The 481,417-nt window shown below is 43.3% G+C and overlaps 1 long non-coding RNA gene across 1 annotated transcript; it reads right to left on the reverse strand.

The window, feature by feature from the left end:
* Positions 1-339: 339 nt before the first annotated feature.
* Positions 340-284,922, reverse strand: LOC113593138 (uncharacterized). The gene is made up of 6 exons (XR_003413187.2): positions 284,668-284,922; positions 261,392-261,570; positions 144,282-144,306; positions 41,285-41,468; positions 30,023-30,092; positions 340-457 (listed from the first exon to the last, which is right to left on the reverse strand). It is a non-coding gene; the product is annotated as an uncharacterized LOC113593138 (long non-coding RNA).
* Positions 284,923-481,417: the final 196,495 nt, after the last annotated feature.

A 481,417-nucleotide genomic window follows, 5' to 3' on the forward strand; every position in this document is an offset into this window, starting at 1 on the left:
ACTTGTCCCCATTTGTTAGGGCTTATTAAGGATGCTGAGAACCTTCTGATGGTACTTTAGGGGAGAGAAACATGTAGTACTTAAGAGAAGTGGCTTTGGAATTGGACTGCAACTTACACTGAGCTCTGCCCCTTACCAGTCATTGGAACTTGGGCAAGTTATGCAAGGTCTCAAAGCTTTAGTTAAGTCACTCCTGGGAAGTTTAGACTATTAAATGAGATTATAGGAGTTTAGCACAGGGTCTGGCACTTATTAACCACACAATTTATCTTAGCTATTTTATCATTACCATCTTTACTTTGATTCACTGACATGAGGAAACTAGAACAAAGCACCATAACATACCTCTTTTCTTGATACCAGCAATGTCTGGACACAGATGTGGTGAGATTGTTAAGGAATTTCCTTGTGCCAGGTGTTAGGTTTTCAAAAACCAAAGTCACAGACCCAGGCACCTCTGTAAACACACATGAAAAAGATTCGGAGTAAAATCATCTCCAGGGAGCACAGTCTCATTGACAGCAATCTAAATGACACCTTAGGGTTTGGAAAAGAAGTTTAGGTTTCTCCTGGGGAATGTGAAAACAGGGACACAGAAAAACTTGGGCTACACTGGTTTCTTTCTGCAACTGCTATTTGAAATTCACTAACGACCAGCTCAGATGTGCAGCAGGGTTTACAAAGAATGAGCTCCTGACTTCCCCCTTAATCTGCTGAGGGGCTGTGGGCTTTCGAAATCATTTTGAAAGGAGACACAAATTTAGGCCAGAACTTATTGGCTGACTGATGAACCTCCCGTAAATCTTCAAGCAAACAGAAGCTGATTTTGAATCCATTCAGAAAACATTCTTCATTTGATCCCCCTTAAAACCTAAGTTATTTCAATATAATTCAATCGAAGTGAGGCAGCTGTCCCAGAAATCAGAAAAAGCCTCCTTGTTTCATGTTGGCTTAGTTGTTCTTCTGCTAAAGAAATGAACTTGAGACTGCGGACACCACATCCTGAGCCCCACTCGGGGACTTTACACAGGACAGCTAGGGCAGCATGGCTCCCAGACTGTGCTTTGGAGCCAAGCTTTGGAGCCAAGACGAAGAATCTGAACTAACCAATAAAACAAAGGGTTGGAAGCAGGGGAGGGGACAGTGCTGACTTCTTTCTAGGGCAGAACATGGAGGAACGTGACCTCAGGAATATCAGGCCATTAAGATGAGGCTTCGGGGGACACTTGGGTGGCTCAGTCGGTTAAGCGTCCAACTTCAGCTCAGGTCATGATCTCATGGTTTGTGAGCTTGAGCCCCGTGTCAGTCTCTGTGCTGACACCTCAAAGCCTGGAGCCTGCTTTGGATTCTGGGTCTCCCTCTCTCTCTGCCCCTCCCCCACTCATGATCTGTCTCTGTTTCAAAAATAAACAAACATTAAAAAAATACCCCAGAAAATGAGGCTTCAGAAACTGCCCAGGAAGTTGCACAAGGGAGGTGACCTTTAAGAAAATGACAGGACTATCTCAATTAGATGCTCTTCTTCCGCACAATTACTGCTAAACCTGTATTAGATCCTCGTTCCCTGCATATGAGAAGCTGCTCCTGCGTCAGGGCGGACAACAGCCAAGGGGAAAATGACCATCCTTAGGTGAGCCTGAAGAGTCTAAGTGATGGGCAGTGAGGGCATAAGAAGGGGGAGTGGCGTGAATAGGTAGTGGGGGCATTGTGGCTGGAGTGGGGAAGAGAGAAGGCCAGCTTCCTAGAAATGTGAGCAGTAACAGGGCCAAGAGAGAGCTTTCTTAGCCCAGCAGACAAGCTTGGAACATGCCCCCATTTTCAGGTCTTTGTGTGGCTCCTAAGCACACTGAACTCAAGTCTGCAGTGTAGATACAGATTGCTGGAGGCTACTGTTTTTCCCAGATGTTGTTCCACTAAATAACAGTGCTCAGGTCCATAAGAGAATGTGTTCTAGAATGCTTATTATAATAATGTTTATAACAGGAGGGAGTTGGGCAGGCGGGTGGGGGGCAGGCATCGCTACTAGGAATGATTGCTCTGGATTACCACAGAGCGCTAAGAAGAAGCGGGCCGGAGGAACAGAGACGTGGTTAGCTCCAGAAGTCAGTCGTACTGTTGAGTAAAAAAGGCAGGAAACAGAACGAAAATGCCTTTTATGTACACCGAAAACATGCAGGAGAAACATCACAACATTCTTCCCGAGGGGACCTTAGAGCCAATCAAGATCCCTCTGTGGGGAGTGGGGGATGAGAGCGAGGGTTCAGGAAGGAGAGGCAAATAATCTCTCAGGGAAGGAGGGGAGAGCCTTGCATGGTCTCCTCCTGAGGACTTGCTGCATACTTAACAGAAGGAATGACTCAGATCTGCACCTAATTAAACAGACCAAAGCAGGGAGTGAGAGGGAGCCAGCCAGGCTGAGGGCGGGGCAGATGCCCCAGGCAAGACGGGTGGCTGTGGAAAGGCCTCTCGTTAGGCCTAGGGCTGCCCGGAAATAGAGCCAGTTTGACTGTCTCACCAAGAGGAATGGGGAAAGGGACAGGAGGTGAAGTCAGAGTGAGAGAGGAAGGTGCATGGCCTCCCTGGGCCAGGGCAAGAGACTCAGATTTTACTGAAAGTGCAATGGGAGGCCACTAAAACATTTTAAGCCAAGGGGTGGCATGCCTTCGTTGATATTTCCGACAGATCATGGTGTCTGCTAAACAGAAGGGAGCAAGAATAAAACCGTTGATGAGGCACTGCAGCAGCCCCAGTGAGACTTGCTGGGGACCTGGACCAAGGCGGCCGCACATGTGAGGGGAAGTGTTACACACTGCACACAAGCACAACCATGCCTCCACACAAGGCAGACAAGAAGAGTCAGGTCCTTACAGGGCTCACATTCCTACTTTTCCACAGGGAATATAATCCAGGGTTTCTTCTCTGTTGGGCTTCTGCTGGAAAAACGTGAACGACCAGGATGCCATGGGCTTCCCCCAGCCCCACCCCCTCTGCCAGGCGCTCTGAGCTTGGTGTGCTCACAGGTGTTTGCCTCCTAGTCCCGGACTTTCCCCAACAATGGAGTCACATGGGTCTCCCTGACTATGTCTATGGTCAGGACTCACAAGAGTGGGACTGTGCAGGTTGGCGGCCTGAATGTGATTCACAGCTCTGCCGTGCATTTACTAGCTGTGTGACCCTGGACAAGTTCCTTTGTGTCTCTGTGACTCAGTTTCTTACGCGTAAAATACAGATAATGATAGGACCTATTTCATACTTCGTTAATACGTATAAGACACCGGGAACAGCGCCTGGCATCAATACGTGTTCTATTAGAGTGTGCCACCATTGAGTACTGTAATTATTACTAGTGGAGGGTGCCAGCTGCTTTCCCTGCTCCTGCGCCCAGTGACCGCAGCTCTTCCAGCAGAATGTTTTCTGGGAAGTGTGAGCCTGGGATCCTGTTGTCCTGCCTCCCCCCTGCACCCTACCTATGCTCTAAACAACCAACTTGCTAAAAACTGAGGTCATTTTTTGACAAACTCCAAGTTACCTGTATAGCCCAGTGCTTTCCCCAGGAAACAAAAAGTGCTTATTGTAAACAAGACTGAGATTTCTAAAACTTTTCTGAAGTTATAAGGAATGTGTCATCTGCCCCTTCCAAGTATATTTTTATACTTCTCAGAAGACAGCTCAAGAAAAGCAGGCTTAATACTAATGTACAGTGGTATATTCCACGTTGCTGCTCAGGCCACCGGATACATTTACATAGGCTTTCCAAGGGGTGGCCACGGTTTCAGCCCAAGAAGCACCCTACTTCACATTTACCAGGTACGACAGTCATTTATTACGCTTCTTTATCCCTCTCCTATTATTTTCCACCCAAGCTGATGCTTCCTGGCTGGACTCCCTGTGATTCGAGACAATCTCATTAAAGCACTCACAATAGGTTTGAATGACCTGTAGAATGAACCTTGGCCTCTCTCATTTATTTGCATTTTAAAAGGAAGTTTTTAATTTGAATAGACTTCCAATTTGTTGATTTGAGAGTGAAAAAAAAAATGCACTTTCCAAATATCTCTGAAATAGGGCTAGGCTAGACCTCCCAGTACCATCTGGCATTCCAACCAGTACCTCTGCCCTCCCTCCAGCCCAGCACCTGCTGTGTCCCCTGAAGATTTCAAGCCCACACAAGGCCTGTACTGGATACTATCTGTGGTGGCCCCATATCCTCTTCGTCCACCTACTTCTCTAGCGATGTGATCTGCCAGGGCCTTGCCTTAGTTCCACAAGTACCTCTCACTTTCTGCCCAGGCTTCCTGGATTCGGGACACCTGTAGGTGCAGCCTGGGAGGTGAGGGGCATTGGTACCCCAGGGGGCAACCCGTGACCAGTGGAGGATGGAACCTATGGATAAATGCTGTTCTGTCTTTCCTGGTACCCAGAATCCTGCTGGGACAGAGTCCCTGTGGCCCATAGTTGTGTCCAACTCAGAACTCACCTTTGAATCAGCTGCCCTTCCTCCTGTGTTTCTTCCCCTGGGTTCCCCCCTTCCTGTTTTCTTGGGCCACTTATCAAAAGAGACTCTGCTCTCAGGGCAACTGAGGCTAAAACAGTGCCAAAAGGTCTTTACCTGGCCACCTACTTTTGTGCTGTTCAGGGGAGGATTAATATGGTTACAGACTATGATTTATAAAGTAGAAATTTGTCAGGGTATTTGCAAACAGTTAAGATAAATCCCATTGTTTGAGATTTAATGCAATGAATATTTATTGCAGTTTGCCCAGTGTCAGGTGCACAGCTAGGCCTCCGCCAACAACTCCTCCCAGAGACACGGAGATCCACCCTAGAAAGGAAAGGTAAGCAGATCTCCAGGGCAGGCAGCCACGCCAGGGCTGAGAGTGTGGATGCCAGAGACAGGGTGCCTATGTTCACTTCCTTATCTATTGCTTTCTAGCAGGGTAAACTGTCTAATCTCACCAAGCCTCAGTTTCTTCCTCCATGAAATGTGGAAACCCTAGGGTCATTATGAAGCCCGAAAGAAATGTATGTGAAGGTGATATGATGCTGCTGACATGTAGCAGGTGCACAACCAATTCTAACTCTGCAGCAAGTTGCTGATTTCCACGGAATGTGTCACTGCCACGAGGGTGGTAGCTGTCAATGAGAGGAGATGGAGAGCAGGCACGTGGGGAGGGTGTTATCCCTCTGCCCAGACTGGCTCCAGTTTTAATATGAGGAACATCAAAAGAACAATTCAGCCGAGAAAAAGGTAACCACGACTAATCACTTTTAACAGATGTTAAACTTTTGGCCACTTTCTTATTCAAGCAATTTATATCATGTTCTGTGCTCCTCAAGTATGGCATTATGTTTACACATTTAGATGACTTCTGTAGGATGACAAATGTGTTCTTGAATGTTGGAAATAACTTTAACTAAAAAATTTACATTCTCATACATTTTGTACCACACTTGGACTAGTTTTGTTTTAACAACACCTCCTTCTCTCTAATTATCCTAGTCAGTCAAAAGTTCCTTCTACCTTCCTTTTACAATATGTGGCTAATTCCAGGGTGTCTCTGGGAAATTTTCTATCAGCCATTTTGTTAGAGATGGTTAAGGAGAAGGGAGGAGCTCCTAAATGGAAGGGTGAAAAGGGATGGATGAGTAGTGGCAGAAAGGGGATTTTGAGGGGACTCAAGCAGGAGACCTGATATGTGCCTAGTGAGAAAGGAGATGTCTATCTGTAGGCTAGTGAAGCCATCTTGGACATGCTCTGTCCTTCCCCCCCATTCTCCTGGACACCTGCACCTGCTACCAGGTGCTTTGAACCACCCCCACCCCCCTTCATGCCCAGCCTTCTGTTCTTCCCTGAAAGGTTTCACATTGCACCAGCAAAACTGGAGGGCAGACGATCTTCCTTTGCTTCTGCTCACTTCCATTTCTGGACTTCTCTCCAACCTACTATTCTCCCCAGGCAACTGTGAAGATATTTTTGGCTAAGGAGGGCATTCCCAGCACTATGCCAGATGAACAGATGGTGGGTGGGCCAGAGGAATGGTGGGTGGTGGGGCTGGCATGAGGGGCATCTGGCGGTGTCCTTCTGGATTACAGAGAACTGGGAATCTTAAGAAGATCCCTTCCTTCCCCAAATCTGATTGGCTTTTTAAAGACTCCCAGTACCTCTGAAATAAACCAGGGAGTCGGTATAAGCAGGTGATTCTCCTTCAGACGAATGGTTTGTTGTATCATTTGTAGGTATAAAAAGATTTATTAACTCATAATTTTATCAAGTAGTAATGTGTGAGTAAATGTTTTAATAAGGTCACTAATTCCATTATAGTGTGTTGTGCTTAACAGCCTTTAAAGGTGAAATAAAATTATCAGCTCTTAGTTACTCTCCTCCAATTTTCTGTAGACTTAACGAGGGGTTTTCTGGAAGCCCACGACTCCCCACCTCCTTCCTATCCCACTACCTCCACAGACCTTTGCTGCATTTAAGACAATATAAAGTGTAGTGCCTCAGAATTAACATTCTGGGGTAAGAAAGATTAAAATTAGAATCCTAGCTCAACCACTCAGTACTTGTTTGACCTTGAAAGAGTTCCTTAACCCAGCTTAGCCTCAGGATGCTCATTTGTAAAATGGGATCATTACTGTACCTCACACAGTTCCCCCTAAAGAATGCATGGGATCACTAACGCATGGACAATACGAACAAAGTGCTTGGAAGGGAGTGTGAGCTAATAAATGTTAGTGACTGTGTTAGTTGTATATTGCTGTGGGACAAATTACCCCAACTCAATCTGCATATAACTAAGTTACATGCCTCTGCTACAAGGTCTCTCAGAAGGCTAGAGTCAAGGCATTGGCCAGGATACAGTCTCATCTGAAGGTTTGACTGAGGGAGGATCTGCTTCCAAACTCACTTTTGTGGTTATTGGGAAGACTCGTAGCCTATGGGCTGGTGGACTAAGGACCTCAGCTCACCCCGGGCTGCTGGCTGGAGCACCTCTTCAGCTCCTTGTGATGTGGACCTCTTCCTGGTGTGGCTCAGATATGGCAGCTGGCTCCCATCAGAGGGAGCAAGCAAGAAGGCAAGAGAGGGCCCGCAAGACAGAGGACACAGTCTTTTAGTAACCCAACCTCTGAAGTGATGTCCCATTACCTTTGCCATATTCTCTTTCTTAGAAACAAGTTATTAGTCTTACACAGCATGTAAGGGCTTGCAGTCCAGGTGCTTTTGTTTTTGTGGGTTCCTTCCCTGCTGCTCCCCCACTCCCTGTTTAGTCTAGTATACCCACACTTCTCACACTGTCCAGACATGCCAGAGTCTAAGAGCTCCCAAGTGGTTCTCCTGGGATTCATAATGATGTCTCAGGAGATTTGTGTCATTGAAAAAGGTAATGGTGTCTGTTTTGATTCTTAACTTTTTAGAGAAAACCAACACATAAAATTACTTACCTATTTTCCCTTTCAAATCAGAGCAGGAGGGCCTTTGAGCATGCAGCATGTGGGGTTTAAGAGTCAAAAAAGGTTGGGAGATGTCACCATGCATATTCATGCCTCCATGATCGCATGGCTGATGCCTCTCTGTTCTGCTTGGTGGATTCATACTCAGCCTTCAGTGTCAGACTTAGATGTCACTTTTTTGGGGCAAATATATATTCAAGGCCCTCAGGACTTATCCCTTCTTCCCCATGTCTTCTGTTTCCCTGTATCATTTTGAATAACTCCCTCTTCGAGATCTTCTGTTATAGATAGTGCGTATACAAAGTATTCCACAAGATCCTAGGATTCCATATGGTGATGAGGATGGGTGTGGCAAGGGCTCACTTTCTTAAATGGGTGGTCTTTTCAGTTTGTGTCATCTTTCCTGTCCACAGCCCTTTCTATGGAGACCTTTTTTTGCTCTTGGACCTTGTTGCCCAAACCTTCCCTTCCTGTCCTGGAGATGACTCTTGTCTCAAGGGCAGCTCACCTCATTGCAGGAGTGCTGGACCTGCCTTATCAGAGAACATGCCCAAGTTCATAAGCCAGCAGGTGGTGGAGCTGGGATTCAAACCCTGGTGGTCTCACTACATGGCCTTGCTTTTACTCCCCACACTGTACAGTTCCAAACGCTGGAGGAAGGAGAACTCTTTAAAGCACCTTGTTTTAAGTCCTTTGGGTGCTGACAGTCAGGAGCTTCAAAGGTGTGAGAAAAACATGGGATTTTTCCATGCTTCAGAACTGTTTAAAAACCAACACTGAGTCAAAAGTGCTTCCCTAAGGAGCATTTGCCAGCAATTCTTACTGTCCCTGTCAATCATTCACAAAATCTCTATTTTTCTTGGCATTTTTGTGCAACAAGACATTTGCTAGTGTGACGTCACTTGGGTTTTTTACCATCAGAAGTGCCCTCACACCTTGGGCTTACTACAGTTGATTGCACATTTGTATCTCAATTATAGATTGTGACTTTCCTGTATATTGAAGACTTTCTCTAATCCAAACAATAACAACAACAACAACTCCCAGACAATTCAGAATGGAATTGGACCGCTGTCAGGTTTTTTCTGCCTGGCACAGCCTGCTTCTTTAGGGAATGGTACTTCTCCCATGTCAGGTGATCCTGGTGGGACTATCCTTTGAAGTACCTTAATCTAACCCCTCCTCCCCCCAATACACAAAGACCCATGCTCCATGACCCATGCCCTTCTGTATGTCAACAGCTACAGAAGTGAGCACAAGACCTAAGCGAGGCCAATCAGAATTGCCTGGATTGATAAAAAGAAGTTGGGAAAAAGAAATTCCCTTGTTGTTCAGTTGGGAATAAATAAGTCTGTTCCTGGGGAGACTTCTTCCCTGCCGGGTGGAGAGCCAGGCTGCTGAAAGAAGCCAACAGGGAAGCAGGTCTGAAGCCAGAGAGAGGGACAGAGACTTCGTATACTGATTGAGCTCTTGAATCCAGTGTCTGATGCTAGACCCACCCTGCAATTCCCAGCCATGTATGCCAATACAGTACTTTTTATCCCCCAAACTAGTTATAATTGAGTCTTTATCATTTGACAGCCCAAAGTTGGGTTTTTAAAAATTGTTTAACATTTATTTATTTTGGGGAGAGAGAGAGACAGGCAGAGAGAGAGATAGAATCTGAAGCAGGCTCCAGGCTCTGAGCTGTCAGCGCAGAGCCCGACATGGGGCTTGAACCCACGAACTGCAAGATCATGACCTGAGCTGAAGTCAGATGCCGAACTGACTGAGCCACCCAGGTGCCCCCAAAGTCAAGTTTAAGGTAGAGGTCAGGGATGGCAAATCAGATTCAACTAACATGCAAACAGCAGCAGTTGCCAGATAAAACACAAGGTTTTCCATTACATTTAAATTGCAGAAAACTAACAAATACTATCTTGGTATAATAGTTTTAGTATACATATTTAGTTTAAGCATGTCCCAAACATTACATGGGATATACATATACTTAAAAAGTTGTATTTTTATTTGTTTAATAAATAGCAGTGGTGGTTGCTTGTAACACTGTGTTGAAGATTCTGAGGGCAAGTTTAGCCTCATTGGGAAAAAGTATGATTATTGATTAATGATGTCTGTTCCATGCATGGAAATAGGGAGAAGTGGCATGGGTACCATGAATATAGCATCCTTGGTTTATCCCAAGTGTTTAAACATGTTTTTTTTCCTGCAGTCTTGGGCAATGCAATGGTGTTTTAATAATAAGTAATAGTAGCCACGATTTACTAAGTCTCTTTAAGAGCCTTACATATGTCATCTAATCGAACCCTCATGACAATATTTTACTGGCTCTTTTTCACAACTGAGACTCAAGATAAGTTAAATTCGCACAGACAGTAAATGGCAAAGCTGGGATTCAAACCTGTGTCTATCTGACATCAAAGCTCATGCTTTTTCCAATTCATCATTCTGCGGCAGGCAAATATTGTCCTAACAACATAGACGCAGAAGTCATCTTAAAATGCTATTTTACAAATTGCCACATAAACACTTATAAATCCAGTTCTTGGCCCAAAATGGTAAACTGTCCTTTCACGACAAAGAGCAGCGCTTCGACAACAAACTAGAGCCTCGTACGAGGCAGTGTTTTGGCAAACAGATTTCAACAGTTGACACCAGAGTAGTGCCAATTGTGAAAAGTGGCTTTAGGCTATAAATGACTATGTACAACCAGCATTATGACAAAGTGGGAGGGGATCTGTTTAACGTGTAGCAGGGGATGGCTAGGTGAGCCCCACATGAAATTTCAAGTTGGCTATTTATGGGGCTGGAAGGCATATGTTCCTTGATTAATTGCATGAGCTGCTATGTACGAGAGCATTTGTGTTTTGGTAGATGAAGGGGGAAGAAAGTATTTTAGTGTGAATATATGTAGTTTTTTTTTTTTTTTAACTTTTCATGTATTCGTTGTTCAATGTTTTTTGAGCTAGGATATAAGATAACGAGATGGTAGACAGGTAACAATGCAGGGGATAGGATGGCATCTAGTCCCTATTTTATCTCTTGGGTACAAAGCAGGAGAGATAGAAGCTGAAGGAAAATGGTGTGATATGGGCATAAGCAATGCTACACAGGCCTGGTGGAAAAGAGAGGCATGGCGCTCTGGAAGGCCATGATTTCTGCTGTGCGGGGCTACCCTGCACCTCTCTGGGACCTTGAGGACTGGAAGCTTGGGAATCACTTAGGGAACCAGCACCACTGGCCTGAACATCTTCATCCTCAGGAAAAGTCTAATTAGTCCTTGCAACGGCATGACTTCCTGAAGCCACTGCCTGTGCAGAGAATATTGACTGGGTGGGCCAGCAACAAGTGGCACGTGACAAGCTGACAGAAAAGTCCGTGAGGACATGATTCTTAGAAAGGAGGGCTTGAGGCTCATGGGAACAGGATGTCTTAAACTATTTGGGTTAATGAGACATCTTATGTGTCTACACACCAAGAAGGCCTGGGGGACACCAGTTTACAAGCATGAAGACTAACTAGAGAGAAAGGACAGAATAAATAAAAAAAAGTTTGGACAAAAATAGAGGCTTTAATAACCTCAACAGACACAAGAGGATCTAAATGCTCGATGAAGGCAATTCCAACCAATAAAGGAAAGGAGAAATCTAAGAAGGAAAGCATAATTTCCTGTTTTTATCGGATCTTGGGGGGAATAACTGTCCTCATCTTCCTTGCATCTGTTTTGAAACCCATGCCTGACCTTGGTGGTTGTCTCTAATCCCAAGGACAGGTGGGGCTTTGTTACCAAGTATTAGGAATCTCTATCCCATGTCCCTTTCCTTTTGCCCCTTCTCATAGGATGGCTGTCACCTTTGGGGTGTTCTATTTTAAGACTGTGGATCAGAAGGGACCATCAACATTTCTCTGTGATTCCAGGTTATCCCTGGGGTACTTCTATTTTTTTATTCTAACTCTTATGATGGGATGAATATTTCATTGTGCTTGTTGCACAAGAGTCCTTTATCTATATTATTAAGCTCCATTTCCACAAATGCTCTATGTCCCCAAATATGGCTCATATTGGGACCTGCTGGGCCCATGTCCCTTTAGACTTATCAGCTAAGCACAATAAGCATTTCTGTGAAAGAAAAAAGGAAAAACTTAAGTCAGTCAATAGCTCACTACATTTAGAGCAGAACTTGGTTTTTGCAAGCTTGAAAGGACTATTTGCATTTACAACAGCAGGAAAAATTAAGAAGTGGGGCATTTCTCAAGATTTAGAGCCACATCACGAGCAAAACATCAGTTTCCACCAGATACTTTCTGAAAATACCTTACCTTTCTCAACATGACCCACCAGCTTTCTGGAGCTGATGGAATCAAGTACACACTGTGGGTCTGATATTTAAGGTCCTCTGGGCCCACCGTTCAGCCCTCAGCTTCCTTTTATGCCCTTCACAGTTAACAAGTCAATCTGTTCAGCATTACTTGAACTTCGCTGTGTCTGAGACTTTTCTGGACCTTTCCTTCCACCTGGGTGGTCAGTCCTCTCTACGCATCAAGGTCCAGTTGAATGCCACTTCTTCCACTGGACCTTTATGATGTCCACAGCAGGAAATTCACCGTTCCTTCCTTGGAATGTCTATAGCACTGCCTCACAAGTGGGTCAGGAACACATGTTTTATGCTCTTTCCCTGCCTACCTTATCTCCCCCCCCCCCCCGTAGACTGTAATTTCCATAAACATGAGCCACATCAATGTCTTCTCTGTGTTGCCCCCTGCTCCCCACCTATTCTTCAGCGAAAGAAAGAAAAGAAGAACCATCCTCGTGGATTTGGGGATATTATCGGTCAAGTCCCTTTTGTCTCTGGAAAAGTTAGATCTGGATCACCTGCTGGTGCTACAACGTGACCTCTCCCCACTTTGCACAGGACTTCCTCAGTGGGATGTGAGGGCGTGTGAGCCCCAACCTGTGTCCTTTGTTGAGAGGGGCAGGTTGAACAGATTCAGTACACAGAGGCTACTTTGCAGGGTTCTCAGAGCTGTGAGGGGGTGGAAGGTGACAGGACATCTGCAGCCCCGTTCCTAGATTTGTGGCTCCTGCCTGATTCTCCTGCCTTTGGCCTCCCTCACTTTCCACCCCAGACCTGCCGGCATCACCACCTGCCAGACCATCAGTTCACCTCAATTTAGGACCAGCTCCAACTCAGGGGCAATGGGCAAAGAGCATGGGCTCTAAGTCCTCTTTGTTTCTGCACTGATCCAGGCACTGGCTAATGCAGTCCCTGGAGTCTCAGCTCTGTCCTTTCAGTGATCTGTTAAAAAAGGGTGTATCCATGTCCCTTGCCTGTTCCAAGTACCTGTCCTCCTGGCCTACTGGGGACCCCACCCTCTAAAATAATCTGATTCTCTTTCCTCTATCTATCCCCTAGTCCCACTGTCTGGACCCTCATTACCTCTTATCTAGACTACTGAATACACCAGCCTGATTGTCATGCCTCCATATGGTAAAACCAGACTGTGCCTGTCACTCTCCTGCACCAGCCCCTCAGTATTACCCCATTACCTACTGAAGAAGGTACATATTTCCTGCCATGGCTCACAAAGTCTGCAGGAACCTGCCCCTTCCAGTCCTCCAGGATTAATGCCTGCCATTCCTTGCCTGAACTTTAGACTCCAGTGCCCCCCTGCCTCTCCTGTCACTTCTTCCCTGTTTCTCTTATGCTGTCATCTTTGTCTCCATCTATCCTCCCATGCTTAATGCTTCTTAGTTTGGTCAACTGTCATTTAAAAAATTTTTATTCCACTGAAACATTTCCTGATCACAATCAGCCAGGCCAGGTTAGCAGATGCCCCTCTTTTGTGTTCCTTAGTATATCATGATACATGGCTCTGGTAGGCCAACACTTAACACCCCATCTAGAGCAGGGTTCTCCCAATATCTTGCTGTCTGAGTTACTGCTAAAACATACACATGTCATCCCACATGAACATGCTATGCATCACAGAACACAGTCTTTGCACTGCCAATGCAACGAAGGCAAAAATTCCAACTCTGACTTCTTCCGTACCCCAAACACAAAAGGACCTTATAAAATGTTCTAAGATAAAAGAGTATGCAGGGCGTCAGTGGGTGGCAAATACCATAGATAAAGACATTTGGGATGTTGGAGACCAGCAGTAAGAGTCATGAAAGGCACTATTCAACGGAACTGAAGGAAAGGGAACCAGTAAAGTGGGTGGGCATGAGATACTTTCTGCAGAACTATGTCCCTTAAGCCCAAACCAGAATGCTCCATAACTTCAGCTAATTCCTCTACAGGCGTATGTGTTAGCTAGAAGGGAAACCCAAGGGAGGGATAGGACCTTCCTAATATAAACACATTGTTACTATCAGAACACAGATGCAAAAGAAATGGTCTACAGAGCACCTCATGGGCATCAAAACCTTGAGGGATGTGAAGGACAGTGGTCAAGGCTGTACTAAATTCAGAACTAAATGGCTGATCAGCCTTTGACTTCCTTTATACCTCAAGCCAACTGAACCTGAACTTCCCACCCGCTTTTGTGAATGTCTTTTGTAAGACTGGTCTAATACGAGAGACGCAATAAAGTGCTCCTCTCCGATTTACCACTACAGAAGACAACATAGTCTCTTTGGGGCAACTCAAGATTGCCCTCTTCTTAAGAAGGGTGGAGAGTCCCATCCACCACCTTCTTTCCAACACGTCTCTCCCACTGGGGCTTGGAATTCCAACTGACTTATTCACCATCAGTAGGGTACTGGAGATTAAGTTAAATTAGGATTTAATGGGTTCTAAACTGCCCCGCTGTGGATTAGACCACGGCACTAGTTCTTGATTTAAACGGTAAATTGGATCGCCATTTGCCAGGACGGTGATTTGTGCTTTGGCAATCATCGCAGATCCATAAGTAAACTAGTAGATTTCCCTGACACAGTAATCGGCCTTACTGTCTAGAGTCTTCACACATTTTTCTTATAGGTTGAATTAATACAGAGAAGCAGGATGGTTGATGGTTTCATTTGTTGTACCATTAATGAAACATAAAACAGATGTGTGAAACACTGTCTTAGTAATAGAAACTGCATTACAAATTATTTATCTGCAGAAATCATGTCCTGAGTGTAAGGCGGGAACAAATGTAGTTTTTCTCTTGACAGTACTAGGTCAAACTATATTAAAAAACCTATTAAGCATAAAGTCTCCTGCTGCAGTTAAATATAAAACACAATTTGTTCCCTCTGTCCAGCGCGGCATTAAAATCTTGTAAAATCAACAGTACTTTGGACCCACTTGCTTGTGACTTTCCCTTTCTTTTTTCCTGGTCACTTCCCAGGTGATTCATCATCAGAAGAGAAGAGAATGAGGGAAACATATGCACTCTCTCGCATTCTCCCTGTGAAGACCAGACTGGCAATAAAAGGTCGTAGGAAGAGGTGGAGTCCACCAGAAAACCTTGGCAGCTGACTCCCTGGTGCTGAGAGAATGTGTCCATCACCTCGATTTTCATCCTTTAATATGCAAAGGAAAACACTGCGGGCTGAGGTTGAGAGGGAATACAAAACAGCCTTCTAGAGAAAGGCTTGGCAGTACCACAAGGGAGGGGTTGTAAATTGCAATGATTTTCTTGACTTGGATTGTTAGGGAGGCTGGAGAGATCGGGTACTCAGGTTAAGTTATGTTCTTGGGCACGAGCGCTCATCCGCAGCACCTTCCTCAGGAAGGGAGGGTAAAGGAGAAGTGGGAGGGAGGGTGAAAGTGACTCAAGGGGTTCTGCAAACCATACCCTTCTAGCACCTTCCCTCAGTATCCTTAGCGGCTACTCAAAGCATCAGGCGACATCTTAGCAGAAGGGGGTGCAGGGACATTTGCCAGGTGGTCCTCCCAGCTCAACCGTGCATCTTTCCCTGGGCTCATACTCCTAGAATTTGCCTTGAAATTCTACAGTCTGGTGTCATGCATGGTAATTCCTAACAAGCTTGACATGTTCACTTCCCAAACATGGGATCCAAGGGTTCCAGTCTCAGCCTCCAAGGTCCAGAGTGGGCCACCCATGAGCTATTGTGAGGCTCTGCTTGCTAACCTGCGCTCATGACTGTTCTACTGTGACAGCCTAGGGCCTTGTACATGAATGAGGGGAAGGATTTAAGCTCAGTGCATCGCTACTGCAGCCTAGGTGAAGAAGTTCAGGGAAGGCCAGAGCATTTCACCCAAAAGGGGGCGTGAGTAAACAAAGAGATGGTTAGTGCACTTTAGGTATGTTAAAAAAAAAAAAAAAAAGGATTAAAGTAAGGAAAGAAAGGAGGAAGGGGTGGCAGGGATGGGGGAGAGAGACTGTGTGTTAACCATCTTAAGAATAAAATCTCCTTTTTGATAATGTCTGCCATTCACTCATTATTAGCTTTATTACAAATACTTTCACAGCTAAGTGAGAGCCTACAATGGAGGGTAAGTAACTACTCTGCACCAATTGCCGAAACCCATGTTTCACTATCAACAATAATTAATAATCCAGGCAATGGCACTAGCAATCCCTGTAGCAAAAGTCCTTCTCTTGTTGCCTGGACTTTTCCATACAAGCACAAGAGCACAGGAAAAGAAGCAGAAGAAAGGACAGTGAAGGAATAGCGTCAGGGAGCAGAACAGGACTGGACTGAGGTGTGGAGGCCAAAGCCTGAGCGTCTAGTTGTGCTGTTTCCTCTTGCAAGCTTTAAGATCGCTAGCTACCCACAGGGCCACTGAGGCTATAAGCAAATTCTTTGATATGTATTCGTTCTGGCAATTTAGAGGGTTTAAAAGGTGTTTATTAGTCTCCGTAAGAAAATAAGTTCTGGGACATGAACTCTAAAATCTTTGCTAATGTGTGCAGAGAAATAAATCTCACCAAGTGTCACATATGACCTGGGGACAGTAGTGTTTGGGGGGCAGTGGGTCACAGTTGTCACGGGGGGGGAGGGGAAGGCAAAAGTGGGCTTGGGAATAAAAGCAAAGCAGATATTTTGATCCAGACAGATTTCTCCTGGGGCTCGACTCGTGGGCGGGTGGTACCTTTCAAGGCTGGATAAAAGATACTCTGGAAAGGCATACACCTTGGAGAAAACTCAGCATGGGTGCTGGGGCAAAGCTGGCTGCTTTCACTGGGGTGGAGGGCACCACTCCCAATCCGCAAAGTCATTGAATGTTGAGCAAACGGGAAAGGTAAAGGTTCTTTAGAATCATTAGCCCAGAAGGGAAAGATTGCAGTTTACTGAACCACGAAAGATGGTCTGAAATCACCCTTTCTCACATACTGCTGGTAACCCAACCCAGCAGGTAAGAAGGCAAATCCTCCCTGCATGCAAAATAAAGGCTGAAATATTCCACAGACAGCTGGAAGCTTTTTTTCCCCAACTCTGTGTCTGCTCAACTAGAAACAAGCCTGTTGTCAGTGATGATCCTTTCTATAAAAGCTTCTCCAAAAACTTTCCTTTTTGTTTCTTTGACCTATAATCTTTGAGGAGCTGCTTCGCCCCTTACCACTGTTTTGACAACCTAAGCATCAGCTATAAATGCCAGGAGCCTCACAGAGAGTGAATCCTCTTCTGAAGAGATGTCTGATGGGTCTAAACTTCAGCTCTAAACTGCCAGCTTCTGCTCCCCAGCCGAGGAAAATCGATCCCGTTCCTTTTTCAGGAGCAGTGATGTGAATACTAGGCAGTTTGGGTTTAATGGGGTCCCTGGAGTTAGTAGGAGGAGGAGCTGGTTTTTATTTCCCTGGTACTGGGAGTTCACCAGGCATGGCTAATGGGAGGACAGAATGGGGAAGAAGGCCTCCCTCCTGACCGTGCTCTCCTTTCTACTGTGAGTTCCGGAAAAGCTGAGGATTCAGGGCATGTTGATGAAAGGCTGTGACTGTGAAAACCAGTTGGAAGAAATGCCAGCTGAGGTTTGCAGTCTTGCTAGTGACTCCTGGGCTGAAACTGAGATCCTGCTCCTCCACCAGAGAGGATACCCATCCTAATTCCTCTGCCAATAGAGAAAGTCCCAGTCCTCCAGGGACAAAGTCTGAGTCCTTATCTGCATTGGGTTAACAAATCCCCCAGCCTGGCCTGCGTAAGGTCTTGACTTCTCATGGAGGAGCTCCCAGGAGGCAGGGGGTGGTCACAGAGAAGGCTGGAGAGGTTGGCCAAGTTTGGAGAACCTCTCAGGCCAAGTGAAGGAATTGAAACTTTATCCCACAGCACATGGAAAGCCACTCAAGAGCACTGAACTGGGGAGTACCACAGTCAGACTGGCATTTTAGGTAGAACGTTGTAGCCACTGAGTAAGGCTGGATTTGAGAGGGACAAGGCAGGGGACAGGGCAATCAGGTATGGATCTCTATTAATAGTTCACAGGAAAGCCTCAGGACTCAGGGATGTCTAAACACCCATTAGGCACTTCCATTTCCGTTTCCCACAACCAAAGAAAACCTATCCTCTTACTGTAAAATTAGGCTCCTCCTAACTTTCCTTTCTTGGTGAATACTTGCCCAATCACCCTACTCAGAAACATGGTAACTGGCCAAGGTATCCTTCATTCCCTCCTTCTCCATATTCTGTCACTGTATCCTATCCATTTTAGCTGCTATCTCAAGTCTTCCTCTCCAGTCTGCTGCTAAAATCATTATTCAAGTTTGGGTCCCCCACCCTGAACTTTGGCAGTAGCCTCCTGAGTTGGGAGGTAGTTGTCCTTGGAAGATCTGCTCTTTGCAAAAGGGCAAAGAAATGAGCAATGTGCATGTGCGGTTGCAGATACAAGGTCTGAAATAAAAAGTCTTATCTGAAAGTCACAGGCTAGGTTAGGTGCCCATTCCCTGGTATCATGGCATTTTCCATGTTTTGTTGACACTCTCTGGTTACATATCTGTCATTCCCTCTAAGTCAGGAGTCAGCAAACCATGGACCAGAGATGGCCTGTGACTTCTTTTTGTAAAGAAACTGTGCGTTGTAATTCATATATTATCTACAGCTGTGTTTTGTGAACAGTTATAACAGAAACTACATGGCCCACAGTGCCTAAAATATTTCCTACCTGGCCCTTTCAAGAAAAAGTTTTGCAACCTCTGTTCTAGATCATAAACTTGTCAAGGGTGAGGAACTGTGTTAATGTAATTGCTATATCCCTGGGATCTAGCACAGCGCTTGGGACATAAACCTGGCTGTTGTGTCTGTTACATGAGGCGGACAATCCCAGGTGTTGTGACTCAATGGTATTGAGGGTGACAAGTGGCAGCCTGATTTCTTACAGGCATATGAGCAGATGTAGAGGGTACCTTTCTCCCTCCCACATGGTGGTCTCTGTTGTAAATTACTCCATTATTATTATTATTAACAATGCATAATTTCCTTTGCTAGTGGAGTTCTAAACACTCAGACTCATCCTGCCCTTGGGGTGGCCCTTTCTGCAACTGTGCACCCTAACAGTGCACCCCATCCTTTAGCTAATGGCTGTGGGTCCTGGCTGCTGTCAGTCCCAAACACGGAGACCAGGTTACAGATTCCTATGAAGTGCTGGCAGTCCTGCTACATTTTTGTAATGGTACCGCTTTCAGTAAGTTTTGATGGTTGAGTCCAATGATTTGGGGAGAAAGATAGTGGATTTCTAGAAGCAAAGCATGAGGCCCCGATTGGTCTGCTGGTCACACCATGTCTTGTCTCTATGTACCAGTATCGATCACTGCTCCATTCTATGTGTCCAGATCTGTGCCTGATGCGTGATGGGTGCTCCACAAATATTTGCTCATGGAAACTCACTTGAACTGTTTTATATCATCTCTTTTGCCATCCTGTGAGCTGGGTCGTGCTCTCCTCCATTTTACAGATGAGTGAGCTGGACCGGGTAGTCTCTGCCACATAGCTGGTCAGTGTCACCGACAAGATTTAAGTCCAGATCTTTTTGACTTAGAAGCCCGTGCTCTGTCCCTAACATCAAGACACAGAATGATAGAAGCTGCATTTGGGGCCTGTCATCCCTACCTTCCTTCTTATAGGCTCAGAAACATACAGGAAGACAGATTCCCCAGCTCATCACTTCCCGCATTAAATTCCCCATGGTGGGATTTCAGACGCTGAGTTATCAAGAGCCAAGGGTAATTCTTTGCATGAAAACAGTCCAAAGGCCCCTGGGAATTGTGTGTGGCCTGTGAAGATTTTGGCATACTCTCTAAAAATTCCATAGACAGCAACCCCTCTCCCATGCCACTGGAGAGGATCTCTTGCCCCCTAAGGCTACACCGTGTCCCATTCCAGCACAATGGAAATCAAGCAATTGAGCCGTACACCGGCTTTTCAAAAGGCTCCAGTATAATGTACCGATTGTGTCTTAGGCAACAATAACAAAGGGAAAAACTCCCAGCCAACTTCCTTCACATGACTGGACAGAGAAAACAAGCAAACACACAACAGACTGAGCCTGCCCCAGCTGTCCTCCCCGAGAAGGCAGGTTCTAGAATCACTGCTTGATCCTCTGTGGCATAAATTGGATGAAGATTGGAAACTTCCTGCTACCTAATACAGCAAGTGAATCTAATTTGTGATTTTTATTCCCTTCGCTCTGAGCTCTATTTACGGACGAACTTTGGTGTCACATCCATTTCCAAAATATATCATTAAGTAGCAAAACCCACCTCTGCAGGTGAGATTAAAACTGGTCATGTGGAGGTTTCTACCCATGTTTCTACCCGGGTTGAAAAACCAGACTTGGTGCTTTTCCTCTTCTAAAGATAATCTTCACTTTAATGGGCTACAAAAAGCAGCCTGCCAGCAAAAAAACACACAAACATTTATTAAAGCCTCAATAAATGGTAATTCACTGAAGATAAGATTTTTCCTCCTGAAATTCTAAATGCCTTCTGAAAATTATTTCAGAAATATGTTGCTCAAGGATTAAAATAGAGTGCTTAAGTCTTCTGTTGCTCACGTTCAACTTGGTTTTCCCTTGAGAATATTAAACCAAACGGAGAAAAAAGCTACCAAGCTAACTAATGTGAGATCTGATGCATCAGATCCCTAGGAGAGAAGGAAATGAGGTCTGCAAGAGCCTTCCTCTTCTCTTTCCTCTCTCACTCATTCTTTCTGCTTTCTTCCTTTTCATTTGGCTCTAGGCATGGTTTCTCTGGCTCCCAGGACCTTGCAAGGAATACCAAGCAATAGTTTAGGTGATTCTCACGATGGGGGAACCTTCATTTGTAAAAGCTGGAGGAGAAGGGCTGATTGGATTGGAAATGCAGGTTGCAAATCTGGGGTGGTCTGGGTGCCTCTGGGGCCTAGTGAGCTCTCCCCAAGCATCACTCCTGCTCGGAGCTCATCAGAGAGCCCTGGACTGGGGAGGGCAGGACAGGCAAGCAGGCAGAAAGCCCTAATAACCACATTCTTCATTATGCCAGGTCAGATTTCCAGCACAGCAGGAAATCCCCAAGGAGCCCGAGACTACTTCCCCATGTTCTTAGACATGGTCATTGGAACCAAAGGACAAGAATGTTAAGAGGAATCTCAGGGACCACCTAGTCTAAGCCCCTTGCTGCACACGTGCTTACAATCTCTTCCACTTCAAAAGTTTCCTGTTACTTTGCGTGGTTTACCAGCCACGTCCTTAGCTTGCACCTTCCCATCATTGCCAAACAGATTAAAAAGTAGCCTACATCCCCTCTCCCTGTCCTTCCTCTTTCTGTAATCCAGCTCTTACATATCATTTCTGGAAATGGCTCATTGCAAAGTCATCAATAACCCTCCAGCTGCTCAAGCCAATGAACGCTTTCCCAGTTAGCGCTTACACTTTCACTCCTCCGATGTCACTTGCAGCTCCTCTGGGAAACTGTCCTCTCCTGGCTTTGGTGACCCCTTCTTTAGTTCTCTGAGTTTCCTGACATCTCCTACTTAGTGTCTTGATGGTTCTTTCACCAGGTTTTTAAATGCAGCTTTGTCCCCAAGCTCTGTCCTTGGCCCTCTTCTCTTTTTACTGGGTGCATTCTATTTGGCTGACCTCATGGGCTCATCACCTCTACGGATGGCTCTCATGGGTGTGTCACTAACTCAGACCTCTCAGCTCTGAAGCAGCTGTCTTCCTGCCATGGTACCTGCACCTGGCTGCCTCTTAGGTGCCTCCAACACGACTGGTCCAAAGCAAAAATCAGTAGTCTCTACTGATTCCCCCACTCAGCCTTCCCTCTGTGTCTATCGCCATCAGTGTATCCAAACCAGAATCTTTGGGGGTGACCTGACATCTGCTTCTCCTACACATTCCCACATCTAAAATTAATCACCGAGCTCTTCAAATTCTTCACTGTATGACTCCTCTACCTCTTGCACTGCCACTACGTTCTATGTCTTACCTGCCCGGTCGCATCCTTCTCCCTGACCTCCCTACTTCCATCTCCTGCCTCTCCAACCCATTCTCCATAGACAGGTTGGAGTTATCCTACACACATTGATGAGCTCAGGCAACTTTCCTGTTTAAAAAGCGCTTGATGGTTCCTCATTGTCTATAGGCAAAAATGCAACCTCCTCAACCCGACATAAAAGGCTCTGATTATTCAGCTCCTGCCTGCATCCTGACCTCATTGCCGGCCACTTGTCCCCTCTTACAGTCATTCTAAGTTATGCTTAGTTTCTAGCATTTCTCCTACAGTTCTTGTCCCTCTGCCTTTGCATACATTATTTTCTCTGCCTTGAAGGCTCTTGACTCCTTGGTAAATACAAGCTCATCCCTAAGGTTTGCTCAAACACCTCTTCAGTACACTCTTTGCGGGTCTCCCTCTACCAGAGAGGTCACTGCTTTGTTCTCAGTATTTTCATAACATTTTGACTCTGTCGTTCTTAGCACCTCTTTCACAATTTTTTTGTAATTATTTATTTACAAGACCGTTTCCCTAGCTCAAACGAGCTCTCTGAGGGCAAGGACCTTGCCTTCTTTACCTCTTCAATTTCTGACACTTAGTAGCCCTTTGTAAATAAAATTGGAAAATGGCTGAGAAAAAGGAGGTTCAGAGAGGTGAAGTGGATTTTTCCAGTCACACAGATAGTTACTGGCAGTTTCTGGGCTGGAATCATGACCATCTGACTCTGCATTTGTGTCCTGTATACTGTCCAGTGGCTGGGACCTGAAATCCAATGGTCACAGGGGGGCTGTGGGTGGGTAGAGAGCAGGAGACAAACCCATCCACTGATATCAAAGTGGATACGGTGCAGCAGACAGAAGCTGGGACCTGGGGGAATCTCTGGTTGTCAACATCGGGGGCATGCACAGGAGGAGATGGAAGAGTATTAGCCGTGCAGCAGAGAGCCACAGCAGAGAACCCAGGAACAGACAACCTTCAGGAAGCCAAGAGGAGAGGTATTCAAGGAGGTGGCATCAGGTAAACTCATCAGGAGGCACAAGGGCTCTATATCAGTCAGGGTTCTGCAGAGAAATGGGACCAACAGTACATCTATATTTGTGCCTTTATCTCTACCTCTGCATCTAGAAAGACATTTATTATAAGGTATTGGCTCACTCAATTATGGAAGCTAAGAAGTCCCACTATCTGCCGTCTGCAGGCTGGAGTTCCAGGAAAGCAGGTGCTGTAGTTTGAAAGCTTGAGAGTCAGAGAGCCGAGCGGTACAGATTCCAGGCTGAGTCTAACGACCCGAGAAGCAGGAGTACACAGGGCAGAAGATTGTGGTCCAGACCAAGGAGTCAGGCAGAGAGGGAATTCAACCTTCCTCTGCCTTTTTGTTCTTTTCAGGCCCTCAATGGATTGGATGATGCCCACCCACAGTGGGGAGGGCCATCTGCTTCGCTCAGTTCACCAATTCAAATGCTAATCTCTTCCAGAAACACCCTCACAGACACACCCAGAAATAACGTTTAACCAGATATCTGAGCATCCCGTGGCCCATAAACTTATCTATCACAAGCTGCTGGGATTTGAGAGGTAGAAAGTCAATTCCTGAGGATCCTAACAGCCAGATGAAGTCAGGGTCCTGATCTTAGAACCCAGAAGCACAGGCTGGGTATCAAAAGAAGGACTTGGGCACAGGTAACAGAACGGGAAGCCAGTTTCCAGAATCAAGTTACAAAACAGAGAACACAGGGAGGGAAGTAGAGAAGGGTGGAATCTGTAGCATCCTTGCTTCTCAACTAGGTCACACTCTAAAAAGCAGGAATCTTCACAACACACAATATATTAAACATGCTCCTGTATTGTATTTCCACATTTTCCCTCCCCAGGGTCCTTTTCCTTCATTTCCAGATGCATTTTTCGGTGTTCATTAAAGACCAACTGGTACTGACTTTGGATTATGGGCCAGTGCCACCAATTTTTTGAGAGAGAAGAGTGCTCATAGTGCAAGGTTTGTTTAGAACTTGGAAGGTCAGCAGCTCCTCCCAGGAGCTTCTCTCAAGGGCGGTCGGAAGCCTGTGTCTGGGAGGACGCCCTTGGGCTGGGCTTCAGGTTTTCGTATCTGCTCACTTCTGACCTGGCCTCAAAAAAGGTATTAAAATGCATTTCAACTCTTTATTTTTCCTGGCCCAATTAACCAAAGTGTTTAATAAGTAACAGGGATGTTTCCAGTAATTTAGCACTTCATTAGTAATTTGTTCCATTATAATATGTATCACCAAAATCAACTCAATTCAGACAACCATTTGCTGCCTTCACTGAAGATAATGACTTCTAATTCCCATTACTGGAGCATCTTATAAACCTTTTAAGTGGTTCACTACTCTTCATTAAGGTGTATCTCAGAAAGATTTTGGACCTTGCAAAAAAGTAAATAAAACCCATGAAAATTGAACCGCAGATAGGCAAATAAAATTGAATAAACACACCTCAGGGATACCATACCATGACTGTGCAGGGACGGGCTTTTGTGTTTTTGCATAAAACAAAGTCTATTTCTTGTTAAGTCAGGGAATTTGAATTTTGCCCTTTCAGATACCTGAGGCAGCTAGAAATTTCATTCCTATTTCATGGAGATGAGGGCTTATACAATCAGAGAATGTTATGAGAAGGCATCTAAATATTCTGTAATGCAGTTGAAAAGGATTTTAAAAGTCAACAGACTGTGGTTCAGAAACTGGTTCCCATGAAAGCTTGTCCTGTCACTGTGAATGGATGTTGAGTGCAACAGAGCTCTCACCCTTGGGTCCTGGCTTAACATGGACTTTGCCTGTTTGCATTGTGTCTTGTGTCTGCCTCAGAGCACTGAGCACTGAGTACTGGGTTGTGTCTCCCCACAGCACCCAGAATAGCACTTAGCACTGAGTACTGGGTTGTTGTCTGCCCCACAGCACCCAGGACAGTACTAAGCACTGAGTACTGGGTAGGATGGTACCCAGTTGCTTGCCTCCAGCTTGCTGTAACTAACATGAATTAAGAACCTGCACCATGTGCTACCCACTGTACAGAGACATTGAGTGTCACCTCATTTATTCAGCAATTGGAGCTTACACTTTTAATTTTCTTTTAATGCTTATTTATTTTTGAGAGAGAGAGAGAGAGAGAGAGAGAGAGAGAGAGAGAGCGAGCACGCAAGTGGGGAAGAGGCAGAGAGAAAGGGAGACAGAGTCCAAAGCAGGCTCCAGGCTCCCAGCTGTCAGCACAGAGCCCGACACAGGGCTTGAACTCATGAACAGTGAGATCATGACCTGAACTGAAGTCAGTTGCTTAACCGACTGAGCCACCCAGGCGCCCGTGGAGCTTACACTTGTAACTACCAAAACTTTTGCTCTCTTATATTAGCTGATTTTGACAGAAATTATTCTGTAATACAAGGTGTTATTTCTTTGTCTTCCAAGCCAAGAGTACTACTTAGATCCCTACACCTAAGGATCTCAATGGGAAGCAGGATTCAAGGTTTGAAGTGGTAGCAGGAAGTATGAGAGAGGACAGGATGAAAGGCAAACAGGGAGAGGAGGCAAGATTGGAAGTGGCCTGCAGCCATTTGCTCATTTATTCACTCCACAGATACTTGCTGAGTGCCTACTATGTGCCAAGCCCTGTGTTGTTTGAAGATTTAATGAAGATTTAAAGATTTTAATGATGGGCCACTGAAGATTTAATGATGGGCCAGGAAAACGTGCTGTCTTCGTGAAGCCTCCAGTCCAGTGGGAAAGTCTGAGCAGGGAATGTACCAGAGTGGAATAAATACTGTGACAGAGGAAAGAGTGGCAAGAGAAAGCAGTGAGGACATATAAAATGAGACAGCTCCCAAAGGGCAACCTGGAGGGAGTCATGTGACTGGGTGCCGAGTAAAGCCTGGCAGAACCTCCTAGTGTGTCAGTGAGAACTGATGAGGTTTGAGCGTAAAACACTGCAGGACTGACATCCTGTTCCCAGAAGAAAGGTGTAGGTGCAGAGACAGGCAAATGTGAAGATCAGAAGGCAACAGAGACACGGGTTTACTTTTCCTATGGGAGCAGCTATGGCATCTAATGGGATCAAGGTGCTATAGAAGTTGAGGCACTCCCCTCTGACGGTGTGCTACACTGGGATTTAAGGAAGGTGTAGCAGGTGTTTTCATAGAGTCCGTTATCTGACTCTAGCGTTTTTAAGCAGTGTCTCAGCTATCTATTTGTGCCTAACAAACCATCCTAAAACTTAGCCGCTTAAGCCAGTTAAGCATTTATTCTGGCTCATGAGTGTACTTATCAATTGGGTGGTTCCTCTGTTCTCAGCTGGGTTCACTAAAGTGCTAGAAGTCATCTGGAGGTCAGGTTGACAACTCTGGTGACCTTGGCTGGTCTCTCTCTCATGTGTTGGGGGTTGATCTGGGATGGCCTTGGCTGGGACAAATGGACCTTCCTTCACATGGCCTTGCATCCTCCAGCAGGCTAGCCTGGATGTGTTTACATGTTATGTCAAAGTTCCAAAAGGGCAAGTTAAAGTGTAAAGACCCCTTATGTCCAGGCTCAGAGCTGACATACTATCACTGTGGCCACATTCTTTGGGCCAAAACGAGATTTGAGCAGAGGCAAATAGACTCCACTTCTTCATGGGAGGAACTACAGAGTCATGTTGCAAAGGCGTAAACTCAGGAAAGGGCATGATTGGGCTCATTTTTACAATCCATCCCACAAACAGCACCTTGTGGAAAATGCAGTGTGTCCCTAGTACAACGCATCATGACTCGTGTCTCTGATGTCCTCTAGGCCTCGTCATGAATGGGCATGTCCATTCTTGTGAAAGGAACCCAGGTGTCAGACCCCTCAGGCTTTCCTCAGCCTCCGTTGTACTGGGTCTTGTCTTTCCACTTAAAAAGAGTGGAAGTGAGCCAAAATAAGAGCCGTGACCTATTAAGGCTGTTGGTCAGCTTTACTGACCATAATCATCATATTGATCACTGATATAGCTACATCTGCCTTAGTCAAGAGACAGATTCATTGGAACAAGATGGTTGGCAGATTGCCACATCAAGTCAGAGGGCCATGTGTGCTGATGTTCTTTTAATAAACATTTAATACAGTGCTGGGTGCTTAGATGAGCTTGGGGTCACTGTTAATAAAAGCCTGGGCTCAAAGATCTCATATATTTGGCACAAATGTGCCACCAGCCATTGGAATACTTCATGAGTTCCATTCTCATCTCAAGAAATGAAAACAAGTTTTTCGTTGGTGAAGACAAGAGTCTTTCTTCTCTGTATCTTCTGATAGGATCTTTTGTATTTTCAAACTCTGTTCACACTTTCTTTTCTTTACACTAGGAGAAAGACTGCCTTTTCTTCCTCAGTTTCTGTTATAGAAATCCAAGAAAGGCTAATACTGCTGCAACAAATATGGCAATGCAGATATCTCTTTGAGATACTGATTTCTATTCTCTTGGATATAAACTCAGAAGTGAGATTACTAGATCATATGGTAGTTCTATTTTTAATTTTTTTAAGAACCACCATACTGTTTTTCAAGTCAGGTGCACCATTTTACATTCTTACCAACAGTCCACAAAAGCTGCAATTTCTCTACATCCTCACCAACACTTGTTATCTGTTTTATATAATAATCATCCTCATGGATGTGAGGTGATATCTTATTGTGGTTTTGATTTGCATTTTGCTGATGATTAGTGACGTTGAGCATCTTTTCATATATTTCTGTTGGTCATTTGTAGGTCTTCACTGGAAAAATGTCAATTCAAGGTCACTTTTTTTTAGTTTTTTTTTTTTAACTTATTTATTTTTGAAAGACAGAGAAAGACAGAGCATGAGTGGGGGAGGAGCAGAAAGAAAAGGAGACAGAGAACCCAAAGCAGGCTCCAGACTCTGACCTGTCAGCACAGAGCCCGACGGGGGGCTCGAACCACGAACCACGTGATCATGATCGTGAGATCATGACCTGAGCCGAAGTTGGACGCTCAACCGACTGAGCCACCCAGGCACCCCCAAGATCTATTCTTAAGTGGGGTTATTTGGTGTTCTGTTCTGAATGGTAGGAGTTCTTTATATTTTTTTGGATATTAAGCTTTTATCAATTATTTACAATAGCCAAGACATAAAAACAACCAAAAGGTCCACTGAAGGATCAATGGAGAAAGAAAATCTGGTCTGTACATACACAGAATATTATAAGTCTTTAAAAAGAAAGAAATCCTGTCCCACACAACAACAAGGATGGCCCAGGAGGATGTTATGCTAAGTGAAATAACCTGCTCGTGTTTGTAAGGACAAACACTGCATGTTTCCACTTATATGAGGTCTCTAAACCAGTCACACTCATAGAAGTAGGGATTAGAATGGTGGCTGCCAGGGGGTGTGGGGTGGCAAACGGGGTTGTTCACGGGTATAAAGTTCCAGTTATGTACCAGAATGAGTTCTAGAGGTCTGTTTCCTAACACAGTGCCTGTAGTTAACAATAATGTATGGTGCACTTACAACAATTCTTAAGAGGACAGATCTCATGTTAAGTGCTCCTACCACAAGACAAACAAAAACAAAAACCTAAAAGGGCAGGAGGAAGCTTTTGGAGTTGATGGATATATTTATTACCGTGATTGTGGTCATGGTTTCAGAGGTGTATGCATATGTCCAAGTGCATCAAATTGTATGCATTAAATATGCACACATTTTTGTTTATCAATTATACTTCAAAAAAGTTGTTTAAAAAAGAAAGAAAAGAAATCCAGAAAGGGATCTAATGGGACCAGTTTGGCCTTGGGTGCCTAGTGTGGTCCAGCCAACTGCCTCCAGGAGGTGGGTACTATTGTACCAACTGGACATTACTAATGGCAACCTGTATATGGAGGAAGGGTCTTACACAGTTCTTAGTAAGATACAAGGGGATGAGCAAGAGAGGGGGATGGCAATAAGGTGTAGGATGGATCAAACATTTTTCTATTTGAGATTATCTATTTACTCAGATTAGCTTGCAGGTACCATGTGACTACATAGACAAGTTATCAAATAAAATACAAAACAGTAACAAAAACCCATATATAGTACTTACTGTGTCTCTGATTAGAAGTATTGAGTTATCCTAAGATTCTACAAGGAGGCAAAGATGACTTACTGATTATATTTTGAACTGTTCTTTCCTGAATGATGCCTGATGATGGCTTTGTAACTTGCTGGTTTATATCTTTTTAATGAACTATGTTAAAATGGTTATTTGAGATCTCACTTGCTGAAATGTGGACTGATGGGGGTTTATTTCATGAGTGGAGCTGATCTACTGGTAGACATCTTGACACCAAATTGCAGCAGAGGCCCTTCCAGTGTGCCATGTGACCATCCCCCAGGTGTCCCTACACCAAGCCCCACACCCTCAGCAACAAGCATCCCCAGTGTGAGCTCTCAGCCCTCACACAGCCCAGCTGTTCGTTGTATGGGTAGACTCCAAGGAAAAAAGTAAAAACATTATGGTTGAGCTTGATAGAGGAAAACAAGCTAATAATCATCCCGATGGATAACTAATATTGCCCATTCCATGGGTAGTGTTCCAAAGGAAGTGTATGTAATAAATGAGAGGAGCAAAGGAACATCTGCTTAGGGCTTTCAGTGCTCTGACTCCAAAAGACTCTCGCTGCTGGATGAAATACCTCCAGTGCATACTCCAAAATGTTCTAGAAAACACAAAGGATGTCTCAGGTGCCACACTGAGAAGTTAATACTTTCAGAGCTTCCATTTTCTGGAGGCCACTAGATTCCCTAAAGCGTCTTGTTCCCATCTTCTCCTCCCATCTCCTGATGCTACCACTCCTTCCTGGGATGTCACTGGCTCCAGGACACAGCTCATCTATTTGGCATTAGTATTCCTTACTGAGAGATGGCAAGTAAAGGTTGATGGGTTTGGCAGCAGCAGAATTGTTCTGAGCAGAGCCAGTGTGCACCCTCTTGGTAACCTCAACCAAGGGAGGTTAAGAAGCAAACAAACAAGACAGCTAGCATGAGTTCTTCTCCCCCTCCCTCTCCCCCCTCCTCCACCTTTATAAAGCTTTCCTGAGTAGGGATTGGGTCTCCCAACATGAGATTGGCCAGTGGGAACTCAGTCCCCTTAACATGAATGAACAAACAATTTCAAGTCACATATGTTTTGAGCATCAGCAAAGGACAGGCTTTTTCTCGTAAAAGACTTACCCTGGGTTGAGATCTTTTTTGGTTGGCGCAGAACTGCTTCCGCTGTCTCTTCATGTGCCCGTTACCTGCCCTAGAAAGAGTATAAATGCTGATATAAGCTTGTAGTTCAGGCTTTTCTTATGGCACTATTTCACCTTTCCCTGGTACCAGGAAGGCCCTCTACCCACCACACTCCTCCTCCCCCCAATGCAAGTAGCATCAATGGGCTGCTTGCTGGCACGGTTAAATAGGAAACAGAGGAACTGCACTGATTTCTGCTGTTGTGTTTGTGTATTTTCCCCAGTTTGCACACAGAACACAAGAGGACCCATTCTAACTACTGTTGTTAAATCCTGATTGCTGCTGACACATTATTAAGAACAACAAAGTGGAAGCCCTTTTGTTCTTTGCTCTCTCCAAGAGAACAGCCCACTGGACCCTCCCTCACTGAAGTCAGATGCTCTCCTTCCTGCCATTTCATACATACTTTGACTCAAAAACCATGCATTTGAGCCAAACGAAACACTCTGGGGAATGTTCCATTGTAGAGGTACTGGTTTGGTTCATCTCATGTCAATAAGCATTTGTTTAGGATCTATTTTTTTTTTAACGTTTTTATTTATTTTTGAGAGAGAGCAAGTAAGAGAGTGAGGGAGCGAGCACGAGCAGGGGAGGGCCAGAGGGAGAGAAGGAGATACAGAATCTGAAGCAGGCTCCAGGCTCTGAGCTGTCAGCACAGAGCCCCAGGTGGTACTTGAATCCACAAAAACATGAGATCATGACCTGAGCCGAAGTTGGACACTTAACCGACTGAACCACCCCGGCGCCCCCAGGATCTATTATTTTCTCTGCCTTTGGGGACACACAAAAAACCAAGTCACTGCCCCTATCCTCAAGGAGCTCACAGTTTATGGTGGATATAGAGTTGCCAATTAAGTACACTAAGATGACTTTGGAACAATCTACAAGAAGGAACATGGATGCTATTATGCAAGAAAGGAAGACACTGACTCTTACTGGGGTGAGACAGGAAGTCTTTCTAAGGAAAGTGATGACAGAGCCAAATCTTAAAGGAAGAATAAGAATTTTTCAAGCATTTACTCATTCACTCAACAAATATTAAATTTTCCATGTGCTAGGGAGGTAGATTCCAGCAAGTATGTGAGTGAGACCTGAGAGTGAGTCATTGTTGGAGGACGGAGAAACATCAGGAAGAGCAAAGACCATGGAGAGGAACCTGGATAGGTAATAGAAGGTGCACACAAGAAACTGTGGAAGGGGGCACCTGGGTGGCTCAGTTAAGCTTCCAACTCAAGTCATGATCTCATGGTTCGTGGGATTGAGCCCCACACAGCACAGAGCCTGCTTGGGATTCTCTCTATCCCTCTCTTTCTTCCCCTCCCCCCACTCTCTCTTTCAAAATAAATAAACATTTAAAATTTTAAAATAAAGAAACTGTGGAAGGACAGGTGCACAGAGGAGGGTACGAGGACAGGAGGGAGGACACTGGGACTCAATTCCAAAGAGTCTGAGCTTTACTCTTCAGAGGAGAAAAACTATTGAAGGAACCTAACAGTGACATAATCAGATTTGTGTTTTAGCAAGACAGCACTGTCGTGTGTAAAGGAACAGTGCGGGTGGAGACAAGACTCAAAGAACGGAAAGCAATGAGGATGCTATTGCTGTAATTAACAGAGAAGAGCAAAGGCTTGGGTCTGAATAAAGGCAGTGATATTAGAATTGGAAAAAAGGGCATAAATGTGAGAGTTCAGAAATAATAGGGCTTGCTGCCTGCACAAGTGTAGTGGGTCATCGGAGAAGACTGATTTGCTGGAGGAAGACTATGCGTTGTGTTTTCAACAACTTAAGCTTGAAACTTCCAATAAGTATGTCTTTTGGGCAGTCAGAAATGTGGGTCTTGACTTTGGGAGAAAGGCTGGGTTGGAGGTACTATCTGAGGATCGCCTCCATAGGTGGTAACCAAAGAAAGCCAAGGAGGTAGATAGAAGGACAGCATGGAAAGGGAGGAAGCACAAAGACAACAGTATCTGGGGAATAAAACCTAGCAGAAAGAAGACAGCAAGATGATCTAGACGAAAAACAGAGACAGAAGGCCTCCAGAGACAGAAGAGATCACTCTTTTAGAAGCCAGGGGTGGAGAAGGTTTCAGGAAGGTGGGAATGCAGAAAGAAGTGCTTTTAAAGCTAAAAAATAAAATAAAGGGAGAGAGGGAGGGAGGGAGAAAGGGAGAAGGAAAGGGAGGGAGGAGGAAAGGCTGGGAGGCAGGCAAGCTTCAGAGGAGCTAAGCAGGATGAAGGCTGCAAAGAAGCCTTGGACTTCACAATCAGGACATCACTTCCTGAACTTAGAGCAGTTCAGCAGAGTTTTAGAAGACATATAAACTCCTTCCTACTTCAAGTTCATGAAGATTTTCCTTACAAGAAGCAAAAACACAAACAAAAAAAACCCCTTTGACTTTTTTCTTTAAAAACAAAACAAAAAGGTACACATGAACCAGCTCAGGTTGAGTCAAGCTTTAGCAAGTTAGCGTAGTTCTGCTTCCAGTTCACAGTTCAGTGCAGTTAATATCTGCCCCCAATGCCTTGCCATCTTCTGCATTCTCATATGCCACTGGCTGGTTCCTGGTAATCCTTTCTCTAGAAGGCCCTACTCTTTTCCTGGTTGGTGAGCTTGGGACTTCAGAGGCTGATCTTATCACTTCAGAAATCTTATCACTTAACCTTCTGTCCATAGGTCTGATTACAGAATTTTTCAGCTCACAAGAAACTTGCTTCCAAGAAAAATGCCATGTTTCTTTGTGTTTCCTGTTTTGTTCTCTTCCGTGTCCAGGAGTAAATTTTAGGGCTCTCAGTCACAGCTGTTTTGTAAAGCAAATTGGGAAACCACAACATAAAGTATGTGGGGAAATCTGTCAAGGAAGAAGAAGGAATTGAAAGAAGCAAAGATATCACAATAAAAGAGCCAAAGATTAACCATGAAGCTGGGGGGAGAATGGAAAATAAACCAGAGAAAGGGAGAAAGGACAGCACAGAGAAATACAAAAGTAAAGGTAAAATATTATTTTAAGGTATTCTTATATCCTAAAACGTTTGTTGACTAAATGAACAAAAACAAAGCAAGAGAAAACATGGGGCCAATGTTAACACTGCCTCCTTTGTGACCCTCAGCTGATGGGTACCCTATCCTTCTCATGTTTACAATCCAAGTTGTGGGATAAATCCTGCCTGTTCTAGAAGGTGGGATGAAGTGTGTGCTGGGCAGTGTGGCTGTTGCCCAAGTCTCTCGTATTGCAGAGATGCTCCCTCTTTCATGCTTGCTGGCATTTCATGGATTCAGATCCATTTGCTCTGGGTAGTAAACAGCCCCCCTGAATGTGTACTTTGCAAGAAAATGATCAGGTTGACTGTCTTTGGAGACTGGTGGGTTAGATATCCCAGAGCAGTTGACTCAGAAACCTTCCTATCATTGCTGAGAGAGAAATATTTGCACACAGATGATGGGCTGATCCTGGGCCTTATCTGGTTGCTAGAATGAACATCCAATGGGTATGTTAGATGTAAGAAACAGTATTCAGCAGGGGTTATTGTCTAGAATGGACACTTCCTCAGGACACTGTCTTTCTGCCTCTTGACTAGTCTAATTATTGGCATCATTCACTCAGATGGTTTCTCCATGAAGAGGTGACGGACAGCTGGCAGGACCAAATTAAGATCCATATAGCATGATAACCAGACAGAGAGGTGGCTCTTAACCTTATCTTCAGCTAGAAAATCTCTATAGAGGGATTATTATCAACCTAGGTTGGATTCTATGCCCATCCACAGACCAACTACTGTGGCCATTGGGATGAAGTTCTGTGATTAGCTCATTTCAGGTCAGGGGTCTACATCTCAATCACTAGCTAGAGAGATATGGTCCCATTAGATGTTAGGTCCCTACAGTTCCTGAAGTCAGTTTTCTGGAGACTGCTGGAAGAAGAGTACCCTTGCTCTTAGCAGAGTGCCGGGCCACCTGAAGAAACTCTCTCTCTTCTGGGTGTTGCATGTATGTTTGTGAAGTATGGGGATGCCAAAGCCATTGTGCAAGCATGAGGGGAGTCAGTCAGCCAACCAAAGAGGAGGTCATGTCTAAGGATGTGGTAGAGAAACAGAGCTGGAGTCTCTGGACCAATTCAACCCTGAAGACTCCCTTCCTCAGGCATCATTGGTCTTTAGACCAGTTCATATTGAATTTCTGGTTTTGTTTTTGTTTTTCAGCTTGTAGCCTGAAATACCCTAACTGGTATGTGGTAGGTGGAGATTGGTTCCAGAAAATATAAGAGATGCTGAGCAACCAAAAAAAGGTCCAGTAAAATGAGGATGATGAGCATGTGGCACAGAGGACATTTGTGGCCAGGTTTAAGGTTAAGGGAAGAGCCCTGGATCTTCACTGATGTTCAGTGCAAAACGCAGGCAGGAAATCAGGGTGAGGCCTCCTCATAATTACTGAACCTCACAAAAGTTCCTCATTACACGCAGCTACCATTTCTGGGAGTTGGGTCCGAGGGTGAGGAGTACACTTGGCTGCATTTCACACCAGCTGTCGGTCTGGGGGATTGGGAAGGCTGGGGTCTTCCCTTCCGGACAGTGATCTCTGAGGAGGTGAAGCTGGTACCTCAAGCTGGGGGCCTAGCTCCTACCCCAGAACCCCTTCTGTGCTTCTCTAAGATCGGCCTCTGACTTGCTGGAGGTGCTGTGCAGGGAAGGGTAAATGAAAGTCAGAGTCACACAAAAAGAGGGTTCTGTGAAGCGAGGGCTTGAGAGAAGGCACTCTCAGGGGACAGAGGGCAGCAGGGCAGGGCATGTCTCCACATCAGCTGGAAGACTCCAGCTTGGCCAGCTGCTTGGGAAATGGCTCTTCCCCAGGTGCCAGCTTCTTTCTAGACCCTGTGGCCAGAGAGTTCGCTCATCTCTTACTCTCACCCAAGTCCCAGGGAAGCCCAGGCCCAGGGGACAATGCTGCCTTGTTGTGGAGCTCTAATTTCTGACTGGCCCCTTGTTTGGGGACGAGGGAGCAAGAAGAACGAGCTGTGAAGCTAGGAAAGTATTGCCCTGGAGCTGGGCTGCAATTTCTTTTTGTTCCTTGCCAAGTGCCCCTCTGATCTAGGACAGAGAGCCTGCTCTCAGCTGGAAGTCAGAAGGGGGCCCGGCCTTCAGGCTCTGGGGAAGCAGGACCAGAGTGAGGACGAACAAAAGCCTCACAGATCCCTCAGGGAAGTGTGAAGTGTCTGAGTCCACGGATTGTTCAGCCTAACCTGACTAGTGTGTCTGGGAGAATGACTGTAGGTGACTCACCAGTTCTTGGTCTCATGGCTTTGTCCCACAGACACATTATAGTGACTTTGCTTGACAAAGAGGCCTGGCTCGTGTGCTGGCTGCACATACACACTTACCAGTTCATGTGCATTTGCTACTGCTTGTGCATGCCTCTGTTGTAGGGGTGCCACAAGTAACTGTGCAAAGATTCTACCATATATGATGAAAATATGTGGGCTTTCCTTAGACTACAGAACAGCCTCCTAACCAGTCCCTTGATGCTGTCAGGGATCCTTGCACTTTCTCACCAAAGAACCCCTTCAATAATAGTTCTCAATCCTGACTGCCCATTAGCATCATCTAAGGAGCCTTTAAAAATACCAATTCCTGGGCCCCATCCTCAGAGGTCTAGGTCTAGGTCCAGGTCCAGGTCCAGGTCCAGGTCTAGGTCATCTTGAGATGATCCTGATGTGGAGCCAGGGTTCAGAACCATGGGCTAAAGGAAGGAACCATGAGCCCCTCTGCTCTGGATGGGTCCCCAAGTTGATCACACCTAGGGTGATATTCCTCAGTTTTTCTTGTTTTTTATTCAACGTTCCTATGATTTTTTTTTTTGCTATAAACTTCATATATCCATAATATAATTCTACTGTTTTAAATTATTTACCAATAAGCTAAGTTTTCACTCCAAGAAGGGGCTCCACATTCTTCCTGTGCTTCTCACACCAGCACACAACTCCATGCTCCCAGACCACATAGATCCCAGGGATGAGGACCACAGCTGATTTACCCATGCCTCCCAGAAAACCTTTCACTGACAAGTCTTTGGAATGTGTTTGCCAATGGTATTTACCAAGAGCAGGTCAGTTTTCCTAAAAGGTCCCTTTGATCTTCTCTTTGTTCTGGATGTATGGTGGCTCTGCATTGCCAGGTACCCTGATTCTGAAATGGGATACAGAGGCCCTGGTGGTGCAGGAGCACTCTATCGTGGTATTCACGAACAAACATTTTTTAAAAAGGAGGTAAATGCTTATTTTATGTATGTTAGATAAATATAAATAGGACATAAAACCTGTGATTATTATTCTTTCTTTTTTTTTTTAACATTTATTTATTTTTGAGACAGAGAGAGAGAGCATGAACAGGAGAGGGTCAGAGAAAGAGGGAGACACAGAATCTGAAACAGGCTCCAGGCTCTGAGCTGTCAGCACAGAGGCCAACGCGGAGCTCGAACCCATGGACCGCGAGATCATGAGCTGAGCCGAAGTCGGACACTTAACCAACTGAGCCACCCAGGCGCCCCTATTCTTTCTTTTTTTTTTAAAGGAATAGTTTTAAATTTGATTTAAGGAAAATCACTATGTAAATCGTAGTTCAGGTGGTACCTGGCTGTGTGTGTCACTAAGTGATCAAAGGATGGCATTCAAGGCCTCCTAATCTGGCCCTGGCCTGCCATTCCAGCTTAATTTTTTCCTCCTTCCCAATAGAGGGCCACTGCTTCATCAAAAAGGCTTACAAATAGTCCCACATATCAGCATCCCATAAAAACATGGGCTCTGGAACTATCCAAACTGGTTGAAACCAATGGCTCGTGCAAACTTAAGGGGAGGAGGCACAGACCCCACTTCTTGATAGGGAAATATGTGGAAGGTTCTAGAAGGACATGCAGAATGGATAGCATTGTCATGGCTGTTTTGGGGAAATACAATCTGCCACAATCCATCTAATGGATTTCATATACGTTTTAAGGTCTTCATATATATATGTAAGTTAGGTTCAAGATAAACTGGCAAGAAATTCTTTCTTTTTCCTCCCCTCCCTCATGACAGGAACCTGGGAATAATCCAGCTTGAGAGAAACTTTAGATATTAAATTTGAAGTGCCAGGCATACAGTAAACACTCAGTAAATGTGATTGCTATTATTAGATGATCTGGAGGACACTTCTGGTCTCTCTCCCCTGGACACAAACAATCACACATGTGCAGTCTTATCTCCAGTATTTCATGTAAACTTCACAATCACCCTGCGAGACAATTACTCTTAACCATTATCTGCATTTAACTAATGAGGCACCTGAGTCTTAGAGAATTGAGGAGTTTTCCCCTAATTTCCTGAATTTAATCCCTAAAAGTTTCATGAAGGGGGTAATTTGATGACCGTTTTAAAGATAGAGAAAGGGCTCAGGGAGATTAAGTACATTGGCCAAGACAGGAAAGGTTGGATTTGAACCCAGATTTTTCTGACTCTGGCCTCAGTGTGGTTCCCACCTTGGACACAGCTTCCCAACAGTGAGGGTGTGGTGGTGGGGGGAGGGGGGACTCCACCGTGGCTCTCGGTGCCAGTGAAGCTGCCAGGTGGTCACAGCTGAGTTTGTTCTTTCCGTAGTTCCCTGCAGATGGTACCCGGAAGCCAATGGCCATTAACCCCCAAGGTCATGGAGAAACATAGCTGCCGTTGTTCCAGGATGCAAATGTGCTTATTTACTCTAGCCAGTGGGAAAATGCCAGTTCCTGTGGGAAAGGGGCGAGTGTGTGGAAGGGTGTGTTGTGGAGGAGTGTAACAGAGGTGATGGGGACTGGCATGAAGCGCTGGGCAACGTGGCATGATGGCTTCTGCCCTTTTCAGAGCACCTCCTATGCACGCAAAGCTCTGGACCTTTGCACATGCTACTCTTTAGTCAGTGTTCATTTTTTCATTCAGGAGATCTATGTGAGGCCCTCTTATTTGCTACTCACTATGAAAGGTGCTGGGGGAAAAACACTGGACAAGATGGGAAAGTCGTGCACCCTACTGGAGCTTATCTTCAGGTGGTAAAGGGAAGGGCGAGGGACAGAAAATATTCATGTAAACAAATAAAAAAATAATCCCATATTTGTGATCTGTTAATCACTAAGAAGAAAATAAACAAGGTAACGGAAAAGGGAATAGCTTGGAACACTTCCCAGACCTAATTATCCTTTAGGATGTAACCCAGATAGCACTTCCTCTGGGAAACCTTCCTGGCCCAACAAGGCTAGGTTAGATGAGCCTCTAACGTGGCTCACATAGCCAGTTACCTGCTTGTGGTGCTTGTTTACTGGTCTCTCTCTCACACTAGCCTGCGTGCCCCTTGAGGACAGAGGCCAGGTAGTGTCCCAGGTACCTGGAAGCTGTCTGGCAGCACAGGTGCTCAACGCCTATTTGCTTAAAACATGAATGGATGGAGGGATGGCCATGTTTGGTAAAACATCACCCTGAAGAGTGAGGCTATTTTTAATGCAGTTATGGCCTCAAAACCGTGTGATCTTATTGTATTCTTCCTAACTGCTGCTGGCTGTTTTTCTTTTTTAAACATATTTTGGGATCTTAATGAATGAGAATGATTTGCACTACAGCATATGGCTACTTTAATTAAGCAAAGGGTATCATTTTAGTAGGATAATAAATACTGTATAATTTATCAGGCCTTGTGTGTATTTTACAAGTATACCATGTGGGCCATATAAATCATTCTTTTACTTGGGAGGGGTAGAAAAAATCCCTATTGCTCGGATGCAAGACAGTGCATGGAAAGAAAATGAGCTGAACACCTTGACTGACCCTGAAGAGGCAGCCATCTACGCAGCAGTCACCTTGGGGTTCCTTGGGCACCCTGAAAAGTGGAGTAACTCAGAAGGGACAGTGGATGTAGGGAAGAGACAATGTCCACGGTTGGAGAACTCAGTAACCCTCTGTGTTTGCTCCTCAATGAATAGAGCACATTACCACCCGCTGAAGAGGTAGGACTCTGCAGAAGGAGATGCTGCTTGGAGTGCTGGAAAGAGGCCTGGGCTCTTGGGTTTTGTTGCGAAGCATTTGCCCAGGGCTGGAGAATTAGAATCCACCTGGGAGTAGGGGCAGACTAAAAGTAAGGCAGGGGAAGGTGAGCTTAGCACGTGGCCATGGAAATCCAGCAGTACTGGGATGTGGTCAAAGAACACCCACAGGTTATAAACAGACCCTGACAGAGCAGACAGGCTGGTGGGGTCCAGGACCTCGGATGAGCTAGATGCCTTTGACCCAGAACAAGGTGCCCTGGCTCCCTGAGAGCACTTAGTATCCTGATGAGTGGGGAAGCTCCCCATCACTAGACGAGGGCAACTGTGCCCCGGGCTGTGGGGCTGGGGTGCCCCGATGGTAAGTCTCTGGGCAGATGGAAACCGAAAGTGTATTCTAAAGAATGAATCTTCCCCTACAAACTTGCAGACGCTTGCTACAAACTAACCTGCAATTCACCCTCCTTAAGCGAGCAGAGTCAGAGGATCTGTGGAAAAAATGGAACCAGCATGAGGTTTTGGTGGAGTGAGTCATGCCACGTAGACAGGAGTGGGAGAAGGGCATCTGCAGAAATGGAGAAACGGTGCATCATGTGTCATACCTTTCATTACATTTTCTAAGAACACAATGTTGGAGATATCCATTTTATCGCTCCACTATCTCTCTATCTGTTCCAGAGGTTCCAAAGAGATGTATACTGGGAAACAGTTAAGAAGCTGATCTGGCTGAGCAGAGCCTTTGTGGACAGGGAAGGCTGGCCTATTCTAATTTCATATACTTTTGGGAAGTATAAAGGAGGTAAGATTGAAAAGTAGCTATAGAAGACATTACAGAGAACCCTGAAGACTTCGTACATAAATTTTAAAATTAAAAATATGCAGTCACTGGCACCTGTCTGCAATATGCAAGGCATTCTATTCAGGCTGGGATATATCGAGACTTCAGACGACTTAATTACATGGCCGCCTAGACAGCTCTACCTGGGTGTCCCAACAGCACATTGAAGTCCACATGGCCAGCACCTGACTCCTCATGTGTCTGCCCAAATAAGCTCCCTCCCCTCCACTCTTTTGACCAGTTAAAGGTACCAGCGTGCACCCACTCACCTGGGCAATAAACTCAGGAAGCACTGAAGACCTTTCTCTCCCCTACACTCTCCATGTTAAATCAACAGCAAGTGTAATCAGCTTCACCTCCCAGCCCTTTCTCCAATTTCTCAATTCCTTTCTATTTCTTTTCTTGGATGATTACACCAGTCTCTTAACTGTTGCCCCTGCCTCCAGGCCTGTGGCAGCCCCCCACCCCGGCTTCAGATTCCACACCGTCACCATACCGTTCTGTGCTGAGAATCCCACAAGGACTCTCTAATAGCTAACGCAATAGTAGTTGCTGATTTTAAGCTTTACAACATTTCTTTTTCAAATGAAATCCCAATAATCAAAAGAGGACAGAGCCAAGATGCCTTGATGAGTATCTCGCTTGCTCAGTCTTGCTCCTTATCCCAAGGCACCACAAAAGAGCCCCAGTGACCCCAACAAACACAGTCTGAAAGTTCACAGGAAATGTCCAAACCACTTAGCATGGTTTTTTTATCCCTCTACCTCCTGGCCATCTCTCCGATCCCACTTCTGCCACTTCCTCCCTCACTGCTTGGACCATCCTGCTCTACTCTCTGGCCCCATCAACAGAGCTGCCTAGCACCAGTGATCCTCCAAATTCTGTTCAGGCATTAGCTCCTGTTGGAAGCCTCTCTGAACCCCCAAGCAACTCAGCCAGAACCTAATGCATTCTTAGGTGGACAGTCTTCCCCAGGAGAATGTAAGCTCCTTGAGGACCCAGCCAGCGGCCCATTCATTTCTCTCCTTGGTTCTCAGCTCCTAGTAAAGTCCCATAACCCTTCATCACACTGAGCTATGGAATGAAGACCAGGTGCCTCCCCTATCTTCACGCAGACTGTGCAGAGTCCTGCCGTGTTGCCTTAGGGTCTCAGCGATCAAAGACTATCCTCCTGTGACCCATGGTGATAGATTAGAACATCTGGCACCCTCCGCAGGGGTTCAGGCCAGCCTGTGTGGGCCTCGTTTGATGGATGGCCACTTCACTGGCTCTCTCCCTGCCAGCTCCAAAAGCAACACCAGTTCTTATTGTAGATAAAGTGACTTCTCAAATACCTTGGGCAAGAGGCCAGTGAGCTGGGCCAATGAGCAGTGGAAAGCAATTGTTCCAAGACTCTAATCGACATGCAGCTCTTTGAGGAAAAGAGTGATGAAGGCCTTTACTTCAAGAACCAGATGCAGGGCTTCTCCATCCCTCTCACGTGACAGGAGTGGGTCCAGGTTTGAGTCAGCCTGGCACCTAATACAGAAGATTTAGAAGACAAAAAGCTAACGGTCACTGTGTGCTTTGGGGGAGACAGTGGCTAAATAGCAGCTTCACAACAGTTGTAAAAAATGATGGTGTAATGTGCTGAAGTGCCCTCCCCAAATTCATATGTGGAAACCCCAACCCCCAGTACCTCAGAAAGCAACTGTGTTTGGAGATAAAGGTCATTAGGGTGAGCCCTAATCCAGTATGGTTGGTGCGCTTATAAGAAGAGGACATTTGGACAAAGCTTTGTATAGAAGGAAGACCATTTGAAGACACGGGGAGAAGACAGCCATCCACAAACTAAAGAGAGAGGACTCAGAAGAAATCAACCCTGTTCACAACCTGAATTAGACTTGCGGCCTCCAGAAGTCTGAGAAAATCAATTTCTGCTGTTGAAGCCAGCCAGGCTTTGTTATGGCAACCCTCACACACTAATACTGATGGGTATGGTGTGGTGAGGGTCTCAGGCTATGGTGCAGGCCCTGTGGGGGCTATGGTATGCTCCTGGGTGCCACTGTCGTCCTCATGGACGGTTTCTTGCTGCCCTGCTTCCATGAGTTTCTCTTCTCCCACAGCGTCTTGTGCCCTGGCTTGCCTTTCATCACATTCTCATGCAAAGGCTGTATTTGTCTACTTCTCTGTCTCCTCGACTAGACTCAGCTCTTCTAGGGTAACGTTGTGTCTCTTATTTCCAGTGCCTGGCACAGAGGCAGTACCCAGTAGCTGTACATTTGTGGAATCGATGAATTGGAGTTTACCATCCATATCTGTGCCCAGCCCTTCTGCCAGAGTCTGCTCCTTAGGTTGCCCTGGCTTGGGGGTCCTCAGCAGCCCCTCCCTTTCAGCTTCTCTGGCCACTGGCGCTGCTAAACAAGCCCCAGTAGGCCAAGGCTCGGAATGGAAAGGAATGGGTGGGGGAAGAGAGACGATTGGCCCATGTCCTGTCTAGAGAATGTGATTGGCTCTCTGTCTGAATGGGATCCTGTGATTGGCTTCTCGAGCAGTGTGGCTAATGAAGCTCTTCCCTTTAGGCGTTTCCTGGTAGCTTTCCGGCTGCGGGAGGGGGCTGGCTGTCTCTGAGCTGGCTCTGGTCTAGTACCTGTTTGCTGCAGCCTGAAGGTGCAAATGGTGCTCACAGACTCAGCAAACAGCTTTTTCCTAGGCCTTTGGGGATGGGATTAGCTGTGGGTCAGCAGGGGTCTAACACAATCTCCTTTTGTTGGGCAAACAAAACAACTGTTGATATACCTCCTCTCTGGTCCTGACACCTTTAACTCAACACAGAAAATCAAATCACTTCCCTGCAATTGGATTCTAGCAACTTCCCTCGATCCTCTTTTCCTTTGGTTTCCCTCCTGGGGTTCGACCTGCATTTTCCTTTTTCTGCAAGTTGAAAATGTAGGTTATGGCTGGGCTGTCAAATCAGGAAGGACTGGCAGTTAGAATGAGAGGCTCTCCCATCCTCCACAGCCTAGAAATGTTCCTTATAGTTCCCGAAGCCCGAGTGATATTTGGAAGTCTACAGTGATAATAATAAGTATTATTGTTTACATGTTGCAGTTGCTAACAGTTTACACATTATAATTCCTCATACAGTTTTGATCTTACATGAATAGGCATTATTACATTTGTCCTCAAACCCCTGGTGCAATTTGCAATTTTTTGCTTCACAATTTACATTTTGAGGATAAAGTACATGTTGGCTGCAAGCTGAAGTGACTGGGTCTGACAGGGTGCTGCGTTGCAGCAGACCCATTAGGGGAAGAAGAGGTGTCACCGTGGGTGGGGGGATGATTTTGCCAGAGGAGGAGGCCATTTTGCAAAATTTAAATCTGCATTGGAACATCACCCATCTCCTTTTCTGGCCCCCTTTCTGAGAAATATCATCTCTACTCAGCCCCAGAGCAGGCTTGTCTCTGCTCCTTGAGTGGTTCCTGCCCTGGACAGGCCTTGGCAGGGTGACAACCTCAGTATGTGGTAGGTGTGGGCAATGGCTGGCAAGCTGGTGTTTCTCTCTCTTCTCCCGCCCCCACCTCCTCAGTCTCTTCTGCTCCATGTTCATGGAGAAACAGAAGAAGGTGGGGATATGGGTTTGCCATTTATTCCCAAGGATTTCCTGTCCTACCTGCTCCTCCCCCTCCACTTGAGCAGGGGTCCCGAGAGAGGAGTCCTCAGATCACCTGTTTTTAATGGGATGTGAACGGTATCTCGTGTAACTTTCTAGTTCTTTCTGGACCTTCTCTCATCAAAGGTAGCTTTTCTGTTTGTTTCAAGCTGATGAAAGCAGCACCAACTTAAAAAATAGTAATAACTCAAAAACTACTTTGTAGAAAGTGGAAACTAGGGTGAGTCACTGGCTGTATGCGAAGGGAATGGTGGTGGGATAAGTTTTAATAACAGGGCACTGTGTGAAACTTTGAAAAGTAACCATCCCTCCCTCATTTTCCTCAATTTTGACAAACTGGGTTGGTGCAAAAGAAAGACATCTTCTTTTGTGAGCCCTCAGGAGCTGCAGAGCTAACTTCAGGGGCAGCCACGCATGAGAACATCCTTACATAGCTCATAACGCCTGGTGCATGGCAAATGCTCAGTACACGGTAAGTGTTACTATTATCATTAAAAATACAGATGAGACAATGAAAGAAAATGTTGGTTTCTTTTTCTCCAAACTCCTGAGATGGTCTCTCTCTTGTTCAGGGTTCACCTGGTCCTACTCAGGACATACTGACTGTCCAAGTAGGCAGCGAGACATCCTGAGGGTTGGGGGACAGCAGGGGGCTGGCTCTTGAACCTTCCATGGTACAATTCCTTGCGTGCTCACTCTGAGACCTGCTTATTTTCTCCCAGGTATTTGATTTGAGATTTCATTCTCAGACTGAACTGAGGTCTTACTAGTCAGTGAGTCAGGGTGGCTGCTAAGAGCTATACGTTAGTTTCCTAGAGCTATTGTAACCAAGCACTACAAACTTGGTAACTTAAAATAGCAGAAATTTATTCTCTCAGAGTCCTGGAGGCCAGAATAAGGTGTTGGGAGGAGCATGCTTCCTCAAAAGTCTAGGGGAAGCTCCTTCCTTGCTTCCTGTGGCTTCTACCAAACCTAGGCATCCCTGGGCATGTGCAACATCACAGCAGCGCCCGCCTCCACTGTCACAGGGTCATCTTTTTTGCGTCTGTCTCCTCTTTTTTTTTTTTTTTTTTTAAGTATGTCTATTTATTTTGGGCAGGGGGTGGGAGAGAGAGAGAGACAGGAAGAGAGAGAAAATCCCAAGCAGGCTCCGTGCCACCAATGTAGAGCCCCAATGAGGGGCTCAAACTCATGAGCTATGAGATCATAACCTGAGCCGAAATCAAGAGTTGGGTGCTTAATGGACTGAGCCACCCAGGCGCCCCTGTCTCCTCTTTTTCCAAGGACACCAATCATATCAGATTAAGGATCGACTCTACTTCAGTTTGACCTTGTCTTAACTGACTACATATGCAGTGACTTTATTTCCAAATAAGGTCACATCCCAAGGTACTGGGAGTTAGGACCCCAACATACCTTTTTGGAAGACAAAACTGAAACCACATCAGGGCTTTTCAATCATCCATCTCAACAGGCCTTGAAGGCAGCAGGGCTTTGGGGCAGAGCCCTGGGCCTTCACTTCCAGAAATGCTGCACCCGAACAAACAGGAACTGACTCTGATGGCTAGGTTTCCCTCTATCCTGCCCAGCTTCGGGCCTCACCCTGCCAGGGCTGATTAAACACATACCCCCCTTCCACTGCATCCCACATGTCCTCGGCTCAGTGAGTGGAAGTCAGAGCTCAGCTGAAAGTTCTGACCCAGGGCCACTCCTCCAGGCCAGCCAGAGCATGTCTCGCCCGAGAAGGCTAGCCTGCTGGAATGGACGTGACTTGTGTGCTAGCCTGTCACCCCACTCCTGCTACCCCGCCCCCCCCCCCCCCCCCCCCTCTGCTGCCAGTAAATGTTGTCAAGGCACAGACACTTTCTGAAATCCCACTGTCTGGAGGACGGAGAGCTTGACTCAGGCTGAGTGACAGTCACAGCTGAGCAGAAAAGGGCACAGAGAGAGAAAGAGACAGAGACAGAGACAGAGACCAACAGAAAAAGCAGGGTGACAGCTTGAGTTCAGAGAGACAGGGTGGGGGAGGGTAGCCCTGGCCCTGACTCCCCCAATGCCTACAGCAGCTGTTCTGCCTCCCTGGAGGGAGCCCTGGCTGTGCTTTCCAGAATCCTCCTCCAGTCTGGCCCCATTAACCAGCTACTCATAGAAATCATGGAGCCCTGAAGAAGGGACAGAGTAATCTGTAAACTCTTCTACACAGGGTTTTTTACAATAAATACTCCTGGTTTGCCTCAGGAGACAGTCATTGGGTTTTATAATATTTTTTCTAGAAAGATCTAAATGTTCTCTAATTAACCTATTAGTATTAATTATACACTTGTAGTCATTTATTTGCTAATCTGAAAAATGAACCTCCTGGATTCAAAGAAAAGGTTCCCCACCAACTCCCACCCTCTTTTGTCTTTTCTCCTGTGAAGTGTTTAAATCACTTGTCAACACAGAAGGAATAATAATAATAAAAAGAGTGACACCGGATCAGAGAGCAGGGGCATGGTAGAGAGATACAAAGCCCCCCAGCAGTCAGCAGGAAGCGAAGATTCCTCCATATTCATCAGGGGAGAGGAGAGGACAGCCGCAGGGTCCTCAGACCTGCCCAAGGAGCAAGACCCCGAGGCTGGCCTGCTGGGGCACAGTTTCCTGCCCTGTGCTTTTAGGACTTTATGGCTCAGATTTTGCACAGGGATCCCCGGGATCATGTGGGTGCTGCTGTCGTCAGCTTCTGTCTGTCTGCCCCGACCTTCTTGACAGATGAGGCTCACACACCTGAGACACTCTCTCTCAATGTAGCCAAAAGGAGGAGGCAAAGACACATAAACACACACGCATTTATGTTTACTGTGTGGGGATACAAGGCATTATAATAACTTGTAACCACCACACATATTATGAGCACATCAGTGATGATAACTCACTCACAGATGTGACAAAAAATTAGATAAGCTGCTATTACATACAATTGGTGGGTAGAGCCTCCAATGCCACCTTTTCCTCTCCCTGCTGCAGGAGAGCCTATCAGAACACAAGAGACGGAGTAAGCCTCAAAGAGCCTCAAGAAGGGTGAAACTGAATGCAAATTTTGTAAGCTTGCACATTTAGGTCCCATCTCAGCAGCCCTGATTAGAGTCCCACTGGATGGGACTATAAGTGAAGAAGAAGCAGTGTCACAAAGTGTCCCCAGCAAAGGACAAATGTTTGGCTAGTGGGTATGCCATTGTCCTGGAGCCTGTGGAAACCTGAATTTCTCTCTCTGTGCCCCACCAAGTCTAGGAGAAAGCTTTTGGGTTTCCCCACCTTAGGCTACAAGGCTCCTGGGTGGTGCTGTGTTCAGGTATGTTGGCCTCAGTCTCCCAGCTCCTCGGGAAGTCTGAGAACACAATTGGACTTGAACGCCCTCAGCATTTCTCACAGATTGACCATTGTCCCAAAGCTCTTGCTCAGTGGGGATTTCACACCTGTGGATAAATGATATGCTGTGCTGCAACCATGTAAGACCTATGAAGAGAGAGTTTTCAAAAATAATTAAATGGGTAATTTGATGCTTGTTCCTTTCTTCGATCTCTGTTCACTGAAGGTACATAAAACCTAAGGAATCGCACCTTGCTCTGGACCTAACCATCTGCCATTTCAAGCTTGAATGTCTTCCCTCCCCTCCTTCCCCCATGTTTGGTTCCAGAGGGGGGTTCCAATCCCTGGACTTTGCTGGAGGGCTTCACCAAGAAGCCTGGCATCTTCCCCTTGGACTGAGATCCATCAACAGTCTTGTCCCCATTCTCCCCCCTTGCTCAAAACAGACCCACAAGTCTAGGGACTGGGTTTCAGTAGGGTAATGCCTCATTGATCTGGGCACTGTTCGAACTTACACAAACTAGCCAGGTAACTGAAACCTATCCTATCAAGAGCCAAAATCATTTCTTAAAAAAATTAATCACCTTTAGTAGACATTTCTCAAAAATGCATTACACACCTTCTTTCCTCCTTTAACAGAGGCTACTGATCATAATTTCCTGGAGCTGTAATCTGTGTCTGCACCTGCCTTCTAGTTGCTCTGATTCCTTTTTCAACGTCAGAAGATAGGCTTTCACTCTGGTCCCTGCAGGGTGTCCATCTCTAGCAGCCACACTGCCTTCCTTCTGCTCGGATCTTTCTAGGCGTGCTGCCGCAGACTTTGGGGGGCCATCAGACCCACCTCCTCAGCTGGCTACTTCTTAGAGAAGAGTCAGGGAGGCCCTCAACAACACGCCCAAGAGGCAGGTTCTAGGCTTAGCAGAGACAGGGCTCTGGAATGGCTGTTTTGGGTGGTCAAGGACTCGTTGGCTTATTACACTGAATGTTCTACCTTATAGGACTAGAGATGCCAAAGAAACATGGTATCTTTAGGGGCAGCCACCCCACATTAAAACCCTAAGTCACTTTTGCTGTGATTAGACAGCAAGATGTCAAGGAGGAGACAAGGAAGAAAAGTGGAGTTTACTGAACATTTCCTGAACATTCTGTGACAAGAGCTCTGCTAGGAATTCTCACCTGCTATTTCACTCACTGCTCCCTAGATCCTAGAGATGTAGACACTATTGTCCCTATTTTACTGAGGGAAAAATGAAGGCTTAATGCTGCTAATTAGTAAGTGCAGAATCAAGATGCCAAATCATGCCTGTCTCACTTTGAAACCTGTTGTCTTTTGGGGCACATGGATGGCTCAGTTTGTTAAGCATCTTATTTCAGCTCAGGTCATGATCTTGTGGTTCATGAGTTCAAGTCCCACATCAGGCTCTGTGCTGACAGCTGAGAGCCTAGAGCCTGCTTCAGATTCTGTGCCTCCTTCTCCCTGCCCTCCCCCCCACTCACACTCTGTGTATGAGTGTCTCTCCTTCAAAAATAAATAAACATTAAAAAGAAATTTAAAAAAGATCTGTCGTCTTTTATACTTTTTATCCTTTTAAAAAGCATAGAATTCCTTCTTTTTAACTCTTTTTTCATTTCTCTATTTTTAATCTTCTTTATTTTTCTTTTTTTTTTAGTTCATTTATTTTGAGAAAGAGAGAGAGAGATGGAAAGGGAGAGGGGGGAGAGGGAGAGGGGGGAGAGGGAGAGGGGAAGAGAGAGAGGAGAATATGCAGGGGAGGGGCAGAGATGGAGGGGGAGAGAGAATCCCAAGCAGGCTCCGCACTCTCAGTACAGAGCCCAACGTGGGGCTTGATCCCATGAAAGGTGAGATCATGACCTGAGCTGAAATCAAGAGTCAGAGGCTTAGCCAATGGAGAAACCCAGGCTCCCATTAATTTTTCATTTTTAATGAATGAAATCATCCATGAAACCCCAACATAAGAGATAACAAGATGCTCCTGTGGACGGCTTGGGCTTTTCTAGGCGCCAAGACTCTATTGGAACCCTAGGGCCCCACGGAACCCAGACTGAAAACCATGATAACTAGGCTCAGAGATGTGCTAGGATAATATCTTATGGTTTAGGAATTCTCAAATAGGGCCTAAATAAAATTTTCCCTAATCATGCCCAAGAAAGGGGAGGGATAGACAGACAGACTTCTGGAGAAATCTGTCAATGATATACCATCTCATTCCAAGTCCTCTGTCCTCACTGGGTTTGCATGCACTCAGAAGAAAGACTTCTTTGACATCTGATTACATTTGGTGGTGCTGATGCTGCAGACCTGGGCAGACTTCTCCCTGGGCAAAGCATTGCTGGTGGACTAGGGTTGAGACCCCCTGGGACCTCTACTGTCTCCTTGTAAATCCTCCACCCTTCTCTTCTGCACCATTTGTGCTTGATTTTTCAGGGAGCAAAAATTATGTTGTTGGACTGTGGGGCACCTGTGATGCCTGAGACATATCCAGGAACTCCCATATGAAACTCCCAGGTGAAAGGCCATGGCAGGCCTAGAAGCAGAGGGATGAGTGACATCAACAAGAAGATTCTGGCACAAAGCTGTGGTATGAGTTAATGAGAAGAGGCAGTGAGCAACAGGAGTGAGAGTTTGGGCTCTGAAGTCAAGCAAACCAGGGTTTTTCATTCTCCCTCTGCTGTTGCTTTAATCTCCCTAAGCCTGAGTGTTCTGAGCTGCAAAATGAGAATAAAAATATCTCTTTCACTGGTATGCTATCGTGTTAGATGGAGTGATGCATGAAAGGTGGTTGGCACAGTGCCTGGCACATAGTAAGAAATCAGTAACCATTAGTTGCTCTTATTATTATCCTCATTAATCATTATATACTCACACAAGTAATCCAAGGACTGAGAAGTCAATATAAAGAGCAGAAAGTTACTTAGGGTCTGGTCATAATGTTTAAAATCATCTAATTAGTACAGTGGTCTGTATTTTATTAGGAGACCCCAGGCCTGGGGTTTGCTTTCCAAGCAGAGATACTAAGTTGTTGGCATTTGAGTTTGGAGCACATTGGGGCACTGGGTAGCTCAGTTGGTTAAGCGTCTCACTCTTGATTTCAGCTCAGCTCACGATCTCACGGTTTTTGAGTTTGAGCCCTGCATTGGGCTATGTGCTGACAGTGCAGAACCTGCTTGGGATTCTCTCTCTCTCTGCCCCTCCCTTGCTTGTGCTCTTTCTCTCAAAATAAATAAATAGATGAATTTGGAGCACAGGTGAGGGACCCTCAGCATACAGACAGTATTAAGCTATGGGGCTAATAACTCACTTCATTAGAGAGTGGGACAGAGACGAGAAGGGATCTGGCATGGAGTGGGAGCCAGCAAAGGAGACCGAGAAGGAATAGCTACCAGGGGAGAAGGAAAGCCAGGTGTCCCACAAGCCATGAGAGAACAATTCAAGAAAGGGGAGGCCAGCTACAATGAATGGTAGGGAGGCTAGGAAGGGACACTGAATGTGGACCTTGAGGTTGTTGGGACCTTGGCAGGGGCAGTTTTATGGAGGAAGAGAGGCTGAAGCCTGATGTGGTGCTGGAGGGGACAAAAGGAGGTGAAGAAGTTGCAATTATGAGCACAGACAACTCTTTGGAGATGTTCCGCTAAGATTTCTCCCTGGGACGTGGAGCCATATGAGTTCTATCGGGAAATGTGGTGGTGTGAAGGAAGAAGGGGGAGCCACTCCTTGGATACATCAGCTGGTGGAGCATCCTCTGGGAAACTCATCACTGACACATTCTCTTCACAGAAAATGCATTTCAGTTGGAGGGGAGAAATGAAGTCAAAGTCGCCAAGGCTGTCGGAATGGCTTTCCCTCCAATTACCCGTGTGTGGATGGTGTACCAGAAAGGAGGCAGAGGGGACAGGCCCTGCTGAAGCAGACTATTCCTTCCTTCCCACCCATGACACTGCAGGATCCATGGCCAGACGTCAGATGGGGGATTGTCCCAGCCCCTGGGACATTCACTGCCCCTGGAGAGTTTGGGGCCACACCCAGTCTGGCCTCAATGCCAAGAGCCCTGGGACAGGTGGCCTGGGATGAATCAGAGGGCTAATTAGCACTCTCTCCCCCATCTAAAAGGAGCCAGAGACATATAAATTGCTCCCAAGAGGGAGGGAAGGAGGCAGAGAAAAAGGAGGTGGAGAAACAGACAGGGGTTACATCAGAAAAACAACATCATCCAAACAGCCTCATGTCCCAAATGGGTGTTCCTTCTCTAGTAGGAGTGGCAGAGGCAGCTGGGACCCAGGGGACCCTTGATGTAAAGCACCCGTGTTGGCGTCTCATTATCTGCATGATGGATGCCACCTCCCTACCCCAGTGAGGCCCCAGGTGATGTCTACATGGCTAGCTGGTGTCTAATATCTCTGCTTCTTCCCATTACACAGCCCTGAAAATTCACTGCTGGGTGCCAGCATCTAGCTTGGCCCTTGGTAAACTGGGGTTTCTGCTGGGTAAAAGTCACATCAGGGCAGTGGCCAGGTCTGTGCTCATCCAGGGGATGGAAGAATCAGTGGGCTTGACCAGCATAATGTTTTAGGGAACAGTGCAACTGAGAGGATTCTGGAGAGTTAGGGTCTAATCATGGCTGCGTGACCCTGAGGGCCTTGGAAACATGCAAGTTTGGGCCACATAATATCTCTAACATTTGGGAGTTCTGTGAATTCAGCATCCTCCCAGCCAAATTACTTCTGGATTATTTATAGAGCCATGCCTCTTTATTATTATTATTTTTTTATATTTTTTCCAGCCTAACTTTTGAGGGCCTAGCATTCCTGTTGATCTCAGTTCTGTGTGGGCAGAGATGGAGACAAAGAAACTGGAGGTGGGCAGAGGAGCAAAACCATTGTTCATTTGAGAGATAGGGAAGGAAGTCTTAAGTCTGTAATTAAAGACAATTGCCCACAATGAGCACATCTAATGGCCAGATCTTGGTTTTTAATACCATTCTCCAACAAAAGGAGTTAGGGCTCCTTGGAGAAATGGTTGTTTCCTGCTGGGGCAGGAAATGTATGAGATGAGGCTAGGGCATCTTGTAGCACCAGAAAGTAAGGAAGTGACACACACACACACACACACACACGCACACGCACAGGCGCACGCGCGTGGGGATACGTTAAGGGGACACAGGAGCCAATGAGAAGAGCTCCCAATGGCCAAAGCTGGAAGAATTTGAGCCAGGAAATAAATAAAGGAGTCTTGGATCATAATGCAAGGTATAAAATGAAGATTCACGAACCTATGTTGATATAAATAAATGAATAAACTATCAAAGAAATAAATAAGGAGAAGAGACAAATGGTGCACAGGAATTACAAATCATTTGGTAGATGCCTGTTTTCAAGGATGTGGAGCTTAACTCTCCACTCTGTAACTGTGGGCTGCACCTAGTGACTTCTTCCCCAAGAAAACAATATGGAAAGGGGGAAAAAGCAAAACTTCAGCGTGGAATGCTGTCTTAGCCAAGTGATCAGGTCAACATCAGCAGTGATGAGTCATGGTGAGGTATGTACTTCTGACATGATGTGATAAGAAGGGCACTAGACCATGTGGTCTTCCCCCCAAAAGCTCATAATCCAAGTCTAAGCATTAAAACAAGTGTAAGACAAATCCCAGTTGGGAGCTACTCTATAAAATACCTGACCATTACTCCCCAAAACTTCAAAGTCGTCAAAAACAATTAAAGTCTGAGAAACTGTCACAGCAGAGAGGAGCCTAAGGAGACAACTAAATGTAATGCAGTGCCTTGGATGGGATCTTGGAACAGAAAAAGGACATCAGGTAAAAACTAAGGAGATCTGAATAAACTGCAGACTTTAGTTTAAAACAGTGTGCCAATATTGATTTTACATTAATAAATGCACCATACTAATTTATTTTTATTTTTTGAAGAAAAAATTTTAAAGTTTTATTTATTTGCAGAGAGACAGAGACAGTGAAAGCAGGAAAGGGGCAGAGACAGAGGGAGAGAGAGAGAATCCAAAGTAGGCTCTGCACTGCCAGCACAGAGCCAGATGCAGGGCTCAAATCTACAAACCGTGGGATCATCGCTTGAGCCGAAACCAAGTCAGACACTCAACCCACTGAGCCACCCAGGCTCTGGACCATACTAACTTAAAATGTTAATAACTGGGAAAACAAGGCACTGGGTAGATGAGAAAGTCTCTGTACCTTTTTTTGAAATTTTTCTGCAAATCTAGAAGTGTTCTAAAAAATAAAGTTTATAAAAAAAATAACCCAAACCCTGCCCAAATCATGTGTTTCTAATTAAATCATTTGAGTGGTTCAAACCTGAGTAGAGTTGCTTAGCAATTTTTAAACTGTATTTGTGTAAAGGATTGTGATGGTTACTGCTAATTCCTGATTTAATTTCTATTTCCTTCTTCATGTACAAAAAAAAAAAAGGCAGTGTTTCCCCCAAAAAACAATGTGTCCAGCTAAACATATTCATTTCTCCTGATCCTCTTGCAGCAAGTGGTGGCCATGAACACAGTTCTGGTCAGTGAGATATAGGGGGATCTCTAGGAAGAGACTGGCTTCTTGAATAAAAGGAGAAATCACCATTAGCAGAAAGCCCTTTGCCCAATGATCTTCCCCTTCTTCCCACCTGTAGTTGAGATACGTGGCCTGAAGGCAGGACAGCTATGTTGTGATCATGAAGCAACCAGCATGATGATGAAACTCTACACATCATGGGTGACAGAGCTGAAAGGTAAAGACACAGGTCCCTGGTGGCACTGCTCAGTGACTGTATAAGTCCTGGACTGTTCATCTCTAGACGTCTTACTTAGTGATTCAATTTTTTTAAAGGCTACATTGGTTGGGGTTTTAGTCATTTGCAACCAAATACAATCTTACCAATATAAGGACCAGTAGTAGAGAAGCTACAGAAGGTGAGGAATTTGGAGAGAGAAGACTGAGTTTTAGAACTAAGAGCAAGAGAAATTATATTAAATATTAAGGATCTATAGACTATTTATTACATACCTGAGGGTTTCAAAAATGAAGTAAGCTATTTAATCTACATGTCAAACTGGTATGAGTATGAATCCTTATCTTTGTTTGAGAGCCTGGACCATGCAGGCACACAAGTAAAGTAAAGTTGGTCAAGGTCACAAAATAAGTAAGAGGCAGAGCTACGAATGGAATCCAAGTCACCTCATGCCAAGGTGGACAGGTGTCCCTCTGTACCACTTTGGTCTCAAGGGAGCTCAGGTGCAAGCTATCTGAGGAAGGCAAGGGATGGAGAAGGCAGAGAGACCAGAGATTGAGGAGAAAAGCTAGCCCAGGTCTCAGCTCTGTCTGAGGGCTCTAGGAATGAGAGGAGCCTGGACATTCTACATGTGAACAACTAATAACCTTGGGGTTCATGTAATCATGAAAAGAGGAGTGTAAGTGGAGGTTTCAGACAGAAAAGATATGTTAACCGCCTAAAGACCAGGGATTAGGAGATCAGCCAATACCCCCTGAGTGAAAAATTTTGGAATAGAAAGTCTAGAGTTTTTTAGATTTTTATGAAAAAAATTGAGCATAAGAATCTGTTGTTTAGAATTCAATAAGCACTTCTTAAACATATACTATGGGCAAAGCACCATATTAGGCAAGGTGAAGATCACAAAAGAAAAGAATGGTATGACCTTCTCTATAGTTAAGTGAGAGAATCCAAATGATGTGTCAAATAGCTGTTCATTTGGAATTGTGTTCAAATTAGGAGTCTTGCTTTTCTCCTGAAATAAGGGATGAATCCAGGTTGGTATGATGCCTCCAGACTGTCTTAAAAAACCCAGAATCTTTCTGTGGTTTTATTCTGGATGGGAGAAGCCTAGTAGATACAAGATGGCTAACAGACCTCAGTCTGCCACTTATGTCCCAGGGTGGCAAAAAGGCAAAGGACAAAGGGCAAAAAGTGCACCTGCTGTGTCAACCTCTCCTTTTTCAGGGAGTTTTCCTGAAGGTCTCACAGTAGAGCTTCCTCTTACATATCATTGGCATGAATCGAAATACATGGATTTTTCTATTGTGATAGGCTGAATGTCTCTGTCTCCCCCAAATTAATACATTGAAGCCCTAACCTTCACTGTGATGGTGGTTGAAGATATGGCCTTCAGGAAGTAATTAGGGTTAGATTAGGTAACAACAGTGGGACCCTCATGAGATTAGCACCTGAAGAAGACGGGGGTGCTTGGGTGTCTCAGTCGGTTGGGCAGCTGACTTGGGCAACTCAGGTCATGATCTTGTGGTCCATGAGTTCCAGCCCCACATCAGGCTCTTTGCTGACAACTCAGAGCCTGGAGACTGCTTCGGATTCTGTGTCTCCCCTCTCTCTGCCTGTCCCCCACTTGTGCTGTGTCTTGCTCTGTCTCTCAAAAATAAATGCTAAAAATTAAAAAGAAGAAGACAGATCTGTCTCTACACCCATGCACCAAGGAAAGGCCATGTGAGCACACAGTGAGAAGGAGGCAGTCTACAAGCTAGGAAGACAGTCCTCATGAGGAATCGAATGTTTTTGCACCTTGATCTTGGACTTTCCAGGCTCCAGAACTGTGAGAAAGAAATGTCTGTTGTTGTTTATGTCACCTAGTCTGTGGCATTTTGTTATAGCAGCCCAAGTTGACTAAGACACCTATCTATGAGGAAGCTGGGAAATGTGCTCGACTGACACCTGAAATAACGTCCATGTTTTATTAATACAACTGAGAGAAGAAGAACAGATTATGAAGCAGGTGGCTAGCACTTTCTGTCACAACCTCTATCATAAGGAGAGGCAGCCAATGTGCCTTACATCAGTGCATTTTTTTTTTTTTTTGGCAGGTTCATGTTTGACCAACTGAAGAGAGTAACAATAGGCTATATTAAGAACTATGATAAAGGTAATAAAAACTAACCAAAATATTATTGTGCCAAGTAGCCTTTCCCAACACCTTAAGTCAGTATTTACCACATATCCCTGTTTTATCCCTTCTCATCAGTAACTAAAATGATCTAATTGAATCAATTACATGCTTATTGTCAGTTCCTTGAGGGATGCTGCCTGTCTTATTCACACCTGGGCTGGAACAGAGTGTGGCATATGGTGAGCACTGAGTACAAATTTGTTGACTGACAAATTGTTATTCAACACGTATTATGTGCATGATGTTATTTTTTACAAAGATTATTTATTTAATCCTCACCATAATCCTGTGAGGAGGATATCATTATTCCTTCCATTTTACAGAGAAGGAAACACTGAGCCATTAAAGATTCAATTCCTTGTTTAAGGTCACAGAGCAAGTACATGGGTGAGCCCGGTCTAAATCCACAGCTGGGCTTTCAACCAGCACATGATGCACTAGGGAGTGTAACTCTCCTCCCAGAGTGCCCGAAATGCAGACAATCTCCTTTTCTGACTAGACCTTAAAAAAATGGGTAGGAATTTTACAGGTGGCTGTAGCGGGAAGTGGGGGGCGAGGCTGGAGATAGAGAAAAGAACCCCATTCTAATTAGAGGAGCTTGAACCACAGAAACTAATAATGGTTTGGGAATAGAGAGTAGTCAGATGCCTCAGAAAATGTGTACTGTGGTACATAAAACTAGAAGTAAGAGGTGGGGTCCAGGTGTGAAAACCAAACCAAGGAATTTCACTGTTATCCTTTAATAGACAGACACATTGGGGGAAACTTCAAAGGTTTCTAAGTGGCAGGGAACATGATTACATCTGTGTTTGAGAAAGATCACTGGCAGCAGTAGGGAGCCCAGGTATGAAAGGGTAATGGCTGGAGGCAGGGAGAACAATTCAAAGTGTCAGAAAATATTCAGGAGAGAGTCAACCAAAGCCTGAACCTGGATAGGTGTAGCTGGAATGGGAAGAGAAGGGTGGATCCAAACATGTCATAGATATGGAATCACAAACCTCTGGGCACTGGCAGAATGAGATGGAGTGAGCACAGATGAGGCCAGGCCTTGACAGGCAGACAGAAGAGGGGAGAGGGGGCAGGCTCTTGCAGAAGCCAACGAGACAGGGTCCCGTGATTTACTTGTGTGATGTCTGCTGACCTGACAGGAGGCAAATTCAAGGAGACTCCGTTCTTAGAGAATGCTAGATCCCTCTTCTAACCTTTGAGTGGCAATCCCCTGGTCCCCTGCCTGAAAGACCTGGATCAAAAATCTGGAGAAATGAGCCACAACTCCAGACTTCAGAGTAGAGTAATGGTCAGGGGAACTGGTACCAAGCAGAGACTCCCTCTCTCCCACACGGGAGCCGGTGGTGGGGCATACTGCTCTCCATCACCCCCAGGACTGGAGGAAACTTCACTCTCCTGGCATTTTTTAGGGTCTATGCAAAGGCATGGGGTTGAAACTGTGTGGGCTCTCATGGCAGTAAAAGTGGACAGAACAGGAAGAAGCAGGCTTTACCCATCACAGAATATATTAGTTTTGACCCTGAAGAATGTCCTAAGAGGATTTAGAATGCACATGCCCGGAAATGCTTTGAAATCTCTATCCTTGCAGGTATAACAGATGAGAAGTGCAACAACTTCTTTCCATGGCCTGGGACCTCTACCTGTTCTCTGGCATTACTGACCACACTCCCTTTGCCCACTCTACTCCAGTCATGGTGGCTTCCTCCCTGTTCCCAGTCTCCAAGAGTATTGAACGGCTTGTCCCTGCTTGGTTACTCCCTTCCCCCAAACCTATCCGTCCTGTTCTGCAGGTCTTGGCTCCAATATCATCCCTCAGAAAGGCCTTTCTGACCACGCAAGCTAACATTGCTCTCCACAAACCCCCAACCCCAGTCATTCTGAATGTGGTTCCCTAATGTATTTAATTTGACATTCATTTATTTCTTAAAGGTGTATCTCACTCAGGAGAGTAAGCTCTAGGAGCATGGGGACACTGCTGTTTAATTTGCAACATTTCTGCAGTACCAAGAACATTTCTTGGCCCATTGTAGGTGCTCAGTAAACATGGACTGAAGGACATGAACTGCCATATAAGGGAGCATCCACTACTCCTCCCCCGACCCTTTTCTTACCTTGCACCTGCCCTCACACCCTCTTTCCAAACAGGGCCACAATTAGAACATACACTCTTCTGAGGATGGGGAAATATGAATTACCATCCCCTGGCCCACTCCTTCCTAGCAACACACTTCCCCTCTGCCTGGTGATCAAACAAGGAAGTACAGGTGAGTTCTGGAATCCAAGTACCCCTTAGAAAAAAGGTGTTTGCAGGGGCCGCCTCAGCAGACAGGACGACGTGGACTGGCAAGTAGTGGGTGCCTTAGAGAATTAGAGTGAGCTAAGTCTGTGTGCATTTTAGCATGAACCCGTCGGCATGTAATCGCATGCACATTAAGGGCCAACTCACATCGGTCCATGATCAGGCCACTGAGGCCCCAGAGCCTCTGTCTCCAGCCAAGACGACAGCCCTTCTTCACTCGGCTGCAGCAGAGCAGAGGTGGAGAGCTGGCATGGCAGGTGCATGCCTGGAGTCTGATCAGCATTCAGCCTAGGCAGCATTGGGGCCTCATTAGTTTTAATGAATTAGCACTTTGGAAAAGGAGGGGATGATGTTACAGCGAGTGAGTGCACATCAGCAGCCTTCATTTATGCCTGAGTGAAGAGCCATCTTCTTCCTTCATTTTTCTTGCTCCTCCCAGGTGTGGAAGCCTGAAACTTCTCTAAATGCTAGAATCAAAGACCTCTGCTTTTTCTGTACTAACTCATTCTCCAAGCTGTCTATAGACTGGAATCACAGCAATTTTTCAATCAATGAAAGATAGAATTACCACAGCTGGAAACCCTGATGTCTGTGTGGGACCCAGAGATGCTAGTGACCCCAACACCCTGTGCGGTCCCTTCTGTCCTGCTTCCCCAAATCCTGCTCCTAAAAGCTGGAGAGCTGCCCCTGGGTGGGGGTGGCTGTATCCCCACCCTCACCAGCGACGTGGACAAAGAAATTCCTTTGCGGCAGAACTGGCTGAGGGGGAGGAAACCAAGAATTGGTTAGGACAGGAAAGGATTTTTTGTCTGTAAACTCACATCCTTTTCAAAATGGGTGGTTCTAGCTGCAGGTGGGAAGTTGTCACTGCACTGTAAAGGCAATTTTGCTAAGGAAGAAAAGGAGAGTGACAGAAACAGACAGAGATGGTCAAAGAGAAGGCGAGCCAGAGACAGAGCCACAACAGACAGGAAGGAACAAAGAGGCTGAAAATACTCCCAGACAGGCAGCCAGTGGCTGCGTGAGACATTCATCCAGACAGTGGCACATCTCCACCAGGGAAATGTCCTGAGGATCCACTAATTCTGCCTGAGGGGACTGTTCTTCCTCGTCTCCTGGAGAACTGATGTTGCTTTTTGATGGAAACAGAGCCTGGGTAGAATCCACTGAAATGGAATGAAAATGTGATCTGATAGCTGTGAAAAATCAGAGCTGCAAATAAAGAGGGTGAGACCCAGATCACTGACTGAGGAGGAGATTATTCTTCATTCTTTGGATTCCTTGTAGGTTAATTGCCTGGTCACATTGCCTGGTTCAAATCCTGGTTCTTCAGCTTAATAGCTGGGTGAACCCAGATGGGTTACTTAACTCTTCTGTAACTAATTTCCTCATCTGTAAAACAGAGATAATAGTAACTGCCTCATAAGGTCTTGTGAAGATTAAATAAGAGATCACATGTCAAGTGCACGGAACAGTGCCTGGCACATATTAGCTTTATTATTATCATAATAAATGATATTGTTGTTATCCCTATCCTTTTCCTGGTCTAGGGGTCTCACGTGCAGCAAGGCTATCAGCATTCATCCTTCTGAGAGTGTGTATAAGGTGCTGTCACCAGTGACTCTATTCCTCCAGCTACTGGAGTAACGGGGATGGGACTCATTCTCTACAACTGGGGAGGGATCTCTTAATATTTCTGTTTAAGAATATTACCATGTTCTGATGAATTGGAATTGCGACAAAAGGTGTTTGGATGAGAAGGAAATTGGTAAGTGAACTGGAAAATGGTAGCCTAAGTTTTAACCATGTTTAAATTAAATGTAACACAAGTTCTAGATTTAAAAAGGGAAAACAACCATTGAGAACCAGTTATGAGCCAGGCGTGATGCAAGGTTATTTTACTTATGACATTGGATTTAGTGCTCACATTAAAACCTGCAGGTAGTTATCATTACTCTCTTATAGATGAATTAGCTGAGGTTCAGAGGGGTCAAGCTGCTTGCCCAAGATTGCAAAGCATGGTGAAATGTATGTGATACACGAACGTGGCTAATGTTTTGGTCATCTGATCAGACAGTGTATAATGAGTACTGTAGTGTTGTGGTCATGGAACCCAGAGAGCGTAGATTATACTTCTGGACTTCCTTAAAGAGGTGTCTCTGTAAATCCAAGTTTTAGCACACCTCCTGGCCCAAAATGCAGAAATAACAAGACATGAGAAGAGAAAGCCAATGAGAAATCAGTTGGCTCAAAAATAAGATAGCATTTCTTGGAAACTGCAGGAGCCCTAGTTGAAACACGGATTGCTCACCCGTACCCCAGTGTCGGGTTCAGTAGGTCTGGGGTAAGGAACTGCATATCTTACTAGTTTCCAGAGATGCTGATGCTGCTGCCCCCAGGAGCACACTTTAAGAACCACTGTCTAATACGAAGCTGTGGGCTTGGGAAGTTGTAAGCAGGGACTGTGTCAAGCCACCCACTGACTTCGTCTGGATCTGCAATATCCTTAGTATCACTACAGATCCAGCAATACCATTATACAACCCTGGTTCTATGCTTGGACTCCAGGGCATCCAGGGGAGGCAAACATTAAATTATTAGATAGGAAAGCAGAGAAGAAAAATACAAAATAAAACAACAAAAAAAATCCCATTCAACATGATCCCTACAAACCAAAATTCGAAGACACATGAAGAAATCTGATAGTGAGGAAAACTAGCTAACAAAATAAGCCATCAGAACATGAATTAAATCCAAATGAAATTAATTATACGATTCCAACAAAGTTTTTAAAACAAGTGTGTTTATAATCTTCACAGAAATAAAAAGAAATATCCATTAAAATGAACAAAAATTATGGAAAAAAACCCAGCAGGAATAAAAAAGAATACAAGGCTATGAAACAGAAATAGTTAGAAAACCTTGCAAATGAGGAATGGAGTAAATGGCAGAGAAGCAATACTTAAAGAATAAATTAGCAAAACATAGAAAAAATAGATTTTCCCCCCTGAATTGAAGAAGGACATGAATCCTCCAGTTAAAAATACATCTGGAGTGGGGTGCCTGGGTGGCTCAGTCGGTTAAGTGTCTGACTTTGGCTCAGGTCATGATCTGATCAGGGTTCCTGGGTTCGAGCCCTGCATCAGGCTTTGCTGTGACAGCTGGGAGCCTGGAGCCTGCTTAGGATTCTGTGTCTCCCTCTCTTTCTGCCCCTCCCCTGCTCACACTCTGTCTCTGTCTCTCTCTCTCTCAAAAGTAAACAAACATTAAAAAAAAAATACACCGGACTACTCAGCAGAAAAAGATAAACACATGCTTAGACTTGTAGCTGAACTACAGAAATGAAGGATAAAGAGAAGAAATAAAGCTATTATAGAGACAACATCCTGTTCTACAAGGAATAATGATTTCACTAACAGCTATTACTCTTTTAGCAGTAACAGAGGAAGTCAAACAGTGAAGAAATATCTTCAAAGTGCTAAGGAAAATTAATCATCAGCGTAAAATTTTATAGTCAGCTAAACTATCATTCTCAAAGCAAAAACAAAGAGAACGTACAACCACACAGAGAAATTATTCCAGAAGAAGTAGGGGAATCCAGAGAGATCTGGAATACAAGGGATGGTGAGCACAGAAATGAATCAAACACAAATAAATTCAATTAACCATTTTAAAACAAAACACCTTGTTTTGAATGGAAAAAAAGGGCAAAATTAAAAATCTAGACCAGGGGTCTGCAAACACTTTCTATAAATGGCTAGATAGCCAATATGTTAGGCTTTGCAGGCTATATAAGTTTCTGTCACAACCACTGAATCCTGCCATTGTGGGGTCAGAGCATCCACTCACAATAAATAAATAAATGAATGTGGCTGTGTTTCAAAAAAAAACAACAACTTTTTTTTACAAGAACAGGTGGTCAGCTAGATTTGGCCTGGGAATAGTACTGTGCCCATCCCCACTCTGGATGACAAGAACAAGATGTAGAGAGGGGTGCTGTTCAGTAGGTAGGTAGGCATTTTCCTATCCTTGACATACTTAGGAAGAGAATATAAATATTAAATAATTTAGATATTTTTAAATATCATGCATAATTAAGCATGCCTGTTTACAAAAATTGAGGGTAGCCACTAAAAATTAAAAGTATGCAGCCTAAATTACCAAAAGGAAAAAAGGAATATAAATAAAGCAGATTCTGGTAAAGGTAAACAATATGAGGCCATACACATGATCACTGTGTCCTACCTGCCCCAGGTGATCTGAGGGTAAAATATACTAGGAGGAAGATCAGCTATATGGCACCCACCTCTGGCTTGCCAAGGAGCCTGGTGAGACCAAAAGAAGCAATCATTAATTGGTGAGTAGATCTCTTGAGAGTTTTTGTTTGTTTGTTTGTTTGTTTTTAATAAGAGGTATCCTAGCCCATAGTAAGAGACAGGATATTGTAGAGAGCAGCTCAGACCATGGGTCAGTCATTCAGTACTTATTCAGTACCTATATCACATAATACTAGATACTTATCATGCTAAGAACCAAGAATACAAAACTAAAAATCATAGTCCCTTCCCTTAAGAAGTTCACACATAGATAGTGGAAACAGTTCAAGGGAGTTAAGTGCTGCTAATTCCCAGGATATAAGCTACCAAGCCAGAGAGGCTCTTATGGACATAGGACCTTCACTCTGAGAATAAAACTCGGTAGCTGCTGGATAACATGGACCCTCTTCTTCCAAACCCTGGGTGTCCCACTCTTCTCCCATAGAGAATCTGTTCTTTTCCTTTTTTCCCCGGGGTTTTTTGGCCTACTGACCATAGCTTGGCTGTGAATATGGGGTAAGCAGAGCTAGAGAAACACCAGAGACTTGAATCATAAGAGACCAGAAGAAAATAGGAAATACTGATACTCACAGAGTATCCGGGATGTTAAATACACAGTTTCCTTTGCTCAGAATGTGCTTCCTTGTCTTTGCTGGTTACTCACCCTTGACGTTTTGGCTGAGAAGGGACCTCCTGGGGAAACCTTCCCTAGTCATCCACTCCACCAAGCTAGGTTATACGGCTGTCCAGCCTGCCCACATCACATTGCCTGTGTTCTGGTCTGTCTCTTCTCCTGGACCAGACCATGAGTGCCTCAGGGTTGGGTCTCATTGCCCTGTTTCTCACCTTTCACCTGTACAGACCCACAGATGCTGTGGACCATAATGGCCCAGAATGAACCAACTTAAGGTGTTTTGAACACTAAACATTCTCCTTCCCATAGGACCCTCTACCCCTGTCCAGACCAGACATAATGACGTAGACAATTCCTATTCCACTTCCAGGAGTCACCTGGATGCCACTTCCTAGATGAAGTCCCCACCCAACCCATGTTGATGGAACAAACTGAAACGGGACTGGATGCTATTCCTCCATGCTCCTAGAGCACCTGGCATTTCCCTGCCTTGGTACCTAATACATTTTACTTAAAATAGCCTATTTCCTTGTCTATCCTTCACATTAAGCTCCCCAAGGGCAGGACTTTCTGGTTTGCTGTTGCATTTCCAGTACCCAGAATAGTTGATTGCTCAAAAAACATGAAATGAATGAGTTAGACAGAGAAGCATTAAGTCATAACGGGGGGGGGGGGTGGCCTTTCAGAAGTTTAAATTGCTTTAAAGATTTAAGACTTAGGGAATTAAGGAGTCAGAAAACATCATGCAATTAGATGTACACATGTTTTAGCAGATTGGCAGGTAGAATTCATGTGAGCTAGACAGGAGTAATCATTGGAGGCTTCATGGAGGAGGCGGGTTCTAGAGGAGAGGCAGGATTGTGACAGAGAAAGTGGGATGAATAGGTCATAGCTATTATTTGGAAATGCCAGAGACGGCAGAGCTGGGGCTAAGATGCAGCCAGCCCTCCAGAATTAGCATGGCAATACTCACTGCTTAGCAGGCATTTTGAATATAAGCTGTCATGGGAATTAAATATCAGTTCTGACAAATCCACGTGTATTTTTGCCTTTGCTTTTGTATCTGATTGGCTCTTGTGTGAGATAATTGTGGTAACTTCTGGGCAACAAGAAAAACCAATAACAGAGAAGGTTTGTGTGGTAAGAGTACTTGGAAGCTAGGCATAGAGAGTTGCAGAGAGGGCTGGCGGTGGGGCCCAGTCTTCAGCATAACTATGGTGTGGGCTGCACTCACTGATTTATTTTTGGCAGCCTCTCTGCCTGCCATGGGTATTTCCTTATTATTAGCTGATTCATCCACTTCATACAATGTGTCTTCTGATATTTTAAGCAGCCAGTAATGATGATGGACCATTATTATATGGGCTGGTCCCATAAGGTAGATCTCAGGGGAAGAAAAGCCCCTCCCAGGTTCCAGATTCTGTCCAGGGGGAAGTTGAGTGCTCACTGGCCAGCTGCCCATGTAACTAGAAATAAGCCCTGAGGACCCCTGTGGGAGGAGGCTGAGCCCTAGATTATAAGTCCTTAAGCCAGACTGTAAAGCTGAGGAGAGTGTCTCATTTGCCACCTTCTCCCACCTTCTCAAAAAGCACCTAGTCCTGCAATGACACCCTGAGGAACTGGATAATCTTTGATGGATTGAACTGGCAGGTTGGGGGCCACAGGCATTTAGGCTGCTGACTCAGTGGCTTTCTGTTTTGGGGCTGAAAGGCTCTGCGAAGACCTTTGTTGTTAGAAGGGCAGAAGCTTTGACTCCCTCACTCCCATGCCCCTTCCCCACCAGTAGAGCTTACTTGGCGGTGAGGAAGAAGGGCCCATTGTCCCTGGAAAGTTGTAAATTTCTCGTGTTATTCGTAAATGGGCCTTTTGCACTTTTTCTTTTTGTCTGTGTTGCCAATTTCATGTAAGGATTTGGACCGATCTCTCGTAATCCTTAAGTCTTACTTCCTCGTTTCAGTTGATTTTCTACAGCCTTTGATTCTATTGCTAACATCAGTCTAATTATAAGCTAGTCCCTGCTGTGGCTTAGTAGACGCTTTAACTTATGTCTCAATGGCTCCCTAATGTGTCCCCCCTGGCACAGTGGCCAGCTTCAAGTCTTTCCCAGCTCTCTGCTACCCTACAATGAAGGTGACTTTAGTTCCTCTCCTGAGAAGGTTGGGGCCACCATGCCCTTCTCTTCCATTTCTACACACACCCATCACTATCTTCATGCTCTCACATCATCCAAAAAGAGCTGCTCTTCCACCTTTCAAGACGAAATCTCCTGAGTCACGTTATGATGCCTTCTTCTCCGTTCATCAGCTCTCACCCTTCCCACAGAATTTCCCCTCTCTACTTTCTCCTTCCGGTGTGTCTGTGAGATGTGGAGGTCATGCCTACTGGAGAGTGAAGCAGAAGAAGCACTCAAACAAGCTCCCTGGACCCTACTCCCCCTTTTGTCTCTCATTCTATTTTTTTCATGCTCTTCTATCTCAGAGTAACAGCTCATTAAGACTCTGTACACTTACCAATGGCAAACATTTTCCCCTTGCAATATGATTTCCGTTTCCACTACTCCAAAGTGTTCTCTGCAAAGCCATTGTGCTTTTATATTTATCCTTTCTCTTTTTTTAATGTTTATTTACTTTGAGAACGGGCAGAGAGAGAGAGAGAGAGAGAGACACGGAGAGAGAGAGAGAGAGAGCAAGCGAGCACGTGGTGGAGGGCGGAGAGAGAATCCCAAGCAGGCTCTGCACTGTCAGCTCAGAGCCCGACTTGGGGCTCCATCCCACAAACCATGAGATCATGACTTGAGCCAAAATTAAGAGTCGGCAACTTAGCTGACTGAGCCACCCAGGTGACCCTTATATTTACCATTTCTAAGTAACCACTTTCCACTCGGCTTCCTCTTGGATGCTTGGATGTCATGGTCATAAATGTTAATGTGGGTGGTCGTGTTCTTCCCTACACACTAAAGACCTCCACCAACTCCTTAATCCACTGTCCCCTGTTTTTCCCATCACTGATTCATGGATACTAGTCTCCATATGATTACCAGTGACATGGTAGTTGCCAAATCCAAAGAATAAACTTTACTTCTGACCTTACTGGGTTTTTCTGCTACCTCTGACCCTTGTTCTCTCCTGCCCTTGTGAAACTCTCTACTCTACCCCTTTTGTTTGCTGGTCTCTTATTCTCTGGTTATTCGGCCTTTGCCTCCTTTTGCTCCTTTCCCTCAACCTCCTCTTATAATGCTGGTGGTCTTCTTTGGAATTCAATTCTTGACACTTTTCTCGAGCCTTGTTTCTTCTCACTTGATATGCCCTCCAGGGGTGATCTCACCTGACAGGTAACTCCCAAATCTATATCTGCAAACCCAGCTCTGTCCTGATTCCTTCTAGGCATCTTCTCCTGCCTCATAAGCTCCTCGACACTCAGCATTTCCTCCCCTAAACATGCCCCTCCTCATATCCTCTCTTAGTGACTGCATGCCCGTTGAGGCAAGGCTCTGAGTCAGAATGTTCAGGATCCTACTTGTCGCCTCCTTTCCGTTGCTTCTATTCACTATCAATTACTGGTCCTGTTGATTTAACCTACAAAGTATTTCTCAAAGTTCTTCCCTCCATTCTCCCCAGAACTTGTGCCCCAGTTCAAGTCCTCATCATTTCTTGCCTGGATTCCCAATAGGTCCCATGCCCCTAGGCCTTCCTTCTCAAATCAGTCCTCAGAGCAGGATGATCTATTTTTAAAACATGAATCTGACCCTGTTATTCTCCTGCTTTAATCACTTGGATGAAGTCCAAGCTGCTTAACGTGGCGTTAAAGGCCCTTCATGATCTGCTGCTGCCAATTCCTCCACACTCGCCCCCCCCCCCCCCACCGCAGCCTCCCCGAGTCTTTATTCTCAGTTAACACTGAACTTCTTGTGTCTATTGCTTCCCCAATTAACACGTAGCCTTTGCTGCTGTTTTCATCCAAGGGGTCCCCCCTTCCTGAACTGTGAAGCCCTCCCCGCCCCCACCATTGGCTGGATGAGTCCTAAGGGGTTAAATACCCTCAGGGTATTTTCTGCCATAATATCTACCATACATCTCAATTACATAGCGTTTGGTGGTTTTTGTTTTGTTTTGTTTTTAATTATTACTGAAGTATAGTTAACATAAAATGTTACATTAGTTTCAGGTGTACAACATATTGATTGAACAATTCCATACATTACACAACACTCATCAGGGTAAGTGTAGTTACCCTCTGTCACCTTTTAAAGTTATTGCAATAATACGGACTATGTCCCGAGTTGTGCTTTTCATCCTGTGACCAGAAGTGTGTACCTCTTAACCTCCTTCATCTATTTTGCCCATCCCCCCACCCTTCCATCCCCTTCCCCTCTGGCAACTACCAGTTTGTTCTCCAAAGTTCTGAGTATGTTTCTGTTTTTCTTTCTTTATAGATTCCTCATATAAGTGAAATCATAGGGTATTTGTCTTTCTCTGACTTATTTCATCTAGCGTATTACCCTTTGGCTCATCCATGTTGTTACAAATGGCAAGATTTCATTCTTTTTTTATTGCTGAGTAATATTCCTCTGTGTGTGTGTGTGTGTGTGTGTGTGTGTGTGTGTGTGTATCACATCTTCTTTGATGGTTGTCCATTATTTTTCTGTTTCCCAACTATGCAATTCATAGATTGATTTTACCCAGCCCAGAAATCTATCTCTTGGTAACAGACACCTTAAGGGATATATTGTTAGAAGGCATTGTTATCCTCCCTGATACCTGTATTTTTTTCCCTCTCAATAAAAATTGACTATATGCTTACTACGTGCTTTGCTGGAAACTGGGAATCAATGGTAGAATTAAGAGCAAGGTCTTTGATCTTTGGTGTGTACAGATAGGTGGGTTCCCTTGGTAGTCCTAGCCCATTGGCTATTCTGTAAGTCCATGCCATCCTAATAGATTTCTATTTTGTGCCTCTGTCATCGTTCAAGATGACAAATTCCACAAAGTATTACCCATCACATGAAGTAAACAGCAGACTGGTATGGAAGTTAAGGGGTTTAGATTTGCAGATATTAGAATTCAAACCTGGCTCTCCCACATGCTGGATGCTTGACTTTGGTCTCATTAGTTATTTAATTTTACTAAGCATCAGTCTCCTTATAAGTTAAAGGAAAGAATAAGAATACATGACTCCTAAAATATATATGAATGTTACATGTGATAACATTGTTAAAAAGCAAAACAAGACACTCAATTTAGTGCCTAGCGTGTGTAAGTACTCAGTAGGTGGACTGTGGCTATTGTTATTCAAATATCAAAGGGTGTGACATAGGAAACACCACAGGAATTAAGACTTTAGGCATATCACTGAAGCTCCCTAAGCTTTTGTTAAGTAAGGGGGTGGTAGATGAGATCACCATTGTCTCCTCACCTATCACCCTTCTTAGAGAACCCAAGCCACCTCCCAACTCTTGGAGCAGACTTTTATGCTATGCCTGGCCACAGCTGACAAGAATAGAGGAGGACACTTGACTCCAGCTGGACCAATCAGATTGTCTTCCCAGGAATTTGAGATTTGGGTACTGAGACACTAATTCAAATGATAAGGGCAACATGAGGAGAGAGGCAGGTAGTTGTGACAAAAGTCAGAAAGCCAAAGTCATGAGCATAAATGTGGGTTATGGGAAAGCCCATGGAGTTACAGAGAGAGTGTGCAAACAGAGGACAGAGCAGAGGGGAAAAAAGCTGGGAGGGGGGTCATTCTGCCCTGAGGGATGGAGAAAGAAATGTCAACACCATAGATCCAGTTTCAGGTCTCTCATTTTGACGAAGCCTTGTTTCCTGTCTTTGTACATCAAGGAAATTGCCTGTCACATCTTCATATGCTGTCCCTTTCCTGAAACTAGCTGGAATTGAACTCTGTTTCTAGCAATTAAATGATCCCTGATTTCGAAGATTGCTTTCCAATTCAGAAACTATGCACTATGGTTTTACACCTTCCTTTAAGTCTCCTGTCTCAAGATTTGGCAGAATAAGATTGTGGCAACATTGTTTAGGTTATTCTTAATTATATGAACTTTGGTCATGGCTTTATATGCAGAGAGTGAAGAATCTTGAATTTTTAAAGTTTTTCCTCAAATAGAAGCTTCTTTGTCCTCCTTCTGGGCCTCTTTTTGGTAGATGTCCCCTTCCATGTGTTTTTTTTCCCCCCAAAGGTGGGAAAAAAATCTGAATTCTCACAGAATTTTAAATTTAAGAGAAATTTAAATTTAAAAGAGGTTTAAGCTTAAAGGAAGACTAATGCTTGGTGTGATTTCAGATACCTAATATTTTGCTGATCTTTTGGGCTATAACAAGCAGACACTGAGCTCAGACATAATCTTTGATGAATCCAAGCTCCTTCCCCTGGATTTGGCTCTAAATCCTTCCATTTATTTAAATGTTCTAGAATTTTTATCCCTCAACATTGCCCCTATTAAAACAGATCTGTCACTTTTTTAAACACTGTGTCATGAGTTGGTTGCATTGGGAAGCATTAGCAACAGTGTGTAAGAACGCACAAAAGTTAAATACATGCAGCCCTGGGGTGTGCAGTGCTCTGGGCATGTTTATTCTATACTATCCAAACGGTGGCCACATGTGGCTATTAAAATTTAAATTCATTTAAAAAATAAAATTAAACATTCAGTTGTTCATTTTCACATAACCACAAGGCTGATGGCTACTGTATTGGATAGCACAGATACATCACATTATCCCAATTCATCACTGCAGGAAGTTCTATTGGGCAATACTGCAAAGAGGGACATAGTATCCAGTTCAAAGAAACCCACAGTAGGAGGCATTCAGATTTAGAGAGTGAGTCCTGAATGAAAGAGAGGCAAGACACTGGCTCTTGTAGCAGGTGATACTTGAAGATAATGTCTATAGGTAGCAGTGGCCCAATCAGCCAGCTGGACTATAAGGAAAGGATTCTAGCTCCTTTATAGGAAAAATATAGCTAGAAAAAAAAAGCTAGAAAAAAATTCTAGCTTCCTATTATAGGAAAAATAATATGTTAGTTAGTATAGACTGGGTTTGGTTGTGGAAAAGACAACTCCCCATCCCAAACTCAGTAGCTTAACATGCTGAAGTTTTATTTCTCTACCATGAAGTCCAATGAAGGCTGGATAGCCTTTTCTAAGGCTGCAAGAGAACTGAGAGATGAAGGATACTTTCCTGACTCAGAAGCGAAAGCTAATCACATGGCTCCAACTCATCTTTAAGAGAGGCTTGGAAATGGAGGGGATCACATGTGTATTGAGTTAGAACTATCTCTACTACAAATGGAAAGAGCAAGGTGGGTCCTCAGCCCCATCAGTAATGGTATTCTGGAAGGCAACAAAGGCAGGGACTTACATCTGTGAGCTCAATGGAAGTAGAGACTCTGCTGGCACTTTTTTGGTACCTAACAAACAGCAGATACTTAATAAACAATTTCTGGATTGCTTATTTACATATTAGAGTGGGGCCCAGGATGGCCAAAGGGTCTTGGAAAGAGGGAAGACCTGATGTTGAGGCCCAGGAGGTTGGGCTAGACTCTTTAAAGACCCTCTGATTACAGATGGATGGGCCCCAAAGCGAGGCTTGAGCTTGAGGTTCAGGCCTCAGCTCTGAGGAGAGGGAGGCTGAAGGGATTGAGCAGCCAGTGTGACTGCTGTGTTTTGTCTGTCCACACAGGTTCCTAAAGTCTCTCTCCAATCTAATCTCTTCAGCTTGGTGCTTTACTTCTAGAAGTAATTTAATGCCAACCGCAAACATGAAGATCTTATTGGAAATATCCTTATCAAGATCATTGGTAAAGACCTAGTACTGATCCTTTATGCTTATCTTCCCAGCGAAGTGACCATCCATTTATCCTTAGCCTTTATTTTCTGTTTCTGAACCCATTCTTTGCTTCTAACAAAACCGCTTCCCTCAGGTACCCATCATGCCCGGATTTCTTATGGTCTCTGAAATGGAATCTTGCCAAAGGCTTATTGAAAGTCTGAGTAGATTACATCCACCAGCTCCCTTATCTACATGTCTATTTATTCACTTTTAGAACACCCATAAATAAACATTGGCTCTGTCCCAAGGTTCAATCCTTGGGGCTCTGTTCCTGTCTCTTTATTTTCTCACTGAGGGATGACATCTACTGTTAAAGCTTTAACTACCTCCTCTCCAGGGATGATTTCTACAACACTGCCCTTTTTCCAAGCTCCAGTTCCATATCTGCAACTGATGGCTCCCTCCCTATATGTCTAAAATGGAGTATAACACCTCCCCTCCAAAACTCACTCCTTGTCTTGGCTCTCCTATTTCTGTCAATGTATCCTCAGCCTCTAGTCACCCAGGCTGAGCTCCATGACTCAGCCCTCCCTCCCTACACTCCCATTTCATATTCAGTTAGTCATCATGTCCTGTGCTGCCTTTGTCATGCCTCTCAGATTCTCCCTTTTGCACTGTCACCGCTCAAATTTAGGCTGCTGTGGCTTTATTCTCGGAGAATTGCAAGAATCACTTTGCTATGCTGCCTCTTCTACCAACTCATCTTACATTCATTCATATTAAGCCACTGGATTTGGAGACATCTAGACCTTATCCAAATCCTAGGGCTATCATTTATAAGCTGCGTGACTTTGGGCAAGTTACTTTACCTCTTTGAATCCCAATTTTCTTATATACAAAATAAAATCCATAGTAATATGAAATCTGTAGGTTTTAGCTATTTTCCTGTGTTCTAGGCATCATCGCAGGTGTAGTAGATATTGCCTTAATTAATATCCCACAATAAACTTATGAGGTAAGTATTATTATCCTTCTTTTACAAATGAGGAAGCCCAGAAAAGTGAAATAATTTGTCCAAGGTCACATAGCCAGTAAGTATCAGAGCTTTCGCTCAAACCTAAGCAGTTTAGAGGGGCCTGGGTGGCTCAGTCAATTGAGCCTCTCACTTTGGCTCAGGTCATGATCTCACAGTTCTTGCAGTTCATGGGTTCAAGGCCCCCATCAGGCTTGCTGCTGTCAGCATGGAGCCCACTTTGGATCCTCTGTCCACCCTCTCCCTCTGCCCCACCCCTGCTCATGCTCTCTCAAAAATAAAAAAGATATATATAAAACATTTTTTAAAAAAACCCAAAAACCTAGGCAGTTTGATTCTGTGATTAAAACCTAACAACTCTGCTACCTTGCCTCCTAACACAATAAGTACTCATTAAATGTTAGTTACATTAATAATCAATATCCAAAATGCATCGGTGATCCTCCTGCTACAAAGTCTCCAGTTGTCTGACTTTATAAAGTACAATAAGTTTAAAATGGTATGATGGTACCCACTACTTAAAACACATTAAGTGTGTTCTCATTGTGATCTTAAAAATCTATAACATACTGATGCTTCTGCTTATGATAGAGACTTAAGTATTAGAATAACACTCCCATTAAGAAGCACAAAATCTGGATGCAATTATATAATGGCTACTTGGAAGTATTAAGAGACCATCCAAGGTAGCCAGGACATGAAGAGTTAAAACCCTCAAAGAGAAATGAGTATATTAGAAAAGAAAGGCTTAAAGTCAATTATCTAAGTATCCCTTCCAAAAAGTTCAAAAAAGAACAATGATTAATCTTAAAGACAGTTAAAGGAAGAAGCAAATTAAAAAGCTGAAATCAATGAATAGAAAATAATTGTACAATCAAGAAAATCAACAGTCAAACTTTGGTTATTTAAAAATTTGAATAACATGGATAAAGTTCTAGCAAAACTTATTGGGAAAATAGGAGAGAGGAAAGAAATAACCTATACAAGGAATAAAAAAAGAGTCAATACTACAAACCCTACAGATATTACAAAGATAATAAATCATGTTATGAATGACTTTAAGCCAATAAATTTAAAAATTTAGATGAAATGGACAAATTCCTAGATAAACAATTTAACAAAGCCAACCTAAAAACAAAGAATCTAAACAGTTATATACTATTAAAGAAATTAATCTTTACTTGAAATGGTCCATAAAGAAAACTCTAGGCCCAAATGATTTCACTGGTAACTTTCAAAATTTTAGGAAATCAAATCTGCCAATTTGCCAAGCTCTTTCAGAAAAGAGAAAAGGAAGAGACACTTCTCAATTCATTTTCTGAGGACAGGATAACTTTGAGGGAAGGGAGGTGAAGGAGGGAAGAAAGGAAAGAAGGAAGAAAGGAAGAGACAGACACACTTCTTTCCCAATGGGCAAGAGCTTGAACATGCACTCCACAAAAGAGAATATCCAAATGGCCAATATGAAAAAGTGCTCAATTAATTGGTCATCAAGAATACATAAATTAAAACCACAATGAAACATCACTATATGTACAAGATTAGTTTAAAAAAAAAAAGACAGTACCAAATGTTGGCTTGGCATAGATAGGCAATAATCTCACATACTTCTGATGAGAGTATTATTGGTACAACCACTCTGTAAAACTTTTGAGCAGAATCAACTGTAGCTTACTATATACATGCCTGTGACTCAGGAATTCCAATTCTGGGTGTATAACCAAAATAAACAAGCAAATAAATAAAATGAAATAAAATTAAATTAAAAAAATTATTTCATATAGAAACAAAGACTACTATGGTGTTGCTAGAACCTAGCTATTTCCAAAATTTTTTATCATTCCAAAAAAGAAACCCTGCATCCGTTAAGCAATAACTTCCCTTCCTTCTCTTTCTAGCCTCTCTCATCTGCTTTCTGCCAAGGATAGGGACTCTTTCTATTATCTGTGAATGTCCCTATTCTTGATATTTCATAGAAGTGGAATGTCACAACATTTGTCCTTTTTTGTCTGGCTGATTTAACTAAGCATAATGTTTTCAAGGCTCATCCATGTTGGTACTTGGAGCTGTTGGTACATGGAGCTGGCCTTTCATGTTTTCATTGCTGTAGAGTATTCTAACATATGGATATACTACATTTTACTTATCCATTCTATTGCTGATGGACAGTTTTTCTCCCAATCTGGGACTATTACAAATAACGTTACTAGGAACATTCTTACAGTCTTTTGGTGTTTATGTGTGACAGTGTGCTAACTTTGTGAATAATAATTGAATACTTAGGATTTGTGTCCTTTCCTCCAAGTTCTACCTCAATAAAAAGTTTATTTAAAAAAAAAAAAGCACGGGGTAGGGTAAAGAGGAGAAAAGAAGACAAAAAGAAAATTCATGGCATGTCTGTAAAGCCTTGTGAAGTCTGACCTTAAACAAACACGGTGGCGATCTTGGAGGGCTGGTTCAACAAGGCCATTTTGGTTTCCTAGTTCTTGGACCAAGAGATCGTGGGGAAGACATAAAGAACCTTCCTCAGGACCCTCCTGAGCAAGAAGGTGAATGGTGGAGTTGGAGGAAGAAACTACCAGGCTAACCTGGCTCTCTGCACTAGGAGCCACCATGGTGTGGCTTCACCCCTACCTTGTTGCATCTCCCAAGAGAGTACTGGGAAACAAGACCAGCACAGCATACTTCTAGGGGACCTTTCAAAACTCCCTGGAGATGTTTGTCCAGGACTCTCAGTGCATCCCTGGAAACCCAGGAGGCTAGCAGGGTCTTATTGTTCTCAGTCAGTGGTTAGCTGCACTACACTGGCCTCATCTTGGGGTGCAGTATGTGGATGGGAACTGGGAGGGCTCCATTTGTTTCTGTCTTCCCAAGACTCTCCTGAGCCAGGAAGAGACCCAGCCTCATCATTACCCTCTTTCACTTTCTGTTTCACCCACACTGGCCTTTATTTCATTACATCCCTTACATATTTCATGTCCCTTCCCAGCTTGGGTCTTTGCACATATTATTCTTGCTGCATAGAATATCATTTCTTCTCCTTTGTTCACCTAACACCCCTCTCCTCTTTCAGACATCAGTTCAATCCCCAAGTCTTCAGGAAAGCTTGCTCTGACTGTGTTTCTCTCAAACACTTTCATCATGCTGTTCTTATCCTAGCCCTCCAATTAGTTTCCATTTGCGAATACTTGATTCATTTCTGAGTCTCCCTGTAGACTACAAGCTCCATGATGGCAGGACAGCGTGGCTTTGTTCACCATTTAAATCTGATGGCCACATAGGGCCTGGTAAGGAGTGGGTGCTCATATATACTGAGTGATCGCATGGATGGATGATGGATGGATGGATGGATGGATGGATGGATGGATGAATGGATGGGTGAATCAAAGGTTGTTTAAAAGCAGCCTACAGGCACATATCCAACTGTCTGATATAAGCCCTTATTCTTATCTGTTCCTTTAACTTACCTCTGTGTGGGCCACCCATCCCTCCCCTGTTCCACACAGGTGTGTATACACACACACACACACACACACACACACACACACAAGCATGCACAGATTTCAGGTAGGTCACTGTGCTCTCCTCCTGGCCACCTCCCCCATCCCTCATTTTCTGTGGTGGTTGTTGGCATGGGCTAATACCACAATTCTGTAGATGGGATCCCATGAAATTGTGAAGTCGTCCTTCCTGCATGTCCATCAGGATGAGCTGGGAAGGGCAAGGGCAGCTGATTTTGTTTCCCAGAGACTCGCTGCTTGATTGATCTCTTCTGAGCTCGCTGGCCTGGGTGGTTATTCCTGTCACCCTGGAAGAGGCAGGATGCACTGGAGACTTTTTCAAGCTGCTATTAGGACAGTTTAAGTGAACTTCAGTCTAGTCATGACTGATTGGTGCTTCCCTCAGCTCCGCCCTGCCATCAAGCTCCAGTCTTTCCAGGGAATGAGTTTGCTGTTCTGGGTCATGGTTTTAGCAGTCCAGTCAATTTCCTACTCATCACATGGCCCAGTAGACCGGGACACAGAGCCCAGGATCCCAGCTCCTGATCCTGCCCATCCCATCCCCCTAAAAAACTGACGGGGTTTCTGACAGCAGAAAAAATCAGATGTGCTAACCAAAGAGGCGATTTATTAACTGCTATGCAAGATGGGGGCGATGGGCGTGGGGTAACACCAGGGGCCCTTCTTCCTTGGGCGGGGGTGGGGAACCTTTCAGAAACATTTTGTGGCTTGAGGCACTCCTGCTCCTCCTTCACCCCGAATGATAGATGTGTATGTGGTCACAGTGTTTACTCATCCCCTCCAGAGGTTCTCTAGAAAGTTCACCTCTTGTAGGTAAACTAAATTTCTTCTGCTTCATGCCAATGTTTACTGTGATTCTTCCATCCCAGAGATGGAGAACAGCTTCTTTGGGGGCATTCATTCATTCACACTTTCATTCATTCCACACGTATGTGCCCTGTAGATGCTATGCGCCAGGCCCTGTGCGGAGCAGGCAGGGGCAACACAACACACATGATCCCTCCGGGAGGTTCAAATCAATTGAAAATAAATGGGCAAATCATTACAAATTATAGTGCGTGAGAAGACAAGAACTCAGCTGTTTTCCTAAAGAGCAGTAGGTCGGGGTGGAGGAGGTGGTGGGGGGGGGGGGGTTGCTGCTTTAGATTTGAGGGCCAAGAAGACCTCTCTGCAGAGGGCCACTGAAAGTGAGAAGGAGCCAGACGCCAAGGGTGAACCTCGTGGAGAAGCACATCTCTGGGGAAAGGAATAGCATGTGTGAAGCCATCAGGCTGCAGGGGCAGTGCCCAACCCAGGGCCTAGCCCTTCTGCAGAGGACACGGTGTACCCTGCGGCCTCTGGCTCTTTGACTCCTCACCACTGTGGGGTAGGAATCCCTCCTCCACACAAATGCCTCTTTCTCCTCCAGCAGACGCCTCATGCCAGCCCACCCAGCCCTGCCAGCAGCATCAGCTGATCGCTGGGCAGTCACAATCAACAAAGAGGGAGAGAATTAGGGGCAGGAAAAATTCCCACTGAAGTCATAGAGGTCATCTGGCTGGGAGGACAGGCAGTGGAGAGGGCATTCTTTCTGCTCCCATTTCTCCCCACCTCCCTTGGGACTAGGAGTGGTACCAACTGCTGCTCACACCACAACTGCTTACATTCCTGTGGCATTTTACTGTTTTAAATGCTTTTCCGTGCCTTCCCCCATGTGGTCCCCCAACACTTATATGAATAAGATACATAGGAATGGACATGTCCTTTCTCTGATGAACATATTAATGACTGCATGGTGCTAGCATCTTCCCTTCGGACCCACTCTGCTGAAAGAAGGGCAAAGGGGGTTAGAGACCCCGCAGTGGGTTATGGGATGGTTCGTACCTGACCATGTAACTGCTGTGGGTTGCCTGCTTTTAGGTCATCCCCCCCACCCCACTCTTTTTTTTTTTTTTTTTTCTAATAGAGTTCTGGTATTTATTCAGGTGGAAATTTCCCCAGCCCCAGAGGGTGAATCATACTTGGTTTAAGCCAATCATGGAATTCTGATCTCCACTGATAGTAATTGGCCCAGGATGGGCATGACATTCTGAGATATAAATAAACATCTTGAAAATTCTGAGAAAGATTTTACTACCTGATGACAGGAGAGCTAAAGAAAATGTATCATTTTACCCCTACACTCTTTCTTCTAGATTGGGACATTGATTGGTGAGGATGTGACACCTGGAGCTTTGGCAGCCATCTTGCAATGACGAGGGTTGTAGAGCAAAGGACTGGACAAAGCGTGGGGAAGATATCTGCAAGCAGAGAGTCAACCCTGAAGTCACCTATCTCTAGGCTTCTGATAAACAAACAATGCTTGTTGTTGCAATTTAAACTTTTAAATCCTTCTTACTCAAAGTGTGAGTGCTAGACCAGGAATATCAGCATTATCTGGGAACTTGCTAGATGTGAAGAATCTCAGGTTTCACTCAGACATATTGCATCAGAAAGTGCATTTCAGAAAGATCCCCCGGGTGACTTGTGGGCACACTTAAGTCTGAACAGCACTGGTTTAAGACAGTTTGAGTTAATCAGATTTTTCTGAAACCTGCAGTCCCAAGCATGCTGACTGTTAGCACACCCCATGCTCAGGCTGACTTAGGGTTCCAGGAGCATTCTTCTGATTCCCAGATTCCAGAAGGCAGATGCTCACCCCTATATCTCCATGGAGAGTCTGAGCTCCAGGATGTGCAGGTAAGAGAGCCCAGTACAACCCTTGCTGCTGCCCTGGGGATAAGCAGGGATGTCCCAGGTGAGGGTGAGTGGTTGCAGATGAGAGGCAACCTGAGGTCTAAAAGGAAAGTTCTCAGGCTTACAGACAGGTCGCAGCTTAAAAGCCAGCATACAGTCAGCTACACAAAAGGCAGTGGTCCAGGAGGTCTTAGGGGCACCTGAAGGAAGGTACTTAACTTGTGAGGATTGACGAAGGAGCCAAGGTTAAGAGGAGTGACTCTGGGGGGCCACCTTGCCCCAGTTTTGGAGATCCAGTTGGGAACCTGGTAACCTTTCCAGCCCTTGGGGATACATCTGCACCCCAATAGTTTTGCCTGTCTTTGTGGGAAGAGTAAAGGAAAGTCTACTTGCTATCAGGTGTCAGAAGGCTTTCTCATGCCCCACGTGACAGCAGGGTCTGCCCTTGGGAGAAGGAAGTTGGTCCAGCTCCTAAGGGCAGGGGAGGCAGCCTCTAATAGTGCTTTTATGACTGGGTGTGTCAGTGTGACACTCAGGGCACTTTCCTTCCTGCAGAATGTACCATCCATTTGCCCTCTGCTGAGGGGATTGTGGGTCAGGTCCCCTTCCCCTCTCCAACTGCTATAGGCAGTAAGTAGTGATCAGTTTATCCATGAAATTAATATAAGCAGTTTAGAGCATGAAATTTGCTGTCAGACATAGCTGGCTGGAATCCTGGCTTTGTTGCTCATTAGCTGTAAAGCATCTAATTAAGCTTTCTGAATCCCAGTTTCTTCATCTGTGATATGGGAATAACAGTACCCACCTCCCAAGGTTGGCATTAAGATCAATTGAGAGTGTCTGTGTCTAGCTGCAAGGACGCACACAATAAAGGGAAGCTACTGACGGTAATAACGACATGTGTCTTAGAAAGCAATCGTCTTGGTGAGCCCATGTACCCGGGGAGGCTGAGGCATGAGCTGGGAGCCAGGGTGCCTGAGGAGGTGCAGACTGTAGGTGTGGCCAGTGGAGCCTGGATTCTCAGGCTGGACTCATCCTGAGTGGATGAACCAGATAGAAAGACAGAGAAGTTGGAGCTTCTTTGCTGTCCCAGAAACTAACTCCCTGGGCATGGCCCCAACCCACCCAGCTGTGAAATTGAGATCATTACCTGCTTCCGCACAGCTCCCTTGACTGGCTCTCTTAGCATTCTTGAAGCAGGTGCGTGGGGGTGGGGGAGGTGCATGGGGGAGCCCTGTGTCCTGCCTGGGACCTCTCTGGAATTGCCCTCTGTTTCCTGCAGTGAGCTCTCTCGGGGTGGGCCCCTCTCTCTCCCCTATGGCTCTCCTTTTTTAGGCAGGGACTTCCACACCCTCCTCAACCCACATCCAACGGCTTCTTCAGGAGCACAGCCTGCTCAGTGTTGCTCCATTCACTCAGTTTGTCATCATGTGCCATGTACCTGGTATGGGGCAAGCGCAGGGCTAGTTACTGGGGGCATAAGATGCAGCTCCTTTAACTATTCAGTAGTCTGACAGACCCTTGACATACTCAGACATACTCAGAGTATGACTGGGTCTGATGAACTACTGGGTTGGTGGACAGTCCCTTCCCTGATGGCAGCAGGCACACGGAGAAGAGAACGAAGGACCTTCTCAATTGTGATGGAGCCCGTTATGGTGTCTGGGGGTCAGGAGCAGCTCTGAGAGCATGGGTCCTGAGCAGGGAGGCATGGAAGGCACTGGAAGGAGGGAGCTGCTCCCTTGTGAGGTCTGGAAGGCTGTGAGAGGCAGAAAGGGAAGAGACTGTTTATGAGCACAGTTGGGGTTCATATCTCCCCCAGGCCTCACCTCCACGTACCACTACAGTGGAGGGTTAGGGCTTCAACACCTGAGTTCTGAGGGGACGCAAGCCCTCAGGGAAAATATGGGTTGCCCTGTAACAGAGATTCACCTTCCTCCTTCCATTTTCCCCATTCCAGACTGGTCACGTGTTGACGGCATAAGGGGCTTGAGGGCACCTGCCTCCCAGGAATACTCCCCCAGGGAGAAGTCTGCATACAATAGAAGCCTGCTGCTCTCTAGGATGGGGACCCCAGTCTAGCTCACACCTGCACACGAGTTCAGGAGGCAGCTCCTCAATTTCCACGTGTGAACCCCCAGCCCCCTTGCCTCGACTCCGCACCCTGATCCCCTATTTGGGTGATTCTGTCCTGGCAAACAAAATATGTATCCTGAAAGGGCTGATGCTTTTGGAAGAGGATTCCTCCAGATCATTCTCCCAGGGCTCAGTGCTCCCCATCCCCATGCTTTTTCTGACTACCCGTTCTCCCTGCTGGTCTCATCCAGGCCAAGACCCCCTAATCCAACCGCTCACACTTGACATCTTTACTTGGATGTGAATGTGCATTTTATCCAGCTTCACAGAGTCTCCATTGCCCCTCCTGGGATTCCCCAAAATGATCAGTACCCCCATCAACCCAGCAGCTCAAAACACGCACTTGGGATAAATCTGATCCCTCACCTCTCATCCCTCATGTCCAGTTAGCCAGAAAGTGTCACTGTCTCCACCTCCAAGATCCTTCCTGCATCTGGTACCTACTCTTCGCATCTGCTCTACCTCCCTACAAACCCACCATTCTCTTCCCCTGACCTCCGCAGGGACCTCCCAGCTCATCTCATTCCTTCCCTGCTCCTGTCCTGCCTCCATCCAGTCTCCAAATCGCATGCTGAGTGAGCTTCCTAAAGTGTGTTATCAGACCACTGTTGCTTTCAGTGGCTTCCAGTAACATCTAGACTAAAGCCCCAGGTCCTGGTGTGTCTCCTCCATTCCACCCACCTCTCTGTGCTGTTCCTCTCTGCGGTCCCTGTCAACCCTCCACATTCTTACTGCCCAGAAGGTCCTCCTTCCAGACTGCTGTGTGGCCAAGTCCTTTATGCCATTTGGGGTTCTACTCAGCTACCCTTGTTCACTACCCTCATTCTTTGGCCCATTTGTTATTATTTGTGATGGTTTTATTTGATTATAGGCTCTCCGACTCCTGCGTGTACACCATCTCTCCAGCATTTACAATAGATGCAGAACAACTGATGGTCAATAAATATTTCCTAAGTGAATAAAAGAATGAAGGAATGAATCACACAAACACATTTTAGAAGTTGTTTCTGGTGGGAAGATGGGAGAAGAAGGTTCAGTGCCAGAAGGGAACTTTGTCTAGAGTTTTCACCTCTTAAGTGCTTTCTGCCAGTACCTCACATGCAGAGTCTCACTGAATCCTCGACGGTCCTGAGACATATCCACTATTACGATTTCCATCATATATAAGAGAAAAGTGACATGTATAGAAGTTTAGGAACCAGCTGAGGCACACACAGCTAGTGAACAGTATAGATGGGACCCGTGCCTCTCCATCATCTGGCTCTCCAGGAACTCTCTGCTGTCCCACTCATACACCTCCTTTGACTCTGGGGGAGTCATGGTTGCCATAAAGCCAGTCCTGGAAGAGGCTGGCTTCTGACCCAGGAACAAAGAGGATGGCAAGTCTTGCCCGTCTTGCGGGAGGTCCCAAGATCAGGGGAGCTCCACAGAGGCCACTCTGCTTTTCCTGACCTCGGTACAGAAGACAACTGCTAAGCTGCTATTGTTTCCCCTTCCTACAGATGCAAGGCAGCCACACAGGTTTGAGGACAGCAGGAACGGGAAGTGACAGTGATTCCTGAGGTTTAAGAGGGGATGAAATGACTTTTGCAAGGCCATGCCACTCAGCTAAGTATTGATCCTGTGAACATTAAGCATATACAAATCTGCACTGAGGCTCTAGAAACTCCTCCTGCCTGGCTGTAGAGAGACTGACCACCCGCACTTGGGCTGCTGCTAGGGGGTTTGGCTGGTGCCCGTGACCTTGGGAGGGGTCCCCTGGGTGCATTCAGGAAACACTACATTGAGTAATGGAAGCTTCCATCAGAGGCCATGATAGATCTGTTTTCAGCTGCTCCCTGTTGCGGTGTGATTGATTCCCGGGGAGCCTGTATCCCTTTTCTGACTTATTGAGTGTGGGTGATGGATTTTTGACAAGATTGATTTTGACCTGAATACTGCTGAGCTAAATGAATCAACACTGTCAATTTCTTTGCCTGGTTCTGAAGAATAGTTAGGTGGATAAGGACATTTTTCTTTCAATTGAAGTACTTTCAGCTACCCTGGCTGCTCAGCAAAGGTTTCCCTCTGCCAGCACCCACGGGCTGCCCCTGTAGCTGCCCCTTCTTGGAGGCACAGACAGACAGGTCAGTTCCCCCCTTCCTCTTTGTTCTGGCAAGGCTGGTTCCAAGATCAGGCCCACTGTCTGTGCCTGCTGGGCCCCATGTCTCTCATGGGGCTCCGGCCAGAAATATGAGCCATGGTTGGGGTTGGCTGTGTGATTAGGACAGAGATTTCTGTCTCATCTCTTGCTCTCATAGCTGCAATTCCCGAATCGGCACATTACTTACTTTTTCCCGAACCTATGATAAATACCCAATCTTTAAGGCATTGCTGATGTATAGCTACTCTCTTCCTGGGATGAGATCTTCACATTAATCTTTTTGCCCTCAGCATCTAAGCAGATACTCATGTGAATGGTCCTGACACATCCCTCTGCTCCTGCCTGTCTGCCTTCCCCTGATTCTCACTGCTGGCCTCACCTGTGGGTTCAGACTTCCTGGGTCCAGAAAGGAAGGGGTGAGGTATATGCACAGAGAGCTAGCCGGGCTTGGGGGTGGGGGAATTTGGGATTGGGATGGAGCATTGTTCTATGCCTCCTCTACATCTGCAGAATGGTGACCCTGAGAAGTGGGCACTGTTCTCATTACATTATTCACAATATTTAGGATATTACATAAAATCTGTATAGTGATAATTTTTTTAATGTTTATCTCTGAGAGAGACAGAGACAGAGACAGAGACAGAGACAGAGACAGAGCAGGAGCTGGGGAAGGGCAAAGAGAGAAAGAGACACAGAATCTGAAGCAGCTTCAGGCTCAGAGCCATCAGCACAGAGCCCAATGCGGGCTCAAACCCACGAGCTGCGAGATACTGACCTGAGCCAAAGTCAGATGCTTAACCGACTGAGTCACCCAGGTGCCCCCCTTTTCTTTTTTTCTTTTTTTTAATGTTTATTTATTTTTGAAGGAGAAACAGAGTGTGAGTGGGGGGCAGGGGGCAGAGAGAGAGAGGGAGACACAGAATCTGAAGCAGGCTCCAGGCTCTGAGCGGTAAGCACAGAGCCCAACGCAGGGCTCGAACCCACAAACTGTGAGATCATGACCTGAGCCGAAGTCCAATGCTCAACCGACTGAGCCATCCAGGCGCCCCGTAGGCGGTCCCCTTTTCTAATTCACTTAACTAATCTCTACATCCAACAACGGGCTCAGACACAACCTTGCATGCTCTACTGACTGAACCACCCGGGCGCCCCACTACAGTGATAATTTTTACAAGAGAACTACCATTTTGTGCTAAAGACTATTTGAGGACCACATCATCTGTTGCTCTGAGGATCAGAGGCCAAGTTCCATTAGAGATATTTTGCACAGAAGTCGGGTGAAGCTCAAGGAACTTTATCAACCTGCTCAAAAATGCCCAGCCATTCAGAGGATCCAGGCACCATTGTGCTCCTTCTGAGATGCCCCACTCCTCTGCCTCCCATGGAGCCTAGAGCTAAATCACACACTGAGGTCGGACAGCCCAGGCAGGATACAGCCAGACTCTATTGGGAGGAGCCTGAGCACCTGTTGGGCTCCCTGGTCTGTGACCTTGCTCTGGTTCATCAACTGCTGAGCTTTCTCCCAGGACCCACCACCTTCTTGCCAGACATCGGGGAAAGGGTGCTGGCTGAACCCCTTGAGCCTCTGGGCCTTGTGGGTGCACCACTGCTTCCTGGCCCACCTTATGGCTCTCTCATTCCCTAGCCCATTCTCACCTTGCCTTCTCAACCCATTATTCTTCAACAATTATTGGAAGGATGCCTCTTAGCTTCCAAGGGAGCTAATTCATCCTTTGAGACCTCAACAGCCAGTGGCATAATCTGGCATTCACCTAGCGCAGGAGAAGTGTGCCTCTGGCCCAACATCCATACCTAGTTAATGATTCAAGAACCAGGACCCAAGGGCCAGAAGTGTAAGTCTGAAGCTTTTTTCATGACACCACATTTCCACCTAAGCCACTGTCCCTCTCCACACAAACAACTCATTGATATCTCCACAACTTTATTAGACTTTGCTCATGATGTCCCTGGACACTTGCTAAATCCATGTGGGGAGGTGGGGTTTCCTGAGTGCAGGCCTAGCCTGAGGACTATTACAGGGCAGAATATTCTAGAAAGACAGCTGAGGACTGGAATGAAATGGACATTTCTGTGTTTTTCTCATGGACAGGCCCCTCTGAGCGACTAACAGGTCATAAGCATGGCCCCAGGAAGGCTGCACTCAGGCCTGAAGAAGGAGTCAGACACTCCTGGGTGTGGCCAGGAAAGAGGGATTCAGAAGGGCAGTTCATGGGCTGCTATGGGGTGGGAGGGCAGGGTTAGGGCCTGCAGCTGAGGTCTATAAATCTGCAGGCCTTTCAAGAGCACAAAGCCTCAGGCAGCAGACCCTGTAGGGTGTTGGGGGAGGCTCACCAAGCAGGAGCTGGGGGCAGGGAGAGGAGACACCAAGGCCAGCCAAGCGGGTCCTTCTGTGGGGTGGAGAGCCAGAAGGTCTCTGGCTCCTGCCAGACTCCACACCAGTATGCGTTCAGCATTTATTTTTTTTATTTTTATTATTTATTTTTATTTTTATTTTTTGGTGCACTGTCAATCGTTACCTTCCTCCTAGCTAACTCATCTCCCCTGGGACAGCTAAGGTAACTAGGCTCCTCCTTGTCTTACTAAGCTTCTGAAAGCCAAGTTACAACTTTTCTGAAAAGGTAACAAATTCTCAGGGTAAAATTGCAGAGATTCTAGCCCAACTGGGGCCAGGTGGGTCAGAGCACTCTCTTCTACAGACCTCCTTAGTCTCAGGCCCCTGGGGTGGGGGGTTCTGCCCTGGGCTAGTCCCTGCCCAGCCTATGAAGGGTTGGAAGCTGGCTCCCCATTCCCCCCTCCGGACTCCTGCCACAGCCCCACCCTCACTCGGAGTGATCTGATTTGTGCTAAGAGGAGTACAAACCCCCCTGGGATCAGAGTGGATAATTCTGGACTTCTTCCATTGGGGTCATCTTACTGACTGGTTATTCATCTGGGCCCAAGGGAAGGAGGGGGGGAGGGCTAACAGTGCACTCCGTCCATTAACTCCTTCATTGCTGGCCTGTCTGCCGCCAAGTTAATGCAGGAGCTACAAGGAGGCAGCTGTTCCCTAGAGTGGGGTACAGCCTTCCTGCAGCTGTTCTGGCATTTCTGATGGGTTGGCGTCTAAGATGTGGGTGGGTCCTTGCTCCGTCGTCCAGTCTACAAATCTAGCCTAACGCATCTGAGGAACTCTGGGGGTCTGGCCTCAGCTTCTTCCCTGTCCTGCATTCACCTGACATAGAATAGGCACATTATAAAAAAGACAAATGATTTGCAAAGAAAAATTTCCCCATGCCAGGAGAAGAGGCAGACAGAGATAAATGAAGTGAGTTGCTTTCTGAGATCCTTAGTCCCTTCCTTTCCTTTCCAGAGGCCAGCAGGTCTATAGTCTGCTTTCTGTGGTGTCTCCCTCCAAAGAGGCAGGGGCATGAAAGGAAGACTACACGGGCTCTTCCAGGGAGATGAGGATGTGAGAAAAGCAGAGAAGGAGACCCAGGTCCTAGCTGGGAGGAAGGAAGATGGCACCTACGACAATGCCCAGGGGGTGCTGGTTCTCAGGTGTGAAGGAGAAGGAGGGGAAGTGGTCCCCAGGCCTCTGACCTTGACCGGTAGCACCCCTGCAGGCCCCACAGCAGTCTTGCTGCCAGCTTTCACAGATGACAGTTCACACTGAAATAACTCGTTCCAAGGGTAGTTGGTGATCAATGACTCAAATTAAGCCTCAGAAAAGGTTTTTTCCCTCCCTGACACTATATAGGTTTCTCAGCTTATCTCCTCCCTGGATCGTTGTATAAGCCAGGTGGTAGCTACCTGAACTCTCTAGAAAAAAAGTGAGTTCACAAAGGATTTAAGGGCTGAGTGAGCCCCAGGATGGATTGAAGGTCCAACACCCAAACACCAGCCATCATCTTTCCCAGGCAGCTGTCTACCACTTCTCTACCCATCACCCCCTTTCTCTGTTTGCTGCTCCTGCCTTCCTGCACCCCAGCCTCCCTCCACAGCTCAGAGGGTTTCAGCTTCTAAATCAGGTTATCTCTCCAGTCTGCATTCCTGGTAACTGAATTATCTCTGCAGGATGACACAGAGGTCTGGGCAGGGTGGGAGGGGCTGTCTGGGCTGGGGACTGTCTTCCTGACTGCTCCCCAAGCGTGGTCCTTGCGCCACCTCCCCCCAGCTGATGTCCCAGCCCCCTTCTCTCCCTCCTCATCACAGCCTCTCAGTCCTGGAGGAAAGAGAGCAAAGCAGTCTTCAAGGATGCTGCCTATTGCCTGGTAGGGCAGAGAGCCAGTGGGCCACAGAGGTCAGCTCTGTTCTTGGCAGGAAATGAGGGGCCGGCATGGAAATGCCACCCAGGCTGCAACCAAGATCAGTGGAGTGGCAGCTCTGAGTGGGCAAGGCAGAGGGAAGTGAAGGGCAGGCCTGGCCCCCTCCCTGGCAGTCTCAGTCCCTGGGACCTGCAGGGGTCAGCATTCCAACATTCTGGGCTGGGCCGCCTGGGAACCCTGTTCTTTGTCAGTGTCTCTAGAATGTCAGGGAACCTGTGGACCACCTAAGAGAGAAGTAGTGGAAAGGCTGAGCCCAAGAATTGTGAGCAGATGGCAGCTGTGGTGTGAGAATGAGTCTTTTAGCAAGGCATCCCAGGAAGGAGCGAACTTGGAGAAATATGGATCTAGGGATTCATATAAAAGGGCTCATGGGGTCATTGAGGCCTTTTTACAGACCACAGTGCAGTTAATGCACACTTCCTCAACCTTGAAAGCTAAGTTTCTCTAAATACGGTCCTTAGATCACTGTCCCCCTTCACCCCCCCCCCCACACACACAAAGGCACCTACTAAAAGTGTTGGCTGAAATGCAGGTTACTGGTTCTCAATATGGATATACTGAATCAGATTCTCTAGGGACGGGGCCTGGAATATGCATTTATAATAGATACTCCAATGATAACAGTAAGAGCCTAGGTTCATACAGCACTTACTCTGTACTGGTTTCTTTCACCTATATTAACTCTGAATTTGCATAACAATGTGTGAGGTAGGTTGTATTACCCTTTCGTGAGGCAGATGATGAAACCTAGGCCCTGAGAGGTTGTCTAATTCCTTACTCACTGAACTGGGATTCAGACCTGGGTGGGCAGCTGCCAGAGCTGGGTTCCTAGCCATCACACGACACAGCACTGCTACTGCCCACGGAGGCCAGTGTTTGAAACCCCTCCCATCAGTGTCCCAGCTTCTGCAGCAGAGGGAGGATTCTGAGCAGGAGCTGGTGCTGCCATTACTGGCGGTGTAGGGTGGGGCCCAGTTGATGGTCTAGGAAGACCACTGACCTAGGATTCAGGAGGTCAGGCCATGATGCTGACAACTGGACAACTTTAGGCAGGGTAATCCTCCTCTTGAGATCTCAGTTCTAGCCATCTGTCAGGAGAATGCTCAGCTAGATGGCTTTTAGATTCCTTCCTGGCTCTGACATTTGAAAAATATGTGCATTTCCTTTTTCTGAGCAGCTGGGGCATCTTCCTGGGAGGCCATGCGTGCATGTGCGTGTGTGTGCATGTGTGGGGCAATTATATGTTGAAGAACCAACTGTCTCCAGATCAAGACTGGCCAGGCATAAATGTTTGGCGGCCATAAGTCTGGATCTATCGCAGGCTGGGCCAGAGGGGATAGGTTGGGACTTATTGGGGAAGAATTTGCACTGGTACTAAGGCTGTCTCTGTCTTGACTGTCTAGTTTTGTCCTGAAACAGGGTCCTCAGGCTCACCTGGGAGGGTGAATGAGAGAAGAGACAGAAAATTGTTGGGGTGACATGGGAGCAGCTTCAGTAAAGCAGAATCCCAGAAGCACCCCCAGCTTGGAGCTGGCCGCTTAGAAATCAGTTCAATGGGGCTGCGTGTTCTTCTGTACTCCAACTCAACTCTGCAGGCAAGCTCCGCCTTTAAACACTCTGTCAAAATGCTCCACCAGGGACAAGCCAGCTCCCCTTCCCTCCCAACCTGTATGGTCCCTGCATAGATTCAGCTACACAGAGACACAGAAGCAGCAGCCAACTCTGAGTCCTTCCCTGACGCCATGGCTTATTCTGCAATCCTTTACCCCAAGAGAATGGACATCAGGGAGCCCATGCACAGGGCTTTGCTGGACAAGCCCTCCCACACAGCTGAAAGGTGCTCTTCTGTGAAGGGGCTAGTATGTGTGCATGTGTGTGTGTCGGGATGGGTGAGTAGCTGCTGAGGTCTGATAAGAGGCCACCTCCAAGCAAGAGGCCCTCCTCCAGTCTCAGCTCCTGCCATCAAGTACACGCCATCCAGCCCTCCTGGGGGCAGGCAGTGGGCTCAGGCTCTCTCCTGGTGCTCTGTGCACGGACCACAGCTACCTTATGCTTGCACATGGCTGGTGGCAGGGCAGGGATGCCCATGCATTTAGGGGCTGGGCATTGGCCAAGTAATCATTTCATGGAGTTGAAGGGTTTGTTTTGGGCCAGCATCTTGCCTTAGTTCAGGCTGCTATAACAAAGTACCACAGACTGAGGGACTTATAAACAACAGAAATGTATTTCTCATAGTTGGAAACTGTAAATCTGAGGTCAGGGCACCAGGAGGGCTGGGTTCTGGTGAGGGCCCTTTTCTGGGTTGCAGGCTGTTACCTTCTCTTGCATCCTCACTTGGATGGAAGAGGTTGGGGAGATCTCTGGGGTCCCTTTTATAAGGGCACTAATCCCACTCACTAGGGCTCCACCCTCATGACTTAACCATCTGCCAAAGGTCCAGTTTCCTAATAACATCACAGTGGAGATTGAGTTTCAACACGTGAATTGGCGAGGGGGGTGCAACATTCAGTCAGGGCACATCTCTTGGGGTTTGCTGAGAGGCCACTGGCCTGCGGTCATCTAAGCAGTTAGCATTCACTGTGGAACAGGGTGGCAAGTTGGGGGACAGTCCATGGTCTGTAAGGAAAGCAGCCCCGGTCCCTGCTAACGGAGCCATTATGAACCTGCGGTCTCCAAAACATAGTGTCCGGGGTAGCATCTCTGCCTGCATCACTTGCTGCAGGACCAGGGCTCAGAACTGTGATGCTTCCTTGGATTCCAAGTCCACTGCTCCAGAGGAGAGGAAGAGGGTCTAAAAGAGCCTAACTTCTCTAGTGGAGATGGGTCTGCTGCTCAGGGTTCCTGGTGCTTGGACAGCTGGGTGATTCCTCCTCTGTGGAGCCCTTCTTGACTCCCTTGGTCCAGCCTGAGAGTTCCCTCCCTTACACTCAGCTCTGTGCTCCTCCATTATCATGGGGTGGCACAATGGCTGCAGGTTAGTGTCCTTGTTCATCTTTGTGCTGCCAGCACATAGCAGTTCTGGAGTGGACGCTTGGGGCTGACAGCTGCTTGCCTGAATCATGAAAATGGCGTCCTTGTGGGTGAGGATTCCAGCTGCCTAACGCCCCACCCAGGATTGGAATGAGAATCAGGAGCGCCCTTTTGACCCCCTGCCCAGGCCCCCGGATGGTGGCCCCCTCAGCTATCCTTCGGCCTGCACATGGAGGCAGAGATGAAGTGCTGTCTAGCATCCGGGCTTTTCCTGCCATGAGTCAGGTAAAGAAACAGCTTGCTTCCCAAGGAGAAACTGGAACTTTGTAGGCATACAAGGGTAAATATTGAGTGTGATGTGGTGCTAATTAGCTGCACAAAGGCCAACAGCATTAATGAGATCTGTCTCTGTGGCCGGTTCCCGCTGCAGTGAGCAGGCAGCAGCATTTCTCTGGTCCAGGCTCCCTGGCTCAGTGCTTTAGCTGCTGCTGCTGTGAGTCTTTGTGATGCTCTCCTCTTGCCCCCCCCCCCCCCCCAAAAAAAAGAAGAAGAAGAAGAAGAAGAAGACAGCAAGAATCACAAAGAAGCCCCTTTTATTTTCATGTTTCCTTGGATCAAAAGCAAAAGCTTCAGGTTAAAGATACACTAAAAAGATTTAATTTGTTTCTCATTTCCTGCCTTAATCACATCCCCTCCTCTCAACTTGGGAATACCTTACAGTTAGCTGGAAGAGAAGAAAAGAAGGCTGAGGAAAGATCTAGGTTTTTTTTGTGGTTTTTGTTTTGTTGTTTTGAGCAATTACTATGTACCAGGCACTGAGCTATATGTTATGTCATGTAAGCCTCACAGTAACCACGTGCAGGTAGGTTCTATTATGACCTTCATTTTGCAGATAAAGGACAATGAGCCTCAGGGGGTTAAATAACTTGCCCAAGTTCCCATACTTAATACACAGATCCTTCCTGAGCCAGATTCTTTCATTTCCTCCACTCCTCAGTCTAGACCCTGTGGGATGACAATGGTAAGATCCGCTGATGGCACATAACTCTAGAATTTCTCCTCCATGTCTCATGGCTTGGAAACGACATGGAATTGCTGGACCTGGGAGGGACACTGGAAGGTTGCCTCCTGACTTGCCTGTGTCCACCCTTGCTTGGTGTTTCAGTTTTTTCTCACTGGAACCAGGTCACTTCTTACTGGATCTGAGCTGTGGTGCAGGTTGAGTCCTGGAGAGGTTGCTCTCATGTGGGGAACCTTGCTGGTGAGTCTGGGTTAGGCACAGCCTGCCCTGGGCACTGAAGTCCACTTTCATGGTTCTTCCTGTTTCTACCACTAGCCCTCCTCTCCCATTCCACTAGATACCATCCATCTGGTCAAGAGCGGCCATGGCTGTCCCTCAGCCAGACTCACATTCCCTTTCACCCATGATGAAACTGCCTTTCCTCAAAACATCCCTGTCCTTTGTTTCATTTTCTTCTATCACTTCTCCCTGCTTTCTAGACAGCTCCCTAATGTGACAAAAATCCTCACAATTATATCTGGTCCAGCAGTACCAGGCCAGGTGGAAGAGAACAGCAGAAAGTTGTGGAGAGGTACTGAGGAAGCAGGCACAAAAGCAGTGCCATGAGGTTAAGTCTGAAAGTCAAGCTAAGGGCAGAAACAGAGAAATGAATGGCAAGGTTAGTTTGGGAGAATCAACAGCAGGGTGGACCAGAGTTACAAAAAAAAAAAAAAAAAAAAAAAAAAAAAAAAATTGCGTGGTGACAAACTGAGACCAAGCCCTGCCTGCTTCTATCAGGAAAGAGATTTGAAAATTGGCAGAAATCAAATAGGACCTGGTTTCTGCCATCCCAGGTGGCTCAGGCATAGCCACTCAGGGGCTGAGGGGATGGCTCTTTTAAAGTAAGCCAGGCTAAGGAAGGGGTCAAAAGCTGCTTAGCACAGGAATTCACAGGTGATTTTTTTTTTTGTAAGGAACCAAGGTCAAAGTCTCCTCAGAAGGGAAGGTTCTGCTTTTCTTAGGTGAGGTCAGACGGGGGGGGGGGGGGGGGGGGGGGGGGGGGATAGCACTCACTTTAGTGTGTTTCTAAGTAATTTCTAAGGAAATTAGTCTAGAACAATGAACTGAAATTAGAGCACTGTCTCCACTCCTCTTACAACTAGAGAAAAACCTTCATTAGCATTCTATTAAAGAAAAGGCTCTAAGTTTGCAAGACACAAGAAGCAAAGGGGGAGCAAGCAGGCTTCCTTCAGTGGGAAAGGGGTAGTTTTCACAGGGAGGCATTTGGCATACAGATTGGGGAATTTAAAAGAGGGGGATGAAAGGGATCATCCAAGTGGGGCCAACTTCTTCTGAAGACCTAGGCTTCCTTACTTTGGGTGATAAAAAAGAAAAAGATAGGAAGAGTCATAGACTGGGGTCTTCCTACATCATGCTGGGTTGAGTTCTACCTGACCCATCAGCAAAATAATTGACGCTACATCAACTGGAGTCCTATATGTGTTCTATCTGGAAAAACTCGTAAGGCAGGAAGTATGTGGGGAAGAGAGATGTCTTCTGCACTGCACAACTCCAGGGGGAGCCATATACATGGAATTCAATGTGCATGATTGCTACTGGTGTTTGGTAACATGGCCATACTGAGTAGGGGAGAACACTTGCTTCCTATTAAGCTTGTGGGGTGACGTGGACACCTGATGGTTGTGTTTGCATCATCTTGTCCCTTATTTTGATGAAGGGGCTCTCCCTCCCCATACTTCACCCTGTGACTCCTGATTCCAGGAAGTCTTCATGAGAATGTCTACCAGGGGCTCAAGCTAGCCAATCTCTCTCTAAATAAAATGTATTTGAGTAAACTTAAACTTAAGTTAACAATAGATTTTAATTAAAATTGTGATTATTATTTACTTGAAAAATGAAGTAAAAGTAGAGATGCTATGGATTTTTTGTTTTTGTTTTTGGGTATTCTCAACAATGTGTCTTGTGCACAGCCCAGAGGCACGTACTGGGCACCACTGGCCTCCAGTGTAGCTTCCACAAGAGGCTCTTCCAGCGCAGCACCTAGCCACTGACCCACTGGGGGACTGACTGCAGTTGCCTAGCAGCCTCTGAGAACATGCAGATCCCCGTCCCTCAGCACTTGCTTACTGTCTCCCCACGTTCCTTCTACACCCTCACCACCCTATTGCCCACCTTATGCCATCTGTTCACATTCTTTTTCCGTGAAGCCTCTAGACCCTGTGGTGGCACCAAATTGTTTTGAAAGGCAGACAAACCCACTGGTGTCCCAGAGCGTGGAAGTAGGCACTCTGTCAATGCTGGAAAGAAGGAAGGTAAAACTAGATGGAACCTGACCCTGGGCTTTTGCCACCAGCAGCCCCCTGGGATCCAGCCCTGCTAATGGCAAAGCCTGTATCCCACTGGCCCCAGAGGCTGCAGTGAGTTTGGGCACAACCAGGACCGCCACTGGGAACGAGTGGCCCTGGCAGCAACTACAGAAGACTTGGACACAGGGATGGAAGATAACCCGGCACAGATGAACCTCTCAGGGGCTACCCAATCTCTCAGAGTCTCCACTGTGAGTAGAATTATACAAGGTCAGAAATGGTTGGAGCTGATGTAATTCTGATGGCAGCAATCTGAGAAGATTGTTACTTCCAGGGCCACCACTAGCCTTTGTGATACCTATAAAAGGAACACAACTAAAAGAATTGAGGTATCTTTGAGCAAAGAAAAAGTCACCTTTCTCTAGGTAGACAAAACCTAGAGAGGCAAGGCTTGAAGAGCAGAGAGCAGGTTAAATCCACTCTAATTTGCCTGCTCAGCTAGGTGCCCAACTTTTAACCTCTTCTATCCCTGGAGTGGTCTCGCTTTCTCTCATTCCAGAAGCCTACTTGCTCAGATTTTCTGTCTATTCTGTAACTACCCCAGACCCTTCAACTTAAGTTAGCCCAGAGGAGGTTTCTGTTGCTTGCAGTCAAAGAATCCTATGGAATGCAAGGAGGAGCGTGGCAGAGACAGGGTTGAAAGAGCACCAGCTCCCACTGTGAATTACTCCACTAAGGCAGCACCAGGCACTAACCATACTGGGGATATTATGGGCAATTTGTGGCCAAGACAATTACAGAGACACAAAAGATTATAAAAGTCGATACCCTGATTTTTTTTTTCTTATAGATTAACACACACATACACACACACACAGAGGCATCTCTTGGGTAATGCCACACCCAGGTAACACATGGCCTTTGGAATCCATTGAGGGGCGTGTAAGGGAAGGATGAAAAGGAACTGTGCCAGGTGGTTCATGTCAGTGCAGATGATCTGAAATCTCATGAGATCCCTTCTTGCTCTAGATTATAAGATGATTTCCATCATGACATAGTCATTTCCAATAGATTAATGGGTTTCCTCTTCTCCCATGACGTATTTGCACTGTGTCAGGGCATTTTGGAATCTCAATCCACATTACGTCAGCATGGTTTTTTCTGTCGTACACATTTCTCTGCTTCTGACACCTCTCCCTTCTCTCTTGAAACTCAGTGTAGGAGGAAGGAGGACGTGCAGCATGTGGCTTGGAGATAATCGACTCTAGATTTGAATACTAGCAGTTTACTAGCTATGTGACCCTAGGAAAATGATGTACTTTCTGAGTATTTTTCTTCCTCTGTAAAGGGGCATGGTATCTGCAGGGGATATTTATTGTTTTTGATACCCAGTGTCTACTCCTCTTTCTTCTGTAACAGAAGCCAAATTTTCTCATGAGAATCCCCTGCCTTCATACACAGGCCTGCCATTTTGAAAGGGTAGGGGGCACTGACTGGTGCACCCCCTTCCCCACCCCGGTTCTCTCCAGACATGCACTTGTGATCCAGACTAATGGGCACTGTGTCTCCACTACAGTGATTGGTTCACGGGAGGTCATGTGACTCAACCTATGCCAATAAAAATCTGGCGTCGGCCCTGAATTCAAATCACGGAGAAAGAGACCTTTTTTCATTTCCTCCTTGACTTAAGTCCAGAGCTGCTGGGAGCTATCAAATTGAGGAACACTGCCTCAGAATGATTCCAGACCAGATGGGGAAAGCAGAGCTGAGAAAGGGTCAGAGGCAAGTACAGATGATATCATTTGAGCTGTTCAATCTAGAAGGGTCTGACACCTAAAACCCTGAATGTGGATCTTTTCATTTACATAAATCAACATTCCCCACTCCACCCCTCCATTAGACTAAACTTTTCAGATACTTGCACTTGAAAGAGTCCCAACAATACAATACTGTTAATCTTTAAAGATTTTGATAAGTGTTGGAATTAAAATGGAAGGTCAATAAATGGTAGCTGTGATTATTTTTGTTATTCTTATTGTTGTGGTATCTTCACAGATGCTGCAGGGCCCTTAACTTCCTCCTTTCTCTCCCCTCAACCAAATGTTCCACAGAAATCAATGGCAGGCATTTCCAGCACTGTGACAGACCTGGGTGAAGGCCAGAGGCAGCTGCCTCAAAGGTGCCTCCCTGCCTCCTGCAAGCAGACAGCAGAGCTCAGGGGCTACTGCTGAGCACCCAAGCTCTCAAGACCACTGTCCTGAGGGACCACCTGTAGTATATACACTACTTGGGGAGGTTCCCATCCTCCCCCAAGGCAGACACCCTTACCACCTCCTGAGGACCTGGGACTATGGTGGGCCAGTTGCTAGAACTGAACTTTAAAAGAGCAACATGCTAATTCCATGCAAATGAGTATCTATTTTGAATCAACAGCTTGGACACTTTTCCTGGGAGGGCCAAGGCAGCAGGAATCCAAAAGGAAGACAGGAGGGGAGGGGTGTCTCTTGGAGGTGTCAGAGAGCACACTGGGGCTCCAAGCAGAGCAGAGCTGCCTCATGCCCACAGCCCCTGATGCTATTTGATCTGCTCACTAGCAAGCATGAAACATGGGGAGTCCAAAAAAGGAAAAAAAGAAAAAACAAAACAAAACAAAACAAAAATCGGCAATGAATAAACTAACAGATGGAGACTTAATTCAATCTGCATGCAATCCACCCTAAGAACCAAGGACTTTGTTTGCCTAACAATGGAGACTGAGTAAGGGGAAGGGTCCCTGCTGCAGGGGCTAATAGGGAGAATCCCAGATCCCCACCCCCACCCCAAGCCTATCTCTTTATGGGGACCAGATGGGTATTCTTGTAAAGCTCCTCTCCCTCGGGCTGGTCCTGAATTCATCCTCTGATCCAGAGAGAAGGTTCTTGGGAGAGGTGAGGCTGGCACTGTGGGAGGGGAGGGTCTGTGGGCAGCAGCAGAGGGATGAAAAGCCCAGTGGGGGCTGAGGGACAAGGTCAAGGTGACTCTCCCCACACCCCCTACATAGGCACAGAGTGAATCAGAAGGCAGTGAAGCTGGGTAGCTGGTACTCAAAAGCAGTCTGCCTGACTCCAAAGTCTACATCCTTTCCAATGTATATCCTGCTTTTAGAGCCTGGACCCCAAGGCTTGCTCTGCCACTGACTAGCTGCTTTGGCCACCATCAGTGGACTTTGAATCTTTTAGCATGGGATACCTCATTTGATAAATGTGAATAATAGCTAAATGGACCTGGGCGCAGGTGCTGGGTAGCACACATCAAGTGTGAGTGTGGAAGCTTTGTGTGATCTCTGCAGTTCTGCCCAGGTTCTCCTGTTAGTGATGATCATTGTTGGGGTCCAGGGTGTCACTCACCTCCTCCCCGCTAGGAAGCTGACTCATGGGGTATATGCACAAAGAACAATAGTCAATGAGAAGAGAAGTACCACTTAATTAAATAGCATCGTGGTGGCAAAAACCTATTGGAGACTGTGGCTTGAGCCAAATCCCCAAACCTAATCCCAGACACAAATCCCGCTTGCCCTGGCCTGCAGGGAAAAAGGAAAAGAGAGATACTGGGCTGGCCTCTATGTGGACACATGTGACCAGCTGTGGGACACAGGGTATACATCTGCCTCAGCCTCCTGGATGCAAAAAGGAAGAGGAAGCACTAGGGTGGTTAAGCCTGGTTCTAGAAGGATCCAGATGTGTGTGGAAGAAGAAATTCTTTCTCCAGTACTCTCCTAGGTTCTGTGGCTGGCCTGAGATTTAAGCTGACATAAGGCAGATTAATAGGAGAACAACATAGCACATTTCAATATTTTTACAATTTATAGGAAAAATTTAATATTTTGTAGGAAAAATGAAGACCCAGAGCTTATATGTCTTTTTAACAAAGAATCATACTTTTGTGGAGAAGTGACAAGGAATTTAAGTTTCTAGGGGTGGTAAGCTATGGGAGGGTGACGAGGAAATATGTGGAGAAGTTAATGGAAGATCAAGGTTATTTTGTAGGTCAGTTCGTGCAGACCCATTTCAGAATCAACTCCCAGTCTCTGGTGATAAGAATGTTCTTCCCTTCCTGGTGCAGGGAGGCATTTTCTCAGGGGAAATGTCATGTCTTTCTTTTAGGTAGGAGGAGGGAGATCAGAGCCGTTCCTGCACCTGCTGTTTCTCAAGTGCCTTCAGCTCGAAATAACCAACATGCTAGGGGCACCTGGGTGGCTCAGTCAGTTAAGCATCTGACTTCAGCTCAGGTCATGATCTTGGGGTTTGTGAGTTCAAGCCCTGCCTCAGGCTCTGTGCTGACAGCCCAGAATCTGGAGCCTGCTTCAGATTCTGTGTCTCCCTCTCTCTCTGACCCTCCCCACTCATGCTCTGTCTCTTTCTCTCAAAAATAAACATTACAAAAAAATCAATTAAAATCAACGTGCTAAAGTGATGTATTTTGGGGTGTCAGGTTCTCAACCCCTTCCATGTGCTTTATCTGGGGATTAAAAGGAGAGCCTTCTCCCTCTGCACAAAAGAAATGAAAAGAGAAGGGAACTATGTGAAAAACAGAAGCAAAAATGGACCTTGTTTTGAAAGCCTGGGATTTGCATTAATACTGAACGTGTCTTGTGTCATGTGAGACTTGACCTGAGGTCAATAAGACCACCTGAGGTTCTTATTGAGGGTACGTTGGTTCTTCTGGCTTTTCTTTTGCTTGCTGTACGACAGAAGACCAGGGACAGGCATGAGACCTTGTTGCCTCAACCATATTTAACCCTGATCCTGAGAGTTTGGCCCTGGGTCCCAATCTGCCCTGAGAGTCAGAAATCTTAACTTAGCCTTGATTAAGGCCCAGGTGCTACTGGAAATATCTTCAGGAATAGCTCATAATTGCCTATGCCAAAAGTGTAGGGAATAAGAAGGACAAGGGAGGGCATGGGGGAGGAAGTCAGGCTTGGGAACTCAGGTCTACCTCCCAAATGTCCAATAAATCAGTGCTGTTCAAGTTGAAGGGCTGCCCTGTTGGACAACTTCCTTTGTCATTTCTTTTCAATAGAAAGAAAATGAATATTGATTCTGTTCTTGGCTCCATGCTGGGCCCCTTCAAATGAGTATGATTGGGTTTTCCCAATTTAGTGGGTGACATTCAGACATTTAGGGGCAATTACATCTTCTCAGAACTCAGCCTGTCAGTCAAAAATTTGGTGAGGTGTGTGTTGGGAGTATCCTGGGGTCACTGTAGGCAAGAAAAGAGGAGCTTCAGGTCTCAGGTGTTGTCAGGGCCCTCTTCAGCATCCTGGACAGCAGGCTTTGAACCACAATTGTCCTAGAAGTGGCTCAAAATTAGGTATGCCAACATGCTGAAGAATGGTTCCAATGGATCCTCGGAAAAGGTTAACCTTAACACCAAAGGCCAGGCTCCATGACAGTAGGAACTGTTGGGTAGAACCTCTCAATGTTTTAATGAAATAGTCCTAGTGGAGAATGAAAGTGTATTTATCTGTTGTCTGAAGCTGACTGCTATAGGCACAAAATTCCTCTTAACCTCATGGAGTATTATAAAAATGCTTGGGAATTTTGTATTTTTCTCATAATATATATTTGAGTATAAAAATAATTTTCTGAATCAAGTACCATCCAGTAAAGCTGGTAAGAGAAGAAAATGTATCACATTTAATGCTGTAGCATGGGGACCCCATGCCGTATCCCCTGGAGTATGTTATTTTGAGAAGCATGACAATGTTCAGATGCATAGACTACCTGATTCTAAGCTTTGTGGAGGTCACTACTACAGCATAATTATTTCCTGTCTGGGTCATCCTCTCACTGGGGATGAGAAAGGAGTGTTTTTACTCCCACACCTCATACCTCCCTGAATTCTCGAAAGTCATCCCCTTGGGTTTTCCTGAGCCACTGTATCTGGTGCCCCACCAGCAGACAGAAACCTCCCTCTCTCAATCCAAACAGACATGGTCACATACCCCAAGATGGTGGGTTCGCAGTGGATTTCGATGATGTGGCCTCTTCTCTGCTAAGCCATGAATGCCACCCATGTACACTAGGAAGCCAGTGGCTAGGGAAAGGTATAAGAGAAAGCAGAGTATGGGGCTAATGAGAATTTACTGTATTTTGTTACCCAAATTGTCCTCCTTGTGTATCTAAATGGACATTCATTATGAATTTTCATAGTTACACATAAAAGGGGTCGGGGTAGGAATGAGTGGAAAGTAGTTGAAAACATCAAGTTTGCTATCAAAACTTAAATCTGGATATTCCCAACCCACCTCCCTCTACTACCCTCCCTTGACATCCATGCACACTTGAGGAGAAGCAGAGATCTCCACCTAGGGGGTCAGGATAAAAGTAAAGAAAGAGGTTAGCTTTGAAACCCCAATCTTTTCTGTCCACGGGTTACTAAAAATGCACCAAGTGTTTGTTCAGACCCTGTGGCAGTAAGATGACTGTGTCCTCCTGAGGATCTACTGTCCAGGAAGAAGTGGGGTGAATGTGCCAGGTCTGGGGTGGCTCAGAGGCCCCCAAAAATCCAGGGAGGAAGGCTGAAGCCCCCCTGAGATGGAGAGGACAGGCTGTGTGCAAATTCTCAGAGTCCACTCGTTTTATCAAGTTGTCATCACAGGGAATAATTTCAACTCTCCCTGCATGGCCAGCTGGGAATGCAGTGCCTCTGCACTGCTCCTGGGCAGATAGCATTTAATTTGCGTTGCACAAGGCTGGGGAATCTGGCATAATGAAGTATAGATCTGTTTGGCCTGCACTGCAGGGAGCCACTGGCACAGGAGGGATTCTGGTTGGAGGCAGGCTGGTCACCTGGACAGTAGCCCTGCCCTAAAGCTCTGAAGCTAATTACTGATGCTGTGGGAGGACTTCGTCCTCCTCCTCAGGCTCTGACGTGACATCTTTTCCAGGTAAGATGGACAGTGTGATGTGGTGAGAAGAATGTAGGATTTGGTCTCAGAGGCCTGGCTATAACTCACACAGAGGCAAGTGGTGGCCCTGAACCTCAAAGGGTGGTTGGGAAGAATAATTGTACACACCCTGGAGCTTTTATGGATGTGTTCAGGTAGTCTCTGGGCAAGGAATACAGTCTGGGGAGGAGCTAAGGAAAGGTGTTACATGTCCAGTTGTGTTTAAGCCTTTCTCCATATACCTGTTTCCACCAGAACCTTGACTAATCACATGTCCCCAGGAAAGCTGATCCTGTGAGGCTGAGGAGAGCATGGGCCCCTTGTCTTAGGACTCTCTGTGTTTCTCTCTTCTCAGAGAGAGTTAGGGTTTCCTCCACACCCCCCCACCCCAGCATCCAGCACTTACTCCTATTTTTCTTTTATCACACTGCTTGCAAATACCTGTTTACTCATCTGTTCCCACTGAAACACTGAGCTCCATAGGGGCAAAGCCTATGTCATACTGAGTAACTGAAAATAGTAGAAAATCAATGACTGTTTGGTAAATGAAGGAATAAGCAAGGTTGAAGGAAGCAGGTTGTGCTGATCTCTGGACCTGATGTTTCATCTTTGGCTTTTGGGCACTTGATTCCCTCAACATTTTCCCAACTTTCCTCCATAGGAAGAACATGAATCTGACAAGTTACTATATGCTGAGGGACAGGAAGTCCATTGCTATTTTTATAATGATTCTTATATTTCTATAAAGCTCTTTACATTTAATAATCACTTCACACTCATGGTTTCATTTGATTCCCATTAACAATTCAGCCAGAGAGAAAGAGAGAAAAAAACAAAACAAAACCTGAGATTCAGGTAAAAGTCAACAGACTCGTCCAAGACCACATAGGTAACTAGGGATAGAGCCAGAATTAGAAATCTGATCTTTTGTTTTCTGTCCACATGCTCTTGAGGGGGATCTGTGTCATTTACCAAAAACACCTTTAAGAGTCTGTGGGGACAACCCACCAGGTAGGCAGGGGCAGCTATTCTGCTCATTCATTTTTCATGAGTATCCTCTGCATGACTTCCTGGGCCATGCACTGTGACAAGTCTGAGAACAAAGAGAAGAATAGGACCCAGCCCTGACTTCAGAGAGCTTAGGGTCCAGTAAGGGAGGCAGATACAAAGGTTGGACTTGAAGGATTAGAGGCCTATATGAGGTCTAACAACATCATGGTGGGAGAGGAGGGGAAAGAAAATTGGGCTGCTGGAATTTGCATATCCAAAGTAGAAGAGTCACGTGGTCATGGTAGGGTCTAGAGCGTGGCCACAGGAGGGCTGGTTGAAGCTATTGTACATAAGTGTTGTTTACACTGAGGATGTCAAGGAGTTCTGAAACCAAGACTTTGAATGGATAGTTCGTATATATGTGAAACAGATGATGGCAGGAGCTGAAGAGGAAAAGACATTTTTGAGCCAGCCACTAAAATCTGTAATGAATGAGGGCAGGGGAAAGGAAGGCAGAGGATAATGGTGACAAAGATGAATAAAAGAATTAAGGAATGATGAACCCGATGACATATGTTCAAAGAAAGAGGTCTTTTTCCAAGAGGGTGAGAAAGCAGGGTTGGAATAAAACCACTGGATTTAACTGGTGTTATGAGCTGAATGTCTGTGTTTCCCCCAAATTCATATGGTGAAGCTCTAACCTCCGATTCATGAGGGTATAACCCCCATAATGGGATTAGTGTCTTCATAAGAAGAGAAAGAGGCACCAGAGCTCTCTGTCTCTGAGTGCACACACCAGGGAAATGCCATGGGAGCACACAGCAAGAAGATAGCCACCTACAACCCAGGAAGCAGGTCCTCACCAGACACTACACCTACCAGCACCTTGATCTTGGACTTTTGAGCCTCCAGAACTGTGAGAAATAAATGTCTGTTGTTTAAGTCCACGGTTATAGGAGCCCAAGCTGACAAAGACAATGGTAAATCTAGTCTGTTATATTTATTCAGGATTAGCTAAGGAAAACAGAGGTTTGTGTCTCACTCATGTTACCTATCCAACACTGGTTAGGAGGGGAGGAAAGAGCTTTGTTCCACACCGGTATTCAAGAACACACATTGATAAAAGTCCTTACATCTTGAACCGTATCATTTGAGACATGCGACCTCCACAGTCACCAATGCAAGGGGAGCAATGCCTGGAGAATTGTGCACCAATCTTAAAAGTCTTACATCACTTCTACTCATCGGCTTTTGGACTAGCCCAGTTACTGGACCCACTTAGCTGAAGGGGCTGGTGAGGTAAAGGAACTGGTAAATAGTGTTGTAGAGGTCTCTGCTATCCCTGTAGCAGACTCCACAAACTTGTTTCATTCATTTACTCAATAAATATGAGTGCCCATTTGTGTCAAACAATGTGCTAGATGCTAAAGATACAATGATGAAGAAGTAGTTGTGGCCTGAACTGGGGAGTTCTTTGTCAAACATTGATGGCTTCTTCTGGTTCCTGATCCTGAGGACCTCTGTGATTATCTCCTTGCTGGTTAGACTCTTGGCTGTGACTTCTGTTATGATCTCCTGTCTCCTATTCTAGACTCTGCCTCTTGGACCAAATCTCTGCTAGGCTACCACATTATATTGGGCAGAGTATGTATAATTCAGGTTCTATGTGCCATATCTGTTCCAGATTTTTAGCTTCAGGGATGAGGGAATGAGTAGGTTGGGTCATTAGGATTCTATTGATGAAAAATGGGACTTGGACCCCCTCCAGCCAGACGTATCTCAGAATATGTCTGGGGTAGGAACTTCTCCCATCTTGCATAAACATCTACTTTGGAATGGTAGGTGGGATCTGGTGAGCTAGGACTGGCTACATTTCAGGTTTGCTGCCTCCAGGAGCATAATAATATCCCATAGGCCATAATTGAAAATCTATTAACTCTGGAAACCAGTATTGCATATAAACCTCCCCAGCCCTGGCCATCCTGCAGTGAGCACTCCCTCCCCGTTATTCCTATAAATCACAGGAGATAGGCTGGGAACCAATCGATGAGAAAAAATTATGCCACAGCATTAGATTTCATCATACACAACTTGAACTATTACTTTTCTGTCCTGTGGTATGAGGAATCATGAGAATTAATAGTCTTCCTCTTCTCGAACGATGGGTTTATGACGCAGTGCTACCTACACTCTATTTCTTCCTTAAAACCATCAATTAATTTTGGGTACTTACAACTACTCAGTTACTTCCTGAAATTAGCACCCTCCCCACCATAGAGTCTTAATGGGAGTTTTAAATAATGCTATGCTTTCCCAGTTTTGGCTTCCTTCTAATGCCTAATTCAGAACTAGTTTCAGGCTCACCAGACTCCTTCCTCTGACCTCTCCTCAGACTTGGCTCCATATTTCTAGGGTAGTATCTGGTACTCAACCCCAGCCTTCCTCTTCTCTGCAGATAGTCAGGGTAAGAAAGCCAAAGGTCAAGGTGATCTCATTGTTACCCTTCTCCTCTTGTTCCAGCATCCCGTTTCCCTCACTGTGGTGAAGTCCTTTCTGAACTCTAACTCCTTCAAAAACAAGAAGGAAGAGGGAAGTCCTTTGAGCAAACAGCCCTGGTGATACCCCTCTGGGAAAATCCCAGTACCTGAGTGGCTACAGTATGCATAGGTTAGCTGGGAAAATGGGCTGGTGGAAGTCTAGGTGACCCAGCACAAGGACATGATGATGGAACAAGATGGAGATGGGTCCTTAGTGTCTGAGCCAATCAGCACACATTTGCTGAACATCTTTTGTTTGTAAAACATTGTGCTGGATGCTATTTTAAATTTTTACCTTATTTGTACATGAAACCCAGAATTCCTGGGAGGGAAGCAAGAAATTTTATCCAGGGTCTATGCAGGCTTTCCCTTAATGATTCTCAGTTTAGTTTTTAATGGGCTCATGAGGACAGAATTCCTCTGGAATCATCCATTCATTTGTTCATACCTTCACTAAATATAGTTAATGTTGTATGTGAGGCACTGCTAGGATGATTTGTGTCATACAAACATGACAAGAACATAGCCCCAGACCTTAGGTATTTGCAATCTTGTGTGAAAGGTAACACTCTTGGTCAGATAGCTCACAATTCAAGACAGTATGAGACAAATGCCTTCCTTATGATGAAGAAGTATCTCTTGGTGGAAGAGGTAAGAAGAGAGAACTTCTCTAGCTGGCCTAGCGTCTATGGACTTTGGCACATACCAGAACCCTATCATCACCTTCCAATACTACTTGAGATGGAGTTTGAACCACCAAGCACATTAGCAGAAGTCCAAGTGACTCAACAGCTGAAAAACATGCCTCGGGGCTCTTAGCACCTGCTGCATTCTGAGATGTTCCATCTCACCCACCATCCAGGGCTACAGGGGGAGCTGCCATGTTACAACAAGTCCCTGCTACCAAAGAGAGCTGATGAGTTGAAGTGAAACCAAGCTGATTCTGCATGTCTGCTTCCCTAGGAGTTTTGGTCTTGGACCTAAGAGAATGGAAAGTCTCTTTTTTTGTGGCTGGATTACAAGATGTGTATTTTGGGAGCTCCTAGCAGCCATGTTTCCCATGAGTAGACCAGAGGAATGAGGGAAGTAAGTTGGCTTGCAGAGAGAGGGAAGGGCTGAAGTGGAGGCCAGGAAAGAAGTAGTAATGTGAGAGGTAGAGAGACTCCTGGGGGAATTTGAGTCCCTGGTTGTAGTAATTCCTAAACCCCAGTTGAATTCAAGCTTTTGGGTTCCATGAGACACCCCAATATCCTTGCAATAAAGTCTCCATTTTTCTTCAACCAACCTGCGTTTGGCTGAGCATCTGTCACTTGTGCCATGGAATGTTAAACTGATTGAAGCACAATCGACTACATGCTGAAGTACGTAAGAATTATCTGGAAATCCATTACCACAACTCTCAAAATCTCTCATGCACAATGAGGGAATCCTCTATTGTCAAATTATTGGAAATCAAGAGAGGATTTTAAAAGACAATGCCTTTGGGGCGCCTGGGTGGCTCAGTCAGTTAAGTGGCCGACTTCAGCTCAGGTCATGATCTCGCGGTCTGTGAGTTCGAGCCCCAGGTCGGGCTCTGTGCTGACAGCTCAGAGCCTGGAGCCTGTTTCAGATTCTGTGTCTCCCTCTCTCTGACCCTCCCCCGTTCATGCTCTGTCTCTCTCTGTGTCAAAAATAAATAAACGTTAAAAAAAAATTAAAAAAATAAAAATAAAAATAATAATAAAAAAAAAGACAATGCCTTTGAGGTGAACCCTGCTTGTAGATTCCTTCCCCATAAAAGGAAAGGGTAGAAGTAACTTTCCTACACCTCAAGTCACAAGAAAGCATCACTTAGAGAAATTCATATTTTCCCCTGAAATTAGAGGGATCTAGGAGGCTGGTATCTGACTCCTGCCCTTGAAACTTCAAAGGTAAGTAGGCCTGAAAGCCAGCTGCCTTTGTTGAGAAGTTAAGGAGGGTTGCTCCTGTATTGGAACTGGGATTTGTCAGGCGAGAGTGTTTTCTATCGCCCCTATAGGTCTTGATGAGGGAGAGAACAAGCCTGAATCCATTTTAACTTTTGCCCAAGGGGGTGCAGTGGAAATCCAACAGGGAAAATCTGTGTGGAGTGGGCCATCTGAAAAGCAGGACCTGGGGAGGGGTGGCCAGTGGGAAGGTAATGCAGAGCCTGAGCCCCAGGAAATGCTGTCTGTTGTTGCCGATAGGGCCTCTGACAAGCCATCAAAGCACCCATGAGAGGAAAGACAGCTGCAGACATCTTCCGGACCCAGAGCTCTTGAAGCCATTTCACTACCATACATGTCTAGAGAAAATGTCCCTTTTCTTATCTCCCCTTCCTCCCATTGCTTCAATGCCAGAGAGGAGGTCTTTGAGAAAGAAAGAAGCTCGTGGCACCTGCTCCTCTCCACCCTTTACCCCGGGGCAGAAGCCCGGTGAAGTGGAGGCAGGGGTGAGGGAGAAGGGTTATCTTTACTGACAGACAAGCTCATGTGTTCACCAGCTTCTCTGCACATTTCTTCCTTCAGAGGCATCCTCCTCAGCCTCCGTGAAGTTAGGTAAGACACCAACATTATTTCTGGGGAAGGAAATGTGGTTGGAATTGATGTGTGGCATATATCACTGAGCACAGAAATGCCCCTGGATGATTCTCCAAGCTCTCTTTCCCTGTGGAACATGGAACCACAAGACAAAGTGACAGAGTTACCACATGGAGGAAAGCTGGGACAGTCTCCTAACCTCCAATGGACTCTCAATGAGTGAGAAGTAACATTTATGCAGGCATCACTGAGCTTTAAGGTCTTTTGTTAGCAAAGCAAAAACCTATAGTATCCTGATTAATCTAACTTTGTATTAAAAACTGATGTGTTGAATATTCTATTGAAATGGACACTTTACATTATTGAACTCTAGATACTATGTTGGTGACATAAAGTAACTTAGCGTCTCTAAGAGTGAGCAGAGAAGTCAAAGATTTTACCCAGTGTCAAGGGAAAGAACGCACTATAGAACCAGTTTAAAGGAATAGTAGCAAACAAACACAAATTTGCTTTATGAATATAACTCATGGGTCCCATTTATTCAACACAGTGGTTACACTTGCAGTGAGAATAATAATCCTGACTCAAAGAGTTGTTGTAAATTAAAAAGAACTTTGTTCATGTTAGGTGCTTAATAAAAAAAGTTAGTTTCTTTCTAGGGGAAAGAGTGGGAAAATGTGAAAATGAAGGTAAGAAATGTTGAGCAAAGAATGTAGGACATAGATTAAAAACTTCACCATCTATACTCCTCTGCCCAAGTTAGAACATTATCTCCAGGTCTGATCCCCTCTAGAGATGGTAAAAATTAAAGAATGGCATGGGATGGCATGGGATGGCCTGGGATGGGATGGGATGGGATGGGATGGCATGGCATGGCATGGCATGGCATGTCTGAAGCTTAGAAAAAGAAGACTTTCTCGAAAATTCCACGTAAGAAGAGATCCATGGAAACAGAATCACTGTAGGCTAGGTTATCGTAGGCTAAATATTCAACCTCTCCAGCCTCGGTTGTTTCATCTAGACTAGATAAACTACCAAGTCCTCTGAAGCTCTAACATCCATTCAAGGAGGAGACAACTCCTGGGAGGCCTGGGAAGAGGCATGGTCCAGTACCTGCTGTGTATTCTGAAGTGCTCAGGTTCAACCTATTTGGGAGGGGATGCTGGACTGGTGAGATGTACGGCTTCAGCCTCTGCCCATGCAGGCCCATAACTGTCTTAATCCTCAAGCCCAAACTGTTTTCTTGGAAAGCCACTAGGAAAGTACATCTCCCTGTAGCTGGCTCAGCACAACCCTGCAGGCTCCCCAGGCTTGGCCATAAAGTGGGCTCAGGCTCCATGCTGTGTGTGTGTGAATATAACACAAATATTTATCCTGCGCGTAAAACACCAGGACAAGCTGCCCACTGTCACTGGGCCCCTGCAGGTTTGTAAGATGAAGGCTGGCTACTGCAGGCATCTCTGGGCCCTGGGGGCCCTGCCCTGGGGTAGCCATGTTCAAATAGGACCCGGCAAGTGAAGTGGTATTTGCTACAACTGCAAAGGGCAGCTTCTATTTCAGGCCTGTGGTGTGTGTATTTCTTACTGACTCATTTTCAAAGCCCAATCGATATCAGGCCAACCAAGAGATTTCCAGGGATATAAGCCATGGGGCTGGGAGGGAGCAGGGAGGCCTTTGCCATGTGATCAGCAGAGTTGAGCCCTCTGGGAGGCCATATCTTGGCTGATATTAGTGCTTGCCACTCTGGGGGTAGAAGCAGAAACGTTAGACTGTTCACCCCTGTTTTGATCACAGCCTCCCTGTAATAGGGATTCCTGTGAGAGCTCTGGCTCACCAGTGCTGGGTGGGCTGGAGGAGGCTCGATGGGTGTGAGTGGTGTGCAGAAGGGAGAAGAGGGTTTGGGTACTCACACAATGGGGACAACCCTACCCGGCCCACAAATGGGGGGAAGGGGCCTGTCTCCCTTCCCCAACAGGAAGCACTGCCAGGGCAGGATTTTCTATTGGCTTCTACTTATACCCTTCCGGAAGGACTTTCTGCCCAACACAGTGATAGAGGGGGAATTTTGTCAGGAATAGTATGTAGATGAAATGGGCTCTAGCCAACTTGTCTGATTGCAGGGACCTCCCACCAAGCAAAAATATCCTATTTAGCCATTCTCCCAAAATGCCTAAAACCCCACCACTATAGACTCCTTTGGGGCAGAGGCTGCACCTTATTCCCTGTGAATGATTTGTGAGAACATTTTCTGTCATTTATTCTTTGTGAGTGCCCGTCATGGGCCATGCCCTAAGTGCCCAGGAGCGGGGAGTATTGCTGGACAAGAGGGAAGAGAGATCACCTGGGCCCTAGGTGCCAGCAGCAGGGTCAGGAAGTGCCACCACAGAGGCCCTCAGAGAAGGGAGGCCGGCACCACTTCACTCCTCTGAGTGGCCAGAGCAGGGAGGCCTTCTGGTTTCAAGGGGTTCAAGGATCTGAGGCAGAGACCCCAGGTGGCACTGTGAGCCGCTCTTTGGGTCATTCCAGATCCCTGAGTGGTGCACATCTCATGGGGATTTAGGGCTCAGACTTGGAAGTCTCCAGAGACAGGGCCCTGTGGGGGAGGATGGAGGGTGAGGAGGTGCCTAGAGAGGAGTTTGGACCCTGTGTTCTCATTCTGAGCCCTCAAGTTACCCCCTCCTCTCTCCTAGTAACCCTATTCAAGGCAATAGACCGGGAGGTGTAGGGTATGTCTGCTGTTTCTCTGCTCCCCGGTCCCTCTGCTACCAAGGCAAGGGAAGAACAGGCTCCCAGCCCTGATGCACTTGTCATTCTGCCGTGACTGGTCAGAGCCCCTTTCCTCTGGGGAAACAAGGTCAGGGACCTTTTCCAGCCAATGCCCCCTCCCAGGGCAGACTTTACCAAGAGTCGATTTGTTATTAACGATGTTCTAAAAGCACCAAGTTTGTGGCCAGGGGAAATCAATTGGCCAGAAATGTGACAAAAGGGGAAATACTCGGCAGCATATGAATGTCTGAATTATTGATGCCTTCAGTTTGAGGCTTTCAGACACCAGCGCTTAGCTGATAAACAGCAAAGTGCACTCTCTTCCTACACTCCTCACGCTGCCCGCCCTGCCCTTTTGGGACCCATGCAAGGTTTGCCCTGAACACATGCAAGATCCCTGGGGCCCAGGCCAGGGAGGTGTCTGGACTAGGGGAAGGGGGGAACAGGGGGCGTCGAGGTCTCTGAGGCCCCCACCCTGAGCGTGATGGAACCATCCTGTGTCTTGGGGCTCCATACCTTTCTGGCCCTGGAGCCACCCTCCAACCCTCTGATTTCTACTTGTGCTGCTCTGCTGGGCCTGGGCCAAATGCAGAGTCTGCATTCTTCCTCCTGTTTTGAGGGGCTTGAACTTTCAGTGTCACCTGATTTTCACATGGGAAAGGGCAGAAAAAAAAATCCTCAGCCACAAACAAAAAACAAAACTTGTTTCTTTCGCTCTAGAAATCGTTATCTCCTCAATTCAAACTGTAAGATTCAGAGCTTACATATGATGCTAGTAGCTCCTGAAGGACGTAAGTATCCAGCTGTGATGTCGGCTGTGGTCTGAAAATCATTTGTCCGAAGGCTCCAAGAACAACAAGGCCTCTGGAGGCCTCCAACCTCTGCTCCCTTCTCTTGCTTTTCAAGTCTCTATCTTTCACCAGCTACTGCTATTGCCCATTGCTCCGTAAATAATCTCATTGCCACGTAAATGCTGACTCCCCCTAAGAGGATCTGGTAAATCCCGATTATGAATTCGTGTCCCTACTTCCAACCAGCTTGCTCACCCCAGCCTTGTCCCTGCGGGATGCAAATGCATACAGGAAGCTCAGTTATGGGCTGACAAGTTCAGCAAATGAATGGACATGTTTCCTGTCCACAGCACAGGATTGCACTTGGAAAATACTGTAGTCCCTGCCTCGGCCAGTGCCTCAGGTCCATGTCCCACTTCAGGACACTTCAAGGGAGCAGAAAGAGCTGCTGTTGGGCAGATGAAAGGCTACTTGCTGTCAGCACCTTCCCTCAAGGACCCAACCCCTTCCTTGCCAGGTCACTGCTCTGAGCTGCTGTCAGGCACCTGACTTGGAGTTGTTGGAGTCCGAGCATTCACTAGAATGAGTGAATTCCTTATTTGGGCTCAGTGTTCACTGCTTTAGGATCTCCTGTTTCACCTTCCATGAAGAATTATCATAGTGAGGCTAGGCCAAGAGCCCTGAGAAAGAGGCCCACCGAGAGGTGACCCAATGGACAGGAACACTCCAGACATGGTAGGGGTGGGAGAAGCTAAGGAGGATCTGGGAGGTGAAGAAGAGACAGTCCCTGGGTAGTTTCCCTGCAGTGAAAGTCTTAGCAGGCCCAGATAGAAAAGTAAACCAAGGCAGGACTAGAGAAGCCAGGTCTCATGGCTGGGCTCTGGCAGCCTTCCCAGCCCCTACCCTGCTGCTCTCCTGGCCTGACACATCCGGCTGCTTCTCTGGACCTTCTGAGAATGGTAGGACTCTCTCTTTGCCACCTTAGGCTTCTTTCAATGAAGTAAGGAGCAAAGAGATCCATAAGTAGTAGCTTCCACAAGAGCCTGAGCCTAAACTGAGCCTAAACAGTTCAGCTCAGAGCTAACATTTGCATCTTTCCTGGTGTGCCTGTTTCCCCATAGGGTTAAAGCAGATGGAGAGAGAGAGAGCAAGGTCAACTTTAGGGAGACCTGAGATCACTCCAGGCGGGAGCGCTGTTGACTGTACAAAGTCCTGTTTCTACCAGCAAAATGACCCAAGCCAGTAAGATGTCCCATGATGCAGCATGATCTGCAGGGGAGCTTGCTCCTGCTCTAAGCCCTGTCCCTCCAGACTGTGCTGGTCCCCCTATCCCAGAACCAATCACAGCCCCAGAGCACCATTTTCCCTGGTGATTTCCTACTAGGGGAGCTGCTGCACTGCCGCATTGCCAGGTCTCAGATCCCCCTGGGGATGCTTGGGCTGCCGTAAACAATACTACAATTTGCCTGTAAACTGCCAAAGTAGCAGCTTCCTTGACACCTGACATCACGCCTCTTACTGCGGCAGCAACAGTGAAAAGTACACAGGCTCTTGACAACCCTGCAAAGGTCCCACGTACCCGGCTTGGGTGAATACCTTTCCTTAAGTGTCTTGGTGGGGGCGCCCCCTCCCCGCCCCCAGGCAGATCCTGCCTGATGAGCGGGCTTCAGCCACAGATTCTGGCTGGTCAGACAGGCCAGTGTACAGCCCACTCTCTATGGAAGAAAGAGGAGACTGGGGCTCCAGGAGGGAGGTCTAGGGAGGAGGCAATGTTGGCTTCTTCAGGGGAAGCTAGGCGTGGTGCAGCCGGACGGCCACGGGACATGGTCCCCATCCTGCTATGCTGCCTGCTTCCATAATGCTATTTGGGGCAAGGTTCTTAGCATCTCTGAAATCTTGTTTTTCTCATTGTAAAACAGGAATAATAAACTCTGCCTCATATACTTGTGAAGATTAAAGATAATGTGTCAAGGACGTAATGGATTTTCAATAAATGTTAATTTACCTTTCCATCCCTCCCCATGCGATGTGGTGATTCTAAGTGGGGTAACAATACTCAATCAATATTCTTCCCTCCAATCAGAAGCCTCTTGCAGGCACTATGTCTTCAAACAAACATCAGAAGTCAACCCACCAACCACCCGCTAGTGTTTGCCGATTATTCTATTTCTTGCAGGTGGCTTTGGAGCCTCTGCTTGAACACCTCTAGAGACAGTGATCTCATTAGCTCCCAAGATAGCCCATTATTTTTAGATAGAGCCGCCTGTTGGGAAGTTCATTCAATAGAGCCAATCTCCACTTACCTATAACTTTTACCTGTTGGTATCAATTCACCTGCTCTAGAAGCACTGGGACCAAATCTGATCCCTTCCCTGCCTGGCATGGAGGGGAAAATCATACAGAAAGCATGGACTTTGCCCATGAGATCACGGCTCAAGATGGCAGAGGGGAAAGTCTGAGAGGTGCTGCCTGCTGTGTGCATGTTCTGTATATGCAGGGTATGTATTCAGGGCCCTCCATGGAGCTCAGCTTCCAGCCTCCCCATCATAAGTCTCCCTCAGAATCTGGAGAGGAGGTGGACTGGTCAATTTGTGCTGATCCACCCCCCTCCCCCTGGCTAGTATAAGTATATAAAAGTAACCCAGATGGCCCGGCTGCCAGAGGAGGCATCTGCATTGGATGGTGCTTAACCTCCTGCTTGGGGGACCGACGGCCCCAAGAACCGTGGGCACAGGATGGTCCTGCAGCAGCAGTCTGGCGGGTCCTGTCTCCTCTGTGGTAGCAGGGCTCCCTGCTGTCCCTGCCAACATGGCCAGCCGGCAGCTCTCAGAATTATTTTACGGAAGTGGAATTTATTTTGAGATGCAACCAGGCCTATGCTCTCTGCGTGCCAGCCAAATGCTTGGCAGCAGTGGCCACTCCTCTATGGGCAGCTGCTTGTGTTGAATCCCCCAGAAACGAGAGCCTTCAGGGGTGGGAGGCCTGGGGTTAGTCAGGGTCTGAGCCACAGGAGCCTGGGTCCTCCCTGGGATTGAGGCAGAGGCGTGGGAGGGAAAGGGAAGGAGACACCATGGAGAAGCCAGACGGCGGGTCTTGCGAGGAGGCAAGAGGCGGCAGACGGGGTCCAGGCCAGGAGGCGGCATCCATGCACACATGACTGGTCTCTGGCCAGTTCTGCCCGACTGCGGAAGGCAGCAGGGCCTGCTCCAGGGAGGTCAGGACAGAGTCCTGCCAACCTTGCAAGTGGGGCCAGCTCTAAGGAAGAACACTCATGACCCTAAAGAAATTTCTGTGGCTTAGCAGTGGGCTCCCAGGACTCCGACAACTCTGCAATCCTGTAGCACATCTCTGCACCCCCCTACTGCTCCACCAACCCGCTACCCCACCCCAGGCAGCTGGCAAGCAGTCCCATGGCAACAGTCTGTTTAATGCAGTGTTACTCCTGGAAGCAGCCTCTGCTAGTGAGCATTCGCCAGTCTCCTGTGTGCAGGGGCGGGCACCTTCCCAGCCCAGAAACGTCGGTTCTCTTCTACTGGGGTTTCCTTTGTCCCATCCCCTTTCTATTTTGGGGAATTTGTGTCTCCAGTGGGGGGTGGGTGGGTGGATGTCTCTTCCTTCTCTCTGAGGTGAGCGTCACTTTCTGTCCCTAGGCCTGCATCTCAGGGCCTTTTTCCCAGAAGCCCCCTAACAAGCCTCTTGTTCTCACTCTCTTACCGGGAACAGAGGTGTGATCAGAGGAATCAAAACCCCTCTTGTCACAAACATAACTCCTTAGGCTCATCAGAAGCAGGTGCTGAAACTCCCCCATCCCAGTCTTGCTGTTGTTAAGAATGACTTTTCTTCAGAAAGACCCTGCAAAAATGCAAATGTTACCAAAGGCAGGTAACACATTAACTTACTCTCACCTATTATCAAGTTAGCGCAGTTTATCAGCTTCCCAGCTGTGAGCAGGGCCTGGGGAGGGAGAGGGGAATGCACAACAGGCAAGGCCTGGAACTGGAACGGGGAAGGGTATGGGAAGGACTGAGTGACAGAGTGGGTAGGGGCCAGTGGGACGAGGCCCTGACACGTGGGAAGCCAGGGAGGGAGACTGCAGGCACCAGACAGGCAAGAGGCAGGGAAGCCCAGCGTGGCCTGCCATGGTGCCAGCACAGAGCTGCTTCCCCAAGTGCTAAAGTCACCTCATTTTCAGGACGGGGCATCTTTGGATAAAGACAGTCCCTTCTTGATTATAAACGGACGAGAAAGAGCTCTGCACATTATTTGGAAATCATTACATCTTGTTTTGCCATACATTATCCTTATCATTTGCTACTTAAGCTAATATCAATATTAATCTATGTTCTCTGAAGACACACTGACAGAAGGAAAAGAGAAGACACACACGAAGTGCCAGGCAAAGTCAGACTGAGATTAAAACCGGGTGATCTCAATGAGAGTAACACATAGGTAACACACAGATGGCAGTGACTGCAGCCACAGGCAATCTTTCTACCGGTCCCCAGTGGGGATGGCAGCAAGTTTTCTCTCTTCTTGTTTCTAACAGCCATACCAGACGGGTATCATGTGTTTGTTTATTTTGCAAAGAAACGATAGTGCTCTACAACCATAATGTCCTCCTACGCAAAGTAGACCCTATACACACAAGGCCTGTAGCAGACGGTGTTGGGTACGGAGATGGAAAGGAGGAGTAAGGAGGTGTGATTAGCAGGATGGCCACAGACTGAACTAATTCAGAGAGAACACTGCTTTGAATCAGAAGTGACCAAGAAAGACACCCCAAAAGGTAAGGAAGTCCTTGGTAAAGTTGGACTTCCACAGAGTGAAGACATGATGGGTGCACACCAGCTCAATGGGTTTGAGTTCAGGTCCAACGAGACAGCTGCAAACTTAGTGTAGCAGGATAATATTTAGGGATATTGGCTGATGTGTTTTTCCCAGGCATGTCTTACAGCTCGGCCTTCCCCTTGTGGGAGGTGGCAAGCAAGGCACTGAGGGAGAAACAATATATCCAGAAGGCAATTCTTACATTTGCATTTCAAAAGCCCAGCCCTCAAAGCAGGACAGAGAGAACCCAGGACACAGTCACAAGATGTGGAGTAATATGCAAGCCATCAGAGCCTGTGAAGCCTCACCCTATGGAATCAAGACGCATCCAGATGGGCTAGAGGAAAAAATAGTTCCTTGTGGGGGAACCAAAAGGAGTCTGTGCCATGCCCCAAACTCCAGGCTGAGCCCAGAGGTGGGGCTGTGCAATAGTTAAGGCTTCCAGATAAATGCAGGACTCCCAGCGCAGAGTAACTTGTGACCTCCTTCACAGTGAGAGCAAAGTAGCAATTTCTTGAATTCCAGAGTACCTAACCGAGCATGGGAGCAGAAGAACCTTCTGTGAAGTATCCGTATATTTAGAGAGGCTGCTTCCTTGGGTCCCCACAAAGCAGAATGTCTGCTGTCCAACTAGGGGCTGTGGGCATATGGCTCAGCAAAGCCTGGAAAGGCTGTGTGGTTGGGAAGAGGAAGACCCAGCAGTGACTAGTGTGCCCTGAGAGTTGTAGCCAAGATAGGACAAGGATGTGTGGGCAGCTGCCAGATTAGCTAGCAGACTCTGAGATCGGCATCAATACCCTTGTCTCCATTCCAGGCAAGGGCACCAGCTAGCCCCTCCCTGGAGGCAGCCTCCTATAAAGTAAAAAATGGGAGCCCTGGAATTAACTGGGGATGACTTCCTGTCACACAATGGAAGCTCAAAATAAAAAATGTCAGTTGCAGACAAAGTAGTTAGGTTTCTTGTATGAATGAGTCTGTGGACTGACATTCTTACCCACAACACTTTACTTGGAGAGTTTCAGGTCTTGGCCAGGCTGTGGGGTGCCAGCGAAGGTTCGGCAATAGTTTTAGTGGTGGTAGGGGTGTCACAGGGGACAGGATTTCCCTGGTTACACTTTTCCAAAGGGAAGGGGGCTGGGTGCAGGAAGGGAGCCTCTTCTTGAGGTTCACATCACAGCAATATGCTCAGACTCCAGCGAAGTGGGGTCCTGTCTTCTCTCTCACACAGAAACTTCCCAGGTCAACTCCAAAGTCACACTATCTCCGCAGAAAGGATGAAACTGATAGGCACCTGGCACTAGGTTGTGGTTCCAACACAGCGAGGGCCTGAACGCCCAGCCGGCTGGAGGGGGAGTGACTCATCTACACTGAAAAGGCCCAACATAAAGCAAAGCCACCCAAATGTCAGCAGAAAGGAAAACTATCAAAGAATGAGCCCAGAATGGCCCTGCAGCAACCCCAAGGATGAGGTGTAACACCCAGCTCACCCCTCCCTTGACAGGCAGTGGAGTCAGCCCCCACCCATTGGTGGTGGGCAAGGGGACAAAGGGACATCCCTGCTGACATTCACAGCATGGGTCATTGCTTTGGCAGGCGGCCCACCCTTCTCCAGCCCCTCTTCTTGAGTCTGTAGAAAAGGCTTTTCTCTGGGCTCAAAGGAGGTAGGATTCCCTGCCTTTTACTACCTGCTTCTTGCTTCACTGAATTCTTTTTGTACCTTTTCCCTTTAGGGAGTGGGTGCCATTTATTCAGCAAGCATGAACCAGTTTATAGGCTTGCACTCCTTCTTGTGGCTTCTTGTTTTCCTTTGTCTGCCCTTGAGTTTCCTAGGCTCCTCTGTCTTAGCTCAAGTCTGGAGCAAGATTTTCACAAGGTGTTTCTTGGGCTCACTTTTAGGATGTAAGGAGACAGGGGAAGGGGAGTTATAGCATCTGTACCCCAACTAGAAAATTCACCTCCCTCAACCTTCCAGTTGGAGGGGGGGTAAAGAAGTAGCTAGCCCAAGCCTTGCACCAGACTAAAAGAAATAGCCCCCCAATCTACACCCCCCCCCCCACCCAGTTCCCAGCCCCCAGAGGTCAGCCATTAATCACCTTCTGGAAGCCTGTTGCAGGGTTTGTAATGGAAATGATCTGTTGTCATGGTAACCATGGCTGGCCAGGGGCTGCTCTAGACCTGCCTGGCTCTTGTGGGTTTCAGGTTTATTTAGAAGCTTCCAGCTCTAGCCAGGAAGATTTTAAGAGCCACTCCTTGAGATGAGGATCCTAAGGAAAAGGCGGGGAGTGACCTAGGCCTAACTTAGTCCTTATTCAACAGTATGGCTTCAAATCTGGCTCATCCATTGGAGGAAGATGAGACCTTTCCCTACACTACTAACATCCTGCCCATTGAATGGATGTGCCCGCACCTGGGCGGCAGGATTATATAATATGAACAAACCTGGGTTTTGGAGTGAGCGCACCTAAGTTTGATACAGACTCTGACAGTTACCAGTAAGCTACTTCCTGATCTTCAGCCTCTAAGCCGGGGTAATAATAGTCCACAGGGTAATCATTAGGCTTCAATAAGATAATTACATAACACAGGAGTGGCAGACTTTTATGATAAAGGGGCCAGACGGTAAATACCTTCGGTTTTGCAGGCCATATGGTCTTTGTAGCAGCTACTCCATTCTGTCCTAGCAAGAAAGAAGCCAGAGCCAATAGTAACTAAAGGGTGTGGCAGTGTTCCAGCAAAACTTGAGTCTGCAGCTTCCTGGTGGCCCTCGCTGGGTAGCCTGAGATGAGCTGGAATTCTGGGCAGGTGCTGTATCTGAATGAATGGTTAGCATCCCAGCTACAGGGAGAAGGGACTCCAGAGTGTGACCCCAGTGTGGGGACATCGTGGAGGGCAGGACAGGAAGCTCAGGATAGCTGCAGAGGCAGGCTGCTGTGGGCTCTGCAGGCCATTGGCAGGCCTCTACTGGGAGGTGTGCAAATGGCCCAGCAGACCTGTGTTCTGAGCTGTGAGCTATTAACGCTCAACTCAGGTCTTTCTCAGTGAGGTTTCTGGGAATGAGAGAAGGATCCGGGGCTACCTAATGCACTCAGAACACTGCTTTATGCCAGCTCCAGGCAATGGGGTTTTCCTAGACACTCCCCCACCCCAGTAGAGGGGATTAGGGCCCTGTTTTTTCATTCTGTGTTTGCTGGTTCCACAACTGGGGAGGGATCCCACGTGCAAAACTTGTTCTGATGAAGGGTGAGCAGGCCTCAGCGATCAGCCCCTTTCCTTTGTGAGCTGAGGCTAGGTCCTTGTGGCCAGGAGTCCTTTCAGAATTCTGCTAGGGCAATGACCTGCTTTCCTGACTCAGGCCCATGACTTTCCAAGCTGGATGCTGACTGCGGTCAGGTCTGCATTGACCCCTGGTGTCAAGGGGACTGTGAGGGAGGCCAAGCTTGGCATCGCTCTGGGTGAGCCTCAGTGTGGCCATATAGAAGGGCTTTACCCTTTAGGCCTCAGTTTACCTCTCTGTGAAACCGGTTTGTCCCCTTTGCCCCGTTAGTGCTCTGAAAGGCCAAGTGGGTGCGGAGATGGTGCAGGCCTCCAAGGCAGTTCCATTTGTGTGTGATGCTGAGGACTGTCGTTTCTCCTCAAGGGCTCCTCCAGCAGAGCCAGCAGCTGTTCCTTTCTGTCGCCCCTGTGGAGTCACTGAGAGGGGGTTGTTTCCAGATCTCACAGCTTTCTCAGCCACAGGAGGCCTTATTCAGCTCTTCATAGCAACACCTTGGTGCTTCACAGTTTACAAGCAACTTCAAAGACATCTCTGACTTTATCTCCACACAGCTTTCCCGGTGGGTGTTGTGGGCTGGTGCAGCCCCTGAGTTAGAGATGAGGAAACCTTCGGTAAGATGGCGCCAGCCTCAGGCCACCACAGGGACTGGACAGGGCTGCCCATCACCGGTCTCAGCCTGGGCCTCGGCAGACCTACTCCAGAAACTTGCTCCCCTTGCAGAGATGATTGTTCCAGTTTACATCTAGCTTTTCACTAAAAAAAGTATCAAGGAAGAGTTTGTTTTTGGGGGGGTGGGGTGGGAAGTAATTAAAAAAAAAAGATGAAGAGGATTTGTATTCTGGAAAGATGCCTTCTGTCCCCAGAACTGAGCCTCCTGACACTATCACTGGCTCAAAATAAATTCCATTTTCAAAAGTGACTTTCCTCCCTCAAGCCTTCCAGGGACTCAAACCAGAAGGGGTTGAGGGAGAGTGTGAGCTAGTTTTACCACAGTTGGGGTTCTCCCTATTCATCGTTGGAGGGGGGGAAAAAGTTGAAAATCCTGAAGAAGTTCCTCTGGTTGTGAATTTGCATCCAGCTGCCTCCACGTGCCCACACCCACCAGGCAGCCGGCTGTTCTGCTGTGAGGTCCTAAGGTCAACACTATTTTCCCATTAGGCTGGCTTGCTTCACCCACCACCTCTGAATGAAAGTAGCAGTGGTGACCTAATAATGCTCTGGGTGCTTGATGCCCTAGGAGCCCGCCAGTCTCTGGAAGCCCAAACACAAGCCTCTATTTCTAGGTGTGCATGAGGGAGCCATGGCCCCACAGTCCTCACTTCTACAGGAGATTGTTCTCTGAACTCCTGCACCAAGGATGCTTTGGCCTTCCACCCTTGGCCTCTGTCTTTTCTAGGACACTCTTGAGTATAGCCAAGATTGTGAGCCATCGAAATTAAAAATAAACAGTGGGAAGGCAAACCCATAAGGCTCAGGCAAGCCTCTCTGACAATAAAAAGCCCCTCTGAAGGTCGTGAAAAGCAAGAGAAAAAATCCTTACGAAAAAGCCATCCTTTCCCAGTACCCACCCCGGCAATCTTTTCCCCCTTCTTCTCTATCCCTTCTTCCTGTACTCTCTTTCCCCTATGACACCCACCCTCCTTACTGAGCAGAGAGCCTATACCATAGCCCCTTAACAATATTCCCATCTACAACCAATGCAGTTTATGTTTGTTTCAATTCCAGGTTAAATTCTGTTACTGAACAATGAATCTTCAAAACATTGTCCAAATAATCTTGTTATCTTGGTAGTTTTTGTAGCAAATGTTGCTAGAAAAAAACATGTGACTGAATCTTAGATATCTTTGAGGCCACAGAAGTGTTTCCATCGTAAGAGTAGTTGACATCATGTGTCCAAGGGCTATCCTGGGTTATGGCATTCATACTAACTCTGACCCACAGAGCTTCACCTGAGACCCCACCAGACTCCTTGCAAGTCCTCACAGATACCTGTGTTCAAGAGATGGCCAGCTAGCTGTTCTTAACAGCTGTGTGATATTCTGGATTTAATTATCCCCCAAGGATTCCTTGGGGCCCTCCTGTGTGATCGGCACCTGGCTGAGTACTATGAAGAACTCCCCAGACATAAGGTAGATTCCTGCCTTTGAGCTGTTTACCATCTAGATGAGGAAGATGCATCTGATACATACACAAACAGAACAGAGCAAGGCTGCACCTGGTTAGCTGTGTGGATTACAAAGGCCCACCTCAGTCTATCTGCCAGATGAAGAATAAACCAGCCTTCCCTTCCGTCCCTTCCTCCCAATGCCCAATAGTCTTCTACATACATTGTACAGATTCTAGAATAAAACTTACCATGTTGTGTTGTGTGCTGATTATTTGTATCTTGGTCTCTATAAGTGTTCTGAGCTTGAGGGCCCCATCTTGCAAAGGACTGATTTAAGCTCCTGGCACAAAGTGGGTTTATAAGAAATTTTTAAAATTTTTACTGGATGTGAGTTAAGGACTGGCGCTAGAGAACTATTGGCTGGCTGCCCTTCCATGAGGGATTCTGTAACATGGCTACACTGTACTTCATTGCCCTTCCAAGGTGCATAAGACAAGGAGCTGCTCCGAAGGACTGGATACAAAATCACAGCAGTCTTGTCTTATGGAATTCCACTTGGAAGGCAATTCGAATTCTGAGGGTTGCTTCTTTATGCATAATTTTGGGATCAAGAAGTCTAGTTTGGAGCAGTCACAGGTGGGAACACGCTCCACTGGTCCGCTCTCAGATGCATCTTTGGGAGAACTAATGTCCACGTTTTAATTCTCTCCAACATGTCATTAACCCCCTTAGACACCCTTCCCCTGAGATAAGACCCATGATGAGGGCTGGAGGAGGAGAGAGAACTCTCTCAGAGGGTCCTGTCCTTTGCTCAGTGAGAAATGATCTATTCGAGGCTGACAAATCAATAGAGGCAATTTAAGCCCCTTTCTTGGAGTCTGTGTGACTTACAGGAAGGCAATGGTGTAGCGCCTGGGTGGTGCCGTGGGCCCCTTGCTCCTTCCCCTCCGCAATTATAGCAAATTTGCCTAATGCACTAAAAGCCAATGAATCATGTTGACTGGTGATGTGATGGGGAAGGCAGAGGGAAGACATCGGCTGCTGGCAGATGCCCTGCTAACCTTGACTTTAATTAGGTTTGAGTGAATAACAAAACAATCCTTCATTTGCGACAACCAACCATGGTGGGGAAAAAAAGGCCCACAGTTGGTTGTTGCAAAGGAGCAATATCCTGGATCTTGAGGGAAGCCAATGTAGACCCTCCCTAAGAGATCACATATTCTGAAAGGGTTGAAGCTCTACTTAACCATTAGTGGATTTAGACACATTTGCCTCAAACTGGGGCCCAGGTTAATACCTCTTAAGTGTTCTACTTGTTCCTTCTAATGGGATGGGAATCCTCTGGTGATTGGACTCACTAGCATTAATCACAGAGCATTCCTCTCTCTCATGATAAGGACAGAATTTTTACATAGTCTTAAAATTATTCAGAAATTCTGCAAGGCAACTTGACTGCATTGATCAAAACTGCCGAGGTCAAGAAAGATAAAGGGAGACTTAGGAACTGTTCCAGATTTGAAGTGATAAAGAGACATCATGACAACTGAATGTAACCCACGATCCAGGATTTTCTTTACCCATAGAGACCACTATTAGCATAATGGGAGACTTTGAATAAAGTCTGTGAATTAGTTATGAGTATTGTTACAATGCTAATTTCCTAACTTTGATTATGTACTATGTTAACATGAGAACTTATTGTACTATGTTGTAAGGAAATGCCCTTATTTTTAGAAGATACACATTGAAAGGTTAACGTGGCATCATATCTGCAGCCCAAATCGTTGAGATAAAGAAAATGTATCTATCTAGCTATCGAAAGCAAATGTGGCTAAATGTCACTATGTGTAGAATCTGGATGAAGAGTAGATGGGAATTTCTTTGTGCTAATTATGCATCTTTTCGATAAGTCTGAAATCAGGACAAAGTATAGAGCCAAAAAAAAAAAAAAAGCCAGTTGGTAAAGAGACTGCCAATTATGACCACTGGAGCAGTATGGTTCAGATCCCTTTCTCTACCCCCTTCTCAAATTATCCTTTCCATCCAAATCATTGATATCTAGGTTTGGGATTTAAATCTCTAAATACACAGGAAGTTGTGGACCCCACTGATTTCTCTCGACGATGAGGTATTTGACATGACAAGGTTACATGAAAAAATTTGCACAAGGAACCAATGAAAAGTGAAGGGGTCAGGCCAGATGACCATGAAGCTCTTTTTTAGCTCCAATATTCTGTGAACTTCTGATTCCACGAAGTAGGAGAAAAGACAATCATAATATGAAGTCTTTAAAATAACTGGAAACAACCCTCCTGCTTTGCTTGTGCTGCTGATATTCCCTGAGACCACATGCACTAGGGGGAAGTGGCTGTTGTAACTAGTGCCCCAGGCAAGGCTTCCCTTGATCTAGAAGCCCAAGGCCATGGCATTCACCCCATCTGGGATGGGTCTCAGCCCATCCCAGATCCTCCTCCCAGGATCATCCCTGCTCAGTTCTGCTGAAATAATGGACTTCTTCAGGGGTCCCAGGACTAAGAGTGGCAGAAAACACTCAGTTAAGATGCAAAGGATTTGTACTGATACTTAATATATCCCCATATCCATAAGGATGTACACATACTTTCTCCAAAATTATAACTCTGGAACAATTTTTAAACTGTGTGCTACATTATAAAATATTTTTTAGAAAGGACATTCTTTTAAAATATTTAACAACCAACTGTCGTCAGTTCTGAGTTTCTTCGGACTTAAAGCAAGACCAAAACCATCCTCCAAGAAGAGCTGTGGTACCTTCATAGATGCTGAATGAGGTGGCTTGTGGCCACCTTATGAACCCAGGGATGCTCAGTCCCAAGCCATCAACCAGGAGCTGATTATCGTTCTTGGAGGCAGGAACTAAAATGTAGATCCTTGGTTGGGAAATGGGAACTGGCCACCGTGGCTGACAAATGATGTAGTGTACAGATTTTTTTTTTTTTTTTTGACTAGGTAGCAGGTAACCATGGCTGACATTGTTAGTTGACAAACCTAATACCCATTCTCCTCCTCTTCTCTATTATCAGAATTCCAAGCGTGTTTCTAAGTAAAAATACTTCCCCAGACTGTCCTGAAGCTAGGAGTGCTCATATGATCTAATTTTGGCAGACAGGATATAAAGAGAAATTCATGGAAGTTTGCTTTTCCTGATTAAAAAAAAAAAATAGACTGGCACTAGACTTTCTCCTTTACCCTCTCCCCTTCTTCATGCCTGGAATGTGATGCCTGGATTTTAAGAGCAGCCATTCTTGGAGCTGTGAGGATGAGAACTGCAAGCAGTATGGTGACGTAGGGGTCTAGAAGGAACCTGTGCTCTTGGCTGCTTCCTGGACTGTCTTTGGACATCTCATTATAGGAGAAGAACAAACTTCTTGTGGTAGGGCTTTTACTACATGGCTCTGAACATAATCGCCAGCAGAGACTCCAATAAACCCCATCCCTGTCCCCAATCCTTGTTGTTTCCAAGGGCTCTGACTTCACACTCAGGGCCACCCATCTGCTCATCAGAGCATCACTTTCTCTGGTCTACAATATTTGATTTTGAGATGGGCCCACAACTTAAGCCGGAACAATCCAAATAAATCAGGGCTTTTGTATCAAAAAGACAGACTTCCTTTACCAGTAGATTTGGAGTTACAATGGTACAAAGTCTAGAATGGTGGCCGCCATGTGGTTGTGGTCAGAAGAAAACCTGCTGAGAACGAAGCTAACATTGAGAGTGTAAATCTAACTGAGAGATGAAGAGACTGAGTTCCTATGACATCATATGAGCCCCTATATCAAACTATGCTTGAGTCCTTTGTAAACTTGGACTTTCTCTCATTAGATGAGCTGATAAATTTCGTTCTTCCTTGAGCTAGTTGGGGTTTCCTTCTTTGGGCGAGGTAATACTGAAAAATCCATAACTGATTCAGAGACTCACTGAGGGTACACGCCGACTGAGGGAAAATTCATGGAGGTAGCTCTTTTGGGTATGTAGAAAGGGCCTCATGGCTGATGACCTGCGGTGTGCTTTTTAGGAGCAGGGAGCTTAGTTTAAGGAAAATTTGAGTCCATGTCAGTGTCATTCTTCATCCCAGCTGGACACACATTTTGATCTCCGGGCCCAGTGAGAACAGTTTTGTCAGCTCTGAAAATGAGACCTGTCTTGGAGAAAAACAGGGGTTTATTTTGTTTGGCTTGGGGGAGGGTAATGCCGGCTAATGGAATGTCCTGTGGTGAGTTATCCACTCATCTTTCAGGAAACACAATCACCAGGGACAACACTCGCTTTCATAAAATTGTCTCTGACACCATCTTAATTCCACAAATTACTGTCAACCGGAGCTGTAAGGAGTTATTTTTAAACTAAATCTACTTGGCAGGCCATAGGGCAGTCTTTCAGCATGTAGCTCAAAAATGGTCCTAGAACTTTCCCAGTGAAATACCTGGTACCTTGTACAAACCTTCACCCAGAGGAGACAGGAAGGACCCTGCCTGGAGCAGGAGAGGGAAGAGAAAGTCTCAGAGGACAAGGGAAAAGCCCATGTCCTGTGAACCCAGATCTCTTCTGACTTAATATCTCCTGGGATGAGCCAACTTTAGAGAACATGATGCATTTGTTGCAGGAAATATTAGGCCCACAATCCACGACAAGGTGTGGCAGGCAGCCCCTAACACACTGCTGCATGTCCCTTCTTTTGAAACCATCAGCTGAGAACAAAATGTACTTTAGACAGGAGTATTGTCCCTCTTCTGAACCCACCATGCCTTAAGTTCACTATCTCCCAGGTCAGCTCTGAGCCTTAGAATTCACATGTCCTGTAATGTTACGGTTTTCATCACTTCATTTGGCCTTTGGGGACAGGAGAAGTGGTTGTCTAGGATGCAGAAGGCTGGGCCTTCCCTCTTTCTCCTTTAGCAGGGCTTCTGGATTCAGTCAAGGACCACCCACCCTCTCCAGATCAAGGCAGAAAAGTCCAAGCTTCCACAGTGATGCACATAGCCTTCCTCCTCCTGGGCCTTTCTTGGATCTTACCTGTCTGCACCCTCTGTTAGGCCTCTTTCCTTCCCACCCACAGCCAAGTAGCCCAATGCTGGGGAAAGAAAGGGCTCGGGCACCCTGGTACCAAACAAATGAACCAATGAAATGAACCAACAAGCAGCCCAGGAGCTTACAAACTCCACCTCTAACCAAGCCCTGCTCTTCCCAGCCCTTCCCTCCACCTCCTTTCCCATGCTTCTCAGACTTTCTCATTTAAAAACAAATGCATTGTTTAATTTAACCAGGTATTACATAAAACTGAGAGGAGAGGGCTGCAATAAAGCTGCTGTACCCTTACCCCAAACAGTGTAGGGATGGGCTGCGGGGCTGTCAATAAGAAACTAATCTTAGAGCAGCCTTGCACAGTGAATGTGGTGGCCCCGCTTCACAGATCAGGGACTGGGGCTCAAAGCAGACAGAACATTTGCCTGGACCACCCAGCTTGGGACAGAACTGGTCTCTGCCTCTGAAGTCAGCATTCCCAGATATTTCTCTCTTCTGCCAGCCCACGTTTCCCCAAAAACCATGTGGCTAGAGCAATCGAGTCTTTGGGGGCATGTGGTGGTGTGGATGGGGCGAGACACCCTGGCTTTCTTTGCACTTGACAACTGTGAAGGTACTTTGGGGGCAATGTTTCCCCTCCTCCTCCCCCCACCTCCTATCTCTTAAAAAGAAAACAAAAAGAGCTTTAGTGCCTTTATCTCTGACCCAGGTCACAGCTGGAGAAGAACACGAGAGAAATAGAGTTCTTGTGGCTCTGAAAACCTCTGGCTGCTTTCCTGGAGTTGAGTCATGTCTCCGCTTCAGGAAGGTGTCATTAATTTGGTGCAAGAAATGAACAAACGCATGTACAGTGTGGTGTAGAGCTCCCAAAAGGAACTGCGAACTTTCTGGTTGTATCACAAGCGTGGGCTGAAAGCAAAGATTACAGAAAGTGTTGATGGGTCTGGAGCTTGAAAACATTCCTTTGGAACAATTAAGAGGCAGCTTAGCGCCTCACTGGGCTATATGTTCTCTTTGAAAATGCCTTTAGTTGGATCAGGAAGGTTTGCTACAAATATGTTGTTTTGAATCATAATAAGGTTTGTGTGGGTGAGACCAAGGTTGGACTGAGTCCCTGGGGCACTTGCCCTAGGAATATGGATGGAAGTAAGAAAAAAAAATAACACAAAAAGTCATGTTTGGACTTTCTGTGGCAGGACCCTGCAGGATGTGATGTGATGTCATCAAGATGGCGATGGCTTTGCTCTTCCAGCCGAGAGTCTGGGGGGTGAAAGCAGCACCCCTCAGAGAGGACTTGGATTTTTAGTCTTCAGTTTAGAGTGGACCATCTGGGAAGTGCCTACTTCTGAGGGGTGGCCCAGAGAGTCCCTCTGCATAATGTTTCCAGGATTTGTGCCAACACGTGCACAAGAAGACTGGCCACAGCTGATCAGACCAGGGACTTGTGGCTGAGCGGGAAGAGGACTGGTCTCGAGGGAGGGCAGGACATTGGTTTTGTTTTTGCTTTGTTTTCATTGTTGTCTTTTCATTTATTTTTAAGTTTTGTAAAAATAAAAATTCTATATACTTAAGGGGTACAATGTGATGTTTTGATAAACATGTATGGGTGTAATGACTCCCACAATCAAGCTAATTAACATATCCAGCACCTCAGAGTTACCCTTTTGTATGTGTGTGTGTGGTAGGAATACTTCAGATTTATTCTCTTGACAAACTCCAAGGATACGACGCAGGACTGCTAACTATAGTCACTTTGCTACACCTTAGATGTCCAGAAAGCATTTCATCCTATATGACTGAAACTACTTTTTCATCAATGTGTCCTCATTTCCCCCTCACCCTGGTAACTACTACTCTACTCTCTGCTTCTATGAATTTGACTTTTTTAAGTTCCACATATCATAAGTAAGATTACATAAATAAGATCATGTAGCATTTGTATTTCACTTAGCATAATGTCCTCTAGGCTCATCTACAGTGATGCAAATGGCAACATTTTCTTCTTTTTAAAGGAATAATAATATTAAATGTTAAAATAACATTAACTGTTAAGGGAATAAATAATATTCCATTTTATATTCCATTTTCTATCTATCTATCATCTATTTCACAATGTCTTTATCCATTCATCTATCAATGGTGGACATTTAGATTGCTTCCATATCTTGGCTATTGCCAAATAATGCTGCAGTAAAGCTGGGGGTATAGATATCTCCCTAAGATCCTGATTTCATTTCCTTTGGATATATACCCACAGTGGGATTGCTGGATTATATGGGACACTGGACAGTAATGAACGAACCCAGCTGAACCTCTCTTTTGCTGGATGTGTTCTAGGGGCACAGAGATTGAACACTTACCCCAGTACAGGCCATATTCCAGAGGATGCCCACTTACACCAGCTCTGGATTTCCTGAGGTTGTTGCATGCCCTAACACTGACACACTGGGCTGCTGAGGTACTGTGGGGCTGAAACAGTGTACTGTGGGGCTGAAACACACTGGGCTGCTGAGGTACTGTGGGGCTGAAAGAGCTGGCCAGACCCATGGCCAGCTGGCTTTCAATAAAGCCACGTGCTGACAGAGGGTGGTGTGACTCTTCCCTGAAGCCTTAGGAGGATGACATCCCCACACTCCATCAGGGACAAAAGGAAATGACTGGTCTTTTCTGGACTGGTCTTTTACCTGCTGACTCAAGACTCATAAAAGCCACGTTCTTTTCTCTTACATCCCAACTGTTTTCTCTAAATGGCCCAATGCCTCGCCTTTTTCTAACTTTGTACAGCCTGACAGCTGCAGAAGACTTTTCATCTCCTAAGGGAGCCACCTCCAAACCATTCCTCTCCCTTGGCTGGCAATGGAAGGCTCCTGGGCCGCAGGTGCCTGGGCAAACCTTCCAAATACCTACCAGTAGGCTTCCAGCAAGAATCCATCTGAAGTGCTGTTGGGCTGAAAAAATCAGTCAGTGTACAAACTGCCTCGGACCTGTAGTTCACTGGCCCACACCCATAGACCCTGCTGGTAAGATCCACCCTTCTGAGCAGAAACTGCAGAGCAGGGCCAGGGCTGGACACTGGAGCTAGAGGGACATCTAGGGTCAGCGGTTGGCTCCAGCCGCCTGCCTCCCACTCCCCTCCCAGGGCTCTGAGGTCAGGCATGCATGCTGCCTTCCCCTCACTCAGCAGGCAGAGCTGGCCACTTTCCAAAGAGTCTCAGCCCTGGAATCCAGACCCTTCTCCTCCCCTTCCTCTCCTGTGCCCCAGAGGGCTTTGATCAAAGCGAGAGGAGCAGTTAACGGGTTTCATGGAAGCATGGTCATGCAGAAAGCCTGGGAGACATGGTTAGCTTATCTGTCAGCAATTTAAACTTAGAAGCTTTCCAGAAATGGCTGATATGGGGAATTGACCCCCAACTTCCTGGCCTTTTTCCAGTTTAGAGGAGGGCTAGGAAGAGTGGGGCTGCAGTCTATGCTCAGAGAGCTATCTTTCAGGAGAATCAGCTTCACAGTTCCAGGACCCATAATGCACAGGGCCTTTCTCCCAGCTTCAAGTATCCTGCAAGGGTCTGAGCCTACCTGAGGCAGGAGACATGCTCAGAGTTCTGCCCAGACTTTGCATCTACACCAGTGGCTTATCACCCTTGCCCTGCACACTAGCAAAGGGTGGCATGTGCTGTCTGGGCGAATAGGTGATAAAGGAAAGGATGTTGGTAGAGGCCTAGGAATCCTTAAGTGATGAAAAACATGGACTCAAAAGCCAGACTGACGTGTATATAGTTCTTGGCACCTGACAGTTTTGGTCAAGTTAACCACCCTGAGCCCCAGCTTTCTTGTTTGTTGAGTAGCAGCAATATCATCTGCCTTCAGGACCTTTGCTGTGAGGAACAAGTGAACTAGTCCATGTAAAATGCTTAACACTGTGCTTGCCACAAAATAAGAATTTGAAAAAACATAGCTAGTATTAATTAAAGAACCCTGAATTTTAGAAGAAGGTTTCAAATGCCCATGAATTTCATTATTAAGGGTCTACTTACCTACTTGTAACATAGGAAAACCTGCTCCCTCCCCTGAAGCTGATGAAAGAAGATGGTACCTTCTTGCCCTGGTGCCCCAGCCCACCCTCCTTTCTGTGTCAAGACTAGAGTATCTGCTGGAATCCCACTGCCCCATGTATCAGGAAGCCTTGGGCTAGATGGAATCTTCCATTTTATCTCCCTTATTCTCCCAAATTGTTCTTAACCACTTCCACAACATCTTCTCTACTGCCTCACCTAGTGTCATCACCTCTTCATGTGATATGCATCCATCCATCCATCTAATAAATAGTAACTGATCACAAGCTATGCCAAGCATATGTTAACATGCTAAGGACCTACCAATGAAAACAGGACACACATAATTTCTATTCTTTCGATTCCAATGGGGAGAAGCAAATACTTAGTTTGTGATAACACAAATGTTTAATTACAATCATCATTAATGTGATTGTAAGTCCCATGTCAGCTGGGAACACCCACAGTCTAGATAAAATCAGTTCACATCCCCATACCTTTCTCTGCTCTCTCCAGGATCCTGGGTCGTGAGTGTCTTAGGTTCTTATGGTAACCTTTGGAGCCACAGTCCTGCCTCCTTAGTTCATGGATCACCTAATTCTTTTAAGTATGCTGTTGTTGTTGTTCCATACTGTATTATTCAGATATGAAACTCAGCCTCATTCTCAATTTTTAAGAAAACCCTTCTTTTACTACAATAATTTGTTAATAGATATCTACTGTACAAAGGTGCAAATTATGATATGAAAAGCGTAAGATGTGCATAGAGGAAGTGTACACATTCGAATGTGCACAAAGTTAAGCTGTTGGCCTAAAAGAGACTGTTATAAATATAAAACGTCTTATGTAAACTTCATGGTAATTACAAAGCAAGAACACAGAGTACATACTACACTATAGAATAAGAGCCTGTACACAAAAGATAAAGAGAAAGGAACCAAGGCATACCACTACAGAAAACCATAAAAACACAAAGAGGGCAAGAGACGAAGAGAGGAATGAAGGAATTATAAAAAAAACCTACCAGAAAACAATGAATAAAAAGGCAATAGTAAGTCCATTCCTATCAATAATTACTTTTTTTTTAAGTTTATTTATTTATTTTGAGAGGAGGGGAGGAGCAGAGAGCAGGAGAGAGAGAATCCCAAGCAGGTCCACACTGTCAGCACTGAACCCAATGTGGAGCTCAAACTCAGGAACCATGAGATCATGACCTAAGCTGAAACAGAGTAGGATGCTTAACTGACTGAGGCACCCAGGTGCTCCTTAATGATTACTTTAAATGTAAATGGACTAAATTCTCCAATCAAAAGATACAGAGTGGCTGAATAGATTTTTTTTTTTTTTTTAAAAGATCCAATTCTATTCTGCCTACAAGAGACTCACTTCAGCTTTAAGGGCACACATAGATTGAAAGTGAAGGGATGGAGAAAGATATCCCATGCAAATAGAAACCAAAAGAAAGCAGGGATAGCTATACTCATATCAACAAAATAGACTAACCAAGGACTGTAACAAGAGACAGAGAAGGTCATTATACAATGAGAGAGGTCAATTCATCAAAAGGATGTAACGTTTATAAATATTTATGTGTCCAACATAGAAATACCTAAGTACAGAAAGTAAATATTAACAGATCTAAAGAGAGAAATAGATAGCAATACGATAACAGTAGGAGACTTCAGTACCCCACTTTCAACAATGGATAGATCATCCAGACAGAAAATCAATAGGGAAACATTGAACTTAAACTACATGTTAGACTAGATGGATCTAACAGATAAATACAAAACATTCCATCCAACAGCAGCAGAATATCAATTCTTCTCAAGCACACATGGAGCATTCTCGAGGACACATCATATGCTACACCATAAAACAAGTCTTAATAAATTTAAGAAGACTGAAATCATATCATCATTTCTGACCACAATGGTATGAAACTAGAAATCAATTACAAGAAGAAAAATGTAAAACTCACAAATATGAGGAGATCAAACCACATCCTCCTAAACAACCAATGTCAAAGAAGAAATCAAAAGATGAATTTAAAAAAATCTTGAAACAAATGAAAATGGAAACACAACATATCAAGACGTGTGGGATATGGCAAAAACAATTCTAAGAGAGAGGCTTATAGTCATAAATATCTACATAAAGAAAAAAGGAAGATCTCAAATAAACCACCTAGCTTTATACCTCAAGGGCCTGGAAAAAAGAACAAATTAAGCCCAAAGTTAACAGAAGGAAGGAAATAACAAATATTGGAGCAGAAATTAATCAAATAGAGACTAAAAGACAAAAGAAAAGATCAATGAAACTAAGAGCTGGTTTTTCAAAAAAAATAAACAAAATAGACAAAACTTCAGCTGGACTTACCAAGAAAAAATGAGAGAAGACTTAAATAATATTAGGAAGGAAAGAGGAGGGATCCGAACTGATATTACACAAATACAAAGGATCATTAATAGACTATTGGGACCACAAATTGGACAAGCTAAAAGAAAAGGACAAATTCCTAGAAGGATCAACATACGGAAACTAAATCATAAAGAAATAAAAACTCTCAACAGATCAATTACTAGTAAAGAGATTGAATCAATCAAAAAACCTCCAAACAAAAAAGGCCAGGACCAGATGGCTTTACCAGTGAATTCAACCCAACATTTAAAGAGGAACTAATGTCGATCCTTGTCAAACTGAAGAAAAGAATATTTTGCCAATCATTTTATGAGACCAGCATTACTTTTATACCAAAGCCAGATAAGGGACATTACAATTTTCTTTATGAAAATTACAGGCTAAAATCCCTAATGAACATAGATGTAAAAATTCTCAACAAAATATTAGCAAAACAAATTCAACAATACATTGAAAGAATTGGACACCATGATCAAGAGGGATTTATTCCAGGGATGCAAGGATGGTCCAACATTCACAAATCAATCAATGTGATACACCACATTAACAAGATGAAGGATAAAAATCATATGGTCGTTTCAATAGATATGGAAAAAGCATTTGACAAAATTGAACACCCTTTTATGATAGACACTGTAAGCAACTGGGCATAGAGGAAATGTACTTCAACATAACAATGGTCATAAATGACAAGCCCAGGGCTAACATCATACTCATCAGCAAAAATCTGAAGGCTTTTCCATTAGGATCAGGAACAAAACAAGTATGCCTACTCTCCCACTTTTATTCAACATATTATTGGAAGTGCTAGCCAGAACAGTAAGAAAAAGAAAGAAAGACATCCACATTGGTAAGGAAGAAGTAAAACTTTCGCTATTTGTAGATAACATGATAGTATATATAGAAAACCCTAAAGACTCCCCCAGAGGAAAAAAAAAAAAAAAAAACGCTGCTAGAATAAATGAATCCAGTAAAGTTGTAGGATACAAAATCAAAACATAAAAATCTGTTGCATTTCTATATACTAATGTTGAATGATCAGAAGGAGAAATTTTAAAAATAATCCATTTACAACTGCATCAAAAGAAATAAAATACTGAGGAATGAATTTACCAAGGAGGTGAAAGGCCCATAAAATGAAACTATTAGGCACTGGTGAAAGAAATTGAAGAAGGCACAAATGAAGTGACAGATACATTCCATGCTCATGAAATGAAAGAGTTAATATTGTTAAAATGTCCATACTACCTCCAAAGCAATCTACAGATTCAGTGTAATCCCTATAAAGATCCCAAAGGCACTTTTCACAGAAATAGAAAAAAAAAAATCCTACAATTTGTATGAGACTGCAAAGATTCTGAATAGTGAAAGCAATTCTGAGAAAGAACAAAGTTGGAGGCACCATATTTCCTGATTTACAATTATAATACAAAGCTATAAGTACCAAAACAGTATATTATTGGAATAAAAAACAAATACATAGATCAGTGAGAAAGAATAGAGAGCCTAGAAATTAACCTATTTGTCTATGGTCAATTGATTTTTGACAAATGAGCCAAAAATAACAGGGAAAGGATCATCTTTCAATAAATGACATTGGGAAAACAGTTTCTGAAAAAGAAGGAAACCACCTCCCTATCTTATCATCCACAAAAATCAACTAACAATGTGTTGTGATGAGCACTGGGTATAGTACATTAGTGGTGAATTACCAATTCTACATCTGAAACTAGTATTACACGGTGTTAACCAACTGGAATTTAAATAAAAGCTTGAAACTAATAAAAAAAAATCAACTCAAAATGGATTAAAGACTTGAACATAAAGACCTGAAACCATAAAACTCCTCAGAGAAAACATAGGGGACAAGCTTTTCAACATCAGTCTGAACAACATTTCTGTACATTTGACACCAAAGGAAAGGAAATGGAAGCAAAAATAAACAAGTGGGACTACATCAAACTAAAAAGCTTCTACTCAGCAAAGGAAACCATTGACAAAATTAAAGGCAACCTGTGGAATGGAAGAAAATATCGTATATATGATGAGGAGTTAATATCCAAAAGATATAAAGAACTCATGCAAGCCAGTAGTAAAAACACAACCCGATTTTAAAATGGGGAAAAAGATCTGAAAAGATATTTTTCTAAAGAAGACATAAATGCCCAAAAAGGACAAGAAACGGTGCTAGAAATTACTAATTGTCAGGGAAATGCAAACCAAAACCACCATGAGATATCACCTCATACCTGTTAAGATGGCTATTACAATCAAAAACATAAGAGATAACAAACGTTATCAAGAATACGGAGAAAAGAGAACCCGGGTGCAGCCACTATGGAAAACAGTATGGAGGATCCTCAAAAAATTAAAAATAGTACTATCACATATTATCCAGCAATCCCACTTCTGGGTATACAGACAAAGGAAATGAAAACAAGATCTCAAAGAGCTATCTTTACTCCCATATTCACTGCAGCATTATTCACGAAAGCCAAGATCAGAAACAACCTGGGTCAGTTGGTAGATGAGTGGGTAATGAGGATGTGGTAAACATATGCAATGGAATATTATTCAGCCTTTAAAAGGAAGATAATCCAGTGCTTTGTGACAATATGCATGAACCTGGAGGATATCATGATAATGAAATAAACCAGACAGGGAAAGACAAATAGTGTATGGTATTACTATATGTGGAATCTAAAAAAAAAAAAAAAAAAAGTTGAACTCATAAAAACAGAGTAGGAGAATGGTTTTGAGGATTGGGAAGTAGAAGAAACAGGGAATGGTTGATAAAAGGATACAAACTTTCAGTTCTAAGATGAATAAGTTCTGGGGCGCCTGGGTGGGTCAGTCTGTTAGGCATCCAACTTCAGCTCAGGTCATGATCTCATGGTTTGTGATTTTGAGCTCCACGTCAGGCTCTGTGCTGACAGCTCGGAGCCTGGAGCCTGCCTTGGATTCTGTGTCTCCATCTCTCTCTGCCCCTTCCCCACTTGCACTCACTCTCTCAAAAATAAATAAACGTTGAAAAAAAATTTTTTTTAAAGATGAATAAATTCTGAGGATCTGGTGTATAACATAGTGGCTACAGATGGTAACACTGTATTGCATAACTGAAATTTTATAAGAAAGTAGAATTTAAACATTCTTACCCTTGCCCCCCAAAAGGTAAATATGTGAGATAATGGATGTGTTAATTAACTCAATGGGGGAAATCTTTTCATAAGGTTTATGTATATCAAATCGTTATGTTGTACACTTTAAAGATCTTACCAGTTTGTCTCTTATACCCCAATAAAACTGAACAAAAAAAGAAAATTATACAAAGTAACTTGTGGGTTTTTAGACTTACCTATAGACTTTTATGGGAAGGAGGTATCAGACTAGGGGTTTAAATCATAGCATTCCAAACAGGTTCATATCCTATATCAAGCATCCCCTTTTGTAACATGTCCTCCAGCCCTGGCAACTGTCACTTACCACCCTACCCCATATCCTACTCAAAGTCAGCCCCAGCCTCATAGCATCTGGCTGACTCCTCCCCATATTCTCTTCTACTCTTAGAGAAATACAATTTTTTCTCATCTCTCACCGAACAGTTTTGCTCCTTTCTGTTGCATAGGCTCCTGTCAATGCCCAGAGGTCCTCACCTTTTGCCTGAAGCTCATCATTAAGTGTTTCCCTAAGCAGAGGACTTGCCACCTAAGAGGCATAGTGCTGTCAGCTGCTAAGACATTTTTGACCCTGGTCATGCAGTGAAAAAGTACAGGTTTCCTGCACATGTATAATGGGGTGGGGTGCTTGCATTAATTTAGGGGTTAAAGATAATAAAGGCTAAGTAAGAGTCAGCCAGAGTAGGTGGAAGGGGAGACAGAGGACCTGAAAAGCCAACATGGCTGGACCATAGGAAGTGAGTGGTGATGGATATGATGATGAAACTGAAGAAAGATGCAGGTGAGTCCACTGTACCCAGAAAACCGAGTTCACTTCAGACTGCTGCCTATCTGTCACCTCCACCACAGTTCTGCTCCCTGGGTTGGCTCAGAAAGGTATTTATGGCTGAACATCACACTTCTGACCCCCCTAGCTGGCAGGTCAGATTCTTAATAATAAATGGCTTATTAAAACAATTATTGAGGGGCACCTGGGTAGCTCAGTCAGTTAAGTGTCTGACTCTTGATTTCAGCTCAGGTCATAATCTCATGGTCATGAGATCAAGCCCTGTGTTGGGGCTTTGTGCTGAGTGTGGAGCCTGCATAGGATTATTTCTCTTCCTCTCTCTCTCTGCCCCTTCCCATCCCTTCCTCCCTCCTTCTCTCTCTCTCTCTCAAAATAAATAAATAAACATTAAAAAAAACAATTATTGAAATGCAGTCTTCCAAATAACATGTTAGCCAACACCTTCCTTCCTTGTCCCCATCCCTAAGTCCGTCATTCAATATGCAACACAGCAATGAGCCAGCCCCTGATGACTCCTGTTTTTCCTGCAGTTTCTTGCATTCAGATCAGGTGCACCTGGCTAGGAGCAGGAGCCCAACTAGAAACACTGGGGCCTCTGCTGGCTGCTTGGAGCCTCAGGCAGCTTTGACTGCATGCAGTCAGACTTTTCTCCCTGCAAGCTTTTCAAGGCATTTTAACTCTCCTTGTTTCTAAAAACTGGAACATCCCAGCCTCTACTGACCTTCTGTCTGCCTTAGAATGAGACACCCCCTCGGGGCCAACGCAGAGTCTGGCCAGAGCAGTCTGGACTGCAGTTCCTCATCCACTGCCTGGGACCCTTTGTGCAGGCTACAAACCACACAAATGAATAAGCCGGCCCTGCTTATAACAGGCCTGGGAGGGCAGTCAGGAACCTAAGAGCCCAGCCTCCCTAATGAAGAAACTGAGGCTCAACTTGGCCTCATGCTGAATTAGTGCCTGTGTTTCATGGCTAATAATTTAGGCAGATCCAAACACCACTCCCTAGGAGAAACCATGGTTCAGCCTGACAGAATGCAAGGAGCCAGACAGATGTATGTTAGAATGTTGACTCTTATTAGCCACATGAACTTGGGCTTTCCAAAGCCTGGTTTTGGCATCTGTAAAATGGGGACTAAAATTCTTGTCACAGAGGACTTCTGTGAGGTTAAACGAGGTGGCATGAGCCACCCGGCCTAAGCTGACACATGACCGACATCAGTTGGTCGTGTACCTCCAGAGTGAGCGGAGGGCACAATGCTAGGAGCATGAGGAGGCGTGTGCTCAAGTGTGAGGAGAGGGAGGAGGCAGTGGAGGTTTCTTCTCTCTCTGGTGACTCACAGCCTGGTGACTAGCGAGGCTGGGAGGCAGCATGTCTTGGTGGGGAGGAAGCCCCCCCAGCTCCGTGCAGACGACATATTGCAGAGAGGCGGAGGGTAGCCTGGTGAGCATGACATGGCTCCAGAGAAATCTGTCACAGAGTTGGAGAAATAAAGAAAAACAGGAAATGCTCTGGGCAAATATCAGAACAGGACTCCCTGCAGTATGAGCATTTGGGGATGGGTGCTGCAGAGGGTGAAGGAGCAGGGATGCCAGCAGTGGTGGGGCCTTCATGGGCAGACACTCCTCTGCCAGCCAAGGTGTGGAGGAACACTGGGCTCCACCCAGACCAGGACCTCAACAGGGTCAGGGAAAAAGCCAGTCAGGACACTTTCCTGCCATCCCACCTGGAGTTTCGTGTTCTCTGTGGGGCAGCAGCTTGATTTCCTGGTCCCAGGGATTCTGCCTCAGGCTCTGGAGAACTGGGTGAGTTTCTCTAGCTACTCACGTGATTACACAGGAGGTCAGCAATGTGTCTCTTTTTCATTTGTTAAAAACAGATTCATTGAACACTTACTTTATTCCTGGTTCTGTTCTAGACACAGAAATTACACATATAAATAAGATAGGATGCAAATCCTCATTTGGTTTTGATTACTAATGTGTATGTATGTATGAAAGTGCATGTTTATGTGCATTTTGCATCAATCTTTGTGGATTTACGTATGTAGTTATGTTTACAGATGTGTTTTCATGTGTGAATCCATATATGTAATTCTGGGTGTGCATGAATGTGTGTATATATGATCCTGTATGTAAGTCTGTGTGGGTAAGTTGAAGTGTTTAAGTGTTTCTGCGTGCATCTTCTTCTTCAGTAACTAAGAAGAAAGTGTAGGGAGGATTCTCTGCAGTGGGCCTGAGGTTTATGTTTACAGAAAGAGGGAGTTATTGTTGGAAGCATTTTGCTCCAAGGATTCTGGGAGCTGGGAGCTGACAGTGCCTCTCAACACACTTTGCTCATGCCAGGTAGGGTTAGGATCTAAAGACTCAGACATAAGAGACTGACCCAAGCAAGCAGGAAGCCAGGACCCAGGATGGCAAGACCAGAATGAAAGAATGTGCCAAGGCCAGGGGCTAGAACCAAGCGATGAGAACCCCTAACAAGAGCTGAGGGCTTGGCGGTAGTCAGAGGATGGAGGAGTCAGAAGACCCGAAGCAGACAAGAAAACATCTGATACCCAGGTATCCTGGCAAATTGAGCCATGTTTCCTCCACCATCAGAGCGCAAGGTAATTTCTAAACAAAGGCTGCCTCAGGCAGAGCCTTGTTAAAATGTCCTGCAGGGTGACAACCAGTGCCTGGCTTGGGAACCAGTAAGAGATCAGTGTCTGAAGGTAAGGTGGCTCTTCCTGAGACACGAGCCATCAATGCCTCGAATGGAGATTGAGAATATAGAGTAGGATGGGGAAGGGGTGGCTGAGAAGACCCACAGGAGCTCTGAACAGGAAGAGGGGACGGATTGGACAGGACACTGAGGTCACCTAAAATATATGACCTTTGTCTGCTGTTGTCCTAGGCATGGCTTGTCACTTAGATGGGCTTCTTTGAGATTTATGCTCACGTAATATCATTTTTATTATGCAGTTAATCACAGGAGGGAAAAGAAAAAGGGAGTGTATCTGAATGCTTCTATTTCATTTGCTTAATGGAGCGCTCAGAGTAGGAGAGAGAAAGCTCCCTAATCATTTATTTTAGTAACCGGAGTTATATTCGAGAGTTCCTGACAGTGACATCCAGCCACTGAGGGCAGGGAGACTGTCTTTATCTTGGTGCCTGTGAACAGAACCAGACATGCCTTCAAAGGCGTGCTGTCTGCTGAGAGTGCAGATAACAGCACCAATAAAGCAGGGCTGAGGCAAACAGCAGAGGTGTACTATCCAATCCTATTAGAGCCTGAATGAGAATTCAGTCTTCCTTCCCACAAGATTCCAGACTGTTGGTTTCTCAGCCGTGGGAGGGATTTTAGATGCTAATTCCAATCTCCTCTGCTTGTAGTGGCATTTCCTTTCAACGCTGCACTTGTGAACTTGGGTTGGCTTGTGTGGCTGCTTGGTTCTATTCTCCACACTGGGCCTGGGGTGAGGAGGGCAGCAGGTGCTGGGATAGACCCAACGGTAACATGTTTCTTCTCAGGCCTGCTTGGCTTGATTTCTAGGCTGTGAGTTCGCATTTCTCATCCAAAGGAGAGGTAGTAATGTGTGTGCTGGTAATAGCAATGGCTGTGGAGTCAGACTAAGCAGGGTTCAAACACTGACCCTTGGACAGTGGGTGGGTGCGGACTTGGACAAGTTACCAGGAATTTCAGCTACTGGGTACAAGTGAGGAGCAATACGGCATGGTGGTAAAGAGGGTGAACTCCAGACCAGATACTTGCCATGTGGCAAGTTACTAACTTTATGCCCAAGTCCCCTCATCCATGAATTGGAAATTACTATAGTATCAACCTCATAGGGTTGTTGTGGGGATATAGCGATAGTTTAGAATCGTCACTAAGTCTCTGACATTATTAATTTGACTATATCTATAAAATGGACACTATGGTAGTATATACATCACTGAACTGTTATGAAGATTATGTGAAGCAGCGCTGATAAACTGCTTTGCTTAATACCTGACCAACAGTAAGCTCTCAATAAATATAAGCAGTTGTTGTTGCTAATGAAATCAGCTTGGATGCCAGGTCAGGGCCCAGACAGCAAAGCAGTCCTTGCTAGACGAGCCGTCCGCCTATCGCCCCTCCTGATGGGGAGGAGGTCCGGGCAGGCTTAGCCTAGTTACATCATGACGGCTGTTACAGAGAGACACATCTCATCTCCTTGGCTGACTCCAGGCCTGGCTGAGCGTCCCCTCTCTTATCGACCCGGGAGGCGGCAGACGGAGGGGGCTGTTTCCTTCATGAAGAAAAAAAAAAAAGAAAAAAAAGAAAAAAAAGCCTGTGCCTCTGAATTGCCGCTGGGTGCGAGACAGAGGAGGAGTGGGCAAGAATGGGCACAGGGCCAGGGGAAGTAGGAGTGGGTGTGTGGGAGGAGCGGAGAGATGGCTGGGCTCCCACCACTGGAGACAAACACACCCTGTCTGGAGGTTTGCTGGGTGCTGGATCCCTGCCTGGCACTCGTAAAGGCAGAGTGAGTGTGCACCGGGACCTTCCCTCATCCAGAGAAGACTCACTTTCGGAAAGGGCCCTGGCAGAGCACCAGGCCAGGCGAGGAGCCCCTGTAGGTCCCGGGGTTAAAAGTTGGGGCTGCCACCTGCCAGAGCTAAGAGATTCTTAACTCATCCTTCGAAAGATAATGAACATCAAGAACTGAGTGAAGGACACAGGCCATGCTTTCACTTTGGGGGATGGGACCCCTGATCCAGCGGAACTCAGCGCTCTGCAACTGGTACCAGCAAGCCTCCCAGCCCCAGGCTAGCACCTCCCCATTACCCATGATCCAGTTTTATTCTACAGTGCCTTGTCTAAGAGCAAAGCCAGGACTTCCTGCTGGAATAGCCAGTCACATTTGAGTATCATGCCATCTAATTATTTAGCAAATGATAATAATAATGAGCCACGATTTAGCCAACACGTATGGGAGACAGATTGTCCTGGGCGGTTTCTACAGTGCCTGACTCTATTGCTTATTAACTTCGAAAGCCTCCATTTTCTCACCAGTTAAATGGAAATATGCCATAGTGAGAGATTATTGTCCTGAGGACCAGTCAGTCACACATGGTTGATAGACACAGCACTCGGCCACCTGCAATCCCCCGTAAGGCAAACCTAGGGCCCATGTATGGCAGGCATGGCCAGCAATCACCCCCGTGCTGTCAGCAACTTTAGGGTCTGCTCAGCAGCACAGAACTGCTTTGGCTAAGGTCATGCCCTTCCCAAAGAATCCCTGGAGGTCTTGGCACAGCACACGGACCCTGGAGAGTGAGCAATAAACCCTGGGAAGACCTGCCAAATCCATAAAATTTTAGGCGCGCAGTGCATGGATAACTCCTTCAAAGTAAAAGGCAGATGATCGAATCTTAAAACTCTATGGTAATAATGGAAGCAAAACACCTGGCGAGCATCTTTGGGTTCTGGAAGCAGCATATTCCAAACCTAGGGGCACTGCTCTGGCCCATATACCAGGTGACACAAAAGGCTGCCAGCTTCAAGTGAGGCCTATAGCAGGAAAAGGGCTCTGGCACAGGTCTGGGCTGCAGGGCAAGCAGCCTAACCATTTAGACCACACAGTCAGGCAAACTTGCAGGAGGCATCAGCATAGGGAAAGATGCCACATGGGGTTCCTGGAAGTCTCAGTGGGAGAATCAAAATTCAGGCCCCTGTGCTTCTGAAGCAAGACCCTGCCCTCTGCAGCACATGCCTTTAGAAAAAATACCTCCTGGCGTGTGGTATGAGGTCTTTAGAAATGGAATGCCCAACCATGACATACATCAGGGGTGAGGTGGCTGGAATTCACCTTTGTGAGCTTGTCTATCATCAGGTCAGGCAGGCCCAGCAACAACCCACTGTAAGACAGAACTGGTTCATCCACGACTGGGGCAAGCAGGGCCGGGGACATGAGGAAGACGCCTAAATAGTGGCCCAAACCCCCATGGCACCCTCTACTTACACCAGAGCTCCTTCTTCATCTCATGCCTGTGGCCCTATGGAGGAATCTCATGAGACCAACTAAGGAGGAGGAAAAAGCCAGAGAGGGGCTTATGCATGGGTTAGCTCTGTAAGTGGGTATAAGTACCAGTGGCCTTAAAAGACAGTAGTGCCTTCTGCTTCTGGGAAGATGGAGTACACATATTTTTCCCTATTCTGTCCATCAAAGACAACCAAAAATTGCACACTGTATTTAAAACAAACCTAAGAAGGCTCTGAAAGGCAGAGAGAAGAAGGCAGACTACATAGGGCCCTTGGGACCTGAGGAACAACACAGGAGCCAGTTGTCTAGGCCTTCCTTTGCCTCATCCATTCTAGGCTTGGGTCTGAAGACATGAGCAAGCTGGAAATGCCAATGAGTACTGGCAAAATACCCCCAATAAAGACCTGCTCCCTCGTCCAAAGGACCAGGAAAAGAACAGTCTAGCAAGACAGAAAACTTTTAGAAAATAACTACTCCACTCTGGCCAAACACCAGAGGAGAAACTGTGGTCCCACCCCCCAACCCCAAAGGCCAAGTAGGGAGCCTCTGCTCCAATCCCCTCATCAGAGTGGCACCAGAGAAGGCCCAATGGACAAAGGGAACTTTTATACCCTCCCCTACTCCCAGTGGAGGCCACATCCACTCTTCACTCACCCCCTAGTACATGTTTTTCTGGCTCAAGACGGGTATTTCTCTCAGTTTCCCAGGACACCACACTTGTGTGTGTGTCGGGAGAGGGGAAGAGGTATTTTCTGAGTCTGACGTAAACACTTTTGGCTTTGGGTTGAAACTGCTGTCTGCAAAGCCAGTGAAATTTACTCCATGGTATCCGTTTGGTTTTGCCCCAAACCCTGGACTCTCCCAAATCTTGTGTTCTGGGCGCCAGACAAGTCTTGTAAATTTCTCTGGTCCTAGTTCACAGTGGGCATGCTTATTTAGCTCGGTTTGAATCCTTCCTCATCTACTGGCCAGCCAGGTGGCTGTAGTCAAATGACTAAGCCTTTCTATGCCCAGTGTTTCTAAAGCAGATATGATAACAGCACCCATATTATGGGGCCTCAGTGGGGTCATACAGGCACAGGGTCCATCATATAGTAAACTCTCAATAAATGTTAACTTTTGCTCTCCTGAGTACCTCTTCCCACCTCTTCTCTTTTTCTCTGGGACCTAAAATCATGAGGCTTAAATCTCAGACTTAATTCTTCCATGTACTGGCTTTGCGACCTTGGATAAGTCTCTTAACCTTTCCGATTTTAGTTTTCTCATGAGGATGAAAGGCACAGACACACCACCTTGGAAGTTTTGTGAGGATGAGATGCTGGCTGTGTGAAAGAGCTTTCTCCATAGAATTTGCATAGTTGCTATGCAAATGGCATTCAGGCCATGGAAAAAGATCCAGAAAATGCTCATTGTCCTCACAACAGCTGGAGCCAGCATCACAGACTGGCTTTATGGCGTAAAAGCTCACATCTGCCACACACACTAGCATGTTAAACTCTCACTCTTCTCCCGTCAGCTTCCCTGAGTGTGCTTCCATCGTTTCCTTACAATACTGATCTGCTTAACACCTCTCATCCCCCAGTCCACCCGCAAGTGCTCCTGTACACACCCAGGTCTGGGGGCCTCCATGAGTACGCAGGGATGGAGGGGAGGGGGCTTGAGAGGCCTTTCTGAGAAGTTGGAATCTTGGTTGGATTTAGTCTCTCTCAGTGGTCATATTTGGGCTGGGGTGACACCACCATCCTAATCTTATACCACAATGGAATTTTGAATCTTTGGATTAGTAACTGAACTTTTTTGTAATAGACGGGAGGAAAGAGAGACTCACTGAAGGGAAATTTTGTCAGAGACAACACACTTGGGTTTTCATAAGTCTGGGTTCCTCAGTAGCAGATCCTGAGACGGGTTATTTTTCAAGTGATTTATTAAGGAAAGCCTCTCAGGAGAAAGTGAGGTGAGGGAAGCAGGACAAGGAAGACAGAAAAGCCACCAAGTGTGTGAATTCAGGCAGAGTCCCTGGACAGTGACTTTAGCCTGTTCCTAGAGAGCATCTCTGGGTGTAAATGATGCCTCAAAGTTTGTCAGGACCAGAGATAAGAAAGCTGAGAATAAGTACCCCCAGCCAAAGACTAAAGGGCAGGAGGTAGTGTGTGGGGGCTACTAACCTGCCACGCACTGCCAGCTGTCCACATCTATGGGTATGCAGCCACAAGGCCTGCCTCAGGGAGAGTCAGGGATGGCAAAAATAAAGCAGAAAGTCACAGGAGCAGGGGGAGGAATGCGTGTAAATGGTAGGAAGGATCCCTGGGCCTCTGGGTAAGCCCAATACTGACAGTATCTACCTTACATTGATTCCCTTTATGGGTATTTTCCTTTATTTCCCCCCATAGTTCCTGGGCCATAAGCAAACACCCTAAAAATAATTCTCTCATTCATTACTGGTGGACATGTAAATTGCCAAAACCACTTTGGGAGACAGTTTGGCATCCTCTCCTAAATTCAAAAAGCCCATGTCCTACTAACTCCCCACCTAGTTACAAGCTCTTTCTCATTTAGGAGCAGTCATGTTCCAGGGCACAATATCCCGGATGTGGACACCAACCACATACCCATCAACAGTAACACAGATATATCTATATATCGGTATCTACATATCGATATATCGATATATAGATAGATATCGATATATCGATATCTATCGATATATAGATAGATACATAGATACATATATATAACATAATATCCACACAATGGAATATTGTAGAGCAACGAAAATAAACTACAGATTTACACAAATGCATGTTTCAATCTCGAATAAATGTTGAGTGTATAAGACACTACAACACAAAACCACATGAGATTTTGTTCCTATAAGGTTAAAAACAATAAGCAAAAATAAACTATAATACTTACAGTTGGATGTGTAGACCATAAAACCCTAAAACAAAACAAAGGAATGATTACCACAAAAGGCAAGATACTGGTTATCTTTTGGAAGTGGGGATGAGAGGGAGAAGTTATTGAGGGGGGTGGGATTCAGGGATTCTAGGGGGCCGGGGACCTTCTATATCTTGACCTGCAAATTGTTACAGTCAAGTTTGCTTTGTGATAAATCAAGATGCAAGCATCTCTTTTATATACTTTCCTGAATTGTGGTATACTCCATAATAAAAAAGAAACTACTTTTTAAAACAAGTTTTAATTTCCTTTCCTTTTCTGCTTTTTCTTCCACTTTGTAATTGTAGCAAAATAAACAACATAAAACTTTACTTTTAACAATTTTTAAATGTACATTTAAATCAGTGGCATTAAGTCCATTCATAATGCTGTGCAACCACTGCAACCATCCATTTCCACAACTTTTTCATCATCCCAAATAGAAACTCTGCAGTCATGATACTGTAATTCCCATTCTCCCCTCTTTCCAGCACTAGTACTCTCTATTCTACATTCTGTCTTTATGAATTTGCCAATTCATTGGTCTTTTTGTGTCTGAATTATTTCATTTTGCATAATGTCTTCAAGGCTTACCCATGTTATAGCATGTATCACAATTTCATTCCTTTTTATGACTGAATAATGCTCCATTGAATGCATATACCACACTTTGTTTATCCATGCTGATGGACACTTGTGTGGTTCCCACCTTTTGGCAGTTGTGAACAGCACAGCCATCAACAAGGGTGTGCAAATATCTGTTTGGTTCCCTGCTTTCAATTCTTTTTGAGGACAAGCCCAGGAGTGGAATGGTTGGATCTGCTTCTGTTTTGTTTTGAAGTTTTTGAGCGAGTGAGAGAGTACATGTGCAAGTGGGGTAGGGGCAGACAGAGGGGGAGAGAGAATTCCAAGCAGGTTCCACACTGTCAGTGCAGAGCTCGACGTGGGGTTCAAACTCACAAACCATGAGATCATGACCTGAGCCGAAATCAAGAGCCAGACGCTTAACTGACTGAGCCACCCAGGTGCACCATCCACCTTCTGCTTTTTAAACCAAAGGAATGGGTCTTTCCTCTTCCCAAGAATTTTTGCATGAATCCCAGCCAATGAGAGGGCTGACTATTGGAGGGCAGGGTGAAACAAGGAAGTGAGAGATGCTCCTAGCTTCTGTCACTCACGACTGAGGCAAGAGGCGATGGAGGCCAGGATCCCTGGGTTCTGTGCCAGCTCTACCAGCCATGACCTAGCATGCCTCTTGCCCCCTGCGCCTAGTGACCCCATGACTCAGTGGGAACAATATCTCCCTTGTCGGTAGGAAGAGAATAAGCAAGGATGAGCGGGAGATGTCAGAGACTTTAAAGAAGCATGTTGACATTGATTAAAAACAAAACAGGGTGAGTTATGCAATGACAGACAAACTCATACTGTGGTCCTTTCTGGCTAAATGGGGGTGAGGACAGCGGAAGGGAAAGGTGCAGGAAGACAGGGAAGGTGGATGCTGGAGAAATGGAAGAAAAGATTGAAGAGAAGAGAATGAAGGCAGTGGGGAAGGAAGGCGATTTTCCAGAGGCAAAGGCCTGGAGCTGGCATCCCTGAACAGTGGCCTCTAGAGCTGCCACCGGAATTCCAGAGGAAAAATAACAGCCCGTCACTCTCGGTGACTGGCATGCCACTTTATGGGGCCTGAAAGCAAAAACGCGGCAACACTGACAGAAACAGGTGTCTGTAAACAGGGAGACAGAGCAGTCCTCAGCCTGATCCTCCTGAAGCACATCCCCACCTAATATATTATTGACAAGGCTGACTTTTATCAAGACCTTCTGGCCTCCTGTGTAATAAATGTGTATCTCCCACTCTTTATCACCCATTACCTTATTAAAATAATCATCTTAATTTCATTGTTAAAGTGATTAATAGGGCAAGTATTAAAGGAAATTAATCCTCAAAAGGAAGAATAACTATAGCCGAAAACTAACTCCTCTGAATTGGTCTGGTGGTAAAGTTCAGGATTTTGTAGTTAATGAGCCTTAGAGAGTTAAATATAGAAGAGTGCAGGAGAGTCTGGTGAGAGATGGAGAACAGAGAGCTGGCAGAAGCTGAGGTTGGAGGAGAGCATGGTTCACACCTCTGTGTCCATTCACTACGAGCTGAGAGGAGGCTGTACCTCCTGGCCTCTCGCACCTGCAGTGCTCATGGTGGTGCCTGCCCCTTGTGCGGTCCCCAGGGATTCAGAGCCCAGCCCAGCCCAGGGCTCAGTATGAACCAGCGGCAAGGAGATGTAGGGGCTGAGGGGAGTCCTAGACTGAGGCTGAGCTACTTGAAATAGAGTCAGAAACAGCCAGCAACAAGCTGCTGCCATATTCCCCCCCTTCTGAGTTGGGTGAGAGAAGATCAGCATCCCATTCCTTTCCTCCTCTGTCCCACCTGCTCTTTCCACCCTGGGGTCCCTGCAGTCTTTAGCTCTCCTGTTCCACTGACCAGGCAGCTGGATCTCCAGGGAAGAACTGAGAGCAGGTGCCTAGGGGGCTGGAGAGGGGGAATTATGGTTCCCTTTGACAATTCCTTCACTTGTGCATTCAATCATTCATCTCATGTTTATTAAGCTGCTGTGATATAGCACTTCTACTTTAAAAGCTGGGCATAGAAAGAAAGGCTTGGCCCTTTAACTCAAAGTTTCCAGTCTGTTGGAGACAAAAGACATATGCAAACAGATAATTACCAGACATGCATTGCTTGTTTAATGCTCCCTTAGAGATGTGTGTGTATGAGTGTATATAGTAGCATTCCAATACTCAGCTGTTAAATATATAGATCTTTTATATTCTGAAAGAGTTCTCATAGGCTCTCAACCAATGAAAACTTCTCAAGAACTTTCTGTGGGTCTTGGCTGATCAGTACACCGCAAACACCCTCAGCTGATGACCTGCAGCGTGTGCTGGTGTACTTGGTTTTGATGTTCTCCCAGCCTGTTACTGCGTGTCCCTGGCAACAGCAGTGATACTGACTGGCTAACCAAAGGGGTACGAGATGGCGGTGGTTCTGCTGCAGTGAAACCAGAACATACAGGCAGGATGTTACAAATTGAGTTCTCCTGTCATTCAAGGTATGTTCCAGGAAGTGGGGGAGGAAGCACAGAGTAAAAAGCAGGCAATTAGGGAGCATAAAGACCTTTGACATTAATAATGACATCATAAATGTCACTGCAACCTGGTCGGGGGAGGAGCAGTGGTCAACGATCGTATGCAAGCATTTGCAAGAAGCTTTGGTCCGAGACAGGGGACATGAGGAGAATGGAAGAGCACTGTGTCCCTGGATACCCCCTCCACAGAGACAATGCCAGGGGGGCACCTGCAATGCTGTCGGGCAGTCCGAGGCAACAAGGTTGGGCCCTGGCCACAGTCTGCCCTGCATGTCTGATACAGGCAGAGAGAGGCCTCTGGAAGTCTGGGAGTTCAATGTCCACTCATTTCTGACATCCTTAGGCTTCTGTGTAACTAATCCCATAGATTACTAACATACAAAATCACCATTGTGATATCAATAATATAGAGCACTCTACTAAGGTTTGTCTGTATTTAAACATTCTCTTTGAAATATGGGTACAGAAGTAATGAAACATGAGGATCAAAGTGGGAAAAAAAATCTGTGTTTGATATGTTGAAATTCTATCAATATCAGTTCAAAATTAAATCTATATTCACCACCGCAAGACTGAAATGGCATAAAAATTCACGATCATTTTGAAAGTTGTTCGTTTTTATATGCAAAAACATTACTCAGAGCCTTCAAAGGGTTAAATGAAAAGGAACTAGAAAGTGTCTTGGCTCAATAACTCCGGGAAGAATTTTTTATCCTTTTTGAACATAGAAATATTTGTAAAAATTTAAATAGTAATATAAGCTGAAGACAGAGATTAGATGATATCATAATTCCTATCTTTTGCAGAATTGTTTGGAGTATTAGCATTCATAACACTAAACAAAATAACCATTAGGGTTTGTATTTACTGCTTCGTTTGTAAATGCCATTTAGACCATGAGTCTTTCCTATTTGCAAATTCTTCATATTTGAGAGGCTGAATTAAGAGTAATATGTCAATCTCAGGATTCTGTGAAGAGAAAAACCTCAAAAATCATGTGCAACAACATCCATGATAAACTGTCTTATGTCAAGGCATAATAAAAAATATGTATATGAAAGAAAAAAACCCAAAGCACAACCCAAATATCCTGGTCTACTGATCTCTGTTGGAAATGAGCATCCATCCACCAGAGTTCAGGGCCTGTAACAGGATCATAGGGCTGATTGTTCTCAACTCTAACACCAAACTTCCGAAAATTTAACCACTAACATTTCTAATTAAGCAATTGTAATAATAATCATTTGGCATAATATTTCAGATTTATTCCTGAATTCTGGAAGGTCATCTTATGATGACTGATTTTAGCATTCGGTGTTTGGCCAAGATATGAATGCAGCTAGTGTTCACCTATTTGGTGTGATAGATGCTCTACTAGACGTGGTGATAACATGACTGAAGTCATGCCTGAGTGTCTATAAAAATTAGGGAAGGCTACACATAGAAGCCAAAACAGAGACTGGAAGGATGAATTCCAAGTTTGCCCAGAGAATGAGAATGAGATAAGATAGGGTATTCTAGGAAGAGGGAACAGTTAAAACATGTCTTGAATGTCTTTTGAATGCCAGGGGCCACTTTGGTGTTTTCTACACGTGTTATTTCCTTAACCAATAGGAGGAAGCAGGTACTCTTTGATCTTTTTTGCAAAGGAGCAGAGGCTCAGAGAGGGGAAGTAACTGCTCTCTGTAACCTGGAGAGTGGCTCCAGAAGAAACTCCCAACCTCATAAGGCTTCTCTGGAAAATTGTCCATATCCCTGTGTCCCCAGCTCTCTCACTGCTTCAGGTAGGGTGAGGGCTTGCCCTGGGCCTGCCCTGATTCTTTCCAGGCGGTGCCCATGGCCTTATGCCTCATCAGTGACCTTATTCCTATCCCTGGCCTTATTTCTTACCTGTTGCCTTATTTCTAATGTCACACACATCCATTCTCCCCAATGATGCCATTTTCATATTCCAGACAGGCCTGGGCAGAGGTGTCTCGGGCACCAACCAGAGCCCTCGGTTTTCTTTGTAGCCCAGCAGGTCATCCTGTAGAGCCCTCTTCTAATGGCCTGATTCTCTTCAGACGCTTTTCTTTCTTCTTTGGTTTCCCTTTCTTCTCTTTCATCTCTTCTGGGGAAGGCCCGCTGCCTGGCATGGCTATTGTGCTTGGAAATGAGCCTCCTGGGCTGGTGAATAAATTGCATTTTATTCCTCCCTGTCACTTCTGGCTGGGGAAGCACTGGGAGATGAAAGCTGAGACGTCAAAAGCGCTTCCTTTGACCCAGGGAGGCATTTCTCATTTCTGAGCCCTCGGGCTGCACTGAGCCCCCACATCGGTGGCACTGGCAGGAGCTGAGCCTCGTCCAAACCCAGGGGTCTTCTGGGCCTCCTGGGCTGAGCATCTGGATGTCACTGTCTTCACTAAATCAGCAGAGGGGGCAGGGCTCACTTCTCAGCAAAGCAGAAGCATCACTGACAGAGGTGGCTCCTCAAAGGGACAAGCAGGTCCCCTATGTGGAGTGACTGAAAGTTGGATTTGTACTGTCATATCAAACTGCATGCAGAGATGCTCTCCTGTGGGCCAGGTCCCACTTCTCTCCTCTCCTGCACTACTCAACACTTATCGCCTGGCTCCTTGTTGAGCAATCTCTCTTGTTAAGACTCATAATCTATCTCTTCATTCTCAGGTGAGCATGGACGAAGGTGGGAGATGGGAGAAATCAGTCACTGATCTAAGCACAGAAACTGGGCTCTAAAGGACAAGCAGGTCTCCACTGTCCCTGCAGGAGGAGTGACAAGTCGATGGAGGGGCTGAGACAACAGAGGGACTCCAAGGAGAAAGCTGGCTTCTAAAATAGGGAATGTTCAAACAAAACTGCCAATCCCAATCTGGCAAAGCCACCAGAATCCCTCCCTCAAGTCATCTTCCACCCCATCCAGGAACAGCCTGTGCATGAGGAAATCCTTGATAACTGCACTTCTGAGTATTTCCAGAACATATTAGAGCATTGACTGCAGAGGAAGCCAGGATGTACAGAGGTATACAGTTTGAGGTCAGAAAATTCAAGGATCAAATTCTGGCTTTGCCACTCACAGGCTGAAGGTGGGCAGTCTGGGGGCTCTATCCCAGTCCCTAGGGCCATAAAACAGAGAGAATGGCCTCTACCCCACATGCTGAGAAGGCTGAATGGAATCATCTGTGTAGAGGGTCCACCCCAATAGCTAGCACTTGTTGATGGCCAACAAATGGTTATTTTTACTGCTGGCTGGCTATACACACTGAAGAAGGATGTCACCCAAGTGAAAGGGCACAGATTTTGGAAACTGAGCGACTGAGCTCAAATTCCACTTCTGTCTCTTGGTAACTGTATGATTCTGGGCAAGTTTCTTACTGCAAGCATAACCACCAGTTCCGACAGCTACCATTCACAAGGGGCTTATTATGTGCCCAGGGCTCTGGCTATGGTGCTGTCTTCTTATTTCTTACAAAGGGCCAAGTCACCCACTAAAACACTTACCCCTAGAAGCAGCAATGAGATTTGAAATCAGGTTCATGAACTTAGTCCACACTTGTGACCAGTATATCTCCTCACCAGACTGTTTCACCTAACCATCTGAGCCCCTGTCCCTGCTGTGTAAAATAGGGGTGATAACACCCACCTCCTGGATTTAGGAAAAGAATGATAGAAGGTAATCCATGTATGACTCCCCCAAAACAGCAATCTTCTTACTATCATTGGGCTCAGGAGGCAACATGTAGTATGAATTCCAAGTTGTGGTCACAGTTTCTGGGGGTGGGAAGAGATTATAAGAGTCATCTGATTCCAGCCTCCTTCAATTCTCATTGCCACAAGTGAAGACCACCAACTGGCTGATTTCTGAGACCTACAAGGACAGAGTGCTCCAGATAACGATCAACATGTCCAACCGGGACTTGAAGATTATACTAGGAAAATTTATGGAGCTGAACATCGTGTCAAGTCCCATGGCTTCCAGTTTTTGTATTCCTTTGCACAGTTCATCGTGGTTGGGGAAAGCCCACATTGCATCTACAGAGATCCTACGGGTCCTCTTCCACTTAAAGATGTGCTCCCTGCCTGTCCTCATGACACAATGACTGTGGGGCTAATGTCTCCTGGGACTTCCCCTCAGCTCCCCTCTCTCCTCAAGGGTCTTCTCTGGGCTGGGACCATTGTTTCTGTTTTTGCATACGGGAAAGAGGCCCCTCGGGGAGGAGGGGCCTTTTATCGATGGAACAGAAGGTTGAGGACAGGAGAGGCATGAAGGGTCCTTTCCTCAATGCTGGTCCTGACTTCCCCTTTGCTCTCCCTGGGGAAGACTGGACATGTGTCCACCCTCAGTCCCCTGAAGTTCCGAGGCCTCTGCAGAAGCTGTGTGGAACCTGAGAGCCATCATACGTCACTTTACGTGATAAATTCAGAGAGATGGAAAGAAAAAGTACCCTGAATACTGATGGCTGTGCAGCTGTGAGAAGGAAAGTTTCCAGAATTGCAATGAGCAGCCTTGTGCTGAAGTTTTATGTCATTTGCTTTCAATTCCATTTACAGTTATTTCTTGTTTTTATATCATGTTTTATTGAAATCCATTTTTTACTTTAATGCTTTAGGCTCAGTCATGGATCTTTTCTTTCCCCCCTATCTTTTGCCTCTTGAGCACGTGAAGGTTCACATTATGCAAACAGCACAGAGAGGGGTTTTGAAGTATCATGGGTTTTTGTTCCTTTCTGTATTTCTCAGATTGAGTATTTTTTTGGAAGCAGGCTGGGAACACGGCCATGCAATCCGGGTGTAGTTCAGAACCTGCAGGCAGGCTGGCTTGCCCGGAGTGGGGCCTGCCCCCTCTTGCCTTTGTAACTGGAACTCAGTCCAGTACCACGCTCCAGTTCCATCCTCATGACCAGATGACTGGCTGACCGAAGGAGAGAGTACCCTACTTTGGACTGCAGGTGCTTTAGGTAGAAAGAGGGAAGAAACAAAAGTATGGTCTTGGAGGCTCTGAGGCAAACCAGAGCATGTCTGGAAATTAAACTGAACAAGGGATTGGGATCTGTTCCATTCCTGCTGCCCCCACGTCCGGGCACGTCATGGGGGCCCTCTCACTGGAGAGGCTGCAGAGCCTCCTACCAGGCTGCCTGCCTCCATCGGCTCTTCCAGCAGAGAAGGACAACCCTGAATGCCACCTCATAGAGCATCTCCCAGCTCTAAGCCTCTGGGTCTCCACCACACCTGACATCCTCAGTGGCATCCATCTCAGGACCTGCTAATGGTTGCCAGGCCAATCAGGACAGGCTCTTCGCTGCTCTTGCCCCTGCCAGGTTCGCTTCCAGCTCCACTCAGATGACCAGTTGTTCTACCATGGGGAAGGGCTTTCCATGTGAGTCTGCCCATCCAGGAAGCTTGTCTGGCCCACTCTGGCTGCTGGTGCTCTTTCTAAACTGTGGCTAGCCATTCACTTTGTCCAGTGTCTCGTGTTGATATTAACTTTGACCCGAGTGTCTTGTCTCTTGACGTTTGCATAGGAGGGTTGTAAATCTATCAGGACTATGAATCCATTTTATGTAATTTGGTCTGCATAATCTGAGGCAACCCAGTCTCTCTGTGCCTCACTTTCCTCATCCAAAACCTGGAGATCATACCAGTACCTAACTCAGAAGGGCATTATGAAAATTAAGTGAGTTATTATATGTAGAGTACTTAGAACAGTGTGTAACACACAGTACATAATATATAAGTGTAAGTTTTTATTATGATTATTTCCAAATAACAGAAATAAACTCAAGGCAGCTTAGCTTTTTAAAGGGTAAATTAGTATTTTAGGGAAGGTTATACAAATCTCTGTAGAACCCAAGGGCACAGATGTATCTGGGCCTCAGGTGGGTGCTGATGCCAGATGGGAGATGGTTATGCCTGGTTATTCTGTGAGTTCATCTTTCTCTGTTTCTTGGTCCTCCAGCAGGAAACATGGCCACGTGCGGTTCCAAGTCACCTGTCCAGCCACACAGAGAAAGCGAGCTCTCCTTACTAATGTGTAGGGAGAGCCTCTGATAGGCTCCGTTTGGATCAGGGCTCAATCTTTATCCAGTCAGCTCTGTCCAAGAGAGTGTGACCGGGCCATGTCGCCATGTCTCATAAAATGGGTGCAGGGCTTGCAGTTAAGTGTGTGTGTGCACATGCAGACTAGTCATGAACCCATCAGCCTCTTCAAACTGTATCTTCCACAGTGCAGGGGGCTCTTTATACCTCCCCGGCCTCAGTTTACTGTAGCACAGAGTGCCTCACACATAGCTGGTGCTGAGTACAGATTAACTCAAGTCTAAATGTAGACTCAAAGTACAAGGATTATAGCTCACTGTGTTTGCTCATCAAACTTTGGAATGAGTTAGACAGATTTGCAGAGCTCCCTTGGGCTTGAAATGACTCTCATTGCTGCTGCTTCTTGCCCGCCCCCATCTCCTGCCATGTGCCAAGATACTGGTCAGTGGGAATAGCATCCATGAGGAAAAAGTGCAAGCAGGACTTTGCAGAAATGTGCAGTTACCAACACTCTCTTTGTGTTGAGAGCCAGCAGAGGCTCGTACCGCCCACTCAGCTGGGCTTGACCTCCCTTTTCTCACAATGAATGGTCTATCAGGCCACAGGCACTGGAAACTTTCCTTGAGGCACTGACTGGGTGAGCGTCAGCCTGGGGGGTCTGAGCAACATGCTGACAGAGGTGATGGAAGGCTGCCTGAGCTTAGGTCACTCATAGAAGTGAAATCAGACTCTAGGCAAGAGTGAGGATGGGTCACTTAGGAGAGTATCTCCTTCGTCCTTGACCCCAAACCTCTCAACTGTTCATACCCAGCTCATCCTCATCAACAGAGAAAATGCACAACAGCTGCCTGCTCCAGTCCTGCTTAGCCTCACCCTGTAGGGCAGTGGTTCCCAAACTTGTCACCCTAGGGCAGTGCTTCCCACACTTGTCACCCCGTAGGGCAGTGGTTCCCAAACTTGACTGCATATTAGAATCATGTGGGGAGCTTTTAAAGATCCTGATTCCCAGGCAGTGCTCTGGAACAATGAAACCAGATTCTCTGGGAGGGGAACCGGGCATGCTTCAATATTTTTAAACCTTCCAGGTGGTTCCAAAATGCAGGCAAGTTTGCAAACCACTATACTACAAGCTCATTTCTTCACATGGTTTTAACACTCAGGTGACTCGAAAACCTGTATCACCAGCCTACACACCTTCTCTCTGTGCTAAGCTTCTTGTTGCTTCAATGTGTTCTCTCTTGCACAACTAATTTACAAGTTCTGAACTTCTGTTTTTTGCCCTGGCATCATCTCCAGCTCTTGAATCCCTTGTCTTCAAACCTTGGTTAATTCACTCACCCCTCTTCTCAGCACCATCATGGCATCCAGACATTTCATTTCCACTGCATTAAATGTGCTTCTGTTGCTTTACAAAAAATATCATCTATTATAAGCTTCTTGAAGGTAGGAGGGACCATGTGTCCTATTTTTGTTTTTATATCTTCCTAGAGTACCTGGTAAAATGTCAACTGCCAGTAAATGTGGTTGCCCCAAGATGGAGGAGAGAGCTGGCCAAGGGTGGTTTAGGCAGAGCCAGTAGGGGCCTCTGAAGGTTGGAGAATCTCTTCCCAAACTTTCAGTCTACAAGGGTGATACACCAGTCATGGTAAAGAAAGGTCCCATACTCTTCTGTTTAACAAGAGCCTCTTTGCTATATCCAAGGGTGGGAAGTATTAAAAGAAATCCAGGGAGGTCTCCTGGGAAGGTCTGTGGATGCTAGTTACCAAGGGAGGTGCTTAATAGTAGTAGCCACCGATCACTGAGTCCTCAACTTTGTGTCTGGCACTCTACATACAACTGTTCACAATAATATTATTTTAATGTTTCTGAGCCTCAAAAAGGCTGTTTGTAATAAGCTATTTACAATAAGCTATTGTAAAAAGGCCCAAGGTAAATAACAGACCCTAAAGGACTATGTACTTCCCAGTGAGTCAGGTATGTTCCAAAAAAGACTTAGGTATAGAGAGGAGAAGAAGACAGGTGTCTATCTCACTCCCAACCAACCTTCTTCCTCATATTTGAGGACAGTGGCCTAGGCAATGGTTTGCCCATTACTCCGGGGTCATGTGTATCACTATCCTTTTTTTTTAATGTTTTTTTAAATTTATTTTTGAGAGAGAGAGAGATAGAGAGCATGAGCAGGGGAGGGGCAGAGAGACAGAGGGAGACACAGAATCTGAAGCAGGCTCTGAGCTGTCAGCATGGCCTGAAAACTCACAAACTGTGAGATCATGACCTGAACTGGTCAGAGCTTAACTGACTGAGCCACCCAGTCACCCCATCACTATCCTTTTAATGCCACATTCTTAAGGAGCTTTGAGGAAAGAGAAGTCAAAGATAAAATCTATCTTTATGTGCATATAATGATCATCTATCATTTTCTGATGAGGACTAACTGGTTGCAAGTAACAGAAACCTTGTTTCCTTAAGGAAACAAGGGAAATGTTAGACTGAGGGGTTGCTTCTGGCAGCCAGAGAAAGGAATATAGCTGGGTCCCAGGAAGGGGCTGGGTGCTGCTGGCACTCTCTTCCACCTCTGTATCTCTCTTCTTGCCCCCCTAAGTCTCATCTTGGACCTGCAGACCTGCTTCTTATGCTCCCCGTAAATACTGTACACCATGGTTGCCCTAACCCTGGGCATTTATGTTTGCATGCTATGGTCCTGGCCCCGTGGGAAGTTTAATTTCTCTCTTGACCCCATTTCTAGCTTTGTCGAGAAGAGCGTGCCCCTCCCTGCCCATATTAGGTCACATGCCTCTGGATGGGATCCTATCTCATTGGGTTGGTCAGTGGTGTTCTGGAGTGAAATGTGCCCATGTCTCAGGATAAGAATAAAATAATCCAAGAAAGGAGAAAGGAGAGCTGACAGTGATCAGTAAATGGTTAGCATAGCAAAAACTACACTTTATCGATGCAGACGCTAAATCAGGGGTTTTATATTTTTCTCCAATTCTCACAACAATCATCCAAGGTTAGGTATTGTTATTCCCATTTTCCACAGGAGGAAATTGAGGAGATTAGAGATTAGCAAACCCTGGAACACTGATTCTGGTGAATTCAAGCCCTTTTGGAATCTTTTTCTTCTGGAGACAGGTTGGGCTTTATGTCAGGTATGTTTATTCTTCAGTATTTGCTCCTACTGGCGAGGGATGTGTATGTGTGTGTGCGTGTGTGTGCACGCGTGTGTGCAGGTCTCTGTGTATCTGCATGCACTTACTTTTTCCACGGTTGTGTGTGTCCTGAGATTCTGAGAATGCTCATTTCTCAGCAGGGAGAGAATGTTTAGCTGGAGCCTGCCAGCCTGAGTCAGCCTGGAGCCAGAGGCCTGGCAGGAGTGGACAAAGATGGTCTTTATCCACCAGGAATGCAGTGACCTCACTATGGCTTTCCTCTGCTGGCTTGGGTTTGTGTTAAGCAGAGAGACGGAGATTTGGGTTGGGGCTCAGTGCTGCCTGTTCATGTACCCTCCAATCCCTTTTCCTTCCCTCATCAACCACTGTGGATAGAAGCCAGGAGCTCTGGTTTCATTGCTATTAGGCTAAAATGGAGACCGGGCTGGAGCTGAGGTTGTGGCAGACAGTGGAGCAGGGACCCTGGAGTAGAAAGATCAAGGATCAAAGACCAAGGATCAAGGGTTCAGGAATGAGGAGGCCTGGTTTCCACCTGTTTTTTTTTTTGTTTGTTTGTTTGTTTTTTTGATGGCTGTGATATTCTATTCAGATCATGTTACCACTTGAGATTTCAGTTTCCCTCATCAGGGACATGTAGGGCCAGATGATCTTTAGTGAGGCAGCCGGGTAAGTCAACCATCTGATCTGTGACAGCTCTTGCCCTTTCTCCTTGTCCTTCAAGGGAAAGCATGGCTAGGCCTGGAAAGAGTAAAGCAGGTGGGAACCATAGTCTTCAGGCATGTGAAGGGCACAGGTATGAAGAATGACATCCTGAGTATGGCTTTAGACTGGAGATGGAGGGGTTTAGGTAGGCTGTGGGTGAGATCAAATTTTTTTGACAAGGAGAACTGGGAAGTCACAGACGGCCTATGTTGCTAATGTTCATCTTTGGATCTTAGCTTCCTCAGCTGTAAAAAGAAACTGCCCAACTAGATGGTTTCCAAGGATTCTCTTGGCTCTGACATGCTACAGATGACTCAAGGAGTCAGAGGACTCCCAAGCTTTAGAAATTCTCCCCCTGATTTTGCTCTATGTTTGTTTTGAACACACCTATTTTCTAGCCGATAATGGCCCAATTGTTATGGCAAGGGAAAGAATACTTGTGTTTTGTGTGGGGGGTGATGGGGGTAGAGTGTGGGGGGCAGAGAGAGAGAGAGAGAGGGAGAGAGAATGGATAGGTGGTGGGAGGAAGACATGAGAATGAGTTCTCAGGGCCTCCAGGAATCTGTCATGCTTTCATTGGCTCTCATAAACCAAAGCCATCAACCCTTCCACACACAACACAAGTCCGGGTAATAAACTAGAAATGATGGTCTCAATTGTTTAAATCCTTCATATTTCAGGCCACAATCACCCCATTTGACCCCGGTTGTTTGACACAGATGACGGCTTAGGGACCTGGTAGCCGGTTCCTGCTGAATCTCCTTGCTGGCTGGGGACACCCAGCCTCAGGGGTTCATACGGATAGTGACCCCTCCCCCCTGGTGGTGTCATGGCGCTGCCAGTGCCTCCTCATCTTAATCCTTCTTTGTGCAGCTAATTTAAAAAGTGTCAGAGCTTTCGACACAGAACCAATGGTAAATTGCATTTGTCACAAATGACAGGGCAGATCTGCAAGGGGTGGCCTCTTCTCATGGGAGTAGTTACTATTTGGACACTACTCTGCAAGTGGACTAAAACCCTGACTTATTTCATTGGGGATACCTTTTCTTCATACTTGGTAAAAGGTACTTTTATTAGGACACTCAAAGGGAATAGTTAAGAAGAATTGAACTCTTACATTTGAATAGAAACTGTGCACAGACACAGAGCTTCAACAGAGCCAATTACAGAGAATATTCAGATACGATGGCCCCACAGGGCTGGTGTTAATGACTAATCGCTCTAAGGATGGGGGTGTGGGGAGAAGAAGAGGTAGGGACTATCCCTGACCTGTCCTGATCTCTTCCCCTTCCCCTGATTCTGAGTCTGTTGCCCCATCATGTTCTCTGTACCTCAGTCTAGCATCCACCAGAAAGGCCTCTTTTGGGCATTAGGATGATGGCAGAGCATGGGGATTTCCCAGAGTCTGTCTGCAGCTGCTCAGTATTGAATACATATAAGATAACTGCTCTGGCCAAATAGAATCCATCAATCATATCACTTTCCTCTTTCACCTTCAATTTCCATCCCTAATCGTTAGTACACAGACCTCCACACCGCAGGCTCCTAGAACAGACAGCTCCGAAATTGAAGGCCTCTGAAAAACCTTTTTTGCTTACAATGTCCTCTTTGGTGGTGGGGGGGCTTTCAGGGTCTCCCTAAGGGTTGGCTTGGGCTCTGTCCACCTTCTGAGTTTAATGACGCATGTCAAAGATGTCCCGTGTATTCAAAAGCCCCTTCCTCCATGTTTTCTCTCTCTCCCCTTCAATCAGTTCTACTGTCTCCCCCCACCGTCCCATCTGCCCCACCCCCATCTGCAGTGGTTGAATTAAAAAGCTGCCCCTTATAGCAAATTCTACTTTACCAACACTTTACTGTTTATGTGTTCTTCATTTCAATTGTGTGAAAGAGTTTACCATGAAATGCTGTGAGGCTCTACTTCACTTATTTATAAAACTAACTGTCGGGGCAAGACTGACTATACACAGGAAATTTAAAATTGTCTTAGGTTTGGTGAGACAGTTACATGGGTTAAGATTGCTTATTTCTGACTCTTACCAACATCCTAGAACTCCCAAATCAAACAAGTCTGGAGGGATGAGGCATCATGGCTCTGGCTAAGTTTACATAAGGCAAGGAGAGCTCTTGGCTGCTTTAATTATCCCCTCATCACCCACCTCCACCAGAAAGCCTCTGGCTTTCTCCACCAGATACTAACCACTGTGGCATCTGAGAGGACTCTCATTTCAGTTCTTCGTTACCACCAGCTCCCTAGCCAGTTATGCCTCTTCCAGGAGAGCTTCACTGATCAATAATTCTGTTTGAAACCTACCAGGTCACTTCAGCAAATGGACCCTTTTCTCCTCATTGGTATTTCCATTTTCTTCTTGTTTTGCTATGGATGAGAATGTCGCATGGATGAAGGATGCCAGTGTGGGTTTGGAGAATGTTAACCTGACAATGGGTCAGAACATGAGTGACAGGGATAATAGTAGGAAAAACATTTGGGAAATTTTTTGAGCACAATAAACATAAAAGCTAGACAAGAAAGAAAAGAAAAAGAAAGGTGACAAGTCATGTTAGAAAAAAAAAATTATAGACAAGTATTGATTCAGCCAAGGCTAAGAAACCTCGGTGAGCAATTGACAGTGTCTGGTACTTGGAAAAGAGGTTTTGTTCTGACCACTTCTGGTCTTTGATAAAAGGAGATTCTAGTCACCCTGCAATTGGGGCTTGTGCTGGTTCTCTCTGGAAATAACTCTGCTTCCTGAGGATGGATGTGGGGAAGGCTTATTGAGAGATCATCTGATTGCAGGCAGGGGATGTCCTGGGAGAGGGGATGATGTTGGATAAATTAAAAGCAATTTCATGTCCAGTGGATGAAATGAAAAAATCTAGATTCTGAATCTATGATACATACTGACAATTTCCTTATCAATATGTATTATGGCAATCCTCATTGTAGTGAAGTTATTTCAAGTTAGCATGTAGGTCCCCTCTTCTAGGAAGCCTTCCCTCATCTCCTCTTGTCTTATTGTTTTTAAAATCCTATTTCTGTAACTAGGGTGGCCAGATGTCCCAGTTTGCCCAGAATGTTACCAGTTTGAACATGCAGCCCTCACATAATCATTAACAGCACATTCTCCTGAGTATCTTGGTTTGGACAATAAATGGTATGGGTCAGCTTCTCATATCTAACACTCTCAACTTCTCCATATCCTAGCACTAGTTCATCTGCATAATATCTGATTTTCCTAAATCCTTCATTAGACTTCACAGTCTTTGAGGGCAGGCTCCTTTCTTGTCTTGGTCACTGTTGGATCCTCAATATCTAGTACAGAGCCAGGCATACTGTTAATGCCCCCAAAATGTTTACTAGGTAGATGGATAAATGCCCGTAATCTAACTCAGATTCCCAGGGCTTGCCTAGCTGGAAATGCTTCATGAAATGTTCTGAGCAAGACAGAAGTCACACAGAGAAGAAAGGAACTGTCCCCATCCCCACTGTTAGGTAAACTGGTTTGTAGCCATTGGCCACATCCAGTTCCTTCTGCCATCTGGATGTGGTCTGGGTAGGCAGCCCAAGTTACTGTCCTGTGCAGTCCCTGTTGTGTCTCAGAGCCATTGTGGACTCCTGTCTGCATGGATTACTCCCTGGAAGTGATGCTGTCCTAGGAGGCAAGCAGCTGGAGAACAAGCAGGGGGGCAATGATGACAGAATCCAGCTCTGCCACTCAATGATGGCTCTGTGATCTTGGTCACAGCCCTTTACCTCTCTGGCCTTGCAAGAAAAATGTGCCTTCCAGCTATAGCCCTCTCTGATTCAGTGACTGTCCTGGGATTCACACATAAACAGGAACCATGGGCTGTGAGCCAGGATAATAATAAAATGGGCTGCTTGTCAGCATTTCCACAGAGAGGGGGAGATTGCCTCTGAGTTCTCCACCTTAGTTTCTCTCCCAGCCTAGCCCACCCAGGGCTTAGGGCTCAGACCCCTTAAACAGCCCCCAAAGCTCTGCCTGGTAGGGCTTCTTGCTCAGCAGGGCCCTTCCCACAGTCCTCCACTCTCCCCTCAGAGCCCCACTGGTTAATCCTTAGGCCTTGGCTCTCCTGCTCTGTGAAGGGCCTGGCAAATGTGCAAACATTCAGGAGTGCACGTTCCCAGGTAACCAGCTGGCCTAGAACGGAGCACCTGGGAGAAAATTCCGAACTGTGGTTGACAAAGAAGGCAAAGGGTGAATCAGAGATGTGAGGTAAAGCTGAGAATAGGGAAAGAGTGTCATGAGATCAGAAGCCAGGAGTATTCGGTACAGTCTGGGAAGCAGAAAGCAAAGCTGGTAAAGGATGAGAGAGCAGCTTGAATGCTGTGAATCAGGGAAATACATGAGTGAGATGTTTCTATGGGGCTGTGGGCAAGTGGGAGCCGCAGCTGATGAGAAGGACTGGAACATGGCTAATAAGGCTTCCCATGGTACCACAGTTGGGGTTATTTACAATTTCACAGAAGATTCCTGGAGATGCAATACTTTCACTGAGAGTGCTAATTCTCAAATGATAGAATCTCAGATGGTGTGGCAGGCCCAGAGGGGGAGATACTTGGAGCCACTGAAACTGGATCAGAAAGCTACCTTCTCCTAAGGTGTGAGCTCCTAAGATAAAGAGGTATCCGGGGGAACTGTTGAATAAGATGGGTGAAAGACTGAACAGCTTCTCCATCCTGCAATATTACTTGAATGCTGAGGACAAGCTCAGGGAAGCTGAGGGAAATGGAAGGTCTAGATTTATAATTGTGAAAGTACCCCTAGTAGCAGAGAAGGGGACAGAGGTGCCCCCAGATTCTGGGACATGCTTTGAAGTGGTTCTTTAAGGAATCAGAGATTCTGGTGGTATCTTCCTACTTGGAGTTGATGGGCTGCTACTCAGACACCGTGAAACTGAGGGTGGAGGATGCTTCTGAAAGAGGGATCCCGCCTCTCTGCTTCTTGCACACCTTAGAAACAACACAGTCCCTGGGAACTTGCTGAGGAGCCAGGGAAGCCGGGGGTGGCTTCCTCCCTCTACCTCTCAATCCTGGAGTTTTAGAGTCTCCCTGACAGTGTGGCACCATGTTAGATAATAGCGGCACAGCTAATTTGTTAATCTGCCAGAACCGCATCCAACACCCTTTTGTTCACTGACACCACGGTAATAGGAAGGCACTAGCCCGGCCACTGTTTGCCTGCTGAAACTAAGCCACAGCGCTCTCTGCATAATTCATTTGTGCATGAAATGGAAGCTTAATAGCATAAGTAAAGCACTAAGCAGAAATTGGCAGTAAATGTCTTTTTTAAGTCTTAAAGATAGACTCTACTTCACTCATAAAGCCCAATTTGGTATTACTTAATGGCATAAAACACTTTTCTCTGAAGCCATACTTACTGGGCGATTTTAGGTGCCCCCTACCTTTCCCAGCCGCTGCCTGCTATGATGGCCCATCAGCCTGTTGCTCCTGTCTGCTTACACAGATGTCTCCTTCTATGTGGCACTGAGCCAGGCATCCTATACTCGCAGGATCCCAGTGCCTCCTCCAGGGCTCACTCCAGCACCAAAGGCTAGAGTCACCCAAGGGCCAGGACAGCGAGGCCTGGAGCTTCGAGCATGCTGGTTACAGAGACAAGGGACTGGCGGCTCTGGGTGAGCATGCAGGAGTATTAATGGACAGGGCAAGCAGGATATGAGTTGGAGGAGTTGGGCTCCTGTTCTTCCAGAACTGGGAATGGCTCTTGTGAAATCGCTTCTCAACAGGAGTCTCAGGCTGAACTGAGTCTGCTCAGAGCTTGGTAAGTGCTCATAGGAGTCAGGACTCTAGAAGAAAGGACCTCCTACTTTGTGGGTCTCTTTCTGGTTTTCTATTGCTACACAGCAAATTGCCCTAAACATACTGACTTGAAACAACCATTTTACTTAACCTGGCAATTGTATGGCTTGGGACTTCTGGAATTCTGCACCTTGTGGGTATCATGTGGGGCAGGACCCATGTCTAAGATGGCTTCCTTACTCCCATGGCTGGTGCCTCCTGACAACCTGGCCTCTGTCTCTACATAGCATGTTTCATCCTCCAAGACCTCTGCACATGGCTTTGGCTTTTCACTGCATGGCTTTCAAGACTGGTCCTCTTGAGGGGAGGTTCAAAAGTGATCATTCAGAGAGGCACAGCAGAGAGCTGCAAAGCAACTGTGACTCAGCTGAAGCCCCTGACATCATGTGTGTTCCATTCTATTGCTCAAGGAAGTCAGTGAGTCCAGCCAGGTCCAAGGGAGGAGGGGGTATAGACTGTACCTCTGGATGTGCACACAGAGAGGGAGGAAGGCAATCTCAGAGGAAACTACCCCAGTCTCCAAGTCACTCACATAGGACAAGGCTCCAAGTTCTACTCACTGGTTCTTGCTCACGGAACCAACACATCTCCACATGTGCTAAGATGCATACCGGCACTCCCAAGTACATGTTGTTGAGTAGGTAAACAGTGTTCACTGTGGATACACACTTCACATGTTTAATGGGTGCTCAGAGAGTTAAATCTTCTTTATATACGGAGAAATATGTTTTGACATATACTTGAGTACTTCTGTGTCAGCGCAATGGACCAAGACTGGAGCGCCATCCTGAAAACGAAAAGACTAGATCACGCAGTGATGCGGCGTCAGGCCCCAGGTGGCGATGCCCTTCCTGATGCTGAGAATCATCAGGTCCCAGGTTTCTCACTAGTTTCTGTTCTCACTAGTTTCTGTTGCTGGTGAGGTAGGGATGAGGGGGAGGAAATTTTGAGTTGTAAGGTGGGGGATGGGAACAGGAACATGCCCCTAGTTGATGACTCTGGGTGACAACAGGCTCTCCCCTCTGGTTACCCTTTCCTAGGTCACTCTGAGATATAAAAACAAGCAAACACGCAGACATGTCAGAGATCAAGTCCTGTGAGGGTTAACCAGCTAGAGGCCTTCCCGGGTCTACACACAAGTCACAGCCCTTCTGCCAACAAAACTTTTGAACCTTTTCATGCTAGAAGAATGTTCCTTTGTTCTGACCTTGAGCTAGTTCTCAAGCTCCCTGGTAATAACTTGGCCTTGCAAGACACTATGCCTAATTACCTCTAATTTTTCATTCTTCCCCCACTCCCCGCCCTTTTCCTTAGCCATAGTTGGTGGAGAAAGGCAAATCAACCACAGTGCAATGATTGTTTGAGTCATTTCCTCAATTCCTGATTCCTCTGCTGGACTGTAAGCTCCATGGAGGCAGTGGTTTTGTCTGTTATTTTTCGTTTTTACAAAGCAGTGCGTTAGAGAGCACAGTATCTGGCACATGGTAACACTCATTAAATTGTTTTGAATCAATGGGTGAGTGAATTTATTCAATAATATGCATTCAGCAGCTATCATATGCCAGGCACTGTGCTGGGTGCCAGGGATCTATTAATGAATAAGACAACATCCCTGCCTTCCAGGAGCTCAGATCACGCCTGTATGGGTCCACTGACATTTCTTGGCCATTTCTTCCTCAGCCCTCAGATCCACGCACTGCTCATAAACTATCTGGCCATATGGGGACCATCTCTCTGGCACAACAGCCCAGATGGTGGCTTTACCAGGCAGGATTATTTAGGGGTGATCTTCTCCCAACCTCCTCCCTTCCTAGCTCTCACTTAATTACCCAGCATGCCTCATAAATAAAGTGGGGGAGGGAGGGATTGCCTTCGCCTTGTGAGCATAAATGTTTTCTAAATGATATTGTTCCTGCAGCTTCTGAGAGCCTCATAAACATGCCTGGCCCTGGATTTATTATGCGACAATAATCCCGCTTAGCCAGCTGGTGAGATTCATAGTTCTGACCCCTTTCCCCAGTGCCCCCCTCTTCCTTGCCTCATGCAAGCGAACAGGAGGCCAAGGGGGAAAGGTTGCAGGGCCTCAGGGACTACAACTTGGGACAGCCTCCAGCAGACTGATGCTTTCAACCAGCTTCGAGTACTCCTGCCTTTCCTCCTTATGTCCACTCCCAGAGCACTTCCATCCAGCCGGCACGGCCGCCTCCCCCCCGGCGCCCTGGCAGTTCTGCAAGTTTCTCCAAGGAGTTCTGTGGCTGCAAGGCAGGCCCAGTGGGAGTGAGGGGGCCATGCACAGCCGTGCCGCTCTCCTCTGTGCGTCTGTCCCTGCAAAGCCTCTTTAAAGGAACCCAGCCCACATGTGTCCACGCTGGGACTGTTCAGAAGATCACCACAGGCATCAGCAGACAGCTCCAGAATCCTTCAAGTACTTCCTGCCCACCGGGTTTGCAGCATTTCTGCTTTCAAGACCCCCCAACCCCACACTCACTTTGGTTCTGTAATTCAGATTTTCTATCCTGGTATTAGCAGCCCAGTCTTGGCCCAGCTTTCCCAGTGGGCCTGAAAACCTCACTGTGACTTCTGTTTCCTATGATTTAGTTTCAGCAACGAAACGGTGGATAAGAGATCCTGTAAGACAGACCCAGAAGCACCCCCTTGCCCTATTGCCTCCCTGACGGAAGAGGGACCTTGGACTTTGGAGACTGATTACTATGACATTGAGGCCAAGCTGTCATCAGTCCTGGAGTGCACATCCTGTTCACTGTGTGTGCAAATGAGTGTCAGCCAAATATATCTGAGCCATACTGCTGCAGCCTTAAGGCCTGGTTTCATACAGTGTCACATTAAAAAGAAAAACAAATCTAACTCCAAACGCTGTGAAAAAGCAGTTTAATTTTTTCCCCCTAAAGGTTCTTGAGGAGATGGTAAAGGGGAACATATATCACATCACACAGAGAAAACCATTCTAAAATCCCTGTTTACTAATCCGTCTCTACAAGGTCCTACAATATTCAAAAGGAGTAGAGCTGCAATATACAGTTATGCAGGTCGTGCACTGCACAACTCTAGGGGGCACCATTCACATTTGCAGCCATAACAGATACAGATTTATTATAGCACTTTTCTGGCAGATGGTTCTAACCTGTCTTGAACAAGGGATGGCTTTTTCTGTTTTTTGGTATCCCTCTTTTTCAACTCTTTCCCCTCAAATTTCCAATCTGGGTCGGCCCTCCTGCTTTACTTCCATCATTTCCCTCACTCAGTGCATCATCTCACCCCTCAGATCTTCTCTTTGGAGTGTGGTCCATGGCCTCCCTGGGTCTGAGTTTAATATCAGCCCCTTCTGGGTCTCGACTGTCGTCTATCATCACTATTGCCCAGGAGCAGGTCGGTGGAAATAAAGTTTCCCCCTTATGAAATGACATTGCTCTCTCTCCCTCACCAGAAAGACCCCAGGGGCTGATGTTTTCAAGAAGATTTAAGAATCTAGCAGAGACACAAGAAGACACCTCTCACTCCTCCAAGAGGGGACCATTTGGTCCCACCTTCTGCCGTCCCTGCAGCCCAGTGTGTACAGCCAGGTGTGCCTGGCTATTCTGAAAAGACCCCATGGAAGTGTTCCCAGGACCCCCCTCATCCCTCCCAGGATCTCACATCATCTCTCTGCAGTGATTTTCTTTTCTTCCACATGAACCTGAGTCCCTCCGCAGGTGACTTAAGACACAGCCTCTGTTTCAGACCCACAGTGGGGATGAAACAGGACACTCGTTTACCCTCACTGTCCTCTAGCAAGACTTTTGTGTCAGCTGCCTCTCTCCAGACAACAGTTCCCCAAGTATGGGTTGGGAGAGGAAGAAATACCCCTAATAAAACTCCTGATCTGGAGCGACACAGAGAATGGGTGTTGATAACCACCTGCCCCTTCCCTTCTTAGGCATCATTCTTCATCGTTGATTTGTTCTCTCTCTCCCTCCCCATCCTCCCTCCTGGCTGAATCCTGACTGGAGCAGTTCCCAAAGGTTCTCGGACAGCCTGACGAAGAGGCTGCATCGTACCTTTGATCAGCTAGTGCTTCCAGGAAGACTTGACTCCCTGTTTCCCACCATGGTTCTCTACTCTGCACATGCTGCCCTGGTTGCAGGCACCTGCTTTCCTGGCTCGCAGAGAGTGGCTATTGCCCAGACCTCTTCCCCTCCAGGCCAGCCTCTTCTCAGTACACTTGATCTCCCCCTTGACCCTCACTCAATGCATTAATCTTTCACGGTAACAAGTTCCATAGAGAAAGCTCTCTCCACTGGAACTTCCCAGAACAATTACTACTACTCATGAAGGGAGTCAGGTACTCCCTGATCCCCCAAGGTCTCTTGGGACCTGCTGGTTGACCTCATCCCTACCCTCTTGATCAGTTGTAGGAGAGTGAACCCCAACACCACCAGAGCCTGCATCCATGTGAGGAGAGGGGGCTCCTCCCTCTACTTCTTTTCCCCATTCTCTTTTCCTCCATTCTCCCTGTGCCTCTGTCTTCTCCCTAAACAACACATCACAATCTACCCAAATCAATCACCCTCACTCAACATCGTCCCCAGGGGACCTTTTTGGAGAACGTGGTACAATCTTCCTATCACTTTATCATCTGCTGGAACCCAACAGTGCTGAGCTGCACTTCCTGCCAGCACAACATGATGGAACAATCTATTTGGGATGGGAGGCAGAGAGGGGAGAGGGCAAGGCAAACACAAGCCCACAGGGATTAGCTCAGCTTTCTAGTCTACCCTTTCCATGTAACACACATGCATATGTCCTACATTCCTTTCCCTAGAGGACTCCAGAACCAGAATTTAAGGTCTCATCCCCTGGGGTTGTTGGGTGTCTCTACTCATCTGTCTTAGGTTCAAAGATGAGATCATCATGGACCACAGAGACTGGGGTGGGACAGAAGGCTGGAGGTGCAGTTAGCTCGGAGCACAGAGGTGAGAAAGTACATGCTAGCTCTGAAGTGATGTCTGTTGAGGGAACTGTATTGCTGAAACACAAGCATAGAGGGAAGAAGTGGATGGTCAGTTGGAGATGATTGTAGGGGGCTCAGAGAACTGGCTAAGAGACAGACACTTTACACTGTGGGCAGCTGGAATCCTCCAGTTTTTGGAGATGGATGATCATTCTGGTAGCAGCCAAGACTGCCTGCCCTGGGCAGGATACCCAGTGTCCAGCCCCACACCCCGTGTCAGGCTGCCATGACCCCTTTTCTCCCTGCTTCTTCTCTCTTCCCCTTCAAGCCCTCCCAGACCCTCCCATCATGTAATCCGTCCCGAAAGCAAGCTCTACATTGGTCACTCATGTTTAGAATGCTTCAATACCTCCCCACTGCCCAGCAATAAATCCTTATCATGACTTAGCCAGGCATTCAGGGCCGCCAGGCCTTAATTTTCCTCATTCATTCTAGCCTTATTTCTCTTTTATGCAACCTAGGATCCACACAAACCAAGCCACTCATTGGCCCACCCTATGATATGCTCAAGACCATGATGCCCAAACCATCCTCACCCTTCCAGGCCCCATTCAGAGGACACTGCCAGCAGGAAGCCTCTCTGCTTTTGTTCTTGCCTTTCTGATCACTTACTATCTTGACTCACGTGCATATCTTACCACCCGAAGGGGCCTACATCTGGATCCTCCAACCCAGGACAGAGCCTCCCATGTTCAGACAATCGGTAAATGCCATGAGATCTATTGCCAGCCCAGGTCTCCCTTATGTCAGAGGTTAGTGGGTGTCAGTGGTCACTTCGGCTTCTGTCTTTGGGAAAAAAAATGAAAAAGAGTGGGGAAAAGAAAGATGCAGACATGCACAGGTGCCTCTGAGAGACAGAAGAAAGAGTGGGTGTTTATTTCTGGCTCCCTGAGTTGTTTATTATCAGCTTCTCTCAGGTACAGCAAGCCCTTCACATCCTCACCGACAATTACCGAGGAAGCATTCAACTAATTTTCTCAACTTCAACTGCCTTTAGTGTGCTCTAATTTTAACATTACTCTCAGCTGTTTTTTTTTTTTTTCAGATGCAATTAAGTTGAAATGACAGGTGCCTGCATGCCCACATGCCTGCCTGTCTGTCTGTCTGTCTTCCACAGGGTGGGCCAGGAGATGAGCATACCTCAGGGCCTACTCTGCCTCTGTTCTCCAAAAGCTGGACGGACAGAGCCTAGGCTACTCCCTGGCTTAAACAGGAAGTGACCAAAAAATGACTTGTTTAAACTTTTAAAGCCATGAACCATTTGGGTATTTCTCCACAGAGAGCCGAGAGCTCTGATGTCTACCCCGCGTCAAACACTGAGCTGTTTAATTACACTGGTCCTTGGAGAGGAGGGAGTTCGTGCACCAGAACAGTGAACCAGGAAGGAGGGAAGCTTGAACTAAGAAACTAGCTCCCACCATCAGCAGGGTGAATAGCCAGCCCTTTTGTGCGAGAAGCCTGAGGGTAAAGGGGCCCCTGAGGGGACCTCTGGTTCATTCTCCTGCACCCTGGCAGGACTCCTGGAAGTGAGGGAAGAAAGCCAGCAGGCTTCTTTGTCGCCTGCCCCAGGCTCTAGAACATTCATGTCAAGATTTTTTTTTTTTTTTTTTTTGCTCTACTTCAATCCTCCTTGCTCTAGCTTCAGCCAACTTGTGCTTTTTTTTATTATTATTTTTTTGTCTCAGCAGAGACAAAGAATTGCTCTTTCATTCAATCTTGCTTTCTATGAAAGTAAGCTTCTGTTAAACAGTTATATATCAACATCCTTCTGCGCACCTCAAATAGCACATATGCTCTGGAAACAAAAGGCACACAGTAAGATACACATTTTTGAACAAGATTTTATATATGTGTGTGTGTGTGTGTGTGTGTGTGTGTGTGTGTGTGTATAGTGCCTTCCAATTACTACGTATTTCTTCTACCTACATTGTTTCATTTCCTCTTCACAACCTCATGAGTCTGATATCTTTGAAATCTCCTTTTTCTCTATGGAAAGAAAAGTTCTGTAAACTCAAGCAACTTTCTGGTGCTGTACAACTTGTAAACCAGCCTGTGACGGGATTTCGGGGACCAAAGCCAGCATTTCCAGCACACTAGACTATCTCTCATGAAATGTCCTCTAAAGTTTGTATTTCAGTAAGTAGCACTGGCCTCTCACCATTAAGTGCATCCCCCGATCTTTGGAAGTAACTGTTCCTTTGTTCACTGGACAAACACTCATGGAACACTACCATGTCCTGGGCACTGGATGGACATTAAATGTTGCCATAAGCTAGTTAATTAGTCAAATACAATTCTGATCAAAGCTGCATTAGAGCATCTCTACCTGCCACTAGTCACCCTCTGATTTCTCTATGCACTGTCTGTATAGTCCAACTCTACCCTCGGTCCCTGCCCCTCCAAGCCCTTAACCCAAGTCACAGCCATTTGTCCCTGAGAAATCACATGAACCTACAAATCCACACAGGAGGGTTCATGACTGACAGCTGAGCACCCTGTAAGAATTTCTACAGGGTTAGAGACTGCCAACTCTCCAAACTAGGGTATATATACAAGTATATAGAGATCTTCCAAAAGGACTTGGAACATGGGTACTTTGAAGGGAACCCATTTACACTTTTGTGACATATAACACCCTCTTTCCTGGAATGGCCTGCCATGGAACATGGCCCTATTAAGTTGCTGTTTCTACCTTCCCACATCCCCTTTCATAATTACCTTTCTCCCATTTTGCTAAAGAAAAGCATTCACCTCGGTTATTCTAAATCCTACTATAATGCATGATTTGTGCAAAACTAAAAAAAAAAAAAAAACAAACAAAAAAATCCACCAGATTACCAAGAAAAGACACAATTCAACATATCAATACAGAGTCAGGGTTTAGTGCAGGAAACAGACAAGCACCTAGAAAGGTATTTTAAGCAAGAAGGGATTTAGAGCAAGGAACAAGGAGACTTACAGCAAGGCTGCAAGCACAGATTCTAGGCTGGGTCCCTTGGAATGATTTCCAGAGCAGTGGACAACTTTTCCTCAGGGAACTCCTCTGAGCTGCCCCTGGAGAAAGGCTCATCAAGGACAAGATTGTACCATCCCAGTCTGAGTAGACCTTGCACACTGGGAAATTGGACATGGGACCCCAAAGCTATGACCAAGAATTAGAGAGAGTGAGGTCAAAAAGTGAGCCCACCAGCTAAGAGCAGTGAGATCATCAGTAAGAAATATTAAGGCAGCTTTATTTCATCCAGGTTAACAGATTCACGGCAAGGCACTAGAAGGTTTAAAATGTGAATGTTGACAGTTGATAAAAAGCTGGAAGGGAAGCAGCAATCTCCTATGAAGCAGTCTGAATTTCCATACTTGTTAGTGGCGAGAGAGAGAAGTTGGGGAGTGATGCCTATTCACCCATGGCTCATCCATGTCAATTACATACTTTGTATGATTGCAAGAAGGTGAGGGTGAAAAGTCCCATGCTTACTCCAATGGCTCAGTTCTACACCTTGAAGTTATAGGAGCATATAGCAGACGTGTGTCCATACTCATTTTTCACTCGGGCACGATCTCCTTTCTGTAATCAGCCTCTTCTCTGCTCATTTATTCCTTCTGACCAAGAGCTTATGAGATTTATATTAATTTAATGAAAATATATTGTGGGTCTTAATGTAAATAATGCTCCTAACAACAATCATTAATAAGTGTGCTATGGGTAAGTCTCCCACTTACTGGTGACCCAACACCTCTCCTTCTGTTATTAGTGTTGGATCATTAATTAGTATTCACCCATGGACACATAAATTAATTGTAAAAAGGAGCCCTGTGTCTCTCATTAAGTGATAACTTTCTGAAATATTTTGCTTTGTATGTTTAATATATCACTAAAATTTTTATATATGTATGTTGATGGGTTACATAATAATTATTATAATACTATTCAATACAAAGAAAAATACTTTATGACCTAAAGCCTTCTGTCAAAACAAATTTTTAAAAATTAGTTTGAATGTACATGGGATAGGATAATCAATGAAGGTCTTTAAGGCATAAGAATATAATATTATGGTAAAATTCTATGAGGAAGCAAAACGGAATTTAAGGAGAAAGAAAGAAAATAACATTCCTGGCTGTTAAAGAAAGGCTGGATTTTTTGTTGCTGCCGTTGTTTTTTCAGTACATGCGGGTAGATTCAAAGTGCTATGGTGTTCAGTTTCCTTCTGACACATGACAGGGTGAACCAGCCATTTTATTAGAAAACGGCAATACTTGCAACAACCTGGAAATAGCGTCTTATGAAACTATATAAACTTATAATAAAATTTTAAATGTCAACTTTAAAATATGCAAGACAATACATGCTTCTTCTAATCTCTTTTAAGGAGTCGATGAGTAAAAATGTTTGAGGAGCCCTATTCCCAAACCAGCAATGGCCAAACCCAAGGGTTTGGCCATAGGGAAGGAAATTTGAGAGGTGCTGGAGGGCAGAGGGGGAAATACTTTGATCAGGGGCAATTCAAGGAGGGGGTATTTGTTCACCGGGCCTCTTGCTTGCAGTGTCGTGTCTCAGTTCAGTCCTCCCTCACAAACCCCAACAGGGAAAGCACCCTGTGCTACGAGTGCAGGCTCTGGAGCCAGACGGTCTAGATTCCTATCCTGGCTCCTTCTGCTTGGCCAGCTAGGTGACACTAGACACATGCCTTAAACTCTATGAGACCTGGTCACTCACAGAGTTTTGGGGAGGACAAGCCCCAAGTCCCAGGGCTGCTGGGAGAGCCCAGTGTGATCGCTCATGTAATATCCTTAGAGTGGCACCAGTCCTGGAAAGGACTCAATGAACACTTGCTATTTGTATCATCACCTCTGTTTTCTGGGGAGGAAACTGAGGCCCAGGGAGGCTAAGTAGCTTGAGATGTGCCCCAGTGGTCCCCACCACACTGTGCTGCCTCCCTTCCCAGACCTGACAGTGAGGGCCACGAGGTGGCTGCCTGTTCTGGCCAGCCAGCAGGGTGCTCTTACTCCTCACACCTCCCTGCCTGCCTTGGTTTCTGTCCCACTTTCCCCTCTCCACTGAGGGAGGTGGCACGGGGGGGGGGGATGGCCAGATGCAACAGGGAAGGGAGAAAGGAGGGCAGGTGCATGACACTCTTAGTGTGCCTAGCAGATCTGTCTGCCCATCTGTCAGTTGGGTTCCGTTGTCAAAATTCACAAAACAGGTGCCTCTGATTTGGAAAAATTTTGCCCTTATGGGCACCTAAATATATGAGTTCTTCATATGTCACCAAAGAGGTGACAAAGTGAAGAGTGAAAAGATGGAGGCGTAAGAAGGTGTTTCTTTCTCACACAATTTATCCCCAGCCCCAGCCTCTGCTCCTCATAGACAAACAAGGGTAGCAGGAAGCCCACAAACTCTGGAAACCGCTGGCTGAGGTCAGGGGCCGCTGTACCTTCTGTCCACAGTATTCCCTACAAAAGGGGCCTGTCAGAGCCAGCTGAGGGGGTACTGCAAGCAGGAGGGAGATCACTGTTCCTCAAGGTACCTTCAACATGGCCCCCAAATGCCTCAGCCAGCAAGGCTCCAAGCCCCACACTCCTGAAACAACGTCCTCCAGCCCAGCATCCTATTTTTTTTCTTCGGCATGTTAACTCAAACCCTTGACAATTTTGTTTGCTTGTTCATTATCTGTACCCCTCCTCCAGAAATGAGAATGTAAACTTCAAAGGGCCAGGGACTTTGTGTGTTTCATCCCTGATTGAGTGACCACTGTCTAGTGCAGTCCCACACATATAGTTGGCACTCAATAAATGTTTAAGTACATGAATGGACTACTGCATAACTGAATGGTGACAGGTCTCTACCTCCTCCAAGTACCTGCACTGGTCAGGCCTCTGTCTCCCTAGTACCTGCGGGTCATGGCTAACTTGGCCTCTTCTCGTCACTACAGCTGAAACGATGTATTCATCCATCCATCCAACCATCCATCCATCCATCCATCATGTCCTTAGTGAATCCTGGGTATGTGCCAGACACCATCACAGATGTCAGGTAGACAGGGAGCTCACAGGACAGGGAAAGACTTTAAACAGGTAAACGGGCACATTTCTATTATTCACCTCTCTGATGGCTTGTGAAGGGAAAGAACAGAGTACTAGGAGACAGAAAAATGGGAATGGTGTCTAATTTAGAATGTGGGACCTTCAAAGGCCTAAAGGTGAGCCTAGCTGAGAGGGAGGGAGGCTATTTTGCAGGCAGACAGACTAGTATGTGCAAATGGCCAGAGGCAGGAAGGATGCCCCATGTGGTAGGTGCAAGGTGAGTGAGGGGGCGTGGCATGGCCCAAGACTGGAGACGCAGCTAGGGCTGGGGCATGCACAGCCTCATGTGCTTTGTTGAAGAGTTTTGTTTTTATCTTCGGGGCTGTGAAAAGCCTCACAGAGTTCTAAGTAGGGGAGGCACGTGACTCCGTTTATATCTTTAAACGATCTCTGACTGTTGAGTAGAGAACAGATTGCAGTCAGGCAGGAGTAGAGATGCAGAGACTAGTCAGGAAACTCTGGAAAAGGACAGGTAGAGATAGGATGGTGGTAACTTTGACCTGATTTCTGTCCCTCGGAAATGTATACCCCATTGATAAGACCATTCATTCATTCACATATTCGTTCATTCAGAAACTCATTAGAAAGAACTTTATGTGACAGGTGATGGGGACACAGCAGACAAGACAGACGTGGCCTTTGCCTGTGTGGAACTTACAGTCTGGGAAGGGAAACAGACCACTAAACGCAAACTTCCGGCCTTCTAGCTACATGGGATGGGGGAGGCGCTATGGCAGGGGAAGGAGGAAGGTGGGAGAACACCAGAAGAGGCACCTGACCCTGACCTGCTACGTCAGGGACTGTCAAGAAAGACCTGGACCAGAATTGCAGATTCGCAACTACACATGAACTGACTTGGTGTCCGTCTTCTGAAACAATAAGTGGTCTTGCCTTGTATTCATCTAACTACCCACTGACTAACTCCACCAGGCTGGCTACAGGCAGCTCAGTCTTAAGGTGGACAGAAGTGAAATCATCTGTGACCCACAACCGTCCCCATGCCGAAACCTACCCCACACAATGGTTCTTAACTCAAAGAATGGCATTTCCATCTACAGTCATCCACATCATACACTTGGGCTTCTCTCTCTTACCCCTGATGTCTGGTCACTCACCAAGTCCTACTGGTCCAGCCTCCCGAGGCCTCTCACCTTCCTCTCCTATTGTGGTTTCCAGGCCGTCCACCTGCTTCAGGCCACCACCCTCTCTGGCCAGATTGCGGCCACAGTCCCTGTCTGCTCTCCCAGCCTCACAAGCCAAGCAACCCCACCCCCATGTGTTCAGGAGCTTTTTAAACATTCACTTCCACCCTCCAGCCTCAGCGTGCTTGTCAATTCCTTCAGGCAAACTCCTGTGACCCCCCCCCCCCCCCCCCCCCCCCCCCGCCCTGGTTCAGGGCCCTCCACCCTGAGATGCCATAGCACCACGCCCTTCCCTTGGGCACATGTTGCTGTTTGTGCCTGCCTCCCCATCAGACTTTAAGCTCCTTGAAGGCTCATGTCTCTATATACAACTCCCTGCCTATCCAACAGAAATTTCTGTGATCCTGTGCCTGGAAAACCTGGGAGAGGGTCCTGATGCCCTGTGAACGAGGAGCCCACAACAGGCATGAGGTGGCCCCTCACCCAGCTCAGCCCTGCCGCGCCTGTCTGCCTTTCTCCTTTGCGTTCCCTCCTGACAGAGCTGGCTGCTGTGACCACAGATGGTGAGAGGAAACACAATTTGTATTTCGGTATATGGTTTGGAGTGTGCTGTGACAGACGGAGATAGATGATCTCTCTCCTGATCCCACCCCCGAATTTCTCCTCCCCTGGTTTGTGAATGTTAGAAGCCTACTATCTGAGCAGGGCTGACAGGCAGGTGTGGGAGAGACAGAGAGAGCTGGGGAGAGGGGATGTGACTGAGAGAGGGCCGCTAATGCATCTGTGGCTATTACTAACACGATGACAATGGCAGTTATGGAGACACTTTGGGGAGGAAGAAGGGAAACCATCTTCTTATCTGTCAGAAGCAACAGCAAGGAGCTGAGGTCTCTCAATGCCTCTGAAAATCTTTAAGGACCAAAAAACCGCTCGAAAACCAGGTCTCTCCAAACCTGGGGAGCAGCCAATGGCGCTGGACAGTACGACCCAAGGTGCCCCACATTCCTTTTGTTGCTTCCCCGGAGACTGATACCTGCAGATCTCCTGATAGAAATTGCTAGCTGCTCGGCAGGGTGGGTCTGCTCTATGCCTCTGCCCAGGTGCTGGGGGGCTCCCAGGGTTCCTATTTCTACCCTTAAAGCTCAGGGAATGCATAGTGATCCCTGAACCCCACTCCCTAGTCACCTGAGTCTTTATGCAATGTTGATTTTTTTTAACCTTCACTTCAGTGGAGAAAGAGAGAGAGATCTTAGAACTGAGAACAATCTGGGAATTAAAAGATACTGGTAGAACCAGCAGTTCTGCAAGGAGAGAACAGCACAGGCATATCATAGAAAATATTGAGGCACATTTGTCAGGAGCAGCAAATGACTGGGGGGGAGGGAAGGAAGAGGCAGGCAGGGAGGGAGGGAGGGGAACAATGATTTAGTAGAAGTTCAGCACCAAGTCTTATTGAAAATGAAGCCAGAGCTGGAAAATGCCAGCTGGCTTTTGCTTTACCTGCCCAGACATGGGGGCAGCATGGAGTCAAGATGCCCTGTGCCCTCACCCCCTACTTTGCTTTCTGCCCCTCTTTGGTAGTATTCACTCCGTCCTTGGAGTTAGGCAGGGAGAGGGGCCCCAGACAAGCTAGACCATCTCTGTCAGATTCTGGGCAAAGGCAGGCAACATCTGTGTCCCCTCCTTTCCTCAATGGCTGAGTTGTTTTTATCTTATTTTTTTTAGTTTTTAAAATTAATTATTTTATTTTGAGAGAGAGAGAGAGAGAGAGACAGAGAGAGAGAGAGAGAGAGACAGAGAGAGAGAGAGAGAATATCTCAACCAGGCTCTGGACTGTTAGTGCAGAGTACGACGTGGGGCTCGAATTCATGAACCATGAGATCATGGCCTGAGCTGAAATCAAGAGTTGCATGCTTAACCTACTGAGCCACCCAGGAGCCTCAGGGGTCCTGATACTCCTACAACTGCTTGCACCCCAACGTAAGTGCACACACACATACCCCTCATCACTACCAGCACCACCAGTTTTTGCCCAGCAGCTGTCTCAGATAGTCTACATCCTGCTCACGAACTAACCAAAGGGAAGATGCTAAAATCGAACCCCAAACCTGGTTGTGTCCCAGCCCCATAAAGGTTTCTCATCTCCACAGTTCTTGCCTACCCCAGAGAATAACAATAATGGAGTTTATATTTATTTGGTGCTAACTAGGGGCAGGCACTGTGCTAAGTACTTTGTAAGACTCATTGTGCATAATCCTCACAACCCTCTATGTCAATTTCAGTTATTAGCTCCACTTTTTGGATGAAGAGGCCAAGGTTAGACGTTAAACAAACCAAGCTAACCCCAAATCACATGTGGTTACCAAGGGTCATAGCCTCTAACAGGGTTTCTCTGATTTCCCATATCTTACTTAGAGGCTCCTCTTCTGGGTTCAAGTAGGATCATAGCACTTTTCACATATTACTGTAATTGAAGGTTTATGTGCCATGACCAAATTCTCACCAACAAATGTCAGAGGAAGCTGCACATGTGTTTTTCAGGCTTGTGTGTACCTGTGATCCAGCTCGAACCAAGCAGACAAGAGCAAGGCCCTACAACAACCATTTGCAAACTTGGATGTCACTGGACTTGATACACAGCCAAGTTTAGGAACTGCTGCTTTAGAAAATACTGGCAAAACAAGACAGAAGGAACCTGGGTCCCTGGATGACCGCACGGAGCAGAACCTCCCTCCCATGGGAACATTCACCTTGAAGAGTTACATGAGAGACACATCAACCTCTACCTTATTTACCCTTACAAAGGCCATGAAAGAGACATTTAGGGAGTTAAAAGGAAACCCTGATTGCACTTGGATGCCTGTAATATCAGCAAATGCTCATGAAATTCAAGGTACCAGCAATCACTTGCTTGTACACACACACACACACACACACACACACACACACACACACACCTCACATACTTTTCTGCATGGCTCTCTCTTTCCCAGTCACTATTAGGGTGGTAATCAGCTAGAACCACAACTTTCCCAGCTTCCCATCAAACTCTGATTAATGGGGAACTTTCTCCACCTGCCTTCCACCACTCCAAGGCAGGCCAAACTCCAGCTTCCTCCTTTATATTCTCCTCCTGATACTATAAAACAATTAAATAAAATTTCCTATAGACTCTGCCTTTCCTATCTTCTGTTCTAGAACAGACTCAGATTCTGTCTGGTTCTTGATTCTCAACTTTCTCCTTTGACTTTAGGAGGTGAGGAGATCTCATGATGCCTATGACCAGCCGTGGGCCTGAGGCTCCAGCCAGGATCTCTGGTATAAAACCACATAGAGTCCTGCCCCACCTGCTGCTTGCAAGTGTGAGGCCAGGCCAACTCAGGGACCTTGGAATAGAGCTCCCAGCAAGCAGGGGTCTGGGGGTGATGAATACTTCCTGAGCAGAGGAACAGTGGTAATCCCCTGGGGACCCAAGCTGGCAGAGCCTGACTCCAGGACAATGTTCTGGCCTGAGGAACACAAGGACAGAAAGGAAGGCCACTCCCTGGGTACTGGGAAGAAGTTATGGCCCCTCTTGGGAAATCAGCACTAGGAAAGGACACCTCAGGCACCATATCCATTCACTGAGAAGAGATGGTACCCCTTGGAATCTGGGGTCAAAACCAGAAATGTCATTGCAAACCATGTGTGCAATGATTATAAGCAACAGAGGAAAAGGTCCTAGCCATAAAGTGGCTTTGATCCCATAGGATAAGATGCTATAGGGCTCCATGAAGGAGGGGCTATCACCCAAGTCCTAGTACTGAGTCCCTACGGCTCCCTACGTGGCCTTGGGCAGGTCAGTGGGCCTCTCCGAACTTTAGTTTGTTCACCCACAAAATGAGTATAATAGTAGTGTCTTCCCTGCTGACTCTGGTGCAGTTGATAAGATTAAATAAGAAGATGTGTGCGAAAGTAAAGAGTAAAACTTAATTGTGATAAATATTCACATGGTCCGATTTTCTATCGGCTTCAGATTAAATTCCAGTGCTGAGAAGACAGACTTCACTATAGAAGCTACTCATTAAATATTTACTGGAGTATTGTTGATTCTGTTGTTAAAAAAGGAATTAAGTGAACCGAGTGGCTTATATTCAGAAGAGAATGGGAAGACCAGGAGAACAGAAAGCCAGGGGACAGGGTCAGAGATTTGGATCTGATATGGACCACCAATACTCCCCAGGGGTCTCCTCATTGATACCCTGCTTGATACCTTCCTCTCACAGACAGACAGGCATGGGGAGCTGAGTTGGGGAGAAGAGAAGAATCTGCCTTAGAAACCTGTGCTCCCACAGCCACTAAGAAGTCATGGTCTCTAACTGACTATAGCTGAGTGATAGGGCATCTGACCCAAGGTAACCAATCTATAGACTGGTCAATGACCAACTCCTGATTAATTCTCCCCAAAGGTTAATGACTTGCAGCAATATGCAAGAATTGGGCAGTTAGCAGTGAACACCAAAGCTGAGGGTCACAAGGTGAAGAGGCCAGCCAGGGGAGCGTGGTCAGCCATGGGTGGGCCAAAGTTCTGAGCAAGCAGCAGCAGTGAAATAGAAGTGAAACACAGCAAAGAGAAGCCTGGCAGTAGCAGGAAAAGAAATGGATGGACATGGAGAGAGGCAAATTCACAGACAGGAGCTGGGACACCCTGGTAACTGTGCCCTGATGCCGCTGATAAGTTCCAGAACTGGTGGTCTCTGAAGGGCCTTCTAGCTTCAGCCTCCTGCAGGCCTAGCTCACCTTGGAGTCTGCTTTCTCCACAGCTTGGTTGTTTACCTTCACCAGAGAGAAGATTCTTGAAAGCACCTGGGAGGCCTGGCTCGTGGCTGAGGTTCTCATTTTCTTATTTCCATGGGCAATCTTACCATAAGCCCTATATTACTTCAGAAACCCTGATTGATTCTCTGCTTCTTGCAACCCAAAACATTCAATTAACAGGCTGCCTTTTGGGATCTGGAAGCTTGAGTTTCCAAGCCCAGGGTCACTGCCAGGTCCCTAAGTAAGGTGTCTGTCTAACAAAGCTGGGGGAGCTGAGTCCAGCCCTGCAGTCTGGAGGAGCTAGCCTGGAGCACCTGTTCCTGGGGCCCAGGTGGGAGTCCTCACCAGCCAGAAGTGTTGAGAAGTGCACACAAGCTGGCTGCTCTGTGGGCCTGGTCCTTGCCTCTGTGTGCTAGTTAACTGGGAGCCTCATGCCAGGGCCTTTGTCCTGCCTTGACATGAGGACCATAATCGGTCAGTTGGTAGACGGTAGGCAGCCTGCAGACAGATGCTCAGCCCTGTGTCTTTCTGCACTCCCTTCCCTAAAATGCAAAGCCTGAAGCAAAAGTACAGAGGCCCCCTGCCAGCCCCTTTCTCTTTACACCCCCGGCTCCATCTCAGACAAGCAAGAGTTTCATGCACCTAGGAATGGCCTCCCCGGCCCACAAGCTCAAACTCCATCCATTGGCATTCCCAGCCCCTCAACGGCCACTCTTTGATCAACCCTAGGGGTGTAGAGTCTAGTGATGAAGTCTACCTTTCGAAGGATGGACCCAGGAAAGAGGCTTCCTTTTCAGGTAAGCCTTGAAACGTAGTTCACATCTCTTTGGTCTAGGGTCCCAAAACCTTGAATATGACCCAGAAGGGGATATGGATATAGGGTAGGCACTGTCTTTATTCTCTCTCTACAGCACCCAACAACAGCAACTGCTTTGCTTCCTGGATCATGGATAAGAACAACTCTTATTTACAGAGAGCTTGCTACATGCCAGGCACATTCTAAGCATGCTTCTCATATTAACTTATTAGATGGCTGAGCAACTCTGAATTATCATTATTCCTATCTTACAGATGAGGAAACCGGGGCAGAGAGAGATTAAGTAACTTTCCCAGGAGGGCACAACAGACAAGTGACAGCAGCAAGGTCTAACCCGGGTGGCCTGATGCCTGAGTCTGCATCTCACTACACGGCTGATGGGGGCAGGGCTTCCACATCACACTCCAGGCTGGGCCCAGGTAAGGCCCAGAGACCACTCTCCTCACATCTCCCTTTCTGTCCATTGCTCTGAACACAACATCCCACTCTCAGCCTTGTCTGCCTGAGAGCCTCTGCAGGCAGCCCATGGGCATGGAGGACAGGAAGCCTGGGAATCCTCTCCCAATCCTCTCCTCAGAGGGGGGACAACGCTAAAGCTAACACCTGCCCTTCTGCACTCAGTAGTTGGCCTACACAGCATTTGAGCCCTGTTCTGTCCGGCTCTAAGTGAACGACACCTGGCAAGTCCCAAGGTGTTGAGGGGGGCGGGGAGAGGGAGAGAGACAGAGAATGAATGAGAGGGAGAGAGAGAGAGAGAGAGAGAGAGAGAGAGAGAGAGAGAGAGAGAGAGAGAGAGGGAGAGAGAGAGGAGAGGAGAGAGAGAGAGAGGAGAGAGACAGAGAGAGAGAGAGAGAGAGAGGGAGGGAGAGAGAGGGAGAGAGACAGAAAGAGACAGAGAAAGAGAGAGAGAGAGAGAGAGAGAGAGAGAGAGACAGAATGAGAACGAGAACAGACAACCAAGCCGTTGCTGAAAGGGCTTCAGACTGGCACCCTGGCTGTGGCCTCCCAGAACTATGGAGATTAGTTGTGGCTCTCCCTGATTATACCCCCTGCAACAGCTATTTAAGAAAAAAAAAATCTACAAATAAATATTTGCAAAGCAGCTTAGATACAGCCTCCACTCACACAGACACAGCCACCCAGGGGCCCTCACGTGACTCGGAGCTTCAGTGACTCTCTCGCCCCAAAATGCTGAGCCGGTAGAGACTGGGGAGTCACTGTGGAGCTAACTGGCCAGAGGCCCGGGAGCCTGAGAGAAAGACCCAGTGGTATTTCCAGGTCCCTCTGAGGGCTTTTTCTAGGGCTGCTGGCTTATTGGTCCCAGGATGGAAGTTGTGGGGCATTTTCTCAACCACATACTAGGAAGCAGCGGGCCACCTCCGAATGTCTGAGCTGAAGACTTTCGTGACTATTTCCTGTCACCCCGTATTTTACTAAACCTCCAGAGAGTCTAAAGCCACAGACAGTTCAGATCTCACCGAGGTTTGGCTGAGGGTAAAGGTCAGGGGGTGCTATGGCTCTGGCAAACCACCTCACACCCCCAGCAGCTTAACACAGTAAGGTACTTCTCCCTCTGGAGCAGCCCTCAGGGTCGGCGCTGGCAGGTGGGAGTGTGCAGGCCCCTGGCCCTCACCGTCCCCAGCAGGGTCATCACGAGATGGAACAGGAGGTGGAAGATCTCGGGGGAGGTTCCGACGTGTGCCCCGCTCCTGCCCGCACCCTGTTGGCCTGGACTCATCCCGTAGTTGCACTGAACTGCCAGGGAGGCCCCAGAGGAAGAGGGGACACAATGCTGGGGAGGAGTCTCCACTGCCCTCTGGAAGGAGGCCTGATTTTCTTTCGTTTCCTTTGGAAGTTCCTGCTCTTACTCTCTCAGACAGGTATTGACAATGAAAACAACAATAAATAAAAAAAATAAACAATAAAAAATTAATAAAAATTAAAAAATAATAAACAATAAAAAAATAGCAGGCTTAAGCAGTCACTGTGTGTCAGACTGTGTGCAGAGATTTTCACTGAGGCCTCGCAGTAAGTGAAAGCCGAGGAACTGGCATTATTTCTATGTTACAGGGAAGGACTAAGGCTAAAAGAGGTTTCGTGACTTCTGTGAGGTCACACAGCCTGTGAATGTTCTGCTGGGGTTTGGGCTCACTGGTTCGTCAGTTGCTGAGCACATCCAAGATGAGGGGCTAAAGATAGCGAGGCTGGTCCCAGCCACAGGTGGGTCATGTCACCCTCTTGTAGACAACAGAGGCTGGACCACTGTCACTGACAGTAGCCTCCTCCTGCCCACCCCAAAGCAGGGGTGGGGAAACACCGGGAAGCTCAATAGCACTCGCCCTACACATCGCAACTGCTTTTAAAAAGCACTTGCTTCTTAGGATCTACTTCAGTATGGCATTCAGTGTTCTCCAGCAGATCCCCTGCCCTTTTCCCATCACCTCCTCCCCTTCTTTGCCCCCCTTCCCTGAAGCTGATGCTTTCCTTGTGGGTGCAAGGCCCCTGCTGGGCTCAGGATCTTCCCCATCACTGGGAGGAAGCCGGCCCCACAAGGGGGGCGGTCGGCCATGCCCGGGCTGTGCTCTGGCTGCCTACCCTTCCGTGTTGCCCCTAGTCCCACAGCCCTGAAGCCTGCCAGGGCCTCTGTTCCAGGCCACCACACACTCTCTGGGATCATGGATGAGGGGGTCAGAGAGGCCCGACGCCCAAGCTGGCACCACCACTTCTATGTTAGCTGTGGCACCTTGGGCAGTAATTAATCTGCCTTGCTTTTTCCATCTGTAAAACGTGGCTAACAACCATCCACAAGACTGTGGCAATGAGGAAGTAAAATAAAGCCAGTCAAATTCTCAGTCCAGCACCTGGCATGCAGAAAGACTGAAAATGCTCATTGCTGTTGTTAGTCCTGGAATAAAATTTCATGGATGAGTAGATTCCCAGTAAATTCCTCCCTCATCACCTGAGTAAGAGGGTGGCCCCATTGCTCAGTTCCCCACTCCTTCTCCTCCCAGAGGGGTCTCCATGTGCCACACTAGTTCGTGAACCCTGGTGATATTCGCTGCTGGGAAAGCCCCAGGAAGGACTCAGCCCTTCCTCAACCCCAGGCAGAGTTGGTCTACAAGATAAATGAAGAAGGGACAGGAGGCTAGTCCAGGTCCTCTGAGAAGCAAACACCAGGGTGGCATTAAATGTGTGTGGATTTTATCAAGGGAATGCCTGTGGGGAAGGAAACAGGGAGGCCGCTGGATAAGCCAGGGAAAGCAGACTCCATGCAGGTCTGGCCCCAGTGAAAGAAAGGAAGAAAGTGGAAAGCACCTTACTCTAGCTGGCTTTGCTGTCCCAGGAAGGTGTAGCCAAGCCAGCGAGAGTTCTTGAGCTGCAGTGGGCTGACAAAGGGGTTCCCTGTCTTCCAGGCTGGAATCTGCCTGACTATCCCAGCCATATGCAATCAGCAGTGGGGAGCAGCCCATGGAAGCATAGCCTTGATGCAAAGGTGGCCATGGATTTCGACCCTTGGCCAATGACCGAGGCACGTTCTCCTGGCCACCACAGAAGGAAAGAGTGAGAAAGAGATCCATGGGCAGAGGCTAAGGCGTGAACAGGTGGAGGGCACTATGGTGTGAAAGACTGCAGAGTGCATGGGGATAAGAGCACTGAGAATATACAAACTGTTGGAAATCACAAATTAATCTCAAAGTTTCTTGGGAGTGAAAAGTTACACATGGGGAATTCTTTTTATTATTTTTGGCTACCTGGGCTGTGCTCTGCCAAAAGTGATGGAGTCTGAGACTAGTTCTAGGATTTACCAAATCATTTTATAAAATATGGTGCCTACAATGTAGAAGACTTGGTTCTCAGGGTTTTATAACTATTAGCTCATTTGATCCTCACAAACTGATGATGTGGTTGGGTGTGACTGTCACGTTCAGTTTATAGGTGAGGAGCTGGAGGCACAGAGTCTTCACAGCCAAGAAGGGGTCGAGCTGGGATTTGAACCCCAGAGTCTGTGCACTTGCCTGGTATCAGCTAACCCACCCTGGTCACCCCTGTGTCCCTGGTCCCTTCTTCCCACTCCTCACCCATGTATTATAGCCTTGCCTTGGCACATAGCCCCTCCCTTCTCAGATCCCAGATGGGCCCCACTCCCTGGCGCCCTCTGAAGCACTCAGCACAGGCCAGCCCATACATCACTACTATCTGCAGTTCCTGGGTTTGGATCATCTTCTGGGGCATTTGCACTGCATAAGCCCCAAACTCTGCTTAGGTATTTGGGTTTTGCGTAGCTCAGATCTGGCTCTTTAAAAAAAAAAATAATGTTTATTTATTTTTGAGAGAGAGAGAAACAGAGTGTAAGCAGGGGAAGGGCAGAGAGGGAAGGAGACATGGAATCCGAAGCAGGCTCAAGGCTATGACCTGTGAGCACAGAGCCCAATGCAGGGCTCAAACCCACGAAACACAAAATCATGACGTGAGCCGAAGTTGGATGCTTAACTGACTGAGCCACCCAGGCTCCCCTCAAATCTGGCTCTTGAGTAGGATTAATGTTTGCTCTCGGTGAGGAAGAGGAACATTTCCACAGGAGGACATGGCATAACCTTCAGCGGTCACCAAACCAACACCCACAACCTTCTGATGGTCTAACCACTCCTTCATGTTCCCAGATCATTCCTTTTTCTAGCCTCTTAATAAAGTCTTCAGCCTTCTGCTTAAATGTAGGATTGAAGGCTGCACTTATGCCCACAAGCCTAGTTGCTACCAGGTGGGGCCCCCAGGCACATGGGAGGGTCTGCAATGGCCAGGAGTGCCCCTGTGCCTGAGGCAGTAGAGCATGAAATAGCAGATAAACGACACCGTGACAGGGTGAGAGAAGTGTTTTCTATTTAAGAATCTTTAAGAGGACCTTCCACCCGGTTTTTGAACCAGGAGCCCCACACTTTTATCTTGCACAGGGCCCCACAAATGATGCAGCCAGCCCTGTGTTCACCTCCCAGGCAGTATGGTAATTATTTTTTTTCTTTTTTTTTTTTTAAGTTTATTTATGGGGGGGGGGGGGTGGGCAGAGACAGGGAGAGAAACAGAGTCCCAAGCAAGCTCCTCACTGTAAGTGCAGAGCCTGACGTGGGCCTCAAACTCACAAACCATGAGATCATGACCTAAGCCAAAGTCAGATGCTTAACCTACTGAACCACCCAGCGCCCCGGCAATATGGTACTTCTGCCCACAAGCCATCCCCAAGAGCTTTGAGCAGAGAAGCAGGGCCAGGCCCTTGAGGACAGGCACCTCCAGGATGCAGTGAAAGGGGCAGGTCAGCATCCCACCCTCAGCCTCCAAGCCCCCTGCCTCTCTCTGCCCACTTCTGTGGGCTCCAACAGCATCTGGCCTCCTGCCACATTCTGCCAGCCTTTCTGATTCCATGGCCCTGCCTGCATCTCTGCTTGCTCCTGTGCTCATTTTCTGCCTCTTCATGCTCCCACCCCTGCCATAGGAGGTGCTAGTGCTTCAGTGTGTCCTCTCTCTGTCCCTAACTGACCATGTCCACCCCTCGGCTCTCACCTACCCCTCTGGCACAGGGTGACTCCCAAAGTCCGTCCCCAGCTGCCCTCTTTCGGCACCTCCTGTCCCCTGTTCACAGAGCTAGTCAATTGTGCAAATCTTTCTTAGGTGCAGGTGCGAGGCTCTTGGCTCCTCCCAGGACAGGCTGTCATCTCAGACTCAACATGTGGAAAGTGGAAGTTACTCATTTTCCTCCTCAAGTCAGCTCTTCCTTCTGACTTGTCTATTCCTGGATGTGACATCCTCATTCTTAAAATTATCCAGGTCTGAAACTTCCTTCAGGCTTTTACTCTTTTCCTTCCTTCACCCTCAACCTCCATCCGAGCTCAAGATCTTGTCGTTCCTTCCTTAAAAATGTGTCTTGCATGTGTTTCTTTCCTGTTGATCCCTACTGTTGCCGAGAGTCTAGTTCAGACCTTCATCATCTCATGTCATGACAAGGGCTTCTGGCTGACCTCGCTCCCCACCAATGATTCATGTAATGGCTCTAGGAATAAGTTTACTAAAAATTTCTCTGCTGATGGTATCATTCTGATACTCAAACATTTTCAGTTCATCCCTATCAACAAGCCTGGCAATCTTCTCTCACTTACCAGTCAAAATAATTGGGCATGTCAGAAATAATCATTCACTGGCCTACTAGAAACTTCCCGGCTTTCCATTGCTCACAATAATCCTTAATATGACTTAGACACAAAGACTTACAAACACATACGCACTCTGCCTTGGTAATTCCTACTCATTTTTCTGAGCTCAGCTCACTGATCAGAAAGGGTTATGGTACTTCATACTTGTCTTAAAACCCTTACCATTATTATAATTTAACTGTGTAATCAACAATTTCATGTTACTCTTCCCTACTAGAATACAAATTTCATAAGGTCAAGACTGGATTGGTCTTATTCAGACAGACCTCTCTCCTTGCCTGATGTATGGGAGACATTTAGTAAATATTTGTTGGATGGATGAATGAACTACCATTTATTGAGCACCAGGGTCTCTGTCAGGTTCTTCATCTCACAATAGCCTGTTTGATATTATTTCCACTCCAGAGAAACCTACAACATCAAAGGTCATAGCCATTATAGTCAAGAAGCCATCAGCATCCTGACTAAACAGATCTTCCACCACTGGCCAAACACACCTTGTACTTTCTCAATGCCCTGCCTCTCTGGCTTTGCCTCCCCCTGAAGCATCCCTTCTCTCTTAATCTGCTGAAATCCTAGCCACCTGTTAAGGTCCTGTCTCAAAAGAGGCTTCTGCTACCTTCTCATCTGGCATTAAATACTTATACTCGATTGAAACATGGGCCCTGGAATCAGCCACTGGATTTGACACTAGATTTGAATTCTAACTACTCCCCCACTTACAACCTAGTGACTTTGACCAAGTGACTTAAGCTCAGTTTCCTTATGTACAATATCATATTAAGTACCTTCCTTGTGATATTTAAATGAGACCAGGTGTTTGGAGGGTTGAAGTCAGAGCCTTGTTTATAGAAGGGGCTAAAGCAAGATTAGGTCTTCTCATTCTACCCTTGTTTCTCCTTCTCCTTGTTCTCTCCTTTTACTTCTCTTCGAAGTCTACTCTGATTCCTATTCCCATTCCATGGACTCATAGTTAACTACCAGGCCTGCCCACACCATCAGGGAACTCACCAAACCTCCTTACAGCATTAATATCAGTGATCATTAGCAACATCTGCCATTAGTCATTGGTAGAACACTCCACATGGCCCATCTGTGTATGCTCCTTCTGTTTGCCATGTGGCAGCAGAAGGGATACATCATTCTTCACCCACCTCTGCACCTCAAATCTGTGAGTTCTTCTGCACTAGAACCTTGCAAAAGGTCCTCAGGAACCCAAGTCAGGCCCCAGGTCTCCCGGTAGGAAAATATCCAATGAAAGTTGAGTATGAAGGGATTCAGAGGCTTGGTTTTCAAGGTAGGTAGTGGCCTGCTAATGTTGCACTATCATTCAACTTAGTGGGGATTCTCATAGGGGAAGGTAATGGGAAAGGCAAGTTTACAATGTTGATTATGTGCTCTGTGCCAAGTCCTGTGCTTGACAATTTACATACATCGGCATCCTTAACAAGCCCACTAGGGGAGGTAGACCACATTATCTCCATTTTAGCTCCACTGAGGGGGTAAGAAAGGCTTTCTAGAGGTGGTCACTTCCTTGTTGTCTCCTCATACTTTTAGAAAAGTTTTTAAAAAATCATCACCACTAGATAACTCTCCAAGAGAATCTAGGGTGTAATAATACTCCAATCTACCTAAGGTAGACCCCATGGGGAGAACCCCCAGAAGGAAAAGAGGCTATTTCTTTTGTTTGGGCAAAGGCATCATGGCCATTAAGAGGTGGATTTAACATCCAATTTTCCCCAGACCCCTCAGCCCTACACAACACTTTGATCAACCTGACAAAGCTAAGCAGGCCCAGTGCTGAACATGGCAGTCCACATGGTGTAGCAGGTGATGCAGCTAATTCATCAAGGAAGCTGATTGCATTTTTGGCTTCCAACAGATTGTTATAAGCAGCCAATAAGAAAAGGAATTTTTTTTAATAATAAAAAAATCACTTGGGCCCCAGAACCTGCCGTGTTGTGTGTGCATATTTCCAAAGCACTTAGAATGTATGAGAGGTGTTATTTAAGGCAATAAATAACAACATTTATAGGCTTTCCTGGAGAGTGTGATCATCTTTGTATAATCCCCTGAAACTGTTCTCAGCGTGGATGTCCACGTTGGGGAACAGGTCTCTCAGAGTCTGAAGGTGGGTCCTGATGGAGGGTGGGGCCCATGGTTCGCAGATCTGAGCTCCCCAAACAGGCTCCCTTTGGACCTGCTGCTGGGCTGAAAACCCACTCCCCTCAATGCCTCCCACCAAAGGGGAAATATTTTAGCGCTTCTTTAGTCATTAACACTATAAAGATAAATCAACTAGCTTTTTTCCATGATGGTTAAGTTCCTGGGAGGCCCAGAAGCAATGGGAATTTGGACTGGAAGGAGGAGTCTGAAGGACAATGTGGCAGGAGGAGAAGAGGGTCAGATTTGATGGGCACAACAAGGACATGCTTCCATAGAGAACAAGGGAGGAGAGGAGATGAGGGTATAAGCCTGAAATCTTCACACCCTATTACTGGCTTCTGGAATCAGCCCTGTCAGCTTCCTTATCCAGTGGCTGTCTCCTTTCTCACCCCAGCTCAGCCTGGCCCTGGCCTTTCCTCCAACTTCAACTATTTCTTGTCAAGTCCAACCATCAATCTTTTCCTCAATCTCAAAAACCATCCCACATCCTCTCCAGTGAGCATCCTTTCTTGTTAAAGGTTTTTAACAATTAAACAATTAAATATCACGTTCAATTATGTTCCACTCAAGATGTGAGCCTATCTAATCATCTTGAAGGATCCTTAGGGCTCTCTGATTATGAGAAACCAAGAGCCTCTTCGGGAAGACTTCATCCTAAAGGAGGTGCAGGAGACATGAAGAGATGACTCTCTTGGAATCAGAAGAGCAGAGTGATTCTGCACCCAGACCTACATCTGTTCCCCAGAATTGATGCCCGGGCTCTGGGGCATGGAGCCTGTTGTAAGAGAGGAAGTCATCATGATGGTGATGATAATGACAATAATGATGGTGGTGGTTATCATGAAACACAGCTTCACTAGTATCTGCACTGAGCTTAGGGAGGTATTAGCGTGGTAGCATGGGACATGGGGCTACTACAACCTTGGGTTGGTGGGAGCCGCATTAGAGGCCTTCATCCTGTGTGGACACAAGTGGACTTCAGCAGCAGCTCTAGATGAAGGCCATGAGGAAAATGTCTGACCCACCTCAGAGGGATCACAAGGTCCAGACTGTGGAAGCCTTGTTATACCTGTGAAACATTCTCTGTGGACTCCCAGAACCATTTAGGAGGTACAGGAAGGAGGCTGGAATTACCAAAGAATGAGAGGGTGCAGTGGTAGAGAAATCCTGATGGTGCTATTTCTGCCCCCCACCCCAAAGCGTGCCTTGGCGACTTAGGTATCTGACTTTTGAAGGTAGAGTGTGCCTTAAGGAATTTTGTAGTTGCTCCTACTCACAACTCTGTCTTTATACAAAGATAATTTTTTTTTTTAAGAAAGCTGTTGGGAAACCCTCGGCAAAGGCTCTAAAGGAAAAACGGGATATGTTTTCCCTTTACCCAAAAGCATCACACAACACTCACCAGCTTCCCGACCCACATTGACACCTTCTTGGCAAAACCCAGAGAAGAGTCAGCTCATGGTACAAATGTTCAAACATTTTCTTTACCATAAAATCATAATGTTTCCCAGATGTGGTGTGGTGGGAGTGGGCGCTCAATCAATATAGATGGAATTAGTTCATTACAGGCTCAATGATCTCAGTTCCTAAAATTGTGGGGTAGCTTATAAAAATAAAACTCTTCTCACTAGCTGGTGGTTTCTAAGTTTCACCAAGATGATGCTGGTTGTGAGGGATCGGTTTCAGGTTTAGACTCAGGCTCCCATTGTCTAATTAGACACCACCAATCTCAGCATGAAACTCTGCACTATGGTTAGAAAAAAAGGAATAAAAAGAGTATTTAGCTTCAGTGAGAGGCCTTCCCTCCTCTTACCCTTTGGAATGCCCACAACCCAAATTATCTGTGATGAGGTCAACATAACCTTGTTTCCTCTGCATTTCCTCCCCCTTTCTGGGGGCACTGCTTGCCCACTCTGTGTCGGGTGTGTCTCCCTGAGAGCCGAAGGGAAGGGAACCAAACACCACAAGAAAACTATTCTGCTGTTGTCACCCGCGCATCTTTGAATAGCTCTTACTCTTCCTGCCTCTCCATTTCCTACTGAAACCTCTAGTCAGAAAGGACTCTGGGGCCTTCTCTCCTGTCTTCTGTGCTCCCAGACATGTCATTCACCTGTATTCGGTGACCATGCCAAAGGATAGCTTGGGGGGCCTTCAGCCTCATCTTCCATCAACCTCTCCAAACCCACCTCCGATTTTAAAAAGAGACTATTACTGGCCAAGGACAAGTGGTATTTCATCATTGAGACATAAACAGCATCTTTACCAAATGTTACTACTCTTACTGATCTGATACATATACTGTGAAACAAAACAAAGCAGCGTTCCACACAAATGTTCCTTCAAGACAAGGCCCTGGACCCATTTCTAACCAGATCCTCAGATCTTGGGCAAATCTCTCATCCTGCACAACAAACATACTTCTGCTCTAGCATAACACTTCACTCCTTTATGTAACTCGACCCTTGGTCTGCCTACTAGTCCAATCCCCAAAGGAGGTGGGAATATTATGTCCTATTTTCTTCAAGCCTTTTCATCGTTATTGCTATTGTCGAAGAGAAGAAAATAGTACCCTCTGTCAACCATTCCAGTGGCATCTCCCACAATTCATTTGACATATACCTTTCAGTTCACTTGTCAAACATATATTGCCATATTTGCAAACATATATTTATATCCATAGTAAAAATACTGTTTTATGTGGCTTTAAATTTACCGATATGGGATCATAATGTAAATTTCATGCCACAGCTTGATTTTTTTGTCATTATTATACGTTTATATTAATAAAAACGGATGTCTTTCATTCCATTTCACTGAGAGTATAATCCCAACATGCTACATTTCATCTACCCAATTGCATACTGTTGGTTCATTTAAATGGACTACATTTATTTTTCCTACTAAAAGTGGAACAGAGAGACTGGTGCTTCCAGTCGAGCTAACGTGCCATGGACTGGATTTGCATTCCTGCCTGAAACAACTAAATACTAAAAAAATTGTATGAAACAGTAACTTTGAAGACATTAAACATCTGGCAATGAAGGGACTCATCCCTGGGAGATGGGAAACAATGAGGTGAGCCTGAAGACTGTCCCAGCATACTGCTTTGAAAGCATTCCAAGCACAAACAGAGAACTCTCTGATTTGAGGAGATGAAGCAGGGTCCTGGGTACAAAAGTGGCCAGAGTTCATAGGGCAGAGCCCAGGAGAGGGAACTCTGGAGATCTGCAGAGGGCTCACCTGAGTCCTCAGCAGATAAGTGATTGGTAAATGCATATAAGGAAACTACCATAGGCCAGGAAAGAACCACCAAGAGGATTAGAAGGAACAGTGCTCAGTGATTATACAGGGCTTATAATAGTATCAGTTCCCCCTAGCCACACTGGAAAATCTTATAATTCATGGGCCATTGGGTTGAACATTCAGAAGAGTCTTGCTGCAGTATTGGGGAGTAACTATCTTTAAATTAAACACTGCCCCAGTCCCATCTAACAAATCTTAAAAGCAAAACGAGAAAGCATTAATCTGTGTCAAAGTAGCTTAACTGCATCCTAGGAAAAAAATCAAGAACATTTAAATAGATCTCAAACTATCTGGCACCCAATAAGGTAAAATTGACAATGTCTGCCTTTCAATAAAAAGTTATCAGGCATCCATATCTTAGGTCATCAGGGAATTGCAATCTACAAGAATGACCAAAATCCAAAACACTGACAACATCAAATGGTGGCAAGAATGTGGAGCAATTGGAATTCTCATTCATTGCTGGTAGGCATGCAGTGTGGTACAGCCACTTTAGAAGACACTTTGTTGGTGTCTCACAAACTTAAACACACTCTTACCATATGATCCACCAATTATGCAGCTTGGTATTTACCCAAAGGAGTTGAAAACATGCCCACACAAAAACCTCGGACTTGGGTATTTATAGGAGCTTTACTCATAACTGCCAAAACTTGGAAGCAACCAAGATGTCTTTCAGTAGGTAACCAACAAACTATGGTCTATCCAGACAATGGAATATTAGTCAGTGCTAAAAAGAAATGAGCTATCAAGCCATGAAAAGACATGGAGGAACTGTAAATTCACATTAAGAATCGAGTCTTAAATGACTACATACTGTATGATTTCAAAAATATAATATTCTGGGGGTGGCTGGGTGCCTCAGTTGGTTAAGCATCCAACTTCAGCTCAGGTCCTGATCTCAGGTTCACAAGGAGTTCAAGCCCTGTGTCGGGCTCTGTGCTGACTGCTCAGAGCCTGGAGCCTGCTTCAGATTCTGTGTCTCCATCTCTCTCTGCCCCTCCCCTGCTTGTCTCTCTGTCTCTCTCTCTCTCTCAAAAATAAACAAACATTAAAATAAATAAATAAATAAATAAATAAATAAATAAATGTGTACACACACACACACACACACACACACACACACAGTGTTCTGGAAAAGAGAAAACTATGAAGACAGCAGAAAGATCAGTAGTTGCCAGAGGTTAGGGTCAGAAGAAGGGAAAAATCATCAGTGCACAGAGGATTTTTATAGCAATGAGACTACTCTGTGTGATACCATATGATGGTTATATGCCATTGCACATTTGTCCAAACCCACATAATGCGTAACAGTAAGAGAGAACCAGCTAAGAGTAAACTATGGACTTCAGGTGATTATGCTGTGTCTGTGCAGGTTCATTAGTTGGAACAAATGTACCCCTCTGGGGGAGGATGCTAATAATGAATGGGGGAGGCTATGCATGCATGAGGGCAGATGGTATAGGGGAAATTTCTGTATTTTCTTCTCAATTTTTTGTTAACATAAAATTGCTCTACAAAATAAAGTCTATCAAAAACAGTTACCAAGCATGAGAAGCAACAGAAAAATCTGGCTCATAATGAGGAGGTAAATCAATCAATTGAAACCGAGCCAGGACTGACATAGATGTTAGAATTAGTAGACAAGAATGTTAAAACAGCCTTTATAATTGTATTCCATATGTTCAAAAAGCCAGAGTAAGAAAAAAAGCTATGGGAGATAGTGAATATGTGGAATAAAGACATGGGAAAGGCCCATATCAAAACTTTATAGATGAACACTCCAAGGTATTAGATAAAAATACACCAGATGGGGTTAGTATGAAATTAGAAATTGAGAGGTGCCTAGGTGGCTTAGTTGGTTAAGCATCTGACCTCACCTCAGGTCATGATCTCATGGTTCGTGAGCTCAAGCCCTGTGTCAGGCTCTGTCCTGATAGCTCAGAGCCTGGAGCCTGCTTTGGATTCTGTGTCTCCCTCTCTATCTACCCCACTCCCACTTTCACTCTGTCTCTCTTTGTCTCTAAAAAAAGAATAAACGTTTAAAAAAATTTTAATTAGAAATTAAAGAATAAAATATTAGACTAGTGATAAACACTATCAAAATGGAACACAAATAGAAGACTCATAATGTGAATGAGGCATCAGTGAACTGCAGAATTCCAAGTAGCCTAATATACATATAACTGATAGAACTAGATGCTCCAAAGGAGAGCGGTGGGTGTAAAAAATATTTGAAGAAATAATGGTAACAATTTTTCTACATTTGATAAAGAAACTCAGTGAGACCCAAGCATAGGAAACATGAAGACAATAGCACCAAGGCACATCATAACCCAGTTGTTCAAAACTAGTGATAAAAGGAGAATCATAAAAGCAGTCAGAGAAAAAAGATACCTATGTACAAAGGAACAGAAATAGATACCTCAAATGTTTTGAAGAAAACAACGCAAGTAACAACATCTTCAAAGCACTGGGTAAAAATCTCTCTCCAATATGGAGGAAAAATACAAACATTTCCAGTCAATGATAAGCCAAAGGAATTCATCAACAGCTGATACACACCACAAGAAATGTTAAAGGTCACCCTTCAGGAAGAAGGAAAATGATATCAGATGGAAACCTGCATCGACACAAAGGAATGAAGAACAATGGAAGTAATAACCTTGTGGGTAAAACACATAGGATTTTTTCCTTATGAAAATCTCTTTAAAAGCTAATTAAGTTGCTAATGCATAAAATCGTGGAATCACTATACTGTACCCCTCAAACTAACATTACACTGTATGTTAATTATACCAGAATTAAAGAAAATGTTTTAAAAAAGTAATTGTTTAAACAACAGTAATGATCATATAACGAGCAGTTCATAATATATACAGAGGTAAAACGTATGACAAAATAGCACACAATATAGAAGGGGAAAATGGAAGTATAGCTGCAAGTCTCTTACACTACATGGGAAGTGGTGTGCTATTACCCACAGGAAAGTATGCTAGGTTAGAAATGTGTGCTATAAACTCTAAAGAAACCACTGTAATAACAAAACAAACAGTTATAGCTAAAAAGCCAGTAAAACATATAAAGTAGAATATTAAAAAATAATTAAATCAAAAGAAGTCTTCAAAAGAAAAAGGAAAAATAATGCAACGGATGGGACAAACAGCAATCAGGTTGGTAGATTTAAACTTAACTCTATCAATAATCACATTAAGTAAGGTCTAACAACTCCAACTGAAAGGCAGACAGAGTACAGCATGGAGAATATAGTCAATGATATTGTAATAGCATTGTATGGTGACACATGGTGGCTACACATGTGGCGAGCACAGCACAATATATAGAAATGTCGAATCACTATATTGTATATGTGCAACTGAAGTAACATTGCGTGTCAACTATACTTCCAAAAAAAAAAAAAAGCAGATCTTTAGTGGGATTAAAAAACAAGATCCAACAACATGCTGCTTACTAGAAACTGACTTTAAATATAATGAGAAAAACAGGTTTAAAATAACGTATTATTCCTTCATTATTATTTCATGGAAAAGGTATTATCATGTGAACACCAATCAAAACAGAAATGGAAGACCTATATTAACAGACAAAGCAGACTTCACTGCAAAGAATGTTAACAGGGGTAAAAAGAAAAAAAAGAAAAAAAGGACATCATTATAAATGGGTCAGTTTTTATAGAGGACATAATTTTAATATGTATGCACCTAATGACAGAAAGTTAAAATATATGAATCCAAAACTGAAAGAATTGTAGGCAAATCTGTAATTCTAATGGGAAATCTCATACCCTTCGCAATAGTTGATAGAATATAAGAAAGTTACTACTATCAAGCACCTCAAACTAACTTTTATAGAACACTCCAGCCAACAGAAGTGCATTCAAGTGCATGTGGAACATTTACAAAGACAGACTGTATTCTGGACCAAAAAACAAATTTCAACAGATGTGAAGATTTAAGTCAATCAACATATTAGTTATTAGGGAAATACAAATGAAAACTACAATGAGGTTTCCATCTATTTGAGTGACAAAAATTTAAAAAATCGACCATACAATGCACACCAAGTGTTTGGAAGAATGTGGAGGAACTGGACTTCTCATACACTGCTGTTGTAAATGTTAAATTATACAATCATTCTCAAAGACTGCTTGGAAACTCCTTAAAAAGTTAACCATATAAAAGAATATCCAGTGGGAAAAAGACAGTCTCACTGACAAATGGTGCTGGGAAAATTGGAGGACGACATGCAAAAAAATGAAACTGGGAACACTTCCTTACACCATCACAAAAAATAACTTCAAAATGGATTAAAGACCTAAATGTGAGACCTGAAACCATAAAAATCCTAGAAGAGAGCACAGGCAGTAACTTCTCTGACATCAGCCATAGCAACTTCTTTCTAGGTATGTGTCCTGAGGCAAGAGAAACAAAAGCAAAAATAAACTATTGTGACTACATCAAAATAAAAAGCTTCTGCATAGCAAAGGAAACCATCAACAAAACTAAAAGATGACATAGATAATGGGAGAATATGTTTGCAAATGACATATAAAACTCAACAACCAAAAAAACAAATAATCCAACTGAAAATGGGTGGAAGACATGAACAGACATGTCTCCACAAATGACTTCCAAATGGCCAATAGACACATGAAAAGATGCAAACCATAACTTGTCAGGGAAATGCAAATCAAAACCACAATGTGCTATTACCTCACACCTGACAGAATGGCTAAAATCAAAACCACAAGAAACAATTCATGTTGGTGAGGATGTGGAGAAAAAGGAACTCTCGTGCACTGCTGGTGGGAATGCAAACTGGTGCAGCCACTGTGGAAAATAGTATGGAGGTTCCTCAAAAAGTTACAAATAGAACTATCTTATGATCCAGCAATCACACTACTGGGTATTTACCCCCAAAATATAAAAACACTAATTCAAAGGGATACATGCACCGCTATGTTTATAGTAACATTATTTACAATAGCCAAGAACTGGAAGTAGCCCAAGTGTCCACTGACTGATGGATAAAGAAGACGCGATGTGTGTGTGTATACACACACACAGACACACACACACATATACATACAATGGAATATTATTCAGCCATAAAGAAGAACTAAATCTTGCTCTTTGCAACAACATGTACGGAGCTACAGTATTATGCTAAGTGAAGTAAGTCAGTCAAAGAAAGACAAGTACTATATGATTTCACCCAAGAAACAAAACACCAAGCAAAAAGAAGAGAGAAAGAGAAAGAAAAAGAAAGAGAGAGAAAGACAAAGAAACAGACTCAACTATATAGAACAAACTTAGGGTTACCAGGGGGTAGGTCGGTGGGAGGATGAGTTTAACAGGTGATGGGGATTAAGAAGTGTACTTGTTGTGATGAGCACCAGGTGTTGTATGGAATTGTAGAATCACCATATGTACACCTGAAACTAATATAACACTATGTTAGCTGGAATTAAATAAAAACTTTAAAAAAAAAAGTTAATCATATACCTACCATATTATCCAGTCATTTCACTCTTAGGTAAGTACCCAAGAGAGATGGAAACTTATGTCCATACAAAGGCTTGTACACAAATAATCATGGAAACTTTATTTATAGTGGACCAAAATTGGGAATGATGCAAATGTCCATCAACATAAGAATGCATAAACAAATTGTGTTATTCCATGGAAAACTACTGAACATTAAAAAGGAATGGACTATTGATTCACACATGATCAATCACAAAATAGTTTTGTGTGAAAGAAGTCAGACCAAAAAAGATTACATACTGCCTAAGTCCATCTATACATAATTCTAGAAAATGCAAATTAAGCTATAGTGACTGAAGCAGATCAGTGGTTGTCTAGAGAGGGAAAGGGCAGGGGTGGGGGAGGTGGGAGAAAAGCATTACAAAAGAACGTAAGAAACCTTTTGGGGGTGATATGTTCATTATCTTGATTTTGATAATCAACGTTGCAGTGAAACCAAAATAATGTTGCAGATGCAATTAAGGTTGCTAATCAGCTAACTTTGAGATGGGAAGAGAGCCTGAATTATCCAGGGGGACCAAACTGAATCATGTAAGTCCTTAAAAGAGAATCTTTCCTGGATGTGTTCAGAAAGAAATGTCAGCATGCAAAGAATTTGACACTCTTTTGCTACTTCTGAAATGGAGAAACTGTACAAAGATCAGAGAGAGGCTTCAGGAAGCAGAAAATGCAACTATCGCCCCTAAAATTAGGAAACTAGGTCTTTTAAAACCTCAAGGAAGGAATGCGTAGCTACCAACACCTTGATTTTAGCCCAGAGAACTGTATGAGGCTTCTGACCAGCACAACTGTAAGACGATAATTTGGGGGCTGTTTTAAGCCAATAAATTTGTGGTGATTTATTATGGGAATAATAGAAAACTAATACACTACACTTATCCTCTAGCGTTATAACCTCATACTTTAAAATTTTTGTGATCTGATGGGTGAAATGGTACATGTTTTTAAATATGAATTTCCCCGATTACTATTGAGGTTAGCCTGAATTCATAAACTGTATTAATTGTATATTCCAGTCATTCAATGATCTTTAAAGATTTTGTAATCTTGTTGATTAGTAAAAACTTTTATACATTGGATACTATTCTTCTATTTATTTTATGTGGCATAAATATTTCCTCCCTGTCTGCTCATATTTTAAAATTTTTGTAGCATCTTTTGTCAAAGAGAAGATTTAAATTTTAGGTTCAAATTTATCTCTTTAAAGAAAATTTGTGTGTATGTGTGTGCTAAGATAATCCCTCATTATGCAAAGGTCTTAAAAAAAAAAAAACTACCATATTTTCTCCAGACAGCTTTAAATGATAGAGTTCAGGTTGTAGGCATACATCCTTTATCAGGTATAATCAATTGTCTCAACTTCATTTACTAAGTAATTCACATATTTCGTTCTTACTAATAATCTCACATGTATCATGCATCAAGTGCCTGTGTCTCTCTCTCCTGAATAAGCCAATCACGTTGGTTTAAGGGCCCACCCTACTCCAAAATGCCCTCATCTTAACTAATTCCACCTATAATGGGCCTGTAAATTCACATCTTGAGGTACTCACATCTTGAAGACTTCAGCACATTTTTTTGAGAGACACAATTTGACCAATAACAGAAGTATTACATCTCTTCTTTTATTCAAGTCTTCTTTTTTGTCCTTCAATAACAATTATAAATATTTCTCCACAGATCTTAACCATAATTTGTCATTTTTTTTCCAGGTAACTTTATAGGTGTTTTGCTATGGACAATGAGATAATTCTATGGCCTTTCATTAACTGATTAGTCACTAATGTGCACAAATTGTATTGATCTCTGTATTTTGATGTTTTATTCAGCAAACTTGTTAAAGTCTTTTTGTAAGTGTTAAATGATTTATTAAACGTGTGGAAACATGAATTTTAAGTTCCATATTCTTTAATACAGCCATGGCTAGAAATAATAGTGGACTATAGAAAGTATAGGCTTGGTTGGCAATTTAAGTGGAAATTCTGAAAAGTACAATGCTGATTTATGTGCTTACAAAAGACAAATACTCCGCTAGTTATTACATATGCCTAGATGATAAGTAAAAGATTACTGAATATTTACAAATTGGTTACATTATAATTTAAGTTATATTAGGTTAAGAGCTTGCAAACAGAAATTCCATTTTATTTCTAATTTGCTAGAAGTTTTAAAAATGATTTATTTTGAACTTTTAGTAAGGTTCCCTTTTCTGCACTTATTACTGAGATGATTATATGTTTTCACTCTTCTAATATATTAATACAAATTTTATTGGCAGAATTCTAATGCTAGCAATTGGATTTCTGGGATAAGCTATATTTGATCAGTAGTTTTTATTTAAAAAATAAACTACTGAATTCAAGTTGTTAATGTTATACTTAGAAATTTTTGCAGGTTTGCTTTTGATAAAATTGGTCTATAATTTTCTTGTCTTGTTCAATGTTTGTCAGTTTAGGTATCAAGATTATACTGGTTTCTAAAGCTAGTTAAGCTCTCTTTCCTCCTATTCTCTGGAAGAATTTAAGTTATGGATTATCTGTTTTCAACCACTCCAAACCACCCCTCCAATTTGACCCTCGCATCTCATCGACTTTTGCACTAAAATATGCTTATAAATATATTAATTCATCCCGTGGTTTCTCTCCAGTTTTTATAAATATTCTGCCATTCATTAATTTGCTTACCATGAGGCAAAGTGGCTAAGTCCTTTATTCAAGGAACTCAGAAACTAGTTGATATAAACTGTTCTTCTATAAACTGTTATCTTTCAAGACTGTAGTTCAAATATTTTCTTTGCAACAGAACACAAAAACGCAACCATAAAAATTCTGTTTCTCAACCTTAATTGTCTTATATAAACTGATACAGCCTTTACCTCTAATAACTTTACACTCCTTTCTGTTCCTTTCTTTTGTACATAACCCTATTGCAGGCTTGATTTAGAGATATTTGGGGATTGCAACTCAAATCAAATCTTCTCCTTCTCACTGTTGGTGGTTCAGATATATATATTTCCACTTTGGGGAATATAGTGAGAAGAGCTCCCAAGAAAGAACTTCTATTGTGTTGACTACTGCCATTTAGACTACTGGGGTTGGTGGGAGAGGGTAAGAGTCCCTTGGTTCAGTTCAGTGAATACTAGAAGTCTTTGATGTTGAGAATCCCAATACTATAAATGAGTGTACATGTGTGTCTTCCACTGATTTATGAAGAGTTTAAGGGCAAGACCCAAACTGAAGTTGAATAAACTAAGCCTTACAAACTGGGTTTCTAATGTCATGTTATTTTCTGCTTCTTTTCTGTTCTCTTTGAGCTTTATGTTCTAGCCTGATTGTACAGGGGCTATGGGTAATTAGAAATGGGCCCTGTCCTCATTTAGAGGGAGAGCAATACCTTCCTGCCTAGCCCTGGGTATGGTGGTGGCAGCCAGGTTAGTGAGAAAGCAGACTCTGTGGTGCCTGAGTCAGAGACTGTGAGGCACAGTGATCTCCCCTCACATGGAGAGTTGACTCTGTATCCAGGTTCCACTCTGGATGATCTGGGTGTGACTTTCCTTAGGAAAGGGGAACTGTTGCTTTTCTTACATATGCTTCGGTCAACGTGAATATGGACAAAACAGGTTACAGCAGGTCTTCAAATGTTTGGAGACTTTCAGAAGAGCAAAGGAACTCTCTTCGGGGTCAGTGCACTTGATCTGAAGCCCAGGGAGAGGAATCTTTAAGAGCCAAAGATGTACATGCTGGATCCCTTCAGGATGTAGGGGAAGCTAGAGTAGAGACCTTTATGAGCAAACCCTACTGTCAGGATAAAAGCATGCCCTGAGAAAGGACTAGGAAGCTGAGTCCAAGAGGAGCTGAAACGCCCACAGGCTGGCCTATCTCTTCCTACCCTAACCTATCTCTTCCTGGGTCTGTGGTCTGGATGGCTAAGGAAAGACCAGCAGACTTAGATGTCCTGTGAATTGTGGCATAAGTGTGCCTTTAGAGTTTGAATCAGAAATCTGAATTCTCTAAAGCTCTTGCCTATAGGTGTAGGATTTTTTCATCTTGTTTTGTTTTCTCATATGTTAATGTTTTTCTCTTAAAAAATATTACATATATCCTTTGCTACAAGTGGAATAAATCCTGGATGCAAAGTAACAAGCAATAAAATATTTTTCTTACCTAAGAGAATGTGTAAGGTAGGGGGATTCAGTGGTTCAAGAACATAAATTCTGCCATTTTCGTACTTTTCCATCTTCAGTAGGTCAGCTTTCTCCTCAGATTAGCTTCTCTTGTGGTCACAAAACAGTTACAGCAGTTCAATGATCACATCCAACAAGTCAACGTGTAAAGGAATGTGTCTCTCTATGAGAGAAAACCTTCATAATGTGTCTTTCTTATGAGAGAAACTGTCTCCCAGAAGTCTCCAGAGTTCCACTCAAATTCCATGGGCCAGAATTATGTCACATGCTGATGCCTAAACCAACAACTAATAAGGGGAATAAGACCACCATGTCTGGCTTAAAACAATCAAGACTGGGTCTGCAAGTGGGGCAAGGCTCTCTTGACGCATATGACTGAATGTAATAGAGAGTGAATATGAATAAAATCAGGTGTCTTCTTGGGATGGAGGAAGGGGATGCCTACAAGCTAGGCAACCAATAGTGGAGGTACTACATCTCATTTCTCCTAAACAAGGGGGTTTCCCAACCTGGGTTCAGACTAGAAAGAGATTAATATTTGCTCTGGTGGTATTTGGAATAGACCAGAGATAGCCATCACAGAGAAAAGTAGGTGTTCCAGCAGAGACAGAGATAGAGATCAATATTGCACTACCCATGGGCATTGGCTCATTTCCACGAGGGCCATTTCTTCAGCATTAGATGCTGCTGCCTCCATCTTCCTTGCAAAGTCTAACTTAATAAACCCAGAAGCCACTCGTTTTAAAATTGCTGTCATGGGGTCTTTGGCTCTTTTCAAATAGCAGGATTAACAGAAACCTCAGGAAACTGCCCCAACAAGGAGCCATTAGCCAAAAGCACTGACAGCTGGATGGCTGGAGTGAGGCCAGCAGGATGGATCTCTCCAGTTGTGAGAGGGTTGGATACAATTGTACATATTTGGGCTTGTTGAAATCTTTAAGCAAAGCTGACCTCAGGAGCAGGAAAATATTCTGCTCCTACTCCAGAGAGATGAGGCTAACCTTGAAATGGGGCCAGTAGGAAATAGAAGAAGCAGGAATTAAATTCAAAAGGTCACTCTTTAGTGATTTAGATTGCTTTAGACTACTTCTACTAAAAATGTGCTATCACTGATATCATCATCATCATCAACTGGGAACTTGGTGGAAATGCAATTTCTGAAGCTACACCCCAGACCTAATGAATCATAATTTCTGGCTTAGAGGCCCATGAATCTGTTTTAATAAGCTCTCTAGGAGGGGTGCCTGGGTGGCTCAGTCAGTTAAACGTCCAGCTCTTGATGTCGGCTCAGGTGGTGATCTCATGGCTCATAGAGATCAAGCCCTGCATCAGGCTCTGTGCTGACAGTGAGAAGCCTGCTTGGGATTCTCTCTATCTCTCCCCCTTTCTCTCTGCCCCTCACCTGTGCCCATGCTCTCTTGTGCTCTCTCTCTGTTAAAATGATTAAATAAGCTTAAAAAAAAAAACCTCTCTACAAAATTTTTCAAGTTTAAGACGCATTGCTTTAGCTCTGTTTTGTCCCTATGGGTTTTCTTACAACATTGGTAGATCTGAAAGGGGTGGGAATGGTTAGGGGGGTAGTAAGGTCCCAGACAACTGCCTTTGGAAGAAGAAGGTTAACTAGCTGGAAACAAAAGTGGTGAAGACAAGCAGGGCCTGGAAGAAACAGATCAGTAACTTACTCTGAATGGGTGTTTTTTGCACTGGAGATACCATTGATCTGCAGTAAACCCATTGTGGATCAGCAATGTGGTAGACACTACATGGAAAGACTTTCATGAAGAAAAAGCTATATACTCAGGGCCGTTGTATATGTTTGCTTGGCCATGCATTGTACAATTCCAGAAGAAACCTGGGTACCATTGATGCTCTAGAATTGCACAACATGGAAGCCCTGCTGATATATCCCCGAGATCAGAACATTTTAGATCTAGAAAGGACCATAAATCTCAATCCTTCAACGTACAGACTAAAAGAGGTGAAATGACTTGATCAAGATCACATAGCCAACTGAGCAGCAGACCAAAGACCTTGAAATCTAAATTTCTACCTTAGGACATGAATCTTTACATAATAATTCAAAGGAGATAAAAAGCTAAATGTTGAAAAATATTAGTTTCATTTCAAGAATAAAAACAACAAAAAACCAATACAAGCATCTAAGAAGGGAATGGCTAAGTAAATTACATTAAATTCACCAGATAAAACATCATATAATGGTTAAAATTACATTTATGGAGTAGATTATATATATACACATATATGTACATGTTTGTAAATACACATATATATGTTATTTATATAAATTATGTGTGTATAAATGTGTACATTACCAGTCATATAAATGAAGGAGCTATCTTACACATTCCAGCCCTAACAGATGTTCCTTATCTCCAACTGGAGACAGATCTGGCACCAAATGGTTGTGATTCTTGATTCTTTTCCTCTGCATAGCTGGTGGCATGCGTACAGTTATACATATATTTATGTGTTTATTAGTATATATACATATACTTATTATGAAATTCTTCTTTCCTGGCCCCCTCTCATATCAGTGAGTGAAGGGTGGAAACTAATGATGCAAAGAAACATAAGCAGCTGTAGTGTAACATTTAACACAACAGATTTCTAAGGTGTATGGCCTTCAGGTGAATGTCTCTGCAAGTATATACCAGTGTCTATGTACTCTCTGAGCAGTCCAGAAGAACATGTAACCCGCCACATTAGAATGAAATTTTGCTCAACTAGTTTTGCAGGATGGGTACAGAATACACTGCTGTTTACCTGGTTTTGATAACCTAATACAAGTCACCTGAATTAGGTATGTGATGATGCCAGAAGTGGTCTTTAGCAAAGGATTTAATTAAGACTATGGAAAGAAATGTTAAGCTTTAAACCAAAATTGCTTATGAATGAAACATACATACCAAAAAGCTACAAAACATTAGAGTGAGTGAGTAACAGAACAAGGTCTGGCTCTATCTGAACCCTGCTTTAGTTCCTGCTCTGTAGATCCACTTCCAGGTATAGGATAGTGCCTGACACACATTTCTTTTTTTTTTTTTTTAATTTTTACTTTTTTTTAATGTTTATTTGCATTTGAAAGAGAGACAGAGTATGAGAGGGGGAGGGACAGAGAAAGAGGGGCACAAAGAATCCAAAGCAGGCTCCAAGCTCTGAGCTCAACATGGGGCTCGAACTCACAGAACCTGAGATCATGACCTGAAGTTGGACTCTTAACTGACTGAGCCATCCCAGGTGCCCTTGACCCACATTTCTTATTAGAGAAAGTTCCTAGTCTTTGCTTAAGCCATTACAAAGTAGAGTCTTTAAGAACTAGTTGATTTACTTGGAAGATGTGATTTCTCTACAAAATGACATGTCAAATGCTGGGGGACCTGTACTTTCTGTTAATCCCAAGAATGGGAATGGCTTTCCTTTATGACCCCGGGTACTGTTAAAGCATCTGCATTCCCCTTGGTCTCCATAAGCGTTCCCAGAGGAAGGAAATACCTAAACTTCCTTTGGCAAGAACAGTACCTTCAAGGTTCAACCTGGAGATGGCATTCCATTACATGCTCTATGTAATGCCATACACATCTCCTTAGAAGCAGCTCAGTGACATAAAAGCATAGTTGCCTCATACCCACTATCGTGTGGATTGCGTGTATGCCATGTATAACTATTTATATGAAAGACTAGAAAAACTACCACAAAAATAATACTATTATGGAGGAATTACAGGTGAATTTCTCTTTTATCCAAGTTTGCCTACAACTATTTTTGCTTTTAAAATTTAGGTAACATAAAAAATAAACCTGTGTTATTTCCAACAAATACTACTACCTCTGATATTCCCTCTTTGGATTCATTGAATACAGTTCTCCAAAGGGGAGCTCGTGCCTTCCCATCTACTGAATTCCAGGAACAAAAATTTTGGAGAACATATTCCTACTTTCTTTGATCTCCTGGTTATAATGAAAAATTATCTACGACAATCAGCAGTAGTAGGCATCTGGCTGGAAGTGCTCTGTGGATCTTCTGAGTAGATCTGGATTGTCACACTTTGTTGAAAACAGCATAGAGAACTTCAGACCGGGGGATGAAGGGTTTTACTGACACTAAGCCAAGTACTGTCACCTTGCTGGAAAGGTAGAAAAGGCTAGGGGATATCCTCAGCAGGGTCTGGGATTTAGAGCCAGTAAGTTCCCTTGAGAATTGCTGAGTTTCACAACATCATCTCTACAAATAGGTCAGAGCTTTATATTATTTCTCCAATAAAACATGTTGGAATTCATTAGAAAGGTCCTTATGGCTATTTGATGAGTGTGCTTGACTCAGCAGACCAGTTCCTACTCAAGTGTCCAAGTGATTTACAGACATCCAGGGGAGTAATATAGAAGCAGAGACTACAAAATATACGCCTCTTGTAGGTAACCCTCTCCACCTATTAAAGTAGGTTTTGCAAGCATTGCTGTGCTAGACTCTCACAAAGTAGATTGTCCAACCTTTCATCATTGCTGGTCATGGGTATGGCTATAGAAAGCACTTGTGGGTTGGTTGCCCAATTCTCAAAGACCTCCACTGTCTGGGAGAACTCTCGTATGGAGGGGTAGCCCCAGAGGCTTTATTGGTTCTATAGGACCCTGACTCTGAGCCCACTACTCCATCCAAGGATGAGCACCTGACCAAGCTAGACTGATCAAAGTCCTTCCCTGGGATGTAAAGGACAAAGATCACTCTTTCGCTGATGGTGGAATGCAGGATGTAAGGCTTAAGAACTCTGTGACTATTTTTTCCCCATTGCAGAGGAAATCCCTTTATCACAAGAGAGAGGAAAGAAGTAGAAACTGGAGATAGAAAAACTCCCAAGGTCATTTAAGTCCTTCATTTCAATGATTCCTGAGGCCCCTTTCCTCTTTAGCTGTATAGACATTTCAGTATTCATTTGATAAATTCCTCTTTGTGCCTAAGATGGTTTCAGTTGGGTTTCTACCACTGGCATCAAAAGTATCCTAATATAAGGACCTTTGGTGGTGGCAAACCACACCAATCAGTTATGCAGGAACCTCCCCATCCTCTGCCTCATCCATGTTGTGAGAGGAACAGATGGGATCAAGAGCTACTGGCAAGTGTCACCAGTTATCTGTTAGGAAAGGCAGAGAGAGAGAGCACCCTGCACTCAGCATGGATCAGTCTTTGGGTGCATGTGTTTTTTTGTTGTTGTTATTGTTGTTTTTCTTTTGCTTTGCTTTTTTTTTTTTTGTTTTTGGGTTTTTGTTTTAGCTCACGTGAAAAAGGAATTCCTTCCCACCTTTCTGTCCCAAGAGACTCCTGCCATCCAGGTACCAGGCCTGGAGAAAATGAATTCTTTTGAGCTCACCTGGAGAATCCTTTTTTTTTTGGTTTTATTTTGTGTTTTGTGTTTTTTTTTTTTTTAATGTTTGTTTACATTTGACAGAGACAGACAGATAGAGTGTGAGCAGAGGAGGGGCAGGGAGAGAGGGAGACACAGAATCCAAAGCAGGCTCCAGGCTCTCAGCTGTCAGCACAGAACCCAATAGGCTTGAACCCACGAGCCGTGAGATCATGACCTGACCCAAAGTCACACACTTAACCACCTGAGCTACCCACGCACACCTAGAATCCTTCTTTTGAGCACTACCCTTTCCTTCACGCTTTCACATGTGATCACTGGGGTTGGGAAAAGGGAGAAGCAAGCAAGGCACCTAATACACAAACTTTTTAAGAGGTGTCCACTCTCAGGGCCTCACAAATACCCTAGGCTCCCTACTTGCTGCACCCAAGTGCTGGCCCTGATGTGCACACATACTGCATCTAGGTTCGTGACATAGGATATAAACATTTAGTGTGCAGAGATATAAAACAATTAGAATGAGAAATAGAAAGCAGAATTTTCATCCTGGCTTCATCACTGACTCACTGTGCTATTAAAACAACAACAACAATAACAACAACAACACCTCTGCAAGCTGTTTCTCTGTTTTTAATTGGTAAATTAAGGATAACTACCTTCACCCTAGTTACTGCCAAAGAATATGACAAGAATAACATAAAACTGTGCACACAGAGGTTAAGAGACTGGTCTGAGGTTGTAAAATTTATTTGCTGGAATGCTAGACCTAACCTCATAGGCCAACACTGGGTTTACTTGTTTAATTAATTAAACAAATGTGTAATGCCTACTGTGATCCAGACACCCAAGAAAAATCCAACAATATGCTCTAGTTGGGTATAAATATAATAAAACTGCCACCGCCATCCTTATATCCTCATGCCCAGTGTGATCCCTGTGACCCACCTGCCTTCCACACCTGGATTCGAGCCTGCCCAGACCTCTGAAGTTTGACTTACTTGTTACTCAAGGTCTATCCTGTCCAAAGGCCAATAAGCAGGAGGCCCAGGGTAGCAGCTGGAATGACCCTCACTATAATTGCCTTAGGTAAAAAGGAATCAGTCCCAAGAACACACCCTTGATTTACCTGGAGCCTCTTGGTCCCAGATCCATGAGACAGAATCTGGTGATGAGCAGCTCCCAGTGAAATTCTTTATGGCTGTTTTTGTTCTTTCTTGACCTTCAGGGGCATAATCTTATATTTTGAAGTCCAGAATAATTGGAAATAAAATGAAACCTCCTATGTTCAGAGTTCATAGCCCTTCTGAGCAGTGGCTGGGGACCAGAACTGCACTGTATATTTAATACTCTGCATTAACAGACAAGGTAGAAAGTCCCCTGCAAATCCCTGCTCCTGTGCTGCCCTATCTGGAGCAAGAGATGGCACCAATTTAACAAGCACAGGATGTAAATCACGTATTGAAATCTCTCACCATGGAAAGATGAAGATTTTCTGAAAGAATGAAAAAAAAGCCACCCAGCACTAGGCATTTAGGAGTCAGTGTTCGTGTTTAAATGTTAAACATTTACATTTTACAACAAAGTGACATCTTTAAATGGGTTATATTGGCCATTTGCAGCCGTTACTCACTGCTGGCCATAGGCTTGGGGCTGGATCTGGGCGATGAATCAAAGACACCCTTTGTGTCATGTCACTAAGCAACTCCCTCCTCTTCTGTTGCTCGCGGAGCCTGGGCTGGGCACACAGCCTGTGTCATCCACATGGTGGATTTACAGGTCTCAATTTATGCCAGCCAAAGCTTCCCGAGGAAAAGACAGCTGGGGCTGGGCGTTGGCCATGTCTCAATGATGTGCTAGGAGTAAAGCTTGGAGAAAGTGGGGACATTCACAGACAAGGTTAGACCTGGTCCTTTGTTACAGGTTCCCAAATCAACTGTCTAGAATGATGCTTTGGTCTACAGAAAGGAAATACATAGCATGCATGCTATTGTGACCCCCTGTGCCACCCAAAACACACATCACTAACTGAGCATGGTGCTCTTCCCTGATGAGCCAGACATGGCCTCTGATGTGTACTAGGTACACATTCCCAGCAGCCAATACCAACTCGGTCAGCTGGCATATGAGATGAACCCATTTGTCATCCCTGCCTTGATCTATGTGCCCGAGTGTATTTCTCATCTCTGTTTCTACAGTAGCACTGCAGGCTTCAGGATTTCTCTGTGTAGAGCGATCTCTGATAACAACAATAGTTGTAAAGTTAACTTTTGTGCTATTTGTGGGCCGAATCTTTACATGCATGAAATCATTTATTCATTACAACCCCAACAATATCAGCATCATACAAAAATAGTATCTGTCATTTATTAGATACCTACTGTGTATTGGGTACCACATGTGATGCTCTCATCCCCATATATTCCCATCTCAGCATGAACTAAAAACTCATGAAGAGTAAGAAAGTCACCCATAGCCGCAAACAGAAGAAGAGCTTGGTTTCAACCCAACAGTGTCTAATTCCAAAGCCTGTGCCCTCAAATAAGCACCAGATCTTCACCTTATGGTACATCAACTCACTATTTTGACCCTCTCAGTTAGTCTTCTTCTTTACTGCCAACGTTGGGGAGGGGGGTTCTACCAGAAACTGGCCCCAGAACTTTCCCTAATTTGCTCCTGCTTCTACGGCAGCATTCTTTTACCCTCCTATCCTCAGCATCCATTCAAATAGATGAAGCAGTACACTTTGAGCAGGGACAGAGAATTGAAGGCACAGCCTTGATAAAGTTGAATTAAAGACATTGTTTTAGGGGCACCCTGGTGGCTCAGTCGGTTAAGTGTCCAGGTCTTGATGTCAAGGTTGTGAGTTCACACCTCGCACTGGGTTCAATGCTGGGCATGGAGCCTACTGAAAAAATAATAATAAATTAATTTATTAAAAATAAAAAGATAGGGGCGCCTGGGTGGCTCAGTCAGTTAAGTGTCCAATTCTTGACTTCAGCCCAGGACATAAACTCACAGGTTCATGAGATCAAGCCCCGTGTTGGGCTCCCTGCTGTCAGCACAGATTCTCTCTCCCTCTCTCTCTGCCCCTCCCCTGATCTCTCTCACCCTTTCAAAATAAATAAACTTAATATTTAAAAAAAGCATTGTTTTATTCAGAATGTGATACTCTGCTAGCAAAGAGGGACGCTCTGAAACCCCCTGATGGACAATTGGACTGGAGAAACTGGGGACTCCCTAAGCTTGATGCCAGGAGAGACAGCTCAGCTTCTCTTGTGAACAGAGAGGAAGGAGCCACTGCAGCCTCACCTCTGTCCTCTCATGCTGAAAACTGGGGCCATGCTGGGATCCTGTCTGTTTCTTAAAGGTCTTTCTTAGGTCTCAGCCTTTATACCTGCTGTTTATTCTGCTAAGAACTGTTATCTGTCCCCTCCTCGATGAACTCGATCTCTCCCAACTCTGGCACCTTTCTCTTCATGTTTTAGCTCACCTGTCCTACTTCTTTTTGGAAAGCTGAGTTAGGTGCTAACTTAATGTTGTCCTTAGCACCTAGCACTTCCTCCAGACCAGCATATACCACACGGTCTGCCTCCTCTATTTGACTGTCAACTTCGTAAGGATGGCTATGTGTCTGACTTATATCCCCAACAGCCAGTACTGTCTCTGATCTGTACTTAAAAAACAAATGATGAATAAATGGATGGTTGAATTGATGGATGAACCCACTATTGGGAAGCTAACTGGACTGGCATGCATAGAGAGAGTCTCCCTACCACACATCTGTGTCCTGTTAACTGTAACTGGCAGATTTCCCCAGGAATGGTGGAAATGTGAGAGCAACCAGCACATCCCATAGGGAGTTCAGTGGGGAGATCTAAGAGTGACGGGAAAACATGCCCAAAAACATTGCTTCATTCAGATGCTGTCTATCAAATAACTTTGGATATAAAGGAAAGCAAGCATAAGTGATTACATCTTAGTTTCACTGCTTAGCACAGCCAAAATCCATATCTGATGTTGAAAGAAAAGTCCAAAATTTGACTTTGGCATACAAATGTATATCGATTTCTCATAAATAGATATGTGTTCACCCATACAGGACTATGGGCACCAAATGAGAATATTTACAGAATCTAAGGACAGGATTATTAAATGTCAACCCCTTGCCATAAAATGAATAAGATTTTCCAGCTCAAGCAAGATAAGAAGGGGAGTTGGTTGATTCATATAACTGGGAAGAAAGGGTGCAATGGGCCTCAGGCATGGCTGTACCCAGAGACTCAAATTACATCAGCATCACTTATTCCCTCTTGAAGCTTTGCTCCTTTTCTACATTGGTTTCCTACTCCTCTACTATTAACAGGCTTCCTCCATGGTCTGTATGCCCACAGACAGCCCAGGCTTTCATCTTTCTGGCTTGGGAACCCTGGAGGAAAGACAGAGTTCCTCTCTGTCTATAAACTCCTAGGAAGGATATCAACTGGTGCTTCTGGGATCTTAAGCCCCCACCCCTTGACTCAAACACTGTGGTCAGGGGAGTGGGCACAATGACTGAGCAGACCTGGGCCATGTGCCCAGCTGTGGCATAATAAGAAATATATATATGGTCTCTACCTCCAGTTTGTGACACAGAGCTCTAAGAACCCTTGTAATTTCTAGAATGATAGGAGTGAAAGGCGTACAATATTTGGTCCTAATCCCTGGTTCCTTAACCAAGAGTTTCTAAGACCCTTGAAACCTCCAGAGCGGTATCTTTTTGTATGTTAACAAGAAGACTGGTGGCTGGAGTCTCTAAGAGAGCTTCAGGATGGGGTTGGTTGCCAGAGGCACCAACCATGTAATTAAAGGACTGGAACTTTCAGTCATACCCTCACATCTAACTTCCAGGGATGGGAGAGAGGCTGCAGACTGAGTTCAATCACCAATGAGTTAATTAATCATGTCTACATAATGGAACTTCCATAAAGCCCCTAAACAATGAGGTTCAGACAGCTTCCAGCTTGATTATCAGTGCATTCATGTGCAGGGCAGGGGGAGCATCCCAAAGTGCATGGGAATAGATGCTCCTGCACTTGGGACCCTTTTTGCACTTGGAACCCTTCTGGGACTTGCCCTATATACCTCTTGACCTGGCTCTTCATTTGAATCCTTTACAATTAACCAGTAAGCATAAGCAAAGTATTTCCCTGCATTCTGTGAGCCATTATGGAAAACTACTGAACTGAGAAGGGAGTCAGGGGTACCCCCAATTTGTAGTCAAGTTATACAGAAGTATGGGTAGCCTGGGGACACAGTACTCGTGACTGGTGTCTGAAGGCTTCAGTCTTGTAGGACTGAGTCCTTAACCTGTAGGGTCTGTACTAACTCCAGGGAATTAGTGTCAGAACTGAATTGAAATGTTTATAGCAGCACTTTCAACAATAGCCAAATGATGGAAAGAGCCTAAATGTCCATCAACTGATGAATGGATAAAGAAATTGTGGTTTATATACACAATGGAGTACTACGTGGCAATGAGAAAGAATGAAATATGGCCTTTTGCAGCAACGTGGATGGAACTGGAGAGTGTTCTGCTAAGTGAAATAAGTCCTACAGAGAAAGACAGATACCCTATGTTTTCACTCTTATGTGGATCCTGAGAAACTTAACAGAAGAACATGGGGGAGGGGAAGGGAAAAAAAAGTTAGAGAGGGAGGGAGCCAAACCAGAAGAGACTCTTAAAAACTGAGAACAATCTGAGGGTTAATGGGTGGTGGGAGGGAGGGGAGGCTGGGTGACGGGTATTGAGGAGGGCACCTGTTGGGATGAGCATTGGGTGTTGAATGGAAACCAATTTGACAATAAATTTCATATTAAAAAAAAAATCAACTCTTCCAGGGAGCCTTCCCTGATTTCCCAAATAGACTTAAACACCACCTCCACACAACCTCCACTGGTCCTTATGTCTCTATTATAGAATGAATCATAATGCTAAGATTATCTGTTTAGCTGTCTCCCACACTATTCTATGAGCCTCTGGAAGGCAAGAACTATGTTCCATTTTTTTTTAATGTTTGTTTATTTTTGAGAGAGAGAGAGACAGCGTGCAAGCAGGGGAGGGATAGAGAGAGAGGGAGACACAGAATATGAAGCAGGCTCCAGGCTCTGAGCTGTCAGCACAGAGCTTGATGTGGGGCTTGAACCCATGAACCATGAGATCACTACCTGAGCCAAAGTCAGATGCTTAACTGACTGAGCCACCCAGGTGGCCCAAGAACTATGTTCCATTTGACCACTGTATCCAGAAGAGCTGGTGGAGTGCGCAATATACAGTAGAATTTTTAGTTCTGATAAATTTAGTTCTGTGTAACCATTACCACAATCAAGATAACGATCACTTCCATCATCCCCCAAAGCCTCTTTATAGCTCTTATACCACTCCCAGCCCTAGACAAGTACTGACTTTCTTTCTGTCAATGTAAATTAGACTTGTCTTTTCTAGGCTATTGCATCTTGTATCTTTTGGAAATCAGGGAAGGATGCTGGGCTCTGAGTATGGGTCAATATCTGTAAACTGGAAGTTTCATGTACATGATCAGAACATAAATAAACAGCATAAATTAATGATATGCATAAGGCAGAAGCTAGTGTAATTGTAATATCACAACTCCTTTCTCTCCTACTCTCCCAAAAATTAGCAAACATCTTGGGAATGGCTTTAGCTTCCTACAGGTCATGGGATGTGAGGATAAATTGACTTCATTTAGATTTTTAAGGGGTAAAGAAATTCCCATTGGCAGGTGGGCAATACATCCAAATTTAGTTCAAGCAAAGGACTGGAAACCAAAGAACTTTATTTATAAAGGAAAATGAACAGCTTCTTGGAAGGGGCAATGTCTGAGCTGGAATAAAATACCTGAACAGAGAGTAGTAAAGGGTATCCCAGGTATTAACAACTTAAGTAAGTCAGTTAAGTAATTTAAAAATGGCATCGTGTGGGTGGGAAACACAGTTCGGTGCTGCTGGAGTGTCAAGCGCAAGGAGTAGGGTGGAGAATGAACCTGGAGAACTTACCACAAGGCTCCTGGTGAAGTGTGTGGAGCAGGTAAGGGTGTGGGGAATCGCTCAGCAGTGCAGCAGAGACTCAACGGCAGGAAGGCATGCCCCCTTTCTAGCAATTCTTCCTTTCCTTCTGACTGACAGGAAACCTGGACCTGCTTTGGAGAACAGCCAGTGGCTTCCAATCACAAAGCATCACCCCGGGTTCTCAGTGGTGTTCTCCAGCTGAACGCTTCAGCCAGGGGCGTTCTATGCCTCCTGAGTGGCACCTTGCTGGCTGCCTTGAAATAGCTGACGAGGAAGACCTTTTGCTGGGTTTATCATATATATCCATACGGCCAGACTATTTTCAAAAATCTCCAGGGAGCCCTAGGACTCTAAGGAGCACAGTCTGACACCATCAAACAAAGTGACCTCCTAGGACAAAAGGTCTGTGTCTGCACGATCCCCGGGACCTGGATCTGCAGGGATGCCCAGTGAAGGGTGCCTATTACTAAGACCCAGCGTGATCTCTTTGGCTTCTCTGTCCCTGTGTTAGTTCTCTGTTTCTCTCTGTGCCTGCCGAGTGGGAGGCAAACTTGGTCCCAGTCTGCTCCTCTCTCCCTACTCACTGTGGTTACCTCCTTCTTTCCAGAATACATCTTGCACCATGTTCAGTGTCTTGTATACTCAAGCTCTCTCCTGGATCCCCAGCTGTCCTGTGTCCACCCAGCAGGCTTTAGGTTTCTCTTTGCTACTTTACTGGAACACATGGGCTCTGACCCCACCCCTGGAGAGCCTGACAGAGAGTGTGTTAGTCTCTTGAGGTCCTAGTGTAATTAAAGGTACGCAGTGGCCGGGAGAGCCCAGCACAAGTGGGTGAGGGAGACTGTCTCCAGTTGAGCCTGGAGACCAGGGACACATTAGTTTCACCTGATGCACAGGGGACAGTTTGAAGCTCAGCCTATTGCTCTAGTGAGAAAAATATCTGCTCCTCCAAAGCCCTGACTTTCCAAACCTGAGGTTCCAAGGATCACGTATGAAAGAGAGAGTTAATTGGGACACGTACTTCTCTGTAAGAGATTTGCCTTTCTCATCTCTTATATGAAACTCAAACTGAAATTTTATTCTCTCGGAAGTTCATTATTTCTAGATTTATTTGTTCTTTATTTATACAAACTAACACCATATACTGGAATAACTGATATAAGGGCATGAATCTTACTCCACCAATTCAGGTGTGCAACATATTCACACTATTTTATTGTATTTTTTTAATGTTTTTATTTATTTTTCAGAGAGAGAGAGCACACACACAAGTGCAAGTGGGGGAGGGGCAGAGAGAGAGGGAGACAGAGGATCCAAAGCAGGCTCTGTGCTGACAGCAATGAGCCTGATGTGGGGCTCAAACTTGCGAACCATGAGATCATGACCTGAGCCAAAGTCGGACGCTCAACCAGCTGAGCCACACAGGTGCCTCTATTTTATTCTCTTTTAATCTGAGTTCACTGTAGTCCTGCTCCCCAAACAGGGGCAGGCAGGAAATTCTGTCCTGGGCACTGCTGCTGCTGTTCCTGTGCTGGCCTCAGGGTCCTAAACCACCTCTCTAATAGGCTTTGCTTCTGGCTCTTAGAAAAACTCTCCACACCCTGACTCCAGGAAACCTGCAATCCCAGGATCCCGCAGACCCCTCCTTAAGACTCCTGACATGGTTTCAATTATCTCTCTCCTCTATTATTATAAGCCTTTTCTGCCCAAATAACAAAAATAGAGACCATTTGTTAAAAAGTCTCCAAAGCCAGGTAATGTGGTGTTTGCTCACAGCATTACCTCACTTACATGGCAATGGCCTCAAGCACTCCCAGGGTGGATGCTGGAGTGCTACAGCATTATCTGCTTCCTTGTATAGACTCAGAAATGGAGGGAAGAAACCACTCTTTCAAGGCCACGATGAGAGCACTAGCAGTCCTGCCTCTCTGTGACTGCCTACCAACCTCACCGCCCTCACCTCTGCCCTTTAAGGCTATGTCACCTCTCCCTCTCAATGTCCCTCAGCATCTGGGCCATTTCTCATGGTGTGGGTCAATCCGAGATACATTCCCAGGACCCTGGAGCATTTTGCTTATAAGCATTCTGCTGTGGTACTTCCTCTATTTCACGGCCCTCCTTCCTTCTGCCCCTCCCCCACTGGCTCTTTCTGCTGCTTGCCTCCCAGGCCCACCTCCCACTCATTCCCAGCCTGTGCCATCTGACTATAATGCCAAGCCCTGCTTATTCTCCAAGACATTTCTCCACCACCATTCAAGCTGCACATTTTCTCCTTCCAGAAGTGTTTCCAAACCAGCCTGATGGGGCCGACAGCTTGCCCAGCTGGGCCAGGCTCTTCTACACATGAACACCAAAACCCTAAGTTCGTGGAGTTTGGGGAATATGTTAAATCAGGAATTCTAACCTTCTTGTTTTACACAAAGGGAGACCAATGAAGCTCAGAGAAGGAAATGGATGTGCCCTCCCAAAGCCAGGTAGGGTCAGGCAGGACAGAGGCCTTGTCTGCATTCATGGGTGGGCTCACTGTCCATTCATTCCTTCATGCTGGCCCTGGGTGTGTGTGGGGTGGGGGAGCAGCCCATCTCCACTTCTTCAACCCAAGGAGGAGAGGCCCAGGAGTGCCCTAAGACCTGGAAACCACATAACGAATTAGATACCCCACACCACTTCCCCTCTACCATGAAACACCCCCAAATGTCAGATATATAATTAAATATTGAGTTAACTCAGTTGCCTCTGGATGACAGTTGAGAGCACGGGGGAGAAAAAAGAGCTTTGTAACAAATTTGGAGAAGTTCTAAAATTGGAATTGGTACACAATATCAAACTAGTAACATTTCAACTAATCACAGAGACAAAATCAGCACAAATTCTAGACGAAGCCGCTGGAGGACTGACATACATATAATTTATCTGACAAGCATAGACTTTTTAAAAAGAGAAAACCACTATTAAATGTTACCAGAATCACTTTTGATTTGGAATGTGACAGCCCACTCATCACTTTCGAGGTGCCAGCCATTGCCACGGCCCAGGCACTGGCAGACATACCCACTGCCTCAGGCCCCTCACCCCTCCTGCCATCTCTCCTTGGTCCACCAAGCCATGTTCAAGGGTGCACCACGTTTTCCCCGCAGAGACTCAGCGCTTGATATAATTATAGTACTTAACGCTTACTGCGTCCCTACACGGTGCGGCACATGCATTATCTTATTTAATCCTCAGGGCCAGCCTACCAGGCAAGTGCTGCTATCATTTTACACAGGCATACGTTGGAGATATTTTGGGTTCAGTTCCAGACCACCACAACAGAGCAAATATCTCAATAGAGGGAGTCAAATGAATTTTTGGGTTTCTCAGTACCTGTAAGTTATACTTACGCTACACCACCGTCTATTAACTGCATACAGTGTTATGTCTAAAAACACTATATACCTTAATTAAAGAATACTCTGTTACAAAGCAAACAGTCATCTGAGCTTTCAGCTAGCCATGACCACGTATCGCATCTTGCCACAACAAATATAGCAATAATAATGAAAAAAATGGAAATATTGGAGAGTTACCAAAATGTGAAACAGACACACACAGTGAGCAAATGCTGTTGGAAAAATGGTGCTGGTGGACTTGCTTGACACAGGGTTTCCACAAACCTTTCATGGTAAAACACACAGTATCTTCAAAGCGTAATAAAATGAAGTAGGTCTGAGGCCGACTGAAGACACACACGTGCCACAGTGAGCAGCAGAAGCCATCAGATGCCAGGGCCTGTGGTCTTAGTTACTCTGCCACAATACCTACTTCACATGGCTGGATGAGGGAGGAATGTATGAGGTGACGTGTGCAAGAAGTCTGGCACACACTGGTTTATAATATATGTTAGTTCCCTTCCTGCTTCTTTCCCACTATACTGTCCTTTCCCCCACCCCACCCCCCATTAGAGATGTAACGCTTCAAGTTTTTAAGGAAGGGAGCTTTAATGATTCCAGGGATGTGTGCTTTGAACATTATCGTTGACTTATCAAACATTTTTAAATAATGGCCAGAATATAACTACTTTCTTTTGTCTATGCTCTAGTTTCCTCTGGTCACTATGAACACAAACACAGTCTATTTTGTGAATACTTGCCTTGGATTCAGGGTCCAGGGATATAAATGTTTATGAAGACGGGATTCCATGTGAAGGGAACGGTGAATATAGGTAGGGTCTTGGTTAGCTCATCCCCTGTGGGACTCTAAGAATCTCTGGGCCTTGCCAGGTAAAGCCTTTGAATAAAGAAGAGGGTTAGGCCAGATTGGGTCATCACGAAAGTCTGTTCAGCCACCTTTTCCATGGGCCCATGTGTACCAACAGCCTAGTGCCAGAGCCCATGGGCTCTGCAGCGGAGTTGCCTCTGACATGGCAATCAGCATTACCTGGCCAAGCGACTTGATCTCTCCTGGTCTAAGTTTCCTCACCTCTAAAATGGGGATAGTAATAACACCCATATTGCAGGATTACTGTAAAAACGAAATGGAATGATTCACGTAAGCACTCAGCACAGTGTCGAGCGCACTATGCTCTGTAAATGTCAGCTAGAGCTATGAGCAGTAGTCATATCAACAGGTGTAATGTGGTCCTAGAAAGAGCATGCTCATAAGGCACAGTTTCAACAACAAAAACAAGACATGGAGCAAGTCAGATGAATCCCAAGCTATGATTTCAACTTGAATGGATCAATTAGCTTTCTGATGTACATTTTATTCACAATTTCACCCCAACTCACCCTTAAAAAGAATTGGAGACATTACAATGAGACATTGCTAAATTAGAAAATCAGAAATCATGTTAAAGGAGGAGAGAGGAAATATTAGAAACTCCTGGGATTGCATCTCACCTTCAGTTCTGACCTTCCCAGCGGCCGGTACAAAAGGGAAGAAAGATGGGCTATGACATACTCATTATCTGATGTTTTGTGCGTATCAGTCTAGTGTGAATCCAGATTAGCAAAGTTATTTTTCTTGGAACTCACCATACAAGTGCTACTAACAGAAAGCGATTTCATCAGCTCCCTTTGTATTGAACATGCCCATTTTCCCCCAGCGCTCTGTAAATTCCTTGAGGAGGACCTGCACTGTTTCATATTTTTATCTCCTAAGCATACTACCTGTCTTCAGAACATGCTTAAGGAAATATTAAACGATGGCATAAATTGTACAAAAATTGCTTATCCTTCAGCCTGGTAACTTGACTGGTGTTTATATAAAGTCACTAGCAGATTTTGAGTCCAGGTCTTTCTGACCTTCAGAACCCACACTCTTTTCTAATGTTCTATTGTCCTAGGTAACTATTTCTATTTTACAAACTATGCCAAAACCTAGTTGCTTCCAAATAACAATGCAGTATCTTACATAGTTCTGTGGGGTGCTCGGGCTCCACTAAGCTGTTCTTGCTCAGGATCTTTCTTGAAGCTGAAGTCAGGTGTGGCTAGCGCTGAAGCTGTCTGAAGATTACTCCAATCACCTATGTGGGGTCTGAGTGTGTGTGGGAGGGGGTTGGATAGCTGGAGTTGCTGTGGCTTGTCAGGCACCCCTCTTTGCACATAGCATCTGTGTGGCTAGCTTGGGCTTGCTCACTGCATGGTGTCAGCACAGTCAGATTGCTCACATGTTGCCTGGCTTATTCCGAAGTGAGCATTCTAAGGGACCAAGCCAAAAGCTGCAAGACTTCTTCTGACTTTGTCTCAGAAGTCACATAGAAACATTCCTGACAGATGATATTTGTCAAAGCAGCCACAGGTCCACATGAATTCAAGCGATGGAGAAATAGACTCCACTTCTTAATGGAAGAATACTTGCCTGGTTCCAAGATTTAAGCTGTAATAATCCACACAGTAAGCTGTTTTCAAGGCAAAGTGACAGTAACCAAGACAGTCTTCTATTGGTATTATAATACACATGAAAATCAGTAGAAAAAAATGGGTCCAGAAGTAGACCCATACATTTATTTACATTTGACTGACCTTTGACAAAGGTGCAAGAAAGTACAGTCTTTTTGGCACATGATACTGGAGCAACAGACTATCCACTTAGAAAAATATTTAATATTGATGCATAACACAAAATTTAATTTTGTAATACACAAAATTTAATCTGAGACAGATAATAGACTTAAATATAAAAGCAAAAACTATAAAGCTTCTAAAGGAAAACATGGGAAAGTATTTTTGTGATCTAGCTGTAGGTATATTTCTTAGACAAGACCTAAAAGCAATGCCAGGAAAGAAAAAAATGATAAATTTGACTTTCTCCTTCTGCTAATCAAAGATACAATAAAGAAAATTAAGGGCTCATTTCCATAGATGGAAAAAAGCATTTGACAAAATGCAACATCCATTCATGTTAAAACCTTCAACAAAGTAGTAAAGTTCAGAGGGAACATACTTCAACATAATAAAAGCCGTATGTGGAAAACCCACAGCTAACATCATAGCCAATGGTGTATAACTGAGACCTGTTTCCCTAAGGTCAGGAATAAGACAAGGATGTCCACTCTCACCACTTTTATTCAACATAGTACTGGTAGTCCTAGCTACAGAAATCAGACAAGAAAAAGAAATAAAAAGCATCCAAATTGTTAAGGAAGAAGGAAAACTTTCACTATTTACAGATGACATGATATTACATACAGAAAACCCTAAAGACTCCACCAAAAAACTACTAGAAGTGATCAATGAATTCAGTAAAGTGTTAGGACACAAAATCAACATACAGAAATCATTGTATTTATATACACTAACAATGAAGTCACAGAAAGAGAAATTAAGAAAAAAGTCCCATTAACATTTGTATCAAAAATAATAAAATACCTAGGAATAAACTTAACCAAGGAAGTAAAAGACCTCTACTCTGAAAACTGTAAAACACAGATGAAAGAAATTGAAGATGATACAAAGAAATGGGAAGATATTTCATGCTCATGGATCAAGAGAACAAATACTGTTAAAATGTCCACGCTACCCAAAGTAATCTGAAGATTTAATGCAATCCCTACCAAATACCAACAGCATTTTTCACATAACTAGAATAATCCTAAAATTTGTATGGAACCACAAAAGACCCAAATAATCAAAGCAATCTTGAAAATGAACAAAATGAAGTATCATATTCCAGATTTCAAGATATACTACAAAGATGTAGTAATCAAAAATATGTTATCAGCACAAAAATATGTTACCAGCACAATAGAACAGAACAAAAAGCCCAGAAATAGACCCACAACTACACAATCAATTTTTGAGCAAGGAGGAAAGACTTCTTTACAATATACAATGGAAAAAAAGACAGTCTTTACAACAAATGGTATTGAGAAAACTAGACAGCTACACACAAAAGAATGAAACTAGACCACTTTTTTATATCATCAACAAAAATAAATTCAAAATGGATTAAAGACGTAAATGTGAGACCTGAAACCATAAAAATCGTAAAAGAGAGAACAGGCAGTAATTTCTCTGACACTGGTTGTAGCAACATCTTTCTAGATATGTCTCCTGAGGCAAGGGATACAAAAGCAAGAATAAACTATTATGACAACATCAAAATAAAAAGCTTCTGCACAGCAAAAGAAACAATCAACAAAAAACAACCTACTGAATGGGAGAAGATATTTGCACATGACATATTTGATAAAGAGTTAGTATCCAAAATATATAAAGAACTTATACAACGCAAAGCCAAAAAAGTCCCCAATAATCAAATTAAAAATGGGCAGAAGACATGAAGAGACATTTCTCCAAAGAAGACCTACAGATGGGCAACAGACACATGAAAAGATGCTCAACATCACTCATCAGGAAAATGCAAATCAAAACTATAATGAGATATCACCTTACATCTGTCAGAATGGTTAAAAATAAAAAACAAAAAAACAAGAGTTGACAAGGATGTGGAGAAAAAGGAACCCTCATGTACTGTTGGCAGGAATGCAAACTAGTACAGCCACTGTGGAAAACAGTATAGAGTTTCCTCAAAAAATTAAAAATAGAATTACCATAAGATCCAGTAATTCCACTACTGGGTATTTACCCAAATAATATGAAAACACTAATTCAAAAAGATCTATGCAGTCCTATGTTTATTGCAGCATTATTGACAACAACCAAATTATGGAAACAACCCAAGTGTTCATCCACAGATGAATAAAGAAGAAGTGGTATGTATATATTATATTATGTATACATAATATATACATACACACAATCAATGTTACTCAGTCATAACAATGAATGAAATCTTGCCATTTACCACAACATGGTGGATCTAGGGAGTATAATGCTAGGTGAAATAAGTCAGAGAAAGACAAATACCATATCATTTCACTCCTATGTGGAATTTAAGAAACAAAATAAATGAACAAAGTAAAAAAGAGACAAACAAAAAGCAGACTCAAAAACAGAGAGCAAACTGATGGTTACCAGATGGGGGTGGGTGGGGGGATGGGAAATAAGTGAAGGGGAATAAAAGTACACTTATCATGACGAGCACTGAGTAATGTATAAAACTGTTGAATCACTATATTGTACACCTGAAACTAGTATAACACTGTATGTTAATTATATGGGAAATTTAAAAAAAAGAAAAAAAATGAAAATGTAAAGGCAAGCCACAAATCTAGAGAAAACATTTGTACATGTATATATGTGTACATATATGCATATTGTATATTTTACATATACATGACAAAGGACTTGTATAAAAACTATAAAAAAAAAACTTTTACAGGGGTGCCTGGGTGGCTCAGGTGGTTAAGCAACCAATTTTGGCTCAGACCATGATCTCATGATTTGTGAGTTCGAGCCCCACATTGGTCTCCCTGCTGTCAGCACAGAGCCCACTTTGGATTCTCTGCCCCCTCTCTCTCTGCCCCTCTTCCACCTCTCTCTCTCAAAAATAAAAAAAAAAAAACATTAAAAAGGAATACTACAACTCAAAAATGAAATGACAACCCAGTTTTAAAATCAAGCAAAAGGGGCGCATGGGTGGCTCAGTCAGTTAAGTGTGCAACTCTTGATCTTGGCTCAGGTCATGATCTTGTGGTTGAAGGGATAGAGCCCTGCATCAGGCTTTGCATTGACAGCACAGAGGCTGCTTGGGATTCTCTTTCTCTCTCTCTCTCTCATAAATTAATTAATTAATAACTTAATAAAATAAAATAGAGCAAAAGGCTCGAATAGTCCTGTCAGCAAAGAAGGTACTTACATGTCCAGGAATCATGTGAAAAGATATTCAACATCGTTAGGGAAATTAAAACCACAATGAGATACCTGGGTATACCCCTAGAATGGCTAAAATTGAGGACTGACAACATCAACTATTGATAAGAATGTGAAGCCATAGGAACTTTTATGTATTGCTGGTGGGAATATAAAATGAGTATAAAATACTTCAACCATGTTAGAGAACTGTTTGGCAGCTTTTTATAAAGTTAAGTACACATATGTCCTGTGACCTAGACATTCCACTTCTAATTATGTGTCCAAGAGAAATAAAGGCACGTTCACAGAACACTTATAGACAAAAGTTATTAGCAACTTTACTCATAATGATTCCAAATGGGAAGAACCCAAATGTCCATCAACATGAAAATAAACAAATTATCATATAATAATACAATAGGATATTGACCAGCAACAGAAAGAAGCTACCAATATATTCCCAGCATGAATTAATCTCAGAAACATTGTGCCAAGTGAAACTAGCCAGACACAAAAGAATACCATTCAAGTGAAGATCAAGAACAAGCAAAATCACATCAATAGAATTTTTTTTTTAAAAAAAGATGCAGGTAATATGGGAGGGAGAGCTGGGAGACTGGCAACTAACAGACATGAAAGAAATTCCTGGGATTACAGAAATGTTTTCTATCTTGATTTAGGTGGAAACTACATGGGTGTAAACTGTTGTCAAAATCCATGGAACTGTACACTTTAGATGACAAGGTTTTCTTCTTAATTATACCTTCAAACACCTACCCAAAAGTCGGTAATAAAATAGGAAACTCAAAAGGTACAGCAGGCAGAGAAATAGAAAGCATATGGTAAAACAATAGATTTAAACCCAAATCCAGTGACCACTGTATTACATGCAAATATGCCAGATGCTCCAAATAAGAGACAAAGATTTATCTGACTGGATTTTTAAAATTCCAGTGGTTTGCTGTTTAAAAGAGGCACCTCTGGGGGTACCTAGGTGGCTCAGTTGCTTAAGCATCTGACTCTAGATTTCAGCTCAGGTCATGATCTCGTGGTGATGAGATGGAGCCCTGAGTTGGGCTCCGTGCACGTGTGAAACCTGCTTAAAATTCTTTCTCTCCTTCCCTCTGCCCTCCCTGCTCCTGCATGTACTCCCTCCCTCCCTCTCTCTCTCTCAAAAAAAAAAAAATAATAATAATAATAATAATAATTTTAGAAGAAACACATCTAAAACAAAAGCTACAGAAATCCTGAAAGTAAAAGGATAAAAGTAACCTACACAAATTTTAACCAAAGAGAAGCTAGTGGAGCCATATTATTATTAACAGACAATATAGCTGAAGAAATTACTAAGGAAAAAGAAAGATTTCCTAATGATCCAGGTTTCAATTCATCAGACAGAACGCATAGCAATTCAGAATATATATGCATCTGGCTTCAAAATAGTTAAAGCAACTAAGAGGAGAAAGAGGTAAATCACAATCATAGTTGAAGATCTTAACTCACTTCTTTCAGTAATTGATCAAAAAGCAGCTCCCAAATCAATTAAGAATATGCAGTATCTTAACAACACAAAGTATAGATTTAATCTAGTGAACAAACAGAACACTATATCCCCAAGCTGAATACAAATAATTATCAAAAGTTTGTGAAACATTTACAAAATTCATTGTCTGTTGGGTTACAAAACAAATCTCAATAAATTTCAAAAACTGAAATTGTGAATTCATACTCTGACAACAGAGGAGTTAAGCTAGAAATCAACTGTGAAAATATAACAAAACTTGCTATATGTATTTTTCAAATACACTTTCAAATAATCTACAGGTCAAAAATTAATCACACCCAAAATTAGAAAAGATTTTAATTGCAAGGTAGTCAAAACTTGTAGAATGCAGCTAATATAATGCTTAAAGGAAACTTTATGCCTTAAATTAATTTATTACAAAATAAGAAAGGATTAGAAGAAAACAGTGATGTAAGTTACTCATCCCAATAGGTTAGAAAAAAAGCCTCAGCAAATTAAAACTGGAGCAAGAGGAAAAAAATGAAGAAAAATACGGGCGCAGACATTGATGCAATCGAAACAAACCTAAAATAGGACAAACAGAACCCAAAGCTGGTTCTTTGAAAGGAGTTATAAACTTGATAAATCCTGGACAAAGCTTTAAGAAAAAAAGAAAGAGAAGGTACCAATGTCAGGAATAAAGACGACATCCTGACATATTGTAAAGAGATATTAAGAGGATTATTATGAGCAGCTTTAATGCTAAGAAAGCTTGAAAATTTGATGAAATGGACAAATTCTAGGAGAAACACAACTTACCAAAATTGATACAAGAGAACAATTGACAATCACATAATTATTTAAGAAATTAAAAATGTAATTGAAAATCTCCTGTAAAGAAAATGTAAAACGTTCCCAGTCCCAACCAGCTTCAACGATGAATTCTGCTAAGTGTTTAATAAAGAAAAATATGCCAATCCTATACAAATTCTTCCAGAGAATAAAGAAGAATAAAGCAGTGTTTCCCAACTTGTTTTATAAGGCCAACATAATCTTTTTCTTTTTAATGTTTATTTATTTTTGAGACAAAGAGAGACAGAGCATGAAAGGGGGAGGGGCAGAGAGAGGGAGACACAGAATCCAAAGCAGGCTCCAGGCTCTGAGCTGTCAGAACAGAGCCCAACGCGAGGCTCGAACTCACTGACTGCAAGATCATGACCTGAGCCGAAGTCGGACGCTCAACCGACTGAACCACCCAGGCACCCCAAGGCCAACATAATCTTAATACCAACTTGACAAGAGCATTATGAGAAAGGAAAACTGTAGGCCACTACTGCACTCAGAGTATAAGAACAAAAGCCTAAACAAAATATTAGCAGATAGAATCAGCAACGTATAAAAGAATAATACATCAGAGCAAATTGGATTTATTCCAGGAGAGCAAGGTTAGTTTAACATTCAAAATTTCAATTGCCCTAATTCCCATTGACAGAACAAAAGGGTATATTTGTATGATCATCTTGAGAGACAAATAGACAGCAATAAAAGTCATCATCCATTCATCATTAAAATAAATAAAAATCACTTAGCAAAGGAGGAAAAAAAAAGGGAACTTGTTAGCCTGATAAAGTAAATCTACAAGCCAGTAACAAACATCAATAATGAAATGTTGAAAACTTTCCTTTTGATGTAGAGACTGAAAGATGTGAATAACACAATTAGCTGGCCAACAGCACTCCTAGTCCATACTGACTGGAGGTCCTACCCATACAGTAATGCAAGGGGAAAAAAGGCACAGGAATTAGAAAATAAGTTTACAGATATAAGGTCAACATATAAAAATCAATTGATTTCTATCTAGCAAAAGGAAAATCATAAAAAAAAAAGATTCCTGTTTACGGTATTATTTAAAAAAATCAAGTGTGTGGGGCGCCTGGGTGGCTCAGTCGGTTAAGCGTCCAACTTTAGCTCAGGTCACGATCTCGCGGTCCGTGAGGTTGAGCCCCACATCGGGCTCTGGGCTGATGGCTCGGAGCCTGGAGCCTGCTTCGGATTCTGTGTCTCCCTCTCTCTCTGCCCTTCCCCCGTTCATGCTCTGTCTCTCTCTGTCTCAAAAATAAATAAACATTAAAAATTTTTTTTTAATAAATAAATAAATAAATACATCGTCTAGGAATAAATCTAATAAATGCTGTATAAAACCTTTATGCAAAGATCTCTGAAATATTATTGAAGGAAATGAAAGGAAACTTAAACAAAAAAGGGGGGGGAGAGCACCATGCTCATTAACGACAAGACTCAACATTATAAAGATGTATGTTCCTACTAAATTTACGTGAAGCATCGGGAATCCAAATCAAAATTCAAAGGTGTTTCTGTGGATCTTGACAAAATGTCGTTTTGACATTTACAGGAAATAGGAAAGATCAAGACTCTTATAGAAAAAAGAACAAGGTGGGAAGAACTGCTGTACTATAAAGCAAGATTTATGGTAGCTACACTTACAGTGAGTATAGCACAAGGTACAGAGAGGTTGAATCACTATGTTGTACACCTGATACTAATGTAACAATGTGTGCCAACTATTCTCAAATTAAAATTTTTAAAAAAGACTTATAAAGCCACACCCATTAATAACAGCAAGGAATTGACACAAGCAGAAACCAATAGATCAACACAACAGAATGGCTCGCTAATCCCAAAACAGACCCACAAATAGAGTGATGCTCCACTTTTGACAAAGGTGCCATCACTGAGGTAAAGATCTTTTTCAAGAAATAATTTCCTATATTAACTGGATGTGGGGAAACACTTTAAACTTGACCCCCTACTTCACGCTGTATATAAATACATCATTATCAGGTGGATATGAAAGACACAGACCTTACAGATGAAAATAAAATTACAAGGCTTCTTGAAGAAAATATAGAATATCTTCATGACTTTGTGTCTTACTAGGGCAAGACACAAAAAAGCCACCAAGAATAAAGGAAAATATTGATGAACTGGACATTAAATTAAGAACTTCTGTTCAACGAGACACGAAGAAGCAAGCATCTATGGGCAAAGATTCCACAACACACAAAACTGACAGATATTTCATACCCACAATGTAAAAAGATACCTGATGAATTGGTAAGGAAAAGATGGAAAAATCTTGATGGAAAATGGGCAAAAATCATCAACAGGAACATCACAAAAAAAGGATATCAGATTGCCCACTAAATACAGGAAGATAGAGTCGACCTCATTACTCATCAGAGAAATGGAAAAATACGCAAATCGAATACTTCCCAGAATGACTAACATTAAAAGAAATGACCATAATAAGTATTGGCCAAGAGGTGGAGCAAGGAAACCCTCATACAGTACCTGTGGGAGTGAATCCAAGTGTTATGATTCCTTGGGAGAACACTGTGGCTGAGTTTCCAAAGCTAAGCATACATATAATACTATGATCAGCTATTCCACAGGGACACCAAGAGGTGTGTTCAGTAATAGTTACGACAGTTTTTTGTTTTTTTTGTAATAGCCCCAAACTAGAAACAAACCAAATGTCCATCAACAGTAGAATAAATAACTAATTTGTGGTATTTTCATACAAAAGAGATTGATATGGCAATGAAAATAATTACCTCCAGCCACAATATGTATGTCAGAAACATAACATTGATCAAAACAAGCCTCATACAAAAGCATATAGTATGATTTCATTTTTTATTCTAAAAACTCTAGTATTAAGAGATGCCTGATAAGGTGATAAGACTCAAGAAATGGAAGTGATTACCATAAAAATCTGACTAGTGGTTATGTCCAGGTTGGAGAGGAGGGTTTTTTCATCTTTTATTTGGATTGATGGTTCTGTGGATGTTTGCTTTGGGGTAATCAATTAAGCTCTACATTTCTGTTTTAAATCGCTTTCTGTATATGTGTTGCATTCAGCAATAAATAGTTAAAAAACAAAAAACAGGACTGGTGACACAAAATCTGGGGAGCCCCAGGGAGATCACCTTCTGGGTAGGTATCAATCTGCTTGTCACTGTTTTGTAGACTGAGTGGTACCCCCCAAAACCAAGGGATTATAACAGGGAAATTTAGTGTCAGGATCCAGCCAAGTAAAAGCCTAGCTTGCCATACAAAGTGGATGTCAAACTAGCTGGGTCTTCTTTTCTTTCCAAGTGGCTAGGCTGGTGATCAGGTAAACACAAAAGCTGCCTGAGAGCAGCTGTGGAGAAGGCTCTGGTGGTTTGGAAGATAGGGCAGTAGATGAGGCTAATTACAATGGTGGCCTCTTTACAGCCCGGACCAAGAACTCCAGCCCAGGGCATTTAGAGCAGCAGAGTAGAGGGAGGCTCCAGGAAGTGGAAGGGGGAGGTGCCTGAAGCCCCAGCATAGACACTGGGAGGATCATGCCTCCTCCTTCCACAGCTGGGGAGGGTGCTGCTGAGAGGAGCTAGTGGGAGCTCTAGGAGGCATCTGTGCTTCCTTAGCATCCCAAAGCCCCCGGGATGATGGCTAATTCTGTGTCAACTTGAAGTGAAATGGGGTGCCCAAATTAAACCTTATTTCTGAGTATATCTGTGAGGATGGTTCTCATGGGATGAGCCTTTTGATCAGTGGACTCATAACGCAGATGGCCCTCCTCAACGTGAATGGGCACCCCCATCCAATCTATCAAGGGTCTGAAGAGAACAAACAGCAGAGAAAGTAGGGACTCACCCCTATTTTCCCTGCCTCACTGTTTGAGTTGGGGCATCTAATCTCATCTTCTCTTGCTCTCAGACTGGGCCTTCACCATCGGCTCCCCCTGGTTCCCAGGCCTTCTGACTCAGATTAAGTTACACCACTGGCTTCGCTGGGTCTTCAGCTTGCAGATGGCAAGTCGTGGGACTTCTCAGCCTCATGATCACATGAGCTGATTCCTCATAATAAATCTCCTTTTATAAATATCCCACTAGTTCTCTCTAAAGAACCCTGACTAATCCACCCCGTCCACAAGGCATGCTGCCTGCCTTGTCACTGATCCTCTCTCCCTCCTCTGTGTTCCTGGCTCCAGACCTTCTTCCAGGGAAGCTGTGCTCTGTTTAGTTACAGCCTGGGTCCAGAGCTTCCCCCACCACACCATCTTTGTGACGAGGCAGACTCCCTGGTGTGCAGACTTTAGCAGCTGCTGTGCGCCCTGTTTTACCTAGGATGAGGGTGGCATTTGGCACTGGTGAAGGAACTTCTGGATGAAATAATTCCCTAGCTTGGTCTGGTGGAGAAGGCATTGCCTCTAGGGCTATGCTGACCAGGGTTTGAAGCCAAGTTTGGCCACTTCTTGGCCGTGAGCTAGGTCACCTTGGTCAATTACTAGGGATGTGAGTTTTCACTAACATTGCATAGAAAACAGCTAGCACCATGTCCAGCATAGAAAGAGAAATTCTATCTTTTATTATTATTACCATCATAAAACTATTCTTAATCCTATTTATTAAATTACATATTAATAATTAATAAAGTATTATCATCATTGGAAGCAGCCTATGCAGAAAGGCACTGTGTACTCCCTGTAGAGAGATGAAGTGACCACTTAGGAGGAGGCAGGAAGCATCAGCCTCTCTACACACTGAACCTTTTGACCCCAGGTCCTGGGACTGTGAAACAGAGTCTGGGTCTCAAGGAGTGAGGGGAGAATCCTTGGGCTGGCACCTTATATGTAGATTTTTCCACAAGAGAAAGTCAAAAGGACGTATAACAGGTGTCACCTTTTGCAACCTTCTGTATGTGCCCATATTTTCCATCACTGTCTCCATCATTCCATCATGAACTCCAGCATTGTCAGGGAAACATATTTCCTTTAAAATTATTTTAGAAAAGCATCAGTTCGGATGAATATGCTTGGAAAGAATGACCACCATGGGGCACCTGGATGGCTCAGTTGGTTAAACGTCCAACTTCAGCTTAAGTCATGATCTCACGGTTTGTGAGTTGGAGTCCTGCATCAGGGTCAGTGCTGACAGCTCAGAGCCTGGAGCCTGCTTTGGATTCTGTGTCTCTTTCTCTGCCCCTCCCCTACTTGTGCACATGCTCTCTCTCTCTCTCAAAAATAAATAAACATTAAAAAATATTTTAAAAAATGACCACCATTATTTTCAATGTGAGTATGAGAAGTCATGGAGAGGAGGCAAAGGGCACTGGGAGGACCAAAGATCATGAGCAGGAAGAATCACCACTGAGTCGAGGAGGATGGAGATGGCCAGGGCCAGCAGATTCCTCCAGGCAGCACTTGAAGAAAGGGGCTGGGGCAGAAACTGGAGCAGGAGAAGTTGGTAGAGTGTTTGCAAAACTGTGCACCTACAATCCCTTCCATCTACACACATGTGTGCTGCTCTTCCCATCTGGAAGTAGTCTATTTTCCCTTCCCTTAAATCTAGGCTCATCCTGAGACTTGCTTTGATCCACACAACGCAGCTGAAGTGATGCTGCATGACTTCCAAATCCTAGTACGTAACATGGCTTGCAACTTCTATTTTCACCCTCCTGGGATCCAACCAACATGCAATGAAAGTCATGCTAAACCACCAAATGAAGAGAGGCCATATGGAGAGCAAGAATGGCCCAGCCAGGCTCAGCTGTTCCAGCCACCTCAGCTGAAACACCAGGTGTGAGCAAAGCCACCAAGGATGTTCCAGCCCACCCGGCTCCCAGGGGAAGGCAGCTGCCTGAGTGGCCCTAGCCAACACCATGTGGAGTAGAACTGCCCAGCTGAGCCTGGTCAACCCACAGAATCATGTAGAAATAGTAAATCCTTGCTGCTTAAGCCACTAAGTTTGGCCTAATGTCTTATGCAGCAATAGATAACTAACAGAATTCGACTCAAGCTATCTCTCAGACACTGAAAGGCTGCTCAGTTAATATCACTATTTCACTGGCTTCAGAACATAATGCTTATTGATCTTTTATGCTTTTAATAAAACTTCTGTTTTAAATATACACTGTGGCCAGAGTGCTTGCAAGTGGGAAATCGGTGCCAATAACAGGGCCTTCCCACATGTTTCTAATCAGAGATGAGCCAAGGAAAGAGTGTCATAAACAGTGATGGGTACTATCATTTATTGAGTGCCTCCCTTGGGACGGGCCTTACATGGGATGCTTTACAGTCATTATTCCATTTTGCCCTTCAGGGGAAGGAACTGTAAAATGTCTCACTTTACAGATGAGTAAACTCCTGAGGGTTATAAAGCAGAAGCATTTGCCTGGGGCCAAACCATGAATGAATGGCAGAGCCAGTATTTGAACCCAGAGCTCTGAGTACTTGACCTCCAAGCTACTGCCTTTCTTAAACCAGAATATCCTAGTTGTTCTTTGGTTTCAGCTGCCTCTTCTGATTGTGGGAGGGGGGTTGGGAGCTCCCAGAGATGGCTCCTTGGAGAATTTCTTTCCCTCTCTGGGAGAGACTGCTGGCCCAGAAGGCCTAGCATGGAGGCAGGGATGAGTATGTCTTTCAGGCCACTGGGGCACCTGGCATGAGAAGGCACAAGGGCTCTCTCTCCCCAGAAGCAACACATTTAACATTATGCAGTTTCACATTCTGTGCTCTTTATTTCCAAGAACGGAGCTTCCCCTTTGAAAGCCAACAGTAGCCCCAGGCCACTCAGAGAGGAGCTCTGTGGAGTTTCCCCTTGTCCTAGAAGGAAAGAGCTTCATTTCTACCCTCTTTTAATCTTGGAAGCCTTCCTGCGAGAGTTTAGCTTTGGAAGAAGTGAGGGAGGCAGCTGGATGAATGTTAAGTAGGACATTTTTAGTTTGAACAGTGACTCTTGAGACACTGCAGTGAAAATCTCAGTAAAGTGAAGAAGGAAGAAATAGTTTGTTTGTGTGCAGCAAATTACAATTCAGAATAATTTTGATGGGTTTCAGTGTTGAGCCAAAATCAACATGATAACCTTTAGCAGAAATAAATGTAAACTCCCAAATGTAGATGCCAACGGTCATTTAAACAATTTTAGGGTGGGGAAGAGCTGACTTGAAAGCAGTTCATGGGAAAACTAATTGGGGTATGCTGGAACACACAAGAACTCAGAATAAACCAACAGTGAGGTGCAGCTGCAAAAAGATCTAAACCCATCTTGACTTGCACAAATATGTGTTTACTGTGCCACTCCAGGTTGAGAGACATGAAAATGACCAAACAGAAAGTCTGGGTAACCCTCTTTTAAAGAGATGCAGTCTGGGCTTCCAGGGAGAGTACAGATAGCTTGTACTTTGCTCCAACTGTGCTCCCCCAGCCCTGATTGGGATCAGTCAGATTCAAAGGAACTGAGTCATCTTATAAAACAATGAAACTTTTGGGGCACCTGGGTGGCTCAGCTGGGTAAGCATCTGACTTCCACTCAGGTCATGATCTCACAGTTTGCGAGTTCATGCCCCGCTTCAGTCTTTGTGCTGACAGCTTGGAGCCTGGAGCCTGCTTCAGATTCTGTGTCTCTCCCTCTCTCTGCCCCTGACCCACTCATGCTCTGTTTATCTGTCTCAAAATTAAACATTAAAAGAGATAGATAGATACAGGGCGCCTGGGTGACTTAGTCGGTTAAGTGTCCGACTTCAGCTCAGGTATTGATCTCTCTGGTTCGTGAGTTCAAGCCCTGCGTCAGGCTCTGTGCTGACAGCTCAGAGCCTGGAGCCTGCTTCAGATTCTATCTGTCTGTCTGTCTGTCTGTCTCTGTCCCTTCCCCGCTCATGCTCTGTCTCAAAAATAAACACTAAAAAAAAATTCTTTTTAAATAGATAGATCAATAAATGAATGGATGAAACTTTCAAAAGAAGTACTACACCCTGGCATCTGAGTGTGGTGTCTCTTTTCTGTCTGTCCAGACCAGGGCTTGCTCCCAGCCATCTCTCCCTCAGATGGTCTTCCTCCTCCCTCCTCTAAGATTAAGGTCCTAGGACCACTGATCCAGCCCAAGATGACCTGAACTTGGAGGCCAAGGCCATTCTACTCTTCACAGCAAGGTCTCACTCTCTTTTTGCTCCTTTTCTCCTGCTGCCGTAAGTGGGGTTGGATCTGCCCTTTCTCCTGTTGGAGGCCAAGACCTGGGACTCAAGTGTGAGTGCTCAGAAGGCAGAGACCCAGTTAAACTTCGGGGTCTGTCCCAGTTCTGGATGTAGGTGGACTCTGGCCACTGCCCTGGCAAAAGGAGTTGTCTACCCTTCTGGAACCTGGCTCTGTTGAGCTCTGCACAGGGGTCAGCGGATACTCCCCTAATTAATAACAGTCTGCTTCATGTATGCATACATTTTCTTTGGGAAACTACTATGGGTGGAAGAGTGTCCCCGGCAAATTCATGTGAAGCCCTAACCACCCCCAATGTGACAGTGTCAGAGGGCCTTTGTGGGGGTGATCAGATTTAGATGAGGTCATGAGGGTAGGGTCCTCCTGATTTGATTAGTGTCTTCTATGAAGACCTCTTTCTCTTCCCCCCACCTTCCCCACCACGTAAAGACATAGCAAGAAGGTGTCCATCTGCAAGCTAGGAAGAGGACATTTGCCAGTAACCAAATTGGCTGGCCAGCACCTCAATCTGGGACTTCCCATCCTCCAGAACAGTTAGAGACAAACGTCTGTTGATTATGCCACCCTTTCTATGGTATTTTGTTACAGCAGCCTGAGCAGACTACTAACGAAACTCATTCTATCTCAATTTACAAAAGGGAGGTACTTTATAAGAAACAAAGAAATCAACCAATCTATGGAGATAAGAGATGATTCGAGGGCCATGTCATCTGCCATGACAATGCGATCTCATAGCATCGATGCAGTCATTATTCCTAACACAGATGGGCTAGAGAGTAGTTGGAGGGAAGCTTTCTGGCAGGAGGGACGTGAGACCATGGCATACAAGAATGATTTGGGGGCTGGGGCAGCTAACCTTGCCTGAGAGGAGGGCCGGGGCACCAAGGAAATCCTCTCAGTGGGGCCATTGCTTAGGATGAAGGTGGGGGCTGGCTGCTCCCTGGTTCAAAGCTGCTTGGAGAAGCAAGCTGCTCACCAGACACTGGGCAACAACTAATGGCAACATCTTCTGGGTGAGAAGCTAAGAGGGAAAAGTTAGAAGAAAGCGAAGTGTTGCAAGACAGTAAACAGGAATCTTCAGTGAGGCTCCTGGTTACCATGTTGGCAAGGGGGGCAGAGTTACAGACCATGGACTATGTCGTACAGAAAGATAGAATTTTGCAACCTCACCATTTTTGGTTTCTTGGTCAGCTCTGGTCAATAAAGCAGAATAACTCCTCATTTCTTCTGCAAGGCTAGGGGTGGGGACGACCCATTAAACACAACAGAGGGAACTTGAGGGACTAGGTTTCACTTTTTACTGACCAGGTTTTGGGCAAGATATTCCAGCTAGAGTGGGCAGAGGCCCCCTGGAAGCAGAAGAACAGGCTGAGGCCAGGGCCCATGGGGAAGAAGAGATGAACAGCAGTGACAAAGAAACGGGGTAGTGTCACTGGGGTAGCACAATTGGCTGAAGTGGCAGAAAGGCCATCCATCTCACATACCTGCAGGGCTATCCTTAGAAGGTGGACCTATGTGGGAGAGTGGGGACCAGTCAGTAGAGTCACAGGAAGATAATGCTGGATTTCACCTGGGCAAGACATTGCTAAGCCCCAGAGCTGTGCAGCATAGCAGGCTATGCCTCTGGAGACAGTGTGCTCCTAAACACTGGAGTTGTTGAGAAGCTGACTAGGATGAGAGGTTGGGGTAATATTAGAACCTCTCCAGAGTTCCTTCCAGCAATGAGCTAAGAAAAACTCCCTCATGGAAACCCAATGACCAACCTCAGCTCTCTGGAGTAGGCATGAGAGAGGTACTATGTGCAGCTGTATAACAATGATTATAAATGCCAGAGAAACATCCAACTCTCTTTCTGATGATCATTTTCTTTCCAACTCATCTAGAGTTGATGTCATCTAGTAATTGGACAATCATTGTGGCCTGCTGCCTACCTGGCCTGGTCTCCCTGCCTAGTCTCTGCTTATCAGCTGGGCTCATCTACAGGAGTTATAAGCAGAAAACTGTGATATGAAATGAGGGAGGCAATTTCATTCATTCACAAAGATGTGGAGGGTCTTCTCTAAGCACCGTGCCATGCACCAAGAGTACACAGAGGAAAGAAAGTCCCTATTTTCAAGAAGCACACAGTCCATAGGCAAGGTGGCCATGTGGACAACAGACCATTGGAATTCAGTTACTCATTTGACGAATGTTTGCTGAGTATGAGCTCTCTAATAGGCACTGGAGATTTAGTAGGGGCAAGAAGGACATGGCCGCTGCTCTTGGAGAACATTCTAGAATATTCCCATGGGGGAATTAGACAACACACAAGTCACACATAAAGGAGATCATGACCCAATGTGCAGAGTGCCAGGAAGGAAATGTGAAAGGTGAAGGAATAGAGGTGGGACCTGCTTCAGAAAGGGTGATGGTGGGGAGAACCTCCCCCCAGAAAACGACAATTATGTTTCCACCTGAAGCTTGGGAGGTAGCCAACTAAAATGAGGATGATACGGCAGAGCATTCCAAGTAAAGGGGACATGTACCACAAAGGCGGGGAAGAGCGTGTTGTGAAATGAAGCAGAAAGAACATCTCTGTGCCCAGGTATGGTAGGGAACGATAGGACATGGGCTAGCAGAAGATGAGGTAGGAAAAAAGGCATAAGGAAGATCCTACAGGGCTTTGTGGGATTTGAAGAAAGATTTTATTCTAAGTTCAGCTCAAGATCAGCAGACCCAGTTTGGGGAATAAGGATTTTAGAGGAGCCAACATCCAGATCGGCTAGGATCTCAGTCGCCAGGACTCTGATGCCCTACTGAGAGTGTGACCTGCCCCTCTTCTGCTCAGCCTCCTGGCTCTGGCCTGCCTTCATGGAGGAGCAAAAGGAGATGGGCTTTTCCAGGGGAGGGAGGAGCTTGGATGCTTTGGAGCCTGCCAGGCAAGGGTCTCTGAAGGAATCGGAGGTGGCTCAGGAGACAGCAGAAAAAGAAGTTACTCATGAGACAAGAGCTAGGACTCTGTGTCACCTGGTCCCATTCTCCTGGCAGTCACTGATGGGGCTCTTTCTCTCTCTTCTACTACCTCTGGCCCTTCCAATCTTCCCAGAGGAGAGAGAGCTGTAGAAGTCCTCCAGGAAGGTTGCTTTCTTGGAAGGCCTGGGCTTCTCAGAGCCAGTGCTACTGCAATAACATTTACCACATCAAATCTGGAAAGGAAGAAGCATGGGAAGCTGGGCCAGGCAGAAGGCAGGAAACTTGGGAGCTTCTCTGGTTTAATCTTTTCTTCTGTTTTATTTTTAAAAATCCACTTTGCAAAGATATATGGTCTCCAAGTTTCTGAAAAGGGAAGCAGCAAAGAAACTCCTTCTGGTGTGAATGAAAAGAATTACATAAACCACAGTAAATTTAGTATGAAATTACATTGCCAGCCCCAGAGGAGAAAGATGCTTTTCCATCCTGCATTAGCCATGTTCAAAGATCCATTATCCTGAGTTCCCAGTCTGTCCACACTTGAAGGGACACAGTGGTATGTAGGCCTGGCCCACCTCATAGGAGAGAAGCTGCTAGAATATGTTAATTATTTGACCTTCCTTAAGGGTGTTGGGTTTTTACAGAAGTTTCTCTTTGGATTTATATACTTGTGTCTTCTTTACTTTCTAAACTGGGACTTGAGCTCCTGCTGATTCCTGGGCTCCATTAGATCAGAATTTTCCTGCTTTTGGTGATTTTCATAGTTCCAACACTTCCTGACATCCAAGGAGGAGCACAAGGAGGAAGCTTCTAAGCTGAGAGAGCTCAGTGCTTCAGATATGGGTTTCAAGTCCAAGGTCTGCCATGTTCCAGCTGTGTGACCTTGGGCAAGTTATTTAACATCTCTCTTTCCTCACCTATAAAATGGTAACAGTAGAAACCTTCTCAGTTACCTCAAAGAACTGTTGTGGAGTTTAGCTGAAGAAATGTATTTGTAACACTCCTGGCCTATAATAATTTTTCAACAAAAGTATACTCAACTCCTATTTCAATTGTTCTAATAGTATCTATTGTCACCCTCTTGAGATACTAATTTTCCCCCAAAGGATGGTGAGTGTGTGGCGCTTACAGTGTGGAGTCCCAGCTAAACATACTTCATTCATCCATTAAATAAAAATTTATTGAGCTCTTGGGAGCCTGGGTGGCTCGGTGGGTTAAGTGTCTGACTCTTGATTTCGGCTCAGATCATGATCTCATGGTTTGTGAGTGTGAGCCCTGTGTCTGGCTCTGTGCTGACAGTCCAGAGCCTGCTCAGGATTCCCTCTCACCCTTTCTCTCTCTGCCCCTCTCCTGCTCACACACTCTTTCTCTCTCAAAATAAATAAACAAACATTAACAAAAAATATTGCTCTCTTATAATATGCCCAGAGCTGAAATAGATTCTGCTGATAAAAAGAAAAATAAGACACTGTCCCTGTCCTTCCTCCATCTTAGGGAAAAGAACAGCGGTGCATAGGGTCAATACAAGAGACTAAGCATCTTTTGTTTGGGAGACCTGGCATTTCCTAACAGGACTATTGCCTTACTGAATGAGCTCAAGTTCTAAACCCGGTTGGACATTTGACTGCTTTTTCCCACCATTCCCACATTTTCTGGGAAAGAAGAACAGATTATAGACAATAGAGCTCATTTTCTTTCCCATCTGAGTGATACTACAGCTAAATTTTGTGACCCTTTTTCACTTATGTTATGCCCAGCACCTAGCACAGTGCATAGCACCAAAGTGACACTTGATAAATCCGACAGGTCCATGCGGTATAAAAGAAAGAGTCAGGAACAACAACAAGTCCTATCTGCCTTTTTGGGTCCCATTTCCAAAAGCCATAATCAAGTCAATGTGCATTTTTTGTATCCAATACAGACCTGGGCCCTTGCCCATTTGTTCCCTGTTCTTGATGCCTGGACCACACTCAGACCCTCACTGCTCTGGAGGAGGGGAGAGAGGCAACAGCCCTCTCTGGACCTGGTGCCAGCATCCATTCTGTGGCTGGGAACTTAGTTTATTTTAAACCAAGTTCCCGATGACAAATCAACTCTGCATCCTCACAGGTCCCCACCCTGGCCACACACACACTCCAAACACACACAGCTGAGCTGAGATGCCATGTGGGTATGGGAGCTTTCAGAGGGCAAGGGTCTTGGCTCTGATTCCATGATGGAGAGGAGCTGGGGGTGGGATGAGAAAGACCCACGTCTCTCCTGGGGAGAGACTTTACCAACATGTGTAGCCAGAATCATCTGTCCCCTTGGGGCAGAGACAGATGGGGAAGGACAGTTCCTGATCCCAACCAGAGAAAGATTTTATTTCTCACGAGTCTCATGATTTCTCTTGGGTGTGTGTGATAGTGTGTGTCGCCTGCCTGGGGCAGGTGGGAATGTAGGGAGGGCAGGGTGCTGAGCTGTGTGGATGACATCATGGCAGGAGAGGGGAGTGCTGCGGTATCACAGACATGTGGGGACTTCCTGGGTGAGAAGTCTGGAGGAGGACGACAGAGTTCGGGATCCTATTTCTGGCTTTAATAACAGCTCTGGTGACAACCAGCCACATGAAAGGGATGCAGGCAGGCGGGTCTGTCAGGGAACAGTGGCACCTCCTGCATGGAATGAGGGTTTTCTATGAGGTCTTGGTGGCCTTTAATGCAGGGGTGGGGTGGGGAATGTGGGATGCATTTTTAGTCATGAGAAGGCGCAGATGCATGAAAAAGAATGGAACGTGGTAGAAAACTGGTGCCAACCAGGGCTTCAAAGCAGCCGCTGAAACACGGCTGAGCAGATTATGTGAGTACGGTGGAGTGGGCAAGAGTAGACACACTGCCACCTCCTTGCTTATGTCCTTGGGAGATTTTCTTAACCTTTCTGGGCCTCAGTTGCCTCTTCTGTAAAATAGGGATAACAATAGCACATTCCTGGCAGGACTGTCAAGATTAAATAACACATACTTGTAAAGACTAGAACGATGCTTTTCCTGTAGTATGTGCTCAAGAAAGTTACCTTGTAAAGATTAAAATGATACTTTGCATGTAGCAGATGCCCCAAGAAAAGGTGACAATTCTTCTGGTGGAAAGAAGCACTGGAGTAGGAAGGACAAAGAAGACTCGGTTCTGGTGCTGACCACCAGTGACCAAGTCAATGTCTCTTTGGGCCCTGGTTTCCTCATTTGCAAAAAGAAAATATGGGACTAAATAACATCAACCTTCTCTTCCACCTCTACCATTCCAAGACCCTGACCTTGACTTTGTCGTCTCTGTTGAGTTGATACAAGTCTGCTTTTCTGCAAATTATCTTGGGCATGCCAGTGTCTACAATTCCAGCATTAGAGGTGTAAGTCTTTGAGTGAAGTATTTAATCTTCTGCTCCCTTCTTCAGAGAAAATAAATGCTGGGAGTGGTCGGTGGATATTAAACAAGTAACACATGTGAAGGAATTAATTCCTCCAAAAATAAATGGTCCCTGAGTAACACCAGGCCAGATAGTATGGCTCAGAAAGAGAAAAATGAGGAATCATGAATCTAAATTTCTAGTATACAATGTTGTCTAAGATAGTCACTGTTCTAGGTGACTGTTATAAGAAAACATAAAGACAAAAGCAATTAGAGCATGAATAATCTATTAGATACAATGAATAGAATATGAAGGGAACAAGGGTGCCTGGGTGGCTCAGCTGGTTGAGCATCCAACTTCAGCTCAGGTCATAATCTCGCAGTTTGTGAGTTTGAGCCCTGAATCAGGCTCTGTGCTGACAGCTCAGAACCTGGAGCCTACTTCAGATTCTATGTCTCCCTCTCTCTCTCTCTGCTCCTCCCTGCTCACGCTCTCTTTCTCTCTCAAAAATAAACATTAAATAATTATTTTAAAAATATGAAGGAAACAAAATCATTGAATAGGAAACTAAGGGAGGTGGTGACTAGGTGATGGATGAGTTCTTAAGGTTCTGTCCATACCTCTAAGGGGACCTTGGGTCATTCATGCTTCCCTGGGGATGGACATCTGAACGTCCCAGGTAGAGCCTGTCCTTCCTGGGCATCTTGGAAATCCTGTGGCCTCTGGAGTGAAAGCTTAACTGGTCTTCCACAGAAAGCTCAGGGAAGGAATGTTACATAATGATTCAGAGGAGCGCTCCCTGCTGGGCATTGCAAATTGAGCTCAGATAATGATCTAGAGTCATCAGGCAGAAATTGGAGTGACTCAGAAGACAGAATTCTTGTCATACAAGCCAGAGGCTGAGTACCCAGCAACTGGTCCAGAGAGTGAGGAGAAGGGAGTGGGCGGGAGGGAAGGGAAGAGGCATGTGGGAACTCCAATGGCTTTTCGCCTGGATGCCACCTCTCTACAACTCCAGCCCAGGAAAAGACACCAGTGGTAGAAGTGGATCCTAGGGTCACTGTTCAGATGTGAAGGACAGGAAGAAGCCAAGGAAAGTGAGATTCTTTTAAATATTCTTGGTCTCCCCTCACTGGACAGAAATCCAGGGTAGCAAAGTAGTCTTCCCTCCCCTCCTGGCAAAGTATGGCACAGACCACAATCCAGCTGATGAAGATCTGTCCCACACAGGAATCTCAGAAGAGGGTAATGGTTTAGAAGTATTCATATAATTATTCACTCATTCCTTTATCCACATTTATTGAGATTCTACTATTTACCAGGGGCTTAGGACACATAGAGAAATCAGCCCCTATCCCTGGCAGGTGACACGCACAATACAGTGTAGAGTGATAAGACAGGGGGAGGCCAGGAGCATCTGTCAGACCTGAGGCTTGGGCAAGACCATGCTGATCAGAATCTTAAAGGAGGAGGAGGAGTAACTGGGTGGGCAACGAAGTTGTGAGAGGACCTTTTGGGCACATAGCACATAAACGAAAAGGAGTAGAGATGCGGAAGATCATGTGTGCATGGGGAACTGGATGTGCAGGGTGCACGTGGAGTGTCAAGAAGCAGAAGCTGGAAAGTTCTTGAAGGGCTGCATGCCATGTAGGGGAGGAGGGTGTGGGCAGGAGAGGGACTGGTCAGCAGTGCCCTTAGAGAGAAGGTGCTGCTGCTGTGCGGGGATTGCATGGGAGAGGGGCGGGCTAGAGGCACCTTAGCAGGCTTCTAGGGGGAGCTGAACTAGGGAGGTGGGTACAAAAAGACAGTCATGAAATATGTAGCACTGTAATCAATAGGACCTGGTACTCACAAGACATATGGATTGAGGGTCAAGGACAAGGAGAAGAGCAGGAAGAGGCAAAATGGGGTGCTGAGAAGAGGCAAGGAAGTGACTGGAGGTGTGTGGAAGGGACATCTTCTTCCTGTTGGGGGGTGGAAAACTGGCTGTCAATTCTCAGAATCATGGACCACAGTCTGGGTTGGGAGGGACCTTCCAGGTGACTTACTCTGACCTCTCTACAGCCATCTCCTCTGCAGTCATCTCCTCTACAACTCCCTCCTGGTGCTCAGCCATCCAGCTTCTTCATTCATTTATGCCTTCAACACCAGATATAGTGCATGTACCATGTGCTGGCACTGTACCAGGCCTGGGGGATATGATGGTGTAAAAAGGCCAGCAGGGAAGGATGAAGAGTACAGAGAAGAATGAAAACATTGTAAGGCCAGCAAATAAAATTTTAAAGAACAAGGGCTATGTGACATCATCACACGCATACCCTAGAGCAGAGATGCCCTTTGATACTGTCCCAAGCTGGGACATGGAGGCTAGGTGTGTATTAGCACCCCCTTCAGTACGGGGTTCAAGCTTCCCTTGGAAGGAAATATGACTTTGGCAAGACCATCCATAAAAGGCTGAGGGCTGTCTTCTGGCAGCACTTCTAGTAGTCGGGACATTGAGTCATTTGTTACTAAGGAAGACCCGGGTGTTGCATCCCAGTGCCCAGCACAAAAACTATGGATTTGAGAGTACCCTGAGTGTGTTGACATGTGTCTATTGATGTGTGTGTGTGTGTGTATGCCGGTATATCTGTTAGTGTGTCTGTGTATAGGGCTGCCCTTTCTTGGATCAGGAACTGTGACAGCTCTGCAGGGGACTGGGAGTTAAGCCCTGCTCTCTGCCACCTGGTCATCCACACTGCCTTGGTGGACCCTCCAATCTCTTCTTGTGTCCTGTCTAATTTGGGCCCGATGAAAAGGTGTGGAATATGGGATTCACAGTGGGGCAAAGGAGTGTCTGTGGACTCTCTATTAAGAACCTGTTTCTATTCTCACTTACTGAGAGAGCATGAGAGAGGAGAGAGGACTATCTTATAAGATTCCCTTGTGCAAATTAGAAAAAGCACTCCTTGCTAGTGGTTGCCATGCGAATGAATGCACAGCATGGCCAGCAGACTGGACCAATCCAGCCCCCACTAGACTCCTCTACTGGCCACCCTCAAGGGTCGTCTTATCTGGACTATATTTCCTTAGCCATGATGGCATGAATAGGGCTTTGGAGGCTATGTCTTCCTGAGGCATTCTTTTCCATCCCCAAGACCTGAGCTTACTATCACTGTCAGAAATCTGGATGACAGTACCTTCCCTGAATCCAGGCTCCTGGTGCTTACTTCTTTCCAAAGGCATCTCAAAGTCTTGGCCCACCAAATTCATGGCAGAGGACAGTGTAAGGATGACCTTGGAGAGAAGTGATGCAGGTAAGAAATGGAGCATTTCCCAGAGCGCCTACATCTGTCTCCCTCAACAAGGGACACGCATCCAGCACAGTGTTTGCACACAGCATGTCCAATGACCAAATGCAAACAGGAGGAGAAATCAGCAGGAATGAGGATCCATAACCTGACTCTGCAGATATGGGAAAACCAGGTCAATGGATGCTCTGGACCTTCTCACTAAACCCAGGGCAGATTCTATCAGTGGTTCACCTAAACTTTGTAACTTGACACTTCACCAACTAGTTTCTCAAAGAGCCTGTAATCACTGTCACAGAAATGAGACCCCTCTCTTTCTAAAGGTTTATGTGGTTGTATTATCTCACACATGTAATTATTGGCTATGGCAGACTGGAAGGTTATAGGGCAGAGTCGCAGGAAGTTTAGTATTCTTGAATTCCTGAATGCTAGAGTAAGAAGCTTGAGATATCCCATGCAACGCTTCAGCTCATGTGCAGGAGATGCCCTAACTTATCTCCTAATGCCAGCCTACTGTACCCTACCATTGGCCTGGAGGTCATGGTTGCAGTGATTTGCCCAAGATACACAGCTGCTCAGAGACAGGTTCAGGATCGATGCCTAGGGCTCTTAAAGCAGAGCAGTGCTCTCTCAGCCCTAGGAATCTCCTGTTATCTTTTGATCTACATGGACAAGAGGTATGACTGAACATCATGAATTTATTTGTTACCTTGATGAGGTAACAGCTTACATAAGCCCTCTTCTGACCCTTATACATATGCACGTTCACACAGACACACGCATGTGTACACACATGCACGAGCTTAGACTCCTAGACTACAAGAAGGGTCTAGGTCTTATTTTATCATTTTGGATTCCACCTAACTCAATGGCTGGCAGGCTATTGCTTCTCAATAAATGCTTGTTGAATGCATAAATGAATGATGAATCTTGATGGATATTTATCTTCCCAAGATTCCTTTGGCCTTCACCATAACCTTGATTCAGAGGCCCAATTAGACCATTTCACAAGGGGAGGGAAGAAGAGGAACAATAAATTTATTAGTACTGTTCCAGGTACTTAAATGTATATCATCTCAGCTAATCTCATTTTAAAATAAGTAATCCCAAGTGAGCAGACATGCCCCCAAAGAGGAGTGATCCCACTGTCCCCTGGTGCCCATACACAAGGGCTTTAAATACAGCAGCCTTACGACTCCTGCATCAATTTCTCCCTCTACTTATCCCCAGAAGATCTGAAAAAGAAAACAACATCAGAACTTCTGAAGACCAAAAGCTCAGAATCCTAAGCTTGCAGCCTTCCCTTTTGTGAGACAGAGAAGCAGGAGAATATTAAGAGGAGTGAGTGCAGGAAGCTAAAAATATCTTCAAAGCTTATGTAAATTCGGCGTACATAGAAGCGCTGGCCTTTGGGCTCCAGCTGTTCTCGGGACTGACTTAGATGCCCTTGACACAGAGATCCAGACATTCTCAGAACCCTCCCACCATTTGTAACCTTTTAAAAATCTTCCTAATTGTGTTCCATGTTCTTTAAATTTATCACCCTTGGGAGTTGAGCTACAATATGCTAATGAGGCCATTGAACAGGCCCAGACGCCCCTCCTCTCCCAGCCTCTTGGGAGAACAGTGCGAGGTCAGAGACATCCATCCTTGGAATAACAGGCGCCTGTGAGAGGGGCTGTACCCCTAACCATTAGCATGTTAATAGGGAAGGAATCAAAAGATCACTCAATCAGCACCCAATGAGGGCATCATTTCAATCAATAGCACAGCTCATAAAAGTCCCGATGCCACTGACACTGCATAAAAACAATTCCTAATTGAGAATTAAACAAACTTTTATCTGATGCAATTCTGAACTTCAGCCTTTAAAATAATGCCAAGTTCAGAAACACATTTGGCCTTGTGATTCAGTCTGGCGGCTTGTGTACATTAGTGGGTATTTTTCCCTCACAGCTGACACTTTCCCTTCCTGGTTCACATAGAAAACTGAGACGAGTGTCACTTTCCCCAAAGGTCACAGTGCTAAGTTAAATGTTTCTGGGTAGGAAGGGGGCTCTAAATGAGCAAATATTAACCTGAGGTGACCTATGGCAGAGTTGGGTCCTGACTTTCCAGATTTGTAACCAACACTTACTAAGTGTAATTCAGCTCTTGGGTACTCAGGATTCTGGCTGCCAGTCTGGGAGACAAGCAGCTTTTAACGCACTGATGACACAGTCTCCCTGACATGAGAGGCATGGCCATGAACCAGGTGGCCAATTAGTTTCAGAAAGAACAGCTCAATATCAACTGTGCTAAATTCAAATGGTCATATTCAGCAGAGGCTATTCAGCATCCAGATGGACATAACTGAATATCTCCCTTCAACAGGGCAATCCATTTCACTCCATGCACAATCCTCCCATAGCCAGCTCATCCTGCTAGGCCCAGGAAGACCAGGTCGTGGATAAAATTAAGTGTATTCAGCAGGAATATTAAAGTGAAAGCAAGAACCTGAAATCTTCCAAGTCGACACCATCTCACTGTTATGTTAGGCGATCACAACTCTTCAAATGTCTGTTGAAAATCTGGTCAACCTTATAAACAAATACAAGCAGCTTCTTTGGAACAATCTTGGCTCTGTCTACAAGGCTTCTGCCACCTTGCAGAGCTAGGCTGATCTCCATGGGAGAAGGCGATAGGTGAACTCCCTTAGCGCTCGCACTGAACGTCACCGTTGCCCCCTCTTTGTTTGGTTGTTAAGATGTGTGGCACTCCTCTCCATCAACCCTAGCAAGCATTTGCACATGCAATGCTTACCTCAGTCTCATTACAAAGTACACAGCTAACACATTGGAACCAGTCCCCCAAGGACCATACCAGCTACTGTTTTCTACATTCAGACATAGCGAATTGAATGCCTACTGGATGAATTCATCCACAGATGTGTGCGCAGCGTCTCCTCTGCCCCAGCTCTGTCACACACCACATACACAAACACACCACATGCACATCCACACCACACAAACACACATATACACCACACATACAGCACACACACTACATTCTTACACACACACAGACACCCCACAATGTGTTCTTCAAAATGCAGCTTTAAATGGCTTTAGACCTTCTCTGTGCAGGTCACCACAATCTCCACTAAGTCTCACTGCCACACACGTCTTTGGCTTCACTCACTTACCTTATCTGTCTAGACACTGAGAACATCTGAGTTTGTAAAACCCTGATGGAGTCTGTAAATTCTAAACCATATTTTAAGTTTTATCACCCGGAGGTGTGTGCACTGGAGCAACAGGCAGTTCCTTCTGGGTGACACATTAGGATTATAGCCAGTAGGCAAATTAATAGCAACCTCAGACCATAGAATTTCTTTGATTCAAAAGCTATGGGTGGAGTTGCAGATGGGGATTCTAAGCCCAGCTCCAACTCTTACTTTTCTGTTGCTCTTTTCTAGTGATGTTAATTATAAATTGTCCCTTGATACTCACTGTTTCCACCCCCTGGGACTGTCATGACAGAAGACCACAAGCTGGTGGCATAAACAACAGAGATCTATTTCTCAGTTCTGATGGCTGGAAGTCCAAGCAAGATCTAGTTGCCAGGGTTTGATTGCTAATGAAGTTGCTCTTCCCAGCTTGCAGACTACCACCTTATCACTGTGCCTTCTCATGTCTTTTCTCTACACGGAGTGAGAGAACATCTTACAAGGACACCAGTCTTATCAATTAGAATTATACTTATGAACTTATTTGACCGTAATTACCTCCTCAAAAGCCTGATCTCCAAATAGAGTCACATTGGACGTTAGGGCTTCAACATAAGAATTCTGGAGGAACACAAGTCCATAGAAAGTACTAACTAGAAAGTCCCTATGCAATTGTTGCTAACACCCCTCTGCTTTTGTGCCAACATCAGGGATGACAAATATTTTAATATTAATTGTATCAATTAATTGTATTTAAGTCCATTAACATACAGACATTGATTATATTAAGTATAGGAATTAATTCTATTAATTACTCGGATCTCACATCTCTGGCAGACATTGCTACTGGATCATGATACTCTTTCCTACTGGGTGTAGGTGAGACCTCAGAAACCTTCTCAACACAGTGGTGTGGCAGCTATTACCAACTGAGCTTGGTTCAGGAGATATGATGAACTTGACACGTATACTCCACAGGCCTCCTCCATCTTGGGTAAGTATATAGGAACTAAATCAAACTCCAGCATTGGCTGGTGCATACCTGTATTGTGGACCTGCAGCTTTCCACCGTGCTTTCATGCAAGGCAAAGCACCTGGCCCACAGGGACTTTAGGCTGACAAAGCCTTGCTGGAAACTCTCTTTCCTTGATTCTGCATCAAGCAACTAATCCTCTCACAGCCCTTCCCTTTTTACTACAAAGCTCGAAGAAGCTCTAATCCACCTTGCTTCCTGATTTGGGGAGGAGCTGTAGTCTCAGAAATGGTTTCTTCCTGGCTGCCACATAAACACAATTTGAGAATGCTTTTCCTCCACCTTTCCTGGAATTTTATTCTTGCCGCTTACCTATTCTGTTCTCCAAGGACCTCTGTCCCTGGAGCTAAACTTCCCCATCTCTATCAGTTGATTGGCCCTTCTGTAGAGGAGGCAAAAGAAAGGACTTGCAAGAGGTAAATAGTACCACATTGGCTCTTCATAGAAATGTCTTCAGAGAAATAGGAATTAACATTATTAGCTTAGTTTCAATCAAAGAACCATATAAAGAATGATACTAAAAAATAAATTAAAAACTAAAAAATGTTTAAAAATGATATTTGGTCTTTTATAAGGTAAATTTTGAAGGTGCTCTTCATATTATTATTCCTTGAGTTTTTTCTTGCATTAAATGCCAGGGAAGCAGACTGTTCCTCCTGATAAATGGGACAATCTGCTTCCCCAGCATTTAAATCAAGGAGGAACTCAAGGGATAATTAATAAACCCATCATGTTTTCCTACTTTCCTTGGCTGCCAATAAACTCACAGTGATGTTTTGTGTTCAATGGCCATTATTATTCTCAGCTGAAGGTTTCTGATTAACTATTTTCTCCTTTCATTGCTAGACTCTCTTACCCTTAATGTGTATGTGTCTTCTATCTAAGCCATCTCTTCCCTTATGAAGTAATTGGGGGTACTTCTAATAAATAATACATAAGAAGTTGAGTCAGGGACAGATCACCAGAGGACTGGGCTTTCAGCCCAATTCAGTCCACCAATCATCTGTTGGCCACCATTACTGGGTGGTCCCCAAGCCCTCACTTAGTGTTCTCCAGGAAGAGATGCTGCATCTTTTGAAATGATGAAAGGCTCCGCAGTTCAAAACTGAGCAAAATCCTGTCAATAGTTGCCATGCTCTATTTTAGCACAATAACAAATCCCACACCCCAAAACCTGCATAATTCAAAACAATGAGAGCACCCTTGATTTCAACTTCCCCTTCATTTTCAACCTCTTCCCCAACCCCCGGGCCCATATTTCCAATTATGTCTTGGATATCTCTTTTTGAATATTCCAAAGCACAAAAGTGAACCCTATCCTTCAAGTGTATCTTCCTACAATCTTGTTTCTTTCTCTGCGTCCTCTGTTTCAATTAATAGAGCCACTGTTCACTGAGCTTCCCAAGCTAGAAGCCTTGATGACTTTACCCCCTCACATTCAGTTGGTCTGCAGATGCTTTGGAATAAGCTTCTGAACCTGAAACCACAGGGCCAGTGTCCTAGTGTAGGGTTTGCTTTTCTCCCTCCCCAACCAATGCAACAACTACCTGAGTCTTTCTGCCATCCAGTATTTTCCTCTACTTCCTAACTGCCACCACTGTCATCCTGCTCACTTCCTTTGCTGGCCTCTCAATGCCTGTAACATAAACACTGAATTTATAAAGCAGTGCACAAGGTCCACTGCCGTCTAACCCAGGCTCCTCTCTCCCTTTCTATTAGGGCTCCTGTGGTCCAGTCATACCAAATTTCTCATTCTTTTCAAAACAAACCATTCCTGTTCATGACTCTGTGTTTTTGCAATCATTATTCCTTCTGCCAAGAGTACTGTTTACATGGTCTACTTTTCCACCTGCAAAGTAATTTTTCTTTTTCATGAATTAACTCAGATATCAACAATACTCTGCCCACCTACCCTGCAATTAAATCTTTCTTGACCTTTCTACTTTCCCTCAGCTGCTTTTCCCAAAGAGTTCTCCAGAATTTATCTAGGTGTACTTAAATTGCTTGGTAACAGGTTTATCTCTGCCCATCACTCTGAGCTAATATATGTCAAGAACCATATTTTTTATAGGCTCCAGTACCAAGCACACTAAATGGCACAAGGTTGGTGCTGATGAAATATTAATTAAGTGGGCAGTGAAATATCAAAGAGGAGTAGGTGGCAAACATGGGGTGATGAAAGATCTCCACTGAGCTGTTCTGTAAGTTCAGGGCCCTTTATTCAATAGCTGTGGACTCTTTGTGGTACAGAGTAATAAAGAAATGAGCAAAGGCTGCTCTAGCTTGTTATCTTAGTCACTCTGGGGCTCAAGATGCCTTCTACCTCTTGCTATTCCCTTTCAGAGTTCCTTCTCTGCTTTCACCATGACAACCCTATCTTAGAATGAGCAACAATCTTAGAAGATGCAGGAGGGACAAGCCCAATCATGCAATTTTTGCTCATAATTTGGAGTAAACTTCACTAGTCTTATCCCATGATAATGTCTTCTTGTGGGCCTTTTGTATCTCACGGTAAACCCACTTGTCCACAAGCACAAGTGTTACAGGTCATGTAGCCAATTGCAGTTTTCAACGTGGCTGCAGCATTATCTCCTATCTCCCTTGCTGTTCTATAGTGTGACCTTGCCTTATCCCATCACTCTCTTCCCCTGTAATCTGGGAAGTCTTGTGACTGCTTTGCTCAATAGAGATGAAACAGCCTTGAGGACTTACTGAGAAAAAGACCAAGACTGGGCGGGGCGGGAAGCGGGGGTGGGGGTGGGGGGTGGGGGGTATAACCCTTGTTATACAGCGGCAGAAAGCTTGGCAACATTGTTGGGTTTGAAATTCAACTGTTTTTGTAATGGTATGAAAAATAAAAATAAACCCAACAGTCAGGTACATGTGGCTAAAGAGATTTCCAAGCAGTTTGCCACAGTGGCGACTGAGTTATTTTACCCATATAAACAGAACCATTCAGTGCTAAAGTTAAAGGAAATAGAAAGGATCCAGGACTTCTTGGGTTTGAAAAGGAAACTATTTATCATCTCCATTCTCTCACAGAAGAAAATTTTCAAAAGCAGAAATGGCCTTAGGGTGAAGATCAAATCCAGGGTGCTAAAATATGAAAACATCTCAGGGTAAATATCAAGCCAAAGCTGTGACAGTAAAACTCCATCTTGGAACCTTAGAGATTAAAGCTGATGTAGCCTAGACTTTTTCAAATAGACAAAAGGACTTCTAAGTATCTTAAGGGCATTCCTTGCAGTTCTTGTCTATTAAACACAGGGTTTCTGAGACCCAAGGATGTTGTCTCATAGCAGCCTCAGACACATCCCAAGGTGGAAAGAAAAGGGGGCTCATCAAAGAAATTTGTGGGTATGGGGTTCAACTGGTGAAATACGTTCATATACAATAAGCCCACAAATTTTTTTTAAAGAATTGTAGCAGCTTAGACTAAAAAGACAGAAAAAGTACAAAATGAACAGAAGCCTTTGAATCCCTAAACTTTCAGGGGCACCAAGCAGGGTGAGAAGTCTACTTAGCTACAAACACAGAAGCTTCTGTATAGAAAAAAAGGATGACACAGAGGGAGGCTCAGAAGGCATAGCCAATAGTCCTGGAGGATGACTCCAGGGAGTAGGACTGAGTCTTAACTAAGGAACTAACAATCTGTGCTTAGCTGGAGTTTTGAATCACTATGAACCAGTGACTACTATGTGCCTTTCACTTTTCCTCTTCTGGAACAGGAATGCAACAGCTATCCATCCCATACTTGTCTCACTTGGGTGTGTGAGGATAGGAGATGGATGACTGTCTTTCTAATTCACAGATCTTTAGAGAAAGAACTAAACCACAAGAACTGCACCAGAGAAGCCCCCATTGTCACCTGGACCTATTTTAGTTAACAAGATTTTATATTTTGAACTGATGCCATAATGGGATGAATCTTTGAAGGTCTTGGGGGAAGGAATTACGAATGCATGTGAAGGTGGATACAATTTTCTGTGGCCAGAGGCAGACTAGGGCAGATGTTTTCCAAAGGTGAGTGTAACAATATCTCACATTTCGCATGCACTTTTGTAATATAACCTTGATAATATGCTGTCAAGGGATGGAACCTAATTCCCTTCCCTTGGATCTCGGTGGGCTTATGACTCTTTTAGCCAATAGGGTGAAACAGAAATAATAATTTGTGTCTTCCAAGGTTGGGTCATAAAAGATGATACAGTTTTGACCTTGTACACTGGGACACAATGTAAGAAGTCTACCTACCCTGAGGTCACTGTGAGAAAGCCCAGGCTACAGGGAGAAACCATGTGTAGATGCTCTGGCTGACAGGCCCATATGAGTTCTCAGATGATAGCCAATATCAACTGCTAAATATATCAGTGAAGGTATCTGACAGATATCTGATAGATGATGATTCTACCCCTCAGCCATCAAGTCACAGCTAGCCACTGAGTCTTCCAAGCCCAGGGGCAGGACATAATGAGAGACAGATAAGCCAACGTCCTTGTGCTCTGTATGAAGTCCTGCCTCACATAATTCAAGAATATAAAAAAGAAATTTTAAAGCCATTTCACTTAAGATTTTTTTTAATGTTTCTTTATTTTTGAGAGAGAGAGAGATGAAGACACAGAATCTGAAGCAGGCTCCAGGCTCTGAGCTGTCAGCACAGAGACAGGTATACGGCTTGAACCCAGGAACCATGAGACCACGACCTGACCTGAAGTCAGACACTCAAGTGACTAAGCCATCCAGGTGCCACAAAGCCATTTCATTTTAAAGTAATATATTACAAAGCAACAGAAACTAGACTATATAAGCATGGGCTCTCTCAAAATTTTATCACTTATACTATTGCTAAAGTCCATCCCTTGCCCAGCATCCACAGAACAAATTGAAAAATTATAAATCCTAAAAGAACATAGAAGGCACAGCTCTGTAAAAGAGTGAGAATGTAGGGGCACCTGGGTGGCTTGGTTGGTTAAGCATCTGACCCTTGATTTCAGATCAGTTCATGATCTCACCGTTGTGAGATTGAGCCCTGTGTGAGGCTCCACGCTGAGTGTGAAGCTTGCTTAAGATTCTCTCTCTTTCCCTCTGCCACTCCCCTGTTTGTGCATGTGTGCTCTCTTCCTTTCTCAAAAAAAAAAAAAAACAAAACAAACCCACACAAAAACAAAACAAAACAAAAAAACACAAGAGAATGTGGATTATTATCTCTATATATACCTATTTATTACATAAAGAAAAGATTAGAAAAATTATCCAGAGAACTAAGAAGAGTGAAATATTGGGGTGTCTGGGTGGCTCAGTCAGTTAAACATCTGACTCTTCATTTTGGCTCAAGTCATGACTCCACAGTGAGTTCTAGTCCCTCATCAGGTTCTGCACTGCCAGCAGAGATACTTGGCAGCGAGCATGGACCCCACTTTGAATTCTCTCTCTCTGTCCTCCCCCTTACTTACACACACTCTTGCTCTCTCTCTTGCAAAAATAAATAAATAAACAAAAAAGAGTGAAATATTAACTAGACAGAGTTGACTCCCCAGTCCTGACACCTCAGGTGGTCCAATTTTTCCTTTAGGTCTTCAACAGTTTTCCTGACATTAAAAATCTGTCAAAAAATATTTCTGCTTCTGGCAAAAATGGAGTAAGAAATACCAGAGTTAGCAAAATTAAATGTAGACTATATATATCTCTGCTGTTGCCTGATAAATCTTAAAAGCAAGACTAAAAAGGATGAAAGTATTTCCAAGTAACTGAACTTTGTCCCAGAAAATCAAAAATATTTATAAGAATGCATAAATAGATATCCAGCCAGCACTTACCAAGGTACAATTCAAAAACTTATAGACATAAGTAAGAAAACATGACCCAAAATGAGGAGAAAAATCAATCAATTGAAACCAATCCAGAATAGACACAGATGTTAGACTAGCAGAAAAAGGCATTAAAACAGTCTTTTAACTTACTTCCATATGTTCAAAAAGTTAAGTAGAAACATGGGAGATATTAAAAAGATCCAAATAAAACTTCTACAGATGAAAACTATGATATCTGAAATATAAACTATACTGGATTAACAGTGTACTAGAAATTGCAGAAGAAAAGATTAGTAAACATAAAGATATAGAAAAATCACTATCCAAAATGAAACACATGGAGGGAAAATGATTTTATGAACTGAGCTATGAGATAATTTCAAACAGTTTATTGTGCATTTAACTGGAGTCCCTGAAGGAGAGTGATGAAAGAAAAAAATATTTAGAAAGATTTTAGACACTTTGTTTTCCAAATTTGATGAAAACTATAGACCCACAAATATAATAAGTTCAATAAACCCCAAGCACAACAAACATGAAGAGATGTACATCAAGCCACATTGTAATCAAAGTGCTCAAAGTCAAGGCTAAAGAGAAGCAACCTAGAGGTGGGGTTTGGGGAGACACCCTACATACAAAGAAATGAAGGTAAAATGATAGATTTCTCATCACAATCAACACAAGGGAGAAGACAGTAGAGCAAAATAGTGAAAGAAAAAAAAAAAACCTGTCACCTAGAATTCTATACCCAGTGAAACTATCTTTTAAAACCAAAAATAAGATTAAGGACTTTTTCAGAAATATTAAGCCAGAAGAACTTATCATCAGCAGACTCAGACTATAAGAAATGTTAAGTCCTCAGGCAGAAGGAAAATGATACCAGATGGAAATCCTGATCTATACAAAAGAAAGAAAAACACTGGAAATAGTAATGAGATAGTTAAAATACAAAATTTCTTTGCAATTATTTAAATCTCTTTCAAAGATAACTGTTTAAACCAAAATTATAACAATGTTATAGATTTATAACATAGGTATAAGTAAAATTTATGACAATAGCCCAAAGAATGGGAGGAGAGAAATATAAGTAGACTACTTTAAACTTCTCTTAAGTGATGTATTATATCACTCGAAAGTAGACTACATTAGCTAAAGGTACATATTATAAACCCTAAGGCAAGCACTCAAGTAACAAAAGAATGAGTGACAACTAACAAGCTAAAAATGAGACATGATGGAATTATAAAAAACATTCAGTTCAAAACAAGTTATAAAAATTGAAGGCAACAACAACAAAAACAGATGGTACAAGGAGAAGAAAATAGCAAGATGATAGATTTTTTAACATAACAATATATTTTTTAAAACTTATATATGTATTTATTTTGAGAGAGAGTGACCACAAGCTGGATAGGGGCAGAGAAAAGGAGAGAATCCCAAGAAGGCTCTAACCTGTCAGCAAAGAGCCCAATATGGGGCTCAAACTCATGAACTGTGAGATCATGACCTGAGCCGAAATCAAGAATCAGCACTTAACCAACTGAGCCACTCAGGCACCCCATCATCTGACTCTTGATCTCAGCTCAGGTTGTGATCTCACAGTTTTGACTTCAGCCTTGCATTGGGCTTCATGCTGGGCATGACACATACTTTTTTTTTTTTTTAAAGGATTGCTTAAAAGAAGGAAAAGGAGGAGGAGGAGGCAGCAGCAGGAACAGCAAAGATCACATAGGCTCAGCCTACAAAACCTAAAATATTTACTACCTGGCCAAAAAGTTTGCCAACCCCTTGTCTAAATACCCAAATGAAAAGGCAGAGATTGTCCAATTAGATATAAAAATAAGGCTCAACCATATGCTACCTACAAGAAACCCTCTTTAAGTGTAAAATGCAAAAAGGTTAAAAGTAAATGGATGAAAAAATATACCACTAATCAACACTAAGTATGCTATCAATGCTTGTATTCATCAAAAGACAGCTGTTGTGGTTCCATTGGTATTAGAAAAAGTAAACATCAGAGCAAAAAACACTACCAAGGATAAAGAAGGTCATTTTGTAATGGTAATGGGGTCAATCCATCAGGAGGCTATAATGGTCCTGATAATGCTGATGTACTTAATAGACTTTCAAAATACATGAGGTAAAAACTGATAGAACCGTGAGGACCAACAAACCAATTCCTAATCGTCATCAGAGATTTCAATACCCATCTCTCAATAGTGAACAAAATAAGAATACAGAAGACCTTAATAATACAATTAACCAATCTGAACTTACTGACATTTATAGAACATTGCATTCAAAAAGAATAGGATACACCTTCTTCAAATGAATACAGAACACTTACCAAACTATACTATTATTTTGGTTATTGAAAAGGTCTCAATAAATTTTAAAGGACTGAAGCCACATATATTACATTTTTGTCCATAACATAATTAAATGTGAAACCATTAACAGATTTCTGGGAAAATCTCCAAATGTTTGAAACCAAATAATATACTGAGTCAAAAAAGAAAAATTAAAATTATTTTGAACTGAATGGGAAAAAAACATATTAAACATACTAAGAGTTGCAGGACACAGTTAAAGCAGTACTAGGGTGAAATTTCGAGTACTAAATGTCAATATCATGAAAAAAGAAAGGGCTCAAGCAAATGGCTTCAGCTTCTATCTTAACTAGAAAAAGAAGAGCAAATTACACTTATAATAAATAGGATAAAGGAAATAAATAATACCAGAATGAAAATCAATGAATGAGAAAACACAAAAACAATAGGAAAAAAACAGTAAGGTCTCCAGCTAAATTGATGAGGAGAAAAAAGACAAGAACCAAATTAGCAATATCAGGAATGAGAGAAATACCATCAATACAAATTCTACAGATATTAAAGGATAACAGGGGACCATTTCAAACTCCTCTACGCTGATAAGTTCAACAACTTACATGAAAAGGACAACTTTGAAAGACACAGGGGCACCTGGGTGGCTCAGTTAGTTAAGCGTCCCACTCTTCTGGGCTCAGGTCCTGATCTCATGGTTTGTAAGTTTGAGTCTGGCCTCGGGCTATGCAATGATGGCATTGAGCCTGCTTGAAATTCTCTCTCTGCACCTCCTCCCCACTTGCACACTCTCTCTCAAAATAAATAAACTTAAAAAAAAGAAAGACACAAAACACCAAAGTTCATCCAAACAGCAACAGCCTATTATATAGCTCTACAGCTATTAGAGAAATTAAATTTGCAATCAAAAACATTTCAATAATGAAAACTATAGACCTAGATGGCTTCACTCATGAATTATACCAAATGTTTCTGGAAAATGGAGAGGAGGAAACACTTTCCAAGTCATTCTATTAGGTCACCAGTACCCTGATTACAAAATCAGATAAAGACTTTAGGAGAAAAGAAAATCATAGACTAACGTTCTTCATGAACATAAATATAAAAAGTTTAAACAAATTAGCAAACCAAATCCAAAAAGATACAAAAAAGTTACTACAGCATGACCCAGTCAGATTTGTCCCAGAAATGCAAGGTTTGTTTAATATTTGAAATAAATTCACTATATTAAGAAAAAAAGAAAAAACTTTATATGACCATTTCATTGGGTGAACCAACTGACAAAACCCCTTCATGAAAAAAATTCGTAGCAAAATGGAAAAGAAAATTCTTCAATCCATAATGATACTATCGAAAAAAAAAAAAAAAAAACCACAGCTAACACCATACTTAATGGTAAAAGACTCAATGCTTACCCTCTTGAGATCAGGAACAAAGCAAGGATATTCACTCTTACTGTTTCTATTCAACATTGGCCTAGAGGTTCTAGCTATTTCAATAAGAACAAGAAATAAAAAGCACCCAAACTGGAAAGGAGATAATCCTATCTTTTTTCTGCAGATGACATGATTGTCTAGGTAGAAAACACAATGGAATATGCCCCCAAAGAGCTACTAGAATTAATTGAAATTTTTTTATCATGTGCAATAGAATAAAAAATATAAAATACTTAGAAATAAATCTAACAACAGATATGCAACACTTGAACAATGAAAATTATAATACATTATCAAGAGAAATTCAAGACCTAATTATATGGATAGATAATACTATGATCATGGGTCAAACAACTCAATATTGTTATGATGTTAATTCTATCCAAATTGATCTATAGATTCATGCAATCCTGAAGAAATTCCAGCAAGCTGGTTTTAAAATTCTTTAAAAAAAAAAAAAAAAGTTTATTTATTTATTTTTGAGAGAGAGAGAGAGAGAGTGCGTGTGCAAGAGAGAGCAAGCAGGGGAGAGGCAGAGACAGAGGGTGATAAAGAGAATCCCAATCAGGCTCTGTCTGCACTCTTAGCACAGAGCTTGATGTGGGGCTCAAACTCAAGAACCATGAGATCATGACCTGAGCCGAAGTCAAGAGTGAGACTGAGACACCCAGGTGTCCCTGATTCCAAAATTCTTATGGAAATAAATGCAAAGGACTTAAAATAGCCAGAACAACTTTGAAAAAGAGCAACAAAGTGTGACAATTAACACTACCTTTTTTCAAGACAGTTTGGTATTGGTGCCAAGATAAACAAATAGATCAGTGAAACTGAAGAGACAAGTCAGAAACAGACACATGCATGTATTAACACCTGATTTTTGACAAAGGTACAAAGACAATTCAGTGGAGAAAAGGTAGTCTTTTTAACAAAAGATACTAGAGTAATTGCATATCTATGTATATTCTCCCCCACCAAAGAAAGAACTTCAATCCATACTTTCCACTATTTAAAAACAAATTAACTAGGGGCGCCTAGATGGCTCAGTCCGTTGAGCATCTGATTCTTGATTTTGGCTGAGGTCATGGGATTGAGCCCCACACTGGATTCTGAGCTGGGTGTGGAGCCAGCTTGGGATTCTCTCTCCCTCTCTCTCTCTCTTAAAAGAAAATAGAAATAAAATTTTTTAACATATTAACTCAAAATTCAGCACAGATGTCAACAGAAAACCTGAAACTACAGTATTTCTAGAAGACAATATAAGTGATAATATTTGTGATCTTGAGTTAAAGATTTAATTATGATGCTGAAAACATGATCAAAAAAGGAAAAAATTAATTGGATTTCATCAAAATTCAAAACTTCTGCTTTTCAAAAGACACTGTTAATGAAAAGACAAACCACAGAATGGAAGAAGATATTTGCAAAACATATACCTGACAAAAGACTTATATCCAGAATATAGAAAGCTCTCTCAAAACCAAGAAAAGAAATGAATGAATGTCAAAAGAGTTAAATGGACACTTGAGCAAATCATACACAGAGATATCAAACATGCACATAAAATGATGCTTGACATCACTGTACTCTATAAAACTGCAAATTAAAACCAGGACAAAATGCACCTCCAACTATTAGAATAACTAATATTAAGAAGACTGATCATGCCAACTGTTGGTAAAGATGCATGGAAACTGACACTCTCAATCATTGTTCGTAGGAGTGTAAAGTGGTGCAGTTACTTTGGAAAATAGTTCGGCAATTTCTGTAAAAAATAAATATATACCTATCATTTGACTCAGCCATTCCATTCCGAGGTATTTACCCAATTTAAGTGAAAGCATATGTCCACACTAATACTTGTACATGAATATTCACAACAGGTTTATTTGTAATAGCCTGGAACTGAAAAAACACCAAATATCCATTAATGTGTGACTAAGAAAACAAGCTGTGGTATATTCATGCTTTGGAACATTACTCTGCAATGAAAAGGAATGAACTCTTAACTCTTGAGACAACATAACTGTATGTCTCAAATAACTCAAAATAATTATGCTGAGTGAAGGAAGCCAGACAATAAAACAGAGTACAAAGGGACACAGAAGTAACTTCTGGGGGTGCTAGATTCATTACCTTGATTTGTGGCTTTGGTTTCACAGATACATGCATGTCAAAAGTTTTCAAACTATACACTCTCAATGTGTACAATTTTTTATTTATGTGTGTATACACATATATACCAATTATACCCCAACAAAATGGCTTCAAACATTTAAACGTCAAATAAAAACGATCAGAAAATTTCTGCACCATTCTGTGGCCCTTAATCTTGAAAAGGCAGCCTGCACAAAGACAGATTTCTTTCTATTAGATGAAGGCAGAAAACCTTGGTCTGTGAGACACTGCTGGGAGCAGAGATGATGCCCAGTGTGTCAGGCATGTGGGGATTATTAATGCTTTTTTTTCTCTCTTCTGCTCCTGTCACTTGGCTTAAATGGGGGCTATAGAGTCTCCTAGGAACAACAACTGGACCCCCATCTGTGAAAGGCAAGAGATCATCAGGTATCCAATGCACTGGGGGTTTCCCAAGAGAAGTGAAAAAGAAGATGGGACCCAGGAGAGAGGGGGCTGTCACTGCGAGCCAGATGTAGCTTTAGGACTAAAGGATGGAGGGGAGTTGGTGACTCCAGATGCATCTTGCAGCTGTTATGGGAACTCAGCCCATGCCAGCCACCATGGTGCTGTGTGTGCCCTCCAGGAGAAAGGGGACAGTGTATGTGAACTGAAAGGGCTGATTCACAGAATTCGGTAGCACTCTGGGATCCGAGCCACCAGCTGAGACATGCTGTCTGTCTGAATCATAGCACCCTTGCCACTGAGTGTAACAGTCCACCTCCTGGTAGAATGGGGAGCTGCCATGGCCTTGCCAACATCAAGGGCATCCTCTGCCTTTTGTGGAGCTCCTGCAGAGCTACCCCGAGGTGGAGCAAAGAGAATTCAACCCAACTCAACGAGATGGATAGCACTGGCCTGGGCTACACACAAGTGAAAGGACTCAAGGCAGAGGAGAGATCTGGGTCAAGCAACTCTAACAAGGGAGCCCAGGCAACAATCCTGAATGCTTCCCACCACCAAAGCCCTCACTGGAGTAAAATGTAGAGAGAAATAATAATCCCCACTTCCTTCCAAAGAAAGCATTATTGCCCAGGTGACCCAGAGGTAGACTGCTCTGAGGAGGCAGTGATAGACTTACAGTTCTGCAGCAGGAAGGCCCCAGGGACCTGGAACAAGTAGTCATGGTATAGATGACCAGCACAAGGCAATGCTCTCACCAACGGCTCAGGAGGCCTGGGCAGGCTAACTTAGGCCAGTGGGGACCGGGGCTAATGCCTGACGCATTTAAGGCAACCTCTGGAGAATTCCCGGAGACACCTAGGAGCAAGAACTACAAATCAATCCATACATCTTAGATACAATTATACGGTGACCATCAAAATTGAAGTTTTAGTATTAGTATGATGCATTTCTAACCACAAGATAGAAAATAACTGAAATTAACCTGAATTAGTACCCCAATTAACAGGAGTATATTTTTCTCCTATAAGAGAAAAGGAAGTACAACAGCAAAACCCTCCCAATGTGGCGGTCCATATTCAGAGATACATGCCTAGAGATCAGAATAGATTCAGACTGATCTCCTCCAGTGATAATTCTGCAAAATGATATAATATACCTACATAACATCCACACAATCATCCATGGTTTAAACAAAAGTATAAACTAAAACTTCTCAAGTATTTTCATTATGAGGTTGTTTTTTTTTAATATTTGTCTATTGGGTCCTCTACACTTAAGTGACCCTGCAGGTCCCAGGGAGTAAAAGATCTACCGTGTGTGGGTATTAGTGATGGAGGGAGTTCCTGCTCACTCTTTTGTTAACAGGATAACAGAATAAAACTTTACCAGAATTAGACAGCAGGAGAAACACATGATGGAAAGAGGCAGAAAGCCCTGGAGTTGTTGTCGACGTGACATTTTAAACTCTGTGCTTTTCGGGAGCACCTGCCCAGTGGAGACAGAACCATCTCCAAACATCCTGACAGTTCAAAGTAACATAAACAACAAAAACTGGCACTGCAATACATCATTCTCGTGCTTCCTCTTTTATCCCTAAGACTAAATATTTTTGAATATCCATCTGATGTGCTAACGAATGAACGCAGTCCATTCTTTCCATAAACAAACGGTTTTGTTAAGAATTCAAATCAGACATGGAAGAAACCTCCCATTTGCTGGTTGCTAACATAGCTTCACCACGACATATATTCTTACACAATCCAATTCAGCAAAGTCTCCTCTTAGCTGGAGATGCGAGGTTTGGATGGCGTATGTTTAATCTAGCCAAGAGAACATATTTCTTCCCTGAAACACGGCCTTGACAGCAAGGCAAAGTGTGATTAAGTTGTGTCACAAATAGGTGCGGCTCAATCCATCTGGCAAAAGGGAGTCTATGCTGCCTAATTAGAAAATTTAATGATCTGATCTGATCAAACATCCATTTACAGTTTTGATAAGTAAAATCGCCCAATTAGATTACTGCAAATGGGTGTGAGCTAGTGTCCTAACACAACTCCCAGAGCCAAGAGTATGGACCTTGGGATGATGAGATTTGTACACATTTAGGTCAGCAGCACATATTATAGCAAAGGAATGATGCACGACTTTCTGAAGCTTCTTGGCCAGTAACTTGTGAAATGCTGATCTGATTTGCTTGGAATTTTTTAAAATAATTGGCTCCTGCTGGCTGAGGCCCCATGCCAACACCGCATGGTAATTCATTCGTGACATTCCTAGAAGAGAGAATCTGCCGGAAGAGCTGCAATAATATGTTTAGGGAATAATCATGCCACCTCCGAATAGGATGCATAAAAGGAAGCAAACAGCAGGAGGCCAGCAGAGAGGCCTCTGGGTTTCCAGGGAAAAGATTCTCAATTTAAATGGAAATTGTATGACTGTTCCTTCTTTCTCCCTTCTCGAACTCCAAGTAAGACACTAGCTGGGACCATTTCATGATCAAGTATACAATCCCAGAAATAATTATTTAGGTCTCCTGGATTTGCTATTTATTGCCCAAAGCTCTGGAGACTATGATAGTGACTTAGCAAAGAATCCATTTGAGGCATCATGTTCTGAGCTTTTATAGATGTTGCTTGATTCTTTGGGAAGCTTTGCAAGAAAATGCAGGCACCCTTTAAGAAACAAAGAAAACCACCGAGGTAATCAAACTCCTCTGGAAATAGTAAGGATTTATTGTAGCTCAGAGCTGGAGTAAGGGAATTCACAGAGAAACATGTACCCAGATCATGAGTGAAACAAATAACAGAACTAGAATAACTCTCTTGAAAAATGAAAAGAAGGGTGGAAGGGAGGGACAAAGCAAGTTTCAAGAAAAGAGTCAAGGGAAGAAATGTGAAGCAAGGCAGTATCAGAAACTCTGAGTGACAGGAAAGTTCAAGGGAGAACAAGGTTGTTCCAGTACCACACTGAATGTCTGAATAAGGCATTTCATGCCAGTTTTTTTAAAAAATATAATTTATTGTCAAACTGGTTTCCATACAACACCCAGTCCTCATCCCAACAAGTGCCCTCCTCCATGCCCATCATGCCAGTTATTCTTAACAACACACTGCCAGATGCCCATTTTCAAATTCCATCTCTTGGGGTTTCCCATCTATAAGAATGAAGAAAGAACAGTAACCAGTGGTCTAGGGGTAAGAAAAGCAAGATGGAATCTGAACATTGGAAATGGCAAGAAAAACAGCCCATTCTAATAATGTCCCAAAGTAAATGACTTAACTGGTGGACCTTCAGCTCCAAGCACACTGGAAGACCAGTACAAGGAGAATGGAAGAAATGGTGACTGGAACTCTAGCAAAAGCTGGCCAGAGTTGAGGGTTGAGTAGACCAACTAGGACTAGTCATGACCACCCAAATGTGAGAGACTACAATAAACTCCATCATCGGTTTCTAAGGAGTCTTATCTGGTGGAACAGACAAAAACATCTCCAGTGGCTTGTAGGCAGGGACAATTCTTGGGAGAGGTAGTTAAGGTGACACAGATTCTGAGTTAGGGTGGATGTTGGACTCTTACAAGTAGAACACAGCAACCAAGGGAAGAGGAGTCCCAAAGTATTAGGTGATTTAAGATTAAGGTCCAGGATTACTGACTTGGAATCAGAGCCAGGCTCCAAGACAAGGGTCCTGGGAGGAAACTGGCCCCCTACATTGTGATGTGTAAAGGAGGTAGAGTTGGTTGCTTATCTAGTGCCTAAAGCTCTGATAATTCCTTTTTGAAGACAGGTGGTCTGACCTGGGGAGTGGAATGCCTCCCCTCACCCTCAGGGAAAGGAGTTTTCAATATATCCTGAAACCTGGTTCTTAAGGCTCAAGGACTGGATAAGGCTAAGCACACAGCAGGCATGTTATTATTGCTGGCAGATGGCTAGGCTGATTCAGGCAAGGAAGCTAATAAGAATCTACACACCAGGAGTCTCCAAATTCCCCCAATTTGGAGACAGCTTCTTAGAGAGATAAAGTTGAGATATATATACACAGGACCTGGGGTCTAACAGAGACTTTCTTATTTATTTATGAATTCAACTGCATGAGAAGTATTACGAAGGTATAAAAATCAGATCATATTCAATTATGTATTTAATGGGTAAAAATGTAATGACAGGAAATTCATCCTGTCCCAGAAAATCCACAATATAAAGAGGCAAAACCATAGATCATCAGGAAAATGATACCCTAAAATGTCATTAAGAAAATAATAAACATTCAGTGGCCATTACTATGTGTTAAATAGTGTGCTAGGTTATGTGGGAAATTTAAGAATAAATAAGATGTGGTTCCTGAACTCAAGGGACTTTTAAACTAATAGTGAGGAGACAGGGGTCAGGGAGGAGCTAAAACATATTAAGCACTGCAGGTTCTGCCTGTGCCCCTCGGACCCCTTGTGCTCAGGCTGGAACCACAGAAGGCCACTCTGCCCACGTGTGCAGCAGGCTAGCAGAGCTGAGGAATAACCCCCTGGGAGCAGCCCTTAGCCAATGACTCCTAGGAGTTAACGTATAAATATCCCAACTCCTTTGCCCCTCAGGTGGGAGAACTCTGAGGCATGTGTTTTGTACTGCGTCCAAGAGTTTCCTCATGGGCTGAAGCTCAGGCAACCACTGTGATCCTGACTTATTAAGAGCCTTTACTGTCTGTCTGCCTTCCTCCACTCCATTACTGGTACCCTTGCATTTCCCCAATAAATGAATTGTACTTGAATCCTTGTTTTAAAGTCAGCTTCTCAGGGACTCCTAACCAAGACAAGCACCTACTGTGTACTATACTAGATAATCTACATTCATTAACTCATTTCATTCCTTTAGTAAATAGCTAAAGAAAAATATCTCATTATAACACTTTACTGCTTGAGATTCTGCGTTAGTCCTCTATCACACTGAGGACTTAGAAAAAAATAAAGATGTATCATCGTGTAGTGGACACAAATGAGGCAGCCTCCTGACCCCTAATCATTCCCCTAGTGGCTATCTTAGCTATCAGCCCCTCCTTTGGGTACCCGCATCTCACCCATCTCCAAAAAGAGGCTTTAAAGGGAGCCACCAATCACAGAATCCTGCTTCCCCTGCACACGGTGTGGGTATGTGACTCAAGAAGGACAGATCAGTCTTTGGTGGGTAGTTTTACATATACCAAGAAAAGCCAGCTCCTTTCTCTGCCATGGTGAACTGATAAATGGTGGATGCCTGGGAGCACTAAGGCCACATGCCTAGGCTCACTGAGACAAAGTTCATCTTTGGTGAGGAGGGCCGAACCAACACGAAGAAAAGCAGACAGAGGTAGCAGATGGAGAGAAAGGAAGTTGTAGGGGCCGTTTGCCTCTGAAGCCAGACTGACTCCTGCCCTTCTTTGGTTTTCACTGTAAGACAATGATATTTTCTTAATCAAAGTCAGATAAAGTTGGATTCCTGCCACTTGGAATAGAAAGATACCTGCCTAATGCACACAACATCACATAGACTATGGAATGACTTGCTCAGCATTTATCCTGACATGGTATAGAAGGCAGAGGTTGGAAATAAAATCATAAATTTCCCAGGATCTCTTATACGTGGAGCTCTGGATATGACTTAGATACCACTAACCAGAACAGCCAAGGGAGCCTTTGTTGCAGAACTGAGCTGAACAGGAACAAAGAAGCAGGATACAGAACAACCACTTGTGGGTGCTGATTAGACAGAGGTAAGGCTCTTCTACAGTCAGTAGCTTCTTAATTTGGGAGGTGCTTCCTAACTCAACAGCTTTCTGAACTGGGGAGGCAGTTTTCCTGATCATGCCAGCAGCTGAGTGCTTCTAAGACTTGACCATTATTCCTTGCAATAATTTTGTAGCACCTAACCTCCTGTATTAAAATCCTTCCTGCTTGCACTAAATAGAGAAGATTCCATTATTGGTATGTGAGCTCCGACGGATACACTTGGCCCTTCATAGCCTCTTGCTGTCTACTTCTTATTCTCTGACCCTTCCTCCCCCCTCTCCTCTTCCCTGTTCCAGCCACAATGAATGACTTGGTGTTTCACAAACATACCCATGTGGTGATGCCCACTGGATAATGAGAAATGTAGGTCTAGCTTTGGGAAGGGAATTCTAGGCTAGAAAGATTCAGGAATCGGCTACATGGAATGATACATAGTGTGGATGGACTTCAAACAGAGGATGAGATGTCTGCAAAATAAACTTCAGGGAATGTCTGCATTTAAGGAGCACAAAGACAAAAAGAGAAGTTGAAGCAAGCCCTGAGGGTGGTCAAAAACACTGGAGGAGAAGACACGGTCATGGAAACCAGTGGAGACCAAGATCCACAACAACACCACTACAGAGAGAGAGGTGAGGAAAGACATTCAGCAGGCAGGGTAGGTTTCTGATGATGTTAGTGAAGGTGGTAAGGATGGAGCCCAAAGAGATGGGTAGTGAGGAAGCAGAGGTATGTGTGGAACAAAGGGAGAAAGAATGAGAGTGTCATCACAGGTTTTACTATTTTGTTAGAAAGAGATTCCCTCCAAGCACTACCAGCACCACACCTGCCTCAGTCTGATATACTTGGTAGAGTCCCCAGCCTAACAGTTTTCATACATGTGAAATGTGTTCCCACCTCCAATAAAAAAAGATGAGGGGTAAAATAATAGCCAAAGACAAAAATTTTTAGATAAACTTAAAAAATAAAATCAAAAAAATTTAATAAAACAATTAAAGGGAGAGAAGCAGACCATGCTCTCTGTTCAGTCCCCCACCTCCAGGCTCACACTCTTTCTGGCCCCGCTACTATTCTTCTTCACAATAAGACCCATAGTTCCAAAATGCCTCTCACTCTGTCCGGACTGTCACAAGTAGGGCTGCCTTCTTGTGTGTCGGCGCTTGAAAGACCACCGCCCTGTGGGTAGAAATGTCTCCCTTAAAGATGATGATCCTGGGGTCAACCACAGGAAAGAACCAGCACTCACACAGGTAGGACTCGAGAAGGAACTTTGGTCTGAGACTCAGCCCCCAAGATCTAGTCTCCAGCGGCAGGAGCACCTGCCTGAACCACACCTGTGCTCCTGACAGGTACTGACTACAGATGGCCTCTGCTGCACAGGGTAGAGATACGAAGGTGAATTCACTGTATCTGGACAGCAGATCATCTCATGGTCTTCATTCTCTGTCTCTCCTTTGTTCCCCCACCTGTCTCAGCCATGCAGTGAGGCTCTAGTAAAGGGTCCTGTGTCAATTCTTGAACTGCTGTGAAAGGGTTATGACTTTACCCAAGGACAGGTCAGAAGCCCCCATACCAGTGGACTTCTAGCCCTTGAACTGTGCCTCCTCACTCTTTCTCCAAATACCTTCTGATGTCAGAGCATTTCCCTTGCCCAGTACCAAGGCAAGGGTACTGCCTTGTCTCTTTTGTCCTCTCTCAAGGGTCTGTTCAGGGAAAAGCATCACAATCATACATACATGAGGGTCAGAGTAACTCTACGTTCCATATATTCCATACATCAATTTGTTCACTCAATTATTCACTCAATTTGTTGAGAATGTTCTCCATTTGAGGCATTGTGCTAGACGCTGGGACATAATGGCAACAAGGCACATTTCTTCGAGAAAGTTTCATGAAAAAAACTTCAAGAAGTTTCTCCATCTAGTGATGTCCCAGAATCTTGTAAGAATAGGAAGACTATAGTAGCCCCATCCATGCTTCAAACGCCTTTCTCTACAAAGTTGCTTTGAATGACGGGGGGTGAGAAGTGCACCTGTGAGAGGTGTGCAGTCAGTCGACCATGACCAGTTTCCATTCACTGGAGCATATGCATATTGGCTTTGTGGTCATTCAGGAATGACCCACTGCCCACCCCAGGCCCTCCTACCCAGGGAGGATGTGCTTCCCGGAGGGGTTAACTATGAAACACTATGAAAAAGGTGTGTACAAAGCCCTGGAGCTAAACTGAGACTATCTTTTCCTGGGGGAGGAAAGATAAGGAAAAGTAATCCTAAACAGAATGCTTACACACAAAGGAGACATTAAAATTAGTGTGTTTTCACAGAGAGCAAACATTTTAAAATGTGAGCCAGAAAGGAGGTAACTAATGAGTGGAAAATCTGAGGCATGTGGGGGACAGATTCCAGGTCCAACCAGAATCTGAGGGTAACTTTGGAGAGAAGGAGGGATTCATCTCCTCTAGGGACCAAAAAAATAAAAGGAAGACAGAGAAGGATGGCCCTACCACCCTAACAGATTCTGATTGGAAGAATACATATTGCAGGAATTCAGATACAAAGGGGTAGTGGACACTGCTGAATTTTGGTTGTACAAAAAGTCCAACAATCTTTCCAGTTAGTGGGCTTCCGTTTGTGTGTAGTGGTAGCTGAGGCAATGCCTGCCCCTCTGCCACTGAAGAGGAAGAGGGGAAATAGCCTCACATCACCTCACCCTATTCCACTAGTTCCTGAAAGCCAGGGTATGACCCATGACATATGTTCAATCAGAAGCTCCTCCTCGATCTTTCAATGAGGTGAATGTGACCTAAAAGTGAAGGGGAGACATATTAGTTACCTATAGCTGCGTAACAAATTACCCCAAAATTTAGTGGCTTAAAACAACAAATATTTATTCTCTCAGTTTCTGTTGGTCAGGAATTCAGAAGGGGCTTAGCTGGGTGGCTCTGACTCAAGATCTCCCATGAGATTTCAGTCAAGATTTTGGCTGGGCCTGCAGTCACCTGAAGGCTTGACTCAGGTTAATGACCTACTTCCAAGATGGTGGACTCACATGACTATTATCAAGGGCCACAGTTCTTCATTGGCTGTTTGTAGGAGGCCTCCTTTCCTCTCCATAAGGACCACTCCATAGGGCTTTTTGAGTGACCTTATAGCATGGCAGTTGGTTTTCCCCAGAACAAATGATCCAAAAGAAAGGCAAAAACCATTATCTCCCCAGGAAGACATACACTGTCATTTCCACTATATCCCATTGGAGACACAGGAGAGCCCTATCCAGTGTAGGCAGGATCGCCAGGGGTGTGAGAACCAGAGGTGAAGATCATCAAGGGCCATTTTTGAAGCTGGCTACCATAGTCCCTCATGGTCACTGGCTGTCCAGCACAAGTGTCCTACAGGTTGCAGTAGTGCCACAAACAGCAACCACGGGAGGATCTAGTCATACTCCTGCAGCCCAGCCTCCAGACCATCTGTGAGTTTTGCTTACTTCCCAAGCTTGCTCCTCCAGCCTCTTATGAATTCTGTTGGTCTCCACATCCTTATAAACCTCTTGTCTTGCTCAAAGCAACAAGGCTACTTTCCATTGTTTGTGATCAAAAGCTAAGTGGAACAGATTATGGCCTCCAGGAAGGTATAAATGAGCTCATTTGAGAGTAAGGGAGACGACAGAACTGAGGTCAGAGCTGTTAAGTTTAAGAAAGCTCGCCATGGGGGATATGAGGGGGTATCCAAAAGGAAAATCTAAGAACGGTTGAGGACCATGGGGACCAACAGGAATTTGTGTAAGACTCCATTGAGAAATCAATATGGAATAGATTGTTCTTTTTTGTTTTACTTAAAACAGCAAAACACCCTCCTCCCCTTTTAGTGGAGGTCTCCTAGGGTCACTGAGGACTGTACAAACTGCAGAGCCCAGACTAACTCAGAAACTTAGGAGATTTCACATTTTTATTAATTTATTTTGGACCTCAGGTGCAGAGGATTAAGTCATACTTCTTGTATTTTACATTCTAACCACTATCTTATGCATTTATTCTCCTTTATTCACATATTCACCTCCCCACTCCCATCCCTACAGTTAGTCATCCTAATGGTTCAATCTATATCTGTTTACTTATATGTATTAATGCAAATGGGTACTGTTTTGTATGCATGCATTTTTAATTTGTGTAAATGTTGTGTTATACATCTCATTCTATGTCCTACTTTTTTCACAAGCTCTGTTTTTAATTCATTCACCTATGTTGCTCATAGATGAACAACATTCATCTATGTTGTTATAGTTACATCTAATCAATGGCTGCTAACTGCTGCAGAGGCTTCCATGGTATATATGCACATGTTACCTTCCCATTCTCTCAGGAATGGATGCCCAAGATGCATTTAACTCCTCACCATCACAACAAATAACTCTGCTGTGAGCATACATGTCCCCTTTGCAATATATCTCTTGCACTGGAATGAATGGGTCATAGGGTATGAGTATACTTAATTTGATGAAGCCATGCCTGATTGCTCCCCAGAATGCCTCCACAAGTCCACTCCCACTAGAGGCACATGAAGGTTAAAAGTTTAACCTAAAGATTCATGGCCAGTATTCTGGCATCATAGAAGCAGCCTCTGGGTGTCTCCAACCTTGAATAAAACTATCTTTTACTTAGAGTTATATGTTCAGTTTGTGCTCTCGTTAAAACGTTTTGCATGTCCCCCCCTGCCCCCGCCCGCCGCCCAGTGCAGTGCTCGCTCTTTTACCATCACTAAACACATCCCATAAGAAGTCAGGATATAAAGGAAAGAACAGAAGACTACTGATGGAACTTTTGCCTCCAACTTAGTCCCACCTACCTCATTGCTCCCTTCTTCCAAACTCTCAGATTTTCAGATGCACGTAGACCACTAATGAACACTGAATGAGAAGTTTTCTAAAAAAAGCAAACTTCCCTCAACTCCTAACTTGGCACTAAGTATATTGCTTGAGTCCTCCTTTTCACCCAGCATCAATAAACTAGATGACCACCAAAATTATATGGTCTCCATTATATGCTCCCAGATTTATCTGGGGAAAGGCAAAAGCAAAATGATGAAAAGGTCAAAGGAAGGGTAGGCCAGCACAACAGGCTTCCCAGTTAACGAGTACGGAAATGTAAGGTTACAGAGAAAAACTGGATTATCTGATCCTGGAAAATAAAGAAGATGAGTTAGCCAAAGCAGACTGGACTTTAAACCACCACCCCACATAAGCAGAGAGCCCAAATAGCTTCTCCAGTTATAATCGATGTTCCATCATGAATAAGTTAACATTAGATGGGGTTTATAGAAACCCCATCTAAAAAAATTATACTTTTACAAAATAATCTTACCAGTTCCTAACAAACTTCAAGGAATTAGGACAGCTATACCTCATACCCCCAAGTTATGACAGATGGAACTCAGGGTCAAAGAATTTTTAATGACTTGCCTGCGATCACATTGGTTAGCTGTAGAGCCGAAAACCAAATGCAAATTCCAGTCTGGGATCTGGAAATGTGATTTGGAACAATGCAAAATTCCACTGTTGTAAAAGAATTTGGAGTCCAAGTGGAGTTTAATATAATGGAATCTGATTCACATACAATATTCATTGTTACAAGAAACATTTAAAGTGGGACATTTATGCCTGATGCTTCCAATTTGGGGGTACTGTGTACTGGAGGAGAAAGGCAAAAGGAGATAATAGTTGTTTCTTAAGGAAAATCTATAGTTCTTTTCCTCTTTCACCTGTTTACTAGTCAACAGACAAGGTAATCTCCCCCAAGGCTTTAAATAGATTATCTCGTGTCCCCCTCAAGATCAGAAGAGGCTGCTTCTCTTCACACACTGCTGTGCACACACATATCCAGCAGTTCTGGGAGCTCCCCAAGGGTGGGCGCAGCCTCCTTGGACCCCCAGTGTTCAGAGACAAACAGGGCAGGGCTTCCAGGCTGGGGATCTGCAGTCCATGCTGAGAAGAGAAAGATAAAAAACACCGTGGTTCTAGGAGCCCAGGCAACAGTCTGTTGCAGAAGAGAAAAAAAAAATGTGTTTGATTGTAGAGACAGAAGAGACCACCTGCTCTGAAGATGTGCAGTGTCTTGCCAAAACTCCTCCCGGAGCCCTGTGGAGTAATTTCAGGTCCAAATCCTGCTGTCTGTGATGCTACTCCACATACTTCACTTTGGGGACTGGAAGAGAAGATCCTTCTCATGGTTCCTCCCAGCCCCAGGAACCCCTGATGCTGACCTCTGACCTCAAACTTCTGGCCACTCACTACCCATCTACCAGCAGAGTCCCTGTGGTTAACAGAGACCAGCTTAGGCGTGAATAATCACCCTTGATGTCTTCTCCAGGTTCCTACAGTTTTTTTAATGATGAGAAAGAATCTGTTTGAGAGGTGATGCAGGTATAATAGACGACAAATAAAAATAAGCTTAAATTGGACATTAGAATCATACTTGATCAGTGTCACCTCCCTGCTAATGACAAAGATTGCTGAGTAAGGGCCTTTCCACACTATTCACTTTCCCTGGACATGTATTATCATTGCTATTTGCATGGCTAGTAAGCATATTGGCTTACTGTGGCTGACATAGTAAAATACCACCAACTGGGTGGCTTAAACAACAGAAATTTACTGCCTCAAAGGTCTGGAGTCTGGAAGTCCAAGATCAAAGTGCCAACAGGACTGGTTCTCCTGAGGCGAGAATCTGTACCAGGCTTCTCTCTTACCTTTGGTGGTCTGCCTGCTATTTCTGGTGTTTCTTAGCCTGGAGAAGCAGTCTGTATTCATCTTCAGAGGGCATTCTCATTGTGTGCATGGTCTGAATTCAAATTTCCCTCCTTTGTAAGGATGTTAGTCATACTGGATTAAGGGGCTACTCTGTTCCAGTACGAGCATGTCTTAACTAATTACTAATTACTAATAGCAATTAACTAATTACTAATTATTAATTACTAATTACTAATTAACTAATTTTCAACAACCCTATTTCCAAATAAGGTCACATTCTAAGGTACTAGAGGTTAGGGCCTCAAGATATTAATCTTGAAGGGATGCAATCCAATCCACAACAGCTGGCTTTCCCATCCTTCAAGATGTAGGAGAACATCACATCCCCAGATAAGCTCCTCTATCTTGTCCAAACCTTCTCCGCTACCAAACCCTGCTGGTCTCACTGATTACAACTGTGAGTCTTTGATGTTTTCTCATCCGTTTCTCTGTTCCACTAGGATTGGAAGTTTCACTAACAAGGGGTTGGGGGTATGTTTGTCCTGCTTTCCACTGGACCTCTTGGTGCCAAGTGCATTGAGTGCTATCTATATGCTTTGCTGTGCTAAGTCATATTGGAACCTGAGGTGAAAAGAGAAATCAGTAGTGTTCATGTATTCATTTAAATTTTGGGTATTTTGTTCATTGAGATTTTTGGCATTGATTTTGATTTTATAAATCCTGTATCAAAATATCATTTACCTTGGTGGCTGAGTCTTTTGGTTCCCCTTATATTTCATGCTACAGGCAAAAAATATCACCTCGCCCTAGTAACATTGAAAAGGAACAGAAAATGAAGCAGGCTACTTTATCAGGAGAGACTGAGTGATTCTCTTTATTATGAAAAGCAGCAGAGTGACAAGATTTTCTGCAATAAAACTGGATAGAAATGGAATAAAGGAAACTGAGGCAAGAATTGGGTCCTGTACATACCATGTTCATGGAATGGATGAATTAATATTGTTAAAATCTCCGTACTATCAAAAGCAATCTAGATTCAATGCAATCCCTATCAAAATACTAATAGTATTTTAACAGAACTAGAACAAAAAACTCATAAAATATATACTAAAGTACAAAAGACCCAGAAGAACCAAAGCAATCTGAAGAAGAACAAAGCTGGAGGCATCACAATCCCAGATTTTAAAATATACTACAAAGCTATAGTAATCAAAACAGTATGGTACTGACACCAAAACAGACTCCTAGATCAATCAATGGAACAAAACAGAGAGAGAGCCCCAAAATAAACCCACAATTAATGGTCAATTAATCTATGGTAAAGGAGGCAAAAATATACACTGGGGAAAAAGATAATCTCTTCAATAAGTGGTGTTAGAAAACTAGACAGCTAGATGCAAAAGAAGGAAACTGGACCATTTTCTTACCCTATACACAAAAATAAACTCAAAATGGATTAAAGACCTAAAGGTGAAACCTAAAACCATAAAACTCCTACAAGAAAATGTGGCAGTAATCTCTTTCACATCAGCCTTAGCAACACTTTCCTAGACATGTCTCCTCAGGTAAGGGTAACAAAAGCAAGAATAAATCATTGGGGTGATACCAAAATAAAAAGCTTTTATACCATGAAGGAAATCAACAACAAAACAAAAAGGAAACCTAATGAATGAGAAAAGGTATTTGCAAATGATACATCTGCTAAGAGGTTAATATCCAAAATATGTATATAAAAGACTTACACAACTCAACAACCAAAAAACAAATAATCCACTTAAAAAATGGGCAGAGGACCTGAATAAATATGTTTCCAAAGACATCCAGATGGCCGGCACATGAAGATATTCAACGTCACTAATCATCAGAGAAATACAACTCAAAACTACAATGAAATACCACCTGTCAGAATGGCTAGTATGAAAAAGACAAAAATAGCAAGTGTTGGCAAGGATGTGGAGAAAGGAGAACACTCCTGCAATGTTGGTGGAAAGGTAAACTGATGCAGCGGCTGTGGAAAACACTATGGAGATTCCTCAAAAAATTAAAAATAGAAATGTAATCCAGTAATTCCACTACTGGGTATTTATCAAAAGAAAATGAAAACATGCATTCAAAATGACATATGTACCCCTATGTTCACTGTAGTATTATTTACAATAGCCACATTATGGAAGCAACCCAAGTGTCCATCTACAGATGAATAAAGAAGATGTGGTGTTTTTTTATACACATATATGTATATATAGGTTATATAAGTATATATGCAATGGAATATTACACAGCCATAAAAAAGAACGAGCTCTTGCCATTTGTGACAACATGAGTAGACGTACAAGTTATTACGCTAAGTGAATTAAGTCAGGTATATAATGACAAATACCATATAATTTCACCATTATGTGAAATTTGAAAAAGAAAACAAATGATCAAAACAGAAACAAACAGTAAATACAAAGAACTGATGCTTGCCCGAGGGGAAGCGAGGGAAGGGAAAGGGCGGATGGGTAAAATGGGTGAAGGGGAGGTAAAGATACAGACTTCTAGTTATGGAATGAATAAGTGACTGAGATAAAAAGTAGAGCATAGGGAATACAGTCAATGATATGGTATAACATTATATAGTGACAGACGGTAGCAGCACTTGTGAGTATAGCCTAGTATGGACTTGTCGAACCACTATGCTGTACCCCTGAAACTAATGCAACATTGTATATCAACTGTACTTCAATTAAAAACAAAATTGGGTTCTGGAAACCTAAAGAGGATACATCAACCTTTTCCATCCCTATTCCTCATAACAAGGATTGCTTTGTCTCTGTCCTAGACAACCACCCTCTCCTCTTCCCCTATGGCCTCAAAGCTAATCCATGGAATGCAAACATCATTGCATTTCTGCCCAGCCTCAGCTCCAAAGGGTCATGCTGAAACCCAGGGCTCCTGGTGCTATGAGATCTTTTTTCTCTGTCTCCAACACATCCCAGGTAGGGCCAGGGCTTCTAAAACATAAATAACTGAGTGGCAGGGATTGCAGCAGAAACGTCTAAGGACTGTTCAACTCCCAAGCAAGAGAGAGTTGACACATCTTCCCAGGCCCCGGCACCTCGTCTAGTAAGCATGCGCTGCCAATTTCTCTGCAGGGCCTCTTACATTCACTCAGTGTTCTTCCTGCCTCACCTCCAGCCTGCTTCTCTCCCCTCCTTGCCCCTCCCCGGCAACCAGAATGAGACACGGCACCTTAGGGACAGGTTTATTCTTCCAGCTCCCCACAAGAGTCATTTCTCCGTTAAACATCTCTCCATAACCCTGTTTCTGGGTGATAAATTACCTGGAAAGGGGAAGAGTGAGGAATAATATCTCCCTGCTGCTGAAGTGAGGCTCCAATGCCAGTGATGCTGCTTGCTGGGAGGAGGGTGAGTCCCTGCTAAGTCATTGCTGGGGGAGTAAGCTCTGGCCAGCCTGATCACTTAATGTGGGACATGTTCACGTAGCAGCCTGGGACATTGGCACTGGTTCAAGGGCTGCATGTGAAGGCGCTCAGCAGGCCGTGGGTGGGGGCATTACCTTCAGTGTAGGAGCTCTTATAAAAGTATAGGACCAACTTGTCTCCTTTACCAGAACCAGCAATTTCTTTGTTTTCTTTTTTTGAATGTTTATTAATTTTTGAGAGAGAGCGAGAAAGCGAGCATGAGTGGGGGGCAGGCAGAGAGAGGGAGACAGAATCTGAAGCAGGCTCCAGGTTCTGAGCTGTCAGCACAGAGCCGGACGTAGGACTTGAACTCACGAACTGCTAGATCATGACCTGAGCTGAAGTTGGACACTTAACTGACTGAGCCACCCAGGCGCCCCCAGAACCAGCAATTTCTTGAGCACTTAAGGGCCCACAGCTGCTTCCAGTGGGCCTGATGGTTAGTCTCTCTCACAGATGGGTCTTCTTAGATCAAAGTACCAGTCCTACTTGGAAGGAGTTGGGAATTTGAATTACTCTGTCTTTAAAGCCCATGCTGTGTGGAAGCTAAAGGGGAGAGGCATCATGATACCCTAGACCTCGAGCCACAGAACCGCTTAAACCCTCTGAAACTCAGCTTTATTGATTCTCAAATGGTAACAGTGCCACATCCTCTGACTAAATTGTTGTGAGGGTTAAATGTGTGATATGCCCAAATTGCACATGACAGGAGCTCTGTGAATGCTACATGCACCTGCCCACCACCGCCCAAACACACGTACACACACATAGACACAAAGACACACACACACACACACACACACACACACACACACACACATACATGCACACACATACCCTTCCAAGGGAAACAATGGGGACAGTCACACCACAGGGACGTGGCCCAGCTGGAGCCTTCCACTCTCATGCCCAACTCAATTTCCCACATGTCCAGGACCTTCTTGTCCCTTCTACTTCCTGTGCCCATGTGCATGGTCACTGTGACACAAGACTTTGCAGGTGTATATACCCTACCTCTTTGTTTCTGGGCTGGGCCATTTTGGATGGTGCCTTTCAGAGGTGAAGTTTATACATCTCCAATTAGGAACCAGCCCACCTTTGCTAGGCTTCCACCATATTTGAAGCAAACACATTCCCTGCCCAAAACAGAGGTGGGAGAGAAGTATTTAATTTTCTCTTTTTGTCTCCAGCCCCTATCAACTGATAGCCTTTTTTTCTTTTTTTAAGATTCTAGACCCGAAGACATGAATAGACATTTTTCCGAAGAAGACATCCAGATGGCCAACAGACACGTGAAAAGATGTTCCACACAACTCACCATCAGGGAAATACAAATCAAAACCACAATGAGATACCACCTCACACCTGTCAGAAAGGCTAAAATTACAACACAAGAAACAACAGATGTTCACGAGGAGGTGGAGAAAGGGAAACCTTCTTACACTGTTGGTGAGAATGCGAACTGGTACAGCCACTCTGGAGAAGACTATGGAGGTTCCTCAAAAGGTTAAAAATATAATTACCCTATGACCCAGGAATTGCACTACTAGATATTTGCCCAAAGGATACAAAAATGCTGACTCCAATGGGCACATGAACCCCAATGTTTATAGCATCATTATCAACAATTGCCAAACTATGGAAAGAACCCAACTGTCTATCAACTGATGAATGGATAAAAAAGATGGGGTGTGTATATACATACATACATACAATGGAATATTACTCAGCCCTCAAAAAGAATGAAATCTTGCCATCTGCAACAATGTAGATGAAGCTAGAGTGTATTATGCTAAGTGAAACAAGTCAAAGAAAGATACATACCATATAAATTTACTTAAATGTGGAATCTAAGAAACAAAACAGATGAATATATGAGAAGAGAAAAGAGACAGGGAAGCAAACCATAAGAGACTCTTAACTATAGAGAAAAAACTGAGGGCTGATGGAGGGAGGGGGTGGGGAGTTGGCTAAATGGGTGATGCGTACCAAGGAAGGTACTTGTTATGATGAGTACTGGGTGTTATATGTAAGGGATGAATCACTAAATTCTACTCCTAAAACCAATGTTACACTATATGTTAGCCAACTAGACTTTAAATAAAAATTTGAAACAACGCAAAACAAAAAAAGATTCTAGGCCCCAACGGGTTTCTTCCATTGCCTGACTAGTCAAGGAAGAGAAGACTGAAAAAAAAAGACTTGGAGACTCGTGGACTGCCCAGCCTCCTGGAGGAAGCTGACTTTGTCTTCAAGATATCAAATCACAAGACTCTAAAGGAGACAAATGGAAAGGAGTTCCAGAAACCCCTCCTGGGCCTGGGCCAATAACACCTCTGCCAGTGTCTGTGCAGCACAGGGAAGAGAGAAGCATAGAGTCAGAGGTTGGAAAGCACTTTGGGAGTCAGCCAGTCAGCCTTCTCATCCAATGGAGAAAGCTATTTGTTATTCACTCATTCGTTCAACAAGCAACTGTTACTTATCTAATCTCTGTGTACAGATCTGGTGAGAGAAAAGAAAGTTCACCATGCCCCATGGACGATCTTCAAACACAAAGGAGACCATTTTGGTTCATCAACGTTTTCAAAGATTTCCCCAGAGAGGAAGCTCCATGAACTCCAGGTTCATGTGTGGTTTGCTCCTTGCTGGATTTCTTGTGCCTAACTCATCGTTACCACTCAATATTTGATAACTGAATGAATGGATGATTGAATGAAATACCCTGATCGCAGAAGACAGAAAAGTCATACCTCCAGGGCTCTAGAAAAAAGTATAACCTGAGGACTGAGCAGCAAGAAAAATAAAAAGCAGGAAAAAAAAATTGGAAGTCACAATTGATGCAATTCATGCAAAAATGACACCTTGTATTGAAACAGATCCTTGTTCACTGTGTTAACATTAAGTGATGTTTTAGATTACTTATTAGAGAGTACACTATGTGCAGACCTCGTGGTTTTCCTCCAGGCACAATGCCACATGCCTCTGGTGGTACATTCAGTCTTGTTTGGGAGCCTGGCACTGGGTGATTTCCTGATCCCACTCCTGTATCCTGTTGCACATATCCTCCATCCACCTTCCTTCCACCTCACTGGCACTGCATCTGTGTCGGACCCCTCACTCGGATCTAGCCCACTGCAGGCCTAAGGTTCTGCTGTCAGAATAAGCGTCCCAGGTGGCAGCAGGAGGTAGCACTCTTCCTGCTTTCAGAAAACTGTAGGTGAGGCTATTGAATAATTGGTTCTTTCTGGAGAAGGACTAATAATCTGTCTCCCTTGGAGCTATTACCAGGCTGGCCTGCCAAGCAGACAAGTGTTAAGAGGAGAATATGGGGCAGTGGCCAGGGTGGGGAGTAAGCTCCAAAAAATGGAGTCAAGACCTGCAGAGAGGTCCCCTCCTGGCAGCAGACTATGAATCATGTCCTTCCTAGAGACACTCAAAATTCATAGCCCTCCTGCCCTCCTTCTGCAGCGGCTCCATGGGGCTGGCTCAGCTTTGTCTGGACCTGCAGGTTTTCATTCCCACTTAGCCCATGTATGGACATGCTGCCACCCACTGTGTAGAGCCTGTGGAGGGCCCTGGATGTCCCAGTCAATAAGACCACACCTGTGAATCAGCAGCTGTTGTTGAGCTTATTAGGAACCCAGCACAGGACTGGGGCCTGTGGGCGTGGCTCCTGCTCTCAGAAGCTCACAGCCAGAAAGGCCCACATCCCACCTCTGACGAGGCCGCCTCAGAATCACTTCTATGGTCCAAGTCTCCCTGTTTGCTCAGGGCTACATGAAAGGTACAATCTTCAGTCCTTGTCAGTGCATAGTGCCCAGAGTTTGCCGAACACTTTTACGTTATCTCACTTAATCCTTAGAATCTTCCTGTGAATTTATTTCAGAAATAGAAACTTAAGTAAGAGATTCCTCCAAGTTCACCAATCTAGGTAGTGATGGGCATGCAATTCAAACCCAGACTTTCCTAAGACAAGTGCCCTTCCTCTTTCCTCTGTTCATGCCTGTGGAGGAGAGGCTAAATCTGAGGTCATGAGAGGGCAGGGGCTGTTGGGCTGGGACTGAAAAGGAGTATCAACTGGGCAGAACATTGCAAAGGGTGGCTCTGAGCAATCACATGACAGTCTGAGGACCCTAGAAGTCACTAAAAAGGGAGAAGAACCATCACCTGGGCCTGGGACATGTTGGTTCCTATTTCTTCCTGAAAGATAAAATTCCAGGATGGGCATAAAAGGGTCAGGTACCTTAGTAGTAATGACATAGAGGTTAATGAGTTAGTATTTTTTTTGAATCTTTGAATATATGTGCAATGACCCTGACTGAGTTCCACTATACACAATATGGTACACAATACACAGGTTTCTGCCACTCTCTGAACATAGAGTGTTCTTAAGAAACCTTTTAAGCCAAAATGACATAAAGCAAAAAGTATCCCCCACTTTCTGCAAGTTCCCACTAGGCCACTTTGCTTTTACAAAAGACCTACATTAGTATAGCAATGGCTTTTTTTCCCCTAAAAATGGAAATCCTCTTTGGATTTCTTTTGGTTAGCAAAAGCAGGTACTGATGTAGGCCTTTCATCAAGGTGAAGTGGCCTAACAAAAACTTTTGGAAAGCAGGGGATACCTGCACTGGGTCCTTAGAAGCCTGTGAGTGGGAGTCTGCCATGTGTCTTCTTTCTTCTCCACCAGGGAGGGGCCAAGCACCTTCCTTTGCTGTCCACTGTTATTAGAAAGGTGGGTGCCCTCAATACTCATCAACTATCCCTCTGACAAGGTAGGGGACTGAACAAGTGTCCCATTTGCCTCTAGAAATAATAGATGACCCAGAAGAAACAGTACTGGCTTTTTTCAGGTACACTCTTTTTACCCATGTCATGGATGAGATTCACATTTCCCGTCATTTAGACCCTTTTTATGCCCTTTTGTTCTATGCCTCAGGTCTCTGTTTTGGTTTGGTTTTCCTGGGCTGCTCACCATGGAAGTGCTGCCCTCTTGGTGACAAGGATGACAAGGAGCCCTATAGTGACCTGTTCACTGTGTGTCTGTGTGTGAGACAGAGAGATACCATGCCATTCCTATAGCCTCAAGCTGAGTCTGCAGAGCTTCCTCTGAGACCCTTGAAATCTCCCAGATGCTTTGCTATCAAGCTCATCAGATGGCCAAGGTTGACAGACAATCACACACATGGGCACATGCACAGAATCTGCACAAAGAATGCATGGTCATCCCAACAGAAGCAAGACTGGGTGTGGTGCTGGTTCTAAACTCCCAACAGCACTTCCTCTTCCCCAGCCTATCTCTCATGGAGAAGACCTGAATTCTGTTTCCTTGACAACCCGTCTCCCTCTCTCCCCATATTTTTTAATGCTGTGGTGATAAGGTGTATTTAAACCCAGCAGCCATGTTCCCATGGTGATAGAAGACCCCCAGTAAGTTGCCATGGGAACAAGAGACGGCTTTGAAAGAGGATAAAACTAAGTCAGCTTTACAAGCGATGACAGCAAAGTTAGAAGCAGAGAGGCTGGAGAATATGGCTCAAGAAGGCATCAGGTCACGTGTAATCGTCCAGCCCTATTCTACCTGAGGCTGGTGGGAGGTCAATGTGGGGGGGCCAGGGGCGGGGCCAGGGGACAGGGAGGTGGGAGATTTGACTCTAAGCTTCCGGCTCTATCACAAGAAGACTGAGCAAAGCAACATGACTGTTGGAATTTAAAGACAAGCTCTCTTCATTTGCTCTTATTTGCTATTTACTCCCTCGTCTCTCTTCTTCTGAAAGGCTTTTTCTTTTTTTAATGTTTACTTATTTTTGAGACAGAGAGAGACAGAGCATGAACGGGGGAGGGTCAGAGAGAGAGGGAGACACAGAATCTGAAGCAGGCTCCAGGCTCTGAGCGGTCAGCACAGAGCCCAACGCGAGGCTCGAACTCACGGACCGTGAGATCATGACCTGAGCCGAAGTCAGACGCTTAACCGACTGGGCCACCCAGGCGCCCCCTGAAAGGCTTTTTAGGAAATAAAGGAACTGGGTGGGGCAGCTGAGATGTGAAGACCTGAACGATGAGAGCATTTGTTCTTAGCTGCTCCATGACCTGAAAGAAATAGAGCCCTTACAGCAAGCAGCATTATCCCTACTGTTTTTCCCCCAACATTTTATTATCTGTATTTCCAAACATACAGCAAAGTTGAAAGAATTTTGCAATTAACACCTGTGTACCCACCAACCTAGATTGTGCCATTAACATTTTACTGTATTTGCTCTGCTACATATTTATCTGTCTGTCAGTTACTCTTTCCCTTGACTGATTTCACACTGTTAGTGGGTGAAGTAGGATTCAAACCATTCAGCTCCTTGCCAAAGCCTCTTTTCTTTCCATCCTCCATTTAGGGTGACCCACCACGCCAGTTTGCCAGGAAGTAAGAGGGCTCCCGAGACATGGGACTTACGGTTTTCACATTAGTACAGCTCCCGGGAGGGGCTACCCTACCCCTTCCATGGTATGTTCTGAGAAATTTAAGGTGTGGTTAAGGCAGAAGGGGCCCCTGGAGAAAACACATGCAACAACTACCTGTATAAACAACTGTACAGACAGACAAAACCCAGTGCTGGACAGGGTACTGAGGGAGAGCTGCCACTTCTTACAACCACTTTGAAACACATTTGGAAGCATCTGCTAAAGCTAAACGTATGCATATGACTCAGTAACTCCAGTCTTAGATATCCAGAAGAAATGGGAGTATATGTTTACCAAAAAAAAAAAAAAAAAGGAAGAAAAGAAAAAAGAAAAAAGAAAACCACGTAAAAGAATGTTGAGAGTAGCTTTATCCATTTTAGCCCAATCTACAAACAACCCAACTATTCATCAATATAACTATTTATCATACATTCATATAATGGAGTACTATAGAAATCTACTGACATGCAACAACATGGATGAATCTTAAAAACATACTGTTCAATGAAAGAACCAGGCACAAAAGAGTACAGAATGGATGATTCCATTCAGGTGAAACTCTAGAACAGACAAATCTCGCCTACAGTGATAGATGTGAAAGATGGGGTTACGCCTGGGCAAGGAAGGGCTGGTGTGGACTGGCGGATGGGAGTGCTCGACGGGTCCTGTAACATGATCTGGATGGGGGTTATGTGGGCGTATTCAGATGTAACCCTTCACTGAGCTGTATGGATAACATTAGTGTGTACCTGACTGTTATATCTCAATTTCAAAGTTTAAAATAAGGCAGACATCAGAACGCCGAAATCAAAAATAAAAATAAAAAGTATATGGAGAGATCAGTAAATGCAGGAGCTGATAGAGAAAGCTGTAGTCTGGTTGCCAGCAAGCCCAGAAGGAGCTGGAAAACACTGAGCTTGTTACCAAATTATTCTTTTACTCCGGAAATTTGATCCACAAGTCTGTCAGTACCAGGAATTTCACATCGCGTTACAAAGAGCCAGAGCAAGTAGTTTGCAATGGAAAGGTGCTGTAGTTTAAGAACAGAAAAATCATCTTTGGTTTTTAAACAGGAAGGGGCCAAAAGGTTATCTCTCCTGTCTGAACTGAGAGGTTATTTTGGAAACATCAACAACAACAACACAACAACTTAGAAATAACGCTTGGGACAGATTCCAGGAAATTAAAATCTGGAAACAAAGGTAAAGCTGTTTCTGTCTTTCCCCCCTCTGAGGAGGAAATCTAGTCTGGGAAATTTCCATCCCCCTAGCAAGGGAGGGGCAAATGCTGCTGGGCCCAGGTACAGATGGCCTCAGGTCTCCTCCGTCTGAGTCACCTCCACCTCTGCCTGTCTGGAGCCAGCCCCAAGGGGATAGAAGGGTAAAAACCACATCTGTGCCTTCAATATATGCACAACAAGCTTTCCACGGATTTCCAGGTGCCCTAGAAAGTCAGGACAGCCATGTGGAGGCTTGGCCATTGCACAGAGATTTCCTCCTCAGGTTTTCGCCTTAAAATGAAAGGGTGTGTCAACTCACTCTACCTTTGGTAGCTTCCAGGTCCCACAGCAGCCATCCTCTTCAAAGAAAGCCTCTCTTCTGCCACAGAGAGCTGGGGAGGACAAGGGCAGGAGGCAGGTTAGACACCTCCAGCCCCCCGTGGGCCTCTCCACCCCAGTTACCTGGGCTACATCCTTTCTTTCCGTCTGAATTAATTTTGCATTGCTGCATGATTCACATTTCCTGTCTGGGTTCCAAAGCCCATAACTAGAGGATCCCTCCAGAGAGGAACACCAATTGTTAATACCTTTAACATGCCTGCTTCTGATGGTGAGAGCAGGAAAAATATATATTTTCATATTACATCTATATCCATCTATATATTTTTAACATGTCATTGTGCCACTTTGTACAGAATTGTCATTTTAAGTGGTGGTTTGGCCTCACTCCAGGGCTTGATGCATCAGGGTCAGGCGGTCTCAAAGGCAGCTGTAATTTTTATGCTGAGCTCCCAGAACCCGATGGGCTAGCCTGGGGAAATTTCACCACATTGCAGAGAGCTGGGGTGAGTGGCTCTCAGTTGAAAGGGCACAGCTTTTAAAGACAAGAAAAGTCTTGTCCTTTTTCCTTCTCTTTTTTCTCTGGTAATGAAGAATAACCCCCTACTTGCACTGATGGATTATTACACGAGAGAATCAAGAAACACTTGTGAAACACCCCCAGCCAAAGATCCTGGGGTCCAGGATCCAGACACTATCTGGAGTCAGAAGGCAAATGGAAACATAGCCTCTGAGCATGTGTGTACCTCAAAGTGACTTAGAACTGAAACCAAGGGCTGTTTGTGGGCCCCGGGACCCTTCGGGGGTCTTGGCCCACACCCAGGTGACTACCTGCCACTCCTGTCACTAAGAAGGATGCTCCCTGACTCAGGAGTCTTCCAACGTCTCCAGCTTCCTTTTGGGGCCCAAGGGCATATCCACAAAAGCAATGAAGAGTGTAGCTAATGGATTACCCAGACCACAGAACACCTGGCCTTCAAACTAGGCACTCAAGAAAGCAGAACTGGGCTTTAAATTCTTCTGTAGATGGGCACCTGCAGAGCCACTCTCCTCTCCTCTGCAGGAAACTTGGGGACCAGAATCCAGCTCCAGCTTTTCCAGGCTTCCGTCTCAGTCCTCTCTCCAGGCAGGCCTGGCCCCCAACTCCAGGGCAACTGTTCCTGGCCCCTGAGATCCTCTCCTAAGGCAGAGCTCCCCTCCCTCCAACTGGCTATTTAGAGCCAGGGAAAGAAATGAAGAAAAAAAAATTCTTATTAAATATGTGTATTTCTGCTATTCCTTTTGGTGTCATAATCCCTAACGAACCACAGCTGCAAGAAGACCAACTGAGCAAATGACGGAAGGATATAAATATCTAGAATTACTGTATCTCAAATTCAGTTTTCCTGTTACAGCCCCAAAGAGCCAGATTTAATTTTTAAAAGAGACTTCAGAGAGGAAACCCAGGCCCTGGCAAGGCCCTTAGATGCACAATAAACAAAATAAGGCCTTAGGTTCACAGTTAGCAGCATTGCCCTATTGGTGGAGGTGAATGCTTACATGTGCATGTATATGTCTTTGTGCACTTGAATGTCTGCGTGCATGTGTGCAGGTGCTTGGACATGTGTGTCAGCAATCAGTAAGAAGAAGGCTGGAGAGCTGTGAGGCTGAGTTTCAACAAACAAAATTTCTGACTTCCACATCCCTGACATAGGACATTTATTTACATGAGAAAACGGGAAGGGAAATTAAACAATGATTTTCGAATCCCTCAAGAGCTATTATGCAGCAAATGTCATCCAGCTGTTCTCCACCCTGTTCCAGTTTCCCATCTGCTGCCTGTTTTAGGTGGACTTACAGGACAGGACCACTCACCATCTTCTGGTTGGCAAAGTCCTGGGTAGTTTGGCACGTGGCTTCTATACAGACTGCCCCCTTGGAGATGGAGTTGGCAGGACCTAGCCTTTCCAAGTGGACTGGAATCTGAGTCTATACCATCTGGGTGGTAGGCTCTACACAGCGGGTGACTAGACTTAAGGCCAATATGAGTAGCGCACTGGCTCTCTCAGGGCACAGGGCCACGCTGCTCATGCCAGACACCAGAAGCACTCTCTGGATCCCCTGAGAGCAGTTAAGAAAAGATCAAGACTGGTGACTTGGAAGAGTTCCCAGTAGGCATCTGGCCTCAAGCCATGGAAACCAAATCAAAACTTGAAGCTAGAATAATATGGTGCATGTGTATGCAATTCATTCATCCATTCAAGAGATATTTACAGACCCCTATTAGGAGCAAGATATCTATTCCAACTTTCTGGCCTGAGCTATATTGTTGCCTATGTTAGTTTCCTCCATAGTCCCCATAATACAGAGTAGCACAGCCTTAAAAGGTATGAGTAATTTCCCCTTCTGTTCGATGGATATGAAAGAATTCCACTACTGCCATTTCTCAGCTCCTAGGACAGACCTCCCCACTCTCAAGCTTGCCTTCTGTTTTATTGGGCCAACTGGTTTTCAAGAAAAGGCCTTGCCTCCAGTGAGCCAGGTGCTGAGGGGCTTCAAACTTGGTGGATGTGGCTCAGCAGATGGATGGGTTTGGGCACCTCTCATTTTCCTTGGTTCCAGTGATGCGCACCTGGAAAGCAACTATTCCCAATTCTGGTATCACAGCTGGAGGCTCAAATGATCTGGAGACTCGGGAACCAAGAGAGATGCTGTATATTAATTTTCCCAAAGATCTCTCTGCCATGCCTTTTATCCTACTTCCTATTAGTCGTCTTGTGGGCATACCATGTAAAATCTCACAATGCCTTTTCTCTACCCCTGCACTCTGTATGTTGACTATACATCTCAGAGATAGATGGGGGTCTGCTCTTGATCTACTTTCATTATTGCTCTCTCCTCATTTGATTACAGGTATTTGTTAATCTGACTTGTTCTCTTATGAGCTCCTTGAGGGCTGCTTTGTTCATTCTTGAGGTCTAGCACGGTGCTTTTCATGTAAAAGGAGGTCAATACGTATTCGACAAATGAGTAAAGAAACAAATATATTACAAAAAGGGATACAAATCACACCCTCACAGTGGTTTTGTTTCCAAGAAGTTGAGAGGCCAGATCTGCAAACAAATAAGATGCCACCCTTCCATTCTCCTGGAATCAATGAGAATAACTTTCATTTTGCATTCTGAGTCTTTCTAAGCGAGGAGGGAAGGCAGATACATTTGAGCTTTATTTGCAAAGATCTTTAAGCCCTTCTTCTATAAACCAACGCAAATAGGATACTTCTATCTAAGGAACAGAAAGGCCAATTCAGTGTCTGTCAACGGACTCACCTTTTCCACACCACCATGGGTACAAGTAACAGAGATCTGCCAATGTTACTTAAGTCACGGTCTCTGGACATGATCACACACCCTACTCAGTGATCATGAATCCAACTCAACCCATCCCAACCCATATGGTGAGGCACTCAGATTGGGTTTCTGAACTCCTGTATTTCTATTCTTGTTTGGCTTCTCTACCTAGGCTGTCAAGACCATGCAGTCCCTTAAAGACCCCTACAGCATGGCATATGTGATATCCAATGTGCCTGAAGGTTGTCAAATCCCCTGTATTTGCTTCTGTCACCTACTCACTATCCATTTCTTGTATTCTCCACTCACATTTCTCAGCTCTGTCTCTGATGATGATAATACTTATCAAAAATGCACTTAGGGCTTACTATGTGCCAGGTACTGTGTTAGGAGCTTCACATGCATTATGGAACATCTCTTTCACCAGAGCTTTAAGAGTTGGGGCGGTTATGATTCCCATTCTGTGCATGAAGGCAAAGAAACAGAGGCAGGTTAAACAACTCAATCAAGTCACATAGCTGGTGGGTCTAGGACTTAGAGTTCAGAGTCAAGTCCTCCTGACTCTAGAGGTCATTCTCCTCACAACACTGTTCTCCAACAATCTGCTTTGATCTTGGAGCACCCTGTTCTAGCTCTCAGAATTCCACTCCGTTATCACCTAGTAAGAGTCTCCATCACTGCTTCTCTAGCACTAGCCCTCTACCAATTCCCACAGTGCCCAGAACAGCTGTGTGCTCAGGCTAGCTCATCTCTGCATCTCTCGAGACATGGCGAGTAACAGCAGCAGGCAAATAGAAGATGCCACAAGTAACTTGCTCGCCTCATCAATCAGTGGCATTCTGGTCCTAGTTGGGAGGTCACTACTGTGTACCCTAAAGGGTGGCTCTTGTTCTTCTGCTCCTCTGCCTTTTGCTTGGAAGGCTGTCATCGACCCACCCAGTGCCTTGCCCCCACCTGCCACTGCACAGGCAATGATGCTTCACCCATTCTCCTCTCTGCCTAAGCTATGTAAATCCACTGGGAGAGAATCTGGGAGAGTCGTCCAAGTGGTTCCCCTTTGTGGGGCATTTCAAAGGTCAGCCCATATTGAAGCCCCTTTGACTGATTTAGTTCCAGCAATTGCTCCTATAAAGGAAATGAAGGATTTTGCAAAGCACTTTCTTTTTCAGAGTAAATGTGGTGGTCAGGTTAGGCAGAATTTACCTCTCCAGCACCACCTCCTCTTAACAGTAAAGAACCTCTCAAGAACTCAGAATTCAGGAAACAGTCGCCCTCAGTAGCGTGCGTGGCTGGCTGCACTTCCTTAGCATCATCTGACAGGCACTTCTACCCTGGAGGCAGCCTCAGCCTCTGCTGTCCTGTAGCACTGTTTTCCACTAATATGCTCATATTTCATCTGCTTTAGCATTTTGCTTTCCCAAGCCTCTTAATCCCTCATAATTGAATATATTTTATGCTGATGAGCAATGGTGTTAATCATGCCTCTGGGCCATGCCTAAAGGGACATTTTATTTCATTCTTTCTTGGGCTTTATGCCAACTTGCATTTTTTTCCACCTCTAGGGAATAGACTCTCTCCATGAGAATGGAGTGTGAGCTAGAGGTGAGGAAGGACTTCCCGACTAACAGACTTTTGAGACTCTGGAACTAAGTGCCGATGAGAATTACCTTTAAGAGATAGTTTTAAGAATAGAGATACTCTTTTCCTTTCATTGTCATCCAACCAGCTGAACACTTCACCCGGGAGCCCTGGGGATGAACCAAATGATGCATAGATTCTTCTCCAAGGCTGGGAGTGTGAGCTCTCCCATCACAGTCAGTTTTGGTATGTAGTCAAGGGGGAGACAGAACAAGAGGGGTAGTACCGAAGATTTACAACCCAATTGCAATTCATAAGAAATACAAAGTCAGCTGGGAGCCCCCCATAGATGAAGGATGGGGATGATTCCCTGTGAAGCTTTCATTGATCCCGCCTCTCTAAAGGCTTTCCTGGTAGCCTCCTTGAACTGCCACGAGCATTGTTTTCCTCAACTTCAAAGCTGGGATTTTGTTAAATTAAAAATGCATAAAGCCACAACCTTGTTTTCTTTCAATTTTAGTGCTCACAGAACTAGAAAGGATTGATATGCCAGTAATAGCAGACAAGAGGGAAAAGAATTTATGACCCCAGAAGTGCTGAGGCAAAGCAATAGAAAGAAGCATTTAAGTCTTTCTATTAAAGTAACTCATATTAAAAAGTAATAGAAGCTGGGGTGGCAGAGGCCTTACTTATTTCATCAGTGATGCCAACAGTCAGCAATTTGTCATGGCTGGAGAACAGGAAACAACCGTCTACCCCACGAATGAGCCAATGCTCAGGGCTGCCTGTCAACAAAAAGCCGATCATCATCTGGGAACACCGGGACAGACAGTTTAAAGACTCACATTTAAGAGAGGTGGAGAGACAGCAGCATTTCTGTTTGGGGCTGCAGAATAGGTAGAATCTAGATTTCCACCTTAGTCCATTTGGCTGCTATAAAAGAGTACCAAAGATTGGGTGGCTTAGACAAGAAACACTTAGTTCTCATAGTTCTGGATGCTGTAGTCTAAGATCATGGTGCTGGCAGATTCAGTTCTGGATGAGGGCGCTCTTCCTGGCTTGTAGGTGGTCACCTTCTCACTGTGTCCTCACAGGGAAGAAAGGACTAGTTAGCTTTCTTGAGTCTCTTCTTCTAAGGGTACTAATCCCATTAGAGACGCTCCACCCTCATGACGTCATCACCTGCCAAAGTCCCCATTTCCAAACATCATCACATTGGGGATTAGGTTTCAACACAGAAATTTGGGGGGGGGGGGGTAGACAAAAACATGCAGTCCATAACAATTTCATTGCCTATGAAATTCCAAAGTTTAAAATTAGCCACGACGACAAGATTTCAACAGTTAATTTTAGAAAGTTGGGGTTTGTTTCTTCCCAAGTGATATAGCTCCTGGAAAGCTTGAACCAGTGATCACAGGCTTAACTTTCTGAGTCCTCACATCCTTATTTACCAAGGATATGGAGGAATCAGAGTGAACACACTGATGATTTCTCAGCTCCTCCCCCAGACAGAGAGAGAATGGAGCACAAATAGGCACACATTTCCCTTAGCTTTAATTTAAACAAAACAAAAAGCAACAAAAACCTTCTTCATTAGATAAATGTGTCTCTTTAGCATTACCTCATTTTTCCTTTACACAGAGTTGAGTTCCTCAACTCTCTGTGTATAATTACTGACCCTAGGTCTGCTCCATCCACTTACTATCTGGATCCCTACTGCTAAGTATCAATTCTGATTGAGGAGTTCTTCCCCAGGCCACCAGTCGCTTCCAGGCACAAAGTTCTAAGGCCTTTCAGCATCATTCGGTGCTATAGACACTACCTTTGCTTTTTGAAATTCTTCTCTTCACTGGCCTCAGAACCAATATCCTGGTTGTCCTTCACACTCTGACCAATGCCCCTCCTCACCCCTAAATGTGAGAGTTCGTCAAGGTTTGGACCTCAGCGCTTAGCTCTTCCATCTCTACCTGCACACTCTTCTTCACAAATGTCCACATTCAGTTTCAGTAACTGTTCCCAATGGAATGTCTATCAAGCCACACTGAACTAATTGAGTGTCTGGGTAAACGGTTTATTATTTTGTAGTATGCCATTCTCCCCTCCCACCCCCATCTCCAGTCAACTTGTAATGCCAGCTGGTGGCCTGCCTACATTAACCTCTAAGTTCTTTTCCGTTTCCTGGTCTCCTGCCTACCCAGCCCAAACCCATCACTAGCCATCACCCCTACTGCCAGACATACACAAATGCAGGCACATACTCCTACATGTGATGATGCATCCACATTCTGAAGTACTAGGGCTTGGCTCTGTCTTCTAGGATCAGAAGAAGGAGAATAGGAGCAGACCACAAACAATGAAGGGTGAATTAGAAAATAAAGAAATGGAAAGGCCACCAAGCAATAAACAAAGTCCCAGAATATTTTCTTATGATTCAGTGACCACCAAAGAGTGTGAAGGAGAAAAAAACATCCTACTGACCCTTGGGACCTCCAAACTGCTGTCCAGGCTCTTGGAAGAAGAGACAAGGAGCATGGATCTGGCTGAGGGATATTCTCAGATTACCCAAAATATACCATTTAAACTCACAATGGGACCCTTTATTTCCACCATATTTTGTTGACTGTTCCCCCTCACTTAGAAGTTTCGGTTACAAAAATGAAACTTGGGTCTTGGTTCCTAGAGAAGGATGGGAGTTGAAGCGTTCAGAATAATAATAAAGTCAAGAGGGGCAAGATTAATTCACAAACCTCAAGTGTTTTTTGTGGCCCAGTGCCTGATCAGGACATCAGGGGTCCCCCTTGGGTTATGATATGTATGTATATTTCTTTAACTTGCATCTAGGGATGAACATGACCTCCTACTGCCTCATTTCCTATCATTTATTGATGACTTCAGTACCTCAGTACCTCTCTAATACTGTGACTATGACTAATGCTACTACTATTATTCTTGGGGACTTCAGTATCCATGTTGATGATTCCTCTACTACTCTGGCCTCTCAGTCCCTTAACCTCCTTACTCTAATAATAATGTCCTACCCACACAGCCACACCAAGATCTTAGCATCAACAAAAACTGCACCACCTTTGAAATCTCAGCTTCAAACATTACACTTGCTGACCACAATCTCTTGTCTTTCCAACACACTCTAGTACTCACATTCCAGAATTTTTATGACCTTGTTGGGATCACTAATTCATGGACCCCACTACTGTTTTTGTTTTTTTTTTTTACTCTGCATTATTCCTCTCATATCTTCACCAAGGTAATGCCAATTAGGAGTAAGAAGATATTTAAGTATTTGAATTTTTAAGGCTAGGTGGCCACTGGATGTATGGAGTGAAGGAAAAGAAGACCCTTGGTAGCTAGCTTGAGTGACTACTCTCAACAACTTAAGTAGGGAATGCATGTTAAGGAAGAAGGGAAGAAATGATGAGTTCAGGTTTGGATGAGTTGAATCAAAGTTGTGTGATTTACTTCTAGCAGGAAGCGGCTGTACAAGAGAGAGAAGATGGAGACTGGGAAATCATCAAGGTACAGGCCTTCACTGTCTTTCAGTTATATGACAGTAGCCTCGTAATTCATCTCCCTGCCTCCAGACATGCCCCTTGCAATCTACCTTACATTTTAAAACACAAAATTCATCCTGTCACTGACCTACTTAAGACACTTTACCACTTCCTATTGCTTTCAAATTAAAGGTTGAGATATACTGGGACTTTTAAGATCTAGCCTCTGGTACATAGCCAAGTCTAATCTTCCAGCCATTCCCCATTTGCTTCCAGTTCACTAAATATGAAATACCCTTTCCTGAATTTTCAGTCCAGCAAACTCCTATTCATTCTTTAAAACTCAACTCAAATTCCAACCTCATTAGCAAGGCAAAATCCTTGTTTCTGCCTCTGTGCTCCCACTGTTAGATGTCCTTATATCTTGTAGCACTTGCCACACACTGGTTATATAATGTGTGCAAACTCATTCTGTGGGACAATGAACTCTGTGGAAAGTGATTTTGCTTTATTTCTCACCATTTCCCCTGAGGTCCAGCTGAGTGTCTAGCACATTGTACATAGGTTCACCACTTGTGCTGCTTGTCTCAGTGAGTGAGCCCTAGCTGGCACTTTGGGCCTTGACTCCAGGGTTCTCTCCCCATGGTTTCTTTGCTAGTGAAATAGCAAATCAAAAGTTGGTGATAAAACAATCCCTAAGGATTCTGGGGAAAAGAAGAGGAGAAAATTCTACATTCTTTCTTTTCTTCTAACTCCTCTTTCTTCTCCTCTCTTAATTTCTTATGTGCAAACAAAACCGTAGCTTAGATCAGACCCCTAAGAATCTCTACTATTTCTACCGCACAACCATAGATAATAAGATGGAACAAATTCCTCTAGGACCAGAGACGTTTCTCTGGACTTCTTTGGAATTTCAAGCAACTCAAGAGAACACCTGCTATTATTCTCTATAGCCTCTCAGGATACAAATAAGTGTGTGGGAATGACAGAGACTTCTGACTTTGGGGATTTCACCTCATAGTGTAATTTACCTGTGCTTTGAAAGAGTATTTTGTGTTAAAGGACAGAAAGGTTACTATAGTAGCAGTCTGGAGCCTGCTCCTGTATAACCTGGGGCAAAGTGTTTGCTGTCACCAGGACTGTTTCTCATTTGTAAATATAGAAGTTTGGACTAAATAACCTCTAACACTTATTTCAAATTCAAAAGCCTGTGAGGACTCCAAGTTCCAGTAGGTTAATAGCAACTTCTTAAATTCAAATAAATTCATACATCCTCAGGAAAAAAAACATCAACTCACGAGTAAATAAAACCACTCATAATCCAAGACTATAGCACAACTAAGGAGCCAAGAATAGTACGAAATCAAAATTGTGCACAAGTCAGGAAATAAACCTAACCAGCCGAGTTATCTGGAGGATGCATGCCAAAGAGGAGACAGAATGGTGGATTGGGAAGGGAGGGGGGCACAAGGATCAGGAAGAGAAAGAAGCATCCAGAGTGTGGAAATTATGAGAATCTGTCAGAAACTTGGTGGATGTGAGCGCTGGCCACTGGGGAATCAATTGGAAAAGACTTGGCGGTGCAAGAGGTCAAAGGTGGCAGTCTTGAGTTGGGGCTACTTTTGAGGGAGAGAAACACGACTATAAAGGAGCATCATTTTGAGACTTAGTGGCGAAAGGAAAGAAGAGGAGGTGGAAATTAATGGTCCCCCAAAAGAGAATCACCAACTCAGAAGGCACTCCAAGCCCTCTCCTGTCTCAGGCTCCGTGCAGTCAAGAAGTTGCATTTCATATCTCAACAAGAGGGTAATTCTTAAACAGAATTCTGGTAAGCCTCCTCCATCCCTGTCTACATGTAACTGTTACTTCTAGGCTAGGAAAATAAGTATTTTAAACAAACAGAAAGTGACTGAGACTATTTACACAAAGTTATGTAAAAGGTCAAAATTTTTTAATTATTTCAGTTGGTGAAAATTCTCCCCCAAATTCAACCATGAAGCCAAACAAAACCATACCACAACACCTCAACCTGGATTAAATATCCTTAAACAGACATTTTCCCATATGAAAACAATTGAAACTAAATATTCAAAAACTGAAAACAGAAAGCATAAAAAATATAAATATGTGAAATAGGAGTTGACCAAACTTAGGAAATAGATGGAAAAGGCAAAATCATGTTAGAAATGAAAACTAAATTACAAAGTACCCAAGGGAGAATATATTTAACCAAAAATACAATAAGAGACATTAAGGAAAGACAGTCATGAAAATAAAAATGACACAAAGAAGGTATTTAAAAAACAAATCAGATAAAATGTGATTAATATTGAAGATAAAAAAGATAATACAACATACATAATTGGAGTCTCTGAAGAAGAAAAAAATAAAACAAAAATAATATTTAAACCCATCATCCAAGAAAACTTTGCAGAAATGAAAGACAACCAGAAACTGCATATTGAAATGCCCCACCATGTACCTGGGACAACTGACTGGAATGCTTTCATCTAAGACCCATCTTGATCAAACTTACAACTTTCCCCTAGCCTTGATATTTGAAGCAAAGACTCAAGGTGAGCCTTTTCAACTTCTGCCAACAATGGAATAGTATTTTCAAGAAACTCAGGAGAAGAGTGTGAACAAAAGATTTTATATCTAATCAAGCTGTCCATCAAATAGCAGGGTTAGAAGAAAGAGTTGTAAACACGCAAGAATGGTGGTTAATCTGTAGTCAGAAACCTTTTCTGAGCAATTTTAGCAGTCGAACTTCATGTAACCAGATGTCTACAAAACATAAAAAGGGGTGCCTGGGTGGCTTAGTTGCTTAAGCATCCAACTTTGGCTCAGGTCATGATCGCATGGTTTGTGTGTTCGAGTCCCGTGTTGGGCTCTGTGCCGACAGCTTAGAGTCTAGAGCCTGCTTCGGATTCTGTGTCTCCCTTTCTCTCTGCCCTTCCCTTGCTTGCACTCTGTCTAAATAAAAATGTTAAAAAATATATATAAATAAATAAATAACATAAAAAAAAGGAGTCAGAGCAAGTACCAAATGTGTTTAATTGTTGCTCTAAGACTAAAACCAATATGGGTCAAGGGTGGAAGACCATAATGTAAATGCTAAACATTGTATAAAAGTAAATACAACATGAAGTTGAGTGGGAAGTGAGAGAGAAACAAGAAAGTAGAATAAACTCATTGTCACATAGGTAGTAGGGAGGAGTCAAAGGTTACATTTAAACTTAACAACCAAAGTGAGTGAATGAATGAATGAATGAATGAATGTATGAACAAACAAATAAACTTGACAACAAAATAGTAAATGCCTAAATAGGGATAAAAGGGGGACTGTGGGTGTCATAAAAAGTATAAAGTACTGGAACAACCATATACTCTCTTAAATTCTGAAAGAGTTAAAGGAAGGAAGGAAGGAAGGAAGGAAGGAAGGAAGGAAGGAAGGAAGGAAGGAAAAAGGAAAGAAAGAAAGAAAGAAAGAAAGGAAGGAAGGAAGGAAGGAAGGAAGGAAGGAAGGAAGGAAGGAAGGAAGAGAAAAGAACAGACAATAGAAAAGAGCACTGGAGGAGTACCTGGGTGGCTCAGAAGGGTGAGTGGCCAACTTTGGCCCAGGTCATGATCTCGCAGTTTGTGAGTTTGAGCCTTCACATCAGGCTTGCTGCTGTCAGCCTGAGAGCACAGAGCCCACTTGGGATCCTCTGTCCCCCTCTCTCTGCCCCTCCTCTGCTTTCACTCTCCCAAAAATAAATAAATATTAAAAAAAGAGCACAGAAAATACAACAATGCTTACAATAAATATAACATGAAGATATGACAACTTGGTACTAAACATATTAGTCACATTAATAAATGTAAATATACCTAATTTATTAAAATAAGTACTTTTTCTTTTTTTAAATGTTTCTTTATTTTGAGAGGGAAAATGAGAGCACAAGTGGGGAAGGGGCAGAGAGAGGGAAAGAGAATCCCAAGCAGGAGCCACAAAACATGGGATCATAACCTGAGTCAAAATCAAGAGTCAAAGCTCAACAAACTGAGGCACCCAGATGCCCCAAAATAAGGAAATTTTCAAGCTGGCTCAAAGAGCAAAACCCAATTCTAGGGTGAATACAAAAGACACATCTAAAACGAAGTGAATACAAAAGACATGTCAAGAAATGAAGGGATTCTAAAAATAAACTGACGGGCAAGTTATTTCAGGCAAATGGAAACAATAAGAAAGGTTATGATTCCAAAATCAGACAAAATAAAATTCAGACTGGTGGTCTGGAGTATAGAGTGCAGAGATAGCACGAGTACATATAGAGGTTTATTGTATTATAAAGCTACTGTCTGAAATCAATGAAAAAAGGTGGACTTTTTAACAAATGGAATTAGAACTGAATTAACTTTGAAAAAAATAAAATTAGCTTCTTTCTTCATATCATTAGCAGAATAAAACTCCAAATGCACAGAAGACCTTAATGTAAAAGATGGAACCACGCAACTACGAGATATGGGGAGAGGCTTTTAACTATAATTAGAGATCCAGCAATAGTAAAAAAGTAAACTAATGAATTAAATTTAAAAATATTTTTCTCATATGGCCAATAAAGAAAAAAAAAAAACACTCCATAAGTGAAGTTTAAAGACAAGTAATAAGCTGGGAGACAAAAAATACAACATGTGTAACAGATAAAAAGCAGATATCCCTGATATGCTAATGTTGAGAATATTTTAAAACCTGATAGAAAAAATATAAATAGCTATAAATAGTTCACCAAAAAAATATACAATGTCCCTCAAAGATAATAAAAAATGTTCAATTTCACTCATAATAAAGAAATACAAATTTAAACTAGGCTATTTTCTCACCTAAGAAATCAGCAAAAATTTTCAAAAGCTTGACAGCCACTCTGTTGCTGGAGAAGTAGGGGAAAAGTTACTCTCATACACTTATGGTGAAAATCAAAGATATCACTCCTGTGAAGTGAATAAGACAGTATCAAATACAGCTAGCAACACATTTGCCCTTTGACTCACAGCCTCATTTTCAAAGTTTACCTTGAAAATACCCCTTCAACAATTACAAAATGAAATCATGATGTTTTTCTTTGTTGCATTATTTGCAATAAAAAATCATTGGAAATGATCTAAATACTCATCCACAAAAGTTTGATTAAATAATTGATAATACAGGGGCGCCTGGGTGGCTTGGTCGGTTAAGCGTCCGACTTCGGCTCAGGTCATGATCTCACGGTCTGTGAGTTCAAGCCCCGCGTTGGGCTCTGTGCTGACCGCTCAGAGCCTGGAGCCTGCTTCAGATTCTGTGTCTCCCTCTCTCTCTGCCCCTCCCCTGTTCATGCTCTGTCTTCCTCTGTCTCAAAAATAAATAAACGTTTAAAAAAAATTGATAATACAACCACATGATGGAGGACTATACAGTGATAAGAGGGAGGAGGATGTCCATGAACAGATATTGAATGACTGATGTATTGGAAACTCAATAAAATAGCAAGATGCACAACACTTTTATAATACACTGGCTTTTGTGTAAGAAATAAGTCAAGGTAAGAAAAAATATGTGTGTGTGTGTGTGTGTGTGTATTTGTTTATTTATACCAAACAAAGGAAGATGAGCCAGAAAATAATGAAATTGGTTACACTTCATGGGGTGAGTTGGCATAAAGTAAAAAGTATTAGGAAAGGGAGAGAGAATTCTGTGAATACATTTTACATTTTTTTTTAATTTTTTTTTTTTACATTTTATTTATTTTTGAGAAACAGAGTGAGACAAAGCGTGAGCGGGAGAGGGGCAGAGAGAGGAGGAGACAGAATCTGAAGCAGGCTCCAGGCTCTTGAGCAAGCAGTCAGCACAGAGCCTGATGCGGGGCTTGAACCCACAAACTGTGAGATCATGACCTGAGCCGAAGTCGGACGCTCAACCGACTGAGCCACCCAGGCACCCCACATTTTACATTAAAAAAAAATATATGTTAAATCACCAAACTAACAATTTACATATTCAAAACATAAGCTAAGTCAACAAGGTATCTACCACTGAATACCAAAAAACAACAAACAAAAACAACAAAGAGCCCTAATTGTACATCAAAGTGACAATACAACCATGTAGAAAAAAAAAAAAGAAGCAATTCAACTAACTTTTGAACACAGTACTTTGGCTGAACACCCTCAATGGAATACATTCTAAGGATAAAAGGATCTGCAAAAAATCTTGAACTTTAATTTGTTGGTTTTGGTGGTGTTATGTTGAATTCTGATACAATTTTGTTTGTATTGGAGGAGGCAAATCCTACCTGCCAGAGTTCAGTGGAATTGGAATTCAGTATAACAATATAAATTTGTGATTATGTATAAGATATATATATTTTTTTATCCTACATCTGCTCACTGAAATGGCCCAGAAAAACAAGGACATTTTAGTTGCAGTATTGTCAGTTGAATTGTGTCCCCGACAAAGCTATGTTAAAGTCCTAACCCTAATACTTGTGCATGTGACCTAATTTGGAAATGGGGCCTTTGCAGAAATAATCAAGTTAGATGAGATCACAATGGATTAGCATGAGTCCTAAATCCAATGACTGGTGTCCTTTTGACAAGATAGCCACGTGAAAATACACGGAGGAAAAACTATCAGGTGAAGGCAGAGGCACATATTGAAGTGAGGTGGCTACAACAAGCCAAGGAATACCCAAATGATTGCTGCCAACTAGCAGGAGCTAGGAAGAGGAAGGGAAGGATTCCTCCTTAGAGCCTCCATCTACACTGATCTCAGACTTTTAGCCTCCAGAGCAATGAGACAATAAACTTCTGTTGTTTTAGGCCACCCAACTTGTGGCACTTTGCTATAGCAGCCTTAGGAAACTAATGCATGCAGCCACCAAATCTTGGTTTCTAAATACCATTTGACACAAAAAGGACAGGAGCTCCTGGAAGAAATACTTGATCAAAAGGTCTGCGGCATCTTATTGTGCCAGAAAGGATCTGGCACAAGGATGTACCCAACCAACACTGATGGGAGTATGATAAAAAGAACCAGTTTAAAGAGGTTCTAATAAGCCAAATTTGGACTAATTTGAGTATTAAAAAGAATAAGGAAAAGTGATTGTGTAGAATGATTAGAGGAATTAACTAGAAAGAGACATTAACTAGAAAGGGAAAACTTTCTGTGGTGATCGAAATGTTCTTTATCTTAATACAGGAATGAGTTACAGGAGTGTATATGCTTGTCAAAATTCATCTAACTGTATATTTAAGATCTGTACATTGCACTGTATGCAAATTATACATCAATTTTTAAAATTAATGATAATAATAGATTGTAACATATTGAGCTTAAAATTTCTTAAAAATATCTGTGTCCAAAATGATATTGAAAACAGAAGTTTGGGGAAGGAAAGCTCTTTAAGGATGCCAGCTAGCAAATGTAGAATTTCAACCACCAATGTAATAATTGCTTCATGCAAAGATAATCAATGGATGCTAAAATATAAAGTGAATGATTTTAGAGATCAGAATAATCAAATAGTCTCAAAGTATCACCCCACAGGTAAGGGGAAAGGTGCCTTTGCAATGAAGAAATCTGGCAGACACCAACTTAACCAAGAGATCACCCCTAATGGTGATAATGGGACAAACTGATTTCATGCATCTTCTGACATGCTCTGATCAGGATGCAGACGACCTATGTACTATGTCAGCCCAAAACTGCTATCCTAAATCTAATCATGAGGAAGCATTCAGACAAATCTAAATCATCGGACAGTCTTCAAAGCCAGAAGTCCAAATTATTCAAAAGGTCAACATCATAAAAGAGCACAAGAGGAAGCGAAATGTTCTAAATTAAAAAAGATTAAAAAGATGTAGTAAACTAAATGCAATGCTGGACCACTGACTGCATACCGAAAAATAAATAGCTATAAAGAACACTGTTAGGACAATCATGGAAATTTGAACATAGGTTACATACTAGATAATAGTATGGTATCTTTGTTAAATGTCCTGCATATAATCATTATAATGTGGTTATACAGAACAATGTCCTTTTTCTGAAAAAAGAAAGCAAAGACGGCAGTAATTATTATTGTTAATAATACGGCAATAATAACTATTAATAGTAACTGGAGAATCTATGAAGAGAACATGGATATTTATTGTACTACTTTTTCCAGTAAGTGATTTAGAATTTTTCAAAATAAGATATTTTGGAAATGCTATTTTACAAGGAAAAATTTGTAATTTTTTTACACAGTACCTTTTGTGTCTGTCACTTTCTCATTTTACTGCCCCCACCCTCATCAAATTACAGCCAGGATCACTGTATATGTTACCTTACAAGACTTCTTCTCCCTCCCAAAATAATTTTTGTAAACAGAGCCTTTGTAAAGTATTTTGTAAATATATTTCTGCACAAATTTTTCCAATAGGTCTAAGTTATCCTGGGGCTAAATTCAAAACTCTTCAGAATGGCAGTTTCATTAGTTCTGAACGTGTGTTTCAAATTGTTGGCCTGACATCTCCATGTGAAAATTCTAGTAATCTCAAACTTAAACTCACCCAGTTCAGAGTTGGACACTCCCCCCTCCAAACCCAATTCTCCTGTTGTGTTTCCTATTTCCTTAGTGGCATCATCACCCTTCAGTCACCCAGGCTGACCCTCACAGAACCAGCCAAGGTTCTTGCCTGTTTTTCATATCCTACACCAAACCTGTAAGGTCTAAGGAAGTCATCCCATCACTGATCTCTCTTACTTCAGGCATTCACCATCTCTAAGCTCTGAACTATTCCCTGCCTACCAAATGTCTCCCTGATGTTCCCTAATAAATGTTAAATAATTATCAATTTATGGAGGGCAATCAGGACTAATTATTGCCCTTTCTACCTCTTTCTTCTCCCCAAACAGCCTTACAATAAATGTCTCTCAGAACAAAAGAACAGCAAAGCCACTGCCTAAAATTCTGGAAGAGAAAAGTGCCATAGAATTCATTGCCTCTTCACCTGGAGCCCTAAATGCTCAGTGTGACCAATGGGACAAAGAGATTAAAAAATAAAAAACTCAATCCTAATGTCTGATGTCCTATTTCCCATTTCAGAAAGAAGGGGCAAAAACCCAGCTGGAACATTCTAGCTATTTGAAGAGTACAGGCTTTGCCTTCCTCTAAATCGTGCTTGCTGCAGTATGCCTGGCATTCATGGTGCTTGTGCAGGCACAAGCAAGATGGAAATGTGCCCCATATGTCCACCCACTCCCAGCTATGGTGGTTGGAGACAGATGCTCTAAAGCTGGGATTGGCAATCTAAGGCCTGCAGTTCCAATGTGCCCATGCCCTTTTATTGACAGCCCACCAGTTAAGGATGGTTTTTACATTTTTAAGGAAGTATTATGTGTGTGTGTGTGTGTGAGAGAGAGAGAGAGAGAGAGAGAGAGAGACACCACAAATGGCCTGCAAAACCGAAAGTCTTTACTACCAGGGTCTTTATTTTAAAAAGTTTACTTTAAACCCATACAGGCATGAGTGTGAATCCCATTTCTGACCTTCAGTAGCCATGAAACCATATGCTATATACAACTATTAAACCTTAGTCCTGGTTTTCTCACCAGTACGTGTAGATGAAACACCTGCATAAAGGATATTGTAACAATTGAGTGAATTAATTGGTGATTTACTTAATACAATTCTTGCTACCTAAGTACCCCATAAATGTTACTTCTAATTGTAATAGAGAAAAATTATTACTTAAAACAATCACATCTGTCTTTTACAGAAGACGACACAGTTCATGTCAGAGAAGATATAAATCTCTATATAGCTCCCTTCTCTTGGCTGAGATTAATGGAGGAGGATGAAGGCAAAGACGGAAAAAATTTCAAAGCTTCTGCCAATTATTCCAAGCTGCCAAAGAGGAGACTAAGAATACATAATATATTGTTTAGTAGAGCACATCAGTGAGTCTTTGCATATATAAACAGGGGTTCAGAGCTGAGCAAGGGATGGGTAGGTAAATTGATCTACACAATAAAGAGAAGAGAATTAAGTTTGAAAGAGGGAATCAGGCTTCCTGTCAATGCATGGTGGCAGATTGAGCACAGGATAAGATCCTTCCTTTCACTGAACTCTTGGAAATAGTAGGAAATGTAAAAAAAAAAAAAAAAAAAGGAAAAAAGGAAAAAAAATTGGAAAAAAATATACACATTTCATGTTGAAAGCAAGAAACAGAACTCTCAATAGAGTAGAAAATGGAAAGACATCCCTCAAAAGGAAGAAAAACTCTTTAGCTCAATCCATGTTCCATGGCAGGAAACATGTGTTGCATTTCTATCATTTAGAAGCTCAGGATTCCTACCAACAGACAATTGGTATTTCACAGCTACCGATACTGACACATGTGAAGGAGCAGATCACAAAAACACAAGTTTAATCTTTTGCTCTTTGACCCAAAAATATGAATGGCTCCTATGAATGGCTGAAGAAACTAAGCCATTAAGGAGGTGTTCATTCAGGACTTCTCCTGCAAGGACAAGATAGGACATACACGGAGAGAAAGACAGGGAACTGGGAGAGTGGCAGTTGGCTCTTGAAAGGCCAGCCTACAGTTCAATGATGCTGACTGCTTGAAGGTAGTAAGCTAGACAAAAAGTCTATCTAATGTCTTTCTTTCACACTCAAGATTGGGCAGAAGCATCAGGTGAATGAACGCTCTGGTCACTGAAGGTGGAAAAGGGGCACTATGAGGTGCCAAGATGTGAAATTTCGTATCTCTAAGGCAGAGTGGGCTATGTTAACAAACAAACAAGTCAGAAAGAAATGTCAAACCCAGAGTCAGAGTTCCCCGTAGTCAGTGTAAATTTTTTGCCCAGACCAAAAGTAAAGAGTCCCATATAGACAACAGGTCGGTAGTACCTAGCTAGTATTTTGACTGTAACCTCATGAAACACCTTGAGCCAGAACCATCCAGCTAAGCCGCTCCCAAAATCCTAACCCACAAAAACTGTGAAGGATTAAAAAAAAAGTTGTATTATTGTTTCAAGCTTCTAAATTTTAGGGTAATTTGCTGCACCGCAATAGTTAACTAAAGCTAGCATAGATAGAAAGCAAGCAAGTAGCTTGTGAGCTTATGAGACATACGCAGAATTCGTAAGATATACTAATTATAGATAATGAAGTGGTAACCTGTAAGATATGCTCAAGATGTTCAGAGTAAGTGGAATGTAGGATGAAACAAACAAGGATGTTACTTATAGACAGCAAGTGACAGAAAGAATAAGTCATGATCGTGCCACCTCTGGGCTGACAGTTTTGTCACCCTTACGTCAGCAACCCATTGGCTGACATCTGTATGGTCTCATTTTGGCCCCATGCGCTCTGTGCAAGAAATGCAAATAACATTCTTGGCTGTTCGGAAGGCTAACTGGCAAGCAATAGCTGTGGGCAGGCACACTTGTTCTTGCCCCTGTATTCCTCTCATCAGAGAGCACACGCAAGCTTTGGCCCAAGGGACCTTCTGTGGGGCCTTCTTACTCAAATCTCAATTCCAATGCTCATAACCATGCCATCAGCAGGGAAGGCTGATGCAGCAGAGGGCATTTCCTAACCCAGGAAATAGGGAGAACAGTCCTTCTACCTAGTTGCCCCAACCTAGATGAATTAACCCATCCTATCCCTCTCCACTTGCTTCTTGATTTGCATTTTAAACAGATTTAGTAAGCTGTGTTTTGAGACCTTACTTGGGTCTGTGAGGCTTTCTGTTCTGAGATCTCTCAAGTAACTTTCCGATTGAGTACTCAGAGACCACCAGTGCTTCAAAGTAATTTTCCATGTAACAGGGATCTTGGGAAAGTCACTTTACCACCCTGAGACTCAGTTTTCTATACAGCTAATGCTATATAGTGGGCAGTACTCTCAGAGTAAGAGACATTTATGAGAATGCAGAGACACAAAGTAGATACTCACCAAAAAACAGTTCCTTCTGCCTTTGTGACTGTACCTGTGGCTAACCTCAGCTTTGTCATCCTTTAAAAGGCTATCAAAACACCTGCCCTCCACGGTTACCGTGAGGACTAAGGTAATATTTCTGAAAGCACCAAGCACAGGGCTTGGCACACAGTAGACAGTCAACCACTTTTAAATTTGTCTTCCTTTCCCTCCAAAAGCAAAACAAACAAACAGAACCCAGTGTAACAGCCGCTGCTGTGGTATCATTTCAAAAATGTGGGAAATCTCTCCATCCTCACCACCAACTCCAATTACATCCCTCCCCTCCCCGCTTCCCATTCCTTTGAAGGGTTAGAGCTTTTGTTCCTTAATAGAGAGTTACAACTCATCCTGGAGGAAGAAACCAAATGACTTAAATTCACCCAAAGACACAAATGACTAACAATAGATCCTTGCACAGAAAGGAAGATTTTATGGGGAGAGAGAGGAGGGAGTAAGCAGGCAGGGTACAGAGAAAGGGCACTCAGAGGTGAGACAGAAGAGAAAGGCCCAGAAAGGCAGCCTGGATACAAGCCATAACAAAGACACATTTATTGCTGTGAATCTGTCCAGAAAGGCCAGGGCCAGAGAGCCACTCCCTTAACAACCCTGCCCTCAGACATCCCCTCCATCCCTGATGGCCCCTTCCTCAGAGGGCTCCTCCTACACAGCCCACACCACAGTCCCCTCCTCACACCGTCCCCCCAGGCCCCTCCCTCACGCAGGCCCCTCCCTCAGACAACTCCTCCTACACAGTCCCCCAACACACAGCCCTCCTCCCTCACAGAGCCCCTCCCTCACACACAGCCTGTCCCTTGGACAGCTCCTCCTATATGGACCCCCCCTCATACAGGCCCGCCTCCTTCACACAGTTCCTCCTGCAGAGCCCCCCTCTGCGCGCGCGCGCGCGCGCGCGCACACACACACACACACACACACACACACACACAGGCCCCTCCTTCACACAGACCCCTCCCTCACAGGGCTCCTCCTACACAGCTCCCCCACAGGGCCCCACACACACACAGGCCCCTCCCCTCCCAGAAGATGAAGATGGGCAGTCCTCAAGATAGCAGGAGTCAACAGCTGCCTAGTGTCCTATGGAAAGGAGTTGCAGTAAGTTGAAATGGCCCACTTTTTGGCCATCACCTCCTCCTCTTCTTAGGACATGGAAGAGGATTGTGGGATTTGTGGCTCAGACCAAAAGCAGCCCTTGAGAAGGTTTCAAGCTATACCACCAGAGTCCCAAAACAGTCTGGCAGCCTTGGAGGGAAGCAGCAAAGAGTGATGAAAAACACATCAGGTTTGGAGTCAGAAGTTGGGACTGCAGATTTCAGCCTCACACCTTATTAGAGCTACGCCCTGGCACAAGTCATGTAACTCGCGGTTAGAGCCATTAAAGTAGGGATCCTCACATACTTGCAGAGCAGCCCCACCTGGGAGCTGGCAAAGCTAAGCGCCTGGCCCCCTGCCCTTTATGCCTCCTCCCAACCTGAGTGCAGCGTGTTTCTGGGGGAAGGGAGAAGCCCGGTTGGCCAAGGGAGGCATTCATACCTCAGCATTTCTGATAAATTGCCTAAAGAGATCTCAGAAGAAAGAGACCTAGATTTCCAAATCTATAGTCATTTTGTGTGTAGATGATGCATTCTGTTAATAAATTAATATTCACTTTTATACCTAATTTTATATTTGTATTCTTTTATTAAGGCTCCCTCCCCCTAGATTGTACTTCAGATCTCACAAAACCTGGCTCTACCCCTGAAGACATCCGAGAGCTGTTAAATGAAGTGGCCACAGAAAAAGAGACTGGCTCAACAAAAACTGGAAATAAATACTTATTAAGTCTGATGCTGAGGCCCCTGCTTAGCACCCTTCTACCCAGGTGAGGCACAGGAGGAGGAGGAAGGCGGCCAAGAGACCTCCCCCAGGTTGGGGAAACACTGTTAGAGCTGGCGGGGATCCTACCGCTCTCCAGCCAGGGCCCCTCTGGCCAGACAGGGCCAGATGATGTAGTGACTCGATTCAGTGGGTAAACATCCAGTGCAGCTTGCTGGAGGCCCCCAGCCTCGTATTACTGTTGACACAAGGCAGATTCCCTTGCTCTAAACCACTGTTTATATTTTAGCCAAGTGTCCTATATAAATCTCCTACCCAACCACCAGACTCCGGCTGCTACAGAAGTGACCAACTAGAAAATGGCCCAATAAGGAGTTTGCTGCAGAAATTGGGGTGTATCTCCATATGAAAGACTGCCTCGGGGGTACTGACCAGGAAATCCTGATGTTAGGCTTTCCAAAATGGGGAGCCAGAACACGGCTGAAGGCAGCTTCAGCTAAAATAAAGGTTCTTTTAAAGAACTCTCTCAACCTGGGGACCAGGTCTATGAAATATAGGTTTAGTTCAGCTCAGGTTCAGAGAACATTCTGAAGTCCCCGTTCAGTAGTTCTAGGAAATATGTAGGCTTGGTTCCAGTTCAAACTCGTTCTTCAACAGGGGGTTTTCAGAGGAAAAATAGAACACAACTTTGTAATCGCTTTGTGGTTCCATAAATTAATATTAGGGCTTGGTTCAGAGCTCAGCACAGTTGTGTGGTAAGCTGTGGTTTGGGGTTCATGGTCTGGCAGAGGTCCCTGATGGAAGGCCTCAATGCCTGGAGAGCTGTGGCTTGAAAGGAGCAAAGGGGAAATCTTTTCCTTGCAGGAGGAGCCAACTGCTGAATCCAGTTCATCTGGACTCAGCAAGGGGCAATTTAAAAACTGCTTCTCCCAGCTATAGCTTTGGGGAGTGGCCTCTATTCTGCCATAGTCCTGCATGTATCATAAATAGCTACTCTGGACTACCAGAGTAGCTGTTATTTTAAATAATAATTAAAAAGAGTGAGAGTAATCTTCAGGGAATAGAGGCAGGGAGAGGGTGCCTTATATTTAGATATTCTGGACTTGATTATAAATCCTAGAGCTTGGCTGCTCTGTGGGGATCTTGCTTCTCTAGGCTAGCTCTCTCTACATGATTAACTGACTACTGCCATCTAGTGGATTTGGAGGCCTTTGATCCAGCTCCTAATGGACGTGTTGGGCATTGATCTTGAGTGAAGCTATGCTTAATTAGAGCAGCAGATCTTAGGGTGGCCTGTAGGTAGGATTATGGGTCAGTCACTCTGGGAGATCCCCATATACAATTTCTCCTCTTTGACACAGGTTAAAAGAGAAAAGAAAAAGTTAAAAAAATTTAGTGCCTATGGGTCATCAATGTTCTAGAGTTTCATTTGGCAATAGAATCAAAATTGCCCTTCAGAGCCTTACAAAGATCATTGCTAAGGCTGTGGGTAACCACCTCACTACTCTATTCTGAGCCCTCCACACAGCTGCAGTGGCCAGACTGGACCATGAGCATGGCAAGGGTGATGGGAGGAATTCCTTTGTCAGAAATAGAAATCTGGGTCCCTACAGCTACTCTCTGGTAGGAATGGGCTCTCCTGTTCAGATAGCCCCCTGGGCTCAGCCCCCAGGTGATGGGTACACCCTAAGTGAGGAAATAAGGAAAAGGGGGCAAGGCCTGGCTCCCAGAACTTCCTTCTGTTTACCTGGAGTGGTTGTTCTCAGGACAGACACCTAGATGTTCAGGGACAGAGCAGATCAGGGAACCAATGACCTGGAATTTTCAGGGAGCTTAAGAAAGGAATCAGATGAACTACATAAGGAAACATCAAATGCGCATAAGTTTGTCTTCAAAATGGACAAGAAACCTGGTATGACTCAAAACATTTGCATCTCTGTCTGCCTCAACAACCACGTAAGGATGCATAGCAAACTGCACAAAGCATTTGGATGAGATCTGCAAAGATTTCTTTTTCAGTTATTGTAGGTTCATGTTCTCCTAGGTTACAGCCTAACCCTCCTCCCCTGCCCTGTGAGGCTATGAGGTTTCTGTCCAAAGATGGGAAGGAACACAAATCACTCTCCACGCCACCCCCGAACCCAAGGCTTAAGTTTCCTCATCTGGAAAATGAAGGGGTGGGTTTGATTAGCCCTCAGTTCTTTCCCATATGAATTTGAGTTCTTCAAGTCTAAATTTTCCTTTGCACAGTTTCCTCGAATTTCACCTCGAATGTTCTCAAGGTCTGGGGCAGACTGAACTAGGGATCTTTTCACTATCACCTGGAAAGTCTCCCAAGGAGTGTTCATCTAGAACTAGAGGCTATTTGGGCCAGAATATGAACGTGAGCAACCATAGGGTGGGTGTGATCAATTTTTGTAGAACAGCCCTAATGTGAAGACAGCAGGGTTCCAGCCTGCTTCTAACACACTGTGTGACCTTGGGAAGTCATTCACTCACTTAGACTTGGCTTTTCACATCTAAAAAATAAAAATAATGACCGCCTTTTCCCATCTCACACTCAGGATTGTTGAGAGGAAACAAACAAAAAAAAAGGCAGAAACAGATGTGAAATGTGCTTCCTTAAAAAGCTCAATATGAATTTTAAATGTCATTTTTCTGTTTAGGTTAGGTTCAGTCTATTTAATATTATAAATGTCTTCCAGAGGATACCCATTAAACAAACAGCCAAACATCCATGTCTGAAAAATCAGACTTTGCTTTTGAGAAAAAAAAAAAAAAAAGGCAAGGATAAGAGATAAATCAGTCCCCCTACCCAACAGGAAAACTCTGGCCTTTCTTCAGACCTATTCCTTCTAGTCCCTGGACCCAAGTTGCTGGAACTAGATCAAGACTGTGGACAAAGAAGATGGCCTGGGACACACTGGCATATTGCTTCCAGTGGATGGTGAGGAGGAGAGCTGGAACTCACCTTTTTACCTGGAAGATCCAAGACTGCTCCCCCTCCTCCACCATAAACCTCTCCATGAAAGAGCAGAGAACCAGAAAACTGCAAGATGTGATTCGTAATTGTCAATAACATTTGTGTCATTTTGATGCTCTAACTCTATTACGTTAATTGCTTTCCTCTCTACACTTTAAGGTGAACATTAATTGATTCCCAACTGTAATCACAATTATGGTGAGTTATTCTGATTAATGGAAGATGTGATTAATAGGTAGGAAGGTGCAACTGTTTCTCCTTCCCAGGAAAGAGATGATATATGCTATTATAGCTCCCCTGTAGGCTGCGTTTTCCCCAAGAATTCAGAGCTAATGCACAGCTATCAATCACCAACTTCCATTGTTCTGCCTGGTTGACTAGACACCACTCCCTTCAGCCTGGCCCGTTTCTCCTTGCCCACTGACGGTCAGGCTTCCTGCAGGAACTCTCCTCTTCCAAACTGCCAGTGTTAGGAGACTTTCTAGCATGTCAAGATCTGAATTCTGAAACCATGAATCCTGATGCAGTTAAGGCGGGCAAGGCGATGGGTGTGGACCCCCAGGCCCAGACCCAAAAAAGACCCTGAAGCAGGCAGAGGAGGAAGACAACTGGTTGCATGTGCGCTCTGATGCCTGGCACCATAGCCAGCACATTAGAACTCTTTACCATACCGTATTTGAAGAGGAGAATGCACGGATTAAGTTCCTCTTCCCCTCCTGTGCCCCCTTGCTATCTGGCTCCTGCTCCATGACAATTCTGGACTTCCCTCCGCCACCCCACCCTAGTCCTGCTACTGAAGAAGAGGTGGCTCTCTAAACCTCGCTCCCTACCATCTAGTTCATCTGTCCCGTGTCCTGCTCTATGAGTGCCTTGCTGGGAGACAGGACAGCTCATCAGATGGATGATTTGACAGCTAATGCTGAGATGATTAATCCTGTAGCAGTAATCCTGTAACACGAACCTCGAATCCTTCTCTTTATGACTCCCTTCCATCCGTCAGAGTTCCTCCCCAGCCACATGTGCAGGCTGCAGCCCCTCCTACCCAACCCTTTCACACACAGCACAGATGTCCTGTAATTTTGTCACCTATTGTTTCAGTGGCATCTTCTGTGCAGAGGCTTCAGGCCATTTGGAAAGGAGAACTAGAGGACTTGCCCTGAAGCCGCAGCACCTGACAAGCACAGAGGCTTCCCTCATGGTCTTGGCTTATTTAGGAGGGTTGAGGGGGGCCTCTCATGGATAAGTTGTGTGGGGAGCTTACGTGTGCAGTTCACAGCGCTATAAGCCACTGAAAGTGTCCAAAATTCGGACTTCTGTGCCTTTCCCAGGAGCAGGAAGGTCCTGTGCTCCATGATCTGTCTGGTGAGATTCTGCTCATGCCCTAGGGTTCAGCTTAAATGTAAGATCTTTCCAACCTGGGTGTCCTCTGGCAAGGCCAGACCACCCCCTGTCCACACCTCTACACAGTCCACACAACACAGCAGCACCACCACCTTGTAACTCAGATGCCTGCTGTCTCACTCCTGTGCCAGACAAGTATCTGGGCCCCTGCAGACCTCAGTGCAGTTTGTACCTGCCTGAAGACAACCAGCAGAGGGGGCGAGTGGGGGCAGAAGTCCAGCCCTCACTCCATTTGCCAAGCCGTGATCCCTGGCCGGCGGCTAAATCTGCCGGCATGACGGGAGCCTTTTTCTTTCTACAAAGGCTCAGCCTGCAGCTGCCTAAGCCCTGCCCTGGTTGAGTCCTCCCAGAGGCCCCTTTCCTGCAGAGCCCAGAGACACTGATGAACCCCCAGCAGCCCTGCTCTGATTCTGTGGGTACCACCCTTGGGTATGACCTCAGTTCCTTCACTGTTTCTCATAAATAATCAGTCACACTCAGCATCGTGCGGCTCTCTTGTGGACTGGACAGAGAACCACACGGGGAAGACGCAGCTGTGCGTCTGCCTCTGTGGCACACGCCTCACCACTCTGCCTGGCACACTGTGTTCTCCCCGCAAATGATGTGCTCCACTAACGGCACAGCCGTGCCCCTGTTCCTGGCCCAGCCTCCTGCAGCAGAAACCCTTGCCTCATGATGTCCCCTCCTCACACACCCATCTGATGACCCCAGCCGACCCCACTTCCTACCCCAAACCTGCAAACTCTCCTCCATCACAGCCCAGCCAAGCTTCAGCTGCTAGGACGTACTGTTCCCCGGCTTTACTACCTCCTCCCATGCCCTACCCCCAAACTAATATTGGTAAGTTAAAAAAAAAAAAAAAACCTTCTGTTTTAATTTAGGAGTTAATCTACCGAATAAAATGTGATTTCCATTTCCATGCAAAGAATCGTGCATTATTCATCCTTGTCCACCTGGTCTTAGATTCCAACCCTGGCTCCTTCACAAACATGGCAGTGTGACCTTGGGTAGTGCCACTTTGGCCTCAGTTTCCTCACCCATAAAATAGAGGCAATTACTGGGCCTATTTCAGAGGGTTCAATAACCTTTTCATTCAATTATGAGGATGGAATGGGATGATGTACACATGGGCTTGGCATACAAGTGCTTGATACATGTTAGGTGTTAGTATATTACCAGGTTCTGTTGTTATTATATACTAGTGGACTGATAACAGGACAGTGGCCAGCACACAGGGGGCAATCCCAGGCCCCATCCCTATGCTCCAACTACAATCTCTATCAGTAAGACCCAAACGCCTTCTCACATAAGATCATGCCAGATACGCACTTCCACATGAGACCCATGAACTGCTTTTTCCAAATCATGAGCTCAGATCTTGCCCACATGTGTCAGTTTGGTCCCAGGATTGTACATTTTAAGGATCTGTGGTTGCTGGGTCTTCCCTCAGCCACTGGGCCTTGCTGCTGTTAATTGGTTTGGTTTCAAAATAGCTCAACCCTTCCAGGCATAGGAAGCTGTAGGCTAGATACTGATGGACAGTTAATAGATGTGTGTGGGCATGTGTATATGTAAATATTTAACCACCTCAGAAGAACTGAGATTCAGAACTATGGACATGTGCTTGGAAGATTATGTTACAGTTGGGGCCCTTCACTGACAGCCTTGCTCTGAAGCTGCCACAGAGATGGCCCATTTTCAATTCAGTTCCCTTCAACAGATTTTCATCCAGCATCTACTAAGTGCCCAGCACTGGGGCAGAATGTATGATGAATAGCCCTGTGTTGCTACATTAATTCTGCATAACACCACTAAAAGCACTATACCTAAGGTTTCTCTCTCACGCAAAAGATTTCTTTCTCACTCATCTGGTGGTCTAAATTGAGCTTGGCTACAGGTCTATGAGTCAGCTGGAGACAATGCTTTGTGTGTCTCTCACTTTTGTGGACCCAACAGCCACCACAGTCATGTTCCTCTCCATGGCCTTGGCAGAGGGAAAAGCCCAAGCCCAATGATGCAAATCTCTGTTTTGTCATATCTACTAATATTCCATTGGCCAAAGCAGACACATGGCCAAGCCCCAGGTTAAAGGGCCAGAAGGTATTCTCTACCTACTGTGAAGCCAAAGCAAGCACCCAGACAAGTCCAAAATCTATGGAGTAGGAAAATATTCCATCATCACTGAGGTGGTGGTGAAGACTGAATACCTCTGCATAATAATCCACTTTATGGCATTGCCTCATTGTGATTCAGTACAAAAGGAGCCTCATCTGAACCCCAAAAGTAAGGCTTTCACAAAAAAAAAGAGGTGATTGTACAATGAGACTGTTATGTTGTTGTTATTGCTTGCTTGTATTTCCTTTTGGGGCAAGCAGATCAAGGAATAAGTTAGGACTAGTGCTCAGAGCTGGTATTTTGATTCATACTCTGGGTCTCTAGAAGTATCCCAATGGCAATACTTAGGTTACAGTTTTAAGTTCTCAAGCAATGAGGTGCTGCTTGAGGCTTCCGATTTTCATCGAAAGTGTTTATCTTTTCCAATTTAGGAATCATTCTCTTTGAAGAGATTAATGAAGGGTTTGGGGTCTGGGGTTCCTGAAAGTATAAGCAGAATGTTGTATGTAGGGTCCACAGTTTCATCAGGCTGTCCACAGGCCAAAAACTGGAACAGGGCAACAGTATTCTGGACTTCCACAAAAAGGGTAAAAGGGAACTCCAGATGAAAGCTCAAGGTTGAATTCCGAAGTCCAGACTGATTGCTAAGGAGAGGATTTCTGGATCCTTACAAAGTGGTGATCCCATCTTTCATAGGTCCATTCAAAGTGCCCAAGCCATATTTAACTTGTTTCCTTTTGAGAAGTCTGTAGATTTCAGTAAGAAATTTGACAAAAAGGGGTGCCTGACTGGCTCAGTTAAGCATCTGACTCTTGACTTCGGCTCAGGTAACGATCTCACAGGTTTGTGAGACTGAGCCCCGTGTCAGGCTCTATGATGAAGGCAAGGAGCCTGCTTGGTATTCTCTCTCTCCCCCTCTCTTTCTGCCCCTCCCCTACACCTGTACACACACACACTCTGTCAATATATATTAAAAAAAAAAATTTGACAATGACTCCTACAATGCTCTTGTACTCAAGCTAGAGATATATTAATACAGTTAAGTCAAATCTTAGTTATTTAGATTGCTACCTAGAAAATGTTGATTAAGGTCACCCTGAAGGCCTACCTCTGGCAAGGTGCCTCAGGACTCTGGCCTTGGCTCTCCCCTGACAGTTTTATCAATTACTTGAATAAAAAAAAAAAAAAAAAAGGGAAAGCATGCTAATCAAGTTTGTGGGTGACACAATGCTGGGACCATGAACTAAAACAAATGCAAACCCACATTCAGAGTAACAGGCTAAAGTAACAGAGAGCATTTAACAAGGCTAATCACAAAACCTGAATTTATGCCCTGAAGCAGCGCAGGTTGTTAAGGTCGTCTGCCTTGATAACAGTTTAAGGTAGAAAACACCTTGGGATTTCAGAGGGGCCTCAAGCTCAGTGCGAAACAGAAGGGTGATAGAACTGCCCAGGGATGTGATAAAATTTGAAAGTCCACTTTCGTAGCAATTACATTCCAGATCAGAGAAAGTCATAGTCCCACTGTACATAAAGTTGATTCAGGCACTTCTATCAACCCCAGGAATGACCAAGGATAATTTGATTTTCTGGCCAACTAGAAAGACATCCTCCTCCCATTTCTGTCTGATTTTCCTTCCTGAAGCTCTACCTTTAGGCACAGAGGGCATAACTTTTGATTTAGCCAATAAGCATTTCATGCATTCAGTGAATATTTATTTAGCACCTGTCATATGTATTCACTATACTGAATAGCTCTTCTAGTGCCAGGGGTGGGATGAAGAGCAAGATAAACACAGAAACAGTGGAAACGCACAAACACACACTACAATGCTAAAAGTGCTAAAATGATGGTAGGTGCAAAGTTCTGTGTTAACACTGGCTTCCCCCAGGCAACAAGTGTATTGCTGGCTACAGGAGGCAGTTTGCTGTTTTAAGGGAATCAGCATTGATGTCATTTCACACCAGGGCCAAATGCAGAGTCTGGCATATAGTAGATACTTAATAAGTAATTGATTGATGGAGGGATGAGAAAGCAGACTGGCTGGCACATCTGAAGATAAGTCCCAACTCTGCAACTTTCCAGGAGGGAGACCATGGGCAAGGTCAATCAAGTCAGTGAACCTTAGTTTCTTCATAAATAAACTAGGGATGGTGATCCTCATCTCACAGGGCTGTTGGGTAAATTTAACGAAATGAAATGGGCTAACAGACATAAAGTCTGCAAAGGTAGATAGGACCTAGTAAGAATAAACTGTAGTATCCATTGTACCTCTGACTCATGTCCAGAGAGATTGTATTTGGATTATTCCACGTGTCACATTCTAAAGAAAGGCATTTACAAATCACCATCTGTTCAAAGAGGCCAAAATGAAGAGAGGGTCAGGAAGCAGAACAGACTGAGGGGCCAAGGAGGTAAAGATGATTTAAGAGCCTTCCTCAGTGAAAGGAAGCTGCCTTATCCCGCAGAGCCCCAAGAGGCAGCCCCACAAGGGGAGGAATTAGAGAGTTGGATTCTGGGTATGGAAGAATGTTCCGACAACTACTGCTGCCAAGAATATAGTGAGCTGCCTCATCAAGCAAGGAGCATCTCATTGCTGGGACTTTTAAAGCAGAGCCTAGAGGAACATCTGCCATGGCTGTTCATATAGTCATTTATTTAAGAGAATATTTCTTGAGTGCCTACTATGTGCTCCCATCTTGTTCTAGGGAACTTTGGATTAAAAAGGAAAAAGGGTAGTCGGTGGGGGTGTACCTGGGTGGCTCAATCGGTTGAGTGTCTGACCTAGGCTTAGGTCATGATCTCATAGTTCGTGAGTTCAAGCCCTGTGTTGGGCTCACTGCTGTCAGCACAGAGCCTGCTTTGGATCCTCTGTCCTCCCCCTCTCTCTACCCCTCCCCTGATCACGCTCTCTCTCTCAAAAATAAACATTTTAAAAAAGGGGAAAAAAAGAAAAAAGATAGCCTCTGAATCTAAGGTGCTCAACAGAAGTAAACTACTCTGTGCATGAAGTTAACAGCTGCTGTGGGAGCCCAGAGGGTTTTGTAGGAGCGATTTTGCGCTTGGGTGGGAGGTGGGATGGGATGACCTCCAAAGTCTCTTCACTCCTATTATTCTGTGATTCTATGTAAATCATAATCTCTATCTGCAAAGCATTTACTCATCTAATCCAAAGATTTTCCTTAGATTTAAACCTTAAAAACGCAGGCCCCTAATGCTCAAATGGTAAGACTCCACAAAAACAGTAATGATGATGCCTTTTATCAGTAACACACTTCCCCTTCTAATCTGCTAGAAGAACTTTTACATTATCACATCTGAAACTCACATCTAACCTACACATAAGACCATGACTAAACAGCTAAGGATAAGGAAATGAAGCAACAGAAACAGCAGTGGTGACCGGCCGAAAGTTACCCAGCTTGTTCACAGCAGGGCTGGGGAGAAGTCAGGACTCCTGAGTCTCATTCACTGTTCTTGCCAAGAGACCATGCTGCATTTGGCTTTCTCCCTTGGTGGATTTTGTCCCAGAAAGTTTCTCTTCTTCTGCCTTCTCCCTTCCTCCCTACTCTGTTATTGCAAACACAGAACCTGGCAGATGAATGACCCGGCTGATCTCCCAAGTCTCCCTCTGAAACGTGGAGCCCGACAGCCTTTACATTTGGAATTCCAAACAGAGTCATTGCTGTGTCAGGAAAGTATTAACTGTTTGAGCAGTGGAGCTTGCCACTAACCCAGGAGAATGATAAGCACAGGCAGAGAGGGAAAGCGCCTCACTGCCTTGTTCAGCATTCAGGGAAGACGCATGACCTAGTTCAGATGGCGATGCTGCTTTTTACAAATAAAATATAGGGATTCAGAGGCCTGTGATAAGACCATTGGCTCTATGGGCAAATGGCCTTCTCTGAGATACCAATAAATGTGAGCTTTGGCTTATTTATCTGGCTCCCATTTGAGGCTGAAGTGGAAACCAGTCGGCAGGTCCTGAGGCCAGGACTTCTGCAAATGTTGGGCCATGGGATGCTGACAGTTCAGTTGTCATCTTTTATTTCTCTAAGTGAGTCACTCTGAGAGCCTGTCCAGGCTGTTGAGAGATGATGTGAGGCCCTTGTTTTAAAACTGTCCCATCAGACTGAGCGGCATGCTGTGTCCTCATGGGCAGAAGTTACACAGGGGGAAGACAGGCAAAGGGTGTGGGCAACTGAGCAGAATGTGACTTCATAGCCTCAGTGTGTCCCTGGCCAGTGGCCCTATGGGCACCCCCTGAGCGGCTCCTGAGCCTGGACTGGAATTCTCCAACTTGATCAGTCAGGTGACTTATGTGATTTGCTTCTAGAAACACCAGAGAGAAATACAGGAAAATCTCTAGACTTTCATCCATGCAAGATTGGGCTTTGAAAGGAATTCCCAAAAGGGAATTTAATACTTTTGGCAATGGCAGGATCACTGTAAAATGACACACACCTACACTTCATGTAAACCCCTGCCCCCTCCCCCCCACACTCTCATATGCACCAGCACTTCCTAACCCTCTATCCTGCTTTATTTTTCCCATAGCACAAATTTTTTGGAGTCATTTATTTGTATATTTTCTGTCTCCCCCAACCAGGAAACATTAGCTCCATGAGGGCAAGGACTTTGTTGTTCACTGACGCAGTCCCAGTCCAGAAAATAGCAACAGGTCCACAGCTACTTCTCATTAAATAACTGTTTCTTCACTTGTGGCCCAAAGCCCTATTCTTGGAGATTTATTAACTTAGTTTTCAAAGGCTTCAAAGTTATTAAAATGCAAACATCCCTAGAATAGCACTTTAAGTCTTAATAATAGTTCTCAGCTAATAAATTTTGAGGACAGGAGCCTCTGCCATGACATTATAGAGCAGAGATTCTTTCCAGAATGATGCTCAAGAGGGAAGCATACAGGTGAGGAGGACCATTCAGGAGGTGAAAAACAAGGAAGAGGTAGTGAGTAGAGCCTGAAGTGTAGCCTCTTGATTATTTTGCCTGTTGGTCTTGCCTCGAAGTCATGTTCGAATCTCTGGCCTCTTCCAATCCAACACCAGTTCATATTAAGCCTTGTGTCAGCTCTGGCTGAGCGACTCTCTCCTCTCCATTCTCACTATTGACACCAGTGCAAGACCTCACTGCCTCTCCCTTGGTGATACCAAGGACCACCTATCCAGTGTGCTGCCTCCTATCTCCACATGTTAGCCATGCATACCACTTCCAGGCTTGCTTTCTGAGATTAACACTTCCATCTTACTCCCGTGTGACTGTCATTAAGGCTGTTTATCAATATTTCTGATTCTCCTTTTATGGGCATATAACAGTAAGTGGGTGATTAGTTCTATTCAGAAAATTGGGAGAAGTGATGGATGTTGCTTTTGGGCTTGAGCATTTCACTGCTAGTGTGAAATGTTCCAGGTCTCTTTCTCTATGGCACAGTGACTGCCACCATTTGAGACTAGCCTGGGTCCCCAAGTGGCCAGGATGAGCAGACACCCCTGTTAACCAACCATGGACATGGAGCAAGAAAGTAACATTTGTTTTTTGAGGCCCTGGTAATTGGGGATACTTTATTCGAGCAGCACAATATCGCCTATCCTGATGGACCCACTCAAGAACCAACAATGTTTCTCATTACCCATAATTGCATGTAATGTAGCATACGGGCTATGGTTAAACAGACCTGTACCTAAATCCTACTTCTGCTACCTACCATCAGTTAAGGACAAGCTACATTATCTCCTAAGTCTCCTCATTTGTGAAATTAGAATGATTGAATGGATCATCTTCCCACAATCAAGTTCCCAAATGCCAGAGTCTTAAGAATACAGCATGTGATGGGGCACTTTGTAGTGAAAACAACTGGGAGGCATAGAAGGTGACTTCATCCTACAAACTCAAACCACAGGGGACAGAGACTTTGCCTTGAGATAAGAGTGTGTAAATGGCCACAATGAAGCTAGGAGAGCACCAATACCTCCTTTGGGCCCATCGGCAGAAAGGAAGCAGCATCCTTAGGGAAAATCCAAGTTTTTATTAAGGCTTGAATTTACCGGGAGGAGTCCAGAAATGTAGAGAGTAAGAGCTGAACAACAGTTTCAGAGAGAACAATGAAAAGAGTAGGCAAGAGATCAAGAGTATAATATAGAACAGAGTTTGGACAGCAGGCATGAGACAATAAATGAAGGACGGTTGGCAGGGGGAGGGGGGGAGACAGAGGAACAAAGGGTCATGGTTGGACTGACTGCTCTGGATCATGGACCTACACAGGCTGAAGTCCCAAGTATTTCAACAAGAAGCCTGATGAAGCTGGTACTGTTCATTAGTTTGATAATATGTGGCTAAGAAGTTCCTCAATTTTCTTTTTTTTTTTTTTAATGAGAACTCTACAATAAGCCCCTGTAAAAAGGATTTCTGGGCCTCTGAATATCACACTCCCAGTAGAATTACCAAAGCTCAGGGTAGCTTGGAGATTTAAGGCTTCCCCTACATAAATGAAGAAGCCTGCAGTATTGGGGGGAACATGCCTTTGACTTCTCCCCACAGAAAAGGGAAAGGATGAAGTGAATCCCTGGTGCCTCCTACTGGAGTCCCTCTGGCCCATATTTCTCAGGGTCTTTGTTTTTTAATCTGTCACTATACCAACAAACAATGTGAGCACTCAGGATATCAAGATAGAGGAGACAGAGGAAGGGGACTTAAGAGGTAGTTGATCTGAGATCACCTCAAAGACCTCTAGGTTCAAAACACATGGAGCTCCAGGTGGTCATGCCAGGCCATGGAGAGACTGTCCCCAGACAACCTTCTTTTGACCAAAGGAATTAGTCACTGCCCAATTTTCCCTGTTTAGCTGTTTGGAGAGGCTAAAGCATGTACTCTTCCAATGCCTCTATGCCTTCCTCTCAAAGGTTCTTGCTGTCCATGTTGCATGACCCCTTGCTAGTGATGACCTTTATTCTGACTCCCCCCACTATCTCAGCCCACACTTCATACTTGCCCCACATGGCTGCTTCTTAACGTTTGTTCATTCATTCCTCAAACATAGAGCACCTACCGTGTATATATATACATATACTGGCAACTATACTAAATGCTGGAGGCCCCCGACTTCCATCCTACATACCAGTCTTCAATCAACCCAGATTCATGAAGGATGCCCTACTTGGAACACAAGGACCAGGGCAGGTGCTGGGGTGTAGTGCCTGAAGGAAGATGTGCTTAATTCAGTCCCTGACTAGCTGGAGCCTGCAGTCTGTGGAGGGCACATGACCTACACAAGTCTTCATTCTGCAAGACAGGCTGAGCAATGGATGTGACACTGCTAAGAGGTGTGTTTTCAATTATAGGAAAAGCAGAGTTAAAATCCCAGACTCTTCCATTTAAGTCACTGTTTGATCTTGGCTGAGTTTCTTATTCCTCTGGGAACTTCAGTTTGTCAGGCTGTAAAATGACTATAATAATCATCTACCCCAAAGTTGTTGTGAAGATCAAATGAATTGACGCCTGTGGAAACATTTTACAAACTGTAAAGGGAGATGATGATTATCATTATCCACAGGTTAAAAAAAAAAATCGTGCCCCAAACCTCACTCCCAAAGGATAAGCTGGAGTGGTGGTAATGTTCCCCCATGTTATCCAGATCTCAAAACCAAGTAAGCTGGCTTCTGAAAGCTCTACAAACATAGACCTGGGGGACATACTCTTAACCACAACCCTTTCCAAGTTTCTACTATAAATTCCAGTAGTTCCCAGAGAGCCATGGGATGCTCACACCTAATCAGGGCCTCTGAACTCTTTGGAAATCTTGTCTACAGAAAGCACCCAGTCCCAGACAGCAGAGCTGAATGCCCATTCGGATAATGAGCCGCACAGCTGTGCGGATCAGATATTTCCCCAATTATGGTAGCATTAGAGAAAGTTATTGGAAAGGACTTTCTCCCACCATTGAGTAGTAAATGCTTTGCTAATTTGCCTGATGATACATTTATGATGGCTGCTTGCTGATCTTCTTCCCCAATCCACCTTTAATGGTCTGTCTGTTAGGAGAGGCCAGTCTTCTCCAATGAACCAACTTTATTTCATTATGGTTTATTATTGTATTTTATTCAGGGAGTGCCCACAAAATGAGAAAGTGGCCTACAAAAACTCTCTCATCGCAGGCATAATTACTGCCTCAGTGCTGAGAAAGAAAGAAAAACAAATAGTAATCTTTGCTAATTGAAACAGTAAAATATGTGCAGCTCAGAGCTATTCTGTGCAGAATTTTAAGAGGAAAAAACCTGACCCCCCAACACACATTCACACAAAATGGAGCAGTGCCCCTGAAACTATGAATCATAAATATGCAGGACCCTCTTTCTCCTCCTCCTTGCTCTGTCATCTATCTTCCTTGACCCCTTACTCTGTGTGTGTGTGTGTGTGTGTGTGTGTGTGTGTGTGTGTGTGTGTTTGAAGCTCAGTGTGCTGGTATTATTTTTCTGATTTTTTTTTTGGCAGGGTTGTTCTATAATTAAATCCATTTCCCCTGAGGGGGGGATTTACTTCACTTGTTTGCATTTCTTGTGCTTCTCTCACAGAATGAAATGTAAAAACAAAGTTTTGTTTGCACTTGGTTCTGCAGTTAACTCCACTCCCCCTTCTTTTTTTTTTTTTTTTTTTTCTCCTCAGGTTCTTCCAGCCTCCGGCCATAGCCATAAAACATACGCACATCAATGATTTTCAGAACAATTTTGTGCACCTTGGGTGAGGGGAAGGGTGAGTGAGGGGTGGTGGAGGAGAAGGGATTGTCGTCAATAGAAGAAGCCAATTGTTGGGTAAGTGAGCAAATCAAGTAGTTAATTTGTTTCTATTGTAAAGATAAACTAGCTGTTAGCCTTTGCTTGGTTCTGCTTCCTTACCTGAATCAGAAACATGGTGTGCAAAGGTGAATAACTTTCTGACCAATTTGATTGTCATATATTTACACAAGCATAAAAATCAGAGATGGTATAGTACATGGAAAAATGGAAGCTCTGTGGTCACTTCTGCATTAAAATCCTTCCTCTACTGTAAGGACATTCCGAGTCCAGTAAAGCCTCCCCCTCCTCCCTCTCTTTCTCTCTCACTAATTACAGCTAACAGCTCTGGACAGAAAATAAAAAGCAACTCTCTAGGGCCTGGGAAAGGAAACAAAAGTAAGCAGACTATGAAGAGGAATTAACACCTGGAAATGCAAACAATATGGGATGAAATCTAGGAATTTTCTTTCCCCTTTTTCACACAGCATTGCCCTCCTGGGAATGGCCCCACATATAGAACTGTAACCCAGTGCTGGCACTTACAGCTAAAACTCTGATTGAAACAATTCTTCTGGCCATTGGAATTGGGAAAAGGGGGGTCTTGGAGGTGGAGAGGGTAAGGGAAGTAACAAGCAAGAGAGAGCCGGAGAAGAAAATCTCTTAGTTTTGTGTGTCAACCCATACTCGTCCCAGGGTCACCCCTAAGCTGTGCATGCATGGGGCAGTATAGCAAGGGCTCTGGGAAATGAGCCATGAACTACCAACCATGGAAAGGAAGACAAAATTTATAGTCTGATCCTGACTAAATCAGATGAAAACAAAATTAAAAAATAAATCAACAGTCTCTAGAGGATTTTAAGAGGATCCAGGCTAGACACAATGTAGCATTTATACAACCAAGGACACAATCTAAAATCACTTGATAGACAAAGAAGCAGGAAAATGGGACCAAACCTCAAGGGAAAAGATAATTATCAGATGCTGACCCAGAGCTGATCCAGATGTTGGCAATTATCAGATACTTTAAAGACTTTAAAGCAGCTATTGTAACTCTCTTGCATGAGGCAGAGATAAAGGTAAACACACCAACAAGAGTGGAAAGAAAGTTCTCAGCAGAGAAAATGAAATTATTTAAAAATTTCAAAAAAAAAAAAAAGGACCAACTGGAAATTTTATGTCTCAAAAATAATACACCTGAAATTTTAAAAAATATTTACTGGAAGGCCTCAATAGAACCTGAAGGTAAATCAATAGAAATTTTGCAATCTAAGAAACAGAAAGAAACATGAAAACAAACCAGCAAATAAATAGAGCCTTGGGAACTTATGGAAGGACATGAAAAGGTCATTTATGTCCCAGGAGAAAAGGACGAGTCTTTAAACAAATATGACTAAAAACTTTCCAAATTTGATGAAAGACATAAATTTACAGATGCAACAAGTTCAGCAAGTCTATATCCAGTAAAAAATATTATTTATAAATGAAAATAAAATAAAAATATTCGCAGGTGAAGAAAACTGAGAAAATTCGTAACCAGCAGACCTGCTATTAAAGAAATGTTAAGGAAGTTCTAAAAGGAAATGTTAACAGAGAAAACCTTGGATCTTCAGGAAACAAGGAAAAGCAACTGAAATGGTAAATATCTGGATAAATACCAAAAACTGTTTTTTCCCCTCTTTAGGCCTTTAAAAGAGGTGTGCCAGTTGAAAATAAAATTCATAACACTGTTTGCTGGAGTTTTCAATGTATGTAGAGATGATACACACACACACACACACACACAACTATACCACAAAGAGGGAGGATAAAGAGACCTATATGATTCTAGTGTTTCTCCATTTTATTTAAAGTGGTAAAATATTAACATCAACTAGATTGTGAATAGTTAAGTACATATAATGTAATCCTTATATGTACAGAGAATAGTCAAAATAATATACACAGAATAGTCAAAAAGCTGATAAGTAAGTTGAAATGTAATACTAAAAAAGAAAAAAAATCAAATAATCCATAAGTAATTAAACAGGGACCCAAACAAGGGAACCAAAAATAGAAGGGACAGAAAAAAATTATAATAAACAGTAGACCTAAATCCAATCATATCAACAATTGTATTAAGTATAACTAATCTAAACATACCAGTTAAAAGGCAAAGACTGTCAAGTTGGATTTTTTTAACCCATTTTTACTACTTACTAACTATACAATTTGGAAAGTCACTCAATTTTATGATCCATAATTTCTTTATCACTTACAGGAGAATAATATCTACCACGTACAGGCTACTATGCAGATAAAATGAGGTGGTGGTGTTAAATGCCTAGTGAATAAGTACCCAACAAAAAATATCAACTGTCTACTAATGACCATTAAAATGACCACTAACAACAACTAAATTCATTAACAGTGGTTCAAGATCACTATTCATTTAGCCCTATATTGTCTTGTCTTTGACAACAGCACCAACACAAAGCTACGACCCCAAAAGATTAAGGATGTAGCTTGCCCAATAAAAGACAGTTTCTTTCATTCTCCTCTGAATCTGACACAAAATTGCTATACATTTTTTCATATAGTATCACTGCATACTTAAAATATCTTTGGCACTATGAATTAGTAAATTTTATAGATTGAGGCCCTATTTTTAAATCTTCTATGGACTCTAAACATTTATGTATGTGAACTAACCTCTTCTGTCCTCATTGAAATAATTCCTGCTCACTAAAAAGTACTAATTTTCATTCCTGTCACTATCTTTTAATTTTACAATACTGAATATCATACTAAGGGCCCAGGCCTCTCAAGATCTTCTTTTACTAATTTCTATCATTGAAGCATCCCCTAATGTGCCCACATCCTCCATAGGAAGGCAGAGCACTGATGCATTCTCCTTACTGAGAATGTAGACTCCTGGGATTCCAGCCAGAGAAGAGACAGGGACATTGAGACTGGCTGTACATTTAAGAAGCCAGAGTTGCTAGGGTGCCAAAGAGAGCATGGGCCTTGAGATCCATCAGTGGCTGTCAATCTTCCAGGAGTAAAAATACAGAGAATTTCATCTCAACAGCTACATACTGACTGCTAGCATGTGCAGGGCACAGAGCCAGGGGCCAGGAATAGAGATTCATCAGTGAGGTGAGTCAGCATGACTGCTACCTTCAGATGGCTACAGATCTGCTGGGGGAGACAGCAAACATGGCCAATGCCTCATTCCTACCCCCTGGGACCTGCCTTCTGAAGGCCTTGATACCCAGTGACCAGGTTCCTTCAAACCCTAGATGCCCCAGAGACCAGTTTGGAGAATCTCCATGCTGGGGACTTCTGGTTTTCTTCAGTCAACATCATACACACAGGGAGGTCTGGGAGTGTGTATTTCCTGGTAGTGTTTGCAGTGTCATTTACCATTTTTGTCACCTGTCACGGGAGCCATTATAATATTTGCTAGAGTATTTAAATCAAGTCCTTTACTTTAAGCTGAGCTTTAATTAAAGCATATTTGCATACATTAATATCACCCAGCTTCTCTACATTTTAACTATTTCTGCATTCAAAACATGACATTTCAATAACAATAGTTGTCAGCGCCTGGGTGCTTATTTATGCCACAATTACAGGTCCTGTTAATTACAGCCCTGGCTGGCTTCTCCAGCTCCTTCTGACAGAGCCTCAGTGCAGCCACAGCTTCAACTCTTTGAGTGTGCATCTCACCATACACAGAGCAGCTCCACTGTGCTGCAAGGGGTTTAAAGATGTCAGGCTCCCTTTAAATCCAGCCCTGCTGACATTCTAGACCTTTGGGCGTCAAGAGGAGTAAATATAGCTTTTGTATCAGAGACTATTGGTCCTGGTAGCTCTGGCTAATGTCCCGGTCTTTACTGAGGATAAGTCTGGTACGTTTAAAGCTAAGGACCAACTTGAACTCTGATCTGGTCTGGAATATTCTGTGAGGGTGACATAGTAAAAAGAAAGGCAAGAATTCGGTGAGGAATGCTGTGAGTTACAGATGAAGAAATAATAGGGAAGTCCCCACCCCATGAGTACTGCTGAGTGTTACTGGGGTTTAGCAGTGGTAGGTGTGTAGAAATGCTTCCTACTGGGCATTAATAATGAGCTGGGTGCTCAGTACCAGACAGGGTATGGTCACCTGGTGAATTCCTGCTCCTACCTGAGGATGTGGTCAAGGTCACCCACCTCTCTTGATAAGCAGAGTCCATCACTCTCTCCTCTATGCTCCCAAGCAAACCTGAACTGGCCCTGTGAGGGCACTGATCTCTCATCATTATTTTTTTATTTCTCTTTCCAAATGAACTAGAAATTCCTGAGGGAAAGAACCATACGTTGTTTATCTCTCCATTACCTGGCACACACGGACTCCCAATACAACATTCCTGGGGGGAAAAAATCAGTAAGAGACCATAGCACCATAACTCAAGGTTCTGATCTAAAGCCCCAAATCAAGAAAGGGCCCTAGATGGGGGAAATGCCAAAACAAAAGGCCACAGCTACCCTTGACAGAGCGCAAGCCTGTTCCCTCTAGTGGACTGGCTAGCCAGCCAGCCCAGATGCTGCCAGGGCATGCAGGGCACTCACAACCCTCCTTCTGCCCCAGCAGCCTCATCAATCACATACTGAACTTCCCCTCCCAATGGCCCCTGTGGAAACATTCAGAAATCAGAAATACAAATGACTTGTGGCATCCCCAAACTGCAGAGACAGCCAGAGAGGGGAGGTTCTTCCCAAACCTCCTCCTTTCCGAACCCTGGGCCCAGTGCCTTTCTGAACCCCGTGGCGAAGCCAGAGGAGTGAAAAGTCGGCCTGAGCCTGACATTTCCAAATACTGAGGCTAGAACAATCAACACTGAGCTCAGCAGGGAGAGAGACAAGCCTGATCTGGGTTTCTCACGTTTCTCTCCAAATGCTCTCCTGCAAGCCCCAGCCCACAGTCTGTTTGTCTACGGCAGGTCCCTTAGCTGTCACTGACCTCCAAGAGGCAGAGATTTCTGGGCCTGACAACAAGTGACAGTAAATATCTCTGCAGCACAGAGAACAACAGAAGGACACTAAGCCAGAGACTGCTTTGGGCCAAATTGGAACCCTGGCGGGGGTTGGGGGGGTGGTGGCAGGGCTGCTGGAGGCGAGAATAAATACTTGTCTCTGATCTCAGTGCACTGGACAGGGAGGCTTGGTCTGTTTATTTCAACAGCCACTTTTAAACCCCTGTCTATATACTGCCTCCTCTGCAAGCTTCCCTGTCTCCCTTGCGTATCAGTTCACCTCAGCACAAATATATTAAGCACAGACTGTGTGCCAAGTACCGTGCTGGATTCTGGAGACAGAAAGATGAACTAAATTCAGATTCTGTCGTAACAGAGTTTGCCACCAAACTAAACACACTAAGAGTTAATATTTCTATAGAGAAGAATGTGGTGATTTTGAAGCATACAAGGTGCCACAGGAACAGAGAGGAGGATCACGAGGCTGAGCCTGGGCAGCCAGGAAGTCTCCCTGGAGGAGGAGACCTCTGAACTGAGTTCAGAAAATAAAAATAAATTGTATCCAGATGAAGAAAGATGGAAAAAGTATTCCTGGAAGCACAACCAACATGAAAAAAAGGCACAAATGTATGAAACCATGTGGCGGTGCAGAAAACCAGAAGCAGTTTAACGGAACTAGATGTATTAACCAAGGTGGAACAAGTAGAGGCCAGCCTGAGGGACTGGCAGGGATCAGGTCATGGAGGGGTTTTGTGGGGCCCTTCGTGCCCAGGGCAGGAACTTGGATTTTCTCTGGAGGAAAACAGGGAGACTCTGAGCAGGATTAGATAGGCACACAGAGTATTTAAAGACATCTGCTCTTCAGAAAGCTCACCTGGGCTGCAATGTGGCAAACAGACAATTAGAGGACACTCCTAGAGGTGAAGAGGCCAAGGAAGCGACTGTCACAGTAATCCAGCAGGGAGCTCAGGGAGTGGCCCAGTATGCAAAGCACTGGACAAAATTGAGAACTACAGAGAGGACAGGATTGACCAGACACAGTTAGGAGGCTTTCAGGAGGACAGAGAGGCATTAAGAGCAACTTCAAGATTTCTGAACTGGAGCTATGGGAAGGGTAGTGCTGTTGGTTGAGATAACAATAATGGTAATGATATTAGCAGCTTACTATGTGCCAGACGTCTGTGTTTTTCACGGGATATTTCATATAATACTCACAACAACCCCCGAAGATGGGACTATTAATTTATTTTATAAATGAGGAAAGACAGAGTGTTACATGACTTGCCTAAGGACACATAACTACTGGTGACCTTGAGGCTATGACCTTGACCCCAGGACACAGGTAGTGGTAAAGGTGCCTCCCACAGTGTCTGGCAGTCAGTCATGGGAGTCTATCTTGGTTTAGATTACTCCAACAAGCATTTACTTGGGAGACTGTGATGTAATAGAAATATATATACCATCTCTGCCCTCAGTTCTTGACAAAGAGCTCCTAAGCCTTTGTAATTTCCTGAGTAATGGGGGTAATAGGAGAATCTTACAGAGAGAGCTCCTAAATCCCTTTGAATTTCCTGGATAATAGGAGCATCTTTTGCTCTAATAAGGTGACTCTTGGTAGGCTCTTGGGTAGCCTCAGGATAGGGGCTGGTCTCCACAAAGACCAAGCCGTGATTACAAGTTTAGAGCTTACAGCCCCACCTTTCTGGGGAGGGGAAAGGGGCTGGAGATTGAGTTAAAAATCTATCTTGCCTACATAATCAAGTTTCCATAAAAATCCCTCAGCTATAGGGTTCAGGGAGCTCCCAATCTGGTGAATACATTCACGTGCCAGGAGGATGGCATACCCAACTCCATGGGAAGAAGCTCCTGTGCTCGGAACACTTCTGGACTTTGTCATGTGTACATCTTCATCTGGCTGTTCACCTTTATCCTTCCTCGTACATGTTATACTAAATAGATAAACGTTTCCATGAGTTTTGTGAGCCACTCCAGCAAGTTATTAAACTGGGGGTGGGGCATCTAACTTCATAGCCCCATCACAAGTGTGGGTACACTGGGGAGCCATTATTTGCAACTAGCATCTGAAGTGAGGGCAGTTTCATGAGACTAAGCTCTTAACCTGTAGAGTCTGACACTCCAGTTAGTGTCAGAATAGAATTCAATCACAGGATACCCAGTTGGGGGTCCAGAGTGTTGGAAAACTGGTTGATAGGGGAATAACTCTCCCACATATTTGGTGTCTAAAGTGTTGAGAATGGAGAAATGGCTTTTCTTTAGAAGTGATCCTAAGAAACATTGGTAGGGAAGTAGAGAAGGGAAATAGGGGAGGTAAGAAAGCAACTAAGGGTAAAGTGATGTATAGGCTACAATTACAGCACTCAGGGCTCGGTCCTACTGGGAACCTCTGGAATCAGTGTAGAGCATGTGTCTCAGAGTGGTCCCATGTGAGGGGTGAGGAAGGTGGTGTCTGTGCTCACTCCCAAACAGCTGGGATGGCAGGCAGAGTAGGCTCTGGTGGCCAGAGAAAACCTGCAGGCAAAGTATCATAAGTGCTGGCAGTAGAAGTCTGGCCAGAATGCAGGTGAGGGTCAGGAGGCCTGGATGGAGCACTGACAGCATGTGCTACAAAACCCAGTAAAAGCTTTTGAAAAGCTCAACACTCTGGAATGCCTAACAGATGATTACTTCCATATTTCTAAGCTAAAGAGGACAGAAACACTACAAGAGACATCCACGAGATACCCAGTATGACTTTAAAGTAGCATTACGAAACGTACAGGATGGAAGTACTCTAGATCAAGTTCCTCTCCTAAAAAGAGAGGGCTGGAGGAAAGGCAGATGAGAGTAGAGCAGGGAGAGGGAGAGTGGAGGGGGGAGGAAGAAGACTCTAGGCTCTTTTTCACCTCTCCTTATTCCCAAAGTCATGGATGAAGGCAATGTCACGCTGTCACCCTGCCAGAGGGTCTTCTAAACAGAAGCCTTGCCAGGGGCTCATGACTCCACATACACAGGGTCAAGCCCAGGTGTGTGGGTGGGTGGTAGGGGGATGCCCCCTCGGCATATCTGCAGCCCATATTCCCTTTGGCAAGATCTCCTCACAAGATCCCACCCTGAACACAGCCATGTAGACCTCACTCCTGGTTCCACCCACCTCTTGGTCTGAATTTCCATTTATTCTCTAAAATAGAAAATGCAGACATTTCTACAGTCTAAGGTCAAGAAAATGATCATGCGGCCACATTTCTAAAGTTTGGTGCAGACACAATGGAAAGATTGCAGTAAAGTTAAATGTTAATTATAGTCTTAAAAGTAATTAAGGCTTAGAGGATTAGAGGAGGTGGTTTATAATCAGATCTGCCCATTAGGATAACAAGTGTAGATCAAGACTTGGACTTTGTGTTCAAAACCATGCAAAATTGTCTTCTAAAGAGAAAGTGATTCAAGGGGAGTTTACTAGATATGCAAAACTCAGAGATGCCCCTTACAGATACAGAAGTAGGAATTGAACTTCATCAAAGCTGTGCTCAGTCACGATGCTGACAGTCAAACTGTTTACAGGGCTACTCACTTTAGATACCAGAATTTGAAATGATGCCAATCTCTCCACCCCAAATTTCCCACAGATTCTTTAATAAAGACAAAGAGAAGTGTGAGCTGAGAATGACCCAGCCACTACAATGAAACGTACTACATGCAGTTTTTTAAATGTTTAGCTCTAAACATGAATACACATGAGGTCAAGTAAGGAGTGAAGACGAAGTTCAAACTACCTGGGCCACACAACCAACTTAATTGCTTTTCAACTATATCCTCCCCATTTCCCAGATGAACAATCAAGTGAAGGGATACCCACTGTCTGAGGAGTGACTCAAGATTAGGGGAGGATGAATTAGGGGATAAGAGAAGAGAATGCTGACACTGGCGACAGGTGGGAATCTGAAAAGCCCATGCTAAGGGCAATTCTATATATCCGTTGGCTTCTCTGCTCTGCTACTGGGAAACTTCCACTTGGAAGGGTCTCTCCAAATATAGTATAGCTCCTCTCCTTAACTTTGTCCTGCACCACCCAAGGACTGAGGAGTTCTCACCTCCAACACCACTTCTTTAAGATTCTCATGTTGGCTACTTTCCTCTTGTCTTGTTTCTCTCCCTGTTATGGATTGACCTGTGCCTTCCCAAAATTCTTATGTTGAAGTCCTAAACCCTAGTACCTCAGACAATAGGACTATAATGGAGACAGGGCCTTAAAGAAGGCAATTAAGATCAAGTGAGGTGATAAGTGTGGGCCTTAATCCAGTAGGACTCACATCCTTTCAAGAAAAGACACAAAGAATGCATACACACAGAGAAAAGGACATGTGACACAGAAAAGACACAAAGAAGGCAGCCATGTGCAAGTGAAGGAGAGGATCTCACCAGAAACTAAAATCAATCCTGCCCACAACTTGATCTTGGACTTACAGCCTACAGAAGAATGAGAAATTTCTGTTGTTTAAGCCCCTCAGTCCGTAGTATTTTGTTATGGTGGCCCTGGCAATTTAATACACTCACCTGTTCCTCCCCTCGACTTCTGCTGCCCAGGGAGCACAGCACCAGCATACATGGTCAGCTGTGTCCTGCTTCCTTCATCTCTATAAGGAGAGGCTGTAGTAGAGCCTCCCCAAGTCAGTCTAGCTCTGGAATTTGGCCCACCTGTAACATGAATTATTCCCCTAGAATGGGTGAGAATCTCAGGGTACTAACCATGAATGAAGAGCATCACTCTCTCTTGCCTCACTTAGCTCAATGGATTCTGCTGACTTTGAAAGCACTGCTTCATTACATCCAGGAATTTATCTTTCATCCACTTTCTATTTACTTAGCAACCATTAGGTTCTAGAAATATTACTGTGCTGCTGACCACTCTTGGGCTATGCCTTTCTGTTTTACCCCTAAGTCCAAGTGAAATGTTCTTATCAACTTTTATTCATACTCTCATCTTTTTCTCTTGCCCTCCTTCTCACTCATTTCTTCCTCTCTCCTTTATTATTCTGGGGGGAGCCAACTGTCTTGTCATGAAGACACTCAAGCAACCCTGGGGAGAGGCCCGGGTGGTGAGGAACTGAGGCCTCACACCAACAGCCAGCAAGAAACTCAGGCCTGCCAGCAACTCCATAGGCAATGGACTAGAAAAAGAAAGAAATTCCACAGCTGGGTTTTCTGATGCTGAATTGTGAACTTTTTCTACATCTTGAAAGTGGATCCTCTGGCCCCAGTTAAGCCTTCAGGTAACTGTAGACAAGCTGACATCTTCACTGCAGCGTGAGATACCCTGAGCCAGAACCACTTCCATGCTAAACTGCAACTGGATTCCCACCATCACAAATGGTTTGAGCCACTGAGTTTTAGAGTTGCACCTTAAATAACTAAAAATTCCCTGAGGGCCATTTTGTGGCACCTTTCACAATGCCTTACAAGGGGCTCATCTCCTGCTAGGCGTAGTTTATATTTGTCAGCCAACGTTTTGACCAGGAAAGACTGCCTGCTCCCCTGAGGGCATGGAAAAGTTTAAGGGAGGCTTTAATTTGGACCTACAAGGTGACAAAGAGAATATAAAATGGTTAACAGAAGACGCGAAACAACATACAGTGGTTTATTCATTTCCTAATAACTGCTGCTGTAACAAACCTGGTGGTTCAAAACAATGCAAATTTATTTTCTTCTAATTCTGGAGATCAGAAGGCAAAAATCACTTTCACTGCCCTACAGTCAAGATGTCAGCAGGGCTGGCTCCTCCTGGAGACTTGAGGGGAGATTCCACGTCCTAGCTTTGCAAACTTGCGTTCCTTGGCTCCTAGCTGCTTCCTCCATCCTCAAAGCCGGTGGTGTAGCATCTTCAAATCTCCCTGTACCACTGTCTTCCTATCACCTTCTGTCTCTAACGGCCCTGTGATTACATTTGTCCCACCCAGATAATCCAGAATCATTTCCCCACATTAAGATCTGTAACTTAATCGTATCTGCCAAGTCCCTTTGTGCCACACAAGGTAATGTTCATAGGTTCTGGTGATGAGGACATATTTGGGAGCCATTACTGAGCCTACCATAAAGAGAAAAACCCCACTTCTAGGGTCAGATCCCAATTCAAATATTCTGATTTGTTGTGTGATGTTGAAGAAATAACACTTAACTAAGCTTAGGTTTTATAATCTCCATAATGCAGACAATAAAACTTATTAAATGAATACAATTTGTAAAGGTACCTGGCACTTAGTGCTTTCTAAATAAGCACCAGCTTTTCTCTTCCTTCCTTTTACTGAGTAGCTACAAAGACAAGGATCTGGACCAAGAAGTAAGAGGGGTCCCAAGGTTGTGGGCTTGTAACTAGTTTTGTATGGCACTTAGTGTTTACAAGGCAGTGTTATACCTATTAACCTCATTTGACTATTAGTCCCATTTTACCAAATGAGGAAAACAGAGGCACCAAGGTGTTCAGTGGTTTTCCCAAAATCTCCCAGCTAGTAAGTGTTGTGACTGAGTTTTCTGACGCTAAATCCTAAGCTCTTTTCTTTATAGACCATGCACTTGGGTAGGACCTGTAAAAATCAAAACAGCTACCAAACAAACTAAATGAAGTGAAAAAAGAAGGACAGCAAAATAGGGTGTTATCATGGATGCTTGGAGGGAGGATGCAGGTAAACTTTGACAACACAAAGGAAAGGTGATGGTGAGCAGGCAGTGTTCTCCAAAGCAAAGCCAGGCTGGCTCCTGGGAAACAGAAAGAGAAGGAGACCTGCCTTCCCCCAACACCATCTGTCCTCATTCTTTTCCTCTCACAAGGGTGCAGAGGAGCACTGAGAGCTATCTCAAACCTTTGGTAATAAATAACTTTCAGATGTGGCTCATCAGTTTGACTTATCCGATAAGATACGATCTCAGGAGTCAGAGGCCCACCGAGGGGACAGTCTCATGGACAATTCAGGAGGGAATTATGATGGACTGCACTGTGGCAGGGCCTGCCTGGCCTGAGCTCGGAGCCAGACACAGAAGTGGGACAGCTACGCTACTAGGGGGCAAGGTTCATGGACTCACACTGAGGGGCAAAGGTTGTCTGTTCCCCCTATAAAGTCAGTAACAAAAAAACATCTCCAAAGCACACTAATCTACATTTTCTCACTTGCCCTCAGAAAAATCATGCTCATTTCATAGAGAAAGAAATGGATACAAAGAAAGCACTGACAGCTATTGAAAGTTTAATATTCGCTAACCCTGGAACAAAAGCCTTATAAGCATTATGCAAATATAATCATTACAAGTTCTCTGTGAGGTAGGTCTTCTCATCTCCAGATGAAGGACCTGAGGCTTGGAGAGATTAAGTGGCTTTCATAGGAAGACCACAGCTACTGAGTGACCCAATCAGCATTAAAACACAGGAGGTCAAGGTGCTAACTAACAGTCCCCTTCCAGCTGAAGGGACAGAGTCCCTTAGGTGCAGACTTGGAGCCTTTCCTTCTGGAGGAGGAATCACAGGGGCCCTCCTCAGCAATGGGGGGGGGGGGGGGTGGGAACATGTTAAAAGGGGCCCTTGAAATAATATCCTTTTGTGGATCCCAGACCCTGGCCACCATGTGTATATGAAAACATATCTTCAATAAAACATGGAAAATTAAGGTTTCCTGAGATTTGGTAGTCAAGGCCTCTGTGGCAGCTAACTTAATTTTTCCCTTAGATCTGCATGTTCTCAAAGCAGGTGGACAGGCACAGTCAGATTTCAAATGGCTCCACATGGCAAACAGGATTAGAATAGCCCCCTGAGGACCTCTTCTGACATTATTTCACCCCTCCTGGCTAATTTTCTATTTCAATGTTAAAGAGAGATCTTTTGTCCCTCTAGACCGCTCTCCCATTCAATTTAATTTAGAAAAGAAGCCTTTGCAATATTGAATTGAAAATTATTTTCATGGTCCAGGAAAGGAGCCCCAGCATTTGGGGGGGGGGGCAGTAGGAACAAGGACTAACAAGGACTGGAGTTCAGCAACCTGCACGCACCTGCAGACCTGATGGAGAAGTCTCAGCCCCAGCAGGGTCACAGGGCTGAGGCCAAGGTGGGGAGAGGGAGGGCACGAGGGGACATGGCAGGGGAAGTGGGACCGGGGGACTGGTCAGGGGCAGCATGGCAAGCACAGAGCCAGGCATGGTGGGGTTGAGGGGGTTGGTGGACACATGCCCAGGTGAAATGAAGCGGGGCTAGGAGATAACCCAAGGCAGGACTGAGCCCAGAGCTCTGCCCAAACACGGAGAGCAGAGGTCTCCAGGCATGAGGCTCAGAGTGATCCCAAAGATGTCTTTCTGCCTTGCTTCTCCAGAAAAGGGGCAAATTCTTAGGCTGCTGCTTACAGACCCCCACCTACTCCCATCCCCCTCAACAAGGAACCTCACTTCTTGAGGGATGACCATTTGGTCCTTGCCCCTGGCTCTTCGTCAGGACAAAGCCCAGAAAGGTCAAAGACAGTAGGCGGGGTCAAATAAGAAAGGCTTTGGAACAGAGTCAATCAAATCCAGGCCCCCACTCACTGGCTGAGTGGCTGCAGGCAAAATGCTTAATTCCTTTATGCCTGCCTTCATTCCTCATAAAGTGAGGATAATGATATCCACTTCAAAGGGGTTTTGTGAGGACCAGTATAGTTTACAAGTACACAGAGAACAGCCAGTGGAGGGCTTGCCACATAGGTGCATGATAAATGTTCTGTCCACTTTCCCTTTCCTCTGAGCAGGGGCCCAGAGAGAGGGTGGGGACCCCACCTTGGAACTTTAGCTGTCAGCCCTAATGGCACTTGATGTACTTTGCCTGAGCCCCCCAATTGAGGGGGCATGATCCACAGGGGTCAGGACAGAGCCCCAAACCCTGAGAAAAAACAGTCTGGATACATGCTGGACATTTTCTGTGCTCAGCACAGAGCCTCTGGAAGTCGCCCAGGAAAGCACCCATAACCACCCACATTTGCATAGCGTATTATAAAACTCAGAGCACCTTTGCCTACATTGTCAACATTAGCTTAACACCAGATATACTGCTAGGCAGATAGAGCAGGCATGTCTTCACAAATGAGAAACCCAAGGTTTCAATAGTTTATATAAATTTTCTGGGGTCCTATAGCTAATGAGATGCAGAGTTGGGGTTCAAAGACACTTTGTATATGTCCCCTGTCTAAAGTCTCCTCTACCACACCCTTCTAGTTGAAGCTGTACCTGAGGCAGAGGAGGAGATAGGAATCTGTCCAAGGTTAACCACAGACTCCAGGTTGGAAGACTGGGGTGGGGGCTGACCCCTCCAGAGCGGCTTGTTAATTTAGTGCTAGCTTGACCCCTTCAATTAGCTGCTGGACAGAGCCAGGCCCAGGGGAGATGGACAGCAGGGCTTAATGGAAATGGGGATGCTGGTGACGATATGAACAATCTGAATTATGGTCTCAATTTGCACAGAGCCTGATGGATTTGCAATAATTCCAAACCAGGTCAAGTGTCTGTGTCTCCTCTTTTGCTGATCTCACACAAAGTCTCCCCATTTGTCAGGCTCCAACTCTTTCTGAGTGGCTGCCCGCTCCCTCCCCACCTCCATTAGCTATGCTCTCCACAGCTCCCTGCCCCCTCACCCCTAGTAGAGCTCTGACCCCAGGGCACCTCTGCAGCTGGGCCCAGAGGGACTGGGGCTGCTACTAGTAGAGCTCAGGGACCCAGGAGCTTTCAGGCCATTTACAGGGATAGACTGCACTCTGCGGTGAGGAAAGGGACAGCTCTCCACTGTCCAGGGACCCCAGCCTGTGGTAGTTTCTAAGACAAAGGGTATCGTTTAATGATTTGGTATCTTAGGGGCTCACAGTGTGGGCATAACATTGTTACAGAGAATGCATTCTGGGAAAGTAGAGTCTTCCTGGCAGAGAGAGGTACGCCAGAGGTCTGCACAGGTGCCAGTGTCTCCTCCAGACCCAGCCAGGATTAGTGACATACGCCACAGTTCATGAGCATCTTTGAAAACTTGGAAGATCTTATGGTACCTCCCATCTTCCTGGACTCTTGCATCCAGGGCCTTTGAACATGAGAAAGGCTGGTTTCACAGTGTGGGGGTGTGGTGTTGAGTGGAAGACAGTGGTAGGTTCTGGAACACCTACTGCTCTCCATCCCATGTGTCCAGTACTAACATGGCTGAGGTGGTAGAGGAAACCACTTGGCTAACTACCTGCCTGGCTGGCAAATTTTGTCCACAGCTTCCTTAGCAAGTGGCCATTCAGTCTCCTTGGCTGCCTTCAATGCTGGGGAACTAAAGACTTTATGGGGTAACAACCCATGCGGTCTTCAGGTTGCTTTACTTTTCAAACATTTTTCCTTCTATTAAGGAAAAAATATCTATCTCCCTATAGCTTCCACACTTTCCTTACCTATACCAACAGCAAAGTAACAGCTAATAAAGTAGTATCACTTTTATTTTGATGTGCTTTGCTTGGGGATCATACCATAGCCTCCTCCCTTTCTTCTCCCAGGAGGACCTCCTTGGTCTACTTACCATTGCGGGCAGAGGGAAAGAGCCCTAGACCAGCATTTAGGAGAGCTGGGGACTGATCCCAGTTCAACTATGTGTAAGGTTTGGCAAGTCTGTTCATGGGTCTGTCCTTTCCACCTCTAATCTCTTGCTATGAATTCATCTGTGGATGAGCTACAATTACTAGATAAGTGTCTACTATGCTCTTGTCTCTTAACATGTTTGTCATAGAACAGAGTACTAAAAAATTCTTACTATAATTTACTGAGCATTTATTATATGCTGGGCATTTTGCTAAACATAGTACATACATTATTGCTTCTTTTCTCCTGTTTCCACCTTAACCGATAAGGTCTGTTATTATCTCCATTTCATAGATGAAAACACAGTGGTCCATGGAGGTTAAGTAACTAGCTAAAAGTAACTGGTAAGTAGCAGAGGTGCAGTTTGACCTCAAGTTTGTCTGGATCCCAAAATATGTTTAACCACTGTGCAAAGATACCATCCCAGCCACAGGGAACCTAAAACCTAGTAGGGAAGAAAAAACTAAACACAAGAAACACTAGGATATATACAAATATCAAATCATTATGTTGTACACCTGAAATTAGTTGTAACTGTTATACATCAATTATACCTCAGTTAAAAAATTTTTAAAAACCCACTAAAGACAATAAAAGTTAATGAAAAGGGAAAATCAAACTAGAGTCTAAACGTCAGTCTATTAAGTGTTGTGATAAAAACAGTAGCAAATATGTATCTGTTGAATGAATGAATGAATGACTCTCCAGGCAGAGCAAGGAAGAAATGTCCCAAAGAAAACACAGGATGAGAAAATTGCAGGGTACTATTTCCTGAGGATTAAAAAGAACTGAAATGGGGAAATCCTAAGGCACACTAAAGATGCTTTTACTACCCATTCACTTATTCATTTACTCAATACATGTTTTTGAGCACTTCTATGAGACAGGAATTGTACAGGTAATATTATAACATGCAGTATTTGCCCTTCAAGGAACTAACCTAGGGACAAATTCAGGTACTCAGGGTGGAGGAGTAAACAACCAAAATAAGGAACACAGGGATAATGATGCAACACAGCAAAGAATAGGTAAAGCTGTGCCATGCAGACAATAAATGCTAGGAGAGAGGAGACAGAGTAGCATGGGCCAAATGAAGGTAGGAAGGCTTCTTGGAGCAAGCCTAAGGATGGGGAGAGTAAGGAAGGGAAAGGAAGTGCATTTAGGGAACAGAGAAGCCAAATCTCAGGGATTTAGAGTGTAGTGGGCAAAAGGCCTAGAAACAATATTTAGAGCCACATTGTGAAGGACCTGGAATGCTGGGGTAAAGGAAGTAAAACTGATCCTACAGGGATTGTGGGAGAAGAACTTTCCAGCAGGAATGTATTACAGTGTACGGAGCAGAGAGCTCCTGCCCCACCTGGATGACACAGCCTCCTGGACACTCAACACTTGCACTGAGCACCTACAGCAGTATAGTCTGCAAGACAGGATGTGGATTCTCCACCAATAAGGAGATCCATTAAAATTGCCTCTCTGGGTGACAGAAGGTTAGAAAGAGGACAGAGAGCTAGGGGTGGGTGACACAGAAGGCAGAAAGGCATGGTGCAAGCCAAGCTCTAAGCCCTGGGAAGACGGGGGACATGGCCAGGTAAGATCACCAGAAGCCAAATGGGGGGCCAAATGCTCACAAGCTGGAGACGTTAGGGAGACTAAAGCAGCATGCCCAGCTCATTTCTGAGTTGTGGGCATTGGGCAGGTGCTCTGTAAATGCTAAGGTTCTCTTCCCATAGGATCTAAGATCATAGCACAAGCCAAAGGGAGCAGCTGTGCAGACACTGCGGAGGACAAGACTGGCTCCAGTTCCCTTCCAGCAGGGCTGAGGGTGGCAGGGGTGTGCTGAGCAGCAGGTGTGGGCCTGCTCCAGACTACCAGCTTTGGCAGATCCAAGGAGAAAATATCACCCACTGGTTCCAGAGAACAGTTCTGATCCAACGGCCAGTGAGCCCCATGTTCTATCTGCCGGAGAGGAACTGTGCCTTTTGGAGAAGAAACAAACCTACAAGTTTGTTCACCATGAGAATGGGGGCAAGTAGGTACTGGGAAGTGGGGGTGGTAAGGGACCATAAGACTTCATGGAAGCCCCAGTCCAGGAGAGATCATTGTGGAAAGGCAGTCTGTAGAGTACTCAGAGGGATTAGAGAGTCACTGTTTACTTCCTAACAAGAGCTCCATGAAATTCTTAGAAATCATTTGTCCAATGCTTTACAATTTACAAAGGTCTTTCACTTGTGTTATCCCACTTAATTACCACCATAGCCCTTTGAAATAGATTAAACAGATATTCCTCTGGGGGCACCTGGGTGGCTCAGTTGGCTAAATGTCCAACTCTTGATTTCAGCTGTCATGATCTCACAGTTCATGAGATCAAGCCTTGCATCAGGCTTTGCACTGTCAGCATGGAACCTGCCTGGAATTGCTTCTCTCCCTCTTTTTCTGCCCCTCCCCACCTGCTCACACACGCTCTCTCAAATTAAATAAACTTTAAAAAAAATAGATATTCTTGAGGTGCCTGGGTGGTTCAGTCGGTTAAGCATCCAACTTTGGCTCAGGTCATGATCTCACAGTTTGTTAGTTTGAGCCCCATATCGGGCTCTGTGCTGACAGCTTAGAGCCTGGAGCCTGCTTCAAATTCTGTATCTCCCTCTCTCTCTGTTCCTCCCCCACTCATGCTTTGTCTGTCTCTCCTTCAAAAATAAATAAAAAACATTTAAAAATTAAAAAAAAAAAAAGATATTCTCCTGCATTTTACTATGAGAAAATGGGAGAGTCAGAGAGGGCAGTCTTGCCCAAGGTGATACAACTCATGAGTGGCTGGGCTGGGATTCAGTCAACAGCTCCTCCCTTCGTTGTCCTGCTTTCTCTATTAAACCATGTCCCCTACTCTTTAGTAACTGTTGGACTGGAGGCACCAAGACAAATTCTAAAAAATAAGAACCCTACTGTTCACTTTTGGTCCCCCACTAAACTTCCATGAGAAATACTTTAGACAGTTTCAGGGTCACCAACTTTTATGCCAGAAAGGAAGAGACTCAGATAGAAAGGAAAGCTGAGATCCATGAAACGTACCAAATGGCCTGGATATAGTGTGTTTTTTTATTTAACATTCATCATTTACTCAGCCATCTGACCTAGAAATGTTTCTGAAGGCCAGGCACTGTACCAGGCATAGGGGATATGATGAGAAACACAGAACACATAGTTCCTGTTTTCAGAATTTAAATTCTAATAAAGATTATAGAAAATAAACCAAAAAAGCACCTCTACATTATTGTAAAGTGCAGTGAAACAAAGAAATAAAGGACTAAGGTAGATAATAAAGAGAAAGGTGGGTATGTTCTTTAAATACAAGGGTTAAAAAAGACCTCTGTGAAGAGGTCTCACTGGAAAGATGAAAAGAAACCAGCTATGTGAAGAGACCATGGAAGAACATTTCAGGCTCTAGTCTGGGGCAGCTGTCCCCACCAGAGGAGGGAGACACTGTGGCATGTTGAAATAAAGCCAGTCTTGCTGGAATAAACAAAATAGGAGTGTGGTACCTACTGAAGGGGGAGACAGGGCAGATTGCACAGAGCTGTGTTTGGCAAGGAAGAGTTTGGACTTAGTCTAAACACAGTGCATTGAAGGGTTTTACACAGGTAGATGGCATGACCTAATATATTCCTTATAAAGATCATCCTTATTGCTGTTTGGAAACAAAGAGGGTAAATTTAAAACAGGAAGCCTTGTTAGAAGGGCAACTCAATAATTCTATTGGGAAATGAACTACCTCTTTATAAAAAGAGGTAATTGAATGTAGAATATATCTTGGAAGCAATATTGACAGAATGTGACAGTGGATTGGGTAGGTGGGAATTCAAGAAAGCAAAGAACCAAGAACAATTTCTAGAAATCTACTGTAGGTAACTGGATGGGTGTCCCTGACATTTACTGAGATGGAGTAGACAGGTTGAGGGAAGGTGTGAGGGAAGAGGTGGACACAAAGAGTTCTCTTTTAGACATGTTAACTAGGAGGTGTCAGTGGAACATTCAGGAGGAGACATGAAGTGGGTATTTGGATACACAAGCTGTTGTTCATAAGATAGGGCTAGGCTGGAGACATAAACTTGGTAATTGTCAGAAGATACACAGCATTTTAACTCCATGGGAATGAGAACATCTAGAAAGAGAATGTAGACAGGAAAAAGAGGGAGCTTGTGATCCAGCCTCAAGGAACTCAAGCATTTACAAGTCCAGCAAAAGGGGACAATCCAGCAAAGAAATCTAAGACTGGACAGTGGGGTAGGAAGGAAACTAGGAGCCAAGGAGTCACAGAATCCACACAGGGCTGCATGTTTCAAGAAGGAGTTATAATCTGCAGTGTCAAATTCTGCTGAGAGGTGACGGTGAGTATCAATTTGGCCACCTGAAAGCCACTGTGCCCTTAAGAAGAGTAGTTTCAGTAGTGTGGAAGCAAAAGGCAGATGGGAATGGGCTAAGTAGTAAATATGAGGTGTGAGACTAAACAACTTCCCCCCAAAATCAAACAAAAGCCAACAGATAGATTGGTATGATCAAGGGAAGATTATTGTTGTTTTTGAGGTTTCTGTAAGTTGGGAGATGTGAGAGCATGTTTGCATGATGTGAATGATTTAGTAGAGCAGGAGAAATTAATGATGGAGTAGAGACAGGGGAGTAGCCAAAGAAATACAATCTTTGAAAAACTGAAAGAAGATAAAACTAGAGAATCTGGGGAAGAACTGGCCTTTCATAGGGAACAGACACTTTCTCCATTGGAGTAGGAGGAAAGGAAGAAATTGTTTCTGATGCACGTGGATTTAAAGGTTCAATAGATAGTTAGCATCTAATAGTTTTTATTTCTTCAGTAAAGATGGAGGTCATCAGCAGAGAAGGCGTGTGGAGTAAGGAAATGTGGAGTTTGAAGAAAGAAAGCATGAAATTATCTTGGGAAATGGACAGTAAGTCCACCAGAAGGACAGTATAGGGTTGCCAGTCAGTGATGAGTACCCTATTGAAATCTATCATCATGAATTTAATTTTAAGAAGTCTGTTTTGTGACTTTCTCCATTAGTGTCCAGCTGTTGCTCCGGTGCAGGTACAGAGAAGGAAAGCAGTATTTAGAAGTCCAACAGAGGAGTTTTGCAAGCCCAGTTCAATGGAGGGAGAGAGGAGCGATGGAGCTGGAGGTATTTGTGAAGGAAATGTGATGACAGACTATAGATGCTAGGCTGGACATGGAAGGAAGTAAAGCTAGGTAGGTGCTGATAGAAAATTGGAAACCAAGGGGTCAAGGGATTTAGGGACTCCATGAAGTCACAGATTTGTGACAGAGGATATACCTGTGCAAAAAGGTAGAGCAAGAGGAGATGGGTTGGAAAATGGTAGGTTTGAAATTGAGATCTGGGAAGTTGTGTAGTTTCTGTTGATTGCAAGGTGCAGAGTATGGTCATAGGAGTGAGGGAGCCAATGAAGAATAGGAGAAAGTGTGGCTGGATGTGACAAAGTCAAGGAACAGAGACACCAGGGTGTTGAATCGCTCACCCATCCACCGAAGTTTCTTATGCTTTGTGTAGAGACAAATAGATGTTTAGAAATACAAACCTTGAAATGGACCCACCATCTTTCCAAGATGTAAATGCCCCACTTGAGGTAAGAAACATATGTATGATCTATTCCAGCGTTAATCAAGCTTGCCCTTTATGGTTATGCAATCATCAGTTGCAGTGTTCTTTATGGAAAATCATAAAATATGGACATAATAGACTTAAAATAGCTCACCATAAAATTTTTTGCAGTATCAGGCACCATCTAATACTAGATTCTAGTTTAGATAAGTGCAGTAGTTGTTGTCAAAAGCTTAAGAGAATGAAATTAAATGTGGAGAAAATTCCATCCATTAACTTAATGTTTTCCAAATACTGCAAAAAGACACCCACCCCCACTGCTCATTTTAACTTGAGAATGGTATATACCTGATGCTTTGCCCAAATTGATCTCCAGAGCTTGGAGAGGAAAGGGAGGGACTCCTGGCCTAGTACAGGAGAGCTGAGAAGCTCCATCCAAGGACTTAGTAATAAAGGGACATGAGAGCATCTCTCTCAGTCCTCCAAGGAGGGAGCCTGAGGAGGCGTTCTGAAAAACAAGAGACAGCCCCATTTATATCTCTATATGAATCAAAGAATAACACATGTCTTCAGAAAATTGGCTGAATCTTTATACCTGGCATGCACTTGTTGGTTTTATCCCCCAACTTCTTTTTTTCTATTAACTAGTGGTTTAAAATCCCTTAAAGTGAGAGACATTGTGTATATGCTTCAGAACAGCGAGGAAATAGAGCAATAATTTTAAGGGTGCTGGAGAACGACTTCATTGGGCTAACTTCAATCATTTATAGCCTATTTCTATTCTCTTCGGTCCACTCAAATGGCTTATCTGAGTCAAACACTCTGTAATATGAGGCAATTAAAAATAGAAAAGAAGCCTATTTATTGCATGTGTGAACAAAAGGAAAAGATAGAAAAGGCACCAGTCTCCCAGCCCCCCTTGTCTATTCTGAGCCCCTGAATAAATAAAACACTCCCACAGATCTAGGCTTACAACAGACCTGATGGGAGAGGCTGATGAGAGCCAGAGGAGAAGTAGTGAATCTCAAGTCCCCATCCTGACAGGATGGGTCTAATGCCACCCAGAGCACCCAAGGACATGACCAGAGCCCACACCTTCTATATGCCCCTTTCTCAAACCCCAGCTATCATTTGACTTCTGGGGATGTTCAATGAACCGAAACATTCTTCTACTGAATCATATACACCACTAAAAACTGTTTTCAGCTTATGATACCTTTGGAGCTTCTATCTGAATTTTGGACAACCGAATGGCCTTGACTTCTGTCTTTTCCCGGGAGGTGGAGGGGGGGACATCTGCCAAGAAGATCCTATGCACAGAGTGCACGAAATTAAACTCCTTCACCTCTTAACCCCCAAAGTAAGATAATCACAACAATAATTAGAATTATAAAAGATTTCTTCTACTGAGGAAAATTAATGCCAATAGGGAGAATAGGCTGTGACAGCCATGAAAAGGGACAGAAAACTAGCAAATCCTAGAGTCTTCGAGAAGAAAGGGAAGGAAACCAGTATGAAACAGTTTCACCAGCAGGAGGTTTCTTCAAGTTCTCCTGACAATAGGGTGATAATTTGTGTAAAGTATGAATCTGAGACTTGGGGAAAGAGCAGGTAGTAAATCTGAAAAGAAATGCCTTTCTCAACGTCCCATAAAAAGAAGATATTATCACTTGATGATTTTCATTGCCTAAAATGCTCCTTGGGGAAGCCAAACTGAATGTCTAAAACTTCAAGAAAAGGGTGGAAATTTAGAAAAAGTTCAGAAGGTAATCAAAGTTGGGAAATATGGGAAAAGGGCCCTTTGTCCACACCCAAGTCAATCAGAGCTCACTGTTGCCCCAACCAAGGGGGACAAATGGGATCAACTTCTTTGCAGATCTATTTCTTGATTCTGGGCTTCTTGCTTCAAGCTTTATCCCAGCTCTCCCTCCATGCCATTTCTGGTGTGCCAGTACAGGCTGGACACTAGTGGTGTGGCTGATTTTACAACAAGATGAGAATACTACAGTCGCGTTCAAGTTACATGGGTTTAGATGTCTTCATGTCATGTTCTGCTCAGACTACCGCTGGTTCAGGTTTTAAATTATAAAAGCAATACACATTGTAGTATAAACCACTACAGGCTTTTTAGAGGGTAACTTGGAACCATCAAGTCCTGTTCTAGGAATTCATCCTGTTAAGAAAGCAGACAACAGGCTCCAAATGGAGTTGCTTGTGCTAACCACCACATTGGCAAACCAAGACTTTCAGACCTAACACCTGCCTGCAGTTGCAACATGTCCCAGGAATGTCACCTTTAACCATGCAACTTGGAATTACCTGGTCAGTGCCAGTGAAGTAAACTGTCTGAGGGGCCCCTTCTGTTTCCCTTAGCAAAGGGCAACTTTGTCCGAAAGAATGCATTCCTTCTAATAATTTCCTCTTTCCACCCCCTTTACACCTTTAAAACCTTTCCTTTTCTATAGTTCAGCAGAGCTCTTTTCTACTGCTTGATGGCATGCTGCCGATTCATGAATTGCTGAATAAAGCCTATTTTATCTTTAAATTTACTGAGTTATGTTGTTGTTGTTGAAGAATCCTAAGGAAGTAATTAGGCATCTGAGAAAAAAAATAGCAAGGTTGTTCACCTCAGCACTATTTATAATTGTGGAAAACTTGTTAATAGACTAAATATCCAGCAATAGGGGATTGGCCAAATAAATTGTTGACATTCAAAAGATGGAATGTTAGGAAACCACTGAAATAATGATGAAGGGAAATATTTACTAATTTAGAAATTGATTCACTATGTATGTTAAATGGAAGCAGCAGATCACAAAATATTATTCACAAAATGTACCATTTTGGTAATCTCTACATAGATAAATAGATAAGATAAACACTAATATATTAACAGAATTATTGCTAGGTTGCTGGGGAGTAAGATTCACAATGTTTATGGTTTTTTTCCTGCTTTATCTGTATTTTCTAATTTTTCTACAGTGAGTACAACTATTGCTTTCATAAGAAAAAATATATTTATCTTAATGTTTTTCCTTAAAAGTTTAAAAACACAATTTCTAAGGTAAATCTCCCTTCTTCCCTCCCTCTCATTCCCATTTCTCCTCACCAGAAGCAACCTACGTTCCCTAGTTTCTTGGATCACTTTTCAGTGACACTCTGTGTACATATAAGCATATGCAGGAAAAAAAAAATATTTTCAAAAGGACACTAAATGAAACCTTAATCCAAGGGTTTGCTACTGAGGAAGGAAATCTCAGGTTATTCTTCAACGACCTCTGACAAGCAGGGTACCAGGTAAAGAGAGTGAGGCACTTGCCTCAGGCACAAAATCCAAGAGAGTACCAAATAGTCAGTAATCAAGATAAAGAATATGCTTATATAATATTTTAAAAGTCAAAATCAATGCAAGAAATCCATGAACAGCAGAATAAAGACAGCACCAGGATTACTGGTTTTTTTCTTTGGCCTCAGGCTCCAATATGGCTCCATCTGGCATTGTTTCTATCCCTGTCAGTGAGGAGGAGAGGACAAAGAACAGGACAGAGTGCTGAGGGAAAGGGGGAGAGGGAGGGGGAGGTGAGAAAGAGACCTGACCTACACTGAATTTTCACTCTGTGCTACACACTGTGGTTGGCACTTTCTGTCCATTATGGTAGTAGATGCAACATATCTATCTCACTCATGAAGGAGGATTCCCTCTAGATGAAGGAAGCTCCCCCAGAGAGCTCCAACCTTCTCTCCAGGCAGGATTGGGGGATAGGAAAGGGGCAGAGAGAGGGAGAGAGTTTAGGAACTAGCTACCAGGACATGACTGGCTGGCTATACTGGTGGGGAGTGCTGCAAAGTCCAAAATGTATAAACCTAGCGGGTCCCACTTAGAGATTTAGGTAAAAGCTGATACTGAAGCTCAAGTCCAAATTCTTCAGGGCAGCAGGATGGAAATTTTAGGCAGGGTTTCTATGTTGCAGTCAGAGGCCCAAGTGTTTTATTTCCGAAAACCTCAGTCTTTGCTCTTAAGGCCTTCAGTGAATTAGATGAGACCCAACCATATTAGGGAGGGATAATGCTTTACTCAAAATCTACTGATTTAAAGGTTAATCACTCGAACTACTGTCACAGAAACATTTAAACTTGTATTGACTTAACAACTAAGTACCGTAGCCTAGCCAAGGTGACACTGTGGGGGAGGCAAAATTTTTCATCTACCTTGGTAGGTTTTTTTAGCTTGTCTATTAACTAAATTGACATAAAACAGATTAACAGAAGAAAAACAAATTTAATTATGTACATACAGAAGCCCCATAAAACATAAGAGACCCAAAGAGAAGTCAGTCATTTGAAGCTTTGTGTGCCATCCTGAGCTAAGAAATGGGAAAGGGGCCTTGGACTTCAAAACGGAAGAGTGTAGGACAGTAAGAAGAGTAAATGTTTGGTAATTAGATGTTTGCCCTGCCATAAACATGGATCTTTCAGATAACTTATATCTGATTAAAGGTCTCTCTCTCTGAACTAGTCCTCCATCTAAATTCTTTCAGGTAGTTAAGGGATAGGTCAAAGTTTTACATGAGTCTGCTAGGTCTTAATCATCTTCTGCTCAAAATAATCCACATGTCAAAGTGGCACATTCTAGAGTCATGTATTTCGCTCCCCTCAACATATGAAATTAACTGTCACAAGGGTTTCTATCTCAAATCCTCTCTGCACTTTGACTCTTATAGTGGGGTAAAAATGGGCTTCTCTACCCCAATATTTAGAAGAAGGTATTTAGGAACAACACCCTTAATTATCATTAAATATAAAAGAGCTTTGTAATTTAGTCTCACATAGGAGGGGGAGTTTTTTTTTTCCCCCACAAGAAATTGAGATGAAATCAAAATGCTAAAATAGAAATGAGTGTTGTCGAAAGAAAACCAATCTCTGTTGTGGGGAGACATGTTTAAGAACATTAGGGGGAAAATAAGCCATTGCTCTAAATGGGACTTGCCCCCAACCCCTGCCACCACCACTTTCCCCCCTCCTCCATTCATGAACCGGAATTCACCCTCCCATCCTCCCCAACCCCCTAGGAGGCAGCAGCCACTGAGGCAACTGTCTACCTCTCCCCATAGAGAGCCAGCAGAAAGTAAGGTAAAGAGAACAGCTATCAAGCTGCATGGACACCCAAGACTGGGACCCAGCCAGAGGAAGTAGGTGCCCAATTTGCACGAGCTTTGCTTTTCTGCAGGAAGGGGAAATGTCTAGGGCAACAAGAGGGGGAGCTAGGACACCAGAGGAAAAAACCATTAAAAGAAAATGAGGAGGAGGGAGGAACACTGTGGTCCAAGCTGGAAGTCCACCCACAACCCAGGCATGTCCACATGGAAGGTGGTAGCCAAGTGCTGAGCAGCAAAGCTTCATCCCAAGTGTGGAAAGAAGGAAGCTGGGCAACTAAACAAAGGTTGTAACACCCATTTCCTGAGTAAAAATCTGCTTAAACCATCCCTCTGGCCCAATAGTGATACTCTTGGAACAAGAGAAGAGGGAATATTTGCAAGAAGCAAAAGAAAGATGCCGCACTCCTTACAGGCAGAGCAGCAGCACCCCTAGACAGAGAGAAGCGCCAACATGTGGCAAACGGCTCAGCTGGAGAAAATGTAAAGCTCATCACTCAATTATCCTCTCTGCAGAGGTGGGGGCCAAACACAGACAGGAGGGACAGAGATGGATGGAGACCACCATATGAATTACAAATGAAGCCAGCCAGTGACCACTGCAAGAGTCTCTTTATCAGTCACAAAGCACACTCAAAGCAGGATGACTCGAGGAGAGATTAACAAGAAACTCTTTACAAAATGTAGGCAGGGCATGGGGAAATGGAAGAACACTGTAACATGGAGGGATAAGGCAAGGGGAGAGGGCAGCCTGGAGAGGAGCAGTGGTCAAGGAACACGGCAACCCTCCAGAAAAGAGGCCAGAGGATAAATGCCCTGACCTTCCCCTCTCTTTTCCCTCCCGTCAACCACTGGGTCTCCTTATTGGCCACACTCAACAGAAAGCTAGACAACAAGGAGCACACTGATGCATTCCATCAGGTCAGCCCCTGGGTGAGAGCAGGGCAGAGAGCGCTGGAGAGTGAATTTGGCAGAGTAGAAAGAGAGTATCTAACCCAGTCACTACATCCAGGAGAGGCCCTGTGTGTCAGGGACCCTGCAAGAGGCAACCAGTGTATAATAACAGGTAACTGCATTCCTTTCCGCCTCCTCCTGCTCTTGAAACCACCTACATGCACAGGTAAGCATGCCACATGCACAAAGATACATACACACGTGCACACAAACACACATGTGCATGTTCCACACTTATTCACAGTCTACAGAGGCTCCTCCAGTTCAGTCAAAAATTACAGGAGATAAAACCAACAGAATTTAAATTAAGGCAAGGGAAAAAAAATAGAATGATGGTCAGACTTCTGTAATTGTTACTATTCTTAGAAACTGGACAGTAAATGGCAGACAAAAGAACATGTCTCCTAAGAACAGGAAAGCTGATCAAAGAGGTTGCTCTGTTACTGGAAACAGAAAGCAAAGAAGCTAAGGAGGATGACTGGAAATTGGGACAGGGAGGCAGCCCTGCCCCTCCTTCCCCTTCCCCCACCTCAGGAATTAAGCATTGGCAGGGAGAAAAGCACACCAGACCAGAACATGAAAGCTGACCTGGCTTTCCACTCTGACCAATATGACTTTCTAGATGTGTGACCCTTGAATGTGTTCCTGAGGGCCAGCTCCAGACTAGAGAGCAAATCCTAAGGCGATATCCCTCTTCAAATTGATAAATTTAAAAAAACTCCCTGTGGTTGGATGCAACACCTCCAAGTACTTTTGTGCATTGCCCCACCTGCCCAACTGTATGTGGCAGTCAGGTGTCACTTCATATCTGCACACCCAGGCTTGTTCTCTCCCTAAGTGGGGATAACATCTGCCAAAAAGGGAAACCCAACGGAGGAAACAAAACACAAGGTAAGAACCAAGGACTTAGGATAATTCAGGGCCTGCTGTCAGGGTGAGACAGCCTCCGAGGGGAGGAACATGGGATTCTCCACCACCTGTGAGAGGGCTGCGAAGGAAATCTGAAAGGAGGGAGATGCAGGATGAAGGGAAATCCAGTGACTAAATTCCAGGGTCCATCATCATCATCAGTTTCTTGACTTCCTAATCGATGCAGTGTGGAAGGACAGGGGCTCTGGGGCCCCAGCCCTGCCAATTACTACTTGATTTGGGCTAACTCTACTCCTTAGCCTCCTCATCTGTAGAATCAGGTAAGCGCAACACCTTTTTCACAAAGAATTATACGAATAAAGTGAAAGAATCTATGTGAAAGTGTTCTGTGACTCACATAACATTATGAGGTTCCTTGTCGTTGATGACAAAATGCTGCTTCTGAGAACTCCTAGGCTTTCTTCTGGCCTCCACCTGGGTCTCTTGCTCAGTTTTTTAGACACCTCACTGTCAGCTTAGGAAGTGGGTTTGTAGGGTCTGCCCCAGACATGGTGGAGGAAAGTGAGGTCTTGTGTTCCAGCAGGAACAATGCAAGTTAGACTTAAGGAAGGACTTCCCCACATTGCAGCAGGTGAGTAAAGGAGAAAGTGGACTTTCTGAGAGAGGGGGGAAGGGTCCTTTGAAGCATGAGTGAGACCCTCATCGGCTGAGAAAAGTGATTTAGAAGTATGTTTGGAATTACTCCTGGGACACTCTGAGCCTGGGAGATAAGAACCATACTTAAGAGCCCCTTCTAGACTCCTCTCCAGGCTCCAGAGGTTAATGTTTCCATTTAAATGGAAATTGAGTGCAAAATTATTAGCAACTGTTCAAAAAGAACCAAATTACAAGGGGCTGTTCTTTGTACAGTACAAACAGAGCTGCCACGGATGTTCTGCACCTTAAATATTAAGGTGAGCCTCACTGAAGGTCACTCTTCCACCTGCTAAGGAGATGAACCCAAGGAAATGTTTCACTTGGAACACAGACTCTGTGCAGCCAGAAAACTCCCTCAAGATCCTGGTGAGCCAAGAATGATGGTCAAATGCAGACCTTCCAAGAACATGTGCAGAACACGGGCCACACCCATACTTATCTCCCAGGGCAGTGCCTGGCACATCAAACCAATCCTCACTGGTTCGCAGATTTAGTATTTGCAAATGTGTCTACTTGCTACATTTATTTGTGAGCCCCAAATCAATGAGCTTTCACTGTCATTTACGGACACGCACAGAACAGTGAAAAATCCGTGACCTATGCACACGTTTCTAGCTGAGACTGAACAAGGCCACACTCTGCCTTCTTGTTTCAGCTTCCATGCTGTAAACAGCAACCTTTTCATGGTCTATTCTGTGCCACATGTCGTATTTCTCTGTGTGTGTGTGTGTGTGTGTACGCATGAGATTTCACTGTTTAAAGGGGTGCCAAGCCCAGTGCTGCAGTGCTGTCTAGAGTTCCCTCATGCAAGAAGACCAAACGTATGGAGAAAACCCTTGTATTGAATGAGCTTTATTCAGACATGAGTTATAGTGCTGCGAGCCGTGAGTTTGATGTTAGTGAATCAACAATACATATTAAATAAGGTGTCTTTAGATAGAAACACATATAAAACAAGGATATATATTGAATGGTTGACAACAATGTTGTGACCAGAGGCTAGAAAAACCTAACCCTGTATTTCCCTTAGGAGCAACAATTCATTATTCGATAATCCAGCATTGGCGGAGACTTTACAGAGCTCCTACAAGGAACAGAATCGACTGTAGTAGGTGTTCAATCAGTAATTGCCAATTCACAGGGTTGTCTCTGGGCTCAAACATGGAGGTAGCTATTTTAAGTAACAGGTAATTCCTTGCCAGTGGATCTCCCAACCTGTTAAAATGTCTTGCCTCTCAGCCCACATTTTCCTCATGCTCAGATCTGCATAACCCTCTATACAGTATAAGGCCCAAAGGGAACCACAGTGGGTTGTGGCTTGAAGGCTTTGGCCACACAACCCCTGCCTTGTTTGCACAAGGGTGTCCAGGAGACTGATGGAGAAGGGGTTCCATGAGTGACAGGACAGAGTCTTCTCATCTGAAGTTACATGAGCCTCCTCCAAAACCCAAAGAGTGGTTACAGCATCACACTGTACAGAATCCAAAGTTTAAAACCCCAGGAAGGGTAGGGGCCGCCAAAATGCAAAATGCTGGAGGGTGAAGTCCAGCTCTCAACGTAAAGGGCCCAGAGCCAGGACTGATCCCGTGGAAATGAGGGCAGGAGCCGGGAGTGGCCTACAAGTGGCAAGGGATGGGGGGTGGGGGAGGGCATAGAACAGGTTAGTGTGGGAGTGTGCCTTCATGAGCCCTACACTGAGGTCTGGCAGAGAAGCAGCCTCTTGATGGGTGGAAGAGAACAGGAGTGACCCTTTTCAATAAAAGCAAAGTGTTCCTATAAATGCCATTAGAGAAGGATTGCTGTGGACAAAGCAACCCAAGGCTCTAGGGGAGGACCTAAGCTTGAGATGGGGAGAGGCAGAGGAGAAAAAATACTGTCATTTCTCAACCCCCCTGAGCAACTTGCTGTAGCACCAAACACACCTACCCTTGTCATTAAAACAAGAGCCCCATCCATGTTAACTGGACTCGCTCTCCTTAAAAGGCAGTTTAGCACCCTCTTGCTGATCAAGCTTGCTCCTTGGCATCTCACCCTATACCAAGTGGTTTATCAAAGCACTCCTGATGAGCTCATGGAATATTTGCATTGAGGGCAGTTTTCTCCATCTTACCACATTTTTGGTGATCATACTCTTGGTTTTCATACTCTTTAGAGACTGTGGTCCAGGAAATCACCCAGCTGGCCTAAGCTCTTTCCGGGTCTACCAGTGGGGCCCACAGATCAGGGCAGAGAGGTTGGACTGCTTGCCCAAAAAGCACAGTCCACATCAGCATCTAGCTTCATCTATACACATTGCATTGTCAGGCTGGGTGCCAGATGCCAACTCCAGGTGAGGATGTATTAGGGTGGGAGTGTCTTAGTAACAGTGTTCTTTCCCACCCAGAACAATCATTATCTGTAAGATCCTTCAGTGGCTTACCAACTAATCAGAATCACAGGGACTGGGGCCCAGGACTTGACTCCAGAAAGAGCTGGATGGCTGGCCTGGAATTGTCTGCTCCTTGTATCTCTGAAGCCATCACAGCCCAGGCTCTCTGCAGGGTAGCCCTGCAGCAGGAAGCACTCCCATTAGAGCTGACTTCTGGGATAATGGTTTTTCCACACAGAGTCCCAGGAAACAGAAAGCTCATTAGAAGCATGAAACGGCTTAGTTTTTTTAATGGAAAAAAAAGTCTCCACAACCATTCCTACTAAAACCTAGTAGAGATAAAATCAGGAGTCAGGACCCTACCCTGAGAAAGTCTGGCATACTCATCTGTGATGGACCTGGAGACAGAGTAGGGAATGACAAGTCATATGCCCCCTTTCCCACCCTTTCTTTCTGTTTCCCCCTCCTTGTTCTTCATCTTTCTCTCTCTCCCGCCCGCCCATTGCCTGGAGGAATGAAAATACCAAACAGTGGGGCATCCAGCTGGCTCCCACGACCCATCCTCTCTCCTTCACCTGCAGATGAGGTGGCTGCAGGTGCCTTCTAAAAACCTTGATGCCATCCTCTTCTTTCAGGGAAATGCTTCTGGTTCCACTTTCTACCTTTCACCTTAAAACTTTGTTTTCATGTAATTTCCTATTTTCTGCCCAAGTGCCTTCCATCTGGATTTGCCTTCCCAGCTCCTTTTCTTCACACCTCAGCTGAGTGAATTTGCCTCTAATTAGTTTCCCTTTAGATGGGTCTTCTTGGATCACTTTTCCTCATCTCTACTCTGCCTGGATCCAAAGTTGTGTTGCAGTGTAGCCATCAAGAAGGTATGCCAGAGGAAAGCCCAAATGCAAAGGTGCCCCCAACACTCCAACCCTGTGAGGCAGGTTGCATACACTTAAAACCAGGGATTAAGATTAGAGAGGAAGGTTTACCAGACTTTGGATTCATGTTGTTTTAAGTGGACTTGGTGTATTGTTCATTAGATCCACCAGCACAGGCTAGGGGACAGGAGGAAGAAGAGAGACAGGAGTCTCAACTCAACAAACCAAGTGAGTTGGACAGGAAGAGCATTTTGGGATTTGGGGCATCAGACACAGCTGTGAGGGTGAGACAATTAGGGAGGACAAGCGTCTTCTGAGAAGTGTTACTATGGGTGTAAAACGTATCCCTCTTAACATTCTTTAAGAGATTTAAGATTTACATTGTTATTTGCTGATTGTGGAGTGCCCTTCTCAAAATGCAACGCTTTATACACACTAAGCAATGTGGGATGGTGGTTTTCAGTTATCAAGACCGAGTCTAAACTGCTTAACGTGACTAACCAGGTCTCACAATGCCTGGACTCTCCTGGTCATCTGACACACTGTCCAGTCATAGTTCACATCCAGCCAGGTGGAACTCATTTCAGATGCATTAACAGACCAGCTTGTTTTCTCCTTGGACCCACAACCATCTTCCCCTGCTCAATTCCTACACGAGGTTTTAGCTTAGATACCACTTCCAACTCCCCAAGTCTGGGCTCCATGGCTTTCCACTGTCTCCCTTAGCATCCCGCACTACTCCTACCTGAGTTTTCGGACTACATCAAGTTGTGGAATAACTGTCTTCTTCACCCGGTTATAGACATCAGGAGGGCAGGGACTGTGTCTCGCTCATCACTCAATCCTCTGTGGTTAATACGGTCTGTTACATAATAAATCCTCAGTAAACATCCTCTGAATGATTGACTCTAACTTGCCCATCACAAGAAACCATGCTGACTCTTGACATTCCACAATTCTCAACCCCTGTTGCCACTTAGGTCTCTTTTCCTGACCATTTTCAGCCTCTAGACCATGAGGCTCACCCACTTCCATCTGTGGGAACTGCTAGAATGGAAGCATCCCGTGCTCCTGGCTATCACCCTGGGGGCTCTGTCAGCATGAGCAGCCTCCTCAACGGAATGAGAGAGGGCTGCATGGTGAAGCATCCTCCGACAGGCAGATCACTCACCAGCCAGGTATTCACCTCTCCAGGACTGCCTCCGCCAGACTAGGTGCTGAACCTAACTTCAAAGGGGATTTTTTTTTTTTTTTTTTTTTAGGATTTCCTTTCTCAGGCTGGATCTTCCTCCAGTTCCTCCAAATCCTTGGTGTCCTTAGGAGAGGACTTATTCATCTCAAAAAACAAACATGTATTGAACACTTATGGCATGCCAGGACCTTTGTCTTGAGCAATTTGCAGTCTAGTAGGGGTGACAACCACTTAAAGACATAATTAGAAAACATGTGTAAAGTCGGGAGTCCAGAGGAAAAGCTTAATATAGCCTGGGCCTTCATTCCCCTAAGACTTTGCTGGGTGATCCTTATTTTATTTTTTCCCCAACCAAGCCTCTTCTCCCCATTCATCTCCTTTCTGGTGACTCCTCTCTTTTCGTTCTGCCCCAGACACCTGGATCCTCTCACTCCTGGAGGCAGTTTCCTGGTTCCCCTCTACATAGGGAGAGCCTCAAACCATGAATTTCCTCCCACGAGGTTCTGCCTTCAGCCTCACCTCCTCTACACTCTCGTCGGTCATCCTTTTCTCACAGGTGAGCAACTTATTCAAGCTCCAGATTTAAGCATCTGAGGATGATGGGCTGTGTGACCCGGGAAGGAGACGCCACTCTGTCACTCTGGATTTTCTACATGTATGCAAGACTTAACACAGATATCCCTACCTAGCAGACCTTTTTCTCATCTTAACTTAAACTGAACACTAGAAGCGAAAAGAAAAGGCGACTCCAAGGCTCATGTTTGGGGGGAATCAAAGTACTTTTTGGTCAAGATCCTGGAGAGGGAATTTAGCAGCATGGGCTTTGAGATCAGGCTGCTAAGGTTCAAATCTCAGCTCTGCTACTGACTGACTGGCTAACCATCAGTTGAGCTATTTATCCTCTGTAAGCCTGAGTTTCCTCAACTGTAAAATAGGGGTAATAAGAGCTCATACTTCATGGTGTTTCAATGAGGATTAACTCAGATAATTTATGTAAAGCCCTTCATACAGTGCCTGGCACGTGGCGCTCAATAAACGTCAGCTTTATTTTTGGAAACCTGTTTCAGGTACTGCGCAGCACTGTCCCCAAGCAGGAGTTGGTAGGAGCCACATCTTGCTGGGCGAGCTACAAAGAAGGTATTTTTAAGAGATGACATTGATGGATTAAGTTCCACTTCTGGACTCCCCATATTGCCTTCCTCCAAGTTTTTCTGGGTGAATCTTAGATGGCCACCTAGCATTTTATATCAAACAGCTCTACAGAGGACACACTCTGGAAAGTTGGTTCTTCTAGCCTAGCAACCCAAAGCTGAAGGGAAAGGACCCTGTGGAATGAACAATAGGGAACCGCATCATGTGTGTCTGCAGACAGGAAAGAAGCCAATGTCACCACAACTCCCCTGCTCTCCTTTCACTGCCACCAGGAGTGAATTCCTACTTATGACTTGGCCCCTGAGGCCTCACCTCCTGCTGCCCTGAAGATGTGGTCACTCCCTGAAGCCCCTCGGGTAACACTCTTGAGCAAAAAGAAAACTGGCTTTCTTACAGAGGTAGGAGAGCACACCTCACACACAAGGCGTAGAGGGCACTTGTCAAGTTTTCTGGCAGCCTGGCGCCTCGTTAATGCCCTTCTCACATCTGAGGACGCCCCTGCCCTGTGGATCCCGCCTCCCAAAGATACAAACAGGAGCAGTCACTTCCCAGCCTCCTTTTGCAGCTGATACACAAGCAGGGGACTGTGAGGCAGCAGGGATGCCCTAGGTCACATTCCTGGGCCAGATGTGGCGCTGACCCTGAAGACGGTGGTGGCGATAATCAGGTCCCTGGCAGTGATGCGAACTGTAGCCTCCAGTTGGCAGCAGTGGAGGTGAACAGCAGCTTTCTCATTAGGCCCGCTCTGCAACGTGTAATGGAACATCATTCTGGATATGCAGCCTCCAGCCTAGTTCTCCAGGCTCCACTGATTTTTAGGACACTCAACATCCTTTCACCAAACCTTTCTTGCTTAATCAGCCAGAATTGGCTTCTATTGCTTACGGCTAAGAACCCTGATTCTTACAGGTAAGAATCACAGGGACACATGGTGACAATTTAGAAATCGAATCTGATATCTCTCTTGCTTAATAGATCTGTTCAGTTCCTTTAAATTCCTTGTGCTGCTGCCCCTGCCCTGAAGGGAAAATTTAGACACAGATGAATTTCAGGCAAAGAGAACAGGCTGAGAAGGGATGAACAGCATCTGAGCATGTGCCAAAACAGCTTCCTCCAGAGCAGAGGGCCACACCATCTGTGTTGGGATGATTCCAAAAGTAGGCTCCAGGGGCCACAGCTGCAGGCGGAGACTCGAGACCTCCCCCAGGCAGCTGACACACACCAAGCAAAGGCACCAAGCTTGCATATGAGACCAGAGCTTGGGGGTCTGAGACGTCGGGCCAAGGCAAGGCAGGAGGAGCGATGGGACAGACTGCGAAGCTCGAGCCAGCTCAGTAAGATGTGTTTGCAATTCCTCGGCTGCAACTCGTCCCATCCAGAGCTAGGGAGCAACTGCCACTTTCAGCCCTTAAAGAGCCCTGGCATTGCTACCAAAATGCTGGCAAGCTGCCTGGTTGAGCAGAAACAAATTAACCTTCTCAGACTCCTAGGTAGCTGAAGAAGGACATGGCAGCCCCTGAGAACCATATTGGGACATGTCTACAAGCTCTCTGCTAAGGGTTTTCCTGTTTCCTGAAGATCAGGACAATTGTCAAGGAGAGAGCTGGCCTCTAGGCTCAACAACAGAGGAGAGATGAAGATACAGGGCAGCTGGAATGTGAGCTGTGGGTTTGGAGCACCTCCCACCCCCGAACCATCTCTCCCAGGCAACGGTCTGGGTAATGTGCAAAAAGAACCAAAGGCAAGCCAAGAAAGAGAGAAAGAGAGACAAAGAAAGACAGAGAGAGGGAGAGGGAGAGAGAGCAAGAGAGTGAAAAAGAAAGAGAAAAAGAGAGAGACAGACAGAGAGAGACAGAGAGAGAGACAGAGAGACAAAGATGAGCCCTGATGGAAAAGTGCAAGGCTGTGCACCTTTATGCCAAGCCTTTTTCTTTTTCAGGAGCCACGATGGGTCCTTTTCTGCTCAAGCTGGTTTCAAGTAGTTTCTGTCACTTGCAACCCAAACAGGCTAGACCATCACAAGTTCCTATGACAGAGTCTTATGCATGTTTCATGTCCTCTATATGATCACAACTGGTATCAGTGGGGATGAACCAGCATTTCATGGAAGGCAAGGTACTGCGCTTCTTCTGGCTAGAGAAGCATCTCTTGTTCATGCTTTACCCACGGGCACCTCAAAATAGAGCCAACTTAATCCAAATACCTACAAAAACATCAGCCTAAACTCATGACTAACACAGCCTATTGGAGAAATTTCAGCGTAAGTCTGCATAAAACTCGAGTCTTTAATTCCATATAGACTTAGAGAAAAGATCCAGGCCTCCTCTTCACCTCTGGCCCCTGGGAAACTCAGAATGCCAGACTAGTCTCAGAAGATGCAGGGAACTGGCTGACTGCCCCTTACAAGTTCAGCACTACAGGAGTCAAATAAAACAAGGCCCCCAACCATCACATTTCCCTGGCCCCCTCCCACCTTGCACTGGCCATATTCAGGGCTCAGTTCCAAGCTGGAACTACACTCCCTGCGTTCTTTCCTTGGGATGCTGGCACAGAGCTCCAGGCTTCAGCCCAGCAACAACCATGGCTTTGTTACCCTGGGGCATGGAAAATGCTCTCCCTGACAACCCAATTCATTTGACTCTTAAGACACCAACCCCCACAGTGCTGTGTCCTCTACTGTGGTCTTTGACAATCCCCTGGAGGGTCTCCCCAGACTCATGGGGTCAGAAGAGAGGTCCTCCAGTCCAAATTCCTGCACAGGACGTACCCTCCATAACCCCAACAGCTACCAGCCTGGTAAGGGAGTCACTTCCCCAGAGGCAGCTATTACAGGCATTTCAGCTATTCGCAAATTGACCTCCCTTCTATCCCATTCCTTCTCTATCTTACCATAGATATAATTTACTCTTGTATCTACAGGACAGCCTTGAATTTATTTGAAAACAGATCATTTTATCCTTAAAAAAAAAAAATTATCCTCCAGCTAAACAACCCATTTCCTCTCCTAACTCTTATGGTTCTCAGACCCAGAGTCATTCTATCTGCTCCTGCCCGGATATTTTCCATTATATAAACAATGCACTTATACCGTAACATCAGAACCAAGGCCTACCCTGATGAGACATTTAAAAAAAAAATGCACATCAGACTTCCAGGAAAGATGGCAGAGTAGGAGGATCCAAAGTTCACCTCATCCCAGGGATACAACTACGAAACACTCACCTCTGTGTAAATAACCCAGAAAATGACCCAAAGACTGGCAGAACAGACTTTCTACAGCTAAATGTAGAGAAGAGGCCACATTACAGAAGGTACAAAGGGTGGGGATGCGGTTGGGAGTCAAATGGACCCAAAGGACTGCCCAGGGGAGGGAAGGACAATGAGGGCAAAGAGAGGGCAAAGAGACCCTCATGCCAGACACTCCAGGCACAGGGAACCCACCCAGTCAAGACAAATCCCCGTATCATTTCAGTTTGAAAATTACACAGGCCATAATTTTACGAGTTTCTAAAATTAGTGGGCGTAACACTTAGAACTTTAAAAACCAGTGAGCTTGGCTCTGGGAGAGGTAGGTGAGAGGGAACTCAGTTCATGACTTAAAGAGAGCACAACACTAGCCCATCAGAGATAAAGCACAGAGCAGCAGCTTGAAAAACGGCTGGGATATACGGGAGGGAGATCTGTTTACTAGTCTCAGAGCATGTGCTGGAGGAACAAGAACCATTGGGAGATTTCTCCAGAAACAAAGGAGCGGGCAGGTGCCATTTCCTTCTCCCATCCCTCAACTGAGACATATATATTTACAAGAACTGGTACAGCACCAACACTCTCCACCTATCTTGCTAACACTGCAGACCCTACCCCCACAACTCTGCAGATCCACACCATGAAACGCAGACCGGGCAGGAACTTTCTGGGTTAGGTGTGGGTCCCATCCATGCAGTCCCCTGCAGGCTTGTTCTGCAGATATGTATGCCCTCTCCAATACACCCTTGGCTGCAGCCCATCCAAAATGGTGCCACAAACCTGGCAGTGTGTAAGCAGCCCTGACAAGGGCCAGCACCACCCCAAGGTGACTGTTGCCTGAGGGAGAAAAGAAGATAACCACATACCAGTCCGACTGCTGCCCCAGCGGTGAGGCTGGGAAAACAGTGGTTTGACTGTAGGCCCCACCCACCAATGCAAGTTTGTCAGGGCACAACACAGGCAAAGTGCCCTGCAGTTTGCTGCTACGGCATCTCTGGCAAATGCCTGGTGTGACTCAAGACCACAAGGCAGCCCCAGACTGGCCCACAACACAGGGACAAAAACCCTGCCCATAACAGGCAAAAATAGCCATTGCAGATGACTGGACTGAAGGCAAAAGTGGCTCAGCCACAACAGTAGAGCACAGACAACACATATACGACGCACCCCTGAAGCACGAGCTTCTAGAGAAGAGAGGACATTGCACTACAGGGCACTAAAGGACCTCTTCTTTAGTTATACCACTACTTTCAAGAACAAGAGATATAACTGATTTCCTACCACAGAGAAACAGATCTCTACAGTTAGACAAAATAAGGAGACAGAGTAAAATATCACAAAGGAAAGAATAGGATAAGGTCACAGGAAAAGAGCTAAATGAAACTGAGGCAAGTAACATACCTGATAAATAATGTAAAGTAATCATAAGGATACTCACTGGACTTGAGAAAATAGCGCATGACCCCATTGAGACCCTTAACAAAGAAAGAGAAAGAAAGGACCAGAGATGAAAGACTCAATAAATGAAATTAAAAATACACTAAAGAGGCACCTGGGTGACTCAGTCATTTAAGCATCTGACTCTTGATTTCAGCTCAGGTCATCTCATTGTCATGAGATAGAGCCCCACATCAGACTCTACACTGGGTGTGGAGCCTGATTAAGATTCCCTAGCCCCTTACCCCTCCTCCCCACTCTCTCACGCACACATATACACATGCTCTCTCTCTCTCTGTCTCAAAAGAAAAAAAAAATACACTAGAGTGAATAAATAGTAGGCTAGAGGAAGCAGAATAGATCCATGACCTGGAGGAGAGAGTAATGGAAAGCAATCAAGTTGAACAGGAAAGAAAAAAAAAATAAAATTAAAGAAACTCAACTTAGAGAACTCAGCAACACCATCAAGCATAATAATATCTGCATTATAGGGATCCCAGAAGGACAGACGAGAGAAAATAGCGAAGAAAATATATTCAAAGAATTAATAGCACAAAACATCTCAAACCTGGAAAAGGCAACAAAAATCTAGATCCAGGAATCACAGAGAACCCCCAACATAATCAACCCAAAGTGTTCCACACCAAGACACAAGGTAATTAAAAAGACAAAAAGTAGTACTGAAGAGAAAAATTTTAAAGCAGCAACAGAAAAGAAAACCATTACATACAAGGGAATCACCATAAGGCTACGAGCTGATTTTTCAACAGAAAGTTTGGAGGTAAGAATGAAGTGGCAGGATATATTCAAAGTGCTGAAAGGAAAAAAAAAAACCACACACTCCCAAGAACACTCCATCCAGTAAGGCTATCATCTGGAACAGAAGAGATAAAGAGATTCCCGGACAACTAAAACTTAAAGGAATTCATCACTACTAAACCAGCCCTAAAAGAAATATTAAAAGGAATTCTTTGAATGTAAAGGAAAGACCATATGCAAGAGTAAGAAAAGCAGGAAGCATAAAAGCAGTAAAACTATTCTATCTATAAAAATCAGTCAAGACAGGGCACCTGGATGGCTCAGTCAGTTGAATGGCCAACTTCATCTCGGGTCATGATCTCGAAGTTCTTGAGTTCGAGCCCCACATCAGGCTCTGTGGTGACAACTTGGAGCCTGGAGCCTGCTTCAGATTCTGTGTCTCCCTCTCTCTCTGCCCCTCCCCCGCTAACACTCTGTCTCTGTCTCTCTCAAAAGTAAATAAAACATTAAAAAAAAATCAGTCAAGGGATCGGCAAAATAAAAGCATGAAAATATGACACCATATCTCTAAAACATGGTTGGGGAAGGAGTAAGGAATGGGTTCAAACTGAAATGACCATCAACTTAATATGGATTGCTTTATGTACACAAAATGTTACACACAAAGCTAATGGTAACCACAAATCAAAGAGCAATAATAGATATGCAAAAAAATAGAAATCCAAATATATCACTAAATAAAGACAGAAAACTGTGAGAGAAGAAAGCAAGAGAAAAAAGGAAGAGAGAACTACTACAACAACCATAAAACAAGTAACAAAATGGCAAGAAGTACGTACCTATCAATAATTACTATGAGTATAAATGGACTAAATGCTCCAGTCAAAAGACATAGGATGGCAGAATGGATAAAAAGCAAGATCCATCTATATACTACCTATAAGAGACTCGTTTCAGACCTAAAGACACATGAACATTAAAAATGAAGGGATGGACAGGCATTTATCATGCAAAGGAAAGTGAAAACAAAGCTGGAGTAGCAATAGTTATATCAGTCAAAAGAGACTTGCAAACACAGACCATAGTAAGAGACAGAAAAAGGCACTATATAATCATGAAAGGAACAATCCAACAAGAAGATATAATAATTGTAAATATTTATGCACCCAACATAAAGGCACCTGAATGTAAAGCAGCTAATAGCAAACATAAAGAAGTAATCAATAGTAACACAATAGTAGTGGACTTCAAAACCCACTTGCATGAACAGATAGATCATCCAGATAGAAAACCAACACAGAAACAGTGGCTTTGAATGACACACTGGACCACATGGATCTAATAGATATACTCAGAACACTCCAACCTGAAACAGCAAAATAGACATGCTTTTCAAATGTACATGGAACATTCTCGAGAAGAGATCACATTAGGACACAAAACAAGTCTCAAAAAACCAAAATGATTGAGGTCATATCATGCATCTTTTCCCAACAGAATACTATGAAACTAGAAATCAACCACAAGAAAAAAAATCTGGTAAGGACACAAATATACCGAGGTTAAATAACATGTTACCAAACAATAAATGGATCAGCCAACACATCAAAGAGGAATAAAAAAAAATACATGGGAAAAAAAATACATGGAGACAAATGAAAACAAAAACCTAATAGTCTAAAATCTTCACGATGCAGCAAAAGCTGTTCTGAGAGGGAAGTTTACAGCAATATGAGCCTACCTCAAGAAGAAAAATCTCAAATAAACAACCAAATCTTACACTTAAAGAAGGTATAAAAAGAAGAACAAACAAAACCCAAAGAAGGAAGGAAAGAAGAAACATGAGACCAGAAATAAATGAAATAGAAAAAAACCCAGAACAGATTCATGAAACCAGAAGCTGATTTCTTGAACAAAATTAATACACTTCTAGCCAGACCCATCAAGAGAGATAGAGAAAAAAGACTCAAACAAAATCATAAATGAAAGAAGAGAAATAAAAATCCAACACCACAGAAATACAAACGACTGTAAGAAAATATCATAAAAAATTATATGCCAGCATATTGGACAACCTCAAAGAAATGGATAAATCCCTAGAAACTGAATCAAGAAATAGATTCAGTGTCAGATCTCCCTATGCCCTTCTCTTACCAGGAAATACATGACTGCACATAGGGCTCACCCAGGTAATACAGGAAAATCTCTTCATCTCAAGATCCTTAATCACATTGGCAAAGGCATTTTTTGCCCTACCAATTAACACTCACAGGTGCTAGGGATTAGGGCACGGATATCTTTGGGGGGCCATTATTTTAGCCTTCTGGACCTAGATATTAAGCATAGCCCCTCTCAGAGCTTAACGCCCAAGGCCACAGTGGTGGTCTGACAGTGTTGTGTACCACTGCCACATGGCAAGGACAAACTTACCATCCTGCAGAGTATCATAGCCAGGGTATAGATTCCCAGCTCCTCTAGGACCAAAGAGAGGAATGTTTCCTGAGCTTGCCTCTGGCACCTGCTTTTATATCCCACTGCTAAGTCAAAGCCCACCTGCTCCACTGTCATATTCTGGACCAGGACTGGCCTCTTCTTTGGATGATTGACAGTGGGATTGCCCGAAGGGATGTGATCCAGTGCTAAGGCTCTAAAAGTAAACCAGCCACCTCAGAACACAGCGCTGGAAAATTCACTCATTAACCTGAAGAAAGGCAAGACGTAGGGTGGCAAGCCTAGTCTGGAAGTGGGAGGATGTAGGCTTGAGTTATAATTCTGTCACTTGCCAGGTACTTAACCTCTTGCTTTCCTCACCAAGGTAGAAAAGCAAATACACACCTTATAGGGTTATGTTGTGAGAATTAAACAACATAACTAAACAACAACAACAAAGACGTGTATAAGGCATACAGCACCATGCCTGGAGCTCCTGAGACAAGCTCAAAACATTGAGGCTATGCCTCATCCATTTGGTTTTCCCTCCAACAGTTACCTGAACATGATACTAATGGAGCTGTGGTCATGACCCAGACAGCCCGGCCCTGCAGGAGCTCACATGCCCCCACCTCACCCCTGTCTGATTCACATGAATGCTCCACTGCCAATCTGAACAAAGTAGTAGGGGAGGAAGCCATTTACTCTTGAAGCTTTCCACTTGGCACTTTCTCAAAACAGGGCAACACAGAAAAAAATTACCGAGAAGAGTGCATTTGTGTGCAGGGCCCTGCAATGTGCGAGGATGGCTGGCAGCTGCTAGAAGAGACACCCAACTTTCACAGGATAGACCCAAGCACTGCGCATTGCCCTGACCCTCTGCTCACTACTCCTAGGAAGAAAGCAGCCCCCGATTTGGGATTTTTAGTTAAATGCTAAAAACTGGAGGTAAATTAATTAAGATATAACTTAAACAACACCAGTCTTCCCTCATCAACAGTTCCTAAGACAGGATAGGCAGCATTAATTGTTGCAATTAATTAGGCATTAAGCTGATAATGGGTACAGCTGCTAACAATTAACAGCTAATTATGTCAAGCACTTTAACCATTTCACAAAAGAAATGGAAATTGGAGGGAAGAGAGAGGGAAATGGAAAGAGAGAAAGCAGTTACCTTATAAACAAATGAGACGCAGTTAGCTCCAAATGCAGCTGGATCCTGCCTTAGAGAGGACAGGAAAAGTGAATACCAGCCCTGTCCCCAGGGAGGCTGAGCTGCATGGAAGCCATTTGATTCTGAATTTGAACCCAGAGGAGACCGGAATCGAATTGACCTGAATAGTGAGCAGAACCAACATGCACCAAGTGGCCATGGCCAACATTACCTGGCGAACATTAACCCACATTGTTAATCCTCACAATACTTCATGGTAGTTACTATTATCATCCCCATTTTAAGGATACAGAAACCGAGGCACAGAGATGTTAAATGACTTGTCAAGGTCACACATTCTAAGTGTTAGCATCTGAATTCACACTCAGGCACACTGACTCCAGGGGAGGCAAATGGACACCAAACAAATGGACCTCACTAATTTGAACTTTTAATCAAACCTAGATAGCTATTTTCTACTGAACCATGAGCTCAACCAATTAATTTTAGGAGAAAAAGCATCTTCTAGGCAGTTCAAACTGGAACTGAGCATTTTCTGAAGTAATAATTCTGACAAATTCATAAATCCACATCACTCTTGATTCAAACCAGTATTCCATTTGTGCTCCCAAATGTAAAGGCCTGTCTCCCTCCTCTCCCTGGGAACCTGCTAACCCACTGGGATGTGCCAGGCAGCTCCTTGGGAGAACCTTATACTATTTCTCCGGCTTTGCAGGAAGCATCACTGGTTGGTTTTTACTTGGGCCTTTTGTTTCCAACAAGCTTTATCATCTCACGGGAGAGGGAAGACAAGGTGACAGAAAAATCAGACCCAACTAGCCACCCACCCATGCCCATATGCACGTGCGTGCATGTATATGCACACACAGACACCTCACTCAGATGATATACTGAGGAGGAGAGGGTTTCGGCAAAAAGCATCGAGCCTACTTTGCCTTTCTTAAAGCTTGGAGAGACAAAGTAACTTATCTAGTGTCCAGGGAGTGCCAGGTAAAGTCTGAAACACAGGTAAAAGGACTGAAAACTTACATCCCCATGTTTATCAGTACATCTCAGATTTGAGCATGTGTAAGGGTTGCCTGGAGAACTAGTTGAAACACATATTCCTGGGCCTCTCCCTGAGAGATTCAGATTCAATGGATTTGGGTGGAGCCCGAGAAGCTGCTTTTCTGATAAGCACCCAGATGTCAACCTGCTGATCCACAGAATATACTTCGAGAGTCACTGCTCCAATCTACCCCATTTCCAACCACTTGTCCTTATCCCTAGCCATCAGAGCTCATTCAAGGCTCACTAATTGTCCTCCTTTGCCCAATCTCGCCCAGTGGGCACAAGTGTTTGTGTTGGTCCAAGTGATTTGGAAAATTCAGGTGGTACTATTTGGTCATCCGTGACTAGGAACAGTTTTTAAACAGAGTCCAGGAAAAGGGGCCAAACAGGCCTCCTGTTCCCACAGCCCTGTACCACCTCCTGTCCCACACCTTGCCTGAGGGTGGGGGAGCTCTGTTTGCTGGGAGTAAATATGAAACTGTGCCACATTCAAACAGTACTGAGAGGACTCTGAATCCACAAGTGCCTCTGCCTTTGCTGATACCATGCCAGTCTCCCTCACCATGACTCCCGAGGGGGCTGAGACCTGTCTTCTTGTGCCCTAAGGCCACGCCCTTCAGGCCCACCACTACATTCAGGGGCTCTTTGTGATTACCACCACCGCCGCACCCCCTCCTTTCTCTTGGAGCTGGGACTCAGGGCTACCAGAGTCCTGACACTACAATCAGAGCTGTAGGGACCACCTCCGGGTCAGAGCCAGCCTGTCCAAAATGAAGCACTGACAGAAGCATGGAGCATTCCTTCAAGGCAGAAAGGACATTTGTGCAACTGGTTTCAGGCTGCATTTACGGGTCAGTGGAGGATGAGGTGCCCAGAAACATGAGGCCCAGGTGAAGTAAAATCACCAGGTTTCTGTACACTCTCCTTCAAAGGGGTTCACAACTCCTGTCTCAGTATGGTAAAGAGAAGTCTCTAAAAAACGCCGACATTGAACGTTGGGGACTTAATGTGTGATCTGTGCTAGGGTTACTTTTAATTTGTTTTAATGTTTGTGTGTGTGTGTGTGTGTGTGTGTGTGTGTGTGTATGTGTGTCAGAGGGGGGGAGGAAGGAGAACTCGAGTGAGCCTGAGTGGAGGAGGGGCATAGAAGGAGACACAGGACCCAAAGCAGGCTCCAAGCTCTGAGCTGTCAGCACAGAGCCCAATGCGGGGCTCTAACCCACGAATGCCAAGTCATGACCTGAGCCAAAGTCAGAGGCTCAACCAACTGAGCCACCCAAACACCCCGCCCCATAATCTTTTAAAGTAACCTGCGGAGCCAGGGTGAGCTTGTCCTCTGTCTCTGTCTCAAAAAAAAATTTAATTTTAAAAAACTAAAAAAATATTATAGGGGCATTAAGCATATAATAGAGTCTGAAAAAAAAATCAAGAATACTTACTAGTAATATAATTTCAAGTGACCTGAATAGGCCATGAATACTATTTTGGAGTAGAACCTTCCTTTTATTTTTTTAAGGAGTTTTTTTTTTTTTTTATGTTTGCTTATTTTTGAGGCTTAGGGGGAATCAGAGAGAATCCCAACCAGGTTTCACACTGTCAGCACAGAGCCTGATGTGAGACTCGAACCCACGAACTGTGAGATCATGATCTGAGCCAAATTCAAGAGTCAGACACTTAACTGACTGAGCCTCCCAGACACCCCATAGAACTTTCCTTTTGTTTCTGAAACCTATTCCCATATAATAACCTTAGAAGGGTAATTATAAATACGGATGAAATTTTTTTTAATCTGCATGCACATGTACAGACAGACCATGCTAGTATAAGAAAACACATCTTCAGTACATAATATACATATTCATTGGTCCCTATACTCCTTCCATCCCACACTCAGGCAACAAAGATTTTTTTCTCCATAATGTCTCCTAGCAGCCAAACACAGGCACTGCTAATGAATATTAATTGACCTAGCATCTTGTGGTGATGAAACTGCAGATTTCCCTGTCTCATTTGGTTGCTAGGGAACCGTGTGAGACAGCCATGGGGCCCTGGGACCTAGGCTTGTTAAGTGCAGGGCAGGGTTAAACCACAAATCAGAAATACTCCGCCTGATTAATTGTGTATGCCAGCCGCTATGTATATGTATGTGATCCTGTCAAATAAACAAGAAGCAAATAAATATCAATAGGCAGTTTGGCGGTAGGCAGGCAAGCTGGTGGGGATGGGGGTAGACTCACCCTCCTCCGGCATCTCCTGGACCATCATTTCTTGTTGAATCTCCTTCCTAGGGCTCCATTGGCACCACTGTACCTTCCTCGCCATTCTTTAAGGTCTACATGGAACCATGTGGTTGGTGCTGGGACCACACCTGGGAAGAGGAAGGAGGAAGTGTGGTAGTTGGATGTAATCAACCTGAAAATTGCAAGCTTCATTTCCATCCACCCAGGGCCATCTCAGATGCAAACAAGCCGATGAGTGAAGCTGGCCTGCCTGCAATTTTTCTTCTGCACCTGACATTAAGCTCTTCTTTTCTCCTTCCTATCCCTTTTCCCTTCTGCCTACTCAACTAATAGCAAACTCCTCCTCACTGGTACTGGCCTCTGGTCTGGCCACCCCATCACCTCATACTGCATAAAGATCATATTTGATTGCTCAGTTTTCTGGAAGAGACCCTGTGAACTCTTCTACTTCTCTTTTTACCCCTAGTCTTACCTCTATAAGCCCTTACTTTGCACCAATTTTCCTGATCATTCTTCCCTTCCTTTTGACTAGACACCCCCCCTACAAAATAAAGTCATCCTTGTCCTTGGGTCTCTTCCCGTGATATGCCACCAGGCATATCAAAAGCACTCTCTATTCTGTTTGGCAGGCTATCTAAAGTGGAGGGTTGGGCTCCAGCCCTGGCACCTGCAGGCTTGACTGGGAAACTGAAGTGGGAGCTTTGGTCCCTTGGAAGTGAAAGGGAATGAGGCTGGTGATGGTGGGTGCTCTCATGTGGACATTATCTGGTTCTTCCTCAGGTAGCTGACATCAAGTGCAACCATGAAGATAATTTTCTTCCAAAGACTACTCTGCAATCCATTATAAACTGGTATTTATTTAAAACATGTACATATATTGGGGCGCCTGGGTGGCGCAGTCGGTTAAGCGTCCGACTTCAGCCAGGTCACGATCTCGCGGTCCGTGAGTTCGAGCCCCACGTCAGGCTCTGGGCTGATGGCTCAGAGCCTGGAGCCTGTTTCCGATTCTGTGTCTCCCTCTCTCTCTGCCCCTCCCCCGTTCATGCTCTGTCTCTCTCTGTCCCAAAAATAAATAAACGTTGAAAAAAATAAATAAATAAATAAAAAATAAAACATGTACATATAAAAAATTCACATTTTTATTTCTATCCATTTTTCATTTAGTATTAATTGAGCACTTCCTCTCGGTCCAGAATTTTCGCTGGCCCCTGTGTGGATTCAATGGTGAATCCAAACCAACATAGTCTATGGTGTTATGGAGCTTAAGACATCATGGGGAATACAAAATAATAACAATCTCACATATAAAGTCACAACTGTGCTAAATGTGATGAGGAGAGGCATATGGGACTATGGGGCAAGGAGCTGCTCACCTAATCTTGGGGCTCAGGAAGGCTTTCCTGAGGACATTGACTATGTCCTGAGAAGTACAAACCTCACATTCTCTGCCATCCATGACCTCACCAACATGAACCGGTGTGTTTCTTCCAGGTGCAGAGGGGGTTGTGGGTGCAAAAGGCTCTAGGCATTTCTAATTTTTTTTTTTTTGGATGTCTATTTTTCCAAGAGAGAGAGACAGAGAGTGAGTGGGGGAGAATACGAAGCAGGCTCCAGGCTCCCAGCTGTCAGCACACAGCCTGACTCAGGGCTCAAACTTGTGAACCATGAGGTCATGACCTGAGCTGAAATCAGAGGCTAAATGGACAGACCCACCAAGGTGCCCCTCTAGGCATTTCTAAATAGAAAAGAAAGGTAAACTCATTTTCTTTGTCTCTCCTAGTTCTGAATCCAAAAATGTTGAATTATCACAAAGATTCCAAAGGAGACTTAAGTCATCAAACACTTCCAGTGAATGGGTCCTGGTGGCTATAGGCATCTTTATCAGTTAAGGATTTGTGTGGGAGCAGAGGTGAGGGTGCAGGTGCTTAGGACTGGAGAAACCAGAAAGTCCCATGGCTCCTGTCAGGACAGGAAAAGGGTGGAGAGATATCCTAAGAAAAGGAGAGAGGATCCCAGAGTGAGAACATGGGGAGAGACAGAGAGATGGAGAAACAGACAAAAGGCCCGATGCTGGTGGCCAACAAGGAGACCAGGGAAAGACATCAAAGGAGGGCTTAAGGGACAGAACAGCTGCTGCCCTCTCCAGTTTCTAGTACAAAATCTTAAGTACAATCTGTATTTCCCAAATACCTTGTGGAGTAAATTTATGAGGAAGAGTTAAGGCTGCCTTAACATTAGTTTATTAAAACAGAAGCTGCCTCTAGCTGCAACTGGACTAAGGTGAGAATGGAAAGGGGCTCAGAGCCTTCATCCAGCCTTTCTGTAGGAATCCCCTCACTTATTTCTCCAGAGGGATGTCTCACTTCCATTTGAATGCAAAGTGACCAGGAAACCCCCTCTTCCTGAGGCAGCAGTTCCAATGCTACCTATTTCCTTGTATCAAGAGCAAATCTGCCTATACCCATCCCTGGGCCACAACTGGCTCCCTGTCATGTGAGAGCCCATTAGATACATGAAGACATGCCTTCTTCATATCACTGTCCTCAATCATTCATGTATTCATTCCCTCTCCAAACGCTAACCAAGAGCCTGCTCTGTAATGTCCAGGGACTGGGCCGTGGCAAGACAACTATAAAGAAAGCCAGACTTGCCCTCAGCAGCCAAGAATTTTCTGTGGGAAATAGTATGTTGATAATTTCCATACTGGGAAGTTACAAACAGAAAAGAGCCCATCCTTGTTGGGCATTTTAAGAACCCACTAAAATGAAATTAGTTTTATTTTTATTAGGATGTGTTTTAATGTACAAGGTTCTAGCTGTAGCCTTTCTATTCCAGGCCATAATCCAGAGGGGACTGAGTAAATGTAAGCAAGGGTGTCTGGCTATTGGAATGAGAAACACCAGGCTGCCACTCAGATCCAGCCACCCCACATACAGCGAGTAAGAGACAGTTCTTTGTATTTAAAAGAAACCTGAGCTATTACCTCAGGAGATTAACTCCATAAGAAGAGGTCGGAAAGCTGTGAGGCAAAATAGCTCCCTGGTCCTCTGGTCAAGTCAAGAAGGAAGAGGGCATCTCCTCAGTCTATGTGCCGAAGTCCCTAGCCCTTCAGAGCCTTGGATTCTTACCACAGAAACATCCCACTAGGCTCCATGAAACCTAACACAATAGCTGGGATTTTTCTATGCTGAACACTCTATGGGTTTTAAATTGGTTCTTTCTCAGGTCTACCTCAGGAATTTGGGGCACACGCTCCCTGGCTGGCTGGGATACAGGGCTGGGAGTCAGCAAAATGAGAAATGCCTGGAAACTGAATTTGGTTTACTAAATGCTTATAAAGCGGTTCAAGCCTCCCTTGGTTTGTCTTCCTAGCAGTGTTCTGAAAGCCCTCGGCCTTTAACCTTGTGAAGGACGCATGTGGGTGATGCAGACAGTAGATGGACCAGTCCAGCCATAATGCAGAGAGGTACTGCCCAGGGAGCCTAGACCACTACCCATGCCCACTGCTACTCTTCAGCGTCTTGGAGATTGGAATCTAAAATAACAGAATGCTCAAATATTACCGTTAACTCCACTATTTGCTCTGGCATTGGGAATAGGTCACTGATAGGAGTTTGGAGACCACAAGTGGCTTTGAGATAGCATATTGTCTATCCTCTACCTCTCAACCAAACCATCTTAAACAAAGGAGTATCTGTCCTCTGCTGGCATAAAAACAAACATGGGAATGTAAAATGGCGCAGCCACTTTGGAAAATATTTTGGCAATTCCTCACAATGACAAACACAGAGTTTTGGCCCATCAATTATACTCCTTGATATCTACCCAAGAGAAATGAAATACAGTCACACAAAAACTTGGACATAACATATGTTCATATCAACATTACTCATAACAGCCAAAAATGGAAACAACCCAAATATCCATGATCTGATGAATGGATAAACAAAACGTGGTATACCTATCCAAACAATGGAATATTATTCATCTATAAAAGGAATGAAGTACTCCTACATGCTGTAACCTGGATAAATCTTGGAAACACGCTAAACAAAAAAAGTCAGTCACAAAAGGCCACATATTGTATGATTTCATTTATGTGAACTGTCCAACACAGGCAAATCTATAAAAAAAAGAAAACAGATCAGTGATTGCCTATGGATGGGGGCAAGGGGAGTGGGGGTGAGACATGGAGTAAGTTCTAATGGGTACAAGTATTCTTTTGGGAATAAAATATTCTAAAATTGGACTATGGTAACAGTTATAAAACTCTGTAAACTAAGAACCAGTGAACTTTATATTTTAAATAGGTTGGCTTTATGATATGTAAATTATACATCAAGAAAACTGTGAGGGAAAGGAGGAGGGGCATATTTTAGAACCACAGAAGATAGTTTTCTGGTGCCAGGGGTAAGATGCTCTGGTCTCCTGATAGTGCCTATCTGTGTGTGTGTGTGTGTGTGTGTGTGTGTGTGTGTGTGTGTGTGTGTGTCTATATACTTCCTAAGCTCAGTCACAAACACTCCTAGTATAGAAGAATTATTTTGGTGGCCACCAATAAGCCATGCCTCCCTGCAATCGCACCCTCTTTATATAGTGCCCTCCCACAGCGACTCTGGCCATGGCCGCTGACCTGCTTTGGTCACCGGGACATTAGCAAGCATGACTCAAACACAGTGGATTAGTGCTTGCACACTGAGGCTTGTCCTCTTGGAAGGCACTCAGTTGGGTCCCTGAGCCACTATGAGGAGAAGCCCAGCAACACACCAGAGAGGTCACAAGGAAAGAGACAGAAAGTTAGAGAAGGCCCCAAGTATCCCAGCTGAGGCGGAAGCCATGGAGTGAAGACTCCATCTTGCGTGTTCTGGCCCCAGCAGCCACTCATGGAACAAAAGAGACATCCATTTGAACCGAGCTCCAAGTGCAGACTCATGAAAAAGAAAACACTGCCACTGTTAAAGCCATTAAATTTGGCAGAGGCTTGTTCTGCAATACACACAGAAAACACCCTGAAAGATGTGACACCCTGGCACTCACTGATCTGATGATGGACTTCACTCTGATGCCCTTGAGTTCCAAGATGGATCTAAGAAGAAACATGATTTCAATGTGTGTATACGTGCCATTTGTCACTGCTGTTTAGTGCAATTTAACACAATATTTATCTGACTGCCATATCAGTTCGCATCACTAGGAACTGCTGTACAGGGATTCTGTGCTTGGCAATGAGATTGATTATGGTTATTATAGTAAAGGCTGGAAAAATGAATTTCATCAGGAAAGTTGAAGCTGCAGTGACAGCCTTGCGCGTTGACTCATGAACATCAAACAGCACCCTGAGTGCTGAACCCAGGGCACCCTGGGACCGAGATGCTGGAGCTGGTAGGACACACCTGATACCAAAGGGCCACCAAGACACAGAAACACAACTTTCTTAAACCATTTCCCTAGAGTCTTATTGCCTTTCCCATTGACTGACCATCTCAGCAAGCAAAGCATTTTGGGAAAAAATTCACGTATCTCCACTAATGAGTGGATCTACCCTCAGACGACGACATGGGTGGGAACTTTCAGAAACACATGACTTCACTAGTGGCTCCGAGGCATCTGTTTGCATGTCCCCTGACTGCTGCACCACGTACTCTGTTTTGAAAATATTAGCAGTGCACATGTCTCCCTGTGTAATAAAACATTTTGACAGCTAAGACTCTGTCAAATAAAGGGTTTTGTATGGGGTTTATTTAAAGGGTTGGGATATTGTGAAATACTATATTTTAAAATATTATATTTTAAAAGATAAACCTGGAAAATTTAGGGCTAAAAACAGTGTTTTCTCTCTCCATGTCAGGTCCTCACCACTCAATTCAATTAATTGCCTCATTTTCCCACTTCATCTCATCACAGTTACAGCTCCACACCTGAAATACAGGGTCTGGGCATAAGGGAGGTCATCTTTCTCCTAAATGGAAGGCTTGTTTGAAATTCCTGACAGCAGTCAGAAGGACTGTATGCAACTGCTGGTCTCTTCTCTGGACGCTGCTTCTCCGTGGCCTCATTAGACTCACTGAGACCTCCCTGGACCTTTACCATTAAAGAGAGAAAATGAGATTTGCCAGATGGTTTTTAGCAAGGGGCTGAGCTCTCCCACTAACACAGCATTAATGAAATTCACCTTCTGAACCCTTTAATTGCTTCTAGCAGCACCTCACCTACAATCAGTGCTCTTCTGTTCCTACTCCCATTTTCTTGTTTTGAAAAATAATAGTGTGACACACGCTTTGATTAGAAGACATAGGACTGGCCACACTCCTTAGCACCCAGTGGATCGGTCCCACCTGAAAATGCTCACCAACCAGTGGTAAACAAATGGAAAGGACATAAAAGTTGAGAGGGAGTCTCTGTAAATGAGCTTCATAATGAGAGGAAACACAAGAAGAGCTTCTATTAATAATGACACAGAAATTGGAGGTCACCCAAAGAGAGACCTGGTACACTCAACATTCACATTAGCTTCACACAAAAACCACTGTAGATCTTTCCAAAAGACTAGTGTGGGCAATAGTGATGTTGTTTATCAGATTTATCTGGTACCAGCAGAACGTTCTTCCACCTAGGGGGAATTGGGCCAACCTCAAGCACATCACAGAGAGAAAAAATTTTGACCGGTATCAGAGAGTAATTAATGCAAAGTCAACTGAACACCAAAACAGAGCCTTTTTGTCCTATACAAATTATGTCCAAGTGGTTTCCTCCTAAGGAACAGGAGGCGTCATATATGTGCTACGGGCAGCACTGATGGGCCCTGGGGGGAAGGTGGGAGGCAGGGGGCAGATTACAAGGAGTGTACCCAATCGGGTATTCATCTCATCAATTCTATTTGAAAAAACAATTCCCAGCTCTTTCCTTCTGCCTACCCCCACCCCATGGGCTGGATTGAGGGAAATTCATTATTGTAAGATGAGTCAATATCAAATTCTAATAAAGAGATAATTTTTTTAAATCCCATTGTGTGGATGGCTCATTATACATCCAGATAACTCTTGGGTATATTAAAATTGTTCATTGCCATAAATTATAATGATATCAAAATAGATTTCCTTTGCAAAGGGACTTCCATGAATATGATTTATATAACCACCCAAAAATGAGATTTGCACAGGGATAATCTGGAGGTTATGAACACCTTGTCTGGGTCAGATTTTAAAGCTCCTTTAGGCATGTAGGGTATGAAGACACGCTTCCAACTACGGGTTTGCTACAGGTGGGGCTCTGGCCACCACGGACTTGTCCCCAAAGCTTCTTGGCTCCACTGATGTCTCAGAATTCCTTCCTCATGTGCCTATCTGAATTCCATAAATAAGGAAGACAAGATAGTTCACCTTCCCAAAGAAAAACTGAAATTCAAATGTAACTACACAAGAGACTGCAAGGAGTTTAATTAAGGTCAGGGGCTGGGTCTATTCTTCTTTGCACCCCCCAGTGCCAACTACATACAGCTTGGACATGGTAAGTTGTGGACAAACTTTATAAAATAAGGGAATAAATGAAAATATAAGATCTCTATTTCCACTCGCATTAAACCAATAGATAAGGGGCACCAAGTCAGGAACTGTAGTGACGTGTCTCCCCCTACCACAAAATTCATGCCCAACTCGAACTTGTGAATAGGATCTCTACAGATGTAATGGAGATGAAGCCACACTGGATGAGAGTGGGCCCAACACCAATATGACTGGTGTCCTTTTAAAATAAAAAGGAGTATCTGGACATAGACACACAGGTACAAAGGCCACGTGAAAGTGGAGGCAGAGACTGTGGCGCTGCCTCTACACCAGGGAACGCTAGGATGGCCAGACACCAGCAGAAGCTGGAAGAGGCAAGGAAGGATTCTCACCTACAGTCTTCAGAGGAAGCATGGCCCTATTAGCATCCTGATTTGGGACTTGTAGACTCCAGAATTCTAAGAGAATACATTTCTGTTGTTCGAAAACACCCCATTTTTAGCACTTTGCTACAGCAGTCCTAGCAAACTAATATAGACCCTTGGGACAAGACCTCAAGGTCCACAGGCAATCCTACTGAGAATTCAGTGAGAAAGCAGAGACAAGTTTAGACCACCTTGTAAGACACTTGGGTATGAAGGAAGGGTCAACTTTGGCACCATCGACTGGTTCTGCCCTCATCTCTTTTCTTCCTATCAAGAGAAAGAAGGAAAGACACACAAGTCATCCATAGTGACTCACCATACACTCTTGTTTCACAGGACTTTAAACTCCTAATGCCTATGCCATTTATCTCCAGATCATACCAGTCCTTCACACCTTAGCTCCATGCTTCCCATCTAAAAATCTTATAGCCCAATACCGATCCTCTGTCTTCAGCCTTTGACCCTAACAACCATCTCCTCCAGTAATCACAGATATTCATTCATTTGTTCAATCAATTAACCCATAATCATGCCCCAGATGTGTAAGTCAGATATGACTTAGCATTCCAAATTTGTCCCTTCTGAAGTCAACCTCCAAATATGAGTTGCTATGTGTTCTTCCAAGGGTCGTGAGCCATGCTGTCTCATATAACTTTCTGTAATGATGAAAAATGTTCCATGTCTGTGCTGTCCAAAACTATAGCCACTAGTCAGTCACTAATGTGACTAAGAAACTGAATTTTTAATTGTATTTAATTTTAACTTTAATTAATTTAAATTTAAATGGTAATATATGGCCCATGGCTACTAGAGCAGATAGTTTAGGTCTAGAAGCAATTTTTTATTCAGACACAAAGAGCCTCAAAGACATGTCACTCACTCACTTACACACGTACACACACACACACACACACACTCACACCCCTCCCGAGGACGAGCATTAATGCAGAGCAATAAGAAGGAAAAGACACCTCACCTAACTATTCCATAATTTCCAAGTCTATCTTAGCTCACAATGGAATTAATAGCCTACATCACTATGCAAATCAGTATTAGTTTAATTCCTCTCCCCCAAACCCCCAAACTGCTTTCAAATTGTACCCCTTTGGGCCACTGAGAATAAAAAATGGGCCCATTACTGAACCTCCCACTCCTTAATGGCTGTTCCTTTAGCTACATAAAGACCCTGCTGGTGACTTGAAATTACCACTTACAAGGGCTTAAGTAAATTCTTAAGGTACCATTCTTCTTCCCAGTCTGGGGGAGAGAGAATTGGAGGTAGGATACTGGAGACTTTTCTTCCAGTTACTGTTATTCCATCAATAACCCCTCAGGTCTATCTCCAGTTCTGCTAGAACTACCCTCCCCACCAACTTACCCCAGCAACATAAAGTAATGGGTTTGAATTTCACCTCTGCTATTTTCCTGGATCTGATTCCAACCTCTATTTCTTACAAGTGTGTGACCTTGCGTAAGTTCTAAGAGCATTTATAACATGGGGCAAATTCATAACTATCTGTGCAGAGTAAATGGAGTAAGGAATAGGAAATACCTATTGCACTATCCCTATTTCTACTTTTCTAAGTAGGACTTTCAAAAAAAAGAAACCAGAATCCTCCTTATGAACAGATACTGAGCAGTTGGAAGACACTGTCCTTAAAATACACGCAGGAAGCAACAGCCCCATGCTGGCTCAGTGAGGACTCTGGCTACATGGCACCAAATACCTAAATATTTGCAACTATCCAAATGTCTCAGGTTTTCCATGTTAACCCAGATAGTGCCAATAAAGGAAGCATGGTCTGGGAAGCACCGTACGGGTGGTTTGCTCTGATCATGGTAATGGCAGCATTACAGTCTGGGGTTGTAGCTACAGAGTTCCTGACCCAGGGCAGACAGAAAAAAGATTTTTCAGCTTCTGTCTTGACACAGGCAGGCCTCTGGTACTGAAATAAGTACAGGGCTTGTTTCTCTGACTTGAATCATAGCTGCCTAAGTTAGCTGAGAGAGCTTTTTAGAATTTTTCTCATCTCAGGGTGGCTCTCAGCAGAGCCCTGTTTGATCAATAATAAAATAGCTATCCAGCCACTTTGGCTGAGCACAAAATGAAGTTTGATTTTCACAGGGATGCCAATGTGGAGGACGACTCCCAAGGGCACTCTGCTTTGTGGAGATTCAGGGCTAAGATCTGGGCCTGGTGACAACGTAGCTGAGTCCCTTGATGGAGGCACATGTGTCTGGTACAATGGAAATACCCATGTTGCCTGCTAGTGATTTTATACTTCATGTGGTTTGTCAGCTTGCAATGATGGCAGGAGTCTTTGTACTTTCTGCCCATGCACAGGGCAGAGTTGGACCCTGAGAACATATACCAAGGCTGTGTTCAGTGGTGCCCCTTTTCCATCCCCAGTCACCTTCACCCTCCCCTGCTCCCTACTCCTATCCCAAAAGAATTAGTGTTTAAAAAAAACACAATTTCATTTTCAATACATAAAAAAAACTAACAATAATGCCAGACTACACTTTCCCCTTCTTCAAATGCTTATTAATTTCTTCAACAAACATTTATTGAGTTTCCTAAATGCCAGAATCTGTATCAGACCTGAGGATACAAAGGGGGAGACAGACATCAAAACAAGTCTTTGCATCAAGTGTTAAAACAGATGTCTGGCAGTTGAGTGTGATCTTCGGGGTTAGACGCTGTGAATGCCAGCACTCCAGGGCACCAGTTCCCTGGCTCCCCTCCTATCTCACTGGCCATTCTTTTTTCGGTATTTTGTGCTCATTCCTCCTCATCTTCCCCACCATGAAGCAGAGAAGGGGCCTCAGGATGCAGCCTTCTCTTTTTGTCTATACTCACCCTCCAGGGGGTATCTTGGGGCTTTAGATGTTGTCTCTATGCTGTGACTCTCATTTGTTCCTTGAGCCTTGAAAAATTTATTTCTCAAGCCCTGACCTGAGCTCAAAATCGCAGGTTCATTTATCCAACTGCCTGTTTGCCATCTCCTCTTGGAAGTCTACGAGAGAGAGCTCACACTTAATGACTCCCAAACTGAATCGTGATCTTCCCTAACCCTGATCTCCCACCTTCCCATCTCAGTGGAGAGCTGCTGCATCCCTCTAATGGCTCAGGCCAAGACCCCTTGAGTCATCCTGGACCCCCACCCTCTTCTATACCCCACATGCAATCCATCAGCGAATCCTGTTAGCTCTGCCTTCAAGCCATACCCATCACTGTTGCCCCCCTGGTCTAAGGCTACATTGTCTCTCTCCTGGATTACTGCAGTAGCTTCTTAACTGAGTTCTCTGATGCCAGACTTGTCTGCATACTTTATTCTCAGTAAGACCTAGATCATTTCATTCCTCTGTTCCAATCCCTCCACTGGCTCCCCATCAATCTGAGATGATCCAGGGCTCCATCCTCTGCACCTCTCCTCTCTCACTGTGTTCCAGCCACAGTGACTTCCTGCCTCCTCCTTGAACATGCCATACATGCTCCCGCCTTATGGTCTTCTCTTTCCCCAGCTATCTTTCAGACTCTTGCCCTCACCTTCTTCTGGTTTCTAGGAAGTGTCAATGAGCCCTTTCCCTTACTACTATCTAAAATAGTACCCATCACCTCTCCATGTACCCCCTGTAACTTTGCCTTGACTTGTTTTGTTTCTTAGCTCCACTCACATATGACATAGGTGAGCTGGGTTTCTTGTTTGTATATTGTCTTTATCCCCTTACTAGAATCAACTCCCTAAGATCAGGTTCTGTTTTTGACCAAGACTATAATCCTAGAGCCTAGAGGACTGCAATCACATAATAGAAATTCAGTAAATGCCTGTTGAATAGATGAACAAATAAAATACCTTTCATTAAAATGGCTGCAACATTTTGGATCATGCGACCATGTGACCCTGGTGACTCCTGATTAAAACTAGCAATCTACACTGATCATGAGAGCCACGTATGTCATTTTACATTCTCTAGTAATTATAGTTTAAAAATCAAAACAGGTGACATTAATTTTAATAATATATGTTACTTTACCCCATATGTAAAATATCATTTAAACAAATAAGCAATATACAAATTATTAATCAAGTACTTTACGCTCTTTTATACTAAGTTTTCAGAACCAGGTTTGTATTACACACTTGTAAGACATCTCACTTTGCACTTGCCATGTTTTCAAGGGCTCAACAGCCACGTGTACCTACTGGCACCCATATCAGACATTAAGAGGGTCATAACAGTGAGTGGGTAACTGCCTTTACTGTCAGCATCAATGTTTATCTTCCTTTCTTCTGCTTTTATTATTCCAACTACAGGCATACCTCTTTTTATTATACTTCACTTGCTTTTCACATATTGTTTTTGTTTTGTTTGTGTTTTTTTGTTTTGTATTGTTTTGTTTTACACCTTGAAGGTTTGTGGCAAGCCTGTGTGGATCAAGTCTATTGGCACCATTTTCCAACAGAATTTGTGTACTTCGTGTCTCTGTACCACATTTTGCTAATTCTCACAGTATTTCTAACTTTTTATTATTGTATTTGTTAAGGTGATCTGTGATCAAGATCATTGATGTTACTCCTATACAATTATTTGGGGGCACCACAAACCATACATATGAAGCTGCAAACTGCAATGTGCAAGGAAGGTGAAGGAATAGGAGGATCCTAGGCTTACTTCATCCCAAAGGTACACCTAGATAACACCCACATCAGTATAAATAACCCACAAAGTGACATAAAGATTGGTAGAACAGACTCTCCACAGCTAAATGTGGAGAAGAGGCCACATTGAAGAGGATAGGAAGGGAAAGGAGGGTGGAGACACAGGAGACAAATGGACCAGCAGGACTGTCTGATGGAGGGAGAGATACAATGATGATAGAGAGTGGAGAAGAGGGTACCCCACACTGGGTACCCAAGGCACAGGGGACACACACTGGGAAGATTAATCCCCATAACATTTGGCTTTGAACACCAGAGGAGCCTAACTTCATGAGTTCTTACCATCAGTGCAGCTTAACAGCTAGGATCTGAGAGCCAGAGAGCTACAGGAAACTGAATCCCTACCCTTAAAGAGACATTGCAACAAACAACTCCACCAACATACAGGATGAAGCAACATTAAAAAAAAAAATCCTGGGGTGTAAGGAAGGGAGATGGATTTACTCGTCTCGGAGCATCTGAGGAGGGGCAGGATGTTTAGGAGACTGCTCCAGAAACAAAGGAGCTGGTAGGTACCATTTCTCTCCCACCTCCCCTAGTCTAGAAAAATGGACACCTGTGGAAACCAGTTCCATACCAACAGTCTCCACCTGATGTGCTAAAAATGGGCCTGGCCCCAGCACTGTCCTGTGGCCACATCCCCTCCAGCCAGGCCTTGGCTGCAGGTCCCCCTCACACAGTATACCTGAACAAATGGCACCACAGAGGCCACCCCTGTGCACCCCAAGAGACTTTCCCCCTCTAATCCTGCTCCAAATTTTTCAAAAGTACCTCCAGGTGCTCTCCCAAAACATACCTGTGCAAACCTTGCTAACATTGTGTATCTTGCCCCCACATTCCCCTATGGACCCCAACTCCACTATGCCCTTGGCCAAAGCCCATCCAAAGTGGTACCATAAGCCTGGCATTGTGCAAGCAGCCCTGACAGAGGCCAACATCATTCCAAAGTGACTCCTGCCTTGGGGAGAGAACATAAACACACACCACAGCCCAACTGTGGCCCCCGGAGTGGGCTGGGGAAGACATCTGGTGTGATTGCAGGCCACACCCACCAATGAAAGTTTCTCAGAAGATGATACAGGGAGAGTGTCCTTCAGTTCAGGGCTACTACAGCTCTGACAAACACCTGATATGACTCAATTCAACACCAAGGCAGCCCCAGCTTGATCCACTAACAACACAGCGATAAAACCCTGCCCACAACAGGCAGAGAGAGATATCACAGATGACTGGACTAGAGGAAAAAGTGGCCCAGCCACAATAGTAGGATGTATGTGCAATAAACACAGGAAACACACGTGAAGTTCCAGGTTCTAATGAACAGGGGACACCACACTGCAGGGCTCCACAGAACCTCTTTAGAAGGCCATCACTTTCAAGAGCAGGAAAGAGAGCTTATTTACCTAACATATAGAAACAGACACAGAGTTAGATAAAATGAGGATACAGAGGAAAATGTCCCAAAGGAAATAAAAGGACAAAAATCACAGTAAGAGAGATAAATGAAACAGAAGCAATGTGCCCAAAAAAGAATTTAAAGTACTAGTCAAAAAGATATGCACTGGACTTTAGTAAAGAGGGTCAGTGAGACCCTCAACAAAGAGATAGCAAACATAAACAAGAACCAGTCAGAAATGAAGAACTCAATAACTAAAAATAAAAATACACTACAAGGAATAAACAGAAGACTAGAGGAAGCAAAAGAACAGATCAGTGACCTGGAGGACGAGTAATGGAAAACAATCAAGCTGAACAAGAGAGAGAAAGAAGAATAAAATACGAAAACAGACTCAGGAAACTTAACGACACTATCAAATGTAGTAACATTCACATTACCAGAATCCCAGAAAGAGGAGAGAAAGGGGGGCAGAATATGTATTCAAAGAAATAATAGCTCTAAACATCCCAAATCTAGGAAAGGAAACAAAAATCCAGAACCGGGAGGTACAGAGAGCCCCCCACAAAATTATCCCAAAGAGTTCTACACCAAGACACATGGTAATTAAAATGGCAAAAAGTAGTGATAAAGAGAGAATTTTTAAAGCAGCAAGAGAAAAGAAAGCAGCTACATACAAGGGAAACTCCATAAGGCTATGAGCTGATTTTGTAGCAGAAACTTTGCAAGCCAGAAGCAAGTGGCAGAATATATTCAAAGTGCTGAAAGAAAAAAAAAAACGTGCAGCCAAAAATATTCTATCCAACAAGGATATCTATCATTAATAAGAAAAGCAGAGATCATTTCCCAGACAAAGAAAACTCAAATTCATTACCACTAAACAAACCCTAGAAGAAATATCAAGAAGACCTCTTTGAGTGGAAAGGAAAGACCATACACAGGAGTAAGAAAAGTAGGAAACACAAAAGCATTAAAATTAAATCTACTTATAAAAATCAGTCAAGTTATTCACAAAATGAAAGCACATAAATTATGACACCCTATACCTAAACGTGGTTGTCAGAGGAATAAGGAATGGGTTCAAGATTAAAAGACCATCAACTTAATATAGACTGCTACATACATATGATGTTATACACAAACCTAATGGTAATTGTAAATCAAAACCAAGTAACAGATATGAAAAAATATAAATGCAAGTATATCACTAAAGAAAACCAGAAAACTTGAAGAAAAGACAGCAAGAGAAGAAAGGAATAAAGAACAACAAAAACAACTTTAAACAAGTTTTTAAAAAATGGCAATAAGTACAAAGATGTCAATAAGTACTGTGAATGTAAATGGACTAAACACTCCAAAAGAGGGTGAAAGAATGGATAAAAAAGAAAGACCCATCTATATGTTGCCTACCAGAGATTCATTTAAGACCTAAAGACACTATATAATCATGAAAGGAACAACCCGACAACAAGATAACAATTATACATATTTATGAACCAAATGGGAGCACCCAAATATAAAATCAACTAATATCAAACATAAAGTAATTGGTAGTAATATAATAATAGTAGTGGACTTAAACACCCCACTTAAATCAGTGGATAGATCACCTAGACAGAAAATCAACACAGAAACATTGGCTTTGAATGACACATTGGACCAGATGGATTTAACAGATATACTCAGAACATTTCACCCTAAAACAGAATACACACACTTTTAAAGTACACATGGGACATTCTCCAGAACAGGTCACATGTTAGGGCACAATACAAGTCTCATCAAACTCAAAAAGACTTAAGTCATACCATGTATCTTTTCTGACTACAACACTATGAAATGAGAAATCAACCATGAGAAAAAATTCAAAAAGAACACAAATACATGGAGTTAAATAACATGCTACTCAACAATGAATGGGTCAACCAATAAATCAAAGATAAAGAGCTTTAAATACATGAAGACAAGTGATTATGGAAACATAATAGTCCAAAATCTTTTGGATGCAGCAAAAGTTGTTCTAAGAAGGAAGTTCAAAGCAATATAGGCCCACCTCAAAGAGCGAAAAAAGAAAAAACTCAACCAACCAACCTAACCTTACCTAACCTAAAGGAGCTATAAAAAGAATAAACAAAAAACCCAAATCCAGTAGAAGGTAGGGAAAAATGAAGATGAGACCAGAAATAAATGAAATAGAAACTAAAAAAAAAAAAAAAAATAGAAGTGATCCATAAAACCAGGAGCTGGTTTCTTGAAAAGATCAACAAAATTGCTAAAACTTAAGCCAGACTCAGAGCAAAAGAGAGAGAGAGAAGGGGGTGGAGGGAGTAGAGGGGGAGAGAGAGAGCGAGCATGAGCCAAGACTCATATAAAAAAACTCATAAGTCAAAGAAATAAAATCCAACATCACAGAAATACAAAGGGTCATAAGAGAATATTATGAAAAAATAAATAACAAATTGGACAACCTAGAAGAAATCAATAAATTCCTATAAACATATAACCTCCCAAAAGTGAATCAGGAAGAAATAGAAAATTTGAACAAACCAATTACCAGCAATGAAATTTAATCAATAATAAAAAAAAACTCCCAACAAAGGTGCCTGGGTGGCTCAGTTGGTTAAGCATCTGACTCTTGATCCTGGCTCAGGTCGTGGTCTCATAGTTCGTGGGATTGAGCCCCACATTGGGCTCTGCACTGACAATGCAGAGCCTGCTTGGGATTCTCTCTCTCCCTCTCTCTGCCCCTCCCCTGCTCGCTCACTCACGCGCGTGCTCTCTCTCTCTCCAAATAAATAAACTTTAAAGAAATAACAAAAGTCTAGGACCAGATGGCTTCACAGGTGAATGCTAACACTTAAACAAGAATTAACACTTCTCAAACTATTCAAAAAAATAGAAGTAAACCTCCAAATTCATTCTCAAGCGTCCATGAATAGATTAATAGATAAAGAAGACATGTTACATATATACAATGGAATATTACCCAGCTCTCAAAAAAGAATGAAATCCTGCCATTTCCAACAACATGGACGGAGCTAGAGGATATAATGCTAAGTGAAGTCAGTCAGAGAAAGACAAATACTGTATGACTTCACTCAAATGTGGAATTTAAGAAACAAATGAACAAAGGAGGAGAAAGATAAACCAAAAATCAGACCCTTAAATATAGAGAGCTGATAGTTGCCAGAAGGGAGGTGGGAGGGGGGAACTAGGTGAAGGGGATTAAGATTACACTTATAATGAGCACTGAGTCATGTACAGACTTTTGGAATCACTATATTGTACACCTGAAACTAATGTAACACAGTAGGTTAATTATACTGGAATTAAAATGAAAAATAAAGCTTCCCACTTAATAGATAAATGCTCTGTGTGTTCTGACCACTCCACCAAAGAGCCATTTCCCCATCCCTCTCCCTCTTCTCAGGGCTCCCTATTCCTTGATACACAATATTGAAATTAGGCCAATTAATAACCCCTACAATGGCCTCTAAGTGTTCAAGTGAAAGTAACTGTCACATGTCTCTCACTTTAAATCAAAAGTAGAAATGATTAAGCTTAGTAAGGAGCCCATGTGGAAAGCTGAGATAGGCTGAAAACTAGCTTTCTCACACCCAACAGTTAACCAAAACTGAATACAAAAGAAAAGTTCTTGAAGTAACTGAAAAGTGCTATTCCAGTGAGCACACAAATAAGAAAACAAAATAATCTAATTGCTAATATGCAGTTCAGTGGTGTAGATAGAAAACTGAATCAACCACATTTCCATAAACCAAAGCCTAATCAAGAACAGGGCCCTAACTCTAAGGAAGCTGAGGTTGGGGAGGAAGCTGTTGAAGCCAAGTTTGAAGCTAGCAGATAATGGTTCATGAAGTTTAAGAAAAGCAGCCTTCTCTGTAACATACAAGTGCAAAGTGAAGCAGCCTGTGCAGATATAGAAGCTGCACAGAGTTAGAGAGAAAATCTAGCTAAGATAATTTAATGCAGGCAGCTATGCTAATTTTCAATGTAGATGAAACAGCCTTTTATTGAAAGATGTTACCTAGGACTTTCTTAGCTCAAGAGAACAAGTCAAGCACTAACTTCAATGCTTCCAAGGATACACTGACTCTGTTGTTAAGGGCTAATGCAGGTGGTGACTTTAAGTTGAAGCCAATGCTCATTTACCATTCCAAAAACTGTAGGGCCCTTAAGAATCATAGTTATGCTAAATCTACTCTGCCTGTACTCTATAAATGGAGCAGCAAACCGTTGATGTCAGCACATCAGTTTACTGAATGTTTTAAAGCCCACTGTTGAGACTTACGGCTCAAAAAAAAATTCCTTTGAAACTATCACTGCTCAGTAACAATGCACCTGGTCATCCAAGAGCTCTGATAGAGATGGACAGTGAGATTAATTTCATTTTCAAGCCTGCTGACCCAACATTCATTTTGAAGTCCATGAATCAAGAAGTAATTCCAACTTATTGTTTAAGAATTACATTGTGTAAGGCTGTAGCTACCACAGACAGTGATTCCTCTGATGGATCTGGGAAAAGTACATTGAAAACCTTCTGGAAAGTATTTACCATTCTAGATGCCATTAAGAGCATTTGTGATTCATGGGAAAATGTCAAAATATCAGCTTTAATAGGAGTCTGGAAAAAAATGATCCCAACCCTCATGGGTGACTTTGAGGGGTTCAAGACTTCAGTGGGGGAAGTATCTGCAGATGTGGTAGAAATAGGAGGAGAAACAGAATCAGAAGTGGAGTCTGAAGATGTGACTGAATAGCTACAATCTCATGATAGAACTTGAAGGGATGAGGAGGTGCTTCCTGTGGATGAGTAAAGAAGGTAGTCTCTTGAGATGACATCTACTCCTGGTAAAGATGCAGTGAAAAGAGCTGACATGACAACAAAGAATTTAGAATATTGTATAAATTTAGTTGCTAAAAGTAACAGGGTTTGAGAAGACTCCAATTCTGAATGAAGTTCTAAGGAGGGTAAAATGCTCTTAAACAGCATCACATGCTACAGAGAAATCATTTGTGAAAGGAAGATTCAATTAATGCAGCAAACTTCATTACTGTCTTATTTTAAGAAATTGCCACAGCCATCCCAGCCTTCAGCAACCTCCATTCTGATCAGCAGCCATCAGCACTGAGGCAAGACTTTCCACCAGCAAGAAGATTATGTATGACTCATGGAAAGCTCGGATGATGGTTAGCATTTTTTAGCAATAGAGTGCTTTTTAATTAAGGTATGTACATTGGTTTTTTAGAAATGCTATTTTAGACTTAACAGACTATAGTATAAACCTAACTTTTATATGCACTGTGAAGTATGTGTTTTATTGCAGTGGTCTGGAACAGAACCTGCAGTATATACCTGAGGCGTGTCTGTGTTTGGTTGAGTGGGGTCTGGCCTTTCAGGTGATACTGGATGTTTCCTATCTGGGAGGTCCAGGTCCCAGAGTCAGGTGTAGCCTCCCTCCTCCACCTGAGACTGGAAGGATAGACTGGGGGAGGGGGATAGGGAGAAGGGAGTTGGAAACTTCATTAAACTATTCCAGCTGAAGCCACATTTTCCATGGCAATTTTTTTTTTTTACCATTGTGTTGTAGATTAAGTGATGCTTAATAAAAATTGTGCTTTGTGTTCCACTGGAGTCTTTTTCCTTCTAGTGGATTCTCTCAGCAAGGAACCCCTGAGTAGAGAAGCAATGGACGTGTTGGATTCAGGCACCAAAACCCCATCTGCAAGCCCAAACAGATTTCTGACTCATAACACACATGAGTTGGCAGGAAAATTAGGTCCAAACAAGGTTCCATCCTATGTGTTGATTCAGGTGGCCCAAGGGCTCTCCTCTGAGATAGGCTGTAGAAAAGGCAGAAGCAGAGAAACCTCAGACAGAAAGTAGAAAGCATTATCCACGGGGTTTGAAGTTATGAGTGAAGAGCAGTCCTAAGAGGGGGAGGAGCTGAGGAGAGGGGAGGAGCTGAGTGGAGGGAAGGAGCTGAGTGGAGTGAAGGCCATCATAAGCTTTGAAGGAATAAGCTGTTAAAAAGAAAGCAGAAAGTGAACCACAGGAAAAAGAGTGACTAAAGTGGCTATTTCTCGACAACCTTCCCAGTCTGTAGAATGACCACTTGTACCATTTTCTGTGCTTCCTCACTTGCAATACATAACTATCAGCTGGGGCACCCTAAGTATATTATACCTTTATCATTTACCACCCAGAAAGGCTTACTCCTTTTACCCAAAGACTTGTGTCTGCTTCCTGTATTCTTTGACTTCATTCTATCCCCAAACATCTCAGCTATTCAGGAAAATAGCCTTCAAGAGACCCACTCTCTCCTTGTCTTTCAAAATATCTGGACATGCCTGAATGCTAGAGATGGACACACCTTCAGGCTGGAATGTTATTCCAAACACTGGCGAGTACACGGATGAGCATGAGCAGCAGAAAACCCAGGTGAGGCCTAGTGAGACTGCTCCACACCACCTTCCTCAGGGACCAGTAGGGCCCTAGACCAGACCTCCCAGGCTCCACTACCAGCTAGTGCCCTTTAGAGTCAATTAATTAGCAACACTTGGCTCCTCAGACAGATCTAGCTCTCTGCAAACTTTATTATGGAACACTCATTAAGCATTTCTTAAGCTTCTCTGCTAGGTGCTGTAACAGGGAGTTGTGTGCATGTGGTGCTTTGCCCTCTGGGAGCTTGAAATCTTATTTTGAAGAGAAAATGACATTTTACCTGGGAAAGAGGAGATAGTATCATCCCCCTTGGTTTAGACTTTGGTCTTGGAGAGCCTCTGTTGTCCGTATTTTCTTCCTAACACCCTAATTCTGCCATTGGAGCATACTCTAGATTTCCAACATTTTCCTTGTGGATAATCCGTGCAAAGCCATCGTTTAAAGTTCTACTATTATCACCTCCTCTATTTAATTAATTCCTTTGTTTAACATGTCATATTATCAACATGTTTAATTTTATTCCCAAATGCAGTCTGCACTCCAGCAAGGGTTGGAGAAAAAGAAAACAAACACCTAATTACCTTTAAAGAGTTTTTCAGTTACTTCTCCTATACCTGCCTCCCTCTTCCACCTCTTTTTTTTTTTTTTTTTTTTTTTTTGTCACCTCCACCCCAGCACTCACCTCTAACCAAAAGGGAAAAAAGAAAGATGGCAACAAGAAGGCAGCCCTTTTCTGGTTCACAATATGGCTAATGTGAGAGAGCCAGGCCACCTGTTCTCATGCCAGAAGAGCTGAGCAGTGATGGTGGAAGTATGCCAAGAAAGGGAATGTTTGGCTACCAAACTGAGGCCTCACCAAGTCTTTTTTTTTTTTTTTTTACATATTTTCCAAATGTTAATACAAAAATGAAACTAATGAAAAGCCTAAAGTACTTTCAAGAATCTAGTTTGGATTTTCATTTTTGAGCTTCTAACCTCCACCCTACATCACTAGCATTAATGAAGGGATATAGTATCTCTAAAATGGTGCTGCCCTTTGTTACAGCAAGGACAGAATAATATATTAGGGAATCTCTTAATTGCTCCAAGTGCACTGTAAAAGTCTTTTTAAAAATCTATACCAAATTAATGTTTTTGTTAAAAATATCCACCTCTCAGTTCTTTTATGGAGAACAGAGGGTGACAGGAATTCTGAAATCAGCAAACAACAGCCATGCTGCTACACTCAATCTGGTGGCCAACACAATAATCGTGGTAATAATGGCTGTATCTATTAGGAATTGTTACCAGCTGCTCAAAATAGAGACCAGACCATGGTGGCTTGACACACAAGGGTTTACTCATGTAAAAGAAATGTGGAAGCTGGTAAGATGCCTCCCTCCTTACCAAAGACCTAGAATCTTTTTATCTTTCTACTCAACCATCTTCGTTACATGGCTTCCCCTTCTCAGGATGTCAAGATGCTTACTGGAGTTTCAACCATATATCCAACACATACTCCCCTAAGGAATAAGGAAGGAGGAAAAAGGACAAAAAACCACACTTGCCAGCAGTATATCCCATCCCTAAAGAGCAAAACAAATGTATTGCTTTGTTTCTCCCCCCTACATCTACCCACCAAATCATATTCATCCCATCTGCCTTATTTATACAAGGGCTCAAATTTCTAGAATACTCATCTTAACCAGAAAGTCCCTGTAGAGACCAAGGTTGCCTTAATTGTTGTTGGCTGTCCAACATCCAGTCTCCTTTTGAAGGACCCTCCTTATTACATGTCATCTGATTAGGAACAGCCCCCTGCTTCCCACTGCAAAACTCCAAGGAACCATATTCTTCTCTCTCTGCCTTCTGGCAGTTGTGAAAACATGGGACCCACCCAGTAAGTCATGACAATCAGACACTACTCTAGCTTCAGTCCTAGAGAAATGACACATGAAAAAGTAACCAAAAGAACTGTGTTGACAAAGCAGCAGCACCTAGCAGTAGAGTCCAGTGGTGGTGGGAATGGGTCCAGCAAGCAACAGTGGAAGTGTACTAGTCAGAGTCCTTTTAAAAAGTAGTTGTTGAATACTACTTCTTGGTCCTCTAATGTTCCTCACTTCCTGTTTTCCATTCCAGATTCTCTAGTCCCTTGGAAGTTCTGGGCTCCCTTTGTCTTTCCAAAGTGCCCCTTTTCGCTTTAGACAGCCAGAGTTAGTTTCAGTTACATTCTAACAATACAATTAAGGAGAGATACATTATTATTCTAGTCTATGGTCTTTGGTTACCAAAAACAGAAGCCCACACTACTTATCCTAGGTATAGATATAGGATCTAAACTCACAGACACAAGGACTGAAACCCTGTAGGTGATGATATTGGGAAATTGCTGGGAAGAAAAGCTGACCCTCTGAGGCCACAATGATTCTCATCTCTTTCACTCTCTGCATCAATTTTTTTCTCATCTCTGCTTTATTGGTCAGCTTCCTTTGATTACATAGTTTCTTCACCTCCATAACTTTTACTTCCTCTTCATGGACTCTTACATGGAATCTATCTGACCTTTCTGCAGACATGATATTATCAAAACATTTCAATTTCAAGCTCCATATCTCTTAATTAGAAATCTTGACAAAGGAAATGATTAGTGACTATATCAGGGATACACACCAGTTAAAAGAGCTATAATAAAGGATGAGGCTCATGACTGGGCACATGCCTTCAGTGGGGGTGTCCAGATCAGAGGTCTGTGGGAAGGGCAGGCAGTAGAGTCTTTCTAATACAGGGATGTGATGTGAAGTTGTGGTATGAAGTAACATAGAGGCTTAGATATGGTACAGTTTTTATACAGCAGACCTGAGATGTTCAATCAATTATATATTTTGAACACCTATCATGTTCAAGGTAAAGGGCTAAGAGCTGAGGAGAATATAAAGATGATAATGTGTGTCTTCCTGCAAGGATGTAATAATACACCCACACATGTTAAGCTATGAGTTAATATACCTGGCTAAAAATTAAACTTGTATTTTCCACAATGTGATAGGATTCCAAAGAAGGAAAGGTCATGTTGAACTACAGCGATCAAAACACCTGGACAAGAAGAGGGATTTTGTTATCTTGAGGGAAAATAAGAGGTAGAGTGACATTAAAATTCAGAATCCCAAATCGACACTAGGAGTGGGGCAGAGGCATCTGAATCAAAGGATGAACAGTGTATGTGCTGAGAGACCAAATTTGAAGAAGTGAGATCCATAAAATAAAGATCTTCCCTTTACAAATTTTTGCTTGGTGCAATCATAGTGCTAAAGCAACCTGTAGGTTTGTCAATGTCAACAAGGGGGAAGGGGAAGGGTATGTGCACTTAAACATGGGCAGTGAAGATGGAAAACTTAGATTGTGATAATGGGTAACTACATCATTAGAACAAACACGGTACTAAAAATCTGGACAATATATAAGGACATCTGCTTGAAACATCAGAATGCTACCAAAATAGGGTGAAATTACTGCTCCACGACTGGGGAATAATGATGGCCCTGGAAGTGAGCCTGGCATTTAGGGCCGCTTTTCCCATGGCACTGTTTGCTAATTCCAGAAGAGGTGACCTAGAAACTGATGAATGCCTTCAACAGCCTTGTGGGGCAAAGATGAGTTACAGACAGATACCAGTCCACAAACTGACAGAGGAAAAATCCTAATGAATTGTCTTGGGTTGGGTCTCAGAAGTATACAGGACATCGTAGGGCATGTGGCTCAATGTCAAGTAATTTCAAACAGTTAAATTTAATTAAAATGATCTCTAATTGTTAGTAACCCCAAACATTTAACAAAAACAAATAGAAATCATCTCTGGAAGGAGACAGTATCTTGAACCTCAAAGAAGTCCTACAAACAATTTTGCAAATACCATATCTAGCACACACTCAAAAATAACCAGGCACAAGAGGAAATAAAAATACATGGCAATATTAGCAAGAACATCTAGCAATAAAATCAGGCCCACATGGGCTCCTGACAATAGTTGCATCACACTTAACCTTAAAACCACTCCATTTCCTGCGTTCAAGAATATAAAAAAGAAGACTGAAAATACTGGCAAAGAACCAGAAATTTAACATGGAATTTATGAAAGTAAAAACTATAATAATTGAAGGTTAAAACCCAACAGGTGGGTTAAACAGCATATTAGCAAAAATATTAACGAAGAAAATTTACAGAAAGGAACAAAGGCAAAGGGTTAATAAGTGCAAAAGAGAGAATAAGAGATATAGAGAATGAGAAAATCTAACATGAATTTAAAGTCCTAAAGAAATAGAAAATAGTATATAAGCAGTCATTGATAAGACAATGACAGAATTTTACCAAACTAAAGACAGACATCAAATCATGAATTTAAAATTCATATTACATATTAACAAAAAGATACTCATAAGTAGGCATGCCATTATCAAACTGCTAAAAACTAAACACACAAACATAAAAATCTTAATACCAGCCAGAGAAAGTATCATATTACTTTCAAAGGGCCTCTTACTCTCAGTATCTAAAGAATATCTACAAATCAGGAAGTGCCTGGCTTAGTTGGAAGAGCATGTGACTCTTGATCTCAGGGTAGTGAGTATGAGCCCCATGTTGGGTGTAGAGATTGTTTAAATAAATAAAGACCTAAAAAAAATAAAATAAAAGTTCATTATACTGCATGTAACAATATCTACAAATCAATTACAATTTTTAAAGTAAAAACTCAAAAAAGGACAAAAAATTTGACAAGGCATTTTACAAAACAGGATCTTCAAATGACCATCAATTCATAAAACATGCTCAACTTCACTAATAATAAGGAAAATATAAATTGATAGAGACACAGAAGGGTATTATGTAATGATAAAGGGATCAATTTAACAAGAGGATGTAACAGTTGTAAATATCTATGCATCAAACACAGGAGAACTTAAATATATAAATTAAATAGTAACACACAAAAAGGGAGAAACTGACAGTAATACAATAATAATAGGAAACTTTAAAACATGAAAGGGTAGACCTTACAGACCAAAAAAAAAAAAAAAAAAAAAATCAGTAAGGAAACAGTGGACTTAAACAACACATTAGACCAGATGGACTTAATAGCTATATACAGAACATCCACCTAACAATAGAAAACACATTCTTTTCAAGTGCTCAGAGAACATTCTCCAGGATAGATCACTTACATATCCTGATCAAATGGTATTTATTCCAGGGATGCAAGGATGGCTCAATATCCACAAGAACAAGTATCAATAAATTTAAGAATATTAAATTCATGTTAAGTATGTTTTCTAACCACAATATCTTCAACTGGAAATCAATTACAAGGGAAAAAATGGAAAAAACACCAACACATGGAGGTTAATTAACATGCAAAAAACATGCTACTATAAACAACTAGCAGGTCATGAAATAATCAAAGAAAAAATTTATTTTATTTTTTTTCAATATATGAAATTTATTGTCAAATTGGTTTCCATACAACACCCAGTGCTCACCCAAAAGTGCCCTCCTCAATACCCATCACCCACCCTCCCCTCCCTCCCACCCCCCATCAACCCTCAGTTTGTTCTCAGTTTTTAACAGTCTCTTATGCTTTGGCTCTCTCCCACTCTAACCTCTTTTTTTTTTTCCTTCCCCTCCCCCATGGGTTTCTGTTAAGTTTCTCAGGATCCACGTAAGAGTGAAAACATATGGTATCTGTCTTTCTCTGTATGGATTATTTCACTTAGCATCACACTCTCCAGTTCCATCCACGTTGCAACAAAGGGCCATATTTCGTTCTTTCTCATTGCCCTGTAGTACTCCATTGTGTATATAAACCACAATTTCTTTATCCATTCATCAGTTGATGGACATTTAGGTGCTTTCCATAATTGGGCTATTGTTGAGAGTGCTGCTATAAACATTGGGGTACAAGTGCCCCTATGCATCAGTACTCCTGTATCCCTTGGGTAAATTCCTAGCAGTGCTATTGCTGGGTCATAGGGTACATCTAATTTTCTGGGGAACCTCCACACTGTTTTCCAGAATGGCTGCACCAATTTACATTCCCAACAACAGTGCAAGAGGGTTCCCGTTTCTCCACATCCTCTCCAGCATCGATAGTCTCCTGATTTGTTCATTTTGGCCACTCTGACTGGTGTGAGGTGATATCTGAGTGTGGTTTTGATTTGTATTTCCCTGATGAGGAGTGACGTTGAGCATCTTTTCATGTGCCTGTTGGCCATCTGGATGTCTTCTTTAGAGAAGTGTCTATTCATGTTTTCTGCCCATTTCTTCACTGGGTCATTTGTTTTTTGGGTGTGGAGTTTGGTGAGCTCTTTATAGATTTTGGATACTAGCCCTTTGTCCGATATGCCATTTGCAAATATTTTTTTCCCATTCCGTTGGTTGCCTTTTAGTTTTGTTGGTTATTTCCTTTGCTGTGTAGAAGCTTTTTATCTTCATAAGGTCCCAGTAATTCATTTTTGCTTTTAATTCCCTTGCCTTTGGGGATGTGTCAAGTAAGAGATTGCTGCGGCTGAGGTCAGAGAGGTCTTTTCCTGCTTTCTCCTCTAGGGTTTTGATGGTTTCCTGTCTCACATTCAGGTCCTTTATCCATTTTGAGTTTATTTTTGTGAATGGTGTGAGAAAGTGGTCTAGTTTCAACCTTCTGCATGTTGCTGTCCAGTTCTCCCAGCACCATTTGTTAAAGAGACTGTCTTTTTTCCATTGGATGTTCTTTCCTGCTTTGTCAAAAATTAGTTGGCCATACGTTTGTGGGTCTAGTTCTGGGGTTTCTATTCTGTTCCATTGGTCTATGTGTCTGTTTTTGTGCCAATACCATGCTGTCTTGATGATGACAGCTTTGTAGTAGAGGCTAAAGTCTGGGATTGTGATACCTCCTGCTTTGGTCTTCTTCTTCAAAACTACTTTGGCTATTCGGGGCCTTTTGTGGTTCCATATGAATTTTAGGATTGCTTGTTCTAGTTTCGAGAAGAATGCTGGTGCAATTTTGATTGGGATTGCATTGAATGTGTAGATAGCTTTCGGTAGTATTGACATTTTGACAATATTTATTCTTCCAATCCATGAGCAGGGAATGTCTTTCCATTTCTTCATATCTTCTTCAATTACCTTCATAAGCTTTCTATAGTTTTCAGCATACAGATCTTTTACATCTTTGGTTAGATGTATTCCTAGGTATTTTATGCTTCTTGGTGCAATTGTGAATGGGATAAGTTTCTTCATTTGTCTTTCTGTTGCTTCATTGTTAGTGTATAAGAATGCAACTGATTTCTGTACATTGATTTTGTATCCTGCAACTTTACTGAATTCATGTATCAGTTCTAGCAGACTTCTGGTGGAGTCTATCGGATTTTCCATGTATAGTACCATGTCATCTGCAAAAAGTGAAAGCTTGACTTCATCTTTGCCAATTTTGATGCCTTTGATTTCCTTTTGTTGTCTGATTGCTGATGCTAGAACTTCCAACACTATGTTAAACAACAGCGGTGAGAGGGGGCATCCCTGTCATATTCCTGATCTCAGGGGAAAAGCTCTCAGTTTTTCCCCATTAAGAATGATGTTAGCTGTGGCTTGTTCATAAATGGCTTTTATGATGTTTAAGTATGTTCCTTCTATCCCGACTTTCTCAAGGGTTTTTATTAAGAAAGGGTGCTGAATTTTGTCAAAGGCCTTTCTGCATCGATTGACAGGATCATAAGGTTCTTATCTTTTCTTTTATTAATGTGATGTATCACGTTGATTGACTGGTGAATGTTGAACCAGCCCTGCATCCCAGGAATGAATCCCACTTGATCATGGTGAATAATTCTTTTTATATGCTGTTGAATTCGATTTGCTAGTATCTTATTGAGAATTTTTGCATCCATATTCATCAGGGATATAGGCCTGTAGTTCTCTTTTCTTGCTGGGTCTCTGTCTGGTTTAGGAATCAAAGTAATACTGGCTTCACAGAATGAGTCTGGAAGTTTTCCTTCCCTTTCTATTTCTTGGAATAGCTTGAGAAGGATAGGTATTATTTCTGCTTTAAACGCCTGGTAGAACTCCCCCGGGAAGCCATCTGGTCCTGGACTCTTATTTGTTGGGAGATTTTTGATAACCGATTCAATTTCTTTGCTGGTTATGGGTCTGTTCAAGCTTTCTATTTCCTCCTGATTGGGTTTTGGAAGAGTATGGGTGTTTAGGAATTTGTCCATTTCTTCCAGGTTGTCCAATTTGTTGGCATATAATTTTTCATAGTATTCCCTGGTAATTGTATCTCTGAGGGATTGGTTGTAATAATTCCATTTTCATTCATGATTTTATCTATTTGGGTCCTCTCCCTTTTCTTTTTGAGAAGCCTGGCTAGAGGTTTGTCAATTTTGTTTATTTTTTCAAAAAACCAACGCTTGGTTTCATTGATCTGCTCTACAGTTTTTTTAGATTCTATATTGTTTATTTCTGCTCTGATCTTTATTATTTCTCTTCTTCTGCTGGGTTTAGGCTGCCTTTGCTGTTCTGCTTCTATTTCCTTTAGGTGTGCTGTTAGATTTTGTATTGGGGATTTTTCTTGTTTCTTGAGATAGGCCTGGATTGCAATGTATTTTCCTCTCAGGACTGCCTTCGCTGCATCCCAAAGCGTTTGGATTGTTGTATTTTCATTTTTGTTTGTTTCCATGTATTTTTTGATTTCTTCTCTAACTGCCTGGTTGACCCACTCATTCTTTAGTAGGGTGTTCTTTAACCTCCATGCTTTTGGAGGTTTTCCAGACTTTTTCCTGTGGTTGATTTCAAGCTTCATAGCATTGTGGTCTGAAAATATGCATGGTATAATTTCAATTCTTGTATACTTATGAAGGGCTGTTTTGTGACCCAGTATATGATCTATCTTGGAGAATGTTCCATGTGCACTCGAGAAGAAAGTATATTCTGTTGCTTTGGGATGCAGAGTTCTAAATATATCTGTCAAGTCCATCTGATCCAATGTATCATTCAGGGCCCTTGTTTCTTTATTGACCGTGTGTCTAGATGATCTATCCATTTCTGTAAGTGGAGTGTTAAAGTCCCCTGCAATTACCACATTCTTATCAATAAGGTTGCTTATGTTTATGAGTAATTGTTTTATATATTTGGGGGCTCCGGTATTCGGCGCATAGACATTTATAATTGTTAGCTCTCCCTGATGGATAGACCCTGTAATTATTATATAATGCCCTTCTTCATCTCTTGTTACAGCCTTTAATTTAAAGTCTAGTTTGTCTGATATAAGTATGGCTACTCCAGCTTTCTTTTGGCTTCCAGTAGCATGATAAATAGTTCTCCATCCCCTCACTCTCAATCTAAAGGTGTCCTCAGGTCTAAAATGAGTCTCTTGTAGACAGAAAATAGATGGGTCTTGTTTTTTTTATCCATTCTGATACCCTATGTCTTTTGGTTGGCGCATTTAGTCCATTTACATTCAGTGTTATTATAGAAAGATACGGGTTTAGAGTCATTGTGATGTCTGTATGTTTTATGCTTGTAGCGATGTCTCTGGTACTTTGTCTCACAGGATTCCCCTTAGGATCTCTTGTAGGGCTGGTTTAGTGGTGACGAATTCCTTCAGTTTTTGTTTGTTTGGGAAGACCTTTATCTCTCCTTCTATTCTAAATGACAGACTTGCTGGATAAAGGATTCTCGGCTACAAATTTTTTTCTGTTCAACACATTGAAGATCTCGTGCCAATCCTTTCTGGCCTGCCAAGTTTCAAAACAGAGATCAGTCACGAGTCTTATAGGTCTCCCTTTATATGTGAGGGCACGTTTATCCCTTGTTGCTTTCAGAATTTTCTCTTTATCCTTGTATTTTGCCAGTTTCACTATGATAAGTCGTGCAGAAGATCGATTCAAGTTACGTCTGAAGGGAGTTCTCTGTGCCTCTTGGATTTCAATGCCTTTTTCCTTCCCCTGTTCAGGGAAGTTCTCAGCTATTATTTCTTCAAGTACACCTTCAGCACCTTTCCCTCTCTCTTCCTCCTCTGGGATACCAATTATGCGTATATTATTTCTTTTTAGTGTATCACTTAGTTCTCTAATTTTCCCCTCATACTCCTGGATTTTTTTATCTCTCTTTTTCTCAGCTTCCTCTTTTTCTATAATTTTATCTTCTAGTTCACCTATTCTCTCCTCTGCCTCTTCAATCCGAGCCGTGGACGTTTCCATTTTATTCTGCATCTCGTTTAAAGCATTTTTCAGCTCCTCCTGACTGTTCCTTAGTCCCTTGATCTCTGTAGCAAGACATTCTCTGCTGTCCTCTATACTGTTTTCAAGCCCAGTGATTAATTTTATGACTATTATTCTAAACTCACTTTCTCTTCTATCATTTTTTTTTAATTTTTTTTTCAACGTTTTTTATTTTTTATTTTTGGGACAGAGAGAGACAGAGCATGAACGGGGGAGGGGCAGAGAGAGAGGGAGACACAGAATCGGAAACAGGCTCCAGGCTCCGAGCCATCAGCCCAGAGCCTGACGCAGGGCTCGAACTCACGGACCGCGAGATCGTGACCTGGCTGAAGTCGGACACTTAACCGACTGCGCCACCCAGGCGCCCCTGTTCTATCATTTAAATCCTTTTTGATCAGTTCATTAGCTGTTGTTATTTCCTGGAGATTCTTTTGAGGGGAATTCTTCTGTTTCGTCATTTTGGATAGTCCCTGGAGTGGTGTGGACCTGCAGGGCACTTCCCCTGCGCTGTGGTGTATAACTGGAGTTGGTGGGCGGGGCCGCATTCCGACCTGATGTCTGCCCCCAGCCCACTGCTGGGGCCACAGTCAGACTGGTGTGTGCCTTCTCTTCCCCTCTCCTAGGGGCGGGATTCACTGTGGGGTGGCGAGGCCGGTCTGGGCTACTTGCACACTGCCAGGCTTGTGGTGCTGGGGATCTGGCGTATTAGCTGGGGTGGGTAGGCAAGGTGCACGGGGGCAGGAGGGGCAGGCTTAGCTCGCTTCTCCTTAGGTGATCCACTTCAGGAGGGGCCCTGTGGCAGCGGGAGGGAGTCAGACCCACTGCCAGAGGGGTGTTTCCGCAGAAGCACAGCTTTGGGTGTTTGGGCGGATCGAGCAAGTTCCCTGGCAGGAACCGGTTCCCTTTGGGATTTGGGCTGGGGGATGGGCGAGGGAGATGGCGCTGGCTGCACCTTTGTTCCCTGCCAAACTGAGCTCTGTCCTCCAGGGGCTCAGCAACTCTCCCTCCCTTTGTCCTCCAGCATTCCCGCTTTCCGAGCAGAGCTGTTAACTTAGGACCTCACAGATGCTAAGTCCCGCTTGCTGTCGGAACACACTCTGTCCAGCCCCTCCGCTTTTGCAAGCCAGACTCGGGGCTCTGCTTGGCCGGCGGGCCGCCCCTCCGCCCTGGCTCCCTCCCGCCAGTCCATGGAGCGCGCACCGCCTCGCCGCTCTTCCTACCCTCTTTCGTGGGCCTCTCGTCTGCGCTTGGCTCCAGAGACTCCGTTCTGCTAATCCTCTGGCGGTTTTTGGGGTTAGTTAGGCAGGTGTAGGTGGAATTTAAGTGATCAGCAGGACGCGCGGTGAGCCCAGCGTCCTCCTATGCCACCATCTTCCCACGATCCCCAAAGAAGAAATTTAAAAATAACCAAAGACAAATGAAAATGAAAACACAACATTCCAAAACCTATAGGATGTATCAAAAGCAAATCTAAGAGGGAAGTTTATAGTAGTACCTCAAGAAAAAAGAAAAATCTTCAATAAACAATCTAACCTTATACCTGAAAGAACTAGGAAAAGAACAAAGCCCTAAATTAGAAGAAAATAATAAAGATCAGAGCCCAAATAAATGAAATAGAGACTTAAAAAAAAAAAAACTAAGAGCTGGTTGTTTGAAAGACAAAAATGATAAATCTTTAGCCAGACTCATCAAGAATAAAAGAGAGAGGACCTAAATAAATAAAATCAGAAAAAAGAAGTTACAACCAACACCAGAGAAACGCAAAGCCTTGTAAGATATTATAAGAATTATAATAATAATATAATTATATGCCAACAAATTTGACAACCTAGAAGAAATGGATAAATTCCTAGCAATATGCAATTTTCCAAAGCCTGAATCAAGAAAAGGAAAAAAAAGCTGGACAGACCAATTACAAATCATGAAATTAAATCTGGAATGAAACAATTCCTCCCCCCACCAAAAAAGTCCAGGGCCAGATGGATCCACACGTGAATTCTACATTTAATTAAGAGTTAATACCTATACTGTCAAATTATTCAAACAATGGAAGGCAGGGGAGCCAAGATGGCGGAACAGCATGGAAGTTTTTTGTGTCTCACGTCCATGAAATACAGCCAGACCAACACTAAACCATCCTACACACCTATAAAACTGATTGGAGGATTAACACAACAATTTGCACAACCTGAACCACAGAATTCAGCAGAACAAGAAAAAAATTTGTTTACAACTTCTATTAAAAATATTTTTCTTTAATATTTATTATATATTTTTTACTTTTGTGTAAATTTTTTAAAATTCTATTTTACTTCCATCATTTTATTTTAGTCTACTTCAGTGTATTCTACCTTTTCAAATTTTCAAACAATTTCCTTTTTTTTCTTTGTTTTATTTTTCTTTTTCTTGAATGCACAAAGAGAAAAACTTCATTTTTATTTTCAATTTCTATTAAAAATATTTTTATTTAATTTTTTACTATATTTTTTGCTTTTGTGTAAATTTTTTCAAATTCTATTTTACTTCCATCATTTTGTTTTAGTCTACTACAGTGTATTCACTTTTTCAAATTTTCAAATGATTTCCTTTTTCCTTTTTTTAATCTTTTTTCTTTTTCATTTTTCTTTTTCTTGAATACAGAAAAAGAAAAAAATCGTATTTTTCATTTTTATTAAAAATACTCTTTAATTTTTTTCTACTATAGTCTTTACTTTTGTGTATTTTTTTCAAATTCTATTTTACTCCCATCATCTCAGCTTAGTCTACTTCACTGTATTCATTTTTTCAAATTCTCCAACAATTTCCTCCCCCCCCCCTTTTTTCCTCTAATCTGTCAAACCACTTTCAACACCCAGACCAAAACACACCTAGGATCTAGCATCATTTAGTCCATTTGTGTTTGTGTGTTTAATTTTTTATTTTTAATATTTTTTAATTTTAATTTTTTTAATTTCAATTTTTCCACCTCATTAATTCCTTTTCTCCCTTCAAAATGACAAAATGAAGGAATTCACCCCAAGAGAAAGAGCACGAAAAAATGACAGCCAGGGATTTAACCAACACAGATACAAGCAAGATTGTGAACCAGAATTTAGAATCATGATAATAAGAATACTAGCTGGAGTTGAAAATAGATTAGAATCCCTTTCTGCAGAGATAAAAGAAGTAAAAAATAGCCAGAATGAAATTAAAAATGCTATAACTGAGCTGCAATCACGGATGGATGCAGCAGTGGCAAGGATGGATGAGGCAGAACAGAGAATCAGCAATAGAGGACAAACTTATAGAGAATAATGAAGCAGAAAAAAAGAGGGAGATTAAGGCAGAAGAGCACAATTTAAGAATTAGAGAAATCAGTGACTCATTAAAAGGGAACAACATCAGAATCATAGGGGTCCCAGAAGAGGAAGAGAGAGAAATAGGAGTAGAAGGGTTATGTGAGCAAATCATACCAGAAAACTTTCCTAACCTGAGGAAAGTCACAGACATCAAAATCCAGGAAGCACAGAGGAACCCCATTAGATTCAACAAAAACCAACCATCAACAAGGCATATCACAGTCAAATTCACAAAATACTCAGGCAAGAAGAGAATCATGAAAGCAGCAAGGGAAAAAAAGTCCCTAAACTACAAGGGAAGACACATCACGTTTGCAGCAGACCTATCCACAGAAACTTAGCAGGCCAGGAAGGAGTGGCGGGATATATTCAGTGTGCTGAATCAGAAAAATATGCAGCCAAGAATTCTTTATCCAGCAAGGCTGTCACTCAAAATAGAGAGATAAAAAGTTTCCCAAACAAAAATTGAAGGAGTTTGTGATCATTAAACCAGCCCTGCAAGAAATTTTAAGGGGGACTCTCCAAGGGGGGATAAGATGAAAATATAAATAAATAAATATATACATACATATATACCAAAAGCAACAAAGATTAGAAAGGACCACAGAACACCACCAGAAACTCCAACTCTACAAGCATCATAATGGCGATAAATTCATATCTTCCAGTACTCACTCTAAACATCAACGGACTCAATGCTCCAATCAAAAGACATAGGGTAACAGAATGAATAAGACAACAAGACCCATCTATATGCTGTTTACAAGAGACCAACTTTAGACCTAAAGACACCTTCAGATTGAAAATAAGGGGATGGAGAACCATTTATCATGCTGATGGTCAACAAAAGAAAGCCAGGGTAGCCATACTTATATCAGACAATATAGACTTTAAAACAAAGACCATATCAAGAGATGCAGAAGAGCATTATATCATAATCAAGGTGTCTATCCACCAAGAAGACCTAACAATTGTAAACATTTATGCACCAAATGTGAAAGCACCCAAATATATAAATCAATTAATCACAAACATAATGAAATTCATTGATAGTAATACCATCATAGTAGGAGACTTCAACACCCCACTCACAACAATGGACAGATCATCTAATCAAAAAATCAACAAGGAAACAACGGCTTTGAATGACACACTAGACCAGATAGACTTAACATATATATTCACAACATTTCATCCTAAAGCAGCAGAAAATACATTCTCCTGGGAACATCCCATGTGTACTGAATAGACCATATACTGGGACACAAATCAGCCCTAAGTAAGTACAAAGAGATCAAGATCATACCGTGCATATTTTCAGACCACAACACTATGAAACTCGAAATCAACCACAAGAAAAAATTTGGAAAGGTAACAAATACTTGGAGACTGAAGAACATCCTACTAAAGAATGAATGGGATAACCAAGAAGTTAAAGAGGAAATTAAAAACTATATGGAAGTCAATGAAAATGATAACACCACAACCCAAAACCTCTGGGATGCAGCAAAGGCAGTCATAAGAGTAAAGTATATAGCAATCCAGGCCTTCCTAAAGAAGGAAGAATGGTCTCAGATACACAACCGAACCTTATGCCCTAAAGAGCTGGAAAAGGAACAGCAAATAAAACCCAAAACCAGAATAAGACAGTAAATAATAAAGATTAGAGCAGAAATTAATGCTATCGATACCAAAAAAACAGAACAAATCATTGAAATCAGAAGCTGGTTCTTTGAAAGAATTAACAATATTGATAAACCACTTGCCAGTTTGATCAAAAAGAAAAAGGACCCAAATAAATAAAATCAAGAATGAAAGAGATTAGAACCAACACAGCAGAAATAAAAACAATAATAAGAGAATATTATGAGCAATTATATGCCAATAAATTGGGAAATCTGGAAGAAATGGAAAAATTCCTAGAAACATATACACTACCAAAACTGAAACAGGAAGAAAGAGGTAATTTGAACAGACCCATAACCAGTAAAGAAATCAAATTAGTAATAAAAAAAAAAATCTCCCAAAAAACAAGAGTCCAGGGCCAGATGGCTTTCCAGGGGAATTCTACCAAACATTTAAGGAAGAGTTAACACCTAAAATCTTGAAGCTGTTCCAAAAAATAGAAATGGAAGGAAAACGTCCAAACTCTTTCTATGAAGCCAGCATTACCCTGATTCCAAAACCAGACAGAGACCCCACTAAAAAGGAGAACTATAGACCAATTTCCTTGATGAACATGGATGCAAAAATACTGAACAAGATGGTAACCAACCGGCTCCAACAATACATCAAAATTATTCACCACGACCAAGTGGGATTTATACCTGGGATGCGGGGCTGGTTCAATATCCACAAAACAATTAATGTGATCCATGACATCAATAAAAGAAAGGACAAGAACCATATGATCCTCTCAACAGATACAGAGAAAGCATTTGACAAAATAGAGCATCCTTTCTTGATAAAAACCCTCACGAAAGGAGGGATATAAGGAGCATACCTTGAGATCATAAAAGCCATATATGAACGACCCAACACTAATATCATCCTCAATGGGGAAAAACTGAGAGCTTTCCCCCTAAGGTCAGGAACAAGACAGGGATGTCCGCTCTCACCACTGTTATTCATAGTACTGGAAGTCTTAGCCTCTGCAATCAGACAATGAAAAGAAATAAAAGGCATCCAAATCAGCCAGGGGGAGGTCAAACTTTCACTCTTCACAGATGACATGATACTCTATACGGAAAACCCAAAAGATTCCACCAAAAAGCTGATAGAATTGATTCATGAATTCAGCAAAGTTGCAGGATATAAAATCAAAGCACAGAAATCGGTTGCATTCCTATACACCAACAATGAAGTGACAGAAAGAAAAATCAAGGAATCGATCCCATTTACAGTTGCACAAAAAACCATAAAATACCTAGGCATAAATCTAACCAAAGAGGTGAAAAATCTATACACTGCAAACTATAGAAAGCTTATGAAAGAAATTGAAGACGACACAAAAAAACGGGAAAAGATTCCCTGCTCCTGGAGAGGAAGAACAAATATTGTTAAAATGTCGATACTACCCAAAGCAATCTACATATTCAAAGCAATCCCTATCAAAATAACACCAGCATTCTTCACAGAGCTAGAACAAATAATCCTAAAATTTGTATGGAACCAGAAAAGACCCTGAATAGCCAAAGCAATCTTGAAGAAGAAAATCAAAGCAGGAGGCATCACAATCCCAGACTTCAAGCTACACTACAAAGCTGTAATCATCAAGACAGTATGGTACTGGCACAAGAACAGACGCTCAGATCAGTGGAACAGAATAGAGAACCCAGAAATAGACCCACACATGTATGGGCAACTAATCTTTGACAAATCAGGAAAGAAAATCTAATGGAGTAAAGACAGTCTCTTCAGCAAGTGGTGCTGGGAAAACTGGACAGCAACATGCAGAAGAATGAACCTGGACCACTTTCTTACACCATACACAAAAATAAACTCAAAATGGATGAAAGAGCTAAATGTAAGACAGGAAGCCATCAAAACCCTAGAGGAGAAAGCAGGCAAAAGCTCTTTGATCTTGCCCACATCAACTTCTTACTCAACATGTCTCTGGAGGCAAGGGAAACAAAAGCAAAAATGAACCACTGGGACCTGATCAAAATAAAAAGCTTCTGCCCAGCAAAGAAAACAATCAGCAATACTAAAAGGCAACCGACAGAATGGGAGAAAATATTTGCAAACAACATATCATATAAAGAGTTAGTATCCAAAATCTATAAAGAACTTATCAAACTCAACACCCAAAAAACAAATCATCCAGTGAAGAAATGGGCAAAAGACATGAATAGACACTTCTCCAAAGAAGACATCCAAATGGCCAACTGACACTTAAAAAAATGCTCAACATCACTCATCATCAGGTAAATAAAAATCAAAACCACAATGAGATACCACCTTACACCTGTCAGAATGGCTAACATGAACAACTCAGGCAACAACATTTTGCATTGTTGGTGGGAACGCAAGCTGGTACAGCCACTCTGGAAAACAGTATGGAGGTTCCTCAAAAAACTAAAAATAGAACTACCCTACGACACAGCAGTTGCACTACTAAGCATTTATCCATGGGATACAGGTGTGCTGTTTTGAAGGGACACGTGCACCCCCATGTTTATAGCAGCACTATCAACAACAGCCAAAGTATGGAAAGAGTCCAAATGTTCATTGATGGATGAATGGATAAAGAAAATGGTATATATATACAATGGAGTATTACTAGGCAATCAAAAAGAATGAAATCTTGCCATTTGCAACTACATGGATGGAACTGGATGGTATCATGCTAAGTGAAATTAGTGAGAGAAAGACAAAAATCATATGACTTCACTCATATGAGGACTTTAAGAGACAAAACAGATGAAGGAAGGGAAACAAAAATAATATAAAAACAGGGAGGGGACAAAACAGAAGAGACTCATAAATATGGAGAACAAACTGAGGGTTACTGGGAGGGGGGATGGGCTAAATGGGTAAGGGGCACTAAGGAATCTACTCTTGAAATCATTATTGCACTATATGCTAACTAACTTGGATGTAAATTATAAAAAATAAAATATAAAATATAAATAAAATAAATAAAATTCTCTGCAAAAAGAAAAATTGAAGAGGAAAAACAATTTCAAATTTATTCTATGAGGCCAGCATTACCCTAATACCAAAACCAGATACTACAAAATAATTAAATTACAACCCAATTGTCTGATGAACATAGATGAAAAATCCTCAACAAAATATTAGCAAACCAAATTTAACAATACATTAAAAGGATCAAACACTATGATCAAGTGGGATTTATTCAGGGATGCAAGGATGCCTCAATATCCACAAATCAGGTGCCTGGGCAGTTCAGTTGGCTGAGCATCTAACTCTTGATTTCAGCTCTGGTCACCATCTTACAGTAGTGAGATTGAGCCCCGCATTGGGCTCTGCACTGACAGTGTGGAGCCTGCTTAGGAATCTCGCTCTTCCTCTCACTCTGCCCCCCCCCACTTGCACTTACTCTCTCAAAATAAAATAAGCATTAAAAAAAACTTTTAAATCCACAAGTCAACATGAAACACCAAATTAACAAAAGGAAGCATAAAAATCATATGAACATTTCAAAAGATGGAGAAAAAGCATTTTACAAAGAACAACATCCGTTATAATAAAAAAAAAACTCTTAACAAAGTGGATATAGAGGGAGCACACCTCAAAGTTCACATATAAAAAACTCACAAGCAACAGTATAGTCAATGGGGAAAAGCTCAAAATGTTTCATCTAAGATCAGAAACAACAATACCTACTCTCAACACTTTTATTCAACATACTGCTGAAAGTCCTAGCCACAGCAATCAGACAACAAATAAAAGGCATGCAAATTGGAAAGGAATAAGTGAAACTGTCACTATTTGCAGATGACCTGATAGTACACAGAAAAAACCCTAAAGATCCCACCAAAAAACTATTACAACTGATAAATGTTGTAAAGTTGCAAAATACAAAAACAGACATAAATCTGTTGTGTTTCTACACCCTAATAAACAACTATCAGAAAGAGAAATTAATATAACAATCCCATTCAAAATGACATCAAAATAAAATACCTAGGAATAAGTGTACCAAGAAGATGAAAGACCTGTACTCTGAAGATGTGAAGATACTGATGAAAGAAATTAAACACAAATGGAAAGATATACTGTGCTCACAGGTAAGACTTAATATTGTTAAAATGTCCATACTACCCAAAGCAATCTACAGATTCAGTGCACTCCCTATTGAAATACCATCATTTTTCTCAGCTCTAGAGTCAATAATCCTTTTTTTACAGTTTTTTTTTTTTTGAGAGAGACAGAGCATGCACATGAGTAGGGGAGGAGCAGAGAGAGAGGGTGAGAGAGAGAATCCCAAGCAGGTTCCACACTGTCAGCACAAAGTTCAATATGGGGCTCAAACTCACAAACTGTGAGATTATGACCTGAGCCGAAATCAAGAGTTGGACACATAACTGATTGAGCTGCCCAGGTACCACTAGAGTAAACAATCCTCAAAGTTGTGTGGAACCACAAATGACCCGAAACAGCCCAAGCAGTTCTAAAAAAGAACAAAACTGAAGGAATCAAATTCCCTGACTTTAAGATATGTTACAAGGGTACAATAATCAAAACAGTATGGTATACTGGTACAAAAACACACATATAGATCAAAAGAACAGAGAGCTCAGAGATAAACCCACATTTATATGACCAATTAATCTAAGATGAAGGAGGCAACAACAAACAAAGGGGAAAAAACAGAATCTTCAGTAAATGGAGCTAGGAAAGCTGGATAGATACATGCAAAAGAATGAAACTGGATCACTTTCTTACGCCACACACAAAATAAACTCAAAATGGATTAAAGACCTAAATGTGAGACCTAAAATCATAAGACTCCTAAAAGAAAACATAGGCAATAAACCCTTGGCAAATATTAGCAGTATTGTTTTTTATCTCTCTCCTCAGGCAAGGGCAACAGAAGAAAAAATTAAAAAAGATGGGACTACATCAAACTAAAAAGCTTTTGCACAGAAAATAGAACCATTAACAAAAGGCCAATCTACTGAATGGGAGGAGATATTTGCAAATGATATATCCAATATGAAGTTAATACTCAAAACATATAAAGAATTCATTTAATTCAATTACAAAGGAACAATTTAAAAATTTACAGAGGATCTGAACAAATCTTTTCTCAAAGACATGCAGATGGTCAATGGGCACATGAAAATATATTCAACATGACTAATCATCAGAGAAATGCAAATCAGAGCCACAATGAGGTATCACCTCACAGTAGAACAGCTATTAACAAAAAGACAAGAAATAACAAGTGTTGGAAAGAATGTGGAAAAAAGGGTACCCTCAAGCACTGTTGGTGGAAATGTAAATTAGTACAGACACTATGGAAAACAGTATGGAAGTTCTTCAAAAAATTAAAAATAGGGGGGCGCTTGGGTGGCTCAGTCGGTTAAGCAGCCGACTTCGGCTCAGGTCATGATCTCACGGTCTGTGAGTTCGAGCCCCGCGTCGGGCTCTGTGCTGACAGCTCAGAGCCTGGAGCCTGTTTCAGATTCTGTGTCTCCCTCACTGTGACCCTCCCCCGTTCATGCTCTGTCTCTCTCTGTCTCAAAAATAAATAAACGTTAAAAAAAATTTTTTTAATTAAAAATAGGGGTGCATGGGTGGCTCAATCAGTTAAGCATCTGACTCTTGGTTCGGCTCAGGTCACGATTTCATGGTTAGTGGGATTGAGCCCCGCATCAGGCTCCACACAGACAGCAGGGGGACTGCTTGGGATTCTCTCCCCTCTCTCTCTCTGCCCCTCCCCTGCTCAAGCACACAATGTCTCTCAAAATAAATAAAATTTTTAAAAAATTAAAAACAGAACTACCATGCAATCCAGCAATTCCACTCCTAGGTATTAATCCAAAGAAAATGAAAACAACAATTCAAGAAGATAAAGGGAACCCATATGTTCACTGAAGCATTATTTATAGTAGCCAAGATATGTAAGCAACACAACTGTCCACCAATAGATGAAAGGATCAAGAAGGTTTTTGTATATACATACAATGGAATATTACTTAGTCATAACAATGTATAGATAGTAGGAAACAGAAGGGACCAAAGCTATACAGCACTAGAAAAACACTGGTGAAGATCACAGCCCTGAGATGCAGGCCCACTAAGACTGGGGTTTTCTCATAAGATTAGACAACGACCCACTTTCCCACATGTTACCATCATGCCAACAGAACTCCAATACAGTAACAGTGGATTAAACCTGCAAGAACTGTAAGACACAAATTCTGAGGAGGAATACTTAGGAACGTCTGAAACCAAGAGACTACATAAACAAGGACACTAGACAAATGCAAAGCCTCTGGCATCTATAGTTACAACAAACACTGAACAAAGTCAAACTCCTAACTAGATTAATATATATCTTCATACTAAAACCCTATTTACCTCTGATCCTACTTCCAAATACAACATGGCCATTTTCAACAAAAGATTGTAAGGCATATCAAAGGCAAGAAAAATCTCAGTCTAAAGGGAGAAAGTAATCAAATATTACCAACAAACAATAAAACGTAGGCATATCATGCTCAAACTACAGAAATCAAAGACAAAATAATCTTCAAAAACGCCAGGGGCAGGAGGAACAAACTTTATCAAGAAAGGAAAAGTGTTGAAAGAAAAAAAACCCACTAATTTATAATGCATATCCAGTTAAATTATCTTCCAAAAGCAAAGGGGAATTACTTTGCCAAACAATAAGTGAGGAAATTCATCACCACTAGACCTGTCCTCCAGGAAACCTGAAAAGTTCTTCAAGCATAAGGAAAATGGTCTAGGCCAGAAACTTGGACCTACACAATGAAGAGAAAAGCATCAGAGAAGGAAATAAATGAAAACAAAATAAAATCTTGTATTTTCATATTCTTAATTTATCTGAAAGATAACAAGTAATGTGTTTTTAAAGCAATAATAGTAACATGTATTGGGTGATTATGACATATGGTATATATTTACATAAGTAAAATGAAGGTTAACAGTGTCATAAGAGATGGAAGGGAAGAATTTAAATGCTCTGTTAAATGTATCTGTACTTCAAATCAATTGGTATTGTATTACTTGGAAGTAGATTTGGATTAAAAATGTAGATTTCAAATTCTAGGAAACTGCTGAAGAAACTTTTAAAAGAAGTCGAATTGATATGCTGAGAGGAGATAAGTGGAATCATATGAATCTATAACATACTCAATTAAAACCAGAGAAAACAGAACTATTGTAGGGTATGGGTGGGATTATAAAGAATAAATACAACAAATAGAAAACATTTATAAACATGGTAGAATGAAAACTAACTATATCATAATCACTTTACATTGGAATGACCAAAAGACATCAATTAAATGACAGACTGTCAGAGTGAATTCAAAAAAAACAAAAAAAAAAACAAAAAAAACAAACAAAAAAACGATCCAACTGTATGTTGTCTAGAAGAAACCTCCTTTAAATATAAAAACTCAGATAAAAGTAAAGGACTGGGGAAAAAATATACCATGCTAATTCTAGTTAAAAGAAAGCTGGATTAGCTTTATTGATTTCAGACAAAGCAGGTTTCAGAATGAGGAAGGTTTCAAGGATAAAGAGGGGCATTACAGAGTGATAAAAGGGGTAAATTCTTGAAGAAGACACACCAATCCTAAACATGTATGCATCTAACCAAAAAATAGCAAAATACATAAGGCAAAAATTGATAGAATTGAAAAGAGAACTAGACAAAGCTCCTAATATAGAGACTTCACACTTATCAGTAATTGATAGATCAAGCACACAGAAGGTCAGTAAAGATATAGACAAGCTAAAGAGCAGTATCCATCAACTTGATCTAATTGATGCTTATAGAATATACGCTATTTTATACATTGTATTATATATTCCACACATTATAGAATGCCATCCAAGAGACCACAGATCACCAAGATATGCCATGTTTGTGCCATAAAACACTCCTTAACAAACTTAAAATAGAAATCATACAAACTATGTTCTCATAGTGGAATTATACTAGCCAGCAATCACAGAAAGATAAGTGAAAATCTCCAAATATTTGGAAATTAACCAACATACTTCTAAAATAACCTACATGTCATAGAAGATACTGCATATAAATTCAAATTATTTTGAACTACATGAAATGAAAATACAAAGTATATAGGATGCAGCAGAAACAGTACCTAAGGAAAATTTAAACATTAAGTGCATATATTAAAAAAGAAGAAAGATCTAAAACAGCCTACACTTCCACCTTAGGAAACTAGAAAAAAAGAGCAAATGGAGCCTAAAAGCACACAGAAGAATAGAAATTATAAAATTTACAGTATAAATCAATAAAATTGAAAACAGGAAAGTAAATTAGAAAAAAAAAAGTAGTTCTTTGAGAAGATTATAAAATCAATAAGCCTCTAGCCAGGTTAACAAGAAGGGGGAAAGAGTGCACAAATTGCCAATATCAGAAATAAGAGTTATCACTGATGCCACTAAGGGTAATTCTATGCCCACAGATTTAATAACTTGAGTGAAATGCATCAATCCCTTAAAAGACCCAAACTACCAAACTCATACAAGAATAAATAACCTAAATAGACATGTATCTATTAAAGAAATTGAGTCACTATTTAATAACCTTACAAAAAGAATTAAAAAGCACCAGGCCCAGATTGTTTCACTAATGAATCCTATCAGACATTTGACAAAGAGGGGTGCCTGGGTGGCTCAGTCGGTTAAATGTCCGACTTCAGCTCAGGTCGTGATCTCATCATTTGTGGGTCCAAGCCCACATCAAGCTCTGTGCTAACAACTCAGAGCCTGGAACCTGCTTCAGATTCTGTGTCTCCCTCTCTCTCTGCCCCTCCCCAGCTTGTGCTCTGTCTCTCAAAAAGGAATAAATGTTAAAAAAAAAAAAAATTTTAAAATAATAAAATAAAATAAAATAAAATAAAACAAAATAAAATAAAATAAAATAAAATAAAATAAAATAAAATAAAATAAAATAAAATAAAATAAAAAATAAATAAAATAAAAAAGAATTAACACCAATTCTCCACTAGCTTTTCCAGCACATAGAAGCAGAGGGAATACTTTCCAACTTGGTTTATGAGATCAGCATTACTGTAACACTAAAACCAGTTTAAAGACATCCAAAGAAAAGAAAATTATAGCCCAATGTCTCTAACATTGATTAAAAAACTACAGTGGCAAATTGAATCCAACAGTGTATGAAAAGAATTATACTCCCAGACTAAGTAGCATCTGTTTCATGTATGCAAGACTGGTTCAACATTTAAAAATCAATCAAGGTAATTCACCACCGTATCAACAGGCTGAAGAAAAAAAGTAATATGATCACATCAATTGATGCAGACAAAGCATTTGATATAATCCAACACCCAAAAATGAAAAATTTCTTAGCAAATTGTAATTAAGACTCAGTTCTTCAACTTGATACAGAACATCTATAAAAACCTAGAGTTACCACCATACTTAATGGTAAAATACAAACAAGGCAAAGATGTCCTCTCCTACCCTTTCCGTTCAACCAGAAGTCCTAGCTAACCCAGTAAGAAAAGAAAATATAGGGTAAAAGGATGTGGATGGATAGATGGATGGATGGATGGATGGATGGATGGGAGGGAGGGAGGGAGGAAGAAAGAAAAAAAAGAAAATTGTCTTTATTCACACACATGACTGGTCTATGTGGTAAACACCAGAGAATTAAAAAACAAACAAACAAAAAAAGAAACAAAAAAACCCTCCTCAAACTCATAAGCAAGTACAGCGAAGTCTCAGTACATAAATTCAATATGCAAAACTCACATGTTCTGCTATACACTAGCAATGAACTATTGGAATTTCAAACTTTTCCAAAGACTACATCATACCATCCCAAAAAATTAAGTACCCAAATATAAATGCACAGGATCTGTATGTGGAAAACTACAACACACTAGTGAAATAAATATTTAAATAAATGGAGAGACAGTATTGTCAAGATTTCAGTTCTTTCCAACTTGATCTACATATTCAGTGTAATCCAATAAAAATCCCAGCAAGCTGTTTTGTATGTATCAACAAACTATAAAGTTTATGTGATGCCATGAATCATATTGAGTCCCTGTCAAAATTCATCCATTACTGCCTTAACTTCAATGTGACTATATTTGGAGATGGAACCTTCATGGAAGTAATTAAGGTTAAATAAGGACTAGTGTCATTATAAGAAGAGACAACTGAGACTTGCTTTCTCTCTGCCATCTGAGGACACAGTGTGGACACATACTAGAAAAATTCTGCAAAAGAGGAATGGGGCTCTCACCAGACCACAACTGTGTTGGCACACTAATCTCACACTGCCAGCCTCCAAAACTGTGAGAAAAGAAAGTCCTGTTGTTTGAGTCACCAAGTTTATGGTATTATGTTATGGCAGTCCAAACTAATACATATGGAAAGGCAAAACCAAAACCTAAAATAACAAACACAATACTGACTGAAGAAGAACTAAGATGGAGTTCTCTCTCTACCTGATTTTACGAGTTACTATAAATCTGAAGTACTCAACACAACATGATATTAATGAAAGAACAGACACCTATCAGTGGAACAAAAAGCCCAGAGAAATACACACAAATATAGTCAACTGATTTTTCAAAAAGGTGCAAAGGAATTCAATAGGAGAAAAATAGCAAAATATGAATCCACACACAGACCTTACACCTTACCCATAACTTAACTCAAAACAAATCATAGAAAACAGAATATATGAAACTATAAAACTTCTGGAAGAAAACACAGATGAAAATCTACATGACATTGGGTTTCATGAGTATTTAGATACCACATCAAAAGCATAATATATGAAAGAAAAAAAGACTGGTTAAGTTGGACTTCCTTAAAATAAAAACTTATGCCCTACGAAAGACACTGTTCAGAGGATGAAAAAATATACCGCATACTAGAAAAAATATTTGCAAAACATATCTGATACATGACTTGTATCCAAAATACACAAACAACTCTTCAAACTCAACTTTAGAACCTAATTAAAACTAAAACAAAAGGCCAATAATCAAAGCTGGTATAATATTAGCAGGAAAATAATGTAGCATTGGATTATAACCTCAAGTATAAAATACCCATGACTCTGTGCTGACATGACTAAATGAGGGAGAAGAGAAATCCCTGATGCAGAAGAATCCCAAATAATTTATGTACATCCTCTGCCCTGGAGGAGGTGGAGTGTAACTCCCTGATCCCTATGTGTAAGACAATACACAGTGATTTCCTTCCCAAGAGTTGAGTATGGAAAGGGGGCTAAGAGTGGGATATAACTTGCCATAGAAGTAACCTAGCAATACCTCAGTCAGGTAATCAAGGTCAAATTCAACAGTGATCAGTCAGGTGACAGTGTGTACCCTTGATATGATGTGATAAAAATGACTCTTCAGCTCTATGGTCTTCCTCCCAAAAACATATAACCCCAATCTAATCATGAGTAAAACACCAGACAAATCCCAACTGAAGGACATTCTACAAAACACCCGACCCATCCTGAAAACAAAGAAGCCTGAGCAACTGTAACAGGCAAGAAGAAAAACGAAATGAAATATGGGATCAGAAATAAGAGTAACAGAAAAAGGATTTTAGATAAAAACTAAAGAAATCTAAATACAGTATGGCTGTATAATAATGCAGCTAATAATATATCACTATTGGTTCATTGCTGACAAACGTGCCATACAGTGTAAGATATTAATAACAGGAGAATCTGGATGTGAGATAATATAGGAACTCTCTGTGCTACCTTAGCAACTTTTCTGTGAATCTAAATCTAGTCTAACATAAGTTTATTTAAAAAAAAAAAAAAACTGGGTTGTGGTTTGTTTTTTTTTCCTCATTTTAAGATCTGAAAACTGACTATCTGAAAAGTTGAGCTACCACTCAAGGCCACAGCGTTAGCCAGCTGACCCTGAAAGCCAAGTCTGTTGGGCTCCAGATTGTATGGTTTTCTTTTCCCTTGGGCTACCGGAAGTTCGTTTTCTTACATAACCATGACAAAAATAAAGAGGTGGTAGATAATGCATAAGGGCTTTGAAAGTTACTAAAAAGTTCTCAGTCCCAGGTGGGTAACATGGCACTGTCCTGCCTCTTCTGCAACAGGTGGCCAGCCCTGCAGCTGTGACCCAGCTGTGCTAAGGTGTCCCGATAGACACATACATACAAACATACACACAAACACACACAAACACACACACACACACACACACACACACACACACATACACACACCTGCCGGGAGCCACCTGTGCTGCCTCCACCTTGTGCAGGGGTTGCAATTCACCTCTCCTAGGGCCTGGGAAGGCTTGGTTGGGTCCTGAGCACCTTCCCCCCGGAAACCCCCTCGAGGACCCCAGAGACTGGCTGCCTGTGCACATACTGCTGCTGCCTCAGCCTCCCTTGAGGGGCAGAGGCGCCTGTCTTTATCCCTAGCTGTGCCAGCTCCCTCTTGTCCTCCCCTAGCAGCAGGACACGCACAACAGGCTTTGTTTAAATCTTACGCAGGCTGATTGCTCTGTAATTGCGTCTTCCCTGGATAGCTTGTCAGAGCTCTTCTAATTTGCCGACCTTTTTCCCCCCCCTTTAAACTTAAAAAAATGCTCCTCCCTTGCTAGCTCCCTCTTTGAGGTGCCTGAATGAAAATGTTTTGAAATCTCATGCTATGTACCAACGTCCACATTTACCTCCCAAGGCCTTAACATTACCAGGCCTGAAAGCCGGTCTCCAGGACAATCTGGAGGGCCAGCTGTCCCCGGGGGGGCCACAGAGCCACTGCTCCAGGGCAGGGTCACACAATGCATTTGTTTGAGACCACTGGGTTGCCAGTGGGCTTTCTTTGAAAAGTTGAAGTGGGTTTGCTGACCCTTTTCTCCACCCCATGAGGTAACCCTGAGCTGACACCTGCCCTCCTTTTCTTGCTGCTGTCTGGGATGCTGGCCATTACCCACTTGTAGCCCAAAAGGTACCTTTCTATTCTTCAAGTCCGAGTTCTCCTGTCCCCTTCCTTGAGCAGCTTTCACTGCCCTGGTACCTTAATAGGTTCCTACATCACCGGGTTTATTCCATGGATGTGTGTCTAACCCATGTGTCTCCCACAACCACCTAATAAGACCACACAGCAGTCTTCTCTACCTCATTTTCCATGTGCCTGCAAAGGATGAGAGCTTTGAGTTTACATCCAACCAGTTGTGTGGGTGTTTGGACAGGCAGAAGTGGGCAGGACACAATACTACAGATTGTTTAGTGTGGGGCAGTGGAGGTTCCCAGGACTGACTTCTAGTGTCTTACATTTTCCTCCAGCCTGCTCTCACTGTGGTAAGGTCTCCTCTTGGTGTCCATACCCACCAATGCCACCCATATTCTATGAAACCACCAGTACCTGTTGTCCTTCCACACTTCTCTGGCCCAGCCTGTGGCTTTCCTCATCAGACAGGGTCCACTAGGAGGCAGGTCAGGATGGGGAGGGCTGCAGACCACCACAAGGAGGGCCTGCTCTTCTTCCCCCTGTGGCTAAGCATGGATTTGGGACACAGAGGCTTTAAGTCATTTTCTGGCAGAATGGTCAAGGCCAAAGTTGGAGCCAGGTACATCCAGGAGGGCCGGATAGAGACAGGAGACAAGGCCCATGAGAAAGGGTAAGCAAGGGTGTGGTAGAGACAGGCAGATTTACCAAGAGGCTATGAAGCGGACACTTTAGGTCCTCTTCACTTGCACATCCCACACTCTGCACTTAATTTGGTATTCAAAGTTTGATATTTCTTAAGCTCCAGGTCCCACAAAACCTGAATTGGTTCCAGGTAAGGAAAGTATGAAAAAGAGAAATGCAGAGTAGTTGAAGGGGAGATAGATTGCAAACCAGAGCAATTCCACATCTGGAGTAAGGTTGCCCACAGCAGGTTATCATGAACCAGTAAACTCGTAAAAAGCCTGGAGCAGAAGATATATACCCAGACATACCTAAAAGCTGCTGGGTCAACTGCCCAGGGCACTGTTATTTCTGTGCTCCAGTGGCTACCGCACATGAGGAAAATACCAATAACCCCTTTTTGTGCTGTCCTGTGTGTCAAGGCTGCAATTATGTCAACACTGTAGGAAATGGCAAAAGGCACCCCATTCTTCTAACACATGCAGCCCCTCCCCAAGATGCCCTTGGCAAGTGGAGCTCAATCTAGATTTTAGCCTCCTCTTGCCCCCTTAGCTGAGTACTCTTACATAATAATGAATCTATGGAACTATACTAGACAAACTAACTCAACATGAGTTACAAAGCAGGTTTGGTCAAGCAGGAACATCCCATAGATTTCAACCAATGAACTCTTAACAGTTCTTACCCCCTCACTATCAGAGCCCCTCACCTAGAACTCTGGCAAAAACCCAGGTGAGCTAAATCAGAGAATCATCAGAATAAAGCATGGCGGAGATGACAGCAGACAGCAGTTCAAACCCCAATTATGCCCTTTACTACTTGGTTTGCTTTGGGCAAGTTTTTTATCTCACTGAACCTTTGTTTTCCTATCTGTGAAATGCAGCCCATCGTGCATTCCTCTGAGAGTTGTGGAAAGGATTACAGAAGATAATACTGACATATCTGAAGTATCTGGTCCATTACAAGAATTCGGTAAATGGCAGCTGCAATTGCTGAGTGATGGACACCTAAAATTACCCCTACTTCCTGCCTGCGATCAAGCTGTCAAACCTCAATTCTTGCCTCAGGGAGAGTCCCCCAGCCTCATTAGTGCCTCACTCAGATTCTCACTGGTTTGTTCAGCAGGTCCTCCAAAACTGTGCCAACAAACTGAGATATCTGCAAAACAAATTCTGGCTATGTGTGCGAACATTTATTTCACATGTGGCACCGTTTATTCTTCTATGGCAGGAAATGGTCTTGTTTATCTTTGTGCAGTGTTGAATTAAAGATCGCCCATCAAACTCTCTGATCTCAACTGCCTTTTCCTGAGACGTACTCCTGGGCTGCTTCAATCCCTCAGGTTCTGTCTCCAGTGAAAGGCAAGTCCACATGGAAAAGAGGAACTACTCGAAGACCTGACAGTCAGCTACGCTTTAAGGTAAATAAATTTATCAGACTTAGATTCTTTATGGAGTACTACTTTTAATGAAGGGAAAAAGCTGAAGAGCTTGGAAGTTGGTTCTTAAACATGTAAAGATCTAGTAAATATATTGCAGATTTTTATAGTTAAGCCCTGCTAAAACTCTTCAGGACTATTGGTTGTGATGACCATATTAACTGACAATTCTTAATGCTTTCTACTTTTCCATATGCCAATGACAAGACTAAGCACTTTTATGTGTATGGACTCATTTAGTCCTCATACTCACCCTATGAGGTGGACCCTATGATTTTATAGATGAGAAAGTGAGCCACACAGAGAATTTACTTACCCAAAATCATACAGCTGATAAATGGTGATGCTGAGATATGAATCCAACAATTTCAGGCCAGAGTCCTTGCCTCCTTCACTCTACCACCTGTTACCATAGATTCAGAAGTCAAAGCTCCTGGCAGAGGGGACTGATTGTCCTCCAAATCAGGTAGGGAAAATATGCCATAATAAGACCCCATAATTTTCATACCCCTTGAGAATCCTAAGAAATGATGAAAAATAGAAGGAGGCAAGTGACTGTGTAGATAGTATGAATGTGTATCTGTAAAAACAAAGAGAATCAACTGAAAAAGTAACCCCATACACTAAGATTGAGATAACTGTTTACAAAATTAATGTAAAAAAATATTAGCTTTTCTAGAAACATCAACCAACCAGAAAATAGAATGGAAGCAAAGATACCACTTATAATTCTAATCCAAAAGAAAAAAATAACTGGAAAAAGCTTAAGCAATATGTAATATCTGTATGAAGTAACTACAACCATCTATTGGAAAATAAAATATTTAAATAGAAAATACGCCCTTTTCTTCAAGGGAAAGACTCCTTACAGAGATGTCTATCTTCCCTGTATTAAACCTATAAATTTAACATGATCAATACCAAAATGAAGCAATTTGGGGAGGGTTGGAGGGAGAGTAGGATCCTCAGATACACTGTAAAATTTATACCAAAAAGTAAAACACAAGAAAAGCCACAGTATGTATGATAAATAAGAGTATGGGAAAAATACTAGCTCTCGCAGATATCAGACTATATTATAAAGTCACAGTAATTAAAATATTCTTGTACTGGCTCAATAATTGATAGCCATATGAATGAAAGTGAATAGGAAAATCAGAAGTAGGCCTAAAATTAGATTTATGTAGAGACAGGTTTTTTAATTCATTGGAGAACATATGTATTATTCAAAAAAATAGTTTAACATAACTGGCTAGGCCATCCCTAAAAGAATGAATCCCTTCCTCATTTCTTTATAACAAAATAAATTCCAGATAGATAAAATACTTAAATGTAAAAACCTAAACCATAAAAGTACTAGACACAAGACAGTTGTTGTTCTTCTACATAATTTCATGGGAAGGACTTCTTTAAGCATAACATTAAACCCAAAACACATAAAAAGTGGATAAAGCTGCCTACATAAAATTTAAAATGTCTTCATTTAGAATGGAAAGAGAGAGTTTCTCAGACAAAAGCTAAAGAAGTTCATGACCACAAAAGCAGCCCTGCAAGAAATATTCAAGGGGACTCTGGAAAGGAAAGACTATAAATGAGAGTATGAAAAGTAAAAAAATAAAAATAAACCACAAAAACAGTAAAAATAATTATTTCTGTAACAATCACTCAAGGTATTCATAAAATAAGAGGATATAAAATATCATATGATATACCTAAAACACGGGTGGGGAGAGTAAAGAGTGGGTTTAAACTTAACTGGCCATCAATTTAATAGAGACTGCTATATGCAGAACACATTATATATAAACCCAATGGTAACCTCATATCAAAACCCAATAATAGATGTGGAAAGATTAGAGAGAGGATTCCAAGTATATCACTAAAGAAAACCAACAAACCATGGAGAAGAGCAAGAGAAGAAAGGATCAGAGGAAATCTACAGAAACAACCACAAAACAAGTAACAAAATGGCAATAAATATATATCTATCAATCATTACTTTGAAGGTAAATGGACTAAATGCTTTAATCAAAAGACATCAGGGGTACAGAGCAGATAAAAGAAAAATAAGCACCATCTGTATGCTACCTACAAAACAATCATTTCAGACTGAAAGACACCTGCAGATTTAAAGTAAGGGGATGGATTCTAAGGCCATACCACCTTGAATACACCTGCTATCATCTGAAAGTAAGGGGATAGAGTAACATTTGTCATGCAATGGATGTCAAAAGAAAGTTGGGGTAACAACCCTTATATCAGACAAAATATACTTTCAAACAAAGACTGTAACAACAGATAAATAAAGACACTATTTAATAATAGAGGGGACAACACAACATGAAGATACAACAATTGCAAATATTTATGTAACCAAGATGGAAGCAGCCAAATACATACAACAGCTAATAACATAAAGGAAATAATCAATAGTAATACAGTAATAATAGGGGACTTTAATACCCCACATACTCAATGAATAAATCCATTATTAAAATATAATAAAATCCATTATAAATAATAAAGTCACCACTTGTATCAATGGATGTATCACCCAAACAGGAAATCAACAAGGAAATCATGGCTTTGAATGACACACTGGACCAGATGGATTTCATGGACATATCCAGAGCATTCCAGCCTAAAAGAGCAGAACATGCATTCTTTTCAAGTGCACATGGAAATTAGGCCACAAAACAAGTATTAACAAATTCAAAAAAAAAATCAAAGTCATACCATCCATCTTTTTGGACGACAACACTATACAACTAGAAATCAACTACAAGAAATAATCTGGAAACAACACAAATACATGAAGGTTAAATAACATGCTACCCAACGATGAATGAGTCAACCAAGAATTCAAAGAGAACATTGTAAAACACATGAAGACAAACGATTATGAAAACACAACAGTCCAAAACCTTTGGAATGCAGCAAAAGCTGTTCTAAGAGGAAGTTTATAGCAATACTAACCTACCTCAAGAAGAAAAATCTCAAATAAACAACCTAACCTTATACCTGAAGGAGCTATAAAAAGAACAAATAAAACCCAAACTCAGCAAAAGGAAGGAAAGATAAGGATTAGAGCAGAAATAAAGGATATGGAAACTAAAAACAAAAACAAAAAACAATAGATCAATGAAACCAGGAGCTTATTCCTTTAAAAGATCAACAAAATTGATAAACCTCTAGCAAGACTCATCAAAAACCAAAACAAACAAACAAGAGTAAAAAGGACCCAAATAAAATCACTAAAGAGGAAAAATAACCAACACCACAGAAATATAAACAACTGTAACAGTATTATGAAAACCTATATGCCAACTAAGTGGAAAACCTAGAAGAAATGGATACATTCCTAGAAACATATACCAAACTAAAGCAGAAAGAAATAGAAAAACAATTCCATCAATGAAATTGAAGCAGTTATCAAAAAACTCCAAAAAAAAAAAAAAAACCAAAGTCAAGCTTCACAGGCAAATTATACAAAACATTTAAAGATGAGTTAATGCCTCATTCTTCTCACACTATTCAAAAAAATACAAGAGGAGGGCAGGAAAACTTCCAAATTCTTTCTATGAAACCAGTATCACCGTGATACCAAAACCTGATAAGGACTCAACACCAAAAAAAAGAACTACAGGCCAGTATCTCTCATGAATAAAGATGCAAAAATCCTCAACAAGTTTTTACCAAACCCAATCCAACAATACTTTTTAAAAAACCATACACCACAATCAAGTGATCTTTATTTCTGGGATGCAAGGCTGGTTCAATAGTCACAATCAACAATCAATGTGACATGTCACATCAGTAAGACAAAGGATAAAAACCATATGATCATTTCAAGAGATGAAGAAAAAGCATTGGCAAAGTACAGCATCCATTCATGATAAAAACACTTTGCAAAGCAGGTCTAGAGGGAATATACCTCAACATACTAAAGTTTCATATGAAAAACCCACAGCAAACATCACATTCAGTGGGGAAAAAAAAATGAACGCTTTCCCCCTAAGGTCAGGAAGAAGACAAGGATGTCCACTCTCACCACTTTTATTCAACATAGTACTGGAAGTCCTAGACACAGCAATAAAACAAGAAATTAAAGCCATCAGAATTGGCAAGAAAGAAGTAAAATTCTACTTGCAGATGACAAACAAAAAACAAACAATTGATAAACCTCTAGCATACTATATACAGAAGACCATAAAGGCACCATAAGAAAACTGTAATAAAGATAAATGAATTCAATAAAGTCACAGGATACAAAGTCAATGCACAGAAATCTGTTGCATTCCTATACACTAATAATGAAGCAGCAGAAAGTGAAATGAAGAAAACAATCCCATTTACAATTGCACCAAAAACAATAAAATATCTAAGGATAACCTTAACCAAAGAGGTGAAAGACCTGTACTCTGAATATTATAAAATAATGAGAGAAATTCAAGATGACACAAAGGAATGGAAAAATATTCCATACTCATGGATTGTGACAGTACTGTTAAACTGTCTATACTACCCAAAGAATCTACACATTTAATGCAATCCCTATCAAAATACCAATAGCATTTTTCACAGAACTAGAACAATCCTAAAACTTGTATAGAACCACAAAAGGCCGTGAATAGCCAAAACATCTTGAAAAAGAAAAACAATATAGAATATATCACAATTCCAGATTTCAAATTATATTACAAAGTGGTAGTAATTACAACAGTATGGCGGGGAGGGGGGGGGAGGGCAGCACCTAGATGGCTAAGTTGGTTGAGTGTCTAACTCTTGATTTCGGCTTGGGTCATGATCTCACAGTTCTTGGGATCGAGTCCCTTGTCAGGCTCTGCACTGTCAGCACAGACCTGCTTGCAATTCTCTTTCCCTCTCTCTCTCTGCTCCTCTCCCCCATTCATTCTCATTCTCTTGTACGCTCTCTCTCTCTCTCAAAATAAACAAACTTAAAACAGTATGGCACTGGCATAAAAACAAACATACACATCAATGGAATAGAATAGAAAACCCAGAAATAAACTCACAATTATATGACCAAATAATCTTTGACAAAGAAGAAATGAATATACAATGGGAAAAAGATGATCTCTTCAACAATGGGTGTTGGGAAAACTGGAAAGCAACATGCACACACACAAAAAAAAAACTGGACCACTTTCTTTCACCATACACAATAATAAACTCAAAATGGATTAAAGACCTAAAAGCAAGATCAGAAACCATAAAAATCCTTGAAGAGAGAACAGGCAGTAATCTCTCTGACATCAGCCATAGCAATATTCTTCTAGACAGGTCTCCTGAGGCAAGGGAAACAAAATTAAAAATAAACTTGGGACTACATCAAAATAAAAATTTTCTGCATAGCAAAGGGAAAAATCAACAAAACTAAAAGGCAACTCAGTGAATGGGAGAAGATATTTGCAAGTGGCATATCCAATAAAGGGTTAGCATCTGAAATATATAAAGAAATGATACAACTCAATATCCAAAAAAGCCAATAATCCAATTAAAAAATAGGCAGAAGACATGAACAGACAGTTCTCCACAGATGGCATACAGATGGCCAGAAGACACACGAAAAGGTGGTCAATATCACTCATGATCAGGGACAACCATATCAAAACCACAAAGTGACCTCATACCTGTCAGAATGGCTAAAATCAAAAACACAGGAACAACAAGTGTTAGTGAGGATATGGAGAAAAAGGGACCCTCTTGCATTATTAGCAAGAATGCAAATTGGTATAGCCCCTGGAGAAAATACAGAGCTTCCTCAAAAATTAAAAATAGAACTACCCCTATGATCCAGGAATCCCACTACTGGGTATTTACCCAAAAAATATAACACTAATCCAAAGGGATACATGCACCCCTATGTTTACAGCAGCATTATTTGTAATAGCCAAACTATTATTCACACACACAATGGAATATTATTCAACCATAAAAGGATGAAATCTTGGCATTTTCAACAACATGAATAGAGCTAGAGAGTATAATGCTAAGTCCGTTAAAGACAAATACCATATGATCTCACTCATATGTGGAATTTAACAAACAAAAGAAGCAAGCAAAGATAGAAACCAAGAAACAGACTCTTCACTATTGTGAACAAACTGGTGATTACCAGATCGGAGGATGGTGGGGGGAAATAGGATGGGGATTAAAGAGTACACTTATGATGATGAAAAAAAATGATAGGGGCACCTGGGTGGCTGAGTCGATTGAGCGTATGACTTGGCTCAGGTCATGATCTTGCAGTCTGAGTTTGAGCCCCACATCAGGCTCTGTGCTGACAGCTCAGAGCCTGGAGCCTGCTGCAGATTCTATGCTCCCCTCTCTTTCTCTCTATGCCCCTGCCCCACTCACACTCTGTCTCAGTCTGTGAAAAATGAATAAACCTTAAAAAAAAATATGTCTGCTTCAGAAAAAAAAAAAAAGTTTTTAAATGTCTTCATATACCATTAAGCAAAAAAGCAAGAAAAACACTGCAAAAATATGACAAAGAATTTCCATCATATACAGAAATAGTTCTAAATAATCAATTGGAGACATGTTTTTAAATGCAACAGAAATAAATTAGTGACAAACATTACAGAAAATGCAACTGGCTTTTTAATCATGTAAAAATATAAAACATTTTATTCATATTAAAAAATGGAAATTTAAATCACAAGATTTCATTTTTTGACTGTTAGACTGGCATAGAGCATTAAGTTTGCTAACGCACTGATTGGGGAAATGGCACTCTAATGGATTATTGTTGGGAGTACCCAACAATACAACCTCTTTGGAGGAAAACTTGGTATATCTATCATAATTTTAAATTCTACTTCTAAAAATCTATCTGATAACATACACAAGGATGTTTGCTGTAGAACTATTTACCATAGCAAAAGAAAAAAGAAAATCTAAATGCACATCAATGAGAAACCAATTATGTAAATTCTACTATACCCATACAGTGGAACATAGCCACTAAGCCACTATAGCCTAGACTAATATAGTGACTAAAAATAGATACTCAAGCACTAATAAGGAACCATCTCCCAAAATGTTAAATACAAAAGGCAGAATGCACAACAGTTTGTATAATATTCCACAGTTTGTGGGGCTTTTCAATTTTATTTTTTTAGAGAAAGTGTGCAAGCAGAGGTGAGGGGACAAAGAGGGGGAGAAAGTATCTTAGGCAAGCTTCATGCCCAGTGCGGGGCCCAACACAGGGCTTGATCTCATGATGATGAGATGATGACCTAAGCCAAAAACAAGAGTCAGACATTTCATTGACTGGGCCACCCAGATCCCTTTATTTTTTGTTTTTTAAAAACAGGAGTATATAAATCTGTACATTAGGATCAGTGTTCTCCAAATTGGGCAGCAACCACCTGTAGGTTGCAAAATCAATTCAGTGTATTGCAATACATATTCTTTAATGCTTGCATTTTTTTATCTTGGGATTCTATATTTTATTTAAATATTGATAAAATCATGTGTTTTCAAATGTTTTCCCTTATCATATGTGGTAAAGGGGAATATTGTTTTATGTAATTTTGTTACAGTTATATAATTGCCTGATAGGTTGTAATGGGGAATATATTTCTTACTCTGGGTTATAGACAAAAAATATGTGAAAAACACTGGTAATCAACTATCTCTGAAACATAAAAACATGGTAAATGACCTTTGGAGACTGACATTGCAGATGGTGGGGTCAGAAGTGGAAAGGAGAATGATCTTTTCCCACATATCTTTGTACTATTACCTATTCAAGTTTTTGGAAAGGAAGGAAAATAAGATAAAAGCAAAAAGCAAAAAAGAGAGTTTTAACTATATTTTTTGTAGGATGGAGAGTGCTTAGTTATACTTCTGAGTGCATGCCAGGAAAAAGAATTTCTGAACTCACTGTTTTTACCTTTTGACCTACAGCTTTCCCTACTGCAGAGACATCTGCATATGCATGTTTTACTCAGAATTATACCAATGATGTACTTCCTTCCAGAGGGCAAGTATTTTCAGTTACGAACTCTACTGAGTTTAAGTTCTCAGTTTTATACATTACCACTATTAGACCATTTTCATTTTTCCTTATCTATTTCCTTTTAACAAAATTAATTTTATCAGACTTCTTTCCATATAACATTTTGAACAAACGTATTCACTCATCAACTTTTGTCCATAGCAAATAATGATTAGTTATTATTTCTGCCATCAGGAAGTTTCATTTGCCATTTTGAACAAGGCAGTTTTTTAAACCCAATTTTGCACATCTAAAATGTACCATGTGGATCTCGACCAAAAAACCATAGGTAGCTGTAGTTGCTGTCAGTTTTATTTCGTATTAATCATTTCAACCACAGATATTATGACTTGGCTGGAATGTTTGATAGCTAATCCACGAGAAAATTGTAAACATTCTTCCTAAAATATTCCAGGCACATTCTATGATCCAAGATCAGTCTGTTAGATTTAGAAGCCAATTCTTTGGTGTCCTTCTGCACACTTTGAAAGATGTATACCATTTACCCAATCCACTGAAAAAGCCAAGCACAAACTGCTCATCCCACAGTGATATCAAAAGCCCTCATTTTGATTGACGGTGTCAAAAAACATCGTGTGACACCTAATAACGTGTGCTGTCCAAATAGTAGAGTCATAATATCCTAAGCAGGCATTGTATGGTGGGGGGCTTGGGTGGTAAAGAGGAACAGACCAGCTCCTTTCCTGAAAAAAAAAAATTGTCTTGTATTGTTTTGTCCTATGGGAAACCCAGGTACCCTCAAAATAAAGATACTATAATAAGTAAATGCTAATGGTGATATGCCGCAAACACCATAAAGGAATTCTGTGCGTTTGGTCCTAAGAACAGGAATAAATATTTCACAGTGAGTTCATGGAGTATGAAGCACTGTCCCTCTGGGAACTTTGTTCTAATATGTCACCAGGTGTGTGGGATGGGACTACGTTGAAGATGAATGAAGAATATAAAGCCAAGATGCAGGGAGTCCTGTGTGGACAATTAAAGTTATGTTTCCCTCTGTCTGGTTCCTCTCTGGCCCATTTCTCTCTCTCTCTCTCTCTCTTCTCCCCTTGGGAACCCAGATCTGGAACCAGAGTTCTTAAAGATTCTAGCCCTGATTTTCCTTACTGCCTCCTTCCATGACCTGTGCCCCATCAGGGCTTGAGAACAGAGCTCTTAGAGCACCAAGTAACAGAAGCTCAGGGACCTCCTGAGAGGAGGCTGGCCATCTGCCCTGCATCAGGACTATAATTACATGAACACCTGATTTAAATTCCACGTTGTTCTTCCTTCCTCCAGGGCAGGTTGGGTTGGCTTGACTCTCAAACCCATTTTTTTTTAATAATGAATTTATGACCTTGGTAAATAATAATGCTAATCATAGCATTAATTCCAGGGTTTATTTAAATGCATAGTTTGGGGCCCTGGTCAAAATGTGCTTTTGTCTGCAAAGTTACCATGTTAATTTTCTTCATTGGACAGAATGTTTGACAAGACAGTATAATTATTTTAGCAACCCACTCAAATAGACTGAAATGCCTACTGTTAAGGCTCACAGACTTGTCAGTCCTTTGGCTCTCCTCCTCAGAACTTCCTTTGCTGCCTGTGGCCAACTACCCAGACAAATTAGGAAGCACAGTGACCTAGATGGGGGTTGGAGAGCTCACAGTGAGTCTCCCCACCCATTCACCCTCCTGGGCCTGACCAAAGGCCTCACTCCTCAGCAGTGAAGAGGCCACAGGGCCAGAGAAAGCCCTCAGACACTCAGGGGTCACAAACCTGGCATTCCCACCACCTCCACAGGCCACACCTGAAAAAAGGCAGGCTGAGGAACCAAACAACACTCTGTGCAAGGACCCAATTGCAGGCAGGAATTAATGCTTTGGAACATAGTATTACTGGATTGATCTTAAATAGATGTTTCACTTCTCTTTGATAATGAGCTGTGGGCTCTGAAGGGAGCCAAAGGAAATCAAAAGAAGAAATAACAAGAAAAACAACCCCCCAAAAGTCTTTCTGGTTACTGCTCTAAAAGAATCTTTAAAATTCAGTTTCGAATTGCTGGGTCTCTGACAGTGCAATTGTGATAAACTGATGAATGTCTATTTATACCAAAACATAAAACATATGGATGGTTATTTAGAGGACAAATGCATTTTGACAGATATCTAATTTCATTCCACTGATAGGATGTATTTTGTCAGAGTCTTCATTTCATTTGAGACACAATCGCTTTCATTTTCCAGCTCCTTGCCATGGTGGAAATGCATTTGTCAGGCCCTCCAAACCCAAAATGTGTTTAAAATATTGCCATCCCAGCTCTGCTTACAACCAAGGAAAATTGTAAACATCTCCTATTACCCGCTCATACAAGAAATATTACCAAGTAAATACTTTTATGTACCCAATTGGGTAGCAGAGAGAATTATTCAAAAATCTTCAGTATAGATTGTTGGCAATTTCCAGCCACCCATGATCTATTGAATTCTTGAATTACATAGAAGCATAAAGGAAATGAGGTTAATTCCCTCAAGGCTTAACTAGCAGGCAGAAGAAGGAGGCTCAAGACTGTACTGGATAAGTTCTACTCTTCCTTCATGTTTCAACTCCGGAATTAACTCCTCTAGGAAGCATTTTCTGACTCATCCAGGCAGACTTAACCTTTCTTCCATATGCTCCCTTTCTACCTACCCATACCTCCATTAGACTCTTATCACTATGCATTTTAATTTTTCTAGTAGAGAAATTGACTTTTCATTTTTATATCCTCAGTGTCTGGAAGAACACCTAATACATAGTAGGAATTTAATAAGTATTTGTTGAACAAAAAATAAATGATTACCTCTATTACAGCATGTATCACTTGAAATCACTAGTTAACCTGCCATTTTCCTCCACCAGATCATTCAGTTCCTTGAGTATGAGGACTATATTATTCATAGACATTTCCTCAACTATGAGCATTGTCTAGCACACAGAAGATACTCAAATGTGTTGACAGAATACATGGATGGACAGATGGATGGATGGATGGATGGATGGATGGACAGACTGATGATTGAAGCATCTGGGTATTTCTAAAAGTCATCAGCTACATAACATCGACGGCATTCCCTCCTCTCAGCCCCAGTCATTGATTCTGAAAATCTGAAATTCATTTTTCCAAGGATAGGTATCATCTGTTTTTAATATTTGTTTCCTGAATAATTCAAGAACAACTGGGGAGCCCTTAAGAGAAATCTAAAGACATCTTGAATATCTTTAGTTAGAGCCTATTAGATGTCCCATTCATCCTTAATGGTAAAAACCTCCTAATTTTAGCTCTGCACAAGAGGCCTGGAATAACATTTCCCAGTCTCCTTTGTAGATAGGGATGATCATATGACTAAATTCTGTGAATGGGATTGAAGTGGAAAGGTCATAACAACTTACTGGATATATCCTTAGGTGACAGAACCTTCTTCCCTCTTTCTACTATAATATAGATACGATGGCCAAGTCTCAGGGAACCATACTGCACCATGAGTTGAAAGCCACATCCTAAGGATATGGAAGCCATAAGATATGAGCCTATGTGCCTGACAACTTTGTGGCTTACACAATGAGCCCTGGACTCTCTAGATCTCTTTAAAATGAAAGAAATTTTCAGTTTTCTGTTGCTGCAGCTTAACTAATATAGATAACCAGCTGGACACAACATGAGAAATATCCAGAATCTTCTAATTGTATTGGATAACACTGAAATAAACTGAAACTACATACACTATACCCTTTTAAGTAAGAGCCACTTCACTGGAAACCCAAGGTAAGAGATGGTTGAACTTGACAGTACATCCCTGAAAGCAGCTCGCCTCATATCCCTTTCCACTCTGCTCTGGGCAGGTCCCCAACTAAAGCTCATTTTATCCTTAATGTGAGAGAAGAAAAACAACTTCTGCTGCTACTGTTAAAATATTCCCTTAGCATCCATCAGACACAGTCCCAGTCTGGAACTGTGGATGGACCAAGAACCTCCCTAAAAGGAAAAATTTCACCAAGAGGAGAGTTTTAACTTGGGGTTCAAAGTCCCCACTACCAGCCAATCACTATGAAACATCTTGATTCAAATAGGCCAGAGCTCAATTTCCATCTCCATTTAGAGTACTTTGACTGTGGTCATTTTTCTGATAATGTCCGGGAATTTCATGGCTTTTTAAGCAAGATGAGGTTGAATGGTTGGATTTACTGTGGGTGAAATGCTGGCAGAAGAAACTTCAATTTAGCAACAGTTATCATGGACTACAAATCGAGGACTCCTCGGAACAGTGATGCCACTGAAAACAGTTATTACTCAATGTTAATAAAAAAAATTATGGATCTAATAAAACTTAATGGGGAAGTATCATGTGCCATAAAAGCTGCAGTCAAAGCAAAGAATGCTGGGTTGGGGGAGAAGATTCCAATATAATTCTGTACTGTCTATGAGCCAGAATTGGCCACGTCCGTACCACTTCTTAAGTGCAAATGGTTACGCAAATCAAATTAAACTGTGGAATACATAGTAATAGGATCATCTCCTTTTGTAAAAATACAAAGGAGCAAATGAGAAATTACCCAGCAAACCTAATTCATTAACTATAAGCAAGATCCTCGTTCATGATTGGCTACTTCTGGTAAATACCAGGAAACTTCTTTCTCAGAAACCCCTATGTGTCTCCCATCTAGGGAGAGGGTTTGGTTCCTCTAAAGGGCACCCTATGTCTTTTGTTTAAACAGAGTGTCTATGGTTCTTTGGAATTTAAGCTTCATTCAACACCCACAATCCCTACTGAGATACGGGAAATCAGAGGAATCAAAAACCTTCCCTCCATTCCTTCTGCTGCCACCCTAGTCAGGCCACCCTCATTTTCCACCTAGACTCCCCTCCAGCTTCCTAACTGGAGGAACTTCCAGGAACTTCCTACTTCCTACTTCCACTCTGGCTTCCTTCTTTCTCCACTCATTCACATCCCTTTCCCACATGGCAGCCAGAGTGATCTTTTTAATTTACAAACATGATTTTATTACTCTTATATTTAAAATCCTTCCAAGACTTCCTTAGGCTCTTAGGATAAAAAACAAAATCCTTTTAAGGTTCAGAAGGCTTTTTACAATTTGGATCCTACCTATTTCTCAGTCTTATCATGAGCCACTTGCCCCTCTCCCCTACACCCAACCATGTAGATGGGAGTGCCGCCACCCCTGCATTCTCACTTCTGAGAGTTTGTAGCTACTGCTCCCACCTCATCTACTGTCCACTGAGATTATTTGAACTCAGCTTTAATTTCATTCCTCAGAAAGGAGTTCCCCTGCTCCTAGGTTAGGTTAGCTTCTGCTGATGCATGCTCATAAGGCACTCTATACTTCTCTCTTTTGTAAAATTTAGCATACTGTTCATTATCTGCACAATGTCAGTCTTCCTCACTAGACTTTAATCCTCTTAATGGTAGGCCCCATGCCTGTCTTATTTCTCATCTTCCCCCAGTACCTAGTACAGTGCATGATAATTAAAGGCACTCAAATCCTTGTTAACTGTCTGAATGAATAAATACACCGATAATGGTCTATAAAACCAGAAAAATTCTGTAATGCCACTGATTACAAGATGTCATAACTCTTGGAACCCTTTATAAAATGGAGATTAAGGCACAGGTCCTACACCAGAGATTTGAAACCCAAACTAGGAAGGTTTAGCACACTTTGAAGAAAAACACAAAGAGACACGCAGTAAGTACAGCCCGTCCTGGAGAGAGAGAAACGGGGGGAAGCTTTTTAGCAGCCTTGAGTTGCCTCCCAAAGTGAGAAGTGAATCTTACAAGGAAGCCCTTTTTAAATCTTCTAAAAAGAGTCCTCAGAGGACTGTAAGTTAGAAAATCATCATTTTGAAACCATCAGAATAAAGACTGGTTCAGGCAAGAATTATCAATAGGATGCTAAATCTCTGAGAAAATTCTAATGTTTGCATAGACTTAATATGTTTTCCCACAACATGCAAAAGAATCAAACTGGACCACTGTATCTTACACTATAAACACAAATAAACTCAAAATAGATTCAAGACATTAATGTAACACCAGAAACCATAAAACTCTTAAAAGAAAACATAGGTGGTAAGCTCTTTGACATGGCTCATGGCAATATATTTTTGGAGCTGACTCCAAAGGCAATGGCAATATAAGCAAGATAAACCAAAGCAACTAAATCAAACTAAAAAGCTTCTGCACAGTGAAAGAAACCATCAACAAAATAAAAAAACAACCTACTGAATGGGAGAAGATATTTGCAAATCACATATCTCCTAAGGGGTTAATATCCAAGATACATGAAGAAGAACTGATACAACCCAATAACAAAGAAAACAATCTGATTTTAAAATGGGCAGAAGAGGGTGCCTGGGTGGCTCAGTTGGTTGAGCATCCACCTCTTCATTTCTGCTCAGGCTGTGATCTCGTGGTTGTGAGATCAAGCCCCACGTCAGGCTCCACTAACACTGTGGAGCCTGCTTAAGATTCTCCCTCTCCCTCTGCCCCTTTCTCCCACTCAAGCTCTCTAAAATAAAATTAAAAATTAAGATTAAAAAAAAATTTCATGGGCAGAAGATCTGAATGGACATTTTTCCAAAGAAGACATACAGATGTCCAACAAGCACATGAAAAGATGTTCCACATCACTCACCACCAGGGGAATGCAAATCAAAACCACAGTGAGGTATCATCTCACACCTGTCAGAACAGCTATTATCAAAAAGACAAAAAACAAGTGTTGGTAAGGATGTGGAGAAAAGGGAATGAATGTGCACTGTTGTAAACTGGTGGAGCCACTATGGAAAACAGTATGGAGTTTCCTAGGGGGGAAAAAAACTTAAAACAGAAATACCCTATTATCCATCAATTCCATTTCTGGATACTTATCTGAAGAAAATAAAAACACTAACTTGAAAAGATATATGCACCCCTTTGATCATTGCAACATTATTTATAATAGCCAAGATGTGGAAACAACCTAAATGTCCATCAATGAAAGAATGGATAAAGAAGATATGATAGTATGGATACATATACACACACCCAGAGGAATACTACTCAGCCATAAAAAAAAAAAAATGAAATCCTGCCACTTGCAACAATATGGATGGGTCTTGAGAGTATAATGCTAAGTGAAATAAGTCAGACACAGAAAGAAAAATACCTTATGATTTTTTTATATGTGGAATCTAAGAAACAAAACCAAATAAAATTCATAGATACAGAAAACAGACTGGTGGTTGGGCAGGGAAAGGGGGACTGATGGGTGAAGGGAGTTAAATGGTACAAACTCCCAGTCATAAAATAAATGAGTCATGGGGATTTACTATACAGCATGATAACTATAATCAATAATATCGTATGGCATATCTGCAAGTTGCTAGGAGTGTCGATCTTGCAAGTTCTCACAAGAAAAAAATTTTTTTTAACTTTGTATGAGGACAGATGGTAGTTAGACTGACCACTTTACAATGTATGAAAGTATCAAATCATTTTTTAACACCTGAAGTTAATATGCATGGTATGTCAATTATACTCAAAAAAATTTCCCCACAGATTGCTTAGTTGCAAAGGATAAAACGGTAACTCTAATGGAGAAAATGAACAATGTTTTGATCAGTTGATGAAAATTAGGAAGGGACAGACTGATATTGTATGATGCCAGATGTGACACCCTGTGAAGAACACAGCATCACTGAAGGAGTGTAGTGGCCTAGAATGTGTGGCGCAAAATTAATGGTGAGGAAGCATAAGATAAATCCAATATGAGAAACATTCTTAAAACAAGGGGAGAACCACCACAGAGCAGGGTTCTACATTCAAAAATGTCAATGTTATAAAAGACAAAGAAAGGCTATGGAAATGTTCCAGACTAAAGAAGACTAAACAGACAAGACAATAAAATATAATACATTATCCTAGATTGGATACTCCACTGGAGGGAAAGAAAAATGTTTTAAAGGTCATCATTGGATTAAGTGACAAAACTGGAATACAGGCAATGAATTAGATAAAGTTATTGTATTAATATTAAACTTACTGAAGTTGACAAGGATCCTGTGGTTCTGTAACACAATGAGAAAACAAAAATATCTATTTGGGGGAAATACACACTGAAATATTTGGGGATAAAGGGCTATGATCTATCATATTCTCAAATAGTTAAAAAAATTTTATACACACACAGAGATGACAGATAATAAAGCAAACCGATTAAACGCTAAAAAATGAAGGCATCTGGCACACTCTTTCTACTGTTCTTATTCTTGCAAATGTTCTGTAAGCTTGAAATTATTTACAAATTTTAAAAAAAATTTAAGGGGGCTTTAGGCTATAAATCCCCTTCAAGATAAACCTCTGGCCAAGAGGCAGAAGTAACAAAGCCCTGGCCCTCTTCATGCCAAATGTTGTGAGGCACCAGAATCTTTGTCTGATGTGCAACAGGCAAGGCAAGGCAGGGGCGGGCGAGCAACACCCCTGCACCCTCACACACACAGTTCCAGTCTTCAGCCCCTAAGAATTCTTGAAGTTCTCCAGAAACCACCCCCTGGCCCAGGAACTTTAACATGCAAAGCACCACCACAGAGCAGCATGTTGCCTGAGAAAGTCTGGTTGCTTAGCAACCCCGACTCCTACTTCAAAAGATAAAGCTGAAGCCCTCCCTATTGGTCCTAGGGTTGGTGCACTCTGGAGAGACAGTCTCTGCTGGTCAAGCTCCAGGTGAGACTCTGGCCAGAGCTAGTTTAGGTCCTGAGCCCCATAAAGCAACATCCATGGCTCTCTGAGGCTATGAATCAGGCACAAAGCCTGGGGATCCAGGAATGTAGTCTAGTAAAATGTAAAGTGAACAGACCTTCAACCAAGTCACTTCAATGCTCTGAGCCTCAGTTTCCTTACAAGTAGCCAGAGATAGCTAAGATAGATCATTCTCAAATCCAGCTGTACATTAAGATACCCTCATGAGCTGATAACCAACCCCATTCTGTTATCAGTGCAATCATAATCACTGGGGAAGGGGCCCTGGCACTGGTATTTCTTGCAAGCTCTTCAGATGATTAAAACAATGCAGGCAGTATTGAGAATCAAGGGGCAATGACCTCTTAGGCCTCAAGTATCTCTTTTAGAACTAATTATCTGGTGCCTGTAGTGATGTCTTAATTCCTAATCTCTCCTTCCTTCATTTCCCCCCAAATGGAGCCCTTGACCACTACATTTTAGGCCCAGTTCTGCCTCTCCCCTAAGACCATCCTTGACTGAGCCCAAGTCCTTCAATCCAAGCTCAGCGACCTTTGCACAGGTCTAGCCAGAGCCCAGCCCCTTATTTCTCAAGACTCAAACCCACCTTATGCCTGCCAAGAAAGTAGAGTTTGAGGATTTACAATACTTACAAGGGAAGACGTTAGCCTGAATTTTCACATATGCTGGAGAAGACATGCTATTCCTTGGTCAGAGACCAGAAATAGTCTATCACTAATAGCAACAGCAGTGTATCATTTTTGCACCACTTCCCCAAGCCCCAATATCCACAGGGCAACATGAAGAGGACCAGAGAGCACCTGCACACAAAGTGGGTAGTGTTACAGGATAAGGATGCCTGAGTTTACCAAACCCTAATCTTTTATAATAAGCAATTTGCTCTTTGCTCCAGAAAGAGACACAATCTCTATTTTACAAGCAGTTCGCTATTCAAACATCCTTGAAAAGACTGTCCAGTGCCCTGCCTGCAACATGTGCAGAAAAACAAAAGACCCACAGAGAAATGCCTCCTATCAACACCCTGGACTAGAACCCATGACTTGCTCATCTCCTTAAGATCATGGCCACTGGGGCTGCTCTTGCCCTTGTTAATTCTCTCAGAGCTAGGGCCCTACCTCTGAACACCAGTTCTGCAGGTGGAATCTGCTTCCCTAATGCCAGCCAACTGCCTAGAGTCACCCACCTAAACTGCCGATCACCCCAATCCCCCAGATTACTTCTCTCCACACTTTCTTCCTAGGCAAAGGGTCCCCAAGACTCCAACCCATGGCAGGAGCTCTCTGAGCTTGGACAGAACATGAGAACAGGCAGAGCTGGCCTGAGGCTGCAGAGCAAGGAAGAAAGCAAGAGCAGCTCTCAGGGCAAAGGAAGGGCTGCAAACTAATCATAAAGTCTAAACCAGTGTTCTCAAACCTCAGCATGTACCAATCACCTGGAGGGCTTGTGAAAACACACATTTCCAGGCCCACCCCAAATGTTTGATTGATGAGGTCTGATGTGGGGCCTGAAAATACACATTTCTAAAAGTTCCCAAGTGGTGCCGATGTTGCCCTGGTCTAAACCTCGTCAATCTAAAGCACCTGACCTGAGAAAAGACAACCAGACTGAGAGCAAGGGAATGCCAGGTGGAGGCAGCATTAGGAAAGAAGGATTAGGAGAACCTGAAGGAATAATCTATGGGCATGCAATTCAGAGAAAGGAAAATTTTATGAAAGTCCCCCAGCTTGCCCATAGGTCAGGGAGGGTACTGTTGGGATCATTTAGGACAGTATGCTGGGCTTCCTAAAGTTGACTGCTTGTCATCCCAGATGCCATGTCCACCTGTTCAACATGCTTCCTCCCGGTGTCTGCAGCAGGCTGGGCTCTCTGGGTCACATCCTAGCCCACAGGTAGTCTAGTTGGAGTTTTTGATCGACCCAGCCTGCCTGGTCCCATTAGAGTTAACCCAGTCACACTAACCCAGTCCCACCCTCCCCCCCAGGCCCTTCCGTTTATCATTTATACACACCCACCAAATGCATTCTTCCTCTGTACCCCTGAGGCTGATACCCTCAGTAACTGCAAGACCTGCTACTTAATTTCCAGTTAAGTCTGAGTAATGGAAGGCCCTGGCAGGAGATCAACTGGGAGGAGAGGAGCTCCAGGCCTTTCTTTCACATTCTTCCTTCCTCCTCAGGGCTGCATCTCTCGTAATATTTGCATCCTACTACCCTGTCTACCACTACCCCTGGGTGGCTCCTCTACCATGGCTCCAGATTTAAAACTGGAAAATTGTTTCTACAGCACTATTTCCTCCTCTTGTCCTTTCAGCACTCAGAGCGGAAATGACTTCCCACTGTTATTTCCAGTGCATCATGATCCCCTATCTGTTCCCCTAGTCCTGCCCACACCTGTGAGTGGCCCCTTCAGTGAAGTCTCTCAAACCTCTAAGCAGGTCCAGTCATACTTGTTGAATTCTGTTTCCTGCTGGGACCCCCAATGATACCCCTGCTTGCCAGGCCACAACCCAACATGTTCCAGGGCTCCTCTCTGCTGGACAGACATACTGAAATGGGCCTTTCCCTGTAACAGAGTGGAGACATTCCTTCTTACACCTTCTCAGGCATCCATCTTGAACTCCAGCCCACTCCACATGGCTCTACAGTAGAGACAGCAGCAAGGTGAAGCACCGCAGATAGGACCAGAGGCCTTGTCAGCCGGGCCGTGGTGAACACCTCTCTCCAGGCAGCTTCCCCGGGGCAGGAACAGGGCTTTCTGATAGGGCCAAACAGAGCAAGGCTGCCCCCTGAGAGCAAATATGCTCTAACCCTGTTTCCCAAAGCCATGTCAGGAACAACAGACTGGTATCAGCCGCACTCTGCAGTCTCAGATGATGTTGCCATGGTAACACTAGGGTCACTGCTTAGCAACAGGCCAGAGCTGCAGGAAGTTGCTAAGGTATTTTCACGTGTGTTAAAGCAAATGGATGTTTATCTCAATCTTGGGTGTAAATACACTGTAGGGGGAAAAGAAAACATATACACACAAACCACCTACTGATTCAGAGTTGCATGTCTGCTAACATTGCAGCCTGGAGAATATGCCTTCTCTCTGGGAGGAGGCAGACAGAGACCCTGTATGACCCAATGAAGCACAATCTCTTCTGCATTCAAACAGTTCACCTGACTTTCCACTCACCCCCTCTTGAAACCTTCACCACCACCTAATTTCCAATACAGTTTCCAAATCTTTCTCCTTAATGATTTTTGAGAGACAATATAGTATAGGAATTACATGTGTGGACTCTCAAGTCAGACTGCTGGGTTTAAACCTAGCTCTGGCCCTTTCTTGTTCTAACACACTGAACAATAACATCTCTGTCCTCAACTTCTTCATCTGTAAAATGGGAAACTGCCTATCTCACAGGATAGTGTGCCAATTAAATAATCAATTCCATATCAAGTACTTAAAATAGTGCCTGAATGTAATGAGTGCTTTATTTAGGATATGTTTTCAATATTCAGTGAAATTATGTAAACCGTCCCATGTTCCAGGCCCTATAGGTGAAATTAAGAATATAAAGGTTAACATGAAGTTGGCCCTACACTCATGGGGCCCTCATCTATTCCAATGCGAGTGTGGCAAGGGTAAAGGCCCAACTCCTTGGTTGGTCATTCAAAGTATCTCAAAATCTAGCTCCAGCCTGGCCTTGCCTGCCTAGTTATAAGCATTAAATAAGGTAATAAACTAAGAGTTTAGAATGGTGCCTGGCATACAGTATGTGCTCAAAAAAACGTCACCTATTAATGTAATTCCCCAACAATACACACACCAGCTTAAACTCGTCTATGTTCTGGCTCCTGAATAAACCTCCTGCACTCCCACATCTGGGTCCTTGTTTACAATGGTCTTAACACCTGGAATACTTTCCCTCTTCCTCTCCTCTAGTCTCATGTCTGTGTGACCTTGAGAGCAGTTCCAGTCATACTTGCTCCTGAAACCGCCCCCCCCCCAACTACATAAGGCCACAGTCATCTCCTCTACCATAACCACATACAAACTCCCATAGTGTCCACTCTCTCTTCTGTGGTGTGTTTTTAGGTGTTTTTATCTTGCTTCCTAAACCAGAGCTTGAGCCTTCCCTGTCAGGCATCTCCTCAGAGCCTCTCTGCCTTACCTGTCTCGGGCCCTTTACCACTGATCCACCCCCACGGTTACTACAGTGACTAGCCATGCATGGACTCCACTCAACCACCACCCAATCACCATGCTAGCTTTTGGGGCTCCAGTAAATGAGAGGCACAGTGGGTGCATGGCCATGAGGTTCACTGGTCTTACAGTGTTCCCCAACATCCAGAAGCAGTAGCGCTATTCCCGTGGACCAACAGGCCAAAACAGGCATTCCTGTACTGGTGGGATTAGTAATTCTGATTCCTGGAATGAACTAAATGGCTGCCAGACAATGGGCACAGAGAAGTTTACCACTGTAAGGCAGGAGATTCACTAGGGCTTTTTTCAGTGCTTGAAACCCCCAGTAAAAATTATAAAGGGGCAATTGCAGCAACCATGATCTGGCAAGAGCAGGGCAAGTAAGGGTAGCTTTAGTCTTAGTCTTTGCTATCCCAGGTGCTCAGGAACCAGCAGCATCAGTGTGACTGGAGAGCTCATCAGACCAACAGACTCTCAGGTCCTCCCCAGACCTCTGAATCAGATTCTGCATTTTAACATCCAAGTGATTTGTAACACCTGTTAACATGGACAAGCCTACTAGGCAACCCACCTAGAACTTTTAGCTGAAGAGGAGAGAAATCTAGAAGGAGTAATGATGGGGGGGGGGGGGGTGATGAATATTAATTAGGTCCTCAAACCAGTGGCAGAGATGGGCACTACAGATTTTTTCACTTACCCTCTTTTTCAGAGAGAGTGACAGGTTACAGCCTTGATAAAGAATTTGTGACTAATAGAATTCATCTTTCTCCTTCAGGGAAAAAAGGAAAGTATCTTGTTCTCACCAAAAAAAAAAAAAAAAAAGGAGACTTATATTCCTGTGGGACTGGATATACTGGGAGAACTTTAGCAGAGCTGAGTGGGGCCAGCCTGCACTGTAGCCACATTTCCCACATGGCCCTCAGACCCTGCTGGCCCCACCTATCTCAAGGCCCTTGCTCACTTGCCCCACAAGAGCTTTTGACTCTGTGTGGATTCTACCAATCAGCGCCCATCCAGCTCTTCCAGATTGAGGTGAGCACCGTACCACAGCGTGGGGTGTGATCTGGCTCCCACAGTTGCGCCAGAAGGACTGTGCCATGTAAGCTAGGTAACTCCTCAGGGCAAGTTTGGGTAAAAAGGCAACAAGAGAAAGAAAATCACCTCTTCTATGTGCCCATCCCTTTGAAAAAATGTCCTGAGATTCAGTAGCTCAAATGGTCTCTCTGAAAATGGGGTCACAAGACTGAGTGATTGCTGGTGCCCTGTATCAAACAGGGGCCAGGCTGGCAATGTGCCCCTGGTGTTTCCTCTTCCTCCTTCCCTGCCTGTGCCCCTCCCTTTCTTCCTTGTTCCCACTTTCTTGGTTTTCTCTTACCAATAAAACGTTAGCAGGCTTTGGCCTCAGGCTCTGCTTTCTGGGGTTCCTAAGTTAGGATACTTTTAAAGGCAAAGACCACGTTTCATCCTCCTTTATGCAGCACCATGCGTGGTGGCTTACAGAGATGGGAACTAAGTATTTAATGCTGAGAGAGATCTAGAAGGAAGGGAAAAAAAGACTGACAAGGATGAAGGACAGTCCCACTTTGTAGGGTTTGTGAGGAACTTCAACACCAGTAGTTAAGGGATCCATGGGGAGAAATAGTGCTAGGAAGCTGCTATGCAGCCCTGGCTTTGGTTCAACACCATCTTAGAAATAAACATCTAACATTCGCCTGCCTTGAAATCATGCATGCAACTGTCTCCCTAATACCATACTCATGGCAAAGGGTAACTTTTTCTCAGACTGCGTCTGGTCACTAGCAAGTATCTTGCCCACTTTGAGCAATGGTTTACCAGCGAATGGTGATGGCAAAACTCTCACCAGGAACATGATTTTCCCTTGATTCAAGTTCCCAGCATTAACTGAAGACAGCAATTCTCAAGAGAACTGCCTTCTATTTTTTTTAAGGTTATTTTTGAGAAAGAGAGAAAGACAGAGCATGAGTGGGGGAGGGGCAGACAGACAGCAAGACACAAAATCTGAAACAGGCTCCAGGCTCTAGGCTGTCAGCATAGAGCCTGATGAGGGGCTTGAACTCACAAACCATGAGATCATGACCTGAGCCGAACTTGGACATTTAACTGACTGAGACCCCAGGCATCCCAGGCCCTATTTTAAAACACATCAGACAAGCATCAGGCCTCTGACTTTCTCGTGTAAAGGCCTGATTCCACAGGGGCTACAAAATACCCACTGCCCTTGTGGTTCCAGAATTCCAGGATGATCCAGCTGCATCCCAGGCAGCAACTGCCAGGTTCAAGGACAGCTGCTGTTCCTGAAGCCATCAGCACACCTCAGCTTGCACAACACCAGAAGCAGGGCTGGCACATAGGAAATTCCCAAGAAAGGGCAGCCACTATGACCCTGGTTCTTGTTATTATGCTGCCCTTTGCCAGAAATCTTCTGTCTGAAACTAAGGTTCCAGAGGCATTTCTATCACTAGGCACAGGCCTCCAGGACAAAGTAAGATTATGTGACAAAGGCTCTTGTCTGGAGGATGAAAAAAAGTACAACAAAACAGCTAGTGTATTGGGGTTTAGTATTCCAAGGCCTGTGTTAAGCTCTTTCAATCTACTATTTCACTTAATCCTCACCTAAGGTGTAGATACCATATTATCTCAAGTTTGAAATGAGGAAACTACAGCTCAGAGGAATTTAAAAACTTATCCAAACTATAGAATGGGAGGAAATATATACCAAATCACAGATCTGGTAAGAAACCTGTATCTAAAATACATAAACTCAGTACAACTCAATAATTAGAAAGACAACTCTATTTTAACATGGGCAAAGGGTCTAGGAGCACCTGGGTGGGTGGCTCATTTGGTTGAGCATCTGACTCTTGATCTCAGCTCACGTCTTGATCTCAAGGTTCCAAGTTCAAGCCCCACACAGGGCTCTGCATGGGGTGTGAAGCCTACTTAAAAAAATGAATAAATAAAGTGGGCAAAGGGTCTGAACAGACATTTTTTCAGAGAAGATATACAAGTGGTCAGTATTAACATAAAAGATGCTAATGTAGGGGCACCTGGGTGGCTCAGTTGGTTAAGCATCTGACTTCGGCTCAGGCCCTGATCTCACAGTGCATGAGTTTGAGCCCAGCATCAGGTTCTGTGCTGACAGCTCAGAACCTGGAGCCTGTTTCTGATTCTGTGTTTCCCTCTCTCTCTCCCCGCCGCCCCCTCCCCCCAGCTCACACTTTGTCTCTCTCTCAAAAATAAATAAATATTAAAAAAAAAAAAAGATGCTCAATGTCATTAGTCATCAAGGAAATGCAAAGTAAACCCACAATGAGATTCCACTCCATACACACTAGGGTAGATATAAGAAAAAAGATAATTACAACAAGTGTTGGCCAGGATGTGGAAAAAGTAGAGCTCTCAGACATTGCTGGTGGAAACATGAAATGGTATGGCTGCTTTGGAAAACAGTCTGAAAGTTCCACAAAAAGATAGACAGTTACTGTATACACTTCCATGCCTAGATATATACCTGAGAGAAATAAAACCCTATGTCCTCATAAAAGCTTCTGCACGAATGTTCCTAGCAGCCTTATTTGTAATAGTCAACAAGTAAAAATAATCCAAAAGGCCTCAAACTGATGGATGGATCAAAACTTATCCCAAGTCACACAGCCTCTTCTTCTGAGTAAAGGGAAAGTAGACAGGACCCTTGACTTCCTATCAAGACTAGGTTGATAATGAAGAAATGAACAGAAGGTGGTGGTGAGAAAGAAGCTTAGGCTGCTAAGGCAATGGGTAAGAAGGTTCTGCTGAAACACAAGGACATTCTCCCTACATCTCCATACAATTCACAGGGGAAATGTTCAAGGATCTAAGAAGAGAATCCTAATAGCAAAGTCATCTCCTGGTGGAAGTCCCCATCGCTGAGCAGGAAAGCAGCACGTTGTATGGAAGAAAGACACTACACATGAAAGTATGTATCTCAGTTTGACCTTCAGGGACACTGTGCATATCTATCACGGGGTGTCTGGGTTTCCTATAACCCCAGGACCTCATCCACTGCAAATACTCCACAAGTACTTCATGCATCTAATTGAATTCTGTCTGTGCTGGAGCTGAACAGTCTCTTGGGAACCCCATGCCTAGCATGGCCCCAACACCTAACAGCGCTTTGCACATGATGAATGTTCAATAACTATTTGTGAAAGGGATGGATGGGTGAGTAAGGAGCTTTTAGTCGGGAAGACAGGCTACTGTGTATCTGTGAGATATATCAGAATGAGGAAAATGAAGTACCAAGTTTAACTCCTATGGAAAAAAAAATAAAGTAAATTGACCATGATTTGGTCCCAAAGTGTTCTCATCTACTGTCACTCCCACCAAGGAAGGAGGACATCTGGAATTTGGGACATAGGTTTTAAAGAATCCCCCAATTTTTGACTGATAGTTTGGTAAATGGCAACATAGAAACGTCTAGCTTAGAAGATACCTTAGAGATCCCTGAGGTATTGAAGAAAAAGAAGTGTAGAAGAACTGTCATTTTGTGGGAGTGTGACAAGTAGCTGTGTAACTTCGCGAGGATAGGCTAAGCCCAGGCAAGGAGTTCATGCATTGAGGGCAGAGCCTATAATATCAGAAGTTTAGGAAACAGACACCGTGTCTGTTGTACATTATTTGAACTGATTACTGGCTCTGGATCATTCACCCCCCCAAAACAATGTGACTCTATGACTATGGTTTTGCTGGAAGGAATTACAAAGGAACAAAGAAACCTTCCCAAAATGGCCCGATGTGCAGATTTCACAGGTGAGTCAAGATGAAGGGCTGGCTGGAGACACAGACCCAGCAACCTTCCCCAAAACTGGCCCAAGAGAAACATTCCCAGGCCAGAACTTTAGAAACCCATTCACCTAACTGCTAGTAGCCGGATGATAAGGACAAAACTGTTCCCCAAGGAGAACTGTGTCCTTGAGCGAAGCAGTGGGGCAAGCTAATTTCTAATAATGAAGCTGTAAGCTACAGTATTTGCTACAAAACAGGCTTATTCATGAAGAGTAAATATGTCAACTAATTCAAGAGGAATGCTAAATCTCCATTGTTTTCTCAAGTTCAGGTTTCCTGGCTCTATAAAATGTGATGCACGCCTTCAATGTGTGCAGCAGAATCTGGGAGATTGCAGAATGCCACATTAAACTCAGAGCTCCTGGGCTAATGAGGGTAAGTCCATTTTGCAATAATGAATTGTTGGTAATAGCCCATCACGGAACAGATGTCTCATCCGTCACTGTACCGAGACTCCCACACTCCAAAGTACTCGGATAACATGGGGAGGCAGCATAGCCTGGGGAGGGATCCTCATCTCTGGACTCTTAAGTGGAGCCAACCCCATGAGAAGAATTCGGTGGGTGACTACTCAGCATGACTGGAGGCCCCCCAAATCCTCTCTAACTCAAAATATGTCCCCACCCACCTGCCACAGGGCTTAAAATATCCTCCCTTGAATGACTCCTATTAAAATGTAAATATGTCACCAGGAAGAAGTAACACATTGAATTAGCATCTATTATCATTCATTTTCACATTAGGGAGAGCTGGGCCCTCAGGGAATAGGAGAAGGACAGGTAGATGTTGCTGAGGAATGACTCAGAGGAACCCTGAGCTTGTCTCAGGTTGGAAGGCCAGGGCCAGGATGGGCTCACATTGCATTCGCCAGCCCAGCAAACTCCAGCTCATCCCTCTCAACTGATGCTGTGGGTTTTAAGTACGTGTTTCCCCAATTACCAAAGCAACTCAGGAGAGGGGCTGCCATTTATTTATCTTTGCAGATTCCCAGAACCTGGCACATTAATATTTAAAAAATCCCAAGTACCTCTCCAAAAAATATTTGTTGAATAAGTAAATTTTATCTTCACAATCGCCTAAGGAAATCAGAGAAGGTATTATTACCACTTCATAGGTGAGGAAATGGAGTCTCATGGAGACCCACTTACTTGCCCAAGAACATGGGATCAAGGAGGTACAAGCTCTGGATACACAAAGAGGCAGACAAAGCTTGTGCCCTTTGTCTAACGAGAAGAGTACCTACGGGAGGGAAGTGGAAGAGATTAGGGCCAAATTTGGGGTGTGTTTGAACACTGACCTGAGAGTTTGGGGTGTTATTCTGGGATGCTCTGAAGGTTTGTTTAGTGATTGGGAATGCAGGAAGCAGAAAAATACAGTGAAATGTGCCAAGTAATATTTTAGAAAGATTAGTGGCATAGAGGAAAACAGGATGGGTTGGAGGATCAAGAAATTAAAGACTAGTTAAGGGATAATTTGTGTGTCACAGCTGACACAGCAGCAGTGGGAACAGAGGGAGGCTACACATTTGAGAGACTTTATGAAGAACAAATAGAGCAGTTTAGCAACTGATGAATGAAGAATGGATATGGGACACAGAGGAATGAGGGACACTAACTAGATTTCAAACACACTTAAATGAATGACAGAAAATGGGCAGCCATGGCAAGTCTGGGTGGGAAGCAGACTTTGGGCCAAGAACGGCAAATTCCATCATAAATACGTGGAATGAGGTGGCAATGGAATACCTGAGGCAGTTAGAAATTTGGTGTCAAATCTCAAGGAGATTTAGTGGAAACCATCCGATTAGATGTGATCTCTGAGAAAGAGTAGAAATTGAGTCAAAGTTAGAATCTCCTGTGTTGGACAGCAGAGTGATGAGTGAAGCCAAGTACGAGGTGTTTTAGAAAAGGTAGACGTGATAGTGCCAGATACTGCGGGAAGGTCAAGGAAAGCAAGGAGAAAAAGCTATTGGATTTCAACAACAGGCTATCTCCGCTCATCTTTAAGGGGAAAATCCCAAAGTATGGAAAAGGGCAGGGAAATTTAAATGGGGTAGGGGCAGACAGGAGAAGAAGCGATGGGAAGGGAAGAGACAATTTTACCCTTGGTGTAAGGGATGGCAGAGCCCATGCTTGTTTATTTGTCCTTTCAGTACTTGGAGAGCTGAGTCTGTATTTTACGTGAAAAGGAAGAAGCTAGCACAGAGACTGAATACGACAGAGAGAGGGGAAGAGATGGGGGAGAGGCTTGAGAAAGCAGCAGGAGGAAGAGAGGGGCTGGGAATGCCAGAGGGCAGGTGAGCGGACACTGTGCGGGAGTCCAGCCGCAGGGTGTGTGGCAGGACACTACACACAAAAGCACGAAGGAAGACAAAAGGAGCAAGCGTGGAGGCAAGTCCAAGAAGTCATTTTAAAGGAAAAAATCAGAAAAATAAGTTTCCAGGGTTCAGTCTGGCAAAAAAGAAAGTAGGCTCCCCAGGGTACAGGACTGGCAAAGGACTGTACTGAGATACTGCCAAGATTTGTCCAAAGGAGGAGAGAGGCAAAATCATGTCTAAAGTTAGAATCTCATCTATATACTGGTGACAGTCCAAATAATGAAGTCTCCACCTAGAGTTTCAAGGTCACTGAACACCAGTGCTAGAGAGGTCCTGAGACGACATCTGACCTGCCTCTCTCACTTCGTCAGCTAAGGAAATAAGTCCCAGAGAGGTGAAGTAAATTGACCAAGATCACACAGTCTAGTTAAAGCTAAGCCTGGACCAAATTAAGACACTTAGCTCCTCCAAATAGCAACCAAATAGCAACTCTGTGTGCTGGGTTCCCTGGGAAAATTCCAGTCATATATAATTATTCTTTCCAATGGTGATTTTGTTAAATATATAACAAAATAGGATTTCATTTTGGTAACCCCAAATGGCTTTTTGCATTAAAAATCTGAAAAAACAGTAAGTCAGGAAAGCAAATCATTTGTCAGACCGTATCTCCCAATTTTTGGTTCTGCAAGCATAGTCACTGCAATTAATCAGCAGCGTTATTACAAGCGTGGCTCTGGAGCCAGAGAACCCCATGCCCCGCCATGAATCCAGGTAAGCCCACCACTCACTATTTGTGTGACACTGACTGGAAGAAGGACCTCAGCCCTCCCAAAGCAGCAGAGCAATCAATGACACTGCCATCATTGCCCTTAGCATGGGAGAAAAGTGGTGGGTGAAACCCAGAGAGGGAAGAAGACAAAGCTGCAACTAATAACATTTTCCCTCTGGAATAATCCCTGTGTTTCAGCCAGAGATGATTTGGAGGCTTTTCGAGAGGGAAATCTGAAGAGAAAATGTAATTACTTTCCCCCTCCCCTGCCCCACACTTGAATTTCAAGGTGGTGTCCTTTCCAAATAAAAAAGTCACTTGAGGGGTGGAAGGGAGGCTGCAGGGAGAGAAGTGAAGGATGAAGAACGATCATGCTTGCTGAAGCTGATGACATTTCACCAAAGTGACTCCCTTTGGGAGCAGCTGGCACAAATGTCATTCAGCTGAGACAGTAGGAAGCAAGAGAGAGTGGTGGGTTCCACAGGAAATAGCATGATCCTCTCCTCCTCCTCACCCACCATCCTCTCCCTACAAATCCTGATTCTCTGGGGAAGAAGTCAGGACCATGCACTTAGTGGGGGTCACTCACCTGTGCTGGCTGCAGTCACCTTGCAACGTTTTCTACAGTAAAGAAACACACATCCACCCCCAGGAGAGCTGCCCTAACAGCAGAGCTGTGGGGGTCCCTGTCCAGAGAGAGCAAAACTCTGAACCCCACCTCTCCAACATGGACAGGCAGATAAGGAGAGACAAGACCATGCAACCACTTTCATCAGAACATCCCAAGAGAGATGAAGTTATTGATGACTACAGAGGTCTAAGCGTCTAGAACAAACAACCAAACACCCCTGGGGCTCTTATAGTTGATAATTTGGTTGAAGGATGGAAGGAAGGAAGGAAGGAAGGAAGGAAGGAAGGAAGGAAGGAAGGAAGGAAGGGAGGGAGGGAGGGAGGGAGGGAGGGAGGGAGGGAGGGAGGGAGAGAGGGAGGAAGTTAAGCCAACAGGGGTTAATTTAGCCTTGCCACTTACCATGTGACATCAGCAAACTGTTTAACCTTAATGCCTCAGTTTCCTTATCCGAAAAAGGGGGGATAATATAGCTCTTGAGTGCGCAAAAATGAGATGTGTGTGTTGCAAGTGCCTAGCAGTGAGGAGGTGTTTAAAAGACAGTATTATGTATATGCACAAATTATTTAGAAAGTATCAAAATCATGCACACTGACAAAAAAGCACAGGTCCCTGACCAAGGTCTCAAAGTCATCATGCAGGAGGATGGACACTCATAAAACTCAAAAAGGAATGGTGAGCCTATTCTTTCAGGCTACAGATGTTCAGACAGGGACTGCTCATCTCCAGAGACTGAGGAGATCTTCAGAACTAATGGATCCTTATGAGGCCTGAAAGACTTGACCAACTGGCAAAACTACATCTTAAAAATCTCCTGTTTTTTATTCACTTCTAATAATGTATAGTTTATGCCTCCACATACATTCCAAAAATATTCACTGCAAGTAGATACAATGTGAAATGTACTTGGTAGTATAATGTTTGGTAGATGGTAAGTGCCCACTTAGTATTGAGTGGGTCCTTGATGGCCTTGTTAGTATCTGTCTAGATGTGCTGTCCAAATGCTGATCTGGAAGGATCTTGGCCCCGCTAGAAACTGATGGTCCAGTATAAACCAAGGCCTTATAACTACTGCATAGGGCTGGTTCCTATGATGACTCTGGCAGATAAATTCAAAGAAATAGCTCTGGCAAAGACTAAGTTGAGAGCAAGTTTTCACCAAACATCAACAAAAATAGTCATAAGAAGTCAGGTGGCAAGAAAACTTATTGAACAAGTTGGAAATGAGGGTTTTATCATTCTGTAAACACAAGTGATTTGTATACTTCTATTTTAGGAGAAGAAAAATTGCTCAACCAACTAAGGTTTTCACTTTCATTTTCAGAAAGCAGTCATATACTGTATCTCACCAGTCGGAGGCTCCCCACTTAGGTGGAATGACAGAAAACACAAGGGTTTCTGTCTCACAGTGGAGGAAGATTTGAATCCTAATGCTAAGACTTTCTGTGGACACTGAATTTTATTAGTCCTCCCGGACCAGTCGTTTCCCATCTGTAAATGAAAATAAGTCGCCAGAAGCTCCAAAGCTATTTTCACAATCCAAAAATGTTTAAATTAAATGCTGAAAGAGAAAAATTGCCAACCAATTTATTCTCTACCTGGGAAGGTTATCATTCATAATTGAAGGAGAGATTAAAAGTTTTAAAGATAAGCAAAAGCTACAAAAGTTCATCACCACTAAACCAGCCTTACCACAAATATTAAAGGACTTCTCTAAGCTAAAAATAAAAGGCACTAATTAATAATAAGAAAACACACTAAAATAGAAATCTCACTGGAAAAGGTAAATAAAGGTAGAGGATCAACTACTTATAAAGCAAGTATGAAGGGTAAAAGGCAAACATAGTAAAAATTAAAAACAATAATTAGTTAAGGTATACATAAAATAAAAAGATGTAAAATATGTCATCAAAAATATAAAGTGGGGGGAATAAAGATATAAAACTTTGCAAAGTATTTAAAATAACTTACTATCACCTTTAAAAAGATGGTTACACACAGAAGATGTTATAGGAGAACCTCACAGTAACCAAAAAGAAAAAATGTATAGGAAATACACAAAGGATGAAGAGAAAGAAATGGGAACATAACCCTAAGGAAAACAAACCACAAGAGAAAAATGAAAGAAAATGAACAACAGAATGAACTACAAAAATCACCATAAAACAATTAATAAGTACATACTTATCAATAATTGCTCTAATTGTAAATGGACTAAATGCTCCAATCAAAAGAGTGTGGCTGAATGGATAACACACACACACACACACACACACACACACACACACACACACCCCTTCTATATGCTGCTTACAAGAGACTTCAAACCTGAAGACACATACAGACTGTAAGCAAAGGGATTAAAAAAGATAAACCATGCAAATGGAAAGAAGCTGAGGCAATATTTTTAGCATACAAAACCTATTGTAAAACAAAGACTGTCACAAAAGAAAAAAAAAAGGCATTACCAAATGATAAAGGGGTCAAACAGACAAGATATAATATTTTAAAGTATTTATGTACTCAATATAAGGGCACCTAAATACATAAAGCAAATATTAACAGAGACAAAAGGAGAAACAGACAGCAACAGAATCATAATAGGGAACTTTAACACTCCACTTACCTTAATGGATAGATCATCCAAGCAGAAAATCAATAAGGAAACATCGACCTTAAACACCACATTAGAGCAGATGGACCTAATAGATGTACACAGAACATCCCATCCAAAAGCTGAATACACATTCTTTTGAAGTACACATGGTACATTCTCCAGGATAGATCATACGTTATGTCCCAAAACAGCATCAATAAATTTAAGATTTAAATCATATACAATATTTTTTCTAACCATAATAGTATTAAGCTAGAAATCTATTACAAGAAAACTGGAAAATAAAATACAAACAATTGAAGCCTACACAACATGCTATTAAAGAACCAATGAGTCAATGAAGAAATCAAAGAAGAAATCAAAAAATACTTTGAGATAAATGAAAATGTAAACACATGTTCCAAAATCTTTGGGATGCAGCAAAAACAGTCCTAAGAGGGAAGTTCATAGCCATACAGACCTACCTCAAGAAACAAGAAAAATCTCAAAAACCTAACCTTATACCAAAAGGAACTAGAGGAAGACAAACCAAGCCCTTCTAGCCCAAAGTTTCAAGAAGAAAATAATAAAGATCAGAATCAAAATAAATTATAAGCAAAAAAAAAAAACTAAGAACTGATTCTTTGAAAACATAAACAGAATTGACAAACCCTTAACCAACTGAAAGCGAGGTAAATAAATAAAATCAGAAATGCAAGAGGAAAAATTACAAATATCAAAGAAATGCAAAGGATTATAAGGGAATACTATAAGCAGTTATATACCAACAAATTAAGAGTCTCATGCTCTACCAACTGAGCTAGCCAGGCAGTTGTTCAACAAATTAGACAACCTAGAAGAAACAGATTCCTAAAAACATACTATATTCCAAGACTGAATCATGAAGAAATAGATAACTAGTAATGAAATAAAAAAATAAAATCAATAATCAAAACAGTCCCAACAAACCTAAGTCCAGCTTCAGATGGCTTCACAGGCAAATTCTACCAAACATTTAAAGAAGAGTTAATACCTATCTCTCCTCAAATTATTCCAAAATAATTTTGAATTAACTCCTAAACTCATTTCATGAGGCTAGCATTACCTGATAATGAAAACAGACAACACCCACAGATATATAGATATAGATATAGATATAGATATATAGATATCTAACTAACCAAATTCTACACTACATTAAAAAGAGTATACACCATGACCAAGTAGGATTTACTCCAGGGATGCAAGGATAGTTTAACATCTACAAAATCAACATACACATATTAACAAAATAAAGCATAGAAGTCATATGATCACCTCAACAGATGAAGAAAAAGCATTTGACAAAATTCAACGTCCACTTTGATTTTTAAAAAGCTCTCAACAAAGTCAGTATAGAGGAAATGTACCTCAACATAATAAAGGCCATATAGGACAAGCCCACATCTGATATCATACTCAACAGTGAAAAGCTGAAAGCTTTTCCCTAAGATCAGGAACAAAACAAGATGTCCATTCTTGCCTTTTTTATTCAACATTGTACTAGAAGTCTTAGCCAGAACAATCAGACATGAAAAATAAACCATCTCTAAATTGGAAAGAAATAACTAAAACTGTCACTATTTGATGACATGATACTACACATAGAAAATCCTAGGGGTGACTGGGTGGCTCAGTCGGTTGAGCATCCAATTTTAGCTCAGGTCATATTCTCATGGCTCCTGAGTTTGAGTCCCTCATCAGGCTAACTCTATCAGCATGGAACCTGCTTTTTGGATCTTCTGTCCTCTTCTCCTTCTGCTCCTTACCCACTTATGCACACTCTCTAAAATAAATCTATAAAAAAAAAAATCCTAAAGACTCCATCAAAAAACTATTAGAAGAAACGAGATCAGTAAACTTGCAGGATACAAAATTAATATACAGAAATCTGTTGCATATAATAGTGATCTATCAGAAAAAGAAATTAAGAAAATAATCCCATTTACAGTTTCATCAAAACCAATAAAATATGTAATAAATTTAACCTAGAAGTCAAAGACCTATACTCTGAAAAACAGACATTGATGAAAGAAACTGAGGATGACACAAATAAATGGAAAGACATTCTATGCTCATGGATTGGAAGAATATGGTTAGAACGTCCCTACTACCCAGAGCAACATACAGATTTAATGTAATCCCCATTAAAATACCAATGTCTTTTTTCACATAAGTAGAATAATCCTATTTGTATGGAACCACAAAAGATCCCAAGTAGCCAAAGCAATCTTAAGAACAAAGCTGGAGGCATCACCCTCCTCGATTTCAACATATACTACAAAGATATAATAATCAAAGCAGCATGTCATGTTACTAACACAAAAATAGACACAGAGATTAATAAAACAGAATAGAGAGTCCAGGAACAAATCCACACTTAACAAAAAAAAAGTTTATTTTTGAGAAAGAGAGCATGGGCAGGAGAGGGACAGAGAGAGAGGGGTACAGAGGATCCAAAATGGGCTCTGCACTGACAGGAGCAAGCCCAATATGAGGCTCTAACTCACGAATCATGAGATCACAGCCTGAACTAAAGTCGGATGCTCAACCAACAGAGCCAACCAGTGCCCCAATAAATCCACATTTATATGGTAAACTAATCTATGATAACAGAGGTAAGAACATACAAAGGGGGCAAAGACCATTTCTTCAGTAAATGGTGTTGGCAAGATTAGACAGATACATGCAGAAGTATACCATCTACAAAAACAAACTCGAAATGCATTAAATTCTTAAAGGTAAGACTTGAAACCATAAAAGTCCTAAAAGAGAAGATAGGCAGTAAGCTCTAGGACATAGGTCTTAGCAGTAGTTTTTTGGCTATGTCTCCTCAAGCAAGGGCAACAATAGCAAAAATAAAATAGGACTACATCAAACTAAAAAAACTTTTTTCACAGTAAACTAGCAACAGAATGAAAAGGCAACCCAGTGAATGGGGGAAGAGACTTAGAATGTATCTCTAACAATCTATCTGATAAGGGGTTAATATCCAAAATATATAAAGAATGCCCACAACTCAATAACAATAAAACCCTGTTTAAAAAATAGGCAGAGGACCTAAACAATTTTCCAAAGATGATATATAGATGGTCAACAGTCACATGAAAAGATAATCAACATCACTAATCAACAAGGAAATTCAAATCAAAACTACAATGAGATAGCACCTCATACCTGTCATAATGGCTATTTAAAAAAACACACACACACACACACTAAAAATAACAAGTATCAGCAAGGATGTGGATGGAGAAAAGAAAAACCCTATATACTACTGGTGGAAACATAAATAGGTGCAGCCACTGTGGAAAACCATATGGAGACTCCTCAAAAATTATAACTAGAACTACCATACGATCCAGCAATTCCACTTCTGGGTATTTACCCAAAGAAAATGAAAACACTAATTCAAAAAGATATACGTATCCCTATGTTCATCGCAACACTGTTTTGTTTTAAAGAAAGAGGGTACAAGTGAGAGAGGGGCAGAGAGAAAGAGAGAATCCTGAATTCCAAGAGGAAGGGGGGCAGGGAGGGAGGAAGAGAGACAGAAGCAGGGTTCACAGCAAAGTGGGGCTTGAGCTCACCTGAACCAGGGCTCTAGCTCATGAACCATGAGATTATGACCTGAGCCAAAGGTCAGATGCTTAATGACTGAGCTACCCAGGTGCCTGAAGCATTGCTGACAATAGCCAAATATGGAAGCAACTTAAGTGTCCAACCTTACCTGAATCAAGATGTGTTATTTATATATACACACTCACACAGTATTACTCATCCATAAAAAAAAAAAAAAAAGAAATCTTGCCATTTTCAACAACACAGACTTAAAAGGTACTACAGTAAATGAAGTAATTCAGAGAAAGGCAAATACCCTATGGTTTCACTTATATGTGGAATGTGAAACATAAAACGAACAAAATAGACTCAGATACATAGAAAAAACTGGTATTTGATAAAGGGAAGGAGGGAAGTGGGATGGATAAAATAGGTGAAAGAGATTAAGACGTACAAATTTCCAGCTACAAATAAGTCTCAGGAAATAATGTTCAGCATAGGGAATATTGTAAATAATAGTATAACAGCTTTGTATGGCAACAGATGGTAACTAGACGTATCAAGGCGATCATTTTGTATTGTCTAAACATATCAAATCACTATGTTATATAACTGAAACTATTATGTCAATTACAATTCAATAAAAAAGATTTTATGTGTAATAGGAAAATTTGAGGTGACTTGAAAAATACTCAAGGCTCCAATGACTGGGCTTTGCTTGATATTTTGGGTTTTTCTTTCCTTCATTGTGTGTTTTTGTTTTTAATAGAGAGCTCTGTTATTTGAAGGAAGACCCTTCAGTTTCAGCTAACTTTGTCTTTGGAAAGTAAACTCTTGGGACCTTAAGAAAATAACCAAGGTCTCCTAATTGAAATTAAAATACCTAAGAAGGAATAAGTGGGTGCTTGAGTGCAGACTTGCGAGCCTGATTACACAAAGTTCAATATGAGAAGTAGCTTTCTAACAATGGACGTTTACCGGCAGCGGAATGCCTTCCTGCATCACTACAGTGACTTTCCTCTATCTCCCTGGGTGTGGTCTGGAACGTTATAGAGGTAGATTCTGGGATCACAAGGAAAGCTGACTATAGGGTCCTTACCTACACATTGGTCACTATTAATACTTAGGCACACAGCAGTGAGTAGCCAAGGAGCTGCCCACTGTACACAGAGAACTGGGAAGAGGGAATGCGACCTACATTTTCTTGCAAATTAGGTGCTGTGACAACTGAGGAAATGAAACACAGTTGGCTTCCTATCATCTATATTTTTTAACTTGTGGTTAATGTCTTGAAATTACAGACATCCCACCATCCACTTTATCCCAGAACATTTTCACTATCCCTTTGTGGTTAAGAGTGCACTCAGAATTGGAGTTTTTTGCTTTTCTTGTGTTGGTTTATCATTTACTCAGGAAATATTAAATGAGCATCTACTTTGTGCTAGGCACTCTTTTTGGCATGTGGAGTACTTGGAGTTTGCATACAAAGAGAAAGAAGTGACAGAAAATAAATGAACAGAGGTACAAACACATGGAAGCAGTGTGAGGAATAAAGAATATCCCACTCTAGGATACCCTCAAGGTAGCATAGTGGCCAAGGTAGACTGAGAAAGGAAGGGACATAACAACACAATCAAGTGAGGGATGAGCCATGCAAAACATGGACACAGTATTTCAGACAAAGATTAGACCAAGTGCAAAGGTTCTCAAGTAGGAACAAACTTGGCAAGTTTAAGGGCAGGGGTGGCTGGAACAAAGTTAGAGGGACCTGTTTTAAGGTCAGAGACACAGGTAGGATGCACATCACATTAAGCCACATGAGCCACAGCAAACTGGGTCTTATTTTCAGTATGATGGGAAAACATCAGAGCAATGTGAGCAAGGAAGTAACATGCCCTGACTTAAATTTTTAGAGTCACTCTGGTCTTCCTCTAGAAAATCACCTACAGGGAATCAAGAGGGTTGGCAGGGAGACCACTTAGGAGGCAACAGCAGGTGCATAAGAGAGACAGTGATAATAACTTGGGCTGGTGGGGAAGAGGATACGATGTCAGACTTTGGACATACCTTAAAAACAGCACTGAAAGAACTTGCTGCTGGTTAGACAAAGGGAGAGAGGGAGAGAGAGAAAAAGAGGAAGGAAGGGTGTGTGTGTGTGTGTGTGTGTGTGTGTGTGTGTGTGTGTGTGTGTGTAGTGTGAAAGATGAGGGTTGGGATTTGGCCTGAATAACCAAGGAGCACATTACTACCTGTTGAGGCAGCGGTCTGGGAGGACACATTGGGATCCAGGATAGACGGTCTAGTCTTGCTGACAGACATCTAGAATTGTGGTGAGGGGTCAGCATGCAGAAGTAAACCCGGAGTCATCAGTGTTTATGTAAGACTTAAAGCCATGAGGTGAATAAGAAGTCCAAACGTTGAGTTGGGTTAGAGGTGAAGAGGCAAAGGATATAGAAAAGGAAGTAGCTGTGAAGTGGAAGCAAAACTGGGTATGGCGTCTTGGACAGAAGATTTTTTTGTTAGGTAATTCAAGAGGGAGAGAGCTTTGACTGTACCAGTAATGTTTTCAGTCACAAACAGGACAGCATTCTGGCCTTTTTCCACCTTTTGTAGGAATGACATTTTATTGCAAAATGTTCACAGCAAAGAAGGCAGTAACCAACAATTCCAATGCTGCTAAGAGCTCAAGTATGACAAGCAGGAGAGTTAACCACTGTACTTGGCAAATGGACACTCCCTGGTGGTCAGGAAATGAACAGTTCCAAAGGAGAACTGAGGACAAGAGCCCCCAGAGAGCGAATGGAGAACAAAAGCTGAGGAACTGACAACACCGAGACGGACAACCCTCTTGAATAATTCTGCTATAAGGTGGGACACAGAACTGGAAGGGAAGGCTGGGGGAAACTTGAGACCAAGGAAGTTTGGAGGTTTTGTTTGCTTGTTTTAGGTTGTTGAGCAAGAATTACAGCACATCTGTAGGCCAGGAGGGAAGACCTAACCAATCGCCCAGAAGAAAAGGGATGGATGGGAAGGCAGCATCCTTGGGTAGGCAATAGAGAAGACCTAGGCTACAGGGAAAAGCATTAGCCTTCAACAGGGCAGACACTCCTCACCCATTACACATACAGGCAGAGTACAGGGCTCGCTGAAACAAGCAGGTTAACAAAACTGGTGATGGAAAAATACTTCTTGTTCTGACTCCTTCTACTCTTTTCTTGGAAAAATGAAAGGTGGGGTTGTCAGTTGACAACAAGGGCCTTTGGAGGTTAAGGAGAGACCAAACAAAAGGTAGGCAGAATCTCACAGACTTGAGAAGTATATTTAGAACACAGAGGAGCACCAGACAGAGCAGAGGACACACTTAAGCTCAGCGGTATCAACTTACTATGCGCTGGTTTCTCCAGCCACATCGCTGCTCATGGGTGAGCTAGTGATGTTAAGTGAAGGGTGAGGCGGAAGGGAACTCCAGATGAAGACTTAGGTAAGTCCTTGGGCTGAGCACATATCTAGTCCTCCAGCCTCCTTGTGAGTCTCCTTCAGGACTTGCTTTCCTCAGTGCAGGACCATCCCAATTTCTTAGGGAAGTCCTTGTGCTATTGAACTTCAAGGGGAAAACTTGAAGTTTAGGTCTGTTTTCCCAGGAAGCTCCTCAGCCCTCTCAGCACCCACTGCTTTCCCAGGGGCCAGCTCTACCCAACAAGGAATAGAGGGAAGGGGCAAATATCACCAAGTCACAAAGGCTGGGTTATCCCCCAGCCTCCCAGCAAACAGAGCCCCTGGTGATGATCTCCACGCCCCCACCAAGTATTCAAGAGCTACTCCATGTCCTCTTTCTGTCACACTGGGTGACACACTGCCATGGGCTAGAGACCTCACATGAGCAGACTGTGTCATGAGCTAGTGGAAAACAAATGAGCACTTGTTCCTGTACCTGGTAGAGCTCACAGAAACTGGGGTTGCCCTTTTAATTTCAGCAGAACTCAACAAAACCAAGCAGTCACTGTGCTTTAATAAAAATGACTTTGACCTTGGCTTAAAAATATTCCTATTCATGTGAAGGAAAGAGAAGAACTGGTACAAAGACAGGTAAGGCTTGGCTTTGCCAGAAAAAGGGAAACAGGTGTGGAGATCAGCGGACAACCACATAAAGCACTGGTTGCATGTGTGTGATTGACAGGCTGGTCCCTAAAAACCAGTCCAGTGTCGCTGTTCCTCACTCTGTGTCCACCATACCCCCAGCCAACCAGGGCCCTGGACACACCCCCCCTTTGGGGACCACACTTGCCCTGCCTTCCCAACTAGCCCCCTCCACACCATTCCCCAGCCCCAATCAAAACCAATTTCCACTTCTTCTGAACAGTCGTTGGAGACTAGATAACCTGATAAATTAATTCAAGCTAAGAAAATTATGGCTTAATGGGTTACCCTTCCCAGACAACATTTACTTTTTTAAAAGTAGCTATGGATGCTTACATCCAAAGGAGTATTGTAGCAGGCAGGCAGAGCAGACTTTGGAAAAACGGTAGCACCTTTCCAAGGCCTCTGTGAGGTCAGACGTGGATGGTCCCATCTGCTCCTCCTCATTATCAAATACCTCACAGACCAAGAGGCACCAATGTCAATTCTTTCTTTAAAACTTGGAGATTGCTATCTTAAGAAAAAAAGCTTATAATGCACTTGGCTAATGCCTGTGTTACTCTAATATATGCAGATGAGATTCTTCCGTGTAATCAAAACAAATCTATGAGAGTGGTTTGCTTAATTTCCTCTTCTGCACCAGAGAATGAGCTCCCCGAGGACAGAAGGAGAAAGAAAAGGAGGCACCTTCCCATCACCGGCATGGGAGACCTCTGCCCAGACTGGCAGTCCTGCCCAGGCCACTCTAGGGCTGGTCTGACTGCCAGGCAGGAAGTTATCAGACAAAGCCTGCTCCAGATGTCTCTCTACTCCTGGGAGAAGCAGAGGGAAGACCCAAGTTCCCACAAGACCCAGCTACAGAAGGAGTTCTGGATGTGCCATGTAACTCCCACCTCATCGGAAAATCCTGTGGGGATGTGGGAGTCTGTGCATCAGGGAACCAAGCCTGTTGATGTCAAGGTTTGTTACAAGAAGCCCTAAGCCTGGTACAGATATGGCAGGCAAAGCACAAACAACAGCTTCCCCAAACTTCTATCAGTTTTCCTTGGTTTGCAAATGAAACAAAATCCAGCCTCCTACTTTACCAGATGCTCATCACCTTCCCTGCCACCCCAGAACAGAGACAGCCTCCGGAAGAAGCAGACATAGGGATAAAGACAGAGTGACTGCCCAGCGGGCTCCTGGACAGCCTGAACACTGAGACTGAGCATCAAGAAGGGAAGGGGCTGCTCATGCAATGACAGTGTCCACCAAGGCTCACAGTGACCTCTGTGGTCTCCATAAGCACTTCCCAATCATCCATCCACTCATGTAGTCATTTGTTATTTTTTAGCTAGAGAAACCAGCAGGCAGCCCCATTCCAGGACATAACTGATGACTTCCAAAAGGTATCAGGCACATCACTTCTCCAGGTGGATTAAGTCCCTACTCACCAGTGATCTGGAACATGGTGTTAATGTGTCTGTTTTGGGGGGTTAAGGCCGAGCCCAGTGCTATGAAGACAAAACAAAGAGCTGCTACCTGGTTCTCACTCAGAGGTGGGGAGCCAGAAGCACCCATCACTGTCTCCATCCTCAGGCTTGTTCCTTCTACAAACAAAATGCTCTCCAGAGTTAATCTTGCACTAAATGTCTCCATGCTTCTGGAGCTTCAATTATAGCCACTCCCCAACCACGTCTCAGGCAAACACTACCACCAGCAGACACAGTTTAAATCACCATGCCATTTTTTTTCCTGTGCTTCCTCATGCTGGTACTGTCTTCCCACCTCCGATTTTGTCAAGGGCCAGTTCAGTTTCCCTTGCCTTCCTTCCTGTCCAAATCAGCTTGTCATACCAAGTTTCTTTCCAGCACACAGCCCCTCTGAAGGCTCCTCTCTCCATACACTCTTGTCACACTGTTTTTAGTGTATGGTTTCCACCTGCCAGTTCTCAGCTGTCAACACTTAATTTGAATCCCTTTCTTGCTTCTGCTGCTCCCCAAGGTTCAATGCATCAAACTTCCCTCTGATCCTGGCACATCCATGCCCTCAGAAGTGGACCTGACACCCATACCCATAGCTGGCCAATATTATACAAAACCCAGACACCGGCTCCTCTTAATTCTCGCTTGCAGGGGCCACAGGTCAGATCACAGCCCCAGACCCTGACTTCATACTGGGAGAAGTCACATACATACACACACACACACACACACACACACACACACACACACATGCACACATGCACACGCATACACACACACACACTTCAATGTCTTTTTTTTTTTCGTGGAAATGGAAAAAAATGAGCACTTCCAATGTTTGCTTTACTTCTTTAGGATGCAGAAAACAGAAGACCCTAGAAGGTTAGTATCCCACGTCCATGAGAGGCAATTTCACCAGGTTGCTCACCAAGGCCCCAGGGGCTCTGACCATCTGCTATCATACTCCCAGCAACTGCCTGCCCCTTGCCTTTTCTCTTTGCCTTTCAGGCAGCGGGATCACCAAACTTTACAAAGAGGAGGTAAGTCAAGGCTGAATGTTGCCTGCACTGCCCATGCAGATTTCTCCCACAAGTCTGCAATGGAGATGCACTCAGGAGGTGAAGTTCCAAATACCCATCACCTCAAGCCTCCTTCCCCAGCACTGTATTGCCTTAATAAGATAGATATTTTTCTTTTGGACTTTAAGTGCACACAGACCTGAGTAAATGTAATCTACTCTTTATGATACATCATCCTCACTTATTGTTAGATTTAAAGGAAGAGTGATGGGGTTCAGGGCAGACCGCCCCAGAATGGGCCATTTTAGCAGGTGGATTATTCTGAGTTGAAGACAATCAAGGCCCAACAGACTCAGAAGAGCTTTTTACCCCTCCCTGAATGGCCTAAAAGAATGTAGATAGGCTGGTCTGTACCAGGAATAAAGTGATTACCAGAAATAACTTTTTATATCAGAAAGACTTACCTGCCTGTCATGGCAAAGATTTGTTCACCAATATTTGCTCTTCCCATCTCCTTTAAATTGCCTTCCACTACTTTGAAGCCCAGACCCCTAACTCCTCCTTAGCTCAGGATGGCATATAAGCCTCAACTGCCTATCATAGAGGCTCCTATCTCTGGGGTTACCATATGAATATAATTGAATTTGGGTTCTTTTCTCCTGCTAATCCATCTTATGTAAATTTAGTTATTAGACCAGCCAAGGAACCTAGAAAGGAAGGAAAGTTTTTCTCCCCTGCAAGAGGGAGTAAGGAAAAGAGGAGGGTTTCTCATTTAAAATATTGTCTGGCTGGCTGTCCTAACTCAGACCTTCCCTCATTTGCCCCTAAAATATAAAATCACAGGAAAAAAATATTTTTTAACTGCAACTATAATGGGGTACATTAGCTGGGTCAGAACAGACTATTAGGCTGACATGTGAAGTTAGGACACATACCCGCCCCTGGATGCTACAGAAGATGTCTGCATCCCTTAGACAGACTAGCCTCCTAACTGCTGGACACAGGACATTCTAAGAGTTTCTCAATTGTTGCAAAACACTTAAGAACAGTTAAAATAAGTTCTCAAGTACATCTCTTGAATTTTGTAGAATTTCGGAGCCCAGTGGGAGAGACAAGGGCATTAATGCTCAGTTGTGCCTTGGAAAGTCATGCTGACAGACCTGGACAAAAGCAGAGGAAGAGAACTCCACACTGGCCAGAAAGACAAGGGGCCATGGAGCCTTACACTCCAGAGGAAGTCAGCGGTAGTACCTCAGGCAGTGCCCACGGGCACACTGCTATAAGCAGTTTGAGGCTGTCAGCAGCACAGTGAAGATTATTAGCAGTTAGTGGAATAACGCTAAGTATGGCTGCAGACATTGGCTCTGATCAAATGTGAAACCAACATCTGGAAGCCCTAGCATTTCTGACTTTGGACTCAAATTAGTGGGGCCTGTGGGACACTGAAGCTGATCACATCAAGGGTCCCTGGAGATTCAATGTGAAAGGGGGGCTCCGAAGGAAGTTTACTGCCAATAGTATGCTGAAGCATAGGGTACTGAAAATTTGGGGTGCTCTTATGAATGTAAGATGTGGACACCCACCAATGAGTAGAACCTAGGACATAGTAGTTACCTAAGGATGAATTTAAAAATCAGATGATCATCTAGCCAAAAAAGAAAATGTTGCCTACAAAGGAATAGAAACTGAGCTGATATAAGGGCAGAAGAAAATGAAATCTTAAAAAAATACTCTTGCCAGTAAAAACATAAAATAAAAAATGCAAAGCAGGATGGAGATGACAAGTGGCTGAAATGTTAATGTGCTAATTTTACTTCTTCCACAGAGGAGTGTCAATAAACAACTATATAATTTTTAAAACTAAACAGTATTAATGAAAACATTAATTTGAAAGAAATAGGCATGTCTATTCTTATTGCAGCATTATTTACACTAGCCAAGACATGGAAGAAACCTAAGTATCCATCAAAAGATTAATGGATAAAGAAGATGTAGTATATACATACAGTGGACTATTACACAGCCATAACAAAGGATGAGGTGTTTGGGTTTTTGGGTGTTTTTTTTTTTTTTTTTTTTTTTTTTTTTGCCATTTCCAACAATGTGGATGGACCTAGAAGTATTAAGCTAAGGGAAATAAATCAGACAAAGATAAATCCACATGATTTCACTCACGTAGAACCTAAAACGTAAATAAACAAAAAAGCAGAATCAGACCTATAAATACAGAGAACAGACTGATGGTTGCCAGAGGGAAGAGGGGTGAGAAAATGGTCAAAATTAGTGAAGGACAGTAGGAGATACAGACTTCCAGTTATAGAATGAGTAATTCACAGGGATAAAAGGCACAGCACAGGTAATACAAAGATATTTTAATAGCATTGTAGGATGACAGATAGTGACTATAGTAGTAGTGAGCATAGCAGAGGGTACAGAGTTGTGGAATCGCTATGATGTACACCTGAAACTAATGTAACATTGTGTGATACCTATACTCAAAAACATTTTAATGTGACTTCTTAAGGGAGAAAAAATTCTGTATACAATAATACCCAGTCAAATGTCCTTCAATGTTTAAAGGAAACAAATATGAGATATGCAAGAATTTTAAAAATATACTCCCATATTTTCCTTTTGTAAAAACATTTTAAAAACATATAAGGATATACAATATCCACTCTAATGCAATAACAAAAAAAATAAAAGACATATAATTGGGAAGGAAGAAACAAAACTGCCTTTGTTCACAGATGACATGATCATGTATATAGAAAATCAAAAAGAAAAAAAAACACCACCACACTTTGAACCTGATAAGTGATTATAGCAAGGTTGCACAATACATGATTAATATGCAAAAGTCAATTACTTTCCTATACACCAGCAATGAACAAGTGGAACTTGAAATTAAATATACCATTTATATTAGCCCTCCCCCAAAATGAAATCCCCAGGTTTAAATCTAACAAAATGTACAAAAGCCATATGAGGAAAGCTGACAGATATCAAAGAAGAACCAAATAAACGCAAAGATGTTCCTGGAAAGAAAGACTCCCTATTATCACAATGTCAGTTCTTTAGAACTTACTCTGTAGATTCAATACATACCAATGAAAATCTCAGCAAGTTATTTTGACTCTACAGTTTATAGGGAGAAGAGAAAGATGTAGGATAGTCAACACAATATTGCAGAAAATAAGTTGGAGAACTGGAACTACCCAACTCCAAGACTTACTATAAAAAGAGTGAGCAAATCTAAGAGTGGAAGACAATGGTGATGGTGGGGAAAAAAGTCAAAAGCGTATCAAATTCCTTACCCTATAGGTACATAGTCAAAGACATCTCATTTGCTATTTTTATCCCCATATATATATTGAATTCTATTTGTGAGATTATCATGGGCTAATAATTGGACTGACACTCCTGCTGCAAACAACTAAAATTCGAGAAAGGTGTTAGTCAATTCTCTTTAAAAGCAAAAAGAACCAGGGGCACCTGGGTGACTTAGTCAGTTAAGCGTCTGACTTTGGCTCAGATCATGATCTTATGGGTTCATGCCCCACATCGGACTCTGTGCTCACAGTGCAGACCTTGGATCCTGCTTCTGATTCTTTGTCTCCCTCTCTCTCTGCCCTTCCCCTGCTCCTGCTCTTTCTCTCTCTGAAAAATAAACAAACATTAAACAAAACCAAAAAAAAAAAAAAAAAAAGGCAAAGAGGACCTGACAGCACACAAAGAAGCACCAGGCCAGAGTATGGGAATGGAAACCCAGTTGGGGGAAAAAAAAACAATAAAGCAGGCTTTGTCCTGGGGAGGTCTGTCTGTCTGTCTCTCTCTCTCTGTGCAAACTTGAGCTTTGCTTTTGACATTAAACTTTAGTGCCTGAACTAGACAAAAGGGGCAGATGTCACTTCAACATTTATCCAGCAACCCTCCTTACATAAAGCTGGGATCCCCTGCAAGCTTCAAGGTGAAAGTGAACTAGAAGTAAACCACCCCTCATTACCACCCTAGGATACTAGTAGGAAAGTTATTTTGTCATTAGTCTAAAGGAAGAAGGACAAAGTAAAAACAAAAACTTACCTGAGGAAAAGTGAAGAACACAAAATTAATGTTCAGAAATCAGTTGTGTTTCTATACACTAATAGCCAAGGAGCAGAAAGGGAAATTAAGAAAACAATTCCATTTACAATTGCACCACAAAGAATAGTAGGTACAACCAAGGAGGTGAAAGGTCTGTACTCTGAAAATTATAAAATATTGACAAAAGAAATTGAAAAGGACACAAAAGGAAACATAATCCATGCTTATGAAATATTGATCAAATGTCCGAATCACTCAAAGCAATCTACAGATCCAATGCAATCCCTATCAAAATACCAACAGCATTTTTCAAAGATCTACAACAAATAATACTAAAATTTATATGGAATCACGAAAGACCCCAAATAGCCAAAGCAATCTTCAGAAAGAACAAAGCTGAAGCTATCACAATCCCAGATTTCAAGGCATGCTACAAAGCTACAGTAATCAAAACAGTATGGTACATAGACAAAAACAGACACACAGATCAATGTAACAATTGAAATACGGTATGGTCAATTAACATACTACAAAGGAGGCAATAACATACAATAAGGAAAACACAGTCTCTTCAATAAATGGTGCTGGCAAAGTGGACAGCTACATGCTAAATAATGAAACTGAACCACCTTCTTACACATCACAAAAATAAACTCAAAGTGGACTAAACACCTCAATGTGTGACCTGAAGCCATAAAATTCCAAAACAAAAACAAAAACATAGGGTAGCAATCTCTGACATCAACCTTAGCAACATTTTTTAGACATGTCCCCTTAAGCAAGGGAAATAAAAAAATAATTTAAAAAAAACTATTGGGACCACACCAAAATAAAAAGCTTTTGCACAGTGAAGGAAACCATGAGAAAAATTAAAAAGGCAAACTACAGAATGGGAGAAGATATCTGCAAATGATACAGCCAATAAAGGATTAATATCCAAAATACGTAAGAACTTATGTAACTCAACACCAAAAAAATCCAATTAAAAAATAAACAGAGGCCTTGGGCACCTGGGTGGCTCAGTTGGTTGAGCGTACAACTTCAGCTCAGGTTGTGATCTCAGTTTGTGGTTTCGAGCCCCGCATCAGGCTGATGTGCTGAAGCTCAGAGCCTGGAGCCTGCTTCGGATTCTGTGTCTCCCTCTCTCCCTCTGTCCCTCCCCTGCTCACTCTGTCTCTCTCTCAACATTAAAAAAAATTTTTTAATTAAAAAAATAAAAATAAACAGAGGACCTAAATAGACATTGTTCCAAAGATACACAGATGGCCAAGAGACACATGAAAAGATGCTCAACATCACTCATCATCAGGGAAATGTAAGTCAAAACCACAAGGAGATACCACCTCACATGTGTCAGAATGGCTAAATCAAGAAACAAGTGTTGATGAGGATGTGGAGAAAAAAGAACCCTCATGCACTGTTGATGAGAATGTCAATTGGTGCAACCACTGTGGAAAACAGTATGGAAGTCCCTCAAAAAATTAAAAATAGAAATACAATACAATCCAGTAGTTCTACTATTGGATATTTACCCAAAGAAAACAAAAAACACTAATTCAGAAAGATATGCGTGTCCCTTTGTTTATTGCATAATGATTTACAACAGCCAAGATATGGTAGCAATCCAAGTGTCCATCAATAGATGAATGGATAGAGAAGATACGGTACACACATACAAAATACCACTCAGGCATAAAAAAGTGAGATCTTACTATTTGCAACAATATGGATGGACATAGAGGGTATTATGCTGAGTGAAATAAGTCAGACAAAGATAAATACCTTGTGATTTACTTACATGTGGAATCTTAAAAATAAAACAAACAAAAACAGGAAGAGACCCATAAATACAAGAACAAACTGATGGCTGAAGGGATGGCATATACAAAATGTGTGAAGGGGAGTGGGAAATAACAGGTTTCCAGTTATGGGATAACTAAGTCACAGGCATGATAGGCACAGCATAGGGAATATAATCAATGGTATTATAAGAGCGTTGCATGGTGACAGATGGTAGCACACTTGGGAGCATAGCATAAAGCATAGATGTGGAATCACTATGTTGTTTATCTAACAGTAACGTAACACTGTGTGTTACCCATACTTCATTTCAAAACAAGTTATCTAAGAAGTTTCAAATGCAAACAGCTCTTGAGATGTAAATGAAATTCACATAACTTGGTTAGAAGAAAAAAACCTTACAGCATGAATTTAACGTTCTCGACTGGTAGTTCCCCTGTGCATGCAACAGAAATAAACATAAATCCTCTCTGAAGAATACGCCTTCATATTATGCCTCAAACAATCTCTAAAAATAATTTCTGTGAGGACAATGACTTTCATCCAGTCAAAAATAATATAACAGATTAAATAAAAGGAATGAGAAGCAGAAATAAGAACAGAAACAGATGCACAATGACTTCAGATACTGAAATTATCAGGCTAGATTATAATACAATTACCCTCACTGTGTTTAAAGAAGTAAAATACCAGTGTTAAAATACCTGCAATTAATCTCTGCAATGAAGCTGTAAAAAGCAATAGCATATATTTTTTTCAATAAACAGAATCTCTAGGAACTTCTTGGAATAAAAACAATGGATAGCTCTGTTGACAGACATTACTAGAGAATTAGCAAAGCAGACAGGGCAGAAGAAATGCTTCAGAATATAAACCAGAGTTTCAACAGGAAAAGGGAGAGAGAATAAGGGAGTGGCAATATTTGAAATGATAATGGCTAAGAATTTTCCAGAATTAATGAAAGACACCAATATACAGATTTAAGAAGCCAAACAAATCCTATAAAGTGTGAATAAAAAGAAAGCCACATCCAATCCCAACACAGATAATCTAAAGAACATCAGAGAAAAAGAAAAATTTTTTTTCCTGAAAGATACATTACTTCTACCTAAGGAACAACAGTTACCCTGATAACCAACTTCTCAACAGCAACAAGGGCACCAAGTCAAAATGTTATCTCAGTGTACTATAAGGAACCAAGTGCCTATCTAGAATTCTATTCCTCACACACATACAAAAAAGTACCTTTCAAAAATGAGGGTGAAATGAAGACATTTTCAGACCAACAACAACTGAGTATTCCCAGTCACATTTTAACCAGAGAAAACTCTAAAGGATGTACTTCAGGCAAAGAGAAGGTAATCTCAGATAGTACGACTGAGATTCAAAAAGAAATGAAGAAATGGGGTGCCTGGGTGGTTGAGTCGGTTAAGAGTACAACTGCAGCTCAGGTCATGATCTTGTGGTTCTTGGGTTCGAGCCCTGCATCTGGCTCTGTGCCTATAGCTCAGAGCCTGGAGCCTGCTTCAGATTCTGTGTCTCCTTCTCTCTCTGCCCCTCCACTGCTCATGCTATCTCTCTCCCTCAAAAATAAATATTAAAAAAAATTCTTTTTAAAGAAATGAAAAATTCACAACATAGTGAATATGTGGGTAAATCTAAATATTGCCTACATAAGACTAATTTGAAATGTTTCAAGGAATAAAAAATAAAAAATTAAAATCTATGCCAATAACATATAAGCCAGGAAGGTGATAAAAACACTTATAATAACCTAAGTTTCTTGCATTATCAGGAGGAAGTAAGGATGTCAATTAACTTCAAACTTTGACAAATTAAGGATAATAGTATTTAGGTAACCACCAAAGGAATAAAAACACATTAAGTATTTCCAAACTGGCTGAAAGAAAGCATGTTTAAAATTATAATACTCCATAAATCCAAACGAAAAGGAAGCAAGGTAAAGAAACATAGAACAGATTGAATAAATGGAAACTACAAAATAAGGTGGTAGATTTAAATGCAAACATATTAGTAATTACATTAAGTTTAAATGGACTGAATGCTCTAAATAAAAAATAGTCATGCTGGATTAAAAGTAAAAACCTATCAAAAATATCACTCTCGCAAGAAGTGCATCAAAACCGTAAGGATACAACAAAGTTGCAGTAACAGATAGTGGTTCTATGGTTATTTGCCTAAAAACTACAGGTCTTCCATAACTTTTGATGAGGTTACATCCTAAAAAGCCCATCTTAAGTTGAAAATATTGTTAAATTGAAAATGCATTTAACACAACTAACCTATCAAACATCATAGCTTAGCCTCACCTACTTTAGATGTACTCATGACACATTAGCCTACAGTTAGGAAAAGTCACCTAACATAGAGCCTATTTTACAACAGAGTGTTGAGTATCTCATATAACTTATTGAATACTGTACTGAAAAGTGACAAACAGAATGGCTGCATGGGTACAGACAGTTGTCAGTATATTGGTCTACCCTTGTGATTGCATGGCTGACTGGGAGTTTCAGCTCACTGGCATTGCCCCACATCATGAGAGAGGACCATGCCACATATTGCTACCTAGGTGAAAATCAAAATTCAAAGTTTAAAGGACAGTTTCTACTGAATATGTATCGCTTTCATACCATCATAAAGTCAAAAATTTTTAAGTCCAATCTTCATTAAGCCAGGGACTGTCTAAACTCAATACTAAACATATGTATTTAATGCTTTTTCTTTAATATCACAAAAACTTGTTTTATTTTTGAGAGACTATACACACATAGGCTGGGGATGGGCAGAGAGAGAGGGAGACAGAGGATCTGAAGTGGGCTCCACACTGATAGCAAAGAACCCTATGCAGGGCTCGAACACATGAACCATGAGATCATAACCTAAGCCAAAGCCAGATGAGTGAGCCACCTAGACACCCCTCACAAAAACTTTTTTAAAGTACACATTTAAATGTTTCTAATATCAAAGGTAATCAGTAATATAATTTAAAATAGGACCTATTTTCTAAATCACTGAAGAATATTAAAAGATATAAAACATATTCCATATAGCTTAGAAAAGAAAAAGCAAGCAGCATAAAAATAAGCACAAAATAGGTGGTAAATATAAAAACAAATAAATCATGAAATAAATATAAGTTTAACTATCCCATTAAAACAAAAATATTCTCCAATAGCGCTACAAATTCACATCTTATATATGCTTCCTGGAAGAAATAGACATAAAGCAAAACAGTAAAAAAAAAAAAAAAACAAAAAACAGTAAAAAAAAAAAAATATATATATATATATATAAAATGAAGAATACAGATTTTTCAGGCCAGTGCAGAACAATGCAGCCCAGATACGGCAATATCAAACTCTGAAAAGGTTTCATTCCAAGCAAAAAGCATTCAACAAAACATAAAATATCACTTTGTATTTATAAAAGTTACAATCCACAATGAAAACAGTCATTAATTTTTATATATCAAATAATTTGGCTTCAAACTATAAAAAGCAAAAATTATTGGAAACACAGGAAAATTGATAAATGCATAATTGTGGAGCAGTTACACAACTCTTTGATAGATTAAGAAGGAAAAATAAGTGAAGACAGAGGATTTGAATAAAATTAATAGGCTGGAATAGAAATACATCAAACAATGTATCCTACAATCACCAAATATACCTTCTTTTCATCTACCCAGGAAATATTTATAAAAATTGACAGGAAAAGCTTCAATAAGTCTCTAAATGCATATATCATGTTAGCAACATTCTCTGACAACATAAAACTAGGAATTAAGAACAAAAGTGTTTAGGAAAAAAAAACACTTTAAAAACCCTTTCCTAAATTAAATATCTCAAAGAAAAAATATCAAAATTAGGTACATGTATCAAGCTATTTATATTACTTCAATATTTGAATTCAAAGCTCAACAAGAGAGGCATGATGAAAAAAATATTACGGTACTTCTATTAGGCAGTTGACAGGAAGTTTTTCAAAGAATTTTAATGGCATGAAAAAATATTAATGGTTAAAAATGGTAATTTTACATATTATGTACCATAATAATTACAGATAACATCAAGTATATATACTTGTGTATGACATAGGATATAAACTGCCTATCTATATCATGCAGAATTCATAAATTGAAACCATAAATCCCAGCGTGGCTGTATTTAGAGACGGGGCCTCTCGAAAGTAATTAAGGTTACGTGAGGTCATAATAAGGGTGCCCTGATCCAACAGGATCAGTGTCTAGCAAGACACGAGAAAGCTTACTCTTGCTGTCTTCCCCATCCCTACACAGAGTCAGGCACTAAGAAAAGACCACGTGAGGACAACAGAGAATGTGGCGGTCTGCAACCCAAGGGGACAGCTCTCATCAGACCCCAATCCTACAAGCACCGTGATGTTGGACTTCCCAGCCTCCAAGACTGTGAAAAAAACAAAAACAAAAAACTGTCATTTGCACCATCAAGTAGGTGATATTTTGTAAAGTAATCCAAGCTAAGACAACATAGAACAGGGCCTAAAGAAAATGCAGCAAAATCCTAATCCAGTAGATTTTGTTGTATTATAGAGTTACAGATGATCTGTACACATTTCTTTATTCTCTGTTGTGAATATGTAACTTTTATAATTAGAGTAGAAGCTGGATACATAATAAATATTAGGAAAAAAGACTACTGTGTACCAAGAAAAGGCTGAACCAACCCTCACACCACCCTGTAAAAATGACTTTGGGTAGTTAACACAGCACACCTGGTCAATGAAAAAATTCCTAAGCTAATAACTGGAGAACTTGGAATAAAAACGGATAAAGATGATAGAATCTTCTCTCCTTTGCTGGAAAAGGGTTTTGTTTTTTAAAATTATATTTTTAATATATTTTCAACATGTTTTAAAATACATATGTACATGTACACAAATACATGTATATACAGCTGCAAAGTATTTCCATTAAAATTTCTTACTTAAACCCTATGCTACCAGAAAGACCACTACAACCATTTTACAGATTACATAACTAAAGCACAGAAAAGTTAGGGCAATGACAAAGCCAGTCCACAAACCCTGGTCCCATGAGGTCACATTTAGTATTCTCCCTACATCAAGTTGCATCGAAGTGTTTCTGGCTCACAAGCAACTCTATAATTTTCTATTCAATGTTGGATGAAAGCTAATATTTTACAGAGTTTCTATCCCCTACTAAATATTTCACTGGGCCAGTCTCAATGTTGCCTAAAATATATATTCTAAGTAAATCTCTCAGTATGATCTTCCATTTCACTAATTCCCTCAAGAGATTCAGGCAGGAGTTTATCTATGTTGTTATTTTAATGAAAATATTTTTGATTCATGGGACTTCTACCTCATCCTTGTTCATAGTTGTTTTTCATTTCTGCCTCTTGCTTCAAGATATATTTTAATGATTACATCCTTTCTTTAAAGATCATACACCTATTCTATAGGGAGCCTGGCTCAGTCAGTTTAGCATCCAACTCTTGATTTCAGCTCAGGTCATGATCTCCGGGTTGTAAGATCAAGCCCCACAATGGGGCCCAGGGTGGAGCCTGCTTAAAATTCTCTCTCTCCACCCCACCCCCCACTCACACTCCCTTTCAAAAATAAAAATAAAAAATAAAGATCATAGACATATTCTAAAATCATTTACACATTGCTCTACCATTCTCATTACATCTAACATGAACTCATACAACCTATGTTTTTGTTTTTGGCTAGGTCTCCATATTAGTCTTCCTCATGGTTTTAGAATTTTTGTCTGCAGGCTCATCTTCAGCAAAAGCTTTTTCTTTTTCTCTTTTTCCCATTTGCTATTTCACTCTTGTTTTTACTTTCTTCCACTCCAGAAAGGTTTCTATTGGCCTCCAGCCAGCCTGAGGCCCCTAGAATAGAATCCATCTTCCCTCAGTCAGCCTTGCCGTGATATCATCATCACAGGTCTCATCACTGCCTGTCACAGTATGTGGCTCTGCCTAGAGTCTGGCTGCAAGACTGCATCTGCCTCCTTCAACTTCCCTTGGTCTGTAACACCCTAAGACAACCTAAGGTTATGGGTGAGCACATTCTAGGGAGCCACATTCCGTATTAACTCTGAATTACCAGCTGTGTGGATTAAGACCAGAAACCTCTTTCTTTGCCTTATCTCTAAAGTGGGCCTAATAATTGGGTCTACTTCATAGGACTGTGACAATACATTAACCCAAACAAGAAGTTTAGAACAATGCATGACACATAGCAAGCGCTCAATAAGTATGAGCTCTAATTCCAATGAGACAACCTCAACAGCTCTTTTTAGCTCCTGTCCCACACAGGGAAACTCTACCCTCTTTATTTCAGGTCAAACTCTAGCCCGCTGTCCTGTGTGGGAGCACTTTACATCTCTTTACACAAGTTATGAACTCCTTGCCGCCTAAACTTGCTTGTAGTCCTGGAGCTTAGCAGGCCTACAGAGTGGCCGTGTGTCTTATGTGTTGTTTCTGCACCATTTGTAGCCACGTAGGTTGTATTTTGTTGTTGAGTTTGGTAGGTGTTTTACATTTTCTATTTTTACCTACTGCTTGGAAAGGTAGAGAGGGATTCGGTTGCGGCTCACCTCCTAGCCACGGACTTGCAGTACAATCTTTAGTTTTTATTGAGGTACAATTGACATATAACTCTGTGTTACTGTTAGATGTACAACATGATTTGATATGCGTGTATATTATAAAAAAAATGTTAACTAAACTTGTAACAGTCACCACACATGGTTATAATTTTTTGGAGAAGAACTTTTGAGATCTACTTTCTTACGAACTTTCAAATACACAATATTAAGTAGAGTCACCATACTACACATTACATTCTCAGGACATTTCTCTTAGAAACTGGAGTTTGTACCTTTTATGATCACCTTCACCCATTCCATCCCCCAACCCTCTGCCTCTGGTGACCACCAATTTTTTCTCTGTACCTATGAGTTCAGGGTTGTTTTTTTAAGATTCCACTAGCAATGAGATCATTCTGTATTTGTCTTTTTCTGACTTATTTCACTTAGCATAATGTTAAGCTCCATCCAAGTTGCTGCAAATGGCAGGATTTCCTTTTTTGTGGCTTAATAATATTCCCCTGTGCATACATACACTACAGCTTATCTAATCATCGGATGATGGACACTTGTATCTCTAGATCTTCGATATTGTAAATAACGCTGCAGTGAACATGGGGGTGCAGATATCTTTAAGATAGTCATTTCATTTCCCTCAAATAAATATCCACAAGTGGAATTGCTACATCACATGGTAGTTCTTTTTTTTAACTTTTCTGAGGAAGCTTCACGCCATTTTCCATAGTGGCTGCACCAATTTACATTCCCACCCATAACTGTAACACCATCTTGACTCTTCTTCAGACTCTGATGCTGGTCACACTAAGCTACACTCTACCACCCAGGAGGGCATCGCTGTCTCCAAAAGCAAAAGAGCACATCACCCAGAGAAGGGAGACCCAAGTTTTTCTCTTCTAATTAGGAGCTCTTCCAAGATGACTACTGTGGCTCTGGTAGATAATGATTGATCCAACACAAGCTTAGCTAATTAAACATATTTCATCATGAAGAAAAGGTTTTCTGTCTCCATTCCCTGCCTTCCTGGACCACTTCTGTCAGCGTCCTACCTGAGCCCCTTCAAAGCTTGAGTCTGTGTCTTCTAATGTGGTGCTTCCCAAACCTAGCTATCAGTTCTCTTTCTAAAAACACAACACCCCAAGCCCTCTCCCCAGACTTAGTATGTAGTACTCCTGGAAAGGGACCCAGGGGACTGATTTTTTGTTGAAGTTCTAAATCTAAGTGGCTTTACTACATACCTATCAGAATGACTAAAATCATAAAGACCGATGGTACAAGTGTGCAGGGATGTGGAGCAACTTGCCCTCACTGCTGATGGGAATGTAGGAAGTGAAGCATACAGCTACCACATGTAACCATTTCATACAATAGCCAGGTCACACCTAGATTCTACCTAAGAGAAAGGAAAATTAAAGCACGCAAAGTTATATGTACATAGATGCTCACAGCAGTCTTCCTTGTAACAGCCCCAAACAGCAAACAACCTAAACGTCCACCAGCAGGTGAATGATTCAACAACTCATGGTAAACCATGCAGGGGACTACTGCTCGGCAAGAAAATGCACTACAGATACATGCAACAATGTGGATGAAACTCAGGGTAATTACACTGAGTGACAGAAGCCAGACCACTCCCCACAAGAAAGTCTACATGTTACAGTATTCTGTTCATAGCAAATTCTGGAGAATGGACACTAGTCTACAGCAATGAAAAGCAGATCATTGGTTGCCTAGAGAGGCAACAGGGAGGAAAGGAGGGAAGGTGGGTGGTATTACAACAGGACTCAGTGAAACTCTGTGGGATGATGAATACATTCATTACCTTGATTATGGTGATGTTTTCACACATATAGACACATGTCAAACTTACCAAATTGTATATGTAAAATGTACAGTTTATTGTACCTCAAGTTTAAAAGTATAAATTGCTGGGGCACCTGGGTGGATCAGTTTGTTGAACATCTGACTTCGGCTCAGGTCATGATCTCACATTTCATGGGTTGGAGCCTGACATCGGGCTCTGTGCTGACAGCTCAGAGCCTGGAGCCTGTTTCAGATTCTATGTCTCCGTCTCTCTCTGCCCCTCCCCTGCTCATGCTCTGACTCTTTCTCTCTCTGTCAAAAATAAACAAACATTAAATAAATAAATTTTTTAGAAGTTTTTAAAAAATTATAAAAATCTAAACGGTCTCCCAGAAATGGATGGCCTAATCCTGAAAAGCCCCTGGACTCAAGTCACTGACCCCATACACTACCTCATGTACCATGCCCACCAGCCACCAGGTGGCGCCAATCCCAATTGTGTGCTTCAAGTTCCACCCTGACTACCCTCAGGTCACCCTTAGATTAATGGTTTAGAAAAAAAAAAAAAAAATTTAAAGAGATGCGGACTTAAATAAACACTAAGTATTTTTAATTTAACTATTTGTTAACTCCTTTACCCAAGTAGCTGGTAACCAAGGACTTTAGAGAAAAAAAATCTGTTGCCACTGTGCCCACAAGTATTTACTGAGCACCACCAGGCACAGCACAGGGCTAGATGCCCTGGGGTAGAGGGGCACAATGGAGGGACCAGTAAAAACGAATGTAACACAATCTTGCCCAAGAGGTAATGAAGCACAGTGGCTCAGAGCTTGGGCTTAGCATTCTGACAGCTAAATAAATAGCTTGGTGGCAGCAACAAAACCACTACTTTAAATAACTGAATTTTTCACTTTTCAAATAATTAGGTTGCATCAAATGGACAGATAGAGGCTGGCACCAAATCTTAAATTAGTGTGGTGTTCTCCATGAGCAGAAGAAGAGTATTACCTTACAGGCTCGAGTCCAGTGCAGGGAATGTGAATAGGGAAACTTTAAGGGAAAGTCTAGGGAGGAGTATTTATTGTGGGTAGGGAGGAAGTGGCAGAAAATAGGTCTTCAGGTTTTTAAATTGGCGAGGGGCATGATCAGATACACATTTTAGAAAAATAAATCTAGAAGATGGATTGGAGTTGAGATGAGAGTGAGGCCCAGCAAACAATTAGGAGGCTTCTGCAATCATCCCAGACATGGCTGATGAAGCACTGACCCTCAGGGAGGAAAAATTAATCATGTGAAAGTAAAAAACAACTTAATTTGGTTAGCCTCTCTGGAGTCCTTTTAAAGAACAAATAAAAAGTTGAATTCATCTAATATTTTAGTTAAGAACAAGTAACAAACTGTATCCAATAAATACAGAGATATTTTCAGTATACTTAATGTTAGGAAAGACAGTCTCATGCACGCTCTCCTCTTTCAACCCCTATCAGTGACATAAGAATGGGCCACGGGCCTGGAACACTTCCTTATCGAGAGATAAAGAGCCCACACAGTTTGTGTTGAACTTATTGCCTTGTGTGGGATTATCTCACCTGGTTTCAGACCCACTATGTGTTCTTTTGTTCTGCCTAAACATGGGTGTCATATGGCACTTCCCAACCCCAGTGTGATATTTGTCCTTTGTGGGGAGGGATCAGGGTCGTCCATTGCAGCACAAGATAGGTATATGCAGGCCACCTCCCTGTGTTGGCTGCTGAGAGGAACCTGTTGGCCACTGGGGAGTTGATAGCCCAATACTGAAGGTGATCTTGCCATCTCTTCTTTCTGTAAACAGAGCATTGTTCCATGCAGTTCTGATGCCAGACTTTCCTTGGTGACGCCAAGGCCAAGATTCAGTGTACAGAAGTGTTCAGCGTCTATTCCTAGCGATAAGAAACAGATGCCATTGTTCATCAATTAAAAGCAGTATTATAGCCAATGGGTTGGGAGTAGGGAGGAGAATGCCTAGCTGTCGCCATGGGGCAGATGGAAGAGGAAGACTTTAACCAACACCCTGAGATTAAGAATGGAGAGAAGGATAGAGGTTTAAAAACTGTTTACAAGGTAACTTTGATAGGACTCAATATATTAAACAAGAAATATACTAACCATGCCACTAGTGTCTCTACGCCAGCTTCCCTTATGAAAGTAACTGTCCAGTTCACATCATTTGGAGAAAACTGGTCCTATTTCATATCACAGTAACTTGCTCCTCCTGTGGCAGGTGCTTGGGGTAGGATGATCACCTGTCATAAGGGAAGGCTTTCAATAGGCTGACAAGTACCCCATAATGAGGCCTAGCAAGACGAGCCAAGCCAGTCTGATTCCTGATCCCATGAATCAGAAACATTGAACATGAAAAAGAGCAGGCTGTGAACAATAGGACCAGAGGCCCAAATGAGATCAAGTTGAAGCAATATGAAGGAGAAAGTCGGGTTGAAACTAGGGGAGATCATACAAGCCAACCTTCTGAGGATAATCTATGATGAAAAGATACAGAATGCAAGAATAAGGAAGTTAACTGTCAGAGGTGAATACAGAAGAGATGTCGGGATCACATCAATGACCAGGAAGTTCTGCAAACTGTAGGTCCTGAGGTTTCTAGACCTGCCTTGGGTCCAGTTGCACTTCTTATAAGACCTGACTCACTGCATTTCTTATAAGGCCTGACTCACTCCATTCCTTGGCAACCTAAAGACATAACTAGAATAAGAGGAAGAAAAAGAAAGGATTCAAGGATGACTCCCTTCAACACCAAACGAAATACAGAATCCAAGAAAATGTTGGCATCTAACGAAATACAGAATCCAAGAAAAGGAACAATGTTATGAAGAAGGAGGGTAGGTTTATCCCAAGACCTGCTGAACTTGAGAGGGCTATGGGTCTTTCAGGTAGAGGCAGCCAGAAGAATTGGTCTTAGACTTGAAATCTTGAGGGGACATCTAGGCTAGACATAGATATTGCATCCTCATCAGCAAATGGTTAGTATCAAAAATGGCAAGTGTGGAGGAGATCAACCAGGGCAAGAGTATACAGTAACATGCAGAGGGCTGGGGTTGAAACCCTAAAGCGCACCAATAGTCCAGCAGCAAATGGAGAAAGGGAGGCTGCCAATGACTCATAGGGGGATTGCTCAGAGATGTAGCGAGGGAGAATGGGAAAACATGGCACACAAAGGCCAAAACAATAGTTTCAAAGAAGATACAATCTCAAGTGTCATATTCAACATTTAAGTTACTAACAATTAAAGATGTTATCTGGATTTATAAACTACAGCAGAAGTACTTTCAATAAGACATAAGAATGTAAGGAAGATTACAATTGCAACACGTATGGAACTTCATGTCAAAAATCACAGAGGGGGCTTGTGCTCAGGAGAGTGAGCCAGTATCTTGAGACCTCCCCCATAAACCACATATTGGAAGCCGGGGGTGTAATGTGTACATGTATGTTTAAAGCAAATTAAGTATAAAATTTTAAACATTAAAATTCTCTAGGAAATTGGAGCAGAAACTATGGTGGGGTAGAGTCATGCCACTGGGTCCTCGAGGCAACAGCACCAGAAAGAGGCAGTGAGGCTGTTTTAATCTTATAGAATAGGAAACCAAGTGTAGCTAAAAGATAGTAAAATATTGGAGTCTGTCTCCCTGAATGAAGCCAAGGACTGGGACTGTATTCCCAACTAAAAATGGAAGCTTGGACTGTGGTCAAAATGAGCTTTTCGTGTAGTTTAAAGCTCATGTAGAGCTTTTTCATGTACATTTTTCATGTAAGTAATGAGAACCTAAAAGTTTGAAAATTGAAGCAAAGAAAAAGATAGGCCAACTATCAGTTAAATATGGTTTAACATATAAATTTATCTCTTTCCTTCCCAATATTCTAATAAAATGATAATATAGAATTTAAAATGCTATAAACCGACAAGGACAAAGAGAGTGGAAAATGAGAGATGGCACCAAATGACGGGTGATAAAGAGGAAAAGGCATTAACAGACTCTGGAAAGCTGAATACCAGGGGCAGAGGATGCCAGTGTCAAAACCATGATGCAGAACACTGGAAACTCTCCATGGTCTGCAGCACAAGAGTTATGGAAGGCAGGGGTGGTGTCTGGGGCTGAAAAAGATGGACTAATTACAGTGAAAGAGTAGATCTCTGTGTACTTTTCTCCCCTCTTACAAAGCCAAGCAACAACCCTTCCCCAACCCAAAATGAGATAAATGGTTCATTTTGTGATGAAACCAAACCAAATGGGCTCCTCATTCAGGGAGACAAGGCCAACAAACAGTGAAGGACAGATGCCTAATTAAAATCAGGATTTGATCAAAGTCAGACTCAGCCTCCTTTCATTGCTTCCCTCCAAGATATAAACCTAAGGAAAGAGATTTCAGACAGGAAACTGACGGATTCTTTTCTGGGGAAACTGAACATCCCAAGAGAACAGACTTACAGAGACTGACATTTCTGAGTTTCAAAATAAGGCAGCAAGGACTTCACTTGACCACCCCACAATGACATAAACCAGTCAGCAAGAAACACCTATAATGGAGCTTTCCTAAGTGTCTTACCCTTAATTAGGATGGGTCGACCAAGAGTATCATAACCTTTGAAGAAACATTCCAGGATGAAAAAGGAGATCAAATCAATCAGGAAGAAAATAAATAAAACAGAAAATGTTTTAAACTATAATATTTTCAGAGAAATAAGATTATATTCACGACCCAACAGGCAAAACTAGGTTGCCATAAAAAGGGTCAGAATAAAACTCTTGAAATTAAAAAAACAAAACAAAACAA

Source organism: Acinonyx jubatus, chromosome D1, assembly GCF_027475565.1.
Source record: "Acinonyx jubatus isolate Ajub_Pintada_27869175 chromosome D1, VMU_Ajub_asm_v1.0, whole genome shotgun sequence".
Taxonomy (NCBI): Eukaryota; Metazoa; Chordata; class Mammalia; order Carnivora; family Felidae; genus Acinonyx; species Acinonyx jubatus.